The sequence below is a fragment of the Melospiza melodia genome, chromosome 8 (assembly GCF_035770615.1).
Source record: "Melospiza melodia melodia isolate bMelMel2 chromosome 8, bMelMel2.pri, whole genome shotgun sequence".
Taxonomy (NCBI): Eukaryota; Metazoa; Chordata; class Aves; order Passeriformes; family Passerellidae; genus Melospiza; species Melospiza melodia.
In genome coordinates, this window is record NC_086201.1 from 13,844,256 (window position 1) to 14,348,093 (window position 503,838).

Sequence of the window (503,838 nt, forward strand, 5' to 3'; positions counted from 1 at the left end):
CTCTGAAGGAAATTCCTTTGCTTACTGCAGCCTGTGAACAATATAATTTCTAAATTCTCCTATGGAAAGAAATTCTAGGACAACAATCACATGGTGAAATCCTCTTCCTCCATGCACAGAAAGGAAATGGAAAACTGGGGTCCACAGAAATAAATTAGTTCTTACACACTGAATGTTTTTAATGCTCAGCTTTTAGGGTCCCAGCTGAAGAACCCATTACTCTGAGCTTCAAGTTCTTTGCTCTCTAGGAAAAGGGTAATGTAAGCACCAAGACACAGCACAACTTGTGGAAAGATCTCCTCAGTCTCTCAAAGATTTTCCAGTTTTCCTCACTGTCTGATAGCTCCACTGGCACAGGAAAACTGCTTTCCAGAGCTCTGGAATTATCCTTCTGTGCACACTATTGGCAGAGGAGCACTTTGGACACCCCTCCATTTATCTCTCAAGCCTTACTCACAGTGAGGTCAGTTCACCTTTGTGTGACTTTGTACAGCAAGCAGGTGTGCCATGAAAGGATCAGGGAAAATATCAGCAGTTCTTGCTAGATGCCAGCACAGAGAAGAGTTCTGATCAAGCTTATCAGTCATCACACCTTGCACAAAGTTAGGAAAATAGACACATTCTTTGAAAAGCACAGATTCATCCTCCCAATGCTAAATGTCACCCAGAGTAGAGTAAAAGAGTTGATCTCTACATGAAAACTTTCTCTTGGGGATATGAGAGCTTGCCTTTAGCCTCAATCTTTGTTAAAAGGTGGAATTTCCAGGAGGAAAATTGGACATCTTTCCCATCCTTGCCTCATAAAATATGCAAGAGAGTGTTGGCAATGAACCCTGCCTCAATTCGTCAACACACCATTCTTGAAGCTTAAACTTTCACTGTGCAGCAAAAAAAGTCACCATTTGATGGTAGGTTAAATCCATACTGATGCTTTCAGTGCATCAATAATTAAGCAGGACCTTCAACCACATCATTTAATATGACAAAATGTTTCTTAAGAATTTTGAAATTATCACCCCTCAAAAAAAAAAAGAAAGAATTAGCAAGATTATAAAGAACCCATCATGCTCAGTGGCCTATGTTCAGAGACATAGAGCATTCCTTCCACTTACTTTAACACAGCAGTAGCACTCAATAGCTTCAGGCTGTAATTAACAGCACAAAGCTCTCTTACTGGGAGACAGGATAACAATTCAGCAAAGTATATCTATATTCTGCAGCAGGTTCCTGAGATGCTCGGGGTTTAAATAGCTTTTAAACCAAAGCTAAAGGAAGTTGCACAAATTACAGTTAGCACAGGTGAAGAGAAGGCACAGAAGCCAAGGACTAATACAGGAAATTAACACCCTTAATTAATTCTGCTGGCATAGCCTGCTAGCTCCAATCAAAAATGCTGCAGTGCAAGTTGTTCTCCACAGTTCTGGGGCTTTAGAAACATTATGTACCAAGCTGCTTCTAAAGCAAATGCCATCCATTCTCTTGGAATAATACTCCAGCATTAAAAAATAGAAGCTGTAAGGATGGTCTTGGTTTTAGAGTTCATGAAAAAGAGTTTAGAAAAATTTTCTGCACATGGAACCAAAAACCAAGAGAATTCAGGATTATTCTCCAAAGATCAGATTCTCATCCTTTAACCTGCAAACTCCGTGCAAGTAAAGGACAATTCCTACAGCTTTTAGTCCATTCCTAGAGACTTTTTAGGGCAACACACTGGTTAAATAAATTGTTCTGATGATGATAGCCTGCTATCAGACCTCATCTTTCCTGGGGTCTAATCTTCCATGTCTGTGTAAAAAGAAAGGGATAGGTTACAGAACAACTGTGCACTCACAGGTCCAAGTCTTTAAGGACATTTTCACTTGATCACAAATATCTGAGTCATCCCAGGTCACCACAATTGTAGCAGACCTGCAGATCACTCCTATGAAAATTATCGCAGATAGTGTCAGTTCACTGCATTCAAAAAACACTGCAGAAAAGAGCCTGGCTGCAACAAATAAGCTGGTCTGCATTTCTACCTTGTGCAAGTTGTCTGATGTCTGGACACCCAGGACTAACTGGTGGATTTTTTTAAACAAAATTACCACAAAAGAAAAAGAGCAGCCTTGTAAAATTGTTCTGGTCAGGAAGTTTATAACATCTTGGATGCACTCTGTGGTGGCAGAAGTGCCCTTTCTCATTAAGTTGCCCTCCTAGTACTGTGTTGTTAGACTGAGTTACCAGGTGCTGGACTGTGCAGAATTATACCCAGCTCTACCATTTCCAGGTGAGAAAGGGAATCTCTCACAGTGGAAACAACTGAGCAGGATGCACAGCAAAAAGCCAAAACTGTAGATTTCCCATGAAGCAGGAAAGCCCTGCCTCCATCATTTCAGTCTTTCTCTGCCTTGGATCATCATGCCTGAAAATGATGCTGGAAAAGTTTATTATATTCATCTTGGCTATTGTTAATGCAAATTCACTTGGGAAGGAATTTTCTCCCATCGTGTGTGTGTATATCTGGTGGCTGTCACAGAGGAATCCTGTTAGCTCAGATCTGGGGCATATGCTTTTGATGCTACTAGTACTACTATCAGTAAAAATGTCACTTCTCTTGTCAGCAGCTTGATCCACAGTGAACTTTCCAACACACAGTCCCACTAACCTCCCTTTTTTCCCTGGGACTTATAATGGAGATCTCAAAGCAACTGCTGCAGAAAATTTAACATTTGTTAAACTACAATCAGTGTAATACAGACACTACAGCATTTCTTTCTTGGTATATAAATATGGATTCTTAGTATATAAATATGGATTTTGTTACTAGCTAAGTTGGAAGGAAAACCAATAAGAAAATTTTAAACCTGTGCAGCAAATCTTCTTTTACATCCCACCTGGAAAAGGTAATGGATCAATATTTAAAACAGAAGGTGACTTTTTTAAAATTTAAAATCAATGTTTTCTCAAAGTGCTTGAGACTAATTAAATTACTAGTAGTAAGGAAAAAAGGTATCTTGAGAAGTCAGCTTTTCTGCAACCAATCACAATGACAACAGTAATTTTCTGCAGTAGCTAAAAAGCAACCTATAAGATCCCTTTCTGATTTATTTCTGTTTACCATAGGTGGGTTCTCTCTACTCTCCCTCCTAATAAGGGAGTAAAAAACAAGCTCAGAACAAGCAGCAGCAGAGCCAAAACTGCTGTAACACCCTCAGATCTCTGTGTTTGGGGCTGGCTGCAAGTTCTTTGCCTTCCTTCAGATATGCAAAAGTTCTGGTGGGAAGCGTCACCTCAAAAGCGCAACAAGCTTTGAAGCAGCCAGGTCAGTGTACACCCTGGGGACTGTGGGGAGTATAATTTCCCCAGCATGCAGTTCCACAAGATGCCAGCTCCACAGCAGAGTACAGGACAATCCTACCCTGCCCCATTCCTCTCCAAATTTCTGCTCCTACCTATGCAGCTCAGAACTCTCAGTTTGCCAACTTGTTTTTCATGGTCCCTCAAATACCAACTGTATTATTAAACTTAAAAACAGTCCTTTATTTATTCTTACACCAGTTTCACATTTGCATTATGGGTATTCATAACTTAAGATTTAAAATATATGAAACCAGGAAACCAGACTGCTGAAAGATGTGTTTATCCCTACATACCTCTCCGTATTAGCCATTTAACCCGTTTAAATACTCATGCTCCCAAGATGGAAGGCAGCAAAACAAAACCCTCTCCTCAGAAAAATATTACATTGAGTTTCTAATCTATTAACATTAATTATTTAAAAAATAATCAACATGTTTTTTTTCTTAGTGTGATTAACTACTGCTTAAATCAAAGTGAAGGCAATTCAGAAACAGCGTCCTGCATTGTCAAAAAGAGACAGGCCTGGTTTACAAGAGTAAGATTGAGGCTAAATAATAAAATACCCATTAGAGAAGAAATTCGAGACTAGGATTTTTCTTATCTCCTGGTGTCAGATAAGTGACACATCAGATTACACATCTATCCCCAAAATGAAAAGGAAGTAAAAGTTTTGGAAAACTCAGCCTCAAGTTTACTGAGGCAAATGAATTATGGATCTGTAATGGTAGGGTTGTCAGAGATACATGTCAAGGGTGACATTAAAAACTTCTTTAGATAAAGCCTGGATGGGTTTGTTTGTTGACCAGCAATCCTGCAGAAGATGCAAGAGGCTGTAACAGCAGCACAGAACATACTTGAAGAATGGTTCTGGAGAACAGTTAACACTTGAACCAACCATCATCTCCCCTGAGTTAGGTTCAGAAAATGCCAGTATTGAAAAGCTGGGCTTCTAACATTAATCTTTAAATACAGTGCTCATGCTGGAAATGTGTATACCTTGACAATCTATGGCTTCTAAAATCTAAAAAGATTGATGGCAAGAAGACAAATGTTGCTGTGAAAAAGAAGGTCTTAATCACTTCTGCAGAATAATAATGGACTCCATCCAATTTAAAAACCTGTCTGACCAACGTGCTCTACTAAATGTGTTTTGGGGGCATAAACTAAAGAGAAGACTTTACAACAACAGAAAAAAAACCCAAAACACAACCATATGTCAACCACTTCCCAGCAGGCACTTGAGGGTAACATGTTCACTTGGAATCTGTTTCTATATTGTGCTGCATTGCCAGGAGCTCAGCTCCACACTGACACCCTTTCTCTCCCCTAGTGGGATGGGGGAGAAGATCAAAACAGTAAAAGTGAGAACACTCCTCAGTTGAGATAAAGACAAGGTAATAGGTACTGCAGCAGTAGGGAAGACCACATTTTATGTTTCATATGTTATCTTCTTACTAACACATCTCTTACTTATGCAATAGCCCAGTCCAGATTTCAAAGATTTCCAGGAACTGCAATAACCTCTGGAGAAAAATGCAATAGGGCAATGAAGTACCCCTACAAAAACTTCATTCTAGAAGTGTTGAAAACATCTTTAATAGAAGGAAATTACTCCCAGGGTGGTTTGTTTAAAACACACTATACAGCTGCTCTAATTTTATATTCTTTAAGTAACAATATTGGTTTATAAGAAGGAATAAAACTATCAGGAAGTTACTAGAAAAATCAAAGAGTACAGGAATTTAATTTGTATTATTGACACCATGAGAAAGCAGATTTTAAAAAAATGCTACATCCCTATCTACCTCAAATTTGTGAGGCTGAGAGAGTGACTGAATGCTAAAATCCACAGGTCACTTGGTGCTCCCTCGGTTGTGGCTGCCAATGTTGATACTATTTCTGTCCTCTGAGCAGAATAGCAGCCACAAGGTTATGGTCACTCATATTTGGAGATAATAAAGCCAGACAATCCCTCATCTGGCCTAATTAGGATAGAGCATAGCCCAGCCATAAGGGGTCACTGGGGAAAGCAGAGCTGCTGCCATGCAGGAAGCTGGTTCCTGCAGCAGAATATCCCATTTGTGAGCTGGCTGCGCTCCACAGCCCTCCTGCATTCTGGCACTGCTGCCAGGACCTGCCTGGGGTGACACAAATAGAGACAACTCTCTGGGCCAGCCTCCATCAGAGGCAATTTAATTGATTTTTTTATGATGGAGCAGCACACCATAAAATTGAGAGCAGGGGGAAAGGACCATTTTAATTTCTCAGCTAGGCAGGAGAAATGACACATTTGTCCGTGTGAGGCCCATCAGTGCTGCAGCTGTGGCCAGCTCTGCCTTCCCATGTGTTTGCTAACCAGGTCTTAACAAAGACATTGCTGAGGGTTTGTGTGATTGAAATCTGCTGAGGATAGGATATAAAAGGATCAGCATGAAGGTTCTGCTTCTACATTATCCTCCTGGCTTAGATCTCAGCTTTCTGGAGGCTAGGAAATGAGGATATTTTTCAAGGCAGAACACTTCTCTGCATTTCATTACTAATTTCCTACAATAAGGATCAGGAAAAGAAATAATCAAGTTGGTTTCATAGTTTCTTACAACTTTGTCGCCTACTAGCAAAGGATCAGCTTGGAGCTTAATATCTGGGCATTTGGTCAGTACCTGCCTTTACCAAGGACATATATTGCCTTGAAAATTGAAGGAACCATCAGACATAATGGTGTATAAACCAAGCTATAATTCCCCTGGCTCATAAAAGTACAACAGAAGACCCAAACTGGATGACAATTAGGATTACAACAGGACAAAGAGTATGTCTATATCAGGAGAAAGAGCAATGCAACTCAACTCTCCCCTCTCTGTCCTCCTCAAAATATTTCAGAACTCCCCTCTGCACACTTGGTCTCCAAAAGGAAGATGAGATGAAGAGACAGCTTAGTATCCATGTCACCCAACAGTAAGCAAAGCATACCACAGCAATGCAATTTGTTTTACTTCAATTACAATGGTTAAGCCTTGGTGCAACACTTACCTTGCATTTCTCTCTGCTGCAGTGCAGAGTAGCAGTGAGTGGGGGGTCATTGGATTGACTGTCACAACTCACTGCCAAATATTCATTGGTGCTGGGTGGAAAATGCAACAGCCACCAAGGGCTTCAAACCTGCCTGTTTGATACACCCTGAGTAAATCACCTGTCTGCAGTTGTTATGCTGTTGGTGAGCTGATCCCAGAGCAAGGGTCACTACAGGATGGAAAACTCAAGTAGAACATCAGAAGGAGCTGAAACCCAAGTATGGAGAGTACCAAGGTGTTTTTCAGTCACTGAATTTTTATAGACTCTGGTAGCTTTGCACTTCTGCAGCCAAAAAGCACCAATTTTGAGCATAACCCTGTGCCAACATTAGCTTCTGGTCCCAACTGTTTAAGTTTGGAATAATCCTAGTGACATCAAACAAGTATTTGCTAGGAGAGTGTTTCTCTGAGAAATACTTTAAGATTTATTCAAGAGCAAAAGATTAACTTGTGAAGAAGGCTCATATGCTACCTCTAGTTCTGTGTCAGCTCGAATGTTAGACTGTCTCCAGAAGGTAACTTGGACTCAGGTCTGAAGATGGGATACAATGGGCTCTGAGTACAGGGAAGTTCACTGCACAGAATTGTAGGGAAGGAAAAGGTGTTACTGCAAAGGAGAAGTAAACATGAATTATTAAATTTTCAGTCCTCTTCTTGTTTTACAGTGAGTTTTGACCTAGGAGGTTTGGGGGAAAACGTCCAGCAATCACAAATCATGAAGTGCCTGCTTTGCTCAAGTGGTCACGCTGAGCATCACAGTCTGAATGCAGCACCTTCAGCTGCAGAAATTTGAGATACTTGAAACTATAGAGAAGATAGCTGAAGTCTGTTCCTTGTAAATCTTAGGGCACCAAATGTACTGAACTACCCAGAAGACCTGGTGCAAAATTATCAGTGAAAGAGAACTCAAAATCCTCATTGCTCTTCCCCGGTTTTTCTCTGCTCTCTTTCAGAAGAGGTCAGGACTGTACCTTCCTTCTGCACTTGAATAATGAAGGTCTTGCAGATCCTCTTTTCAGATTTTCTTGTACAGTTGCCAATGAAATAAGTCTCCAGCCATCACCCCACCAAATTCTTGTACAAGAGAAAAAAAAATTGCATTCCTCAAACAAGGAGACAAATCTTGGTGAGTAGGATTATGTGTTTCCTTTGATTCTGGGAAGGTGAAGCCAAAATAACTCACATTCTTCCAATACAAAAAACAGGTTTTATTTCTTTGGGATTTCACCTTTTCCATTTTTTACTATGTTGCTGGGGAAAGTTAGCAGTGAATACCCACAAGGTTGAGAGCTCCAGGAGGTGAGAGAAAAACTTCTATGCTGCACACATAATAAACTGAGCAACTAACCCCCATTTCCACCCAACCAGGAAAGCTGTCAAGCTCCAGCAATCCCAGCTTTAGAGTAAAGTCATTTCCATATCACCTAATGAAGGATGCACAGACATTTGTTATTACCATTAATTTATTAAATGGGCAAGGGCACCAGCAATCATCAGCCTCATTATAACCCTGAGAGAACTTGTTGAAAATCATGGGAGGGCAGGGCAAGGGGAATTAACTGCCCACAGAAACCTCAGCTGCATACTAGGATTCTGAAGTGTCATCCTTCTAATGCTATTTGTGACCACAGTCAGATTTAATTAACTGCTTAATGCTCAAGTATTCCTGCAAGAGCTTGCTTTGATGGGAAGAAAAAGAAATACACACACAAGAAAATCCCAGGGTTCCCAAAACCTGACTAAACAGAACTTTTCAGAGTTGCCTAGCAGAAAATAATACCTCTATGGACATGCACAGTTTGATATGAGTTTCTTCCATACTCCTTATGCTATTAGGGGTATTCTCTATATAGGGTTTCCCTATTTTTTTCTCCTGTCTGTGAAATATTTTTCCAGCATTTCACATTTGTTGCAAACCTCCAGACACGTAAAAAGCTCTTTAGATTGCTACCACACAGCCACACACATGTACACACTGCAGAGAACTGCCTATCACAACTACTGTCTTGTATTGGAAATTATTTTGAGCACAGACCATGGTGGGGTGGAAGGGGCCCAGCTGCCCCAGTCACTGGCTGGAGCCTGCACTTGAAGGCCACAGAGCAAATTCTTAAATGCTTACAACCTGCTGAAGGGGTTTAGCCCCTTGCTGTAGGTAACCCCTGAACAAAGGGCTGGGATGATAAGTTCAAGGACAATATTGCTTCAGGCACAATGTAACCCATTAATGGCACAGATAAATTGCTATTCCTGCACTGTTAACCCAGAGCTTTCATGCTGGTCCACAGCCTGCTAGTTATCTGACAGAAATGTGCTGCTTTCTTTCAAAGTGGTTTCCATTTTTTTCACCAACGTCCACCCAGCACCAAGACAGATTTGTCTGTAAAGACACTCCATTAAAATAATTTTTCATTAAAGTCTGAGAACCATAACAAACCTTACCCAAATGAAAGGGTATTTCATTCTTACATCAATACATAAATTGATGAGTTGTTTCTGTCTCCAAACTCAGCTGAGGATGCAGTGACTTCGTCCAAGCCACAGGAATTTAAAACTTGGCAGCACCATAGGGCTTTATCAACCCAAAAAAGGCTAATACCTTCATGTCACTGGCCCTGAGGGGAATTTCACTAGGGGACATGCAAGATCTTCAGGGGTTTCCGAGCACAGCTGGGAACTGCTGTGTGAGGTGACTGCCTTTAAAGCAGAGGTGCTTTAGAGCTCAGCACACTTGAAATCAGAATCTCCAGGGAGAGGCAAGCACAACAGGGGGAGTGGAGCTGGAAGCACACTTCACTCCGGGCCCTTTATGTTCCTGCTGTTTTTTCAGAAAGGTAAAAACTTTTACAGTCATACTCCATATGCATAGAAACATATCTGGGAGAGAGCAATAAAATAAGCCATTCTCTCTGTCACCTCCAATAATTCCTGCCAAGTATTAAAAACAGCTTCATTTTTATACTTTCTCTCTTTTCCTGCTTTCAGACTAACTCAGAGGGCACCTGGGAACCTTGACTTGGAATTACTCCTCCCTCCCTCTAATTCATCTCTCTTGAAGATTCTTACCTCTGCCATCCCAAGCCCCCCCATCTCAGAGTCCTTCCCTTCCCAGGCTGCTTTCCATCAGCACATCATCCAGGAACCATGTTTTATGGATGACTCACTGAGCACTAAGGTGCTGCTGCTTCCATTAATTTGCTGCCTTGGTAAATAATTTACAGCTTCTTAGCTGAAGGTACACAGCTGGAACAAGGCTGCCATCAGTGGAGTGCCACAAGTGGATTACCCACCCAAACAAATTCTCTATGCACCAGGCTTTTTTTTTTTTTTTTCTCAGTTGTAGGCACTAGCAATTTTAAGCCCATCACATCTCAAGTCTCACCCTTTCTGTTATTACCCTTTCTTCTGTGACAATGCCTAGAAATCACATTTGTTGATTACTGAAATACACTGTTTCAGGCAGCACAAGTGCATTGTCATATATAATGCAAGAGTTCTATTGTCATTACATGGCAAGGGTTCTATATCACTAGAGTTTCGTACCTCCTTGATGTTTCTTGTAGGCAGCTCCTCTAGGCACTGACTCTTCCTTGTCCTCACAGCAGCCAAATGACTCTTATTTATAACACTCTTCTTGTTGGCTACAGGTGTGGCCTGTTAAGATCAGGCCTGCTCCTAATCCTTAATTATTGGTTCAGCTGCAACTCTTTAGGGGATAAGATTCCATTCTATACCACCTTCATTTACCCATACTGTATCCCCCTACACAAGTGGAACAAAACATCAAGAGCACAGTGAAAAGCCAAACTCACCCCTCCACAGCTAGTATAGAAACTAAGAATGGCAAACGAGCATGGCCTGCTCTCTCTGCCTTTTTTTCTCTATCTTCTCCCACTCAGTTGCCTCCTTGCCATGCAGTACCCAGGCACTTATACACAGATATTCATAGGAAATTTCCTGGAAATATTTGTTAAAGTCAACCCTTGTCCTTATCTTACTCCTATTTCTCTCTGAATCATACTCTCCTCACCACCACAGAAGCAGGACATTTATGAAGATGCACCAGTAGGAGAAAGGCAGGGTTGAGGTAACAAACAAGGAGGTTGTGAATTTGCAGTGTGTTGGGGGTAAAAATTACCACCAGAGAAGTAGGAAAGAGAATTAAATTGTATACCACAGCAACACCTGGAACATGCTGAAATCAAGAGGGGATATCCCAGGAGCATCACTCCAGTGACCTACATGGCACACTCCATCCCTTTGCTCTCTTCCTTGCTAGTGGATGTTCATCAAGATGCATCCAGAAGAAAAAGAAACTCCTCATCTGATTTTTTTCCTAACTTGGTTTTCTCTCCTCATTCGTGTCCTTAATGCTGAAGGTGATCTTGGGGCTTAGTGTTCCCTGCTTAGCATCATGCTGTGGACTGATACAGTGGAGATAATTGCTGGAATATCTGCAAATGAGTGGGAAAAGCATGACCTGTCTGCTTCATCTACAGCACTTTAGCATCCTCCTGTAGGAAAGCATACACCTTGAGAAAACCTAAACACAGTTTTCCCTGGAAAAACCAGAAACATCAGCCCTTGGCCCCATCATGGTGCAATGCATGGGAGGTGAGTGTGCCTGCAGGCAGCAGCCCTCAGCAGCCCTGCCAAAAGACCTCTCCTGTCATTGACCCGAGGCGCTGCCCATGGCCCAGCACAGCCCCAGCTCCACAGACACCCTGCCAGTCTCACCCTTCATGGGGAGCCCAACCCCAGCAGTGCTTCAGCCCAACACCAGCCACGTGTCAGCCTCCTGCTGTATGAGCCTGGATGTCTGCAATGTGTGTGCCAACATCACCACCTGAGCCAAAGCTCTCCCCAGGGAGTTACAGCATCCTCTGATGGCAGCCAGGGATGTTTGCCCAGCTCAGGGACATCCTGCTGACTGTTAATTGCTGTGAGTGCTGAGCTCTTCCAATATCCAATACCTAATTTGGTGAAACGATGCTTTACATTACATGGGAAGTTACCATGACTTATAACAAAACTACCATGAATAATGGTATTACTCTGGATTTAACCAGTGCTTTCCCCAGGATCACAGCAGGACTAACAGAAAGGAGCTGGTCAGTCCAGCTCATGTGCTGGTAAAATACCCCAAGTCTTTTCTCAGAACTGTGGCAGGATGGCAGAGTCAAAGGATTGTCATCATGAGACAGTAAAGTGGCAACATTCACTGAAATTGCTAGATCTGTAAATGTCACTGTCCTGATGGGGAAAAGTAGCAGACTCCCGGTGGACTTTGTCTCATATGGATTACATCTCATCATGAGGAACACAGGTAATAGTGAAGTCTAAATTTCTTGCACCAACTTGCACACCAAAAGTTTAACCATGGCCTCTTAGCACTGGTTCCGTTCTGAGGCATTTTCCATTTGAGTGACATCCTCCCCCCCAGCTAAGCAGGGTGTTTGACTCAGAGCAGTGCAGGACTGTCACACAGGGCTCCCATGTTCCACTAGCTGTGGGGACCCCATTTGCACTCTCAAAAGAAGTATTGTTACTCTGGAAAAGGTGCCTGGATGAGCTAAAGGAGTCAGACTGAACCTGTGCCTCAACAGTGCTTTAAATGAAACTCAGATGTCACCTAAGATAAGGCTGAACTGTAAGGGAGTTATTTCAAAATAAAAACAGCAAGGGAGCAAGGGCACCAGGGTACACACAGCACCTCGCCATGGGGCTGGTCCGTGTGAGGAGCCCTTCACTGAGATTCCTTACTGGGGGCAGAGGTGAGATTACTCTCTGGAAAGGTAATCTCTACACTAATGTTTAGCAATAATAGCACTTTGCCCTTAAATTGCATGTCCCAGCTCAGGACCAGACTCAGTGGAAATAGCTGTGTTACAGCTTTGAGGGAGGAAGCACATTTATTAATTATACAGCATGACTGGCAGGCAATATCAAGGGTGCTACCCATGCCTTCTCTTGCAAGGCTGCTTGTGATCAGGGCTATATTTGACCAGATGCTGTGCAATTATGCAGTTTAAGAACATGTTTTAATCTGAACAAGCCTATAACTTAGATGCCCTTAAATTATTTAAGCACCTAATTCAACACAGGCACTCAACAATTGCCTTTGGCTTTCATGTACACAAGCTAAGGCTCCAAATATCTTAATACATGTACTTTGATAAATTCAAGAAGCAGAAAGTTATCCCATGTAAGGACATTGCACAGAGAATAGATTCCAAATGAGTTCCAGGGTAAACTAGGTCAATAACGTATAGTCAGGATCACAGGCTAGCTGGCGCAAGACTATGTTGTAGTCAAAAAGATAATTTTCCTACAAGTCCCTCACAGCTCAGAGGAGCAGGAATAGGGCTCAGGAGTCCTGTCTGGACAGTATTCCTCCCTCAGGCATGCAAACATCCTCTTCATCCTGAAACCAAGAGTCAGAGGGTACTTTAAGCCAAGTACAGCATGTGGAAAGACAGCCCAAAGCCTCAGGACACCAGAGGGATGTTTTACTATCTTTGCTCGGTTTTGACAAGTGTGAGTAATGTGAGCACTGGGGCATCTTCCAACCGCAGGGAAATTATTTAAAAGAAGTTCTCAATAACCACAGCATGACACATTGGGGACAGCCATGAGAAGGAGAGAGGGACAGAGCCTATCTTCAGCAGGGTAAAGACCAGGCTGTCTATCCCTGGCTTTGCTGGATGACAATTACACCTGGCAAATGTGAGGATTTATTGCCTCTTAGGCAGTTGCACAGAGATGCTGATGCACCTGCTCCTGAGGCTGAGTGACAGCCAGGCTGGGGAGAGAGGCAGGCAGTTAACAGGAGCAGGAAAGCATATGATACTTGTCAGGGCCAATCTGGCTGACAACTGTGTTGTGCCAGGTCTTCCCAGGCTGGCTGGAGAGCCATGAAACAGGACCCAATCTCCAGCTGCAGCCAGCCTTTGCTGGGCCCGGGGAAGGGCAGGGCAGAGGCAGATATTTGCAGCAGGGCTCAGGCAGATTGCCTGTGGGAGACACCGTGCTTATCTCTGCCAGCAGCAGGGATGCGCCCTGTGCTGCCATTTCTCACCCAAACTGTAGAATTCAGAGTAATCCTGTGCTCTTTGAAATGCTAAAAGATAGCCTGGAGATGTTTTTTTCCTTTACAAAGGCCAAGATATGCCATTGGCACAAAGCATCAGTGCACCCAAGGCATCTGGGAAGCTGAACATCCAGCTGCATGCAGCCCAGCCTGGAAGATGTGCTGCAGGAGTCCCACTTCTGCACACTGTCAGCTCTGGCAAGGCAGGCAATGTCAGCCTCTTTGGTGGCTGGTGAAGAAGCTCCATCCCAAGTGTGCTTTCATTTGCTTGCCCAAGAGATGGGGAGTTTATCCAAGACAGAGCAGGCAGTGCACAGCCAACCTTTTGGCTGTCCCAGCTCTCAGAAGAATATGGAGTGGTGTGGACTTTTCTTACATGTACAGACCAGTCTTTCTTTAAGCTAAACTATCAGTGGTTTTCACTGTCTTCTTGGACTGCAGTTTCAGTAAAACTGAGAATTGAGACTCCCTGAGCCATAGGACTGGTTTCAAAAAGGAAGCAGGGAGAAGTTTGCTTGACTTGCCTTCTGGGTGATAGATTTTGGGCTCAAGGACTTCAACTTCTCCCCACCAGCCTGAGCATTTCAAGGTTCCTCAAGTAAAACAAAAGAAAAAAAAATATTAATCAACCTGCTAGTTCTATTGCAGCAGAGCCTAATCAGAGTCCCACCACATCCCAGTGTGCATACAAATTGAAGCAGCAAAAAGCCAGGAAAGAAAAAGGAGAGGAGAGGACAGAGAGTGCCTGCAGGTCACCCTGGAGCAATGGCAGGATGCAGGCCAGCTCTGTTCAGTGTAGACCAGAATGCCAGTGAAAGCCCCATGCAGTTTTTAACTGTTCATTTAAAATGGCATTTGTACTCTTCATGCTGAATACATTTCTTTCAGTACCTATAGACACATTTCCTGATAAACCCCAGTAAAGCATTGTGGTACTCTGTGCCTTGCACATGAGATTGCACTTTATCAATGGGTTAACACCCATGATTTTCTTCAACAGATGTATGAAGAAAATATAGGTAAGAATTGGAATTTGTATCTACCAAAAACCAGTTTCTGACTGCTCTCAAGACAGCTTTTTATCATCCAGAATTCATGAAATTCTTTGGGATAAATACAGTAATAATTAGGAGAGGATTAAATATGTTTATTCTGGGTTTACATTTAGGATCAGATTTTTGACTCTAGCAGACAAGGCAGGTGTTTTACTACAGATTCTGCAAGCAGGTAAGATCTGACCCTGAGTAGCTAATGCAGTAAAAATACAACCCAAGCAACAGTAAATCTCTGGGTTAATAATGGACAGGGAGGCTGAAAGGGACTGCACAAAAGCTGAGCTCAATTTTTGTGCAGAACCTGGATGGAGAAATAATGGATGCCCTTCCCACAGGTCCGTAGGTGTGCTCTTATTTGTTATGGCAACATGGCAGGTGGAAAATAAAGTTGAGCCATTTCCAGAGCAGAGGTGGGCTCATTTTTATGGTCCTGCCATGCTGCTGTGATGGTCTTTGGCTGTTTTAATCGTTTTGGTTTGTATGCTACTGCAAGGTGAAAAATGTGCCACATCCTGCACCAAGAGAGAAAAATATCCACTTTTCTCAAAATAGACTGAAGGGGAAAAAGGAAGGACACAGGGACAGCAAGAGGCCATACATATGCTCCCATAATAGCCATCAGTTGAGAAAGTCCCAGTTTATTGGCAGCTGTTTTTCTCTCCTCTCTCTTTCCAAAGCCAAAGTCTCCCATTAAACTGCCATTCTCATCCCAGAGACCCTGATCCAAACCTACTTAACAAAAAAGGAGAATTTATTTTAGTCTTGACAGATCAAGACCAGAATTCAGGTGTAACAGGAGAGATGAAACAACGTTTGCAGGTGACCAAAAGAAACAGCATTGACCTGGGGGTGGAAGATGAAAGACATGCAGGTCACTGATTTGTCACTGGGGCTGTAAAGGGAGCTCAGTATAGGGTACCTGAGGTTTGATTGTGCGCTATCTTCATTTACACTTTGACTCTTAGATGTTTAAGGCAGTACAAGAGTATTAGTAATGAAAAAATTCATTAAGGCTGTGGTTCAGCCCTGTCCTGTCAGCTCCCAGCAGGCTGAGTTAAAGGACTTCTGGCACTTTGCAGAAACCATGAGCTGGAGTTGAGGCTGTGAGTCCTGCTGATGCAAGCACAGCCCTTTCTGTCCTGTGATTCACTGTGTCCTCTTTTTCCCCAATCACCAAAGATGGTAAGACTCCTTCTAGATGAACTCCATCAGGGTACAATAAGATCCAGCAACATCCCCCTGTATTTTACTAGGCCTTTTGCTCAACATCAAGAGGACAAAGAGAAGTCAGAGCACCACATACTGGAATTCTTAGTTTGGGGGTTTGTTGTTATATACTTCATTAGTGTTATAATTCTCATTAATGCAATAAGTAAACAAATACCTTTAAAAGCCTCATGTGTGTCTGAAATATGGAAGACTGATTTTAATTATTATCCCCTGTAGGGGTGGAAGCACAAAAGAAAGTATGGTTTAAAACATTTGTCTACTCTGGAGTGACTCATATCAGTAAAAAAGACCAAGAATAATTCATTTTTCCTTCATATACATACCTTATTTTATGTTCAAACTTCTAGTATGACTTCTCCCAAAGCTGAACAGATGTTGTTCTTTCAGCATATGGAGAAAACTGTGCTACATCTAGACCATTTTGACCCTTCACTTGTTTTCTTACTATACTCTTGTACTCTTGCATATTATTCTCTTTTTTTTTTTTTTTTGTTTGGTTTTTTTCTCTTCTATTTGCAATGCAAGAAGCAGAACACAACCACCCAGAGATTTGAATGCAGATAGATAGAAATCCATGAGCTGTGGCTGCTGCCTAAATTAACAGCAAATGGACAGGAGTGTCTCAAAGCTCTGTCTTTCATCAGCATTTCTCATCTAAGTGCCCAAATGCCTTGAAGGGATGGTCATTTATAAATGCAGCAGGTGTAATTCAAATGGGGAAAGTGAAGGTATGAGAGGGGAAAAAAACCCCTGTGTTTTCCTTGCATCAATAACAACGTAATGCAAGAAACCACCTGTGAAGAAAGGCATGATTAATGAAAACAAATGCAAGAAACTGGAAATATAAACAAACTATGGCAATAGCACTTTAGTTTCAACAATTTTGAAGTTCAGATCCACTAGTAAAGCACAACATAAAAGCTTGTTATATATGGAATAAAGTTTGGGAGTTTGGGAGATGAAAAAATGTGCCATAAAATAAGAAGGTTTTTTAAAAGAGATGCACAATGCTTAAACAAAACAAACAAAACAAAACAAAACAGTTCTACAGACACTGAGGGCAGATCTCTGCTACAAACATTTTTCTGGCAATTAATTACTTCTGTGGTTTGTAACCTAAAGTCCTATAGGACTGCATGGTGTTTCATTCTGATCCATTGAAGGATCAGAGATTGATGGCAGCATCGCTGGCAAGGCTCTGGGATGCCTCCATTCAGTAAAGCTTGCAGAAGGTGCTGTGAGGAACTCTGGTGTCTGGTGAATCCACATCCCAGTTCTCTGGGCTTCTTCCCAGTTCCCAGGAGCCACTGCCCTTCAGGGATGCAGGTGCAGATCTCCAAGACTTCTGCTCTGGTTTGATCTCAGGACTTCTGGTTTTTGATGAATTTTTAGCCCAATTGCACAAATTTCTGGATTAATCCTACAGGGAACTGAATATGCCCAGCTATTAGCAGACATCTAATGAATAGTTACGTGTTCATTCAGCCTTTGGGAAGGGAGTTAACCATGAAGGGAAACAATTCCCACAGTACCTTTGGTTCAGCAGATCTCAGATGCTCTGCCCCAAGGGGATTTCTCAGGCTAAACAGAGCCTGATTGCCAGGTGTTAAACAATGCATTTTAAGAGAGAACCGTGGCAAAATACAACTCACTGTTTATTTCTTTGATCCGTATTGTAAAGTCTATTTGGTAAAAGTAACAGGAACATTCACAGAAAATTCTGATGGTGAATAATTATAGTACTCTAATTTTTATTGTCATACTTATGCTATAGCAATGGACCAAAAAGTGAAATCAAGACCTTGTTGTAATGGATGCTATACAAATACAACGTGAGAGCAATGAGTCCCCACTGTGAAAAATTTTATTCTTCACTGAAGACATGAATTCACTGACGCGAGGCTCCACAGCACAATGGCTAATTAGTCAGTGCAGTAGTATCCGTTAATTAAAACGTAATAATAGACAAATCAGTACCTTGGACAGCCTCAGATAGGAATGTGTATTTCTTGCTGCCAGTGTTGAGCATTTCTTAGTATGAGTCAGTCCCCAAAGGCACCCAAAGCTATGGTTTAATTCTGAGGAGAGTACCCTCAGGGTGGTGGTAACCAGTATTTATGATAAAAAACACCCACCCTAACAATATTACTTCCTCACAGAGAGAAATATGGGGGTAAATTTCTTCTCCCCTCCACTCTGAGGATTGCACTTGCCTCTCCCCAAATTCAGAATCCATTACTGGATAATTTCATACTCATTTAGAAGAAATCTGTATTCAGCTTTATCAGAAATATTTCATGGTCACAGAAAAGGCCATCCTAATTTTTTAACTTTAGAAAAGAACTCTGATTATGCCAGGTCCAAAAGTTTTGTCTTAATGAAGTTCAAAACCTTTTCTTTCTCCTGAGCAATACTGTCTTAAGTCAGTTATTCTTTTCATGACAAATCCCAATAAACACCTTCAGTTATCCTACCTCCTGGGATAGATGCTAACAGCATTCTTAGCACATTTGTTTCCCTGCTAATATGATTCTAAGACATCACTTTACAAGATGATCATTACACTGGTTTTCTCTGGTTGATGCTTTAAGTGTGAAAAAAATACACCAGGATATCACTCCAGATGGCTGGTCCTGACAACTTGTCAAAAACACACTCATGTGGAGTTTACATGGCCACAAAACATAACCCTATCAGCAAGGAAATCATCTGGCTGGAACAGGGGCTGGTGATTGGCTTGAAAAGATAGAGGTGCTCTTCCATTTCTTACATCAGAAGACATTTTGAAAGAACAGAATATAATTCTTGATTCTTGACATTCACTTGCATGTGGATTTTCAACTACTGTTTTAGTATAGAAACAATGAAAAAAAAACGAAGAAAAGAGGGAAAGGTAAAAGCATAAAAAATACAGCAAAGCAGAACATAAAGTAAAGCAAAGCAGAAAACCCCATAGGATCAGTTCTCAGAACCACTTAAATTGAAGAAGGAATTAAAGATTCGGTCCAACTTCTCCAGTGCTGAACTTGGAATAAAACAAAAGGTTCACTAGAGTCAGCTAAAGAGATATGTTGGTCAGCAATAGTTTTACAGTCATGCAGCTCAGCTGGGACAATGTCATCTGCAGGAAGGGACAGAGCTGGACATGAAGGACTTGGTGCACAGGGCTCGTACTCTAGGATGGTGTCAGAGGGATTTGTGCCCGTACAGGCAGAAGGACTCAAAGACTTTTGGGCAAGCCATAGGCTGCATGAAGCCTGTCCCTAGAAGAAAATCTGATTTCTTTCAACACAGCAGCTTTACTTTCCCCTTGTCCTTCGACATTTAAGGGTGGGGTTCATGACCATGCTGTCTACACGCTTCTCACCATGAACAAAGGACAGGGGCATAAAAAGTCTTTTTTCATTAAGCACCATTCTTGGAAAAAAAACATGTTCTGTTGTTGATTCCTGCAGGATTACTTGGATTGCCCAAGTGATAGCAGGGGAGGGCTTCTGAAAAGATCTAGGAAAATTTCCATAACCCCTTTCCTCTTGGCTAATTCTCATGGGAGAGATATTCTTACTTGCTTCTCTCTGGCCTATTTATTCCCATGGACAAAAATACACATGAATGTGAAAAATACCAGTGTCTTCTACATTTATGGAAAGTGGCTCCTTTCATGTGGTCCCAAAGCATTTCCTTGGATTTCAAAGGCAGTAGAACTGGTTGCTAGCATCTGCAAAGGCAGTACAAAAATAACCCTTAATTCAAGCCCAGGATGATCAGTGAGGCTTGTAACCATCATCTACGACATATTTACATCTCCTGTTGCCAATATGTTCCACAACATGAGTGACATATTTACCCATCACAATATATAAAAAAAAAAAATCAAATAGCTTGTTTAGCTGAGCATATAAGAGGGGAGGCAGTTGATCAAAACCTACCTCACATCAAAAATTATCCCTAAAGAGGTGTGAAAGAGATACAGATAAAACTGTCAGCTCCCAGACAGTCTGTCTGCTGTAACAGGGGCTGTCAGACAGACAGGTTTAGAAACATCAATGGCAATGAATTGCAAAAGAGTTTCTGGTGTGATGGAAAACTCAGGCAACTTCTGCAGCCTGCTGCCTGTGGTCCCATGGGGTGGGAAGTGGTGTCCTTTATAATTGTTTCTCTTGAGGCACAGTAAGATCCTGTATTTTATTGAGCTGCAAATGCTCAGGACTCCTCGGGATACAGGCACATGAGTGGAAATGATGGCATTACCACAGCTCATCAAGTTGCCATCTGTCGGTGAAGACATCGAGGCACCAGGAGTGACCTTGTGAACACTCCTAACCTACCCCTGTCAGAAGGGAAAATGGAACATAAACCGTGGTGCTTTGAGTTAATACATTTCATTTTACAGCCGAAGCAAGCGTGAATGTGTGCTCCATCAGTCACACTGGCTCTGCTGATGGAAAGGACTTGATACATTGCAGGTGGCAAATGCCTTCCATCATGTACTTTTGTCCTCAGTTTCAGTCCATCAGTCATTTATCAAAGCTGTTGCGCCCTACAATTGACAATTTTCATTCCAAAACAGGCCATATCCAACACCTACAAAGCCACCCCTCTCTGGAGACAGCTAAGTCTGTGTATCATGCACTTTAATCTTGCACTGCACTCTGAGCACTAGTAATTCATTAATATTTAGGTTTTTAGGCAGGGCTGCCTATGCAGTTTCCAATAAAGTCCTTGGTGCAGAAGTCTACTGTTGACTAAACTGGATGTGCAGCATCACAAGTATCAGCTGCACAGGGCTTTAAGTGCAAAACATACAGCTGGCCGTGCACCACATGCACAGCAGGATGTGACAGCTTATACGGTTTTGCAAAAGTCTACCAGAGAAATTCCTATCTCATGACAAAGCTCAAAGGTTAGAGAGCTCATGCTGAGGAAACTCAGACCCACAGCTCCCACTTACCTGACAAGTGCTGTAACACTTCAACCCATGAAAGGGAGGAAGAAGACTCCTGGATTGAAGTAGTTGGTGTTCTAAATTGAACCTTTTTAGATTAAAAATCTGGATCTACTTTTCACCCAAAGACAGCTGTCATCCTATCCCCTCTGTGCCAATATGGTTTTCTATAAGGAACAAGGTCTGTATTATCACCCTAAAAAATACAACCACGCAGTCCTGGCCCTGACAGTGTTTTAGTGAATGGGAAACACCTCTCCCTGGGCAATACTGTAAAACTTGGCCTGCATTTAGAGGGTTGTTTCTCCTGAAGCAAGGGGCTTTCCATGGTAAGCTGAGGAGGAATTGTCTTCAACAGGTCTGGGCTTTGCCCAAAAAGAGACCAAAGCTGCAAACTCTCTCCTTCTCTTCCTACCTTCCAGTAAGATGCATTTATTTGCATGATCATAGTCTCAAAAAACCTTGAAAAACTGTAACTTGGCCCATTGCTGACAGTTCCTCACTGCTCCATGCGTACAGGTGCTCTTCTGTCTAAATCAATTACCTGGTGTCACAGCTTGGAGTTTTGATTTTGGTGCTGTTGCCTTTTTCCTGATAAAGCTTTATGTTCATCTGTGCCATATGCTGCCTTGAATTTATGCTGCTGTGTTTTGTTAAAGATCAGATTTTCCTTTGCCATTAAAGGAAAAATAGAACATTCCAAATGGACTGTGAAATAAGGTAAAGAAAAGTTTAATCATGCTAAAATCAATTCAGTGGAGTGGCTTTATTAATAGTTATTGCATTCTGCATCACATTGCTTATTAAATATTGTGTAGTTTGGAAACTGAACTATTTTGTGCTGCAGGTAAAATGTATTTTAGCAAGCGGCCAGTTCCCACTTCATGCAAGATTTAGAGAGACACACTTTTAGTTCATTGACAGACATCACTGGAAACACAGAAATCATCTTGCTGGAGAAGATTATGGATGATTAATACAGCATCCTGCCTCTGGTACAAAGTCTGGTACCAAATTCTGAGGAGGAAAATTCTCCTCAGAGGAATTCGCAGTTGACAGCTATGCATCGTCTTTTCTAACTCCTACCCATTAAATGAGGGTTTACATAATGATTCATAAACTTTTCTATTTATTTTTCACTTTTATACATCAATTTTTTAATTTTGAAAACTATGTAAAGAACCTATATGTTTATCATTTGCACTAGAAATTACATTAGTGTATCTTGAAGCAATGAGTTACTTAGCTTTAACAGCTTTATTGTGAGCATTGGAAATAGTAATTTTTTTTTTCTTTAATAACTTTGGTCTCTTTTTTGTTTTGGAATAACCAAGACATCTCAGGCATAAGTCAACACCTCATTATAACTAGACTTATATAAATCAGAATAAAAAGTTCTAACCATGTGCCAAATACCATTTTTCTTTTCACTTCCTTATATCACCATCCCCACGTGTGTCCCTTCACTCTCCTTTCTCAAAGAAGAGAGCCTAATTTTTAGCTGGTCTTGTGATATAGGAGTTTTATTTGGAAGGAGGGACATTTGGAAGTCTCAGCAGGGACTTCACAATCCTTTGTGAAGTATCAACTAAAATGGGATCAAAGCTAGGCTGGCCTTGGCTTATACCATCCTACCTGTCCAGGCTTTTGATCATCTAAAGAAAGGTTGGTTTCAACCTGCCTTAATTCCTGCCCAGTTCTGAGAAATTATCACTCTATGAAAGATTACTGTAACTCTCTAGTATCTGCTTCACCCTAGAGCCAATAGAAAAAGTCATTAACTTTTATCATTTGCAACTGAGGACGATGCCTTTCAACTAAGGCAGAGGACTAGTGATGCAGATAGGTATTACCTCCTGGTCCTTCTGATCACCCACCTGAAAATGCTGTCTCTTTTTTGAGCTCTGGCTAATGAATATATACGCATTTCTTAGGTTCCTGTGTAGTAAAATATTTATTGATCTATAGGAGGAAGCGGACTCTGATAGAGAAGGATTAATCTAGGAGAAAGTCTGAATATGTAACAAATATTGCTGCAGCTTCAAAGAATAGTAAATCTATTGGCTGCTAAGAATGGTGATAATTCAGAAATATCTCTTTCTGTATTTACCTTTAGGCTCTTTCCTACCAGGAAAATCTCCTAGGGAAAAAGACTTAATGTAGCTACATTGGATGGGGGCTGTCGTTGTACATCTCTGTTAGTTAATGTCCTGTTTCCAAAGAACTTTTCCCTTCTTGGACTATTTAAACACAATTTGAGAAACGTATTCAGTGTTTCCAAAAGTAAACAAAAGGAATATCATTGCACCTCTACTTTTATTTGCACCTTTCATTTTTTCTTTGCTCTCCCTGACTTTGGTCTATTTCTCTCTCTCTCAATGCCCCTGTTCCATCTCCCCTAAGTGTCAAGAAGCACCCTGCCTGTGCTACCCTCAAGTTCTAGGAAAATAAAACAGCCTGGAAAATGAAACAGACTGTGTAAGTATTATCAGTTAAAGGAAAATTTTCATATCACTGACTCCACAATGATTCCTTGCTGAAAATTGCAGGTGACAATGTTTGGTGAGTAATTGTACAGCTAGTCAGGCTCAGTTATCACTCGAGTCTATTCAAGGCTCAAAAACCATCCACCCATCCTAAGTTACAGTACAGATTTTATTATATCATTGATCTTCATAAAATCCTAGTACCTTCCACATAAAGTTAATTGGTAATCATGAATTGTCTGGTACATGCACAATATGTCTTCACAACGAATTAAGAATGCTTCACATCTGATTTGGTTTCTTTATCTCATTACGAGCGCCAGGTCTTTAGTGAATCTGAGATAATCATGTGGCAAGGAGTATGAGAACCATTCCTGCACAGGTAGAAAGGTTTTATCACAGAATAAAGATTTTTAAATTTACTGGATTCAGCTGGTCCATATAGTTGGTAAGGACATGACAAGTTTTCCTGATCTAAAATCTAAAACACCATACTTAGCTTCCTCCACCTCTGCCTTTATTTGTACCTCTTTTCTACTTTTCTCATTTGAACCCTCCAAAAAAAAAGTTCAAATTTGCCTAAACTGGACAAAGCATTGCCTTGTACATTTCACCTCAGTTCCCACTGCTATCTGTTCTCTTAAGACCTAGAGAGGTTTCACCTATGGACATGTGCTTGCTATATTTGTTAATCACCTTGTACCACAGGACTCCAATGCTGAGTGTGGATTTGGACAACTTGAAACATAAATATGCAGTACAACTGAATAATAATAAAAAGAAATTTAAAAAAAAGAAAAAGAAAAAGAAAAACTTGGACTACAGGTTCTGAAACTGATCAATGTCCTTTGTTTCTCAGAGTCTGGTAGCTCATGGAATGCTAATTCCAAAATCTCATGCATGAAATTAAAAGCCAAGTGAGAGAATTTTGTTGCATCAAAATGCAGGAAATGTTTCCAAAATCAGAGAAGAACTTTTGGTGTGGACATTAGGGAAGGTCCTCACTTTTCCTTAGGAAAGTTGTGAGATTCTGTTCTTAAGAAGCATTTATTAATTTACATAAATACCTTTCAGATTATGACCTGTGTAATTTATTTTACTTTCTTGCCGCCAGAAGAATGTGGTGACTTCTGCAGGTTGCATCCAGTTGGACATGTCTCAACTGCCATAAAAAGCCAAAAATGCAGTCATAGTCAAGTCTCCCTCACCATCCTATAACCCTGTCACTTCTCTGTGACACTAGAAACCAGGAATGTGTAAGCACGCTATCCCTCTGAAACCCTAACACTCATCTCTTTGGATCATAAAGTTAATGTCTTTTGCCCTTCCCAAATTCTTGATGATATATTTCTCCCAAATGCAAAATTTGGACCCCTAGTTGAGAGAAATTTGGAGACTTCATATGCAGCATGTATATTCAAAGTTTTAAATTCTTTGCTGTGGAAATTGCTCAGATCCTGCATTGATAGTTGGGTCCCAAACTATGTGATACACAGATAAATAGAAACCAGCAAGAATATTCATGGATCCAGACTCCATTATATATTGATTCAGACTCAGATTCTGACTCATGATGAGGAATTAATGCTAAAGTGTGAGATTTTTCAGAAAAGCTAAAGGATGCTGCTCCTACCCAGCATCCCACGGGGTAATCCACTCTTATTATTAAGTACGTTAAGAGGCAGAGAAAAATGTTCCACTTTTAATGAAGAAGAAGAGATAGTGCAAAATAGTTTACTAAATTTCAGCCATGGCATTTAAACCTATTCATGTGATTCAAACTCATTTACTTCCCCTGAAGTTTCCTGACAAGAACATATATTTCCCTGGAAATGTAGCATACTAAAGCCATTGTAAATAAATTGCATGAAAAATAGTGCTTTTATTTACATTATGATTTACCAGTCTTAGGTCCTTATCAATCTAGGCTCCCTGTATGCTTGCTATAAGGCTGAATATGAATCAATGTTTTCTCTGTGTGTTTCTTCAAAACCTTATGAAAATCACTTTCAGATCATGGGGACAGCTGTTAAACTTCATACCTGGTAGTTATTTCCTAGTAGGTGGCAGTAAGGAAATGAAACCATATTCTAAATAGGTTTTATTGACACGCACATACAATATATACCATCAATGTTCTCTGTTGGCAATGCCTGAAAACAACAGCTTGCAATTGGATACAAGTTCAGGCTAGAATAAAAGGGAGATATGGCTCATAAACCCATGGTCTTGATGGCTGATGGTCAATACAACTCCTGCAGAGTTATTTTTGCAAGTTGAGACATGCATATCCTGTACATTCCTGTATACATATCATCAGCATTTTCCCCTGAGCTTTCCCTTCTCCCACCTGCATAATGGATGTGCGTTGAAACAACAGCCCCTTTTTGATTCTGACACATCTACATCTACATCTACTTTCTACTTTGTTTCAGGGTGAAACACCGTATAAAGTAAATGGGTCTGATTATTCCAGATAAGAAATCAGTATTTCTTCACACAATATAACTGTAATTTAAAGGATGCAAATCTTAAATGGATATATACAGGAACACAGAAAAAGGAAGCTTTAGTTTCACTAGCAAGTGTTAAGTTGTACTAAGTTCATATGAAAACAATGTGATGATTGCTGTGTTTTTAGACAAAAGAGATGGCACACGTTTTTAGGAAGTTTCAATGCAGTACTTGTGTAAAAAACCAATAAAGGAGAAAATGTATGCACTAACCAAATTCAGACTCTCCTTATGCCCAGGTTTAAGCAGAGAAATAATACGATTCAAAATGTACCAAAAGAATTGCCATCTAAATGGGAAAGACAGAGGAAGTGCTGATATTATCTCCTAACAAGAAAATAAAAGGTAAATTGACCAAACCATAGAACTCAAACCCAGACAGACATGAACTGAACTGAACCCTCCCGAGTGCAAGAGTAACACTGAACTGTTCCACGATGGGAAGCTGGCAAAAAGGGAGTTAAAAGACAAAGACAGAAATTCTGATTTCAGAACAATGGACTCCCTTGTTGCTGTTTTCACATGTAATTAGAGTTTCCTGTTCAATTTGCATTTGCAGATATTAACCTGAACATGTACCCATCCACCTGTTGCCCTTTGCTCCACATCCTGTTCTAGGCTACCACATATTTCAAATTTCAGACTTTCAAGACTCTGCAGGTTTTTTCAACAGCGTTGTCTTCAGCATTTGCTCTACTCACTCAAATTGCCTTATCTTGCTTAAATTATGCAGTTTTCTGCACTAAGGTAATAGATAAAACTGATCCCAAGAAATAAAATAGCTACAAAAACAAGAAAAATTTCCTTTCCCTTGTTTCTTGAAGTCATCCCACTTTTATGTATTGTGTTTCTGGGTATCATTAGAGCTCCCCAATGTATTCTCTAACTCTAACTGATGAGACTGTAGTGAGCAAAATCCTTCATATTTTCTTCTTTTTTAACATGCTGATTCCGAAGATGACTTTGTTTGTTTGATTTATCAAGTGCAAGTAATACTTTGCAAACTCTCCAGACAGATGGCTTGCATTTGCTTCACTTCCCTACATCTCTCTTCAACCTGACATGCATGGCTTCACCAGGCACCCCAGGGGGGTCTAGCAGTCAAAACAAGGTGTTTAACAAGAGTTTTCTCATTGTGCAGTAATTAGATCCCTTTCCCTTATGATTTCCAAATATGATCGAGTTTGAGCTGGATTTTAATAGCCAATGCCTATAGGGAGATGACTGAAATAAAAGGGTCACTATGTCCCCTGAGCATGTGAAAAGAATGATACAAAAGCACATCTAAAACACAGCTTTCTGAGATGGCTAGAACAATGATGTCCACGTCTTTTGTGAAATTTGTTTGACTAAACAAATGTGGCTTGTTTGACTGAACAATATGAAGACCAGGTAAAAAACACTTGTTCATTACAGATTCTTTCAGGGAACTAAGATTGCAAAAGAAGAGCTATTTCTGATACAGAACAATATTGGTCATAGGGAAAAAGAAAAAAGCAAAATGCCAATAAAAAATTAGAACCATAAAGTACATGTGGAAGTTCTAAAAACTGGTCATGTTCTGTGGCATTCTGATAAGGATATGCAAAGAAAAGGTTTGTAACTATTTTGGGGCAGGGAACATGAAAATATAGCAGAAGAAATCTTTCATCTGCTACTTGAGCTTAGCAAGAAACTCATATCAGACGTGTTTTTTCCAGGCCTCCACATGGGACATGCTTTCCTTGAGTAATTTCAGAAGCCAGTCACTTAATTCAAACCCATTCCCCAGGACTGTGTCTCTCAGCAGGATGAACGTGTCCAGCAGATGCCACAGCCCTGGCCATAGGTTAGGCTAGACTCCATCATGTGGAGCACCACAAAAGTCTTGATTTCTTTCTGTATATTTTCCCCAGAGGAAATGGAGATTCCACCAAGAGCAAATGGATATTTAGTTCAGAGGAGGACTCCTTGGCACATATATTCCTGTCTCCAAAACACTGGCAGCTTCAAAGGAAGTTCCTTGGAGCCCTATAAATTTAAACTGGAATATAAGGGCAACTTCTGGCCAAGCCTTTGTTAATGGGAGGTGTTATGCCCTAAAGCACAAGGATTGATATCCTAAGACTTTCTTTTCCCACCTTATAAATGTGCAATGAAGGGTCTATAAGTTGTCAAAATACTACTGTTCTTCCTATCAAATTGTTCTCATGGGCAATGTCTAATGTCAATGAGCTCCAGTGACAAATTATGTTCTACGGGAAGAACAAGTATAAAATAGATTTCCTTTTGCCAGATACAATTTTAAATGCAACCCACGCTTCAATACCCCCCCTGAAAAATTGCTTTTGTTGAGGTGTTAATTGAAACCATCCACCACACATTTATGGGACAAGTAGGTTTTAAATCAGCCAAAGAAAACGACTTATTGTTATTAAACCCATAGGTTATAGCACACCTAAAATGTTCATAGCCCTAAACCCACTGCAATCTCTGTTTCAGAGGATCCTAATTAAAAAAAAACCAAACATTTGGGTACTATTACAGTTTGTACACAATACTAACCCCTTTGGTTGTCAGAGTTTGCCTATGGGACTTTCTCATTTTTATACAAAAGTATTGAAATCAATAATCCCTGTTGCCCAACAACATTTCCATAATTTCTAGGAAATGCTTTGATTTTTTTCCTTTAGTCTTTTAAAAACCTGCATGCCAAGACTACCTGAACATGCTTTCTATGTAGATTTTTGTTTTAAAATACTCATCCAAATGCTATGTAAACAGTAACTTCTCTAATGATTGAATGAGACTCAAAAAACATTTATTATGTGCACCAAAATGGTGATATCTAGGCTATCTTTCTAGACAAAAAAAGAAGAGAGCTGCTTGGCCCTAAACAAAGTGATAAATGGCATGAAAGGAGTCCTCAATTCCCTTCTGAAATACTTTATGGATTACAAAGGTGGTAAGGAACAGGAAGTGAATAGTGGGATGCAGGAAGCCAGTGGCTGAGCAGTTTGTGGCCTTCTATTTCAGATTGGTGCCCTAGCCATTTTTATGTCACTGGGACATAAGTAACCCATCCTGCCTTTGCTTCAGCACTTTGAACTCTCTGTGTGCCATGTCTTGTTTGGGAGACACAAAGGAGCAGGAGAGGAGCCGGAGTGAGGGGCAGGAGGCATTGGAAGGAAAGTGGAGTACATGGCAAAGTGTTCAGTGAAACTAAGGGATTGAAAGGGAGGGAAAATGTCTCCTTAATTTCATGTGGAAAAATGCAAATGGTGAGATGAGTTAGCCTGCAAAGTATCGTGCCAGGAAAAGTGATGGGGGCATCAGAGCTTAAGACATTTAAATTACTTTGGATGAAGCACTGGGATATGGAATATAAAGAGCAGCCGTGAGTGTGCTGCATGTAAGTTCACAGCTCATTTCCCTCTCCTCAGGGCCTAGTTCCTCACTGCCCAAGGACAGGCAGGTCCCTCCAGCCCCAGGACACGGAGTTTCCAGTGCTGTGCTGTTCCCTGACACAGCCATGGGGCTGCAGGCACACAGGGAGGATGGACAGAGGGACAGACTTGTGCTGCTGAGGTACCTCTGAACAGTGGGCTCCTACCCAGCAATGGCTGCTGCACTCACCAAAGGCTCTGGACAGCAGGGCCACTGCTATAGGACAGAGAGGGGAGCCTGGGGGGCAGTTACACCCCTTCTGAGCCACACCTGGCTCCCTGGCACAAGGGTTTCTCTGAGCCAAACGCCCTCTGCTCGGTCCCAGGACAGACCTCAGGCATGGGAACCACCAACACACACAGAGCATCTGTCTTGTGAGTCCCTCTCCTTCCCAGCAAGGGCAGAAGAGCCTACCCCTGGGGCATGGCAGCTGTCCACTTGGGAGTGAATAACCCAATGAGAACCCATAACAAGAAAATGAGGGCAAGCTCTCAAGCTCTGGCTATAACCAGTCCCTACTGTTCATGACTTTGGTGATTTGGAATGGTACAGAGACGTTTGTGTTTCTCCTATCATCCCCAGGGCCACTGGCACAAGAGGATGCCAGACCCATTGATTTCTCTACCTGAAGACTTTAAACCAAATCCCTGTGGTCACAGACTCCCCAGATTCCAAGTGACTCCAGTGAGACACACTTGTTTCTTCACTACGAAATCCTGCTTGCTGGTAAGTGTTAGGGGTCATGGTAGGTGCTGTAACATATTCCAAGAGATCTGCCTAATCTGCAGGTATAATTCTAAGACACAAATAGTTACAGATGCTTTCAGGGCTCCATTAAAGCTTTATCCATCCCATTTTATTCTCAGCATCTGTGTGGTAACAGCACAGTGGAGCTTCTATCCATTACTTCTCACTTTGCAGGAAGGTAGTGGTACACTGGAAAATTAATAAATGGCTTCAAAAAACATGCTTTCCTATTCTTCCCCTGGAAAATAAAAGCAAAGCAAGAAACAGATCACAGCCTCCATAACTGAAGTAAATTACAATTGCTAGTAAATGTTCAGAAGGCAAGAGAGGGTAAATTAAGGTGATATGTGAAGTGCATACCCCAGCCCATTTTTGAGTTAAATGTGAATTGGGATGAATGCAGTTTATCATGTGGCTATTTGCTGATTAGAAGAAAATGTCTTGTGGTAATACTGAGCTGAGGGAATCCCTTTTGGGAGTCCTTACACACCAGGCAGACAGACCTGCTAAATCTGCAATGACTGAGGAGGTCAAGCCAGCATTACAGCAGAAAAGGATCATCCCAGTTCATTCTGTGGGATGCCCTCAAACCTCCTTTGCAGGAGCAGATAATAGCAGGACTAATGTGCTTAGGATCTTGTTACTCCTTTATTTGCAAGGGACCTGATAGTTGAGCTGGATTCCCCAAACATGACAAACAACCCTTTTCAGGACTGAATTCACACAGCTCTGAGCTGGTCTGTTTGAATGATGTGCATTAATGCAAGCATATGGGCACCTCAAGATCCTTTTGCTTCCGTCAGGGAAACAGAGTGCTTGACAGAAAATGTGTTTTTATGCATTTGCCATGATCATATTCTGAATGTCACATTAGATCCTGCAAAGGATGAAGGAACGTGCTCCATTCTGAACAGAGGTATGTGACTGTTCTTTCAACTGACCTTCTCTTCTCAAATCTCCTCAGGCATGGCTGGTCAGAGAGCACTTCTAACCTCCACCCCCTATAGCCACAGCATGCCCTGACAAGCCCTATCTCAGCAAGGAGTTAAAATCTCTTGGTACCTGTACCTGATTCATTGTTTAGTTACTTCTGCATCCCCCAAGAATCCAGTCTTGAAAGAATGGTTCCTCTCGAGCTGAGGTATTTTGTTTTCAAGAGGGCTTCATTTTAAGGATGGCTATCAAAGTTTATCATCCTCACTCACCCTGCTCTACCAAGGTAAAAGTCTCCTTTCTAGTTTTGGCTCAATTGGAAGGTAAATGAAAGAAAAAAAAAAGGAAAAAATCCTGAATGTTCACATTCCCTTACAGAGAGTTCCCACTATAAAAGAGAATTCATAAACTGAGTCCAGAATCACTCTCCAGATTGCCACACAGTGCTTCAAAGCTCTTTGCAGCAATTAAAGTACTGATTCAATATCAGATATTAGAAAACGTGTTTTAATATGCTCTTTTGGAGAATAGTTCATGGTTCCCAGCACCTCCATGGAAACATTCTATTCTGAACTATTATTGTTTGATAAGCCTTGAAAAGGTGCTGCTTTTGGAGGTGTTGAGGGTTTTTTGCAACAGAGAGATAGAGGTGCTACAGAGCCCTGCTGACTGAAACCCCTCTCAGGTGCTTTGAACCACAGACAAACTCAAATCTGTACTCACTGCTCCAGCAGAATGGCAGGAACGAAGTTTGATGTGTGCATCAATTGCCAGCAATGCACAAAGAGATCTGGATATCCTGAATCCCACATCCAATGAACTCAAAGGATGCCCCTTTCCTACATGCATTATCAGCCCCTTACATCTTTCATTATTTATTTTATGCGAACTGTCATCTTCTTCCATATGTCTTGCATGCATTTTAAACTGAGGGTTCATTTTTTTTCTACTCAAGAAGCCTGGGCACACCTCCAGCAGGCAGCAGCTCATGGCATGTGAATTCACAGCCCTTGAGCATTGTGACTCCAGTGGTATCTGGTATTCATAGAAAAATACTGTAATTTCTAGTTGGTTTCTGTAGAGTTTCATCAACATCAAATGACCTTGGAGCCCATCTCCCTAGCTGAACTCCACTGAAGAGCAATGCTGAGTGCACACTGTCAATAAGAGTTGAACATACCGTACAATTGATTTCAATTCATAACTCTGCTGATAGCTCTTAGGAGGTTTCCTCTCTGGTTTTGGTCACACCCGTTCTCAGCAACTGATTAATTTTCTGTTGGATGCCATGCCTTGGAGATTGGTTAGCTGCTGTTGAGTGGCAGGTCATTAATCACAGGACAAAGCCAATTGATATTTTAGAGAAAATTTATGCATTGTTTTTGAATGCAGAATGAAATCATATTTCTCCAATGACTGCACCTGAATCTGTCATATCATCAATAATGATAGACTTCTGAAATGTCACTCATTGTAACAGGATTTCCTTGAGGAAGAAAAGGAAAGGGACTTAATACTACTTTTGCAAAATTACATTTTCACTTTTCTTTCTATCAGGGATTCTAGTATCTGTTCCCACAGTGCCCTAACACACCTCCCACCAATTGCTGGAATTATCTGTGTTCCTTGCTTTATTACAGCTCAGGCACCTGACATGGGAAAAGCTGGCTCTGTAATGTCTGACATTGTGTGTGAAAAGGGAAAATAGAAAGAAAAGTACTGAGCTTCTGAGAATTAAAGTAGCTCTTGACCCTACAGGTTCACTGATCTGTTTGGTTCACGCATTTGCGTGGGTCGAGCTGTGTAGGCAATAAGCTTCATCCCACAGTTCAGTGTTTATTTGGGGGAGCTGCCTTCTTTTTGTTTCTATCTCCAAAAAATGCAGGAAGGCAGCCCTCAAGATTGTTTTTTTCCATTTTTCTGCAGTATGGTGTAAGAAATGCTGCAGAGGGTGGAAACAAGCAGAGGATAAACTTGCACCAGATGTTACAAGCCAGCCTACAGTGGGACACAGAGAGCTTCAAATTTAAACCCTTCTGCCTTTTCACCTGGAAAGGAAAACCACAGTTTCTGACCCTAGAAGGTCTTGTAGGTCTGTGAGCTCCTCCAGGGCTGTGCATCACAGGCACATGTGAACACACCGGGCTGTGAATGCTCCATGAGAACACAGCCACTTCTCAACAGTTGAGCTGTTCCTGCGAGAAAACCCAAGTAAATAAAGGGCTACAGGGAACATGTGGGTCTGGGAAACGCTGCCAACACCCCAGAGGATGCTATTCACAGGTCTGAAGGACAGCCCTCAGACTGAAGTGATTATAGGATACAATAGGGAATCAGAAAATAATGTAATAATTATTTTTCTGTAAGTCTTCTCCCCCCCACCCTTTCTTCTCTGCTTTTTAAGCTTTGAAGTTATTTAATATCAATGCAAAATAAATTTAGTGGGAAAAGTTTTAGCATTAAATTAACTTTTCATTGCATTTTAGCATTTTTAATCCAGCAGACAAAAAAAATCATTATTTTCTTAAATTTAATTAATTTACTAAACTCCTCATAGTTCATTGAATTCAATCCTGTATCTGCGATCTTTCTAGGTCCATTAAGCTCCTGGGGTTCAACTTTCTCTCTTCTAACTCATAAAAATCTCATCAAAATGGAAATAAAATGCAATTTTGAACTTGCTAATGAAGGGAAAAAATGTTAACTTTCCAGTGCTGTTGAATTAATGGATTATCTTTACCAGCCCATTTTAAAGCAGGAAACTTTCACACTGGGGCAAACTTATGAAAGTGGGAATAATTGCACGAAGAGGCATTAGCTGTGCTGGTATTTTTCACTGCTTTACTCTGCCACTAACCAAGATATTACTACATTAAGATTCCTTTCCCCTGAGCTTGCTTCGTCTTCTACCCAAGTAAGATGGATATGAAAGTTCTTACAGCATATCACATATTGTTATTAACTGCAGAAATAGTCCTAGATATCAAATGTTCATTATGACTTCAAGAAACCAGAGAAGTACCTGCAAAATTTTAATTCTGGGGAGTAGAAATAGATTATTGGTTTGGAGCAAGGAGTTTTGAGAATGGAAAGTGAAAGTGGATTTTAATTACTTGAAACAGTGAGAGGGGAGAGGAGGTGAGGAGACCTCTGATTTTGGTATTTTTGCAGATCGGGCAGTGCTGTATCACCTGATAAAATTTTAGTTTGCCTTCTATGTAGTCTTGCATTTTTGATCTGGTGGTATCTTCTCCTGATCTTAAATCAGGGGAGAGTTACAAACAGTTGGAGTCTGCTAAGTTCCACTCCTGAAAAATACACTTTCCATTGCCATAGGAAACAGTTTGGGGTTCTTCTAAATACCATGTTTATGAAAGAGAACTCACATCCAGAAATTAAAGAAATTGTCCTATTTTTTCCTAGTAATTAGTTTTTTTAATTGACTCTCATAACACTTTTTTTTCACCTTAGCCTGTCTGGGTTTTACCTTTCCTTGAAAAATAATTTGTATGTATTATTTGCATTTTTGTCTTGCCCCATTATTTGGTACTGTTTTGCCTCCTTTTAATAATAATATTTTTCAAGATAATTTTCCATAAGAAATAGCTGGAAAAAATAAGACTTTGGAAAAAAAAGAAAAAATGTTTTTTAAGCCTGAAGTAAAAAAAAAATGCATGAAAAAATTGAGAAAAGTATTGAAATAGGAAAAAAATTAAAAGTGACATGGAAACTAACTCAGAATTCCACAGGGAAAACAAAAGGAAATTTCTCAAATATTTCTAACAAAGTGCAATATGCCATTATAAATAGATGTATATAGCTCAAGAAATAACTGCTCATTTTATTAATTTTACTGTCATTACTATCATGATTATTATTACAAGTGGATCATGCTCATGGACCAAGCCAGACTCCATTAATGCCTGTGCAAATCAAGTGCTACTAGTGACCAGATAAAAGGCTTTTCTATATTAGAGCACTTAATTACCATCCTCTAAACACAAAACCTGAATGACAGATGAGAGTTTCTTTAGGGAAAACACTGATTATCTCTCAGATAGACAAGGAGTTGATATGTTCTCCATCCTGAAGAAATCACAGGCTGGATGAAGGCTTGGTAGCTTGTGGATGCTCTTCTCTGAAAGAATACTCTTTTATTCAGTTCTCATACAGGGAGATTTTAATTTTCTGCACATGAAATACAGACAATTACTGCTTCTTTTTATGACAGATCTTCAACTTCTCTCCCTACTCTGCCAATATTTCCCTACTGCCCATCAGAGCACACGAGTTTATCCAGTTATTTGCAACCTCAGTAAGGAAAAGCCGTCATCCTTCCACACAATTGTTTTCAGGGCATAACTACTACCCTGCTACAAAGTTTTTCTTAGTGTCTAATGTAACACTACACGACACCTCTTGCTATACTTTAAGGCCATTACTTCTACTCCTTTTCACAATGAATGAAGAGAGCAATTTTCTGCCTTGAAGCTGACTGCTAGATGGATGCCTGCCTTTGGCTATCTCTTCCCTAGGCAATTCACACTCAGTTTCTTTCAACTTTCCTGGCAGCAGCCTTCAAGTTTTCAGCTCTTTCTAGGCTCTCAACATCTGCACCTCCTGAAATACAGTGATAAGACTCCCATTCTGGCACCCCAGAAAGCCTTCACTGAGTCCTGAGAATGATTATCTCAAACAGCCTGCAAGAAATCTTCCTAGTTTATATCCTGGAATGAGATCTGCATTATTTTCATGGTTGGAAACTGCTTGATTTATTATCCTACTCCCACTGTTGTCCTCCCTAAAATAGTACCTGGCTCACGTTTCTTCTCTATATTTACACTGTAAATTATTCCTGTGAGGCAGGGCATATTGCTCCCACTTTGTTGACTTGCATGCTATTTCCTTTTCCATTCAGGTCTCTGTCTTGGTTCTACAGAACATTTGTAGTCTTCCCTCATTCAAAAATACCCACAGCCATTTTTTTATTCCATCAACAAACTGCTAAGCGTGGTGAATAATTTCAGGGCAACAGCTTGTGGGATCCTTCCTAATAGACTCTTTTAATTAGCTACAGAGAACAGCTCTCTCAGTATGGTTTTCCAGACTTTTATCATTCAGAGCACAATACTTGAAGCTAGACTACTCTCTCCTAGACTGTTTATTCATAATTTGGTCAAGTTCTTTGAGTGAGCCAAGGCAACCTAACCCACAGCTCCACACACTTGTTGTAGCATCTCTGCTCCTGTCCCATCTCATTTAAGAGCAAGCCACCCCTCTCATATAAACTGCTCTGTAAATCTTCAGTGTCCTCATAAAATGAAGATAATGAATGATAACTTCATTATATCATTCATATAATGAATTATAATATAATTATATCATTCATATAATGAATGATAAATGAAGAAATGAAGATAACTCCAATGCCAACTTATTTAGATACTCTGGGCTGTTAGTTAGTCACTGGTGTTAACACCATGGTTATTAAAGGTGATGCCCAGACCATGAGCTCCACCTGAGGAATGGGTGGTTTCAGAGTTCCTAGCAGCAAGCACCTGTGGTTCATTGGCTTCCTGTTCTTACAGCTCGACATCACCATCACCTCTGCACAGGTCTGCTGAGGACTTTTATTAGGAAACCTATTTTCTGAAACACATTGACCCGGCCTAATTTTTAGTAGTCTGATGTAAATGTTCAGGCAAATATTAGATTATTTACATTCTGCCTATATTTCGCATTTATCTCTCTTACCCAAAGTATCAGGAAATGGTCTAATTGGACCCAGCCTCTCCAATCTCTGTTGGTATTGTCTCTTTCTTTCTGACTCCTTCTATTTCTGTACTCAAGGCAGAGAAAAAGTAGCAGATTTTCCAGGAACAGTTCAATTAATAATGATGGATTCTTCTACCTTCACTCACAATGAGAATGCTTTCTCATAGTTTAAGTACCTGAATGTACCTTGAACAGGACAGACGTGTGTCCTAGTCTGAGGACCATGGCAGAGTATCCCAGGCAGGTAATTTCAAAAGGAGGTGCTTCTCTCACCTGCTTTGTCTCACTGTGTTATCCCTCACCCTGTGTCTGTACAGCTTCCTTCACAATGAGTCCCAGTTTGGATTGGGACAGCAGTACAAATGACAAACAGGAGAAGGAGGAGGTAAAATAGAGTTTCCTGTGTTTTAGCAAAGGCAGTACAACAAAACCCCAGGTTACTGATGGACATACAAGTCTTACCTTTCCAAGCTGGTGTTGGTGAGGTTTCACCTTATCCATATCCTCGTGCTTGGGCTCAGTCCCCGCAGCCTGGCCCTTGGCTGAATGTGATCAGCAGTCTGGCCATATTCTTCCACCAGCATAAATGACAGACTCCTCTGCAGGACTACAGTGAGTCCACCAGGTTTCCTGCTTCTCACGTTGATTACAGACATGGGAGTACTCTCATTCTCACGTTAAATACTGAGAGATAAATCAAATCAATCTTAATCTCTTTGCTGCCTGTCCAGAAAGGTGTGTAACCAATGGAAAGCAAATAAACCATATGCTCCTATAATCTTTTCTGAATATGCAGTTCAGCTGTGTCATTACTCAGTGTCAGTTAAAACCAAAAGTAATGGGGATGCAGAGAATCAGATGTGACACAGAGGTGAGATGGAGGAACACTTCTTCCTGGTGCACTGTGTCTGCAGCTACTGCCACCCTGGCAATATGTGCAACTTGCTTCCCTTATCCCAGCTCTTGGAATACCATGGCTATTTGGGACATTTGTTATTGTTTTTTAAAGTGCTCTTCAAGACTGAACGAAGGAAAAAAAATCTGGCAGCTGCTATGTGAAAGAAAGCAATTTCAAGACTCAAAACTTAAAAGGGAAAGAATTATCTAAGTATTCAGTTTTTAGAAACCTTCCTATCTGATAGTGCTGAGAGGCATGGAACAATTCATTCATGATTTCAAAATAATTGTTACAATACTATAAGTGTGAGAAGTAGTTCAGTGCCCAAACTCCCCATCCAGATAATGTGTTGCAAAAGCAGCAGTTAAAAAACAAAAAAGTCTCTACAAAGCAGCTCTGAGGATCTTTTGCTTGTTGTCTCACTCTGTTTTTGATCACAAATAAATTCTTTTCGTCCCTATGGAAAGCCCATAAATACCAGGCATTCATTTCTCCACAGATTTGCTCAGAATAAGTCAGTGATACTGTTATTGCTATTCTATTCCAATCTTTTATTCTCTCCTTTCTTTTCCTGTCTTCTGTCAGAGTATAGTTTTTCTCAGAACATGAGTACTTGGGGAAATCATTAAATTTTGATAATTTACTGCCCTGAGTTTGTTGGAACTCCTATTCCTCCCTACAATCACATACACTCCTGCCGACCACTGTAATTATGTTTGCTTTATATCTTTTACTTTATTAATTGAAGAACTGTGTCAAAATTGCCTCTACCCCAGTGGGTGCCATTGTTTGCTTCATGGAGATTTTATTCCGCTGTTGAATAATGTCAATTAACTTGTGCTTTAATTATTAAATGATTCACTGATATAATTATGTGTTTTATGTCAAGCTGCTGATAAACTGATAATTCATAATGTTACTTGGACAGATAAATCTCTTTTTCTGAAGGAGATGTTTTTTGCATTTGTACTTTTGGTCATAATTAATATTCCATTGAATTTGGATGCAAGCTGTGAATACAGCTAATTTGGTTTTGCTGGCAGTTATCACGCTCTCTGCAGAAAGCAGACTTCTGTAGCTGGCACCAGGATGCCAGCATCCAGTCCCGATGCCACTGTAAAAGTGTTCCCCATTTAGTGTACCTACAGGGAGCACTCTGGATGAGCTGCACTGCAGGGGAAGCTTCCCCTAAAATGGGGCTCCTTTAGGGCAGCTCAGGCTGAGCGCTGCCAGTCGGGAGACTCTTCAGACTCTTAATTGCTTCCCAAATTCATCTGCCATGGCTCAGAAGGTCATGAGTCTGGCACTGACTTGGGATGAGCTTCCCAGAAGTCTGTATTCCACTTATCTGACATTTCTGGGGCAGCTGACACCACAGAGGGTAGCTGCCTTCCCCTGGCCCTGCTTGCACAGCTCCCATCCTGCACCCCAGCACACCTCAAAGCGCCACCAATGGAGCAGGGAAGGTGAAAAATTTCTCCCTTCTTGTGCACCTGTGCACAGAGAACCAATGTTCAGGCCAAAACATTACTCATGGCTCAGGGCATCATCTTCAGCAGCCCAGAGTAATCTCCCAAAATCCAGCAGACATGCTGTCCCTGCAGAGCCTGGGTCAGGTGTACCTGTACCACTGCACCAGCTATTTATCACAAAAAGCTTTCGGTCAAGTTAATTCAAGATGTGTCTTGATGTACTGTCATTTAAAAGCAGGACTATAACTTTACATAAAATCACTCTGGCAAGTGTATAATGCTGTGTTAAAATGCATTACCTTAAATCATATCCACTTACACACGGCACTGCAATGTTTGAATACATTAAATCTCTATTGCCTCAGTCTGGCAGCCTTCACTTCAGAGAGTGAAGATTGCACATATTTCCTTGCCAATTCTCTTAACGGGCAGTATTTGTGATTGTGGCTTATATCCACATGGGATAGAGACATCCCTAGCCCCTTAATATCAAGAACTAAGGCCATAATAACTACTCATTTCCTGGGCAGGAGATCTAAAGCCTCAATAGCCAGCCCAAAAGCTGTGTCTCTTTCCTAAAAAAGTGGAAACCAGGGGTCAAAGAATTTGCCCAAAGACAAGAGGATCTGTGACAAAACCAAAAATCAGCTAAGTTCTCCTGGGCAGCCTGCCCATGCTTTCCCCAGTGGGAAGCATCGCTGCAAATGCTTTTAGTCTCCAATATTTGGGGATAACTTTTCTTATTTGTCCTGTGAGAAGTCTTATATAAGGACAAAAAAGACAGACTGATATTGAAAAGTTTGTCTCCTGAGTGAATAAACTCTTTAAATGTGATGACTACAGTTAGACATTTATTTGAACATTTAAATGGCCTCCTCTTTAAGATTTATGGCATGGCAAGGAAAGACAGAAACACAGACTGGAGAATGAAACAGAGGAGTAGTGATGCACAGCTTATCACAGCAAAATTTCCAGCTATTTCTTCAAATTGACACTGTGGTGGTCTAACAGCAGCCAAACTCCAAATAAGCCCCTCCCCTTCCCCAGAACCCCTCTGGTAAGAGAGGGACAGAGGCAAAACTTGTGGGTTGAGATAATTTACTGACAGAAAACAGCAGTGGAATTAGAGATATACATGGACAGCAGCAAAATTAATAATAAAAATTTACCAAAGAAAAGGTGCTTTACAAACAAAAGGTGTTCACCACCCCCACTTCATTCCATGTTGGCAATGGGACAAAGACAGGGTGGTGGCTGTTCCCTGCAGTGCTCTCCCCTTCCTTGAGCCCAAGGTAATGGAAAACAAGGATGGACAAAGCTCCAAAACTGAGATCATCTGCATCTCACTGCTGCTTCTGACCACTCAGCTCCACTGTGCTGGGCTTGGGCACTTTCCTGAGGGATGGGAAGGGACAGGCAGCAGCAAGAGAGGGGCAGGGTCCTTGAGGCTGGTCCCAGCAACCTCCTCAAGGAAGAGAGGCATTACAGCCTCTCATAGCTCTAAATCAACATCTGAAACTGATTACATCCAGCATTTCAGTTCTGAAAATGTGTATCATCTCAGAAAATGCACAAATGAAAGACTTTCACTATCCCAAAAAAATTTGTCTAAAATATTTCAAGGGGAACTAATTATCAAAAGCCTCTACCAACTTCAGACCAATCAAGGTGTTTGTGTGGAAAACAAAATCTTGGCTCCCTGAAAACATTTCCTTTCCAATTCTGTTGGAGGTCAAGACTGAAAACACTTAGAAATGAATAAGGTGGGCAGAGCTGATGGGAGCAAAGAGGTTGCCCTCATAGATGCATGAACAGCTCTTTCCTGTTTAAACAAATTTCTGATACAAATTGAAATGTTTGACCTGATTAAGTTCCTTCTGCTTGACACCTCCCAGTTGTGCTGTGTGCTGGGGGACTGTGCAAGGTGAATTTTGTTCATGAAAGTAAACAAAAGCTCTTTCACTCAGGCAGAGCTCCTAAACCTGTGGGCTGATGGTTCCTGGGACCTTTGGATCTATGACTATGATCAGACAAATGTGCTAAAATTGGAAGTTGTACAGCCTGGCCCAGAGCAAGGAGCAGAGCTTGTTGGTTGTACAATGTGACTGACTCAATGCTGCTGCAGGAACATTAATACCTCACGGTTTTTTGTGTTTCTTGGCTGTTTTTAATGTTAACTCTGCAGTCTTAATGGAAGTGTAATGAACTCCTTTGCTAGACTGCATTTGCAATGCTGTGCTACTAAATCTTTATTTCACACCTTATTACAGTCCTTGCTGCATGAATCTGCCCAAAGTCATGAAGCACAAAGTGGTATTATTGTGGAGACAGTACAGCTTAACAAAAATGGCCTGAATAGTAGGGCTGATGGTGGGTGCATTACAATATGTGCCTTAAACAAACAAACAAACAAAAAAAAAAAAAAAAAAAAACAAAAAAACAAAAAAAAAAAACAAAAAAAAAACACTGTCTTGTTCTTGTGCATATTGGCATTTCCAAAAGGCATTCTCAAGTGCATCAGAGCTTGATTTCCCACATCAATAACCAATGCACAACTTTGGGTACAGGTTTCCATACAATTGCATTAAATATTTTGTGTTCTTAATGGAAGATTTTCCCACTCTCCTCACGAAATATGAAAGCTCTGTATATCATATTCAGGCACAAAATATTTTCAATTGGAAATTCTGAGTTTCCAAATGCCTGAGATACCAGGAAACTCCACAGAAGGAATCCATGGGTCCCTTCCAGCTCAGTATATTCCATGATCCTATGATTCCATGAATCTGGTGGAGCTGGCACTGTGGCAATGCAGGACTAATCCCATGGAATAGTTTCGAAATGGCCAAGGTATAGCATAGAGCTGAAGAGAATTGACAGAGGATGGCATCTCACACTCATTAGCACTGTGTCATAAATATGGTAATTTCTGAAATGCCTCCTTTTTGCCCCGTGGGATGGTAGATTGTGAATGAAAATCAGCCCTCATGTTCAATTAAAATTTCAAAGAAATACCATTGGGTATTGCTGGTGCAAAAATGAATTTTTAGTTAAAAAGTATAAAACATGAAGGAAAAAATAAATTAAATAATCTCTCATAAGGATAGAAATGTGGCCTCTGTTCATTTAATTATTTGGGAAGAGAAGAATTCATCACTGGGTTTTTGTGTTGCCCTTCTTTTTAAAACTAAATCTTTCTTAAAATGTAGATTCAAACATAATTCACTGCAGGTAAAAATGAGTTCTGAAAAATGAATGTAGTCTTGAAATAGAATTGTTGAAACTTCTATTGAGGGAAAAGCAGCCATTACTTGAGGCAAGTTCTATTCTTTCTGTGTAGAATTAAGCACAAGCAATTTGTGGATAATTTCTACTTTTTTATTTCTGAGACTTCTGTATATCCAGTCAGCATGAATTTTAACAGATCTGATCCACATTCAGAAAAATCCAGGCAGTTTCATAATATTTTTGCAAATCAGCTCTACCCTGGATCTGTAGTAAGAATCACACTGTTGGGAGATGTTGAACAGAAATATGGTATTCATACTGTCTAGCTATTCAATTTACACACAGTAAATCCAGCTGAAAGCTCTAGATAGATTACACATGCTCCAGATAATCAGGACAAAATTATGGAAATTGTTTGGTAGCATCTCCAATTTAGAACTAGAGATTCTAGCAGCCCATGGTAGAGGTTATTTGTGATTTTTGGCATTTTCTGTAAAACCCTCATTTCTGGCCATCGAGTCACTTCTTATCAGAAAGAGAGATGAAAAATAAAATCTTGAAAACTAAAGCAAGTTTTAAAAGATGACAAACACACTCTTTAAATGAAATCTGATTTTTAAGTCACAAATTATCTTTTACTGTTTTGAGTTGGTAAAGCCCTGCATCCTTGCCCTTGATTTTATACAGTCTGCATGGTTGTTTTACAGGTAAGAGCTAGCATTAAATGTTTTTTAAATCTGCAGGAAGTCCTGGATTTTTAGTGTTTAAAAAAAATCACTGTGGTGATGGATGAGTGGGCCATCTACAGGTGAAGAGATCAAAGTTCCACGATAATTGCAATTTAGCAACAGAGGACAAAACAGAGGCACAGGAAACTTTGTGAAATGAGAATAAAGGGAAACATATTAAAGGAGCTAGTTAATATCTAGTTTCCTGGGTTTCTAATGAGTCAGCTTGGTGCAGGATGATGAATTACCTGCCAGCTTTGGCTCTGCAGATAGAGCGGCATCACGCCGAAGTGATATCCATCCATGACAGGGAAGAGAGAAGGTGGTTCCTCTTAGGAAGCAGTTTATTGCTACTTTCAAAAGCAGTGGTACTGTGGATATAAACCTGGGAAAGCTGATTTGCATTTCACTATTGCAAAGACAACCCTCCTTTTCAAGCTTTGAAACAGTTATAAAGCAGTGACTTTGAACTGACACATCAAGGACACTATTGCAAGATATCTCCATTACTAGTTCTGGAAAGAACAATGGCATGGGACCTTGAGGGGAGAGAGGATTTGGGTGCAAGCAAAGCTGTGTTATGCTGTGACATAGGCCATGCAAATCCCATCAGTGTGGTTTTTCTCCTGTGTTGATAGCAAGCACAAACTTTCCACGTTGCATTTCCATTCACTTTAAATAGCTGCTTGATGCTTCTCAGAGGCAAAAGCCACAATGAGGAGGCCTCTGGGCAATTACCTATGAAATTCATATCCTCAGAGGTTTGCTCCCAGTCACTCACTAAAGTTAGAGGTCCAGATATAACCGCAAGCACGTTTCCAGTCACCAAAATTCACAAAGCAATAACAAACCTCCTGTACATGTTGCTGTTCCAAAAACTCAGCATTAATATGGCAGACCCAGATTCTAGCTCCTGTTGGTACAAATGTCACAAACACTACTTTGCTTTCATAGTATTCATAACCTGGCCCTTCACTCGTATTTCTCCCTACATTCCCTAACCTTGTATTCATTTTTACAGTTGAATACCTTCAGAGTGAATGCTCTTTTTTTATTAATATTTTTTCTCTAGCATTTCTCCAAGGACTGCCCTGAGAAAGAGCGAGGACTGAAATATTTATGTATGCAGATGAAATTGTTCTTCTAGTTGCTGTTAATTATGTTTGTTTCCATTTCTACTATCCTCTCTCCCAAAATGACATGGACAATCATCAAGCTTAATAATATTCATCTCTCTCAATCTTAATAAAACTCCATGTGTTAGCACATTTAATCCTTCTAATACCTTTAATGCATCTGACCCTGTCTGTTCAACCTGGGTGTGAGCAGATTCTGGTTTTGGACTTATGAGTGTCTTTGATAAATTTACACTCTAGATATTTAAAAATACTCCCCTCCCATAGTAAACATCCTGGTGACTAGTCTGCAAATAGAATTAAGTTATTCTCAGCAGCTGGTGTTGGGCAAAAGGCAGAGATGTGCATATCAGGATGAGTCCACTTTTTATTTTGATATAATCTGATCACGAACTTGCCCACATATAGCAGGAAGTAATGTGTGTCTCCCACGATTTTGCTTGGGCTAATTATGCTCTTAGGCTTTGTCAGGACACTTGATGTCAAAGGTTTGGCAACTTTGCTCTCTTCCCTGCGAAACAACACAAAGGGATGCTGGAATTGTCTGAAGGTTTTCCCTTGTGTTTGTTCAGGCAAAGTTCAAATTTTCACATTATTAAATCTTTCTGAACACAGAAGGGCTGAGTGAGTGCTACTTTTCATGATGTCTTTCAGAGACATTGAAAAGTTCAATCCTAATATCCAGCATCTGTGAGCTCTGGAGATGTCCTGGGGCGGTGCATGGCTGGCAGCCATGGGGTACCAGAGAAAGCATCCAGGAGTTTCTTATCCTTGAATTCATCCTGTAGACCCAGAAACCAACACAATGAAATTTGCTGCATGAGAAGAAAGCTTTGTGACATTGCAGCAGATGCTGCTCTAAGCAGGAAGTTGGACTGGATGACCCCCTGAGATCCCCTCCAGCTTGAAACATCCTTTCACACTAAAGCTCATCTCTGGGCATTTGTAGGGAAAATGTAAGGGATTAGCTAATGCATTTTGAGCACTCCTATTTTGACAATTCCCATACATAAGCACACACATATGCAGAATATCTAAGCAGTGCTGTCAGCAAACAGCTAGAATGGAACTTGGTCAAGTGCTCAAGCAAAATGGCACACAATGGGAAAAGAAGAAAAACTGAAAGTGTTGTGAAAGAGAGATTGTGGCAAAGCAAGTGGGATTCTTGCCTTGCAAGTGACAAGTGGTCAAGAATATGGGAGGAGGCTGGAAGATATTAGAAAAGAGGTTGTAGCAGAAGATCAAAGCTTATTTTGTGCCCACCTGTTCTGGAGCAGCATAAATGTCTCTGTGTAAAGGAGATGTTAAAATGGCTGCTTAGGCATTTTAGTCTTGCAAGGGTTTCTTCAGGCATAATGATAACTTCTACCAAAAACCTGCCCACATGTCATCTTTCCCTTTTCCAAGTATGGGAAAGCCTGTCCTGGACAGACACATGTGATGTCATGGCTTTGGAAATGAAGCAAAGTTTTCCATTGCCTATTGGGAACTAATTTCTACTTTGCTGGCTTTGTGGTCTACACTCAGGCTTGCCAAGGACCTTTCTTTTGCTGTTAAGGGGGTTTGCAGGCATTTGTTTCCTTTACATTTGTTTAAATGAGCAGGGAGTATAAAGTGGTTTTAAGTGCAGAATAGCTGCAAGACCATCTCCATTTTTGTACAAGACATGTTTTTTGTCCATTTTCTGTGTATGGGTTTCAGGCACATCCAGCTTGATCAGGGTGCTGAACCACCAGGAGGCCATGGTACCCACCTCTGTCAATTTTGTATTCAAGAGGCACAAATATTAACTAAGTTTTCACGATCAAATCTGTTTCTTTGTCTTAAGCAAGTTCCAGATAGGTTTGAAATTGGGTCAATTTTCACCAAAAAGAGGAGAAGATGGAGAAGAACTTACCAGAAAGCAGTATATCAGCTGTTGGTTGTTTGGGACAGAATAACTGACAGCCCAGAAGGCTTTTTAAATTAAAACCCATTTTCTGAAAACAGATTTTGCATGCTATGTGTTAAATAAATTCAAATTGGATAAAAACAACACCATCTCCAGATTATTTTTTCTTCTTTGGGCAATTTATTAAGCTGTAAACCCTAAACATCTTAATAAAAATACAGAAGTACAAAAAACCCTCTGTGTGGCTCATCTTTTATTCAGGAGCATTGCTAAATAAGAGGCATCTCCTTTAGGGCAAAAAAAATGCCACTTCTATTTCATACTGTACTTATTTCTCTAATGTCTCCTAAATGATTATTTGCCAAAAAGCATCTTACAGGACCATCATTTCTCTGTCTACCTCCTGGCACAAAGGCTGTTTCTGCTTCTCAGCAATAAGAGATCTGCTGCCTCTTCCCATCTTTTCTTTGTGTGTGTGTGTATGAGTGTGCGTGTGTGCTGGCAAATTCAATCTGCATTATAAACAGCAATTCTACACGCCAAGCAAGATGCTCTGCAACCTTAGCCCTGTGCTCTTTCAGAGCAGCATCCCCAGAGGAGAGGCTTTACAGGTTATTCCTAGCACACACAGAAGTGGCAACAGATATCCCTGTTCCTTCCTATGTATTATTCATAAGGCTGCAGATTTGTCATGATAATTCACTGGGTAAATCACAGACTCCTCTCACTGGGGCCCAGAGTCTGTGGACCTGGAGGAGAATAGCAAGTTGTGGACATTGCATTATGTGTGTCCGAGTTTGAAGTATTACCCCAAGTTGAAGGGAATGTGCACTTGAGTTTCTCTCCTTAAAGACAACTCAAATGAAAATGAAAAGAGACTCTGCATGTCAAGGAGAATTTATTCTGATTTTTTAATTTGAATAATCATCTGTTGGAAAACAAACTGAAAATCATGAAGATGTCAGAGGAAATAGTAGGTGATAACTTCCCTTTATTATTGGACTAGGATGTAGCTCAGTCTGGAAAGGAATTGCATCAGATCCCATTTTCAGTTTACCAAATCATCAAGAATTGACTTTTCCAAAGACTGAGGTGCCTTTGAACCGAGCATCTAAATTCCTTGTGATCTCTTGAACTTCCTTAGCCACAGTAAATGGAAATATACTTTTAAAACTTCAATTGTTCAGGAAAATATAAGGGATAGTATACATAAAAATAATGAAAACACCATGCAAAAGGAAAAGGAAAGCATACATATATGTAAGAAACATACATACACATGAAATTTAGTGACATTATGAAATCAATGCACCTCCAGGGCTATCAGGTCTTGACCCCTAACCATTTACATTTGTTTTATGCCCTGTGAGACTAGAGACAGTAATCAATGGTGTGAATGTATTAGTTCTCTGTTCATCTCCTGGATGCCACGTGCAGTTTCAGTCACCTGTTTGAAAGGGTCACAGAGAAGAAACAGAGAGGAAGAGTGGAGGTACACAGATACTCGGTGGTTTGAAGTAGCTTCTTCAGAAAGCAAAATTAATAACCTGTCTCTTCAGCCTGGGAAAAGATGAGTCAGGAGAATGCAGCAGAGTTCTATAAAATCACCAGTGGCACAGCCAAGACCAATAGCAAGTTATGTATTTGGTATTTCCCAGCACATGACAACCAAGGAAACAGTCAGGCAGTGGGTTCAGAGCAAACAGAAAAAAGAGCTTTCTCAGTCAGATGTATTTGTGTGTGAATCTCTTTGAGGTGAAGATGTAAATAGATTCAAAAAGAAAATAGGCAAATTCAGGGAGGAGAGGCCCATCAGGAGCTATTGAGACTGCTGATCAGCTGAATTCTACAGCTCAAAAAGTCTTATACCACACTTTCATGGATGTTGAATAGGTGTATCAGAGGAAGGCATCTGTATTCTAGTGCAAGAATTAAGGAGATTCAAATTAAACTAGAAGGAAATAAGCTCAAAACAAATGTGTAGTTCCTCTAGGAATGGGCTATCAGGCTGTGAAACTAAGGATGTTAGAGATGAAAACAGTTTAATTGGATTCAAGGGGAGAAGAGAAAAAAACTAATGAAAGGCAAGTCGATGGAGGAAGCCACGTATTAATAAATGCTTGAATAATATTCAGTGTAATTGCTACACAAACTCACTCTGCTCTTACTCACTCCTGCTGCCCCCACTACTGAAAACAAACCTTGCAGGCTGTGACCCCCAGGAGCTGCTCAGATGCCTGGAGTGGCCACAGGTCTGCAGTGCAGTGAGCTGGGCTGGGTGGTTTGATTTGGTACTGAAAGGGTTTAAGAGGAGTTATACTCAGTTAAGGGGAGTTATATTCAGTTAAGGGGAGTTATATTCAGTGGTCAACCCACTGCACATTCCCCCTGTAAGTCAGTTCTCTGCATACATAATACACCTGCTTGTTGCTCTTGGGCATCAACAAACCCTTCAAAGAATTGAGGCACAGAGCTCCTGCAGAGCTAATAAAATGGCAGTTTATTTAAGAATTAAATGCATCACAAAGGTAAGTTATTAAGAAGATATATTCTCTATGCAGCTTAGGATCAGATCCATAAAAATATTTGGCCTCCTAACTCTCACTGACCTCAGTAGTTAGGAATCAAATTTTGTCTGTAGCATGCTCTGGCCAACTAGGAGGAAAGTAATGATCTGGTAAATAGCAAAAGCAATAAATATATATAAAAGAGAATGATCAATTCTTTTTTTGTCAGACTTGGTCAGATGCTACTAAATGAAGATTTCATTGTGCTGCCTAGCAGTGAATATTCCAGGAACAGAAAGCTCAGGACTGACAGGCAATGCTCTGATTCTTCACCCCACACAACCTCTCCAACAAGCGAGACAGTGAAGCACAAAGGAATTCACTAAAAGTCTGTAATGTAGCACTGCTGTTAAGTAACAAGAAAAGAAAAAGGAAATATGGGTGAAGATATTCTTGCATCTGTGGTCAGGTTTCCATCCTGGGCTCTGCTGGGAAAACCATCCAGCCAGATCCCTTGGGGCTGGCCATCACAAGGCGTGGAGTTGGTCGTGGCTCCCCCCATAATTCTGCTTTGCTGAATTCTGCTTTGGACTGGAGTTCCAGTCCACATTGCGGGCATTTTGGCATCTGCCAAATCCCAGCCTGAGGATTTATCAACCCCTGCAGAACAGATGGTCCCACAGATGGTCTTTGCTGCCCCAGATCAATGAGCTGGCACTCATCATCTTTTCCAAGAACAGGGTTTTCTCCTCAGATTCTTCACAGGGGGGATAGTGCAGGAGGTGTTTGCTCTATAGTGCCCACAGCAGCTTGTCTGTGACAGTAACCTGGATGCATTTCCTGGCTGAGAAGTAGATGTTATCTTTCACATTCACAAGGTCTACATATTCACCAGGGAAATCTTTGCCCTTAGGCTCTGAAATTATTCTGATTCCAAATATTTGGAAGAGTGGGGTGATATCCCACCATCTCCCACTCACAAAAAAATCAAAGATATCTTGTTTATTTAATACTTGTGAGCTGAGATAAAACTAAGACAAAAGTTCAAAAGATTATAACATTACACTGAAATACCCTAACCTTAAATATTTCTTCTGAGTTGTAGCATTCTTTGTCATTTTTCTCACTCTCACATTCAGATGCTCTTGTGAAATGGAAACATTGCCTTCTGGTTCCCCAGATAGTCATGGTCTCACTTATGAAGCACAGTGTCTTCCAACACTTGTGTGTTTTCAAGGGAAGTGAGTATATTTTAAAAGCACATGTGACATCTGTGGAGGGGAGAAAGTTAGTTCTGCAGTTCACTAATCCAAACAGCAGCTCTTCAGTGCACAAGTTTTGTGGGTTTTTTTTTCCCTAGCCAAATTGCCATGCCCTGTATATATTTTCAGGTGTAAAATCTGCAAAAGGTAATTACTTTCCAAGAGTTCTATCAAGGCTCAGGCACTCTCCTCAGCACATAAATCTGAGGCAGTCACTAATCTCTCCAAACTGAAGGAGGCTGCTTGAAGAAATATAAAAACTCTGAATTTCGCCTTCCCTTATTTAAACTAAACACCTGCAATTTCCTCACAGAGGCAATGAGTCCCACATAAATGGTTTGTAATGCAGTTCTGAATCAAGGCCTTAAGGATTATTAAAGTAATCCATCTTAATTACAGTGAAAATCTCTTACTGGTCTTACATAATAATGCTTCTTTTATAATTTCCACTTAGGTCTGCTTTCTTCCTTCTCATGTTTCTCTCCTTATCCTACAGTATTTTTTCTTTAACTGTCTTTTAACAGAATTATCCAATACCTTTGAAAAGTGAGAGAATGTTCTTTGGGTGACAGTGTGACCGTGTATTTAAGGCAGAAGTCTAAGGAAAAAAAACTTTATGTTTTTATCCTAGTTATGTCTTCAGCCAAGCCTTTATAAGCAACTTTCTGGTCACCTTTGCAGTCCCAGCCAAGACCAGAGATTAATGAAGTGAGATACCATAAAGGCTCATCTCTACACAGTCTAAATACTTCTGCCTACCCATCTATGCCTTGCATTCCCTGTGCTATTGGTGGTAACAAGCTATGGCTTCCTCAAAGGGAGGATGTAACTCTTAAAGGATAGTTGATGCAATAAAACCCCAGAAGAGTTTTCTGTTAGAAGAGCAACTAGAGGTACAGGTGTATCAGTGTTATGATAAAGTGCATGAAGACATGAATTCCAAGTGTCTCTATCAACACCAAATTTTTATTTCCCCTTCATATTCGAGTGGGGTTTTGTGTTCTGAACAAAAATAGCTGAGATGCTGCTTTGGTTTGGTGTTTAGGAAGTGACATGCTTGCACCCCAGCTTCAAAACCTATGCATTAAATGCTTTCTTCAAGGCAACAAGCCTGCACCCAGAGGCATCCTCATTTTGGAAACACAGGCTGACACTGAGACAGGAGCAGATGTAAAGTTTTCAATCAAGCAGTTTTGAATGCAGAATTCTTTGGTGAGCTATGCTTCAATTCTCCTGTTTATAAAATGATCAGAAAAAAAACTCCTTTGACACTCTGAATAATTTTTAGCCACACACCTCTTTTGAAACCTCTTTTCTTTTCCTCTGGCTCAACCAGAGCACAGCACAACTAAGTGACTTGCTACCAATCTCCAGCTCTTTCATCTCAGAATTTATCTTTTAATTGCTAGTTGAGTCCTAAAATCTTGCATAAATCTCAATTTTCTAGCTTTTATTCCTCTATATTTCCTCTATTTCTCTATAGATCCAGTAAAAGACTTGCCTTTAGTCCTGCTAATGCAGAAGAATAGGATAAGGCACAGCAGAGCCTCTCCCAGCCCAAAGGTATTTCTTGCTCAGGGACCTCACTGCTGGCAATACTGAGTATGCAGCATCAGTCACAGCACAAAAGCTTCAGTCCCTGAGTTGTTCAACAGATATGGGCTACTTAGCTTTAAAAAATACAAAATAATTAAATAATAATATGCAAAACTGTGAGGTCTGTTTTCGTTTTTACACTTGGATAAAATAATGAGCAAGAAATTTTAATGCTCACAGACAGCTCGGCTGACCACAAAGGAATCTGCTCCTTGTCAATTCAAGCAACCTCAGGAAATATCCCTTACTTCCAGTCAATTGCAACATTTGCATTTTTTATATTAATTTCTGTTATAATTCAAGCAAAGTCATCTACTATCTCTGTACCATGTACAGCAGAGACCTGAATGAAAATAATTTTCAGATAAAGAGACTTCTTTCCCCATTTTTTCTCTTTTGAGGGTGTTGTTGATGTGCTGTATAGAAAATACATTATAATCTCCTTTCTATGCACATGATGCTTTGGAAAATAGGAACACAAAACTAATACCCTTGGGTTAGCTGATCTGCGTACTGCTACACATAAATGTCTACCTTGCAAAATTTCTGGGCATATTACAGTCAATATTAGTATGGAGACTTCAAGTTTAGATGTCTTGCCTCATCTACATGGGAAAGGGAAACCTAGTCTGTGGCAAACCCAGTTACAGATCAACATATCCAAGATTAAAATTTAATTGAGGCAATTATTCTTCTTTCCCTCTCCCATGGAAGAAAAGGTTAAGCTAAATTTAAATAAGCCATGTTGATCTCTACATTATTCATTCAGTTGCTGATATATCACTGTCTTGATAATTTATGGGTTCTAAAAACTACCTAGATGTTCACCGCCCATCCCAACATCTTGGGGAATCATCAATTAAGATATCCCTTGGTTCCAAATCCATTTCAACTGTCAAAGATTTGTAGGAATTGATCAAAATTACAATTCAATCATTTTTTCAGATGGAGCTCTCTGACCTCACAGCATGGTGTCACCTTTCCTTCCTGTGGTGATGCGGATGTCTCCAAGCACAGACTTCTCAAATTAAAAGACCACTATTAATTCTAGAAGTGATTTAATACTGCTGCCTTTGTAAATCTACCCTTTTATGTCAGCTTTACATAAAATCTCCTTTCTTTAGGATTGTATGACATTTTCTCTTTTTTTAAGTGCATTTTAAGCAGTATTTTCAGAAATGAGAAAGGAACACAGCAAATAAGCACTATTTTCAAAATAGTGAGACCCATGAGACCCATGTTCTGCACTGCATTTTGTCCTGCTGAAATCACTGGAGCTGCTTTGGTAATCTTTGCAGCCTAAAATAGGGAATTGGAATATCTGTATGGAAGAGTCAGCATGAAGGGCAGCCACACTGCCCAGGCTGTCTCTGAGTTCAGTGAATAGAAAGGTGAGTTCTCCTTGGCATTTCACCCAACTTAAGGTGTTTATAAAGCAGGGGAAGATAAATTGTCTTCCTGACAGAATTTACATCTCTCCTTTGACAGCAAAGGGAACATAGACAGGGATCTTGGACCAGAAGAACAGTCCAATGTGGACTCCTTAGTAGCAAAAATACATAAGATAGTTTATAAAGTTGATGCTGTAACATTTACAGCAAGCAAAACTACGTTAAGTAGAGAACAACAGTTCCTCAAACAAATGAAAGAATAATATTTTTAAGGTGACTTCAGCAGCTGGTAATTCAAGATCAATTGCCTTACAAGGATACTGGGACTTCCAAGGACTCCCTTCGTAGACCTATCCGAATTATGTTCTGCTTTTTGTTGTAAGATCTAAGTAATGAGAATAACTAAGTCCCTCTTTCAAGACTGACCTTAGCACTGGGAAAATGTTTCATCTTCTTGAACTGTACTTCTCCAAACCTAGATTTTTGTCACTGCCTTATCATGCACTCTCACATTGAAAAGGGATTCCTTACTGCACTGCTCACAATTTCACAACTACCAGAGTAGCCAAATTTGTCTTCTATGCACTCCTCTGACTGCCATTGCTAAAACACAAAATAGAAAGAAAACAATTAGAGAGGTAACACATCTACTCAGCATAAGGCAGTCATAATAATTTAATTCCTCTATCACATACCCTTCTATTAAATGATTGTTAAAGTCCATTATTCAACACAGATACCTAAATTTCATCAATAGGAGTTCTAGAGGGGGTATAAGACAGAGTGGAGAGACAGAGGAAGGTATTTTTGGAAGAGTGTGGGAACTCCTCTAGTAGGTCTTAATAACAGATCAAGTTCTGTAAACCACCTTCCATTGCTGCTGCTTTCTCAGCTATCAAACAGCATAGGCAGGAACAGCCTTTAAAGACAAAAATGTGGAGACCAAATATATAAATGATGGAAAGCAGCACTGAAGCCATCACGAGCTCATTGAGCCTACAGAAGCATGCCAGTCATTTTCAGATGCTCAAGAACAAAAGCCAAAGTAAATGGCTTAACATTAACATCTAATGACTTACCAGTAGTTTGCAATTACTTCCCAGTGTAAGTTATTTACACCAGTAAGTGAGAAGCAATGGGAAGCAATGATTCTGAGCTCTGTCAATTATTTACACCAGTTGTTTAGCCACAAGACTACCCAGACACCACTAACAGAGCTCAGATTAATTATTTCCCACTGTTGATGGATCTTCAGGCTAGAAATTAGAAAGGTAGCTGTCCCTGAAGGACCTAAAAGGCAAGGAGAGAAAGAGAAGTGTCCACACCCACCAAGACTGAGGTGTTGTCTGCTCTCAGCTGAGAGAGGACTCACTGGAAAGCACAGGCTCAGCCCTGCCACATTCCAGAAAGGGATTCAATTTTGACACCATCCATGAGGTCTGACTTGCTGGAAGGGGAGGACACTGCTATCAGGATGGGCAGCTTTTCCTTCCAGCAGTCAAAAGGATAAGTCCAGTATGGGTTTCAGAGATGGTCACTGCATGGAGGAGGGAGCAAGGGAGAGAAGCAGGAAAAGGGACTTGCTGTGATTGTGCCACATGCAGAATTGCAAAGGCGTACCCTCAAGGGCAAAGAGTATCTCTTCTGCTCTCTGCCCTGATTTGCAAAAAACTTCAGTCATACTCACACAGAGAAACCCTGGATCACAACATGCTCAGCTACTCTGCTGTGTTCAAGGTGTTAATAAATAATTGACAGCAGCTCCCAGAACAGACAATGTCACTTTGGGTCCCTGTCAAGTAGAAGACATTTGGGAAGTTTTTGTTTGTGTTCTTTTTTGTGTTTGATTCGATTTTCTCCCTTCCTTCTCCCTCCAGTTGCCCTAAAGCTACAAGAATAATATAAGATCTGTCTCATCCAGTCTCTGTGACAGGTACAGCTCTGCATGCCATGGCCCTGAGGAAGCAAGAGGTCCCTGAGTCTCCTGCAGCTAGCTGGCAAGTCTGAATTAACTTCATCTCCATTGGCAGGCATTTCAGACCTAAGATAGAATTGCTGCTCAGTAGGATCCAGGCTGCCCTTTTCCTCATCCTCCTTGATAATTCATGGGCTCTATTTTCCTACTTACTCTGTGCTGCAGGATTTGGAGGTGGTAGTAAGGGAACATGAGAGCCGAGTCAGCACTGGCATACAGGATCCTAGTGCAATTTGGCACCATTCCACTTCCTGTGAATGGCAACATCTTGTGAACTGCTCAGATGCTTAAAAAATCTGATCCCAGATCCCTCCTTCCGGTTCTCCTTTGCTCATTTGTTCACAGCAGCAAAGGATGTAGTAAAGGTGCTGTGAGTTGAGACAACCACTTACTGGGAACAGGATGGTACTGGTACAAAATGAAGAATGTCAGCTTGTTCTCTAATGGCAAAAAGGGCTCCATAATGGTGCAGTCTAATACTATCCTTGTTTTCAGGCTCCTGTGGTTACATCTGTGCCCTGCATAGCCTCTTGAGCAGTACTGCAATGGTAGAAATCACACAGAATCACAGAATCATAGACCATCTTGAGCTGGAGCTGACCCACAATGATCATGGAAGTCCAACTCCTGTTCCTGACTACTCCAAAAATCACACCCCATGCCTGAGAGTGTTATCCAAATGCCTCTTGAACTCATGCAGGTGTGATGCCATGACCACTTCCCTGGGCAGCCTGTTTCAGTGCCCACAAACAGTAGCACAGGATAATGATGGGTGCCTCAGCCACTACCCCACCATATGTCCAAGGGCTGCCCATCTGAACACCCAGGGACACTTCATCTGTCCCTCACATTGTTACAGCTCCTGTCACATGAGTGAAGTGTCTCTGGCAGGTGCCATGGTGCTGTTCAAGACACTAGAGAAGGAGATGGTACTTAGTGCTTCACATCAAACATCAATTTCCCCAAATGGGGCATTTGGAATGTCTGGAGACCCCTGGAAGGCACAGCCAAAAGCAAAACCAAAGGTGGGTGCAGTCAGGCATCTGGTCCTGACTCCTGAGCCCCTTCAGCTGAGGCTGATTCTCTCAGAGGCTTCCAGAGCCATAATGAGACTGTTGCTAAGCTGAGAACTGCAGGTGTATGTCCCTTGTTATTTCAGGCTCTCTCTGCAGTGAGGGCACTGTGTTTGGGGAAAGCTCAGGTGCAGAGGGGGTCACTGCTTGCTGCTGACAGAGCTGCTCTGGTTTTTCAGTCTCCATTTGCTAATGGAATTTGAGACCCAAAAAGACACGGGTAGTTGTTCATTAAAGTCATCTCTTCTCTCGGCCTGTTTATTTCCATTTTTAAAAGGCCACCTTCATAACTCAGAGCAGTCTGCCTGCCTTGCTTTTACTAAAGAGAATTTCAAGCAGGCTTAGACTTTTTCCTATTTTCAGACTAATAGATCCTCAATTTCAAAACACCACTCTGCCCTCTACAGGACACAGGGGGAAATTGCAGCAAGAGGATGCTCTAGGAAAGAAAGATTCTTATTTTCCAGAAGCTTAAATACCCAGCACACAGGCTAGAATTCTTGGCTTTTCTCAACTTAGATCGAGATGTTTTTTTGAAAATTTATTATTGCATCTTTGGTACCAAGAGCAGCTTCTTGGCCCCCTTTTTATTGTTTTGGGGTTTTGAGTTGCTGGGCTTTGTTTCTTCCAGGCAACAAGATATCTGCCTACATCTTTTGCCCCTGGCTCTGATTTAATGTTGTCTTTGCCAGTCAAATTTAGCACCTGCTCATTCCAAGAATACTGAAAGGTGTGGGAAAGCAGATTTGAGTTGTAGTGTGTATTTTGTCTCTGCATGGCTCCTGTCAAGGATGCCAGGTAGTTACACTGTCTGATTCCCTTGGTGTCTTTTGCAACCGACTAAGAGAAGAAAACCACTAATAGGGAAGAGCTTCAACTCAGATTTTACTTTTTGTTTCTTTTCTCCTCAACCATTCCACAGCATGAGGTGCTGCTGGTTTCAGAAGAAAATGGCCCAGGTCCTTGGTAACATGAGGACAAGTCTAAATGAGAAGTAATGCAAATCATCTCCTGTGTGTTCTTGTTAACCTGTGAAGAAGAGCAGAGGAGCTGCTCATCCTGCATGCATGCTTTGTTGGGGAGAAGTTGGCTCACAGCTGTGAAAGCACTGGATAAAGTGCTTTGGTATGAAAGTGACAACAGTAGGAAAGCACTGGATAAAACAAACAATCCCTTCCCTGCCATGCAGCCCTGGGGTTTTCAGCACACTCAGTGGAAATTTCCTGAGCCAAAGATTTTATGCCTGTCTCTGCGCCCAGCCTTGGATGGAAAAATGTGTCCAACTGTTTGAGGACGTTGACCCATTACTAATTGGTAAAATTTGTAGTGGAAATAATTACTGTTCTACAGCTGAGCTGTGTTATTCTGCACCTTTATTCTACCCCTGTTGCTTGACTATTCCACTGCATACTCTTGTGTGTTGGTGAATTCCCTGTTCTGCTTCACTCTTCCCATTACTTCTCATAGATCTGTCAAAAGTCCAACTTTTTTCACCTCAGTTCTGTGTTTTGATCTTTCCTTTCAGATCCAGACAGCTGGGAAGGGTCTGGCTCTCCCTACAATAGAAATAGGCAGAGAATTTCCCCTTGGGAGGAAAGGATTTTTCCAAAGGAAGAACAAAATTCAACCTCAGAGACAAAAGATCACAGTGTGGGAGGACACATCAGAAAAATGGGGCCCCTTTGGCTGGGTTAGGACATGGCAGGTGCCCTTCTGGGAGGCTCCCTCCCCACAGCACTGTCCCAGGCCTCTCAGGCTCTCCCTGTACAGTAGCAATAGCTGTCAGCTCTGTGAAAAGGTGACTCCTGTAGCCAGGACAGCCTTCTTGGAAAGTGTGTGGTTCTTTATGTAGAAATAATGCAAGTTAAATGCAGACTAAAGTGGGCAGTTTGTGTGAAAAGAGGGAGCGCTCCTAATTCTGGGGCAAAAATGTACTTGCCTGGGGATGCTGTTAAGGGGGGCTTGTAGAAAAAGATGGAAGGTGACTTTTGGCATGGGCAGGTAGTGGTAAAACAAGGGGTAACAGTTTTAAACCAAAAGATCAGATATTTAGATAAGATGTGAGGAAGAAATTATTTACTCAGAGGGTGGTGAGGCAGTGGCACAGGGTGCCCAGAGAGGCTGTGGATGCCCCATCCCTGGACATGTTCAAGGCCAGGTTAGATGGAGCTCTGAGCACCTTGGTCTAGTGGGAGGATCCCTGCCTGTGGCGTGGAGTTTGGAACTAGATGATCTTTAAGGCTCCTTCCAACCAAGACCATTCTATGATTCCATGACTCTGTGCTGTCATGGAAGGTGTTAGGGAACTTGCACTGTTGGGCAAACTCCTACAGACACCTTCCATGGAAGGATCAATCACAAATACTACTTTTTTTTCTTTAAATATTTTTTCTTCAATGCAGCACTGGCTAATTTCTTACAACACATCCAGGTATTTTTCATATATTTGTTGCATGGCACTTTGGTCCCAGTCCATCTCTAATAAGCACATGAGAGAACAAGCTTTCAGTTTCCTGCTTTACAGTCACTATAAGGAAACGTTAGGGAAACTCATAAGTCACTATAAGGAAACTCATAATTCAGCCTTCATGTACAGCAAAGTTCTGATGAGATTTAATGAAATTCTAAGTTCTCTTTATGTACATACTGGGAATCAATGGCAAGGTTGTGAATTCATTTGCTGAGGGACATTTGCAATCCCTTCCCACAAAATAAAAGCAGAACATATCATGCTTCTTGTGGTAGGAGACTGATGCTTACTTCAGCAAAAAGTGAATAAGTAAGATGAAAAATCTATTATTTATTTCTTTTGGACCTCTTGCAGTGTTTAATGTATATGTTATCTATTATATATTTTAGGCATCACAGTTAATGCCAGAGAAATGTATACACACCTGAAATTCCTAAACAGGCAGGTATTAACCCTAAGGTGGTTAGAGAAAGTTCTTGTTCACCTCTCAAAATCTGTTTTGAGCATGAAGATCACAGACCTGAAATGTTTGATCAGCCATGATCAGTATAGGTGTGGAATGCATTTTGGAAAGCGTTTTTGCTGGATGTCCCTCTGTTACATGCTTTACAAAACCTACCTACTGGAAAAGAGGTTTGGAGCTTTAAAGGTTTGGTTTTGCTAAAAGAATTTTGGCAAAGAAGTTAAAATAAGAGCAGTTCCTCTCTTCTTTCAGATGTTTTCACATCATGGAATCCCATGCAGGGATGGAGGGGTGGAGGCAGAGTCCAGACATGCTACTGATCCTGAGTAAATGGCCTGAATCATGCAAAGATATGAAGAGACACTTTTTGCTCATTGGATAAAGTTAGATAAATGCATAGATCTGTGCCAGCTTCTTGCTGAAGGGGTTCCACCAATACAGATCCATAAATGAACCCTCCTCATCTGGAGGGACTTCTTTGCTCCCATTGTAATTTTTGAACTTCAATGTGTTCTGAAATCACAGCAGCATAAAACCAGCAGAGTAGAATGATATCCTAGGTCTGCTTTGCCCTCATCTCCTTCCCATGAAAGTAAATTAATAAGAAATTTGTCTTATCCCTCCAAGCATTCAGGGGCAAAGCATGACATTAGAACAAGAAGGATGATAAATTACCAAAAGATCTGCAAACCATGTTTGTGAAGATTGAAAAAGATGGTGTTACTTGATGTTATCTGCTAACCTCATGATCTGTGTTTAGTGCATGCTTGAGCCTTTCCATGGAGGAATTTTACTAGTTCCCTATCTATAATGGATTTCTTCAACATTAATTTGATCCTCCACCCACATTCTGCATTCCAAATATATTTCATTAGCACTCCATCTCTAATAATTTCAAGGAAATATATTTCAAGGAAATAAGTGATCACCACTTGTTCAAAACTGACTCAGTGAGAGTGAAATTCAGCAGCAATTTTCTTGAAAGTTGCTAAGATGTTCAGCATCAGGGGTTTTTTTTTTCCTGACAGGAATATAGTGCTTGAGTGATAGGAGAGCAAAAGGTCTATTTGCTGCATGGTCCAAGTGACAGGTTCTAAGTGAGAAGAGGTGGAAGGTGAAGCTGATGTTAATGAAGTGTATCTGGTGGTAATGTGACCTCGGAGCCCATGCTCTTGTCTGACATGACAGCTGAGGGAAATCTTCATCTCCATCCTGCTGCTGAGAGAAGGACTCACAGAGAGAGGGTGTCTTTGGTGAGCACAGAAACACCCCACACCACCCAGGCCAAGGGGCCTCTCTTGGCTGTCTCCCCTCGGGGGGATGCTCTGTGCTCTTCAGAGCAATATGATTTTGCCTGTGCTGAAGGCAAACAGCACAACATGAAGGCACCCCAGCCTCAATTCCCACTTGGATCCCTGCTGGGGGAGCAGAGCCCATAGAGGAGGTAGCACAGAAGCAGTGTGGATGTCTGGAGGAATAATGCAGTGGAACAGCACTGCAAGAGAGGGAACACACCTTACCCAACCTCAGGCGATGGTGGGAGAGCACAGGAGAGCAGAGCCCTGACCTCAGCCCCTGGGCAGGGATGGGCAATCCCAGCTGCACAGCCTGGCCCCACTGGCAGGGGCAAGGAGAGAATTTTCAGCTCCAAAAGAACCACTGGATTTCCCAGTGCTGCAGAGCTGGAAGAAGCCTTTTTATCCAAGGCCAACTCAGCCTGCTCAGAAAAGGTTCAGCGTGGTGCAATTGCCTGTGTCACTGGCAGGCTGATGGGTCTGTGTGTTCATTCAGGGCTGCCAAGCCAGCCATGTTCCAGAGAGGAGAGATTTGCAGAAAAGCAGGGATTTAACATCACATTAAGAAGCTATTTACTGAAACTATGAGACACTGACTGAAACTTGGCATGAAGCAGAACTGACTGCATCTCATCCCCTAAATGCTGCGACTAATAACGGTGTTTATCTGTTGAGTACAATGCAAATTTGTCATGCAGGGGACAGCAGAGGCCTCAAGTACAGCATGTTCTGCAGCAAACTCCAGCTATTTCAAGGCTTCAGATTTGTGAAGCAGTTTGCTGAAAATGCAATGTGATATTCCTCTTAATCAAAGTCTGAAAATCTTTTTTTTACTTTGGTCCAAACCTTTCTGAGAAGCATAAACAAAGATAGTGAGAATGATAAAGGGTCAGATTTATTGTGATTACTCTTATTGCTTCAATCATCATTACTGTTATTATTTCCCTCTACCCAGGATACCCACTCAAACTAAAGCATCATATTTGAATGTTATCACCCTCTTCAGTATTTTAGAGGTTCCCATTAATGATGGCTTTGGAAGGATGCTTATCCCACAATAAAACCAATTTCTAATTGACATCATGCTGATTTAATATTCCCTCTGGCCTTCTGCCCCCTGGGATCCCAGTGTGCTGCCAATGGTTCCAGATTTTCTTCAGCTCCTGTCACATTTCTCAGTTCCATTTTGGTTCTTCAATCAAGTTTAAACATACACCACACCACTCCACTCCACTGTTCCTTCTTTTCCCCTACAACATCTCCTAGGATGTATTACAAGGCAAACTTCTACTAGAAAAAAAGGATTATCATTTTAAAATCTTGCTTTTTCAACTCTATATGATATGTGATTCTTACTTAACCTTTCTCAAAATAGAGTTTCAATAGTCCACACAGGCTACAGAAGAGGAAGGCTAGTGCCTCATCTGTTTGCTTTTCCAGACCCGCATCCAGACAGGATTACCAAAATGGACACAGGAACTTCAGCCCATGCCCCAGCCCAGCTTTCCCTGACCTTTCCCTCTCCACTGGGGATAAGTACTGCAGACAAGGTCCAAAAGAGAGACCAGTTTCCATATAATTATACTTTTGCAGGCTAAGGAAATGCCAAAAATATCTTAGAAATTCCTCCACCTGTCTTTCAGGTAATATTTTCTAGTTTGCTCAGTTGAAAATTCCATTTTCCAGTTGTTTTGGTTTGGCTTGGTTTCTTTTTAAACATATTGCTTCTGCCTGAAATATAAATGCTGATTGGTTTAATTAACTTCCTCAATAAAGAGACAAAAACAACAATAACAAATAAATAGCACAAACAGCCCAAAATTGAGGCATCAGTCAATTAGGCTAAATTATTTCACATCACAGACTTCTGACTTGTCTGGTTTCCCTTGGTATTTTTGAATTCAATACATTTTCTTCCAACTTGCAAGCTTAAATGATCACATAGTGCCCGATGAAATACCCTCCAGAGCGGATGATACTGCAAAGTGCTGAGCACTTAGATGAATAATTTGTGGGTTTCTTCAGGGCAGTATGGACTGTGAATTCCCAAAGAATCTAAACAATTTCCTTGTACCCTTCATCATCTTTTAAATGTCATATTTAAAAAACCAAGGGCTGATCAGAATTGGTCTCTGCCAGCCTTGAAATACCTTTTATGGGTTAGATCTTGTCCATGCAATTAGCTAAACTGCAGTTTAGGCAACTGCACTTTGTAAACCCAAATTTCTCATACTCCCAGCTATATCCTCTCAGTTTTCCATTTCCTCCATTACCTCCTTTGCCTGCATGAAAGATGAAGGAAAAAGAAAAGTGCAAACTCCATCAATGCTTTCAGCCTCAAAGTAAGAAGCTGAGATGGTGAGATTTTTTTTTTATTTTTTTTTTCCGGCAGCAAACATCTGAGAAAGAAATGTCATTTGCAACATTCTGGCTCAGCTTGACTCTGAGCTGTGTGTGTTTGTGCTGCCAGAGAGAGCAGCCCATGCCCCCACAGCCATCAGCCACGCTCCTCCAGTGCCTGGCAGCCCAAACTTGAGGTGCTTGACAAAAAATTCACTGTGGCATCGTAGCAGCTCACACAAGCACAAACTGACCTCGAGGCAGTCTGAACCAGCATTTCATCCTGGTTTTCTGACACTTCTTTCTTCTCCCACAAAAAATAAAGTCTACGTTTTCCTATGGAAAATAAAACGTCCATTTATAATACTGTTCACTAATAAACTGTAGGGGGAAAAAGAAATCCTGAAGTCTCAGAAGAGTTACCCTGCTGCAGTATCTGACACTCTGCTAATGGTTAATGATCCTCACAATAAATCAGTCCCCATTTCTTTAAGTGAGCTTTTCTTTTTGTCACTTTAAAACAAAATAGGGTTGGGCATTTATCATTTAAAAAGGCTTTAAAGCACTTTGGAGGGTAACATAAAAGAACAATATTTCTCCTGAAAAAAGGACCTTAATTTTTAAGAATGCAGTAGCTACATCAGATTTAAATCAGAAAGCTTGCAGGACTCTAATTGAATATGATTCTGTGTGAGTGCATTTTCTCTGCTGAAGGAGAGGTGGTATTTTCTATTAGGCAAATTGTATGGTATGTGTTACACTGTGGGTATGATGAATCAGAAGGAGATTTAATTTTCCCATGGAAAATGTCATTAAAGAAATCATTGCCATTCTGAGGCACTGTAACATTTTATTGAAAAAAAAATTCAGAGTTTTGCTTTCATTTGGATTCTTTTTTTTCAAGTACATCTTCAGATTAGTGTAGAAACATGACACATAAGATGAAAAATGTTTACAATCAAATTTTCTGTCAAAAATAGTTTAGATGGGGTATTTTTCAAAAGAAATTTTGCCTCGGTGCCTTTCAAGTTATGCATCTTATTTGGAGAATACATTAGTCTCTTCACTGCACACTGTGCACATGCTTAGATAACTGTTGAGAACAGTCAGTACATATCACAGAAGATAAGTGAAGAAAAACATTTTTATAATTATGTTTTATTACATTAAAATTTAAGAGGACTTTAAAAAATGAGCATAACATTAAATAAGCATGTAATTAAATAATCATAAGAACAGAAAATTAAGGAAAATTCACTCTCTTTTGTTGCATTTTCTTCTTGTAATACAATATTTTCCTTTTTATATTTTATAAATACAGAAAAACTTGCTGTATTTTGGAAATATGCATGTGTTTTCATTTGTTAAATGTATTGTTTATGCAGGTGAAATTTAAATTAGGATGTGGGATGACTTTTCAAAGTGCAAAAAATGTATTCTGTTCACCACAATTGTCCAGCAAAAGTGTAAGGGAAGGTGATGCATCTCTTGTCTTGCTTTGCTTTGCCTTTTTTGCCCCAGGTACAAAGGGAAAGGAACTGTTAGCACAACTCTGCTGATAAATTCCTAACCTGTCCTCTGTCTTATACAGTAAAAAAAAAAAATTAAATAAAACAAAATTTCTTTCTGCTTCTGTTGAAATGACAATACTCTCAGTGACTTTGATAGGTGCTGACAGGGCACTAAATAAAGAAACATGCACTAATTCATGGGATTTCAAATACCAGATTTGCTAGCAGAGCCTTGCTCCTAGGAAGGACTGGTCTCCAAAGAGCACCTTTGGAGTGCACCTACCAGTGCAGAACAGAAAATAATTACATGTACAGACAGCAGCCCCACCTCCTTCCTTGCCTGCTCACTGGAGCCAGCAGGACACCTTGCCATGGGTTCGTTTCCTTTTGCTCACCCCACAGAGGCAGCAGGGAGTTCCCCAGCTGAGCCAAGGGAAGCCCAGGCTGGAGTCAGTGTCTCCTTTACATCTCCCCTTGAGTGGCTGGGGTCCACCTGAGCCTCCACAGGTAATGGCAAAGTTTCCAGTGTGGTTATGGGTATTTCACTCCCTCTCTTGACAAAACTATCTCTAAACCCACTGCTTCTGACCCCATCCCACTGCAGGCAAGTGGAACCACAGCAAACATTTGCTGTTCACCAGCAGTCCCACCACCAGTGCCCAAAATATGTATTTTTCATTTTCTACTCCTCTTCTCCTCACTCTTTCCAAATGACCCCTGAGCCTCTGCAGTTCCTTCCTACCTCACTCAGTGGAAGTGTCCTCTGCTGCAATCATCTGACAGCTGATTTTCTAAATGTTCCTTGGCATTCAGATGCATTCACAGATGTAATTGTTGATAGCAATCAGCTTTAAATCCAGCCTTTGCCTTGGCAGATCATTAGACTGTGAATAAAACACAGAGAAATATACCTGGCTTTCTGATCAGTGGTAGGTATGCTGATGACTTTCATGTGAGGCATGAATTGTAAGTGTGACAGGACTCATTACCTATAAATCACTGCTTGGATTGTGGTTAACTTTCCGTGGTAACAAAGATAAAACACACTCTCCCCCTCATTAGCTGGGCACTGAAAAAACACTGCAGGGATTTTTCTGCTGCACAGAAAACATCTGCCTAGATTCAGATTCAGGAGATCTTTCACAGCAGCATTTCACCCAGGTGAAGTCACACATGTGAGAGCAAGGTCTGTCACACACAGCAGAGCAGGGTCTGTGCCCTGCCCTGGGCACAGGTCAGAGTAGCCTCCTTCACACACCCAACTTCAAAAAGTCCCAAAACCCAAAAGCAAAGCTTTCCCCTGCAACAAGCCTCTATTAAGTCAGGGGTCCCCAATCAGGTGGGTTTTCTTATCCATTTTTTTAGTCTTCTGTGTTTTCATTTGCTTAAGAGTCTTCAGTTCACACATGCTCTGCAGAAGCTCAGCCCATCTGTGCACTTTTCTCTCTGGCTTCATCACTGTCTCATCTGCTGCAACACATCACCTGTAAATCTCTACAGCCCTAGTGGACTCCCTCTTTCTGCTTCTCTCCTTTCAATTTTCCTCTGGTGCCCAGGAAATATTGGACAGAACCACTTTTCTGCTCAGCTTTTTATCAGTGTTGTGCTGCATTTCCCTTACCATTTCTCTTTCCATGTGGGAGAGCAGTAAAATCCTTGGGGCAGGGACTGCAAGTTGGCAATCACATGATCCTGTGGCTGTGGGATGAATGCATTGGTGATCCTTGAGAGAAATCCAGAGATGTTCTTGTTGTACAAGAATATCTGCACCCATTTGCATTCATGAATTCATAAAATTAGACAACCTGAACACTTCTAAGTGTTGTCTCCCCAAAAATTAATCTTTAGGGAGCCACATCTCAGAAAATCTACACAAAACAAAGGGCTTTTTTTAAAGGAAAAATGGCAGAGGATCTGAAGAACCAAAGAAAAGGCTGAATAAGAAAAGGTTGTGAAATAAATTCTCCTGATGTAATAGTTCATTCATGTCATGTCATGTCTGGATCACTTTCTTTTACAGTTTGGGGTATTTTTAAAGATAATATTGTTTATTAAAAAATTCAAGGAATGTAATTATTGCTAGGAATATAGAGCACAAAAAAACCCACTGTGCAAATTAGAGGTAAATGACACATCCTGTCATAGAGACCTGCAAAACCCCATGAACCCTTTTTCTGCCTCTGTGCCCTTGTACGAGGCAGTAACTAGAGGGCAATTTGGAAAATGGAAGATAAGTGCTTGTTGGCCTCCAGGTCTGGCAAGTCGTTTTTCTATCAGCAAAAAACCAAGAGCAAGAGAGCATTTGCTGAGACCAAGTGTGAGGAAGGAGGAACAGAGAGGTGAAAGGAGACAAATCACTTCCTATTGTGGCTGGCAGCAGAAAAATCTGCTGCTGCACACTGGCAAGGCACAGTTGCTTTCTCCAAATAATCTTATAACGTTTTCACAAGGTATTAATCAGCATTCACATTCCACCAGGCAGGCAAATTGCACTTCCCATGTTTATCATGTGGATACACAAGTTACTGAATGACAGAGATTGTCTCAGATTCTTACAGGAAGTTAGCAATAGGTTTATAAAACTCTTTCTGAAATGGAAGGACCTATACCTTCATTAGCTTTTGGTGATTCACATATAAACCTAAGAGCTCTCCTACTTGGCTGTGAACACTACAGTGCTTGGTCCTGAGCACACTTATTTCCAGAGCCAGTGGTGATTCCCAAGAGTCCTGATTTCTTTGCTCTTAGCAGATTCAGGGACCTCCATCTTCTAGGTTGCCATCTCTCAAGGTACTCAAGGTACATAAGTGGTACATCTCTCAAAGTCTCAAGGTACCTTGACTCTTTATTTTCAACTTTATTATAACTCCATTTCTAAGTTTGTCTTTGCCACTTTTTATATCTTCTTTGACTGTACCATATTACTGGTCATGCTGGCAACTATATTGTGAAACAAAACTGGTAATTTTTTTAATGACCAATAATTTAGAAAGAAGACCTAAGGGTGGATGAAAGGCAAGCCAACATATCAAGAACTATCAAGAGAATCCATGTCATGCAGATGAAACCTAACAATAGTTTTCCTGGTTGCAACCGTGCTGATGTCCCTCTCCTTCCTTAATCACACACATTTACCTTGTATTGATGCTGGGATGATTTGTTGCTGTGGGTTTCAGCTGAATTTCAAGAAGAAATATATTAAAACAAAATGAATAGCATTGTGTAAGTTCAGGGTGAGTATTTATTTCTGGTGTGTTGCATTTCTTTTCTGCTGTGCTGTCAGATTGTCTGCAGGGCAGCAGCACCCAGCATAGCAGGTGAATCACTGCACTTCATTCCACAGCATGATTTATACTACTTCTGTTTTGGTCATGCTGCTGCTGCCTCTTGTATTTATTGCTCTTTTTTAAGGCATTACACTTAAGACTGGGATCTTGATCCTCTGTGCTCTCACAGCTTGTAACACCATTTGTGCCTACCAGGGTAGCAAGTCACTGGATTGGAATGGCTGATTTATAGCTAATTTGTACACCATGGTGTGTTTTATATAGAGGCAGAGTAGGCAGCTGTCTACAGTGGTGTATTATTAAGGGCTACAAGACCAAAGCCTGTAGCAAGGCTGAAGGAAGGAGAACATCTGGGACACCCAAGAACAGCTGTGCAATGTTGGATATCCTGGGCTTCACCTTCCATGAGGGTCTGCAGGTCAGGACAGAACTTATATACTAGCACTTATATACTACAACCTACACACAAACTTGGTTTTCAATGTCCTAATTAAGTTCTCCAATGGAAATTCTGGGAAACTTCTGACATTTCTACTGGCCTTTCCACAATACTTATTATTGTTTTGTTCCAGTTCTATGTTTAAGAGTATGGTGCCTGCCTTTACCCAGTCTGGGTTTGACCAAACAGGTTTTATCCAGTCCAACATTTCATCATGTCATGTTGGTGGCATTTCCAACAGGCTGCCACTGATGCATGAATAATCTCAATTAATCTCTTGAGAGATAATGAAGGAGATGGCATCAGATCCATGCAAAGTGCAAAAGCAGTCAAAAGTATCCTGAAACATCAGGGGGGATAAGCATCACTCTTTTCATGACCTTGAAACCTGAGAAATCCCCAATTCGACTGAAAATGGATAAGAGAGATTTTGTTTTTTAGTCATCCAGAAAGTGAAAATCCATTTGACAGGTGTCACAACATCCTGACTGCTAGATAACCCCCAAGGACCACAGGCAATCCATTTACTTGGCACCTTGATACTGCAGGTATCAATCCCAGCCAAAAAGAAACCCCACACCAGTACTCCTGCTCAAGGTCCAGTGTGGAGGACAAGCAAGGTGACAGAAGGTGGCAGTGTCCCTGAGTTTGCTCTGCAGCTGGAGAAACCCAGATGGTCACCCCACGATTCTAAAGGGTGAGCAAATCAACACTGGAAAAATTGTTTTCCTAACAGGCTTCTCTCTCCTTGAGCTGCTTCAAAGGCATTCATATCCTGACCTTTCCTGGAGTGACAGTGAATAACAAAGTAGCACCCAAATAGTTTTGGTTTGGGGTTTTTTCCCCAGTTCTATGTGACACTAAAAGTGCTGAGAATCCAGAACTTTCTAATAGACTGGACATTTTAAATTGTATGGGTCACTGCAGGTCCAGCCACAACACTTCTGTTCAGTTTCAAAGAGAATTCCTGGGAAATAATAACTGTCAGTCATATTCAGGTCAACTTCTCTATGCTGCCTTGTTCACTGAATGTCATCTTGAAACTTTCATTCCTCCAGTGCATCCTTGAGTCAACCACTGCCACTGAGTTGCTAAGGTATAAAACTGGCAGAAAGTAAACAATAAAAAATAATTAGGAGAAGCAGCAAGGCATGAGAATAAGCTTTCACAACAGAGTATTTCAAATACCAGGAATAATAGTTAGAAACATAGATTTTTACTACTTAAGCACATTAAAAAACTGAACAGCTTTCCTGTATTACTACATTTACTCCCTGCTGCATGTCCTAAAATTGTACATTTGTACAATTAAAAATCTCCTGTTTCCTGCTCATGCTGCTTCTTTCCCAGAATGATTTCCATGCTCCTGAGAAGTCCTCCCATTCTCACAACTTCTTGCAGAGTTCCCAGCAAACATAGAAAAGCTCCCTGCTGTGCTTTGTATCTGGTCACCCTTTAGCTCTGTTTCTCTTGGGCACCAGATACTCTGCATTCCACATTGCTCATTTTCCACATTTTGTACTTTTTTCCTTGATTTCCCTCTCACTTGTTACAATTTGACCCCTCTGTTCAAGAAAAAATAACACATTTTACCCCCAAATTGACGCTGAGTAAATTTGTGATGGAAGTGAAATAAAGTCCCTCTTTCTGCTTGCAACACCCTATGCTTTCATTAACACAACCTCTGGACAGCATTTCCCTCTTTTTGTGACTCAGTCATTTCCAGTTTATCATTCTTTCTATAAATTTTAGCTCCCCTGTCCTTCTCTCACTGCTGCCTCTTCAGGGTGATTATGAACTCAGTGGTGGACTACCAAGTACTTAAAAGCCATAAAAAAGATGTGTTGCACTTTATCTTTGGCTCAGGATAAGTTGGGGTATCTATTCTTTATTGGCATTATTTCTCCTTTCTTTTTTTTCCCAGTTTCCAGCAGTGGCTTGCAACAATAGCAATGATAACAATGAAGCAGCTGAAAATGTTGCTGTTATTTTGATTTAATGAGCCCTCTATTCTGTAAAAGAGTCAATACTTCCCAAAAATAACATCAATGCTTCCTGTAAGATGACAGGAGGGAGTGGAAAATTTTGTGTGAGTAGCAGAGTCCTTTCTCAGTCACCATTCATCCTTGAAGACTGATGGTAGGAAAAAGCTCCTGTGTTGCTTGATGCCTGGTAAACCAAGCACAGGGAGTTAATGATTATGAAAACTTCTGCAGTAGCAGAGCAGGATCTTTTATCTGAAAACAAGGATTTGCACTATCATGAAAACATGTTTTCACAATAAACAGGATGGAATTGTGTCCCTCCATTCATGCAGGTGCCCATGACAAAAACAAAAAACAATCTCTCTGCAAAGAGGAACTGACCACAATAAGTACATGTGTGTCAGGAATACTGCAGCTGCCTTAGAGATGGGCAGTTTGATAATTACACACCTCTTCCCCATCACTATGAAAGACCTGGCTTCTCTATGTGTTCATTACAAGCTGATCCTGCCTCATCTATTAAACAGACACAAAGATCTTCACAGTCTTGTAGATATAATCACATATGATGAAGATGAAAATCTCTTTCAAAAATATGTTCCATCCTTAAAAAATCAATGTCTAGTACTGAAGAATCCAATGTAACCTTTGGTAGTTAAGTTCAATGGCTACTTTCCCTAACAATTAGTAAAATAATTTATTTCTTGTCTGAAGGTTAAGGGTTAATCATGAATCCTGTATCTGGTCAGGGACATTTTCAAGTAATGACAATTTATTCTTTGCAAACTTTTTTTTTTTCATATTTTTGAAAACTTAAGATTTATAAAGGAGAATTTTAATGAATGCTTTAGAGAACTGCTAGACAAGATAAACAGTCTAAAACAGAAAAGCTAAATCTAGCAAAAGGAAAAAGATAGAAATTATTTATGTGAAAACAAGGATGCAGGACAAATGTAGAAATCATTTCTAAAAAAATTATGATCCTCTAAATTAAGATGTCTCCAGTCAACAGAATCAAGCATTGGAGTCCTATGCTTTAGAGTCCTAAATTTCCACCCTTTTTCTGCTGGACAGAAATGCCATCTCTCCCCATACTTCCAATGAGCTTGTGTTTAATTATTGCTGTGGCTCCTTTCCAGCCACATTTCTCAGTGTAAAACCCTGCACAAGTGCCCCACAGACCTTGTGCCACCCCTGCCTGCCCCATACAGAATCACAGACATGGTGCCATGTCCCAAATACTCTGGGCTTCTGGCTTAGGGGACTGAGCTCAGTCCCTGTCTCACATGCCACCACCACTGAATATTTACTTCTAGAGGTTCAACCTGGAGCTGAACCCCACATGGGCACTTCCAGTTCTCCAGTGCCTGGAGTGCCATTTGAGACATCCACCAGGGCAGCAAGAGATGGCTCAGCACCTCTAGGAAAGTCTTCCTGTTCTGGGTAAGAGTGGTGAATCAGGCACATTGAACACAGCACTGGATTGAAATACCTACACTACCCCTTGTGTGTCCTGGAGATCAGTCCAGTAAAGCTCAAACAGTTTATTGATTAGAGATCTATATTGTAGCAAGACAGAGAGGCAAAGGAGATAGGATCAAATGAAATGCAATTGAAAAAAAATCCAGAAAATCGGCAGATTTAGTGTCTTCAAAAAATGGTCTGTGAGGAAGTGAGTTGCAGTGCAAAAGACCAAAACATGCCGAAATGAAGCTCGCAGAAGTTGCAAAAGAAGGGGAAAAAGACGAGGAAAAAGACACAACTTGGAGGGGAAGATATGAGGGACATAGCATGGATACTTAAAAAAAAAAATTTAAAAAAATTTCCCAAAGTCAAGCCCATAAAAAGGCAGGCCATATGCCATCAAGTGCAGGGACATGCACCAAAGCTTGCCCAAATTGATCCCCGCTGAAGGCCAAAACAGAAAAGAAAGACTTACAAACACTCTGGAATGGAGCTACCATCAAAGGAACTGCAATTGGAGGAGAAAAAAAAGAAATTTTGTAAATTTTGTGACTACAAGGAAATGGACCGGGATTCTATCCAGCGCAGTGCAAAGGACCAAAACAGGCCAAAACTAAGTTCGCAGATGCTGCAAAAGCAGGAAAAAAAAGTCACGGTGGAAGACTCAGCTTGGAGGGGAAGATATGAGGGACATGCTATGGATTGTCAAAAAAAGAAAAAAAATTTTTGCAAAGTCAAAGCCATGCAAAGGCATGGCATGCCATCAAGTGCAGGGACATGCACCAAAGATTCCCCTATTGGTCCCCATTGAAATCGCAAGATTCCATTTCCCTTCCCAAAAGGAAATCTTTCGACCCCAAAAAGAAAGCCTTGCAAACACTATGGAAAGGAGATAGGATCAAATGAAATGCAATTGAAAAAAATTCCAAATTCATAACCTTTGGTTTTGTCACAGGTGCTGCACTAGCTCAAAACAAGTCCAGATTAATATGCAGAAATCTCTAACAGCATTTATCCTCACCGTTGATTACACTTAACAAACTTTCCATCATGTCACTTAATTCCCCCCTGCCTCCTTCAGAATCATGAATTGGAATGTCACCTACAAGAATACCCTTCAGAAACTTTTCCTCAGAATGAGTCAGGATCAGAATTATTGACCTTGGAACAGAAAAACAGAGAATGAAGAATCCAGGCCTCTTCTATGTTTGCTATGAATAGTAATCAACAGCTTCAAGAACTGAAAATTTTTTAATGAAACTGGTTTTCCAGAATATTCAGCCTGACTCCCAGTCTAACTAGTAAAGCATTATAGCAGTTTGGTTTATTGGTTGTCCAGGGAATACTAACATTTTATCCTAATAAACACAGATACTAAAATCAACATATAATTAATTGATGAGCCACCACAGCTCTGAACAACTTAGTTTTGACATCAGAAACAGGCTGTAATCATATGGAGCTTTACATAAGCAAGCTGATATTATTCCTCAATGGCTTTTCACTTTGTGGCTTTTGTTTACAGCCATCTCAGGCAAGCTACCACATGGTAGCATCCCAAGACAGAGCCCCTACAGTAAAGCCATTCAAATCTATTGAAATCAAATGTTAATTTTTCATTGATGCCTGTATTTATTGCTTTTGCATCCAGGTTTTTCTGTGCTTCTTTATCTGCCTTAGAGAGATGGTGTTTTGACAACAGATGTTTTCTGAGCTCATCTCAGTGCTGCATATTCCCACTTGGATCCCTGCTTGTCTCTTTGCCGGGCTGTCCAATTTGTGCTTTTGTAAAGTATTCATCTCTGGAAGCATCAATTACTCTGGAAATCATTAGAAATGGAACAAACACACAGGGTTTTGTTGATGACTAAAAGCAATCCTCCTCTTTACTCTGAACAAGGTGTTGGCAACCATTGGGCTCAGAGCCATGCAGGGACAGAATTAATCTTTTGTGCTGTAAGACTGCCAGATGCCAATGACCTTTATTGAAGCAGAAACATATGAAAATATGACCTCAGAGGAGAGATTGAAAGAATTAGCATTGTTTAGTCTACAAGGAAGTAATGAGATACATGACAATAAGACCAAAAGAAGGGAAAGGTGACTTCAGTGGGCAATTTATTCTCCAAGAGCCACTCCAGTAAGGTGTTATATTTGAATGGGTATATTGAGCAATTTGATATATATCATAGTGGGGAGGGTATGTTTGTAAAGAGAATATAATCTTTTTGTGATGTGATGTGATGTGATGTGATATAATGTATTTCTCAGTCCCCTTGCATTTTGCAGCTGAAGGATGTGATCCTAGCCAGGAACTGCTAAATCTTGGCAGATTCACAGCACAAGACAAGCTCTACCTCAGCAAGTGCTTCACATTATCTAGGTTTATCTTTCCTGTTGAACCTCCTTTGTAAACAGAGAGGGGTAGAAAATAGATTCCCTGTCACACAGCTGAATCCAGTTCCTGTCACCTTCCAGCTGGATTCCGACTTGGGAAAACAGGAAGAAAACTTTTATCATTGAAATTGAGCTGGGTCCAAAGCGAGCTGGTGCCCTGGTGACATTTGAGTAGCAGTGATATTTTTTTTGTTGTTTTCAAGTATGACTTTGAAGCAGCAAGATTCAGTGCTCCACATCTCTTATTGATCTTGGCTGCTGAATGTTTTATGACAGGGAGTCGCCCTGCGTGAATTCGGAATAGAAGATCAATGGGCTGCTTAGGATGTCGTGCTGTTTAGATGACTGACATGGTTCTTTCCAACACCACTGCCACTCCCAACACTTTTCTTTCAACATCCCATTCCAACCCTGAACTTTTTCCAGGTGTATCTCTTGGAAAGTTTCACCTGTGGTGTTATTACCTGTCTGATGTACACCCTAAGAGACTGGACACAATTTGCCTATGACTTTTCCTGTTATCAACATAATTAGCACTAGGACACAGTCTGCAGGAAGGAAAAAAGCCTGCTTCCCTTGCACTCTCAAAGTTTCCATTCCAAGGACAGACTCCTAAAAAACTTTTTTTACATCATGTCTTATTTTCCCTCCAAGGAAATATGGGTTTATACCTCATGCTTATTTGGGGACATTCTTAAGGATTTCACTAGACTAGGGTGCTCTAAAGCAAATACTCTTGAGCTCACAGGGACAGCTGGGCAGTTTCTCAAACTACACTCCTTCAGCTCTTCTGGGTCTGGGAACAAATGAACTGTAACCCAGTCACAGAATAACTCCCTCCTTATGGATTGGAAATGCAGTTTCCTTCTGCCTGTCTCCCATCTCTGAGCTCAGAAGTTAAAAGAGAGACATGAAAGGAGCACCAGTGGTGAGGTGGAAACCCTTTCACTGAGAACTGGACACAGATCAATGTATTTCATAGACACTAACACCTCACATGCTCAGTGTCTGATGCAGCTCACTCCACAGAGTGCTCACCCCAATTAAGAAGTGTTTGCTCCACAACTTTCTTGGCTGTGGCACAGCTTTAAAGAGGCAAGAGCTGCTGTCCCTCCTGGAGGTCTGGGATAAGCAAAGTATCATCATGAGCCCTCCCAGTGGCAAGGTGACCTGTAAAGCCACAGTTCTAAGGCTTCTCAGCATCACTGAGCCCCAGCTTTGCCATTTCTGCTACTCATGATCAAGCTCAACTGCACTACTTCACCTGTCAGGGAAGGAAAAAGGAATTCTGTGTCACTGCCTTGAGTCAGTTCAGGTTCTGGAATTACTCATCAGATTAGACTTCAAGGGAGAAATAGAACTCTGACCATGAACTCTTCTGCCCCCTCCTGCTTACTCAGAAGAATAAATTTTGATTCAAAAGCTATATTTGAATTTTTGAGCAGTGAATAAATATCCTAATGAATATTCTAATTAACTTTTTAAGAAGTGTTGGCCCCAAAAAATCTTATTCTATTATGTTACTTACATTTATAGCAGAGAAGAGATTAATCAAAGAGCTCAGTTCCCATCCCAGGTGACTGACCACCATCTTAGTGACTCTCATGCTAATTAGCTGCTATCTAATAGACAGGAAAATGTGATCAGTCTTATGTTAAGGATAGAACCCACAAAACTGAAATCAAACAACATTTTGTGCTGTCACAAGCCACATATTTGCCCTTTATGAAAAGTGTTGATTTTCTTTAGAATTCCTTTCCATTAAAAATGTCTCAAGTTTTCTACACATTAAAAACTACAAAATTTTGCTTGTTTTCTTTATGACTGCCAAAAGTGTTAACATTTTCTAGGGGATTCTGCTTGAGCAGGGAGACTGGACTAGATGACCTCCAGTGCTCCCTTCCAACCTTACCCATTCTGTGGTTCTGTGATTCTGTGAATTTTGAGGTTTTCAGTTGGAAAAATTTAAAAAGTCATTCTCATCAAACCTTTTACACTAAAAGGTTTTTACACCTTTTATACTAAAATATTTCCATATAGTTTTATTTCACACCTTTTAATAATCAGTAATCTCAATAGTATACTTTTTTATTATCCATTTAAGGCAAATTAAGCAGTGGGTGACTGGGCCCTGCAGAAATTCCAGGGACAGAGCAATCTTCAGGAACCTGATCAGCATGGCCAGATTATAATAGAAACTAAATAGGGATCATAGAGTCTCTAAAGAGTCTTCTACCTTGGTGCTAATCTGAAATCCAGATGCGATTCTCAAAGACTAGAGATCTGACACTTTTCATGACTGTGAGGATGTCTAGGGTCCTCTCATGGCCAAATACCTCTCCCAGGCCTGAAAAAGTAGAAAGAGGTTATGTGAAGAGAAACACATGGCATTTTCACCCCCTTTTACTACACTGTAGTTTTTTTTTTTCAGGCAAGCAGCTGAACTGGCATTGATAGTTGAAGGAGGGCTTACTCTGAAGGAGGAGCAGAAACCCTGAGAGCTTGCAATGATCTGATTGCCATTCCATTTTGTTACAGCAATCATACTGGTGTCCTATATGAGCTGTGTAAAACTTCACATCTCATCTGAAAAATCTTTGCACTTATTTAAAGTTCTTAGCACGACTTGATTACGAATTCTTGTAACAGACACAGGCAACACATTGGTAGGCATCAGATAAAGTATAAGAGCATCCTTGAGACTCTCCCTTGGATTTGCTGCTCTTCAAGTAATTACCTTTTGCTTGCATGGATGCTTGAAGCTTAGTGTAATCCATGCTGATAGGAACTGGCAGTGAGAGCACAGAAGAGGCCCCCCAGATGGAGAAACATAAACCAGGCACGAACTCCACACGCCTCTCGTTAGATGTTAATTGTCCTCAATTGCAGTACAATGTTTTCTGAGCTGACTGGTTCTCAAAAAAAATCTTTCAAAGCTCCCCTTTGGAAGGGAGCTAAGTTGTCTCCTGCTGGGTATAATCCTAACAGAGACTGTGTTCCCCTTCTCTACAAAGAGATTTGACCAATCTCCCTCCCGGAGCCAGAGATGGTCTGACACCATGATTCTGCTCTCCCGCACAGAGATGCTTTGATAATCCTTGATGTTGCTGTAAGGCTCTAAATGCTTCAGTCTTTTAATCTCTCTTCAGGGGCTTTGTCCAGATCCTCTGCATGTAAAGAGCAATTGACATACTCAGGCAAATATTTATAATGTCATACTTTGCAGCAGGGCTGAGATTTCCCAAAGCATCTCTCTGAGATGAATGACCAATATCTATAACTGTTAATGTGAATCAATAGCCTCAATACCTTACAGGGCTTCACAGATAACCACTGCAGTCCTCTGACATATAAGAGTTCCCTGGGTTTTTTCCCTTTCTCTACCTATTAGTTAGAATGTCAAGCAAGTTTAAGTCACAGAGCAGGTGTTTTTCCTGATCAAAGAATAATTTTAAATTAGAGAAATCACAGAAAACTTCTGAACATACAAAAATATGTCTACTTCAGCGAATTTTTGATTTTTCCTTTTAAAATTATTTTTGTATTTAGAAAGAGAATAGTAGTAAGTGACAGAAGTTAACAGTGAGTGGAGCTCCACAAGGATCTGTGCTAGTAAAAGCTCTCTTCTGATAAGCATATTCACAAATTGTGTAGTGAAGCAGACAAGTATGTCTCAACAATATTTCAGTGTTTCCACTGAAAAGAAAATTATATTCAAGTCTACTGAAGTCTAATTAGTCTTGCTGTTCTTAAACTGCATCTGGCTCTTCATTTTTCTTATTTCACTTTTCTTTTAAAAAAAATTATTTTGCCTGGGCTATAGCTCAGTTCAGCTTCAGCTGACCTACAGTGAGTAGAGCGCACAACTGTGTAACATAATCACAAAAGAGAGGCTTGAGGAGAATTCACATGAAGCTTTATTTGTCACAATAAAAGTGACAGCAAATTCAATCAGTGAACCTCAAAAAGGGGATCTAAAAAATCCGTCTGTGATTTAAAGAAATGTCAAAGTGAATATTTTCCAACCCAGCAGATTTCTTGTTTGAGCATTCAAACTCAATATGGTAATAACTAGTTAATTGGTGAAATAAATCTTGTCTGTGCTTGATCTGTCCTTACCACATACCTGTAGACAGACTAATGATTTAGGCTGTCCATCAGTTTTATGTTCATCCCTGGATGTGAGTGTGAGGGTTCACTATGGATGGTAAATTAATCTAGTCCTGGGGGCAGAGTTGGATTTTGCGTTAATAAGATTGTATATCCTAAATCTTCCACCATGGCTCCGTGATCTGAGGTTCACAATGTCCACATACAAGAGCATTCCCCTCCAGAATTTTCCACTTTCAGATTTTCATCCTGGTATTACCTGTCAGCTTAGCAGAAATTGTGATTTTAATTGGGAATAACATTGTTAGTAGCCTACAATGTGCACTGCTGAAATCATTTGTACAACCTGACTGCCACATACAGTTAAGGAGAACCACACAAAAATTAAATCCCCCAATCATCCCACTCCCATACTATTTGGTAACAAGCAATCATTTAGGAAAAACTCCTTTGTGAAAGTTTTTGTTCAGTGCTATATTGTGTCATCATTTATGAAGCAACAAACTTTTCTTTCCTGGGAGTCAGATGTGATTTAGCAGAAGGGCTATTTATCCCTTAATCTAAATTCTTTCCAGCTCCTCCCTTGTTCATTAGTCCTTTTATCATGTCTTTTCTGTACTTAAAACTGAAAATTCATAAAGTACAGAATTCTGTTTTAACTTGCATATCACATTTGCCATAGACAAGAGATGATAAGATATGCTGCAAATTTTTACTTTTGAATGTTGGTGAGTCTTCAACATTCAACATGAGAAGGATCTTCCAAATTATCTGAGAAGGTTTTTCTAAACTATCACGACTTTTGTTAAATTTCTTTTTCTGTGTGTTGTCTTTGTTGTATCTTTATTTAAAGAGATTGATCTCTGTTAGCCAATATTAAAAAAAAAAAAAAAAAAAAAAAAAGAAAACAAACTCTAATACAATAAAATAGAAAGGAAAAAAGAAGTGTAACACAAATTAATAATTAGGTTCAGATCACTGGAGAAAAATTGTTCAGCTGTCCCATGAAAAAACAGCTATATTCTGTCTCCTAGGACACCAATATAATCCCTCTGAAACTGGAACTGGTAGGGTAGTTTACCTTAGAATTATTAATTCACAGCGTGGTTGTTCTGATTTTAATTTAATTAATTTAATTTTATTTTATTCTTGCACCATGATAAATCTAGAAGAATTAAGTGGTTTTGCACTTACATAACTGACATGAAAACTTACCTCCCTATACCTATTACCATCTAATACCAGTCTTGCTCCTCAAGCCTCCTTGTAGTTCTATTTTTAATGGGATTAGAGAATAAAAATTCCAAGCTACTTGTACAAAAGTGAAAGGAGGTTTTACCCAGTGAATTTTGCACTGCAATTTCTACTGGCCTCTAGTCCAGTCTGTTCTGTCTCTAATCCTGATCCATAATCTGCTAAACCATACCAGATAACCAGAAACTGGTTCATCATCCATCCCAGGCAAAACTCCCTGTATTCCCAGCACAATGCCATGTAAAAGGGCACTGCCCTGCTCACTCCCCGAGCAGGTTTGCAGCACTGCAGGTCTCCTTTAAGACAAGGAGGGACAGTCCATGGGGAAAAATGTTTAAACAGAAAATTCTTTTATGGGGAGGAAAAGGACGAATAAATAATGTGACTATCAAGAGTCTCTTTTGGTTCTCTGGATTCTACAAAATGTTTGACCCCAATGTCTTCATTTTTTTTAAATTTTATACTTTTTAATTTAAAATTTTGTGGCTGTGAGTGTACCCACTGCTGTACCTCACGGTACCATAAGCTACAAAATATTCAACACCACCAGGCTTTATTGAACCAGGCTGTTCTTCACAATCTAAGGATGACTTTGTGGACTAGTATGCGCTGGATTTATTGGAATCTGAGATAATTTTTCAAGAAATCATGAGTCTCCATGTCAGAGATCTGACCTGGAAAATCTCTAGAGCATGACATCAGCAGTTATCTGCCTGTAATATTTTACTTTTTGCAGTAATATACAAACCTATCATATTTCTATGGGATGAAGCTCTCAATAAAAGGAAGCAGGTTCAATCATAAAGTAAGGGAAAGCACTTTTAAGAACAATATTTACATAATGGGTCAGAGGAAAGTAAACAATACCTAGACATGATAGACAGTTCAGATTTGAAGTTAAACCAGCTGCAAAGGGACATATCATCACTCAGGGATTTTTATGCCTCTGTATTTAATTCTCTATTTGAATTGGCAGCCATTCTAGGAAAGCTCCCACTGCCCATCCTTACATACATGCTCTGTGACTAAATAAAATATTTTCTGTTGCCATGACTACTGGGTCCTTTTTATATTTGTGCTCCCATTTGCATCCACAAGCAACAAATTATGCTGACCAATTAAATACCAAATAATAGAGGGGAAAGTAGGAAAACAAGGGCTCCATGTGTCCTCATCTCTAGCTATTTAAATGCTGAGTGGCTACCGAGAAGAAGAGGACTTTCAAGTTTAGAGGTTTCTAACTTAACTCATTAAAGAAGCCACAGAGATTTCAGAGCAGCAGGATGTGTGAAGGGCTTTTGATGCATGATGCCATCTTAGCTCACAAAGTACCTGGAGAAGGGCAGCAGCTCCAAGTGGCTTTAACTCTTGCATTCAGATAATCTTGGATTTTACACTGTCCCCATCTCCCTGGCTCAAGCTCATTATGTAAATTAGCTCATTTCACAACGAATCAGGTCTCTATATCCTTGTTTGAGCCAAAGCTGTCAAACCCCAAAAAGACTGATCATTAATAATTTTCATCATAACAGTCTACTTTTCATCTGGATAACTGAGCTGGCCAAGAAAGTATGATTTAAAAGAACCTACTATTTTTTAAATCAAATGCATAGACAAATTCAGGAATAAGTTTACACTGAAGAAATTCATGCAAAGATAACACTTTTGAGATGTTTAGGATACAACTATTAGGGTCAATGTCTGCTTTTCAGCATAATGCTGACCTATATGTTTAAGATAAATGTCATATCATATATATTGTTTATATACCTCATAAGTCACATCTCACGCAGTGCCTGAGAGCCATTTCATGTCTTGGCACTGAATGCCAGAGCAACCCACAGGAGCTGAAGGAAATCAATACAAAAGGGCAAGGAATTATCCCCAAGTGCTGTGCCTTCTGCATTCTCCACATGTCCCTGATATTGAAGGAAGTTTCCCATAATGCAGAAGTCATTGCAGTATATTTCTCTCATCTGGCCTTTGTTTCTGAGGGAAGTCTACCAATACAGCAGCAAAATTCATCCTCAAGTTTCTGTGGTGAAATGAGTCTTTTACTGCCACAGTCTCACAGCTGACTCATGCCGCACAATCAAGCCCCAAAGCAATTAAGCTGCTTTGGCCTTAGTAAGGCAGTTTAAGAGACAGATCCATTTCAGCACAATTCAAACAGCACAAAGAAAAGCTTTTATTATCCTGATTTATTGAGTTTTTCCATTTCTCTTTTATTTAAGTCCAATGTCCTGCATTCAATTTAATGACAATGATTCTGTAAAGCATTAAAACACCCTATGACTATTAAAGGAACATTTATTGAGGTCTAATAAGAGACAAATCAACTTTTCATTTAAGTGCCTCAAAAATAACACCAGCAATAAATGGCTGATTATATATTTAATGACACTGTAACTTATACTGTACCAGCAGAAAAAGCTTTTCCATTTCCAATTTAACACTATTGCATGTCATCATCATTAGGGAAAATGTTTATTGTTATTCTAATTGGAAGCAGCAAGTTAAAATATATCTTCATTTAAAAGCAAATAATGCTGCTCAAATGCTTAATAAGTATATATAACTCTTGGCCATAATGCAGGGCTCATTTCAGAAAAGGCTGCTCCAAGTGGAAAAATATGGCCCAGATTCTGACTTCAGACTTGTATATAGTTGCACATACAGAAGAAATGATGACAAGAATATTTCCAGTGGTAGAATCCAACTTTTTTCCTTAGTCTTGGAAAAAACTACATTTTCAGAGTGTCTCATTAATCAAGGTGATTGTTGAAACTGTTCTTGTGTTTTCAGTCTAATTCTATGTTCCATTTTTTTTATTTCTCCATTGTGTAACTTTCTTACACTTTGCAAACAAGACAAAGTTACAAAACTTCTTTTTGCTAATCTGCCAAAAATTCAAGAGACTAAGAAAGGCAACCATAGAAAGAAACCTTTATAGTTCATTCAGTTGTGAAGGAAAGAAATAAGCTGTCAATCTCTGTCCCCCAAAATAAAGGAAAATTGAAAACATTTTCAGGGGAAGTTAAAATTTTGAAATATTATCTTCTATTAAACTAAAAAATGAAGCATGAAGAGATTTAGTAGCTGGAAGCAAAAAATGTCAACAGAAAGAAGCAGTTTAAAATCTTATTCTGTTGTCTTGACTTCATTCTGACCTAAGTGACTAACATGTCTTATTTTAGAGGACATGGGATCATTTCTCTGTATCACATTTCTGGCTCAGTTTGTCCCTACAATTAGGTCCTTAAGCCCAATGCCCTGCAATACCAAGAACCAATGCAATAGAAATTTAATCCAGAGGTGTCTTTCTGGCATCCCCTCACACACCTTCCCTGGCATCTCATGAGAAACCAGACTTTTAGGAAGAAAAAAAAAACAAAAGCCACAGTTATTGAGCAGTATAGGAAAGAGAGAGGTACAGGCTATACCTTATTTATAAGAAATTTTCATATGAATCAGACCCCAGGACTATTTGATGTCCATCAGAGTGCTGTGCAGGACACAGATGCATTCCCACTGCTCAGGTCCCTCTGTGGATTCAAACCCCATGGAGGTTTCTCCTGGGGAAGTACTTCCAGCTCAGGTCTAAGGGCTCTCTAAGCATTTTAATTTTTCATGAGAGTTGTCTTTTGTTACTTCATTTGTGCTTTTCTTGCATAGATACAGTAATGGACAGGTGTGGTGATGGCAGCTACTCCTTGCAAAAGGCACAGATACCTGTCTATGGCCATCTGTGGTATCATGAGGATAACTAACTAACTAACTAACTAACTAACTAACTAACTAACTAACTAACTAACTAACTAACTAACTAACTAACTCCTCACTGCTGCTGGTTTGCAGTTCTTGCATTTGTTCTCTTCACTCCCTTTCATTTCAGAGTAAATTTATTTTATATAATCTGCAACTGGCTCTGAGGAAAGGTAGACCTTTGGCTATGATTCACTGACAAGCTTATTTTCTTTCCTAAGAATTGATTTAACTATCAAAGCAAAGGCTAAGACAGTTATTGAACCAGTTAAATGATTTAAAAATAGGGGACTGAATGTTTGAACCATCAACAGGCATCAGCACTGGGATTAAGCCTGCAAGAAGGCAAGGACTTTATTCAATTTTCAAAAAAAAGCCTATGTGAAGTTATTTACACTTGAGACAAAGATTAAAGATGCTGTGAAATTTACTGTCCCTGCACTCAACTGGGGAGCAGGGCAGAGAGGAGTCTTGGTACGAATGCTGCCACTTCTGACACCCTGTTAGCTTGCTAGTATGAAATACGTTCAGACAGTGCAGGAATATTTGTAAAGCTTATTGGGAAGGATATCAAATCATTCTGTTGTTTATTCAGTGAAGCTTAAGCACATCACCCTTGAGGTTATTCTGTGTCTTGCTTACACATCTTGACTTTCCCACACCTTTCCTTTGCAAAATGTCTCCATTAAAAGACTTCAATTTACCTTCAATGTTCAAACAACTTTACACCATTTCACTCTGCAGTAATGTAAATTATTCAATTCATGGCTAAGATTCAAAGCCATAAAAGTAGACATCTGTAGTTTTCTACAGTCTGCATTTGTTGCAGAAAGATATATTTATAGAGTCTCGGGAAAATAAGCAGGCAGTGGTCCATGTGATTCCCGCTGTCCTAGTGATCACATTTTATTTGCTGTCGACCTCCTATACTGTCCTTTTTCATTTCTGTCATTCACCTGTTGCATTCTCTTAATCTGTCAACCTGAAAACTTACAGGGCCAAAAATTTTTGTTTTCATGATTCCATATCATAATGAAGCTACTAGCAGCATCCACTTGTATATATCCATGTTCTGCAGTTAAAGAACACATATATTATTACCCTTTTCTCAACCAAATTTTCAGGAATTACAGTTGATTTAGAAGGCCTGGTATCTGAATGCCTTCATGAGCTATTGTAAAAGATCCTGATCACCAAAGGAAGGAAAGACCAGACATTCTTTGGGTTAAAAAAAGAGAGAAACTTTTAGAGACTGCAAGCTGAATGTTTTGCTTTAGAAATAATGCATCTAAAAACACATCTGCGCCAGACATTTCAAGATTGAGCTCTACCTTATTTCATAATAATCCTCTTTTCTACACATAGCATTACAGTAAAACTAAAATACAATCAACAGAAAGACAGATAGAATTTAATATAAAAGATGGTACATCACAATATGTAGTACACGGAAGCAAATTCAAATATTAATTTAAGGTGGATCTATTAGTGTCAGGGGGGAGGGGGAAGGGGGAGTTTTTCTGGTTATTTGTTAACACTGCCTTACTTCCCAATGGTGATATACCCTGTATTGATGAGATTACAGAAACACCATCCCTTGCTTGATTTCAGATAACCACATCCACTTCCCATAAAAGCACATAATTAACTGAGGAGAGAATACTTCTTAATTAAAACTGTCTGTAGTTAATCAAACACTGCTTTGCAAGGTTTGCAGAATACTCCTGGTTTTGCTCTTACTTCCTTCTTGCTCAGAGGAAGCTCCAGTGCCCCATGCACTGGTGTCATGGCACAGGAGGTGCTCACCTTGCCAGCACAGTCAGGGTGGCTTCATTTGCAGCCTGGGATGACAAACTCTGAGTCCTTCTCACCAGTAGACAGCAAGCAAGGAAGAGACAGCAGAAGCCATGAAAAATACTGCATTCTCAGTATTGAGGGTTATTCTTGCCTTTTCCTGTCTTTCTGAAACCACATGGGAAACAATCATTGAAGCTGTTTCTCCAAAAGGACAGAGCCTGTGCCTGCCTCCTCAGTAGGTGCAGATACTCCTTGGGGAGCCCAGCTGCAAGTGGAACAGGGGAAGTCTGTGCAGATGCGCATGAGCCTGGAAAAGAAGCCTAGAAGACACTCTGGGCAGAATGGCATGGGAAAGGGGAGCAGTTCATAAGCCACCTCTGCTCTGGGGCTGGGCCAGGGCAGGCCTGTCCTTACTGAGCCCCAGCAGCCCCTGTGCTCTCAGGCATGGCTCTCATGGTGCCCAGGCCTGCACGGTGCCACAGCTAAAGCACAGCACAGCCCCTGTGCTCTCAGGCATGGCTCTCATGGTGCCCAGGCCTGCACGGTGCCACAGCTAAAGCACAGCACAGCCCCTGTGCTCTCAGGCATGGCTCTCATAGTGCCCAGGCCTGCACGGTGCCACAGCTAAAGCACAGCACAGGGGCAGGGAGGCTGCTCGGCCATCCCAGGGGGAACACTCAGCACCAGCAATTCCACATCTAAGGGCTCTGAAGATGCCCTTGTGGGAATCAAAAAGAAAGATCAAAGGCAGGCCTGAACAAGGAATAGCACTCTCTGAAGTTACTACTTTCATTGTTACTTTTGTGCTTCATAGACTAGTACATCACAGGGGTTTTTTCATTCCTTCTTTTTTTTTCTTGGTGATGTACTTTCATCTTATTTGATGGATCTTCCCCTAGTTGTTCCACTTCTTTTATCTCTTGAAATACAGCTCAGGGCTACATTGTTTTCCCCTGTTAAGGTGGTATCATGAACCTTCCTGCTGTAACATGGCACGACCCCACACTGACAGCTCCTGAGAACAAAGCCCTGCTCTAACTGTGAGCTCAGTCTCCAGGGCTCCACACCTGCAGAGTTCAGTTGGCCTTGCTGAGGACTTACACCTTTCTGGGGGAACAAGGACAGGGTGAGAAGCTGCTGAGAGGGAGAGACAGAGAATACCCTGAGCTGAAGTTGAGTATGTGTCATAGCACTCTTTAATTCCACTTTAAATGTGGTCTCTGAGCTCAGTAAGGGCACTCACTATTAGCTGGTAGTTGAGGTACTGGTACCTTCAGGAGTAACGGTGGTATAAGGACTAGAACAGAATAAAATAACAATATATTCACTGAAAGAACAGGAAAAAATAATTACATTTGTCCAGAGACAGAGAATTGATCCCAAATAAACTATTTCTGAAGGAGGATGCTGAAATATTCCAGAAGAAAAAATTATTAAAAATCACATATGTAAAATAATATAACCTTACCCATTAAGACATGGAAAAACACATTGCCCTGGAAAATAGTTCAGGAGAATGCTAACACTGTGTGTCATCATGGAGTGGTGTTTGCAGTGTAGGCACTGTCCTGGGACATGTTCCCAAGACCTGGCTGGCTATGGCAGGAAAATGAAGTTGCAAATTGGCATTGCAAAAGGCATCTGCCAGTTCCAGACTCCAGAGATGCAAGAAATGGGGACATTGAACTCCTTCAGAGAGTTCCTACTTCCTTTTTAGAAAGTGTTATTGCTGAGTTTACTCCATACCTAGTCAAGGTGTCATTCTGCTTTTCTTTTGCCCTCTTTCTCTATCTGTATTTCTCTGCTTTCCCAGTGCATGAGATTGTTTTTCCCATGCACATAGACAAACTTCACATTTCTCTTGAGGGGAAGGTCATAGGTGTGGTAATCACTGTTTTCCCTCTACTGTGGAAGAAGGTCCAAGGATTTTTGGCCAACAATAGGATCCTATGTGCCTACGGGTAGAAATCCTTGAACTACAATACAGGTACAACATGACTGTTAGCTCCTTTTTTATACATGGTGAACAGAGGCACAGGAGAGTAAGAGTGAGAGCCATGAGCAGAAGATCCCACAGCCTGGGCCATATAATGCAGCGCTGTGGATTCTTCCCTCTTCAAAGAAAAATACCCAGCCCTCTGGAGGGAGCTGAACCTTTCCTGTAGCAGTCAGTGGCTGTCACTGCCAAAAATATCATTCCTCATGCTCCCTTGAGCAGCAACTTTTCAGTCCTGCTTCTAACTATTGAGAAGCAAAGCACTGGCCCAGCCTGCCAGGGAGGAGATATCCCCATTTTGTCAAAGAGCCCTTTAGAAATGTCACAAATGTTTGGTTTCTGTATTAACACCTTTAGGAAAAAAGGGCCTTCATCGACAGGCCAACACCTTGTGCATTTTTGAGCACTCAGTCATAAAATAACATCTGTCCACAAGAAGAGCATGTGAGGGCCATTTTAATGACTTTTTTCTAACCTAAAGGGAGCTTGCACCATCTGTCTTGCCGACAGGTTTGCTGAGGAGACATCCATGGTTTGTCAGCTGGGTTACACGCCTACACTTGTGGATCCAATCCACAAATGGGATAGTTGTCTCTTATGCCAAGGGTGCTCACTACTTAAACTGAAGATAAAACAGAGATTATCCACATCTGTAATCATAGTTTCAAACAGCCACCAAAGGTTTCCCCCAAAGGTGCCTGTGTTCCAGGTTCATGAGCTTTATATTTCCAGGACATGAAGAGCCAAAAGTCAATACAATGTACAGGAACAGAGGGGTAGAGCCTTATGAGAGTGTCGGGCATCCCTTCTGTGTTTCCACCAAGATTTTCTTCTTCAGTTCATAAGAAGCAGTGGTGTCCATGATGATTTTCTTGCACATGGTTTAAGTGGTGTTTTGTTCAATAGAAGACACTGCCCAATTCTTGCATCCCACATGTAAATGGAAGTGTCTACAGACACACTTCCTGACTTTTTACAGAAAAAGACTCATCTGCATCACCAATTCAGAAATTCTATCTTTATTTCGTTCGCCCTTCTCCATGTCCAGCTGGCTGTGATGATGAAGACCCCCAGCACAGTGCCCCTCTCCCTCCTGAGAGTTCAAATGGATCTCAAAGCAATGTCTCCACTGTAGAGGCAAATATTCTCTTGGCTTCACCATTTACTTCCAGAAACAGAAGAATCCTCAGGAGGAGGAACCAATGCCTTTACTGCAAGTGATACCATTGAAGCTTTCTGCAGGGAGCCAAATTGGAGTAAAATGATTACATTGAAGAGTACCTCAGAGAAAGTGGATGGAGTAATGCAAGAGAAATGAAGACTGAAAGCAGAAGCTGACATTTCATCTTGCATTATAGCCCATGGGACAGAAGGCACAAATACAGTAAATTATCTAAGAGTCTCTTCCTACTAGAATGAATGACTTCAAAGGCTCTAGCAATACAATGAAATAAATGAAAGATTCCCCCTTTCTGTCTTTAGAGGACTGAGTAATAACTTACATGCTTCTTTGTACAGCAATGCTTTAGTCAATATTTATACAACAATGCATAAAGCAGCTTCAAATTTGTTCCCTGTGTGATAATAAATAAAGACGGTATTCAGATTTCTAGTTGCCTTTAAAACTGTCCAATCTTCTATTTTTATCCTATTTCAGCCTGAATAATTTAGAAAGCTTGCCCCAAAAATTTAAGATCTCAAAACATCCAGATAGGAAATCTGAGAAGCAAAAAAAAAATTATATTTGTGTGATGTAACAAAATATAGCACATTCAGACACTGTATTAAGACAGGTCAAAATTCAGGGACAAATCAAACTTCATGTCCCTGGAGCTGGTTATGTGTAATAAGTAAGAAGGTGTTGATTACAGTTGCTACTGTGGCAAAAGTTTCCAGTCCTTCATTCTTTCTGAGAGCCTTGAATTCTGCAGTTTCAAGAAAATCCCAGTGTCTCTTCTGCCTTTCTTCTCAGTTCTCAGTTTGTGCTACAGCAGTGGGTTACATTTGGATATGATTGTCATGGCTGTGGAAACAGAAAAGCACAGAGCTCCTTTATTTTACTTCATCAGTTTTTTCCTGTTCTTCAGTTATGTCATAAATTCATTCCTCCATGCTTCTGAATCATTGACTTAATCTGTAATCTCCAGTGTTTGAACTTCTGGAATAACACAGACATTAATCTGCTCTGAAAGGTATCCTTAGCAAGATTAATATTATAATACAGTGTACTGTTTCCTTCATCATTACATCTTATCTAGCATTCACCTCAGGTCTTCCACCTCCTTTTTTTTTTGCCCATGATACCTCAGTAGTGAACAACCACAAATTTCACTCTTCTCCCCTCTCCAAACCACTCATTAAATCTCATTGCATCCCTCAGTAGTGAATAGAACCAGTCACACCTGTACAAAAGGATTTCTTATGTTTCTATTCTTTGACAGAAACAGATAAATCCATTCTATTTCTCTTCTGAAACCTAAATTACATTTAAAACTAAGGGAAGAAATCAATAAAAGTCAGCAACCCAGCTTGGAAAGGCTGAAGTTGGACAAACTTCAGACCAATCCTGCAGAGCTACCACATGCAGGACAGCCTGGGATCAGGGCACTGTAATCCAAATCAATCTTGATTTACAGGAGCTGGCTATTAGACCATGAAGCATCAGCCCATCCTATCACAACAGCATGGTTTTCCACCTCACCAGCTGTGCTGCTGACCTTCAGACCAGGCATGCCACCACATTAGCTGAGGAACTACATTATCAATCACTGCAATAATAATTGCAGTAGTCAGTGACACTCTCCCTGACTTTATTTAGATTCATTGCTGGTGGATCTGTGTGACCCAGGGTCTCCTTCCCCAATGAACATATCACCGCTGTTATCTTTCCTTCGTTCATCCATGAGCTTGATTAATATACACATTTCTTTGAAAAATTCTTTTTAAAAAGCCAGAAAAAGAAGATTTTTGCCTTGCTCTGCTCAAGATAGTTAGTTTCTTCTGGGCAGATAATGGACAATTAAAACCCCCCAGCATGAGTTAACCTTTACCAAAGCAATGGGTGTGTAGCAGCCTCCAGCAGGAAGCAGCTGCAGCAGCAAGGCAACAGCCACCCTCCTCTGTGCAGCTGCTCCTCGCCCTGTCCCATCATTCACCCTCTGTCTGAGCTGAGCATCTTTGGCTCCAGCATCTGAGATGCCCAGGTACCATCTGGACCTCAGTGACAGCAGCCCAGAGAGGACTGATCTGTTAGTCAGTGTCTTCACACCTTTAAATCCTTCCTTCATCTCCCCAACCTGGTAACTCAGGTTTACTTTACTTCTCTAAGAACTATTGATTTTTAAAAATATGATGTTTCCACCTGCTTGACAGAGTGAAGGTGACAGCAGAGAGAGGAGAGCAGAAATGGGAATGGTTTACAGCCTAACCCAAAGTGCATCAAACTTAAAAGAAAGTAACCCATTGTCTCCAGCAGGTCCTGCCTAAGGGCTGAGAGGCACAAAGGGTTCTGGTAGCCATGAGTTATTTTTACCTTACCTTGTACGGCATCCAGCTGGACCTTCTGTCATATCTGAAGAAAACCGTAAGCAGCTGAGATTGTAGGGGACTCTGAGAACTCAGAATCCTCTACAGCCATGAGAGAAAAGAAATCATAGCGCACCTAAAATGAGGTTAAAGACAGCCACAGGCCACAGGTAGAAAATGGAGCCAGGATCTAAAATTGGTGTGTGTCAAGATGCATAAATCAGTCCCCCCCTTCCACCACTCACCACTTGGAGTTCATCTAAAATCAGAATAGATTCTCTCTCAGCTCTGCTCCAGCATCTGCTCTGTGACATTTGTGCTCTTGAGCCTCAATTTTCCTGCATAGTGAAGAAGATTTTAACCAGATGTTTCCCTGAATGGTTTCTTTAGGCTGGTTGCCCTTTAGGACAAAAGTTGGCTCTTACTTTGGAATACAGAAAATACTTTTGCTTCGGATCTATTCCTGATAAAGGCTTCTAGGTTCTTACTGTAGTAACATTTGGTGAAGAAAAAATGTTGGATAATTTTTCTCACTCCCTACTGGTTGACTGCTAGTCCACTACAAGACACTTGCCAAAAATAATATGAGGAAAATCATAGAATTTTAGAGTCTAGGCAAACACTTCCCCAGGTTTGACTTCCCCTTTCTCACCTGTGCAAACTAATATCCTCAGTCAGGTCTAGGTCATGGTGTGCTGATGAGTGCCATGTTGTACAAGAAAGCTTCATCAGCACATTCAATCAAGATGTAATTGCAGGACCCATTAAATTGCAGATAGCTCTTGCACTCTGCTTTCAAGATGGTAATGATACCTCTTGTTTTGCTTTTCTGCTCTCATTTTGGTAATGGATTAACGCTTGTGGAAGCATTCTACTTCACAGACAGATGATGAGGCAGACCAGAGACTCTGTAGTGAAAGGAGGCACCAAAGGTTTAAAAGAAAAGTGCACAATTTGAGGCTTTTTAGGGGTTTTAATTATGAAAAAGGATTATAAATCGAATTTATTCCCTAAGAGAAACATCCTTCACTTGTTTATGGATCAGTTACAGAAAACCCATCATGCCACCTTGGAATACTCTGAGAACAGGAAATAAGTAGAAGGACAGGTCAAGAGATGAAAAGAATGAGAAAAACTAGAGGCAGTGAGTAACCCCACTGTTCATTGTTATCAGCAACTTCAAAGATCCATGCTTGTTAATTTGAAATCTGTCCTGTTAAACTCTGAGCACGTAGCTCAATGACACTGTGTCCTAATTATGAGTCTTCCCAAAGTTGTTAGACCTGGATGGTGCTTGTCAGTGTTTCTGAAAGTAGAAGGAATATTTCTAAAGGAAATAGGGCTCTTCTTGGTTTGTTTCTTTTTCAGCTGCAAGGGACAAGGTGCAATTTTAATTGTCTTTTAGCTTGATTAGGTCAGGGATAGAGAAAAGATGTAAATGCCATTTGCACATGTCTTTTTTGTACAGTAAAATGCCAGGATCAGCAGATTAGAATCTACCCTGACCCTGCCACACATTTTCCAGTTACTGGGGCACAACCTTCCCTTTCTTTGTCCTGCAGTGAGAAGATTGTTAAATTTGAGGAAGCTATCTAGGGCAATAATTCCAGTCAGCAGATTATTTCCTTGAGGAAACTTAGAACCTGAAAATAAGAGCAGGCTAAAAAATGGAAATTGTTCTGTGGTATTTCTATGTTCTGTTATGTCTCCTCAGACTTCTTTATTTTTTTTAATAATTATATTTTTCTTCCAAACATTTAAAGAGTCTTGAATTTTGGAGTGGCATATGGTAAAACAGAATAAATGGGTACTACTGTCTATCTAAAATGCACTCAGCACTTCCATAGCAAGGTGCTGTTAATTTTGTGCTCACAGCGTCTTTGGCTCAGAGAATTAGCAGTTACTGCTGTTTGCAGGAAATCCTGGAGAATGCACAGTGGCAACAAGAGTATCACACTGATATGCTGTGCCTGATTGTACAAATTCAGCCTCTTTCACCTTCCCAAAGAACAAAGAAACAAGTTTACAAATCAGTTAGAAATCCTAACTGTAATGCTCAAATTAATTGGTACTATAATATAAATTAATCAACAACCATATATGCAGTAAAGTTACTTGACAGCTTCTGGCCCAAACTGTGAAAACTTCATGCTGAGGTTCCCTCGCAATCCCCTGAACACTTTAAACATGGGCAGTAAGAAGTAAGAAGTGGTTTTGCTATGACTGCCTAAAATACCCCACTTCTGTAATCAGGCATCAGTGCTTGGAGGAAAGGGAGTATCTCTGCCTCATCACCCATGGGGCCAATGGTCCTTCCTTCAAGACAAGCAAATATGGATCAGACTGGGATTTAGTGGCTTTGGGCTTGTAGGCTTCAGGACTTTTGGTAATAGAAATGTTTAGAGAGCAAATCTAGCTAAAAAATCTGTTCATATGAGGGCTCAAATGTGGGACCTTGCTGGGGGGTTCCACAACCTCAGGGTGATGGGATAGGTCTGGTTGCTGAGCCTCTGTCCTGGCAGGAACCTCCTGGTGGCACAGGAGATGCACAGAGTCATCAGCACAGAGCTGAGGAATGCAGGAAGCTTTGTTCACAGCACTCAGCACATGGGCACATTCCGTCAGCCCCCACCCCCCCAAAATTGCTGTGGCATGGTAGCTCAAATCAGGAGATTGCTCAGCATTTTCTATAAAAGAATAAATATTTTCATCTGTAAAAACAATGGGGTCAAACTTCTTACTGACAATATGGTGATCACTGTAATTTCTGCAAGCTCACAAATTACACCGAGGCTTTGAAACTGGTAATTAACCATTTATTACTGGAACAGGGGAACAAAGAGGAAGACCAAATTGAATCTTAACTAGGTTCATTGTCTCAGCATTAAACACAATTACAACTGCTTTACTGGACACCTTCAATTTTCACCATCATTAAATAGACACATATTTCAACCACTTATTGACTACAGCCTAAAATGAGACCTTAAGGAAAAGACTTCTCCAGAACCAGATCTGTGTTTCCCTAGAGAGCAAATTCACCCATCCAGGCTGAGGCAGCCACACAGCCCCAAGCCAAAGCCATAACAACTGGAGGCAATTAGTCCCTTCTCCATTTGGAATTCAGCCTGGTTGGGGTTGCTCAGCTCTCCCCTTTCCCACACAGTGTGGTTTGGTTATTAAATATATTTCCAATGCCTTTGCCATAATATGGATCCTGCTACATCAGTGTCACATGAAAGTGATAAATCTAGGATGTAAAGGCTCACAGTCTTTCTCTAAAAGTTTAAGAGATTTAGAAGATCATGATGGCTCCCTGGGACATCAGTGGCAGGGCAACATCATGACCTTCCCCACTTCAGGCCCACATGTGCCAAGCCAGTGGATCAGATGTCAAATCTCAAGCTCCAGAGAGCCAGAGCTGATGGATGAATGCTGGTGAGCCACACCTGGGCAGCGAGGGTGTGAGCCTCCTGCCTGGTGTCTGAGACTACACATCTGAGAAATGCTGAAGAGTAGAGCCTGTTCCTGCTACAATCCTCTGCAGTCACTAGAATCATAATCATTGAAATAATAATATGTAAAATAATATCATTTTCATTTATGTACATCTTACTTTGGCAAAACAGTCACGAAGTTACTGAAAGTTAGAGCCTCTGTGTCCATCTCTGTATCTGCTTAACTTTGAGCATGAAATTTAAATGCATTTAAGGTTCTAGAGCATATGCTTAAAATTAAATATGCTAAATTTTGCTAAAGCCACAGAACAACCTAAAATTAACACATACAGAAAATGTAAGTGCAATGGAGCAAATAACAACAACAACGGGAAAAAATTCCATTCATTATTACCATGCTGAACTGAAACACATTGTGATAACTGTAACACAGAACCCAGGGGACTTCATGGCATCCTACAGCAGAACGTGACCTAGGAAGAACCTGTTGTGCTCATGTCCTCTCACTTTTTGGAGAGCAGAGCTGTTCTTACAAAGCTGAGCCAGAATACAGGGACCTCAATTCTAGCCTTGACTTTGATGCTGCTCCAAGGAAAACTTGGGTAAGCTCCTTGTTGAGTCCTGCATCAGTTTGCACATCTGTAAAATACTGAACACCTTTACAGAGCTCTTTTGATATATAGAAATTGAATAATGAGCATGGCTGATCACCTCTCCGTTTCTCTACTGTGTAGAGGACATCAGTGGAGACAAATCTAAATTTATCCCATGACCAAAATAACTGCATTAATTAAGAGGCTGATTGGATGAATTGCCACCAAAACGTCACAAGGCAGCTCTTCTTGACTCCAGCACAATGACACCCTTGTGCAGGTCTGCTGCTTTCAAACAGCCCCATGGCAGACAGCTCTTACAATGTGTTCCTGCACATCACCCCATGACAGCCCTCCCCAGTGGCCCACTTCCATGGGCACTCAGTTCCTAAACCCTTTTCTCAATAAATCAGTGTTGAAGTTATTTTTTCATCTATTTTGAAACTGAGGTCAAATAAACTTTAATTGGCTTTGTCCTCCCATTAAATTCATCAGCAGTAGACTCTGGAGGGTGGAAATACAGGCCCCAGGTGCCTCACACAGACTTTTTGTCTGCATAGGAAATTAATTCAGGTCAGATCCTCATTTCCCCAGCAGCTTGTTGTGCTGAGATCCAAGACTGCAGGTTAAGCCCACCAGTACGTACATCCAGGAGACAGTTTACGCTCCCGTTGCCTTTTTGATAGGAGGGCTGACAATTTCACAGATTTTTTCACTTGCATCTGTCTCATCCTCTTTTCCCTTATTACCCCCTGCAGAGAAGTAAATGAATTTCAGGCACTGAGGGTCTTCACCGGTCAAATGCACTTAAACTGCTGGAGCCTGCTCAGCAGCTGACAAGTTTGCATTGCTACAAACTTGACTTGTGACACCTACCCAGCAGGAGAGCCATTGGTCTTCAGCAGCAAGATTGACCTTGGAAAGTCCAGGCTGGTCTCCTACTGTGAGAAACACAGCAGAGATGCTGTAGGGGATCCTGCCACGCAAGTAAACACAGGGCAGGTTCAATTCAGAGTGTGTGGTTTCTGCAGCACCCAGCTGAAAGAGCCTTGCTAAGCTTGGAGTGCAGTTCCTGAGCAATCCATGGGGGAAAACAATGAGGGTTTTTTCCCTCCCAATATGAGTGCAAATCAACTGATGATAAAAATGTTATCAATGATTATGATTATGATTATGATTATGGAAAAGTACAAAGCTTTTTGGGAAAGCAGTACAAAAAGTAGAAAACTTTTTGGGAAAGCACTTTAGGGTCAAACATCAGTCCTGTCCCATTCTATTCTATATTTATGACCTGGCTGAAGGAGAAGTTGTGCTACTTATTGAATTTGCAGTGATATTGGGCTGGAAGGAGCTGCCAGCACTTTGGAGGAATGGATCACTGTCAAAATTCTCATGCAATTAGTGGAGAAATAGAGGCAGAAAAATTACTCAAAGACAATGAAAAACTTTGGGCTTCTGTTGGAGCAGTCACAACTGGATCTTCAAGTTAGCTTGGATCACAAAACTAAATTCAATAATGTCATACAGAAAAAAAAAAATAAACCTTATTCTGAGATAAATACATAAGGGGAAGGTCACAGGAAAGACAGAAAAGGGAAGAGTAATTTCTTCTTTCTGGTATGAAAGCAAAGGGTGGTGCATCATGTCCAATCTGGAACATCTTTAAAAGAAAACAAAATGTGAACTGAGTGAAGAAAGTGCAAATAAGAACATAAGAGCAATCAGTGGACTCGAAAACATGAGCTGGGAGGAAAATCTGAAAGAGTTTTCTCAGCTGAGTGAGGAGATGCACAACAATCTTCAAATAAAAGTTGTGTAGAAAGGAGAAGATTGTTGGCTTAAATTATGACAAACATGATTTCTAGGCTCAATTCAGTAATAAACATAGATGTTTGCAGCCATTTCAAATGTTTTGGGGCATGTGATACACTTCCAGGAGGCTGTAAACTTGACACAGGTACTCCAGCAGACCAAGCCTTTCTGGAGATATATCCCCCTTTCTGGGGATGGGCTGGCAAGAGGAACAGCCTTTGAGCACAGTACCAATTGCTGGCTTCCCAAAGCCTCTGCCAGACAGAGGAGACATCCCTAAATTAGTTAGTGTTCTTCCTCTCTCTTACACACAGGTAAGAAGGATTTACTAGGAAACAAATAAAGCCTGTGCCCCTGAAGCCTGGAGGTGGGTCACCAGGCATGGTCACCCAGCCATCGACTCTGGAATGCTCAGAGCATCTCCAGTAGGCATTATCATGGATGCAAGTGTGCAAGATGTGACTCTGCAGTGCAAGAATTTCCCCCACAGCTGACACAGAATGGTTTGGGTTGGAAGGGAACTTGAAGATCATCTCGTTCCAGCCCCCTTGCCATGGGCAGGGACACCTTCCACTGGGCCAGGCTGCCCAGGCCCCATCCAGCCCAGCTTTGAGCACTGCCAGGGATGGTGAGTAAACCCAGCTTCGAGGAGGGGCTGCAGGGCCATGGGGACTGCTGTGAGGGGAACACTACAAATGTGTTCCTTACTCATTGGATGGCTGCAGTTTGAGGATAAGAAATCGATATACAGAAAAAGAGAACTAGATAGGACAGTTAAGGACAGTTTCTGCATATAGGGAGCAGAAGCATGAACAGGGCATGCCAACCTACCCTAGATTCCCTTTTCATGTTCCAACATTTCTTTAGTTTTTTGTGTTAACTCTCTTTCTTCCTCCTCCACTCTGGCCTACAAGAGGAACAAGATAATTTAAATACAACTTTAAAAGAATATTTGCCTTGAGCTGAAAAAAAAGAGAAAATTCATTCTGCTTGTAGAAGAAAAAGGAGAAGTACTCCACTTTAGGTGGCCTTAGTTCAAAACTAAGCATTGCTTATGCTGTTATAGGACTACATTTCTTTCTCTGCATTCTCATAATTCAGGCCAAAACTTTGATGAGGAAAGGGAAAAAGAAAGAATTTATTTGAACCTCAGAGGCATGCCAACACCTCTGGATTACCACAGGCTTTTGTGGTCTGTGAAGCTCTCAAGAGGTAATTTGTAAAAGCCCAATAGGAGTGCCTGGCAAGCAGGAATGGCTGGGGAGGGTGTTGGTGGCTCAACAGGTGGGACAGCCTCAACAGGAGACATCAGGGAGGGGTAGAAGGATGTCATGCAGAGATTGTTCAATATAAGGTTACAGACAACAGCTGCTGGTGGTTAAAAAAACTGTTAAAAACCCAACCTTCCTTGTGCCTCTAACACAGCAATACATTTCCTTTAAAAACAAGAACAGGTTGGCTCATTTCCTTCTCACTGCCAGGAGCCCCATGTTGTGTGTGGTTCCTGGAGCTGGCTTTGGCCCCCCAACACCCTGCTGGCTGAGTGATGCTGCCTCCTCCTGTGGGGATGCCTTCAGACTCATGTGGATGGAAAGCCCTGAGGGGAAAAAGGGGCTGAAACAGAGGCAGAAATTCAATTTTGTGCAGCCCCTCAGAGGCTGCCTGTGGGCAACAATAAGCCTTGTGATGGACTCTGCAAAGAGCTTCACTTGTTGCAGAAGCAGTAAACATTTCTCGAGGAGCAAATATCACAAAATATCAGAATAAAAGGCCCTTCCATCAGGTTGCACAGTCAGCATGTCCACCACTGTTCATGTAAAAAGGTGGCTTAATTTTTCCTCTGTTTCTTCACTATCCAATTGGTGCATAAAACCCTCCAGCAATTCTGTTTCTAAGGTATTATTTAGTAACTCTGGCATGAAATGCTGAGAGGAAAAGTGCCTAGATTAGCTGAAGTAGCATCTGAGACTGAAAAGGCATCCAGATCTTCTGTATATTTAATGTTTCAATCAGAAATACAGTCTCCATGCTTCAATTTAAAGACAGAGAAGCTCTAATCTTTGCAATGTGGCCTGGAGTTCACAGTACCAAAAAAATAAAAAAAAGGGAATGAGTTGGGGAGACTATCATAACCACTTAATTAGCTGCTAGATCAGCCACTGTAGCAGAGCGGGATTTATTTGTGAGATAAATGGGTTTTCAGGTTTCTGTCTTACAGTTTTATGATTCTCATCATGAGATAAAACAAGTAAAATAACTCAGAGTAAAATATCAAATAGGTTTTACACAATGGGTGGTTTCCTATGCTCTTACCATTTTCACTTGTCTCTACCCACTCTCCTATTTAGTGGAAGCTCAGCACTTTTCAAAACTTTTCACCTCTGATAACAAAACTAAAAACTCATCACAGAAATATTTGTGTAATAAAAATGTCTAGTGAGTTTTCATGTTTCTGACATGAGTGGTGGGTCTCGCTTGTATGCTGAAGAAATATTTGTGCCTGATAAACTGGCTTCCTTTACACTGTAGGAAGTACAAGAAGAAAGCTGGAATGGAGACCCTAGCACCTGAATTTCCCACCTGTCATTTTTATGAGGTGGCTGTGCTGTGATTGCCTCAGAGACAGGCTCCAAGCCGTGCCCACCCCCTGCACTTTGCATGTCTGAGCTGGCACCTGATGCTGCAGCCCTTCATCCATCACAGCCAGAGCCAGAGCAAAGCTGTGATCCAGGTGCACTTCCCACCTGATTAGCCTCATGTGAGATGTCACCTGCTACCCCCATGGTGTGAATGTCATCCTTTAAAGGCACGTATGGAAAGGCCAGCCTGTCCTGTAAATTTCCTGCCTGCCTCCCTGAATGTTTTGGTTACTGCACTGTGTTTTTCTCTGCATGGTGCAACTGTTCTGCTCTCCTCAGATGCTGCAGCTGTATCAGTAAGTCCTGCAATCTTTCTGAGCTGGGTTCATTTCTTTGTTGTAATCTTCAATTGAAAAGGAAAATAAGTATTCTAAAGAATATTTTGGGCAGAGCTAACAAAATATTGGAAAATCTCAAATGAGATTTCAGAGACCTGATGAATATTTTCTTCAGTCACAGACTTGAGGGTCTGTTATACATTTACTCAGCAAAAGCTCTTATATCTTTCAGTACTCTTGGTCCTTCAGACTGAGCAATAAAGCTAGAAACATCTTTTCTACCTTCATCTAATTTGCAGCTGCTGTCTTGGATGTTATTCCAAGACACTTGATCTGTTGTCCTGACTTTATAGTCATTATTTCTATCAACACTCTCACCATTTGCTAAGCCTATCTTTTGAAAATTCTCAAGAAATTCCTTGCTGGCAAGACATGATTAAGCAGGGGACAGTGCTGGTAATTTAGGAAATCTATACTTCTATCTGCAGCAGCTAAGTTTGGACCTCAAATAATTAAGAAATGATAGAACCCTCTGAAATGCACAGAATTCTTCAAGCTCCCATCAGTTTGTTCTCAGCTGGAAGTAAGCCTGTTTCTAGCAGAAATCTCATTTACTACATGATTTTTTAAATCTCAGATTTGTAAATCTGCATTTGTGACCGATCCCTGACTGCCCCGGGAAAAGCAGCAGTTAAAGAATCACTTTGTTTCTCTCTGGACTCTGGGGTGTGTTTTGGAGCAGGCTGGGGTAGATGAATACTTTGATGAACACGAGGGTGCCCCGAGTCAGCAGGTACGAGCACAGGCAGCAAATGACAGCTGTTAATACAGCACTGGCTGTTAAAATCTAAATGAGCCTGAATGCCATTCTTTGAAATGAATCTATTTCCTTTTCCCCAAAGTGTAAAAGGTTCCTGTGCCCAAAGAAAAGGAGGGACACTGTCACTGTCAGAAGATGGCTGTAGGGAAGGCTTTTGCCTCGTCTTCCCTTTCTATTAATCAAGCAGTTTTTATGGAGAGGTCAGGAAAGGCTGGGGATACAGCTCCTTCACTGCAGGGAGACAGCAGGGCAACACAGCTCTTGATGGAAAAAAGGCACACTGTGTTGTCTGAAAGAATTTGTGGGTTTCTAATTTTTTGCTTTATTATTGTTTGTAATTTACAAAAGCCCAAAGCATTTCAGTGGCTTTTTTTGCTCAGTGAGTTTCTGTATTCCACTTCAAAGTAAACTGGCTTTTCCAAATTTCTCTTAATAAAAATCTTCAAAGTAGGTCTAAGAAAAGAAACTCAAATACTGAAATATCTTTCAAAATAATATGTTTTGCTGGGTTTTTTCTGGAAGAGATTTGGTTTTAAATCCTGTTAGAACTGAAATTGAGTCTTGTGTATGTTTTGGGAGATGGAAGGCAATGTTCCTCCTGGGTACCAGTAGAGAAACTTACACAGCTCCAAAATAATTCTATTTGGCCTCTTTCCCCAGAAACTTTTGAAAGGACAGTTGTAACTCTGAACATGTGTTCACATGAGCATGAGCAGAAGGGGAGCTTTTTTGGAAGGAAATTTATCTCTTCCATGCCTGCCTGGGAATCACACAGCCAGACATAAAATGCTGTAGTGATGCCTGGCGGTGTTCAGGACCAGCTACAAGAATTGTATTGTCATTGCACCACGAGTGACTGGTGGATGTTGTGCACTCACACAAATGAAAGTCGGGACATGGATTATTTAAAGGGCCCCTCACAACTGAGATATCTGAATTGATCCTTCTGCACATGAATCTCATTTTCTTTTTGCTTCCTCCTGCCGGTGTGCCTGACAAAAATGAACACAAAAATAAATTCCCAAGAGACAAGAATACAGCATCCTCTCCATGTCTGCTAAAGATGAGCATACAGTTTTATTCTGCACCTTTAAACCTGCTTCACACTCTCAGTCTGCCTCCACAGACCCTAACCCACTTTCTGAAGGGTTCTATAAACTTAAACTCGTTTCTTTATTGCTGAAGAAATTGTGCAGTTGCAAAAAAAACCACAAAAAGCCAGAGAATTCAAAGGTGAGGCCAACACACCTCTGGTTCACTTAGAGCCATATGTTGCAGAGATGAAGGGTGGGTGCCTGTGAGGATTTTGCTGTGCTTGTGCTGTTGTCACCTTGCTCCCTCTGTATCCCACATTTATGGCTCCTCCTTTCAGCAGCTCTGTGTGTTACTGCAAAACTCTGTCCCCCCTCAGCCCCTGCATGTTCTATTTGCTGTTGTAAGCACCACTTTTCCAAAGTGCAATCTTTAGGAAGGTCCCCTTCGCCACACACATATTTTTCTATTCTTAAAAAACCAGAGGTGTTCCCCCCAGCCAGTTTGAAATTCCTCTCTCACACACAACAGAGGTGAGGAAATGCTCTTTTTTTTCTTGGCTTTGCCACAAATCAGTGGAAGTGGTTATTGCTGCCTGACAGGGCAATTGAATGAAGATGTTTTTCAGAGTGGCACTATAAGGGACATTGACCATTGATATAAACTACTCCTTAATAACTTTCTCTGGGTTCCCTTATCAAAACTGTGCCAAACAGCAAAGATCTCACATTACAACCAAAAATCAACAAGGGGCATAAGGCTGTATTTCAGTTCTCCTGGTAACCACAGCTAAAGAGAGAAGTGTGATAGAATAACGAGGTTAGGCATCTAAGTGATTTTTAAGATAGGACCTGTGCTATTAAGCTAGCTCAGATACAAAATTAAAGACCAGTCATACTGGAAATCATACTTCTTATGCTGAAGGACTGCACAAATTAGCAGACACATTTAGACCTGTAAATAATTTGCTGGCAAATTGCTGTGAAGGTGGCTTTCTTAGAGGGGCATGATAGGCTTTGTTATAATAAAGACAACTAAAAAACACTGTGGTATAATGACCTGAGATGGGATAAACAAAATGAGGCTTCATTCTTGATACTCTTTGTTTTACCTACAAGGGATGATTACAGCCTATATCCTGTAGGAATGCAGGGTTTATGACTCCTGCTATCAGTCTGAAGGCCCAGACTCTGGGTGTCACCCCAATAAAAAATTCTGAAAACATCACTTATCTTCAGCCAAATTTGACAGAGGACCAGAGCTCTCAAATGCACACCTTTCATATTCCATGAAAACCTGGACCATCCAAAGAAAAGAGTCTGTGTTCTTTACCTATGAAAACTCAGCAGGATGAACATGTCCTTTCCTAATCACCAGCAAGCTCAGCCACAAGTCCCAAAGCTGTGCAAATAAGGTTTCAGTCATTGTGCTGCTCTCAGCAGTATTTGTTTGTCTAAACAAGCATATGTGATGAGACATTCTGTAGGAGTCTTGGGGGCTGGGTGACATTCATGAGCAATCAGCTTCTCAATGAAGCTGGAATGTTTGGGCCTATGATTAAGGTGGACAATCAGGGAACAGAAAGTGAAATTTCATCAGCGTGTCAGCGTGCGTGCTCACGGGGCAAGACAGGCACTTCATTTTCACCTCTCTATTCTGTCTCTGTATCCAGAAAATGGACACAGTCATTCAAGCAGAAAGAAGAATTTGCAATAAATGATGTATTTGACTTTGTTCCCTCTGACTTACAAAAAGGGAGACCACAGTTTTCACTTCTGAATCGGTTTAGTGTGTATCCTCCAGGATGCCTCCTTTGGTCACCCTGTCACCTTCTAACAGTTCCTACAAGAGGGAGGGAAATGAAAAAAATGTTTCACCCAGAATGATTTGAGCAATTAAAGTCGAGTTTGTCTATTGTAAGACCCATGCCCAACCACTGACACTCCATAGACAGAAGGAGGTAACTCTGAACCCCAAAATACCTGGTTCAAACAGAAGGTTCTATTTGTGTCTCCAATACACTTGTTTAGAGATTATTTCACATATCGCCATAAGCAATTTAATTAAATTTCAGCTAATAATAAAAAATAGATAGAGATGCCAGTAATTATTTAATTAATTCCACATTAATATTACATGCTGATTAAATGCCTAACACTGTCTCTTGATTTACCATGTTAACAAGCAATGTGAGTATAATCAGGTTAGTTATGAAACTTCAGGCCCATCTAGCATTCTGCACAGGCAGTTTTGCTTTCTCTTTACCAAATCACTCTGGGATCAAACTAGCCAGTGATACAATGACACATCATCAGTGTTATTATGCCAAAACAGAAAATTGCCTTTTGATGTTACATTCAGCTATTTAAGATATATTTCGAAATTTAAAGGATGCATCTTCATTTATGCTTTTTATGCATCAATTTTTTTTATCTGGTTCTGCAGTGTATTAGACAATAAGGATTCTCTAAAGTTTAGACTGGAAATAAACATGAGATTGCAGAAAATCACCTATAGCAAAGGAGCCTGATTTACCCTGTTACCTGATCCTTTGGCCAGCCTGGTTCCCTTCGTTTCTGTTGAGCAGCTGAAGAGGCAGAGACTTGGTTACTGCACACCTTGACTTTCGGCACTACAGCCCCACTCCTTTTTTTTGTCAACCAGTGCCACAGCTGTGATGATTTCTGCTCAATTCCTGGAAAAGTTTCCTTCTGCAAGCAGCAGACTCGACCTACCAGTGCAAAGGAGGTATGGCACAAGAAAACACCTCCACAAATCAGGCTGTTGACTAATCCCAGTGCACCAGGCAGCACAAATGCTGGCTGCTTCAGAGCAGGGAGGAAGTCTAAATTTTATTGGTAATGAAGGTGGGCAGAGAAGAATAAATACTGTCAGAGCTTGCTAATTATGAAAAGAGATGGATGGCTGTTGTAAATCAGTGTGCTGTGTCTTGAGACAGATTAAGTTATTATTCATACTGGGGCTGTTCAAATAAATCAATGGAAATTCCATCAGCAGCTGGTTCCATTTTTGTTTCGCTTCCTGATTTATGGGTTATGCCTTTGGTCTTCTTATCAGAATCCTTTTCTGCCTCATTCCTAACAGGTATGTGTAATCTAATCTGAAGCCACCAGATATTTTCTTGTGCAAAAATATTTTCATAAACAGCCTAGTAACAGGAGAATTCACAGGGCAAGGTGCTTTTTATGTTTCAAATCCTTCAAAGTAGTTTATTGCACTGCTCTTTACTTATGTTCCTCACCAGAAAATTAAGGATTAAAATAGTAATTTATTCCACGTTCTTTAGCCTAGTCTTCCAATGAAACAGTATCAATGCAGTCACTACATTGGCTGTGCTACTTGGCCCTTCCACAGCAGATTGTTTACATTTTTTCACCAATTTAAAGGAAATTTAGGGAAGGATAAACATCCCAAGAATACTGAATTCCTAGTGGGATGAAAATAGGCTGTAGGGTAGAAGATCCCACATGTCCTTATGAGGAAAGTATAGTGTCTCCAGCACAGGTACATTATGAAGAGTGTGAAATCTAAGTGGAAAACAACCAAGGACACAGCCCCTGAGCTCTGATATTTGTAAGTTTACTTGCTTGCTTATTTAGATGACAATTTCTCTGAAATGGTGTTGCTCTCTCTGTGTTGATGTTCAGCATCTCCTGTGTCACAAGAGTCCCTATGCCCTGCCAAAGATGAATCAATAAATGCCCCGGGGCATGTGGTCAGGAAGACCACTTTGCACCTCACCTTTAACCTCTGCTTCTATTGATTGTTATGTGACCCTATTTACCCCACCAGCAATGTCTCAGGGTCTAAATACAGATAACACTCTGAAGTCTCAGTGAGTAGTTGCGCCTGCCAGTATTTCTAACAATGGGCAGATTCAGGGGGCAAAAACATGGATTGTAGTCAACAGGTGAATGCCCAAGCAATGGCTGGACAGCACAACAGCACATGGAAAGGAGAAGCATGAAAGGATGAGGTGAACTGTTTGAGAGAGGGCAACCAGCCACCTTTATTGAACAGACAGGCTTAAGCTGATGGTAATGGGGCACAGACTCCTTTGAATAATAAGAGCAAGTTCATGGGCTGGGCAATGACTTCAAGCAATGAGAGAAATTATTAAAGGCCACCTGACATCTACAGAGATCTGGATTATCATCAAGCAGGTGACTGATGAATGTGTACTTAAATGGGCTGAGTTTTACCTGCTCTCAACAGCTTAAAATCACCTCTGGCTACACTGTAGGAGCAATGATGCAGACAATAGTAAAACTGGATGGAAAACATTTATCTTTCCCTGTCTCCTTACTTACTTGACAGAGCCATTCATACTATTCAAAGAACCTGCTATATCATTTGTGCTGCTACTAAGTGCCCACTTGCTTTGCATTTGTAAAAAATTGTTTTCAACATTTTGGCAGCCTGGCATAGTGTGTTTAGATGTCCTGATCCCAGCAGAGTGTTTGCAAATCCAGTAATTGCATATCATTACCTCCTTTTGTTGCTGATGCTGTTGCCTGTGCCTTCATTTACCTGTGGCTCTGGACCACTCACTGTTAGAGAGGGCTATCTTTAATGCTCTTCTCTCCAATGGTTTGTTTGAAGCAGCATGCATACATCTTAGAGTCCTGCAAGCAAAGCAGCATGCCAGAGAGCTTAATTAAAGAGGAAATAAAAAAAGAAGCCTTTCCCCAGCGAGCTGGGGGAGTTTCATACTGCTGAAGCTGATGGGACGAGATTGATTGTCTGATGTTAACATACAGAAAAAGGGAATTTGTGACAGAGGTGGGAGAGCTGTATTTCATTAGGGACAGCACCATTGAAAAGGACATTCACTCATAATCTACTCAGGTTTTGTTTTTTTTATTATTTCAGTATCCAGCAGTGTTTTAAGGCAATTCCCATCCTACCTCCTGCTGTAAGCTTGGAAGTAAAAGAAGCCAGCTTTATACATCAAAGCTACACTAATAGCCCCTTTTCTGTCCCATGAACCATCAGCATGGGACCAGCAATACTGACAGGTCATGGCTGTGCTATTTCCATCAAACATCAGACCTGTGCTGGAAATGATGGCAGTATCTCATCCAATTAGTCTAGAAAAGGCACTGGGATATGTCCTCCAGGTGATTACTTCTGACAGCCAGGTCCACCATTTTCCATTTCCTGTTTTCTGGAGGTGCCTACTGCAGGATTAGTAGTCACTATTTCAGAGCCTTCAGGACTCTTTGCTCTCTTTAAAGGCACAAAGCAGTTTCCTGTGGGATTTTTAAATGGTTGTTCAAGATAGTTTGCAATCAGCCAATGACAATAGAGGCAAGTCCGTGGGAGTTTTTCTTTCTCTCCAAAGCAGCAGCAAAGCACTTCATAAGCACTTCATTTTTGCTGAACAGAACGCCATCATGCATCTCCAATAAATGCTAAAAATCATTCCTGAACCTGCTGGAGCCTGTGCTGTTAAGGCAGAGGCTGCACACCCAGGGAGGGCTGGCTGTACAAGCCAGTTGTGCCAGAGGATTGGTCGCTGTGCCCACATCAAGAAGCAGCTGACAGCAGAGATCCCTGTTGGCATTCTTATCTGGGATCGTTCACAATGATTCTCTTGAAAGGAGATTCTCTCTTTTGCAAGCTTCCTTATTCCAACCTCAGCTTTTTGGGAAGTCACCCCAAGAGTGTGAGGCTCTGCTCCATTTTCCTTGCTGGTCAGCCATGCGAAAGGGACAGTGAGGGTTTAGGTGAACCTAAAAGGAACCTGGGACCTCTGGGTGTGCTCCAAGGACAATTGCACTGCCATATAGAGAGTCTCTGTCTTCCAATGTAGTACTTGCCTGACAAGCTCCATGCTCCTCTGTCTCTGCAGCAAAGTTACAGGATTGAGGCTGTACAGCTCAGGGCCTGTCCTGCAAGGACACCCACACAGCAAGGACACCCCATTACCAAGATGCACAAAATGGGCTGGGCTCAGCTGGGCCCAGCTGAGCTCAGGCTGTCTCCAAGAGAAGTTTGGAGGCACAGTAACCCAGTTCTTGCTGCACTGTGCTCTCATGGCTAAGGAGAACTTTGGTGACTGGACTTCCACACAGCCACAAGCACCAGCACAAAGACTGTACCTGAGGAGAATGACAGTATCACACAGCAGCCTTTTAGATATAGTTGTATATAACTCATTCTTCTTCCTAGGAGGAAGAAGAACAGGCTGTGCCTCAGAGGACGGTGGCTAATCATTTTCCTTAGAGGACAGTGTTTGCTGACCATAACATACAAAGAAATATTCAGATGGGTCCTCTTTCTGCCAGAAATGCCATCTCTCTGCCCAAGGTTATTTTCCTGCTCTGTCTACCCAAATCCTCACCTTAATGGTGCATAAATTGGAGTTAAGTCCTTTTCTTGACATGAGGCACCAAAGGGAAAATCTCTCCTTTTCCTCACCATGTCCTACAGGGATGTTTCCCCATACCCATGTGTTGGCACACAAGCCAGATAATGATACAGAAACTTCACCTCCAGCCCACTATGTCCCTGTGGATTAACAGTCCATGTGTTTTTTCTCTTGTTTCCATCAGCTAATCAAGAATCTCTGGTTTTGTACCATTTCACGAATATCAGTCCTTTCCCTGGGATCATTTCAGCTGCATAATAATGGCCTGTAAGTGCCATTCCCAATATTCAGTTGACCTTCAAGGTAAATTGTGTTTTGCATTTGTCTTACACACTTTCATAGAAACTTAATCCACTGTCTAACATAAATGATCATTTCCAAAGAACGTAATGGCTCTGAGTGCAGACAATAACTGGCTGCAATTTGCTTCATGAGCAATTTTATTTACATCGACAGCAGAAGAGCTAAATTGAAAGGTCTGCTCTTTGACTCTGGCTGTATTTTTGCCAACACCAAAAGTATATTCAGCTTCAAGAAATCAATTCACCTTTGATTTAGCCTTCTGTATTATTAACACAAGAATAATACAGAATATAGATTTCCTGCCCAAATGAAATGAATGAACGTCTGTTTTCACGCCAAGGCAAGCACCACCCAAATTATTGAGAAAAAGCCATTTGATGGGGGCCAGTGCACCTCTCAGAAGGGCTGAGGTTGGGGTTCACACAGATGGAGCCAGCTCCAGATAACTTCTATAAAGGCTGCTCTGGTGCCTGTGGTGCCTTGTTGTGGGGCTACTGGGTCATCTTCTTTGCATGCCAAAGGTGGCCCTGAGGCAGCCTCTACTGTCAGAGCCGGCTGCCACATGGACTGTGATTGTCACAGCAAATCTCAAATGTGCTGGAGGACATTACCTGGAACAGGTTCAGTGTGACACAGCCATGATGCCCAGCGTTGGGAAGGAATTATCACACTTGCTGCCTTTCAAAATGCTGGAGGTCACTTTTCCAGAACAATGCAAGTAAAGCCACTAGGCTGGATGGTGTAAGCAAGTTACTCAAGAGGATGAATACATGTCTGATATGGAGATGGGGTAGGATGTCTCAGGCACACAGTTCTTTAAATTCTTAAAAGAGAGGGAAATAGTCTTGATGCCAAATACACTCACATTTTTAGAAAATATTCTTCTTTACATATTCTTGTTTTTTGTTCCCCTAATCAAAAGGATAAATCATGGGATGCTGCACAGAGATTAAGGGAGGAAGTTGCTCATTCTATTTGCACAAAAATACTGCATGGGAAACCCCAGGTACCCCCAGTCCCAAAGAACCTGCAAATTATGTAGGAAGTGCACAGCATGTAGATAGGGACTAATCATAAAAGCTTTGTGGATTATCCAAAAAGGAAGAGCATGGTGTTCATTTTATGAATGACAAGTGGAAGCCAAGAAAGGCTAAATGAGTTATCCAGTCTTTAGGTAAGTATGTCATAAAGCATTCCAGCTGCTAATCTAATATATTACAAGGAGTCCTTTGCTGTGCATCAGAAGCCTGTAATGGTGGGGGTGTGGAATTTAGGAGCCATTCCAGTATATTCCCACTGAACAGTTGGTAGAGATGAAGGAATCATGTAGCAATTTAAATTTTGCTGCGTTGAAAGTCTATGAAGAAATAAGTCCAGACAAAGTCTATGAAGAAATAAGTCCAGACAAAGTCAGTCTAAATGAGACAGGACAATTTGCCAGATGACACCATTGCTAGCAAAGCACTAAAGAAATATTAAGTGCTTCCAGGTCAGAAAAAAGCAACTTTCGTTGTGAAGGCTGAGAAAGGCTGTCTCAAGTGCCCTAGCAGCCTCTTGGACTGTCACCAGGAAGACTTAAGACTTTGCAAGTACTCTTTGACCTCCGTCAAGGGGAGTGATTGAGAGCTGGTGGCAGTGGTGTGAAGGTGACACAGAGGAAAGCAGGAGAGGGAGCTTGCAGCAGCAGTGACATTTCCACATACAGTCATGGGCTGATGTACAGCCTTACTTACTGGTGACTCTTGTGTTCTGGAAAAGAACAGTAGAAATAACTGTTAATAAAAATAAATATACCTTAATTCAATATTGGCCTAATAAAAAAAAAGTATAGGAAAAATATGTTATTGAGTTTCTTTTTCTTTTTTCTCCAGAAAGTATATAAATAGTCACAAAAGTGTCAGTAGAAGAGAGGGAGGTGACGGAATAAAAATGAAGCATCTGGCGATCACAGGAAGTTTATAACCAGAACTCCAAGACTTTCTGTTGTTATCTTGAAGGCTGGTTTGCACCATGGCATGGAATACAACCCAGAGAGGCCCCAGAGCCAGTGGCAGCAAGAGGCAGCCTGTCAGACTGTCCATAGCCCCATGCTAACACAAGGCTGAGTCAGAACATGCTATTAGAGCAAAAGTCAGCTCAGCAATCCATTGCCCTCAGGCACAAGCAGGTACAGTACAGGGGGAAAGGAAGCAAGAAAGAGCCTTGGAAAAGGGGGAGGAGGTAGTGGGGCAAGAGCTTAGGAGCATCCCCGTCATGTCAGAAGCCACCCAGCTGTTTGCCTGGGAAGGTGGCAGGGAGCAGAACCAGGGGATTAGCTGGGTGGGCACAGTGCAGGGTCACCAGCTCTGGGGCTGCAGCTCGTGCCAGGATAGCAAGGCTGGAGCAGCTCCTTCTCTGCCGTGGGGTGGGAGTGCCAAGGGAAAGATGCCCAGGGCTTAAAGGCAGAGCACCATCCCATCAGGTGTTTTTTCCTTCCCAAGTCACATGAGCCCTCTCTGGAGTTAGCAGTGCAGGCAAGCAGCACACAGTCCTGGAGTTAGCAGTGCAGGCAAGCAGCACACAGTCCTGGCAGTCCTTCCCCATCTGGGTTTTAGCATGGAATGCTAAGTCAGTACCTGCTTTATTTCTAAAGTCAGTTATTCATTTCACTACCCACACCCCTTCAGATTTATTTCAGAATAAACATTTTACAACCATAACCTTCTCTTTTTCTAATGTGGTTAAAATTTTCTTTCTAAACCAAAAAGGCAAACATTGGCTGGCTTCTCTAATAACCATTTCCATTATTATTCTTTAGATCAGCTGTATTGTCAGTTAGCCACTCTTGTGATGTGAGGATCCTGACAGCAAGAGTAGGAGAGATTTGCAGCAAATTACTCCAATTTAAAAGCAGAAAAGCACAGCAGGAGCAAGCAGTGTCCATATTATTGAAGCCCACTTCAGTTCAGTCCAGGATGGTAATCATAGCTCCACAGAGGGAAGGAAGATGTGTGTCCTACCATTATAATGGGGCATTATGCTGTCAGACACTGAATAGGTATTACCATAGAGGGACTTTTCCTTCATCAAGCCTTCAGTTTAAAGGGCTCTGCTGTATCAAGAAGTGCTGTTCATATCTCAGCAATGCTGCATGACTTAGGCATTAGATGATATCAAATCCATTAAGGAGTATAGTTTAATAATTTGCATCCTTTCACTTCACCTTGTATTTATTGCCACAGTATGCAATAAATGCAAGGCATTTCATGGCTAATAAGATTCACAAAGATTGAAGATGGTTTTGTTTTTCTGGTTTCACACAGTTCATAATGGGACACACTGCACAGCGTGAGGTTCACAGAGCTGGGCTCGTTCCAGGAGGAAAACTGTAAATGTGTGATAGGTTTATAATCTGTGAGACACAGCTCAAGTACCCTGCTTTCACCAAATGGGTCCTGGAAAACTTTCCTTTTATTGCTGTGCAGGCACACACTGACACATACAGTTTATTAAGTAATTTTGCATCTTGTTAAATTTCATTAAAATGAGGGAACCAGAAAAATTTCTGTGCCTGCAGAAGGTTTAATCAGTGCTGCATCTTGGCCTATCCACCAGCAAAGGAGAGTTGCATCCCCAAAAATGCTAAAAATAAAAAAATGTTGCAGTAAAGCAGTTCTCAGTTCTGTTTCCATCTCCTCGCTACTACTTATTTGTACAACATACAGTGCTTTTTGAGCCTCAGTTGAAGAGCTTTAAATGAGTGAGGATGAAGGAATAGGAGGACAGCTGTCTCCTTCACACAGACCTGCCTGAGCAGTGCAACTTCAGAGGAAACAGGACTGGCAGACAAATCCTGCTTGTTTCCCTGCTCCATAGTTACCTCTGAGTAACTAATGGCATCAGCAGTGTTATTCACAATTTTGCACCCATCTGACTGGAGTGCAGCATGAATAATTTCTGATCACTCCCTGCTGAGCTGGATTTGGTCAGGTGTCCATCAGGAGAAAGCCTCCATCCCACTGGAGCCATCAGCATCTCTGTTTCAAGCCAACTTCTGGCAAAAGCAACCCGGAGCAGGTGGCCAGGGGGTCCCTCTGAGAGGGCAATATCTTCAGGTCAGCTGCAGCTGCCGTGGCCATTCCAGGAGCTGCAAAGCTGGGGGTGCTCCTCTTCAGCCAAGTCATGCAACAAATACATTCAGAGGGCTGTTTTGCCACCTGTTCCTATTTCCTCACCTTCAGCAGTGACATTCAAAAGAAGTTTGCCGTTTCCCCACAAAAACCCTTAATAAATACTCCACTGAGTTTTGCTGCCTGTAAATGGAACATTGTAAAATGTTGACACAGAAGCCCAGACCAACAGGGAGAACAGGAGGTGTGTGTTCCTGTACTGCACTTTGCCCTCCAACCAAGCATGGCTGGGGCTGGATTTTCGCCCTCCCTCCTTGGTGGGAATTTTAAAAGAGAAAGGGCAGTTGCAAGGTTTCTGCTGAGCTTCCAGTCTCCTGAAATGTCTAAGCCAAAAAACAAAAACAACCAGTCAATCATAAAATAGTGGGGATGCTCAAGGTGAAGAAGCCCCTTCAGCTATTGTGGCCATCTTCCCTGAAAATCCAGCCAGCAGGTTTGACTTTTGCATTTAAACATTTCCTCAGCATAACAAGGCCCAAAGTCTGATACCAGAGAGACAGAAAGCAGACAGAAATCTCCACAGTAAACCACTGCAGCAGGTACTTCCCTCCACTGTTATGCTGAGCCAGATCACAAGAAAGGTGAATACAGCTCCATCCATCCATCCATCCATCCATCCATCCATCCATCCATCCATCCATCCATCCATCCATCCATCCATCCATCCATCCATCCCTCCATCCATTTCCAGCTGCCACAAACCAAGCCAAACAAGGTAGATACATTTTCCTAAGAAAATATCCCATCCAATTAGGAAGCTCAGTAGCTTCCTAATTCTTTCTGGTTGTATATGAATGCTGTTTCTCAGGAGAGCCTGTCCAGGCAGAGCTGTTTGCCTCAGCACTCAAAGCCTTTCCTATTTGCAGTTATTTCAGTGGCTGCACCTTCATGACAGGGTTGATAAATTCCATTCTGACTGCAGAGGGACTGGGTGACAGCTGAAAACAAAAAGTACAAGCAATCCTGACAGTGCCTCACTTCAAAGAAAAGAAAAGGCAAGGTAGGAAAACCTTGCAACAACAAGGTAGGTTGTTGAGGCAATCTGGTGAAAAGGAGCTGCTCCTGAGCCCCTGCATTCACTGGGGTTTCCAAAGGTCACTCCTGTCCTCCCTCCTTCTGCAGCCTCTCATAGATCATCTGTGGTTCAGACAGCCCAGGCTTTATTTGGCTCCCCACCCATCTGAGCAAAACTTGATTATATATGTATTTTCCTTTTGAGGACATTTCCCCTCCTTATTCCCTTTGTTACCTCTTCTCCCTTTCATGTCAAGATGGATCAAAGTGTTCCACCTTCATGGGCAGCTCTTATACCAGGAATTTGTGAATCCAACCCCACCAGAACACCATAAACATCACTGAAATCTCTCCTTGCTGGCCTGCCCTAACAGTGACCTGCATTATTGTATCCTGCAACCAAGGTTAATGAGAACAGTAGCATGCAAAGCAACACTATTGCTTATTTGCTATTAATACCAGCAAGACAGCAATATTTAGCTATCACAAAATGGAAAATAGAAAAATGGCTATTACCTTGCTCCTGATAACTCTCCTACTCACACCTTTTCATAGCCAACCCAGCTGCTGCTTTAGAGCAAGTCTAAACCTTAGTGTAAAAACAGTATCTATAAAAACATTGCAGCTTGTAGGAAAATTTCATTTCAGAGAACTCTGTGGAGCCCTGGGATCCTCTTGTATTGTTACACACACAAAAAACGAGCATCAAACTGAGTGCTAATGTACATGTTAATACAGGGTTGCTGTAGGACAAAGGTGTGAAATGTTCCTGCTCTGCCCTGCTGCAGTGCTGCATCCAGGTTTGGAAACCATTCTTTGAGAAAAATATAATCTAGCTAACTGCAAATAATTATGAGCAGAACAGAAAGGGTCAGCAGATATCTAGAAAGTCTGACTTAATTTGGAAAGACTAAAAGAAATGAAGTGATTTAAGTCTCCAATGATTGAAAAAGAGGGGCATTAGAAAAGGAAATTTTACATGCACTGAAGGTAGCAGCAGAGTGAGTGATAAATAAATAAATGCATGTCTACTGTAGATATAAGAAGGCATTGGCTTAAAAGCAGGCAGGGAGGATTTAAGTGAGACATCAGGAGAAAAGCTGGCAAGACCCAAAATAAACTAAAACCTTGGCTAAACCTGATTCTGCCCTGAGCATGCATCTGGGTGAGGTGATGTGTGTCTGTCCCTTCCTCCTGCAATTTTTCTACAGAAGTTGGTTCTCCTTGGATGAAGTTATGTCCTAGAAACATTTTTCCATCCACATTTCCAGCACAAGTTACATTATTCTTTGGCAGCACCAAAAGAGACTGCCCAATTTAATAGCACTGCTTTCTGATTCATAGGCTGGAATTTCAAGGAAATCCTAAAGTTGCCCAACTTCCTTAGACCTTCAATGAGATTTGAAACTTTGGGTGCTCCTGATTTTGTGTTTGTTAAAATAAAATGCCAATTTCAGTGATAAAGGGATTAATATTAACAGCATCCTATCTAAGTAACAGAGCAGTGAGCAGGCTGCCCTCTGCTCTGGTTGATTTTTTTATCACAGGTGTGACTCAGTGACTAGGAGAGGTCAAGGAGGGCCTTCCTCTGCCCTGCTCTGTGTCCAGGAATGCTTGGGAGCATACCCAGCTGCCCAGCCCCTTGGAAAAACAGGAAAGCAGAGAGTTGGACACTGCCAAGTGAATAGATTCCATTTTGTAGCTGTCTTTGTGGTTTATCATGACTGAAAAATGTGTAATTTTTTCACATTAATACAAAGATCTTGGGAAAGAGATACAGAGTGGTATACAAACTATAATACAAACTTTTCTGTATTATAACATAAAACAGCAGGCTATGCTTTAGACCACTTGTCCCTGAAATATTCTCCTCTTTAATAAACTGTGTCATTTGTTTTCTGCCATTCCAAACCATCTAGAGGCATCCTCTTATGCTGAAAGAGACTTCCCTGTGCTCTTCACACAAAAAAGGTAATTGGCCTAAAGTGCAAAGAGAGAGCTGTCTAAATGAAACCTCCTTTCTGGTTTGCATAGATAGGCAGGAGAAAATGGGATGGCTTTGGGGTTGAGATCTCTTGCAGAGAAAAGAAGTTTCTGGAAGGTCACTCCCAGCAGGACTGAGATGCATTAGAATAGCATGGCATTCAAGCACCACTGCTTATTTCCAAGGAGAGTGGCAATTTCACTTTGGTTGTCCTGGGAGATAATAACCTCTTTAAAATAGAATATTTCCCACTCATCTGTAGGGTAACCACGTGGCTTCAAGGAAAATGGGCAAGCCCAAAGCAGAGGGCATCTCAGCGCTATGCAGAGAGCATCACCACCAGCAAAGGGACACAAGACCCACTGAGATGAAGAGAAGCTTTATTGCTTCTTGGCATTGCATTGTGCTCCTTCTCAGCTCTGTAGCCATAGTGATCTGAGCCTGGCCCTACATTTGGCCCTCTGATCTTTCTTTGGGGATCCAAGGTGAAAATGATTTAGCTATCCAGTTATACATGTCATCTTACTTGAGACCTTATTTCTGTAGCAATCAAGCTACTAAAACTGTCTATACTATTAATGTATTACTGTTAATACCCTGTTTCCAGGATCAAGCAGAGCTGCATCTGGGTTTCTGCAGGAATAAGACATACTCCATTGTTTTCCAAATATCCCGTTAAAACCCTCCAGGTATCTGAAGCTTTTCACCCAATTACTTCATTCTGTAAGAGGGGCAAGATGCAAGGAGACAGAGAGGGTAGGAGAATATGGGAGAGCAGTGAGAGAACTGACAGAGCAAGGAACACTGTGCAAAATCCAGGCACACCACCAGCCCCACTCATGTAATCTGTAGCACTGTTGGTCACAGAAAGCCAATTAGAGTTCCTCAGCTCAGCACCTATTCATGAGCCCAAATACTTTCTTTTGTTCAAGCACTGTCAACAGAGAACTTTACTGTGAGCTGTCCAAATATTCCATAATTAAGATGAATTAGAAAGTGGAAAAGCAACTGTAGCAAGAAGAAGTAAGAAGGAAGCAGTTGTGCAGAATACTAAATTCCTTCCTCAAGCTTTAAGTCTAAATGGACAGATCTGTGTACTTTCTCCCCTGTTAGCTTTTTTCTTCCTCTTCTTTTTTCCCTTCTCTTTCCTTTGGTGACAGAAGAATGAAAAGGACACAAATCACTAACTACTAAACTGAAGCACACATCTTTCCCCGCCCTTGCTACTCTTCACAGAGCCCTTTAATCTCAAATAAATTCTCCCATTTCCTCTCTGGAACATTGATTTAAACCACAGGAGTTGGAAGTGGCAGGAAACAAGCAAACAGGGGAAATGTGGTTCTGACACCTGGAGCTTGAAGGCATAAGAAAGCAGAAGCCCTTTCTCTTGGAGAAAGCAGAGATTCCAATGGTTTTCAGCCTTGGAAGTAACCATAAGTATTCTGCAAGAGATAAGCATGTGAACGGGTATCTTCCTTAGCCTAGATCTTCTGTCTTCTCACTTGGGATCCATTGGCATGTTGAGATGTTCTGCTGTGTCAGACTCATATCCAGGAGCAGCTTTTTTTTTTTTTGATTACCTGCCCCTGCATCTTCCAAGCACAGTGAAAATTGAACTACTAAATGGCAGCAACAAGCTCACACAGTCACACTTTTCCCTTCTTAGATGACTTTTCAGTGTCACAGCGTCCTCAGCCCCCAGAAATTGCTGAGAAATTCTTCTTCTCTAGCTGTGTTTGTGCTCTTGTCTCCTGGGACTGCTGCTCCCCACAAACAGCAAGACAAGAGAAATACTTTAGGTGTGATTCTGGGAACAGAGCCCACAGGTGGCACAAGCCCACAGCTCTCTCCTTGAGCATTATTTGGGTGATCATGGGACTTTTGGAACAGCTTCCCACTCTGCCCAGGAATGTGGGCAGATGAAGGTTGGTCTTCTGGCTTAAATCAGAAGGGATTGCTCAGCTTGAACCAAGGAACTACAAACTCTAAGTGATGCTAAGGCAGAAGCTGAAGTGGATACTTAAAAGGATTGTGTCCATATTTTGGTGCTTACTTGATCTTCCAATCATCCTTTAGGATGATCCTAAATCCCAGGGGAGTCCATAGGCCTTTCCTAAAATGTTTTGCTAGATGTGACTGAACTGTATTAGAGCATAAGGAGAGTTTTAGTAGTGGGGTTTCTGTTTACAAGAGAAAGGGCAATTCTGGAGTTGGCCTAGACAGCAGAATAGGTTTCGTTCGTTTGTCATATGCAATAATATTATTTAGTTTAATTTAATTTATAAATCAGATTGTTTAGTAGAACTTTATTTTCTCTTGTTTATAGGAGGTTCAGGCTTTTTCTCTCTCTGGTGGATTTCTGCTCCTGTGATGCAGGACACATCTTTACTCTTTGTCTGATAAAAGCTCTTCATCTGAAACATGAAATGGGCCATTAGTCTTTAAAAAGGACCATAAGATGTGTCTTTAAGGTTAAAGACTGTAAGGAAAGGCTTTCTAGGGCAAAGTGAATCTTTCAGTGTGGTTTTGCTGCACATTTCTTGGTGAAGGTGAAAGGGGAAATGGGAATGCAACAGCCCATTTTGCTGGCAAACAAGTTGGAGTCTAGAAAGCTGCTCAGTCTCTTCCACTCTGGGAAAAAAAGAAAAAAAAAAAAAACAAACTTGCCCAGTTCAGTCCCAGCAGCCTCCTTTCCCAGAGATCTCCTGTGATCAGATTCAGCCATTCAGAAACACTGGGAAGTAGTGGCTGTACGGGAAGATCAATAATGGAAAACGTTCAGGATGCAGCCACCCCTGGCCCCGAGGTTCATCATTGAACAAATGTAGCCAGGTTCCTCATTACAAACAAGATTGATGTATTTAGCTCACCCTGCAGCTCTCCTTAATCAGCTATCTAATTTTAGGCCCTTGCTTTCAGGCTGGGAAAGGGAAGAAGGAGGGAGGTTATTGACAGAGTTCTTAAAATACTGTAGCAAAAACCTACACTTATTAATCATTCTGTATCTGATTTATACCCAGAAGATATAATCTGCTCTTCCCTCCCTCAGCTCCTTTATTCCTCACAGGATTCACATTGCAAAGAGTGCAAAAAAAAAAAACCAAATGGAAAAAAAATCATGATGTTTCACATTGTAGTTAGGTTCTCTGTGTGGGATATCTCATTCCTTAACCCTTTCATAGCTTCTTGGTTACCACTGTGAGAGCCTCAGCTCTCAAGCACTATTGGTCTGCCCTATTGTCAGTGAAAAACCCAGCGCCTTTCCATCCTTTGGGCTGATTTCAGCTCATTTGGTGAGGGAATTTTTTGACAGCAAAGAGCCAGATGATCCTTATGGGTCCCTTTCAATTCAGAATATTTTATGATTCTGTGTTGGGTAACTCCTGCTGTGAAACCCATGAATTGCAGTCCCAGAAAGAATGAGAAAATTCTGACTCCTGCAGGCTGGTGATTTATTTCTATGTCTCTCTGGAAGAACAATGTCAATAAAAAGTTATTACAACTCTTTCTTTTCCTATAAAACCTAGTCAATAAGATATTACTGTGGTGTCTTGTTTTAAAGAAAAGCCTGGCAGCCAAAACCACACAGAGAAATAAGAAGGAGACTTGGAGGAATCCCCTAAATACAGAAGGTCTGTGTTTATCTCCCTAGTGTGTCTGAGGGAGCAGTTCAGGATCTGAATGTCATAAAGATGGGCTTGATGCACAGCCTGGGTGATCCTATGGTCCTTCACAGCAGCACAAGCTGTGGAAGCACAACAGCACCTCCCAGACTGAGCCCTGCTGCAGCTCTTCCCCATGTGGGTCACAGGCAAGATCCTCACAGACTGAAAATCACTGAACTGGATTATACTTCAGTGGCGGATTTCATTATTTCTAAGTCAAAATTTACCTAACTTGATCTTTTATTTACTGCAGATCATTCAGGTTTGTGCTGAGGAGCTCATGCAATTTGGGCTGGAATACAAACAGCAAGTAGAGCTGCAAGAAATGTGTTGCATATGTTCTACTGCTTGCAAAATCTGTCAAGGATTACCTGTTTGGAGGGTGTCCCATCACCCCTCTGCCTGTGTCACACCCTTTTTCCATGCCTTGGCATACCTGAATGCCTATTGAATAGAGCTGCTTTAGCAGCAGTGCAAATCCCACGGTTTGACAGCTGTAAAAAAAGACCATCATCCAAAGATCTAATTTGTGATATCTGGTGTGTGCCCAGAAAAAATTGGTCCTCATTCAAAATTGATTTACACTGTTTGTATTGCAAAAACCCTTCCAATGAGGATGAGTCTCTTGCACCTCTCATCACTAACATGAGATGGATCTCCAGTTAATGTTTCTTTGACCACACATGTCCACTTTTTTAGTATTATAAACCTTATTTTACCATGATAAACCTAAACAAATCAACATTTTGTGGGAGTATCAGCAAGAACCAGTTCAATTTGTATCAGCAACCACAGTCCCAGAAGATTTTGTTTATTGAAAGAATATTGATAGTATTGAAGATAGAAAGAATATTGAAAAATATTGAAGGAATACCAAAATAGATGAAATTTGTCACATCACACTTGAGGTACTCTACTAAATCATCAGTCTCTGGATCAAGCAAAGCCTTTGGAAAAGGGTGGAAGAGGAAGCATAAAAATTTAATTTAAATTTACCGTCCAAGGTGTATTTACAGATCCGTGGTTTGTGTAGATACTATAGGTACCACAGAGAGACAAAGTGATGCAGGAAGGAGTAGGTTGGGAGGGGGCAAGCTAATCCAGGTGACAAACTGGTGGGACTGCTCCTTCCCTTACACAGTCCAAATGAAATATGTGCATTTCCCAGGGCAGTAGAGAAAAAAACCTTATCAGTCTGATGTTCACTAACCTCATTACTGTATAACTGATGGCAGAAAGAAGCAGGGATGGGCTAGTTACAGCTAGTCCATTAATCAGGTCCCTGGTGAAGCATCTCAGCTAGAGTTAAAATTAACGTTGGAAAATTAATGGGGATTTCACAAAGGAAACCGCAAAGCATATGGTGTCAGCTAATGGAGAGGCTGCACGGCTCAAGCCTCGTGTCTTCCTGAAATCTAATTAGACCCTAATGGAAGGAAGACCAAGTGAAGGCTCTTAATTGAAAATTACACTTCCAGTTCAATCAAAGCCTGCTTCCGTGTTGCTATTAACGGCCTCTTAAAAATAGCTGGATTCTACAGTGACCTTGCATACAAAGTGTTCACTTACTGAGACTAGCTCTATAGATAATCAATGGATGCCTGAGTGATGGATTTGGACCCATTCTGTAATAATTTATGACTAGTGTGTATTGACCTGGTTACTGGGATGTTGTCTGTATGAATGAATATATGGCTTAATTTAATAGGAGCTGTCCTGAAAGAACAAACAAGCAGGTAAAAATGTCTCAAGGCAAGCCACTCCTTGGCAAACACTCAGAAGTGTTATGAGATAATTCACAGACAGGAAACTGCCTGGAAAAATTAATGTATTATAAAAAGGAAACATTTTTCCAAATAAAGAATGTTTGTTCTCCAGGTGGTTAATAAAGGGCCAGCTTCACCTGACTTTGGACATGTAACGAAAGTACACATTTTGTGAGGGAAGGTACTCAAGTGCAATTGCTGTAGGCTCTGTCTGTACCCTCTGGGCCATTGCAGAGCACCAAACAATTTATCTAAATGCCACTGGAAACCACAGGACAGAGATAGCAAGCTGCCTTCAGAGTATCTCCATCAGGAGCAGCAGGAATTATATGACTGTTACACTTTAAAGATCCAGGCTAGAATTTGCTCAGCAGGGAATACTTGGTAAAAGGAAGGTCAGAAGTACTGGCATAATCTCAGACCTTCAAAACTGAAGACTTTCCAACTATTTTCCAGAGTGCTCAGCCCCATTCCAAAACTTTTCACATCAAGGCAGCTGAAGGCAACTCTCCAAAACTGTGTGAACCATAGCACTTTCTCCTCTTGTACCCAGCCCAGAAGTACATCTCCTGTCTGTAGATGAGCTCTGTGAATCATCCTCCAAATCTCTTTCCTTGGGTTTAGCAGTACAGCAAGTTTGCCCTCTATTTCCCTTCCTACAGCAGAGATCACCTGTGTCAACATTCGCTCAGCCCTAGCACTCCCATGCTCTGCCACTCCATTGCTCTGTCTTGCAGGCCTGGAGACCTCTTTGCAGCTTCCACAACTTGTACCAGTTTAGTTTTTATGGCTTGGTTTGCTTTTAGTCTCACCAGTGGCTGCTGTGCTTCTTCTCATATCAACCAATGATTCTGATGCACCCTATGAAATTTTGGTCTCCTGAAACAGTCTACACTATCTGAAAAGCAACAATTCTTCCTGCATTGGGATTTTCTCCCCAAAACTGTAACTGAAGTCCTGTGTAACTCACTCATATTTCTTTCTACTGTTCTGACTCTGGCACAGCTTTGGATAAAAGCTCAATGTCACTGGTTGCCTCCAATGTGGATTCTCCCTTCAGGATGCTCCTGTCCCTCTCTTTCTCTGGGTCTTGAGGCAGACAGGCCATGGCAGGAGGTGTGTGAGCAATGATTTGTTCATGGTTTCTCTGACACTGACTCGTGACTCAATTTGGTTGGCTCGGGCTTGGAATGGAGTGGAATTGGTGTGATTTTTGCATCAGTTGAGAAAGCAAAATTAACTTGGAGATAAGAAAATTCCAAACAGATGTAAGGGAACATTTTAAGCCATGTTTGTGGCTGTTAAAGCACTAAAAAAACAAAGGAAGTAATGATTCCTCCATCTCTTCATATCCTTAAAAGTTGGGGTTACAGAAACTTGATTCACTGGATTTCTTTTTTCCCTAATATAATTTCCAGGCAAAAACTAGGTAATTCCACTCCTCTGAGTTATTTACTCTTCTTTCTGTCTAGTCCATCTCTGCTATTGCTTCTTCTGAAAATATGTTCTGGTTCATCTCGTATTCTTTGATTTCCATGTATCTCCTTCATCTGCATGTCTAGACATTGCCATGAGCAGCTAATTCCAAATACATAATTTCCTTTTTATTCAAGTGAATTCATAACAAATGTGAGCATTTCCATATCTCTGTTGGTGGGAAGATCTGCCTATCCAGTGGTAAAATCCCTTCAGAAGTGTTTTTATTCTCCAAGATGCCTGGGTTTTTTCCTGTCTAGCATTTCAACAGTTTCCCACATTTCACAGAAAAAAAAATTCTATTTGAGATAAGATTTAAATGGTAAATTCTCTATGTTGTTTTAGTGCTCTAGGTTTGTGGCGAGAAAGAAAAGAGCTTTGATCTATTTCAGCATTTGAGGAGAAAGCAGGAAAAATTCTGCAGCCTGAGTTGAAGAGGATGCTGGAAAGTATTCTCTAATGATCTTTAAAATCCATGTCTCTGTTAATTAATCCACTGAAAAAAAACTCTGATTTCCTAAGCTTTGTTGTAAGACCATTTCTAAGCTTCATAAAATTGACCCAAACAATGTATAATATGTCAGGAAGATGGGATTGGGCATGAAACTTGGTAACTCAGATGTACCCCTCAATCCAGTTCTGGGCTACCACCACCAGGTTTCAGCCTGTCTCATCACACTGCCAAGGGAGCTCCTTTTTCAGGGGCAAGGTACTCTCCATCTCCATTCACAGAACCAGCACCACACTGGGATCCAGTGGGAGCAAATGCCTCTAACTAAGCACAGTGGAACTCCTTGAGGTTTTCTGTGTTTTCATAGGGCCCACAAAATCTGGCTTCACTCCTTTCTGAAGTCAATTTTCACACTTTTTTTCCTTCTGCAAAATGGAAGCTGTGGAAGTGATTTCTTTTGTAAAATGCATGAAGTTGTTTTTGTGGATGATATGAAATGATAGATGCTTCAAAAGAAACCAATTCCATATCATCTGCAAAGAAAGATTGGAAAAAATGAGAAAAACAGCTAAAAAACAGGAATCAGAGCAAGGCTTTCACAAGAGCTAATCTTACTTCAACAATCCAAACCCACCCTCCAAAATACCTTAATCATCTGCTTTTGCCACTGCCTCTGTGAGCAGAGGGAGCTTTTTCTTCATTTTAATTGTCCTGATTCCTTTTTAATTATACCCCTTCCTCTGTTCTGCTCAGTGATATCAAATACTAGAAGAAGACTTTGGATTGCAGCCTAATATATTTTGGCTGAATCAAAACTCATGAGATTCAAGTTTCTTTTCCTACTCACAGACATAAAAAACCTTTCCTATTTAATGAAGTTTCATCAGAGGCCTCTTACAATATGGGCAGCTGCTTGTTCACACAATTTGGTTTTGCAAAGGTTCACTGCCTCTCTGAGGTTAACTTCCCTTCACTGCCTCAATAAGTAAAACCCAAGTCTTTGGACTAATTTCTTACAAGACAGAGCTCCTCAGATTGAAAATTAACATTTTTGTCTATTGTCAGTTGATAAACTGGGAGTGAAATTACAGCTCTGCAATGGGTAGAAGAGTTTTTCAAATCAATTGTGTTGCACATTGCACATCTGAAAATTAAAGCAGGCAAAGTGGCCATAATGCTTTGATTATGGACTGAGGGAAATCTAAGTGGATGACAACACTTATCCACTCAAATCTAATAATTGTCTGACACTATGAGCTATGAATTTAACAACTGAAAAGCATTTTTGCTAAGAAAAATAAACAAACATAAGTAAGGGTAAATAGCTTCATACATATAGAGTTAATCTTTTACTTTCAATGTTTGATTTTTATTTTTTGTCTCCATACTTTGAAGTTGGATCCAAAATGGCTTGTTGTAAAGTTGCTTAGTACTAACACAAGAGTGAAATGACAGCTGGATCCCAGAATCTCCATCTGGACATATTTGATGATGCCTGGGACCCTGATATCTCATGCATTCAGAAAATCAAACCTAATGGTTTAAAACTAGGTTTCTCCCACACAGCTTTACAAATCCCACATTTCACACATCCCACAAAGTTTTATTTCCTTTCTTTCAGCTGCTCCTGAAGACACTAAGCACAAAAAGCCTTGAACAGTGGAAAGAACAGATGCTCATCAGGGAAGAAAGGTCCCAGCCTTTCCACTGCCACAGTCATATCTCTGCTGTAAATCTCATCTCTGCAAGAAACAAGAATTATCTCAGAGTCCCACAAGACCAAGAACAATTTCAAAGTTTTTTGGAGAGTGCCAGGTATGTGTTTTCAGTCTGCTTTCCCCCAAAAGGGATGTGGGGTGATTGAAGCAATAAAAAGCAAGGTGAAGCTCATAAGAAGCATGCCTCTTCTCATGCTACTCTTTCCCACAGCAAGCGAAGGAAAAAGCAGAACTCACAAGGCAGATATTACAGAAGTTAACACATAACTCAAGGGCATTCAGCTAGGATCCTAGAAATTCAGGTAGGATCCTAAAAACTCATGGCTGAAAGGAGCCTGATAGTGCTTGCTCCATCCCCTTAACTGAGTGGACAGAATAGACACAGTTCATCTCCTGTGAGAGGTTTGTCCTATTCATCCTTAAATATTTTCATGCCAGAAATGTGCAATCTTTTAATTTTATCCATCCCAGTACTCATCTGTGCTTCCAGGTACAATGTCCAAGGACAAGAAACTAGAACATAGTGTATATCACAAATAGTTGCAAGTTTTAGTCATGCAATGCTGTACCTCAGCAAATGCAGTTTTCAGGAAGACTAACTCAATGTAATTAATTACTAGACCAATTCATAAAGCTAAAAAAAGAAAGAAAGAAAAAAAAAAAGAGGCAAGCTTTCATGCATAAAAAGCCCCTCACATCCTTTCATGTTGTTAGTCACCATCTATGCTCAGACCCTCAAAATGCCTGTGCAACTCCAGCACCTATACCCAACAGGAGATTGGTGAGGCTCAAACTCCTGAATTTCCTGGATGATTCTGAAAATGCTTTTTTTTATTAACAGATTCTTAGTTTATGTGAAGTGAAATCACAATTTCTACTTCTCCCATCATCTTCTCAATCCAGGAGCTGTCCTTGTAACAGCACTCAGTAAAAGATCCTCCTCCACCAAAATAGTCTCTATCTTACATATGTCTCTCTCATGCATGGATAAATTAAAATGCTGCTGCTCATTTTTTTCTGAGGGAGTTAAAATTCACAGAGGCCCACTATGCAGAAGCTTTACAAGGATTGAAGAAGAACACAAGCAGCAGGGAGACATTTAGGCCTCTTCCTTCTTTTTAATCTAAAAATTGTTTGCAATTACAAAACAGGGACTAGACACTTCACAGCATTTCTGGCAACATTTTGATTCATTTTAGCCTATGGCAATGTCTACATATGCCTCAAAATGCAGAAAAACTTTCTGAGAAGAGATTCATCCAAATCACGTTTGTAAATGGAGTAATCCATGCTTGACCTACATACAAACCATTTTGAGTTTCACCACTGAAATTCAAAGTGGCACCTGTCAGTTAACAACAAAATCTCCTTATTACTTGAGCAGGAGAAAGAAATTCAATTTGATTTGCAAGTTCACTAAGGATACATCTATATTGCAGGGCTGTAGAGGGAGAGGTGAGTGACATTTTCCTGATGTGAGTGTCCATGTCAACCGGCTGGCATTTGCAGGCTGAATCCTGGGAAAAGCTAACCCTGAGCTCCAGCAAAGTAAAGCAGCAGTCAAGTAGGGCAGCAAAATGAGGGGCAGGAAAGTCACATTCTGAGGTGTGGAAAAGATGGAGTAGACACAATTCTGGCCTGTCTCAGGGAGGAGGTCTCTTGGGTGGCCATCTCTAGACACAATTCTGGCCTGTCTTAAGGAGGAGGTCTCTTGGGTGGCCCTCTCTAGACACAATTCTGGCCTGCCTGTCTCAGGGAGGGGGTCTCTTGGGTGGCACTCTCTAGATAAAATTCTGGCCTGTCTCAAGGAGGAGGTCTCTTGGGTGTCACTCTCTAGACACAATTCTGGCCTGTCTCAGGGAGGAGGTCTCTTGGGTGGCCCTCTCTAGACACAATTCTGGCCTGTCTCAGGGAGGAGGTCTCTTGGGTGGCATTCTCTAGACACAATTCTGGCCTGTCTTAAGGAGGAGGTCTCTTGGGTGGCCCTCTCTAGACACAATTCTGGCCTGCCTGTCTCAGGGAGGGGGTCTCTTGGGTGGCACTCTCTAGATAAAATTCTGGCCTGTCTCAAGGAGGAGGTCTCTTGGGTGTCACTCTCTAGACACAATTCTGGCCTGTCTCAGGGAGGAGGTCTCTTGGGTGGCCCTCTCTAGACACAATTCTGGCCTGTCTCAGGGAGGAGGTCTCTTGGGTGGCACTCTCTAGACACAATTCTGGCCTGTCTCAGGGAGGAGGTCTCTTGGGTGGCCCTCTCTAGACACAATTCTGGCCTGTCTCAGGGAGGAGGTCTCTTGGGTGGCCATCTCTAGACACAATTCTGGCCTGTCTTAAGGAGGAGGTCTCTTGGGTGGCCCTCTCTAGACACAATTCTGGCCTGCCTGTCTCAGGGAGGGGGTCTCTTGGGTGGCACTCTCTAGATAAAATTCTGGCCTGTCTCAAGGAGGAGGTCTCTTGGGTGTCACTCTCTAGACACAATTCTGGCCTGTCTCAGGGAGGAGGTCTCTTGGGTGGCCCTCTCTAGACACAATTCTGGCCTGTCTCAGGGAGGAGGTCTCTTGGGTGGCACTCTCTAGACACAATTCTGGCCTGTCTTAAGGAGGAGGTCTCTTGGGTGGCACTCTCTCAACCAGAAGGATCACATGGAGCAGCCTCCCCAGCCTCAGCACACTCCTGCCCTGTCCCAGCCAGCAAAAAGCCCAGCAAGGGACAGGCCATGGCCTTGCGCAGAGCAACCTTCCAGCTCTGGTGGCCCTTGTCCCCAATTCTGAGAAAAAGGAAATGCCTGGAACAAGTTCTTGTTGTCACTGGTATTCAAGGGAACCTATTTAAAACCATCAAAGGTGCCTTCTCTTGGCCTGGTCACACTTCCCAGCTGTGGTGCTGGCAAGGAAACAACATTTTGCAGCTAAGACACAGAATGCAAGATTTAGCTAGGCATGTGTTACGGAGTACCCTCATGGTATACTGGCTGCGCCTGCTTCAACAACTAGGGAAACTGAGTTATAGACTCTAAACTCATTAAAAAGCAAGTTGAACTTTTCATTGCAAGTTTTCGAGAGCTCTTACTGTTCTACCACTTGGCATCTTGGGAAATGTAGTTGAACTCATTTCTCTTAGGAGAAAACAAGGTTTGAACTACAGCTGCCTGGAGGTACCACAGACATATTGCTGACTTATAAAAAAATCAGTCTTCATGGTACTCCCATTTTTATCAAAAACTATTTTTCCCCAGCAAACTGTACATTTATTTTTTAAAAGCTAATTTTTAAGCAGAAAAATTGACTGACCATTTTTTCTAGTGCCTGAGTCTACTCTTGCTTTGGGAGACAGAACTTCAAATTACTGTGCGTTCCACAGTCTGCCAGTGGGAACAAAACCTTGCACATTGCCTCTTTCACAGTATGGAGAATATGAGTCATTCCCCACTATAATGCTGGTAAACAGCAAAGCAAAAAGCTATCACAAAAACTGAAACACTCTGAGGGCTTAAATCAAAAATATTAGTCAGACCAAGGTTGGGATGATGAGTTAAAATGGAATTCCTTATTATTTCAGCTTTCTTTCCGTAAAATGAAACAGAAAAAAGAGTAAGAGATTCGACAGTGGAGGAATTTCTTGTCACGTTGAGTCTGCAGGGCCAAGAAAGCTCTGTGCTCTTCAGCAAATGAGATCAGGGGAGAGGAGTCCTTATTTTCTTTGCAGGGAAATGGCTTACCTTGAGTACCTCCACAGACAGCTGCTCTCCCTCAAACACACCCACAAAGTCCTCCAAAACAGTGTGGTCTTTAAAACCTGCTGAGTGTCAGGTACCCCCACATAAAACTACAGACTAGGCTGAGTCAGCATGGCAGGAATTGGTGTGTATGAACAAGAGCTCACTTATTTACCCTCCAGTTGCAACATCAAATCGCAACCCATTTTCATCAGACAGCTGTCCATGCTTTTGTGAAAATTAAGACCTGGCCATCAGCTCCTGCTTTTTAGGGGCAGGCATGACTCAGTAGATTTGTTTCACATGTCTCCCTTAATTTCATTCATACACTTAAATTGCCCCCCTTCAGACCTCCCACCTGAGAGACAAGCTGTCAACCTTCAGAGCTGAGATGGCCAAGGTAAAAGCTACAGTCTTCCTCTCAGTAATTATCCAGGAAACAATACTTGGCTTACACTTTCTTCCACTCAGCAGGTTGGTACAAAAACAATCCCACAAACAGACTGCCGTGAGATAACAAGAATGAAACACAGAACAGTTCTAATAATTAAGAGCTATGACTGCCTGCACTTGTGATGATTTTCTATCACTGGGAGACCTGGAATCAAGACTGGTCAGCTTTTCCAGTCAAGCTGTTGATGAAACAAGAGTCAATACAGTGAAGCAGTCTGGTCTACCAAACACAATATCAGAATGGATAGTTACAGCAGGGGGGTTTTGACCTTCTGAATTAAGAAACAGTCAGACCAGAAGACTAAAAGACATAAAACAATCTGGAAATCACCCTCTTAGAGCACACATGCTCTGACAACATTAGCTCCAGATGTTTCCATCTGCTCAGTCTTCCAAGCTGTTACTCCCAGTGAGGACATCATTTCCCTGTGCCTATGTTAATGGCAAACCTCTCCAAGCTGACTCATCTAGATCCACAAACCTCAGGCCAGCCCAGCTGGAGCCAAAGCCTCCACTCCAGCACAGCTGTCTGATGTGATGCTCCCAGCAGAGGCTGATCTCACCACACTGCTCTGCCTACCACCAAATGACAAACTGGTTTCCAGCGATTCCTTATGCTCCACTTGTATTTGAAACCCAAATGTTCCCAGCACAAAGAGGAAAGTTTGGAGTGAGAGATGAGATTCTACCTGAGAAGGAAGCATCAGCTCCCTCCAGGGCTTTGTGGCTCTGCTTACCCAAAGGGAGATGGTCATTGATACCAGCTGTCAGTGAGTTCGCTGCCTCATTCATTTTTTTGTAGTTGTTCCCGTGGCTTCCTGTACCAATTTCTCTAGAACAGTCTAAAGCTGACTTCAGATGAAATCCCAGAAAGCCCAGAGACAGCCCCTTTCAAAGAGCCATCCACCAATTGTAGGCATTAATAGCTTCATAGAATGGTTCAGAAGGGAACTTAAAGATGATCTTGTTCCAAACCCCCTGCCACAGGCAGTGACACGCTCCACCAGAGCAGGAACTGCAGGCTGCTCACACACACACCCAGTGCCTACCACAATACTTGCCATGTTGTGGCTGGCCAGAAAATTTTTCTCAGTGAATGGGGGACAAGAATTGTAGCCTATTTTACTTGCAGTTTCCATATTTTCCTTGCTGTTTTGGTACAACACTTTCATTCACTGCCAAGAAGATCCCTGCCCAAGCACTCGGATCACGCTGCCTTGGACGTACATCCCTCCAACACAAAACCCAAGTTGTAATTACCAAGCAGGCAATGCACTTCAGAGAGACAGCAAAGCCCAGTCCTGCTGAGCCCAGCTGTGGATATGGTGTTGTTTGGGACTCTTTTCTACATTCATATCTATAATAAACCAGGACATCTTCCTTTCTCACTTCAGAGACGACTCCAGCAAGAATTACTGGGACAGGTTTTGGCCTGGCATGAGCCAGGGGATGATCACATTGTGAGCACACCTGCTTACTGGTAACAAACAGCACCACACTGCACAGCATGAAGCTGCCATAGTTTAGTACTTACACATCCTTTGGCGTGATTTTCCTCCATGACGCTCCATCCCAGGGTGCCTGTGAATGCAGATCCATTTCATCGTTGGAGGAAGTTTCCAATTCCTGTTCTTTATGAAGCTGTTTATTTAGTAGTCTCACACTAAGTTATCACAGGGAATTGTGTTTGCACAGGGAAAAAACAAACCAGCAAAATATGAGCCAGTTTCCTTTATTGCTGAAATCAACCTTAGCACTAATGACAGGAAGTTTTCTCTTCTTTCCAGACCCACTACAGTAGAAATAAGATGAACAGCAGCTCCTACAACATCACCCTAGGAAACCACTCAAGGTGGCTATTATTTTTATCTTTTAAAAGCTTAATTGACATAATTATTAAGTAGGTAAATACAGCAATTATGAATTCACAAAAGCACTCCGGTTATCATATCCTATTGGCTTACGTGACTATATTTTCAGTGACCTCATTGTAATGCAGATTCATACCAGAATTTTACTTAACCTGAAAAGCAAAACAAAGCTGGAAGTCAAGAAACCCCTACTTTTATGGGAGTGCATTAACTGTTTTAAATATCAAAGCATTTTTTCTTTCAACTTATTATTTATTTCAACTCATTCCAAGGAAAACAAATTGACGTATCAATTTTATTGTTATGGAGCCTACTCAGCAAAAAAATACAGAGGATCACAGAAATGTTGGTGGGATGGGACCTCTGGATGTCACCTAGTCCTACCTACTGCTGAGCACATAAACTGTGTCTTTCTTGGGCCCCAGAATGCCTGTTCTGACTCTGGTGCATGCCTACCAAACAGCAAGTAAGGTCAAACTCAGTCTCCATGCTCAGGAGGAGGATCCCTGGGGAGGACAGAGCTGAACTCAGGCAGCAGGACGTGCCTGTGAGCTGCCCTCAGTGTATCAACCTCTTCTGTACCAGACTAATCTGGCTCACTGTCCTGAAATGGTTTGTGAGAGCTGATAGGAGCAATCTTTTTCTACATCAGCAGAGATTCCCCAAAGCCAGGAAATATTCCATTTTTTAGACACCAGGTCCCCAAAAAAATAATAAAAAATATGCTTGAGACATTCTTGTTGATTTGATCCACACATGCCAGAGCAGCTGTGTGTGGGCACACCATGCCTCTCAGATCATTGGAAACTAATTAAGGGCTTTCTTCACCACGTGGATAATTATTATTATTCAAAATGAATTGATTCATTAAAGAATTTGGCTCAGACACAGTAAGTCCCTTACTCTTGGGTAAGGAGGCTGTTGTATAGCTCAGCCTTGGCTTCTGATCCTTTCCACTGGAGTTTCAGTGTCTGATTATCCTCAGGTTGCATCCTTATGAATTCTTGCTCTTAGACAAAGCTGTGCTAGAGAAGATAGACTGAAAGTGGGGTTTCTAGAGGGAACAGCAGCAATTATGTCTAATTTTTCAAAAGCTTTCTACATTCAAGGAATGTAGTGCTGAAAATTCCAAGGGAATGTCATGTCATCTTGCCCAACTCCCTGCATAATGCAAATGAGATAATTCCATCTAGTACTTAGAGTGCCATCAAAGCACACTGCCCAAAAGGCAGCTTGCTCTGATTTGACAACTTCAAAAAAGACCAAATCCATACAAGACTGAAAAATTCCCCTCTGTCATTTCAGAGAAAGATGGGAGATGTAGACTGAATTCTGCTTCAATTATTTGCTTGTCACACTTCAGTGCTGCTCAGTTTAGCCAAGGGATTTGGCTAATTTCTTCCAGGAGGAGGAAGTCAAGGTCCACAGATGATTTATTTGCAAATATCCATAAAATTAACTGCCTCTAAGTAAGGGATGACTTGGGCAACCCTTTGTGTCTATCTCCTTTTGTCCCTGTAAGAGGAGCTAATTTGGCTTCTTTCTCATTTTTACTGACATACAAGCACTAGAAATTAGACTAAATGAAGAGCTGGATAAGACCTGTATGATTCCATCACCATCACCCACCTTTTGACCACCTGCATCTTGGACCCACACCAGTCACCTTTACACCAATTTTAACACAGAAGTGTCACAAGTTTTTCATCCAGACAGCAGCCTCACCTTACAGGTAACCAGCTAGGAGTCCCAAGAACTGTCCACATCTTCAGTTCTGAAGAGCAGTCATTCATACCAATGAGCTCAAGAACACAACATTCAGTTCCTTTAACTTGTGCACATCCTAGCAAAATGCTTCATTCCTGAAGGTACACATTTCCTCAATTAAACATGAAAGCTGTTCAAGCCCAAAGATGACCCTTAATTATGGCTTTGAATGCACTTGTTAGAATTACCTCCTTGCTCATCTTGGGAAAGTATAATAAGAAGTAACATGATAATATGCAGTGCTGTAGTTTTGGAGTAATTGCCTAGTATGCATGAACTCTGTGAGGCCTTTTCCAATTACATTTGTAGCTTGCTAATGTTTGGGGATTTTCCAGGATAAATTACGTTAATTGTGTTCCTTGGATCTGTTTTCCACAAAAAGCCCAATAAACAGCAAGAAGAGGGAGGGAGAGAATTAAGTGGCAGAGTTAATTAGATTAGGCTTGTGCTGTAGTGTAGCAGGAAGATTCCACTAAATCCTATAATAGGCCCTAATGAGGATTTTATCATGCTTGTTAAACGGGTCATTTAGTTGTGTGACGGGGCCGCTGAGTGCAATGCAAAAACTGGTTAATAAAAAAAAAAAAGTATTTTAATTGCACACACAGGCAAAGCAGTGTCAAAAGAATCCAGCCAAATGGAATAGCCTCCAACCAAACACGGGAAAAGCTTTGCAGTTCCTGAAGTGGTGAACATGTACCGTGATTAGGCCACTTAATTTTCCTTGACTGGCATAAAAATTAATGCTCCATGAGTGATTCACACTGGGGAACTTTAATAATCCAGATTTATCAAAATAGAAATTAGATTTTTCTTCTTTATTTGCTGTCTTGTTTTGTTGTTTGCTTTTTTTTTACAGTGTACAAAAATGAATGTAGATCTGATTGTTTTTGAACCATCTGTACCTGTCCCTCTTGTTAGTGTTTGTAGAAATATCCATAACAGAGCCACTGACTGTTCTCATTAAGCTCTTGTCAGGGATGGGGAGAGACAATCCTAGCATTTTGTTTTCAGGCAGCAGACACCACACAGAAAAATGAGAGTCCTGGGAAATGCACCCCATAGAGAATTCTTCCTTTTCACTTTAATTTTTCATTCAAAGACAAAGGTCCTGGATGTCCTGCTTAGTACTGGGCACAAGAAACTATACATGCCCTGAATTTGCCAGGGGGTGTTTTTCTGTTCTCTCACCCCTGAGACCAACTAAAAAAGACTAACCTTAACCCTGCAGACACACTTTGATGCTATGTTTAATAAACAAGAAGCAAATCTAGACCATCAGCAAAAATTATGAAGGATACCATTTGATCCCCCTGCTTGTCAAGGCTCACTCATTCAAAATGAGACTCATGATAGGAGCTTAAAGGTCTCCTGTCTCCTGGAAGCCTGTGAATGGTTGTTCTCTACAAGCTGCTTTCTTGGGTGATGTGTGGTCTGCATGTCTTCAGAGGCAGAGTACATCTCATCCCTATGAGCTGGTAATTCAGCCCCAAGCTCACATAAACAATAAGGGAAGATATCTCTTTTGTCTAGCTCTAGCCTTTGATTATTCTTCCAGTTCTCCCAGAGATGTTCTCATGTGCTCATGACTTCCTTCAGCATTCAGCTCAAGCAGCACAACAACTCCCCAGCTGGCTGCCAGCCTCTCAGGGCTGCATCTCTGACACTTCCTTCCTTGTACTTGAAAGCATCCATTTGTTTTCCCAAATGCAGTCGGGGTTTGATTTATATCAATCTCCACGGCGTGTGGCAGGGACCAGGTGGTGACTGAGCAGAAGACCATTGTGCTCCCACCAGTCCAGCAAGGGACAGCCATTACCCGAGCAGCCCTGGTGACACAGCAGCTGCTGCGCCCCCAGCACAGCTTGGTGGCACCCCAGAGGCACCAGCACAGGACAGCAGGTCATCCATAAACGCCTCTTCCAGCGCCCCGTGCTCTGTGCCTCAACAACCAAACATCTGCGGGGGAAAATGAGCACAAGAAGTTCAGCTCTTCCCTGCTTATTCATTCTGCACCAGCGATTTTTCAGCTTCTTTCGGTTTGCAGGGGTCTAATGGCAGCATGTGAGCCCCCCTGCAGGGATTCAAGCCAATCAACTGCTAATCAACTTCATTTTCTTAGTTCCCATTTCAGGAATGTTCTGTATGTTCTTGGAGACTCAGAACTAGCTACAGGTGGAATATTGTTGTCCTGCTCACTTTCTAATAACATAACAAGTAAAATAAAAGAAAAATACCTGTCCAATAAGACATGACAACACCAGCCCACACACACTATTGGCACTGTAACTGTACATGTGTCTGAGCTTGTTTAAAATCTAAGTTTTATCTGTGACAAATACAATCCTTATAGAGCAGCTACTAGAATTTGCTAAATTTATGGCAGCTACTTTATCTTCCTTCTTGAGTCCTTCTTACAACAATCCTGCGCCACAGAAGCTCCCCAAAACTATGTAAACATTAAGCAGCTTTCACTGCTTTGCAAGATTTATATCATTATTGTATTAAGTTCATATGTCTCATTGTATTATCCTTTTTGTATGCTTAGTCTGTAAACACTGAATTCCCTTCTCTGTGTTTCTCCAGCACTTGACACAATGGAGCCTGATCTATATCTGGATTTCCTTTGCACTACGAACATGAAAACGTTAAAATGATGTTATCTTTAGAAGTAGTTGCATTGTGGGCCACTCTGGGGCATCTGAAGCTCTTACAGATAAGGTGACTCCTGGATAAATAAACTAGCACTGCAGTTTGACTTCCTTGCTTCTTTTTCTTGAGTTTTCAGAGCTACATTCAGCCAGATTACTATGGGCCAATCCTCCTGTCCATCAAGATATCTGAACAACCACGTCTATTAATGTGTAAGTTGATCCGTGTTGCTCACAGCCAGGGTCCAATGTGCAACCCGTCAGTGATCCTGCAAAAAGCTCCAGCTCCTTCCTGCTCACAGTCTATTTCCTCAGAGTCACATCAGTGAGCACAGGGGTGCTGAAGACCTGGGTGGGATAGCAGGTTAAAATCACACTGGTGGTCAAAGTCACAGCAATGCCAAGCAGATAAGTAGGCCAATGTGCTCTGAAAAGAGACTTGAGAGACTCTTACATTCACCAGGGCCTGCTGAAATGGTTAAAGCCAAGCACAGGCTCTGTTGCCATATCAATAACCATGCTACATCTGTCATACTACAAGATACAACTGCTTGTCATGGCTGGATAGCATTTTGCCCTTAATGTTTCGTTGCATTTCACATTGCACAACTCAGTCTTCTACTCCCAGCTTGCAGAATTAAGTTCACTTTACTGAATCATTTTGCCAAGGAAAGACTTCTGGTTTTCTTCATCTACTCATCAAAATTATCAGCCTATGGGTGCACCCACATCTATGACAACATCCCTCAAATACACAGCTGTGACTAATAACACAGGAAAGACCAGGAAACACAAACTAACAAATGTGACCTACAAAGAACATTCAAACAGTGGATGCCAAACTGCTTAGAAGACAAGGGAGAAGATTTGGTAGTGGTATTCAAATAAGTCACCCAGGGAGAGAAAGCCTCTTGACTTTAGAACTACCTCTGCTTTGAAAAGGAGGCTGTTCACCCAACAGCTGCCCAGCTCTGTGCTCTAACATCCCCTTGAACTCATTAGAGCAAAATCAGTGGGTGTAAACTTCAGCAATGGAGATTTAAATTAGATAGGAGAATTAAGAGCTAGGAAGCTGAGGCAAGTATGATGACTCTTGCAGAAGGGTTTTATGAACCATGTCGAAAAACATCATCCTGGAACAGCCTCTGGGGTGGAGGGATAGGATTAGATGATCTATTGAGTCTCTGCTATACATCTGATATCTGTGATTTGACATGTTTCCTAACAAAAGCTGGACAAGTAGGATGTACATTAAAGGAGTGTGTTGCTTCACAGCAGAGCAGACTTCCCTTCCAATCAATGAGGCTCCCAGTGAGCAGAGTGCTGAAATAAACTCAAAATATTTTAATTGGCAACTTCCTTTGTTTAAACAATAAAGAAGTCATATGGGTCACTTCTCTTGTGGAGCAGCACAGACTTTCTGTCAGGCACAGGCAAGACTTGTATAACAACAAGATGGAAAATGCTGGCTTTATGTTCTCTGCTATTATACTTGTGACCTGGACTTCTCCCTGTTCTTCCTTTTTCTCTCTCTCTCTCTCTCTTATTTTTTTCCTCCTAATGCCAAGCCCTGAAAACATCCCAACCTGCCAAGTTCTCTTCCTACAGACAGCTGAAGCTGCTAATTGCAATCCCATCAGTAAAATGCAGACCTGCCCCTCATCTCCCCTGTACCATTCCTGTCTTTCCCTTGTGTTAATGAAGTGTCTCATGCTGCGGAGGGAGTGGTTTGTAGACCCAGCTTTCACCAAGATACTTACAATGCTGTGCTCACAGCAAGGAATTAGAGCCAAAGCTCTCAGAAAATCAAAGGAAGGATGAACTACCCACTGTTTTATAACCTGGGCAGGCAGTGGGCTGCAAGTACAAAGTGTCTGGGGATGGCTCTGTTGCATGGATTTCTCTGGACATCGCTGTCTCCCCTGAGACTGTTTGTTTGCTTAGCCCCTGATGCAGCATAGCCAGTCCACACTCCAAGATTCATCTCTTTGCTTTTTGTCAAAAGGTCAAGAACACTCTGTGGATACAGCGTGGCTTTTTCTGAAGAGGCAGAAGAAATGTGCTTCCTGGGAAGGGCAAAATCCTTTGGCATGGGAGTGTTGCTGTACAGGGAGCTGACCTGCCTTTCAGCTCTGTTGCTGGAGGCTGGGGAACCTACACTTGTGAGACCCAGCAAACTGAGTGAGCTCCCTGACATGGCACAACAGCCTGATGACACTCTTTGCTTCTCCAGACTTCAAGTTCCTGTGGTTTGGGGGTGCAAATGTTATTTTTTCTCCTGGCTGTTGAGTTGGTTTGGAAGTCTATTTTTCCAATAAGAAGTTGTACCGAATTAATCTTAAAACAGTGACTTGAATTAAACTGACTTGGGGCACTCTCTAAAATTCCCCCCAAAAGAGGTCATCAACATGTAAGGGGAACAACTGCTCTTAGCCTGTCTTGAAAATCCAGTGGTGATGGAGGATGGATGTCTCACAGCAGCATTAGTTTTAGCTACAAGGAACCAGAATTGCTTCCAGACTCTTTTGCCCTCTCAGTCTCACACAGGGAGTCACCTATGAGAGGAAGAGGAGGGATAATTCCCAGGGATGAATACGTTTTGGATATGCCATGACAGCTCCCTATCTTTATGCTTGGTACTGGTTCCAGGATCCTTGTCTGTCTCTGCTGATCCTGTCTGCCCCTGCACCTTCTACACAAGTCCAGAGTTTGTACAATATTTGGGCCCAAGGCACTGAATCCCCTCAGTCAGAGTATTCATTTAAATACATAACTGGTGAAACTAAAATAAACCAAATTCTGAGGCCCCAGGTGCTCTGGAGATTAATACATGGCTATATTTATGTTAGCACCTGATTTCTCCAGAGATGGAAAACTGGCTCTCATCCCTGTCACAGCTGCCTCTGCTTTCTGCAGGGAGGATTGAAAGGGCCAAACCTCAAATAGGATGTCTAGATCCAGGCTTGCAAACAAAGCAAAACCAACAAACATATGAGATTAAAAAAAAAAATTAATAAAAATAGAGGAATACTTAACACTTGCCATTTGCTTTCTGTTGTGAAGGGTTAATTTCTAAGTCTTATCTCCAGCTATGAAAGCTGAAAGTTATTCAGTCATCCCAAGGTTCACAGTTTAGCTACTTCCTAAGCACCTGTGAAAGGAGGCAGAGTAAAAGGTCACCTGTACTGCACAGTAACCACACATGCAGAATTTCAAAGCACCTCTTCAGTCTCCATAGGAAATGCTTAGAAATCAACAAATTGCAACTGTTCGGAAATGCTTTTTCTTTCTAAAGCTGTGAGCACCTAATCTATCCTTGTACTCTTACATCCATCTATGTGCATGTTTCTGGCAAATCCTTCTCAGGCTGAAAGTTTTAAAATCTAACTGGTTGAATGTAACAGAGTTTTAAAATCTAACTGGTTGAATGTAACAGAACTTTGTGCTGAAAGTGGTCCCAGCCATGGAGAGAAAGAGGCAGAATCCTTGGATGCACCCAGGCTGGTGGGGAAAGGATGAATCTTTGCCTTGTGAACACCAGGTGCTAAATGCAGTATAAGAAAAGTGCTCCCAGCCCAAAAAAGCTTTTAATTCTCACTTTCTGTTGGTGTGAATGAGATGTATGTCTCACCTGCCTTAGGCAGACCCTCAGTGCTGAATGTGGGCAGCTATTTCCCCACAAACATTTCTGCCATCACATCTCAGCGAGGGCTCATCTGCTGTCCACATTGCTCAGCTGCATCTGAGAGAACAGAGCTTCACACAGCTCTGCTCTCCAGAGGTGAACCACTATTAATATATCCCATTGCTGTTAAAAACATTAATAAAAGAAAGAACACACACATACAGAGAACTCAAGGAATTCATCATAATAATGGACAGCCCCTGAAGCGCTGTAAATTCAAGCATATGAATTTCAACATCTTCAGGGGTTTTAATGGCATTTTTCCCTTCTGGTATCTAAGTGTTATAAAACTCTGGGCAAGTCAGTGAACCAGGGACTGAAACTGATTTGAAATAAAAGCAAAATGACTCAGGGGTTTAATTGTCCAGGCTGGGCAAAGTGAAAAAAAGTAAATAAGCACTTTGTTATACATGATGGAAAACAAATTGGAGCAAGTTCAATGCTGCAAACTTTCTTCAGGCAAAATTTTCATCAGTTTCACTGGCAGGGGCAGGTATGAGTTCCCAGAGTGGGACTCAGTGACTGGAAATCATCAAAAGCTCACAGAGCCACAGGGCATTTTTGAACATCAAACTGGAACAGCCAGAAGGTGGGTGATTTTCAGAGCATTTCACCTGTATAAATTTGGGGGTTTTAGAATATCTCCACCAGGGCAATAAAAAGTTTGATGTTGAAGTTGTGCTCCCTCAAATAACATGTAGAGTGGTGTGTGATGTGAAGAATTCTGAATTTAGCACCCTACAGTGGGTTGAATTATTTCCATCAAGCACTTCCTTCATGAAAGAAAAGACTCTGCTTTTTTTCTTTTAATTACAGGTGATATTTTTCACAGGAAAACTTTGTTTCCACTTGATGATCTATTTTTTTTTAGTCAAGAAGAGTCAAATAAGAGGATTTTAGCTTTGCGCTTACATTTCAAAAATGCCAAGAACATCAACATTTGTTCAGATCATAGGTGTCACTATTCATCAATCTGATAGTTCAGAACTGGGATTTTCCAGAGCAAAAGCATTCAACAAAAATTTGATTTTTATCACATCCCAAAAACACATTTTCAAAAACTTCTCCCAACCTCCAGATGAAATGACAGCATCCACCACTGGCTGGCCCTGTGTCTCAGAAGTCCCCTGAGTGCCTGGAAGGGGACACCTCTCCAAGGTGGGTGTGTGACAGCAGAGCAGACACTACACAACAGTCCACAGCAGTCAAGGAGGCATAAAGACCTGGCACAAAGTTCTCCAAAACCATGGGGAAACTGAAGGAAGAGCAAGGAAGCAATTCCCAGTGTTAAACTGGGCAGGCAGAGGAGCTGGAAATTCACCTGGCTTCCCCATCCAACAGCTTCTCTCCCTTCTCCAAGTGGCTGCACCAAGGACGAGGTACATGATTTCCCCCAGGCCCCTTCATGTGGCCAGGCTGAAAGCTCCTCTGGAATTGGCAGCACTGCTAAAATCTAATCAGGTGCTTCTGTGCAACAGACCCAGAAGCAATTGCAATCAAGGCAATTGCTGCATCTGATTACACATGAAAACACTCGTGCCGTAAGTGTTTTGCAGTGCTTAATAAAATGTGCTGGTCTTGCCTCAAATTGCATCAGGCAGGGCTGGCTTGGCGGTTTTTTTTTAATATTAAGAATTATGTGAACAGAAAGAAAGAGGAAGAATAGGATGGAATTTGAAAAAGCAACCAGTGAAAGCAAGGTAAAAGAGGCCGAAAATACACTCATTTCCTCATCACAGTGAAATGAGATCTTCAGGATGAACTTCATAGAAATCCCAGCAATCCCAGGAGAGAATTTGGCCCGGTGCCCATAGCTCCTTTGCTGGCCATGACAGACAGTCACACTGGTTAATCAAAGGCAGCGGTCTAATTCCCTAGAGAACAGTTTGGGTTTAACACACCCAGAATCTTGGGTTTGGGGGCACACACAGAAACACCCCTGGACAAAGGCACTACACCAGCCAAAACAAACAAAACCCACAGTATTTGTACCACTTCTGGCTGAGTTTCTGTTTTTCCCAATTTTCTAGCAATCTTCACAAAAACAGGATGAAAAATCTTAACTCTGAATTTTCCTTGTTAACCCATCACTTAGAAGTCATGGATTTTGCAGTTGGTACATCAGCACAGCCCATCCTATGTTCCCTAAAGTCTTGGTTTAAAGTGAGCCAACTGGAGACAGAAACTACATGTTTGTGATAACACTGAAGAAGTCTTGCCTGCACTGTGCTTAGTCTAAGTGGAAATTCACCATTTCACAGGCCCTGTGAGTCACACATCTCCTCCTCCAGCCAGTCCCACCATGTTTCCATCTCCCACACGTGCAGTGCAGCACCACCATCATCCCAGTTGGTGTTCTCAGACCTGTTGTGACCATCAAAGTGCCATCCTTTAGCTCTTTGGGCACCCACTTCTATATCTGTGCAGCTCAGGCTTGCTGCCTGGGCCAAGCATCTCCAGCAGTATATGGTTTCTCCTGAGCTCAAAGGAAGTATCTGCCAGACACACAGAGCTTCAGCCATTTCCAGACAGTCCCAGAGTGAGGGCAGCCCCAAAGAGCCTGTTTGAACATTTGAGAGAAACAAAGAGTGATGGAGAAGAGGGATTAATGAACAAAATGACAGCCACATGCATTTTCTTTTATAACATAAATTGTGCCACTGTGAATTATGGTCTAATCGTGGCAGAGGAATTTATATTCCTGCAATAATGAGTAAAAACTTGAAGCTGCCACAAATCCTGGAGCAATAGGCCACTCATCCCTGCTGCACTAAATTTCAGCTATGAAATCCAAAACTTCATAAAGAAGAGATACTCCCCCCTACCACTCCAGCAAAGGCAAAAAGGGAGCAAGGAGTTGCAGTGGGAGAAGAAAGCTCCAGGTCAACAGCGATTCCCACACACACCCAACCTCTGCCAATTGCAGCAGAGACTTGGCTCTGCTCCCTGGTTTTCAGCAAGGGGGCCATTGGAGCTGATGAATTCATAACCTCTGAAAGTCAAACCCATTCCTTGCGATCACTGGTCAGGGTTTGGCAGAAGTGCTGAAGAAATCTCTGGCTTGAAAGGGAGCTGCAGCTCCAAGCTGGGACTTAGAGACACCAGTGCACATCATCTTCCCTTGAGGAAAGACTGAGCTCAGCAGCCAAATTCCAGGGCAGAAAATTGTATCCTAGCACAACTGAAGAAATTAAAGTCATAAAATGTTTCATGATACAATAAAGAAAACTGACAACAGGGAATCATTAAAAATATTATTATTTTAAAATAAGGCCAAGATAACCAATAGCGAGAAGCACTATCTTCCTCTTACAATGACTTGGCCTCCAAGAGTGAGAGAAAATCTGAATGCTCTACTCTTCCATGTAATTCCATAGGTTCACCATATCCAACTTGTCCCTTTGGATTCCTTGCAGAGGCCCCTGTGCCCCCCTTCAAAGTTCACCAAGATGCTGCAGGGCGCTTCAGTGGTTTTGGAGTGGCTGTTGAAGTCCATTCCAACCCCAGAGCAAAGGCACCAGGAGGGTTAATGCATCCTGAGTGCTGGAAAAAGCACTGCTTAAAACATTCAGCAGAAGGATGAGGCTGTGCAAGCCTGCTCAGAGACTCACGTCAGGAATTAAGCCTGCAGTGCTCATTAATAATAATGGGAACTAAATGCTATATTGCATGTGTCGTGATGGGAACAGACTCCTTCTGGTACAGCATGGGGCTGTCCTAAACAGATGATTTAATTAGTATGTTACAAGTATTGATTGTGGGAATAAATATGAATTCAACAAATATTGCTAATGAGCTTCTCAACCCAGCAGTATGTCCTCCACGCAAACCAGAAGCAGTTGCTAATTTAATAAATGCCATATCCCGATACTGACAGGAAAACCACTCTTAATGGCAAGACCAAAAATAATCTCTGCTTCCCTCAAATCTGTGTTTCAAGTCAGCATTTACAACTGGCCTTTCCATATTCTCATTTTACTGTGTAGGCTTCTCTTTTAAAAGATGTTACTTTTTTAGGAAGCAGATGTCCATGTGAGGATTGGGAACAGGCTTCCTGAGAGGGGCCCAGGAGGTAGGTCTCTACTAATCATTGGACTAAAACCAAATATCTACATAATATTCTTTTTGCTCTGGTCTTTTCCTGCATAGAGCTGCTGTGAGCCTGCACAGACCCCTCTGCTAGATATGAAGACCTGTTCAGACCCTACAGTAAAATAATGTGGTCAGAGAAGTCTTTCTGCAACTCCTCCATTTCATGCTTGTATTTTCCTTTCTTTCTGTGCTTATTCTCATTCTCATTTAAAGTCTTTGGGGGACTGAACTCTACCGGCTGCTCACTTGTGCTGGTGCAGCACAGAGGAATCAGCAGAATTTTAGCCATCATTCTCCAAAATCTGGCAATGAAGTGCCCAACAGGACTCCCAGTTGGTCCACAGAATACAAGCAGTACCAGGTCCAACTGCAAGTCATCCTCATCAGTGAGCCAGACCTGTCCCACATAACCCTACATCTCTTGATTCAGATTTCTTCCTCCTGATGACTCATTGCACTACTAGATTTTTGCGTCCATTGTGACTCAGCCATTTGAGTAGCTCCAAATTGGGAAGAAGGGAAGGATTTTCTCCAATGAATTTGACCTTCACTTAATTGCTATTCATAAGTGTATATAGATGAACAAAAATTTTCACCTGAATTGCCTGCATTTTTGCAAAAGACAGATTCCCAATCTTGTATATATGGTCATTAACTGATGCTTTCCCATCTGCTCTTTGCAGGGAATATGCAGGCTTGTTGATAATATTAGCTGTGGTAGTCAAGGGAAAAATCTCTGACTGCTGTGCATTAGCTTGGCTTTCCTCTGTTCTGGCAAGTTTGACTTATCATTAAACATCCCAGAAATGCCAGCTCTAAAAATCATTTCTACTTTGATGTTATTTTCCACCTCTGAGAAATTGCTGCTCTCTTTTGGGGATTTGATTTTTATTAGAAACTTTTTTAAAGGCCAAAAAGCAAGAAATGCATCAACAAAATCAAATGACTCCATCTCCAACTCAAGAAGAGAGCCAAAACCCTTCCACATTTCAGCCACTTTTTTAATGCACATTTTCCAATCCACCTCACTCTCTCCCTTCTTTATTACATAAATGTATAAAAGGAAAATAGATTTTTTTTTTCCTAGCCAAAATTATTATCTGTTATGTTACATGAGAACTTAAGAACAGTCAGTCTGGGTTTAAAAAAATGTCCAGCCCAATATGCTTCCACAGCACAGGAGGTCAAGTGAGCTTGTACAAAACTTTCCCCAAGGCACCCCTTTCCTCCATGAGTCATTAGCAGTCATTAGCATTTTCTTTGTGTTGATTAACGCTTGCATGTAATAACTAATTACATATAGTTCATGAAGCTCAAATTCGGTGTTACTTTATGATGAGTAGCTGGTGCTAATCTATACTGGTGTTGAAAGAGCCAAGGGCCCTCTTCCCTGATCCCATTTATTGAAATGCCAATCTATGTGCACTTACACAGAGATCCTGAGCAGATAACATTACTCACCATTTCCAACCTCCCCAGAGAAGTGTTTTCACTGCAAATGTTCCCAGCCTCATATAACACTGAGTTGTTCTTGTCCAGTCGTGTCTCCAGAGTGAGCTGCTCACTATCAGCTCTGTGCATCTGTAGGCCAGAATCGCTCTCATGAATAAATAAGAAGGCATGATCAGTTATCAGGAGCATCAACATGCTGGAGAAGAAAGCTCACTAGGGGAGGGAAAAAGCTTTTATTACTTTTAGATGCCCTTTTGGTCTTATTAGAATGGAAACTGTGGGGCTAGAATGTGGAGATAAAGAAGTGCTGGCAATAGCAGATTTTATTGGAAAAAAAAAAAATTATCTATACACATTGTCAAGTTCCTGTTTTCACCTGGAAATCCTGTGTGGCCTTCAAGCCCTGCTCACAGAGTGTGGCAGCACCAGTTCCAGGAGGGGCTGTTAGCACAGGAACATCCTCCCAGCTTGGTTTGTGGAGGGCCTGGAGTACCACCAAGCCTAGGTTTGGGTCCCAGGACTGCAGCCAGCCTGCCTCCTTTTAGCCAGTGCATTACAGAGCTGCTTCTGTCCCTCCTGCCTGCACAGTGACCATTCCACTGCACTCAGCTGGACTCCAGACAGAGAACCTGCTAAATAAGAAGCTGCAAAGGATGTAGAGCCTGGCTTTGCATGTGTTTGTTATTCCTACCCATAGGCTGGAACTAGCTTTCAGATTTTCCTATCAATTCAGATATTCCAATGCAAGGACTTCAGGCTTGATTGTTCTCTGCAAGCCTTTCCTACAGACCTAAATAAAGAATTGAACAATACAACAATTAAGGTGTGGAGACTCTGCAGAGACCAATCCTGGATCATTGCTAAGAGTGCTTAACAATCCTTAAATTCATGAGGAAGAGAGAGGACCTCACCTCTCCAAAGAGCCCATTTTTCCCATTTGGATCAGGTCCAAAGAAAAATATGGCAATTTTCTTTCAGGGAAATTTCTGCAGGTTTGAAATTCTGCAAAAAAAAAAAAAAAAACATTGAGATGAAAAGTAGTTAAATGAGTTGTTTGGTTGGCTTTGTCTTCGGCTGAATTTTCTGATGTCTGATAGACTGTGAGTTCTGAAGCCTTTTCCCAAATCTGGACAATGATAGCAGTGTAATCCTATGTGGACTCCACTGTCTAGCAAAAGCTGTGGTCATGCACTAACACAGAAAAATTCTCCTTAACCTCTTTCAGGTCTCTTCTTTTTACAAAATACATAGAAGCTGGCTATATTTGAGATCTCTACCCTCTGCCAAATCTGATGACAATTCGATCCTCTAAAAAAAATTCATGCAGGTAGAAGATGAGCACACATACCTACACAAACGCAGGAAGTATGGTCACACAAGTCAAGCACAGTGCAACAGAGCATTGGTTGATCCAAGATTTTCCTTCAATGCTGATCAATGCCAGCTATTTGAGGAAACATATTAGAACATGACGAGCGTTCAATGATACTTCAAGTATTTTTTCAGCCTCCAGGAAATCCTGTTAAAGATTTTCCCAAACCAAAGGGGATACCCATTAAAGGATTTTTCTCCCAATAAATCTGTTCACTTATGTTTTACATGCATGGAAACTTCTAGCGTTTACAGCAACTGCAGCAAGGAACTCCACAGCCTAAGGATACATTCTGTGAAGATGACTTCCTTTTGTTTTCTCTGAGACTGCGCCATCACAGTTTCATGCCCCCATATTGAAAAAGGCATGGTGTTGTATTTCATTAGATTTAGAAACAAAATATCAAACAAACAACTCTGATCTGTACAAGAAAGTACTTGGCCTGCAGGCTACTCCAGAGACCAGCGTCAGAATCTCACTAGTCACATTAGATGTTCAAAAACACACAAATCTGAAGGCTACTAATACTTGGTTACCCATCCCTTGTGTCAAGACTTCTGAAAAAAAAAAAACCTGAAACCCAGAAAAGAAAAAGTATAGGAATAAAAGTTCTCAGTCCAAACTCTCTTTCTACAAGCTATCCATCACACTGAGAAACATCAAAGATATTTGATTCTGGCTTTGGAGACTTTTATAAGCTCTTGTCCTATATAAGTAGCTGGGCCATTTTCTCTATATACAATATATTAATATCAACCAGTGATTACTGCAATCAATGGAAGCCCTCCAGTTCAGCTCAAAATAGTTAATCAGGCTCCAAAAGCTGATCTTTGTTAATCTGCTTTGAAAACCTAAAAATCAAGGCTGATTTTCTCTTTTGAGGCCTCTCAACATCTTGAAAAACTACTCAGTCAGGGCCCTCAGATTACATTATTTATTAATCTGCTCTGCAAACCTAAAATAGAGGAAAAAAAATAAGATTATCAATGTCTCAAAGAATGATGAATGCAATTTTCACTGATCCTCTATGTAGGAAAACTTAGGGCTGCTAATACTGAATATAGGTCAATAAATCATCCTAGTAAGAGTGACCTAATTAACACTCAAGCACTGATTTGAATGCATGAAGCTCATTATCTTCACTTGAGGTTCACTCTCATAAAAAATAAAAAAAAAAAATTAAAACTAAAAAACTCATAGAAAACTTTGTGGAAGCAAAGTTTCTGGACAAGACTAAAGGCAAATATTGCTTCTGGTTTCCAGTCTAACATTCCTCCAGAACAAGAGGAGAGAATAGGAAACACTTTCAATTAGTCTGGTGCAGAACAACTGATGATGGCTGTGTTTGTAAATGCACTCTTTGCCTGTTTGAAAGGCTCCCCAGAGCTCAAAGGATATAAAAGCACAGTCTGTTGCAGAACCCAAATAGCACCTCTGCAGTGACCTGTCCCCATGGAATACACAAGCCCAGGCCTGGCAGGCAGTATTCCAGACCTCAGGGTCTTTGTCTGGAGGAATCAATTCCATTGTTCTGCCTCCCTGATTCAAGGCCAAAGAAATTTGTATGATCACCTATGTACCTAAACCCAAAAATCCTTCCTTAAATTATTGTAATGGCTCGAGACTAAACCTATATATTTTCCTTTTACAACTCCTTCTTTCCCAACACCAATCAGCTGGAATAAGAGTTTTCTCATTGCTTTTGTACTAAAAGTTGAACAGTGAACAAGGGAATATACTTTGGCAGATGAACAGGGTAGTGTTGCTTCTGAGTATCAGGTGTCAATTGAGAAAGATTTGGACCAGAAAGTGACCAAGGCCTGCTCTTTGACAGACAAGGTGGATTCTCCCTGTGGCACAAATGCCCACCATTGCATCCCCAACTATGCATCAGACACAAGTGGCAATAACCCAAGCACAGACACTCAGCTCTTGGAAAGAACAGAATAATTTAGAATAAACTAAGTGCAAGGTAGTTTAGGACACTTAATCTGGAAACTAGGAATTATTTCTAGTAGAGGAAGGAGACAATTTCTGGATAGATGAACAAGACAAATAGAGATTACTGGTTTTGAAGCTGAATGCTGATGTATGACAGAGATTATATAGTGCAAAAACTTAAGTTTCTGCAGCGGACCAGAGCTCTTCTGTAACCTGTAGTCCTGTCTTCAAAATGTACTGCTGTGTATAAACTCATGTACTCTTATTCAGACTTTGGAAAAGGTGTATGAAACTGGAAAATTGAATCCATTTATCTCATTAACTGAAAAAAAAAAAAAACCTGAAGTGGAATCCTGTTCCATACAGCTCACTTGACTTAATTAACTAAAGCCTGAATCAGTGCTTGTTTGCAAATACTGTCATTCTAAATCAGGAGCCAGAACCACCAATTGTTCATTTTCTATTAGAGTCATTGAGGAGGGTACCATTTGATTAGCCTATGGCTTTATTGATTAATTTATCATTTCTTTGTTTGGTATAGATTTTGATTGATTTTCTGTGCTCTTAGCAAATGAGTAGGTTGTCATGAATACAAAAGCACTACACACACAACCAGCACCACAGCTCACCCATCTGTTGTTCTCCTGTGCTCTAGTCACTGAAGCTGCCTCTTTTTGCTGTCACCAGCTCTCAATAACTGCTGTGTGAATTAATGACTGCACCTGGGCTACCAAAAATGTACAGCGTCCTTACTAGAGACACAACAGGACAGAAGAGCAGGTAGTCACAGTGCCCCTTCAGTATGAAATTAAGGTCTATTTAGACACAGGTCCCGTTGTAGCATGACACCAGATTGCTGCAGAGCTATGACATTTTTAGAAATTGCTGCTGATGAGCAATAGTTAATATTTTAGGAATAAAACAGAGATATGCTGGGCAAGACCATAACCATGTGGTCACACCAGCTTGTCCTGTTTGATTTTGGAATGGTAGAAACTCACACTGGTTCGGCAAAAGGAGCCTTGCCTCGTGAGTGGATTATGTGTTACAGCCCCTCTGTAGTACCCCTGCTGCAGTATTGGAAAAATTAGAGGGGCTGTGATAAGAGAAAATTAAACTGACTGTTGACAAGAAACAAACTGGAACTACTAAGACCAATTAGAAAAAAAATAAAAAAAAATTTGGGGAGAGGGAGAAAAACTACAGAATTAACCACTGTGCTTTTAACTGTGTGGCAGAAGCAGTGTTCATTAGAGCAGTACCATTAGGAATTGAAAATGGGAATTCTTATTTTGTATATATGTGCCTTTATGTACTTACCTATATGTATTCACATATTTATTCCCATTTGTCCATTAGGATCTCTTCAACTAACAGTCAGGAGTTCTTTATCTATCTCTGAAACATATTCACTGAAACAGAATGTACTATAAGATAATTTCTTACTAGCAGTGGTTTGAAAATATAGAACAACAGACAGCTTGAAGTGTACCCAATTCATCTGTGATGAAAAGCAGAACAAAGACAGTATTTCCAGGGTATAGAAAGAGAAAGTATAAATGTGATGCAGATCAAGTGTCAGAACCTTTTTCCATTTACACCCATAAAAGTTCAGTATTAAATTGAAAGGGTTATACTGAATTTTAACAGCATGGTATAGCCCTGTTCTATTGTTACTTCACTCAAACCTAATAGTAAGCAGACCACAGAAAAACAGAGAGGCACAACACAGGGTTTCATCCCTGATGAAAGCACAAAAGCTGCTGGGAAGTTGGGTATCCAGATACCATGTTTTAGCGTTTGTAGCTTGGCGGGATTCTGATGTACCCAGGATGATACTGAGAAGCCAGGTGAGTCACCCTTCTAGCCCTTTTCAATAAAAGACAATGAATGTAAGGTACTGCAAAAACAGAGAAAGTGGGATACTCCCCTTTTCACCTCATGAAATAAACTGTAATGTTAACAATCCTGAAACATCGATCTGGGCTGCCTTGCATTATAGAAACCCCATCAAAAACTAATTAAGAGCCAAATACCATGCCATCTACTTCAAGATATGTTTCTAAAAGCATTTCATGCTTCTCTTGAGCTAATTTTGTGATCTCATGAAAATAAAGCATTCATCATTACTCCCAGACACACAAAGACAGAGGTAGGACCTCAGCAGCCCTTTCTGCCTGACTACTAAAATAGCACTTTCCTTCCAGGTTTAGAACTGATTCACAACAGAAAAAGTCAGAAGGTCAACAAACACAATTAGATTCAAAGCACAGACAAGCAAATCTTCACTTCAGGCCACATCTCCAAGCAGCAGCCAGTTGGCAGGGAGAAGCTCAGCAGGTTAGCCTTGTCCTCTCTGCCCACTTGCCAGAACAAATGGTGCTATTTCAGTCTGCCGTGGCTGCAGGCAAGCGATTAACTCTCAGGCTGATGAATTGAGAGCAGGACTAAATGGAGCAACCCAGTTTTTCCAAGGGGTTCTCTAATCACAATTCACCACCCAGTAGGAAGAAGTGTAATCTTAGGTTTCTGCAGCCTTTCTGCTGGGTAACATGATTATATTGTAAAGCCATAATACTGTATAATGCTGTATACCTTTATGGAGCCTGAGGTGGCTGCAGCATTCTAGCAGCATTGTAATACAAAACCCAACCCACATTACACACAGAATATATTTAGCCCCTGTTACAGAGAAGTTGAGAAGACTAAGCTGATCAATAAAGAGTCTACAAAACCTCCCTGCAATGATGCAATATAAGAAAGATGAGCTCAGGATTTGACAGAATGCAAAAGTGCAGGAGAGAAATCCTAAAATTAAAGAGAAATAAGGAGGAGTCATCATCTGTGAGGTGAAGAAAACTATATAGGCAAGTTGACCAGGACATGGGCAAAGTGAAAAAGGATTTCCAACAGACTGAACTGAAGCTAGAAAAAAGGAGTTGTGGGGATAAGAGGAGAAGGCAGGTATTCAAAGAAAGGGACAAGAATGGTTGAAGTGTAGAGTAAGTAGAGAAAGCCTGAGAAAGCAATAGAAGAGCAAGAGAAGAAGGATTGAAAAATTTGAAAAGAGACAGGGGAAGTGAATTCCAGTAGAAAGACAGAGAAGAGATGAAAGAAACAAAGAAATGGGTGCAAAGAAAAGAACTTAATTACATCCCAGGAGATGTGATCCTTTGGAAAAGCCAATGGAACACGCTGGGGCATTCACACCTTCGTTCCTTTTTGATATTGGCTTTCAACAAGAGGTTCTGCCTTTGCTTCATCCATACCCCTAGAAAAAAAAAAAAAAAAAAGTTGAAATAGTCATTAAGATGTTGGACATTTTTTAATTCATCTTCCCTGGGACAGAACTAGGACAGGAACATTTCTCTGGGACAGGAACATTGCTCCTCACAGGCAGGAGCTTCTGACTGTCCAAGTCCTCTGACTCAGAGATAACTCCTCCCTTCAAGAAGTCCAACCCCACAGCCCTGGCAGCTCCCTGTGTTGGGATGCATAGAGCTGGATAAACCCACGACTCCTCAGATCTGCCTGGTTTGCCTTGTCTGTGATTATATCACTTTGCCTGGCTCAGAGCAGCTGGGAGGAACAAGCCTGATGGGTATGTTCACATTACTCACCTTTCACCTCCCCCCAGACCAAGCTTCTCACACCCATCCATCAACATCCCCCAGCCTGGAGAGGCAGAGATGCTTCTGTCTGCCTGTTAACAGCAAACAGCCCTGGATTGGAGGCCTGCAGACTCCCTGGTGTTCAAAGGAAGGAATTCTCTCTGGCCTGTCTGGCCACCTTTCTGCAGGCTGGCTTTCAGGTGACTTTCTGCCTGCCCTGCTGTGCAGTGCTCACAGAATGAATAAACCTGTTCTGCAGACAGGTCTTTCATCTCTGTCTAGGCAAGCTGGAAATGAAAGACTGGGCCACAGCATTCAGCTAAGGTTTCCAAAGCAATTGGCTTCCCATTCCCCATGGATAGACTAAGATTACACCTAGAAACAGTAATTGCCACAAGTTTGCTGTGATCAAGCCAAGGGACTGCTGATACATATTCTCCAGGCCCTGCAGTATGTGCAGACTGTGTCTAGAGGCAAACTGCTACGAAATTTAAACCAAGGTCCCCAGACCATACAGCTAAAAGCCTTGTGGTTTTATAATTTATATTTCATACAGAATTCCTGAGGGAACAGAGCTGGTTTAATTCCCCCCACCAGCAGCACTCCCTAAAGCACAAGTGACCCCCTTGGAAGAACCTCTCACCATCTCACTGCTAAGGGAGGAAAAATAGACAGGCTGATGTAGATGTCTGCAGTCTGGGTGGCTAAATGAGCTCCAGTAACTGCAAAATGAACAAAGGAAACAAACAAACAAAACAGCAGCAATGAAACCAAATAAATACCACAAACAAACAAACAAAAACCCACACAAAACTCTTTGGAATTAACTCTTATGATCATTATAGTCCTGATTCCACTGGTCTTTACTGCAAGATTTTATCACAAGCCATTTATAAAGGGGAGGTGGGAGTAAGAAGATTATTTTTGCTTTCATTTCCTTGCCCAGGAAAGGGATCTTTGAGGTGATCTAGAGTAAATGTTGAGGGGAGGGAATGTATATACACAGAAGGGATTCTTCCAGCTTCAGGACTAATCAAACCTCTGTAGAAGTTCAGAAACTTTCCAAAAGCCTTTTCCAGTTTTTTGATCACTCCAGAAATCTTGTTTGCAGAAATACACTGCAAGTCTGATCTTTAAATTGGATTGTTACACAAGCTTTTCACTGCCTCTAAACAAAGCAAGATACAGTCCTGTGGCAGTCTGCAGTGTACTCAATGTGAAATATCTGAGCATTAGCAGAACTTGCTCTGCAAAGGCAGATCTTTTGGGAGCTCATGGGACCACCTGAACTGTCAGTAACCTGGAGAAGCCTGGCAAAACACAGATTCACAATTGCTACTAAGATGGTTTATCACAGTTTTCTATTGAAAGTCTTATAAGCTCAACACACCCATTAGTATGAAAATTGGACTCACTCATATCTGCTCAAAAGCAGGCTGGGGCCAAGTTGAAAAGGCATCTTGTGCATTACACCTCTGCTTAGAAACCAAGGCCTATTGGTAAAGTTCATTTTGCAATAGGAAAGAAATAAAAGGAGAAAAATTCCCTCCTCAAAGTCCCTACATGGCCTCTGCCAGTTACACACACAGTAATCCCATCAAAGAACAAAAAAGTTCATACCTTCTCCTAAGCCAATGCTCAAGAAATGTAGGCTTTAGTTCATATTTGCTTTTCTCTCCTGCATCTTTTTTACAGTTAACATATTAAAATCAGAACTGGAAATGTAACAAACATCTCTTCTCAAACAGAGCAGAGATTTGAGAATATTATCAAAGTCAGTTCATAAATTCAAACAAGTCCCTTAAATTTTACTTGGATTATTTTGGTCTTGTGTGTGCATCTGTATCATCACACTTGAGACACAGGGCTTCACTCTCGATTATAACACTTTTAATGATTTGTCATGTGACTTGGCAGGAAAAAATTTCTCCTTGTGGTAATTTAAACAACCTGTCCTTTATTCTTATTCCTGTAATAACTTAATTCCTTATTTCCGACTGAACAGACAACACAGCCCAGAGATGTTATCCTTACACCAGGACACGGGAGTTTCCAATGCCTCTGAAGTGGCCATGGGAAACTGGGAAAGGACTTGAGAGAAAGAGGACAGAGACTCATTCTTCTCTTTCAAAAGTGCAGTCTCAAGGCGTGGCACACAGCATGCTCAGGTGCTCTGAGATGGATGCAGTGCTACCAGGGCTTTAGAGGAAGGGGAGGGCTTTGAAATATCTGGGAAAGAAGCCCCCCCTGCATTACCAGCGTCAAGCAGAGCACTGCTCTCAGCAGGCAGGTAATGAGATCACACTACATTGAAAGTCAATGAAGACTTTGAAGTTCTGACTTTACAAAGACAAACTGATTCTTACATTTTTTTGCCTTTCCCAAGTAGCAGTTCTGGCAGACACCTGAAAAGAAATGGTAACTAGACGTAAATATAAACAATTACTGTGTTTTACCCCTGTGTTATCCCAGTGGTACTTGGCATTTTAGGAGTTTAAAGTTTAATTACATTTTTGCTTTTGGTACGTTGGATAGCCATTCACCTATGAAGAAGAGCATCTGAGAGGGTTTCAAGCTCATTTAAAACACTCAGAAGCAAAAACTGCTGAAGCGTGCGAGGCTGGCTCTGTGTTTTGATGTGCTATAGAATAATGTATGGAATTATTTATACATTCCCTAAGTGGTGTATTTTTCATTGTGCTTTCAGCTAACTTGCAAACTCCACCGGTCCCATCTCAGGAAAGCTCTCTCCACACTTGATAATGCTTCAAGTAATATGCTGAATTTTTCCTTGCCCCATAGCACTATTGTGGGGAAGGAGATATTTGAAAGTCTGCTCAAATTGCAGTGTTATAAGAAAAGGGGGAAAGAGATGATCGAGAACATTTCAGTCACTTCATTGCTCACAGAATTTCTTATTTATTCAGATTACCCACTCCCAGCTTCCTCCAATCTCCTTGGTTTCTGATGCCTTTCCTGCCATTACGTCACAAGACAGGAGCTGGGGACCCTTCATCTTGAATCTCTTTGAATTTGTTCATCAGCAAGAAATCCCTGTTACAGCACTGAGCTCCGATGGTCATGTCCACAAAGTCACTACGTGCTCCTCACAAAAACTGTCGGGGCAGGCTGTTTTGAGGGACAGAAATGGCCATGTAGAAGTCAGCTTTTGATCTTCATCAGGTGGGCAAGGAGCCAGGGGAATCACCAGAATCACTGCAGAGGTTTCCTGCTTGCCTGGTTACATCCTGAGTTCCACCACCCTCGTGTGTTTGCCTCCTCCATCTCTCTCTCGCTGTCCTGAGCATCCTCCTGCTGCCAGGGGCATGGAGCCAGCCCCTGCTGAGCTCAGCTCCACCAGCCTGTGCTACAGAGCAGGGGAATTGATTTTGCTAACACACGTCTGAAAACACAGCTTCTGCTGCTGTGGTAAATCAACACAGCACCGCAGGATCGGAGCAATAAAACACGGAGCAAGCTGGGGGTCTATTTCCTCTGCCTGAAGGGTGCTCCATCATGCCAAGCTATGATTACTACAGCCCCACACCAGCAATCTCCTCCATTTCTCAGGTCCAGTTTCAGTAGTTTGCTATAGGAGTGCATAGTTGTTTGTTTTAATCTAATCACTATTTGTTTTCAGTTACCCAGGAAAATGAGAAAATCTTTCACAATACGCAATGCCTGGGATTCTTTACCTCTGCCTCTGAGTGGGCTGGTTGCTGAAAGGACCTGGCCACACAGGCTCTGATTTGGGGAAAAGATAGAAAATGTGGTAGTGGGCACCAAAAACATAAAAAACAGAATAAAGAAGTATAGGAAAATGTGATATACTGTCAAAAAATTTATATGTGATCAAAAAGAAACTGCTAAATAGATGGGCTAAAATTTCTTATACATACATGTATACATATATGACTATAATTATATATGTAGTTGCTGTGTACTTATGTATAAAAATATGCATGTATGTACAGAAAATGCCTCCCTCATCACATGTGGGCTTCTCTAGAAAACCCATTGTTTTCATTCTAATCTGGGAGAGAAGTAGATAGCCTGGTGTGATTTTTCAAAGGAAAAACGGGGAGCAGTTGATGATGCTGACTCCTACACTGCCTCCTGCCTCATTCACTGGGGCTTTTTTCCTCACTCAAAGCTGTCCAAGGGATTCACACATGCACACATACACATATGCTTCTGTCTTTGCTCAGCTGCTTGAATGATTGTTCTGGCCAGCAGTTACCCTCTCAGTCACAGGGAAAGCTTGTCTTTCACCAGCAAACTTTGTGAGAAGCCTCTGGACTTCCTCACCATTGTTTCAGGTTTTGTTACTTTTTCTTATTTAGCTGCAGAAAATTGTTAAAGAGAAGAAGTCCAGCTCCCCACAGTGCCTTTCAAAATCATTTCAAATGTACCTTACTGGGCTGAGACAGCTGTTTTTATCTTCTTAGGGAAAAAAAAAAAAAAAAAAAAAAAAGGAAAAAAAAAGAGAGAGGGAGAAAGAGAGAGTTCTTTTGCTCCTTTTTTTTTTCCCCACTCTACAGACTCTCTTTTAAAAGGCACGTGTGTTTCCACTTCTGACCAAGGTTTCACAGCAGGGAGACAGCATCTCTGCCACCACCAGCAGCCTCCCAGCCTCACTCTGCAGCCTTTCCCTTGCACATGGAAAGGCTGCAGAGCTGAAGGCATTACCTCTGTTTCCCTCTGCAGCAGCCTGGGACAAACCCCAGGGCAGCATCACAGAAGAGAGGTTACAAAGACACTTCCATTTCAGGATCACAAAGCCCAGTGCCCCATGCACCAGGACCAGTTCTTGTGGACTCTTTGGAAACCTCTCTGGGAAATCACGGTGCCTGTATCCTGATGCATGCATCCCAAGCCACATCATGACTTCGTGTGCTCCTCCAGAGCTGCTCCAGAGGAACAGCCAGGGTTAGGGGAGCACAGTGACCAAGCTGGACAGTCCTACCAGGTACCAACACAAAGTTTCTCACAGTTTCTCACAGGAATTCCTTCCTTTGCAGAAGGAATCAGGTTGTCTGCAAGATGGAGTTGAGTGCAGGCCAGCTGGATGTCTAATAGTCTATATGGCAGTATTCAGGCTGCTGAACGTGAAAACCTTTACAGAACCAGGAATCTGTCACCTCACACAGGGCTACCAGGTTGATGAGCAAGCTGTCTTCCTGCTATCCAGCTTTCTTTTCTGAGGACTCACTTGTCACTAGCACGGGATGTCCCCAGCTCACACCAGGGAGAAGAAACTCAATAATTATGGTTTAGTCAATTAACCTTTTGGACTCCAGCTCTAATGGGGCTACTGCTGACATCAGGAAAGGGATAAGGGGTGTCATGGGATCAAAGCTTGCTAAACCAAGGGCCAGATTAACAGAATTTTAAGGCATTGGAAAATTATATCAAATATGATTTATAATCATAGCTGTTACAGAGCAGATCCAATGAAAAAAAAACACAAGTCCTTTGACAAAAATAAAGGCAGCTACAAAATAGCCTTTCTGAGACACTAGCATTCCCATGTAGGAGTCTGAAACCAAATCTATACTGCAATGAAATAGTTTTCTGCAAAACCATGCTGCAGTCCATTGGCTAGGTCATGCTCATGAGCTGAACTGTGACTCTGGGATCTAAAGGCATCAGTCACTTCTGCCAGAGCAGGGTTAGTAGTTGTGAAGCAGGAACCAGGATCTGATCTCTGCAAAGGAACATAGACAAGTTCAGTCAATATATTATTTGCTGTGTCTACACTGACAGCTGGATTGGATCCAAGCCCCCTGGCCACCCTCTGATTTACTGGAGCCTTTTAGTCACTGCATTTCTGCTGTAGCTCAGTGGTGAGCCAGAATTAGCAAGTCCTGCCGAGATCCCCAAAGAAGGGTTGTGGTAGGTCAGAGCAGCTGTAGCCTTGGGGAGAAAAGGCAGGTTTCTGTCAGTGTCCAGTCAGCGATTGTGCAGCTCTGTGGGAACGTTTTCCAAAGATAAACTAGGTAAACATCTCATTAAGACCCTTTCCTGTTGACCATCAGTGGATACTCACTTTCTCATCTTCTCAGAGAAATTCCCATACTGGATTGCCATAGGACCAACATCAAGTTCAGCTATGCCATTCCTGCTGAGACCTGTCTTGGTTCACCATGTCACAGCCAGCGTGGCCTTCCTGCAGGCTCTCATCCTCCAGTCTGGAAAAAGACAGCACAGAGTCAGGGCAGCAAGAAAACAGATATGTCTTAGAAAGTCCTCCCCAAGCTTAAGTAAAACACAGTGAGCTGTGAACCCACCCAGGGGACACTCAGACTGATCACACTCAAAGCTCAGGCTCAAAATCAGGCTGGAGCAGAACATCATGTTGGTGATCAGTGCATTATTACACAGCAGCTGGGCTACAATAACTGTATTCCTCCTTAGCCTTGGAACAGCGCAGATAGTACAGCATGGCTTATCCCCAGGAAAAAGAAAGGTTACATCAAGCTGCTCCAGTCTCAGATTAAAAGCATGTGAGCAGAGGGGCAGTCAGCAGTGCCCACCTGCCTCCCAGAGACATACTGAGCCACTTTAATTTGGAAAACTGTCTAAGCCCCATATTTCATGGTATTTCTTTTAATGTGCTGGAGGGTGTTTGTCATGTTAGGCTGTATAGCTCAGGGCTGTTTTGGGGTCTGTTATAGAGCACAGTTTGTTAAAGTTCCTGTGCAGGTGCTGGGGAAGATCACAAGCATTACCCACCATGACAGGGACACATGCACCTCTCCTCTCAGCCCATCTCACCAGCCTCTCCAATTGTACAGGAGTGATCCCTGTGCTGCTTTATACATTTTGAAACCCATTAAGGCTGACACTTATGCAAATGTAAGTGTCTCATCCTTATTAAAGGGGACATTTAACTTTGAGCTCCTATAAGAATATGTGTGTGCTGTGGCCATCCAGGAGCCTCTCACACCTTCTGCCTGCTGAGACAAATGGGGCATTTCAAGGAGCCACCCATCTTCTTCCCTGTGAGACCATGAGCTGTTGGCACAATGGGCAGAGGAAAGCCAGAGCCATACTGACACCGACTGACTTGTTCTGTGCCTGCACCAAGGAACGTTGCACAGACATTTTAATCTTCATCAGCACAAAGCCCTGCATCTGGAAAAAAAAAATAAAGCACAAGGGCAGGGCAGAAGAAGCCTGAAAAATTAACATAGGGCCACTTTCCCACCCCTGTCTTTTCATATGAGGAAAGAATGTTCTATCGGGACTGCAAATGGGGCCCCTAGTTGTGAGAGATGCTGAGATGTGCAATTTTCCTTCATGCTCTGCCTCTCACAGCTGCCACTAAATGATAGTCATGGAAAGCTAAGCTGTCATCCCTTTCCTGGAGTGACTTCCACTTACTTTGCCTATGTGTGGCACTTAGGGATATGGTTGGCAATGTTAGGATAATGACTGGACTTCCAACCTAAATTGTTCTATAGCTGTATTTGGTCACATTGCACTGTTCATTAAGAGATCTCAAAAACCTTTTTGAAAGGTGGCTCCTGGCACTGACATCCTTGCAGAGAGGGCAAAATGAAGTGTATTGTGGTAAGGGACCTTGCCTGTGGTCCCAGGGATTAGGGGTAATTGGAGATGGTTTTGGGTTTTGAAGCCTCAGATTAATTCAGGCTGCATAATCCAGGCTGGTACTAGGTAGCTGCTGGAACTGTCAGCTCTTGTTCCTGCAAGGAAATAATTATTTGATCATGAGATTTCTCATACACATATATCGGGCATGTACACATGGCATTAGTTATAACTGCTTCAATTCTAAGCCACATGAACTCATTAAAATTCATTCCAATTAATGCCAATGAGCCGAAAACAAACCCAACACCTGCAAGCCAGAGAGAAATCAGCAGTTACAATACTTTACATATGTCACCCTACCTTGGAAGTTTTGCTGGAGCTTTAATGTGCAGGCTGTGAATTGAAAATGAAAATTTCTCTGCTCAGGCAGATCTTTACAGCTAAGGAGTTGAGAAGGTTAGGGAAGCCAGTGCACAATTAACCTCATGTGGCACTCTGCATGCAGCTGGTCCAGCACTACTTGCACAAGTTTGGAAATCTTTCCCTCATCTTACAGCCAAGGAAAGTGAAGCACAGAGGGAAAGGCACAATGGCACTAGAATTGTTCTCCTGTGAGTCCCACCTCGAGGAGGAACATGCACACAGGTGTTGACTTGATCAGGGTTGAAGGGGCAGAATCTGCAGTTCCACTAGCCCACACTGCTTTGTCAGGGAGCTGGGAGACAGGAGCATCCTAGAAAATTGTCTGCCAAAAGCAGGGGCATGCTGGTGGTGAGAACAGCCTGACAAGCTGCTGAGGTGCAGCTGCAGCTGCAGCCTCTGCCCCAGAGCTCTATCCATCAATTACAGCTCTTGGGTAGGGAAGAGAGTTTGGAAGCACCAGAGCACACAGGTTATTCTCAACAGCCCCAAACATCACATCCTCTCCCAGCTCTGCCTCTGTGCTAGAGATAGAGCTGAGTCCCTTCCACAAAACCATCTCCCTTCTGAGGGTGCCACACAGCTCTAGAAAGGTTTAGTCATGGGGACCTCACTTTTGCCTCATGCACAGGAACATGCAAATTGCAATGACAGCACCGTTTCTTTGTGTCACACAAAATCTGGGCTGATGGAGCTTCTTGGGCAGGAGACCAGAAAACAAAAATAAAAGATAGAAACTTCTGAAATTCATGTGAACTATTCCCCGTGTTTCTGTAGCACTTCAGAGCAGAGTGTGCCTGGTGTTTGTTCCCTCTCCTATCTGCAGTGTTGATATTTGCTTTAATGATTTTTTTTTTTCATTTCTTCTCTAGGTGTTCACTGGGAATTGTCAGCATCTCTTTTTCCCTACCAGGACTGAATGAACCACAAGTGCATTTTGTATTCAACTTAGCAGACTGATTGACTTTAGACTAAGTTTCACTATTTCTCACCTGACTTTCATTACCTAGAATAAGATGGTAAGTCAACCTGAACTGAAAGCAATTAAGGGAATTTTGGAAGGGGAGGGTAAAAAATAAATGAAGAAAAAAAAATCATTCTCTCTTCAAACACATAATTGTAGAAAAATAACAGAACATGCAAATGACTTATAGATGTGCCAATCTGGCTCATTTGTTGTCACTTTGAAGATAGTAACTACAAAGGGCTAATATTTGTAATCTACTGACACAGTAGTACTGCTAAAGTGTGCTATTTAGCATCTTCCAAAAACACCTCCTGGGTTGGTCTAAAAGTATCTGAAGGAAACCCCAAAGTCTCTTCTCATTCAGAAATTCCCCAAAATATCAAATCAAGCAGGATATGGGATAGGCTCATGTGAGTTAACATTCCAGCTCTTGGATTTCACACAAAGTCAAGTTCAGCTCCTTTGCCAGCATGACTGGCTGCAAGCTCAAGGGTATATGGTTTTAAGAGCTGTATTCAAGGCCAAAATATTTCAAATGTACCTTGTCCAAACTTGGATCTGCACATGAAAGTCAGGATTTTTTGTGTAGCCATTACCAGTATTAGGAGCTTTCAGTATTGGTAGATTAAAAAAGTTATCCCAGAGAGCTATAAGGGATATCACAGAATAATAATGTTGGAAATTATCTAAATGTATTCCAGTCTGCTTTGGAAAAAAACCCAAACAGACTCATAGGGACAACCTGAGTGTTGAGAATGCCACTCTGTAGCTCTAATTACTTTGTAGCTCTAACTAATATTTTTTTTTTCAACAAGTGCCATTAAAACTCTGGTGGCAAACATTTGATGGCAAATCCAGAATTATTTTGTATAAGGATCAGGGAGAGAGCATACAGCAGGGCATGGTACACTTTGCCTCTAACACAATATAAATTACACTCCTTCAAAACCTCACTCAATGGCGATTTTAGCCTAGATCTGATGCTGCTTGAACCACGGGAAGAGATAACAGGCTCCGTACATGGCCCATCAGTCCCATTAACAGTGAGAGGAAGCAGCAGAGAAAAGTGGCAATGACAGCAAATCCCCAGGAATGAGGCAAGGACCAGCAGAGCAGGAGGAGGGATGCATGGCACCAGCTTGTTCAAGTCCTTACCCCTCATAGCTGATAAATGCCTGCCTTTGAATCACCTTTTGGTCACTCATCTAAATAATGCTTCCCACAGAGCAGAAGGGTTCAGTGAAACAAGAACTAATTTCTGACATGGAAGACTTTCTTCATCTCAGCAGCACAACAAATGAATTAAAGATAAAAATTGAGCCAGGGCTTTACTTTGGGGCAGGTCAAAAGCACAAAGCACAGAGATTTTCCTTTCCCCAAAACTTATAGGGTGTCTGCTGTGAGATGTCCATGAAAGCAGTGGATTTCTGGCCACTGTGTTTTACTCATGGTGCATGGACTGGAACCATACTGGATGTCTGTCCATAGCCTTTGGGGATTTTTGGATGAATGACCATGAAAAAATATTTTCTCTCATTTCCAGATAACTGTGCACTGCAGGGATTTATCCTCTAAACAAGAAATTTATCCTCTGAATAAGCTTCTCTGTCACATTAAAAATAGTGAAACCTCTTAAAACAAAGAGGAATTCAGCTTTGAGTAGTGTTTTTAAGCATCCAACATCAGGAAAGGGGATAATTTATGCATCAAATAAGGAGCTGTCACTTTGTTCTGTGGTGGTGAACAGTGTGAAATTCATCACTGATGCTGCCTCCCAGCAGAAACTGTAGGGAACATGGATGTGAGTAGAGTGCCCTTGGTAGCTGGAGTCTGCAACTTGCATCCTCATCCAGTTTCCTCTCAGGCCATGAGACTCCATCATGTCCCTTGGAAATTTCCAAGCAAGAATTTCCATAGATGAGAACCAGGCAGAGGATACAGGTGTGGAGCTGTCTGCTCACCTGGATTGTTTATAGGCTCTGTGTTTGCTGCTGCTACCCACATGCCTTCCTGACAGGTGAGAAACAGTCTGAACTCCTCCCATGCTGGATCTTTCATCAGTGTCTAAGAAGGAAAGTTATCCAATGTCTTGCTTCATAAGGAATGTGTTCTGAGTTTCAGCAGAGGGCCATTATTCAGCTCTGAGAAAGCAAATAGTAACAGTCTGTCCTAAACCCTACCATACATACCAAATGTATCTCTTTCTCTACCATGCATCATTAAAAGCCCTCCTGTCCTCAGGCTCTTTCTAGGGCACACTTAATTTCCAGCTCACATGACAAACAGCCTTTGTACAGCATGCCACGACACTGGGTGTCCTCTGTGCATTGACAGTGGCCAGACAACCCCTTCCCACTACCTGCTAATTTCTAGTGATGCCAGGTCCAGCTGAGCCAAATGGACATCAGCTGTTCAGAGCAGTACTTCTGGAAACAGTGGGGGTTGAGATTTTTAGCAAAGACTGTCCTTTCCTTCTACCTCTACAGCTGTCCTGTGACCTAAAGGACAAAAAAAAAAGCTTAATTTTTTTTTCATTAATTGTTTTATAATTCACTGGATTCTCTGATCCTGTTCCAGTGCCTTTGCACAGACAGTGCTGTCTGCGCAGCAAAGGTAAGACCAGGAATAGCAAGAGGAAGGAAAGGTTTGAATGCCTGACTCAGTATCATCATGAATCCTTCACTTGGGAAATCAAACCTGAATGTTCCCACCTGTTTCTGAGATTTTAGCAACCCTTTTCGCTCTAATTGTTTCACTGATGACTGTAATTAAATGAAACTATGACAATTGTCCCCAACACTTATTTGCCTGGAAGCTGTCTGCTTGCGCTTTAGGCCCAAAGAAAGGCTGTTGTGCCCACCAGTTCCTTCAGTATTTAATTTTTTTCTAGATATGGCTCTTGATCTAATAAGAAAATCTATTATCTCTGTCTGCCAATTTTTATCTCAAGTATTTATGGTGATTATGTTACATGGGGCTGTAGAGTTACTTATCTGTCAATATATGCTCACTAATTTATATGTTCATAATTTTTTTTCATTTACCTGCAAGGCTGATTTTTCCTTTTTCTTTTAAGATCTATTTAGCAATAGATCTTCTTTTATGACAATGTTTCCAAGCCAGATTTGGTGCAGAAGCAGAGATCCCTCCTCCTCACTTTCCCTCTAAATTGTGGAAGTGAAAACACAGAACAGCTGCAGAACTACATTTATACAGCTGGTCCCACATCCCACACACCACTTGGTGGTTCCTACCTTCAGAGAGCTGACCTGAAGTCCAGAAATGGAGAGAAACCCATCCCAGAACAGATCCTGCACTTCTGAGCAGGACAGACACAGCTGGCAGCCACAGTGGTCTCCTCACAGAGAGTTATCTTCATTAAGGACACTTCAAAGTTAAATTCTGGGCTAAACAATTAAAGAAAAATCAGGCTGGAAGCACAGTTTGGGTTAAAGGCAAAGGCAAGATAAGAATTCTATGAGAATCTGGTAGGGACAAACACAAAGCCCTTAGGATAATAATGGAGGATCTCCTATCGGATCTACCAGGAAATCACCTATTTGACATTATGCAAATCTTATAGAGTAAAATCCTGAAATATTAGGCTTATCAAGGTGTAGTCAAAAGGCCTTCCTTTTCTTTTTTTTCCTTTTACTGTTCTGTCACACAAGAAACTCATGAGATCATAGGCCCTATACAGGCTTGAGCAGAGCCTCTAGCTGGAGTTTTACAGATTAGAAAATGTGTAAGGAAGGGGATATCAGCCTTTAAGGGTGCCTGAGTTGTGCTCATGCAGGGAAGCAGCTCCTGGCTGCTGGGAGCTTTATCTTCCATGCAGCTCCTTCATGCTCCTGGGGAGCTGGTCACCCTTTTCCCACTTGTCCTATTTCACAGTCTGATGGCCAGTTTGGTTAATTTGGGAATGTTTCAGCACCCTTTCAGGCTCTTCCAGCTGGGATAAATAGAAAGAGACTTTAAGGGAAAAAAACAGCTCAACAAAAACACTGTCCTCTTTTATTTCTGTAAACACAAAAGCTCCCCAAACCTTTGATTTGGATTTGCTTTTAGAGGATGCTTGCATGTCTGCAAGGCGCTGCTGGAACACCAGAGCAGAGCAGAACGGACCCACATGCTGGGCAATTACCCAGCTGCTAATTCCCACAGCCAGAGCAGCCTCTGATCTGGAATGTGCTGGAAGGACTGGAGCTGCCAGCTGTGTGCTGTGGGCACACGGGGGAGCTTTGTTCCTCCAACTTCAGAGGAGCCATTTCATCTGGGCACCACCAGCCAGTGGGGCGGCCCTGTCAAATGCAAACCAGCAATGAGCAATGCCTATGAAAGAGAGATACCATGAGAGCTCTTGGGAACAATGAAAGGCTCGGGCAGGTTGCTCTGATTGTGCAACCTACCCGGGGCCTGTCAGCTCTGATAACAATGGCAGCCATCAATTCCTGCAAAAATGGCAATAGCATGAATTGAAAATTGTGAAGAACCATTTAGGGTCGAAATGAGATTTTCTTCAGAATGCGTTTGTCGGCGTGTTCCCATTCACTTGAAAAGCTCTGGACAGATCAGAACCAACGTGAAGTAGCCAGGGCTGGGAGGGTTTTTTTGTTATTATTCCTCCTCCTCCTTACAAAGCAGTTTTAAATGCCAAGAGTTTTCACAAAACAACAGTGGTTTCAGAGCTGCCAAAGGGCAATTTGAAAGTGAAAGGTATTCTCTTCAAATTACCTTGGAAAATGATACATGTTATGAAAGGAGTTTACTTTTTGGAGTGTTAAAGAGATACCAAAAATCCAATTTTATCGTCAGATTATGGAGGCAGGCAGTAGGGGACTGTGTAAAATTGCCAACTATCCTCTTTAGATTCCACAGATGTCTATTTGCCTTTCACTGACACCTACAATGAGATATCAGAACGAACTAAAAGGCACAAAAGAGATGTGGTTGTTTGGAAAATCTGTTTTGTTAGAATATTAACAAAAAGAGTCAGAGCTTACACAATTGTTACCTATTAATAGTGAGAAAGAAAGGACTGCTTGAGACAATGCTGGTCAAAATCCCTGGAGAGACAGGAGCTACAAGAAATTTTTGTATTGGTTAAAGGAGGGTTGAGCCTGAAGAGGAAAATAAGTCTGTGACCCTCTTTATCAGCTTTAGATAACAGTATTTAGAATGCAGGTTTTTAATAGGGTTTTCTCCCCACACCCTTTGGTGCATGGAAAGGGGATTTTTGCCTTTTCATTTTTCTGAACAGCATGACATCTATTATTCCCCAAGGGAAAGAGCAAATCAAGTCAGCCTCCAAAATGTATGTTTTCTAACTTGTAGAATGGATGGATGGAAAATAACAGCACAGGCCTTTGAAAAAGGAAAATTGAGTCTGAAATCTGAATAGGATGAACATAATCGCTGTTCAGTGTTCAGTGCAGAGGAGAAGGCAAACCTCAGGATTGAATTTTGCCCCAAGATGAGCAGGGAAATCTAAACCTGAGGATGGGTTCAGTCCTGCTACACAATAGACTCCTTTTGCTTATAAGTCCCAGTTCTATTTTCCCTCTTTCTTGTTCTTGAATTGGTTTTTATCCTTTAGAAAAAGATGGATCAGTAAAAAAAGCTACTTTTTGAAGAGCCTAGCACACTTAGTTCCCAGATAGTAGATATTCCTTTCTCTGAAATCACAGAAGAATTCTTTTCTGCTCTGGTCCAGGCTGACCAGTGACAGCTCTGTCCCTGTGGGCAGAGATGATGCTCATCGATCCAAGCCCAAACATGACAGTAATGGACGATGCCCTCTGACAGCTTCTAGGAGACAAATTCTAACTCAGCTAAGAGCAGTCAAATCCAGCTCCCACTGGGGTCAGGTGGTCCACACTGTGGTTTAAGTCCCTCAGCAAGCACCTAGCGGTCAGATGAAGAGGTAAGACTGGTGAGAAGTGGGAAACCTTTTCCATCTCTGTTTCTTGAAAGCAGAAAGTGACAAGTTGCTTCCTCTTCCCAGAGAGTCCCTTTTCAGGTGGAACCAAATCTGGTGGACCCTTCCCAGAGGACTGCCCCCTGGTTCTCCCAGTTGGAATCTTTTGCCTAAATTACAAGCCCCACTGGGAGCATTTTAAAGCTGGAGTCTGTAACCATACAGAATTTAAGATGCACAAATATTTGCTTTGCATAACAGGCAAGGAGCCACAGCCTGGGTTAGTGCTCACTATGAGCCCAGTGGAAGCAGGGGTTGAAATCATACTTACCTCTGACTTTCTCCTCCATCTGTGATCCTTAAAGGAACATCTGAAATACAGGAGCAGAGCTGGATTTGTGATTTCTTTGAGCTCCAAGACTTGCCTTTGAGGGAGAAAGGTTGCAGCATGAGCTGCAACAGTGAAACACCCTGTGTTCATACAAATCCAGGGTATTGCAAAGAACCATCAGGAAGAGAAACAAGCTTCCAACACCAACTCACTGCATTACTTCTAACTTGTCCTTTCCTTGCCAGCTAAGCTTCTACAAATTCAAAATCTTTCACTGGAGAATTTCTTCATGAATCAGAAAGGCCAAAAGAAAAATAAAAAGGAAGGAAATTGTTTCACATTTCCCATTGTTGCTTGCTTTGCTATTGAGGCTTCAAAGCAGGCTTCCAAGCAGATGGCAGATCTGTGTTTTCTGAGGCTGAAATGTACATGGGTGCACACACACTCTCACAAAATATCAGTCTCTGTCAGCTCCAATGAGCTCTTTCTGCCTGTGTTTTTCAGAGAAGGCTGAAAACCATGTCCCTCAGCCCATGCTGCAGTGAACGGTGATGCAGCTGAGACAACAGAGTCAGATTAAGAGAGATTGAAAGCTTTTGGGGAGAATTTGCTACCTTAGAAAGATTTGTGAAGTTTACAAAGCCAAACACACCAAAATCAGGAGCTATTACCTTTTAGAAAACAAGTCCTACTTTGTTTGTAAAAAACATCTGTGCATGTGTGCATGCACATGGACATCCTCCCACCACCAGAAGCTCTGATTGTACCTGCTCTTTGAAAGCCAAGATTTGTTGCTTCATAACAGCTCCATGAAGTTTCTAAGGAGAAACACAGCTTGCTTTGGGAATATGGCATTCATGATTCACGTTGGTGGCCAAATTATGGCAGCTTTAGGGGCTGGGGGCATAGGGGGGCCATTTCCTTGGGTGGAATATTGAAAGCAAGGCAGTTGATGGCAAGCATGGTTTACCAGGAGCCTCACCCAGAGAGGGCCTGAGGGCTGGTGTGTCACAGACATCTTTTATGGCAAATGCTTTCCTCAGGATTTTTCCTCCTGAGAAGCTGGAGGCCTCAGGAACAAAATGTAAACAATGGTTACCTGCTGCTGTGCAATGCAACAGGTGCATCTGTGATTGGTCTCATGTGGTTGGTTGTAATTAATGGCCAATCACAGTCAGCTGGCTTGGACACAGAGCCCGAGCCACAAGCCTTTGTTATCATTCCTTCTTATTCTATTCTTAGCTAGCCTTCTGATGAAATCCTTTCTTCTATTCTTTTAGTATAGTTTTAATTTAAGATATATCACAAAATAATAACTCAAGCCTTCTGAAATATGGAGTCAAATCCTCATCTCTTCCCTCAACCTGAGACCCCTGTGAACACCACCACACTGCTGCTCCTCTGGCTGCTTCTCAGCCTCCCTGACTACATGCTGCTCCCCACTGGCAGCTGCAACTGCAGCAATTTTTTTCCCTTCCTATTTTATCCTCAGACTCTGCTTTTTCAGTCTTACCATGTACAGGCAACTGATGCTTTGCTTTACAGTGAATAACATGTTTTGCAGGTAGAAAAGACAGCCTGGGGGAAAGAGCAGCTGCTTTTTCCAACCAGAGTCTTTGGGGAGCATTTGTTTGGAGCTGGTTAAAGCCTTGGGTACCTCCATCAAGGGAAGCCCAAAGAGACCAAACTGGAGAGCTGGATCTTGGTGACACCCACGAGTGAGTGGCCCTGGGCAGAAGCCAGGGTTCCCTGCTCGTGCCTCTCTGGTGGTGCTTGCACACAGCAGTTCCAGTCCAAGACAAGCCTGGGTGTCCTGTGCCATGCTTTGGTTGTCCCCTTCGGGTCATGGAGTGATGCCAATTCTACTTCCTTCCTCTGCCAGGGGGATTTCTCATAGTTTTCATCAATATAATAAACCATCTTTCAGTGGTTCATTCCTGCTGGAACCAAAAGATTTAACCCTTCCTCCTGCCCTTGCTTCCCCATCTGTCATCTGTGGTGGTACAGTGATGAAGCATGCATTAGAGCCTGGGAGATGCTCACAATCTAGCAGGATGCAGGAGAAGGCTGGCACATCTCCTTTTGGCCAGCTGGAAAAGGAATGCCTTAAAAACAGCTTGGGGCTCAACATGTGCTTCCAGAACAGCAAGAGCATGTGCTACGCTATTCACCCATCTTTGATATTCCACTTCTGTCATCATCACAAAGAAGTAATCGATTAAAAATTAATATCCCAGCTCTGAGATAGCAGTATTATTTCCTAATAAGTTTCTTGCCAGCCACTGCAAAGCAATAAATCTGACATGGCATGGTCATAAGAGGAAACATATAATCCTTCACCCTCTTTTTAAATATCTACTCAAAATTCATCCCCATGACTGCAGAAGTTTCCAGGTATAGGAAACCTTGTCCCTCCTTCTTAGGCAATTTAAGAAACAGCAGTTAACAACAGTTAATTGTAATATTTGTCTTGAAACCTTTTGCAGTATTTGGCAACATCATCATCATCATTAGAGACCTCTCTTTCCCCTGGGGTGTTTAAGCATCACCATCTACTCACTGTCCAACAATTATTATTGTGTCAACTCCTGGCAGTCTTAGAAGATAAAAAAGAGTGAGAAAGGTCTCATATCCTGAGTTACTAGTAGTAGGACCTCCATTCAACCACTTTCTTTAGAATTTCTTGTCCAAAACATTCATAACCCATAACACAGAATTTTAACCCATTATTTATTCTCTCTAAGGTCTTATTCTTCCCACAACAAAAATATGCTGAGAGCTGATACATTGCTGCCCCAAATCCTCATGCTAAGAGCTAGAGCAGGGGTATCATCTCTTATTACCCCAATGCCTCCCCAAATCTAACTTCTGCAGTGCTCTGGCTGTCATGTGTCCCACAGCCTCAATGCTCAGCATTCTCAGGCCATTTGCTAAGTACAAGCAGACTCTGTTCAAAGCAGGGCATTTCTAGGCAGAGGGGGGATTTAACAATCAAAGGAGGAAACAGCAGCAGTCAAAAGAAAAAAATATTGACTTGTCCACTGTGAGCTGAAAAGTCTAACAATAACCAATAAAGTTCCTCTTCTTTCCTCTACTCCCCAGCCTAAAATATGTCTGCTTTTCAGATTAACTCATTGCTACTCAGGCTCCCTGCCTTCATTCCTTTAATGTTTAACACAATATATTAAAGCAGAAAACAATGCCCTCAGCTCCATTTCAGGAAGCACTATGAAGTAAAGTATATCATAATCTGCTTCTTTATCTTTTCTCCAAGGGAATCTTTGCTCTCCTTCCCTCATAAACCTTCCTAGTAAACTGGTACTGCTGATTATCTCCTGCTCTCCGTTGGACTGGCTCTGCCATTTGTTTCTATTTAACGTGGGAGTTTTTTTGCTTTGACCTTTTTGCTCTGAGGTTCAGCCCCCAAAGTCCCAATAGCCAATAAGAAAACACCAGAGCACTTGGGGTTTGGACTGGGCACGCTGTGTGAAGTCTCTGGAGACAAGTACTTGAGACCTTCACTCACCTCCAGCTTCTGGACAGAGAATGAGATGAGGAATCACTCATGGGGACAGACCTGTCCCTTGCACAATGTGTGCACACACCTGGTGAAATTGTCACAGATATCTTTTATGAAAAATCCTTTCCTTGGGATTTTTCCTCCTGAGAAGCTGAGAGGCCTCAGGAACAAAATGTAAACAATGGTTACCTGCTGCTGTGGAATGCAACAGGTGCATCTGTGATTGGCCCATGTTGGTCGTTTCTAATTAATGGCCAATCACAGCCCAGCTGGCTGGGACAGAGAGCCAAGACACAAGCATTTGTTATCGTTCTTTCTTTTTCTATTCTTAGCTAACCTTCTGATGAAATCCCTTCTTCTATTCTTTTAGTATAGTTTTAATGTAATATATATCATAAAATAATAAATCAAGCCTTCTGAAACATGGAGTCAGATCCCCATCTCTTCCCTCCTCCTCAGACCCCTGTGAACACACGGTCACAGTGAAATCCTTCATCCAGCAGCTCAGCGTCCCCCAGGTGCTCCTGGCAGGGTCTGACAGCCCCAGGAGAAACTGGATTCCATTTCACACTGGGAAGGGGCAAAGCTGAGAGCAAAGATGACCAAGGGCAGAGGGGGGACCCAGCCTCCCAGGTGGCAGCCAGGCTGCAGCACAGAGCCCAGAGCCCCTGTCTCTGAGCCCTCTGCCTAAACCACAGGGCTATTAAGCTAATAGGCATTAGTGTATGATTTTTCCCACAGGAGCATTTATTTCCTTGTGTGGTTAACTGCTTTGTCTTGTATTTCTCACTGTCATTGCTGTGTTGGCATTCTGCAAACCTCCTTATTTGCTGTTCTTTGCCCTTCTCTCGTGGGTTTCTGTCTGCACTGGGATTGAGGTAGACTGAGATGTCTTTCATCTCACCTGCTAAAGTAATGATGTTTGCCATGAGAGAGAGGGTTTGATCAGGGAGAAGGAGGGGGAGGATTTAGAAGGAGAAAAACAGTGAAAAGAACATGAAGGAAAAGTAACTCAGGCTGAGAGAAGATATTGAAAATGTTGGTTGATTTGACATCTGATGCTTTGGAGAAATTCTTGGCCATATCTCCTAAGCAGGAGCCTTTGTGCTCCCTTTCTGGCAGCAGCAGCAGGAGAGACACAGCAGCAGAGACCTGTGCTGCAGACAGTCAACAGAATATCTCATCCTCCAAAAAAGCAACTGCTGTCCTTGTTCTGAGGGATAAAATGCCCTGCCTGGATTTTGTGGGGTTTTCAAATCCTGGAAAACTGCATTTGGCTCCATTTTATGTATTGCTACTTCTCTTTAGTTTTTGTGCTTTGCCTTTTCCTAGTTCCAGCCAAGCAGTCTCTATAGCCTCAGTAAAACACCCCTGCTGTTTATGCTTAGGGGAAGAGAATGCAGGAACAGACAGCAAGTCTCCTTTCTGATGGAGCTGTTTCCCTTTAGGCAACTCAGGATTTGATTCCACACAGCCATGGAGATACAGAAACCAGATCTGGGGATGAGTGGACATGTGTCCATCCCTGTGACCTGCCCAAGCACTGCTGACACTGCTGTATCAGCACAACCAGCTCACAAATGGCTCAGTTACTTCTTCCCTGTACAAGGAGCAGATCCAAAGCACAACACAGGGAAAGGAGCTGGTGAGGGAAGCCTCCAGCTGGATGAGGAGAAGAAATAATGATTCAAACTCTAGGTAGCTGCCCCGGGCAGTGCTAAAGCTCAGGGGAAGCCCTGATGCTGTCTAGAACAAGTGGAGATGCTTTGCTTCCCAAATCACCAAAGCTTCAAGGGTATTTCAGGCCTTAAACCTGCCACTTCACCAGGATGGGATGTTACCTCTGAGGCTGGGAGGTATTAATGAATAACAGAGAAGAAGCTTGGACATACACACATGTACTCACCTGTGTGCTGTGGCACCCAGCAGGATGCCTGTGACAGGACACCTCCCTGCCAGGGCTCCTGGAATTCTCCCCTGCAAAGCTGACAGAGAGACACTGTGAATAGCAGTGGGTGGATTTATCATTCATCATATATAGACACATAAATGGATTTCTAAATCTCTTTACACATCATGAGGGCTGCCTTGTTTCTGTCTGGGTGCCCCTGGACACATTTACGTGTTCTTGAGCACATGGGCCACAGGTTTCACATAAAAAGCACAGAGCATCCACACAGCAGGTATGTTGTCAGGGAAGAGGTAACAGCACAGCTTAGGTACCTTATGTCAGACTACACTGGAAATCCAGGAAAAACAGGGAAAATTCTTAACATCAAACTGAATGAAATACCTAGGAGAAAATGTAATGTCCCATTGCCTTTATATTTATTTATACTGCTGTGTCTAATTAGGTAGGTGCATAGGTTTTATGGGATAAATAGATTTGACAGATAAACTGCACAGGAATATAAATGAAACATATTGAGTAGGCAGATTTTACATCATAGATCAGCTGCTTGGAGCTCCTCAAACCCATGAAATTGTGTCAATCACCCCCAGGAGACAGGTCAGTGCTGAGAGCACAAATGAAACAGCAACCAGCACACACGAGGCTGTGTCTGTTCCAGATCTGTGTGCCACTGCTCGCTCTCAGCCAGATGATGTCAGGATGAAGAGCTGTCACTCAAAGGTGACACTTTCCTTTGGGACTAGACAGTGCTAACAATCAATGCCATTTTTTAGCGTGGCATTTTTTAGCGCTCCTTTCCAATACTTCCTACAGAGGTTACACGCTTTTCCTTTCTGCCACGTACAGCAGAAATGTGTCTTTGGCACATGAGGTCACTTGAAATGCAAAAATTAGAGAAAACAGAAATAACCTTCTCTTTCTACATGGCAGTGATTTAATACTGCCAGATGTGAGCCTAAACTCAGGCTTGCCATAAAGCCACTTGAATTCCAGCACAGTGTGACTGGAGAAAGAGAGATGTTACCAAACAGGGACTTCTCCAGAGTGCCCTTAATTAAACCCAGCATGGCAGGACACAGACTTCTGCAGTTTGCATCTGTGGACTATTTTGTATGAAACCCCCGATGCTCCTTCTGGGGATACAACTCCCCGTGTGTCAGCAAGAAAATGGAATAAGCACAGGGAGCAGTGCAAACCGCAGGGCAACACTGCCACCCTGAGCTGCTCCTGCGGAGCTGCACGACAGCAAGGCAGCAAGGAGTTCAGCTGCCCAAGGCAACAGGATCTTTGTGAAAGCCGTGAAGAAAGCTCTCAAACTGCTTTTGGCTTCAGCCAGACAAGCCACCAAAGTGGAATGGATGTATCTCATTCCTAAACCCAAGTAATGTGTTAACCATGGCTGTGCTGTCCTGATAAAAGCCTGTCAGCTGTCACTGTGACACCAATCCATCAGTCCAGATTCCCTATGACAGAGCCATTGCTGGGCCTCCCAGCCTTCCTCACTGGGAGAAATGCTGCAGTTAAAAAAAAAAAAAAATCACAACGTGGAGTGTTTGAAGGACAGAGACTTTGCTTGGCATCATGATATAAAGTCCCACACCTGGACATTTGTCTGCAAACTGTGGCAGTGTTTCTACCCTGACTGTAGGATCTCCTGTCTCCCCCCACAGTGAAATCCCTCTTCTGCCAGGGCCACCCTTCAAGCATCCTTCCCTGCTCACAACCTGCCTCCTGCAGCCTTCCAATGCCTGAGGGGCTGTGCTGCTCCCAGGGCACCTGGCCACCTCTCCACAGGGACTCTGCTGCTTTCTCACAGGAGCTGAGCCACCTTGAAGAAGAAATGTGCCCTTTACACAAGCACGTCAGTAACACAGCAGCCCCCTGAAGTGTTGGTGGAGATCCCCTGTCTGCAACGCTCTGTGCAGCGCTCAGCAGGCTGACTCTTTAACATCAGGCTGAATTTAGGAGAAAAAGGTGTGCTGTTCTTTATAATGCACAGGTCAGTGCTATAAATCTGGCTTTTATAAGTGCCTGGTGTGATCAGTGCTTTCACAACCTTTCAGTGTGGCTATAACCAGTCCTGTGGCTTTCACTCACCACAGGGTGTTGCAAATGAAGTACTTTGGTCCAGCAGCCCAGGCACTTTTACAACACGAAAATTTGCTTTGTCACAGAGTCCATTAAGGGGAAATGGTGCTGTGCTGCAAAGCAAGTCTTCTGTACCCCTGTAAAATCATATCAATCTACCAGTCTCACTGCTGGGAGTGACTGCAAACAGGCTGAGGGAGTTCTGCAGAGAGCCAGCACTATTAAGTGCTATTGACTGGACTTTCAAAAAACACAGGGAGTTGCTGGTTCTTTTAAAGTCCATGTTAATAACTATAACACACACACACCCCAGCTCCTCATCAGAGAAGCTGGTCTTGTCTTCTACTTGCACCACACTCCTGGGTGTGATCCATCCTCAGACTTTTATCCTCTGAAGAGTGGGTGATACAACTTGCTCCTGATGGTAAGAAAGCAGAAAAGAAATAACAACTCTGGCAGCTGTAGGGCTTTATCCTAATTACAAAACTCTTTTCCCCAGCTGAGATGGAGCCTGTTATCTTTCTCCCATCCCATCCCATGGACCAGTGACACCTGCAAGGCAATTTCCAGCCACAGCAGGAGACAGGATGCAAGAAACATGCTTCTTGCTGGGGCTCCACAGCCTCCATCCCACTCCAGGTTTTTTCCCCCTAAACCCAGAGCCAGGCTGCAACACTGCAGGGCTGAGGTCTTTGTGAGCTATTTCTGCTGAGACAGCAATGCTTTTCATCTGCAGAAACAGCTCCATGGTGGCAGGATCATAGCAAAAGCCCCAAATGCCACAGCAGCAAGTCCTACAAGAGCTGTAAAGAAATGGTTTGCAAGCAAGGACTCACCTGTGTCAAAGCCAGCTCCTGAGGCAGCCAGGACCCTGGCTGTAGCGGGAAAGCAAGATCTGAATGTCATAAGGAAGAATGGAGTCTGAAAGAAGCCATAAGAGGAGGGCATTACTTGTTCTCATATCCAACAGCTGGTAGCCCTTTGCCATGTAGTCTTGAATTTGAAGAAGCAAAGTCATACAGTGCTGTCCCTAGTAACACTGAAAGACACTTTTTCCCTTCTGCAGTGGCTCTTATTAGAGAGACATCTTCCTTCCAGCTGTCCCAAAAGGAAAATCAACCCCTAAGAGACATATCATGCTAGCCTACCATGATACTGCATCTGTGACAGGTTTCCTGCTGAGAAAACATGAATAATATTACTTCTGGGGATCAGAAGTCCATCTCATTGCATAGGAAGCTCAATATCTTAGTGATTTCTGACAGAAACTGGACACAGTGGCCATCCAAACCTGTTCAGGAACTAAACAGGACATGGGGTGAGAGACCTATAAACCAGCCTCAGCTGGTGTGCTCTAAGAGCCTGGAACTCCATGAGCTCCTGTGGTTATGCAGAAGTCTGGAGCAGGGCAAGGACCAAAGCCAGCCCCCCTGAAGCCCATTGCAGCTGAACTGCCTTTCCTGACCCACCTACCCTTATTCAGTGATGATCTTCAGTGTTCCAGAGGCAATCCTTTGTCAATGGCAAGGACACCAAATTTACATTTATCTTGTTTACCCTGGTGTTGGGTATTTCTATAGCTGCCAGCTCTCTGTGACACATGACCAACATTCTTGAAAATGGGACTTCTCAGAAGTGTCTTGGCACCTCTAAAAGCAAAACACCCATGATTTCAGTAGGATGTAGGCACGGAGAGTTCTCAATGAGTCCCCACAAGTATTTATCCACCTAAACACCGTAGAAAATCCAACCCAAACATCACACTGCAGCCTCTCACTATGATGTCTGAATAGTTGCATCATTGACATGAAAATGTGCAATTTCCCAGCTGACAGCTGCTTCCACTACAGCAGTGCCTACATTTGTGTGAGCATCAAAGGGGGACAGCCCTTGTACATCATCACATTTGGCCAGAAGATAACTAAGCAGCTTCAAAGCTGAGACATGTAACAACAGAGATAACAGAAGGTGGTTTCAAAGTACAACAAAAATCACCCTATTCCCCCTCATTTTCTTTTCTTATTCTTCTGGGTTTTTTTGCCCACTCAAGCAACTGCCTAGTGACTACCTCACACCTGAAGACAGGTGAAGCAGAGGTGCTTTAGGAGTGCTGCTGCTGTGAGACATTCCATGTGCCTGGCTGCCTGTGCTGCAGAGAAGGGCCACTGGAACATGGCTCTCTTTTCTGCTGTTGTGCCAACGTGTCCCTTCTCCTTGAGCCATGGAAAGCCCAGTTTTGTTTTCTGCAGCTCAAGATCTTTCTGCTCAGCAAGTGTGATGGCTGGCACCATCCCTTAGCCCAAAACCAACCCCTTAGTTTTAAAAACTAAGCTGGGTCTGGTCCTTCCTGGAAGGCTGTCACGGTTTGTTGAGGCATCCACGTCCCTAATATGTGAAAACTGCTTGGATGAACATTACTGTGCACAGGGAGGAGAGGTGCAGGGATGGCTTCAGTGCTGTGCACACATCCTCTGTTACCCACACACACAGAGGCTGCAGCTCAGTTGCTACAGACTCCCCAAAGAATGGTGCAGCCACAACAGCAAGCACCTGGGGAGGTTAGGTCTTCTTCAAGCTACATTTAATTCCTTTGCTTATAAACCTACACATTAATAAAAAGGGGGTATTGGAAGAACCTTTCATCTCCCAGTGCAAGTGTTTCAAGAGAGCATAAATGAGGCCTTGCAGGAGTTAAAGAGCACCAGAACAGCGGAAAGTTCAAGTGGAAATGAAAAAAAGTCATTACAGATTAAACCGGCTGTGTAAAGCCACCAAAGCTTAGAATTAAAAGCTTCTAAAAAGCTTTGCATGGACTCACTGACTCATCAAAATTTAAAGGCAGAATTATTCCAAAGGAGATGCTAACAGACTTTTAACTCAATGATGGAGAAAGAAGTGGAGCAGGAAAGGATTTTTTAAAATAAAGGAAAAAAACTCCTTTAAAGCCCCGATAGACTTGAGCTGGTCAAGCTGCTGATAGCAGCACTGCTGAGTGGCTGCAAATCCCAAATTCAGTGTGGAGCATCAGGCAAATGCACAGCTGGGAACTGCTGGGAAGGGAAGGTGCTGCAAAAGGCTTGAGCACACTGGATCCCTCACTCTGCCCTCATCCAAGGCAGGATCAGATCACTCTGCCCTCCTCCAAGGCAGGATCAGATCACTCTGCCCTCCTCCAAGCAGCTCACCTCTCCAGGGCTCACAGCCACAAGGCCTGAGGCAGAAGTCCCAGAAGGTCCTTAATCCAAAGGAGTTCATGCTGTATCCTGTGCTGTATCCACAGCTGCATCCAGCAGCCACAGCACCAGGAGTGCTGCTGGTTGACTCTGAACATTGGCTCTCAGCAATTGACCCTGTCCTTTCATGTTCTTTAGCCTAATAACTGTGAGGAGTGTTGCATTTCTGGCCTGGATAGATATTTCTTGAGATTCAGAAACAGAGGTACAGACAACCCAACTTTAACCCCTGAGAAACCTCCATAGGAAATTTTCTTTTGGGCATCTCGATTCCTATTGAAAAGCTTGGGATTTAGCTCTTTCTATTTCTGGATATGTTCAGAAAATCACAGCAGTTTCACTTTCTTTCCCCTTGAGTTTCTCAACACACACTAAAAGCCACAGGATTCCCCCCTGCTGCTGGAGATAAAAATGGTGCAAGCCCAGGGCTCTGCTTGGCAGTGCTCCACATCTAAGCTAAGCAAAGCTGGTCAACAGCTGCAACACCTTACATCAAAAAAAGAAAAAGCTTAATTAACAAAATTGTAAAATTTGTAGAATGTTTGTAGTAGAAATACTATGTTCCACTGTTTTGATTTTCTACTTTTCACTTCCACAATAGACGGTGTTATTAAAATCAGGAAATAGATGTTTATAATAAAAATGAAAAAGTTGGAACAGGAAAATACAGAAAACAGGAGTTCTGTGTTTGGCAGACTGATATTGTCCATCAGCTCACTGAAACTGAGTTTTAACTTTTAACCTCAATTTTCTTTTAAGGCAAATTTGAAAGTCTCATGCTCAGAAAAAAAAAAAAAATTCTTTCTCAGAAATAGAAAATCAAACTTTTGTTTTAATTCCAATCCACATTCACTCCTACATCACCTTCATGACCCAGAGCTGATTGTATCAGAATAATGGCAGAGGGAGACCCAATTCCTGGCTTTTGCCCAAATTTCCAGCATTAACAGGCAGTTCTTGAGAAAGATGCAATTTCTGCAAAGGGACTTAGAGAATACACACAGAGCTCTCTGAGTCTGCTGCTGTGGCACCTTTGTGCAGCTCAGGTCCTTTGAGTTGCACCTAACCCTGCTGCAGATCCCACAAGAATCCCATATAAGATAAGTCTGCTTATAAAGAGCTTGAGTATCAAAATTAATCACAGTGAAGAAACCGGCCACAAGAATGACACCTGGAAGGAGGAAGTCAAAACCACAGTCTAATTCCAGGCAGAGAAGGCTTTCCTGGCTGTCTCACACACTCATCAGGAAGCCATTTGTTTATTCATTATTATTATTATTTATGATAAATGAAGTGTGCTGTAAACCCAAGGCCGGAAGAAGCTGTGCAGCTGGAATAAGATGCTCCTCAGATGGCTGCTCTGGGGAGACTGAAATGTTTTTGCAGAGCTAATTGCCTCATAAATTGGTTTTATTCTCCTGGCTGAGGCTAATGTCTTCTTTTAAAGTTAATAAAAAGAACTCAATTTGCTGATTGTTCTGGACTGGTACTAGCAAAAAGAGCTGCTCAGGGACTGTGGAAGGGCCCAGACAATTCCTCAAAGCCATTGCAGCTTGGATGCTAAGTGGTGCCAAGCAAGGTGTTCCCTGTCTGCTAGTTAATCTGCTTTGCAGTGATGCTGTCACAGTGCGTGCCTTGGGTGTCCCCAAAAACATTTAAGGGGGAGAGATTGTAACTGACAGCCTCCCGTAGCAGACTCCAGGGCTGGGATTGAGGGAACAGAGCAGGTGTTTGTGCCAAAGAGTGGGATATCAGCAGGCATGATGTGAGCCCAGGTCCCAGCAGTGCTCAAGGCACAGCAGGCTCCTCACACCCCACCTTCCGTGGCTCAGGGCCACCAGCCCCTGAACTCACCACTTCCAGGGCACCCCTCTGCAGGTCACAGTCTGAGCAGCCCTGCAGGGCTTTGTCAAATGGAGCCTGTGGGGTCACTCCTGAAGCTGGCACACCCTGCAAGCCCCATCACGGGCAGGGCTGTGTCCTGCCCCACCACCCCAGAGCCTGGTGCACGTGGAACCGCACCAGCAGGAACGTTTTTGCCCTGGTCAGGTAAGAAATTAGCTGTTCCCAGCTGTGATCCTTACATACCCTGATATCCAGAGTGAAGCATGAGCCCCTCACAACACATCCTCCCTGCCTTTCCATTTAGGAAGAGAAGGAAATCCCTATCCATGACCCTGGCACATGCAGTGCCTGGATGCTGCATGTGATCATTGCAGACACACCAGCTGCAGCCCCACACCTGTGAGACCTCTTTGATAATCTGAGATAAATGAGAATGTCACAAACCCACAGCTTCTTACACTGACACAAATTTCCCAGTAGTTAAGCAGGAACTGACTCTGGAAAACTTGAGCTGAAAACTTCAGCAGAGATCCAAGGAGGATGCTTAAAACTCAGTGCCCCTTGGCCCCTCATGCTTTGAAAGGATCAAATCCTCTGCTAGTGCTAAGCACAGGGAATTCAGCTGTGATGCTGAGCTTAATTAAATAGAAATATGAAGTAAGAAAGCAGGGCTAATTAGATAGAAATGCAGAGTTAGAGGATGTGAATGCTGATTAACCTAATAATAGACAATAATGCTGTTAAAGGGAGTTAAATGGATTGCTTAATGGATGGAATGATCTATAGTATATAATATATAAAGTACTTAACAGTAAACATTTAATTACCTCTTCAGTTGCATTTTTCTTTACTGTGTGAAGAAAAAGTGCTTCATAAAAGAGTTATTGGATGGGAGTAATTTACAGTCCTGCAAAAACATCTGTATTGTAAGGGAAAGAGCAACAATTTGTCAGAGCCACAGCAGAAAGCCTGAGACACGGTGAGCAGTGACGGGGTTGCCAGATAGGGCAGAACAAGGCAAGTTAAATGCCTGCCCTCCTGGTATGGTACAGCACTGCCTCTGTGGGGCAGGAAGGAGGGCTTAGGAAGCAAAGATGGATGGATGTGACACTTCATGAGATGGCTCCAGGTGAAATTCACCGAGGATTTAGGAAGGTGACCACTTGTCACAGAGGAGCAAAGCCAGCTTCTGCTGTGTGCTATGGGGAAAGTCCTTGGAGGGCTGGAAGCATCTCTGGTTCATGTGACCATCAAGTGCAATGCTGCTGCAGTTACATTGCATAAGTTCTATTATCATTACATTGCAAGGATTTCATATTGCTAGAGTTTTGTACCTCCTTGATGTTTCTTGTAGGCAGCTCCTCCAAGCACTGACTCATCCTCACAGCAGCCATCTGACCCCAAACCAATCCACTCTTTTATAACACTCTTCTTGTTGGCTACAGCTGTGGCCTGTTAACATCAGGCCTGCTCCTAATCTTTAATAACTAACCCAGCTGCAACTCTTTAGTGATAAGATTACTTTCTATACTACCTTCATTTACTTATATTCTATCCCCCTACACAATGCCGTGGCCCAGCCACTAAAACACTGTGACTGCTCCCAGCACAGATGAGCTTTTTTCAGTTTGAGCTTTTCCCAGATTTCCCCAGGGGAGCCAACCAGAAGTCTGGCATACAGAAGGTGTTTTCCAGACCCTAGGGATGTTTCACGCTGAGACAGGGAGCTCGTGGATGTCACGAGTGCCTCCGTGTGGCCAGCTCCCTGCTAAAGCAGCATCCCCCTCAGCAGCAAATACAGCACTTTCTGCAAAATCAATAGTCAGGTCTCTCCTGGAGGCCTCTAATAGAGATGTACAGAGGCAATCCTGAACATTAGAGAGGGGAAGTCACTCCAGGAGGTTCTCACAGGTCTCTGAATTGGAGACAGGAGAAATTACAGTCTGGCACAGGGGTTTCTGTACCTGCTTCACTACTGCTGTAATAGGCAGAATTGTGACTGTCACAGAGCGTGCCCTAAAGGGGCACATGATCATGTCCCTTTGGGACACAGGACAAGGCTTGCACTCCTTACTGGCAGCACAGCAGCAGTCTCAGTCCCATCACATTCATTTCACACCCTGGGCTGCATCATGTTGCTCAAATGATGAAAACGTGTGCAATTTAATTTCTATACCTTGCACTCCTGCTAGAGTTTTTCTTTCTCCTATCTCATTGCTAAGCAGCTGGGAGAGAGGCAATCATTTGCACTTGGTGGAGCTCAGCCCTCTCCCTGGCAGGGTCACTACTAGAGTGGATTGCTTCCTCATCACTTGGATTTCAAAAAGCAGCCTTGCTTTCATCTCCTCGTTACAGCACGGCTCTGTCATCCCCAGTGCCTGATGCAGCAAAGGTGGCACCTGAATTTCTAAATATTAATTCCTGAGGAAGTGCTGAGACAAGCAGAGTACACGTGAAGGAGTCAGCCTCAGTGAGAGGGAGCAGAAGCAGGACGTGAGGTAAGAGCAGTGCTAGGGAAAGGAAAGCTGATATTAGCTTGGGGCTGTGCCAGAGTTGCCTACCTGACTTTGATAACTAACAAGTTCCCTTACAGAGCTATTCCCCCAGCATCCAAAAAAACAATCTCACCCAAAACCTCTCTGCAGCCCATCAGAACAGCTCACAGAGTCTGCCCATTGCCCCTGGCAGGGGGCTATGCCTTGTCCAGGGGGAAGCAATGCCTATTCCATTACCTGCACCTCAGGGCCAAGGAGAGCAGCCTGGCCATTAACTGCCTGTGATGAGCTAATTAATCATGGGCACTTGCTGAATTCCTGTTCCCACACCATTATTAATGGCTCTGTGGATTGGGCTGCACAGCAGAGGCTCCTCCACGTGCTGAAGCAGCAATTCTGCTCTGCAAAGGGCACCAGCTTCAGCCAGCCAGCAAACAGGAGAAATTGCTGAGTGCTGCCCCAAACTCCCATCTTCTCTTCCTCACCATTGTGGACTGACTCCCAGCTGCCCACTGGGGCTCAAGCTCCTGTCACGAGGTCTTCCCAGGTGGCATGGGCTCCTGCTGAAGGACAGCCCTGGTACCAGCTTGTCCCTTCATGTGTGCATGTCATGAGGTGACTAACACCAGTCACTGCCAGTCATTGCACCACAGAACACCCTGGCTTCCACCTTGTCACTCCCAGACACTCCAGCCTCACCTGGAGTCTCCTCCATTTTAGAGGCTTCCTTCTCCAGCTGTGTTGCCAGAGGGAAGCCCAGTCTTCCCTCAGTGTGATGAGTCTTCCCTCACTGATGTTGGACCAGGGCCCCTTGAGCCTGACCCTGCTCCAGATGTGCTGCCAGAGCTTATGTGGCCACAGCCTGCACATGGCCAATGACACCAACTGCTGCTTGTTTGGAGCAACAAAGCATCACTGGGAATGAATTATGCAGCTGAGCAGAGACTCTGACAATGAATTCTTCACTGTTCCCACTCATCTGTCTTCTCCCCTCTCATTTCCTTCATGTTTCTAGATGATGGGAATGAAACTGTGTGAGGCAGGACAAGCAGAAGGCATGAACAGAGCCTCTGGGTCCTGCTCCTGCCCTGTGAGCTTCCACCTGCAGCAGATCTGGCCCAGCTCAGCCTCCCAGGTGTTGTCTTATATATCAAGAGCTCTATTATCATTATAGCACAAGGATTCCATACCGCCAGAGTTTCATGCCTCCTCGATGTTTCTTGTAGGCAGCTCCTCTAGGCACTGACTCTTCCGGGTCCTTGCAGCAGCCACTGACTGCAGCTCCCACCAATCAACTCTTTTATACCACTTGTTCTTATTGGCTACAGGTGTGGCCTGTTAAGATCAGGCCTGCTCCTAATCTTTAGTAATTGGGCCAGCTGCAACTCATTGGGGGGTAAGATTACATTCTATGCCCCCTTCATTTACCCATACTGCATCCCCCTACACCCAGGAGCCACCACACCAAGGCAGAGCCCGAGGCACCAACTGCAGTGATAGTTCCAGGGGCACAGCCTTGCTTGTGCCTCTTGCTCTCCCTCTGCCACAAGATGTGACTCAGGTCCATCCCAAGGCCATAGAGGTGAGAGGCTAAAGGCCATTAAACCCTCCAGGCTGTCTGGAAGCAAAGGAATGGTGCAAGCACGGCTTAGACAGTTGCCTGAGCTGGCTCCAGGCTTGTGGAGCTTGTGCATCCTAAAGCAGTGGACTCTGGCAGTCCATTTATCAAAGTGTTCACTGGCACCAGTTTACAGCTGTGCCAAGCCTGTCTGGAACCAAGCATCTGAGGGAGTGGCACCAAAACCAGTCAGCTATGAACTGTGAATCCTTCTCATCCTGTCCCTCAATCAGAGTGGCTCATGGGCACAAACACCCCTTTCTACCTGCAAAAAAAATGTCCAGTTTAAAGAGAAGAACCCAAATCCAGCCTGGGAACTGAGCTCACATAGGTGTGGCAGCAAGTCAGAGGGAGCTGAGCAGAGTTTGGCCAGGTGGCACAGAGTGCCCTTGCAGTGCCATAGTCCCACCACAGACCTGCTTTAGACAATGAAGGTCACATCACTTTGGGGTCAGTAGCTAATAAAAAGGAAAGATCTCAAATCGTTCCTTACACTACTTTCATTTAGTGTCACAATCAACTGGAACAGAGATGCTGCTACAAGAGCTTACCCTGCTCTGGTAAGGACCAGTATCACCCTCTCCATCCCATGGGATTGCAAGAACTCCCAATGTTAAAGGTGCCTGGACACCAAACACCTATGAAGCTACTCACCTCTGTGGGGAGAAAAATGTCCTGAATTGTTTCAGCTTCTTAATATAAAGGTAGGAAAAAAATAGAGAGAGAAACTGACGCAGGATTTAGGATGACACAAATTATATTTCTGAACATCACCAAGAAACAAGATGGGACAAATTCATCTAGTACTTGTGGAACTGGGTATCACAGCTCTAAATACAATGGGAATTGTTCAGCTTTGATTAAACAAAACAAAAAATTAATTAAAAAACCACTCAACCCCCAAACATGTTTCAGGTCATTGTGATTAAACTCAGAGACTGAATTAACAGAAGGAAAAGAGATTGCTAATACACTGCCAAAGTCGTTCCCACTTAATTCAGCTAAAGAGAAGCAATAAGCCCAGGGCTGCATCTGGCAAGTTTCAAGTAGGGACCATCTACATGAAATGCAGACTAGGGTCACAAGAGCAGAATAAGCTGCAGAAGGAGGTGAAGGAATTATAGCCATAGGACACATCAAAGTACAAGCTTATACAGACCAGTCTTCACAGCTGTAGTTTCTCCATTTAGTTTCATAAGAAAAATTTCCAAAAGAGCCTTTGATTCTTAGCCCCCATGTGTCAACTAGACTTGATGGATTGTGAGGAGTGGTGCCACAATCCAGCTCTGGGCACCACCCAGGACTCCTTTCCATCAGGAGTTGTGCAAAAAAAGGTGTGAACCAGAGCATGCAAGCAGAGAGGGGTCTGCACCAGTGCCAGGTGTGACAGTACCTGTGTGGCAAGGAGTAGCTTCCCTTTGGTGGCCCAGAGAATAAAAGCTGTTGCTTGTTTTCCTGGTATCAGCACTGTCAAGCTGCATTGTGTAGGATTTGCTGATGGACATGTTTGTGCATCTTCTGGCTTTGCACATTTTGGCTGGTGGGACATGCCCAATGCTGCCATCATCCTCATAGAGCATGGGAGAGGCTGGGAGGTGAGAGGAGCTGGAGAATGGGGCCAGTGCTGAAATCAGAGGTGCCTGTGTTAGATGCACACAGTCCTCCCTTGTCTGTGGGAGATCCACAGGTCTTCCTAGAAAGGGCTGAGAGGCACCTCTGCCTCCTTCAGACAAGGACATTCACTGTTTTGGGGCACTGACTGCAGACCATCCAGAATACCTGTGGCAGAGCATTGCATCTGTCTGGCACAGAGCAGGAAGCTCAGAACTCAGTGCTACTCCAGGCAAGAAGCACCTGCTATCAGATTGAACATACACATCTTGGCCATTCATATTTTGTTCTCAGCCCTATAGAGTTTCTCCCTGGAATTAAGAGGTGAGGGAGTCAGTACATCAACCCAAAATGAAAAAGATAATGAGTCATCCCTCCATCCTCCTCCATCTCCTCAGCCTTGGGCCTTTTCCCTCCAATTAGGATGCAAAACCTAATTGAACTGGCATCCCAGTTCCAGGTAGAATTTGGAGTCCTCAATCCTGCTCCAAGTCCCCTTGGGGCTGTCTGCCTTGGCCACAGTCTTAGGGTAGGGGGACAGGAAAGGGTTCTGCAGCAGTGAACAAAGCTTCAGGGATTGTGGCACAATTCACACAAAGCACTACCAGCTTTGAGCAGCTGGAAATGAACCTGCACAACCCCATTTACTGCCTCACCTTAACAGCCAAGCAAAACAAAGGTGATAAAAGCAGAGAGCTGAGGAATCCCCATGGAAAACAGCACAGAGTATATGGGAGTCTCACCTGGAACACCATACTCTTCTTCACCCTGGGACTCTTCCTTAATTCTATCAAATAGATATATTACTGACACTGCTAAGATAGAAAAAGGGGTAAGAAACAATGTCTTAACTTCCTTCTCATCAGTTGGGTAAATATTAATTACCACTTCATACTAGGATTAGGCTCAAACTGAAGTATCATAAATCTGTAACCAAACTGAAGCCAACAGAGCAAGAATGACTTTTTAAGTCCAGCTACAAAACCAGTCAATGGCACGGGATGAGAGATGCTTTTATTTTTCACCCAGTAGAACAATCAAGTGGAAGATTATTAAATGGGGAAAACAGCAGCTTTGATGGGCCAGATACCAAGTAATCCCTGAAATGTGTCCAGTGTATCTGTCAGTGGAGCAGAACTGGGCTTCTTTGGGTTCTCTTCAGTGGATATTTGCAAAAAAACACAGTTTAGAGTTAACTGAAACCAGTCATCAGATTAAGAAAAAAGGCAAAAAGACTATTAACGTTAAAACATTTTCTTTCAGCATTTTCAAAACAGAAGGTTTCACATTTTTGCTTCAAAGCAACTTGTTACAGCCCAAGACATAACATTTGTTAAAATGCAAGCCTAGAAATTAATGTTTCATTTTGGTATGAAAGGATTTGTTTGTTTCAATTTTTCCCTTTTTCATTCCACTGTGAAAATGGAAAAAAAAAAATTGTCTCAGGTCACCCTTACATTTTTTCTCAGATTTTTCAGTTCAGCCTGCAAACTGAAAAACCAGAAGGGTACAGCCTACTTGAGAGTTTACTGTCCCTCTTTCTATTTGAATCAGATCTAAACCAAAGAAAAGGGGAAGTTCATTTCACCAGGTAACACCAACCAGAATCAAGGTATGTAGGAGATGTAAAAACACTGAAAATGGGAGGAGCCATGGCTGTTTACAAGGGGCTGAACGACCCAGGAGACAGCTCTCCTGGCTCTAAAGAACACTGCCATCTACAGGTTTCCTGCTCTGCCATCCTACTTTCACATAAGGCAATTTATAAACTGTGGGTCCGATCCTGCATTTTCAGAACCTGACTTGAGATGTGCTGACACCACTTATCTGTGAGCAATGCAAGATCCAGGTAACCCACCCTAACCTGCTCTAAGCCAGGGGGCTTGGGGGTTTTGGGGCCGGGGGAAGCAAATGGAGAGAGAGACAACACTCTCCCCACCAGCAACACTGGAGCATCACTCAACTGACCTGAAAACAACATCCCTTTTTTGCAAAGTGCTACCACTTCTGCAGGGACAATACAGTACTGGATAGTTGCTCTGCAAGCTCAATAAAATGAAAAGGCCTTACAAGGATCTTTGTTGGGACAGTCATCTGGTTCAAGCACAGCAGAGGACAACAACGGCAAAAAAATAACCCCACAATAAATTAGGTATCAGCACAGCTTTCTAAATGGTCTAGAACAGTTACTACAAGACAAAAATCACAGCTCTGGTAACTTAGAATCTTGTCCTTTTTTAAAAAAAAACAAAGCTATTATCCACAGGTTTTGCATAAAAATAAACATTTTAAGCTGACAGCATTATGTTAATTGGATCAACCCGCTTTTTTATATATATTTATTTATATATATATTTAAATGTATATTTTTATATGAATAATCTTTAAAGGAGTAATGGGAGTCACAAATGCATAAAAATAGATATTCTGAAAAACAAAAAAAAGAGTAATAATAAAGACAACCCTGATGAAAAAGGAAAAAAAAGTCAAACAGGGCAGTATTCTAAAGCAACAGCTCACCATACCATAATTTGTGGAGTCCAGTCCTTCTGTATTGTGAGCAGTTACTCCTAAATACTATTGGGGTTTTTTAACAGTGATGCAAAATAAATTCCTGCACATTTTTTCTTTTAAAAAGGAGAAGGGATTTGGGTATATAGGACAGATTTAATGCCTGTTACATTGCTGTAAATAACTAGTATGGATCATCTCCTAAGCTGAAAGCAGGAGGAACTCCAACAATGCTTGCATCTATAAGAATATATTTTCTAATCAAAATCAGATCTGTTCCTCCAAACTAAGTTTTTTGGTTTTTTGTTTGTTTTTTTAACACAATTTTACCCTACAATATTTTTCTGTTGTTCTACAAATAATGCAAACAGACTGGAAAAGGTGAGATTTTCAATACTCTGTCAGCATTTTGTGCAGCTTTGACAAAAGCCAACTCCTACCAGTTTGGAAGATTATTTCAGAGTGATCCTGAGCGTGGCGTAACCTCACTGTTAAAAATCCCTTCAGGGCAAAACAATCATGGGGGAGGAGGGGAAGCTGTAAAAAATTAAAATAGTCTGACTTGCTTGCCAGCTGCATCAGTATTCAAGTAAAGTTTATAAAGTACCTTTGTGGGACTTTAGAGTCTTGGAGAGAGCCAGACCGGCTTATATTAACAAGTGTAATATGCACTTAGAATATGCCTTGTCATCTGCTTGTCTAAACTAAAAAAAAAAAAAAAAAAAAACAAAATTCAAAAACAAACAGAAGCAAAGGAAAGGTAAAGGAAAGGACTCAGCATCAGTATTAGACTGCAGAGTGTCTTCTTGACACTGACACTATGATATTCTTGCCTTCCTTTCTAATGCATTACAATAGCATGAAGTCACACAGCCATTTTAAACAAGCATTTCAAGAGTCCAGTTTTCATAGAGGTTAACTTGATCATCAGCACAGCACTGGAGAAAGCTGATCTAACGATATTTCACTTACAGAACTCTTCAAAGGAAAATAAGAAATACAATTCCACAAAAAACAACGCCAATGAAAAGCACAGAAAGTAATTTGTTTTTTATCAGTGTTTTTGCTTTGATATTCTTACAGAAAAAAAAACATCCCTTATCTGTCTTTAAAAGCAAATTTTCTAACCAGTAGATTTTAGAGCTATTTTCCATCTACATGAATCTAACTTTTCTGAAACCACCAATAGGTTTGGGGTTTTTTGGGGGGGTAAGGGATGGGGATGTGTGTACTAGAGGATTCTCTCTCCTAAATTTCACACATCCAAATGGCATCTATTTGTTTTGTCTTGTTTCTCCTCTTGAATTTGTCCATTCCCCTTAGGTTTTCAAAGGCCATCACTACTGTGAGAATTTAGGTGTCTGCATTTGAAAGAACTTTGGACTGAGCACAGCTTCACACATTTCACCTTCTTCATGCCCTTTCCATGTAGTTTCTTCTCTCTTTTTATGTATAAAATCACAGTTTATGTAACATTGTTTTAAAGGAAGAAAATAAAATACACACACACACACATACATTGTAGTGGTGAACACTATACACTAAATTTTTTTTCAACAGCATAACAGAAAGTTTGGCCTACTGTAGGTTGAAGATGTAGGGAAGGCTGAATCTTTATGGTTGCCATGCAAGCCACCTTCAAGACAAAACAGATTAACCCACCCAAGAGCAAACGCAGCTCCTACTTTCAAACCATTCAACAAATACTGCCTTTCCAGGAATCAGACTGACATCTGACAATTCAGTCAATGCAGTACTTGGAGAACCTCACTGAGTTGCTTCTGCATCAGTCCTTTGAATCCAAATGCTGTTTAAACCAAAGGGGAAGAGGGTATCTGAATTGCCTTATTATTATTAATATGTATATATTTCAGTAACACTTTGAATTTCAATTAACTTCTGAAACCTTGCCCTTTGAGAAGAACACACCCTTTAAGTTGACTTTTTTTTTTCAGGCTTCTATTCCTTCATTATTCTCTCTTCATTTCCTCTTGTTGTTCTTTTTCAGTTATCTACCAGAAAACTTGCTTTCTTTCCAGCAGAAACTCAGCTGGTGGGGCTTGGACTTTCACTGCACCCGTTCTGTGAAATTCTCAGGGAAAACCCCTCGGCATTGGTCAAGTTCCTTATGCTGGATCCAGTCAGACTCCTTCACACCCATCAGCCATCCTTCATCCTGCAGGGGAAGACAGAGATCAGATGCTAAGGGACACATGTGAGCAGGGATTTTTCTTACACAGTGCAGGCCAAGGAGGTGTCAAGGCATTACCAAAGCCATGCTCTTATTTGGCTTGGAGACAGTCCAGGAGGAGTATGGGGAAGAAGGAAAAACTGCTTTTGTTTCCTTTTAAACAGAGAAAAGGCTACATCCTGCCAGAGTTCATACCAAAGCTCCCATCTGACCCAGACTGTGCAGACACAGTAAAAAATAAGCAAGTGTAACAGAAACATGTCATAACTTACACCCACTGAAACAAGAGAAATTCTGCCAAAAGAGACTCCAGAGCTACAGGATGGGAATCACCTATCTCACCCTTCACAATGCAAACATGAGGGGTCTAGCATTCTCCATAGCCATAAAAGAGACAGGCACCTCCAGCGTGTTATTCACCCCATTCATCTTGGGCACAAGGCTTTGGAAAGGATAAATCAGCCCCAGGAGGTGCTCATCCCTGCTCCAGTCAGGGGCACTCAGATGACTGGCATTTTAGAGGTGGTACAGGCAAAAGGAGTCTTACTTGCTGTGCTGAAATCCTGACCTATGGGAGCTGGGAGCTGAGTAACCCAACTCATCTTCCCAAAACTCAGCAGTCTGTTTGGTTTGATGCAAGGTGAGGTTTGCAAAACTCCCAAATTTTGGTTACATGTGATTTAGGTCTCTCAATAAGGTCTTCCCTAGCCTCCAACCTGTACATCTATAAACACAGATGAATTTTCACTCAGGCAAAAGGAACCCTGCTTGGTAGAACCTGGTCACGAGCAGAAGCAGACTTCCCACCCTCTGCCTGGAGGCTGCCTGGCACTGAGGTTTCTGCACCATCCTAGGCACATGAGGGAGATATGCAGGGTGGGAGGGCTGCATTGAGCTTGCAGCTCAGGTGTACAACCTCTCTATTCCCTGCATGCCTTGGAGCTGCCACAGTGGGAGCTCCCCTTCCATGCACATGCCCCACTCATTTGCAGGGGGCATCCGATGAGTTTAGAGTGCAGCATGAGGCACGGGAGCTGCACAGTCCCCAGGGCCTGCAGGCTCACTCAGCCCTGACTGCTGCCTTAGACTGGAACATTCAGGAGAATAACACGAGATGGGAGCCCATCTGCAGCAGCCAGCTGCAGAATCTGTGGAAGGATTGACATGCCATAAATCAGGGAGACAAACAACGAGGCAGAAGGCACTGGGCCCAAGTGTGTAGAAGGCAGCTCCCAGCACGTCAGGCACAAAAGCTCATCCATTTGCACACAGTGCTGTGCCATAGAGCATGCTCCCACCACATCCTGCTATGAGGGGTCTCCTTGGCTGTAGGGATTAGACACAAGGATCCAGATGGGGCCTTAACAATTTTAAACCACATCACTTGAAGTGCCAGCTTAGAAGTGTTGCTGCCCTCAACCCTTTCTTCTACCAAGAGAGATGAATCCAGGCCTGGGCACACCCACAAACTGAGACCTAAGCTGCAAGGCAGGGATGGGAATCACTCCAGTATCCTAAGCTCCCTCCACTCACCTGCACAGTTCATGCACATGTTAACAGCCAGCAATTCCTGGCTGGGTATGGTTGAGGTTAGGGAAATGAGTTGTAGCACAGGATACACTGTAGAAGGGTTAGAGGGCTTCAGTGCAGCTACAGAGTCATGTTAGCAACACTCAGAGCTCACCCTCTGCAGCTTGGAGAGTCTCGAGTTCATGGCTGTTGCACCCACATCCAGCTAAAGTGCAAACACAGGGCATTGAAAAACTCTGATCCAAAAACGCCATCTGCTCCACAAACGCCATCTCCTACCACAGAAACTGGGGGAGCTGACACTCATTCCCCATCCAGAAAGCTTTCTGAGAAAGAAATGTTCACAAATGCTTGTGCAGGGCAGTCCCACCCAGTGGGGAGTCTCGTCTCCAGAGGGAATCAGTGCCTGTTCCCCAAAAACCTCTCCTCCTCTAGCTGTGTGGGAACTGTTGGCATTTTATGGCTCCATTTCACAAGCATCAGCATGATCTGCCTCCATCGTTCACAAAGCCAACAGCTGGGCCACAAAGAGGATCCACATTTTCTGAGTTAGTGAACTACAACACCTTCCCTTTACCCCTTGTAGAATCCAGATCTTATCTGAACTTGGCCAAACCCAAAGAGCTGATCACTGCTCATCAATCTGGAGAATTCTCTTTTGTTTTCCAAACAGAAACCTAGAGATGTGAGCATTAATTTTATAAACTCAACACCTCTCTCAGTCAAGACAGTAAAACTGCTGCAGATTGTCAGCTGGGTGCCCTCAAACACAGAAAGTGAGGAGCAATTACTCAAGGCTTCTAGCTCAAATTAAAGAAAAACATGACCAAGTAAATTCAGGTTGAAGATGAGCAGCAAGACTTGTTCTCTGGGGCTGAGACCTGTTCTAGCCTTTGATTCTGCTGCCATCTCCTGACCAAACACAGTCATTTGGAAACAGCCACTGCTGAGCTATATGCAAGACATCATCCACCACCAGCTGCTTTCTCAGAGCTCCAACATTTCTCAAAAGAGAAGAAAACATCATAAGGTATGAGTCACTTCTCTCAATGCCACAGTCTGTGCTGTAGTGGTCATAGAGAATATGGATCAAGTTTAGGGGCAGTGAGGAGGCAAAGTATGGGCTCTGTTGGGCACCCTGATCAAGAGAGCCACTGCATTGGCTCAAATGTTTTGATAGGGACAAGAACCCACGGCTACTCCACATGCTTTATGCAGAATAATGTCTCCACTTTCCAGGAACAAGCAGAGTCTCTGTTGCAAGAAGCCAATCTCAAGCTCAAGGACAACCAGCTCTCTTGCCAGCTCCCAGCCACAAACTAACGGCTCAGGACTCAGCCAGCCAACTGTTAGTGAAGAAAGAAGCAGCTCAGGAAGCCCCCTTGGCTCCACCTGGCCCATGCTCACACCCTGCCTCCCCCACTCACCTGCTCCTCAGGGTTCTCAAACGGAATCACAAGCACCACGTCCCCAGCCTTCAGCTGCAGCTCGTCAGTGTCGGTGGCCGTGTAATCGTGCATGGCCTGGACCTGCAGGGACAGGAGAGCAGCACTTTGAGCACTGCAGCCTAAAATGCCACCTGAAACCACACTCAATGTTATGAGCCTCCTGCCATTCTTCAGGGCTTTGCCATTCTTCTGCTTTCAGCAGAACTCACAGAAAAAAAAAAACGGGAATGATTAAAGCAGGGAAGTGTTCCTACAGTAAGATGCTGTATATTCTCACTTTCAGGACATGATAAAGCTGTACTTTCTGGCTACCACACTCCCTTATGCACATTAAATTTGTGGCTTATCTTCACCCAGAATCACTCCTTCCTCCACTCCTTTGCTGCAAGTGATCTTTGGCATATTGAGAATGCCCACCCAACTAACCTGCCCAGTCCTATACTTTTCTCTGTTAAGTCTGACTTTTTAACATCCCTGAACACAGAGTCCACTGTTCCTGCTGGTGTTCCAAACTCTTCTCAATTTGCCAACTTGCACCAAAGTTTAACTTTTCCTGTCAGGAGCACATTTTATCCACTATCCAGAGTCTGTGACTGACACCACCACACCACCAAGACAGAGACCACTCCAGCAGAGAGAACGGATTTTGCTGCACAGTACAGCAAGACCTTTAGATGCTGATCTTCTTACATAATCCTTTGAAACATTTGGAACTGCATGAAGCTGCAGTGCTGGAGAGGAAGGTTTATCTCTTCTTCAACTTCTGTTCTCCCTTTCAATGTGGCCTAGCCCATGGCCATGCTGAATGAAAGCAGTTAATGCCTTACAGAGGAGGAAAAAGCCCTCACCAGGAACTCAATGCTGCACAGCCACACACTCACCTTGAACAGAAATCCTGGGGGCATGTCAGCTCTCTCAGATGAAGCACCTCCTTCCACAGTGCCATTGACAGTCGCAGGGAAAGTTTCCACAACAACAGCAGGCAAAGAGCTCTGATAGGCAGTGGCAGCCAAGGAAGGGGAAAAAAAAGACACTGAGAAAAGAGAATCCAAAACTGAAGCTCCAAGTCCACCCTGGAGGATCCAGACCCCAACCATCCCATGGCTTCAGTGGGTTTTCCAAGAACACCCCAAGGGACAGCAGAGGCAGCAGTGAGAAGGCAGAATTGGTGACTACTGTCTTTCTCTGCCTTAGGCTGCAGAAAGGCAGGGATGAGTTGCAGGTTTCCTGAGACCATAATGCCCAGCATTTCCCAGTTGCTGTGATCACAATGCAATCTCAGAGCCCTCCTGGAACAGACAATTCAAATGTGACTGCCTGTAGGAACAAAGCTGCCATGAGACAGGACCTACCCCTGTCCCCTATAAAGGGCAGTAGTGTCACCAAGAAGAGAGGAAGCCTGGATATTCAGGACACAGCCAGAGCCCAGAGGACAGGGTAGGTAAAGTAAATGGCAAGCAAGAGGGAATCCAGCTGACAACACAGCTTAGGACAGCATGGGCTGTGAGCTGACTTCATAACAAGGGATAGTTCTTTTACTGAATTTTCCAGCAGAACTTCTCCCTAAGTATTACACAGATAAAATGCAACAACTAAGTCTGGTCCCTGAATAAGAGCATTGTAACTCCTCTGGTGGCAGGGATGTGTTTTTCCAAGCAGCCACACAGCTCTTGTCCCAGTCCAGCCTCCCACGTGTGCTGTGTAACAAAGGGATGGAGGAAAGGGATTGCTGTCCTTGAGGTCTTTACCGATCCTGAGTCAGCTTCAGCTTTAGATGCTTCAGCTCCAGCTGCTGCTTCTGATCCAGCTGCTTCAGCTCCTGCACGGGCTGCTTCTGCAGGCTGCAATACAAAAGTTATCCCAGTGGGAAGTTACTCTCATTCCAGCTACACAAGTGTGCAGAAAAGTGCAGCCCAGCCTGCCCAAGTGCTCTGTGCCACTGCCTGAGCCATCTGCTGACTAATGGGTGAGACACTGCAGGGTCTGGCTGCACTTCTGTCTTCTCCTTTCTCTGCAACGCATGGAAATCACAACAAAGTCAGAAACCCTCAACTCCAGCCATGCCATAATTCAGAGGAAATCAATGAAATGCCAAAAATTCTCCGTGCCTTTTTCTCTTCACAATCCAAACTGCAGACCTACTTTACACACACACAGTACTTATTATTAGATCTAGATTGCCCACTTGTAAGAGAATACAAGCTCTCTTGCATGCCAAAGAACAAGGATCTCTCCACAGTCTTCTTCCAAGGATAACAACCACAGAACATTTAAGTACTCACCTACTCCCAGAAACAAAAGAGCATGGAAAGAATGTGCCCAGATACGAAATTTAGTCCAGACCCAGCACCAACATGACATTAGCACTGAATCAAACAGACACTGAGCTAACTTACACTCCCTTCAATTTTGGACAGGCCCAAACAGTTCTGAATTTGGATTCTTTTGTGAATATTCTATTACTAAGAATTTTCTAGGAATATTCCAGATGGGGTGCATAGCACATTTGTGTTGATGGAAAGCTTCTACTGCACAAAAGCTGCCACCACCAAGGAAAACCAGTGTCACCCACAAATCACTGCCTGACAAAACAAGCCTGGGGACAGGGGTTTCTGTGCACAACAAAAGACCAACCACACGCCTATGACAGGCTTCCAGCAGTTCAAGTTTTTATTCTCCTTTATCTGGAGTCAGATCAACTTCTTTTTTAACACAAAATTAAAAGACATTCATTTGCCCCTCCCAAAAATTGCAACAATACAGGAAGTACATTGGATCTGGTAGCACCAAGGCTGCAAATCAGCCCCCTGGGAGACTGGCCAGGCAGCATCAGGGAAGACTCCCAAGATTTGCCATTTTTAATACATGGGAAAACCCAGCTTTAGAATGCCTACATGTCTCATAAATTTGATAAAAATGTGTTGTCCTGCTTCAGCTGGGATAGTTGATTTTCTTCCTAACAGCTGGTACAGGGCTGTGTTTGGATTTAGGATGAGAATAAAGTTGCCAACACTGATGATGTAGTTGTTGTTGAGCAGTACTCACACCAATTCAAAGACTTTTCAGGTCCTCATGCTGCCCTGCCAGCAAGGAGGCTGGGGGGCACAAGGACATGGGAGGGGACACAGCCAGGACAGTTGACCCAACTGACCACAGGGATATCCCAAATGCCATCATGCTCAGCAGTGTATAAACTACGGGAAAAGCTGATCAGGCACCACTGCTCAGGAATGAGCTGGGCATCAGTCAGCTGGTGTTGAGCAACTGTTTTTCATTTGCCTCACTTGGGTTTTTTGGGGTTTCATTTATCTCTGTTATTTTTCTTTTCATTACAATTATTATTATTTGTTTGAGCTAAGATGGTCTCATCTCAATCCACAAGTTTTATTACTTTTATCCTTCCAACTTTCTCCTCCATCCCACCAATGGAAGGGAAATGAATGAGTGGTTGTGTGGTGCTTCACTGCCAGTTGGAGTTAAATCAAGACACATGCACCCCTGCATACAATCATATTCAAAACAAGGCATTGTCCAGATTCCTTAACTTCATAATTCTCATAGTCCCAACCTCACAAAATCCCAGAGTAAAGCAATCACCATGGTAAACCTTAAATGTACCAGCTGGCTACTAGCCATGCACTAGCACAATGCTCCAAGCAGCAATCTAATAACAGCAGCCATAACAAAGAAATAAATCCTTGATTTAATAAAAATCCATTACTTTACCTTCAGCTGGTCCAGTGGTGTCATCTAACACATGCTTTCCTCCCCTACCACATCCTTCCTCATGTCTCCCAATCACCATGGCCACAGGCCTATACTGCCAGAAGATGTTCTAAAGAGCAGAGCTGTTCCCATCCTACAGAGGATTCCCTCAGCAGCTTTGGTAGAGCTAAGGTAAATATATGCCTATAAAATGCTACAAAGGATCGTCCTGTTTAATTGGATTCACTCCCAGGTTTTCATTTGGGTTCAGTGAAACTGGAACTGGGACAAATGCCAGGCCAGCTCTATCTGACCATGCATGAGTTTTATATGGACAAGTGAAAAGGACCTCAAGGTGAGGGTTTGGAGTTTTGTTGATTTTTAAGCCGCTAATTTGCAAAAATAGTATGGAATAGTCAGAGAAACTGGATCTACATTAATCCCCTGAATTTCAACAAAGGGCATTTTCATGTTAACTATTAATTTTTCTATTTTATATAGTAAGGCATCCTGAGGCCTATAAGAGCATTTACAGCCATGGAAAGATATTACAGGGAGAGGAAAAATTGCTCACTGCTTATAAACTTTGCTTATTCCAACAGCAGCATCATGCACACCAAATGCACATTTCCCCATCTGCAGAACTAAGCCAGTCCTGCTGCACTCAAGTTTCTATGCAGTTGTTAACCTCACGGCCCAGGGGACTAAAGAACCCCAAAAAAAAAAAGTCTCCTCTCATCAACAGCTAAGAATATTTATAACAAAAACACTTCAGAAGACTTGAAGAGGGAGATTCCCCAGCCTTAGGAAGCTCTGCTCTCTGTGTATGGTATGCCAAGGTGAGAATTGGTACAGTGAGAACACCTTGACTAGTAGCATTTCCTGGTTGAGCAGATTCTTTTTTGGGTAAAACCAGTTTGCAGGATGGTCATAAAAAAAAAAAAAACCTTTTACAGCCAAGACTGTAAGCACAGCTCAATCAGATGCAGTCATACCTTACCCCATTCACCTGAAAGGAATGAGATTTTTCCTAGCTAAACCAGTCTCTTCTTCCCTATGACAGATTGACAATGCACATACAGGGGAAGGACAGATGTTAAACACTGATGGCTGGTACAACACACAGGGGAAACCCTTCTTCCTTGACATCACCCAAGCTCACGGGAAGGAGAGTAGGGGCCACTGTGAGCCCTTAGGCCAGGGCTAAGTCATGTCCTTCCAAGTATACTTATTCTAGAGGGTGATCTGACCCTCGGGAATGGAAGGCTGGCAGGACGCAATTCCTCTGCACGAGCCAAGGCCATGAGCTTACTCAGTGAATACAGCCAGTTCCAGCAGCAGGCCTGAGAACCCAGATCAAGCATTTTCTGTCCACACTGCTGGCTGCCAGTCCAGGGGGACTCAGAAGTAGTTGTGCTTGAAATACCTCTCAAGGGGCTCGTCTGCAGCAACCTGAGACCTGCCCAGGCCACATATGTAAGAGAGCATAAACAAGGGCCAGGTTTCTGTTCAGATGCAGGGCATGTGCAGGGTCTCCATGTCAGCAAGCTCCAAAGCTGAGGCAGATGCCAGGCAGGTCTTGGGCCTGCAGTTAACTTCCAGTGGAGACACAGGGTGAGCAAAATCACATCAGCCTTTCTGACAACGATGGTCAATGAACAGCAAACACCACAGACAATTCAAGATGAGTACATATCTAATGGTACAGGCAGTAATGATGATATATTTATGATAGCTGAGATATTAATGCATTGCACACAAGACCAACAGCACACAGAGAGTTCAGGAAATGTGTTGTGGAGAGTGAGGATGATGCCACAGGTGTTAAGTATGAGTTGAAAGTCACAGTATTATGCCAAGGGAAGGATGAGTGGGTTAGCAGGGAAAGGCAAGGGGCATGTGCACTGGTAGAATGGTAAGTCTCAGAGTGCCAGACTGACTTGCAAACATGTGCTTGGCCCTGGGGCTTCATACAAGGTGCATAAATGGGTCCAGCAGCACAAAGAGCAACTTTGGCCTGGGGTGTGCAGGAAGGAGAAGCAGTGAAGGAAAGGAGACAGGCATGTGAACAGAGCTGGCACAGGCACGTGAACAGACATGATGAGAGACAAAAGCTGTATGAATTTCTTACCTCCCATAAATCCCAAGGTAAAGACTAAGCATGTCAAAGAGCAACAAAAATAAAACATGTTTATACATGATTATTTCAAACACTACAGACACTGATCAGACAGAAGCAGACATACACATTCAACAGCACTTATCTCTGCATGTTTTGAAAACATCTGTTAGTACATGAATTTATACATCCCTGGGAATAGAAGATCTTTAAGGTCCCTTCCAACCCTTTAACATTCCATGATTCTGAGGTGTCTTTGGATCAGTAGTAAAATACCTTAACCACTCTGCCATACTGCCCATCCTATAGGAAATAAATCTGACTGTTTAGATACCTAGGTGGTTTTCACTATTTTTTGGTTACCAATAGAAATTATTTCTTTTTCACTCTCTTTTAATGATTTCTGAAGCTGATAATAATTAGGTTAGAACACTAAATATGCTATTGTTGAGTACTTTTGAAAAACCTACTTAGTATAATATTTGTTGCTTACTGGAAGGATAACAATTTCAAGTCAAATTTATACTTGTATCCTATGTAAATATAACCAATAATCTGAGTTCTAACTGATGATTCAGAAAAAACAAGTAATTTTTTTTTTCAGAAAGGCTTTTCCTGATAAGCAGCTTGTCCTGAAGGCAAGTAGACACAAAATGCCCATGTACCCACATAAAGTTCCAAAAAAGGATAGCTTTGCCATTTTGGTGTGTATCCAATTATGATAATAAATAGTATCTTGCAGATACAGTATTTTAATTTAGGGGAATCAAATGCCTAGCATTTGCTTGCTCTGACAAAAGAAGTCTTATTCCTACAAAAATCTGTGCCATACAGACCTACTTAACATGATTATACTGGAGATGTACTATAAACAACCCAATTATGTTAATTACAAATTTTAGTGGCATCCACAGGCAAAAAATAACCACTTCACATATATAAAATGGAAAATCTCAGTGAGGACAAGAACTATATTCAGGATGCACTGCAAAGCCTCCAGTCACATAGACATAACACGAGGCACAGTCCACCTGCCTCTGACAGAGGACAGGACCAGGTACAGGCCAGAACAGAATTAAGCATCTTCCTTTATGATACCAGACTGACAGGCAGGAAGCTGCTTCTCAACTGTGAGTGCAGGCTGTGTCATACATAGAAAAAGAAGAGCTTCACATCACTTGAATATCCATTTACAGCCTTATTCACCTTAAGTAACTGCAGATTATCAAAGTGTCTGTTAATTAAAAATTCATTTGAGAGCAATTTATAGCAGGAGCACAGAGCTCAGGCTGAATTCCCATCCAAGAGTAACAACTTTAATACATACAGCATACAGAGCATGCTGCTCTAGGGAGGGACATACATTAAGTGGATCATCAGAGCAAAGCCCAAGCACCCCACAAACACCTAGTGCCTGACTGTGGCCAGGCCAGCAGCCACTGATTCTTCCTGGTCTTTCACACCGAGCAGAGAAGACCAAGGTCCCCATACCCAAGCCCAGCCTCCCACAGCTCAGATCCATGCTATTGTTCAAGGTGGGTGCAAGTCAGTCATGAAGGGAGAAGGAACGGCGAGATGAACCAACCTGGGAGGCGGGTGTGGGGGTCTTCCCCACAGTGGCATCTGGTTTAATGGGATCAAAATCCAGATCCAACAGGCTTGCTCCCTCCTGGAAGGGCCCAGGGGCATCAAACTTGGCAGCAGTGAGGGAGAGAAGTAGTATGAGCGTTAGACACGCGCGTGTGCACGGTGGAGGGAGGGCGTGTGATATCCCGGAGCTGAGGCTGCAAGCGCAGAAGAAATGGTGGCAGCGCAAACACTGGATGCGAGTCCTGACTGCCTGGTGCCCACAATCACAGGCAGCTCACGTGGGGCCCTGCAAACCAAATCTGAGCCTTTTCCACAGCACTCATTCATCTTCCCACCTGGCCGAATGAGCTGACATGGTGTGAGCACCTGATCTGCTGTGGTCAAAGGGATCACGGCCACTGACGAGTGAGAAGGGCTGCTCCTCTATCTGCATCTACTCCCCACAGCTCACCCAGCTGCCTTTACACTGACAGACCAACTTCCCCAGCTACATATAAAAGAGCTACCATCCATACAATCCATCTCAGGAACAAAAATCCAGGCAGAATACCACTGAAACTACTGGAAGGGAAGGCTGAGAGACCTCAGAGCTAAGTCCCAAAGCTGCTAATTTCCTCCTGCCTTCTGAGTCAGAAACACAAAATATGGCAGCTCACCCCAGCTAAGATATTTTAATCCCCTCCCAACTCAAAAATGTTGTTTTCAATAGTTTTCATTTCTAGACATCCCATAAACTTACACATGTAAGTCTTCTAAAAAGCATACATTTGAGAAGCTTTGCTACTTTATTCAAAGTCATCAGAGTAACTCCCTTTGAGTGAATAATGCTCTACCTAGAGACAATGATTCCACATTTGCTGATCACCATTAATAGGAAATCTACAAAGGACAACTACAAAGGACACAAATTATTAGCATTTAAGACTGGACTATCACTTTGGTGGTTTAGATTTAATCTAACCACAAGAAACTGTTTTCCACTCAGCTTCAGAGGAAGCTGCTGTCTCTGGGAAGTCAGGAAGATTTGCCCCTGTTTCCTACAACCTCCCAGCTCACTGGCCCAACTGCTTCAGCTACCTTTTCAATAACACAAAATTTGGCAGGTTGGTCTCCACAGTTGTATGAAAATCCCACAATGGCAAAGCTTCTGGAAAGTAGCAAGTGACACCCTTTAAGGTAAGTCCTCTGAATTCCACCAACATTTTTGCCTCTTCTAATTTTCTCTTGCCCCAATTTTCTTACAGATTTTTCTCTGCCTTATGAATATGCCTTTTTTGAGATCCACAAGGATAAGGAACCAAGCTCTCTCATCTCATCTGACCAGCATGCAAAAACCAACTATCATTCTAGTAATTCTAGTTTGTTCTTCCAGCACATCCAAGCCACCCATCAGAGAGTTTACAACCCGAATCTTTAGCTTTGTTTAGTAGTGAAACCTCAAAAGGCTGCAGCCATGGAATAGTCTTACCTGTCATTCAAGATTTGAATGCAAGGGCTAACACTCCTTGCCTTTACCCAAATCTCCCACAAGACAGCTCATTGGAACTATGGCATCTGACAGAACAGCCCTGGGCAACACACAGAGTGCCAGGGGCTGCTGGGCCCTTGAAGTGAAGATTGTTCTGGAAACCAGAGTCCTCCCTCAGAACTCCCATTTGGTCAAAAGTCACAGCAGATCCCATCCTGGCTCAGAGCACTGATCAGGTGCAGAAGAGCATGACTAAGGGCTGGCATTCACATGGAAATACATGATAGAGAGCATGGGGCAGACAGAGCTGTCCATAGCAATAAAGGAGAAGGAAGCACAGACGATGATAAAGAGTTGCTCAGCTGCCTGCAGTCCCCACCTTCCAGCAGTGATGTCAAATCATCTCTCCACTCTGCAAGTTTTATCTATTGCAATGCCAAATCTAACATGGACTTCCTTCCCTCCCCACATCATCTCTGCCCCTCAGCAGCTGGGTGGAAGGTGGCAAACCAGAGGCAATGGAGCAGCGTGATGCAAGGAGAAATGAGGGAATGAGTCACAGATGAGCACTGATAGAGATAGGATTTGTGCTTTAACAAGCATTTAGGGAATATATATATACACATTTGTACATACATATGTGTATATATATATTTAAATAAAGTAGATGCAGGTATCTCATGATACAGCCAGAAATCTGGTCAGGCTCCTATGTACGTAAGGACTGCCATTCTCCTAGATCCAACAGAGAACTGTCTACCTAGATAGCCTCTCTGGTAGTGACATAAATCAAAGGGCATATGAAAACATGAAAATATATAATCTGTAAACTTTTTCCTTTTTCAGGGCTTCAGAAGGTGCCACTTGACAATACTGACAGACTGTGTCAGCAGACTTAACTACAGGCACAGTCCTGCCCATCTAACTACATCAACTATTCTTTGCAAAGAGAACTTTGGCAATTCCTTGTGGCCTTTCCCGGGCTTTAAGCCACAAAGCACATGAATGAAGACACAGAGAGCACAAAACTGTCTTCTCCAAGAACTGGCAGAGATGCCAAGGTCAGCAGTTAGGGACGTACATGGGCAGGGAAAAAAAAATGTTTCATCCACACAGGATCAGTGGCTTTGGAGAAAGCATAGCACACCACAGGACATGAAGGGAGTCATAATCCATGTGCACTGCTGCTGAATAAATGCAGCAATTACTTTCTGGTATCTTGACCAGGTGCATTTCTCCTGTTTCTTCTATGATTGAAAGCTCTCAAAGGACAACCTGTTACTGCCTTTCAAGTACTCTCCCCTTTAAGTCAGCTCCTAGGTAATCCTTTGCCTTCTGAGGTCCAATGCTGAGCTTGCTTTCCTCTTTCACCTGACCAGGTTTCATGGCTTGACACCTCCAAAAAGAAAAATGGTCTGAAGGAAGAGTTCAGAGGCAGAGAAAAATTAGGCAGGGCATAGCAGCTAACCTGCGAAGGGGTTGTCACACTTATCTCGGGGACAAAATTGTCATCAAACAGACTGATGATGTTCTCCTGCTTGATCTCCTTGGAGGGGGTGACTTTTGGAGGCGGAGGCACCGGAGGCCCTTTCCTCAACTGCATGCAAGAGAGCACACGGCCACAGCACAGACGGCGACACCCAAAAAAACCAAAGACAGGAACCAGGTTAGTCACAAAAACTGAAGGTGAGGGAAATCACAACCACTGGCACAGAGCAGGGTCCAATCAACTCCATCTGAAGAGAGAGGGGAAGGGCTGAAGGGCGGAACTGAAACAAAACAAAAATCAATAACCACACGCCTCCAGAGAAGGTTTGGCATCATTAGTTACACTTCAGCCGCGGGCAAGTTTCCCTCTGCAGAGGAGAAGCGTAACACAATTAATATGCATTGACAGGACATGCATACATAATTAAACACGTGCAACCTTCAAAAGAACCACTGGGAAGGGAGCAGATCAATTACTGAGAACATGATCCAACAGAACAGGCCAGCACTGCCTCCCTTTGCCATACTTACCATACCTAAGGGAATGAGAGAAGAGACTCCGTTTGTCCTACAGTGGGTGGGTGGCATTGACAGGACAGACGGATCTGCCCAGTTCAGGACAGACTGATCTGCCCAGTTCTGGCTCCCTGGTGCACTGATTTTAAGTGTGCTGTAAGAGAGGTCTGCAGGAGCTCTTGATGGCATCTCAGCTTTAGGCCAGAACAACTCAAACTCCCGAGAAGCCATGACTGCTGTGAGCCCAACTCTGCTCTCAGTTTCACCAGTGAGCATTGACAGCAATGAAGTCATGTCTCCCAAATGGAGATCCCAGTGAATACATAAAACCACCTCACTCTGTAACTCTAACCCATTCTATTACCCCTCATCATGCTAAATATTCACCCCGACACTGCATCCACAACCCCACGGAAGTCAAGGTAGGTGCTGCCTAGATCATCCCATCCACATAACTTTTCATATTTTGCTTTGTACAAGGGTTAATGATTGTTTCTAGATCAAATCAGACTTTGAGGAGCTGCTGCTTTGTTGCCATACAGCAACAGCAGTACGTCAGCCATACAAGTTTCCAGCAACGCTTCGCAATGACAATGCCTCCCATTTACAATGAAGTTTTCCAGTTACTTGATCTTCTTATTGCATACAAGGCAGCAAGACCCAGAGACCTGACAATGTGCACCCAGTGTATCAGTGTGAAGCCCAGATCTGAAATCCATTACTCCTAGGCCTGTGTTCACACTTCTCCAGCACAAAACTAAGTCCTACACAGCCTTTATTCAGATTTCTAAGGACATGCCCAGTTTTCTACTGGATTATCCTACTTGAGAGAGAGTGATTGTGTATGAAAACACACTTCCCCCCCCCCCCCCCCCGAAATAGCTAGCTAGGGGAAATAATGGAAGCAAGTGTGTTCACTTGTAACTTTTTGTTTGCAGAAGGTGGTGTATCTATATTCCCTGAGAACAATTCCTGACTGAAAACCCCCTGCCTTCCAGTTGCAAGATGGGACCAGGAGTTTCAGGGAAATGCTCTTCTCAGAACAGATCCACCCTCTGCAGAAATGGAAGGCTCCAATTACTAACTCTCAAGTCAAAAATATCACAACTCTTCTTCTATTTATTCCTCTGATATGGATAGTCAGTCTCCTTCATTCCAATGCAATAGTGTTTTGGAAATCACCAGTTCCAAACTATTCCAGCATTACTTCCAAAAGCAGTCTAAAACCACATTTCAAAGACAAGATGATTGCATATTGATGTTGGGTTAAACCCATAAATTCATCATGCACTAACAACTTTGTTGCCTAGAATAGAACAAATCCTCTAAAATCCTTCTGCTGACTTCGACCTCACAGAGATTTATCTGCCCAAATTCTGCACAGTTGCACTGATTTCAAAAGTCTCATTACAGAGTTTCAGTGGTGTAACTGAGAGCAGAAGTCTGACCTTTTAATTTTCACAGATCCCCTCAAGTCTTGTTTCATCATCAAATTATTCTGCCGAGAGCTGAGAGCATTCACTTCTTCCAAAAGACAGAAATAAACTGTTCTTAAAAATTAAATGACAGTAAAAGAGTTTGAGGTTGCTTTGGGTTGTACAGGGAACAGTGCAAAATTTAGTTAGCATTTATTTGATCACTCCTGATCTTGTCTTTCTCTCCACAGCCTTTGCTCACACTTTGCATTGGTATTTCAGACACAAAGAGGCCAGGGAATTGTTCTTGCTCATTGCTTTGTGCTCCATCCTCCCAAAGAGGGTGAGGCCTCTCAGCCTCCCTTGGAGGACCAATAGAGAACAAATCACTTACCCAGAGGTCAAAAGTAATGACACCTGTGAAGATTTCAGTGTTAAAGTCGGGCACTTTGCTGTTGAGAGAGCAGACACTTGTGCTCCCAGCTGCCTGGTAAGCTAACACACACTTGGTTCCTAGATTTTATCCACACAGACACCAGGCTCAGCTCTGAGTGTGAAACTCCTGCCTTTGCCTTCTCTGCCTCTGGAGCTCCATCCCTCAGCAGCTGCTGTGAATACGGAGTGGAGCTCTCCCCTTCATGATTCCTGAGGGAATGAGTTAAACACAGGCTGGGAAAGAGCTGCCGGGCGGTGGCAGCATTGGCTGCAAATGCCATTTCAGTGCTGCCTGTGACCCAGCCCAGCCAGGGCTGTGCTGGAATATCTCCTGCCTGTTCCTCAAGGGGTGCCTCCAGCCCCATTCCTGCGGGCAGGCAGGCAGCAAGTGAAGGAGAAAGCACTTGCAGGCTGGCAAAAACAAGGGTTGTGTGTGCTATTTAAAGGAAAGGGAAGAAACCAAACTCGGCAAGATTAGTCCACAGGCAGGGTAAGTGAAGTCTGTCGTAAATAGCTTAATAAATCTCTATATGACTTCTTGTTCCAAATTTTAGTCAAGTTTGGAAATCTCTGGGGGAATAAAAAAAAAAAAAAAAAAACCTGCAACAGAAGGGCAATTTTGGATATTTTATCTTCTCTCCCCCATACACACAGCGTACTCCAGAGGTCCTAACCAGGTTGGTGGTCAGGCTCTGCACTGCTGAGACCCTGGAGAAGTCCTGAAAAGACAATGCCAGGCACCCACACATCTCACAGGGCTGGAAAAGAAATTTGCCACATGTTCTCTTCCTGTCCCTCAATAATTGTAAAAATCAAATATGCAGTGCAGAGAACAATATAGCGAGAGGCTATCTAGAAACAGGAATAAAAACTACCCCACAGGCTTGGATTTGGAATCACACTGCTATGCATGGGAACAGCAAGGAAGTTCTGGGTTGCACCCATCTCTTCTCAGAGGCAGTGGGTTTTCTTACCAGTTTGGCCAGAACCCCTCTGAGCTTTAATTCTTCCTGGAAGATTTCTCCCAATGTCCCACTTACTGAGACACAAGGACTGGAACCCAATGAAAATTTGGCCTAGTTACTACTTTTCCCTGCTAGGCTTTTCCCCCACTCAGCAACAGAGGGACAAGAGGATGGAGTAAATGTTTTATTTTCCCAAAGTAAAACACATAGATGATATGCTGAGCAGCTGTATCTACTGTTTTGAACATGCTGCTGGATATTTCCTATGTAAGGAAAGGCCTAATGAAGGCCATATGGAAGGTATCACATTCATACAATGAACTATCTTCTTCCTGGAACCCACCTAATTTCTTCCTAGCATAAAAATATAATCCTTTTTTTTTAGCATAATATTGTATCTTGATAGTAAAGTGAAATGTCATCCAATGTACAGATGATCTCCTTATAGTATTAAGCTTTTTTATTTTAACCTTTCTCAGCTTGAGAAGTTCTTAAAAACAAACTGGACCACTGAATCCCACTGGTTAATTCAAATGTAAAGAACAAACCTCCTCATCCAGCTACAACTCCATCCTCCCTGGATCTTCTTGGCCATCCTATCAGACAGCAAAAAGTGTTACTGGCCTTCCCCCTGTGAAACCATTCAAAGACAGTTCTTATAATAGAAAGATGGCAAATAAGCAACTTGCATTCTCAGGAACTTTCTCAGGAACCAGTGGAAGAAAACAACCATCATGTGATATTCTGTGTGCTCAGAAGCAGGATGAGGTCTAAAAAAACAACTGATGGAGGTCTTTGACTCACAGAGCTTGTGCCATCAGCAGAGACATGGTCAATGCCATGGGGACACTACCTGAGACGGTGACTTTGGGATGCTTGCCCCAGGTGCTTCCAAAGTGGACGGCTCCAGCTCGTGGTTGGCAGTCTTGGTCTCAGGGCTGGTGATGGGAGATCCATCTGGTGGAGGCGAGGGGCTTTTATTTGCTTTCGCTGGGGTGCTGTCACTGAAGGAAGTGGAGAGAGAAAGGAGGAGACAGGGGGAGAGAGAGGGGAAGAAAAAGAGAGAGAAGTCTGAGCCGGGCCTAGGAGGAGCTGTGCTAACCAGCACAGATCAGTGGCCTCCATTATCTCTTTGCTTCACTGCCCAGATACGCAATGAAGACATTTGGAGCTCCTGAGAAGCATCTCTGCTGAGTCACTCGCAGTCCAACACACTGCAGCAGCACCACTTTGCAGCAGGCTACTCACTAAAAGCCTACAGAACTTACATACTTGCCTCAGACACAGAAAAACAAAAACAAAACAACCAGGCATCCTTCATTTTGCCAAATTTTAATGTAAGTGCCTGACATTAAATTATAGTCTTTAATACTGGGGAAGTAGATGGGGAAAGGAGTTCAGTGCTACTCATTTAGTTTTAAATGCCACCACAGATTAGAATTTTTCTGTGTGGTTGTCTATGGACCTCTGCATGGGTTATGACTAATAGATTCACAACACCTGAACTTAGGCTGCAATCACAGAATGTCTTATTCCTTGATGTGGTATGAACTGACCAAGCTAGTAGAGAGGCAAAGTAGCCAGAGGTTTCACAGATCACTCCAGGAACAGTGAGGTTCTGGCTACTAATAGAGATTTCTCTATTATGAAAGGTCTCCCTAGTTGATCTCTAGTCCAAGACTGTTTCTGACACACAGTCAAGAGAGATTCTTCAGGAAATTAAGATGCAAGAAGCATATGCCAGTGGCATTTGTTGGTTCACAGCTTGGACAGATTTGGGCAGATTTTTCAAAGGCATGGCAAGAGGCACATGCCTTTCCCTACAGGCATGCCCTGGCTGGGTGTCAAGTCTCTGCTTCAAAACACAGTCATGAGACATTTAGCAAAAAGTTGGTTACCAGAGAATTTCAACTGGGAAAATTCACTGCTGGAGGATATTTTAGCAGAAGTGATTACAGTTTGGCAAAACCATACGCAGATGAAAATATAATATCACAGCATATTGCAAAAGGGCTGTGCAACCTCATCTACAGGGAGTGATATTTGACTCCAGTAAAAGTCACAGTTCCTGTGAAATTCAAGGCCTTGAGAGAAGCTGAAAGAAACAGACCCTTTCCTACAACTTGAGACACTAAACCCTGGCATAGAGCCAGCACTAAAGCAAGGCAGATCTGATTCTGCAAGGAGATGAAGTAATTTATTACCTTGCTCTGTCCCAAGAGAGCCCAGAGCCTCAGACATGTACATCCACTCACACTTGGATGCCTGAGTTGTGGTGGTCACTGGCCAACATGCACGATGGCCTCATTCCTAAACATTGGTTTGCAAGTGGGGGATAGCAAGAGGAAGAAGGGATAGCAAGGCATTTCAACAAACCTCCTCTCACAGGCAAGCATCTCACCCTGCTCAGCATTCCAGCTTTCAAGCTCCCCATCCCATTCCCTCTTCATTCACTTTGCCCTCACCCATTCCCCCAACTTTCTCCCCCCATATCCACACCCCACACACACATTTCCCCACAAAGCACTTTTTCTCAGGTCCACATGCAGGCTGGACACTTCTGATGACACTGATGCCAAGAGCACACCAACATGATGCAACAAACCCAAGGACATTCCCTGCCAGCAGCTCTCAACCAGGGGCACACACACCAAGGGAGAAAGAGGGACATGAGGAAGGAAAAGGGAGGAGGAGAGACTGAAGAACATGGATGTCAACCCCTGCAGCTCTTCAGTCTGATTGAAAGTGTCCTTCCTCAAAAGTTCCCAGAAATCACTTCAATACCTGGGGTCTGTAAAGAATTCTGAAAAAATCTACAAAGTTGTGCTACAGATCAAAAGTAGTAATGGTTGGAGGGTGAAGGTAAAGTCCTGATGTAAACAGGAGTCACCAGGAAACATCAAAGAACATCCTCTAATGCTAGATTTGGGGGGGAAAAAAGTACATGTTACCTCCCTTGGAGTTGAAAGCACTTTGGAGAAAATGGGGGACACAGTGATCTACATCTAGAGTGCCACGACTTCCCAAATGCCCCAGCTACACTGGGAACACTGGGACTGTGGCTATCAGCTGAACTACCAAGACAAGGGTAGACTTTTCCTTCTAGGGACTTGAAAAGGCCAGTTCTCCCAGTGAGAAAGGAGTTCAGGCTTATTTTCTAAAGGCCGTGGAACAGTTTTGGAGTGACTTATTTCCAGTGCCTGGCAGTGACTTAATTTGGAGATATATTGGTAAAAGGCTCCCATGTGAGTCAGCCCCTGTAGGATGAGGGGAAGAATTGGGCTGTGAGGGCCCAACACTAAAGCCTTCATTAAGTCACTACTATTTACAGCTTGTTTGATGTGTTGGCCAGCCCTCCTAGGAAAATGCCAGTGCTAATTTTGGCTGAGCCTCTTCCAGCCCCCTGAGCGGCACCTTCATTCCTGCACTTGTTGCTTTGTAACTTTGCTGAATTTAGCCAGTGCAACCAGCATCAAGTGAGATGGTCACCAGGATCCTCTGTCCTTCACACGTCCCCAGGGAGCACACACTGCCCGCACAGAGCAAAATCTTGTCTCCAGCTAACTGTTTTCTCCAGGAAACACAGGAAAGAGCCAGAGTGCAGGGACTCTACCTACTGACCAAACATGAGCACCACAGTAAAAGCAAGCCAAAACCACAAGGCCACTGCTCTTTTTCCTTCCCATGAGCAAATGGGAAGTGATGCCAATTCCAGGAATATCAGGCGACGAAAGGAAAGGGGTGTCAACTTTCTTCTGCAAACAGAGAGCTGGGTCTAATACAGCTGAAGAGAAAGTCAAAATCCCCCAGCCTCTTTTTAGTGCTGCTGAGCTCACAGACACTCCAAGGTGCTGCCTCATTTGTTCTGGAAGGGCAGAGTAACATCTGCAGATGAGTTTCCCTTGCACTTGTAACAATCCTACATTAGAGGATAAAACCTATTTTCCAATATGGTAAAAACAGATCAGTCACATCCTGCCAAGTTCTCAAGTTAAAAAAAGAAAAAAAGACTGACATCTCAGTTAAGGCTCACACTGGGCCTTTCAGCCAAAGGTAATTAAATTTTTACCTGTAGAGCATACTGGAGAATTATTTGGAAATAAAAAAATTAAAGGAGTGGGTGGGAGAAAGAAGGAAAAAAGAACCTACATACCTAAACATATGGTGGCACAAATGTACATTCTTGCTGCAGATCAAATACGGAGTTCCAGATCCTCCTTCTCTGCGCTAGGGATTGCACATTTCTCTGTGACCCCCAGCAACTGCTCTGACAGCACAAACCCCCAGCAGAGCCCAGGTCAGGCACCTTTATGGCCAGGCCAGGTCAGTTGGACTTTACCTGGGGAGAGCAGGAGCCCAGAATTCATCAGGGGGGGATTTACTAGCTCTCCTTCTGTTGCATAATCCATCCACTCTCAGGGACTGGAAATATCAGACTTCCTGCCTGGTACAGATACAACACCAGTCCAACCAAGACCAGAGACAGACATCCAGAGAAGTACTCCAGTGAATCCTCCTTTTCCTACAGTAGAAAACCCCAGAATAGTAACAACACAATCTATTGCCTTATTACTTGCATTTGAAATTATAAATATCTAAGCTTGTCCATCAGCTTCCTTGTGAAATTACCACTCTTCACTCTCCAACTTCCCACTTTACAAAATATGCACAGCAGACACAAAGAGAAAGGCTGCATTACTTGCCCTAGTCAGTGGGAAACCAGATCAGGAAAAACAAGGATCTCAATCCAGCAGCACTTTCTTTTATTGCTGGCAGGACACCATCTTGACAATTATAATTTTTTTTCTCCCAGTAAGGATCCCATGGAGGAAGTACCAACACAAAAAGTGAGAAAAACCAAAATCAGAGGAATTTTCCGTGTCATTATGGAGCAGCTCCCACTTTGCTCCAGAGCATGTTCTTGTCAGAGTCCTTGACCTATGGTAACTCCAGGCATTGTAGCAATCCAGAAAATCAATGCCATCACTGTTTTAAAGGCAAGATGCAGATACTAGTCTTTATACAAGACAAGGTTCTTCGTATTTCTCCAGTCCTGCACAAAATCTTACATGGATGGAGCAAGATAGTGAGGATTCTCAAGAACAGAGCAAGCAAAGAGCAAAGCTGGATGTATCCTTCTCCCACCTCATTATTCTCCCAATTGCAACAGGTAGATAGGATAGGACTTCTGAGGGTGAAAGACCTGCCTACTCGTCCTCCCTGGCTAGGCAGGGGATGAGAATGCAGCATTTCAGACCTGCTCAAAAGGACAAGCCCACTAGGTAAAACTAGAAGCTGTTAAAACACCAAAATCAATTATACTTCCCATGGAAAACCCAGCACTGCATTTTCCATCACACAAAAACAACTGGACAGACAATGCCTGAGTTGTCACACGGCCTTCTTAGATAGGAAAAGAAGCAAGGATTCAAACCAGGCATACAAGCAAGTTAATGGGATTATCCAGACACAGAAAGATCTCAGCAGGACCCAGCAGGCCACAAACACATCTTATCATGCACAGGACCCCTCTCCCACCACAGGGTTAACACGTGCCAGGCTGTTAGAGTCCAGCAACAGCCTCTCCAGTTTTAGGAGCTCAATGAAACACGTATCGAAATGCTGCTCTCCATACCGGTACCTGCTCATCTTTTTCCTCAGCCTGGCGAACAGTTTAGTTTTCTTTCTGTTGAGGATGGCACGCAAATCATTTCAGTTACAGGACGGCACAGTCAAACCAGGGAGGAAAAGTTTAGCTTCCAAGTACCCATTTAGTGGGTGCCACAAAACTCGGTGTAATTAAGATGACAGGATCTCCTCTCTCTCTCACACACACGTGAGTACACACAGACACACTTCCCTTCATTACTAGAAAGCTATGGCCTGGTCTAGAGAAAGCAGAAGAAGGTTCTTTATGTCTGTCAAAGACATACATCTATATATATAAGCAAACTAGAACTTTCCCTGCACTTTGGAATATGGGGCCAGGGTGCAAATGGAGAAGAAGAAAAGGAAACTGTACAGACCACCAGAGTACTGTAAATGTGCTTTCACAGCTCCTCACGGTCCCCTGTGAATATTGCTGCAAAAGAAATAAGCTCCCAATTCTTTTCTTATGTAGTCTGTGCAGTCTGATACATGGAACCTACTCAGCAGCTTTCCTGCCATGTCTTTTTCCAGTTTACCCAATCACATGAGGATAATCCCACAGATCTCCTCGGTCTTCTAGGCATCTGAGCCCTGAACATTCCTACCTCTTTCAGAAGCAAATCCCAAACATAGGTCTGAGGTTCCCAGAAATACACCAGCTGTTCTGTGCTACACTGCCAGCTCCAGAGACATCAGCCACAGCAGTATTTGTGTAGGGCCTCACATGAATGCCATAATGATGTGCACAGATAACTGCCTCTCTTCTCACACCTCCTCATTCATTTCCTGCCATTGTATCCATCTCCAGTCCCCTTCCCAGTAGAAATGGGTTAGGGAAGCATCTGCTCCTACTGCAGACCAGAATAAGCTGTCAGATGAGTGAGGGCTATTTCCTCCTGCACACTCTCACCCCAGCCCTGCCCCACAAGGAGAGGCCAGATGTGCAGCAGACACAGAAGAGCCTCACAGCAGTTCCTGGGCACTGCAGAGCCACCCTGGCAAATCTTTGCTACATCCTCCTACAACACCCTGCTCGAGTGTGCTCAGGAGGAAGAGATTCACTCTGGGGCAGGTCTGGCTCCTCAGCTGAGATGCAGAGAGTGGGTGATGAAGCAGCAGCTCTCAGACTGCTGCCCACACAGGGACCCTTCTGTGTGCACTCAGGTTTTAGGGCCACGTGGTCTCCTAGCCAGCCAAAGGGCACAGAACTGCAGCTGAGATACCCACTACAGCCCCAGAGCAAGCTAGCAGGCTGGGGGGAGAGGGGGGCAGAAATTGTACAGAGATGGGGCAGGAATTGTAAAAACAGGTGATTTGTTCATTGAAAGCTCTGTAAGGCCAGAAACCTTGCCACAACAGCAAGGAACATCTCTGAGCCAGGTTGCCACTACTGCCTACAATCAGTTCCTCAAGGAATAGAGAACGGAGGAAAAAGAAGCTGGGCAAAGCAATAGCACAGCCTTCATCTGTCCTGTTACCTCATCCTCCTCCAGGGACCCTGGAGGATGCTGCTAACAGAGACAACACAGCCAATGGCAGCAAGAGGATGGGCCCCACAACCTCCTCACAAGGTTTCAGTCTGGTTGGGTTGTGATGATCAACAGACACCACATGGTAATTTGGGGGAAGACATTTTCACAAATAGCATTCCAACTGGCATCACTGAAATCTGCTGTCAGCAATCCAGAATTCAGGGGCCAAAATTCAACCCAAACCTCCTCTTTTTTTAGAGTTGGCAACCACCACACTGGAAGAATTGCTGGGAGAAGACATGCAAGTCATCAATGCACGACTGCAACAGGTTAAACTGGGAGGAGACACAAGGGAGCACCGAGGTCTCAACAGCTGATCTATCCCTTCTAAACCAATGCACTCAGACCGCAGCGTGCCCTTACTTCATGCTGACTTCACCTCCTCCTTCCACTAACACAGCAGTCGAGGACCTGGGCTGTGCTGCTGCTCTCCCTGCACGTGGGATTAGCAGCAGCTGGAAGCCAGAGCTATTTCATCACTTGTGCACTTGGATGGGGGCCAGTCAGCCCAATCCAGAGCCCAACCCCTCCGTCCCTCCTCAGTGCTAGGGAATGTGCAGAGTTGCACTTAAACACACAGAACAGGACCCAGCTGAGAAAGCAAACTGAAGCCCAGAGGACACTCACTCCTTGCACACACACGGATTGGAAGTGCTCTGAGTTCAGGAGGCCTCCTATGACTGATGCTGCAACTACTTCCACAACACAGGAAGGAGAAACACACTGCAGCTGGGTACACAGGATGGGCATAAGGCTCTGGCAAAATGGTGATTCCAGGTTTGGTGGGCCAAAGAAGGGGTTGGGGAAATGGGCTCTTGGTGCTGAAGCTGGAGGTACATGGCAGGAGCTTTTGAGGGAAAGAACAGGACAGGTGCTGGGCAACTGGGCCCAGAAGGAAGGGCAGCTCAGTAGCTGGAATTAGATTTTAAAAGCAGAGCTGAGAGTCAGTTGCCTAAATATCAGGACCTAGTGAATGTTCAGGCCTCCAGATGCTATCCTAGAAAGGTAAGAGGTATTGGATTGCACCATGCAGTGCCAAGTGCAATCTTGGGCATGGCTCTAGGAAGTCTCAGGAGGGCACTGGCAGGTGGGCAAATCACTTGCAACTGACAGCTTGGAGGTTTCAGCACCCCTGGGCAGGTAGAGAGATCCCTGTCCCACCTCCCCTGCTGAGGGAAAGCCACTACCCACAGTTACTGACCTGGGCTGTGCTTTAACAGGGAAGGCATTGCCTGAGTACTGCTTGTCTAGACCCAGCAGGACATCGTGAAGATTTTGGTTCAACTGCAAAATACAAAAACAAAAGACAGAAAAATAATGAGAAAGGAGCTCAGATTCCAGAGAAGAGCCTGGGCTGGCCTGCACAGACTGACCAAACACAAGCTTGTGGCAGGACATGCACAGTTCCTCAGCTATCCCAAGAGAGGACAACCTTAAATCTGGTTCCACTTCTCTGTGGGCTGTGCAGTGCTACAGCACTTGAGCTGTCAAAGAGCTGCTGGCATTTCTGGGAATGCTCTGTCTTCCTTAGAGATCATCCTCTTTGCTTCCCTATCACCTGGACCCACCAGTGTGCTGCCAGGCACCACTGCAGAAGCAGGTGGATTGTTTAACTAAGATCTGTGTGCTACAGCTGGAGCTTCACTCAGGATTTGTAGCCAAAAGCTGTTTCTCAGCTTGGGATACGGCCATTTCCATGAACAACCTTCAATTTCACCAGCTGCCTGGGCCATCTAGACCTGGGCAGAACCTGGATGTCTTTGCAGAAATGCACTGTTAGGGGTTAAACTCTCCCTGGCACTGAAGGCTGCAGCAGTGACTCCAGACACTCCTATCCTGGAACAGCCAGTCCATGAACGAGACAAGATGTTGGATTTATCACTGGCAGGAGGAGGGATCCCATGAAATCAAGGTTGGAGGCAGTGTGCAGGCAACACCAGCAATTAATTGGAAGCTGTAGCAGTAATAAGAAACAGATGGTTCTTATGGAACCAAAGCAAAAGCCCTGCCCTCATACAAAATTCCTCAAGAAAGAAAATATCCTGACTAGAAAAATCATACAAGAAGAGAATTCCTGTCTAACAAGCATCTTTCCCATGTTTTGTTGAATGTGAGCTAGCAGCAACAAACCAGTAATTCTAACAATCCTCCCTATTCTTAACACTTAGTTCATCCCTCAGTGGAGAAGAGCAGGCTATTAACTGGAAAAGACCCCATAAAATGTCAGCAGGGCTCAAAATTGATGTGTTACACCAAGGCAGAGGGCCCCTGACTGCTGGGAATTGAAGGACTATAATGTTTCCTGTTGCTTAGTGGCTGTTTTGTTGTCAGGATGACATTAGGGAGCACAGGGAATATAAGGGTTTTCCAGCTGGGCTCTCACTCCTGCCTCAAGATTAGTGCAACATTTACATTTCCAAGCAGCATGCAGACCTAAGGAATTCAGGATTTCTCTAGCTCTTCACTGAAAGAACAAGAACATATCTGTAAATGAGACTGGCAATGGGGGACGTTCCCACAGACTGGTCCTGGGGTCTCCTGTGGGTGCTGCCACACAGCACCAGGATGTTGCCAACCCTGCTTTCTGTTGTGATTCCCAACTCAAGGCACACTGGGGGTCCACACAACGCCCACACTAAGTACTTAAATGCCTTCTTTTGGGTCACAGGGCAGGAAAGGAGCCAAAGCAGAGGGGTACTGGGGGGGAGAGCCTTTTTGAGGGACTGGAGTGAGGCATGTCTCAGTCTTCAGTCGACTTCAGACTCCCTGCTGGTTTTAATCCCACACCTGGGTACAGTGAGGGTACACAGCAACTGGGTGCAGGCAGCAGAGGGGGAGGAAAATGTACCAGGCTTAGCCTGGCCAGGTCATAGGTTACAGATCCACAATGCAGATTAACTAAAAATGGCAGCAAGAAACAGGTCAAAGAGTGGCTTCCCTTTCCTCTGTGGATCTGGAAATGAGTGCTGTCAAGTGACAAACTCCCCACTGCTGCCCACAGCTCAGCGGTCTCTTCCCTGTGCTCCATCCCTTTACATTACTGTGTCAGACTGCCTTTGTCCCACGTTGCTCAGAAAAATACTAAGGGTTTTTATTATGCTCCAACATAGGGCCATTTTCTACAACTGTGTTTTAGCTTGAGGTTTTGGGGTTTTTTTTTTGGTTTGTTTGTTTTTAGTTTGGTTTTGTTTGAATTTGTTTGCTGGTTCTTGGGTTTTGTTTTTCTTTCATTAACAGTGAAGAGACAGTAAGTAGGATAAGCTGTTGGTTGCCTTACCTTGCTCATTTCTTTATGGAAGTTCTCTTCTAGGCCAGCTATACTCTGGAATGTGTTGACATAGAAACCAACACGACTGTCAAATGAAATACAAGACAGAAGAACTTAATGGACACAGTGCTCTCTCAAAATCTTTCAATCCTGCTCTGCTACCTCCCACCCACCATTCCCATGCAAACTCAACTCAGATATGGTACATGTGAGAAGAGAGGGTGGCAAGGAAATGGAACCATGGAGCAAAGGCCAGGCACAGGACAAACATGTCCAGGGGAAGATGAGACTGAGTAGGACAGGATCTGAATTTATGCTGACTGAAGGGAGAGGGAGGTATAGGGTGGGCAGGAAAAAAAGAAATAAAAAATACAAAAGAAGGTTAAAAAAAAATAAAGCACCAGCTGTAGGAAGATGGGAAAAAAAAAAAGGATAGAGGCTGTGATGCAGACAGTGCTGGGAGAATTAGCAGGGGACAGATATTAATTCATCCAGAAGTCCCTTAGCACCAGGGAATCAAAAACAGCATGAACTGTTTGCTTCAGGGGCAGAAAGAGTAAGAAAGCAAAGGAGAGCACAGAGAGTAACAGGGAAGCAGAAGGATCAGCTGGGAAGCAGGAGTCTGTGAAAAACCTGTGGGGCCTGAAAATGCCAGCAGCTGCCTGTCACCAGCCTGCCAGCTGCCAACAGAGAGTGCTCCACCAGCACCCAGCCTAAGGAGCAACAGCAGGAGGGACAGGAGAGGCTGTCCCAGGCCAGCAGCATTGGGGCTCTGCACAGGGAACCCCCAGATGCCTCTGTCCCTCCCAGCTCCTTCCCCAGCCAGGCCTGCAGGCTGCTGTGAGCACAAGTCCTGGCTCAGGCTGGTGGAAAGGGGAGTGAAGGCACTCATCAGCACTCTGCTTTCCCACCCTGCTGCTGCCCACTTTCTCAATCCTCACAGAGGATCACTGTCAGCCCGGACATGACCATTGCATTTAAAAATAAGAAGCTGGGACACTGCTAGGAAGATTTGGCCAGATTTCCACTGTGTCATCCCCATAAATCAGCTTCTGCTGCCCTGCAGTTCATCCCCCAAGCTAAATGTTGGTCTTTGCTTCACCTCTCTTTTCATCACCACAATCTCTGGTATGGCAAACCCATGGTCTCTCAGGTCTTTCTTGAAAATGGAGCAGAGTTGGTAACGTGCAATATAAAGACCATTCTGTACAAATCTCTAATAACTCTGTGCAAAATAACAACTAAATAAACTATTTAGGGCAATACAGCAGTAGGACAAAGAGATTAAGAAAAGCAGAGAAATACAGTTTCTCTTTGTGGTAAAATCATGCTTTTCAGGAAAATCGTGAAGTAAAGCACAAGAGTGAACCTGTGACTGGGGGGAATCCTAGGACAGACAGAGACAATCCAGAGGAAAAAAAAGAGCAGACACCCAGTCTAGGCTAAGAGGATTTGTCACCCTAGAGCTTGCATATTCATTTCCTTCCAACCAGGCCTCAGGAAAAGTTCCAGCACTTACCTATTCCATAGTGAAGGCAGTTCCTCCTGCAGATCAACATTCATCTCTTCAAACACCTTCTGAGCCTTTACCAACTCTTCTTCAGCCTTAGCAACAGAGAAAGGAAATTGTCAGCTCCAGCACAGCCAAGCACCCTGCAGGGCTGGAACAGCTGAGACTCTTTTCACTTCTTTGGGAGACCAGGCAAAATTCTGGCATGAGGTAACCAGCAGCCCAAATGAGTCTCCCAGGAACCAGGGCTGCACCACAGGTGACCCTTTAGGTTGAATTTGTTCCTCTCAGGTTCTCTCAACAAATTTCCCCATTTATACACACAGCAATTCAAACAACCACTAACGTGTTTCAAGTTCTTTAAACCTCCCTGACTTCAAAAACTGAAAGGAATTGGTCAGGCATCCAGCCTCCAGCTCAGATACAGATGAAGGTAACAGGGGCCTCTGTCCCTTGCCAGATGTCAGAAAGAGTTGAAACCCATCCCAAATGGCTTTAGAGAAGAATCCTCCCTCTTGAAGACTCTCTGCTGAGGTCAGGTCATGCCAAAGCCCCATCTCCTTGAGGAAGAGAGGAGGTCTGCATCCTTGGCTGATAGAGCCCTCCCACAAAGCTGACTGGAGAAGCATGAGTTGTGCCAGAGGGAGGCCAGGCTGCAGGGCTTCAGCAGCACATCCTGGTTTCCATGGTCTCACGCAAGCGCAATCCCTGGCTGGCTGTCAGCCCCAGCTCCAGAAGGGATCTCCTTCTCCCAGATGAGAGTTTAAATTTGATCTGTTCATTGGACCCAGACACTGACAGATCCCAACACTGATGGACAATTCTGTCAGGTTTCAGCAACAAAAGGGATGCTCCTGGTTTCTGTTGCTGACAGCAGACACTAGCAACAAGCACATGCCCTTTCCTGCATCTGTCCTAGGTCACCTCTTTCTCTTTTCAGTGCTTTGACCTAAAGTTTTCTAATTAAAATATTTCTATCCTGTAATCTATAGCAGCACAGCATTCTGCCATGCCGTGAGATGTAGAATGGAAAAAAACCCTGCATGATCAAATTTGGAAGGTCAGCACAAGTGCCTTTATTTGTGACAACAGCAGGAATTTCACAACACCACAGGCCTCTGCAAAGAGCCCACAAGCTATGGAAGCTGGATCTCCCTACCAGCCTGCAGTCAGATTCCTACACCTTCTATGAAATCAAATTTTATCTTCTTTGTGTCAGCTTAATTAAAGAAATCCAGCTTACTGCTCCTTAGTGACAGTTATATACAACAACAGGAATGATGGGAGAAATGGCTTAAAAATATTTGGCAGTTCCAAATCCTGTTCATCACAGGAATCACTCTCCATTATATGGAGCAGGATCCTTTCACTCTCCATTTCTCTCCTGACTCAAGAGCAAACCACAGGAGCTCCTACTTTCCAGCTAGCTTCACCTATCACAGGGTTGCTCATTGCTGCCAGAGGCAAGGCTAAGGCTCTGTACTCAAGACCAGGGGAAAAATATTCCCCTGTAAAAAGACACATCTGGGTATTCAGAAATTAAGACCTGGTGAGGAACAGGCAAGGGGAGAAGGGGTCATGGTGCTTCCACCCAGAAACCCCTGTTTCGCTGCTACACTCACTGAAAAACTCAACATTTCAAGAGGGTTTGCACAACAAAACAAACAAAAAGTTTTTTAAACAGAGACAGTTTATGCTGAACGAGAGACAATGATCACAAAGACTCATTCTACCTTAAAACACCTTTATGAATGAATGCTACTAATGCAACCTTTTTAAAGAGAGTAAAAAAATAAAAAAACCAACAAGTCCACCCTTTGGCTTTATCTTATTCTAACTTCCAAACTATATTGGAACCTGAATCAACCCAGGAGATGACATGACATCATCAAATGCTGTTAGTTTTTCAGATGTGGTAAATATCATTAACATTCTTTCCCTCTCCCATTTACTTATTTATAAGGTCAAAACCTAGAAAGCAAGGTGTGAATATTGTGACATCCCGAGGCAAAGGCAAAGCCAGGAACAGGCAACGTTCACTCTAGAGCTGTTGTAGGAATCAGGGATCCATCCAGCAGGGCCTGTGGCTCAGCTAGTGCTCTCATCCTCAGCTAGAGCATTGAAATAATTCTTCAGTCCTTAGTCTGCCCAGGGATCTTCTCACCAGTGGGATTTATTTTGCTTGGAAGCTGGAATCCTGGCACTTGATAGCCATGACTGCTTCCAGCCAGAGCCAAAGCCAGACATCAGCCTGGTCACAAGCCCCTCTAGAGAAAAAATAGGAAACAGGATCTCAGAAAATCTCTCTCCTCTCCCTGCCTGAAAGGGGGAAGGTTTGGGCAGGAGATGGACAACAAATACTTTCCTGACCTTCCACCTAGCCAAAGCTCAGAGTGCCAAGCACAACCAGTTCAGTTGTGGCAGGGGACAATTTTTCCACACTGTTTATGCTACTATCACTGATTCTGCTACATCCCAGCCCTCCTGAGTGTCTGGTTATGTCCAGCCTTGTGCTTCCAGGCAGTCTGGTGACCATTTCACTTCAAAGGCCTTTGTTGTGAACTGTGGTAATTAGGCACTGCTCAGTAAATAGTTTAGATACCCAAGAGGCAGGGATAAGGAACAGAGCAGGAGGATTCCCTCCAGGCCCAGGCCCCACCAGTCCCAACCAGACCTGCCTCTCAGAAAGACTCAACTTGCTCACCTTTTCCTGCAGACAGAGATATTGTTCTGTTATCACTGGGATGTTGATTTTTAGTCTGCATTAAACATGTCAGCAGAGCTTAGTCAAAAGGCAAGAATGTGCTGTTCTAAGCCATTTTCCTCTTTGTTTCAAAAAGCACAGTCATTGACATTTCTAACTGGGAGTGTGCAATAGCAACTCCCACAGCAGACTTCACAAAAAATCCTCACTGTGTTGCTTTTGTTTTTATCTACTAAAGGCCTAAAGAGCCAGAAGTTTGCACACTGGAAGGAAGTGTGCACACACTGGAAGGAAGTTTCTGCATTACACTAGAAACACCACATCTCACTGACCCCATTTTTGCATGGAGGCTGTAAAAGTATCAGGCAAGAAGAGACAGCAACACAGCTGCTGGTAAAAGGAGACTTTTTTGAGGCTTAACATTCTGAAGCTTCTCAATAAATCCAGTGTCATCAGCCCTCCTGGTTTTATTAAGAGGTTAATGAGATTTAGGGCTGTCATTAACACCTTTAGTCTTGAAATCACACAAATGTAAAAACTGAAGCCTTTTCTTCCTACCTACTCATTTCTGTGAAGGCAAGCCGGAAAACCTACAGGTTAAGAATACAACTAATGTTCTTTGTTAAGGGTTTTTTTTGGTTATTCTCCAACCAAAAGTAAAACTAAAATAAAGAAAAAAGCAAAGAAAAAACCCCAAATGCTTACACAAATAGAAAAAAAAATTAGCGTTGGCAATAGCATTACTCAGCAGAGGAATAAAAGGGAGCGTTTTGAAAATATCTGTGGTCACTGAATATATTAATGCCATGTACTGGGAGATTAACGCCCCCGCAGCACAGTGCCTGGAAAGATTACACAGTCCCTTGCATGTGCTGTAGGGCAAAGTGACCCAGAACAGTGAAATTATGGAGTGACTCTTGGTATCCTAAGATCCACAGGCAATGGATGAGGGGGCACTCATAGGAACTTCCTCTCTGGGCAGTCTGTGCTTGCTGCTATTATAGCAGTCACCACAGCCAAGCCTGCAAAGAGGAAAAACGCCCACGAGCTGATAGATTCATATATTTATTTGTGACTTGAGGAACTTCCCATACCTGTTTTCTAGTTCTCCAGAAAAATCACCAGTCAAACAGACCAGTCAAGAACCCCAACTGTGCAGGTAGCTCCCAGCTGGGCCAGCAGAGTTACAGGAAAAGCCCCCAGGAGGCTGCCATGTGTCCTTCTCCCTTCAATCTAGAATGAATACATATTTCCTCCCTTTGCTCTGCATCTTAAGCAGGGCTGCTAACAGCTGTTTGTTCCCCAAGCTTTACTGATGTGGTACTGGAGTCTTTTCCCTGATCCAAAGCCATAAAGTGACTGTGAAAACCCAGGGGCTTCATAAGGTGAGAGGCGTTTCTAAACTGCAATTCATTCCATGGACAAGGAATGTGAAAACACAGGAGCATTTGAATGAGAACACATGAGCTCACCAGGAATTTGTGAGCAGGTAACTGGTGCTCTCTCCCAGTCTGGTAAGGATTTATTATCCCTTGCTCATTGAAAGCATTTTCTTCTCACTGACTGTCTTCTGACAACTCCCTCTTGTCCCTTAAGGTGTTCCAACTGAAACACTGATCAAGATTTCATCAGAAAGTCACACTTCTATGCATGTAGGATTGAAATTTTTCTTCCCTGCAGTTCCTCTGAGCTGCTTATATCTCTCAAGATGCTATAGCCTAAATACTGCTAGATGACACCACCTTGATCTCAGCCTGTTCAAATATGTCACACAGGGTACAAATTGCCCGATCTGGGCCCATCTCCTCTCCTGTGCAGATCGAAATTGTATCTAAAAATGGCTTTTAAACCACAACAGCCAGGACAGTGCTCATGTGGGAATATCACAGGAGAATGTTGCAAGCTAACTCAGCAGCCACAGAAATCACAATGTTATTTTTTTGTGGCTTTACTCAACGACACGAATCCATAGGCCAATTTTTCAGCGTTTCCTTTTTCTCTTTTTTTTGAAACGGCAACAATAAAAATTGATTGCTTCTCTTAGCGCAAAATGGAAGCGGTAATTGGAGGAGCTGTGTAATACATCACCCTCTGCCTCAGAGTTATTCCATAGCCTTTCTTCACCCACATTTCATCTCGGGGGAGAAAACAACAGCCCAGTATTAACACATCGGACTAGAAATCAGTCAGGCAGCCACAGATTCATTCACTGGTCAGCAACTTCCCCGTGCCCACGGTGGCTAAGGAGTGTCAAGGACTTGTCAAGGCTCTCTTGACAGTCCAGAGAGGACTTGTCAGTCCTCTCTGATCTTGACACTGATCAGAGAGGACTAGAGTGAACGTTGCCTAGAGATTACTTGCAGGGTGCAATCTAGAGTCCAAAATAGCACATGCAGGGTTAGAGCCAGGTAGATCAGCAGTCACCTGATTTCGGAGCAGATTAGTTTGTGCAACGAGGTGAGCTTGTAGCTTCCCTTGACACCACTGAGGCGCAGCTTTCTCAAGCAGCGAAACAGGCTGGGGGAGGGAGCATGTTTGAGTGGGAAAAAAAAGAAAAACAAATAAACAGAGAACAAGAGAGACACAAACATTTATCTTTTAGGATAAAAAAATTAAAATCACAACAGAGTGTGTATTTAGAGGCTGGGTCAAACCAGTATCACCAAGGTGAGAGAAAAAAAACAAACATCCTGGGACTGATCAGTTATGAATCCTTTGAAGCATGCCAAGTTTAGCAGTAATTAATGTCCCCATGTGGGCTGGATACTGCAGACCAGCCAGGCAGCTGCAAGAGCAACAGATACAGTTGTTAGTGACCTAGCACACAAACAACCCTACTCCAAGGCATGGCTGTGAAGTTGGAGCTCCTTAAAGAGAGGTCAGGATTAATTAATCATCATAATTATTTGCATGCAACAGCTGAAAGTCCACAGTGATTTATTTTAATAGCAGGATGTAAGTTTAGCAATAAGTGGCAGGGGTCCTGGGTGGGAAAAGAACATCCATATATTAGAGAAGAATAAAAGAGACCACGTAATGCCAAAAAGTATCTGCACTGCTGTTTCTGTTACTATACCATGAAACCTTAATTAAATCAGTTCCCACTTGTATCCCGTGTCAGAAACATGAATTCCCTCTCCTAGGGGTCTGTCATCACATTCCAAAGTAACTTATACTGGAACAACCCTACTTCAAAGGTCACAGGAGCAAAACTCCAGGCACAGAAACAGAGGTGAACTACCTCCAGCAGCTGAGTGCACACTGAGCCCTGGCTGCTGCCCACAGCCCTGCAGAGCTGTGTAACTGCAAATGCCAGATCCCAGGCTGGGCAGTGAGAGCTGCCCCCTTGGGAAGGCCACACACACAACCCCTGGGACTTGCTGCTCCCATCTTTGCAGTGCAATGTGTCACCTATTATCCTGTGCATGAGCTTATGGCCTGAATTCCAGAGGGTGGAAAGATCAGATCCAGTGCATGCTTTGGCTGATGAGAAGAGTTTGATCAGGTACTGAGAGACCCTTTCACAGGCTCATGAATAGAGCACCAACTCCTAACTCTCAATATTTCACTCTTCAAACTGCACTTTCCTCCATACCTGTTATATCATCTTAGGTGAACATTTGGGGCAACAGTGACTGCAGCAGTGATAAGGGCAGCTAAACTCTGCTGCAGGGCACCAGGTACCAACCTGAGTAGATCAATTCCTACAAAACCATTTGGCTTTATCTTACACTGCAGCAAAGATCCCACTGGCATGCACCAATAAAATAACATGCCCCAGGGAAATTCTGCTCCTGCCCCAGACACAGTGAATTACTGCTTTGAACTGAAGGCACAACCAGCTGGGCCTCATGCCTTGCATACAGAATCAAGACTTGCTTTGCCACACAAGTGATGCAATGACACTTGGGCCATCAATCTCTCTCTCCTTTTGTCTGTCAAGGTTAATCACAGTGCAAGCAGCACACTGTAGATGACTGATGACTTGCAGGTTAACAATAAAAGTACTGTGGCCTCTAAATGCACATCTTTCACTCAGAGCAGGGATGCATCTTAATTTCTTCTATGCAGGAAAAACACCAGCATCACTTACCTAGCTCATATTCCCCCCTAACAGAAATAACCCTAAGCAAAAGATGACTTGTCAGCCTGGTTAAAAGATACAGATCCAGGGTCTTTCTTTCCTCTACCGCTTCTACCCTGAGCGGTCACAATTTACCATGGCCCACACTGAAGAGAATAAAAGATGTCTCCCCAGCCCTGGACTATTCTGTTGTGTCAAGAAGTGTCCTGTGAAAGGAAGCACATGGGTTCAAATACACTCCGGGTATAAGAGGAATCCATAGCTCATTTTAGGGACAGTATTCAATCCATGCACCTTCTCTAGAACAAAATTAGCACTATTACCTTTTTTCAGCTACATTAAAAAAATGTAAACTTTACTTTTAATTAAAATAAATCTCATTAAAAATAAAATCCTTCACTTGACTATTGGGCAAGCCCTGGATCAAGCTATTCAGAGGCAGGAAAGAAACCTGACAAGGAAAAACTCTTATTTTTCTGCTGTTGGCCATATTTATTATCCAGTAATTGTGACCAACAGACAATAGAATGCATTCATCAAGTGTGCATAGAGTGCTTTTCCATTGACGTACTTGTAATTCACACTCCTAAGGTTCTCTCTGCTGGGATATCAGAAGGTTTCACAAACAGAACCAACTTCAAGTAACACTGAAACATTCCTACCACTGCTCTAAGATGGAGAGAAAGTCCCAAGAAGCAGACAAACTGTAACATTTTTCTGGAGCACTGCAAGATTTTGCTTCCCCAAGGGGCACACAGGCTTTTCTGTCAGAGGCTGTTGGTCCTGTGCACGTGACAAACCCACGCCCAAGCATTTGGCCACCAAGACATGCAGACTGATGATAGTGGGTCTGAACCAACCAAACAGAGGCCATCCTGCCTTCCAGGAAAACTAAACAAATGAGAAGGAAATACCTAGCAAAACGTCACCAGTTCACAACACCCTAATGATCTTAAAGGTCCTTGCCAAAATGAATGAATTCTATGAAAACACAATGAACGGGTACAGCTGGCAAATGCAGAGCTCCCAAAAAGAAAGGAAGGCTGCATATCCTCCTGATTCCTTTACCTTTGCAATTTTGGTTTCATCCTTCTTCTTTGCAGTTTGCAGGGCTTCAAAGTGGTGCCTGGCACTGTCGTAATCCACAAGCTTCCTTCCTCGCTTGGCGATACGAGACTAGAAACATGGAGAAAAGAGTCACACCAAGAGTCCTCCCCAGCAGCCTAAACTGCAAAGCCTCCCAGGGAAAACACCCTCCCAACCTCCAGAACACCCCACACTCTGCACACACAAGGACTCTCCCTGGATCCTCCACACAGGAGGCGGCCCTGGGAGCCACTGTGGCAAGCACCATTTCAGAGGGAGCACCTCAGGAGGAGAGAGAAGCCATCCAGGGAAGGTGAAGGGATCCACCAACAGGCCCCAGCTCTGGGTGACATGGGTGTTTTCAGAACTTTAGCTCCACTGCCTCCTAAGCCCCACCATGGGCCTGCATCCTGTTCTTCATTATTTTCAGGGCTTCCTGAGGCCTGCAGCCAGTCTCTAACTAACCAGCTCACTAGTTAGTGTGGAAGCCTGAGAGATTAAGTTCAACAAAAGAAGGCATTTCTGCTGCCAGCACAGCTAAAGCACTCATCCCCATGCTCGGGCTATGCCATGGACAGCTTTTTGGACCCTGTGACAGAAGCTGCAGACGGTGGTGACTGCCAAAGGCAGAGGTTGCTGTCACCAGCATTCAAACAAGGGAAGTGCAAGGGAAAACCTGCAGCCCTGGGTCACCAACACACAACACTGAAGCCAAAACAAATACAGGGAGAGTGCTGACTGTGTACCAGACTTAAATTTAGGAATGGAGTCCTGACAAATCCATGGTTGAGAATCCAGGACAGACAGTCAGGCCTGTGGCCTGATCCTGTGTGGAAGTGAGGAGCCCAAGGCTCTCTCTCCCAGCTGAGTTGCACTTTATTGAAGTTCTGGCCCACTGGGTTTCCCTATTTTAGGAACTATCCATCCCCTAAGCCCCCTTGCCTCCTACACTGCGTGCAAACACCCCAGACTATCTGGGTTGGAGCACACACCTTCCCAGCCTCACCAAACACTTCTCCCTGGATCACAGAGCCTGGACCAGGGTCAGTAATCAGCAGCCCAGAGACAGGCTGGATAACAGAGAGAAAAGGCATGGCAATGAGCCAGGAGCATTTCTAATTAACCACAAAACCCAGGGACACAGTGCAGAAGGAGGAATCAGCACTGGGATTTACTTGCAAAAGCAGAATCTCCTTCTGTCCTGCCTTGGCAGGGAGCTGTGGTTTCCTCTCCCCAGGCTCCTGCAGATACGCTGCAGAGCCGTGCTCAGGGCTGATCTGTGCCAGAGCAGCTCACACACCTCCCACACACACTGATCTGCTCCTCCAGCAAACACTGCTGCAGCTCTGGGTGAGTCACAGCAGAGCTGCAGGATCTCAGCCACATGCACTCCCAAACTCTCCTCTAAATGCACAGCTCACTCCAAGAGAGGAGTCACGAAGAAGCTGAGCCACCCCACAGCTGAGGTCACTAGGAGACACCTCCCAAACACCACAGTGCCAGCCAGAAGACAAGGTATTGGAGGGGGCTTCCAGCTGCAGAGCAACCTGATCTGCAGCTTAATGCATCTTACAAACAGACCAGAGGAAACATGACCCCATCTGGGATTTAAGATACCACTTTGCCCCCAGGTCAGCCTGGTAGAGATAGCTGGAGTTCTCCCCACCTCTGACATGGCCACACAGACACTTCAGTTTTCAGGCTACCCACCAGGAAGTTTGATTCAATGTCACCCATCGTTCAAACAAAGTCACCCCTCCATGTTTATGCAGCTCCCAAACTTCTAACACCCCCATGTTTCTGTTTCATTCTTCCCTGGAGTACAGGGAAATGCTGCAAGGTACAGACACACAGGGTGTGAGCTCTCCTGGAGTAACCACTGAGCACACCACTGCCAGTGGTGGCACTAACAGGATTGTTAGGAAGACTCAAGGCTCCCTCCTATCACTCCAGGACAGCTGCAGGGACCCACCATCACCCAAATGTAACAGCTGAACTCCAGCAGACTTCATTACTTTGCAATTAATCCATTTTTTTTTAAGGAGGCTCAAATTAACAAACCCAAGCCGTCACAAAAAACTTCTGCCCTCCACACCCTTCTTTACTGATATTTGGTTTTACAGCTAGTTTTAGTGCTAGACAGAAAATCCCTAATTCCACAGCTATTCAGAACTTGGGCTGTAGTTTATCTTCTCTGGGCTCACTGCAGAGACCTGTACTATTACTGCATGTTGTGAAAAACCGACAAAAAAAATGCAAGAAGAGTCCTACTCCAAGAACTACAGACACTGACCTGCAAAGAAAGTTTAAAGTACTTTTTCAAGTTAGAGAAGATGGAGAGGCCTTGTTCAGGGGTTAACTTCCAACACTGGATAAATTATTTTCTTTAACACACAAAAATTCCTTACTAAAGGCATGCTCTGTTTTCACACTCCTGCTGCAGATCCCTTTTCAAGTCCAAAGAATCCAAGAGAATTTTTACAGCCCCTCAAGTAAAGATTGATTGAGAACATGCTAGAATGTAACAAAAAAATAGCACATGCATGATCTAACTCAAACATTTTAATTACTAGGCTATTAATAAAAACAGGCCTTTTCACAACAAAATTAAAATCATCTTCTCTCCATTAATCAACTTATTTTACCAGAGTAATGCCAGAATTCCAGGAAAAGCAAAAAATTTCATTTTGTGGAAAACAAAAACCAGAAAACTAATACCACAACAACAAAAACCAACTCAAATATTCTGTAAATGACATGAGACAGGGAATTTTTTAATTTTTTTTGCCTGCAAATCTCAAGAATGCTAATTCTTTATGTGAGGCCTAGCTATACTTCTGTGTAGCTAGCAATGTTCAACAACTGATAAAATGTGATTTGGACCAAAGGAGTGCCAAAGCCTGAGTCTACAGCAAGCCCAAAGTAAGGCATCCAGCTGAGGAAGCAGCACAGGGTGCACTTTGACTGAGGCCCATGGCATCACATCCCAGAGAGATCAGCCCTACAGCCTCCAGGGGTTTGGAAAGCCCCAGCCCTTCCCCACCCCAGAATTCCAGGGGCAGAACAGGCTGGAAAAATGAAGCAAACCCAGGGAGTCCCAGGAGACAAGGCCACTGCTGTTCAGGGCTCATTTTACAAGCCTGTGACCTGCCCCCATCTGATACAGCACAGTCCTCCTGAAGCAATAAATATTGACAAAGGTTTTAAGAGACTTGTGCTGGGGAAAGGGCTGCTCTCACTGGAAAGGAGCCAAGCTGATACTTCCCATATGGTGATATCATTACTTGTGCTTCCATATGGTGAAGACATTTCCTGCATAACCTCCAAATGAACAGAGGAGATAGCTGTGGGGGAAGGGAAGGTCACAGGCCAGCATTCAAACCCTGGTCCCTGGATACATTCTCTCCCAAAAAGACACCCATCCAGCACTCTCCCTTCCCTGAAAAAAGCTGGGTACAAACACAGCAGACTTCAAGGACCCACAGAAATTTGCCTTCCACACCAGCCTCTATTCATAAAGTACATTTGGCACTAACTGCTTCCTCAATTTTTTCTGCTTACAAGAAAGTTGTAAGACAAAAGGACAAAAAGAGATTGAGACCTTCTGAGCTTTTGTTGACACTGCTCCCCCTGCACTCTGATGCAGTAGGGAATTTCATGGATCCTCTTGTTCAACACTTCTATTTTCTCTTCAGCATCTTTCCCCTGGAATCTTCACTCTCATTTTAAGCCCAAAATTAGAACAAGACATTTTCAATTAACCCAGGGCTGCAAAGATCTTGGCTGCTTTTAAAGAAGACCTTGGAGAAGCCCAGTACACACTCTCCTAAAGCAGATATAAGAAATTGATCTTCAGAGCTTTTATCTGCTGCGAGTCTCTAGATCAAATAGTTCGAAGAGAATCTTACTTTAATATCTGGAAATTGGCCAAGGTATGTATCCATGGTCAGAAGTGCTTGATCCACCAGCTTCTGATGGAAATCTGTCCACAGGAGATCATTGTTCTGAAAACCAAAAGTAATGAGTTAACTATTAAGAACACAGGGCTCCACATTTCTGTTTTTCTCTGTGAGTGCGACAGCCAACAATCTTGGGCATTCAGAGCTCTTAAGAAACAGTAAGTTCTTTGGAAAACTAATGATAACAGAGATCTTGGCAGAAATGGCAAAGCCTCATGCTGCTAATTCTGGTGACCTCTCCAAGGACAGAATGCCTTTGAAGCCCTATCTTTCCCCTGCAATGTTAAACTCAAATCTCTACAATGGAAGGTAATTGCCAAGCTGGTTTTGCCTCCTTCTCCCAGCAGCTACAAAAAAGGGACACTTGACACCACAAGCCACTATTTTCTGGTTTTCATTGCAACACAGCTTCCTGGATAATCATGAACAACAGAAAGCTACACTATCAATCTCACACCTCCTGCCTCCACAGCCCAATGGAAGCCACAGCCAAGGCTTTCACCTTGAGCTGTGCCCACTTCATCCTTGACCTTAACTCAGGCACAGCGATTTCCTATCAACACCTTGAATTAGGTGAAAATTACCCTCTCTCCTGTTTTTCCACATGAACAAAGGGTTTTGGCTAAAACATTCAGGAAAACTTCCCACTTTGTGCTTTTTATTTAGCAGGAATAATTCTTCTCTCTCACCTTCTCACAAGCAAACTATAAATAAGGAATTAAAAGGGAAAGTGGACAGCTGGAAATATTCTTGCAGACCCAAAGGGTAGCTACAGTTAGTTCTAGGATTCATGTCCCCTTTGATGTCTCTGGCTCAAGTTTTCTGAAGGGTCAATGTCTCAGGAGGCACCACAGTTGCTCAGGAAAAAAAACAAGGCCAACAGAGACTGCGTAGTCAAACCAGCTGAAATACAACTCCATTATTTACTGCAACAGCACTTCCTAATTTTCCATGTTAATGAAAAAACTGACCTGGAAACATTCAGATTTTGTTTGAATTATCTGCTTTGAAGTCATTATTTCCTGGGCAAGATACAGATGTTATTTCAGGTGAGATTTTCTGCAGGGGAAAGAAGGAGAAGGAAAGAATCCTTCTCCTGTTTACTCCTTCACCACTTCTCCAATGGCACAGACAGCTGCAGATAAGCCCAGTCCTGCAGCCTCATGGCAAATGAATCCAGAGAGCTGAACTGGAACAGCTGTTGCTCAGCAGAACAGCTGAGCAAGAGAGCAGAGGTTGCTGCCTCCAGCTGGATCCACCCCAGGCACAGGCCAAGGGGATCCAAGCTGCCAAATGCCAGGCTGGGCCCTGAGCTCCACAGGAAACACCTGGGCAAGCTGCACAGGCATCACCTCGCCAAGGGATGACAACACCTGCAGTGGGGGTGACACATGGCTCAGCCAAACAAGGGAGCAACTGGAACAAGGCAGCTGGTGGTGCTGCCATGAGGGGCTATGGCAGCTACACAACTGGCTGCTCTGAGAGCTTTAGCCATGATTTTATCTGCTCCTTTCTCTTACACAGAACATAAGCAGTACACCCAGCTGGCCCTCCTGAGTTTCTGTTGGAATCCTCTGTCCCCGTTTAGCCACTCAGGGGAAACAAACAGCCTCTGGGCATAAGTGTTCAGTTCTGTGTAATGTACAAGCATTTGGCAACAATCTCCTACAAAAATACAGGGCACATCCTTCCAGCCTTCCTTTCCTCACAGTGCTGTGTTTGTCTCCAATTCTTCTGCAAAGTGTTATGCCTGAAGAAATGTGGTGCACAGACACAGCTTCCAAAGCTCATCTCTGCTGACAGAGCAAGTCTGGACATCCCCACATCCTGGACAAAGTCTTACCTCTGCTATTTTATTTGTGTCATCTCTCCCAGGCCAATCTGGCTCATAAACTTCCTGCAAACACTCTGTCAGCTTCTTGGAGGCCTCGTGCATAGCTAGGAAAGAAGAGGGAACTGTTCAGACAAAGAAGAAAATAATGTGTTCGTCACAGTTTAACCCTTACCCAGAGGCACAGGAGCATTACAACAGATGCTGAGCTCTGCCTTATTAAATGTCTGACCCTTGATGAAATGGAGATGGAAGGTAACCAGAGGGAGAAAGGAACCAAGGGTACAGCTGCATCAAGCCCTTTGTGTCCATCCTCCCCTAGAAGAACATGTGGAGGTCCATCTGCTAAGACACCACCACGTGTTTGGCATCAAAGCATCCCCAGCTGGTCCTAAAGGACTCTGAAAGATTCCCCCCCTAACAAAGCTGCAACTCATGCCTGGGGTAACAGCAGGGAGGGGGAGGCTGCAGAAACCTCCCTGGGAGGTGGCACTGGAAGGGAACAAACCTCAGCTGGTGCAGACCTTACCTTTGACAGAAGCCAAGTAAGTGCGGAGGTCCTTCTGCAGCCTCGTGCCTTCGGACTGCCAACGTAAGGAGATAGCAGTTATTCTCTCAGCTAAGGAGAGTCTGTAAGAAGCACTCAAGCATTTATAACTAAAGAAAACTGGTCTGGCAGACAGGCTACACACCAGTCCTACGATCACATGAAACTTCAAGCCATCGCATTTTTTGTATTTTTTTGCTCTGTGTTCTAGGAACTTGTAGGACTTTTGCAGCAAATGTAACTCCTCTCCTCTTGTACTCTCTTTGGGTCAGTTCCCAATGCTTCCCCAGACCAGAAGACTTTGTTTGTAAAACTGGCCAGCTTTTTCCAATCCCTCATTTCCTTTGCTGATGGCAGTAGGAAAAGAACAAATGTGAACTCATCCAGAACTTTCGAGGCATGGAAAACAATTTGGGCCATGCTGCTGGAAGCAGAGGGATTTCTCACAAAGCTATGCTATCACTGCCACTTCAACAGCTGGGCAGATTTAGCCTCTGCTTAGAGAGCACAGCTGCACTGGGAACACAAAGGATCTCAGCATGAGCTCAGTTGAGACAAGAGGTGCCTGAGTGGTGGGGAGAGCTGATGGGAAACATCTGCTTTTGAAGTCAGTAGCTCTGAGGCAGCTGTTGAAGATGTCCCGTGAGCTCCCAGTCTCTGGAGTTGGCTTCAGCTATCAAAAGTCATTATGCTGGGGTGCCCCCTCAATGGGGCACAAACTGGGAAGGAGAAAAACGATAGCAGGCTATGAGGTGCAATGGTTCTCTTTTCTGCATTCTTGTTTTGCACAAGATATGCAAAGTCCCACCAATGGATACATTATCATCCTGCTGTATCATTTTTAAGAATAACTAAATTTCAAACAAACTCACATAAATTTGTAGGTTATAAAAAGCTGTCAGCAGGGAAAGTCCTCTGCAGAACTTGCCCACTACACACTTGGGCACTGCAATGTCTGGAGCAGTAACATTCAAAACTGTAACATCTAAAATCAGAAGCCACTTCTAAAATTGTGTGCATGCTTGCTCTAATCCTGCCACAGCAGCAAATGACACAAGCCAAACTCAGAACTCTTCAAGTCTCAATACCCAGTTCCAAAGCCATGGAGACAAAAGTATCCTCTGAGCAGAAAAGCAGCACCACATTTAAATGTCTAGTCAATATTTTTAGATAGATCTCCTGGAAAAGGTAGGGCTGAAAAGTGGAGTACGCAAATGCAGCAATGCAGAACCAGCCTTCTGTGCTCTCCAGGCATCCTCACCAGTGGTGCTGCATCCTGCAGCTGGAGTGCTCTCAGTCACCTCTTGCTGATGTTTAAACCCAGCTGCGCACTCAGTGCACATTTGACATCTGAGGGGGCAGGAGATATGTCCTGTTCCAGATTAGATTAATGTAGGGCTGGAAGAGCAGACTGTGTAATTACAGGGAGGGGAAGCACTGAAACAACAGCTCCAGGTAACCCCCCCTCAGCAAAACTTCAGAGCTGTTAACACAGAGCATGAACTCTGGGAGGGAAGCTCCACCCTAGGGTACCACAGCGAGGCTGTTAAGCTTGCTTTGTCACATAGGGCTGAAATGGAAACTGCTGGGTCTGAAGGGTTCTTGTCAGGGAAGAAACCCTCTCTGAGCTACTGACTGCAATGGGAACCTACCCTGTGACAGCAAATGTCCCCAGTGCCTGCCCTGCAGCAGGGGCTGTGCCCACCACAGTGTGGTGCAGGCAGAGGTGGGTGCAGCCTGTGCCAGCAGCAGCTTCCCTCTCATGGGCTCGGTGTGAAAGGTGTAAACCAGCCCAGAACTTCCACACAAGTGGCAGCTCATGAAGGGTATCAGAACCCAGCAGCTCTGCCAGGTAGAAACACACCTGGTGCCAGGTGTAAGAGCTACCACCAGCCTCACACTGTCCCTCCAGTGAGTACTTCAGCTCAGGGCAAGAGAAGGCAAAGCCTGGCACACCTCAGGCACGGGCTGAGCTGCACCTTTATAGCAGGACTCTTGCTCCCAGGTCAGCATCTGGGACAGATCCTCGCGCCAGTGACTGAACACAAGTGACACTGGGAAAGTGAAAAAGGAGGGAACCTTCAAATGGCCATTTGGGAAGGTAAATAGCCAAAGAATCTCCATGAGGGAGTAGTGAGGGGCAGTTCTGCTGCCTGTCAAGCCTTCAGGAGACGCAGCTGCAGCTGCGCAGCTCTCTCCAGCTCTTTTGCCACAAAGCAGATCCATCTGAGCCAAAAAAGTTCATACCATTCAGGGACCTCAGAGTGGTGCTCTTATATGAACCTGATGGACGGAGTTAGGAAGTCCAGTGCCTTCCCTTATGTCCACTCAACCACTATTTGAGAGACCCACAAACACCTTGGTTGAAAATGACTGATTTTTAGACCTGCACTCCATTCCTCAGCAGACCACACACAGCATCATGTGTCAAAGTGATCCAGCACAGTCATTAGAGTCAGAGGAGCCTCTAATCAGCCAGTGAACAAGGTCAATGCCTGCTCACACCCTGGCCAGTTCCACAAGAGAGCAGCGCTGTCCTGTCGCCAGCCTGCAGCAACAGGTCAGCTTTCCTCCAGACCTCCATTCCCCACTGGAGCAGTTTGTAATGAAAGGTCACAGAAATCTCAAAGATAACTATACTACACACACCTAATACATATTAAAATATAAAGAAGTTTGTATATATGTATATAAAGCTAATTTTTTATTCCCCTAGCCCTCAGCTCTGGATATCCTAAGAATCCAGGTAACTCACACTCATGGTTTGCCCTGTAAAACAGGCATTGTCTGCATTTATTTTAGTAATAGGGAAACTGAAAGCCTAAGAAAAACCAGCAGACCCCAAGCAGCAAATGCAGAGCAGCCTCCAGCTTCTTTGATTGATTATTTGGAGAATTTAGTTCATGGTCTGCTCCACAAAAAAGGAGAAAGAATTCAGATGCAAGGGATACAAGAGGCAGTGCTTCTTAACAGGCTCCTCACTGGAACTTAGGGCTTTGGAAATTGAAAAAGCCATCCCAGAGAGTCACAACTAGAAATGTGAATCTGATGGTTTTTGTATTTCTCATTTATAAAGGTTATTTCTTAATTGCTTAAAAATTATACCAAAAAAGTCGTGTCTGGTAATGTCACATTGTCAGAAAGCAGTTAAAATATATTCTGCTGCCTACAAAACAGTATCATTGCTGGACATGCTGCATGGACTTCTGGAGCAATAGCTGCTATTGCTGCCAAGAGAAGGAGCATTAGTGTCCAGGAATCTGCAATCAGCTCTGGTTACACATAAGTCAAAGCCAGACTGAAGGATTTTCATTACATTCAGCTGTGGCAAATCCCTGCTCAGCTGGTTTTGCGACACCACCACATCTGCTGAGTCTCAACAGACACGATGCAGCTGCCGCTAACAGCTCTAGAAAAAGGTCCTAAATGTGTCAAGCCACAAAAGAGTAACATTTATTCAGCACCACCTGAGCTACGCTGTGGCACACATTTCCTGCCACAAAACAGAAGCAATGCTTCCCCTACCAACCAGCACCAGCAAAATCCACAAGGTAACTGGTGTTTTCCCGGCTGGGAGGCTGAAAGCTCTAGAAAAAAAAATAAAACAAAACACACCCAGTTGAAGATTGAAACCTACTGCTGTGGAAGTAGGAGGGTGGGGGAAAATTGCTACACTGTTAAAATATTTCTGTGCCCTAAAATACTGGGGATGAGGCAGACACGCAGAAGAATAATGACTCAGGCCTGACACAGTGATTGTGCAAGTATGGGGAAGAAGTCAGATTTAGGTCTTAGCCATGGAAGGATGTTCCCTTTTCAGCATTTGCTTTCTCTGTCTCTTCTGCCCTACACTGTGCTTGGGAAACTGAAACTGCCTTGTTCCATTTTACTTTTTTATTTCTAATCTGTTTCCCAACTTATCCCTCGTTCAGTGACACAATGTTGCTCTTATATCTCTGCTTCCAGCAGAGCAGCAAAAATTACATTACAAAGCAGCTGCTAACCGAAGAAAATGTTCTGCTCGAGCTATTTCTTTTTGTAAAATTGAGTCTAGAACAAGCATTATTTTTACTGATCTCTTCATTATTTTTACTGATCTCTTCACTCTCGTGACCAGTGACAGGACTGAGGAAACAGGATGAAGCTGAGGAGGGGAGATTGAGGCTGGGTATCAAGAAAAGGTTTTTCACCCTGAGGGTGGTTGGGAACTGGGACAGGCTCCTCAGGGACATTTTCACAGCACCAAGCCTGACAGAGCTCAGGAAGGATTTGGACAATGCTCTCAGGCACATGGTGTGACTCTTGGGGTGTCCTGCACAGGGATTGGACTTATGATCCTGATGGGCACCTTCCATCTCAGCATGCTCTATGATTCTCCCACTGATTCCATGAAAGAGACCCTGGAAGCCACAATGTCATTTCTTGTAAGTGAGAAGTTATGAGTTATGGGTCACTTCAACAGGTCTATGTCATTGTTTAATTTAATGGCCTTTAATTGCATTGCAGCAGATGACTGGAGGCTAATACTGAAACCCAGGGTGCAATTACATATTGACAATTATCTTACCAGCTGTTTGTTGAAGTTTTGCACACACTGTTCAAACTGCTCATCTTTTGTTTCATCTGCTTTACCAAGCTTCTGAAGGACCTGCAGAGAGAGAGGAGAAAGGAGACTTTAAACACAGATACAGAAAAGCATAAAAACAGTTGCACGTTTTTGGTCCCAAGGCCAAAGTTAAAAAGTCACCCTTATTCTTGTGCTCAGGATTTTCAGAATATTTTTCCACACAATCATAGTTTGAAAAAAGATTTACAGATGAGTCAGGAAGAACTCAGACCCCTTACAGTCTGCTGTACTGAAGAGCATGACTGAGGCTTCTCTTTCACTGATGCAATGTTTTTTTGCAGACAAGGCAACAGCAATCCAGTTATCTCCTGAACCAGCAAGACACAAACCACATCCCTAATATGCCTTGTGTTGTGCAGTTACATTTGTCCTGATTTAACACTAGTGCCTAGTCCAGACAGGGTGGGGTTCTGCTCCCAGAACAGCAGGATTGGCCTCAAACAGAGAGAGTTGTGCAGCGATCTCAGGGAGGGAGGGAGAGTGGCTGGAGCACTGAAAGTCCCGCCTTCCTTCCACCTTTTCTCACTCTGCCCATGCCTGGCAAGAGCTGGTGCTGAGAGCCATTGGGGACCTTACACCACTAATCTGTGAGACACTCAGGCCAAGTGTCACTTCTGAGAGTGTCAGCAGCCACATCCCTGCACAGCACAGCTCCCCACAGCCTGTACAAAAATCCTTATCAGGCTACTTCTCTTATCACCCTTCTCTCTTAGTTCCCTCTCTGTGCAGCTAAGTGGATTGCTCCCAGGCTTAGAACAAAACAGCATTTCATGTTCTGGGCTGGCAGGTACATCCATCACAAGAGGTCTGGGCAAACCTGTGGAGGAGGGCAGCAGCTATTTGCCATGCCCCAAGCAACTCCAGCTGCAGGGAGACTGGGATATACCCTGTAATTGGTTAATGCTGATTATACCATATCTCTGAATCAAAACTAAAACCTAACCATACCAAAAAAAAAAAAAAGGCAAAAAAAGCCTTGTTTCACAGGAACAGTGAAACCAGAGAAAAGCCCTCCCAGCCCTCAGCCACAGGAGGTTTTGGTGAGCCAGAGGTGAGCTAGAAAGGGAGCTGAGGGAGCACCTCAATGAGTGAGGCAGCCCTGTCTGGAAAGGGCACCAGTGCCCAAGAGGCAAAAGGGTCTGGAAAGCTGGAGTCCCCCTTGCTCTGCTGAGCACAGCACAACAGCCCTTTACCCACAGACCCCAGCTGTAAATTCAGCTTCTTTTGGGGAAAAGGGGATTAAGGCAAAAAAACAGGTCCCTGTTACTGACACCAGGTCTTCATGCAGACCATTACTAACTGTTCCAAGACTGAGGGACTGCCAGAGAGCCATGACAGTCACCCAAACCAGTTTCCTCCAGCTGCCTTTGCTACCCATGGATCTTCTCAGAGAACACAGAGAGAATTTTTCCCCTGCAAGGCAGAGATCAGTCTTTCATGATTATTCCCCAAAATGGAATTGAAAAGGATCGTGTAACAGGATGTAAAATAGAATATTTTCAATTTGAAGTGACCTACAATAATAATTTAGTCCAACTGGCCATGCACCTACTGACCCATTCTCATGGTTTTTTATACTGTTGAGGTGGAGAACACCTGTTATGCCTATTTGGCTAATCTCAGTTTCTCTCTCCTCAACACAGGAATGGATATTGCCATCTCACCCCTGACCACAGTAACGGACTCTAGTGGAAGATCTGATAAATAGCGCAGTCATTCAGCATTCAGCTCCTAAATCCCCTTATTTCAGCTGGAATTAAATGTCTAGGAGGGAATCACTATTTTTCATCCTTCCTCTGTTCAACAGCTTCTCTTCACCTCCAGAAATTGCTGAGGTATTCCAGTGTCAGCAAAAGGAGGGAAAAGGACACACAGAAAAAGAGCACCCTCTTTGTCACCAAGAGCTGAACCAAGGACCACCAGAATTTTGAGTACAACTCAACAAACACTGCAACCACAAATGCCTGGTAAATCCATCTACACAGCAGGACACAGACAGCATGAATATTCCCTTCTTCCTCACAAATCCTTGGCACGTAGGAGCTTGCTGGAGAGAGAAGTAGCAATGTTGTTTGTACTGGCAGAGTCCTGTGCACCAGACGCTGGTGTCTCCTGTGCCCATCCACTCCAGCAAAGGGGAGCACATCCCATAGCAGCACTGCTGCTGAGGTTACACATTCCTCTGCCATGCCAGCAGGACACAAGTTCAGTATGGCCTCATCTTTCTCATCAAGTGGTATCTCCTCCAGATGTTGTTCAGCTGCACTCCCCTAGGCTGTCAGATCTATGGAGCAGGGGTTTCCCACCTGCTGGGTGACTTTCTAGGTGTCCAAAGAGCAGGCACACCAATAGCACCCATCACTGATAAAATAAAGTATGCAAGCTGTAAATTCCAAAGAAGAATTACATTCTCTCTCAATGTGCAGATCAATAGAATTACTGGAGATACAAAGGAGATTTTTACAGGGCAATGCATCTGTCTGGCTGTTCAAAAGATGTGATGCTTTCAGGCCTGGAGGGGAGGGAAGGAGAGCATTTAACTGGGAGGAATCTGGAGTATGTCACCAGGGTCAAAGACTCAGAACAGCCTCAGTGCTTCCTGGTGTAAAACACTGAGCAGCACTCACAGACTATTCATTATGGAGCCACATGCCTGCTTCCATCATATCCAAGGAGTTAATTTCCAGTTCTACTGCCCCTTGGGGAACAGGCACACTTAGTCTGGGATCATCTGGCCAGCCGGGAAAATCTTGTTCCACTGTGCTGAGGCGCTCTGTACAATTTCTGTAAAACACTGGGCACTGCAAAGAGCTCTGACTCCCAGCCTATCTCTAAGGAAAAAGCTCCTGCTGTAACAGGTGACGAGCAGCTCTGAATGGGGAGAGAGGAAGGGAGGAGAAACCCTGTGTGATTCCAGTGGTGACAAGGGATGGGTGAAACAGATGACTTGGGGATGCCTGCAGAGAAATAAAGCAAGGAAAACAAAATCAGGTACAAGAGAGAGCCTGTGAGAAGTGAATCCCTGGCTACACAAAAAAAAAAAATCCCTTTTCTTGCTTCCTACACTACTCCCCAAGTAGATGAAGGCTCGTGCCCCATGTCTGCCAGCTGGCCCTGTGGGCAAGCCCCAGCCATACAATGATCCCTTTTTTTACCTGCTATGATGCAGCAGAGAGACAACAGCCCTGGGCTGCAGCAGGACAGTGGTTACCTCATCACAATGCTCTCCCTCATAGCCAGATCTGCCCTGCACAAAGCCCAGAGGTCAAACCCCAAGCCATCTGAGCAGCACGGAGGACGGCGCCTCAATGCTGGCCCTCCAGCCTACTCCCAGTTCCCCCATCCAAGAGCTGTGCTGGCAAGCCATACTAACAAATCCCCCTGGACTCCCTGAAGCAGGCAGGGATTGAGCAGCTGGCCCAGGGCGTGCTGCTGACTGCAGACATGTCTGTGCTCACTGCTAATAACTCCTGAGCTCACAGGACAGCTCCCCTCCCCAGGCTGGCACTGCCGTCATAGGTCAGGCTATTCCGGGTGAGCCGCAGCCGCTCCCTCCCTTCCCCTGCCACAGCTTTAATCCTCCAGCTCACTGCAAAGCCAGATAAAGTTGGGATGGAAACTTCAGGCTCTTTGATAGCTATTAATGGAGCAGCTTTACCAGGGCAGGAGACAGGAGTCCACCGCAGCTCCCAGATCTCGGGCGGATCAGAGATGGTGTGATGTGTCAGCTGCTGTCTGGCGCAAACCACACCAGAAGCGGGCATGGATATGGCATTTCAGAGATCAAGCAGCAACCATGGCCTGGCTCCTTGGTCTGCCCTTGACCTCAGGAGTGCTGGCCCTGCTAAGGACAGGGACCATTGCAAAATGGTGCAAGATAGGGTGAAGGAGGGAATACTTTGTCTGAATCCCACAGAACACCTTGCAAAATGGATTTCAGAGGAGGCTCTAGTGTTGCTGTGGGTTTCAGTCTTGATTTACAATGGCAATAGTAAACTGATTTACTATGATTTATTGATTTACTATGACAGGATGGGGCTGTCATCCCAGCCAGTGTTTTTTGCCTCAGTGTTTTTCACTGAGGCAAAATACTTTTCCAGTGTTTCTCAGAAACCGGGTCTCTTCTAATAATTATAGCTAGACCTGCAAATGCTCTGCATAAACTAAGATCAACAGGCACAGACCAGCTACTGTAGAATCTCCAAAGAGAGCCAAATTCCACTCACAGAGCCTCAGTTTTTCCTGCATTTGAATAAAAGCAACAAACAAAACAAGGAAACTCAGAGTTCAATTGAAGTTTTAAAAGCAGTTTAAGAACCTCAAAGGCAAGATGCTATTAAAAAAAATCAGTAAATAATCACATTCCTCTCATATCACACATGTGTTTGTAATCTGCTGTTGTGGACAGAACCATCTGCAGTAAACTCAGAATTGCTACACTTTGAGAACAGAAGAAGTGAAAGGGAAATATGAAAATCCTCATACCAGAGATGAGGCCTTTGCTAGCAATGGTCAGAGAAGTCAAGGCATTAAATAGCCTTTAAAAACAGCAGCTGTTCCTACCAAATTTGAACATTTGATTTGGGCTATCCAAGTTGCAGGTTCTCCCCAAAGACCATTAGATTCACACAGTGACTGATCGTTACCTAAATACCACAACTTGTACAACTCAAAATAAAGCATCTTATCTGGTTGCAGTTTTTTCCCAGGTTTGTACAGGTGCAAACATTCCTGAAGGGCAAGCCCCACAGCGATTAGCACAGGGTCTCCAGCGCTCTGATTCAAGCACTGGGTGATAAGGGAATGGAGATCTGGATCAGCCCTGTGACCACCAAATTCTAATATAGAGCAGCAATCCCCAGTAAGGACAAACACTTACTGGCAGTGCAGCAGCTGTCAGCACCAAGCAACAGTATCAAACCAAATAAATGCAATTCTGCTTTGCTTCAAAAAGCAACTGCAACCACATTTATGCTTTCTAATAAAGAAATATATGCCAGCTGCTTAATGCAGCCACAGTCCTCAGTCAGCACTTTCCCTTCCTCCCTTTTGAAATATCAATGCCACAACACAGCAAAAGCCCTGAAACCCCAAATATTCTCAACACACCCCATGTAGACTCATTATGTGAACCAATAATCTAGCAAAAGCCTACTTTCCATGGCATATGGGTCACCCAGGCTAAATACCAGTTTAGGGAATGCAAGTGATGATCAGGAAGGCAATAAAATAAACACATTTATTTTGTGGCTTTCAAACAAAGCTAAATCTGCCTCTGAAACACCTGAATTTAGAGTGGTCCAGCCCTGATGAAGGGGAAGTCATCAAGCACAAACCCAGGCAACTTCAGCCCTACAAGTCCACATCTTAGTCCCCCCACAGTATCAGAGAGGGGCTGCACTTTCTGACATGGGCCCACTGCCCCTAAATCACTCCATCTCCTGACCTCCCCACCCCTTATCAACAACACCTCTGACTGCTGCTGTGTCTGCCAACCCCAGTGCATAATCTCCAAGCACCAAATGGGCACTGAGCCAGTAAATACTGTGACTAATTTTGAATTGCAATAAATTGGCATGTGTCAATGGGTCAACCAGCAACAGAACAAACAGACCTTTGATCTCAGGCTGCTGCCTGTTATCCCATGGAAGACATTCTACTCAGAACAGGAGGAGAAGGAAATAGTGTCCAAGTCAGATGGAAAGCACAAAGCCATGCAACTTAATAAGGTACAAAGGAAGCTTCATAAGCTTTTTTAAGCCTCTCTGTGCCCAAATACAATGTGACTTGTTCACTGAAGTAGACTTGTGCTCATGGAATACTTTGGTTATTTCATTCAGATTCAGGGAGAGAAGCACAAGCAGCAGGGGGAATCTGCTCCCCCTCCAGCCCTCCCCAGGAGAAGGGCACGTCCTCCTGCCCTCCATGCCTGACTCCAGGCTGGTTTTGGGGACAGCCTGGCTTTCCTCATGCAAGCCTGACACAATCAAGTCTTTCTTTCAAACAACTGGACAAAAGAAGATGGGGGTGGAGAGGAAGAAACTCCAAACATATTAATGCTTAATTTTAAATTGAGGAAATTATTCCCATAGCTGGGCAATCACCAAGGCCCTTGGATCACCGGAAGATGGGAAAGGGCAATGTCAAACTTGGCACAGACAGAGCAGTTCTTGTTTGCTTCTTACTTGCAAACAAGGTTCAATAGATCCCACAAAGACAGGACACTGCCTCTGCTACAGAGCTAAGTGTTGGGAAATGAGGGTCCAATACTGCATTTTGTTAGAAGCTTCCTGAATGACCTGGAAAAGCCATGTCTAATGTCACACATTCAGCTGTAAGGAAGTGTTTGGTCAGCATGTCACAGAGTCACCAAATTTATCTCTGGCATTTCCAGCTGGCAAATGGGAAAGAGGAACAGAGAGATGAGATGACCAGTTTTCAGCTCAAGGCACACTGAGTTTGATTTTCACAGGTGTCCCTATAGTTAAACTATGTGAGAATTTGCATGCTTAGAGCCATACTGTAAAACACAAATGACTAAACAGATAATTCTCTGTACACACTCCCCAAAAATGTTACCAGTGAGGAATTTAAATCATTAAGATAGATTGCATGAAAGTCCTTTGCTAATGAAAGACTTTAAGGCTAGCATCTCAAGTGTGACTTAAGCCAGACTGATCCCACTCTATAAAATAGTCAGACCTTGTAAGGTCCTTCCAAAGCTATTCTTTCCCAAACTCAGAAGATGACAGCTTCAACAAAGGTCAATCACTTCATCTCCAAAGAAATAGATCAAAAATATCTCATTCCTTTCTCCATATAATATCGAGTGTGTGACTAGATACTAACAAGTGTGACTAGATACTAACAACATACATAGCCAAAGAAACAGCTTGTATGTGTCAAAGAACCATCATCTTCCCTAAATAGCACTATATTAAAAAATTTCTGTAGGAGCCAGTCATGCTGCATTGCCTTGAAGGCTCATCTCAAGTATTTGCCTCTGACAGCTGTTAAACAGCAGCCTCACCATGACCTGCACCTTCAGGACACACCTCTCAAGTTTAACATGACTCAGTGTGCTCATATTGCAACGCCTTTCATGCTTCATCCTTCTCTCTCACTCTGTAATCAATGTAGAAAAAAAAAAAAAAACAAGTTTCAGTTTTCTCACTCAGAATTATTTCCTGGAAAACCTCCTTCCCCATAACGGGCTCAAGAGAAAGTTCATGGCAACAATTTTCACCAGGCTGAAGTCAGCATCTTAAAATACACAGGACATCAAGTGTCCTAGGACCATAGGTGACCAAAATGAGAAGAATCAGGTCTAACCCCAGTTTTCGGACATTCCTCCCAATGCTACCTCCATGGGTTTAGTGGATCTCAGGCTGTTCCTGCTCAAGATGCTGTCCTCCAGGCTGTTGTTGGAGAACTCCTGACATGCCTGGCTGGTCAAAATTGCTACACCCATAGGTAGAACCCTGTGCCCAAGATAAAAAGTCCTTTCGGACACAGGGCCAGAATTCCAGTTAATCTTCTGCCCTAGAAAAAAGACCAGGATGATTTTCATTTCCCGGATTACCTCTTCTCTTTCTACTGCTCCCAGAATCTGCAATATCCCCTGCTGACCCCATTCTCTGTCTCAGCAAGACTAATGTCCCTGAGGACCCACATAAAAAGCATCTATGTTTTTGGAGTAGAACCTATGACAGTTTCTCCCAAGGCCATTCCCACTCTACTGACAATACTCAATTTTTCCTGAAGCAGGTACCAAACACTTTGCCTGCAACCTCCGTGCTGTGATCAAATCACTTACCTAAAATGGGCTTTGACATTTCCCTGCCTCTATGCCACTCCCACTCTGGGAAGCGTGGCTATCTGCTAACACTGTCTCTAATCATGCAATGGTTTAAAAAAACGTTCATAGTCCTTTACATTATTGCAAGGCTCACTGCTGCTTCCCACAGAACTGGGCTAAGTATCTCAGTGGGATGGGTTGAGCCTTGACTTCCCAGAACACAGCAGTGGGACTTGTGCAGAACTCTAAACCAAAAGGCACAGTAAGTTCTGTACCCCTAATCTGTGCTGACTCTAGTCTCATACAGACTCATTAAGGAAAAAGATAAAGATGACACTCAAGTGTACACAAAGCCCAGGGACTCAGTCAATTTTTTGCAGCATCAGCTTTGGCAAAAAGCCTATAAATAACCAGCTCTTTGAAGAAATGGGCAAGCTGTATATGTACTCCCTTGCTTTTACTTCAGATAAGCACTTTCAGTGGGAAAAAAATTGTTCATATTTCTCTTGAATGGCTCCAGTTGAGTTTTAAAGCAAAAAACAACAGCAAAACAAACAAAAAAGTACAAACTTACAACCAAAACCACAAACTCAAGAGCTCCCCAAAATCACTGCAATATATTCAAAAGCTCCACCCCAAGCTCATTATTCCATCTAAAGTGTTAATTGAAGTATTTTTTTCTTTTAAAGAAAAGAATAAAGCCACAAACAGAATTGCTCCCTAAACAGTAGTATGTCCTGCATTTTTATTAGCTATTCTAGCAAAAGTTTAAAATTTGCTTGCAAGGATTTTTAAAACTGACAGTGTAGGAGACTTATTTTATTCAAGACCCTAATGTAACATCATCTCAGTGGTCAGTTGTGAAAAGACATTTCTGAACAAATTAGCAGGTTTTTTAAGTCATATGACCAGTCCCCAGATGTTCTTCCATCTAAGAACAGATTGCAAAGCACAAGCTCTCTCCTTCCAGCAACAGCTCCTGTGAACACACCTGCATCGAGCAGATTTGCTCTGTTAGATGGACCCTGAACTTAGAGATATTCAGAAGGAAGATACCACGAAGAGATTAAGTCAAGACCTCCTGGTTGGCCTGGCAGCAAATGCTTTCATCACTGCAAAGGGCAGATCCAGAATGCTTCACTGTTTTCTCCCAAGAGCACAGATCAAGGTGAAGGACATTCACCACACCTGTGTCAGGTACAATACAAATGACATTTCTTGACTGCACCATTTGGGGAGAAGAGGGCCCTTCCACATTTCACTGCCTACATCAGGGATGGATTTCCCAGCAGTGTGAAAGGAGATGCTGTCCCCATGCTAGCAGTCACGTATGTCCCCACAGCAGGCAATGACATGAGGAGTTCAGCTGCCCTCTCTTCCCCAAGGATCACAGCTATGTCCTCAACACAGAGCTGTGCAGACTTCTCAAGTGTCTTTTTCTTTCATGGAAGAAGATACCAAGAGCTGCTGAGAGAGCCCAGCTCAGCTGACATTAGCACAGGGCAGCAAGGGTGCTGAGGTCCTGTCACCAGCACCAGACAGCAGGGACTGCTGAGTTGTCTGCATCTTGTGAGTTTGGCAAAAGCACCGAGGTGCCTCTCCCACTCTGGCTCCATTTGCCATTTTTGTTTTACTGTTTTTTAAAGAGTATGCTAAAGCAGCAGCAAAATTGTTTGCTAAATCCTTAAACACAGTACATGGGAAAGCAGTACATGGGAAAGCATGCTGTGCTCTGCGTTATCAACTCAGTCACTTCTGTCCTTCACAGTTTGCAGTTCTCAGATATCCAGATCTGGTTCAAGCTCAGCAGCTTTTATTTTTGACAGCAGTCTCAGAGCTCAGTTACCAGCCTTGGACAAGATGGCTCTGCTCAGCTTCATGCTGGAAGGGTGTCGACAGATGCTGAATATATTATGAACAAGTGGACATGAACTGTCACTCTCTAAGGAGAAGAAAATGCCACACTGAGGAAATTTGGTGACTATAAATCAGTTGGAGGGGGGTCTGTTAAAAGATCCTCAGATTGTTTTTATTCCTGCCGTGCACCGTACATTAATCAACATTAAAACAGGTCCATGAAACAACACAGGAACAACAACTTAAAGCTGCTGCAAAGTACTTCAAGGAGAGCATTATACAGCTAGAAATGGCTCAAAACATCTCTATTTGATGAAGTGTGGTGGAAAGAAAAAATATTTCCTCTTTTTTGTCCAAGGCAGTACCAATCGTAGGTATTCGTATAGGTAGATATCATAGAGATCTGTATCTATAGATGTAGATATCTTTTCACTCATATCTTTATAGATGTCACATGAATTGTCCAGGGATTTTAGTACTATCCTATACATAGCTACTGAAATAACAAGATTCATCAACCAGAACTCAGTACCTTTCATTCACAGGTGTGTTGATGGACCAACTCTTCTCTCTCACCCTGGTACTCCATGCCCCAGAAAATCCCACATTCAGGCAGGCAGGATGGCTGATTACAGCATCAGCACAGCTGCAAAGCTTGGTCTGCTCAGTATCATCATTCATTGTATGCAACCTCAAGGCAGAAGGCCTTTCTTGTTCCAGATTTGTTTACAGTGGGATCCCAACCCTGGAGCTTTACTCCTCAGAAGTGCTGCAGTGCTAATGCACAATCACACTAACAAGAATGAAACTAGACCATGTGTCCAGCCTGCCAAAGGACAGAAGGGTTGCAAAGCACACATAACTGAAAATCCTCAAGTCTCCTACAGACAAAAGATGCAGCTCACTCCACAAATACCAAGTGACAATGGAAACACTGCTAGCACTGCTCACATAGGTGCAGTCTTGCAAACTTGAAGAGCAAGGACTAAAAGAAGTGGAAACAGAGGGTTAAGTTCTGCATTAGCTCAGGACATTTCTGGCTCAGCCATCACTGGACAAGGATCTGCTCCTCTCTCCCTGTGCTACCAGTTGCTTGAACATTCAAACAGAACAGGCTTCCCCTCCTAGTCCTCCTCCTTCAAGGCCACCTCTGCTCTTTTGGTCTAGCCTGCTGTGGGAAGCAGGAGAATTTCTGTCTTGCAACAATGTTCATTAACAAGAAACTCTTCTAAAAGAGTAACAGGGATGCAAGACAAGAAATGAAATCTCAGCAGTCAGCTAAGACCACATGCTATTTCCAGATGGCTTATGGACATACACCCACAAAGCATGTCATTAGCTGTGCACAGGTGGGGCCAAGGCTACCAGCCAACTCTAAGTTCAGCTTGCCCAGAAAACCCAAAACCACACAGTCACACTGACAGTCCCAGAGTTATGAATATCTACCACACACTTCAGGAGAGCCAACCCAAAGTGCCAAAATAGGTAACAACCTTTCAACACTTTGGTATCTTAAATGAGAATTTACGACAACTAGTCCATGAAAATCCATGAAGGTTTAACACCTCCCTCTTTCACATTCAGCCATAGTTTGGAATTCCTGTTACATTTTCATTTGCAGAAGGCTTCCCCTGGTTTTTTATCTTATAAAGCACACACATGCAGACAAACACAAAATCACCACCTAAACTTAGACCAGAGAAGTTAACTCTGCTGTAAATGTCACTGGGTTTAAGCCTTGGCTGGGGGGAGGACAAGTTTGTGTTACTGTCAATCAAAAGCCAGGCAGAGACACATTGCTGTACCAAACACCATTGTCAGCTGTCTCCCCCAAAGCAAACACAGGGCCTATTCTCAGAATCTGAGAGACCTTGCTGTGGCCATTAATAACCAGGGAACTGTCAACAACCTGCAGCTCTCCCAAAGCCCAGCTCCACACGCCTCCACTTGATGTTACAGCCTCACTTGGAAAGGCCTGAAATTTTAAGTAGATTCACAGAAAACAAGAAGGTTTTATATAAGAATTAATGCAGCTGAAGGTTTGCAGAGCAGCACACATGAGTGGAATGAGCCAGGCATGGACTCAGTTCACCTGCATCATCACTCAGGGGGTGTCACAAAGAACCAGCACTTGCTCTGTGCCATCCCAGTCACATCCTACCACAGAGTGACACAGAGGCAGCCTGGCACTCACAAGCTGTCATCCCTCCAAAAGGGCTCACTGAGAATCTAAGATTCTCTAGGAAAGTAGTAGATACTCAATAACCTGGGAGCAAACCCCCTTGCTTTTATTTGATTCCAGCTTTGTGGCAGTGCTTGTGGACAAAACCAGGCCCACTCATTTTGTTTTACACCTAGGATATGAGAAAGTATAAAGAAGGGGATGTCTTGTTATACACTACAGACTTTAAATTTCCCACACAGACCTCTTAAAGCAGAGCAGAGACAGTACCTATAGAAAAAGTAGAGTAACCAGAAGGAATTATGATTTGTGGCTTTCTGAATGGAGCAAAGCTGGGCAATACCTAAAGGAGGGGAGTTACATCCATCCCTCACCTTGGGCCCTAGGCATGTACATCTCTGGAAATACAGCTACCAGTGCCTGAGCACTCCCTGCCCACCACATTACTTATATTTCTGTTTATCCACTAAAAAAGCACCTGTATGTCTACAAACATCAACACCATTCTTTCAATCCTCTGTCATTATTACAATTATACAAATATCAGTCAGAATCATAATGGTTGCTAAGACACCCACATGCCCAGTGACACCCCCTTGCTACTCTGTCCTGGCCTCCCTCTTGTTTGTGTTTTCCTGTTCACCATCTTCACATGGTTTTTGTATACATCTGGGGCCACAGCTCTAAATGGCACTAACTCCTGCAAGAGGAGTCAAGCACACAGTTCTCAACCTTCCTGCACAGCTGACTTCACCCTCAGCACACTTTCAAAAGGCTTTTAAGGGGCCTCTTGGAAATTCAGGGGTCAGTCTGGGGTTCTCGTTCACTCCCACCAAAAATGCGTAAATCAAAGTCCTCTGCAAAGCTCTTGAGTCATTACAATGAAGATAATAAGCAAAAGGGGAAAGATACAAGTTAAAAGGAGGACAAGTTACCTTGCCACAAATTAACTCCAATTGCATTTTCATTATCAGCCTAAGATCGCAGCTTTTAAAATACAACTCTCATCACAGTGTCTGATTAGCAAAAGACACCCAGTATTTACATTGGTGCTTCTCATTTTAAAGAGCTGAGATTAGCTTCATTCCAACATAAGGAAAACCCCAGAACCATTTCAAAGAAAAATAGTCAAACAGGGAAAAAAAATAAATCCACCACTCTTTCAATATTTGTGTTTAATAAAGTTGAGAGTTCCCACAGAAAATACTTGTCACTGAAGACCTGATTTTGTCAAAGTTTTCAGCCACAACATTTGTCATGGTAATGAAAATGTCTTCATACCAACCCAGATACAGAGATTAAAGACCACCTGGCTTGTTCTGTGAGTCATTTGGTGCTAATCTTGTTATACAGGCTAACAATAAAATCATAATGTCTGTCTGGAGCCCGAAGGCCTCGCTGACCTTCTGTGGTTAAAGCACACTTATTCCACTGCTAGCAGCACTCACAAAAGAAAGGCTGGAAATGCCTCCAGTTGCTTTTATCTCCTCTTGCCCAAGAGTTTATTTGTAAAGGGTTACCAGGAGCCAGCAAGCCCAGATACAACTCAAACTGTCTCTGTATCACAGCAAACCTATTTAACCACATCACCCCTGTTCAGATCTCATGCATATTCACTGCTGCCCACCTTTGGTTATGCCACCACCAACTGCACAGCTTTGTAAAGTCCTCTCTAACATTCAACATGGTCTGCAAGAACACCATCAGGACATCTTTGTCTAAAGTCACTTTATGCCATATTTAAGTCTAAATCTTCTTCTGCCAAGATTTCACAAAACTTTTTCTGGATTGCCTTTGAAGTACCAAGAGCCAGTCCCTTGAAACCCCACCTCACACACTTTAAGTCACACACAGAGAACAGAGAAGCCCCTGCCAGTATTTAAGAGCATTCACATCCTCTTACATTACATTTCATACTCAACATGTTGAATTGGTATGCAATAGACACCCTTGCACTACCCTGGATGACCAGGAAGGATTCAAGCGCACAATCTGCTGAAGAAGAGGGACCAAAGAACCTCCTAACACATCTCCAGTCCTGGATTCACTTTGCAGCAGTACAGACATGTACATCCAGCCTTGCAGCAACTCTGCCCTCAGAGCAAAGTGGCCAGGCTCCTTTTCTGTTCAGAGCTGGATGTGCAATGCTGCTGCAAGACCCAATGGCACTGTAAAAAAGACACAAAGAGCTGCCTGCACACACTGGAACAAGAGCAAACTCAGCACAGTATACTTTCTAACTCACACTTTGATGCATTAGAACCCTGCTCAATAACCAGTCAGGCTGTGTTCTGAGTTACTGGCACTACAGGTTCACCACCACAGTGACAAAAGCACCAAACTGTGACCTTCAGGTAGTTTCATCACTGTAGGCACACTTAGATGCCAGCATTCCATTCAACTCACTCTGCTGCACAAAATTTACCATGAAAGCCAAATAAAAAGAAGGGACCAAACAAGTTTTTATGCTTCTGTCTCACAGGATACATTTAAATGCTTTGTTACAACAAGCAGGACAAGTTATCTGTTCTAAAACCTGCCTCATTTAAACATTAACTATCTCCAGACAGTCATGTACAACTTTGTGTAATGATCAGTCTCTTAAACAGCTTTTTGAAAAGCTTGTCCCTGGAACAGAGCCATGTTTGAATCCTTACTATAAAGTCAACATCTAAAGCACTTTTATTCCAGATAATTACATGCAAGCAATTTTGCCCTTCTTAATCCCATTCATGAAATACAACCGAGGCCTTTTCCATTTGCCCAGTTCCTTGCAGCAGATTTTTTCCATAGGTAAGGCAAGATAAACTTTTCTTTTGACACAGACCCCCTTTATCCAGGTAGTTCCCAAGCCTGCTTCTATTCTTGCTGCTGCTGAAGTCAGGGAAGAGCAAGTCCCAGCTAAAACAGGGAACTAAGTTGTCAGTGACTAGAGCGATTGAAGGTTTTGTTCACCTACCCAGAAAACGAAATTCCCAGAGAACAAACCCTGCAGAGGAGAGTCTATGCTCAAAGGGAACAGGAAGGGCAAGGGTTCAATACACGAAATAAGGCAGAAACCACAACAATGATCTGGCACTGTAGGAAGCATCAGAAAGCAGCCACATGGGAATTGTCACAGAAGTTACCCCTCTGATTATCCATGAAAGCTATTGTCAGTCAGGAGATGAGATGAAGTGCCAGGCAAACACAGGCATCACCCAAACCACCTCCACCATATATTACCAAAAATCATCCTTCTCAGAAGAGACAAGGGAGGGAGGCACTCAGTGCAAAACCACTCTGGGAGCCAGATCTGAGCAGGCACCTTTGCTTTGCTCATGTTTGGATGGGAGTGTCCAGCTCTCACCAAGATACTGTGCACCTACATAGTGGTTCAACACAGCATGGGTAGGGGTTGCCAGGGTTTACTTTACAAGTACCCCAGGAATACAAAGGACACATGAAAGGTACACTGTCATTCATCCAACTTCTTCAGAATGGGGAGATAACCCCACTGAGTTTTCAGACCACTGCCACAAACAGATCAGTTACATCAGCCCAGGATTCCAGATACAGGAGACCATGTTAGGAAAAAAAATAAATGCCTGAGCTCACTCTGCCACAGTCATGCTAGATTGTGGGATGGTGGTTCAATTTTTTTTCCCCCAACTGTAAACAGCACAAGGAGTTACACAGACAGCAAGGCCAGAAGATACTGGGTTGAAATTACAGATCTGGCAATAAACACAAAAGAATGTCGCGTGATTTTCAGCATGTGGTCTGCAGACTCCAAGGGCAATGAAGAAAAACCATGGAAAGCGAGCTGTATATCTGGCATTTACAGAGAAGGCCAAATCCCTGGAAAAGAAAATGAAGGCCCCATGACTCAAGAAAAGGTTTGAAGCCCTCCTCTAGTTCATCTAGAACATGGATGAGACTTTTTTTCATGAGGTACATTCCTCTCCTGGTTTTAAGGGAATCTCCTTCAATACCACTGACACATTCACATACAACTCAGCTATGGGAAGCCAGTACCTGGCGTGTCTGGAAAAAGAACAAGCACCTCATTAAGACTAACACAAAACAATCTGCACCCATTATGAATAAAGATTTAAACCTGGAATGAGTGGGGTATGAAACAAAATAACCATAAAAATAAGATTTCTTGATAAAAACCTTATAAAGGCTTCTCTGTTTTCTGTAATTCTCAAGCAGAAGTAAGGGGAACTAAGTAATATCTCTTTCTTGGTCTTTAAACACAGAGCCATGCCAGGCCTGCCAGTACAGCTGCCCAAGTCATGGATCCAAGCAAGGCTGCTGCCCAGGACATGCAGCCACACCAGTGTCATGGCCATGGTCACTGCCCCTCAGCACTGGGTGCTGCAGGCGTGCTGGCTCACATGGGTGTCCTTCCAGCACAGTCACACAGCCTCCTGGGCAGCTCCTACACACTAATTTTGGCTCAGCATGGTTTTAATAAAAATGAGTCATGACAGCAACCAGCAAGTGTTCCATGGCTGCGGCTACCCACAGGGGTAGCTCAGGAAAACAAAAATGGCACACGCACACATCTCTGTGCCTGCCTTCCCACGAGGCAGGTGCCATCACCTGAATACTTCTGCTGGCACCTGCAAGAATGAAGGTGGGCCTGAGGCTGCTGTCAGCAGCTGCTCCGTCCATTCCCCACCACATGGACAATGCTGCAGATACCTGATGGGCACGGGACACTGTTACAAAACCTCCCTGCTGGATCCTATCCTGCCACAGTTTCACTTCCCAGTCCTTAAACAGCTCTGCGTGACAACAGCCAAGCAAGCACAGGAACTGGAGTGCTCCCATGGAGGGGAACAGAAACCTGAGAAGGGAGGAGAACTTCTCTCAGCAGGTGGGTGTTCCTCAGCTCATTCCCAAGTCCCAACCTGCTCCTCCAACACCTCTCCCCACCAACCACCACACTTTAGTTTCAATGAAGCACAGCCTGCAGAGTTTCAATGGTGTTAAATGCTACTACTGAACACAGACAGGGTTTAGGAAAAAACAAAACCAAACCCCAAAACAAACACACAACTGAGATTAGCTGCATAAAGCATATAAAAGCAAAGGTAGAAGAGAACAGAGAAAAACGTGTTTATCACTGTGTGTTCACTGTTACCTGCACTTGGCCACAAAGGCTCACATTCACCCAATATTGAGCTTCCTCCTGTGCAAACCTCGACCTCACTCGTGCCTTTTCTCCTCTCCCAGAATGACAATAGGAAGCACTCTCTGGTCAGTGTGGTGACTCCAAGCTGAGACACACACACCCTCCCCAGGAGGCTCTGGAATCCCTGCAGGATGCCCCAGCCAGAGGCAAGTGCTGGGAAGCACGTCCATGCCCCGGGCCACAGCTCCCAACAAAAGGAGCCTTTGTCCCCCGGTGGCTTTTGCAGGACTGTGCCAGAATCAACAGGGATCGATTCCAGCAGCGCTAGGAAACAGGATGGGGCAGGAAAAAATAGGCTGGGCTGCTCCTACCTTCTGCTCACCTCTGACTTGCACTGGGGGGAGGGCTGCATATCAAAGGAACCTGGCTTTTAAGAACTGTACCATCCTAAAAACCTTCAGGTGCTTGATACGAGACATAGGATCCATCTTCTGTAGACAGCTTAAATACACAAATCATTCAAAAGTACAGCCATCTAATCACTTCCAGGTAGCAGTTTCCAGAGTCAAAGTTCTGCTCTAATTCATCTCCTGCAAGAAACAATAGGACCTTCCTTTGAAGTACACTTTCCAGCACAGATGGGTACAGCATCCCCTCCACCCTCATTTCCAGAATGGAACTATCCTACTCAGGGGATAGAGAGAAAATCTGTTTTGGACTGGAGAAATTCCCAGAGTACAGAGGAGTCTTTGCAGAGGCCACAGTTTCACGAATACTTAAAAGTTTTCCCAAGAAGGCCACTGGAAAAGCCTCATTTCCCACTCTCTCTCCTGCCTCTGGATCACTGTCCCTCCTTGTGCTTCCCCAAGAATGCAAGGGCTAAATGCTGAAACAGGATTGACAACCAAACCTCAACTCCAAATAGCAACACAGGTTGGGCTGAAAGTAACCAATGGTTTCAATGTCCCAGCCTGGCTCACAAGGGGTGGAATTGAATTTCCAAGCAGCCCTGCTGCACTTATGCCCTCCTGTAAATTGCTGGGCCATTGTTTTCACTAAGTCACACCAGTTGAGGGTGGATTCTGGGCTAAAGGACTAGAAAGGCTGGGCTGTTTCAGCATAATGTCCCCTGTTTCTAGCACTCTGGAAAACACCAAGCTTGAGACTTGCTAAACTTGTATAAACTTGTATTTCAACAGTAAAAAATTCCCACCCATTCCTAAAGAGGAGAATCACTGCCAAGCCTTTTTCTTTTTCAAGATAAGATGTTGAATTCCAGTCTCAGCATTTCAAATTGTTTTAAACTCTTAATTATACAAGGGAGATGCAGATAAGTCAGACAATTTGAGACAAACCCATTCAAATTCAGTGGTTTAGGAACCAGTTTATTGACTGAAAACTTTGGCTTTGCTCACCAAGAGTAATTCCAAACCTCAATATTTACATACCTTCTATAACACCTGAAGTTCTCACTGAGATTCAAGTGTTAAAAAAAAAAAAAAAAAAGTGTGAATCTACTGTTCTAAGCAACACAGAGTATGACCCAATATTATGGAGATAAAACTGCAATGGCAAAGCTCCAAACCAACTTTACTACATATCTTCACAGTTCATGTAACTTCTGGGGTAGGTTTTTGCTGTCCACTCAAGACAAATCTCCCAAAAAACTGAGTGCTGGGTTTCTGAGACTTCATTACTGTCAGATTTTTAAAGCGATACCATTTCAACTACTACAAAACTACTTTCATATCTAAACTGGTTTTAAAATTATGTAACTTTTTGAGACAGTTTCTCAGGCTGATGAGGCCACTCTGCAATTGTGGCTACTCTCAGGATGTGTGCAGCTAGTCTCAGGATGAACTTTGGAAAGCAATTAAGAGCTTAAAATGACTGTATACTGCCCAAATCACTAATTAAAATTTTGAATGAAAGAAGACCCAATGCACCTTGTAATGTCATTTCCTCTGTAAGAACCAGAGCCCTATTATTAAATGCAGGCTAGGATCAAAGAGGCAACCCCATCTGGATTCTGGTCTGATTGCACAGCTGCCACAGGCAAAGGTTAAAGATGATGGGAAGAGAAAGAAAAAATAGAACAATGAGGATATAGATCAACAACTAAAGAGATGTTACTGTGGAACACCACAGATCCTGAGACAGAAGTCTTAACTGGGAAGAGGAGGGGTCACCTGTGTTTTGGCTGGTCTATGATTAGAGGACAGAAAGCTCTGAGGAGCTGTTTGAGGTGACAGCTTCAGGTTTTCCAAGAGCAGGAAAACACAATCAAAGCAGGGGCACTTTCTGACACCAAAAGGGAGCTGGGAGCACAGACAGGCTCCCAGGGCCTCCCTTGGAGCTCTCTGGGGAAAGCCCTTCTCAGTAGCTGAGGAGGGTATCCCCTCCTTAAGCACTTGGCTGCCTGCCACCCCTGGAGATGGCTGGGGATTACCAGGGGGGATTGGAAGGAAGGTGGGATTGGAAGCAGGAACTCCAACGATGCACAGCTGATGCTATCTAGGCCTTAGGTGCTTTGCTAAGCAGATGAAAGGAACAAATAAATGCACAATCAGAGCTGATCACCAGTTTCTTGTGAAGAGGAGCATCCAGCTGCAGCTATTTTTTCCACATGCACCTGCAGGCAAGCGTAAAATGCTTGGACATCTTCCTCTGAAACAAACACAGAACCTTCTTCTGTATCAAAAGAAACAAGCACATCACGCAGCAGCACTAGTACTGCCCCAGTGCAAGCACAAAATACCTTCTTTCTCATCTCTGACTTCAGAGCAGGGACACAAACAAACCAAAGATGCTGGCTGAAAGCAGGCAGTCTGTCTCTGCCAATCTTCACCAGCACACACAACACAAACCCAGAACACTTCTGCAGCAGAGAGCAGGGCAGTCTCACCCAGAGCACTGCCAGGAGGAGAGCAGGCTACGTGCAAAGGCTTGGCCATCACACACATGTGCTCAAAGACTTTTTCACCCCACACAGAACCACTTCCTCTTCATTATTTGAAGATTTCAGAATGAGACCTCTAGAGAACAAGTAACTCAGCCATAGCTGTACAAGGAGTACTCAACACTGCTACAAAATAACCCTAAAGTACATGTAAGTCAATAATAAACAATAATGTTTATTATAGAAGGAATGGAGAAACTGTCACAGTTCCCTCCAAACCCAGGAAAACCTGCACTGAAAAACTGCCTCTGTCACAGAGGCGCTGTTCAGTTTTGCACAAATCATGATGCCCTTCTGCATCATTACCTTTCCTTTCTGTCACAGTGGGGCCTGTACTCTCACACAGCCCCTGAGGAAGCACAAAATAACTGATATTAAAAAATCAGGTGCTTAATTTAAGAATTCCAAGCATTTTCCCTTACCACTGCTGGGGCCATTGTGTATGGCAGCACTAGTTCTTGCAAGATAATATTTCTGTCAGGTAGACAAGTCCAGCTGGCTTCTTCAGCTACTGCTGAAGGAGATAAAGATGCTGATTATGCTCCTGGCTCTCCTTCAGCCTTTTGGGTTTTACACACTGGGTAATGGTGAGGGAGGAACAAAAAACTGTTTACTTCTGCAACCTTGAGTCAGCTTTGCATGGGCTACATCTCAGCCACACTGGGGATTTCCTTCCAAAACGCAAGGACATCAAGTAAAAAAAAAAAGTGAAAATCAGTTTAAAGGGTTCCAAAGAACATTCCCAAGTGGTCATTCTCAAATTGAGATTTCCTCCTTGGGCAAGACAGGAGTGAAGCATCCAGGCTGCACAGATATTGGTCCCAAGATATACTAACACAGGTAAATAAACACAGCTACTCCAAAACTCTTCTCTTTTTTTCCTGCGCCCACATGTTCCCAGCAAGAACTAGTTCTGAAGCCCAAAGAAATGAGCTGCACTGGTGCAACATGCCCCAAGGACAAAGCACAAGGACAGGGGAACTGACTGATCTTACATCATCTCCTCCTCCTCCTCTTCTCCCCTGCAAAGCCTCCTAGAGAAGTCACAGTTGAATGAACAAAGGGTATCCTGACTTGTACCTTTGTTTTCTTTACAAAAATGGCAAAATCAATCCAAGCATGACTGATGACTAGAAGGAACACTAGAGAGAATGACAGCAACAAACAGAAAGCAGATCAATGGGTTTTAGTAAGGAAGCTGTAGAGCCAGACAGCAAAGCAGAAAGCACTACACATGAATTTTCATCTCTCAGCCTGTCACCACAAAAACAGATTCTGTTTTCCTATGTTTTCGTCATGTTTCCAACCACTTGTTAACATCCCTGCTTATCCTGGCCACAGTTTCAGGATAACACTAAAAATCTGTCTGGGTTGGTACAGGCACATGGGGTTAGAGTAGCAGGGCTACCATCACTACTGGAGACAATATCCTGTGAATAAAAATATCACCAGAAGGTTACTACAGTCAGAAAACTAAGGAAGGCAGCAGCAGGAGGAAGAAATTAAGGAAGAGTTTGTTGTCTCAACACACAGCCTCTTCTCCACATTGTAATCTCCCATCATCCAGAGACTCCTTACTGGTGAGAGCTTTAACCATGGCACAGGAGTCTGCACATCTTTCAGACCCCAGTTTCCCCTTTTTGCATCTTCCCCAATAGCTTCACCAGAGAAAAAATGTTAGGGATGGGAGGAAGGAACAGAGGGAACAGGTCAGGGAGGGAACAGGAAGGACTTAGGAATTATGAACAGCCTATCACTGATAACCACCCCTACAGTAACAGACCAGAGCAAATGAACAATGCTCTCTGTTTGAACAGCCTTGCCTCCAACTCCAACCCTACTTTTTCTAATAAAGAAAGGGACATTACTCAAGTCTTTTGATTTTCCACATGGGAGGGAGCTGATTTTTACATTACAGTCATGTCTTAGTGCCACAGATCCACCAACAGCTCAAGGAAAAACAGAGGAGGGAGCTCCAAAGGAAGCAGGTTCCAAACATGACAATTTCACCTCTAAAAACAAGTACCTGTTTCATCTGATGAGGGAAAAAAAAGCTTTTTTGTCTGTTCTCCATTCCATGAAACAAGGAGTTAGTCATCACTTAAAAAGGACACCTGGTTCCTCAGCACCAGGAGAGAAAAAATAAGGAATTTTTTTTTCTGGCCCCTTCAACCCTTGCCCCTACTCATTCTGGCTAAAAATATCCGTCAAGGCTCTTGATACCTTCCATACCTACATCATGACTGGCTTTGGGCCCTGGGCTCCAAGAATGTGCTGCACGGCTTCTCCCTCAACACAGAGGTCAGTCAGCTGTCCCCTTCCTTCCCACTGCCATCACTGCAGGCTCTCAAGGAGGGCTTTACTCCCAATGCCTGCCACTCCACTGTCCCATCCTGGCTTTCATTAACAGCTCCATTCATGATGGTGAAACCCTAACTCACACCCAGGCAGCCAAGCTGTGCTGCTGCTCCTTGCTGCCTGTGGGGCCCAGGGTCTGTGTCTGCAGGGCTCTGAGCACAGGCCCGGGGGCACACGGCCGCACGGGCAGCCTCTGCCACGGGCAGCGGGGGATTAGGAACCTGCTCCAGAGCAGGACTCAGCCCCCACCAACACCTGCTGCAGAAAAACAAGGCACACCATCACACTCCAGGGATTTCTTTGGCAGACCCTTTCTTTCCTGTCCTTCTGAAGCAGCACTTTTCTACATATGAGCTGGCACTAGTGCCATTTCCCATAAAGCAAAAGGCCCCATTTCCTCCCCTGGACACCCCACTCCAGCCCTCACTCCTCCTGTTCATTACCCCTGTTGTAGCTGGACCCTGTTTTTCTATTCAGCCCCTAAAACACATTTGTTCCTTTTACAGGATCAGACCTCCTGTGACAAGGAGAACATTTCCATTCCCTTCCCCAAGCAGCCTGTGCCAGTCCCACCAGTGCTGCTCTCAGACACTGAGCACCACAAGGTTTCTGAGGCCAGGTCCCTCCTTCAGCCCCTGCTGCCCACCAAGACACAGCAGCTCCTCACTGAGCCTGCCCACCCAGGGATGGCAGAGCATCCAAAACTCCCATCTGACACCCTGCTGTCCCACCAGGCAGGACTCTGCTCCTGACACCATGGCAGAGGGCTGGAGCTAAGAAACATACACATTTTAGAGCAATTCCAGCTTAGTTCCCAAGATTTGGCAGGGCAGAAGGATCTTTTATTTTTCTTCTGTTTTACTCCAGAAGACTTTACTGGGCACCTGAAACATATCCACAACTCACTGGTGACAGTTTTAATGACACAGCTTCCCACACAAACACTTTACCATCTGTCTCCTCAAGTTCTTCAGGGCAGAGCAGTTCCCCAGAGCTGATTTTTGGGTGACTTTTTCCCAAGCAGACTGCGTTGTTTTGCCAACTAACAAGTCTGCCAGCTCAAATTCACCTCCTGAGCACCTCTCCCTTCCTTCCTTCCTCAGGTATCCATTAACTCCCATTAATCCATCCTCCTGGATAATCAGAGTAATGCTCTTTAAACACCTAACACAGGGCAAAGCCACTCTCTGTCTGCAGGTTGTGTTAGAGGGCACAGTGACCCTGCAGGTAACATGACTGGGAATATTATGCTCCAGAGCCTCCAAATAATCCATTTATGGAGAGAGGTCCCCAGAAGAGGACATGACTACTGCAGAAAAGGCACTTTTGCTGAGTCTCCTGGCATACTCAAATACACCTGGCTAAACAGCAACTTACTGCAGTCCTAAAACAAAGTGTTCCTTCCCCTCCTCCAACCACCCTGGACAACATCTCATCTAATTTAAGAGTGACATTGGATGAATCATTTCTGTCTGTGTGAAAGAAAATCATCTTGAGAAGAGCTGGCAGCATGATTTTCCCCTCCTTTTCTGATAAATTGTCCAGGTCATCAGCATCCACACTACACTGAATTGTCAAAAAGCCAGTGCATGGGAACACCAAAGGAGAAGACAGACTGGGACTCTTCACCATCACAAAAATCTGCTTTTCTGACTCCCTGACCTTGAAGCAGGAACCGAAAAAGGCTTTGGCACCCATTGCAGGAGAAACCAAACTGGTGCACCATGAACCAGGAGAAATGGAAAGCTGCTGTTAGCACCTATCAAATACCTTGGAATTAAGGTGGCAGGGAACTATAACATCATTTAATTCTCTTATGTTCCAGGAAAGGAGCCAGTTAGATTTCATCAGTCGGTGAGCTGTATCCTCATCCCTCATTCCCCCTTCGGTGCAGTCACAGTCAGCTCACCCCATGCATGAAGAGGCTGGAAGGAGGGCAGGATTCTCACCCATCCCTGCCAGCTGAGGAGCTCAGACTCAGTGAATTCAACAAACAAGGATAAAGACAAAGATTTTCATCCAACAGTGAAAATTCTTTTTTTGCTGCCACTTAATATTACAAACAAAGCAAATTTGGGTATGACATTAACATTAAGGATGTGGCTTCTTACATAAAAAACTCTCAAGTGACTGAGATGCAGCGCTAACCTCTGAAACTGCTCCAACAATAATAAAAAGGTCAGTACAAGTGGAAGACAGGCCCAACAGCACTGCAATAAAAAGCCAGCCTTGGAAATAGGTGAATAGCAGCTGTTTGACCTAAACTAAAATCTGAGTAGAAGCAAAGATTTATCTTAAAAGTCTGTGTTCACTTTTGTAAGAGAATATTAATGCACCTTCTATATGTCCAATATCAGCCATTATAAGGGTCACTTTTCTCTAGAAAACAGCCATATTGACAGTTTAAGAAAACACAAGAACAGATCTCCAGGATGCAAGAGTTATTTTCCTCAAAGCAATCTACAGCATGTTTACAGAAAGATACAAATAAACCCCCAGCTCTCCGGATGTTTTGCAAGCACTCTCTGCAATGGCCAATCAGTGAGGATGAAAGGTTCTTTTACCTTCATAACCACAGGCTCAAACCAAGCATCTCCTCTCCCACAGAGGGCATTTAGAAACAAGACAAGCCTCAAGAAGGTGAACTGGCTGGGGACCCTGGTGTGCATCTAGTATTGACACGAACACTGACATATCAGGATTTTTTTATATGAAGATTTTAGTCTCTTCACTATGTTTAACATTTTAGGTATTTTCTCCCCCCCTCTTCACCCACAGTTTTTGCAGTTTAGCTCCATTTGTCAGTCAAGTCTAAATTAAGTGATGCTCCAGCAGGAGTGGGGCTGTGTCAGACAGCAAGGAAAAGCAGTTCCCTGTCTCCCTGGCAGGATGCTTGGTGTCTGCACTCACACACTTGCAATGCAGTTCAGTGTCTGCCTAGCCCGAGGCCACCCAAGCAGCTTCAAAAGCAGGTTCCTTTTAAGGCTCCTCCTACATTAGTTGATGTATCTTGTTACTCCTCTCTCTCTCTGTATAGGTCATTTTGCATTGTGCCTGCCCTGCAGGTACAGCCCAGGCACTGTGTTTGTACTCCAGCATGAATTCAAGGGTTGGTTCTCAGGTATAACCAACATTATATAATAAACTGAAAAAAAGAATTATTTCCTCCTTTTTTTTTTTCTTAAATAGATCTATGTTCCCACCCCCCATCCATCTCCAAATATTTGACTGATATGTCAGGTTCCCTGCAGGTCTAACTCATTGTGTTATTTAGTGGAGTTTTTTTCTCCCTTCTATAAATGAACGAGCTTGCCTTGCTAAATAAAAGCTTATCAGGAAAATATAGTGGGGCTTATTTATCTTTTCTTGTTTCTTACAGATTTTAACAGTTAAAAAGAAAACATAGATATTTCCCTCTTCTCTCCTTTACTCTTCACACACATACCCCATTTATATTTAAGGACATGAAAAATCCTGGCAAATGTGATATAAACTTCATTTCCAATATTTTCCCCATCAATTTTATAGCCTTCAGTCAGAGGTTTCAGAGAGTCAAAACATAAGCAAAAGAGAGCATAAAATTAAGAGGTTAGGTGCTAGCTACAGGTCTAGTTGAGCTGAGCTGGGACAGAGGCAAAGCTCAGGCACCATCCCACTGCCCTATAGTCCTGTGGATTGCTTGGCTTTTCCCTGTTCCCACACTTTTTGCTGCCCTCTAGTCCTCCATCCAGAATTTCCCATTTAGTCCAGCTATGAAAGGAGAGATTTGAAAGAACACCAGGTAAAGCAGCACAACCAGAGGGTTGATAATGGAGCAGCAGAATGCAGAACAGAGGAGGAAAAGGTGCAGCCAGAGATGACACATCTCAGTGGCAGAGTTGGTTTGAGAGTGATGTGAAACAGCTGCCCCAGAGGGAGTAGCTGGGTCAGGTTAAACTTCAGTCTGTAAAGACAAGACTGTATTTAAGGCAGGCAGATGGAGACACAAAGAAAGTGCTCCAGCAGCAGAAGACAGGGCAGCACGATAACTATTCAGAAATGGTCACTTCTCCCTCCAGAACAAACTCAATGCCAGAAGCAGGCACCTGCCTCAAGAGATGTGGGAGATTAAGAATATTAAGAGCTTAAGCCAGAGTTTTCAGACTTTGAATGCTTTAATCTTGACACCTTAAGCAGATGGCCCAGTTCCTGAGGTGCTGACAACACAGCTCCACCAGGAGACACAGCTCTGCAGGGTCAGCCTTAGTCTGTCATGGCTGGGGTCCCCAAACTGCACACAGGTACCACTCTACCATCACTGTCACTGCCCCCTCAGCCCCTGGCTGTGCTGGTGACACCTGGCCATCCTCACCAGATGCTGTTGTATGCCTCATTCATAACTTTGGGGGCAATTTTTTTCTACTTGGTTTGCTCTTATTCAAAGCAGGCAGCTAAAAACACTGCACCCCCGAGTTCATGCTATTCAACAAAGCAGAAACTGGAGAGAATATGTATTTATCAACACCGTGAAAATTTCAGTCTCCAGAAAGCAGGTAAATTTCCACCCTCCCTTCTGTTTGCCCCAGCCCTAAGCAGACACCAAAGAGAGACCAAAAAATGTGGCACAACTGTGGAGCTACATCCCAGCTCTGTAGTTAATAAAGCCAAATGGCATCATTTAATTCAGCTGGCATCAATGTGACATTCCAGGCAACACAACTTCAGCAACATCAACGTCTATTACTTGGGTAGGCATTTAACATAGCTTAATTAAACCCTATCTATAGCCAACAGTAACACTAGCAAGAGGAATAGATAGTATAAATAGTGTTGTTTGCACAAATTCCCCGTCTCAATTCCTCTGCCTCCTCCTCTGCAACACTCATTTTAAATGCTGATACTTCTGCATGAAGTATTTTTATTTTTACACAGGCCTTGATGCAGAATGAAGCAACCAAATCAGGAGAACATAAAAGGCATTTGAGGCCATGACTGAGCTGGAGAAAGAGATAGAGGAGCAGGTGCATGCTAGGAGGGAGGGGCCAAAGAGCTCTTACAAGGCAAAACAATGCTAGGGGGGGACTCCAGAAGAGAGAGGCTGGATGCAGAGCCCTTAGAGGCCAGTACAGCTCCTTCACAGGTTCACAACCACCTTGCTGGACAACAATGAGAGCTTCCCAAGTGCAGGACAGATTGGGAACACGCGGCACACACAGTGGGGCACAGGAAAGACATGGGCATCTGGGTCAGCTATTGCCATTCCCTGAGCTGGAAGGTGATAGCACCAAGGGACCAGCCATGGGGGACTTAGGAACAGTGCCCTCCAGGGCCAGGCTGACCTACAGAATGTGGTTTGTCGCATGAAAGTGTGAATGTATCGATCAACAGATGATTAGCTCTTGGTCCTTCCCTAGCAGCTTTTGAACAGCTCTTCTCCTTTTCACCTTTGCTTTTTCTTCAGCAGAGCTGAAGGGCAAGGAACAGTAAATTAGAGAGCCAGGCTTGATAGGGCAAGTCTTTTGGCTGTGAATGAGAGTTAAGTCCATCAGCGTCTTTGCCAGAGCACTTGTTAAGGATCTGGGCCACACTGGTTTTGGAGAGGAAAATCACCACAAAGTGCTCCCCAAAGAGCCTCCTCAAAAACGAAGGCCTCAGCTGGAGACTCAGGACTGCCAGCTCAGGTGACATTCTAGCTAAAACATCCCAGCTCCAAGTCACCTTCACCCAGCATGACAAAGCAGCTCTTTTAACCTACAACATCCACAGACCACGGTAAGGGCATCCAGCCCTGATAACGCACACTTCCTCCCTGAATTATTTACGGCCATCAAGGGGCAGGAATAAGGAGAGCTTGGCAAAAAGCTCTAGTCTGGCAACTGCCTCTGACATCCATTCAAGAGAAGTCCCAGACCACGAGCAATTGGGTGCAGCACACCATTCCAGAGCTCTGTGACTGATGGACCACGTCACCCTTCTGACCTTCTGACTCCACCACGGCCAGGTGAACAAACTCTACTGTCCCAGCCCTGCACAAAAACTCTTCTTCCTCTCCAAAGACAGGCAATCTTTTTCCACTTTCTTATGCTATTTCCATAAAAATTTTACTGGTCAAAAACAGTCCTGAACCTTTGCTTACAAAACCATCCATATCCAACTTCTGCAAAAATATCTGAAAACCCTTTTACGTCTTTTGGAATAAACTTTTACCAAAACAAACCAGAATCATCTGTTTTAACTGAGACTGTCCAATATTTACATTGGAATTGTTTCAGAATAGGGAATGGCCTTTTTTGGCAATACAGAATGCAATCACACTGCAGATACTAACAAATAATCACACTGACTGCTTGCATGATGTAGGAAACATTATCAGAGCGAGTACATCCTTTTAATAGCTCATGTTTATTAACACACAATTAAGCTTGGCCTTTCACAATGGCTGCCAAGTCTAAACAGACCAAAAAAAATCCCTACTATCCCTCTACTGCAGAGGTCAGTTCAATACACTGAAGAATGGCCATTTCACTCCTCTGCTGAGGAAACTGTACCTAAGGAGTGTTTCAGTCAGAACCCAAGTATATTTCTCCATCTGAATGATTTTACACTCTCCTTGAGCACTGTTCCTCTTATGGAAGCTGCCTCTCTCTCAACAGAATTTTTCCAAAAACATATTTTCAAGCAACCTTTGAAATACGCTGTCCCTCAGTACAACAACTCAAATCCTTTTTTGTGCCTCATGTGTCAAACTCAACACCTGGACCAAGGGGTCACATTGCACCCACAGTGGGGAAAGGCAGCAGCTCTCCAGGACAACACTTTACTGCCTGAAAATTGAAAATTAATGAGCTGAACATTCAAATGCCAGGAAAGGAATTTCCTGCATTTTTTAAAGCATACTCTTTTTTTATTTCCCCCTCAATGACTGTAGAAGTGGGGATAAGGAAATAAGGTTGGTCTTTCCACACTCAAGACTCACAGAGCTGGCAGGATCAAGACTTAAGTAGTTACAACAATTTACAGGAATGGTGAACTTCACCTACAAGGGTACTGGAGAGCTACAAGAGCAGCATATCTGTTAAATAAAAAGATTCAGAGATCTACATTTTTTTCAAATGTCAGGTATTTATACCTTCTTGGTATAAGTTTGCATCTGTTGCTGGCACCATTCCAAGTAAATCCAATGGGAAGAATTGTTGTTTCACTCTGCAAATACCATCTAACTCAGTTCTGAGTCAGTTAAGTCACACATTATTGTTCCTGGCCTGATAAAATGTGCAATCAAGCCAAGTAGTACAAAGGAAAAAAAAACCCCAAAAGTGTAAACACTTTTAGCTGTGTTTTCAAATACTGCAGTTTCTGTACCATTGAAGTTCCCTTTCCATCCCTGCTGGCAAACAAGCATTCAGCTCTGTCTAATACAGTTCCAAAGCAGAGTATTAGCAATTGCCCAGTGAAAAATGTTTGCACTTCAGCTGTATCAACCTCTAATCTCCCTCCTGAAGAGCTAACTTTGAAACAACTGAGAAACTAATGTGGCTCTTAAAGTTTAACAAAAAGCTCTAAACCTATTTAAAATAAACAAACCAAATACGATCAATACAGAATTACAAAAAAAAAAAAAGAATTTCAGAACAGGTTACCAACTTTCTGAAACTGCATGTCAAATCCTTGCAGAGAGGGCAGCACTCCTGCGTATCAAGAGATTAAATACAGCCCATGGTTTTCACAGAGGGATTAGTTGTTGTTAAGCACTGCTTTCTCCTTATTGGTGAAGTCTGCACTCTCCATCCTGCCTGGCAGCCTATATTAAGAACACACTGCCACCCAGACTTCTTCTTTCTTGTAAAGAATTGGACAGAAAGAAAGGCAACACTGTCTGGCTTTCAGGACTCTCCCAGCAGCACTTCTGTGGAAACACTGACTTTCAGAAACTTCAACCTCCCAGACCTCCCAGGTCTGAGTAAAGCTCACTCCAACCCAGCCCAAACAGTAGAAAATTCTATGTTGCACATGTGTACTAGCAGAGATCTGAGCAAACACAGAACCTATTTCTCATTTCATAAAACTGCTCATAGTGACTCTGTGAGACCTCTGTCTACGTTTGTGAATGCCCCAAGTTCATCATAAAATGCAACTCCCTGCTCTGGCAAACCCTTCCTGAATGCAGGCTCCCAACATAACAAAGGAGAAACCCAGGGGGAAAAAAGGAGAGAAAAAAAGGAGAAAAAATAAATTAAGCAACTGTCCAACTTCAGCGGGTTGAAGAATTTCTATTCCCTTCTGTTCCTTCACATCACAAATCCACAAATCTAAAGAGAACTACAAATCTACAGAGAGGTACTTTCTGAGCAGCAGCTAAGAAACAAAACTATGCAAGCAAGATGGCATGATGAAAATATAACCCAAACAAAAATAATACTCATCAATCCTATTTCCTGCTAATAAATACACTTCAAGTTTTTCTCCAGGAATGTGGCACAGGACCTACCCTGCAGCACTTGCCAGCTTCATGAAGATCAAATGGCTTCAGAGGCTAGGAAAGTGCCTAGGGAAACCTGAACAGTCTGAGGTTCTCCAGCCACTTGGATGCACCTGCTGAGAAGACACCTGACAAGATTTATTCATTCCCTGTGCCACTGCCAATAGCTCAGGCAAATTTGCAGGGGTTCCCCTCTCCTGTTCTGACAGTATTAGCTACTCAATGAATTCCATATTTAAAATTGATTTTGACTAGCAGGAAAATGGAAACTTTCTTCTCTCTTCCAAGCCCTTCCTGTGAGAGATGTCCCCTTTTAGCTCAGTAGAAGGGATGCCAGAATGGCACAGGTTTGGTGGCACTCATGCATTCAATATTGTAGTTGCTGGAGAAACCCAAATAAACAGTCCCTCAAGAGAAGGCTAAAACAGCCTGAAGTCAGAATGGGCCTTTTTGCACAATTCTACCTCTAAGGAGGCTTTATTCATATTTAATGTTTGTTCCCATCTCATTGCTCTGGGGTAGAGAATGCACAGTCTCCTGGTCAGCATTAACTCAGTCTCACCCCATTAGAAGCTGCTGGTCTGCACACTCCGAATGGGCCAGCTCAGGGTGACAGCCCTGCCTGCTCTGCTTGGCAAACTGAGTCTGGCTTTGTGATCAGTCAGGGTGCCAGCACAGAACTTTGGGAAGACAGGCTGACCCTTCTGTGCACAGGTAGGCAGCCAGGGCTGTAAGATGATCCTTGCAAAGCTGCAGAACTCACACCACAGGCAGCTCAGGTGTCTGGGCACCATTACGATAGCAGAAAAAAATAACCACTCTAATACCTGTTAACCTAAGGGGCCCTCTTGTCATCCCAAATGTTTCTAAACCAGAGCTTTATTATACATTTGATCCCAAGCAATAGGGTCTTGTGTCTCTGTCTAGGGAGTCATGAACAAAGGAAAACTTGTGTTATTTCTAAAGGCCCTAGTCCAGTTAGATGCTGAACGCAGCTTTCCCCATTGGCTTGGCTACAGCCACGTGCAAAGAACAATCATGATGTTGGAAAAAAAACCAAACATCTGAGCCTGGAAATACAAACCTTGCCAGCAGCATGCAGGATGGAGGGATAGCCAGACAAGCTTTGATGTCACCCCCAGAGAGAGGAGGTCTGTAACACTCTGCATGGCCTAGAGCCTCTTTAAAAGCCCACAGAGAAAAGAGATCTTCCAGATCCTGCTTCATAAACTTGATCTCACAAGAACTGCACTGAAAAGGACTGTTTGCAAGACTAGAACTTACAGGGAAGATAAAATGACAAGGAATAGGGTTGGGCCTTTTCCAATCAGAAAATTCATCCATCCATGAGATTCTGCTTCACATAAGAAATCTGTTGCCAATAGCCAGACAGAAGGGCACCTTCAGCACGGCACTGTAAGTGCTCTGCCAATCAAACCATTCCATGGGCAAGGAGACATGTGGAGCCTGGTTTCCTATTTCACCTCCTCCCTGTGCCATGCAGATTATCTGATACCAGTAATACAGTCTGAGCTCACACTGGAATCATCTGAACGTTAGGGGCATTAATTCAGATCTTCCTGCAGTATCCAGTGCCTGTTTTCCAGCAACCTTTAGGCATGAAGTACCTTTGAGACTCTACCCATCCCCTAAGCCCTGCATTCTTAGGAAAGCAAGCTAACAGACAAAGTAAAAAGCCCCATCTTTGTCATCTGGGGAGTCCCTCAGAAAAAAAACAAAACGTCAATTTTCCTGCCAGATTAGAAGGCAAATAATACTTGCAGCTTTTCAGGCCATTTGTTCTTTGCTGGCACAAGGCAGACTGCCACCAACCCATCCTACCCTACGCAAAGGCAAGAAAAAAACCATAGAAGTTTTGCAGAGACAGGAGGACCCGGAAGGAAAACCAATAAGGAATTTGTCTCAAGTAGGTAGATGGATTACTATTTCCCAATAACAGAGCTTTCTGCATCTACCATTTTTACAGAAAGGCTCCCTGCCCACCTGCAGAGTTTCTACAGAGCAGGGAGCCTCTGACAGGCTGGTAACAGCTGTATTTAAATTTGCTTTAAGGTTCTTGGGTACTGCTCATTAGTATGGACGCTCACCTGCTTCAACAGGGCTGAAATTTTATCCCAGGTGTTTCCTTCTGCAATGCTCCACCTATTGGAGCTTAGAAGGACAAAAAAATGTCTTATCAGGGCAAACTCAAAATGCAAACCATGCCTCCTGCAAACCCAGTTCCACCCAAACCACAACCTGTGAGACCAAGACTGCAGTCCAGGCTCCTTGGACTGTGCAGCCAGAGGAGAGCAGAACTGTGCTCTGACAGATGGTTCAACCGGGAAAACTTCAAATACACCGGGGCAAACATCGGTGGAATTAACAAAGCCGGGAACAGGAAAACAAAGTGACATTTCACAGCAACAGGCAAGCCAGAGTCTGTGACTATAAACGGCAGTCTATGACCTAAATGTGACCCTTTAACACAAGGGAGTTGGGATTTCCAAACTAAGCTTTGCCAGGTCCCACGTGGAAAGCAAGGCTTTCCCCTTTGGTTAGGGATGGAGAGAGAGAAAAGGGGATACCTTGGTTTGTTGGTACATCAGAAGATACCCATGACAAAATACAAGTCTGTTCATGTCCCAGAACACAGACTCCTCATTTTGCCCAGCTTTGTAACAAAAAGAGTGAGAGACCACCACTACTATAGGATAAGAACTTCCCACACTCAGTCTAAGTAAAAACAAGTCCATTCCTTTCTACTCCTCTCCACACAAAAAAAAAAAAAAAAAAAAAAGCTCCCAAGGGAAAAACAAAAATCTTTTTTTCTTTCTGATGTCAACTTTGCATTTCATCTCCTCAGACAAAGCTATTAACCTGTATGCAGCTTAAATCAACAGTTGGTACCCATACAGCCAATACATCTTTCCACCCTGAACCTCCATCTAACATGCAGAAGGAAAGCAAGGAGCCTGATCCTGTGACAAGGACACTGCCAGTCAAGATATTAAACCCCAACTCTTTGCTCCTTGAGCTCAGCTCCCTGCTGGAACCTACAGAGTTACCCTCACCCCAGGATGGCATCAAGTCATCAAGATGCTGTTTGAATTTGTTCAGAACAGAAACATGCATGTGCAGGTAGACACATTCAGAAACAGGACATTATTAGAGGAAAATGAGAATTGTGGAAACTGGGGAGATTTTTAAAATTTTCAAAAGTGTTAAGCTAAAACACCAACTTTAACCAAGATAATGGATTACAAGCATAAAGAACAAAAAACTTCATAAACTGGAAGAGTTTAAAAGAACTGCAAACATCAGGCTCCCTCTAAGACACCATGACAGTGGAGGCATTACATTTTTTACTCATATTTAAGAAGTTTAGAATTATGAAAAGTCCAGAGCTCAACATCTCAGGCTGAAAATTCTTCAGCTAAATTTCAGATTAATTGATCATGATTTCCAGTCTAGATATTCTAATTAGTCAAAAAAGGTGATATGAGTTTAGAAACAGTTGCATGGGTTCCTTCTGCAAGGTCTGTTCCTCTGGATAGCACCATCAATTTGATACATTTCACTGGACAACTGGGAAATTATTGCCCAGTATTGTGCTTGAGGCTACTTCTGAGTAGAGATGGAGGTTAAATGGGTGTCCATCCCCTTTTTAAAACCACAGTCGACCATTCCACCATATATTTCCTGCGGGATGGCTCGAGTGCCTTCCAAAAATAGCCAACAGTTTTGCTGAAAGGCTCAAAACAAACAGCACTTCTGAGGGAATATCTTACATAGTTTACATAATAGGCATCTCAGAAGGGAAAAAAGGATGTGTGCAGTGTTTCAATGTGAATTCTGCACTGAACAAAAAGACATCATTCTTTGCTTAGCACAAGGCTGAAATTCACCAGGAAGAAAACTGCTGAGGTCAAAGCCTCAGGGCTCACGTTGAGAGGGAAATATTCTCAAGGGAAGAACTTTTTTATCCTTGATTCAAATGAAAATACAATATGGAAAAGGAACAGTCAGCTGTTTAAGCCTCAAAAAGGAAGAGTTCAACCCTAGCCAAAATATATTCACAAAAAATCTAACACATATTTAAGTTGTTAGCAGATCCACCTCTGCACATCTCTGCTTACCGTTTTTTAAATTATTTAACACCTGGTCCTTATCTCCTGACCCACGGTTCACCCTTCCTGCTAAACACAGTATCTCAGTTTATAACTAAATACCACAAGTGTAGAGTGTCATAACCACTGGTGCTTCCACATCACTTCAATTTCAGCTGTATCTCTCCTCAGAACCTGAAAGTGAACACTGACATATATTCCTCACTGAAAGTCTGTCCTTCATGGGTAAAATACTGAATGCTTCACAAAAGAAGAATTGCTACAGAGAATCCTGTAGCAGTATGAAGAGGCAAGTCAGATGATGAAGCTAGCAATGCCATTTTTTTCTTTTTTTGAGAGCCCAGAGATTTAAGTTGTACTGTTTGCATCAGGGTAACAACAACTGAATGGTCTAAAATTTGTATTAGCAAGTGCTTTGGGCTTGTTTTCCTTTTCTCCTTAAAGCCAAACAAGCCGTGCTTTTCTCTTCCCAAAGAAACAAACAACTGCTTTCAGATCGTGCAAATCACCTGCAATAACCAGTTAACTCTCGATTATTATTGCCATTCCCAGTCCCCAAACACCACCAGGGAGCGAGCAAGGAAGTGAGCTAGATCAACAGCGGACAGGAATTTGTGGAAAATCCTCCCTAGAAAAAGAACCTGTGTGTGTTTGATAAGAGACAGGGCAGGGCTTGGCAGAACAAGCTTGGTTCCAAGCTGCACCACTAAATATAACAACTCCATCAGCAGGCCCAGGAGCTCTACACCTACCCTAATGTTAACTACAAATATGGTTGCCATCTGGTGGCTAACACTGAATGAAGTTTAGCATCTGTGATGAGTTCAAGGTGGACCAGATTCCCTGGAACAACAGTAGGATAAAGAAAACCACAGATGTGGCCATCTCATTCTTGTGTTCAGAGTGAAGCCAGGACCTTGTTGCTGCAGTTCCATACTGGATCTGGCAGTCATTGGGGAATTTTACAAGCAGTCAGACAAGTTCAAGGGATGCTCCTCGTCTCAGCAAGCGAGCTAAAAGTAGTGGATGCAGCATAGGGAAACATTAAATAAAAGTGGTTTGGGCTGCCATTCTGACCCAGCAGCGTTTTTGAGCAGGGTCAGAGATTGGTACAAGGCTCAGGCCAGCACCGCGTTTAATCCAAGCCCTCCTAGATTAAATCTAGCTGCTAAAGATAACTCGCAGGGAACACGAGCAGCAGTGGGCAGATCTGCTCGCCCGCCCTCCCTCCGAGATGCACCAGTCCTTATTCAGTCAATGTCATCTCACAGCAAACCACTGAAAACCAAGACGAGCGTGCCCGCAGTAAAAGCAGCTGATCAATGTCCCTGCGTAAAACGCCCGATAATCCCTGCCCAGAGCAGGCAGCTGGCATCAGATGCGGCATGCCAGAAAGATGAACAGGAAAAGTATCCATTGCATATTCCTGGCACCTTCTGCCGGCACAGGGGTGGGCGGAGAGCAGCGAAAGGGCTCCCGGGATTCAAAAATCCCCCCCTCCCTGAGCAGATCGGCACAATCTTTAGAGGCCGTGTGGCTGAACCACCATTCCAAAACGAGCAGCTCAAGGTCAGCACAGCGAGCAGCGATGGTGCTGGAGATAAGGGGCGAGTGTCCGTCTGTCTCCCTTCCCTCACCATCTTTGGTGTTACGCATTTAGCGCTATGGCAAAGCACGGCACCGCTCCGAAAACGCTGCATAAGCACACCCTAAATGCCACAAGGAGAGGTCTCCTCCTGGTGAAACAAAAAGCATCCGCGGATCCCGCCCGGGCGAGCGGCGCTCCCGCTCCGGCCGGAGCCGATGCCATGTTTGCGGCGAGCCCGCAGCGCTCCCGCGGGGGCACCCGGCATCCCCGGGATGCACCGGGAACCCGGCTCCGCAGGCAGGGAACGCAGCTGCCATGCCCTCGCAGGGACCCACTGCCAGACACATCCCTGCTCCGGGCAGGGCTGTCACCATCCCCGGTGCCCGCGGCCCCCGCGCCCAGCCCCGCATCCCGGGGATGCCCCCCTTCCCCGCTACCTTCTCCTGCGCCCGGGTCAGCTTCTTCTGCACGTTGCTGGCGATTTTCCCGGCCGTGACCCCCTTGCTGCCCAGCTCGGCCATCTTGCCTGCTCTTTTTAACGGGCTGCGAGCGGCGGACCGGCAGGAAGGGGGGGAAAACCCGGCGGGCAGGCGATGGCCCCGGCCGTCACCGCCGCGCCGCCCGCCCGCCGCCTTTTAAAGGGACAGCGCCGCCTCACAGGGACACGCGCGGGGCCGGTTCGGCACGGATCGCCCCCGCACTGACTGCTCCGGGTCCGCACCGCTGCCCGGCCCACGGGAAGGCAGCAGGGTGGGAAAGTCCGGGAAGCATCGCAAGGGATTCACATTAGATACTAAAATGAGTTTGCTGGCATCTTTCATCCCGCAGCAAAACGCCACTCTTGTTTTAAGAGATTTGTGCCACTAATTGTTATCACTGATTGTCCAAATTCATATGACAAAGGCACTTTCCAAATGACTCCTGGATATTCACAAGCACAAAGAGAAATTTAATTCCTTAGGTCAGGGCACCTGGAAATTAATCAAACCCCCGATTTTAAAAGGTGACATGAAGTTTCAGAAGATTCCATCCTTTAATCATGGAATTATTAAGGTTGGGAAAGACCTCTCATAATTGAGTCCAACCATTACCCCAGCATCACTGTGTTCACCACTAAACCATACCCCAAGTGTAACATTCCCCCACTCTTTGAACACTTCCAGGGATGGTGATTTCACCACATCCCTGGGCAGCACATTTCAATGCCTGATCATCCTTTCAGTGAAGAAATTTTTCCCACTATCCAATCTAAAGCACCAACAGCACATCCTGAGGCCATTTCTGCTAGTTCTGTCACTTGTTACCAGGGGAAAGAGAACAACATCCACCTTGCTACAATCTTTTTTTCAGGCGAGCACAGAGTGATGGTGTTGCAGTTGAGACAGCCACAATACACAGAGTGTCACCATCCAATTTCAGAAAGCTTCAAGCCATACAGAGTAACGCCATACAGAGTAACACCATACCTCATCAGAAGGCTCCAAGCATCTGCCCTTCTTACTCTTTAGCCCCACCTTTTAAATTCTTCATCCTACATGCTTTACACCTGTGTGCCCTCTGGTCCCTTTGGTGGTTGGGCAGTGGCCCTGGGCACTCCATGGCTCATTGCTGTCAGTGCTGCTCTCCTGCTGCTCACAGCTGTGCCCATTGAGGATGAGGCTCGGCCTCACTCCCAATCACCACAAACTGTGTACCCACATGATGAGGTCTCCCTTGAGACTCCTTTCCTCCAGGCTGAATCCTCCCAGCCCCCTCAGCTGTTTCTCATGGCACTTGTGCTCCAGACCTTCCACCAGCCTTGTTACGCTGCTGTGGATACCCTTCAGCACCTCTGTGTCTTTCCTGAATTGCACAGCCAGGAAAATGAGCACAGGATTTGGGGTGTGGCCTCACCAGTGTCAGGTACAGGGAGGTGATCACTGCCCTGGGCCTGGTGCCACACTGATGCCATTTCTGATGCCATTAGCCACGATGCCATTTCTGATTCCATTTCTGATGCCATTAGCCACGATGCCATTGGCCTTCCTGGCCACCTGGCTTTGGTTTTGCTTTGCTAGGTCTGCTGGGCAAATACCTTTTGTGAAACTTTATCCCTTTACACGTCAGGACAGAGTTCTGCTTCCTGGAACACAGGAAGCCACCTCAGTGCTGTTATTCACATCCTAATCCTCGGCCCCCAGGCTTCCCTCAGTACCACACACCAGGGCTTGGGTGAGTGGTGGGGAAGCTTCCTTCCTTCCTTCCTATCCTGCTCCTGCACACTCATCCCAGCTCTTTGTGGTGCTTGGGACTATGTGCACTCAGTACCCAGTACACTACCAACCAATCCAGTGCTCTGCAGAAAATTGAGATACATAACAAACTTGCATTTACCTTTAAGATGGGAACACCTATTTTAATTCAACAATGGGACCAAAACCTCTGTATGTCCCCAGAGCATTTCACACAGTCATTATTTTTCCAGATGAAGACTGTTATCTCCAGTTTCACACACAGGGAATAGTGTAGCACACACTACTGCAATGTAAAGCAACAGATAAATGTTGAAGATGATAACTTAAGACAGCTAAACCAGGTCTTCCAAAATATATATCATTTATTGTTTTCCATTTCTGCTTCAGTACTATTTCTGTTCATTCAGATCAGAAAATAAAAATAAAACCAATTAAAATAAAAACAATTGTCTTGTCAGAGCCCTTAGAAACTGTGAGTAGAGAAACTGTCAACACCTCTTTGTAAGGCTTCATGAGACAGTGCCTCTGCATTTCTTGCCTGTTTTGACAATGGCTTTTTTAATGACAAAACTTTCATTTAGAATCTAGTTTAAATCTATGGTATACTTCAAATATGTTAGTAGACATACTATTCCTATTTAATAAAATACTAGGATATGTGTTCCAGTTGTGCATAAGAAAAGTGCAGTGACACTGGACATAGTGTGTGACTACCCATGATGCCAATCTGTATTGCAAACTGCAAATTTATTCAATTCCTTCCTGGTTTTATATCTAGTATTCATCTATCTGCATGATTAGCATTTAGTATTAATTTAGTACTCATTTTCTATAGTACTTGTCCCAAATGCATCTGATTTCTTCCATAATTTCAGCCTTACTAGTTATTTTCACATTACCTTTCTTCTTGGGTATCATCCATAATTTTTCTCTCACCCCCACCTCCCCTGCCTTAGCTGAGTTTTTAAGGTTGAAAGATGCACATGTGTTTAAACATTTGTAACATCACGTTTAAAAGAGCAGATGTTTCAGGGTCAGAACACATTCCTCTCTGCCCTACCTCATATATTTGCTTCTCCTGCTTAGGCTTTTCTTCAGTGGAACTGGTTTTGAGGAGATTTTTGTCTGATTACGTCCTTTCAAGTGAAAAGCAAATTAGCTGAGAAGAGAGTCCACAGCAAACATCAGACAACCGTGGAACAAAAGCAGCCAGACACACACACGTTCACCACAATGAAAAATGATGACAAACTGTGTACACTTTAAAAGCTGGGATTAACAGCAAGTATCCACCTCTCAGCATGAGTCATTTCCCAGTTATTTCTGTACTTGATTGGATCAGCACCAAAGCTGCAAAGCATTTGCTGGGCTCCAGGTGTGTTGCAAAAGGTACTCCCCTGGCATGACCCACATACTATGAGTGGCCATGCCCCTGAGTGACCATGTAAGCCATTTCAGCCAGGTCACATATGCAGGAGGTGAGCAAGAAAGGCTTCAGGCTCATATCTATCCACCATTGTTCTGATCTCAAGCTTACTGTGTTTTACAAGGCTATAAATGTAAATAAATTCAATTGGACTGCAGTGCAATTATGTAGTTACAAACATACAGGCTGGTAACTTAATGCTTTTATATATGTTTATGCTTTGTGTCATTGTGTGACAGAGATATCAAGCCTTTTGGAAGCCATTAGTGACAGATTCTGCACAATTGGAGTTAATATAAATCAAACTTAATGCTTATGAGTATCATCTGAGATTAAGTTCAATATGTGCATATTTGTCTAATCTATTCTAACACTGGACCCAGAACACTTCATTTTGCCCAACTGTAACCAGCTAAACATATTTAATTTCAGCTGAGTCACCTTGGCTCCTTTTATAGTCAAAAGAGAGAAATCTGTATCTCAAAGCTGAGGAAAGGTAACCAGAAAGGTCTCCCCTCCCCCTGAGCCACAGAGGGAGATTGGCTGGATAGCTCAAATAGCTGAAGCTGAGAAAGCCAGATGGGTTATGAAACCCACCTGTAGTCCATCTCCCTGGTGACAGCATGACTCACTGCCACAGTTCAGAGGGAAGAAGCAAATCTGTCAGACACCCCAGCACAAACAGGCATATCTAACATGTACATAGCCACCACTGCCTTTTTATGGCTCTCTTAATTGATTAATGCTCTAGTCAATAATAACTGTGTTAGGCCTCAGCCCCACAAGTGCATTTCACTTCTTAGTTGTCTCATTAAAGGGAGATGAACTGTTCACCTGTTTACAATTAAACATATGCTTAAATGCTCACTGGCTTGGAGTCTATTATTTTGCAGCTTAGGTACAATTTATTCCCTTCATTGCACAAATTGTTGTTCCAGCTATTTTTTTCATTATTATCAGTATTCCTGTTTTGCCAGTTTTGTCCATCTGGGAGCAGGATGTTTTCTTCATGATTAGAAGAGTGATTGCAAAGAGTGATTTCAGCAATGTATCCATTAACTGATTTTTTATTTTTCCTGACTTGAACCTTTAAATTCTAGTTCGTGTGTTTAAAAGTACAAGCTATGATAATCAAAATCTTCCCTGCTACTGATGGCAAAATCTTTCATTTTAATAAAATAATTTAAATAAAATAATTGTAAAATAACAGAAGTTGTTTCTACTATTCATGGAACTAGAAGTATATTTTCTCTGTTCCAATTACACAGAAGATTAAAAGCCAGTTAAATTGATTTTTGTTTCTTTTCAGCAAGGAGTTCTGATTTTCAGTGTATAATTACAGTTTTTAGAAAATATTTAGTAGAGTTCAATTAATTAAATATTTATGGAAATATTAATACATCAGTATTGGATTCTATATTTGCAGTAAACTATTTGAAGAACTCTAAAGCCCTTTACCCCAAGTACTCATATGATGCAAAATGGGTCTATTTCAATCACGATTTGTTGCAGCATTCAAAGCTGAAGTTTGGGTATTAAACAATACCTGGTTGTTTGGATCTGTAGCTCTGTTCTGACCCTGCTGTAGCCCTGCAGGCCAGTTGGCCTCACTCCCTCCAGCACCACTCTCTGCCTTCAGTGATGTCAGCTGCAGGACTAATTTAAGACAGTAAATCCAACATCTTGAAAACAACAAATTGCACTAAATATATTATGTAACAAAATCCAATCAAGTTCTAACTCCAACCCTGCCCACCTTTTTCTTTCCATTGCAGATCATGCATTCTTCTGGGACAGCATTCCAGAGGAGTTTGCAAAGGTGACTTCTGTCTTTTTTTTTAACCTGATAACATTGTCAGGGATAATTTGGTTATCAATTTCACCATTATCTAGTTTGTCTTAGAATTCCTTCCTGACTGACTATAATCTCTTGCAAACTCTCCCTTTGTTCTCCCACAGGAAGGTGCAGGGAAGAATCAGGAAGTTTCTGCCATAAAAATAATAGATAAGAACTTGCTGATTACATGTTCTCTCCTTTAAAACAAGTGCAACGTGAAAGAACTTTGATTTAAAAATAGTGTCCGAAGGTGTTCCCTCCCACACCCCTCAGACACAATTCCTGTTGAATCTCTCCATTATCTTTTGTGAGAATCAGATGATACCAAATTTACTCTTCTCATACTCTAAACACACAAAATAAACCAACAAAAAAACCCCTAATCCTGTGGCACTGGGAAGGCTCCAAAGCTGAGAGCTTTGCCTGTCTAGCCCAGACTCTCCTGTTCAGAAACACGGAGAGGCAGGAAATAAAATGGCATTAAAACTTTGTCTCATGTCTCACTCATGTCTCCTGTGGTTGCAAGCTTGCTTGAATTTTAGGGAATTACTGGGTGTTCATGATGTGCCTTACTGGAACCTCTAAATTTTGGCAGATTTTTCAAAATTCAGAGTGCATTTCTTTTCCATCCACATACCTGTTTTAGTGCTTGATACACATGCATGTAATTATTTTTTTCTCTTCCTGAGTGGATTTAGCCATTACAAAGTGATCTTTGGCCCTGCATTTGTGACAGATTAGCCACACTTCACTATCAAATGAAGTGAGTAAAGAATGGCAAAGGTCTGTAAGCTTTGCACTAATGTATATCCAAGAAGCTTGTCAAAAATTCTGTGTACCCTATTGTGCAGGAAAAGAAGGGATTTAGCAAATATGAAATAATTTTGGTTTTACTTTTTCATTATCATCAGTCAGCAAGGAACAGGCAAGTGAATCATGCACTTCCTTTGGAAAATATTCTGAGAATTCTGGAAGCCTTCAACTATTTATTAAAATATCTTAAAAAATCAGAAATAATTATATACTCAAATGGACTCAGTTTATACACAGTTTATCCCCATCTATAGCTACAGTAGAACACATGGGCCAAGTGGTGGAATCACACAAAGGATCTCATATCAACAGCACAAACTGTCACTGAAGTATTTGACATTTTCTATCAAACACACATCCACAAGTTCCACACTTGTGATAACCATGCCAGGTGGATTATGTAATGCTAACAGTTGTCCCAGTTGCAATGTCTTCCTCCTTGCTTCCCTTTACCAAGAGCCTCGTTTTATTTCCTTGGCAACGAAATAGAATGACTTATTCACTGCACATTACTTACAAGAGCCATCTCTCCTTCAACTACTGCAAGTTTGCTATCAATACAAATCTTTGCAGTTTTTAAAATTATCCAACTCTTTGCTTTTGAGGTCTGGGATTTGATTTTCCCTAAAATAAGGATGGTGGCTTTCCAGTCTGGGCAAATCCTCTTTTCTCCACATATCTAATAAAACATTGGATACAATTTATTCATACAATCTATTCTATTTAATAATTACTGACATTTATAATAATGTTTTCCTAGACGTGGATCAGAAGAAAATACAACACAGAAAAATGTAAAAAAAAAATCATTCTTACCTGTAACAACTCAGCCATTTCCAGAGCTCTATCAAGCGTGTAAAAAGGCTTTCATAAAGATTCAGCAAAAAACAGTGAAGGCCTCAAATAGTTAGAATTAGTTAGAATTTATATATTTCTCTTCCCAAATTATGTGACATTTTAATGTATCATTCAGTGCTGTGACATCTTCAAGTTTCCCTGCCAAGTTTAGCAGAGAACATTCACAGTCCTAAAGGAAGCAAGCATCCTCTACAGTTTAATGAGTCAAAGCCATGTGTATACAGATATCAGGGTCATCAGCATGTAGAAGAATAAACATAAATTTCAAGCTAAATTTCTGCTTTGTTTCCATACTGTATTTTGAAACAAGGCAACATTACCAAATAAATGAACCAAATGTAGTAAATTGTGAAAAATTTTCTTAACATGTCACTCACTGCACAAGTGATGGAAATACATGTTATTTCTACTATCTTACTCTGAAAGACAAGGCACAAGTCTGGAAATGTTGCACATCTGAGCATTTTTACTAGAGATTTTTTAATACAGGATGTTCCCTCAAAATCCCACCTTTTGGAATCACATGAATGGGTGTTCAGACAGGAGAAAAAGTAATGATCTGAATCACAAAAACTGTAAACCAAAGAAGGGCAGGGGGAATTAAACCACCATTTTAACATTTTCAAATATTTTAAAGAATTCACAGCCTTGAGTCACAAGGTAAGGAAAGACAAAACGTGACACTTCTCTCTTGGACATGGAGGTAAATTTATTATAGATATTGCTGAAGTATGCTGCTTGTAAAACAAGTTTCCAGAAACTGGTAGCAAATAGAAAGCCAAAAGGCAACTATTAACAGAGAGCAGTATTTTTGGTCTACATAACAGCAGTGAGCTACATCACAACAAAACAAAGCAAACTGCCTGGATAGGAATAATCTTGCACAGCATTATCCCCTGGCTGTATGTGTGCTGTCACATCTTCTGAGATCGTAGCCAACCAAACAAACAAAAATATCCCTTTCTAGCATGCCAACATGATCCAGATTTACCAACTCTTGCACAGCAAACATTTAGAAAGGCAAGCAAGCCTACATTCCCTAGACAGGGCAACAAACATGTACAAATCCATTTGCAGATCCTACCAACACTGCACCAACTCATAGCCTCAAAAGGGTGTGGTGATCCTGGGAACCACACAGTTCTTTCCTGCTGAAATTACACATTTCCATTCTATTTAGAAAGCTTTTCTATATCAGGAAGAACAAGAAGGTTTGACCTTGCCATTAATGAAATGTTTCCTAGAGATATTTAATTAATTCTCCTATCCTATCCTATCCTATCCTATCCTATCCTATCCTATCCTATCCTATCCTATCCTATCCTATCCTATCCTATCCTATCCTATCCTATCCCATCCCATCCCATCCCATCCCATCCCATCCCATCCCATCCCATCCCATCCCATCCATTATCACAGCAAACAAGTCTTCATCTTCTTATATAATTATCAGAATATGTAAATGGAAATACACACAATTAGTGCTTTATACTGTACAGGATGGAACAGTGCCCCACACAGGTTTTGATAAAGGTAATCTGATCAGTTATGATCTTTTTATAAAAAAATATTTTACAGATTCCTGTTTGTTTATATGTAATATTAGAGGCAGTTCTGTAGACACTAGTCCCACATTAATTATCTTGCAATTAGAGGTTGCTGTTCATCTCACAGGAATGTCCAGCTGACCACAAAAACTTTATTGACTCACTGCTGTCTTTGATGCATTTCTCTTGGCCCCTTGGTTACAATCACTAGTCACTAAAAACACCAATCACAATCACAAAAACCAGCCAAAGAAAGTATCTTCTAGCTAGCAGTTCTTACTCATTTATAAGTTGCCATCCTCTTAAAAAATACTTCAATAAATATTAAAGCATGACAAGCCTTCCTTGTTTTAGTTCTTCTTTACTGATCCTGAGAAATAAATAATGGATTCTCATTGCTCCCTGGTGCTGACACTAAACACCCCTCTTTCCAGTCAAATTGTTCAACATTAAACTTCCAAACTTTAGATGTCGAGTGCATGATGATAACCAATAAAGAGAATGCCTCCATTTGTTGCCTAAAGACATCTAAAAATAATGAGCTCTTTTCTCCTCTCTTTTTTCTTATCACTGTGCAGTTACATAATAGTCATAGAAGTAAAGCAAAGGCCTAGGAAGATTTTCTCCTCTGAGAAGTAGCCAGCTCAGTGGAAAAGCCTGAGGACCTTGACCTAACCAAGCATCTGGGAATGTAAGGTTATTCCCCATCCACTATATGTTTTTCTGTAATTTAATTCATTTTAATTTTACATGAATCGCACAACTGATATTTCATCACTTCTCATGGCAGAAAATCATTAGTAGCTCACTGTTTTCTGTTCCAGTAGAAAAAAGACAATGTGCTAATGGTAATTATTTTCTAGCCAAATAACAGCATAAATTTCATTTGGTCTTGTCTCTAGTATTGTGCGGTGGAATGCCAACATCAAAAATAATACTGAAAGTACTTAATACCAAATTACCCATCAACACAATTGCAGTAATTACAATCAGTACTCTTGCATTCCAATGTGACCCAGAATCATGACAGATTAAAACATTAATCTCTACCTATGCATTTGCCAGTGAAGCTTTGTCAGTTGAGATGACCCAGTCCCACAAGATGCAGAAAGAGGAATTCAAAACAATGGAACTGTTCAGAGTGGGCCTAAAATTCACAGTCTTGAAAACATACAAACATTATAGACATCTGCTCTGATGCTGAATTAGATTTTTCTGCCTCAATTTAATCTGACATAACCAGCGGATGGAGAAGTGTAGCCACTCCCTGCAGAGGTGATGATTGATCTCTGCATCACAGGAGGAGTTAGAAAGCTTTGCCAGCTGAGATTTATGTCTCAGAAATCTGCAAAGTTGGGATGTTTTTTAACCATTTTAAAAATACAATGTAGGATAGAGGTGAGACAAATGGCTGCCCACACTTCCTGGAGCTGATTTCTATTTATATTGCAAAACTAAGCTGACTAGCAACCAGTGAATGATTACTGCTTGGATGAATTTGGTGCCTTCATTCTTTGTGGAAAGAAATGCATGTTATTTCATACAACCTCCTCTGAAAATAACAGGTGTTCGGTAAAGTTATCATGATTGCTATGCATTTATTATTTATGAATTTGTGACCATAAGAGAAGCATCGATCAATGTGATAGTCCTTAGGAAAATTAGAAATACTGACGGCCTTTTCAGTGGTATCTTCTTAAATTAAGATGTTTAGCCAAATCCCTCCAGATATGTGTAACTGATTCCCTGCATACCTTTCTGATTCTCTAATCCACTAGACTTAATTCTTCTTTTCACATTTGGGATGAGACTGCCTCTGCATTATTTGGGAATCTTCAAGCAAATTCAAGTGTTCACCCCTGTCTGCATAAAGGAGACAAAGAGCTTCAGGAGTTGAGCTGCTGAAAGTGAGAAAGGCTTGTCCAAATATTTCTTATCCCATTCTTAGCTGTGGTGGCAAACATTCTCTTGCAGCCGTTTATCCCTTAGACATTTCTTCCCAGAATCCCTGACTGCAGCCTTCCTTTTGTCTGAGTAAAGTGGGCTGCTTCAGTGAGTTTACACTTCAGTGAGTTTACACTTCAATGTAATTGTTTCCCAACTAGATAAACATTTGACAGCAAACACAGAGTTTCAAACATTGCCAAGATTGCTACAACACCCTCTAAACGGTGTCAGATGATCTCCTGTTTGCTGCAATGTTTACTGCAGGAGTGTCTGAAACACACAAATATCCCCCTCAACTGCTTCCTGTCTCCTTCACTCTTATCTCACCTCGGCTGTGATCTCTTCAGAGTAGGAACTGGCTTTATTTTGAATTTTGCATGATAACAGGTAGAGTGTCAAAGCTCAATGATTAACAAACTGTTAAAGACAAATCTCAGCAGGAGCCATACAGGATTGCAAAGGCTGGATTTTCTCTAACAAAACATTTCCCATATGAAACTTTGGACATGCTCTACTTTTTCCCACGTGCAAATTCCCATTTTGAGCAAGGATATACAAAAGATGAACAGAAATTGAGACTGTTTACATGTACAGGGGCAAAGAGACTTTGTGAAACAAGTGTAACCAAACTCTTGTATCTTTAAGAAGCCATAATAACCATATATATTATATATTTATTATATATTTATATTTTTTCTTATTTTTTCCCATAGATATATAATCCCAGACTTTCACCAAGGAATACTATAAAGGCAGCACCACCTAGTGGTACCAAAACCACAGTGTAGTATTTTCAGTGGTTTCCTGAAAATCCTTTTGGAAACACGCGGGAAATTCAGCTGACATTATTTTTGAAATACCCAAATGACATTTACATGTTTTGGTCTTTTTTTTTTCCATCAAGAACATGAATAAATATTTGCAAGCTCATAGCATACATACATACATACATACATATATATATATATATATATATACTTGTTTTCTGTTGTAAGTACCCTTTGGAAAGGAAGAAGGGAAGTAAACAGGTGCATTAATCACAGTAGACAAAATATTTTTCTTTATACACACACACACACAAATATATATATATATATATTAATACTTATAAATGATCAGGTGCCAAAATAATTACTACTCACACCTTTCCATACCACTTTATTATTTACTACTGCATGTGTGAGGTTTAGAGGAAAACCTACACAGGAATAAGAAATACCTGGCAGCTTTGGACTGCTTCCCAAATATTTTCCAGCATACATTCCAGGGAACTGTAATTTATCTTGCTTCAATAAATACAGTCCATGACAGAGGTGCTCACTTCCAAAAATCAGAAGGGTCCAGTGTGTCAGGGCCCAGTTTTCCCCCCCAGAGATGGTATTGGCACATGGATTTACATCTGTGCTCAGTAGCTGTGCAGTGCTGGGAGTATCTTTAGATCATCCTACCATCTGCTTTTCACTTGCCCCTGTAAATCCTCTATTGACACTTCAGGAGGTGAAAAACCCTCGGATTCATCTGCCAGGGCAAACTACCATTGTTCTGAGCAGTGAGAATCAGTGGTTTGTTACAGCCCTTCTGAGTCTTCCTCTGGGCATGCACTGGTGAAGTTTGGCATTACCAAAGATATAAATCTTAGCAATTCTATGAAATTATTTTATAGCATGTTTTAAAGTTAGAAACATTATGTGGCGTATGGAATTCTTTATCATTTCATGGTTGGGGATATTAATTTTTTTTCAGTCTTCCCCACGTCTCAGAATGACTTCATTCTAAACTCTAATTCCCCTGATAGTTTGAAACCTTCCACACCAGTTTACTGATTCATTGTTACTGGTGATACCTGTTTTGAACAGGCATTGTCCTTTGCCTTCAGGAGTAAAGAGCTTAACCTGAAAGTATTTGAAGAGATTATGTCCTCTTACAATATTCACTTTTCTAGAACTAATTACATGAACTTTTTGAGGATAAATTTAATCTCTTGCAGATATCCATGTTTCCACTACCTGTTATCTAATCCAACTGGAAAGAGCAAAATCAACTCAGCAGTTTTGTGTCCAACAAAACAAGTTCTCCAAACCCCATGGTTACATAGCTTCCAGGTGTGCCAGGGCTTGATCTGCCAGCAAACCACAGGGAGGCAGAGCACAAACCATTATAGCACAACCCTTTCTCCACTCACAGAAACTATGAACCTGATAATCTCAGTGCATCCTCATCTGCCCAAATCAAACCCCACCCTTCTTGAACAGTGAAGCACACTGTATTACAGCAGTTAGAAGTACCTCTGACAGAAGTTGGGGAAGAATAGGTCAGATTGCATCTCCTACATTGTAGGCTGTATTTCTCATTATTCTCACATACTTGCACTTTCTAGTCACCTGTGATTATCTAAGCCTTCCTCCACATATTACATTTTCAAGTGGTGAGCTCCTCAAATAAATTATTTTTATTTCCCACATAGATATATTTTACTATTAAGTTCCAGCCCATTTCTATTACATTCTGGGTTGTTTATGTTGTTTTGGTTTGATTTTCACACTTTTTGCCTTTTTTTCTTTATATCTTTAATACTCATCTGTGTATTAAGCAGTTAATCAAAACATTAACATTAGAGTCAGTCCTTGGGTATTTCTTGGACAACTTTGCCAGTACCTTTCCTCCACAATGACAGTACCCTTAAGATAATGTTATCTCCCCTTCTGCCAAGTCATTACACATCTTAAATTCTTGTAAGAATGCCCCTCTTTTCTAGCTGAACTACTACCTTTCCATGGAGTAGTCAATCTTTCAGTTCAATACAACAACTTAAAGACTTGAGGCTGCTAAAGAAAAATGCCAATATAAATAGTAATTAAAATAAGAACAAAGCCTTGTAAATTCTGTATAAATATTTTATTACGTATAAAAGACAACTTACATGGATAGGTGCTCTATTAGAACAAAATACTGGCTGTTTTCATTAAAAGATTCAAATGCTACAAAAAGCATTTTACAATGTCTCTTCCATCTTCTGCACTGACATTTTACTTAGGGACTCATACCAAGCAGCAAATGTACTGCAACATACCAGTGGCTGGTGTTTCTAATGATGCTGTGGCAAAGCAAAAGGAAGGCACCATATGGCATTCCAAATTTGGATTCAAGGCAGGAGCTCCTTGTCTCCAAGTCAACAAAACCAGGCAGAGTTATGGAGTCAAACACTCAGTCCATAGACTTTTAAACAGATTTTGCAAAACATCTCCTTTGGGATGTCATCTGGTTCTGGCAAATACAAATTTCTTCATTTGATTTAAGATGGAGACAATTGAAAATAACAATGGGGGAAAAAAAAAAGATGGAATAATTGGGAGCCTTGGAAAAATCAGAAGGCAGGCTTGTTCAAGGAAAATACTCCCAAGAGAATACCTGGTTTTCTTACAGTACACATACATGCTCAACACAAGAATAATATTTTTAAAGTCCTTATGTAGGCATTTAATCCTCTACTAGATCAGATCAATTTTGTTTAGTGTTATTTTGTATAGGAGATCCATACAAAGGAGATTTTGGTTCTCTTTTGTCTAAACCTTGAAAAGGCACCACTAAAAGAAATTAAAATACTTTAACAGTGCAACTGTAGTAGCTAGGTGGCAATGTGAAATTTCATGTACACCATTAAAACTACAGAGGTTTTAAATTTCTAACCTGTCTTTGACTTCCAAAGGCTAGACAACCAAAGAAAATTTTTGTCATTTTAAAAAACAAGTTGCAAAACTTTTCTTAAGTTTATTTAGCTGAAATATTTATGATTGTATGTAAACTACCTCCCAAAAAACAGTCAGAGCCTGACATGTAAACAGTTAACTATATATAATTACATATGTACCATAGTAGGATATGCAGGTTTGAACATTGTTCAAGGCATAACGTGGACACAGGGTACAAGGTTTCTCTCAAAAATGGGAATGTAAGGTTAGTGCAGTGATACCAAAGTTATCCAAAGTACCATGAAAGGAAGAGTTTTCTGTTGGGTGTCACAGGAAAAGTAATCATAATAAAAAAAAAAGCAACCAAAAAAATGACCCCCAAAAGACCAAACCCAAACTTCCAGGTGTCCACTCTTTCTGTTAGGCACCAGAGAGTAAACAAACTTCTCTGAATACTTCAGTAGTCACATTTCCATCCAACAGAATTCTGTATTTTCCTATGGGTTCAGCAAGTTAAAATGGGAAGATTCCAGTTCTTTACTGGTGAAGAACAGTAAAATTTACTGTTTCCAGTTCTTACTGTTGAAGAATAGAATAAAGTCAAAAGCAGTATTTTAATTGAATGATAAAAATGTAACAACTACTTTCTTTTAATATTTACATTTGGGTTTGGCATGTTAGCTAGAACAAGGAAAGTGGCTTGTGCTTTGGTGATGAGAACAATGCCTGGCTTCAAACTCTCCAATGTGACATTTAAACTTTCATTTTTAAGATTTTATTTTTTAAAAACCGTATAAAAACATTTTATGGGGATTATGTTTAGATAAATTTGTATATGTTCTGTATTTCAAGTCTAAACAACTTGACATAAGATGTATTTTTTCTATCCTTACTTTTCATATTACTGGGCGTTTTTTTAATACATGCAGAGTAAATGTTTTTACATATTTAAAAATTATCTCAAAATTTTATTGTTAATTGGAAACTTTAAAAAACACTGGAGGACAAGAAACAGGAAAACATAAACTTATACATGCAGCTAATTTCCACATATTACATAATAATCCCCTTGCTCTCAAATGCACTCACTGAGTAGCAGCGTGACAAAACCACTGAATGATACTGACATGTCTGAATCTACTTCTGGTTGGCTTTTTTCAAAGCATGTGCTGTTCTTACAAGGAATTCTCCCAGATAAAAGGAGATTCCCAGTGCAAGTAGGAATGTTTTTGGTATGTATTTTCATGTGTAATTAACTGTTAGGAGGAGAGGTAATTGCTCTTATGTACTGCAAGAACTAAGGCAGAACATAATACTTCATGATACTGTCAAATAGCTACAAACCAGAGAACAAGCATGTTTTAAACTTCCACAAAATGCAAACCTATTTCCATGAAAATTGTATAAGTACTTCCAAAATGTTTGAGTTTCACTTCCTGTCAGAAAATCTGACATTGATGGAGTTTCCAGGAGTCAGAAGTCCATGAGTTTTGGCATGAACTGGTTCAGTTTTGGGAGAAATTTTGATTTCAAAATTCTGAAGTAGCTGTGAACACAAACAGGACAAGTATTAGAAAAACTGCAAAATTACCAATGAGGAGTAGCCTTTAAACAAGAGAACATAAGAGACTGTCACAAGCAAAATTTGTGTTGCCAGTTTGGCAGTTTAAGTGCTATGATTCCCATCCTGGAAAAGAAAAAGAAGGTGTTACAAGGTAAAGATTATAATTCAAAATCTTCCTCCTCTGATGGAGGGAGGACTGAGCAAGTCCTTTCTGAAGAAATCCCCCAGAACCAGATGAAACAGTCTGAACTATCGAAGAAACTAAGGTCTCCTCCAAACTTTGTGAGGTTCCCCTCTATGTGTTTTTGATTTCACTTCCTTTAATATCAATCAATATGTGAAATTATTAAGAAAGCGGTAGAAATCCCAATCCCATCAGACTCATTTTTCTGAATGAAGAATACTTCAGCTCTCTACTTTTACACTTTCAAGAGGAAAATACTGCAACATCCTCAACTTTTCCTAATAATAAATCTCAAACACTTTTTTCTATAAATTAAATAATTTTCTTTATTCCTTCTCTGAGTATGACTGATAACCAATGCATTATTTTCCTATACATAACTACATTTTTCAGTGTCAGATGGTTGACAAAGCTTTTATTTAATTTTACTCTTTTTAAAATCCCTTTTAAATATAAAAATTATCTTTGTCTTCCAAATTTCCTTGAATTTGGCCATATTGTCCTTAAAATGCAGTGCATGGGGATGGCTGTTTATTGCTGCTAAGTGAGACTTCATCAGTGTTTGGCAAGACTGAGCAATTTAGCTCCTCTTTCTGACATACAAAATGCTTGCTAATGCTGCTAATATTATCTAAAATCACATTGCCTTGCCAGAATTGAATGATTTTTTACTATTTCACTCCAGTCTGCTCCTATGGTACTAATATTACTCAGACAGTTGTTCATAAATTTGTATTTGTGCATTTATTTATTCTCAAGGGCACTAACTTGCAACTGTCATTAATGAAAACTTTTGTATTGCTTCTAGCACATTTCTCATTTTTCTTCAAAATACCATATTCATGTCCCCTGATTTTAAATTAATTCACATCAGCTTGGTATCCCATGCAAACTGTAAAAGTATTCTCTAATCCATCACTTACACTGTTAATGAAAATAACAGCCTAAATCAAATGCAGGACAGACTTTTAGTGAATTTTAATTAAATGCTTTCCCAGTTCAACAGCAATTATTCTATAGCTACTGCCTCCAGCTATTTCCTTTTTCCAACCAGCTGTGCATGCATTTTGTGGGCACTTCCATCTGGAACAAATTTTATTAATTTAGTTGAGAGCAAAAACATACAGGACGTGTGAAAATACTTACTGAAGTCAGACTACATTACTTAGTTTATACTCCCACATGAGGTAAGTGATCAAGTCAAAGAAAGAAATTAGATTGGTCTGAAACAATTTCTCTTTGATGAGCTCCATGTGTTTCTAATTTTAACTCACTGAAGTATCATCTCTGTGTTTGTAAATAGGTTGTGTGCTGTTTTGCTCTAGTTTATTTCCAGAAAACAAAGCAGGTTCTCCATTGCTTCCTCGAGTCTCCTTTTACAAAAGATGGAAGTGTGTTTGTTTTACCAAGCCCCCTGGGAGCTCTCCCACTCTCAGCTCTGCAGGACAGGCACTAATTGTTCAGAGATTGCTCTCAAAGTTTACTGAAGGAAATTCAAAGAAAAATTCAATCAAGCTTTCCTTTGAATATATAAAATTGATCTAAATATTTTTATAGTTAAGTAACTATAAATAGTTGTCAAATCTTCACTATTTGATTGCACAACCTGTACTCATTATTTGAGCTGTAGGCTGTCTTGTAAATGACAAAAAAAATGTAGCAGCTGTTGGGAACATTTTCTTTATGATACGAACCAATCAAAAACAATACATCTCAATATGTACTATTTATATAGCTATAAATTATGTATATCTAAAATGAGAATGAGTTAGAAGAAAGAACTAGAAGAGACAGAAAAGCCCAGAACATAAAAAAATTCTGTCTGCCATTAGTATAAGGATATAAAATCTATTTTCCATCTTTGTAAGTTCTGAATTCTTCTAAATTAAACACAGAAATTGAGCAGGTAACCATTCTAATACACATTAAGAAAGATTTTTTTATTTGCTTACAAAAGCCTTCTGTACCAAATCTATATATTTCCTTACCAAACTTACCTTTAGTTTTATATCCTGTGTACCATACCATCTGCAATGTAGTTTAGGTACTATGCTACATTTCAAGCATGATTATTTTCAATTTTTTAAGTCTCTGCAGCTTGAGTACATTAGATAAAACTCCAAAACAAAGGTTTTGAGCACTGTAGGTTACCCAGAAATAGCATACATAAAAAAAAAATTAATACCAATTCACTTTTTTCTTGTAGTGCTGTCATATAATTCTAACCTGAATGAGTGCAAGATGGATTTCCAGCTCTGCAATTCTTTTTCCTATACAACTTCTGATGCCATAACCAAAGGGGATGGAGCCAAAGTTGTCTACTCTGTCCAAGCTGTCTTTCCTCAGCCAGCGCTCAGGTCGGAACTCATTTGCCACTGAGAAATTTTCTTCACTGTATGAAGTGGCATAATGACAAAGTGCTAGCTGGGTCTGAGGAAATAAATAATATTTATATTTAGCTACCTCCAATGCACATAACAAAATTTAAAATCATTTGCAATTACTGAAATTTCTGCAATAAGAGGTAATAAAAATTAAGGAACTTTGAGTAATTCTGAAGACAAAAGGAAACCTCAAATATCAAATCCCTTACTCAGTATGTCAAAGGAAATAATCTTCAAATTATTTTCAGTGTTGCTGGATATGTTAGAGAACATGCAATGGGGAAGGAGATGGGAGCAAGTCACAAGAATTGGGAATTGTTTCATAAAGTTGCTATGAGAAAAGGGAGAAACTTTCCACAAAGAGAATTAACAGACAAAGAATTGGAAAACTGCAAGAGTAATGAAATCCATGGTTTTTTTAATTGAATTGTATCATTACACAGATATGTTATTAATAGACTCCACCATCAAGAATATTAAGAAGAAGTCAGGATGATAAATTTCATTTGCAGGTGAGGATCCAAAAAAAAAAAAAAAATCAAAACAACAGCAGCAAGTCAATCATAAAATCTATTTGTGACATATAAATGGGTATTACTGAAATACTTTCCTCTTAATATTCTAGCATGGTGAAATCTTTTAAAATCAATGAAGTATATATATGTTGGAGCAGATCATATTTCATTTGCAAAAATTAAACTGTTCTCTGCAGAGAACTGCAACAGAACCTACCCCTTTAGGTATCAAGTATCCTCCAATGATCAAGTCTTTTTGGGTCACTCTTCCATTTCCTGGCAATACTGGATATAACCTAGGGAGAAATATTTATCTGAAGTTCAAAAGTAATAACTAACACAATTTTTAAAATGCTAAGATTCCAATTTGCATTCCCAAATACTCAGGATGAATGCCATATTCAATCACATCAAAAATGTTTTTCAGGAGTACAGAACACCTTGGAGCTTCAAAGACCTTGAATCATCTATAAGAATATGACTATCATCTGAGAAAAGTTATTTATTAGTAACTGAATGTTGAGCTATTTGGTCTATGCATTTATTTGCTTTATACAGGTACAAGCATGAAGGTAGGTGGTCAAGCTGGAGACATTTTAGCACTACTGCTAAAGCTGAAAAAGTCTTATTGATGCCTTCTCTAAAATCCTCTTACTTCCCTCACCTCATGATGAACATTTAGTATAAACATATTTTTTAAAAAAGTATGTCACATGCCTTTAATTTAAATCAAATAGCTTGAAATTGTTGAAGTGGGACTGCGAAGTACCAGTGTGGGGGAAGAGGTTGTTACATTTTATCATACAGACTAAAGGGAAAAATCAAGCTTTCTATTCTCTACTTTAACAGACATGTCCTAGGTTTATGTTACCACTTCTACCATACTGAAAAACATTAAACATTATGTAATCTATCTTATTCATTGCTTGAGCATCCTTGGACACAATACTGCTGAAATAAATAAAAGTAGAAGCAGCAAATTGCACTAGCAACAATAAACTACAAATGCTAAAATGGAGTTATTCTCTGCTAGAATTACATGGAATTAAATCTTTTAGTTGTCTGCTACTTACCTCAAGGTTTCTTTCAGGACAGCTCTAATCAAAGGCAATTTTGGGACATCATGAGCCACTGGAACTTGATCTTTTCTCAGTTTATTGACTATTTCCTCATAAACACGTTGCTGCACCTCTGGGTGCTGTGCCAACAAGTATATGGCCCAGGACAAAGTAAAAGAAGTCTAAGGAAAAACCACAATCATCAACCACAACAAGATTACATTAATAATAATTTCAAGACACGAAAAACAATCAGCTTTCAACTATGTGTTTTATATGTTTAAAGTTAGAAAACAGGCTGGCAATGATTCCCATCTGGATTCAATGGGAGGTTGCCAGACGTTGCCATCCCCTCCTTCATCCCTTTCTCATCTAAAAGTCCACCACATATCAAAACAATCCCTGCTGATATTTTCCCAGTGAAATATAAAAAGCAACAGACAAACCAAATGCAAACCCAACTATGTGAGCAATATTGAAACATGAGCACTCCAAACAGCAATGGATTAAGTTAGCTCTTAGTTTTCAATATGCATTTCACCTTTCCTTCCAACAAAAACACTTCACAGGAAACAAGATAAGAAAATTCTTCTCAGAACATTTCCAACCCCTTTTAAGCATATGGGGGTCCCCCCCATAGCATTCACACAACAGAATTGATATCACCACTGCTAAAATTATACTTTATCCTTTTGGTAAGCAATGCTCCACCACTATCATTTAAAAATATTTTGTGTGAAGAAGAAACAGAACACGAGGCAGGACACGGTTCAACTTCGAGCACAAGAGATTTAAAGAAGGCCATCATCTAATCTTTTTTCACCACAGCTGGATAAAAAATCAGTTTGTGGAAATGTCTTATTTTGGTCTTAAGTTTAAGATCAATTTAGAATGCAAATTCATAGTGATGGTGACCTTTTATGTCTTGTCTTCAAACAGGGGTATAATGCTTGAAGAACAACTCTCATAATCTTTTCTTGATTTTCTTGCAATATGGAATGGCTGTGCCTTCTACAATGCAACCCAGTTGTATTCCACTCAGAGCAGCTGGAAATTGTGCAGAACTTCTCTGGTTAAACAGTGTTCCTTCCCAGGTTCCCAGTTCCTTCATAACTTCTCAAAAATTAGGACTGTTCCAGGAACAGACAAAATGCTTTGCAGCCAACAACTGCCTCACAATTCTACTGAAAGCTTTTATAATCCTCAAAATCTTTCAGTTTCTATGATAAAATGAGATCTGAATTGACAGCAGAAGAAGAAAAAAGATCCCTTCCATTTTTGTTTTGTGCTTGAAAATGAGGAAGTCAGAAGTATAGTCCTCTCAGAAAAAGACTGTTGCCAGCTGAGAAAGCTGAGTCAAATGGAAAGGGAAACTCTTGTTGGCATGAATATTGTCCTTTTAGTTTAATGAAAAATGTCACACACTAAAAATGGAAAATTAATGGTGTGAAAGATTAGAAAATGAATGGGATTAACAACTGTGTTTTACTTAAGAAACAAGATCAAAAACCTCTGCAAATTATTAAGCCCTTGGGACATTTAACCAATGGAGTAATATTCAGCACATAAAGAAGTTTTACATATGCTCCTTATTTTGGAATTCAAAAGTGATTGCTGCTGGGGTTTTCTGGTTTTCTTTAGAAACCTTACAAACTTTCTTAAGCCAAAAAAAATCTGAATTCAATTATCCAGAGAGTTTTTCTTTTCTTTAAGACCATTTTACTTTTTTACTTATTTTTACCTTTTTACTATAAGACTATTTAAGTCCACTTCTTTATCAAATTAATATAATTTCTTTAAAAAAATTTGTTCAGTAACAATCATATATAGTAGAAGTGTTCACCGATATTCTAAATAATTATGTATACATTTTACATGCAATAACTCATCTTTCTTTTTCCTTATTTTTCCAATGGTCATGCTGCAGTCAGTACTGAGCTACACTGATTTCATATGCTAGGAATGAGAGGGGAAGAGACACACATGACATTAATGTTTCTTCAAATGTAAGGCAAATCAGAAGAATAAAGGATGAGAGACACTTGAAACACATTCCTAGGTGTTAACATAGTGGATACACCAGGCCCACTAACCCTGAGCCTCTACCACAGCCCTCTGCCTCAGCCTGACTCTGTGTTGTCAGCACAAGCAGGGGCAGAGTGAACTGGTGCCTTATCCACATCATTGCTCGCCTAACATCCCCCCAGTAATGGATTCCAGCAGAAAGCAGGTATCTGATCCATAGTGTGTGTCCCAGTTGATTTAATTAGCCATACATGGAAATCCTTTACCAAACTCTACATATGAATTTATTGATCAATTTTTTTCACCCTAACTTTCAGCTAACCTTTCTATTGTGCTCTACCTAAAGTAGCACAAACACCAACCTGATAAGCAAACTTGTAAAAGAAAATGTATGAAATACAAGCTGAATGTAAAGACAATTGCTATTTTATCTGTTTAATAAACTGTGGGACAGACTCCCAAGTAATGAGTTCCTGTAGACCACAGCTAGATCAGAACACTGATTTCATTCCAGTGGAGAGATTACACACTACAGGAAGCATTCTGTATCACTTTAAAGGCCTCATGGCCTAAATGTGTTAAAATTACATCCTTATGAGCAATGTAACCCCCCTGAAGAGAGCTGCCAGTGATCCCTGTGTACAAAAACAACTACGCACAAGAAAAATGGTAAAAGCTTACTGTGTCCACTCCTGCCAGAAGCATCTCAGTCATGTTGGCATAGATCTCTTCCAAAGTAAGTTCCTTACTCACAAGGAGGTGTGTAAGTAGCCCACCATTCACTACTTCTCCTTGGTCCAGTTGAGACTGAATAGCCTTCAATTTGTTGTCAACATGGATTTGACCTTTGAGATTCAAAAAAATTGTTAAGCTTCCATTTTTATTTTTGTGCTGCTTCCATTCAGTAATCACATTTCTCACGCTACGCTGCACATCCAGGGGAAAAAAAAAATTCTTTTTTCTTAAAGAAAAATCCTAAAGTGATGGTGGAGGTCCTTGGGTACTCATGGCAAGGAAAGATTGAGCTGACAGGAACTTTGATAGCTCACAGCATGAGAATGCTGAGCCCAAAGAAAGGACATAAGAGACTTCAGTGCCCTTTCTTGAGGGAAGATCAAAGCCAAGGTTTACACCCACCTGGCTTGTCTCTGGTGACTCTGCAAGAAGTGGTGGGGTCTGCAGGGCATGCTGCAGCTCAGCACAGAGCCTGCTGCAAGATGCTAGCAGCAACCAGAAGGTCAAAGCCACAGAAATTAATTACTTTGAAGAGAAAGATGAGGACCATCAAGTGATAAAAATACAAAAACTTGAGTGAATGACACGCTGAGCAATTTCACCCACAGCTCCATGTACACTCTAATGACTGCAAAGAGCATCTTTGGGCGAGCAAGGGATTTAAGAAGAGAAAAACTCCTCCAAAAGATAATGGCTCACAGAACGAGCTTACAAAAAATGAAAATGCATGCAGCTTTCTAATATTTGAGAGAGAAAAGGGGTTCAAGATTTTTTAACACCCAAGAACATTAGAAAAATAAAATTGCAAAGACAGCTCCTTCCTACTTACATGAAAACTGATTTATAAAGTAGACTGGAATGTTCTATTTAGGAAAAAAAACCCCCATATTGTAGTATATCAGTGTACTTCAATGTCAACTTATACACTTGTATACATACAAATAAACTTTACAAAATGTTTAATTAATATTCAGAGTCTAGTTTATTAACTTTCTAGTCAGTTTTAGTGGTGATTATGTCAGGGTGCTTAATTAAAATTTTGCTGAAGTCAACAAAAGTACCCTCATTAAAATTGAAGTGGCTTAAGATAAAACCTTGGCAAAGCACTTGGACCTGGAATGACAAGTGTATGCTGAAACAGATGAAGATAAATAAAGAGCAGTATAACACAGGGAGTTTTGAAAGGTACTGGTAAAGTTTGCTTTCAGTTGAATATTTTTTAAAACAGTTCCCCTGGCCAGTCTGCATTTAACATGAAACTTACTTCTGCCACAATGTCTTCTTATAATTTTAGAAGAGAAATGCAGCTTGTCCCGTTCAAACACACCCAGAACCTGCAGAAATACAGCTGAACTTTTCTACTACTAAATCTTACTAAATTTGAAGAGTCCATCCCAGGATCTGCAGAACTCTCTCCAGGGTTTTGGAATAAGTGGACGAAGCCATTTGGGAATAGCACCTGCATACATAGTGGTCTTAAACATGCTAAACATCAATTCCAGAGCCTCAATATATTCAACAGTCTGCTGTGGGATGTTGTTTTCCAGGCAGCCCAGCCGGCATTCGTACAGAATAGTGGCCACACCTGCACATAAAAAAATGAAAGAATTGTCTGTAAACATACATGAATATATATTAATAATTTAAGGAATTAACTAGCATTAAATGGAACCACTTTACAATAACTTTATTAATATTATTACTACTTCAGTTGGGGAACAGATAAAACAGAAATTCAAAGCACAGTAAAAGAGCCCAGCTAAACATTGCAGCAAGAGAGTAGTTGCTATGTCAGTAATGCTCAGCATGAGAAGACAGCCAGGAATTCCACCAGAAGCAGAGCAGCCTCCAGCCTGTTTGCTGTGCTTTGCACTGCACTGTGAATCCTGAGCCTGCCCTGCTGGCCTGTGAACACTCAGGGACACACGAGTCCAAAGACATTCCTGATAACTGCTGACAATGGAGGAGTTTCTACCACTGGCTGTGTCTGTCATCAGCTGGTAGCAAATAAATAATGAGTCTGTGTAAATGGATAAAAAGCCTGCACTCCAGACAGTGCTTTTACTGCACACACCATTCTCCACCCAGCCCTAAAAAAAGCAAGTGTGACACTGTTGCAAGTGGCAATGTTGACTGTCTCTTGTTCTGACTTGCTGTAATTTTCACAGATCTTTTTCTGCAGTTCTGCAGGCACCTCTAGACATTATCTTTACTGACAAAAATAATTTTAAAATACGATTATTTTCAACTCACTCCTCCTTTCCTAATTTTCCTGCCTGGGAAGATTTTTTTTGCATCTTTCCTTTCTTTTGTGCCTCTTTCAGAAACTGCTAGCTCTTATACATCCTCTCACTGCTCACATGGTCCCTTCAAAGAAACTTTATGTATTGGTTCTCTGAACAGTTACAGAGTAAGTTAAATAAACAGCAAGTCATATAGAAAATAAATGTGTGCCAGGCACAAGTTATAAATGAAAAAGTAAAAGAATGTGAAGAATTTAAACCAACCCATCAGTTACAGTGAATCTGTAAGCTCACAGTTTGAAATTCCATAAACTGGTAGTTAAATGCTGGTTTTAGGCACTATTAATGTGAAACAGACCAAGCAGGCAGCCAGTAATTTGACACAAAGTGAGCAATCTGGATATTCCTCAAATCCCAAATTACTCAGTTGCCTGTCAGCAAAGAGTACCAATGTTTTTAAAGGGCATTACATAGAACAAGATGGGGTTGTATGCAGCCAGTTAAAGAAATACATAAAATACGTATACAAAACATGAGATTTCTGTAAGAACACAGGAAATGCCATACAGGCTCAGGCCAGGGTTTCATTCAGCATTCCCTCATTAATGGTAGCCAGTGGCAGATGATCTTAAGGAAAGCATAACAATCCCATAGTTGGCATCTGTATGCAGGGAAAAGCAGTATTTTTTCCCACATTAAACTATGAACTGAATTTAGATACATCACATGGGGATTCCTCATTGGAATTTGGCTGGTATATTGTGAAATTAACATGTCTTAGAAGTCACCTGTTAGAAAGTCAGCACCCTTATTCTTGAGAAACTAATACAGAAATACAGAGTACTGAAACTGTTCAAGACCTTGATTGAGCATTTTACCTGTACACCAGCATTTCCATGGGAATTGCTCTTTAATAGAATTCTACTGATACCCACTGCACTGACTAGGAAGACACACAAATGCAGAATGTCAAACTTCCTTTTTCAGATTAATCACATCGGGGCACAGTCATTTGACAGAAATTCCTAACCACAACCACACTGCTTTACATCTATTTTCTTTACAGATCCTGCCTGGGCTTACCTTCCATTGAGTACTTGAAGAAAAGGTTGTTAACATTGGTCACTGTTTCCCCATCCTCCTCTTGGCTTCTGAGGGTGTGGATTCTTTTAATTAAGTCTGTGATAACTTCATTGACTCCTTCAGAGTATACAGCCACATCTTTGGGTTTCAGAATTTTTTGCCTCAGTACACTTCTCATTTTTAGCCACTGCTCCCCCTCCCTAGAAGAAATTATTAATAATGTCAATACATGGTTTTCCTTAACAACCATCAGCTGGGTAAGAGCTCCACAACCAAACTGTTTGCAATTTTTCATGTCAAATGAAACCAAACGGTAAAATGAAAATTATGATAATGTATATTTTGTATTATTCTCCTACCATGTTATTCTGTATTTATTGCACATCCTCATTAAATTTCAGTGTTGCAACATGTCAATCTCTGGGTTGAGTGGCAGAATTTGCCCACTCAGTGATCTGAATTTGATGAGTGTCCCTATGTTAGTCTGTTAGTAGTAGCTAATGCAAGAAATTAGTAAAATATGCTATTAAAATTACTTTAAATAAACATTTGAATGGGTAGTCTGCAAAACTGCTTTTACAGAGAAATAGTACTTAATTACCAAATAAAAGTCTCATATTCACATCTGATAAATCAACAACTTGGGCTGGTACCATAAATTCTGTTACTGATACATCACTTTCAGCTATCCCAGTTCTAAACCTACAAAGTAATAAGAGAGCAGAGCTACCTAGAGAGAAACAACTTACAGCTACAGATTCTGCTTTAGCTGAGCTATGCATGGAAACCTTGAGGCTGAAGACTAAAAATCTGAATTCTAGTATCTACATGCTCTGTATGAGCAGAGTATTTGGGAACAGTGGTTCCAGGGATACCTTTCAAATTCTTATGAAAATGGGCAATTATCTTTTATGTGTTTACTTTAAATTGTTATATTTCCCATTACTTTTTTTACCTGGAGCAATGCCATTGCAAGGCACAGAAACTTATCATCCAGCAGAAGAATTTGGTCTCTTTAACAGTTATCTCCTGAGTCTCCTGATTTAAGATCTCTTTTCACTAAGTATCAAGGAACTGTTAGTTTGAGTCTCAACTGCAGCTTAAGATTTGAGTCTGCAGTGCAATACATAAGACTTTTGCTACCATGAAAAACAGACTGTCCATGACTCAGGAAATTAATTTCCCTCTAAATAAACATCCTATGTCAGTGGGGACTGTGAGTAGTTCCCAGTGGCAATTAACCACACCCACACGCGCTGCCAGGTTATGCAAGCTGTACAGACAGATAGCTCCTCTGCAACCAGCCAGACTCAAAAATATCTGTCTGGGGATGCACTATACTGTGAATTGACCATTCTTTACATTAGTCTACTGAGGGGGCACTTCAGAGAACAATAAAGCTAAAACCAATCTGAGCCAACAATTCCACACAGCACACTGCCTGCTAGATAGAACAGTCTAGAACTGATGCAATGAGCCCACATTCATGCAGTGCAGTGCCAAAGCTAGTAAGCTCTGTTCTATAAAACTGCTTGCAGGTAAGTGACTCAGCTCAAACTCCAGTTGATGCACACTCTCAAAGAATGTCTTCGTGCAAAGCAGCTTACTGCACACTCAATCACACATCACTGCCATCCCTTTGAAACTTCACAGCAGGACAAATTCACAGCATTCACCACAAATACCTACTCCCTTCTCCCCACTAGACCCACAAATTTCCCCACAGAGAAAAGCCTGATTTCCCAGATGACCTATACAGTCCTTCAGAAAATCACTAGAAAACAGGGGAAGTGAAGGGCTGACAGCACTTACGCAGAAATGAGCCCCGTGGCTCTGCCCCGTAAATCTCTGTACTCCTGCCAGGATTCCATGTTGGCTCTTTGTGGTGCTCTGCCTTCTGCTCGGAGCACTTGAGCAACCATGTCTCGATCTGCAATGGACACAACAAACTGGGGACCAAAGTGAGACTTGAAGATCTTTCCATATTCCTGAGTGTGTTTTTGCTACAGCATCACCAACAAAGAGAAACAGAAGCCAAGTATTACTAAGGAAAACTATGACAAAAGGAAACTGACAATTTGTTATACACAAACTCGCTCACATCTAGGATTTGATCCCCAGCCTTCCAGACAAGGAACAGTTTGAAATGTCAGGAGAAGCATGTAAGCATTACTGTGAAATATTCACAAGGAAAACAGAGAGGTCACACAGTTCAGGACCCTGACTGGAAAGACCCAAAGCTCTAAGGCACAGAGTGTGAGTGAAACCAAACACTGAGGAGATGAAAGGACTTAAAAACACATCCCCTCAGATCAAACAGGTTAGAAAGAATGTCTGCAAAAATGAAAAACATGGAAGCATATAGGGTTAAATTACCAGTATAATACAAAGATATCTTTTGTGAATAACTACTTACTCTACCATTTAATTGCTTATAAAGAAGCTATGCCTATGTTTCTCACACCTAACCAAGAATAATGACAGCACAACAGCCTAGTGAAAAATTGCATTTTGGAACAGACTGGTCAGCAGTAAATTTGAGAGAGACATATGCTAATTCTGCAAAAGGAAAAGGTGGGATCTTATTCTTCAAGGGGGGTTTATTAAGTGGTTGATCCACAAATCATATGATTCAGGCTGGAGGCAAATAAGAGGATTGGAAATTAAAAAAGAGGATTGGAAAATATTAAGCTGTGTATATATATTAAAACAAATATAAAAGCAACCCAAACAGTTTTCCAGTAAGATTGCACTATCACTGTCCTGTGAAATCTTACTGATTATTTCAAATAAATTTCATTCTGACATGGTCATGAAGTGAAATTCTCAACTCCTACAAATTTACTTGGAGTTGAGGTACATCCTCATTTCAGAGGGGAAAAAATTTCCCCAAAACTGCAAAGTAGTTATTGGAAAGATATTATTAAGGCTGTGAAAATCAATTTTAAAGCCTTTATTTCTGGTTAAAGTATTAAGACAAGTTAAACTGACCAAAGTTTAACTTTGACACATTACCTATTTTCTAATCCAAAGACATCTGCACACAGAGTTATGCTGATTATAAGCCAAAGATGGTTGACACCAACTGCACTTGTGAAAATCTAGCATTGACCCAAGATTAATTTATTTGAAATATATTTTATTCAATCTTAGTTACAGAGATGAATTGTTTAATTGCCAACAATAAGTTAAAAGACACATGAATCACTCTTCAAAATATGATACCAAGTACGCTTAAAAAAATATAATTCTTTTTGTCTAGTTTCCAAATAAAACATGAGTTGTGCAATTGTGGTCTCTGCCAGTCACCTCTTAACTACTTTTGGAACACAATGGACAACTTCAGTTGAAGCTCTAAATATTCTTACCATTTTCAAAAATCAGCATCTAGATTCATATGAGACACATGTATTAGTCACTCTGATGAGGGAAATGCTACAGCAGGAACTCAGTTGTCATTTTATGTGGTCTGCTCCTAACCAACACCACAGACAGAGCAATGTATGAACAACCTCTCCTAAAATCCAAAGCATCTCTTGCCTTAGAAATGCTTTAGGGATACTGAACTTGGAGATAATAACTTTGAGAGTATGTGTCTTGAAAGGAAAGCATGAGTTGGGAAAAGAGTGTGGCAAGGAAAAAATCAGTGGAGTGAGGGGAATACAGGCCACCAGTCACAGAAAAACAGGTTCAACAAATTTTGGTATTTAGGGAGCAGTTTATTTTTTCGATGATGGTGAGGTTTACATGGGAAAACAAACTTCAGCAGAAAATAAATCAAGTGACAAGCCATCCAATCAAATAAATTAAATACTAGTTTTAAACCAGAAATGACAGAAACAAAGTATTTGGACATCCCTTTCTTTCAATAGACTGAACACCATTCTATCAACTTCAGGTATTAAAAAAATGCCCAGAATTTCTATTTCAATATTTTCTATCACAACATGGGTTTTTATTTCCTTTGTTCCAAACCTTGAAAATGTTCCTCTCTAGTGCCTCACATACCACTCTCACACCAGTCATTCTTTCACACACCATAAATTCAAACTGCCAGCATCCAAATCCCACCCTCCTCACCTTTCTTTTCTTTATCCCTGCATAGCACTGATGAGACAAAAGAGATCCAACCCCATCAAATTAAAAATACTTTCCCTTTGTCATAATTGCTGTAGGCATTACTACTTTGGCCAGGACTAGCTGGAATCATGTTACTGAGAACAGAACCTCCTTTGTGAAAAGGCTCTCGGCTTCCCCACCCCTTCTGCATATATGTGCGCACCAAAGGACATCGTTTAAGTAGCTGTGCTGGTTACCAGAGGGTTTGGGATTAATTCATTCCTGATGTTCACTGTATTGTTAAATTTAACAGACTGTTAAATTTAATGCCTGCTTGCATTCTACGTGTAGGCAAACAGGGCATCCTGTGATTCTTGAGACTCTAGGCAGAATAAAAACTAGAATTATATTGCAACTTCTCCTTATCCTTCCTCACACTTTTCTTTCTAGGAATAGTATTCACTAAAGAAGAGATATTCACCATATCAGCTAGTGGTAGTGAAATGGATATACTATTTAGGATGTCTAATATTCTTTTTAATATTTTGAATAATTTTCACTGTTTCGACAGTGAAAGAACTTGAAACCAATGGTAGCATCTTTTTTAGTGTTATGAAACTATGATGAGTACCTCTTAAATTCTGTATACCACCACAGAGTTAGAGGAAAAAAATAAACATAATGAAACAAAGAGCTTTAGTTGCCTTCACCTTACATGTGCATGTCTTGGTTAATAACCAATTAAGCTGAGCAATTCATCATTAGCAATCTAGTCTGGCTGCCATGGAATACCGCATACATCCTAACATTTCTTCCTAAAAATCTAAATGGTAAATATAAGAAAGCTGGACAAAACTAAGCAGCTTATGTGATGCTTTATTTTTCTGTCTCCTGCCTCTTCCTGGTGTTTTCAGGCCCTTTGAAAATCTTAAATTTCAACTTTTGGTTGTCATACCATTTAAAGTTCGGTTTTCTTTACTTTCCCTTTTCTATTTTAATTTTCCTTTCTCTCTCTTCTTTTTCCCTGAAATTTCAGTAATTTTCAGACAGCAAACCTCTTGGGGTTTGTGAATTTCTGACTGTGAATTTCTTCCTAGCGATTTGGGAAAGGTCACTAAAACAAGCAAAATAATAAATGCCCCGTTTGAAGTATTCCCAACAAGATATGTACAGCCGGCGCAAAGCTTATGGATCCACGGCTGCAGAAGAGTGAAACACGCAGCTTTACTCTCTTATACACAAAGCGCTTCCTTTAGAATCGCTTGGACTACACGGGGAAAGGGCCCCAGGAGATGCACTGTGACTTTTCAGGAATGAAACCCACATGTTTGGCCAAGCAACCAAAAGAATTCATCTCTGGATAGCGACAGCCTTACGGTAAGAGTGCTGCCCATGCCAGCATCCCCGAGGCGCCGCACAGAGATCCCCGTTCCCCAGCTCCCTCAGGGATATCGCGCCTCGCCCGCCCTCACCAGGTGCGCCCCAAGGAGGGGACCCGCCGCGGCTCCACAGCAGCGGAGCTGCCGGGACCGGAGGACGCTGCTCAAGCCCCACCCGGCCCCTGGTTCGCTTGGCCGCCTCCCCTCGCTGCAGCACCGCCACACGCCAGGTGACAGGAGCCGCTCTCGGCCCGCCCTCCGTCCTTCCCTCCCCTCCCCTCCCGCCGCCATCCGGCCCCGCTTCCCGCCACCGCTCCCCTCCCCCGCGCCAATGTGGCGGCCGGGCAGGGGGCGGCAGGGCCGGCCGCGCCAGCCGCCACCGCTCCGGGCCTGTCCCTCGCCCCCCCGGCGCGTTCGAACCGCCCGCCTCCCGCCACAAGGCCGGGACGGCCGCCGGGGGCCGGCCAGCGCTGACGGCGGCGCATTTACGGGTCTCTCAGGGCACCGCGATAGGCAGAGTGTATTTATGTAAGGGGAGGCCGGGGCAGGAGAGACAAAATGGTCTCTGAGCACGGCGGGGCCGGGCTGAGGGAAGGGCAGCGGCCGGGGCGGCTCCGGGTGCCGGCACAGCCTCATGCACGGGTGGGTGCTGCGGTCTCAGAGTCCGGGGAAGCCCACGTTTCCCAGTCCTGCCCGCCAAAAATAAGCCCTCTGCAGGCTTGTGAAACAGCTCAGTAAAAAAAGAAAAAAGAAAAAAAAGTTGGGGTTTTTTTTTTTTCCTTCTTTGAGGCACCTCCCCAGCGGTTCAAAACGCGCACAAAGATGCGCGGGGAGCGCTGGCGGGCGCCGGGGCACCGGGATCGTGGGATCCCCGCGAAACAAAACTGCGGAGCCTCCGGGGCTGCGGGAACTGGAGCGGGGGATCCCCGAAACCCGGCTCTCCCCTGCGGGAAGGCGGCGCGGCGGTGCCCGGCTGCGGCGCTGCTCGCCCGGCGATTCACCGGCGCTTTGCCAGGGGAGGAAAGGAAAGGTTTAAGCAACCCTGGCGTGATTAACGCTCTAAGTACCCGAGGGAGCTGTACCTGGATTTCATGGATGCGGCCGAAGCCGTCCTTCCAGAAGAACTCGTAAAGGTTGTAGAGGGTGTTGGGTCCGGGCATTTCGTGCAGGCTCTTCACGCTGCCCCGGCGGCGCGGGGGGGGCTCCAGCAGCTCCGCTGCGCGCCCCTCGCCTTTGTTCGCTGCCCGCCGGCCGGCCCGCACCTCCCGCGGCTGGCTGCTGCTGCACGGCCGCGGCTGCCCGGGAAACCTGCTGCTGCTGCTGCTGCTGCTGCTGCTGCTGGCAAAAAGCGCCTGGTAAATAGAAGTCCTCTCGCATTCAAGTGTCTGCTTGCATTTCATCGTCAAAACTCTGGTGAGGAAAGACATGTCTTTTAATTTCAGAAGGGTCCACTTTGCTGCTGCAGCTGCTTTTTATTTGGTTGCTCTTTCTTCGGTGCCTGCTTTAACTTGTACAAGCAGCACTTCTCCAAACTCTTACTGCATGAGCATCAGTTTACACAGACCATTATTTAACGCTCCCTCCCCTAGGGCTGGAAAAGGGGGGTGGGTCTGGGATGAGACTTGAATAGAACGAACCTATTATTTTGTATAATTCAAATCAGATAAATTTACCCATTATACATGCTGCCAAAGTCCAGTTTTTGCCTCTTTCACCCATTAGTTTGGTGAAAAGCTCACCCCATCTTTCTCCTACTTTTTAAAAAAACAGCATTAGGCCTTTTTTTTTTTTTTTTTGGTGGCATTAATTCATTCCCCTGTGTTAGAAAATCGGGTACTTTCTGCAAGAAGTTCTCTTAGAACCGTTCATTATCCTGTAACATATATGAAAAACATTTGTGCATCCACATATAAGTAGCAGTGGTCTTACGCAATAACCTTGCACAAAAGAATTCCTGTAAATTACAATGTTCAGAGGTGTTACTTGTATTGCAGAATGATTTATCTTTTGGACAGGATCTGCAGCTTGTGTCAACTTCTGTAGAAATCTGTATGGTTTAAAAAGTATTTGTGTTATTTTTGTATGTATTTCTGTGTCATTCCAAAGGTGTTAGTGATTATCTGTAAAATGTTGATTAGCTTCTGAAATGATGTGGAAGAGACTATCTTGGTTTTTAAGTGAGTCAGCCACTTACATAAAATTTGAGGACAGAGGAAAGTCTTAAGGAAGATCCAAATTTCTAGAACAGAATTATGAATAAACTGCTGGAAAAGTAAATCTAATAAGCATCAAAATTATTACCTTTTGTTTTCCTTATTTATCTTCACTTAGATTTTTGAGGTTGTATTCTGTTTAAGCTCTGTGTGCCTGCTTATTTTGGACACTGAGAACTCCACTTAACTCTGAAGTTAGACAGGCACATCAGTCTTTATGGATACAGCAGTAAATTTTACATTAATAAAATCTGTTAAGGTACATGCTGGTTTAAGCTAAAATCACATGTTTGAAATGGACTTCATCATACTTGAAAGGGTCCAGAGAAGAGCAACAGGAACAAGAAATGAGAAGGTTTTTAAAAACTAAATAAGAAAGGTTGAGAGACTTATTTCATCTAGGAAGGATGGCTACCACGACCATGACAACACCCTACAGATGTGGACATCATTTGTTGAAAGGGTGCATGTAAGAGAGAGAAGAAAGAAGATGATGGTCTTATTTTGCAGCTCCAGATTTCTTGATTACTTTTCCAGGTAGCCTTGGTACCTCACATTTCAGGCAGCCAAGACATTGCAGGATGTTACATACTTGCCATCACTGAGCTTTGCAAGAACAGTTTTGAGAACATCATCAGGGAACCTCTGAAGTTCTCCTTCCTACATTTCTATGAAATGTAGCTACATAATTTCTTTGGTATCTATCTAAAGATGCTTGGAGAGAGACAGTTGCTCAGATTTTTAAAATTATATAAACACTGTAATTTCTAGATTACTGGAGGGAATATGTGCACCCTTCCTAGATCCTGCTCACAGCTATCAGTATGGTTGATTTTTTGATTTTAGTTTGAAGTCATACATGGTTAAGGTAAAGCATCTGCTGCTGTTAATATGATAGGGAGATAAACTTAGATACATTATGCTGTAAAGGTTACAGTTTTGCAACTGGTAGTAGCTTTCTCTAAGGGTACCTTTTTCCAATTTCCATAAATGGAATTCTCCATTATTTTGCCCTGTTACCCTTTTTCCATGAAAATCATTGTAGGACATATTGTTTCTAGCCACTTGAAAAAGCTTCATTAGATTTATCCTTTAAGTACATCACCAGAGCAGTACCTGCTTTCCTTCTGAGGCATTTCTGGAGGTGGCAGTAGTCCCAGCATAGGAACTAAGGGTTGTATAACCCCACCTGCACTCGGTTTCTTCTCAGTTTACTTATTGTTAGATTTCTGTTTGTTTGCAATAAAATGGTCTGAAACACAGACCCCATTTTAAAAAACCAACATGTAAACACTCAGAGAATCTGCAATTTCAGTGAAACAGGGAGCTCACCTGGTGCAGCCCATAAAACAGCTGCAGACCTTCAGATCTCATTACTGGCAAACCTCAGCAAATTTTTAGTATTTTAAAGAAAGAGTGGAATGTGCCTTTTGAGAAGAGTCCCAACCCAGGAGTGTCTGTGAGACACCTCCATTACTGCTTACCATCTTGTATTTTTATTACAAGGAGACATCACTGATAAGCAAAGCCAAAACCACACCATCCTGAAGAATTTCCAGAGTACATTACAGGCAATGGCAGAGTGTAACAAAGAAATAAATTAAGAAAGCACAAAGTGGCAATGCACCAATGATGAAAATTGCCAAATTTCTTTGATATGAAGGATTTAAAGGGGTGGGTAAAGGTGCCATAATGCAAATCTATATAGAGTACCTTTCTTGCACAAATGGAGATGAATAGATTGACATCCACAGAAACTATTTTTTTGTAGTGCAGGTGGTGCCCAGAGGTAGGTCTGATGACCAGTGGGCCAAAAATATTTGTAAGCAATAGATATTTCTAGGCAGTTTGCCAGAGGGAGTAGAAATTCAGAGCCACTAACAGATGCAGCTCTGGTGCACTATTAAAACCTTGCTCTACAATAATCATCAGCAATACCATAGCAACCCATCAGTGCAGATACAAGTTTCTTTTTCTATGTAAACTGTACAAAAAGAACACTCCAGACAACAAAAGCCAAATTGTAAGGTGGTTCAATAGCTGAATACAGGAAGGGAATGTTTATGAATGTGAGTGAATACATGTGGGCTACCACAACATGGAATGTGTAATTAAACCATTCACTTCTCTTTGCTGTGCCAGATCGTAATTGTGTAGTTCTGTTTGACTTTCAAATTAAGAGTTTCAGTGTACATATGTGCCACTAATGTTCCTGCTTTACTGACACACTTCACATCCTTACTACTGCAGAATCTGAGTTGGAGATCAAACTTGCAAAACTGCAGAATGTTCAGTAGTCAACATTATGAGGAAACACCAAAATTTACGTGACAAGAGCCAGATGAAACTGAAATAAGTTTCCTATAATAGACTTGAAAAAGAGAAAGGAAGAGTAAAGGAAAGGAGCCAACAAACGTTTGAAGGAGCAGCAGAGGATGAAATGTTTAGAGGGCAACCTGAAGTGGTGGAGGGGTTGGCATTGTCTGGTCCCATTTTCCTCCCAAATATGAACACAGACTTATTTCAGGTAACAGAAGTCCAGCAGTAGTGCCACAGAATTCCCAGGAATAACGGTGAGTATAGCAGCCATTATACAAAACCTCCTTCCAATTCCACATAAAGCCACCAAAGAAGGGAGGAGTTATGCCATCAGCACAAACCAACCAAAACACATTTATGTGACTGAAAATATTTTCTCCCACTTGTACAACCTACCAGTATATATATTTATCAGACATCTTAACACTGACTCAGAAACACACTCAGAGTCCTTTAAATTTAAACAATGACGTTTGTCCTAGCCTGTTGGTCCCTGAAGTCTGAAAATATGTTTTATGTAACCAGTCAGTTGGGACTTTTGTTATTTCAAACAAGTTGGAGCACGTGCCCCTTCACAGCAGACATGCTTCAGTTTTAGTTAACTTTTGCTATGTAATGGGATCACACTTGGCTTATTGATAATTTAGATTATGTATTATTTTTGGATAATTTGTCTTCAAACCCACAGTCCTGCTGTTCTCTCAGTCTAGACCCCCCAATGGTCTGATTAATTGTACTTTGTTACCTTCGTTTAGTTATTTCTAAATCCAATTTAAACTTGCCCTCCTCTTTGCAGGAACTCTGACAAAGTTCAGTCAAAGATCTTTGTGTCAATAACATTGGTATTCAGAGTCAACGGTTACATTATCATTTTACCAGGAATTCTGTTTTTAGAATTATTCTCACCTTTTAACAGTCTTGGTTCTATCTGGTTTGTAATTATTTGAACATAATTTTATTACATCCAGTATAATAAATATTGTACTGTATGTTTTATATATCTGTTGAAATAGCTACAAGTATAAATAATTTATAATTTATGGACATAAAAGATTTTATAGGAGGCATTTAACTTTGCCCAACATTTTCAGCTAGGACTACACAGATACACTCTTCAGAACATTTGCAAAGAAAAGCTGAAAAAGGGTTGCATTGTCAGAAATTAAACAAAAAAATTCAGTGTAGTTTAAAACATTTTCACTGAAAAAGCCATACAGTTAGCCATAATTTTTTGCCTTTTGTGACTGTCCTCAAGCACATCTTCTGAAAGATCCTTTCAGGTTGTGAAGCCACTTCTTTGGAATTTTAAATGCTCTCTAAATTCCTGTTTTTTCCTGAAAACAGGACAAATCTGAACTTCACAGGCTAAATACTAATCAAAGATTGTACAAAAAGAAGGTATGAGAACAAGCAAGCCAATGCTGCTGTGACTTGCTGTTCAGTCCTTGATAAAAACCCATGAATCAACTGTAAAAAATTCAGTTCTACCTGCAGACTTCTCATAGATTTAGATCCTTGCCCTGTGCCTCCCAGGGCATATGCCACTAAGTTATACTGAGAACCACTTGCCTTGAAGTCCAGTTTTTAAACACATGAAGAATGGCATTATGAGAAATGACCATCAGGAGGGCATAAGGAGACACAGAAACAGAAACTGGCTGTAGTTTGGTGCTTGGGTGAGCACTGTGAAATTGCCACTCCATCATCACTGCACTTTTAGTCTAGAATGCCATTTTAATGAGCAACAGCAGCAGCCTTCAAGCTTTAACATCTTCATGTGGACACTTCCATGCTTCAGGATTGCAGCCTATCAGAAACACAAACAGCAAATACTAAACAAGACAATTCCTGAAGCACATTAAGTCTCCTCAGTATGGAATTCAGACCAAGGAGGGGACCAGGGAGCAGGGGCCAGCAAGGAAACCTGAATGACATCCAAGAAAATCACACCTCCTCTATCCACAGACTTCCAAGAAATAATTTACTTACCCCTGAGTTCACCTGCCTCTGGCATCAGTCATAATCTGAATCACACTTCTGCCACACTATCTGTTCTTCTGTGGACAACTGAGTTTCCTAGAGGGCTGGGATTAGAGATCTGGAGCTGTCTGGGTGCATTGCCAGTGCAGCAATGCAGCTGTGGTGAGTAAATGCAACAGTCTGCCACTTGCTGCTGCAGCCTGCAGTAAGAGCAGGCAGTAATTACTGCACTTTACCTTATCAAGCTCATGAATTCTAAAGTGTGAATACCAAGATGCTATCACTGATGCATGGAGTCATTCATACCTCATACAATTATTATGCTTGATGCTGAATGTACTGCATCCCACACACATTACTTAGAGGAGTGACATCATTAGTCACGACTTACCACACATGAACTACTGCAGTACTAAATCCAGCTACTACTAGTGATTCCACAATTACAGGAATCAGCATTAAGCCATTTGCATTTAGTAGGCTGTTGTGAGTTTTTTCAAGTTTATGAAGGGTGGAGAATTGTTTCAAAGCAATTCATAAAGCTCTTTAAGAGAGAATTATGCACAGGCCCCTCCCATGATACTAAATTACCATTTTGCTACTAGCTGTTGCCATTAGAGCTGGTCCAAACTACTGTCAGAAGTAAATAATGCTTTAAACTGGGGAGAGGAAATCAGTACCAGAATACTGCACAATCATCTCTTCCATTTAAGCTACTCCAGCACTGCCATGGCTGGTTTCAGGTTGAGGCAGAAGACACAGCACGAGAGAAAGAATCAAATGTTACAGGGTAAGGCTCAGAGACTAAACAAAGTTTAAACTGAGGCAGATCAGCTCCCTTTCTAAAAATTACCTGATTCTGATACAGAGACCAAAACCAAGCACCATCTGTTTTCAATTATTAAAGGCTTCCAATATCTCTGCATTCTCAATTTGTGAATTCATGCTAATAAGAAACAGAATTCAGTATTCTTGTGAAGCACATTTGTCATATTACCAGAATAGCTGTACCATGCATGCTCCTTCCAGTATGGTAAATGTTTATACAAACCTATTTTCAACCAACAGAGGTCGTTCCTAAAGCTCTACAAACAACCAGAGAAATAACACCTCTTAATACAACAGCAAGTAGCGTGTTACATTATTAAGCAGGTGTTACTTAAAGCATTAAAAAGCATTCTTCTGCCACAAACTACCAACATTTCCCTATTGCTTTCTAGAATTATAATGCAGTCTTCTTTAAAAAAAAGAAACTCAGGAATCTTTCTTTCACACATTCTTCCAACTCACCTTGTGAGAAGTCAAAATGCTTTTTGATTCAGTAATAACCGCTGTGGTGACAGTGCACTGTTTAGCAGTTATGAAGGTTTTATTGCATGGTTAATAAATAGAATATAAACAACAAGAGAAACAGCTTTTATTTGAGCAACTTCTCAAGAGTAGCAAGAAAAATTAGGAAAACGAACACAGAATTCCTTTGTATTTACTACTAACGCTGTCCTTGAGTTTACTTTGGTGACAGTCTCTTTTTCTTCTTGTCTTCAAACTCTAAAGTATTTCTGACCTATTTTTTAGAATTTTAATACAGGTGAAGTCACAAGTATAAATTAGCTCTCAGTTTAAAAATATAATGTAAAGTGCTCCTCTCAGGATTTGTTCAGCTCACTGAATGATTTTATTTAAGCATCTTGAGAAACAGTATATTGTTGAGCAGACACAAGAATCAGATAAATAATATCTCAAACATCAGTACAAACTTCATTTACAAAACCTTTTAAGGACTCTTCTGAAAAAGGATCTTCAGCTGATAAAAATAAAATCTATTAATTACCCTGAAAACCAGACAAGTACTTCTCTTGAATGAAGTGGCCCATATCCTTCTGCCCTCCAGCCATGAGGAAATGAGGGCATAAGACAAGGAGCACAGTGCCACACAAAAAAAGCATGTGCTGTGACATATTTGTATCTTCAACTTCCTAAAAATATTTTCATGGTAAGATTTAGTTCCTTCTTTGCTTTCCCATTCACCTACAGGAGCACATACATTGGTAAGTAAATATGTGGCTGTACAGATGCACATAAAGAGTCTGTTAGAGGACCTGTCACAAATTCCAGCTCCATCTCTGCAGTGACAGGAACACGGGTGACATTCCAAGGAGCTGCCGTGTGAGGGGTCACTTGCGGAAGCGCTTGAACAGGGGGTGGATGTGCTTGTTGGAGGACGCCTTGCTCCGGGACGAGTGGTACTCCATGTACACCGTGTCGTCTGCCCCGGACATGGAGCTCATGGTGCCGGCACGGCGCGACACCTGCAGGACAACGAGCACACACACGTGCTTAGGGTGGCGTCAGAGGCTTCAAATATTTGCACTGCATGTGACTTAAAAGATTTACTTCAAATCTGTAACGACAGATCTGTTACCTTCTCCTTCAAATATGATGGAGAAGGACACGAATTCCATGTCGAATTTTTTCTGAGTGCCCAACAAGTGAATTATTCCAATAGCTAAAGGCTAATACACATTAAAAAAACAAATCTGTTCTCTAATGTTTCACAAAGATACCAGGCCATCAATGACAACACCACATTTAGAATTGGACGGAAATAAAATGGCCCAGTTCTGTCCCACCTGCGGTCATCCTTTTCAACGAATTCTTCATTACCTGAGTTGACTTTGAACCATATTCTCCAGCAACTACTTCCTCTTCAGCATCCAGGTCAGATGCTTGCAGGACTTTCTGGAGAAGCTGTTGCTGTTCTTCTTTGGTTGAAAATGAAAGTTCTTCTTCTTCCATGCCTGCCAGCTTTGTGATTACCTAAGAAACAGAGCACACTACAAGGTGAGGGCTCTTCCTCCTCACTGTTAGCTATTCAAAACCAAGACATGTATTTCTGATTCCATATCCTGTTGGAACTGCCTTCAACTTTGATCACTGGTTGGAACAACCTCACGCTACAGATAGCACGGATACATACAAAATCTTGCTGAGTGATGTATATATACATACACTCACAGCTCTTGTTATATTCTGGCTGGAAATGCAAAAGACAAATCTTTGGGGGAAAAAAAGGGAAAGAAGAAAGAAAAGCTCTGGGCAGAGCATGTCAGCTAAACATTGTTTATACCAGCTTGACCAAGAACCTGACCAAAGCACATATAACTCAGACATGTGTTCAACTTCCTGCAAGGTTGGTGTCATGCTGTAGGCTCTAGATTTGTCTAGTTTAAGAACCAGTATTTTATATTTAACAAAAATAATCCAGTAGGTCTGCAGAGACTTAGAATTTAGCAAGAAGCATTTAGGACAATGGGGAAAAGCTCCTAACAAATTGAGATGTACAGCTGTTGGGAGACAGTGCAGCAACCTGCAACAGAGCATAAGTCACAGAGCAAAAGGACTCTTCCAGCCTTTGAGTATTTAAACACTGGGTAACTTCAGTTAGGTCTGTTCTCCTTGGAAGTCTCAGTAACTCATCTGGTAACTGTGGGTGCAGGACACATGTGACCTACTGGCAATGCAGTGCCATGGCCTCCATCAGCGGACAAAGCTCCTCTTCTGAAGAGCTGAAAGATCTCAAGCTTCTGTTATAAAGATTTGCAACAGGCAGCTTACTTTCTTAACCAGAGGTATTTTGAAAATGTCACATTTGACATGGTTTTGAGAAAGACATTCTAATTCAACCATTGATTATGTAGTGTTTTCCCTCATCTTTTCTGCTTATCTCTTGAGTCAATACAATTAGAAACTAATAACCTCAGCAGTCTGGGTTGGAGCAGATCACAAAAACACTGTAAATAAAGTTTAAGGTAAAAGGAAATCCATATTAGCTGCCAAGTACCATTTTTCAAAAATGGGGTAGGGAAACACTGGAATGAATAATCAGAGCTGTGGGCTGTTATTTGTGGGAATATCTAGTCTGAAAAAGGATGTTTTCCTGAGAAAATGTCCAAGCTTGAAGAATCCATTAATGGAAGGAATCACTCATACATGACTAAAGGAACACCATGGTACTTCTTGTTTATTTAGGAGTATATGTGCTATGGTCATTTCAAAAATAAAGCAAAAGGAGTCACAAAAATCCATTTTAAATTGTATTTGCCTGTTTCCACTTCTGGTTGCAAAACAGTGCTAGCATGATTCATAGAATGGAAAGAATTCCCACTGCATCATCTTTTAAGCTGTCCAACTGATGCTCTGTTTAAAAGTTACCCCCTAATTCTTTAATATACAGAGTTCTTCTGCAACTGGTTTAAAATTTAGTATATCTTACATTTAGTCTCTAAAATAATAAAGAAAATACAGTAGCAAAGGCAACTGGTTAGCCAACCAAAAAAAAACCCAGCTAGCAGTGCACTCCAAGCAGAAAACTGCAATAAGGCTGATATTTAAGAAGCAAAGACAAGGTATGTGGATTGAGCAAAAACGTATTCCTCCAGTTCTCTTTTGGCTAAAAGGCAAAGAATGAACCTATTGAAAGATGGCAAGAATAAAGTAAGTACTAAACAAAAAAATGAAAAGAAAAAACCTTAATTAATGCATTCCACAACCAGAATTCTCAAGTACTGGACCAAATACTAACACTAAACAATATGAAAATTACATTCTTAGGCCTCAAGTATAATAGATAGAAGGAACAAGTTACCTTGAAGCTATAACCTTGATCTACAAGAAACCGTTGTCGTTTTGTTGAATATGCCATTTCTTGAGTGTCTTGGGATACAAGGGAATAAAAAAAGGCATTGTATTCCTCTGCAACCATGCCTAAGAGACAAAAGCACTCAGTGATTAGTTTCATTTGCAACACTGCAACAAAGAACAACCATGGAATAAATACTGAAAACAGGTACTTAAGTAAGTTATCCCCACAAAACTATTTGTATTGTCTAGCTGCACCCAGACCTTGCATAAACTGATTGACACAGCAACTCCTACTTTTGGTCTTAATAACTTGAGGATAGGTGAAATGACAAAAACAGAAAAGGAAAAGTAGACTAACACAATCAAACAGGTGCTCTAAGAAGAATCTGCTACTTTATTCTGCTAGGCAAGGTGAAAGATAAAATCGTTTTTAAGTCTATCATGTCAAGAAGTGAAAAGTCAAGAGCAAGGACTGCAGTGCATGTCAAAAAAAGTCCATCAGAAAAAGACAAAGGAAAAGTTTTATCCATGTGAACTAGAGTTTGCAGTGTTTTTGAATTAAAAAAGTGAAACAAACACACTCAGCTAAGAATTCATAGCACTATCTGAAGACCAGCACATACCAGGCTGTGCATAAACTTTTTTACACTTACAGTCCTTAAGGTCTGCTACCCTGGTAATAGAGTTCTCTTCTAAAACTCAGGGTTTCATTAAGACTTTGTCAATTCACTAACATGGGGTTTGTTTGCATTTTCAAACAAAGCCTTACCTGTAACAAGCACAAACTGCTTGTTTTAAAATATTAAAATATATAAAATATACAAACTGCTTGTATTAAAATAAGTATTTGCAGAGCTTAAGTTTGAGTAGAAAGTATTTTAAGGGTAATTGTTCTAAACAAAAAAAATTCTTTTGGCCATGTTTTACAAAAACACACTAGTCAAAAACCTAATCCAGTTTTTAAAAGCAAGTAATGTACAGTGTCAAAAATGTGATTTCTAGAGGCTTGCTTCTTAGAATAATACTATGATCCAACACAAACAATTGCATGTTGAAGAAAATATCAAGGAATGAAAAAGTGAGAGAATTGCCATAGAAAGTCAGTTTTCTTTCAGCTTTTTTTGTCCTTTAGAAGTTTTCTCATCACTAAATTTACTGACCCAGAAGATGCTTCATTTTCATTCCCTGGGATATAGGTATATTCTCTTTGACTAAAACCTAAGGACAGTATAAGGAAGCCTCATGAACATCCAGTTTCCCCTGCTCTAGGTTGCTGTGATCCAAGGCCCAGAGCCCAAGCATCACCTCCTTTACCTTTCTTGGCTCTCAGCACTCGGCCCAGCCTCTGAGCCTCCTGCCTCCGTGAGCCCCCGTGGGATGAGATCTGGATGAGAACATTGGCCTCTGGCAGATCGAAGGATGTGTCCCCTACCTGCAACAGAGCAGCACCTCTGAGCACTCTCTCATTTCCACATCTCCCCAGCCAACACCAAAGCCAAAGCACAGCTTTCTTTGTGAGCTGTGATATGCAGATGTCAAATGCACACCAGGCATGTGCAGCTGACTCTTAAAGCTGACTCCAAAGATAGGCACAAGGACACAGTGAATGTACTCCCTCACCTTGGAAATGAAAATAGTGTTGATTTTTGGATTGTGCTTGAAGTTCTGTAGAATTTGCATTCTTTCCCCTTGTGCAGTAGGACCGTAGATATAGGGTCTGAAAAGAACACAATATATACAAATGAAATAAATTGCAGATTTCTCACTAATTTCTTATGAGGTACCCTGGGAAGGAGTGCAGGACATCTTTGAGCAGAAATTAAAACAAAGCAGATTTTGGTACAGATATCAGTTTACTTTTATCTTGTTTGACTCTTTATGGCAGCTGCCCAGGGGTTTGTGGAACCCTCTGCAGCAACCCAGTCAGCCAGAAAGAAATTCTGACAGTTACAAATGTTTTGCAATTACGTGCACCAATGAAGCTGTATATCAACAGACTGAATACATTTGCTAAGCCTACATGAAAGACTGAAGGCAGCTGTTAAAGACATTTTTTCCCTCAAATGTACTGAGTTAGCACATTTACAGCTGCAACCTTTGCTTCCTGTTTAAACACTTGAAAATACAGGCTTCTCTATCAAGGATATGCTGGGTGTCACAAATGGGCTGCTGGGTGTTGTTCTGGGAAAATTATTTCTGCTTTTCAAGGTAACCTCTTGCCCCTCTAATACCTTCTGGGCTTATTGAAATGATGCAAAGGCCTCAAACATTTCATGAGCAGCTCACAGTGGCATTTCACCTATGGTTTCTGATGTCTGACAGTGAATTACATGGAACATTTAATGTTTCAATCCCAAAGGCTCACACAAACTCAGTCACTCACAGACTTCATGAGTAACTTGGACTGCTGTGAATTTTCCAGCGTCTGGCTGTTTAACTTCTGCCTAAGCAGAGTTAAAAAAACAAAAAGCTAAGAAGAGCAAAGCCCACACAAAAACAGTGAGCTGCATGCAGGATAGCACTGCCATTGCTTTGTCATCTTTTGCACTACTTTTCCAAATTAAGGTTACCAAAGCATCTCCAAACAATAGGAGTTAAATTTTCCAATTACCATTTTGCTCACAGTTCCATAAATTATTTCTTACACAAGGAACTAAGCTCAAATTTTCCATTTAATATTGCACATAGATCATGGCTGAACATAAACATGGCAGTGCATGGACTTAGGTTTTCTATTCTTATCAACTAATCCCTGTGCACTGGCTCCTCTTGCTTTCTTTGCTAAAAACTTTATTCTAGGATTTTTTACCAAACAATCCTAGTAATCTCTAATCTAATTCTTCTATTTAATGTATTTAAGCAGACTTTTAGAAAAAAAACAGCTAAAAAATGAAACTAGCAAATGAATCAATTCTGAAAAAATATCTTCATTATTATATTAGTAATATTCAGTAATATCTTAAGTCTCATTTTAAATTTCATGTATTATTTAAATTGTGAAGTTAAATGGCAGATTTAACCTGAAACTAAATTTTTGAGCCTTCCTTTCCTTAAGACCAAAGAAGGCATTCAAATACATTTTGTATTAAGAACAGAATAATCCTGAACTCCTGGCTATCAATCCTTCATTTCAACTTGCCCAGATCCTACTTGACAGTGATTCACCGGCATTCCTGAGTAGTCTTCTGAATCTAGAACATTAAGTGCTAAATGGATTCTTTTTTTAATGACTCATTTTCCTCACTGTGAAAAGACATTTGAGGGATTTGCAAAGATAGATTCCTCTGCCATTAACTGACATAACTGATAAAACCACAGAGGCACAGTCCTTCAGAAACACTGATTTAAACATATTCCTAACACCAGTGAAACCAGGCAGTACATGAGCTATGCTGGCTGAGCAAATCTGGATTCTCTGGCCCCAAAAATTGCAGACAAAGTAATTCCTGTCATGTGCATGGTCCTTCCAACTACCAAGGGCAAGGGGGTTAAGGGAGGAGCCAGCAGAGGCAGCCAGACTGTGGCCACCTCTCCCCCCATGGGGGAGCCCACCCAGCCCACAGCCTCCTGTCAGGCCATGAGAAGGGCACTGGGAGCTGTGCTCTTGCTGGACACACAGCCACAGCACTCCTGCTGTACCCACTGGGCTGCTCTGGCCTGCTGGACACACAGCCACAGCACTCCTGCTGGACACACAGCCACAGCACTCCTGCTGGACACACAGCCACAGCACTCTTGCCCTACCCATGGGGCTGCTCTCTCCTCCACAGAGTTCCTGCCCTACACAAACTAACAACTCCCTTTGGTTTAGTCTGCTCACAGGAAAAAACCTCCAGTTAAAACAAACCTCACCTTTGTCCAGCACAGCAAGCCTGTGCTTTCTTTCTAACAGTGGCAGCTGGATAACCTGGAGCTCCATAAATGATGTGAGAAACACAGAATTCCCTCTAGAACATAAAAAGGGGCCACCTACTCTTTCTTCAACTGGTTTTCCTACCATGCTTCCACAGCATCTATCCCACTTACAACTGCTGTGCCCCAGAGCATCCCCTGCCCCCCCAGCACTGCCTGTACTAAAGGCTTTGTCTGTGGTACACTGAACACTGCTAGAGACATTCCAGAGGCATCATTACAGCTAATCTCTGTCCAGACAGATTAAAAAAATGATGAAAGAGACCACGGGTGTTGGAATTCATCCAACACCATTAGCTCTGCTTGCTATTTGATGTCACAGCATGCCAGCACCACACGGTCCCTTAACGTGCAGTCAGAACTGATCATGAATTTTGGAAAGTGTAAGGCTTGGTTGTGGTTTTGCTAAGGAATACTGCTGAAATTCCCAGACATGAAATCATACACCATCAAAATGCCCCACAGCTTCCAGCAAGCAAGGCATTATTTGGCCTTGTCAAAGAAAGGGTGAAGCCAGCTTATAAGGTTATGTTCCCCGAAAATTGCTCTATGCCTGATCCTGTTAAACTCTCCCTGACCATCCCTCCCCAAATCCTACCAACAGATTGATGCTGACCCCTCATTAAACCCTGTTTGCACAACCTCCCATAACTGCACTCATGTTACAGTCATTTAAGGTAATCAAGGAGCTCTAGGGACAAATGTCCTTTAATTTATTAAACAATTACTGCACTTCTAGGCAGTGCACTAGTACAGCACAGATACCAAAAAAGCCTGTCTTAGTTTTTTAGACAAGGGTAAGTACTTTTGAGAACCTGAAGAAGAAGGCCCTGGGTCTCAGAACATCCTGAAAGATCCAGAGTACATATTTGAAAACCTTTCTCTCAGAGAGATAGGGAAAGCTACCATCCCATAAAGAAACAGTTCTAGTGATATTTCCAAAACCCCCTCATTTTTCCATTGGCCTTTACTAATTAAAATAAAATAAAAATACTAATCTTTCACAAAATCCTGGATGTAAACTTTTCTGAAGCAAATGCCAAACAGACACTCTTTTCAAACACCAAAATCATGCTGCAGTGCCAGTCCATCCAAAAATACCCTCCCGAGCTTTTTATGCAGGAGGAATGGAGTTACAGCATTACATAAAATATCAAAGACTACTGAAAGCTGTGAGATTGCAAGGAAATTGTCACGGAAGGAGGAAAAAAACCGTGCCATCACTGGCTGAACACTTACTTCCCAAGTCTGACTGCATATTCCTTCAGTGCAAACACATTGTCAGCAAAGACGATGATTTTATCATTCCGTCGCTCGTGAAACTTTATCAGGAACTGACAGGCTCTGAATTTATTTGGGTTCATGGTGTAGAGCAGTATCCTTTTCTTTGTTTTAATAGCTACGTATTCTCTGTAAAATTCAGGTGACATTGGGCACCATACCTACAATTAGAAAACACACACATACACAAAGTAGCACTCTGTTATTTACTTATTTAATCCCATGGGAGTTGAAAACCTATTGGGGGCTGGTAATGCATTAGGACTTTCTGTATAGGGCAGGTTACACATTTTAACACAGTCATTTCTGTACCAAAAGGAAAGCTATCAGTCACTGAAGTCTCCTGCATCACTAAAATCTGTTTTTACAAAATGCTTTGGCATTGAGATCCATGACAGAAATAGGCAGTGGGACTGGAACAAGACTGAAAGACAGCTACTTCATGTTCACACTTAAATAATTTACTAACAACTACTATTTCCTACAAAGCAGTAATTAAGGGAATGAACTGCGTAGTCTCCCTCTCACAGCAGTCAAAGCTTTTTCCCATAAAGACTCATTTTCATCCATATTCTGAATGCTGAGACATGTTTTGTCTTCATTACAGAACAAACTCGCCCATCTTTCTCCATATATCTACAGCTATTGAGTCTAGAATTTCCAAAACACTAGGACTGATTAGAAGTTTTCAACAGACAATAACATCACTCCAGGACACCTAAGCAACTCTTCTATTATGTAAACAACAACAATAGTACTTCAAGTCTAGGTTTATTTTTTCTATTCTAGCATGAAAAAAAGAAGAAATTATCTAGTTTAAGCCAATAAAGTGACACTATTGATAACATCTGACACTATCCATAGGGGATATAATTTGGGAAACATTCACTCTGATGTACATGAGTTATTCTCTCATATCCATTGCACAATAGAAATTAACCAACTACCACAGAGAAAAGCCTATTTCATAACCACCATTCAGCTAAGGAAGTTTATGACAATTTAGAGGAGTTTACTTAAACAACATTAATTGTTCTGTACTGATAAGACCTAATTTTTTGTTTCAAAATATTTTTTCCAGTGACTTAAATGCCAGATGATGCTTTCATTATCCTTTGACTACATTAAAATAAATGTACTGAATAGGCTCTGTTGTTATTGTGTGCTGTCTACATGAAATACTTAAAACTCTTGAACCAGAAAACAATTACATCAAAGTGACAATGAGATACAAATAGTGAATATTTTACTGTGGTAAAAATTTTCATCTATTGCTCAATGCCTCTGACTGCATGGCAAACACATGTATTTTGTATTTTCGTTTTACATTTTGCAAGGCAGGCACTCCAATCCAAAGACTTAGTACGGTTGCTCAGAAAGGGATTATTTGTAAATTACAAAACTCTGAAAAAATAGGTAAAGAATGGGTTTGTTGTCTTTTTTAGAACTCTGTAACTTTTTAAACTGTGCTGCTCTTTCTCTTTTAGAGCAGGGAAAGAGCAACACCTTCAATAACCATGACCTGCCCTGTGAGACATGAGCACTGCCCTCTCCAGCCACCTGGGAAGAACTGCACTTGAAGAGTGAGCCAGACACCGTTCCCGGCTGAGGGGAATAAACCAAGTTGATTAATGGTGCTACTCCTCAAGGAAATCCAAACAAATATCCAAAGCAGTTGTGCACATACGGGACTCAACACTGAGCTTTTTGTTCTTTGCTTTTGGTAGAGTCATCAAATGTTAGCTCCAAACACTGGCCTAAGGAATAGAAACTTGCAGAATTTCCCCATCATTCACAACAAAAGGTAGCCCATGCTTCATTTTTTAACGACTAAAGGGCAGTTCAGGGACTGGGAATTTTGCTTAGCAGAACTAACCAAAGTGCCTAAATGCAAACCTGAATTTGAGGACTGGTTACTCTCCCTTCAACAGTTATTTTCTAGGCGCTTTTCACTTGCATTCTATGAGTTCAAAGCAGTGGGTTTTTTTCCTTCTACAATCTCCAGTTTGCACAGTGTTCAGAAGGAGAACTGCTGACCTACATGTGCATATTTTATTCCAGTACCAGAGCTAGGGAGAATTGCATGAAATTAGCAAGTCAGGCTTAAAATGAACTACCACAACAATAACAGCAACACAAAGACAAAAAAACCCCTAAACTCTTCCATAACACACTGCAGCCGCTAAAACTTTTTGGTCTCCTGTTGAATGGAAGTAAAGTTCATGAAAAAGCAATCCTCTAACGCTTACATGGAAATACTGTAAATAACAGCTTGGAGAAAGTTATACTCCTCCCTAAGTATCTTCCATGTCAATTACCAGTGATAATATATTGAATTAGGCTTTCCAGAAAGATTACTCTAACATTCTAATGTGCCTGTGTGAAAGATTTTCACCTCCTTCTATACCAGATTTACCTCTCATCCATATGCTGGAAAGAACAGAGGTCACATCTGTATACTAGAAAGAATTGTGAGACCCAGTCCTACGTTTTCAAGTTTCACCCTCACATGTTCAGGCTTGAAATAAGCAGGTATTTTCTTAAGTGTTTTAAAATATCTATCATCATTCTTTTTTATAAGAGCTGCAAGAATTTTTCTCAACTTTATAAGCATACTAAAATAAACACTAATAGTACCAAAAAGCAGAGCATCACCTCAGCACACTGGACTTTAGCAATGTAGCCATTGTTCTGCAGCTCCATCCAGTTGGCTTCATAGAGCTTTGGTCCTATCAGGAAGTTCAGGTCAACAATTTTATCATCTTCTCTGACCAGGGTAGCAGTCAGCCCCAGTTTACAGTGAGCTTGGACGATAGTGAGCACACGTCTGAACATTTTTGCTAAAAAATCCAAGACAAATTGTTTGTTAACTTTCATGAATGGTTTCAGAAGACAAATATTGCAACTTTAAAAAGACATTTTCATCAACTCCTGAGCATAAGGCAAGCACAGCATTGGGAAATTGTACCCCATTGCACAAACACTCCTAACAAATCTGTGTTACATCAAAACTGCACAGTGATTGCAGCTTTACTTTGCATTGTCAAGTACACTCTGAAAAATCTCAGTAAACCTTTTTTATTATTTTCCATTCCCCAAGAGAAAAATAATATATGCACAGGTTACATGCTTTGGTTTGGGTCTATAGTATTTCCTAGCAAGAACTATGACACAAGGACTCTTGGCTGACTGCCACATTCAGGACTTGCAGGATATGGCGGAATTACTCATCTTTAGTATTGCTAGAAATCACAGAGGAGTTGCTGTACCTTCATTTCTATGAAACCAAGCAAGAACAAATGACAGAACAGTGCCAGTATGCTACTTTGATAAAATGGCAATTAATCACCAAGGTCTACTTCTGAAATCCATTACTTCTGTAGACACCAAAATATATTCAAATAAAAAAAAAGGAAGAACAGCTAACAGAATCTTGGGTGTTTTTTTAGCCAGGATTATTCCACAGACACTTTAATAGCACATTATTGCTTTCCAGTAGTACAGATCTCAATTACATGGCAATTTCAAAGACAGCAGTTATTTCTGGATGTTAATCACTATGGTTACTCATAGACATTAAAAGCTGGCCTGCAGTGCCACTGTATCTACGAGAAGAAGGCAGATGATTTCCTCTCCTGTTCAATTATCTACAGCAAAATTATGCAAAGGTAATTCAGGTATTTTAGGAGCACTTTATCAACCTACAAGGAGGAACTTGTACATTACACTGCTATTATAGAAAACAGAGTGTCTAATTTGAAGGGTTCAGAAAACTAGTGGTCAGCTAAACTATGTAGTATCAGGGAAAAAAAGAAAAAAAAAGTAGAACAAGGCAGTTTACTTGTTCCAAACCCCTAAACCATGGGTTTACTCACTACATTAATAATGAGAAGAACAGCAAAAAAACCATCACTTCTACAAGAACAGAAGAACATTAACAATGTGTGCAACATGGAAGATTTGCACACCTTTTCCTTACCAGGAATGGTATGGACTTCATCCAGTATCATAAGGCCCCACTCTTGACTTTTAAGCCACTCCATTACTCTTTCTGCTTCCCAAGACCTTTTTGTCGTGTGCCCCAGCATGGAGTAGGTGCTGATGGCAACAGAGCAGCCAATGGGCTTGTCTTTGGCATCAGAGGTGAAGCGGCAGATCTGGCTGTCGTCGATGGTGGACCACATCTTGAACTGGGCCTTCCACTGCTCCACCGACACGGCGGAATTGCCGAGCACCAGGCAGCGCTTGCGCACGGTGCACGCGGCCGTCACCCCCACCAGGGACTTGCCAGCACCTGCAGGCAGGAGCAGTGACACTCGTTAGGCATCTCTCAGACACCACTGGAGTGGGAGGAAAACAAAGCCAAAGAGCAAAGGAGAATCGTGAGAGGATATGAAAGCATGCAAAGGGAATTTCTTTGTTGTTTCTTTGCTACAATAGTCATAAAGAGATCAAGTATTCGCTTCTTAAAAGTGCAGCTGGATTATCTACAGGACACAACCGTATTTCCTCAAGAAAATAATGCAAACAATGGCTTTGACAATTAGAAGCAATCATTTTAATGCTTTATAATTTCAAAAGAATGTTAAATTACAGGTGGCTACAGAAAGCTTCCCTAGGGTTGCTCTATTCCTCTGTCTCTGCCAGTTATACATTTCCCTACAAAGAGACTCCTTAAATCTTCCCATCCTTCACACTTCTCCCAGCATCCCTCACACACTCTCAGGCTCTCATCACAGGTCCCATGTGCCCCTTCCTCCCCCAGTACTGAGGGCACTGGCACACAGCCTCCTGTTTGCTCCTTTTCCCCGTTTTCTGTGGGCTGTCCCAGTCAGCATGTTTCTCATTTCTTCCTCAAACTCTCCTGCCCAGCACCTGTACACTCAAGATCTTTCCTTCCTTGGACACCCCTTTATGCCACCTTTGTATTCCCAGCTCCCCCCAGTTCGCCCATTCCCATCCAAGGAACAAATTCCAAAGCCAACAGCTTTACATTTCACAGGAAGATGAGCAGAGGTGGCAGAGAGCACAGCAGAAGCAGGACTGGCACTGTGAGGGCACCACAGCTGCTCCCCAGCCCCTGCCACGACACCGACAGCTCTGTGACTTTGCTCTCCCTCAGCACAGCCTCACCAACAGCTCAATAAAAACCACCAGGACTCTGCACACAGGGACCAGAACAGTCCCTGCTGCTCTCTGAAATCCAGGCAGCTGTCACCTTTGGAATTTTCTGTACTACAGGCAAATAAAAAACAAATTGTCTAAGTACCAACACAGAAACTTACCACACGGCAAGACAATAACACCAGACCTGGCTCGTCCATTCCCAAACATCTTCCTCAGGCTTTTCTCTTGATAGGGTCTGAGGACTGCAGTAGGTTTCAGATCTATATTGATATCAGGATTCACAGAATCATTTCTGAAATCGTACTCTGCTAGTAAGGGGTACTCCAAATGGATACAACGCTTCTGAAGTTCTTCAATCATCTCCTGAAGAGGAAACAAAGCTTCAGTTGATAAATTCTCCACATCTGAGTTAATTTCTTTTCCCTAAAAAAAACTAGGTTACATAGTACCAAGTGAAGTTACATTTATTTTTTATGTTTATGAAGTCTTATTCTGGAAACTTTACCAGTGATTATCCCAGCCCCCAAAACACTTTGAACAACGGTTAACATCAGACAGGGCTCTTTAGGCAGATGGAAGAACATGACACATTCAGCTCAGGTTGCTGCTTGCCCAGCAATGCCTGAACTACACCCTGAAGTCCTGCAACGAAGAGTTCAGTAACAGACAGGAAAGGTTCTCTGTGTTACACAAAGCTGCACATCTGTTACCCTGAAAACCTCCATGGCCTGTACGGAAGTTATTCCAAGACAATGACAGGCTCAATCAGTCACCAAGAGGTTGTTGGGTTGGGTTGGCTTTTTTCAAATAAACAAAACAGCTACTAAGTTATCCTTTTCTAAATTCCTTTTTTCCCTACTAAGGCATCATTAGAATCACCAAGTCCAAAACCAACTTGAGAAGTTCTATAGAAGCTCTCTGAAGGTCAAGCAAGGACTGTGCTCCAACCTCCAGCTCCCCTTCTCAAGTGATGAAATTGGAACCACCAACTAAGAGTTTCTTCTGCAACCATGAATTACAAAACAAAAGCAGGAGGGAAAAGAAAAAAAAAACCAAGCTCTCTAAAAGCAGCCTCCACTGAATTCTCATCTTGAACTAAGTAATACTCAGCCACATGTGATGGGGACCTCCCTAAGTCCCTGGAGCCTCTTGGGCCTGTGAGCACTGTGCTCTGCAGGCAAGGAAAGAACACCCACACTGCCACTCTCTAAGATTCTAAACTTTGGAAGGTAAAAGGAAAGAAATGTTAATGACTTCCAGTGATCTCCTCTACCAAACAAAGAGCCACAGCCCTTCCTAGTAAGTTCTCATGTTTATTTGCTTCTGTGCAATATTCATACCTGCTTGACTTCAAAAGACACCGTCTGCGTTTCCTCCTCCTCCTCCTCATCTTTGTCCATCTGTTCATAAAACTCAAATAAGTCAGCTGGGACATCTGGCTTATTCTGAGCATCTGTTGCCTGTGAAGTTGATGGACCACCTTCACTAGATTTGGAAATCTGAAACAGAGGAACATGAATTTTCACCATAAGTTTCATTAGAGACACACTCTGGCTCCCCTCTTCCCCCCAAATTCGGTCTCATTAAAGAGGAAGAGTTTGTTACTGGCAAATGCAGCTGATGCAACAAAAAAACAACAGCAACTCCAAACTACTCAAGAGTTTACCTCCAGTCAGTGCAGTAATTTTAGAATGTGGCTGGACATACCGCTGATTTACTTGTGAATGTCTCTGTAATCAGCTCTGTCTCTTCACCTTCAGCATTCCTCAGGCGACATTCTTTAATTACATGGTCTTGCAGAAGCTGCTGAATGACATCAGGGTGGGTACTTTCCACAAAATACCTAAAATGAAAGAATAAATGAAAACATTTTTATGAACTTATCAACTGAATAACTCACAGAAAGAGTGGCATAGATGCAAAACTAGATGCACACTCAAGCATCCAGTCTTGGGGTGCTAATATAAAAATAAAGACATTACGGCAACCAAAACCTTTTAAAAGATGCCTCACACCAAAAGCAACATGTACTGTGCAGTAATCCCTCATTACTCAAATGTTCTCTAACCTGAGTGGCAAACTCCAGCAGAAATGCCCACACAGAGCTCTCACATACACATCTTATTTGTGACACAGGCAAATGAAGTAAATTTTGACTGAACTGAGGTGAGTCTGTGAAAATGCCAGATGTGGTGTTTTCAAGACCTGTCCACATCACCACAAAAGCCCAAAAGACAAAACCTCAAACTTCCAAAACACAAACCACCTAAAAATTTAAAACTGATGCATCCTGTGATTCAGTGATGATTCTGGTTGGAGATCACAGTCAGAATATGTGCTGACTTCTCCAGACTCCTTCCAGCATTACCCTCTAGCTTTAAAACAAATCAGATCCAACACCAACACAAGCACCCATCTCTTGCCATGGGATTTACTTATCTTTCCCAAATGATTTGAAAACTTCAAAAGACATATTGCAAGTCCAAGCAATAAACAAGCAAACTACAATATCAGGTTTGCAACCTACTTTCAAAAATGTGATGACAACCAGAGCTAGCTCAGGACAGCCAAACACAATTCGTCAGCTAACATACTAAATATTTCCAAAAGCTGTAAAAGTGATACCTGAGAGCTCTGGAGTCTCACTCAGCTGGCAGCTGTGAGACTGCAGAGCTCCTGAGAGCACTCACTCACTCACACAGCTGTGCATTTGGAGGGTTTGCTGCCACAAGAAGCCAAGGAAGAAGCCACTCACCTGTTATGTTTCAGAACAAGCTTCACCTTCCCATAGCTGACAGTGCACAGCTACAAAGACAGCAGTCATCAGGAACATGCAAAAGAGAGATTCCATGTTTAGGACCAAACACTGCAATGGCTTTAAGTTTTTGTGGGGAAGCACCTTACCACAAAACATTTACTTGCACTGCTGTTATGCTCATGGAACAAACCTGAAAAGGTATTTTCAGAAGGTGCTCACATCATCTCACACAGGAGATCAGGCACAGATACTCACTTTTTATACCTAATCTCAAACTGTTTCCAGGACTGTGAGAACACACTAGCAGGATAAGGCAGGCTGTCTCATAGTGCCACACTATTACATACTGCTTCCTACATTCTCAGTTTTCCTTCAGAGCAAATCTGAGGAAACTTTCCCCATGTACAAGTTGTACTGGCTGAAATTATCTACGCAGATGTTTAAATGTACTTTTTATAAACCCCACAAAGGCTATATTACGAAAATAGTATGTGTGCAGCAATATCCTATGCAAAAAGACAGAAAAAAAATTCTCTTGAAACGATGACAGAAGAATAAGACAGTTAAAAGTGATGAATGATTAAAAAATAATAAACCAGTTAGGCAGAGGCAGCAGGAAAGGAATTCCTTAGTAGAAACAGATGTATTTCCAATGCCAGTGGAATAGCCTTACCTTGATAAACTGAATTATTCCATCTGGGACACCAGTCTTGCTGAGTTTCTGCAAATACTCGGTGATGTCACTTGTCTGCAAGCCCACACTCACAGCAGCATACAGGGAGTAAGCAGTCAGCTTGTACTCGTGAATATGGGTGGGTCTGCACACAGGCTCAGCAATGGCAACCAGAAAGTCCTGGGCATATTTGTAAACTGGAGAAAAGGCTTCCAAAAATATATGGCCATCAGGAGCCTAGAGAAATAAAGAAATGCTGAAGGCACAACACTGTTAGTTGTACTGAATCTCACAATGAAGTTAAAAAAAATGAATAAACATGTAACTTTTGTCTTCTAAAAATGGTCCAGGAATTAATTTATCCATGCTCCTTCCATGGCACTATGAATAAACCCCACCCAGATCAATAACGTTTTTCCAGACTGACACGCTGAGGTATTCCTTCTTTTTTAATGCTACAGAAATTGCTTGAGTAGAGGCAAGCTTCCAGCCCCATTCCCCTGGAACAAAAAAACTGCTTGCTCATTTTATACAGAATAAATGAATGAATGAAAGGCAGCATTCGGGTGTCACAGCCCCAGGTGCCTGTACAGCACCTGGTGACAGGCACCGTGCAGAAGTTGGCTCGGAAACCACCTCTGCCCTAGATGGTGCACACTGGCAAGTTTACTGACATCCCTTTCGAAGGGCACAGAAAACAAACGGCACCAGTTACAGAATATGAGGCCAGCCCGTCTTAAAGCCGTTTCACTGCAACACACAAACCCTGCTACTGTATCACTGCAGAGACGGATCCCTCTCGTGTCACCAGCCAACGCGCTGCTCCACAGCCCTCCCCGAGACGCCTGGCTCAGCTGCGGCTGTGCCCGGTCCGCAGCACACCCGGACCAGCGGGGACCCCGCCTGGAGGCTGCAGCGATCAATCCCCTGGGCACTGCCGGGGCTGCAGCGATCAATCCCCTGGGCACTGCCGGGGCTGCAGCGATCAATCCCCTGGGCACTGCCGGGGCTGCAGCGATCAATCCCCTGGGCACTGCCGGGGCTGCAGCGATCAATCCCCTGGGCACTGCCGGGGCTGCAGCGATCAATCCCCTGGGCACTGCCGGGGCTGCAGCGATCAGTCCCCTGGGTACTGCAGGGGCTCCTGTCCCCGCTCCAGGCGCTCCCGAGGCTCTCCGCCCTGCGCTCCCCGCCTGACCCGCAGCAGTCCCGGCTTCTCCCCCTGTCCGGCCCTGTCGTGTCCCGCAGCCATCCCGGCCCCGGCACGTCCCACCGTGGGGCACACGGCGGCAGCGGCCCCGCCGCCCCCCGCACGCACCACCCAGAGGGGCCGCGAGCTGTGGTCGGCCTTCAGCGGCATCTGCAGCCGGTAGTCCTTGGCGCCGTACTCGTCCACCTTGGTGCCGCTCTCCTCCACCTGCTTCCCCGCCGCCGACGGCACCGCCTCCTGCGGCTCCTTCCCGGCACCTTCGTCCTCATCGTCTTCGTCGTCATCGTAATGGCGCTTCTTGGACTTCTTCTTATCTGGGAGCAGAGCGGGAGCCGTGACTGAGCCGCCCCAGGTCCGCCCTCCCCGGCCCGGCCCGCGCCGCTCCCCGGCCCCGCTCACCGCGCTCCTTCTTGCCCATGGCCGCCGCGCGCCGCGCTGCGCCCGCCCGCGCGTCACTTCCGCAGGGCAGCGCCGCGAGGGGCGGAGACACCATCGTCTCTCTGTTCCCCGGCCGCCCCCGCCGCGGGGAGACGCGCGGGCGGGCGCGGGGCGGGGCCTCGGATACGGGGGGTAGCCACACCCCGAGCCACGCCCGGAACAGCGGGAAATGAGGAAAAATAATTAAATATTAATAAAAGAAATTGAAGTTGCGTAAAGTGCACCGTAAATAACAGTAAAAAAGCTAACGCGGAATTGAGATACGACAGTGACATTGCGCAGTGTTCTAAAGTACAGAATTCTTAAAAGAGAAATCACACTGTTGTCCCTACAGAGTGTTTTAATATATTTCTAAGTACAATTCGTGTCTGATTTTGGAAATACAAATACATTTCGAATGGTTAAAAACAAAAATTAAAAAAATATTTTGAACATCAGCCAGCTGAAAATATATTTATCTAGTAAATCATCTCTCAAAGCTTTTATATATTTAATTATTCTAACTAAACATAGTACCCTTAAAAAACAAGTTCATAAAAATGTAGAAATGAAATTGTGGAATAAGATTACTGGGATATATACACACACACATTCAATGCATACACAGAATTACAAGGCGGGGTTGGTTGGTTGTTTTTAAGTTTGGAAGGTTGTTAGACAACGGAACTAGCAAGCAATGCCCAACTCCTGAGTTCCTCAACCATGATAACCATAACCTAATTTTTAAATTGTTTTTATCTTTTTTTGTACACAAGATATTCCATGTAAAGCAGCAACAGCAGTGCAGTTACTGGCAGCAACATCTCAAAAATAATAAAAAATCCCATACATCCAGACAGTAGTACATTGCACACACACATGATTCTCATACACCCATCGACAATTGGTCAGAGTATTAAATCAGTGTACAAATTAAATATTTCCAAAAATGTGCAAAAACGTCAACGTTGATAGAAAAAAACACCTTTGTGTACATACATTACAAACTGTGCCCAGCATTCAACTGAGAGTAAAAACATTTACAGTGAGAAACCGATAGATTAAATAGAGAATTTAATGGCTACATAAAAATGTACATTAGATCAAGAGTAAATTTACAAATTTTTATTCATAGCTTCATGAAAACTAAAAGCCTACGTTCCAATTAATCTACGTCTCCTCCACATATTTACAGTGATACTCCATTATACAACCCCTGTGAGGTCTGAGATGACAGACACTATGCTTTAATAAACCATTCCAATTTTAGGGTGACACTACCTTCTTTTACTGGTATTAACAAGAAACAAACACTAGGGAACTGACAATCTAATGGCTGTTCAGAAAAGAAAATGCAATCCTTGTTTATATATCCACATTTTATAAACCTCTGGGGGAAAAGGATCATCTAGTTTTCAGGTAAAAAGCACAAAAAAGCTCTGATGTATTTCCTATGACTATCCACTTATGAGCTGGAGTATCCTTTTTCTTATTTCTCAAAAGAAGACCCTGACCTCCAATCCGTACCTGTGGACTCAACATAAGGGCTGAACCATGAGATACACTTTTTTATGCCGTTTAATCCAGGTCTTCTCCCTTTCAAATAAGTTTCTGAAAACTAAGCCCTAGCCAAGATGTGACTGCTCTCAAACATGAGAAATATCATTTCCTCCACCCCATCTATCTCTCTACTCTGTATACAAATATATTGCTAGAGGAAACCCAAGGACTGCACCAGCAAACTGGGAGCTGCAGCATCCTGGGTTCAAGTGATGGGCTCCCTGGTCTAAAGCTGGACACCTTACTCAGGAGCTACCACCTATGCAGGACTTGAGCTTTGCCAGCTAGAAAGAAAAATAAATGGTGTGGGCCAAGTGGGGGATATCAAGTGAGAAAGGAGCTCCTTTGTTTCTGATCACAGATTTTGATTCAGAAACCTTGGCTTGATAGCAAACCTGTCTGACCCCTCAGTGCACATTAGTGGCTCCTGCTGAAGGCAGCACCCACACCCAAGTACCTGTGGGTGACATCTGGCTGTCACATAAAGAAGAATGACCATCTCCCAGAGCTTTGGAACATTCTCGCTATGGTGCACAAAACAGATCAGGTCACAATTTTATCTTCACGGTGTTCCTGACATGTCCCAAGGCTCAAACCCAGCTACAGAAGTCACCAGGTTTTAGTCACCAAGCTTATGCAGTAATTTTAGAATGACAACAGTAAGATTAAATTAGAAAGAGCTTTTAAAAAGAAAACTCTTCATTTTAATACAAGCATGAGTTTTGCATATCAAACAGCAACTATAAACACCCACATATCTGAAATATGGGCAGTGTCTATCACTTTTTACTAGTACCTGCTTTACTCAGTCAGCAACAGCTTACTGGTGGATACACACTATTTATAAGAGACATGAAACATCACTTTTGGCTATATGTATATGGGATAGAAAAGCTTTGGTAATTGTATGTGATTCACACTGCAGACTTGGCATTGCCACAAAACAGCAAGTTACCAGCAGGAGGAAATGACACTGGCGGCAATACTTTCGCTTTTCCAGAAACACCATAGGGACTTACATTCAAGCACACACATTATATACTTCTCTATATGCGTGACACAGTCTGTCAAGATTAAAAAAGTAAGAAATTGGTTATAAATAACTGTAGATCTGACCAATTTTCTCAAGTCTCTGAAGCTGCAGTTAGACATAGCTCTATGCTGTCCAAAAGAATGGCTTGCTGTACTGCACTGTACCTACGGGTGCTACGAGGCTTTCAGTCAAGACAACAGCAGGGTTAGGATTATCCAAAAAGCACAAGAAAGAAATCTGTTTGTTTGCTTGAACAGATCAAATTCCTGTGCACTGAAAGTAAACAGCTTTTAATATAGTATCACACTTACAAATGTACCAACATTGCTTTCAAGCCCAGTAAGAAACTCTGCTGCAGAGTCTGGTACCCAGAGCCAGGAAGCCAAATCCTGACAATCCAGTTACTTCTGTGCATGCAGACAAATCCTCTTCCTGGCATGTACACTGGTGTACAATATCCAGAATGCAAATACAAAATGTGTATTAGCACAGGAAGCCAAAAATCACTTTCAAGTTCTGAATTTAAATGTCTGCTGCAGATTGTAACTCCAGCACACTTTTCAATGCAGTTAGGCAAGCTCTGCTTTGGGCACTTTGAAAAAACCCATTCTCTAAGACTGCTTTGGTGGCATGGAATTGTATGACATATTTCAATATGGTGTTTTAACATGAACCAAATTAAGGCATACAGAGAAAAAGGCACTAGCTAAAAAAAACCCCAAACATTTCATTTTGTTTTACTGAAAGGACTATTTAGCTACAATTCTAATTGGAAATCAAGTTAGAAGTTTTAATACTATATTTAAACTGTCAAGAAAAGAAGACTGTAGAGTTAACGATGCAATTATTAGATCCATAGATTTATGAGTTCTTCCATGGATATTTCTATCCCCCAAATAAAAAATAAGCAATTTTCTTTAACACAACTGAAACCTTGAGTCATGCTCTAACAGGGCTGTTAGATACACCATTAAAACCATACCACAGAAGTAGCTTTTCTCACTTAATATGTGCAACAGACAGAATACTAAAAATCATTAGATAAGTAAGACTTTTGAAAATACAAATACTCACCATGAATTTCAACCCTTATTTTTTGGGAGTACAGCTTCATCATGCTGTTTACAGAAAAGCAAACCATCCCTGCAGCAGTATTGCTTTCACTGGAATTTTTTTATAATTGGATTCAATAATTAAGACCAATTCATGATTCTAAAATGCTGGTGGCTTTTTAAGTGGGATACAAGAAGTTGTGAGTAGGGATCTTGGCTTTGCAATCCTCTCCCAATGGAGTTTAAAGCTTGAAATTCCATGCAACCTCACAAATTCTAGAATGAGGGGTCATTCACCATGACCCCACAATCCCCTGTAAGTGTTTAACAAACCCTGTATATAGGTTGTTTTACTACATTACCCCACTAGAGGTAAGTAATAGCCAACCTCTTGGTAAAAGTCTGATTTAGCTTCATAATTAGTTCTAGCTTAAAATATTTGTGTTAATAACCATCTGATTTACTGTAAGTTATTTAAGTCAATAGAGAAATTATCTTTAGGGTGCAAAAACTAGCTCAAGCCTAACGTTGGTTAAATTTATAAAATTTTACTAGAATCACTCAAACTGGAAAATGTCAACTTCATTTAAGAAGCACAGTCTTTACATTGACAGCTTTCTGACTTGCTAAAGACATGATGAAAAATGCATTCTGAAAGTTGCTTTTTTTCCTGGCTCCAAAATGCTGACCGTTGTCATGACTGAATGCCATTTTTTTTTAGAAAAGGCACAAAAGCAGCAAACTTGATTGTTCAGTAATTAAAAATCACAACAAGGAAGTGATATTGCAATATACATGATCCAGCACTGTCTCACAGAAAGGTCACATTATAAGAAAACTAGATTCTGAAAATTTTCAAGCTTCAGAGAGTGCAGTTTCTCTTCAGAATAGTATATTTAAATGTTATGAATGCTACAGATAAACCTGGTTACATTTTCCCTTTAATGTCCTTTTTTGGTAATATAAAATTTCCTTACCTTTTCAGGAATCACTGACCACTATGGATTTTTATATACATTTTCACCTTGGTTTTGGTACCTTATTAGTCTGAAATTAATAATCTCAATTACATGATCTTGAAAATTACCTACATAAACTATTAGGTTCTACATTAAACTTCCCATTCCTACTGTCACTAAAATTTGCTTATAAAGCAAAGGCCCCTAACAGCAGAGTACATACCAATTCTTCTCAAAGGCTGCTTCATAGCTTTTATCTAGTGACAGAGAAAAAAAAAAAAGTCAGTAAAGCTGCCTTTGCTTTCAGCCTTTAACACTCTTCCTGGTATGAAGTTCCTCCTGTGCTCAGGAAACCTTGCACAGTTGTGTACCCTGACCAAGAAAATTTTAAGTTGGGTAAAATACTCACATAAGCTGAAGAAATCACCACTCTCAGTTTCTGGAGAGATGGCCACAAAAAAGTCTTTCTTACTCCACCTACAGGTAAAGTGGTTAGGATAGATCCTTACTCCTGCTTATGCTCTGGTAAAACATATGGAATTCAGCAGAATAAATTCAGAAATCTCATATGTGAGTGACTGTGGCAATGGGTAAGCTTATGGTCCTGTCTCCATGCATTTTGTAAACCTGATAGTCCTCTAAAGATGCAGAACAGGTAGAGCCTTGTCAGACTGGACAAGGGTAACAGTACCAGCCTGCTCTGCCTTTAAAAAACAACAAAAGCAAGCAATGAATCATCCAAAACAGTAAACATAATTTCAGTTCTGTTGTCCAATAGTTTATTTCCAAATGCCCCTTTAAATTATCTATGTTCTGTTCTTCTACAAAAATATGAGAGTCTGATTTTTCTATTGTGAAAAGACAGTTATTCACTACACCTGATCAGTACCTGGGCTTCTCAGCTGAGAAGCATTATTTCAGATTTTTAATTCTTTTATTATGCTCTTTCAGAAATATAAAAAGTAATTCACGTACACTTTATGACAGCTGGAAATCTGACAAATACCAATCTGGATTATCAGGCTGGAATATTCACACTCATGTTATTTAATTGCTGGCTCTCTGCACTTTTGGCCTGTTCTTTGTACAATTTTCTGTGCTGTGCCTCCTTCTTCATAGGATTTATCAGTGCAACCTTATTAAAAATGTAACTGGAATCTTAGCTTTCTCAGTGACTCTTTCCTGATGTTAAGAGATGTTTGACTTTATTTCAGGAATTTTCAATGCATCCTAGACTGACCTGCATTACTAAACCAATTTTTTTTAGTGCAGAATGGGAAGAATTTTATATTATTCAGGCACTTGATGTTGACATACATTCCATCCTAGCGCCTCTCAACAGCTTTGCAAATATTTCTTATAGCTCATTCTGAATCCAGTAACTCATATACTGCACAAGGATTAGTCATTCCCTTTCCCCTGCAGCCATTCAGGGGACTGTGGAGGAGAATTGACCCTCAACATTAGTATTTTTTATCAGCTAAGATAACTGTCTCCCTCAAAGCTTATGCAACAGAGGTTCTCTTTGGCAGATAGAGCAGGAGGCATTCTCCTAACTATTTACATCCAATAGCTGACCCTTGTCTAGCATGGAAAATTTCCCCTTTGCAGTATAGTAGTTTCTAGGAGTCTGGGCCCATAATCTGTTTACCTGTAATTATTTTCATATTAAGATAATACAATAATTCTACACCAAAATCTCTAACTAGTACATCAGTTTTGAGCTCGTTTTTGTTATTTTCTTTTGGTCACATAGAAGTACCAGCTAGACATGCTGCTGCACAAAGAGTTCTAAGTTCTTCCAGCTTCATCAATTAACTCTCAGAACCACATGTTCCTGCTTAAACTGTACATTCCAGAAGCTGATTAAATGCTAAAATACAGTAAGAACTTAGAATTCTCTGCTGCAAGTACCTACAATATAGATAAGAATCACATAGAAGTAACCTTCTTGTCCATTAGCTGCATGTCTATTTTTCCCTGCACCCTGAGTCAGTCAGCGGTGTCAGAAAAAGTCACACAGTTCCTGACTGTCCAAGCATTTGTAATTTTTTTTCCTCTTTAAATAAGGAACAAATATGTACTAAAGTGCTTTATCTACATCAACCACATCAGTACATTATAGAAACAAAAAGTTCTAGTCCTGGTGGGAGGGGGGAAGAGAAGATTCTCATTTTAGATACAAATTTTAGATTGTTTACAATCTAAATGAAACAAAGATTCAAGAGAATATTCTCTCTCTTGTCTTTTTTTCTCCTTTTTCTTTGTAAAAAATAAAAAATAAAAGTGCAGTCAAATAGAAAATAAATGCAGTAGATGCAAGCTGAGTTGAGGCAGGTGTTAGTGATAGTGTGCAAACGTGTGTCTCAGCAGTTCATCTGCAAACGGTCGCAGCTTGGCCTCGATAAAAATCCGTTTCAAGAAATCCCGAGCGTGGTCGGAGACGTGAGGAGGGAGCTGGGGGTTGGTTGGCTGAGTGGCAATTTTAAAGATGGCAGCCATGGCTTCAAACTCTGCCCACGGGGGCTTCTCAGTGAGCATTTCTACCACTGTGCAACCTACACTCCTGAAACAGAGGCAGAAGTGAAACAGCAGGTTACAACAGAGTCATGGCCTCCCAGGAAAACAGGAAACAGCAAAGAGGGACTAAAATATCACATATAAGCAGGGTCCACATAATACTACAGGGTAACTTCAGCATGAAACAGGCATTGGGACACACCAGCATGTACTGCTATACCTTTACCTCAGAGTTACACAAATGTCTCCACTTCATCACTTCCCTGGGCTGAAAGCTACTACCTCAATGAAGGGATAACTACATATTTATCCAGGCAATACTAACTGTCATAGGGCACTGCCAGCACCCAGTGCTCAGCAGGCCACACACTCAGCATTGCACTTGGAAGCTTTCCTGCTCCTTGAGGCTGAACAGAAATGCAAAGCATCAGGAAAGCTCCATGCATGCCACGTGTGGTGCCAGCTCATTAGAAATACACAAGTTATCACCAGTGAATCGTGTGAAACAGAATATGGCAGCTGAAGAACAAAAGCCCTACTTTCAAGGTAACTTCTCTTTTAGTTAAGGATACTAAAAATATATTTAGATGGACAAACAAAATTTTAAGTTCCTAAACAATCTTTGTTCAGGAACAATTTTAAAGAATTTAGGAAGGTAAAAGGGCATATATATGGCCAGAGAAACTTTGTTCCAGAAGTCCTTAAAGATCAGCATCTTCCAATAACAAGTGATCAATACTGCAAAATGGATAGGCTGGAATAATTTTCCAATTTTTCGAAAGTTTGAATGTTTTTCAAGATGCTTGCAAGAAACTTTGTACTTAAATAGAGGTATGTTGCACAATACGGATTAACTGACTGACAGCTGTCTAACTTTGTTAGTTTTTATTAAGTTTTCACCAAGAAATACACAATAACCTTCATACCAATATTTGAAATTTGAACAAACGAACTGCTTGATATTATAAGGTGGACCTATTTTTCACTTATATCAGAGTAACCACTAAATAATCTGAAGTAGCCAAAATTCATTTCCCTGAAATTGAAAGTACTGCCTTTGTTTGGATACAATGTAGTTCCTTTTTAAACACACAGCGTTACTACTCCAGCCTGTCTGCTGCTGCCGGCCCATTACTGTGTATTCACAGATCACCTGCAGTGCAAGGGGTCTCATTGCCAAAGTCCTCAGTCCACTGGGCAGGAGCCATGTTAGACTGTGGCATATACAATGTTTCACTAACCTTCATTTTTGCAAATTACCTTTCCCCCTTAGTTCTTATGTATTCAATAACAACTTAAACCAATTTTTTTTTATACTACCTTTTAAATCTGGCAAATTCACTCCTAAGTGTTCAATTTCTAGAGGAGTAGCATTTTATTTTCTGCCTTGCATCAAACGTATTTTGGTGTTGAAGTTTCATTACAACACATTGAACTGATGTTTCAAAGCTTCACACGTTGCTTTCAGTCAGTACCTCTCCAGAGCTAACAAACAGTTTGGTAATCCTAACTTCATGCAAGGTCAGTTGAAAGGATTCTCTTATGATGTTTAAACTGATGGGCTGAGAAACTGCCATGTGAAAAATTAAATTTCAGTGTTAAGACTCTCCAAAAATGACTGTCAGTGTTCATATTTGCCACCTTCTTCAGCTTAAATCCCAGGATGAAACACTGCAGCAGCTTCAGATAACAAACACCTACTCTCTATTGAAAATGAAATTACACTTTTCAGTGGAGAAGGGGTTTAACATACCAGATGTCTGCTTTTCTGCCGTACCCTTCTCCACTAATAACTTCAGGACTCATCCAGTAGGGAGTCCCTGTGACAGACTTCATTCCTGTACCAGACAGACAGATGGTCTGCAGCCGTTTGCTGGCACCGAAGTCACCAAGCTTCACATTGCCTGCTGAGTCCCGCAGAATATTCGCTCCTGGAGGGAAGGGAACACAGCATTACCTTCACAAAAGACTCAAGGTTTTGGTGTGGGAAACAGTAAAAGAAGTTTGGATACAGTGGTACAATTCAACATCAACCTAGGATTTCAAGCCAGAGAATTTACTTTCTCTGCTCGTTCCTACTAGTCTGTTCTGGAGTTCAGAAAATAATGAATTGCTCACACTGGTTTGCATCCAGGCCTTTTCCAGGAAGGGGCAGTACCTTTGTAAAGCCCTCCTGACAAAATAAGGAATGTGCTACACATGGCAAATTAAAAGAAATGGGGAAACAATTTCCACACAACTGAAAATGTCTCCCATGCTATTGTAAAGCAAAACCTCAAACTGTGTTATAGATTTATTCAAAACAGTTATCTGCACAAGATGTACAAATTGACTGTGATACCTCAACCTGCTTTGGAACAAAGCATTGTTGATACAAAGCAACAGAAAAATGGTAAAAGTATTATGGAATACAAGAGCATTGTGTTCAACACACCTATTCTGCACATCACCATGTCCCTACATATTCACACCTTGCTTATGCAACACTTGCAAGTCACCTGCACCTGTCTGCAAAAAGTAGATGTTACACCAGGCTTCCTAGCAGTAAAATGGAATAAGTCTGATCAGGCAGGTGATCTCTGCTGGTCACTTCTTGTACCAGAGAAGTGCTGGTTAATTTCTATATAATTGATGAAACCAAACTCTGTAAATTTAAACTCTGAAGTCATGACACTTTTCTCTGCACAGTCTATTTCTAATGACATAATCCTCCAATATATTTAATGCTATTAATCAATTAATAGCAAAATAGTAATATAAAATCAAAGGAATTTATCCTGCTTGTTTTACAGATGAAGACTGAAGAAACATTGCCAGAACTCTGCTAGAACATCATAAAGTTGCTTATTTTTCCTTCCCCAGGTTACAACAGTGACAAGACTAAAAGATAGAAAGCAATCACACTGATTTTAAGTCAGTATTTTGGTATTTCAATTTTAGTGCTTCACATAAGATTGGAAAAGGATCAGTAATAAAGAGCACTGAGCTGTGCACAGAACTCTCATTACCTTTAATATCTCGATGGACAATCATATTACTGTGCAAATAGTGAACTCCTTCCAGAATCTGCCTTGTGTATTTACGAGTCACGTTCTCTGTGAGCGCTCCGTATGATTTCAATTGGTCTTTGATGGAACCCTATGGCACAGAAGCATAAAGCACTAACACTCCTAGAATTCAACTGAGATTCAATTACATTTATGCTTGAAACACAGACATTTAAAATTAAAATTCTTCTTGATTTAACCTTAAAACTTGCAAGCAGCTGAATAGTTCCACTACAATGTACAGAAAGAGAACAGCCCCCTAAAGAGCCTCCTGAAGTTTTTGATGGGTGACACTCAGGATGAACATAACACATGCCCTTTGGGTTAGCTTATACTCAGAAAAAAACATTGTCAAGAAAAAAACCACCATGTCCTACAGGGTGGTAAAAAATAATAGGTAAGCAAATCTTAGCTTAAAATAAGATTAAATCAAAACTTCTTCAAAAATAGTTTTGCAACTATTTTTGTATAGCCTGTCTTTGTCACATGAAGTTACAAACTGCTAAGATTACTTCTGTCACTTCTCCAAATGTCAGAAGAATTCAAGACATCCCACAAAACAAGACCAAGAACTCAAAGAATTGAAGAAGCAAAAAAAACCCCACCACCACTTAGAAACCAAGGCCCAGACACTGCTTTTTCTCTCTAGGGTCTCATAGTAAGTAGACTGCTGTAACTATTCAGAAATACAGAGATACTCCAGAAATATAGAGCCTCTGTTTTTATAGGAGCACATTTTGTTTAGCTCTGCTGACACCACTTGGTGAGAAAATGAAACTCTACAGTTTTCTGACCTTATAATATTTCCTAACAAAGAAGAAGAACAGCAGTTCAGCATGTACTAGGTGCCACACAAGAAGCAAGCCCCAAAATTATTTTCTGAATGCACTTATTCTCACCCCCATCTCAGCCGATCTTTGTATTCCAGAAATACTTTAAGTGTGGCAAAACAAAACAATAAAATTCAGGGAGATTTAAGAGTTTACTAATGATAATATTGCCTTTTCAAAGACATTGCCAGGCACCATTTACACCAAAACCAAACACGAAGTGCTTTTGTACAAACCACTGTAATTCTGAGAACTCAAGCAACCAATGAAGAAGACAGGAGGTAGCAAGCAGTTGTCAGTACCCATCTTTGGTGGTTTTGATTTGGCAGTTTGAAATATCTGTGTGCATTTATGCAAAGCTGAATGCTTGGGTGCTCATCACACTGCACACTATGGATGGCTGAAGTGGATGAGCTCTCTTTCTTACCCCAGGCATGTACTCCATGAATATTGAGAGTGTCCTTTCAGGTGCATCTCTCAAGAAGCCATAATATTGAACAATTCTTTCATGCAGCAGATTTTTCAGCAACTGAATCTCACACTCAAGTGCATTTACTTCCTGAAAGGACAAAACAGGACAGATTAACCATGCTTGATGTAGTAAAACTAAGATTTTGCATTTGAATTTTTTCAAGCAGAGCAGTGTGTACATATCAAAGTGTTATGCAAACTAAGTAACAAAATACGCCTACAGCTAATGTAAAGTTTTTGCATTTTATAACAAGAAAATATCAACGTTAAACTGAGGTAATTAAAAACAAGCAAAATTATGGCTTTTCTATACATTATCTTTGGGAAGGTTTTGCTAGTTTTTCATTGTTTCTCTTTTCTTAAAAGTTATATTTGTTTCAGAGCACAGCAGATATCAGTATGCTGATGAGGTCAGTGATCATTATGCAACATGCCATACACTTCCACTTGGGTAAAAAACCAAATAACAAAGCACAGAAAACCACTCCACATTTTAATCTTTGTGGTGGAATAATTAGCATTAATTCTTAACTTTTCCAGGATCATAGACTATACTTTAAAAATGCCTTTGATTAGCACCTGATATTGTAATAATGAAATGCACCAAAGGAAAACACTAACAGCTGGTGCTTTCTGTGGAGCCATCCAAAATACTAGAAATTTTGCAAACAGGAAGTAGGTAAGAATCTCAAACTGTCTTCATAGCCAAACCAAATTTCTTTTTGGCAAATTGTTTTCAGGAACACTTATATTAGTACAGCTTTTTCTGCTTATAAATGTAACTTCTTCCAATTCCTGTTAATATAATTAATTATCTATTTCAGAGTACCCTTCATAATAGATTGTTTGATTTTAGAGACCAAGGCGACACCAAATCAAATTATGCATCTTCACAGCATAAGGATCTGTCTGAAAATTTAAATGTGATGTAATATTAAAATCGGGTAAGCAGACTAATTTTCTATGGTACAAACAAAACAGAATTCCTAACAAGGACATTGTTTCCTATCACAACATGGTTTAAAACATGTTCATCCTGTTCAAGGAAAAGAAAGTGAGCCTGGTCTAGAACCCACCACTTCAGCAGGAGCCTTTTCCAAGGTGTCTCTTTGGTATCACTTACCTTGCTGGTTTCGGGGCTATCGGGATCAAACTGAACTTGTTTAACAGCCAGTTCTCGTCCAGTGTCAGCATCATAACACAGATACACTCTGCCAAAGGCACCTTGACCCAGCAGTTTACCAAGTCTCCAGTTAGTTGGAGCTCGTGGTGCTGAAAATATAAGTATGTTTTGGTTTTCAAATGAGCTTGTTATTCAGCTGATTGAGAAAAACTGGAATACACAGAAAATAATTTTTTAAAAGACTACTCTTTCAACAACAGAGACTGTGCGTCCTAAACCTCACTATCTAAATTACCAAGATCAATAAAACTCCCTGTAAGATGGAAAACATGAGCTACTTAAACTTATTCACAAAATAAGTTGTGGTAGAACTAGACATCCTTAAAACAACTAGCAATAGCTAATTTGAAAAACAGAAAAAGAATGTTAAACAAACAGCTTTCTTTTTAAAAAAAGAGAGAGGCATAATTACAAGGTATGAGCTACTGAAGTCATCACAAAGTATATTTGCTCCTGAAATTCTACCACAAGTATGAAGCAGTACCACTAAAAATTTACAGTTTAACTGAAAACATGACCAAGATCTGCAAAAATAAATAGTAATTGCAACCTACAAAATCCTTCTCAGGTCCTAAAGTCTAAGAAATCACTTTTACAATGTTTTGTTATCACAGATGTAAATTCCAATTGAAAGTCTACATGGAGGTTGGTAAGGTAAGCAACGAAAATACTGATGAGCATAGCCCTGACCTTCGCCTATTAGAGAGACAAAAACATATTATTTAATGGCATGTGTTTGGATGGCATGCTAGGTTTTGACATGATATACCTGAAAAGTAAGAGTTTTACAGTGGGGTTCACCAAATGGCAGAACTTACAGCGGCTGGGTGGGCTGATGTCCATGACTGACAAGGTAGGATTGTCAATGTCACTGCCCCTCCTCCTCATGCGGTTATCCTCGTACTCCGGGGTGAAGACGCTGCTCCCACTGCTGGTGCTCAGTGAGTGATCAGTGGGGCTGAAACTGACCGGGGATCGGAAGCTGTTGCCCTGAGTCCTTCTGGCTCTTGGAAAAGTTTTACGACCTTCAAAGATAAACACAGAACATAAAAGTTACAGTACAAAAAGATACTGGAAAGAAATGTCTGCATGCAAATATTTTATGAGCTCTACATCGCCTCATTCAGATCTGCCACAGCAGAGGATAGCCACAATCATCACGAAGTTTACTGGACTACAATCATCATGAACTTTCCACCTAGAAGGAAACAAACATTCATCACAGACGTATCTAAGGACTAGACAGAATCAAAATCTTGTGTTTAAGAGATTTAAATTGGGACCAAATTCTGGAATTTTTTTGAAATATAATCAACATGCTTGGAAAATCTGGAGACCTATAAGAGGAGGAATGAAAACACCATGCCTCTGCTTTTATTGCTCTATTAAATGTGCAAATACCAATTTTCTGATATTTAGGAGAATAAAATACACATTTACAATGCTGTAGGGCCAAGCCAGCCGCTTCCTTCTGTAAACTAGAAAGTATTTAATTCAGAGAAAGACTGACACTTGGAATCAAACAGGAAGACCACAAAAGTATTTTAAAAATCAAAACACAAGCAATGCAAAATTTGGAGATAGCTACAGCATCAGAATGAAAAAACAGAGCACTGATCTTCCACATGCTAATTACAACCAGATGACTAATACAATTTATGTTAATCTATTTAGATAACACAACTATTTTTAGAATAGCATCTCTTGATTAAGTTTCATTCTAGAGAACTCAGCAATAACTGAGTGAGTCTCTGATTCATTAGGTACTACACTAGAGGAGGAGTTCTCAGAGGACTAAAGATAAAATATCTCTGAAATAGTAGACATAGCCTTATATACTAGTCTGGACAATTTAAATTCCAAGAAAGATATGCAAACAAGTTATTAAGCAGTTTTATTCAACATTGAAAAGACAAAAATGTGATAAAACAGTCATAATTGGTTTGTCTCATGTAGCTAATCCTATTTTCCCATTTCAATGGGACATTCTCACAAGCTAACTTATGAAGTGTTGCAGACCATCTTACTATGCAGATTATACTCAAGACAGATTCAGAGCAGTTATCAGTGATTTCTCATCAAAGGGGAAGGTAAACTGCTGGGGATGTCCACTTAAATTATCTTCAGTTCATTGCCATGCACTATTTTAATTCTTCATGTACATATGATGGAATTCAACACACTGAAATACTGCAGATGACATCATGTTAAGTGTGGCTGTATGTCCATTTAGAGACAAAAATAAAAATTCACAGTGGAATGAGACGTTAGAGATGATTCAAAAATCAAGATGAAATTCAGTAAGGAAGCACAATATGCATACTTAAAGAGAAACCTAATGCAGAAACTACAAAATGTAAAGCAATTGGACGTCATGAAGAAAATGATATAATATAGAAAAATGTAACCCAAGACTGAAGAGCAGTCAGAGTGGTGACCAGAAAGTAGGGTCATTCTGCAACAAATTAATGTGACTGCTACATACCAAGTTCTGCTTATATTCTGTGTTATACATAAAGTGGCCATGAGAAAAGCCTGAGCTCGGGCAGAAGAAGAAAACAAAGACGTGTGTGTGTGTGTGTGTGTGAGATGTAGGGATATATAAAGGCAATGACTAATTCTTCACTGTGGTAAAATAGACTAACTAGTTCTACTTCCATTTGCAGGAAAAATGTCTTGGGAGACAGAGAAAGTTAAGTTATAAGATAAGCTATCTTGGAAGTTGATAACATAAAGGAAATGTATGTCTTCTGTTCAAGTCAATTTAGAGTTTACTTGAAAGTCAGTGTGACAGATCATTGCCTCCTTAAATCTTGCTCTAGAGCAAGGAACTGGACTTTGCAGTGGCCAAGTTTGATATTTCTGTGATTCCTGTAACATAATTCCATTTATTGCTCTGCACATTCCACACTGCAAGTGAAGCCATCTGGTCTTGGGACACATTTCTTTGTAACTCTTCTCAACTAGCGCTCGACACACCCTGAAGTAGGAAAATCCTTCAGCTGCTCCTCTCTACTTCATTTAGAAATTTAACACATGTTAAATTTATATCAATGGTATTACTGTCCTAACCAGTTTTGTGGACACATCAGCAGGTGCTGCCTTGCATTCCAACAATTTATTTCACCAACTAATTCTCAGTTTACATCACTGCTCTTAAATTTTATTTACTCTTTTAATCTAAGAAAATGTTAACAGGAACTCCACTGTACTTGGGATTTCTTAAAGCAAAACCAGACATTATAAACAGACATACCTACTTTAGCTAGAAAAGGGTCACAAAGGTCAAAAACTTATACTGTATGACTTGTGGGTGGCCAAAGATAGCAAACGTTTCCACAGTTGTGCATATGACTCAGAAATTCTGTAATCCATAACTTTACCACAGATAAAACTGCTCAGAGGTTCTATCAATCATTAGAAGCTTAGCAAGTGAGTTTGGGGAAGAAATTTAGGCTTTCAATTTCATCAGTGTTTCCATTTAATTTCATTAAGATCTTAAAATTTTATCACGTTTTCCAATGAGAAAAACAGATCAATAAAACTGTTGCAGTGCTTACCATCATTGTAGTCTTGTTGATGATATGAAATATGGTATCTTCTGGGATAAGTCCCCCCTTTTCCAAATTTCTCAAATATTGGGATATCATACTCTACTAGAAAATAAAATTATTCATTTCAAAATTTAAAATGTGACAAAAGCATGTTAAATTATTCACTTTGGTAATACAATCTTAAAATGGGCAAGCAGATCAGAGGATATGAAGGGCAGAAGCATCAGGGGAAAAAGAGTTATAGAACAAAATTACACAAATCACAAGTACTAACAGGACTTCAGTCAAAAGTCCCAAAGGATCAAGAATTCAACAGCTCAAGTGGTTTGTAACCTCTTGCTTAAAAGAATGTTGGAGGACTGCAGTATGCCTGATTATTCCAGTTTTAAAAATACTTTATAGAGGAGAAACTATTCCAAAGAATATAATTTAAAGTTGTATAAATATGAAAAACTGGAAAATGAGTCAACACAGCTTGAATTACTAAAACACATCCAAAAGATCCTCTTTTAAAAGTTATTGAGGGGGAAAAGTATAAGGTAAGGGAAAAAGTCCCTCAGTGCATAAATAATTGGTTACATGGCAAGTACATAAGAAAGGGGGAAACAGTCAATAGTCCATAGGAATCTAAAACTCATGCAGTTTAATTATCCATGAATTCTCTGTACAGAACAAGGAACAGGGAGGTGACAAAATCACTTAGAGAAATAAAACCAAGTGAATAATTAGAGAAAGCCTTTAAGAGGCTACGTGACTGGATAATAAAGTTGTAGATGAAATTCAGTGTAGGCTTCTGTAAAGGTTTGTGATACAGACTTCCAAAAAAGCAGCACCAGAACTCTTTTTATTAGCTAAGAAGAAAATTAAATGCTGTAAGATATACTGAACAAAGTTTTGGTCCACTCAATTTCAAAGATTTTAGTAAAACTGGAAAATATTCAGAAGTACAGAGATGATCAAAGATACAAACTGTTCCTCCATAAGGAATGTAGGTCCCTATATACTAGAAAAGCAACAGCTCAAAGGGAGAAAAGAGATCCATCAAAAAACCAAACCAAACAAAAAAAAAATCCACTGGAAAAATAGTAACAGGAAAAAAAAAAAAAAAAACAAACAAAAAACCAAGTCTTAGAAAAAGTTACAAAGCACATACTTCTGCAGAAACACAATAAATTGCACAACTTTCTGTTGCAACCTACAGCTGATGCTGAGAAAGTTTATATAATTTGAAATAGGGACAAGAAAAATTTGTGGAAGGAAAAAAAATTTATCAAATCACAGAACATCTTGCATTTACAGAACCGTTGAGCAACACATGACTAGGAATATATTCTGAGAGAGGAACATTACACACCTCTCTGTAGAAGGCAAGTACTGGTGGTGGCAGGAGGAAAGACTATGCCAGATTGACATTTTTTTCTGCTTCTGTTACACTTCAAATCATGAAAATAAATATTGAATATGAAATTAATGATTGCTGTCTATCCCACTATTAACATACTAGAACATGGAATGGGGAAAATCCCAACAAATCCCAATAAAAACTTAGAGATAGATATTACAGTCCAATTTAACTAAGTGTACATGCCCCTATGCACTGCACATTTGCACTTCTTACAGAAGCAGATAGTTATACTACACCCACTAGGAGTGATGTCACACACAATAATCTAGAAGAAACATGACATTTCTTGTATTTTCAAAGTATCTTTTACTGTGTGCATTTGGTGTTGCTTTGCTTTCTTCCACCATATTGTTTGTGTAATACAATACCTCTCCAGTGTGAACATCCCTTCTAAGTCCTATTAATTTGCAAGAGGAGCAGTTCTGGAAAGCTAGTGGGTCTCCAGTGATTTTTGCCTACCTGAGAATTCCTGATGATTATCTGGATAGCTCTGTGCTCTTGGCATCCGAGACTTGGGATAGTTGTCCCTGGAAGTGTAAAAATACACAGAATCTAAAATCTGCTGTTAAACCACACTTAAGCTTACTGTCCTCTTACTGATGAAAAGCCACTGCTATACAGATTGCTGCAGAATGGAACTCAATTCTGAAACTCAATTCTAGTAGGCAACTGTAACAATTAAGGATCAGCAACAATGGAGAAGCTTGCTCACTGAGCTTAATGTAGGTAAGAAAGCAACAGACTCTGTTAATGAGCAATGATATTAGTAAAAACATGAATTATCACAAGTACAGCCACAAAGGAACACTGTTATGTTTAACACCTTTATGGCTAAACACAAAAGTTTATAGACTGTCAAAATGGGTTATACAGTCTACAATAACTCTTGAGGAAATTTAACCAAAGAAATGTAGAACCTTTTAATGAGAAAAAACATTTCCTCTTCTCTCCATGAAAGTCATAGGATTAAGAGAGTGATTTTATTGAGTTATAGAATGATGAAGAATTTTTTGGTTCTTACATGATCACATTGTTTCTTACCTACAGTTGGTATGTAACTCCCAGCCACAAAAAGGAATGGATGGGATTGCCAGTCAGAGCAATCGATAACAGTTTATTTCCATAAACATACCAAAACAGTGTCCTCCTTTTTCTGGTAAGAATTTCTCTAATGGGTAACAGAAGCTAAATGGAGACACAAAACCTACATCTTTGTAGGAAATATTTAAATGAAAAAAAAAAAAAAGGAAAACAAACTAAGTAGAGGTGACAAATTAAGTAAATAAAAACAACCAAAAAGAGTTTTGAAGAAGAAATATGATTTGCTTTAAGTTTGCTTTGTTTCCCCTTCTTTCGCTCACTCCTACCCCACAAAACCCTTAAATTTGGCAATTAGATAAAATTTCTTTTCTATGGAGCTGTGTACATACAACCTACCACACTAAAACCACAAAATATCTTTCATGTCTACTGTCTTCCTTGTGAAATGCAGACTTATTAAACACAAAATTGTATTTGTTAGACCAAATCTACTTGTGTCCTCAAACCACATATTCTCAAATGAAATAGTACTATTGAATAACACAGCTCTGATTAACTGCCACAGGCAGTGACCTCCAACTCTTCACCTTTCCACCAGTTAAATAAAAAATTTTATTAGCAGTTTTATTACTTTTGCAGTTTGAAATAAACAAAGAGCAAATCTGCACATTAAACCCAAGGTTATTTGCCTGACCACCATAAACCAAACAGGAATTTGTTTTACTTGACTTGGCTGGTGGACAGTGACCCCTCCAAACACAGGGGTCTTCTCAGAGGTCAATCCAAAAAGACCCCCCACAGCACACACTGCCTCTTGCTGACTGGTGGGCTTTAACAAAGAAAAATCAGCTGAAAGTTAGCAAGAGGAACAAAGGGAGAGGAACAGGCAGTAATTGCAAAGGCAAGGAAGGGACTGTCTGTTGCAGCCAGTACATGACTCTACCATCTTCTTGAACTGGGTACCCCCTGCTTTAGCAAAGAAAAGCCTACTTCATATGGCAGTGCCTAAGAACTGTAAATTTAATGCAGTGGCTCACTGCCAGGATATATACACCACCCATGTGAAAGACCTAGCAACATTTAGTAAAAATCTTCAGTATATTTTCATAGGACCTTAAGTCTAAATTTTTGTGGTTTAAATTATTGAAAAAAAGAAACAAGCACCACAGTATTTTCCATGTATTAGTAAGCAATTAAGTTTCAATAAGCTTTTATAAACATTCTATAACTTACAAGGGAATTTCTGGAAGAAGCACTGTCACTTGAAAGGAGTGGTATTTTACAACTGAGACATTATGCAATCTAATAAAGATAAATAATTAAATAATGAATGGAAATAATTTTTACCCATCTAATGGGCTGTCAAGCGAGGGACAGCTTCCTGAGCCAGAGTTTTCAGGACTGCTCAAAGACAATGGATCCAGCATCTAATAAACAATAAACAGAGGAAGATCAATGAAGTTCAAGGTTTTTTTCCACATTATTTTTCTAAATAGCTAAAGGGGTTGCTATAAAAGAGCTAATAAGAAACAAATCCAAATCACATATGAACTGGTAAAAACAGAATGGAAAGCTCATCTGTTGACTTGAAATGAGCTCCTTCCTAAAATGAAGTTTGTTTTGATATATTGTATAACATCTATTATTTTCCATGAATTGGACAACAGTCTTTTGCTGTAAATTAAGCAGTTACCCCTCCAATTTTTATGGTCTGTGCTGCATCTTAAAGGGCCTGGGTACCTACTTTGCCATACACCAATTAAGGACTTATTAAGGAAACAGTGTCCTGAAAGTGAGTTTGCAGAGTGCAAACTCTTAAATGAACTCTGTACTGGGAAGGACAACACTTACCACAGGTTCAGCATTTTTATTCCTCTTGTTTCATGCAGAACAATATTGAATACCTCTCTATCCAACCCCTCATCTCTTACAGAAAGTGTGGGGTCTGCTGTCAGAGTGCCAATAGCTGTGCTCAGGCAGATCAACAGCAGAGCAGAGCAAAACCCTCCATTCCCTAATTCCCTTCTTGTCTTTGTTGGGCAGGCTGTGACAGATAAAGGCAGCATGGCCAACACTTGCCAAGGTGATGTGGCAATGTAGGTGGGGGGAGCAAACAGAATTTGTGAGCCCACCACACCAAACTGGCCCTTAAGGCTGCTTAGGTTGAACTAACCTGGCTTCTTATGAAAGTAAAATTCATTGATTTAAACCTGCTGACAGCTCACACAGCAATACCTCTATGACAGGTTATATATTTCTGGAATAATTAGGAGTGAATGGACATCTCAGGCTTCAGGGACCATCTGTCTGTCTGACCAGACAGTGACCAGAAATTACTTTACCCCCACGAAAAGTAACTATTTCCCTGGAATGAGCCCAGACTTGGGCTGGATCTGACCACATGGCTATGATAATGAATAGCCCTGGTCTGGAAAGTAGGAGATGCAGTCCCTATTCTCAGCTCGGTCATTAAAATTGTGCAACAAATTGCACTATCCCCTTGCCTTTATTCTATCATCTGTCTCTCATTTAGTCAGCTCATAAAAACTGTTGCCTCTTGCCTTTTGTAAATACACTGCCAATGTCAACAATAACTTGAACTGATTTGTGTATGCAGCATTATTTTTCTTTCCTCCTTGAAATAACTCTTTCTCCATTGCCAATTCTGTGAGCAGTTACATTCCTGCTCCTTTTCCTGCTGTTTTGAAGGGCAATTTTTTATACTCAGTAGAGAGCAGGATTTTTATTTTGCTAACTGTGCAGACATCTGACATCAATGCAGGTGAGTAAGAAGAAAAAAAAAAGAACATACATTTGTGATCGGTACACACCAAAAAAGTGAATTTGGGAAGTCTTTCAGAGTTTATTTATGCCAGGCCTACAGCCATCCCCTTGCCTCTATCCCAACACAGTACCTACACACAGAATATCCTGAGTTGGAAAGAGCCCACAAGGATCATTGAGTCCAACTCTTAAGTATCAGCTGAGTCCAAATAATTCTGACAGGTCCAAACCCTTTCTCAAAATCTCCTTTTAATTACCTGGAAAAGTTGTAAAGCTGGTCCTGCTTACGTATCACTCTCAGTAAAATAAAGGGGCTTGTGTTTTCTAATGTTTTCCGCTGGCATCTCTGCTGTTACTTGCATCTACCACTATCTAACTCAACTATCATGGCAATTAAGAACATTATCTTTCTCCTTGTAACAGCATATTTTAAAAATTGAAGAGACAGAGTAAAAAAAAATAACCAGGTTCTGCAAGACTAAACAGCACAACCTTGACATAAACAACCTTATGTCAAGGTTGAAACCAATCAAATTTTACTGAGTTATTATCAAGTTTTTGCTGTTCCTTCTAAAAATTCCATATCCTTCTTGAACAGTAGTATTTCATAAATAAACTTAGCAAGAAACTTTAATTTCAATATTCACAGAACATACCTGATCCATACTTTCTGGAATGAATTCACCCTCACTGTTGATACTGGTGAAGGATCCATTTCGAGCCACCTGATGCAGCTCATCTGGAATGTATCCTGGGGGAGGTGAGCTCCTGTCACGAGTATTAGAACCTTTTGAAAGAATAGGGCCAGTCAGAATCTCCACTAACCCAGAATTCAAGGCTTTACTGAAATGCTTCATAGGCACTGAACCTGCCTGCATCACTTCTTGCTTTAGGAATCCCCCAAATGCCTGTGCAACACAAGACTTAAGAACAGCATTTAAAATCTACAATCCAGAAATTACGAAAAATTTGGGGCAGAGTTGCCTCAATGACATTAAAGAGAATTTTCATTATACAGGAACAGAAATGTAATTTGCCCATACACCTAGCTGAGTAAATTCCTTGTTTTGACCAAAACCAAAATCCAAACCATCTACCCATGTCACCTAATCCTTTCCAGCTCTTGAGAATTTCAGTTTTTCTTTGTTGAATATTAAGTCTGTAAGAACATAAATACATATATTCATAACAAATGCATAATAATATAAATAAATTGTCTAGAAAATAATTAATTAAGCTCCCTAGTTTCATAATTAAATTTGGAAGTTAACATCACCCAACTTTCAAACATGAATAAGTGAAGAGGTTACATCAATCCCAAAATCAGTATGTTAAATAAATGCTCACACAGTAAAAAGCTATGGGGGTCCTAAGCAAGCAAACACATCGACATATAAGCAGATTTTTCAGTAGCTCATTCCTCTATCAAAAACATCAGTTTTTTAAGTTACCCTGAAATAACTCTATATACACTTACTTGTGGGGTTTTTTTGATAACTTTCTGTATTATATATATTAAAAACCCTTTTGTCTTAATATTCAAAATCTACTCCCCCAAATGAAAATTCTGTAGTAGTCACTGATGAGTAGAAGAGATAGTCTTTGTTGAGAGCAAAATTTTCATGAAGAGTAAAAGACAAAAGACGTTTTTACAATTAAAGGTATTGAAATGTGCAGCTTACCTATTACAGAGAGTCGCCTTTTTCTGTCTGTCACACCAAACACTGTATTATCTAAATCTTCCAGTGAGGGCAAGGGTTCCACATTATTTACACTGGGTGACTGAAAATGCATAAGTATTACAACCTGCAGTTATTACTTTACATTCCTGACAATGAAAATACTTTTTAAGCGTTACAGCCTTTGTGCAGTACATTCCATTTTTTAAGCAGTCAAAAAAGCAGCTTGCCAATTTACATCACAATTCATCTCTTTTTGTAGCTCATTCACAGTCTTTAAAATTCATTTTCAATATGTGCCAGTATACAAATCCTATGAATATCAATGCCATGATTTGTTAGATAATACCAAAATATCTCAGCACTTAGTCTATAGACTACTAGTCTTTGCTACAACAAATATTGAATTTCCCACATATGACTTAAAGAACAGTTTCAAATAACTACCATTACTTAAATTCTCTCTGTTTGTTTTGTATCATTCTACTAACGTTCACTTTTCTACACCTGTAGGGTTGGCAAACAAAAAGACAGGAACAAGATCTAGGAAAGACTTAAAACTGAGTCAGTACAAAATGCTTAAAGTGAAATGAAGAAGCAATTAGTATTATATTCAATTGGGAAAATGCCATATTTAAGAAAAGATACAAATTATATTTCATTATGAAAACTGAGGAAAAAGGCCTTTAGCACATCTGCTCATACCTGTGTATTTCCATGTATTACAAGCAGTATCTTGAGACTCTTCATATGTACACTACGGTCAAGTAGTTCAACAGCTTTGTCCAGGTCATCCTGTGTGGTTAATGGAATTACAAGCTACAAAACAAGGGGCAAGGAGAAAAAAAGTCTTAAACAGGACACAAGAAAGAAATTATGAATTCAAGTGCAGAGAAACAAACAGAATGTTTCCTTTCATAACAAACAACTTGAAAATAAACCTTATTAAATGATCCCTTAAGTATTAAAAACTCAACCTTAACTCTTCCTTCAGATTCCTCTACTAAGCAGAACAAGTCTTCACAAGAAGCAACCATTCTGCATATATAGAACTTAAATATCCAGAAGTTTCCCCAAAACAGGTACAAGTGGGTCAATGCCTAAATTAACAAAAGTCTGTAAGATAAATATAAGTCCTACTTCATAGAGTATAAAGCAGATTTTTGTATCTCAAATGTTAGTAATACACTTGTTTAAAGTTTCATCACTAAAAGAATTTCTCCACTGAAAGCCAGCATTTGTTAAGAAGATATGATCCATCTGCAACAACTCTAGTCCTCACTAGAATCCTGCTTGGATCTAATTAACTAGAATTAACTTGGCATACATCTATCTTTAGAACAGAAAATTATGCCATTAACGTGCAGTTGAGATCTGAATTCTGTAACAGTGAAAATGTGGCTTGTGTTTCAGGAGTGTAAATTACAGCTTCGGCTGTAACAAAGTAACAAAGGAAAAACAATACAGATTTTTAAATCTATTCTACTTGTAAACAGCCTCAGTCAATGATGTTTAAATACAGTACTTTCATACAAAAAGAGATGGAATTGAGGGGGAAGATCTTGATAAAATGAAAAGTATGCTTATTTGTTAAATTCCACTTTCAATACTAGTGACACATTATTACCATCACATTTCTGAAAGGTGATGGGATGACTTGCTAACTAGTGCAGAAGGTAAGAAGCAGAAAACCTATGCAAATGCCTAAAAATCTACTGGTGGAAGGACCTGAGGCCAAAGCATTATGAAGGGCCATTTCACCTGACCTTCCTAACATCCAAAAACCTTCTGTTGGAATTCTTCATTTTGAGGATCAGTTTCACAGAAGTGTCTGGTAATGCAATGAGTAACTATCAAAGAGCAATCACTGGCATTTTCTTCTGCAGAGATGCAGGGTACATACAGCAGTTAAACTGAGCTTAACCAAGCAGATGAATAAGCCACTTTGCTGACTCAAGGCAAAAGCCAGATGTAACCCCTAAGAATGGATCCTGCATCTGTAAATACATTTGCTATTAATAATTCTATCCCTACTTCTAAAGGAAAGCCAGAGGTAATATTGATCAGGCAAAGGTGGCTTGACAGTGCTGGCCCTGTTACCAAGAAATCTTTGGCAACCAGACACTTCAGAGGAGCAACAGTTAAGCCCAGTTCTCCAATCTACACATTATCTAAATGCAGCATTCCAGCAATTACCTAACAAGATTAATCCTTAAAGAAAATTATCTACAAGGAAGGATAAGAGCTGTTTCAAGTTTACAAACATGCCAAAGCTCAAAGAAGTAAAGAATTTCCCAAGATCACACAACAGGACTGTGGAAGATCAGGAAGATAATTTTTCCACCCTTCAACAAGTCAGAGACACCATTATGATATAACACTACTCATGAAACATTTCATACATTTCCTGCCTATCCTAATTCAGACAAGACTTACATGTTTGAGAAAACACACATTGGAAATCTGGGGGTTTGTCACAGAACAAAAGAGGTGGTTCCCACTTCTTACAAGTGCAAATTTCAGCCTTAAAATGATCAATGGCCAAGGCAAGAATTTTGAGGACACAGAATATTACCTCATTATTGCTGTAATGTAAATCCATAGTCTGTCCAAAAGCAACTTTAGCTTTAGCTGCAAGATCTTCAAGTTTAACAGGCCTTGGTAATTGCAGGATCCTGAAACACAATTTAAGTTATAAAGAATTTCTGTCCATTACTTATGAAAATCTGGCAACTCATTACTTAAGAACTATCTCAGAACTAAATCTACTACTAAAAAGATTGTAAGAGGCTATACTTTATTTTGTGTCCTCCATATTTTGAGACTTTTAAAAAAGAAAGAAAAGCAGTGAAAAATCTAAAAGGGATAAACAGATACAGAATTAGATTTCATTGTAACTATTTTACTTGCTTAATGCTGGGCAAGCCTCCATTTCTGAGGGAAATTCTTAGAAACTTCTACATTTTTCCACTTTAGAAAGCTACGACAGTGGAGTGCCATAGGCTGACAAGCATAGGCATAGAAAGGAATTACTCCTGCAGTCCCCATTTTTTGGAAATCCGAAAGTCTATCTTACCTGAGGAAGGTAACTAAATGTCACCATCTTTACCATAATGAACTACACACTCAAACTGCCCAGTCCATCACTAACTGTGCTTCAAGTGTGCTCCTGTAAGAATGGTGCAGTTGTAGGTCAACAACTTAAGAGTTTTTTTTTAACTCAATGTCCCATCAAACTCATCAGCCCAAACTGTGTATAACTAACCTTTTACTATAGAAAACCATTTCATTTTTGAGATACAACACCATTAAACAAAAAAGAGCTTTTAATAGGGACTAAGCTATTGAGGTACATTCAATTCACATTGAAAAAAGAAAGAGCACTCAAATTCTGTGAAGTAGCAAAGTTAGCACAGGGTACCTGTCCCTTTCATCAGTAGTTCAGTTAGTATTATGGTGGTTTGGGGAACATTTTTTCTCACTGAAATGAGGCTAAAAACCAGGCCAATTTCAATTAAAAATTATTTTTAAAAAATAAAATCTTAAAAAATACTCTAAAAAAGCAAACAAACCACCCCCCCTAAAACCTAACAAACACCAATTCTCACTGTAGTTAACACTGTGGGCAGCAAGCCTGCAACTCTACCCATCACACTACATACTCTTTTGAACAAAGTGCCACATTCACCACTGAAAGCAAGTCTGGAATCACTTCTCTTTTTCACTTCCTTTCTTAAAAACTAGTGAGAAAGCCATTGCATAATTTTTTTTCCCTGCATGATTTCTTCCCTTGATCACTAGAGTTACATGCCTCGGCAAACTCATGTATTGTAACTCATGCTGAGCAATGAGCCTAGGCTGCCCAGAGCCCCTGGGCAAGCAGGCTGAAGTCACCTGGGACACTTCATCACAGACCTGGGTTAATGAGCATAAAAACCTGGGAAAGGGATCTTTCCATGCACTTACTTTCTGCTTGTATTAATATTGAACTGGTTAACTTAACCCATTGTGAAACTGAAATATGATGAATAGCAAAATGCACCATCTGTGCAGACTGGCAGCATGTAAACATTTTTCTGTTTTTAAATTCATGCTTCCTCTTATTTCACTAGAAATTGTTAGGTAGATGAGACCTCAATTCTCAAAACTTTCAAACAAACATATTCCCTCCAAATTATATAGAGAACTCAATCATTACTGATGCACCTCTACATGCGATGTCCAGAGAGTCACACTAAGGGCTGCCCAGAACTAGTATAGGGTTTATTGAAGCTAATTATTTAAAAAGAATTTAATATTTCTCTTGAGAAACAGCATGCCCAGGATATTACTTCCTTTTTTGTGTAAGTATTTTCAAAGATCTTATTCTATCATAATTTGTCTATCAGTAGAATGAAATTTGATACTTTCAGAGACAGGCAAAATGAATTGTCAACAAACCAGTTCTGGATGGAATTATACATCCAATTCTGTAAAAGCTTTTGAGCACACACCAGAGAAGAGATTATATAGAGACAGATGTTTGTATACTTTAGCAGGTGCATCATCCACCTCTCATAAACAAAATGTAAATAAATTTTAACTGATTAAATGAAAACAATTTGAGTCTAATAAATTTTCCTCTTACAGTTGTCAGACTGGCACCCCTGAAGTAAAATCCAACCTCCTCCTCTGGGTATTACAGTAACAATAAATTATCACACATTCATTACACACACAATGAAGGACAAAAATGAATTTTCTGGTCTACTCAAACTTGAGATCTATTTTGAAGACTTAAGTAATTATACAAGACTACAAACATCTATCTGAAGTGTAACCAAATGAAGGATACTACATTGGACATAGTCACAGTATGATATTTAGGTGTTTGCATAATTAGAAGCCATATTTTAAACATTTTAAACAGTAAATTCTCTCTAAATTGTGTTCATAAAAAATTAAATTTAAGCTCAAACAAAAAATCTTATAGATCTGAAACACTTCAAACTGTTAATCTGATACTTTATGACAGGAGCATAACAAAACCATAAACAAAGAGACAAGACTGTTTCTTTACCTTTTTTCACCTCGATGCTCAAATTTGACTCTAACATCATTCTGTAAGAAAAGAGATAAAGGAACCACTATGAGTTTGGTATTACCTCTTTTGATGAAGTCAATGAACTCCAATAGTCCTACACTAGAACTAAATTCCACATTAATTTTCTGTCCTTTCCAATACATCAAGTATTTTAATAAGCTACATCTGCTGAGGTACATGACAGAGGCTTAAAGAGTTCAAAACCAAAAAATGTTAAAAATAACTTATAGTGTTAAAGTACAAAAACTTATTTGGAAGTGCAATGAATGCTTTTGTAAATAAACACATTATTTTCTATAAATACATGTTAATATTACAACATATTTATGACTTCAAATTTAATGTGGATTAAATTAATGTGGTTACCAAATAATTCTGTATCTTGAATAGGCAGATGGATTTATCTTCCAATAACATGTTTGTGAGTGCACTTTGCAGCTGAGAGTTCCAGGCCTAAGAAACATATCTTATTGCATAAGCATTACCATAGAAACCCAGGCATACAATTAAGCCAGCAGTCATGCAATACAGCTCCCAATAACCATCTCTGTATATACTTGCAGTTTAAAAAAAAAAAAAAACATTGCTTTGCAAAATCATAATTTTAGGAATCAAATTGTATTAGCAACTACTGCAGGAAAAACAATAATGCATTCAACCACAAAGTTTATCTAAGTAACAGTGTTTCATCTTCCAAAAGAACTGATTTTCAAATGATTACTTTCAAAATCCACAAACTGAAACAGTGATAAACATTTCTTCTAACTTTCTAAACACAGATTATACTCAAATTATTTTGGATCATATGTGCATGTTACCACAACATCTAAAGTCACAGCTCAGATGTGAGTTTCAAGACAGTAGCAAAGCACCACTGTGTTACAGACTGAACTCTAACAACTTTTAAGGCACAGAATTAAAATTATGAAGACATGTGGCTTTGACAGTTTAAGAGCCAAATCTACCCAAAAATTTTCATTTTTAAAAGGTTAAATTAACACAAACTGAAGTTTATTGAACTGTAAATTAAGGATCAAATCAAATAAACATACAGTTAACTCAATTTAGGTAGAAGTCTACATCCTCTCCTAATCTGTCCATATAGTAGTTCAAACCTATCAATTAAAAATTTACTACCTGTCTATTTGTGTTCAGTATCTACAGAAAAAACTGCAGCTGAAAAGAACTCTTATTTCCAGCTGCATGAACAAGAAATTGAGGCAAAAGATGCAGTGAAAGACTTTAAGCATATTTCTGCTGCTGTACTGACATTCTTTCTTGGTATGATATAGGTGACATTTGGGTAATCCACTAAACCTACAAAATTATCCCATGGTATTTTAAAATAGTATAGTTCCAATATAATAATAACAACAAATATAAAATCACTTCACATATGGTGTAAATACCTCTATAATCTTTAATTTACTTACTTAAGCACACATCATGATCTGTTCTGAAATGCCACCATTTCATTTTGCTGTTAATATAAGAATATGAACAAAGAAAATGGCAGCACACGTGGGAGACTAATAGCTCATTCTGGTATGCTCACTGGTCTGGCAAGCAAAATAATTACAGAAGTCCCAGCAGGACACTCCATGTTCAGTACATTGGTGAGGATACTGAAGATTACCTGTTTTTTAGGGGAAGATGACTTTGGTTTTCCTGTTTCTTGCTGGGGCAATACAGGACGACTGGCCTTATGAAGCACAGCCAAATCCTGCATGATTGAATTCAAAGCTTGCTGCTCATCTGCTCAGAGAAAAAGACCAGACAAGTGTAAAAGGCTGTTACTTTTGAAGGCATTACTCTCTCATTTCACAATTAGGCAGGCATTAGTCTAAAATCTAAGAGTCAGCACTACACTTCAATACATAAATACCAATTTAAAAAAAATTGTTGCCACATTGTAAACATTTTTATTTTATTTATCATTAACAGTGCTTAAGGAAATAGACAGCTTAATCAGTAACCTCAATTCAATAACAAGTTTAAAAAAACTGAAGTCATAACAAAGATTAAAGTTTAAACAGCTGCAGGCTGTATTAATAAGAGAAAGGGGATGCAGGAGAAAGCCTCGCCTATTTCAATTCAAACAATATCCATAGATGAGACGTTCACTTCCAACTCCTTTCCATAAAATAAAGAATAAAAAGCAAGTTCTTTTGAACTATTTCTCCTCTGTCCTGAACAGGTATGATCATGCCCATGAGAGGCATACACAAACTCCCACATGAACACCTCAACTGCCTGAGCATCTGCGGATAGCCCATGGAGCATTATAAAAATCCAAAACAAAAACATCAACACAACAAAAAACAATAAACAAACCACAAATAAAACACCACAGAACTTTTCCAGGACTGAAAATACAGAGGACTTTATGGCTTAAAGGAAGAATTCACATGGAGAATCAGAAGCTTTGAACCCAGGGGATAATTTAGGGGCAGGAATGCTACATAAATGAGGCTTCAAGTTGACAAAAAAATCCTAAATCCTGACAATCTGCTGCAGCTGTGATGTCCTGATGTCATGACAGACAAAATCTGCCCCAGAATTGGGATGTTCCTTTAGACAGGAAAGTGCTTCGGAGCTCAAAAGTCTGTATATCCATCACTTAGAGTAATTTATTTCTAATATTTTATATTAATTCCTTGCTACAGCAATAGCAGTGCACTCAGCACGTATCTAGAACACTGAACAAAATTTATCTCCAGAGCTGTTGACTGTGTGCCTTCATGGTCCTTCACAATGGATATGCTTTTGAAGAATTCATTGCTAAATGCTATGATTTACAAAGAATACATTTACAACTGGATTTCTCAAATATGGACCTGAGAAAAGCTCAGCATTAAAAGCAGCAAGCAAGCATCCCAAATATTCAGCAACAACGAGAATTCCTTCATTCTATTAAAATATAATCAAATATATTTATCATATAAAGAAATTTAAGTGCTCTAATTTAAAAGATTCCTTATAGAATGGAAGGCTGGTCTGAAAATGAGTAACTTTGATCATCACTCATGCTGTCATTATTCATAACTCTACTAAGATATGCAAATCTACAACAGCAAGTTTTACCAGCAATATTTAATAGCAAAACTAAAGGTGTTCTTGCAGCTCAGCTATTGATTTCTCACACTAAAGCACACTTCAAAATTTGCCACAATTAAAACAGCTGAACTATTTTATTGTGTTATGGCCTATTCCAGTGCTCAGCAATGCAAAAGAGAAAATAATGCTCTAGCAGTTCGTTGGAGTTTCCAGTGGTTACTGGATTGGATATTTTATACAAAGGAAACCCAAGTACTGTGGCAAAGCATCTAAAGTTACTAAATATCCAGTATGACTCAACAATCATTTCTCACACAAAATGTCAGAAATCTGAAGAGTGCTGTATTCCTAGATTGAGCAACTTTTATTATTAAGCATAAGGTTAGGAAAAATTGACAAAACATTAGTAGATAAACAAAGGCAATATGAAAATGCATGTGGTGTGGTTGGTATGTTGGGATTTTCTGGAGAGGGAGCACCAAGAAATTATTACAATAACAACATGGTGAACTCACTAAAAACATACAGCTTGAAAAATTGACATACAATTTAAAGTAATACAAATGTGCCACATAAGTAGAACAAGTCAAACCATCTGCACAGAGGTGGCTTGGCAGTGTCATGACACAAGGGAGTAAGATAAAACTCTTATATGTAGATTTTATGTTTTGAGTTTGATTCTAACACCCATCACCACTAAGAGCACACTAAGTATTGCTCAGTACTCTAATACCATGAATGTAAATTTCCTAAATTTGAATCTGTAAGTACAGCTGAAGACAAACACCTTTTATTTCACATACAAGAACTGTGAACATGGAGCTGAATCTGATGTGTTTATGACTTTTTGTTTTGTTTGCCCTCAGCACTGCGGTTTTATAATAAAAAAAAATGAGGGAAAAGTACTACATTATAAGGAAGGGGAAAAACCAAACAAACAAACAAAAAAAACCCAAAAAACCACAAAAGGAATATTTTCAACACTAGTGAAGCTGCTGAACATTCACTTTCATATATAGACGTTACATTATGTTAAACAGACCAAGCATATTTTCCAGGAATCGTAGTAAATTGTGTAAGTTACACAGAACACTTACCCATTATGGCAGTGAGTCTGAAAACTCAAACTTCAGAGAAATGGTTGCTTCATTAGCATTATTTTATTTCCTAAAAAGCAAAACCAAAACCCCACAATTACTAAAGTTGTCAAAGCCATACAAAATGGTCAACTTTTCATTGTTTATAGGCAGTTTTTCTAAGATTCTACATAGCAAACTCACAGATAAACTACAAATAAGCTTGCATAAGACACATATTATATGTGGAGAAAACAGCTTTTGCATCCCCAAGAGTCCAAAAAAGCAGAACATATATTAAATGATTTCCTATGCTGTGTTTTTTGTATCAGCAGTTGCCCTGGAGAATCTTCCAAAAAATTATTCACTTAAAGTGCTTATTAAACATCTTTTAAATTCTGTATTTGATCAAACTGTCTTAAAATGAGAGCTAATGTAATTTTCATTAAAATGTCTGTTTTAATTAGCTGTCAATACATTAAACATAACAATATATTCCATGATTTTAGATGAACCACTTCTGTAATACTTCTTTGTAAGCGTTTCAAAGAAATACAGTAGTTCTGTGAGGCATTTTAAATCTTCTACCACACCTGAAGACAACAAAACCAACTTATATCTCCAAACAAAAACACCCCAGATGTTCTTCCTCAAGCTAGCTGAAAAAAACCAAACTTGGAAGCTGAAGATATTTGAGCTTAAGGGCTCACATAAGGCTAAGAAAAAAACACTTCCTTCAAATTCCTCCAGCTACAACAATTCATTCTTTAGCCTTGATTTGTGATATGTCTCATTAGAACATAAGCTAATAAGTAAGCATCCATTTATTTCCCCATCACTTCTTTATTACTTAAAGAAAAAAAAAAAAAACTTAAGAAAATTAAATTTCTCTGAATAGCTTGTTTCTTATTTTATCGCCCCTTTTAACCAAAATTCTCAGTTCAAATATGAAGTATATTCAGTCACCTTAACAACCTTTGTGTTAGCATTTAATGTTACTTTAAAAATAAGCTAACAACATTAAAATTTCAATTAGAAACATGACTCAGACCCAATTTTATTAAGACCTCTATGAATTCGCCTTGTGAAATGGAAAAAGACTTCTGTTTTTAACTGATCATTTTCACAATGATTATAACAACAGGGTGGTTGTGGAGAGTGACTAAAAATAAGATAACAAAATTCAACATTTTTCAAACAAGTCTATATAAATTCAGTAAAAAGGTAAAAAGCATACCCTAATCCCTAGCTGCAAAACAGCACAAGCATAGCACACACACAAGAGTAGATTACAATCCAAGACAAAATAAAAAAAGGAAGCAAAAACAAAAAATTGAAACTCAGAGAAAGACTCAGGAGAAGCAAAGGCTGCAAACACAAAGAGCAGATGCAAAGGTAGAATAAAATTATGTCAAGGTCTTGCAGAGAGACACAAGCAGCCTGAATTTGAATGTAATTAAAGAAGGGATGACAGAGTGAATTTCAAAAAGGTGTTTGCTACACTCTTATCACATCATCAAAGAAGAATATCCTAGCAACAGCATTGTGTATCTAAGGGTGGAGAGATGTTGATTCATATTCATGATTCACTTCCCACCAGCCACCTTCCAAAGTCTGGAAGTCTTTCAAAATCTGAGAAAGCTAAAAACAATTTCCAAGAATCACCTGGATATTTTCTTTCCTCGGTGGCCTTGTCAATGCAAATGAAACAAAGCCTGAGGACAAGTAAGCCGTGCTGATGATGCAGCTGTTTCAGACACGCTGAGCTAATTGCCCATTCTCACACACTTCTATAATAACCAGACACAGTTCCTCCAGTTACTAAATCAAGAAGAAAAAAACCCAGTGAAGCAAGCAATCTAGTTTAGCCTGTTTTAGTAAGGAATTCAGACTTACACAGCAAGACTTTACCTACATAGAAAGGTGCTTTACACTTTCAGAGTCCAAACCTGTTGCAATAGTGGGGCAAGAATCTCAAGGATATCAATTCCCTCCACCAAAATAAATGAGTGCAAAGATAAATGTTTTCCAACCCTTACAGCAAAGCCAAATGACATAATGTGAACTCAAGATACGAAAGATGCACTGTGATTATTTCAATCACAGCTAAAGATTAAATCTGACTTACACTGTATTAGACACAAGCAAGTTAAACCAAGACAATACAAAACCAGTATCTGCTTGCACTGCTATTCAGAGAGACATCTGCCTATAACACATGAAGCAAAAAGAGCCAAGTAAAAATGAAGAGTGAGCATTCACAGGTGATTTTTCAGACTGTAGAATGGACAACCAGAATATCAAGTAAGACTATAAAATTTTATTTCATAGCAAGAAGAATGAGCCAGATAAAATGGTTTTACTCTAAAAATGTTATTCTTAAACAATCAAATGCTTGGTCTCACACAACCAACATCCTATAAATCACAGCAAGCAAGGCTGACAAAACCTCAAGTGATCACCTAGTCAAATACACCGACTTAACCTTTCACCAAAATAATGTGCAGCACTGCTTGTGAAGGTTTTTATTTAAAAAAAATAAACACAGTATCTGTGAACAAGACAAAGAGTAATACCTAAATCTGAATTTCTGTAGCATTTTTCATAACTCAAAGCAACTGCTGGCATAAATAACAAGAATGACACTACATGGGGTGGTGAGCATAGAAGTCAGTATTGTTACAAGATATCAGAAGGTAACTCCACAGAAATGAACATAAAGAAGAGGATTGTATATGAACATACACACAAATGAACGCTGGACAAAAAGCCAGCCTTTTCAAAGAATATAAAAGCAGCAGCAGTAGCACAAAATCACAAATGACAGAAAAAAAGAAGAACAGTAATGAGAAAAAGCTGAACAGTAACAGATCAGATGTGAGATCAGCTTTAGAAAAACTTGGATCTTTAACATATTGTAATAATACATTAAAAACACATTCACAGGGAAAGCAGATAAGGAGGAAAAAGATTAAACGAATCCAAATCAAAAGCCAATGATACATTGCTAAATTAAAGTAACATTTGGAAAACAAAACCATAATAATAAATTATGTAAAACATAGCAAATGCCTTGATTTCAAGGTTTACTGCCAAGTAAAATATGTCTTCTTGAAATAATTACAGATTAGTTAACAGAACTACCTGCAGCAATCACCCTACTTAGGTTTTTTCAGCATATTTGGCTAAATATCACATACTTATTTGCTTTAAAACGTCAATTAATTAACAGGAAACCCAGCTGATGGACTAAAATAAAAGAAATCCATATTCCTACTTAGCAGAAAACTCCAACGAACATGATTCCCACTGCAGGCCCCTGGAGACCAACAATGATCAGGCAGGCACAATGAAATAGAAAAGTTAAGGTTTAAGGAAATTACCTAAATCATGTCTGAAAACAGTTGCAGTCCAGCAAAATGTATTTAAATACCATTAAGTGTTTTGAATACATATAATAATTTACTGTGGTTACTCCCCATTTATTATTAATTAAAAATAATACTAAACACTTTAAAACTGAGATGAACTGCATTTATGATACTAAAATTCACAGGACTGCTTTCTGAACTTCTGCACTCCCTGCAACCAGGAGAGCACCACCCACAATTAGAAGCTGTATTCCATGCAAGTCTAAATACTGTGGTTTATTACATTTACTCAGCAATGTTTTTGCATTGAATGCATTTTGACATAAAGACAATCATTTAGGCAATTGGAAAAATGGTTGCAGCCACAAGACTGGACAGTCTTACCAAGAAACAATTGAGAAGAATTATTAAATCACAATGTAATTACCTAACACAGGTGCAATACACATTAAAGTGGCATAGTGAAATCCTTGTGTGTATAAAAATGCAGCGAATGCAGAAGCCATCTTGCTTCTGCACACAACCTGCAGGCACAGTGCTCTGTGCACACTGCACGTGTGGGATGGCTGAAGCATCACAATCTCTGTGGCTGGCACAGAGCTATCAGGTGTCTCTACAATCAGCAGACTTGTGATTTCTTACACTGAAGATTTTAAAAATCTTCCTGGCAAGCAAAAGAAAAGTGAGTTAATGTCTCACTGAGCCCACAGGAGCATGCAGACTTACCTCATCTATACAGATTCAGACATGATTTGGTATCTATTTTATGAAAAGAATGGTTACTAGCTGTACTCCTTTTTGAGTTCAATTTAATACACAAACAAAAAAAAAAGTAACAAAAATCTCCAAACCAATAAAACATACCAGAAGACTTGCATAAAAATCAGTATCTATGGATGGTGCCCTCCCAGTTCCAGGAAGAATAAAACCTCAAAAATCAGTGCTGTCAGTTCAGGCACCTTAAATGCAGCTCTCACTCAAATTACCTAGGGAATCAGATTTCAGAATTAACTGAAGGATCCAATGTGCCCAGTGACAATAGCAAAATTTCATTCATAGCTCCTGCTGTTCAATAAACTGTAATTTGACAGAGTAATGTAACATTTATCAGCTTGATGAACTATGATGTTGACTTGAAAAACTTACAATGTGCTGGAAGGTTTGAGAACGTAAGGACAGAGTTTTTAAAGACTGTTCTCATAAAAAATGGAAAGGAGCAGTTCAAGATGAGTTTATACCGAAATTAGGCTTTTGAGATAAATATCTTAACACTTACAGCAATATTCACAAAGAATAACCAGAGTCTACGAAAGCTAATCTCTCTACACTTCCTTTACAGTTGACAGGGAGAGATAAGCATATTTAGAGAGTTTCAAGACACTCAAATGCAAGTTTCCTGCTTTGAATGAACCTCTTCTTTCCAAGTAGTATCAAGAGCCTCTATTAGCTAACCTTTCCTAGGCCTATTCCATTTCAAGTACACCAAAAAGATAAGACTGTAATTGGCCTCAAACAGGAAAACATCTACTTTCCTCAACAAGATCTCTTTTCTCACCTAATTCGAGTTTTACAGAACTTCTCTATTTCCTGTATCTGTCATTGCCTGGGCAGCAGCCAAAGCATTTGACAGCTCATTCCTCAACCTAACTGAACAATTACTTTGCTGATACATCAAGCAAATCTTCCTTGAAAGTGATGATGCTTTCTTAAGATCTGTTCATGATTTTTAAACTTAAAAATGTTAAATTGAGGAAGGGTCACAGCAGCTGAAACTTGCAGACAGGCACCACAGCGACACCTTGCAAAATATAAATATGTTAGTGCTGCCAATTTTGCAACAGAACATACTGGCTGCAAATTGACAGCTCATTCTCTTCTCTTATCCAGGACCAGACTTTCTCACAAAGATGTGTCAAAAAGCAACAGGCACAGTTCACTGGGCTACACATAACTGCATCACTGCCACCAGAGCACTCTGACATCTTGGAAATTTATCACAACCACCATGGCGGAAAGCCCCAGCACCACAACACAAACATTCCTTACCATTAGCTGGGCTGTTCACATCATAAAATCATAGTTGTATTACTGTATTAAGGCTAACTCAATATATTAAGATAACATCGGAGTGTCGACAAACACACACACAATAAAACACTTCTGTGATGCTTGTAACTTTATCCTAATTTACTATCTTACATTAACTGAGTAGCTGCATAGAAGGTGTCTCAAAAAAATAGGTGTATGAAATTTTTAGACTCTAGAATGCCATGAAACATGCACTACAGTGAGTGAATATTACGTAGATTTAGGTGCTTCTGTGTCTCCTTCCAAAAATCTCAAGTGGTGCTCTTGGTTCAGGCACTTATCACTGCCATTTGGAGCCCTTATGCTGAAGCTGTCATGAAGGGCACCAATATTTGTTTTTCTTCAAACTTTAGACTAACAAGTCAAAATCCCTGTAAAGAAGGGGTAAAGGTGTTACAAGGAAAACCATCCCTCACTACAAATGTAACTGCTTTTGCTCTATCCAAGGTCCTACAGGAAGACAACTGTTTGGAGGGGGTTTTGTCTTGAGTATTAACAGCACACACCCTTAAAGAATACAGGTTAGCTCTCATCCTTGTGACAGCATTCAAGATCACCAGTTCAGCCAAAGAACTAAATGTACACAGTACAAACGTAATCCTACCAGCACTGATGATTCCTGCAACCATCACTACTCTAAGAATGGAAAGACCATGCTACAACCAGCAACAAATAAATGGATTTTAAGAGTAATCCCTCACTAAAAGAATAAACCTATCACACACCACTTGTATCAGCAATATTCTATGAGCAAAAATAAAGTACATTAGAAAAAAATGCAGTCTTCCAGCAGTTACTGAATATTGCAAACAACTTAATGTACAAGAGCGATTGCACATAAATCTTCAGTCAGATATGGCCTTTGAGGACATACAGAAAAAAGCACCTCCTTAAACTCCAGTAACTAGTTCTATCCTTTTCACTTAACCTTCCACTTTTGTGACTGTGATGGGTTGAAATACAAACATTTTGGGAAATAAGCCAGACAAATAACCCCACTCTCCATTTCTACACCTAGTCTTAATACCTACCTTCAGGTACTGAAACTGCAAAGCTTTGTTTTTCTTCAGTCTAACAGTCATATTTGGAGGACAGAATGGAGGACAGAATTCTCCATTCAGAGCAAAACTCAACTATTTCAAATTTGCAGCAGTTGAGAGTTTAAATCATGGCTCCAAATCACATCACCATTTCAAATCAAGTACCAAAAAAAATTAACACAAGGATAGATATGAGCCTTTTTGATCAATATGATCCACCTGGCATTTTGCTGTGACGCCAGGAAGAACAGAATTTAAGTCTCCAAGGACATTTCTGCGTCTCCAGCATGAAGACAGCTCAGTCTCAATTACTCTCCGTCTTCAAATTTTTCAAGACATAAAGGAGAAATTGCCCTCAGTGAACAGCCTTTGTTATACACTTACTCATTCCTCAAAGCACAGTTGTTCCTCAAAGCACAGTTGTTCCTGCTCACTACTCAAGGCAGTGATACATTGAGGAAATCCAGAGTACAGTAATACAACTATGATTTTTCTCATCTTCTGCCGCCTTGCTGAAATGTTTTCCCACTCCAGTGACGCACCAGCACCTGGAGCTTCTGCCTAAAATGCATTTCCTGGCTCATACTCAATTCTTCCTCATTAAGTACCCCACGTGCTCTTCTCATCGTAATTCAAATTAGCTTTGTACATTCAATCAGACTGTTCCTTCATTTTTTTCTATCCTCACAACAACTATAAAATGCAAAAACCCCCTCATAATATGCTAGCATGGAATATTTAAGTAGATAAGACATTGATGAGCCATACAGATTTTCAACACAGCATAAAAAAACCACCCCTGAATCCATCTCCAATTCAAGAATAAAACATACAACAACAAACAGCAATGAATTGAACCAGGGCGCCCCAGGTACAGACAGACTCAGACCCCTCACACTTGGAACTGTACAGAGAGCTCAGTGACACCACCAAGAAGACAGGTAAGTGAGCAATGATTATACACTAATGGAAACTGTAAAAACCATGTGCACATGCACAGCTAACACATCGTATGCAAAATCCAAACATTCTTTTACATGACTCTGCAGCATTTTTGTAGCAAGCAGGTGTCACTGCACAGGTCTAAATGGACAAATTTATAAGTTTTTACCCACATGCAGTCGGCACTGTGTTTTAAACTGGATGAATCACAGAGGCTAAAACACTAAGAGTGCTAAGTGGTCAAGTGCACAAACTCCTCATCACTTTCCACTTTGATCTTTAGCTCCCTGTGAATCAAAAAAAAAATCATAACTCAACCCAAACCCTCATAATAACACTTAAACCAAAATGTAAAAATAGAAACCTAGGTTTGCCAAAACACTCCAGAGTGAAATGCAAAGACACAAAGACAACATATTATCATAAGGTTTCCTTCTCGCCCCTGCACCAGCACAGCCCTTAGCAGTGGGTACCAAATGATGAGGACTACGATGCTTCATTATTGTACTTTTCCCTCAAGTGATAAAAATGTAAAAACCTTCATAAATAGAGCTAATAAGGAAAACTAACTACAGTTCTAAAGAAAGGATTACTATGCCTGTGCCCACTTCTATCTGCTTTAAGAAAACTGTTCCACTGCTAAGGTTGCATTTGTGTCAAGAAAGCAGTGCTGCTTGTCTACACTAACTGCTGCTGTCCAGCTGAGCCTTAATTACAGCAGGAGATCTGGAGCCAACAGATGATCCAGCTGAAAAGATTTTACATTTTAATTAATAATCAGCCTATCTAACTGGCTTCACATTTCTACAGAATCAATGCCAGCACAAAGAATAGAGCAAGAACTCAGGCTGGAGTCAACCCTCTTGGCCACTGCACAGATCTGGATCTTTTAAAAAGGACGACACGCATAATGCAGGGATTTCAAGAAGTTACACAATATTAAGTGTGACATATAACAAACTACAAATAACGGACATATGCATAATTGTGATAGAGCAGGGAGGAGCCGATATGGCTCTCCAAAAAGAGATCTTCACTTTTAGATCTTTGAGCACTCTGTGTACATGTATGAAGAACTGATCTCACTCAGTATCATGGTCTACTTGGATTTATGGTGCTGGAGAAGTCTTGCCAAAGCCCCTCTTGCAGTCACAGCATGAGAACGAAGATCTACCCTTGCATGAATAAATGGTTAAAATATAGAAGACAAAGGACAGACAGTTGTTTTCACAAGGAAGGAGGATACCAGCAGGCCTCCACAACTGTATGTGTTGTTCAATATATTCTAGAATACCCAAGAAACAGGAGCTTTCTGAAACTCCTATTGTTTGGGAGAGCAAGGAGAGGACTGACAACAGTAGAGGTGGTGGTCTTTATCAGAGAGAGGACTGAGCAATAAGCAGTAATTACCAGCACTGGTGAATGAAAGTCCAAGTTGAGTGGAAGGGAAGAAGGAAAGCAATGGTTCCAACTCTGTACATGAGAAACCAATGGGCTCTGCACTGAATACTGCCAGCACTCAGGAATAAAGCCACTGTTAGGAATTGTGAACAAAAAGTGTGAAACACATCACTGACTTTACATTTTGAGCACCATTAGCATTCCTGAGACCTTCAACTCCAGAAGAGGATGTAGCAAAGTAGGAGAAAGTACAATAAAAAGCATAGAATGCTTTTGTTCTACAGGGGGAAAGAAATAGGCAAATTAGGATTCTGGTTTCAATAACATTTGGGTGTGGAGAGAAAGTGATAAAGGGCTACAAAACTGTACAATGAACAGAGAAATGTATTGTTATAACACACAGAGAATTTCCATTCTTCTCCCAAAGGAAGGTGGCACCAAAGGAATTCAGTAAAATGTTTAAAAGTTTTTAAAAAGAGTAGTTTTTACTAGAACCACTAACATTCCTATAGAATTTCTTACAAAAGGATATTTGGATGCCAGACATTTATTTAGCTGCATGCAAAAAAAGTCTGAGAAAAAAATCCAAACATTACTAGCTACACAAAAACTACTCCAGATTTAGAATCAACCTTTACTAAAAATAATTAGGGATTGAAAGAATATTCAAGCTAAGAATGCTTACACTGTTCTCACTCTTCCATAAGCATTCATTTATGCTCTTCATTGAGGGATGAATACTGAATTTTCTTTTGTTTGATTCTATGACAGATTAAGATTTTACCTAAAACTCGCCAGACAATTCACCAATAACATATAAATTTATTTTTAAAAATCTCACTCAGTATTCATGACAATGCCAGTATCACAAACACAGAAGCATAACAGATATTCCATGAAGGAACTTGCTGCAGCAAGGCATTCATTAAGGCAGTCATTAAGAAGTCATTACATGATCCACGTCATCCCTGCCTGAAGTTATTGTGCTTACAGCTACCAGCAGGACAAAAAAAACGCTTTTCTAAACCCAACTTAACACCAAGACAGTTATCATCAAGCCATTATGGAAAAAAACTCCACAATTCCCATGGGGATTTGCTATTCAAATTGAATTTTACTTTTAAAACGAAGTCTTACGCTGGAGTTACAAAAATTGTGGCACTGCTAAAAACACACAAGTCAGTGTGACAAAACAACAATTAAATACAGGTTGAACTTTACCAGTTTTCAGCTGCTGCATTAATAAGATATTCAGGGTGACAAATCTCATGCTCTTCAATAGAATGTTGTATTTATTTTAGTTTTTCTTTAGAAGTTTAACTTCTGCTTGTGTCAGTGTTTTAGCTCTCTGTTATCTTTTTAAAAATTATTATAAATTCAAACAGCTTGATCCAGATTTTTCCAGTTTTCAAATGTTTGTTCAAAGATGAGACTACGTGTACTTCCAGTGACATGGCATTTAAACTGTTAACATTTACAGACCTCTTGTCTAAATTATTTTAAAATAATTTTAAGGACAGGTGAGATACAATCAACATTGACTGCTTGAATACTTCTTCCTGCAAGAAACTAAAAAGGAACTTCTCTAGTCATCATTATTGGTGTCCATTTAAATTTTTGTGAAGAACACACTGTTGAAAGAATTGCAAAATTTGTCCCATCTGTGATCTAGCCTCAAAAATTATGGATAACAGCATTTACATAAGTCTGATAAAATGGAGTAAAAGCAGGGAACATGCTGAACACATCTGTCCCATAGCTGACTCTGCAATTCTTCCAATAAAACATGCCTATAGGATTAAAATTTCTTCTGCTACATCACTGGACCATATGACAGCTCAAGATGGCAAAAGGCTTGTTCAGGTACAGTTGCACTAACAGACATTACCTCAGCAATATCATTTACTCCAAAAGACAGCACATGTACAAAACAGACCAGTGAGGTCTGTTTTGTGGAAAATGCATCTAACCCTAGGAGAACTTGTCCTCAATCCAAATTTCCTCTTGTAGAGCAGCTTATGCTCAAAAGCCACAGGGATTGCACGTGCTAGGAAAGAGAGATGGAAGAGCAGCAAGTGCATACTCTGCTAAGTCTAAAAATGCTAAACAGAAGAAAACTAACCCAAAATAAAGATTGAATTCAATACAGTTATATTCCTTGAAAAGACAACTCCAATTCATATATTGGAGTTATACTGAAGAAAGAGACAGCTGATACAACAAACACTAGTATGAGCTCCTGTGTTAGCAAATGCAGGAGCCAGGAACCTGATGCTGTTGGCAAGAAAAGAAAAAAGCCCCAACAACAAAACAAAAACAAAACCCAGCCATACCTGCATGCACACACCCTAGAATGACATTTTAATAAGGCCACCAGGTTACTTCTGCTACTTGCATAGTAACTTAATTACTCTGTTGCTCAAAAACTGTCTGTAGAACTTTGAAAAAGATACAGACAAATCAGGGCACAGTGAGACTGAAGAACAAACATCCTGTTTGGGTAGTTTAGAAAAGAGAAGTCTAAAATAAAAGGAGATAGAAGAAGAGTCTTCAGATATGAAGACTTGGTGAAAAGAGCACAGAAACCATTATCCTGCACGAGTGGTAAGAGTTGGATGAGAATTAAATGGCTTAACTAGCACCAAGACAGAGTTAAGTGTTAAGAAAAGCCTCCTAACAACAGTAATAGTCATATGTACCAGCTATAAATAGACCAGCGCAGAGGTGTGGTATTCCCCTCTTCTGAGTTCTTAAAGAGAAGATCAGACAAATGTCTGTCACACATGATTTCAGCATATTTCCTTCTGCCTCTGGTGGGGGCTGACCTCATGAAATCCCTTCCTTTCTTACACATCCATCAGCCAAATCAGAAATGTTCATCACTGTTATCATACCTGAGCTTCACAAGTACAGTCTTTCCAATACAAACATCAGAAGCACATGAATTTTATTGCATTGCTGTTGTCAGATTGCTCATGTGCTTGGCACAAATCATCTCAGGAAAACAAAAAGCAGCAAAAATCTTTTACTGCTGCAGATAATCCACAAATGATGACTGGAAATACAGGAAGAGAAGAAAGTGAGAAAGATATTGTGAAGGATTCAAAGAAAAAAATGGCTGAAAACAAAATTACAGCAAAGAAAAAATACTTCAGCAAAGAAAAAATACTTTAGCCTAAAGAAAACTATTTTCCTCTCACATGAAAAACTGAGTTAAAGTATGCTGGTATATCTTAAGAACTATGCAATAATTGGAGACAGAGAAGTACACATAAGACTTCACAGATGGGACAAAGACACATCTCTACAGGACTCCCCCAATTCCCAAATGCCAGTTTTTAAAGGAACATGTAGATTCTTCGGCTTTGGTCCTGCTCAAGTAAGTCCAACTGCAAATAAACTCACTGAGATGGGAACTAAACTGTGCCACGTGTATTTGTGGGTCAAGTATCTCTAGAGCAGGGGTTCCCATTTCCCAGGAGAATCCCTGCAATATCACAACACAGAACTCCATCTTTCATTTTCTAATTGTCACCAATCTTCCTGTTGTGTTTAAAAGATTACATTTCAGATGCATATACTAAAACATCCCAGAAAACCCTGCAAATAAGCATGGTTAGTCTAAGAAAATGGGTTTACATAGAGCCATAAATTTCATTTGTCATACTATTAAATCAAGATGTCATGCCAAGATCCAGAAGTGAGGAGTGAATCACACATAACATGCTGAATTCTGAACACATTCCCATGTTTCCAATGTTATTCTACAAGCTGCATGCAATTATAACATGCATGATCTATTTTGACCTTAGCACTACAAAACACAAAATATTAAAATAGCAAAAGAAGCATTTCTGCCTAAAGAGATTTTTCTTTCTTCTCACAGAAAAATCAGTGTGTTTAACAGAATTTATGGATTTTTTTTCTTTTGTCAGTTTAATACTCTGTCAGTTCTACTTGAGAATTTTAAAAGCTTTCATTTAGATATTGAACTTTCAGGACAGCAAATGTAACAGTTTGCCTAATTAGATAAACCTAGAGTCACTAAGCAATATACATATCTACATTAGCCTGCATGTACATGAAAACACACGACATTTTCTGCAAATGTATTGAAGATCTGCTTAAATACATCAATCAGTCAAATCTTCATCACTCATTTCTTTTTCTCCCAAAAGTCTAAACAAAGGATACTGTTGGCAGAACAAAACATCTAGGAAGATATTACTAGAAAGTATGTTCATTACTCCCAACTAAATGGGTACCTCTCCACAGATCAGAACATCACTGGCTGTGTGCTGTGGAAGAGGGGGGACAAATGAAGGAAATCAATCTATTATCATTCTCAGGCTGCATTTTATAAGAAAACATTACTTTTAAGTTCAGAGGATGCCCAGTTAGAGAGCCACTAACAACTTCTCACAAACCAGATTACTCATTACTTCTCACTTAGTTTGCTGAGGTAAAAAGTCAGCCTACCTTTAATACGAAAGAAAAAAATATACAATTTTAGATTGCTGAGATTTCAAAGCTTTTTTCTTCACAGTTCCCTACAAATACTTATTATTAATGACAAGGTTTTTAAAACCAGTCATTCTGATTTGTACCTAATATGAACAACTTCTAGGAAATGATCAGGAAAAAATGTGAAGTAAAAACTGTAACTGTGGATTAAAGTTACAGCTTGACCAACTTGTGCTTGATTTCTCCAGAGCAAACTATAATAAAACAATCTCTCCTGCATTTAGAATCACTGGGCTTTAAATTCCACAAGCCTGTGCACTGACTGGCTTTCCCAACATTCATAACAAAGAACCACTGAAAAAAAATTTGAATGTTTACTCTTTTTTTCCATAAATTAGTTTTATCAACATAAAGCACAAACAACACAAAAAAGCTTGCCTACTGATATTGAACAAAAACATAATGGTCATTTCACCTAACGACTAAATTCTGTCACAGCTCTCTGCCTAATAACATTTACTACAAAACTCCTAAGATTACCAAGCTATCCCTCTGACAGTTCAGAAATCCCAGCAAGCCAAGGCAAGCAATGCAAAAACTTCTGTTTTCTTCACCTTACTCGTCTATTACCGCCAGGTAAACCACCTGTTCAAACACCAACACAGAGCTCATCAAGGCAAACTCTACACAGATTTTTCTTCTCAAGGAATGAGCCAATCTGACAAATGTTATCTTCCTGTTCTGATTTATCAATATACACTAAAACCTTGGGGGAAAAATCAAATTAATTATATGCAGCTTTGCTACCTCAATCAAATCTGGGTTCAATACGTATTGGTGGCAGTCACGATAGAACACACAGTGTAAAGGGAACAGGAATTATAACAAGTTTTGATTTTAAAATAGATTGCTGAGGAAATCACTTATTTACAGAGTCACTGTAAGGAAAGGTATAGGTGAAAGCAGGAAAAATAGCAAAAAAAGCTCATCAATGTCTCTTCCCTTAAAAATATCCAGAGGGAATTCCACAGGAAAGAATACTTTCTAGGCTATTTCGTTAGTGAGTGCTGTGCCTCGAGAGAACCCAAGATGCTGTGCATGACAAGCCTGTAGCCATTCACTCTGCTACGTCTCTGCCATATACACAGCAACACAATTCCTTAGGCCTCCAACGCTCTGCAACGTGCTGCATTGTTTAAAGAAAAGAAACGCTGTAGTTGAGAGACATTTGCTGCGAGGACTAGAAATCCCCCTTATTTCAAGGCAGGCTTCTATTATCTTTTACCACCCTCTTAGAGGGCACTGCATGATACAATACAGCTTAGAAGCTCTCAGCTGTTTTCGCGCTTTGATCTTCAGTAATGCCACAGCCAAAAACTAAAAGGAGATTTATGAAGCAAGAGCAACCAAGGGTGAAAAAAAAAAGGGCAAAAAAACCCTCCCAACCTCGTGGGTGCTGCAATGCACTTCAAAAGCAACACGGGAATAAATAATCCAACATTCACTTTTTCCCCTGACAAAAACATCTCGCAGAATTTGACCTACATACCCAATTCACAGCACTACCACTGCAGAGCAATTCAAAGACGAGAAACCACAGCGGCATCAGCGAGCAATCACGGCAAGGTTCAGGGTGACACAGAAATACTCGCCAGGCACATAAAACACTTAAGACACTGCAGCGGTAATGTAAGCCAGCGACACTAGCGCGCGTCTCCCGGCACCGCAAACAACCACACCGCCGCGCAGCTCCACCTGCGCCGGGCCGGCTCCGCGCTGCCCCCGGCCCGGGCACCTCCGGGACGCCGGGCCCGCCCCGCGGCCCCGCCAGGCGCCCGGGCAAACCCGCCCCGGGGTTCCCCGCACTGGGGCCGCCCCCGCCCGCCCCCTCCCCGCGCACCGACCTATGTCACGGCGGAGGCCGGGCGGCCGCCGGGGACCCCCCGCGCTTCCCGGCGGCGGCGGGAGCAGCCCCGGCTGGGCGGGCGGCGCGGAGGGAGCGGCCAGGATTCCGGAGCGGAGCCCACCCCCCCGGGGGAGGGGGGGAAGGGGCCCGGGGCCTGCCCGCGCCGGAGCACGGCGGGGACGGTGACAGGCGGCGCCGAGGCCGGCGCGGAAGGAGCGACGCGACTCGGCGGCGGAGAGGAGCGGGGCAGGTGCCTCGGGGCGCTGCGGCCGCGGCGGGGCCGGGCCGGGCCGGGCCGGGGGTCCCGTCGGGCGTGAAGCGCCGCGGCTGCCGCTGCTGCCGCCCGCGAGCTCCGCCCCGCGCGCGCCGGGCCCCGTGACGGGCAGGGAGCGCGAGGCGTCACCGCGCGGCGGCGTCACGGCGAGGGGGCGGCGCGCGCCCGGGGGCTGCGGGGGCGCGTGCGCGCAGGGAGAGACCCGGGTTCGAATCCCGCCCGGGACCCTCCGCGGGCTGAGGGCACCGGGGCCGTGCGGCTCCTGCTGCTCCCGGACGGGCGAGCCTGAGAGAAGCCCGGCCCAGCGCCGGTCCGCAGCTGCGGGATCGGCGCCGAGCGGGGGCAGGACGGGAAGGTGCAGCGCGGTACAGCCATTGCCATTGCTCGCTGCAACAAATCCCCCGCCTCTGGGCCCCGAGCGCAGCCCGCGCTGCCGTGACTTGCCTCTCACGGGGCCGTGCGCGCTTTTAGCACAACTTAGAAGGGCGCTGTGCCGCCTTCAGTGCGCCCACTGCTCCCCGCGCTCCGCAGGAGGCACCTGCTTCCCGCAGGAAGTCCGTGCATGCATGGAAGAAGGATGCTACCCTCAATTAATCAGCGAGGAAGCAGTCCCTGATACGTAGCAGGGCAGCTATTACAGCTACCCTTGCGGTCTTAAGTAACCGATGACTGTAAATAATAGCAGGGCACTGTAATTAGTTTTGTACAGATTTAACAGCAACCTCAGAGGCATGAACCATTGTGTGTGAGATGCACAAATGAGCTGTGCGTGTTTAGCGGCGCCCTTTGAGACACTGCCAGGCGCGGTGTGTTCACACGGAGCCAGCAGTGACCTGTGCTGGGCACCTGACTCCGCTGCTGCCGCTGCTGCTGCTCACATGCGGCTTTCTGGGCATGGCCTAAGAGGTATTTAATGTGTAAGACATGCAAATCCTGACAACCTCTCAAAATCTACCCAAAACAAGGGTTGGGGGGCTACTTTGGGGTCACCCTTAACAAACCTCTGAAATAAATCTTAAACTTCTGTTCAAGTATTACATGTAAATTTCCAGTGGGAACAACATATGAAACTAAGTAATTGCCCATTAAGATCCATAATCGGATTGAGATCTTCAACCAAAATAGGCTGCAGAGAATGATAAAATAATATACCATCATATTTTTTAAAGGGCACTGAAGAAGACAGTGATAAAGAGCATCTGATGAAGCACATCCAAGAAAGGCACAAGGCACTGACTCACTGATTCCATCATACAGGAGACATAGTCATCTCAAAGCTAAGACACTTTGCTCCAGACTTGGGGAAATTGTCAGTGGTGTTCACAAGACACTTGTCATGATCAAGAGTCTTTAATGAGGAAGTTAAAAAGGTGACCTTTTCTGCCAAATGATGGGGAAACAGCCAAGAAAATGCTGATGTGTGATGCTCCTGCACCATCGAGCAAAATCAATGAGCCACAGCTGCTTACACAGCTTTGAAAACACATCCAGTGTTTCCCTTGCTTTAATGTTCCATTTCATTGCCATTTGTCACCTTTAGCATCTTGTAACTGGATTTAACTGATGGAGGAGGGCTTAGCAAATGGTAGGTTTTGAAGTCAAAGTTTTTTCACTACAGAAGAAGCCAGCAGGGACTGTGGAAGATCATCCCACATTGCTCTGCCCTGTGATGCTCTGTATTGCTGCACAAAGCCTGCCCAGCACAGAGCAGCATCCCGAGAGTGCCTGACAGAGGTGATGTACATCCTGACAGGCACCAGTGTGACCATGCCATAATCCTGAAATCAGAGCATCTTCAGTACCAGGAACAGCATAAACAACTAAATACTGACTCTGAGATAAAAAATACCTATCAGCACCAAGGACCAGCACTTATGACACTGGCTCACACTGAGCTCAGCCCAAACCCATGGGCATGGTTCTGGGATCATGTGTCATGCAAAATAAATCTTACAGGAACAGTTGTTGATATGGAAAATAACAGTAAAAAATAGCTGACAGGAGTTGAAATAAAGTATATCAGTTATTTTTATCCATTCAGTTCAAACCCTGTACAGGTGACAGAAGTTGGGAGGTGTGGGGGTGGAAATCATAGAGTAAGCACATCTCAGGATAGTGTACTCAAGCAATTGACTGAAATCTGGCAGAATGGCTCTCCCTGAATTCCAGAATCAATACTCATTGCAATGAGAGGTTCTCACCTCCTACATATACTGCTTCAGGCTAACAAGTGCCTGTATTAGTTGACACTGAAGCCACAGCTTCTAAACACTTTAAAAAGGAACAAACCATCCCCTTTTCAGAGGCATGCTGTCATTTTTCTTTTTCTCCCATATTTCTTGGCCTCCCCACCACTCCTTCCTATAGATGGCACCGTGTTACCACATTTTGAATGGCATCCAGAAAAGGATAATTTAGTGATTAATTTAATATATATTTAATCAAATGAGGGGTTAACTGACAAAGGAACAAGCTGCTGGAGACAGAGCAGATAACAGAAGTCAAAATGGCTTCTTCTGGGAACTGCAGTAGGGTAAAGCTTGAGATGCCAGGATGTTATAACATGAGCCAGAGTCTTTCCTCACCAGCAGGAGGGCCAACAATCTGTTTATAAGCTTAAATCCAGCTCACATGCATTGAGGAAACAGCAGTATTATTTCAAACCTTTGCTAGTCATGTGTGCTATGCTCCTCTGCCTTCCCATGACAGAAGGAAACAAGTGCCTGCATCTCAGTGCTTGCACCCAATCCAAATGCACCATCACTGTAGGGCTGATGAGAAAAGAAAGGAAGAGCAAATATCTTGGGGAGGACAGTCCTAAACCACTGCTGGAAGATTTGTAAAAATGTAATATACACAAAGAGATCTTGGGCAGCAGTACTGATAGGTTTGTCTGCTCCAACCCCATCACTGAAGTTTATGAAGCAACCCATTTACCTTCAGGACTCAGCCATATTCAGTAACCCAGAAGGCAGACACTGTTGACTTTACTAATAGCACAATTCCCCTAACATCTGCAGCACTCAGCCATTTAACACAAGGCTGCTATTTGAGATGGCAAGGAGAAACTGGGAGATGTTGATTAGAAGTATATTAAATTACACCATCTTGCAAGAGCACACTTTCTTAAAGATTTAGGGGATATTCTGTGTGACTGTTCAGAAGACTAAACACAGCCATAAATGCTTGAAACAAGCAATGGTTGCCTCATATTTGTTCATTTACACCTTAAAGCAGACAAGGGACCTTACTGCAGAATGACACTGCACAGACTGATCTCCCTTTAGCAAACATGACAACTGTTAATCTTTAAAGAACGAAGATTTTACAACACAGACTTCATTTTACACTAAGTAAACCCACAGAATAATCAGACTTCACTTTATGCTAAATAAATATGAATGAACAATATTCTGCTTAAGAGTACAGAGAGAAAGAGTATCTGTAAAAGGTAAGGCAAGTGCAGTTGACAGAAACTGACAGAAGTTCCCCTTCCCTGAATTACACTGCTGTCACAAATGTAAAGTTCTATGGCACATATTCAGATATAACACCAGACAGTGGTGTATTGTAGCAGTTGGTAAGCACCTATTCATCCATCAAATGAATATCTGATAAGGGATAGGCAGAATGGGCAGAGGCTTAGCCAGGGGTAAATACTAAAGCAACCAAAAAGAGATTTCTAACAGAATGGTAAATGTACCTGTCATTCTAACATTCTTCTCTTTGCTTATTACAATTATACAGTGCAGCAAATGTCTACATTTCAGTGTTTGGTCAGTAAATCTTGATTCTTCCTGAGGTTCCTTAGCCCTTTTCTCACAGTTGCTTTCACCTCCCTTGTAAAATAAATCAAATCAAATAAAGTCCTGTTCTCTGAACTCCAGATACCCCAATCTTAAGGTCAAGGATGTTTTTGCTACCACACCCATTTCTTTTAACCTCTCAATGCCCTTTGATCAAGGGCTGTTGGCATAGGAAGAGCATTGCTACAGTTGATATTATCTGCAGCACTACAGCAGAAACCTGAAATAGTCTTGATGCCAGCTGACACAACACTGGGTTTCTGCAAGGTGCTGCAAAACTTTTCAAATAATTTTAATCTACATAAAAATGGGCCAAAGAGGCAAGAACAAAATAAAACCTCTGTTCTGAGAATTAGACAATTCATGAAATCCATGGTGCAAGACAAAAACCACAAAAACAAAGTAAACCCCCCAAAAAATACAAATTAAAAAAAAAAAAAAAAAAACAAAATACCCAAACAATAAAGGAAAGGCTGTGATTACTGCAAAACCATTGCAGCAAGGGAGTTATTATCCTAATATCTAAACAATTGTGATAAAAATGTTAATATTATGCACAGTAAGCCTCAGCTAATGAGGTAACCTTAGTATTATTACTGGGAAAAAAAAAAAGGCAAAGAAAAGAAGAAAAGCAGACAACAGTGATGAGTCCCCTTCTCCTTCCGAGGATGTATATTCTATATCTTTAAACCAGATTTACCCTTAGAGAATACTGAGTATATTCTCCTATTGCACTAAGCTGAGCACGTTACAGCTCCACAAATGCTGCCTATTTCAACTTCCTGCCAGTTAAAAAGAAAAAGCACACACAGCCTCTTCTAAAGAACTAATATACATCTTCTTAGTACATCCATTGCTTTGCTGAAGGCTGAAGAAGGCAAGGTCAAATTGTATTCAGCACAAGCAGAAAGGTTTGTTATAGTTTTACTGTGAAGGAATTTATTAACTGCAGACTGAACCTGTCTCCCACACAGGAGAATGCTCACTTTTCTAATGTTTTCATGATTTCCTGAGGTGAATGATTAATTTCACCATCATTAAATATAAACTTCCCCTCTTTATGAATATTCACACTATAGCATAGTTAAAGAGGAAATTTGCAAGATTAAAAATTGATGATTTCCAAGTTTGTACTCAAATATTTCAGTGAACTTTTCTGGGATATAATAAAAGTAATCAACTCACTTCCATTTCATTTAAAAGCCACAGTGCACATGTACCATAGAAACACACAGTCAAACATAAAGTAAGTTCCACAAGTCTCAAGCTTATTCCTTCTTTTCCAGAATGATGTTAAGGATGTTGAAACAATGTGTTAAGAACCTAAATAATTTCACTTGAATGCAATGGGCTAGACTTCTAGAGTTAGTTATCTAACAGGTGCATCTGCTTCCAGGAATCCTCTTGCTGAGTACCCTGAACTAAGATTTGCAATAACTAAATTATACCTTGGACAAGAGATTTGAAAAAAGCTGGCTTTATCTCTGTACCAATTTCTCACAGTCACATAAATGACTGTCCAGTTACTAAGAGGATAAAGCAGAAAGAACACACATGATGGCTCAAACTCCTCCCCCACCCAACATTGGTATTTATTTCATTTTCATGAAAGAACAATCCACATGTACCCATATAAGAACACATATTTTACTGAAAGACACAAAAGTCAAATATCTTTGCAGAGAACAAACAACCATCAGACTCTTACATTCAGTCCAAAATGAAGTATTAAAAGTCCCCTTCTATAGCAGCAACTTGATTCCAGGAATTTCAGTTTTTAGAGCAAACAAACACAGTCATTACATATTTTTCATATTTTCACTAAAGTGAGCAGACATGGGAACATTTGTCTTAAAGTGAATAAAAAATTTACAAATATAGTCTCTTCAAGTCATGTATTACAGGATTTCTGGTTTTTAAATGGCATCTCTGCATTGTTCACAAAAACCACACCTGAAGACAGTAACGAACAAAATTCTGTTAACATTGTAAGACAAGTATGGATGAAAGGTGTTTTAGCTGACAAATTAACAATTCCAAATTTTGTCTTTACTAGTGTAGCATACTGCAGAGAGCACTGCAATATACACCATGGATTTTGCATGTTAAATTGTTGAATCTATACTGCTCTCCATCACTGTATTTAGTACCTTCTTATTCTGTTACCAAATTTAAGTTGCAGCCAGCTTAACTCCATTATGTCATTATATCTGCAAACAATTCAAAACATTCAAAATATTATATGCCATATTAGTTTGAAACATTAATAAGAGTATTCCATCTCATTTTTATTTATTTTCAGAGAAATACTTACTCTACTTGGTCTTTAAAACTATTGTTGAACACTTAACAATAGTTGAACACTCAACAATGTGGCTGAACAGTGTAGAGCTAACACTGACCCAAGGGTTACTGATGCAACTAACAGTAAAAGATTTAAATTACCTTCTGTGTAAATTCATCAAGGACAGAAGGATTCCTAAACATTCCCTCTTGGCTATCTTCACTGCAAAATAAGTATTCTTTTTATTCACTTCTGGCTGGGATTCTTCATTAATTAATGCCTGTGCAAATGGATAATTTGTCTTTTATATCTTTTCCCTTCCTAAAAGACTGAATGTTTTCAGGGTGAGTATTTTCAGAGAAAAGATGATGTAAGGCCTTTCAAAAGTTTTAAATATAAACCAACAAAAAATCAATGCACTTAATGTAGTTAGATATGAGCAAAATAAATTATTACTGAGAATAATAAGGTCAAATCACAAATTGAGATTATCAGGAGGGTAAAAATCTCTTTCTTTTACAGCTTTGGTTTGAACTTGCCAGAAACAAGCTTTTTCAGCATTTCAGAATTTTTTCCTTCTGGTGGGGAGGGCCATCTGTCATGATCTGAGGAAAACAAATAGAAGAATTTACGTAGTTGATTGAGAAACCAGACATTTTACTTTTGTGTCCTCCCACTGCACAACTTTGACCACTTGAAGGGCATTATTTTGTAGCCCACTTCTTACCAGGTATTTCCAGGCCATGGCCGTACAAACTCTGGCCACCATCCACAACCATGGTTATCCCAGTTATGAATGATGCAGCTGGAGACAGCAGGAAACACACTGCAGGAGAGATCTAGCAAAAGAATGGCATTTTAAAATCTTAATTTCAAAATCTCAAATTTTAATCTTTCTTAAACTGCTAGGAATTGTTCGTGTCAAAGAAGCTTGTGAAATTTTTTACAAGCAAGATCTAGTAACATTTTCTACTTAGTAACAAAAACTGTAACAGCCTTAAAGCCCTCCTTCCAGCCACAAACATCAAGCATTTAACAGAGGAAAACCAGTATGCTGTCACAGAGCAGCATCAGATACCAAAAAACAACAAAAATGTTGATCAATTTATCAAAGATGCACATTCTTGGTGGAAGAGAGCTAAGTGCTTTTAAGATACACTTTCCTCCCTTTAATATTCATTCTTTCAGCCCTTCCTGCTGAAGTTAACTTTTTCAAGAAATAATGTTTGCTATCAAAACACTTCAGCTGTAAGAGGCAGCTGAATTAAATCTTCTGTACAACAGTGACTACTGGTTAAGTCTCTTACTTGGCACAACCACACATTGGTACAAGCTTTCTTCTTTTTAAATATTCCATCACAGTGCAAAATTAAATCTTTTTTGTTCTCCATATAATAAAGTGGCTTCAAAATGGAGACAGAGAAGTAGGCATATCAGAAGCATTCTGAAATACATTACCTCCTCAGGAACAGCTGACCTCTTGGCAGGAATCTTTGGTATGCTCTTTAACCACATCATTACACCTTGTTCTCCATAGTTTGCAACAGCAGTTTCTGAAAATACCAGTCCCTATTTAAAACAGCACAATGACACTTAAGTTCTCTTGCATACATTTAAACTGATCATTCTAAAATTTGAAGTTGTCATTACTGATTTTCTGTGGGACTGAACCATCTAAAGAGCACTTGAATACAAGTTTTTGAATGTAATGGCACAGTATAATTTATACAAGAAGGTAATTTGGCTGCTAGCCACATCTCTGTTCAAGCACAATAATTCTGATTATTCTAAATCTCTGCTGTCGCTTCAATAACAAAAAATTGAAGCATAAAAAACTCAGCCGCTGCTTTGAAATTACAAGCATTTCATGTTAAATTACAGCAGGAAACTACAAAGCCACAAGAACAAGTTCTCAAAAGTTTCTTGTCATTTGTAGGAGCACTAGACCGATTTATTGTGAATTACAGAAGCAGATTTCAGTCAGAATTCTGACTCTCCCTACTTAGCTGCTCCAGAAGCAGAAAAAGATGACTGTGTTTGCTCTGGTGACCACACAGTCACCAGAGTGACTGGTGAGAAGGAAGATAGCAATGTGAACACAGAGTTACATCCACCAGTTAGGAGAGAACTTTTAGGAGTCAAGTTAAGGTAAAATAGCAACATTTGATTTGACCCATGAAGCACATACTAAGATGCTGAAGATACCTGTATAATGTATGTGAAACTTTTATTCAGAATGCACATTTCCCTCTCTATGTATCCATTCCCTACAGGTTACTCTCCTCCCATAAGGCAGTAACAATTTTGTATTGTTACCACAGACCTGATGGGTCCACAAAGGTGACAGAAGTATTATTGTAACTACAACAGGGACTTTTGTTACCAGCATTGTAACAAAGCTAGCAAATACTTCTAAAAGACCCAAAGCCTTGAAGTGTTTTCTTGTCAAAAACATCTTCTGACATGTGCTATAATATCTAATCAGCATGATTCATTAGGTAATTAGCATGCCTGAAAAGTATATTCACATAATAATGCTGTCTTAATTACTTACTTCCCCAAGACTTGATAAATCAGAAAAAGCAGATAAACAGGAAATACAAGTCAGTGCATCTTAACATTTAACATGTCTCCAGATGAATTTGGTCTCACAAAGGTTACATAAAAGCCTTTACCTGAATGATTAACAAACATCTGCCATTAAGCATTCTATGCTATGCCAAACAAAGCAAGCCAGATGTTTTACGACAAGAGGCAAAAAGAATACACAGACATTCTACAAAAATAGTAGCAAGATCTTCCTAAGGATCACTTAAACAAACATGACACTTCACTTATGACACTCACTGTGAGATAAGCTAAATTCTGACTGTAGAAGTAGCTGGACAAAGTTTATGTTTCCTCTTTTAATTTCAAGGGAGTAAATGTGCAAAATAAATTGTGGATAAGAGAAAATTACAACCAATTACACATTCTCAAATGTCAAAGCTAGAGCTTCTACATAACTTTTGTATCTGCAGCACTACAAAACATAGCTGCTCTTTCTATACAGTTACTTAAAACAACTCTACCTGCTGTCTACTTCCTCAGAAATGTGGCAGGCATATTTTAGCTGACCTGTATAGTGGTTTCCTGTCTGCATCAATTTGTTACAAAAAAAAAAAAACAAAACATACATATTTACATATGATTTCTCTGAGAGATGGTACACTCCAACTACAGTCTCTTTATATGCCTAAAGCTGAACTAACTTAACATGTAGGAGACAAAGTAAAAGGCATTATGTGAGACATTCAGAGATTTTCAAACTAAGTTTGTGAACATAGGTGGAAACCGTCAGCATACCTGAACCTCAAACAGAAAAGGTCTCCTGAACTCAGAAGTAATGTATCCATTACTGAAACACAGAGCATTCAGTAATTTTATGTCAAGGCTTTGTAAGACAGGTCACCAACTCCTACCAGTATTATTTCATTTAGCTATAAAAAAACTAAAAACCTAGCATGCCAAGTCAAGGCAGAAAGCAGAAGCAATTTTATCCCACATCCTCTGACTCATCATCCAAAAGTACAAAACACTGTCAAATGGTCCAAAGAACACACTAAGGGAATTATAAATAAACAAATATATAAATAATCCACAAACAGTTACTGGTAATAAATTTAAAAATCCGCTTTGGTCCAAAAGCTCTAACTATGAACATGTGTAATAGCTGATTTTAATCAGACCATTTGCCATTACTTACAGGAGCAACACTGTTGATTCTCACTCCACTGTGAGCCCATTCTAAAGCTAAAGTCTTGGTTAGGTTATCCACTGCAGCTCTTGCAGCTCCTGTGTGCCTATGGAGAAAAGAAAGCAAAGGAAGCATCTGTTCCCTTAGCTAGGAGTCTCCAGTGGTAATTCTACTGCAGCCTCATTAGGGAATTCAGAGTGGTTTTCTGTGGCTGGACCAACCATCTGGAAGAGAGAGACTCTCTAGTTTCCAAGTTTGACCATAGCTTCGCTGTTTAAACAAGCCATGCTGTGATTTTCTGTCATTGCTAGAAATATTTAAAATCTCTTCCCCAATGCAACATCGGGTCAGCTACTGGAGTAGGAGGCTTATAGAAAGAGAAACAACTGAAGTTCAAATTGTGTAAAAGTACCTGTAGGTTGCACAGGTAAAGCAACACTTGGAAGAACAGTGGTCTGGAAGATTGTTTAAATCTTCTGACAATCATGATTAAAGTAAATCACTATTCAAAAATTACTGTGGGTGGATGGAGATAGAGACATGAGAGTCAGAGTGAACTCCTACGCCTTGCTGCTGTAGGTAACCAGTCTGAAATGATTACAAGCTTGAACAAGTGCAAACAGAATTACTGCAGCAATGAATTGTAGAGAGTTTTAGTCAGAGAAAATGAATAAATTTAGCTGCTTTAGCCTAGCAAAATAGACTAAGAGGAGACAGATACAATAGCTTCTCAGATACAAGGAAAGAATAAGAAAAACTTAAGATAACTTATTCATATGTTTAGGCCAGAAATAGATAACCTCCAGGCACACTCTGAGAAAACAGGACAACGTTTATATTCAAAATTAATATTAATAAAAAACTCCTATCAGGTAACTTTAGGCATGAGTGATGGCTGGACTTGTAAAGGCATATCTTTTTCAACAGTACACTTCTACAAGAAGTTCCAATCAGTTAAATTTGGAAGTAGTTTTGTCCATCCATCTACATGCAAGGGTTGCTTAGGAAAATGTTTTCACCGTTATTCAGAATGAGCTTGTTTTTCCTCTTAGTTCAACTCAAACTGAAACATCTTCAGCCTATTTGCCATGATAGCTGAACCAGATACCACAGATACTGAAATAACTGTAGCTTCAGCACCACCGTGTGGATCTCTATATTTATTCTGTACTGGGAAGAACAAGCTAGTGAGAAAATATGCTGCTGTTCCTTAAAAATGTTGGTTTTGAAAGCATTCAACCCTGAATGAGGACAAAGAGAGATAATGCAACACTTGCTCAAAATATATTTTTATATTTCAACAGAAACTCAATTTCCAAGTAAAAAAAAAAAAAAAAAATCAAACAAAAAAAAAACAGACAGCAAAGGGAGCTATTACCAACTAAAGCTTCACTGACAAGTCTTGCTTCATAGTTTCTTACAAACAAGTGGAGAGAGACCAGAGATGCCATCTACTGGATTAATAAGAGATCCCCAGACATACTGCCAAGTGATACTCTTGCTCTCTCTTGACCTAACTACTGTATTTCTCTACCCTGCTACTACCCAGTACACACCTCTCTGAAGGGTTTAGGAACAGTTAGTATTTCTGGGGGAAAAATATAGGAAAGTATGAAAAGAAAATATATATTACGACATTCCAGGGAAGCCATTTCTCACGGCAGCAGTAATGTTGACAATGGCTCCTCCATGTTCCTGCATCCAGGCATTGTACACTGTATGAAGGAGGAAGATAACCTATAAATATCAGAAGAAATGCATAGAAATGAACTTGCCAACTGGAAACCAAACTTGGAGTTTTAACTGCAATCACACTACACATTTTAGAAGAACAATCTGCTGTTTGTAGCACAGCCTTGCCAATCCAGAGGTGAGGCCATGGGGCAACAGGCACAGTCCAGGTAAGGCTCAAGGATTGTAGAGAAGCACTGGATGGAAATTAATTTCATGTTTCCATGTAAATTACTTTAATTTCCACATTCCAAATGCTGTCTGAGAATGACACACCATACTTAAATTTAAGCCTAAATTTATATCCCTGAAAAAAGTATTTTCCTATGTTATACACAGTGAATACAGGCCTTGAAAGTTAAGTGGTTTTCCTATAGTCCTTTAAATGAGTATCCAAGTCAACTGACTTCCCAAACCTGGCCTTAACTAGAAGATCATGCTTGCCTTAAATGTATGTTTGTATTTATGAACAAATGTAATATACCATTTAATGCAAATCTTTGGATGAGATTCAGGAAAACAACTACCCACTGTCAGGTAAGTGCATGAAAAGAAGCAGCTAGGGAAACTTGACATTTCTTATCTTCTGGTATTTCTGTAAAAAGCAAAACCAAATAAACATAAAAAGCTTAATGTTCAGACCTTACCTGCTTTGCAACAATAGAAGGTCCCTGTCAGATTGGTGTCTATCACAGCATTCCAGCCTTTTGCACGGATGGCTTCAGAAGGACTTGCAAACTGGCCCCCTCCATTATTCACCAGGAAGTCAATCTTGCCATGCAGACTCAGTGTAGACTTCACCAAAGCTTCTACCTGAAACAGTATTTGTTAGTGAGGTATGCTGATCAAGGTCTACACCCAGTTTTCTTCTCAGATAGTATTTTCTCCCTCATGCCCTTTTCACAGAAAAAGAGGAGGTCTAGCCTTCAGAGAGGCTGTGAGATTGGTATGACAGGATCAGCCAGCCAAGAAGGACTGGGCTGTATCCATGTTTACTTAGGAAATTTTGCTGGTATAATGCAGGTGCTGCATAAAATACCAGCACCCAAAAAAGAAGGGGATTTAAGCTGCCAAAGATTTGTGAAATCAAACAGACACAAAAGCCCACTACACACAACCTACTGAGAATCTCCTGATGTTCTTCAAAAGAGTGGGCGTGTTCACATGAGATCTGCAGAGTTCCATATAATGTAGCTACTGTTATTTTTATCTGACCATATACCTGACCATTTTAAATAGAAAACATAACTCATCTGGAGTTTTATCATCGTTATCTAGAAGTTTAGTATATTCACTACAGCTCTGACACATGAGTTGGCAATAGCCAGTCTTCTTACACAGAGTAAGAAGGTTAATTACCCTACAGAACATGAAGTCTAAAAAAATGCTGGAAATATAAGTTGCTTTCTTTAGCAAAACTATTATTGCAAGATAGTAATAAGAACTCCATAGCAACAACTTAATATTTATCTCAAGAAACAGGAAATGGGACAAAATGATTGTTTCCTGCTCACATCATCAATCATAACTAGAGATCATGCATCAGTTATTCCTACTCAAGCATATATAAAAAGATAACCTAGCATCTGTGGTCAGAGAAAAGCACAGAAAAAAAAATCCCCAAAAGACAGGTGGAGCAATGCTGCCACTCAAACAGATAGGCTGGTTGATATCCTTCCCCTAGCCCATTCTCTGTATTGAGTTACAATAGAACATCAGAAACAGAAAAAAGTGCAAGCAATGCATTATCTGTATCTCACAATGAGTGTTACCAACCCAGTCTCAAAAAGGCTGCCTTACTATTTACTTACTAATCTTTTATTTCTAACAGCACAGAATGGTTTTACAGGATAGTATGGATCCTGTAAGGATGCATCTCTTGAAAGAAAAAAACACTAAGCAAGCAAATAATGACTGAAAAACTAGTGCCTGCTGAGAAAAAATGCCTTCAATACCTAAACCCATTCTTCAAATTCTGAATGTCATCTTATTCCTCACTTATTAGTCACTGCAGGTTGTGGGATGTGAGGAAAAAAATGCAGAAAACCAAAACATCTGTGACAGTAGTTCCAAATTCATAGCTTGCAAGAACAGCCATGCCACAAGGACATTCTGGCCTTTACTTCTCTCTTGTTGTGAGCAAAGGAAAGTCATGTCTGGCTAGACAGCAAAAGTTATGCTTTGCTCAGCAATATCAAACTCTTCTCCCTGTCAGTCTGAGAATCTTACTTTGAATATTATTCTCTGTAAGTCACTGAAATATGGGCTCATTTATGGAACACAAATGGTTTCAGTACAAATAAGATTTGAACAGACTAAGGCTATTCAGACTGTGGAGAGATAAGAGAGAGAAAGAGAAGGAAAAATACTAAGAATGAAAAAAAGAAAAGACTGAAAACAAATTAACAAGAAAAATCCACTGAGAAGAGACATTCAAGCAACTTTTCAACAGCTGGACAAAATGTATGTTATATGTTATAGCATACCAATTCAAAATGATTCATATGGTGCATTTAAGAAACTGTTGTTCCTACATGTTGCACCATATTCTCAGGAAAAAAAAAAACAAAACAAAACCCAACAACAACAAACACACATCAGTTCTGCTTTCTGAAAGCCAGGAAAGGCCAGAAGGCTCTCCAGTGACAGCTCAGATGGCTCCAACTGTAGCAATCTTCACAAAGTCTTCTGTGCTGCAGGAAAGTATCACTGCAGTGCTTCTCCCAGTTACACTAAATGTGGTGACTGCAGCCAGCAGCACAGGGAGAAGGGAGGTCTGGTAGAACACATTTAAATCACAGTGACTACTAAAGAAGATTCTTTTCTATTGCTGTAATTAAAATATCCACTTGGAAGGAACTTAGAAAAGCTATTAAAGACTCTGTGGAAGCAAAGCAAAGCTGCATGAGGTAGAGCTACTAGTTTAAGACATTCTTCTGATAAACACAGAAAAGAACAAAATCAGGCACTTCAGACATAACCAGAAGATTGGAACACTGCAATAAGGAACTTTTGTGTGTGACTGCAAGTTAAATATATTAGGCAGTAGCCCAGACTTACAGACAATTGAGATGACAGCAGTCACTGACTCAGAGAAAAGGGACAAATGTCCACATGCATTCACAGGTCACCCTGGGTCAGTAAAACACACAGGCAAACAACCCACTACAGAGTTTTAGAGATTTGTGATTTGGTGGCTAGAACTAAAAGGCATTCTGGCACAGTGGTAACAGGTATTTTTACTGTGTTACTGCTGTGTTATTTAAAAGCACAACAACAGGAATCTCTTATCCACAATTCCCCACCAAGCCACAGCCTTTCATGACAGGCTTCACACAGACAGGCATTAAGTATTTATAAACCAACTGAGCCTAGGCTAAGCTATAAAGTTTATTGGAAAAGAAAAGCTACTAGAGAGCTCAGACACAAGGTATGTGCTAAGTAGCACTACTGAGGCTGTCTGAAGTTTTGTTGATGTCCAACTGACAGATTTTACCCTCAGGGTCTGGTCCAGCAGCAGGTTCCGCTGCTGGAGCTCAAGTATGGAAAGGAGACACCATGAACAGAATTCTGAATTGCTGATTTCAAAAACAGCCATGGCCTACCAGAAGTACAAGGATTTTTCTTCCACTTAGCTAGACATGTAAGCTTCTACTTATCTAGGTGCCAGTTAAAGGAATGCTTGTCCACAGAGTATAGTAAAAAGGCTTCACAAGTGTAAGAATTTAAAGAGTATTGCTGCCTGTCTCAAAACACTGTCAAGGCCACAGAAGGAACTTAGCATAAGATGATAAGCCACCAAAGCAAGAACTTGAGAGAAGCACAGAAGGGAGGAATTTGCAACAGGAAAGCATTAATTCCAGGCCTAGCAGAGGTAAGATCAGGTCAGAACATCTTGGTTAATGCATCTGGACAAAAGTGCCCACTGTGGCAAACTGTGGGAAAGGAAGCAACTGCTCATACACATCACCCCAAGTTATGGGAATGGCACCTGTGACCACCCCATGGGTACCTGAAGCTTGGCCAGTGTGAAGGTGGCACCCTCAGAAGACTGACAGGACACTGCTGCATCCATGGCTTGGGACCATCAGCTGCTCAGTCTCTGTCTCTCTCAGTCTCTCTCCCTCCCCTTAATTCAGACATTCATTCCTCATGTCTTGTCCCTGTCAACAGATTTTGCTGTGGCTCAACATTCAAGACACAAAAAGAGATAAATAAAGATACATGTGCACACAGAACTGTCTGGTTTGCATCTCAGCAAGAGCAAACTGATCTGCTCTCAACACATTATGAGGCCAGGAAATATGCAAACAATGAAAATCACTTCAGTTTCATAATCACTAAGAAGCAATTTCTATCACTATATACACTGCAAACCACAGGAAAAGAGAACAGGTGCACAACCACTGCTCCAGGATAAAGCCCCATGACACAATACAGAAATATATTCTGATGACAGAATAGAGAAACCTCTGGTCCTCTTATCCCAGAACCTTCAACTCTGCCATTTTTAAAAATAAAACAGGTTTTTTTATTCTTTACAGACACTCAATGGAAAACTAGTTAAAGCAGCAGCAAACTCATGACAAAAATAAGCCTGACAGGTTATGCAGTGGTTCAAAATCCTCCATCAAGCATGATTATTTCTTGCACATTAAACAAAAAGTAAGCTTTGCTAGAAAGCAAAAGGGCTTCTGAGGATGAAGATTTAGATACTTAAAAATGTGAATTCATTAAGCTATTCCCATGATATTTGCCATCAAGCTTCTGCAATAATTAATTCACTGCACCTTCTTTGCCTCTTCCTAGGCCAGAAAGAGTTCTAACAAACATCCTGGACTACATGATGAGGGATCAACCTTCTAATGCTTGAATTTCACAGATCCAAACCAGAGGCATGAACCGTGTCATCTTCAAAGCAGGTCAGTTACTTTAAGATTTGCAAAAGCAGACAAAAAATAATCTTCTGGCAATTTGAAAGCACCTTCATCTTTCTTAAATTTTCCCTATTCAAAGTCCCTCCCTCCAATTTATAAAATTCAAACCAGGACAAAATGTATAGAGGCCTTTAGAGAAATGCAGAACAATTGATGAAGAAGGAGGGATAAAAAAAATGGCATTTTGTAGTAAAAAGAAATGGCTTGATCCTATAGGTGATGAGGGTGGCTTCCTTTGAAACAAAGACTTACTCTTAAAAAGACTTCAGTGAGATGTCAGAGAGAATGATATATTAAATGAATTATGTACTTCTTCAGGAAACTTCCTGGGCTTTGAAGCTTGTGATAGATCACTTCTGACATCTAAGGGAGCTTGAACTCCAAAGTTTTTGGTTTTTTTCTTGTTGAAACATTTATAATGTTTTTCTCCTGCACATGTTCTTTGGTACCTGGTATAAGAGCTAAGAAGGAGGATGTTGTGACTCACAGGGAATTCTTGAGGAGGCTGTTCCTCTCTACCCAACAATGTGCTCCTGGGATTTCTGAAGTAAATACTCTTCACTCACACTAAGCTGAAAGCAAACAATGAGTTGTAATGTTGCTAATGAGTAGCACACAGAGCCAACACAGTTGTAACTAGTCCCATTTCTTTCATGAGGGAAACCAAAAGCTGCCATGCCCTCCCATCCCCTCTTCCACTGCAACAGGAAGCTCTTCCTGTATTTGTGAAAATACTGAAGTGAGTTATACTACTGTGATACCTCTACTCAATATTTGCCTCTTAGGCTAAAAAAATCCTTAACAACATCTTTTACTGATTCCTATGACTCCAAGTCCCAGGCACTAAATTTTAAGTTAAGAATGGAGTAGGTTTGGAACATGAATGTACAACACTCTTTGAATCAAAGTAAAAGCCCAAAGGTACTTTTCCTCTAGTTTCCCCAAGGCAAGCAAGTGCAAATTAGGAAAAAAAGTACTTTTCACCTCTGCTGCTCTAGGAGACATAATAAATAAGCAACAGTAAGCAGTGGGATGTGGAAAATCTGCCATACACCTCAGTTCGGACTGAGTTTTCAGCAGAGTAAGTTAACAATTGTTAATTGGAGTTTATCTAGTTACAACTTACAAACCAAAGTACCTCAGTGTAAGGAAGCACTATCCTCACTACAAATTTGAGCTGAAAACATAAATTTCTGGTCCAACAGTAAATTTAGAAATTAGGTAACACCTGGTCAGGATTTAGCAGTCTTTGAGAATTTCAGCATTACCAGAAGAGAACAGAGCCAGAGAGGCACAAACTGAAGAACAAGAATGTCAGGATGTCTCCAACCAATAAAATATCTGGTCTTGTAGATGGACATCTGGAATGGAGAAATATTTACCAGGTACACAAGTTCTTATGTTAACATGCAACAGAAACTGCATCCCTTGTTCAGATCGTCAGCAAAAGGCTTATGAAATTTTCTTAGTTTTTTTTTTTCTAAATAGGACTTGAACAGAAATAAGAGCAGTTGCAGAACTGAAGTAAGTCAAACTATAAGACTAAATCAATGACTGAAAAGTTCAAGACAAGAGTTTAATCTGCCTTTTTCCTCTGAAGCCAGTCTTCAATAGAAACAGACATGAAAGGACAATGGTTGAAGAGAACTTCCACTGATAGGAGACATCCAATAGAAGCTTCACAAATATCATATGAAAAGTTCTAGGAAAGTTCTGGTGTGCCTGTAAATGGGTAAAGTTTAAATTGGAAACAGGACAATTTTATGATAAAACTGCAAGGCAATAGCAAAGACAGAAGTTTCTTCAATTATCAGTATGGCTACCCATACACAGAACTCTTTACACAGCATTATAAAGGCGGCTTGAAAAGCACCTTCAAAAACTTCCAAAGCCACTTAAGCCTGTTTTGTCAAAGAGGCATTTAGCACACTTAAGAAGGAAACAAAGAAGGAATGGCAATTTAGTGGAGATTACCTCATTTCACCATCCAAGCAAACCCCAAACCATCTCACAGAACACTGTAGTTCTCACTGATCAATTTCAGACTGATGTAGAAATAAGATTCACCTGCAGAAGGTTATTAAGCCAGAGTACTCTCTCCAAGAAACAGACCTGAAAAAAGCATTTTTCCCTTTTTTCCTCTTTACCTCTTTTCTTTCCTGTAGCTTTAATCATGCAAGCTGCCCTCTGACATCTGCCATAACCTATTATGTTGCACTGCTGATGCCAGTAAATACACACCTAAAATTCACTGGTAGGTGAAGTGACATACAGCACAGCCCCAGGGTTCATCTCCTTCAGGAGAGAAAGTCTGAGTAGAGCACTATAAATATTTTATGGCACAAACTGTTCCACAAGGGAAGAATTTCAATTTTTATTTGTTTTATGGCTATATTGTAGGATATTTCCAGAATATATAGCTACTGAAGGTCATTAATATTTAGGTTAAGAGAGACTTTGAGAGGTTTAAAAAAATGTAGCAATCAGTGGTTACTGGAGGATTTTCTAGCTGTCTTCAAAAACTTAAAAATCCAACCTGAAGTTGGACTTTTAAATATTTAATTACAGAGATAAAAAAAATTAGGAGGTGCATGCAGACTTCTGAAGAACCTGGATTATGTACTTTTGCTCTTGATCTTCCATTTTTTGCAATATGAAGAAAAAATTTAAAAATCAACTTGAATAGTAACAGAGCTTGCAATGAGGCACACCTCAAACTGCAACTAAAATTTCTGACATGGCTAAAATATTATATATCTATGGGGTTTTTGGCTTACTACAAGCCAAACTGACAACGCAGGGCACTTGTGGCAAGTCACAAGCATTCAGATTCATGCTATGCCTTCCTGTTTGAAGGAACTATTCTGAGGTCTCCATCTTCACAAGTTTACACCCCCTCACTTCTGTCACAGCAATGTGACAAAGAATCATGCTAAGTGGGCTCTGCCTGCTGGTAGAACATGCCAGTTCCAAGGCCTGCATCTCCCAGAAATATCTGAAACATACAAGCATGGTCAGAAATATATTTGCCAATATTTACACATGCTTTTTTGCTTAGGTGGCTAACAAATGTCTTCCCTGGGGAAGCACACCTATCCAGATCAATTTTCTTTCTTTGCTCCACCTTTCCCCTGATCTAAGCTACTTTTGAAAAGACCAAAAGTCTTTAGAGATCTGAGAACTTATATACACAGAATGCTTTTGATATGTTAAGCCCCAGAACAAGGTCAGTAATCTTTACCTCTTCTTCTTTGCGGATATTGCACTGCATGGGGGTCACTTGGGCAGGACTCACAGAGGCAAATCTGTTATTCAGCTCTTCTGCTGCAGCTTTTAATCGGTCAAATTTACGAGAGGCAATGACAACACTGCAACCTGCGTGTGGAGACAAAATGAAACATCATTCAGCTAACACAATATTGCTATATTTTTAGTAACATCATGGAGATTTCTTGTAGGATGTGCATTTATTAGTCACTGACTAGAAAATACAGTGTTGAAGCTCTTGCAAGAGAGAGAAATACTGATGTCAAAAGCTTCTTAGCAACAAGATCCCTCTGTGCCAGGAAAAGAGCAATTAAAAAAAAAAAGTCCACAAGATTTCCTCTCCTTCCTGCAGAAGAGACGATAACATGTGAGTTGCAGAGTCAGCAAAGCAGCTTTCAGACATCACTTCTGCTGCTTCTGCACACAGCTGCCTCATTTATCAATTAAGTGATTTAAAGACGTTTCAGCAGGTCTTGATTACAAAAAATGCTTGCTCATAGAACCACAAAAATAATCTTCTTGTACAACTGGTTGTAATTTTGAGTAGCAGTGAGTAAATGTAATGGTCTGGTTTTTAACTCTACAGAGACTGAAGGAAAGGATAATAGCCTCACAAGATTAATCCCTATCTGCAGTCTACAGACAGTGGGAACAGAGCCCTCCCTGTGGCACTGCAGAATCCTAGCTGCAGAAAGGAGAGAAAAAAAATCAGGCAGGAGCTCAAGTGCTCCTTTTCTTCATCATTTGGAGGCAGAAGGATTCATTCTACAGAGAAAAAACAATGCAGGTGCCAAATTTAAGTCAAGCACTCACACTACAACCAGTCTAATTTCTTCTGAGACACCAGTGGACTCAGGACAGCTTTAAGGCTTCAGCAATTGCTACTACACAGACTAAACCAAAAGACACCAAATTAATTCCTAGTGCAAATCCAGCAGGCAGTTTCATGTAATGGTAAGCAAATGGATAAGCAAATTACTAGCCAAGCAAGCAAGGAGGTCTTGCTGCCAGCTTGCTCCTTCCATCATCTTAGCATTTCAGCAGAAGTAATCTCTTCTTCATATCAGGTCTGCTGCTCATCTGCTTTAATACTTTAATATAAACCATACTCAACCAACCAAAAAAAAAGGGAAAAAGTTAATATCTTGCCAGGCGTGGGGGTTTTTCCCCCCACCTCTGTTGCAGAGTGGAATTTGGCCTCTCATGTGATCAAGCAAACACCAGAATCAAATCAAAATAACTAGGGGGAGGAAAGAGCAGCAAGCTGTTCATCTGACTCAGACAGTCTTGTGAAACTATATATTAAAATAAATATTAAAAATAGAGGAGTTTAATTCTTCCAGGGGGGAAGCTTTACAACTACAACTACAAGTTTAGGAATACGAGCTTCACCTTTAATTAGTGGCTATCTTAAAACAACACATTATATAAAGACAGTAGTCTCTGAGGTCTCCTGATTTTTTTTTAATTAAGAACTCCAGTCACTTGCACAACCACCTAACTAAAGCAAAGTTCATCAAATGCCACACACAATTACCAATTAACACAAAATACTGAATCACAGTAGCCCAGTTGTATCTACCAACTTAAGTGCTCATTAATACACACATTGACATAGAATAAGGTTTAGTAAGAGACTATATTTTAGCTAAATGTACTAATTGGGAGAGATTCTAATCACTGGAGAACATTTGGTACATACTGTGCAAGCTGACAACATAACTTTCTTCACAAAGAATGACTGGACCATTTCCTGATAGGGTCAGGGAAAAGGCCACAGGTTTCCAGATAAAAGGTTTAAATTTGTCCAGAAGGCCTCAAAGGAGACTGGTTATATAAACAATGTATATAACAACAAGCATTATGTGTCAGTGCTCCTATGCCTGTAAGAACCAGTCCCCCTTACCTGAAGTGCAGGGTATACATGGAAATATTTCCTAATCATTATCTTGTCAGGAGTAACCAGAAGGTCTACAGGTAAGGAAGGTTATTCAGTCACTCTTAAGCTCTGTATAGCTCTTTCTTAATTTTTTCTCACGTGCTTTGCATAGATTTCTTTTCTATTGTGTTCTATTTAGGCTGTTACGGACACACTTTTGTTATTGTATTTTTCTTGAGAAAAACAGCAAAAATCAAATTAATCACAATTTTAAGGTAACTGGGTAACATCACCAACCAATATTGTGGTGATGCTTAAAAAGTACCTCTTTAAAGCAGCATGTAAGGACACCTGAAAAAAAAAATACTAATTTCCCCAGTAATACAAAGGTAACAGAACTCATCTTCCATTCAGCTGTACAAAGCAAGTGGAAAGCTGCGGCACAAAGGCCAGGAGAGGCAGAGCTGTCTCCCAGCACAGCCTTAACAAAGAAAGCTCCTTACTATGCAGTGCAGCGGTGCACATTCCAATAATGCAAACCACGGGAGTGTGACACCGGGAGCTGTAACACCAGCGCTGGCATTCTGAGCGCTGAACCTAATCGTGACAATAAACTACCCAAACCCAGGCTGACGCCGATGATCCCTAGCAGAGCTGAAATCTGCAGGAAAGGTTTTGCAAGGTGGATGTAGGAGTCATTCCTACCTCTCCTGGTCTCATATCAGACAGTCAGGGACTGCCTTTCACTCTAGGTTTTACCACTTCTCCGTATTCAGAGTGGAAAGAAAAGCTACGCCGTGCATCATGAAGATGTTCTTCAATTTCAGGACATTCCTGAAACCGCAGACACTGGGAGAAGCACCACGTCTCTAAGAAGTTACCGTGCGGGCAGCAGTTTGAGGATACTGCTCTGTAAGAATCAATGTTCAACAACCTTTACCTGTTCCTCCAGTTAAAGCAAGACGAGAACTCATTGAAGGGAGAGTCGGAGAGAAAGGGTCCTGGTTTAACATAACCTCGCTGACCTCTGTGTTTAAACAGCGAGTGTTTTGCGGGACAAAAGGCACAGCCCCACACCAACCTCACCTCGTGCCCCTTGCTGACCCTGTCCCAAAGTCCCACCCACTGGCTCCTGGCACCGTCAGCCCCCGAAAGGCAGCAGAGCCCGGGGGCACTTCCTGACGGCCCCTCGAACTCCATCCGCCCTCCCACCACCCGCCCGGCGCCACTGCCCCACCGGGGCTTCCTGCGGAGCCCGGCCCGCGCCCACCTAGCGCCAGCAGGTCGGCGGCGATGGCCTTGCCGATGCCGGTGCCGCCGCCAGTGACAATGGCGACCCGCCCGCGGAACAGCCCCGCCGCCAGCAGCCCGCGCCCCGCCGCCGCCATCTTCCCCCTCCTTCCCTCCCCTGCTGCCCGCCTCAGCCGCGCCCGCCGAGTGACGCGCGGCCCCGCCCGCCCGGGGCTCGGCGCCGGGGACGTCGGAGCGGTGCCGACGGCGGTGGCGGTGCCCGGGTCCGGCGGTGCCCGGGTCCTGCGGGGCGGCACGGCGCCGCGGGCGGCAGGTAAGGCAAGGGGAGCGGCTGTCCGCTGTCGGTATCGCCGGGTCCCGCCCCGCGGGCAGACACCGCTCGGCGCCCGGGAGGGGTCGGTGCCTCCGGTGGCGCCGCGGGGTCGCCGCTGCAGCCCCGCAGTGAGCGCCCACCTGCCCGCAGCCGCGGGCTCGTCCGCTTGCAAGGGACGGGGTCGCCGTGGTGTTCTGTTCTGCTTCGGGTCACCTTCCCCTGAGGAGCCGCGGGAGCGGAGCCGCGCCGGGAGCAGCCGGGGGGAAGCCCGGAGGCTGTCACCGTCAGGAGAAGGTGCTGGTGTGCGCCTGCCACGGACCCACGGGCGGGCAGTCCTCTCTCCGGGCATGGACTGTGCAGGGAAGAGGCCGCGAAGGCTGAGGTGACAGCGTTCAGCATGTCCCCGCTAGAGTCATTTTGGGCTCAATTGCCTTTGTAGTGGTGGTGTCTGCTCCCCCTCTCCCGGCCCCCTTAAGATGGCCCTAACTGAGCTCGGTGTTAACTGCTCAGAGGACAGGCAGCATTATTTTCTTTTCTGTCCCACAGTGAAGTGACAGAGCATCTTTGTCCGTGGCAGGTGATTGTAACCGGCGCTGATGTGCCCAGCAGCATGTGTGTGCATGTTCAGTGTCTTTCCAGGCATCTCCTCTGTCCTTTTCAATAGAAGAGATGTTTGAAAGTATGTCTCAATTTTGTCTTGTTATTTTTGCCTTAGGAGGGTTGGCTAATGTGAGAAGAGAGTGAGGTTTTGGGGATTTTTTTAAGACGTATAAGTAAAGTGGGAGAATCATTGAGTCTGTTTGGGGATTTTCATTTGTGAAACAAATGTATTTACTTTCCAAAAGCATGTTTTAAGGTTTAATACTTTAAATCGGGGACAATGTTAGCATAATGTGTTTATCCTGTAGTTCAGTGTGTTTTAATGGAAGCTGTAGACCCTCCTTTTAAGTGTATGGGAGGGGAGGCATGGAGAAGTTAACCGGGTGTCCAGATTCATTCACCTGCAATGAAAGGTGACAAGACAGGGGTGCATTTCTGCATGGTGACTTAGGCCAATAAGGCAACTGTTAGACAAAATTGCCCGTTTTGGGTGGGTCAGTGTTTGCAGAGTACATCGGTGTTGAAAGCATTCCACTTTCTGGGGGAAAAACGTGAAGCACTGTGAGTGACACTGCAAAAATTTTTTTTCTTCCCTTTAACTATCTCTCACAATCTGAGACTTCACAAATTCCCATTAACTCTCTCTGGCTGCCCTACATATCTTGGGCAGGCCGTATCAGAGCAATCATTAATTAATCCCAGGGAGAAGCACTCATCTGTGCTAGTGAATTAGATCTTCATATTCCAGCCTGCCTGCCATCCCAACTGAACTGCATGGCTCCAAGGAAAATCCAGTGGGCTTTTCTACTCATGTGACCTCCTTGACTTCAGTGTTCTTCCTAGAGAGCACTATCAAGGAATTTTTCTTCCCTATCAGGATATATTGCTTGGTTTCTGGAATTTCCCCATAGCCACGGAAATGCCATAAATAAGGGGCTGAACACAAGTAAGGGTTCTGTGAGTGATGGATGGGAGGAGAAAGGGGAAAGGCATAAAGACTGTAGAGGAAGGAGGAGGGAAAAAGAAACATCCATTCCTTGGCATTCAGTGGAGGGTAGCCCCTTCTGGTACGAAATGTATTCACAAAAAATAGAGCTGGGATAACCAATGCTCACAGACATTTTCAGCAAAGCAGCGGCTTCTGTTCACTGTTGTGTGTGTTGCCTTTCAACTAAGAATTCACATGTACCTTTGTGTGAATGGATTTGACCCCAGTTATTGAAATTCAAACTTAATTAAGCTGAAAGGAAGAAAATCTTATTAACTAAAATCAATTTTAATCTCCTCATATGCTTGTACTTTCTAAATCAAAGGAATGTTACTTTTCTTGTATTGATAGAGAGCATTAAAACATGTCTGTCTGTCACACCACACAGACAGTGGTACATTCAGTAAGCATAAGGCTTTTGCATATTGATGTTACTCTATAAACTTAATGTTAAGATTCTGAATCTTTATGTGTTAGAAAATAGTGTCTGATTAGATAGCTTTTTTTTTCCAGTATATATCAGCTTGAATTTGAAAGAAAATAATTCTGCATTTAAAGCCTTGGAGTCTTAATTTTTGTTTTTTGAAGTTAACCGTCTGACTTTTTTTGCCTTGGTATAACTATTGCTTAAAACATCAACCATTCAAAAGTCAAAATGACAAAAAAAAGAATTCAGTAGTTTTTTCCAGTTGTCAACTCATTTGGAGTTGTAGGATTAGCATATGTCATTCTTGAACATCTACTTTTTTATTTACATATTGAAGAGAAGAAACTAGATTTCCTGTTTGTTCAGATTTCCTAGCTCCCAGATTGTGTCTTGGCTTTGAATGAAGTAGTTCAATTTATTGAGATGAATAGGAAACTCTGCATTTTCAGAAAAGGCTCCTTTTGTCCAAAGCTGTCATTGTGCTTTGCCAGCCTATGGCTCAGCTATTCAGCTGATGACACCTGCCAGTCCAGTCTGCTGCCATGCTTTAAAAATCCTGGCACTGATATGTGCTCCCTTGAGAATTCCTTATGGCATGCTGTCCCTCAGGGTGTCTGTGCCCTCCTATAGCTCAGAATCCACCTTGGCAAGGGGAAAGATCTCAAGAGCAGTTAAGTACCAACCTGAGAGAAGAAGTGGCTTCAAACAGGAGAGAAACCTCCACAGGATCCAAACCCTGTGAGAGGTATGCCTGGGGTCAGCAGTCTCACAAGGAGGTGAGGGCAGAGGAGATTTAATGGAAAGCATCTTAGTGCCAGAAATAAAATTTTAAGGTTAGAGACAGCTTCTCATAGAGGATTTCTGCTGGTTAGCATTCAGAAAAATTCAGGCTTGCACTCCAGTAGCATTTGCTGTCACAGACCCCACTCTTGTTGGTGCTCCAGGCTCATATTTTTCTTCTTCTGGGACAGCAAAAACCACACAAAATATAACAACAATAATGTCTGTTCTCCCATTACAAGAAATGCTTAGATTGAGCCAAAACCAAAGGAAAGCTGGTGTGAGTTTGTATCCTTACCTCTCTAGACCTTTCCATGGGATTATGCAATTCTTTGTTGGAAATTCCTGCTACTTTTTCCTCCTGTCTGTACATTCTCTCTTGAGGCTGCTTTTCCTTCCATCATCTCTTAACAGCAAGGGAGAGCCTTTCTGTTTTGTGGCTTCTGGTTTCCTTGTCAGAACAGCCTCCTGGTCAGCCCCAGCTGATGTTCAGCCTTTCTGGTCAATTCATCTTTTTAGGGAGGAAAGGCACTTTACTCTCAGCTATGTCTTGGGGGATTTCAGTCTAATTAGAAGATTATCAGGATTTTATCACTATCCCTAGCAATTTCATTCCAGTGATTAAAAAAAAAAAAAAAAAGGACATACCAAACAGACATCCCACTCAAAGCTGAGTTCACAGTGGTGCAAGATATAGAATATCAGCATCAAACAGTTCGAAACAGGTTTGTAGAAAGATTTTCTAAACAAATACACACCCTGCTAATACCATACTAATGATACTGAAGCATTCACTTGTCTGCAGTTCAAAATGCTGCATTTTTAATAACCTGGCATCACAGGTCTCTATCTGCACTTGTATCCAATCACAACTCCCCTGAGCCAAGTAATTCCTGCTGCTGGAGATACTGTCTAAATATCCTAGATTGTATTTACTGTGCAATGCATTAAACAATCCTGAATCACTCCCAGGGGAATATTCTAGTTCACTCTGTGCAGTTGTGCTCTCCAGCAGCTCCTGGGCTGCAGCCAGGTGTTACTCAGAGAAAGCTCTGATTTGAAGCCCCCAAATATCTTGTCTAAAGAAGAACCACAGGATGTGTGTATGCAGCTTGTTGTTGGTATTTTCAGATAATGCTGTCCAGACTGGATTCACAATTGACTGTATTTTCCATTAGGCTGTATGGCTGCAAGTGCTTCCTCTCTAATTGCAGGTATTTCAATGTGTGGTTTCTCCTCATTTTGTCAGAGCAAAGCACTGACTGGGGTGCTTGATCTTGCCAGCACAGAGCAGGGTGGGAAAGGGGACTGAGACTGTCAGGGATCTTCTGAGTAGGAAGGAAGGAAAAAAAGCCTGAGGTGTTAACCAGGGTCCTTGCTTCTAGTTATTGTAAAGGTCAGAAAAGATTCCAGCATGCATTGGAACCCTCTCTTGAGAGCACGGTGTGATGGAGGTCTCGGAGCTCTTCGCTGGCATTCCCTGCAGTCAGGTTTGTAGCAGAAGTCCTGTGCTAGCACTGGTTAGTAAGTTCTGTGTTAGCACAGGTGCTTCACACCCACCACCAGTGTTTCATGGCTTTGGAGCAGCTCCCAGTGCTTCTTACTTCCCCATGTGTGTGTATGCTGTGCAGAGGGTGTTTTCTCTGCACTCTGGTTTGTGTATGCAGCAAGTTCTAGTGCATCTTCCAAACCAGTGAAGGACAAGTTGGGTCTTCTACCAATAAAAATAGATGCTGCACTTGATCCCAGACTGAAGGCACTGCTGTGGAGGCAGAATGTGTTACTAAAGTTGGTGGGATTGACTTTGTTCAGATGTTCCTATGGCACAGTGTGATCCAGCAGTGACCTGGGAGATGGGGTAGGGATTGCAATGAGCACATGTTGTTTTGAGGTGCAGGATGGCCTGTTTTGGCAAGTCCAGAAGTGAGGGGTAGAGCAGGGCAGCAGAGAAAGCATGCCTCTACAGTTGAAATCTAATTTTTCTTAAAAATTTAGAGTCTTTGGTTGAGTTTATTCAAGACTCATATCTAAAAGCTTGGTTTGCTTTGAAGATTTCAAACCTTCCATTTCCAAATCAGGCTCTTTTTAAAACCTTGGCTCTCTTTAAAGGCTATGTGCCCATGCCATTCCTTGACATTTTTAGCATTGTATAATAAACATAAAGAAACAGATATCATCCATGTGGAGGCAGTGGGAAGCTTTATGTCTTTTATCACAATTTCTCTTTCTTCTAGCAGTCTGATCAAATAAGTGGGAAGATGAGGGCAAGATAGCATTTCAGGCTTTTGCTCCAAAAAAGGTAGACTAGTGCAGTTGGGGGATTTTTTAAAAGTAGGTATGCAAGAAAATTGATTGGACATTGCATTTAATAAAAAATAAAAATGCTCAGCTATTCTTGTATGCTGTCTTCCAGTCTTCAGTAATAAATGATCTGCACAGCAGTTATTGTTCTGTCACATTTGGAAAAGTTATGGAACAGCAAAGGAAAGTAAAAAGAACTGATTCATAAAATAGATACTCTGCAAAATGTCCTTGACTTTTAAAAATATCCTTTTTTAAAAATGTCATTCAGAAACAATAGTGATACTATGGAATGTATCTCTCTACTACTTTTTTTTTTTTTTTTGGTGTTTTGTCTGTATGTGTAGAATGCTGTCAGTGAGCAATTGGTGTCTCGTGGAAGAATGGAAGGGAGAGCAAAGGTCCTGAGGCACCCAGCATGGCCCCAGGAGCCAGGAAGCCCTTAATCCACACCCAAGCAAGTCCAGTCTTGCTGCAGCTCCAGTGATGGTCAACAGCTGAGCTGCCCACAGCAGGTTTGGCTCATGGTGTGGTGCAGGGCTCCCCTAATGGCACCTGCCAACAGGCAGGAGCTGTGTGCCTGTGGTAAACTGGAGGGACTGGGCAAACTTGGGTCTGGCAGTGCTTGCCCCCAGAAATGATGTTGCTTTCCTGTGCCTCCCCTTGCCTTTAGCTTGAGCTTTCAGCACCCTCTGCTCCTGAGGGGAAGGCATGGAGCATGGGCGGCTCCACTAGCAAACACTGTAAAGGTTTTGGTGACTTGGATCATCTACTGTGTTATTCCCTCTGCCCAGGTGCTCAGTGCTGTCCTCTGCTTGTGGCAGTCCAGCTTAAAGTCTGCTCCTGCTTGGAAGCACGCCCAGAGCATGTTCATTTCTCTTGTTTCTCTTTCCAAGAAATGAAAGTGCTTGGAAGCCTGTGGATTAAGCAGGGAGGGTGTGAACTTTGAATTTTGGTGTTTCCTTTCTTTTACCTTGTTGGTGTGGCAGAGGCAGATGTCTTCCTTTGTGTTTCTTGCTGTTATACAGACACTTAATGCAGTCTGAAATCAGCTACTGCTAGGAGGGGTAGTTTTTTCCCTCCTTCCTTTGACATTCCTTCCTGTAGAAGGAGCTGCTTGGTGAAGAATCTGTATGGCTAAAAATAACATTTTAGTGTTTTCAGTGAGATAAATCCCCCTGTCAAGCTCACCACAAGCTGCACAGACCCTGGTACTGATAGAGAGGAGCTGTTCTAGCCTCACTGTCTAATATGTCATTCATCACAGCCTTGAGTATTTGCTAGTTTCAAGTAACTGTGCAATCTAGTTTGATCTATTTCACCATGAAATAAAGAGGAAACAGACATCCTCTGTTTTAGCAGGTGAGGATGCATATGTGAAAGATAATGTGGAGTCATTTAGGTATTTAAAACAGATCCAAAGCTGTGGAGGAAGCCCTACCATTTGGCCCTTTTCCCACATAAAGTGTGAATTAAATTTGCTTTCTTATATATGTCTTGTCACGTGTTTTTCTAGGGCCTGGGGGCTGCATGTTCTGCGTTAGACCAATGCATTTTATCATAACACGATTGGTTGGTGGCAGACAGATCTGTCCTGAACAGCTGGATGCATCTAATACCACCTATTTTTCACAGTTTGCCCCTGCAGTTACAGCAGATAACCCCTTTAAAAATACTAGGGATTGGAAAAGATCCTTTGGGTAACATGCGTGCTCAAAACCACACACATGCACACGCACAAAATCAGAGGTGCGGGTTGAGCAGAGATGGGATGGGGATGCAGAGGTTATGGAGTAAAAGCAGCAAGCAAAGGAAGATCTGTGGCTGGGAAGTTCTCTCAAGGTGTCTCTGGGGTAGATTTCCCTTCATCTCTTCCCCATCCTGCATAAATCACAGTGCTTCTAAAGCACAGGTTGTTTTTTTGTTTCTGCAGACAACCCCTGCATGATGTGAGTGAAGATGCTGTGCCAGTTCTTCTTATGTGTTGTACATTTTATGTGACTATAAAAATAAAAATTTATGCTCCTTGCTGCTTACTGTCTACATTTTTTCCTCTCATGTCTGCTCTGAGCAGTCATAAAAAGGTTACTTGTGCTCTAGCTAGGATTTAAGATCAAAGATTTTATTAGCTTGCAGGAAGGCTCTTCCTCCCTGTCTGCATTCAAACCAGATAATTTCTATTCTGTTAGCAGCAGGATCAAACCCTGAAAACCAATGGAAGAAGCTTCCTTTGACCTAAATGGTGCAAGGCCAAGCTTTTAGGCTCCTGTTTTGTGTGTCAAAGACTATTACTGTCACAGGAAGCATAAGCAGCCGTAGCTTTCCTGCATAGTAACAGAAGACTGTGCTTCTAAAAATTACTCTACAAAGTGCTTTTGCAGAGCAGCCTCCCCAGGGTTCTCCATCTGTTTTCATATGGAGATTAATAACAAATTGTTTGGCTAATAACCTGCTCCTTGCTATCTCTGAAATGTGACCATTTCTTTTCCTTCCCTCCCATGGACAGTTATTAGATTCCTGCCTGCCTCTGTGCACCCACGTGGGGGGCATCACTAGTATGAGATGCACAGCAATTGTAATGTTTCAGCTCCATTTCAGCTTTTAAAGGGTGAAGATTTTGGTGTGTGGCTGAAGGAACTGGTGCTGTGGACAGCTGTGTAGTGCTGAGGGCTGGCCTTATTCTTAGAAGTGGTAAAGAAAAGGAAGAGAGGAAAATGAAGCTCTTTGTACACTACTGTGATTTCTACAAGAGCCCATTTCTTGTTTGCAGCTACAGAGAAAATATTTCCAGGAAAAATGGGACTGAGGCTTGAAGCTGTTCAACTCAGCACAACTCAGCTGTGGGATGTAGGGCTGATGGTGGTATTTTGAAGTGCTGTGTTCAGAAGTTCTGGACCAGCTGGCAGGGGATATTCTAGCTGCTTCATTGGGAAACCAATAAGACAAAAATAAACATGTACTGTGAAAACAGGCTCAAGATCAGGAGGGGTCTTTTTGATCTTCAATCTGACTGCTCCCTAATGCAAACCAGAGGACTTTCCCTCTTCTAGTCAAGTATAGGTGACCAAAATTCTGCCAAGACACCCAGTCCAGATTTGGAAGTTTCCCGACAGTTTATCACCCAGTGATATACCAAGGGACACCTACCCACTTTGTTAAAACACCTACCTAACATCTGCCTTTTTGCATCTTTCAGCTTTTTATCTTGCTATATCCTCCTCTGCTGGGTCATAAGGATCTCCTACATACTTTTGGTTTTGATGTAGGCAGACTGACATCAGATGTTACCTTCTTGTGCCTTAAACAGAATAATCTGAGCTCCTTCACTTCCTTATCCCAAGGGTTTTGCCGCAGCCACAGCAGCAGTGCTTCTTAGGGGCTTGTCCCCCATGGCCCATTCCCTCTCCTTTTATCAGCAGGAGAAGAAATTGAGCTGCCACTCTCAGATTACCCTGCTGTGGAGGTGTTTCTTGTCCTGGTGGTAACTCACAGAGGCAGTGGCTGCCATAGTGGGGTGGGAACATCAGACACAGCAAGATAACTTGGGGATCATGGGCATCTTCTGGTCATTAATCAGGGTCTGTCTGTGTGGTGAGCACAAGAACAGGACACAGATTGCCAGTGCCTGTCTAGGAGAGATTCAGGAGGGATATCACCTTCACAGTCAAGGCTGACATAGTCCTGTGGGCTTTGGCATCACACTGAGAACTGACATTAGCTTATCATCCACTGTCAGTTTAAGCAAGGCCACAGCTGGATCAACTTTAAGGAAGAAAAAAATAAGCCCAACTACAAATATTTGCCTGTAGCTTTTGTGTTATTTTTAAATGTTACTTGTAAGTGATCCCCTTCTCAAGTCAGTAGGGACTGAACATGGAACTACAGCCAGGAACTTTGGGAATCTAATCAACTACTGTGTCTCCAGACTTCTAGTAGATTATTCCAAAAGTGATGCTTTTGGTTTCTCTGTTTCCAGGCCTGTTTTCCTCACTTTTGGAAGCAGAATCTCACTGTTGTCTCAGGGGCTCATTAGGTTCAATCACATAATTTCAAGGGTTTATAGATGCAAAACATGAAGTTTTACAGCTGATTTTCAGAGAAAAATATTAGAGTCTATTGTACTTCCTGAATGAATTTACTACAAAGAGTGAGTTTATTCCATTGCATAAAATAATTCCATTTACCCCTAAAGGCATTAAAACAAAAACAAAACAAAACAAAACAAAAACCAAGCAAACAAAAAAGCCAACAAACAAAAGCTTACATGAATTTGTTTTCCAGTGTGTCTGCTAATTTAGACATGCATATTTTATGGCAGGTTTGATGGCAACAGACTCCTTCCAGCCATGCTGCAGAGCTAAAAGTATTGTCTGCCCAGTAATTTAGAAGTAGTCTGATTTCTAGGGTATACTGAATTTTGAGGGGGTTTTTAAGTCCATTTTATGTGTCTTCTGATCACCAGGGAAGATTTATTTTCTCTAATGCACAAAAATAATCTGAATTGTTGAATTCTTCGAAGCTCCATAGAGCCAAATGGGCACAGTCTTAGGTGTTAAAGTGATACAATTACAAGTTTTGTGTGGGTATGGTGTGTTTAAGTGTGAGCATACCAGGCATAAATAGTTGATCTAAAGTTCTGCACAAAATTTCAAAACAGACCAGCAAAATCTTAGATCTGTGGGAAGACCAGGACCATACTGCCAAATTTAAAAATGCTTAACTTTTTTCTGTCATCCTTTCAAGTAAAACTATTTCCCAACATTATGTAGGCTGTAAACTGTGATACTTGTGTTTCTTAGTTTCCTGTTAAAGGAAAGACTCAGTTACTAGGTAGAAGCTTAACTATTGGTCAGTTGCATTTTTTTAAATACAAATGTTCACGTAAATGTTCAACAGAGCTCTTCAGAGTTGTTAAAATGTTATTCATTGTATTCAGATTTGTACCTAAATGCTTCATGAATACTTGGCACAGTCACTTTGCTTAAATGTTATGAAATCTGAGAACCATTAATCCTTTTTCCATATTCATGGAACAGGATTTGCCTGCCTCGATGCATGTTTAATTATGTTTTTACTTAGGCAGCTTTCCCATGGATGACAGTTTCACTTGATATCGCTGTTAACTTTGCTTGAATGAGGAGCAAAAATTGATTTTTGCTAAAAAGATTTGTGAACACTTGTGTTGTTTTCTCTGCACAAGCAGAAGAATTTGCTGTGGTTCCCAATTCCCTCTCCACCAAAGTCATCTTAATCATAATTTTGCTTTAAATCCCCTGTATATTCTGTATTTTTAAAGTATGGCAACACTACATATTGCTAAATTGTTAAAGTTTGAAACATCACTCATTTTGACATAATTTGATTAATTTTTGTAATGTCTTTGCAGAAGGGAGTAAATCATTAGAAGCTCAAAATGAGAAAGGCTAGCACCAATATAGCTGTTGTAATGCTGGACAAGCACAGTGTTCATGTTGCAGTTGTCTCTAGGCCAGTCCCTTAAATCGGTCAACTTCTTTTTCATCTATGGTTTCAGTCCTTTATTCTGATGCCTTTGGGCCAAAACTATTGTCTTCTGTTTGTTTCCAGCATTGCAGAGGAATGTTAAATTCATCCAGTAAGCTGGCTATGTTTAATCCCTTCTTATAAAGGTTAATACTCTTTCCAGTAGCTTTGGTTTGTTCTAGTGAAAACTGGACCCTAAGAATCAAGATAGATTAGAAACCACAAAACACGTAGGCATGTAAGAGAATTGATTTTCAGGACAGTAATAGAGATCTTCAGATGACATTTAAACCAGTTGGAAGTAACTCTTTTGAGGATAATTCTGCCAATCTTTTCTACTTGGTAAGACAAAGACACTTTTTCAGCTTTCTCTCTCATTTTAGGCTGGGAATGGAGTGCATAGTTTGGATACCAGCAGTGGGACATCTTACCAGAACAAAGCATCCATGGGACCATTGTTAATCAATGACTTCTAAGTGCAGGATTGGTGCTGTTGGATTGGAAACAGGTGCTACAAGATGCCAGGTGAGGTGACTGAGAGCAGCAGCGGGATGGAGGAGACTGTGCAGAAAGACAGCAAGTCTGGAGGCCAGAGCCCTCGCTGTGGCACAATGAGAAGGGCTGTGGCAACCACTGTCACCTTTGATGGGGAAGCCACTATGGACCGCAGGAAAAAGAAGAAGAAAGAGTCCCGGCCCGAGTCAATAATCGTGTATCGGTCCGAGCATGACAATAAGGTGGAGGAAGAACAGGCAGATGAAGAAGGAGGGGAGAAGAGCTCTGAGGAAGGCTCCAAGTTCCTGGGTCAGTCTATGACAGATGGTATGTAGTCCTGAGAACACTCACTTCACATAAGCTTTTTTGATGCCATCATGCTCTAAGGTCAAATGGAAGTGACTGTGGGCCCAACCCTCTCCAAGACTGCAGGCAAGGAGAGCTTGAGTTCATATATTAAAATGCTCTGAAACAGAAAGCATTCCAGGCTGATTTGGGATGTCACCTGCAGTTCTTTGCAAACTTTGGTTATTGCTACAGTCTTAGTTTTAAATGTATGTGCTGGTTGGGGTTGATGTGCTGGTTGCAGTGCTATGCATGCATTAAGCCAATGATGTCCTTCTAAGCCGTGATCAAGCCGCTGTCCATGCCTGAACAACTGCCTGTAAAGTGAAAGGATGGAAGCAGATGGAGTTAGTGGCTCTACCTTTGATAGGGAATTTAACTTATTATCTAGGATTTGCTGTTGCCTTCTGTTTGCATGCACTCAGCACGGCTTCCTCTTGAAGGTTGATTATTTGACAAGGTCATCACGGGGCATCTTCGAGTCACTTTCACTTCTGCTATCTGTCCTGGATGCCCTTGCAGGAAGAAGTGTGGAAGGCAGGTCCTGTGGCTAAATACTCCAGTGAGTCAGCAGTGCAGGCTGAGAGGGGCTCAAATGCTCCTGGGCCACCAGCTACACCAGGTGCCCCCATGATCCCAGACCTATCATTACTTGCCTGCTGCCTTCCTACTTTTTTGCAGCCCTTCAAGCTGCTCAGCCTCTTTTTAAGAGTTTCTGAAGACCTTCTTCCAAGCTAGTCAGAATTAAGACCAGGAGGAAATATGCTGTAGCCCCAAAGAGGAGTTTATGGCCAGTACTACTGCATGGCCCATCCTATACCAATGTCACTTGAAAGCTAAAGCAGACCCTTTGTAGCTTTAACACATATACCAGCACTGTCCAGTTTGGTGCCTCTACTGATCTCTTAAAATGCAAAAATAATTTTATGATAGTTTGTTAAGTTGTTCTAAACTTCAAAAATTAATTTGGATTGAGCTACAATGCAAATGTAAAGTGAAATATTAGCTATTCAGGTATAATTCCATGTGTGGATGTGCTTATTCCAAAACAACAGTCTCAGTGATATTTATCTAATTAATCCCAAGTGTCCATGCTGTTCAGGAATAAATCCATGAAGTAAACAGAGAAAATATGTATACCATTTTCAATTGAGTTACTCTGTCTCATTCTCTCTCATTCTCCTATACTCTTGCAGCACTTTCCCTTCACGTATTTTCCCTAGTGGAGATACTAGAGTTTTCTCCCTTGTGATTTCTATCATTTGGAATTCCTGTCATTTTCCTCATTAGCTCTTCTTCCATTTTCTTTTGTGGTAATTTTCTTCATACTGCATTGCTTCTTGTCTTCCATCTTTTAAAATCTGATTCTAAATACAACTCCATATGTACTATCTAATTGTCTTTGGGGTCTTTGAAGATTTACACAAAATACTTTGTACAGCAAATAAATCTGATGTAGATGAGTTTATCTGTGTTGTAGGTGTCTGGAACATGCCTTTAGACAGCCGCTATGTCACCTTGACTGGAACAATCACCAGGGGAAAGAAGAAGGGTCAGATGGTGGACATCCACGTCACCCTAACAGATAAAGAGCTGCAGGAACTGGCTAAGTCAAAGGAACCTCCTAAAGAAGATGTACCTGAGAAGAAGAAGAAATGTGATGTTGGGCTAGACAGAGGACCTCACATTGTCCTCTGGACCATCATCTGCCTCCCCGTCATTTTTGTAGTGTCCTTCGTGGTTTCATTCTACTATGGAACCATTACATGGTACAACATCTTCTTGGTGTATAATGAAGAGAGGACCTTCTGGCACAAAATCACCTTTTGTCCCTTTTTGATTATCTCCTACCCAATTATAATTATGGTTGTTTCTTTCTCCCTAGGCCTGTATTCAGCTGTAGCCCAGGTAGCATGGTCCTTTGGGTACTGGTGGCACGCTGTCAGGGATATGGAGAAAGGATTCTGTGGCTGGCTCTGCAGCAAGCTGGGCTTGGAAGATTGTTCTCCATACAGCATTGTTGAGCTACTTGATTCTGACAATATCTCAGGTAGTCTCTCTGGCAAGAGCTCTGCACAGGGGGTTGACACCTCAGCAGTCTGAGCCTTTGTCCTGGGTGATTATTTTGGTCATACACCAGTGTTCTCACCTAGAAAATAACACACTGATTTTTTAAAAAAATATATATACATATTTAAACACAAACTTAATGAATAAAATATTGGGCTGAGAGTCCTCTTTAAATGTCACAGAATGCAAGAATGCTAGCTTCACATGCTCTGGGTGGGGAGGTGCATGGCTTTCCAAGGATTTGTCATGTGTTGTAGCTATGTACAGCTTCTGGGAGTTGTAAGAAAATCCAGGTCTGCAGGGCTCTGGCTGTTTGTGGAGTAGCAGAGACATATTATGAAAAGTCCACTTCTGTCAAGGTAGACTTTACTTTTCATCAATAGGAAATAGTAGTGACCTATGACACAGTGAAAAGAAGTCTCTGCTCGGGGGATGAACTTGAAGAGATAGGAACCCATTCAGAGGTGAAGGCTAAATTGCAAAATGTGTGATGTTCCTGCAGTTTTCTTAGAAAGGTTCCTTTCCCAGTCCTTCCAACAAGAGCAGCTAACTTAGGCAGGGGAGGACAGCATAGCTGCTAACAAATCAAGTGAGTTCTGCACTGACCTGAAACAGCCCCATCCCACGATGGAAGAGCAGAGCTTGCTTTGTAATGTGGTGTGGGGGGACCTGATGAGGCTGTCACCAAGAACCCTCAGGTGCTCAGATAGGCGCTTGGAACACCTCTGCACTGGATCTCTTGTTATGTGCACTGCTAGGGAGGAATGATCTACAGGAGTCATTGTGCACTGCACTGTGTGCAGTGCAAACAGGTGTATTTTAGGGAGGAAACACCTGCTCTAAGGAGGTGCCTGCTCCTAGGGAGGGGACAATCCATTTACATCTCACTGCAATGCAGGTGTGGACTTGCAGCACCTGGATTTAGAGGTGGAGTTGAAGGCACTTAGGATGCAAAGGGCTCTGAAACAAGTTATTCTGGTTTTCAAGTTGCTCTTATGGAAGAGCTGTTGGATCTCCCCTTTCAGAATGGGGGAGTCCAGAAGTTCACGCCTATCCGTGCCTCTGGAAATCTGTGTCGCCTTCCCCACCCCATCCCCCTTCCTGTTTAATTATGTGGAAGAGCAATGGATCGTACGTCCTCCTCCCCTCATGTCTCATTTTTGTAATGGGTTTCCCTCCCTTTTGGATTTTTCATGGCATCATAGCAGGCTCCCTGACCAGGCTGAGGTGGCCACCATAGGCTGAAGAAATTTTAATTGTTTTTTAAAAAAATTACTAGGAGAAAAGTTCTTTATTCTAAATCATCTATAGGGGTTTTGGCCTAAGAAGGAGATGAGCAAAATAAAAGTGTAGCAGATTCTAATGGGGACTGAGTAACATATCTGAAACATAGTTAATTTTCTCAGTGTTCCACTGCTGGTGCTGCTGGAAAGTCTGTGAGGCCCAAGCCAGAGGAGCCCACCATTTGCTTGCATGTAGGTAGGTAAGTGTGACATGCAGTCTGTCAGCTGCACAGTCACTCCTGTCTCTGTAGTGTCTCATTTCCCCAGTCTCCCTATCGGGGGGAGGGAACTGCTGCTCTACTTTTAGGATGGTAAAAAGAAACCATTCAGAAGCTGGATTTCACAGAAACTAATTCTTTGTGTTGCATTTTAAGGTTGAGCTCAAGACTACACTGACTGTCCTGGTTAGAGCATCTGGGAACTGGTGATGTATAAACAAATTCCATCTGATCCTCTAGTCCTGACACTGGGAAATAAGTAGTTCCTGCTGCATCCTTGGTCCCTGGGAGGTCAAAGGAGCCTCTTAGCATTGGCTGAAGGCTCAACAGTAAATAATGCACAAGCCAAATATCAAGAGCAGTCTTGGCCCCAAACTTAACTGGGAAAGCAGTGGTGCTCCCTGGGCACAGGTAGAGCCAGGCTGTGTTTGTTGCTTCCTACTATCATTTTTTACTGGTGAAGTCTTTCAAAGCAATTACCAACTTCCAGAAAAAAAAAAATAAAATAGACCCCAATCTGTGAGACAACATCAGGTAGTTTAGTGGGATTCAAAGAGGCTGACATATGCCTGGGACTGGTTCAAGCAGTGAAATGCCTTTCACAGGCCTGTTCCAATCAGGCAGGCTGATATGCCTCTGAATTAATGGAGATGCTGAGGATAAGCCATGCCAGTGCTGGCAGGCTGTAGTGACCCAGTGCAGCCACTCTCCACATGGAAATTGCAGGCTCCCACATGGCTGGAGGATGGGAATAAGTGATGCTTAACAAGCATTAAGGAAAAGGAAGGTTCACTGGCAAGTGTTCTCACGCTTTGCCTAAAGGGACGCTGCTGGCATGAAAGGGATGGATTGTGTATCTTGGCCCCAACATGCAGCAGACAAGTTTGGGGAAAGGATGGCTGGCAAGTGTGTGTGCACTGCTGCAGAGGGACAAACCCAATTCAGCTGTCACTGCCAAACAGCAGCTGTTCAAGGCTGGGGTCAGTAGCACAAAGAGCCTTCAGCTTACAGAGGGCTCGAATGATAAATACCAGCTCATTACAGAATACATCCACGTGAAATGTCTGCTGAGCTGCAGGATTTGCTTTCAGGATTGCTAACAGCCCTCTGGAGTGGAGACAAAACGAAATCTGTGCCTCTCACTGCTACATAGACACAAAGGAGCATCACAGGAGTCATAGTACCCTCCCTCTGCAGTGCAGCTGTGCTTCTGGGTTTGGAGGTCACATTTTGGGGGATATGCTGGGACAATCCATCATGTGTTTTCTACTTCTTTACACTTAACTAAGCTTTCATTGGCTCTGCTAAATTCAAGGCATTCTGTCATTGATTTTGGTGGGGGCTATTTAAGCTTGGGGTTAGTTCTGGTGCTTGGGGTTAGTTTTGGTGCTATTTGTAAAAGTTTAATTCAGACTTTTCTCTAAGCAGCTGGATAGCTTTCTCTCTTGCCCATTGTCCTCTGTAGCAGTTTGCCTGTTGCAAAATATATAATAATTATCAATTGTTGTAATAGAAAAAAGCACAAGTTTTTGTCTTGTCCAACCCTGCTTTCAGAATCAAGTAATTTCTGCTTATGTGCCACTGTCAGACTGCAGGGAATTCCAGTTATTCTGATTGTTGAGTGTGTTTCTGGCTGCTCTAGTCTGGATGTTTTTTAATTAAAGATACTGTTTGCTGATTGTTATTTTTAATTGCATTCCTCTTTCCCATCCTTGCTGGCCTGGGTGGAGAATAAAGATGTATGTGGCTTTACAGAAGTGTTGCTCTCATGCTTCTGTTTTACTTTGTGTTAAAATCAGTGGTGTGGAATGGACACAGTCATTCTGTGCTGATAATTGATTAGAATTCCTTGTGTTTGAAAATCCACTTTAAAGTGTGTCTGAAACAGGTCAAAGTTCTATCCCTTGTTAAACAGGGCCTATCTAGAATTGTCATACATCTCTGGGGCCTGGGTTCTTTATTTTTACTTCATAGCTCACAAATGAAAACTTTTGATTTAATTTTACACATTGGGTGTCTGTTTAGCTTTAGCCACAAGGATCTACAGCAGGGGACACACTTCCATACCAAAACAGGAAGTACTATTAACTCTTCAAACATGGTTTGTGTGTCTGTGACTTGGAGCTGCTATTTAAAGCTGTGCTGGGAAGATTTCTTACAACTCTTGGATACTTCAGGCATGGCTCCGATAAGTCAAAGGAGAATCCACCAGCAGAGTTCTTCAAGGTGCCTAAATGTTAAATGACACCTTTGGATGTCTCACACATAGTCTTATTACAGCCCTACCCTCCTGCTTGTGCAGGGAAAACACTTATTTAAAATCTTTCTTCTAAGAAGGAGAGATGGATCTTCAAAAAACCCAAACAAAATTCCTAGCTGAGGGGTAGCACAGCTTCAGTAAAACAGCTCTTTGAGCCAAAAAGCTACCTGTAGGAAATTCCCTCAAACTGGAAGTGCAACAGCTGAAATAGCAGGAAGGTGCTTTTGGTTTGATGCCCGCTGCAAGCATGGCCAAGGGAACAGAATTACATATGTGGCAGATGTATGCTGGGGACTCCCCACCACTTCACCCAATGAAAAACATAACAAAGGACACTCAGCTTCCTGTGAGATGGGCCCAGAGAATTAGCTCTTTAGCCTTTGCAGTTCTCACTTCTGAGGTGCAAGGTAATCATTTGATAAGATAATGGTTATCAGTGAGAAACTCCTATGGAAGATCTCTGCACCAGGCAAAGCACACCTGTGTGACTACCCCATGTACCTCACCAGGGGAGAGGAGGTGCTAATTCTGCCTGCTGACTTACCCACCCCATTCAGTTTCTCTGAGGACTGAAACAATAACAGCATAAATGTGCTTTTATCCACTGTAAGTCCATCGAATTCACCCTTCTAGTCCCTCCAGCCTGTGCTTTGAATCCTAAGGTCAGGATCCTGCAATTCCTCATTGAGATTATCAGCAGAGGCTGCACAATGGATCCTCATAACCACTCCCCACAGGTACCTTTCGGAAGCTGCAACCACTAGCTAAAAACAGCCACTCCAATGTGCTCTTGAACACTGAAGCATGCAATTACACTAGCATCACAGAGAGAAAATAAGGATGCACAGAGCACAGTTCTGCACTGTGATGGACACAATTTGGCTCAACATTTATGCAGCCCCTTTTTGTCCCAGGCAGTGAATTATCTATGAGATCAGTGCCCTCCCTGCTTCTTTCCAAGCATTTGGCAATGTGAGGCAGTTGTGTTATAATGTGTTTCCATCCCTAGATTAGTCCACGCACATTTATTCCCTGAATGGAAAAGGGAACTCAAAAAAAAAGAAAAAAAAAAAAAAAAAGAGAGCTTGAATCAAATTCAGGAAGGGCGAATCCACTTGGAAACACAACTTTTCAATTAATTTGGTGAATTAGAATAGACATTGTGTTTGCTTGTCTTAACTACTAAAGCATGATTTCTCTTCCAACAGGCAGACAGTTAATGGTGAGGGAGGGCTTGTGGTTGTGTGTTAGGTCCAGGTAAATTACCAGGGGGCTCAAAAATCCCCAAAGCATCCTTCCACATAACAGGTGAAGTGTGATTGCATACAAACAAGCAGCACAGAGAAATGAGGCTTGAGGGTCTGTCATGTATCCCCCTGCTCACCCAGTTCCATTAACTTGCAGTTCTCCTAATCTCATGTCATTACACGGTAGCTGAAGTCTGTCAGAATGCATTAACATACAGAGAATGCCTGAGTCAGCCCAACAATGCATTTTTCCCATGTTATAAAAATGCCCTTGCTTTTAGTGTGCTAAAACATAGAACCTTATTCCCAGAGTACAGCAGCTAAAATCCATTGTGGTTTGTATCCACTGAAATTAGATATTCCATGGATAAATTTGACCTGGAGCCCCTTCAGATACAAATCTTAGATGTGATCGCCTTGTCCCAGCCATTTCTTCCAGGTGCACACTTAGCTTTACAAGATAAAAAAGGATAACTACTGATTTTGATAATCTATTCTGCCTGCAAATAGGATAAACCCCCACTTCCCAGGCAACATGTTCCCCCAGAGCATGGTTTATTACAAGTTCCTCCAGCACTAACGTACATTAAGACAAGTATATTTGAAGGTGCCTTAGACTATCTTCATATATATGCCAAATTCTTTCTGTTCCCACAGTGATAAGGTAAGACAATCAATTATTTCTACTACAAAACACCATCAAACCAGCTCATTAGGATATAACACAAATATAGCTTAATTGATTCTAGTCTGATTATCTGAATAACCTGCAGTTGTGATCTGAACACCCCAAATATCATAAATAAAGGGAATGGTTTTTATAGTGCCAGTGCTGGGCATGAATCCAACAGCTCCTGGGGTAGTCAGCCTAAGGAGAGCATGCATTTTATTCAGTCTTTCTTTCTAAAATACAATCTTGTCCTGAAGTATCAAAGTGTCAGTTTCTAATGATGTACTTAAATGTATTTGTAGTGAGATGCCCTTATAATTGCAGGCAATTACTAGAATATCCTTCCATGATAAGGGAGATTTTCCTTAACATTTTATCCACAGAAAAATGACATGCAGAATTAATAAACACAAGCAATTTTAACCTTCATTAATTTATTCAAATGAGCTCCTCTGTGACCTAAGAAAGGAGCAGAAATAATTCGTAGCATCTCCATGTAGTAAAGAAAAAAGTGAAATATTTACTATAATGAGCAGTATCATCCCAAGGCACACAGTGTCACTGACAATGGTGGCTCAGTTCTCCCTAAATGTGTGTTGGTGGAGCTGCCTTCAGTGACTCACAGTGATTACAGCACTGGCTTGTCTCTAATGCAATTAAACACCGCTGGAGCAATGGACTCTAATATTGAAACAGGCTCCAAGGCAAAAGTTTCACGTCATGGTGGTGACTTCAGCCAGCCCCATGATTACAGCAGGATTGCTCTGAGGCTCCAGTTCCACCCTAAAACCAAGTCTGTTTTGTTGGCTAAATTTGCCATTTATTTCAATAGAACGTTATAAAAAATTAAAGGTCTGTCTTGAATGTCTAGTACAAAAAGAAACCTGCAGAACTCATCATCTTGATGACTTCCTTCCAAGGAATTTCTGTGAAACAATAAAATAACTGACAGGGAAAACTTGAAATTATTCTTCCCCTGCCTCTACACTGTCATATATCTGCTAGTGTAATGGGTTAACATCAATTTACACAAATAGAAACTAAACCTAATCCCTTGTTTCCTCTCAAATATAAGCTCCCTCCTTCACATTGCTGCTTTGTCCCTCAAAGCTGTGCAAACAGGGAACTCACAAGAATTAAAACATGACGTCCCCTCCTCAATGCTGCAATGCTCCATTTTGAAAGTGCAATTAAAGCAAATATTTTTCAAAAGATCCAAAATTTCATCCTTTCAGTCTGATTCAATCTGCTTCCAGGTGCAGGCAAACAGATAGAAATTTAAAATGGGATCCTCTCAGCTCAGAAAGAGCCTTGTTTGGCAGCTGAAGATTCCTCATCCCTTCCCACAGTTGAATGGATAAGGAACAAAATCCTGTGCTGCACGGATTAAATTAGATTATTAGCCAGCCCCTGTGTGTGTGTGTGCATGCAAACACGCACGATGCCGGTGAGGGCAGGATGAAACTAAAGGGGAGGATACTAAAGGCTTATCCGTGTGCATCTGCTAAGCAAATCCTTCACGCAGCGAGTTATCCCAGCTCGCTTGTCCTGAACAATCTGCTGCATGAAAGCGCTTTGCAGAGCCCCTGCAAACACAGCTGCAGCGCTCATGGCTGCCAACAAAGGCACTGCACAGGCAGCGGTGTGATACAGGCTGCCACACAAAGCGCGCCGGGAGAGCGAGATGGAGGAGATGCTGCTTCTGCCACAACCCCAGCTGAAACAGCAGCAGCCACTTGGTACTTACCACCTCTTAATAAGACACTGGCTTTAACATTTTTCCAAACACTATTTGATGCACGTCTGCTGGGCTGTTGCTTCCCTCAAAGTACATATACCTGACACGATCTCTCTGGTCTTCTGCAGGAACCCAGGTGCTCTGGAGTTCAGTTGAGCCCAACTATTTCTATTTGTTTGAAAGAAAGCCAGACCCTACATAGGCAGATAGCCCTACAAAACGTAACAAACAAATAATTTGTTGTAACAGATTTAACAACTAATCCAGAAAAGTCTGCCAGAGTTGTTTCCACTGCAGACACATGTCTGGGGCTTTTCAGTTACCTAGCAGTGGGAAATATTTGGCCACTTGTGATACCAGGCCGAGTGGCTCTTGCATCACTGCCTGCAGAAATCCTTTGGCTAATCCACGGATTTAGAACTTGTGAAGCAATCCTAAACCAAAGGTAAAATGCAAGAGCACATGGTTTCTTGCTGCTGTTATTACCTAATTTCTGCCAGATTAATGCGCAGAAATTCATCTCCAGTGCGGCAGTGCTTGCTGGGTGACGCTCCCTACTCCGGCGGGCTACAGAGCTGCCTCTGCCTGGTGTCTGGGATCACGTTGCCCTCCAGTGGCTGAACTGAAAAATGGGGATAAAAGGCCACTGCAGTACTTCTCTCTGTTTTAGAAATGCACCCAGAGAGGTCTGGATGAAATTGCCATGGAAATACTAAGAACTTATGTCATGCTAATTCTTAATATATGAATATAAAACAAATCCTACCCTTCCTTCCTATTCCTCGTAGGTCTGCAATCTGGAACCATCTTCATCCTCAGGATGGCATGCTACTCTTTCTCTGGCATGCCAGGCTTATACAGTGGGCCATAGGAGAATGTTTAGTGAGAAGCACATACAGCGTTTTAGTTTGTCCTTATGCTTGAGAGTGTGGTCAAACCCCACTTTCACAGATTACACAAAGCAATCTCCCAATAATACATACCACTGAAATGTATACATTCTTCTCAAAAATACTTTTGGGTTTTTGTTTTTCCAATAACATGTGACAACAAAAGCACAATATTTTAAAATATGCAAAAGTTTAAAAAAGCTCAGTGCTCCTCAGAGCTGCCCCTTGCAGATGATTTTTTTTGAACACTTAACACAATGAGGCACTTTCTTGTTTTCATTATAGTGCAAGAGATTGTTATCATTACATTACAAGGGTTCTATATTGGTAGAATTTCATACCTCCTTGATGTTTCTTGTAGGCAGCTCCTCTATGCACTGACTCTTCCTTGCCCCCACAGCAGCCATCTGACTACAGTTCCCTCAACCCACCAATGCACTCTTTTATAACACTCTTCTTGTTGGCTACAGCTGTGGCCTGTTAAAAATCAAGCCTGCTCCTAATCTTTAATAACTAACCCAGCTGCAACTGTTTAGGGGATAAGATTATATTCTATACTGCCTTATATTCTATCCCCCTACATTTTCTGTTTTGAAAGTGAAGCTCCATTCACAAATGCCTGTGAGTGCTCAACATTTATGCAGATCTGACATATCTCAAACTGAGCACTAAGAAAATGTGATTCACACAACCAGTGGTTACTGGTGAGGGACTTGGTTCAAGTGATACCTATATCAGATTACTGCCAATCTGCTGAACAAAACCAGACTTTACTTCTTATAGTGCCATTTAGTTACCATAATCATAAGAATTTCCTCTTTCACTCTCTGCCTCCAAATTTTTGGAACAAATGAGGCAAGAGTTCTCATGACTCCTTCAGTACACAGCCCTAACTTTATCCCAATATATATTGAAATAGATTATGACATTGTCAAAAAGTACCCGGTCCTGTAGTTGAATCTGTATCACAGCCTAGAGAAATACTTGGTTAAGGTTGGAAAAGAAACATTAATGTCAGAATTTCCTGTTATTTTGGAGCTGGACTTTTGCAACTTTAATATTCTCTTTACTTCTTACAGAAAAACAAATAAATTTTAAAAATGAAATTACATTAAATAGTCTTCTCCTGACAGTTACATGAGACTCAGCTGGGATGAAACCTTTGGACCCACAGCATATGTTTCTGCCTTTTGAGCTAATTAAATAATTGACAGCTGTGGAAGACTGTCCATTTACAAAGGTCATCTGCAATCAGGCAGCAACACAATTAACATCAGCAGCAAAAAGTGATTAGAGATAAAACAGGAAATGTCAGAGCTTTTGCAGTGGAGATGTTTTCAAATCAGCTGAGCCAGGTGAATTCCATCCAAGGCAAATATAAAACTGGCCAAAGCAAGCTTTAATGATTTCCCTTGAAAGTCATGTGTGAGATTACAAATATAGTATCTACTTTAAAAAAGGATGAGAGAGGGCAAAGGTGTCAGGGGGTTAGAGGCTCTCTGGGTTCTAGAGAGTGGCAAGCAGTGTAGCAAATAATTAAACCTTTAGTAGATACTCAGAGCATAATAAATAAAAGGAAAACCAGGGGGATTTAAGGACAAATGTTGTTAAATCATCCTCCCACCTTCCTTATTTTATTTAGTGAGGCTTGGATGCTGTTTTAAATGACATTCTCCTGAGCAGGCAGGGAAGTGTTGTGCATTTTGGTGCCTGAAAAAATAGTTGCAAAAGCAGGTAGAGTGATATATCTTAAGCTGTGCCCAGTGGTTATTCTCAGGACTGGCCATCTTGTGTTGTGCAGTGTCCTTTTATGACCTGGCTGAAGACAAAACAGTCCTTATGAAATCTGGACGTGTCATCAGAATGAGGGGGATGGCAAGCACCATGGCTAAGAAGATAAGAACTAAAAGAAAAATTATTGTTGCAATTTCGTAAATGGATTGGAAGCGGAAAGAATCCAGGATTCAACTTGTGAGACATCCATGCCATTTAATTCATTGGGAATAAAAACCAGCAGGTGGAAGAACTACTGGATGGGCAGCAATTCTGCAGGACAGAACAGGCAAGCTACAGAAGAGTGTGATTCTCAAGTGTGACTCCATGACAGTGTGGAAAAGGTAAAAAACCACATGGGGGGAAAATGGGCTGTAAACTGCTGGCCTGTGATTTCATGCCTTCCCTCTCTGTGGTACTTGATAAGGCCTCTGCTGGTGTATGGCAGCCAGTGGAAGGGGGTTTTTTCTGCCTGAGAAATGTGTAATTACTGCATAATCTGGAGAAGGGAAAGACAAAGCTGTAAATTCAGCAGCTGGGGCAGCGGGCAGTGACAAGGGAAAGCAACAGTGACATCCCAGTGGGAGAGGAACTGCAAACATGGAGCCTTTGTCTCTCAGCTCCATGCTGAGGAATTTGAAGAGCCATTTCTTCTCAGCAGTCCTATGGGATTAGGAGGTCTGGGTGTGTTGCTTTGAGGTAGTTTATCAGCTGTGATCCATTTGCCACTATTCAGTAGCCCCTGTACTGAAATGTGCCTGGCAGGACAAACCCTGAGTCAATATACCCTCTTTACTCATTACCTCTCCTTCCTATGTTTTTCTTTTGTGTTTTCATGCAAGGTTGGATGGTGTGGTATAATCTTTCCTATTTTGCTAATTTTCCCACTGCAGTAATTTCCTAAGAGGCTCATTTCTTTGCATTGCATGAACTTAAATGAAAATGGACAAAGCAGATAGACCAAGAGATGAAAACTGTTAAATCCCTCAAAGGATTCTTTAGAAGCTATTTTCCAGTTTATTAAAGGCACAGTTTTTAATGTGCCAAATGTTGTTGAGTCACAGACAGAGAACAAGCCCTGTGGACTTGGAGCTGAACCTCAAAGCCAAAGACCAGTTTTGCTTTAGAGAGTGGATCTTTTCCCTGCAGGTGTATTCCACAGAAGCAACTAAGCAAACACTGTGAGTGAGGTTGGCATCCCTTGGGAAGGACCATCAGAAATCACCAGACACAATAAATACTAGTGTTGGTCTGCACCACAGTTTTGGCATGTGCTTTCAAGCAGGTGTTTGGAAAGACCTCTTGGGAGAAGACAACTACACACCTCACAAAGCCCAGTGTAGGAGGCTGCTAACACATGTGCTTCCGAGCTCTGCTTTGTTTTGGGTGCCAATTTCCCATCTACTTTGTCTTCCAGCCTGCTGCCCAGCTTGTACTGATGGAAATACAAAGCTGATTGGTGTCACAGTGTGTTTGCCCTGCTTTGTTTATATGTGGAAAATTCAGTTCATAATTCCTCAGTTTGCAGTTAGCACCCACTTTTATGTATCATCCCTGGCAAAGAATAGGTAATGATTGCAAAGTTAATTCTGTTTTTCTGTAGAAAATTCTGCTTCATGTATCCATTTCAATAAAGCTATTGGGCTAGATCCCAGATGGCTATGGTATTCATCTTTCCACCAGGCATTTGTCCAAAGTCTTACCCTGTGGGTAAAGAGGGAGAAAGGCCAAGTCATCTTGCTACTTTTACATTTAAACCATTTACATTTGCTCAGAGATGCCATAAGCAGCTGGGTCTCAGCTGTAACTCTCTGGGTAATACATTCCCTCTTGTAAAAACCAGGGAAGCCATTTTCATTGCTGCCTTGTAAAGGCATTGAGAAGTTAAGCACAAAGCAGACCATTCATTGCTGTCCCAGGAGTGTGCTTACTTCATCCAGGCTTGGTCTGGGGGGGAATTAACCAAACAAGGAATGAGCAGAGCAATGAGTGAAAACCTCACTGACACTGAGCTGGGACACACTTTGGTGTGAATGAGATTACAGCTGATCACTCTGGATCCTGAGTCCTCTGAGATGTCCTATATTTATTATTTATACCCAGAGACTGGCATTCTGTACAAGAGAAATAAACAATTAATCACAGCCTTTTTTTTTTTTTTTTCATGCTTTCACAACCAAAGATCCTCTTCATCCAGGCTAACAAAGCTCTGGTGCCCCAGATGGAGTTGATTAGTCAGATTTGATGATTACCAATGAGGGAACTCTGTTCAGACTTGCAAAGGGAAAAGGAAATGTGGATTAAGGTTTGTTTCAGGAATGATTAGCCAGTTTTCCTTTGAATGGTGGAAACAGCTCTGAAGAAATTTGGCAGCATGAAGGTGTGAGGTAGAAATGTTTTGGTTTGTTGTTTGTGTATTCTGCCAGAGAGCTAAAAGCCCCCATTTATGTCAGATTGAGAGCTAAAGGACAGGAATATCACAGACTGAGTTTCATGGTTACAGGTTGTCTTTAGTTTTACTCAGACTTTGTAAGGAAATGTGATACTGGTACCAGGGCTGGCCATACAAACCTTCTGCAATCAGAGGTTCCCAGTTCTGGCCCAAATTGGGTTTCCCTAAGTAATGTCTGGTCTGCAATTACAGCTCTAGCTGCAAGAGCTTGGACCAAAGCCTGGGATTCAGCTTTCATGTCAAATCTAGGAGTCAGAGAGAAGGGGTTTATGTCAATATTCTGTTCCAGCAGTCAGGGCTGAGGTTTTACTTTCCAACCCCAGCATAAAAATAAAATGTTCCTTGATCATGATGCCTTGCAAAATGCTTTTCTGCTGGTGTGTGAAAAGCTATTGCTGATTAAATTGATGAGTTCTTGTTTCTCTGTTTTTCCCTTGTGTGTGTGCACATCTCCTGTCTTGTGCCTGGAATTCAAGCTCTGCTGGAAATCAGCTGGAGTGGGGTTTGCCTGGTTGTGAGCCCAAGGGAGGGCTTTTGGACTAAGATAACATCAGGAATAATAATAATGATAGCAAGCAGCCTGATTTCCTTGGCTGATTAATCTGAAATCTCCTTAGAGACATTTAGGAAGACAATGCAAGATTTTCCCTGGCAGTAGCTGACTGGGATTTTTTGTCTACCGGTTTTCCCTAAAATGTTTGTCACATTGCCAAGCTGCTCTGTTCCTTTGATATGCAAAGTGCTTTGAAGAGAGAATCCCTCAATTACCAGTATTCCCAAAGCATGGCAATGTAGTAAGGAGGGAAAGGGGATTTTTGTCTTCAGACATCACTCAGTATAAAAAGGAAACACTTGTGTTTGTAGGGTCGTCTTCTAGTACAAGATTTTTGAAGCGTTCATGTAAGATTTACTCTTTTGTAGCTACACTAGTATCCCCACTTGGAGCTCTGTTTTGAGAATAATTATTGGTAATATATGGGTTTTGAGATATACCTAGAAGTGAAAAACACTTTCACTGGTAATGGTAATGATACCCTCAAAGGATACAGGGAAGGTAATGCAGAACAAGAAGTACTAAATACATGTGATGAAATACTTGCCATTCTCATATATCTCTAATGATTTCATAGCCAATGGGCACCAAGATATACCTGATATAGCATCTATTTTACTAGGACTTCTTAAAATCAGTGGGTTCAAGTTTGATCAAACAGCCGAGATGCAGTGTGGTTCAGAAATTCTCTCTGTTGTGAATGGTGGGACAAAGCTAGTGTTGTGCCAGTGTTTAATGAAACAATCCTGACCCACTGGTGATACACAGGCAGAATGTACCTTTGGGATGCTTTGGGCAGCTGAAATCCCTATTCCAGTGGTGAAGGGGAATAGCTGCTCCCCAGCAGGCTGCGTCCTGCGGGATTCTGGGGGGCCATGGAGGCTGGGGAGCCCTGGAGACATCCCCTTTGGAGTGATGTGCTGGGATAGAGCTAATGCTCTTCACACCACTGGGTATGGGGATGTGTTCTGGGTTTGTGCTCAACACAGGGTTGACAATGCAGAGGTGTTTTTGTTATTGCTGAGCAGAGCTTACAGAGCCAAGGCCTGTTCTGCTTTTTGTATGGCCATGCTCCAACAGAGTTGGGAGGGATGCAGCTGGGACAGCTGACCCCAGCTGACCAAAGGGGTATTCCAGACCATATAACATGACAGTATATAAAGGGAAGAGGAGGAGGAGGAAGAAGAGGGGCTGTTTGGAGTGTGGAAATTTGGCCATAGCCACCATTACACGCGCTGCGGCCCTGCTCTCCTGGAGATGGCTGAACCCCTGCATGTCCTGGGGAAGCAGTGAATTAATGCCTTGGTTTGCTTTGCTGGTGTGCATGGCTCTAGTTTTTCTTATTATACTGTCGTTACTTCAACCCACGAGTATTCCTGCTTTAACCCTCCCTATTGTCTCCCCAGGGCTGCTGGTGGGGGACAAATGAGAGCCTGTGGGGCTGGGCTGCCAGGCAGGGTTACATCGGGATGGGCGAAGGATGGGATGTAACCCATCGGGAGGTGCTGTAGGGCAGGACAGAAGGGCCCCTGACACCTGCCCTGGACCCGCCTCTCCTCAGGGACCCCATTCACCTACCTCGGGCTTGTCCTGGGCTACGCTCCGCCCGAACCGCGGCTAAAATGACAGCCACGCCTGCGAGATGTGGCACTTGGAGAGAGGGCTGCGAGAAGCCCTGAGGAGAAAGATGAGGAAAGGGAGATCTCCTCTCTCCCATAGCCCGGCCGTGCCCACCTGAGCTTTCTCCTCAGCCGGTCCCGAACCGGCAGCGCCGGCAGCGGCCCCGCCCGAGCCCCCGTCCGCCGCTAGGCGGCGCTGCCCCCGCCGCGGAACGCGAGGCGCCGCCGCCGTGTTCCCGGGGGGGCGGGCTGAGCGCGACGCACCGCGTCCCGGCACCAGCGCCATGGCGCCCAGCGGCAAGGTGAGGGCCGGGGGCCCGCCGGGGGTACCGCCGGCTCCGGGCACCCACGGGCATCCATCCCTGACTCCGGGCACTCACATGCGCCCATCCTTTGCGCCCTGTAACTCCTCCCCGTGCTGGCCGCCGAGCCGCTGCCGGTGCAAAGCTGACTAGCTCAGAGGGAATCAGTGTTCCTGCTTTAGAGCACAGTGCAGCTCCCGCAGCAGTGACTGGCATTACTCTTGCTGGAGTAATGCTAGAACTGGTTTTGCTCTGTTGAAAATGCAGTTTCTATATCTGATGCTTATTGATGAAAGCTGTGTTCAGGTCTCCTGTGTTACGGAGCAGTTTAGTGTCTGTTAAGCGCAGCTTTATCTGTGCTGCTGCAGCCATCTCTGTCTTTGCTTTATTATAGCTGCTTCAGCACCGAGAGGTCAGAGATAAAGGCAGGCTTGTTCCACATCGCCCTTACCGGCACTGAGCAGGGCGGGTTGGTGTCGCTCAGGTGTGACAGGGCTGTCCTGCGGTCACACGTGCCAAGCTCCGGGCCAGTGTCGCTCAGGAGCCTGCACTGCCAGCGGCAGCTCTGCGTGCTCACGGCCAGCGGGTAATAACAGGTTAATAACAGCTGAAGAGAGACATAGAGGAGGTTCCACCTGTTATTTGGAATCCTCTTCCTGAAGGAGGATTCCAAATACCTGGACGAGCACCCAGCTTGGGTTTGCTGCCTTCCAGAAGAGCATGTTGGCGCTTGACATTGATGGTGTGTTTGTAAGCAAACAGCAGCTCTGCACTCCTGCGCTTCTGTGGCTTCTCTGCTGTCACCCTGCCGTCTATGAAGCGTTTTTAGGGAGCACAGCACCAAGCCAAGGAGGGTCTGCAGCTGCTGCCGTGGGTAGATTCAGTAATTCCCCAGGCTGGAGGTGGGCACTGACAGGGCTCTTGTGAGAACACTTTGCTGCCTCTGCTCCACTCTGAGCTTCTGCAGACCTGGCTGGCTCAGGCGCTTATTCCCAGCTCCCAGGCAAGCCTGGTGAAGGCAGGATGAGTGCTAAGACTGAGTGTGACCTGCAGGACAGCTTGTGGAGCTCTGCTCTCAGCAGGTGCTTGGAGTTGCTTGCAAGGCTGGGCTTGCAGGGCTTACGCCAATGCCTTATCTTGCTGTTCATCCATTTGGCTTTGCAGAAGCAGACTCTACATCTTGTGTCACTTGACAGAATTAGGATTATTGCCCACATCCTTTTGTCAGCTTCATTTCTTCTGGAATTGGAAATATTTTGTGTTTTAAAATGAATCAGCTGGCTTCAGCCTAGGTAATACCTGACTTTCCTGTGTTCAGGCAAACAATTTTTTTTCAGGCAGGGTAATTTAATCTACTGGCAGCTCATCAAGGTTTTGATGCATATTTAGGGAACTTTGGTTTAATCCATGAGAATAAATTTGAGCTGGCCTTGAACATGCAGGGCCTCATTTTGCTGAATTCCTCTTGCAACTACATTAATGTGGATGATTAATCAAGATAAGGGGAGTCTGTGAAAGAACTTTAGAGGAACTTGGAGTCAAATGAGAAATTGCAAGAAACAATTTTATTTATTTCTAGTGTATGAATCAATTCATGGGCAGACTTGGGCAGTGTTTTGTATAGATCAGCTAAAGACGTGATCAGAAATGCAAAACCATAGACTAATGTGAGGTATTTAAACCCCTAAATTGAAATTGGAATTAATCCTTGTAATTGTCAACCAAAATATCTGTTTAATTTCCTGGTGCAGAGAAGCCCTTAGATCCTGAATATATTAATGGGATTGTACAGAAATTACATGCCCTTTACAGGTTATTCTGTAACATAGGATTTTTTTGTGTTTTCCACTGAAATGTCTGGAACATGGTATAGGATGAAATTATTTTCTTTTCAGTGCAGTTATGCCAGTTCTGTCTTCCACCATTGTCTCTTATTAACAATTAGTGTAAAAGAAACCACTTGTGATGTAGTTTGATTTTTGGGCTTTGTATGTACCCTTGTAAGTAATTATGCTTGTATTTTATTTTTTATTCTCACTCCTCCTTTCCAGGTGGCAGTAGTGCTGTGCCTGGATGTAGGCCTTACAATGAGCAGTTCTTCCCCTGCTGAAGAGTCTTCACTTGACCAAGCCAAGAAGATTATGACAAAGTTTGTGCAGAGACAGGTGTGTGTGACTTCATAAATGTTAAAAACATCTGGGAAACATTTTCCTCATTTACTAATAATTGAAATAGATGAGGAATGAGTGAGAATTAGTCTCTGTTTATGCAGGAGTGACAGGGCTCTTTGTTTCAGCTGTATTTTTTGTGCATGAGATGTGATAGTTGGATTGGTTACCATTTTTTCTTCAGGGCAGTAGAAACTTTTAGGGAAAAGAATTGCTTTTCTCTTTCTCTAAAATATTTCAATACTTATTAATTGCCCCACAGAAGACCCATTTTGAGGACTGAATCAACCAATTTTACTTGTTTTGTCCCAGATAGCCTCTTGTAAATTTGTTAGTTCAATTTTATCTAACTTTGTGATCTCACTGTAAGTTTATGTTTTGAGAGGATAGCACTAAATAAGTAAAAACCAGTAAATTCATTGTAATTGATGTTTCAAAATTAGTTCAGTTTGCTGTAATCTGCCTAATATAGTTATGTATGAATCTACCTGTGTTTTTATACCTGTTTTGTGTTCTCTGTACCTGCAGGTTTTTGCTGAGAGTAAAGATGAAGTTGCTGTAGTTCTGTTTGGCACTAATGGCACTAGAAATGGCCTTGCCAGTGAGGATCAATACCAAAACATTACTGTACATAGATCACTAATGCTGCCAGATTTTGATCTGCTGGAAGACATTCAAAATGTGATTAAAGCAGGCTCTGCACAAGCAGACTGTATCCTTTTGCTGAAGAGCACTTCTTGAACTGATTCAGCTACGTAGGAGACAGGAAGTCAGTGTTGTGAAATTGGGCTCAGCCTCCCAAGTTTTAACTACTATCAGAGTTGAGCTAATTTGTGGTTGTAAGTTTGTCCAAAAGCAGATTTAGCTGCTTTTTGACGTTCTTTTAGGCTAACAGATGTAGCCTTGGCCTTAAAAGGAATCATTGCTTTTATGAAGTGTTCTGTTAATTAAAGAGAAAAAAGATAGTAATATAATTTTAGGCTTCAAATAAGGCATGTATTTTTAAAATAGCATTACAGAACTTGGTTTGTGCTTTTTAATAAAAATGTTGTTTATGAAGTAAGTCAGCAGAAGTTCCAGAAACCAGACTGTCCTGGTTTCAGCCCAGCTGGCAACTCAGCCACACACAGCTACTTGCTCATTCCTCCACCAGTTGGATGGGAGAGAACTGAAAGGGTAAAAGGGAGAAAACCCGTGGGTTGACATAAAGACAAGTTGATAGGGAAGTTAAAAGCTGTGCACACAGGCAGAGCAAAACAAGGAATTATTCACTGCTTCTCCAGGCAGGCAGGTGTTCAGTCATCTCCAGGAGAGCAGGGCTCCATCAGACTTAACAGTTACCTGGGAAGACCAACACCAGAACTCTGAATATCCCCCCCTCCTCTTTCTTCCTGCCAGCTTTAAATGTTGAGTGTGATGCCAGGTGTGGGATATCCCATTGGTCAGGTGAGACCAGCTGTCCCTGCTGTGTCTCCTCTCCATGTCTTGTGTCCCCCCAGCTTCCTCACTGGCAGGGTGGTACAGGAATCAGAAAAGGCCTTGGCTCTTTGCAAGCACTGCTCACCAACAGCCACAACATCGCTATATTATCATCACTGTTTCCAGCACAGTTTCAAGACCCAGCCCCTTGTCAGCTCCCGTGAAGAAAAGTATCTCTAACCCAGAGAAAGCAGAATAGAAGTTTATCAGATTGATTTATTTATAAAGTATTTCAAACATTGCCAAATGTTACTCCCTGGTTTGAATGCCATTCATATTTGACTGTGTTCTGCTCTTTTTTACATGTAAGGTGAAGAGTTTTAAAGAGTAATTTATATAGCATTCCTTCATGTGTTTCATCTACATTCAGTTCAGTCTCCTGTGTTGTCTCTCTCTGGCCATAAAATGATTGCTGTGAGCTCTGTCCAGGCAGTCAGAGCTGTTTCAGAAGTGTGCAGCCACTCAGCTGGCTCACACATTCCCAGTGGACATGGTGATCAGGAAGAGATTGTCAGATGCAGGTGGTTCAAAGAAAAACTTCTGTGAGAAAATGATATATGTTGAAATTTTGTTGGTGGATTCAGAGTAACATTCTAAAAGTTAGATTGCCTCTTCATGGACTTGAGCCCCTCATTGGCAGTTGAGAGGTTGGGATCTGAAGTAGTGTTTTTAGTGTTCCATTGGGTAAGTGGGGCAGAGACAAGATCACAATACACACAAGTTATGTAGGAACCTCTTGTGCATCAGTTATTTGAGAGAGTATTTCTTAACTAAAATGCATGTTTGTCAGTCTTTGAGAGAGAGTGAAAATGTAGAATTGTTTTATATGAAAAACACTATTCATTACTTGATTAAAATTCTGGGATTTTTCTTAATTTTGCCTAGTTCTGGATGCTATTATTGTGTGTATGGACTTGCTTCAGAAAGAAACAATGTGAGTAAGTAACCTGAGGGTTTATACAAAAGTCTGACTATGCACTGATGTTTTCTCGTCACTCTTATGTTTACTGTATGTATAAACGTAGGAAGTGCTTTCTGAAAATAAAAAAGCAAACATTAAAGATAAACAGCACACTGCAGAAGTTTGCCTCTAAACAATCCTCATGAGACATCTGACTTGTCCAGACAATTGGAGAGCTTTGTGAGGCAACTGGCAACTCTGTAGTAGAGCCATGAGAGCATTGTTACCATTATAGAAGGCACAAAACCTTCCCTTTCTGTCACATTCCTTGTGTTCTGCTTTCAGAAACTGTTAATCTGGATGTTGAAATGCTTAGGAAAGAGCTACTGAATTTAAATGTGATGGCACATTTTAGAAAGAAAAAAGAAAAACAAAACTAGAAAGGAGAATTTGTTCAGCCTAGAAATTTAAAGACTGTTGGAGCTGAAGTGGCTGTTTGTAAATATGCAGGCTGTGGAAATAAAGGTGCAATAGGAAAAACCACTCTTTAAGCTGAGAAAAAATCTTGACATCAGTGTTACAAAGTTATCAGTGAGTGCACTGAGGCTGACAAGGTGTTTCTAACACTCTGTGAAGTAGTGGTGCAGGGAAAGCAAGGTAACTGCACTTCCTCTCAAACCAGGGTTTGATCATGTTTCTAAAAAGGTTATATGATCTAACTGTGAGTGGAGAAGACTGGACTTGGTGATACAATTTATATTTTTATGAATAAAGTCTAATCAGTGTGGAAGGCTGTATCCATTTAGTGATTAAAACTGTTGTGAATGGAAATGACTGTATTTACGGCATTATAGTCTTGAGTAGCTATGGAACCACTGGGTTTTGTTGTGGCTTGTATGCACCAACCCCTTTGATATGGAGTTTGTCTTCATTTGAGAAAATACTATAGGGTAAAAATTCAAGAAAATCACTCACGTGTTTGATTATCCAGATCAAAACTGAATTCATCCACTTCAACTGATTTTTGTTCTGTCATTCAACCTTCCTGATCTGTACTGTTACTAATTCTTAGTATATTAAGTAGTCTTGAAAGTCCATCTTCTCCAATGAATCTACTGAATTAGATTACTAAAATGGAACCCCCACCAGCAACAGTCATTTAAAATGCATTTTCACAAGAACAGACTTACAGCTGCAAAGGAAATAACCAATGTAATCCATAAACAGCCTAACATATTATATTAGGATTTTATCCACATTGATGAAAATTGGCAGACTTCCATTCATTTAGGTGTAGTTAGTGATTTATACAGTCACAGGGCTAAAATCCTCAATTTTAAGGTAGGAGGGAGAAAGGGAACTCATGTAAACACTTAGGATGAACAGTATAAGCTACAATAGAACAACTTCTACCAAACAGGTTTATTTGCTTTATTTCATTTTACAAGTAAATTTCTTTGGTAAAAGTAATTACAAATATATTAGTTTTGTTATTATTTTGTAAGGAAATTATTTTTAAATGGCCTTATAATATTTTCAATAAATGTAAATGTTTTTCTCTATTTTAAGAGGAAAGAAATATGAGAAGAGACACATTGAATTGTTTACAGACCTTAGTAGTCCTGTCAGTGAGGATCAGCTGGAAATTATCATTGCTAACTTGAAGAAAACAGGAACTTCAATTCAGTTTTTGTAAGTATGAAGATGGCTGCTATGTACTATGCCATCTTTTAAAGGGAAATTATTCTTTCTTAATTATTATCTTGAAATAGCAAGTACTTCTATCAGTTATATGTACTTTGAATTCCACTTATGAGCCAAGTCCCCTTGGTTAAATAATGTGCAAATAAATGTTAAGATGATGGCTTCTTCTCCACTTAAGCTTATAGCTTAGAGCCGAAGTGTAAAATGGGAGACAAAAGAAAAATATAAGCAGAGAATTAGAATTAGGAAACAATAAGCCAAAAATAGCCTCAGAAACAGTGGTTTTGTCACAGCAACAGCCTAGATCCTTTTAGGCTGGGAAGAAATAATGAGAGAGTGTTGCAGATATTAATAGCTTGATTCTGGTGTCAATAGAGGAGCAGGTCTGAAGAGAAGGGTTGTATTCACAATGATGGGCTTGGAAGATGGAACCAATGTCTTCTGTGTTAGAACAGGAATCCCTTGATTGTCATGCTGTAGATATAGGCATTGATCCAGATCATCAATGGTGGTGTTAAGGTCTGTATGTGATGGCAATTGGAAGCTGTTAGCCTTCTAGAGGAGTTTATTTAAAAGCAAAACTTTATCTGGCTGTTGATAATAAATACTTTCACAGGAGAAAGTTAAAGCTCTAGTTTTACTTCTGACCATGTACTTTTACCTAGATCTAGCATTCTGTAAGGAACAATGTTGTGAACTTAGTAATGAATTAATTTAAGCCATTTGCCAACCCATCTGGAAGATAAGAGGGGTTAGGTAGGGAAATGTGACTGAAAATCATGGTCTGATCCTTCACAAAAAAACTTTGATTAGGGGAGGCTGGATGCAAAAATATCAGGTTCTGTCTACACAGGAAAAGCAGTTCTGCTTCCAGTGTGACATGCCCCTCCTGGCTTACTTGAGCTGTTGTTGGTATTGGAGGCAGTAGAGGTGCATCACCATCAATTTGAGTACCTCTGTCAGTCAGAGTACATCTTTTGGAGCCCTGGTATTCAAGTGCTTCTCCCTTGTCTATGAAGCAGAAATGAAATATTGCTGTTACAGCACTGGCTGCAGGTTTGCACCCACAGGAGCAAAGGATTATTTGATTTTTACCTGCACAAATGTAAAACGCTTGTTTAAAAAAAAAGTCTTGCTAAACCTTTTGTTATAACCTATGCTTCCATCTCTTATGCCCTGATCATTGACTAGGTTGACACTTGCAGCAGAGAGTTGGTTTTCCTCCCTGCTTCCAGGTGCCAAGCACATGCTGAGCACTGTGTAGTGTTGGGTGTTACATACTTCTCATCACAGTAGTCTCTGGGTATTGTATAGAGAATGTAGCCTAACTTTACCTATCAGAGGTTTGAAGCTCTTTGATATTGCCGCATCAGCTTAAAAATACAGTTTCTATATTTTGTCAGTGGAATCTGCTTCCTAAAAAGGTACCAAACACTTTGCTGAGGCTTGATCTTTAATTTGGCTCTATGTCACACTGTTGTGCATAATGTTAACTCTGTTTATTATCTGTTGCTTCATGAATAAGTTTAGTGAGGACTAATGAGGTGGAAGTATGGTAGAGATGTGTAGGCTGCTTTTTAAAAAGCATAATACAATGCTAAAGTTATTTCACTTTGTAGAAATGTGGTAAAAGGCATCATGTGGTTCATTCAGAATAGGATCAGATGAAAAATCTGCAGGTGTTTTCTGGGGCACAGAGTTGAGGATCTTACACATTTTTTGCTACTGTGTTTGTTGTATTTAGTTAACACTCTTCTATATTTTGAAGAACAGTAAAATCATTTTATCTATAACCTCTGGCTAAATTTTAAAATCTGAATCATGAAGTGCAAGAAAAATGTGTCATCTTCAGTCAGAAATTCACCCAGTGTTGTAAGCTATTAAAATCTCAAAGAATAACATTTGTTCCAGAAATACCTAATAGCTCCACTGCAGAGAATGTCCTGCTTGCTGGCATTTTGAGCCAATACAGAATCACGGGCCTGGAACAGCCTTTAACAAGTCATCTGGAGCAATCCTCTGCTTCAGACTGGGTCAGGTGTATGTCTGTCATTGCTGAGCAGTGTTTGTCTAACCTTCTGATAAAGATTTGCAGTGATGGAGACTCTTCTCTCTCCTCAGGCAGTTGGTTTTAGAGATTATGGTTTGAAATGCCTTTATCAGGTTTTTGACAATCTGACCTGACTCCATGATGTGATAGGTGTGCAGGCAGAATACAAAGAACTGATTGTTTCCTTCTTCTCTGCAACAGCTTTTTGTATTTAAGGCTGTCTTGCCCTCCAATTCCCTTCTCTATGGGCTTTATTTTGTTCAATCTTTTTTAACGGATCTTGCTTTCTAATCAGCATTGACTTTACTGTCTAATCTATTCCTGTATGTGGATATCTTTATTGATGCACAATACCCAGAACTGGTGCATCACTCTGGTCAAGATGTTACCAATGCCAAATAGACTTGAAATACTGCTTTATTTATTTTGCAAGTCCTGTGGCTCTTTATACATCTGTCTGCAGCTAGATAGAAATCGTTGATCCTAAGAACATTTTTGTTTTGTTTTGCTTGGTTATTTTCATAAGGAAGAAAGTCAAACTAACTGCTTCTTCTTTTGTTCTTAGTCTGCCATTCCCAGTGAGTGTTGATGATGGAAGTGGAGATAAAAGTGCCAGTGTACATGCTCATATGCACAAAAACTCTTATCCAATAAAGGATTTAACTGAACAACAAAAGCAAGGCGTTGATGTGGTGAGGAAGCTCATGTATACTTTGGATGAAGAAGGAGGGCTGGAAGAAATTTATACTTTCAGGTAAATTTGGTTATTGTCCTATAGATATGCTTCCTGATTTCTTCTCCAAAAGATGAAGTTAACTAATCAGTTGAAGTCACTGAATTTTATGACTTACTGTACCCTCAGTCCCCTTCATACAGCTTCTTCAGTGGCTTTAGAATAAGTAAAAGAGCTTAGAGATTTCAGGGGAAAATGAATTTTCTATATCTGTATTTAAATATAAAAATCAGTTTACTTCCATCTTTAGTGTTGGAGGATTTTGGAGGGAACATTTCTGTAAATGTCATTTCAAAAACATGTTTTAGGAAGAAATGGAATTTGTGGCATAGTTTAGCTTGAATATCTGCATTTAATGGTAGCCTTTGTTCCTTGGTTGCAGACTACTTTTAGCTCACTAGTTTGATAAACTCCCATGAATTCTTTGAGTAAATTGTTGTTTTTTGAATCCTGCTCTTTAATCACAGTCTACTGTGCTGCTGTGACAAACAATAAACTATTTTTTTTTCATTTTTCTTGCATTAGGAATGCAAGAATTGAAAGATGATTTTTCACTTGTTTTCCCAAGGAAAGAATAAAAGTTTGTGTATCTCTGAAAAACTGTAGCTAATGATACATCCAAGACTTTTCTACATAGGTGTTGTCTTAGTTGGGAAACAGGCAAAATGTTCCTATGTGCCTTATCATAGTCTGATATTACTGTCTCAGTAGTTCTGTTCTACAATTATGAAAAGTGATCTTTTAGACAATGTGATTTTCAGGAAGCTTAGCAGACCTCAGCTGTAATGTCATTATCAAAGGTAATTTTTAGATGAGGGCTGTCCCTGTAGGTTTGTATGCTGTAATTCATCAGTTTATTTGTGGGATTTCCTTCCCTCCCCCAGCTCAGCTGGTCAGCTTTTCACCTCAGCAGCCAGAGAAGCTCCTTGAGCATTACTGTGCATTAGTGAAGAGACACGTGTCACTGTGTCTGTGTTCTGCACTAGTCAACAGAGCAGTCTGAGTCTCTAGAAAAAAGCAGGCTTTGTCACTGCTTCAAAGACTGCACAGAAAAGCAGAATCTTTCCTGGCCCATTTATCCTTTAGGGTAATCCATATGCATGAACCTGCCATGTGGCTTGGCCTCTTTATACTTTTTTTATCACAGACTCTTGCTACTTTACAAGCAGTCTTTGTGCCATACTTTCAGGGGAAATCCAAAATCTCTGGATAAATAGGCATTTGGCTAGTAGATTAAAGCTTTAGTTGGAAAAGTTGTTTAAGAGTATGTGAGGTTTTAGATGCAATTAAGTTGCTTATCAAGCCTTGAGAAGTCAGCTTTGCAAATCTGTCATGATAATTGGCCAACGCAGATATACTCTCCATTTTCCTAGATTAATTATTCCTGCTGGTAAAAATATTTCAGCTCTTGTAAAAATAAATTAGCCATGCCAGGGAAGTGAGTGAGGAGGTTTTGTTGTGATTTTTTGTTATGATACTTGGCTTATTAGACAGGAGATACTTCTGCTGCTTCTGGTCTTGAGGGAAGGGATAGCAGAGCAGAAAGGTTGTGTTCATAAAATACAAGCTGAAATGTATGTTTGCAAGATTTTATTGACTGGGTCATCTTTAGTTACAGGTAGCATTTTTCTTCTGGAAATATAAGAAATTAAAAGTTAGAGATAATAAATTGAGCTTAAATTACATTTTTGGGCATTTGACACTCATATATTTGATTTTTGTACTCATCCCTGAATGTATGTGTTGCAGTACTCCTAATGATGTAGTGCCATGTTCTTTTTTAAAATCCTGTATTGATGTCTTTATTGCTAGCAAAAAAAATCTTCCTTTCCCTAAGGGACAAAAACCCCAAAACTAAAAAGGGAATTCAGTGTTTATCTCATATTAAAATCTCAGTGTGTTTTTGCCTTTCATTGTGCATTTAGAATTTAAAAAAAAAAAAAACCCTGTTCATACTAGGAAGCCTGAAAAGTAGAATGCCAAGCTGAATTCTCTACTGATAATTTTAGGGTTGATTTCTGACAGACAAATGCTTTAATCAAGAGAGTGGTGGAATTCCAGGTTTTATCATAATATGAAAAGGAGTAGTTCAGCTTTGTTTGATCTTTGCTTCATCATGCAATAAAAGAAAAAAAATTGAGAGCTTTTTGTGTTGGAGTTTTACAGTCAAATTACCAATACAATTTGTATTAGTTGAAAGCTATTTAGGGGGGCAAGCCTATTTGAATTCGCAATGATATATTATAAATTACTGTGAGTTGTTAATTTTGGACTCCCTTGCTAAAAGTTGTGCAATTAAGTTAACACTTTTTAGTATGAATTCATTACAGTTCCTTTTTTTTGTGGTTTTTTAACTTGTATATCTGCTGTTTAGGCTAGAAATAGTTGAAGTAACTTCTTTGAAGTAACACTATGACAGAATGCCCTTAAATTAATGAGTTCACTAGTACTGTATTAAAAAAGTGTCAAAAGTTAATTTCTACACAAACAAAATCCTGTTAATTGAAACTGGATTCTTTATTTCTTTAGCTTCCCTATAGAAAGCACTTAGAGAGCCTTTTCTAATTTGTGTTGTTCAGCTTGCTACATGCCCTAATTGGATGAGCACAGAAAAATGGGAAATGCTTAAGGAGCAATTGTGTGGTTTTATCACTAGACCTAACCCAGTGCCTTTAAGCCCTAGTGTCACACATCATAAAGGCTCAGGATGGGGATAATATGCTGTACCACCTCTTTTTGTCATTCTATTTTCTGACAATAGGTAATGGTAAGATTATTGATCCAGTTTATTTGCTTTGTGCAATATAAGCTGGAACAGTTTGGATTCCTGCATTTCCTTAAGGAGAGTGTATTGTCTATAATACTTTATTACGGTTCACCAGAGTTCATTGCTGTTTTCCTGATTCCTTCATTTAGAGAGAGCCTGGAACGCCTTTCAATGTTTAAGAAAATGGAAAGGAAGCCAATGCCTTGGCCCTGCCAGCTCACTATTGGTCCTAATTTGTCTATAAGGATTGTGGCCTACAAATCAGTAAGTGTGTGCTAGTGCAATTTGGCAGCAAGTTAGGTGCCACTACGTGTTGGTTTTTTTTCCTTAGAGCTAAGAAAATAAAGATAAAACAACATCCAGATAATTATGATAGAGATTTTTGTTTGGTTAGAAGCCAGTACATCTAAAATTCTGGTTCCCACAGCAACTTTAACTTCACCATACACATTAAATAACTAAAATTCATAAGGTACAGAAATAGGAGTAATTGCTATCTACTCTGGCATTTAGTAGTATTGGAGTTGATGATCCTGACTAAGAATGCTGTGACTGAAGATTTACATTCAGCATCAGTGATATGTGAGACTTTATATATATTTCTTAAGCCCTAGGCATGAGAAGAATTTTGGACATGTGTGCCTAAAATGGTGGGTGTAAATGTTTTACCAGCCATTGTTTCAAATCACATCTGTTGTTATTTCAGACTTGGAATAAAAGGTCTGTTTTTTCAGCTTGTTTGTACTGTTTGGCAGAGCTTGGGCCCAGTCTGTTTCTTATGGTTGATATGGTTCCTTTAATCAGTGCTAGGAAAAAGTTAGTGTGTTTAAAGGCAGCAAGTGTGCAAATTTCTAGCTATAGAATAGTTAATAGGTAACTGTGTAGTGTGGCAGTATTGATGAAATGTATCTGAAGTCTGAGAGCTGGGTATTCTAGCCTTGAAAGACATCAACTTTCTATTTATAGTTACTAAAAATGTTTTTATTAGGCTATTGTGCCAGACTGGTGCAAATAGACAGAGTCCCCTCCCAAAGATGTTTACACACAAAATAAAGTAAGTTTGGGAGAATAAGCAACTTGGACTGAGCGACTGGCCTGAGGTCATACAGCAGTCATACTGACATAATCTATTCTGCCTTTACTGTTTGCTGCTCAGCTCCACATTTTTCTTCTCATGTACTAGCTATACACTTTCACTTAAGCAGAAGAAAAGAAAGCACTTTTATTTCCCTGTAGTTGGGAAACATTCACTCATTGTAAATACTTATTCCTTCTTTCCCTCCCAAGTCCTATAATGCAACTGGGATCCTTTTGCCTTTTGGGGAAGTTGCAGTAATATAAGGCATCCTGTGGTGTCGCAAGTCTGATGGAAAACTTGGCCATGCAAACTGAGTGAACATTGAGTCTTACTGTATCTTTAACATATTTCTTAATGCTTTGGCAAAAGTATTTAGACATTTGGAGGTAGTAAATTGCATAGCAAGCAAGTTACATGGTATCCTGTGCCTCAAAGACTTCCACAAATGGCTTAACCTACAGGTTTAATGAAAAACCAGGACAAGTATGCTGTCAATATGGTGCAGTTTATGTGTTAGGTCTCATAAAGATGAAGCAGTGCTGAAAGTACGTGGTAGCAGCCAGAGATGCATTATTTGACAGTCTTTATTAGTTTTTTGTTGACAAAACAGTGCAGCACTCAGGCTAAGGATTTTTTGTGTGTTCTGGTAAGTACTCTGGATCTCACTGAGATGTTAAACATTCCTTTTCTTTGAATTCTGATACCAAGGTCACAGAAGAGAGGGTGAAAAAACTTTGGGCAATTGTGGATGCTAAAACCCTCAGAAGAGAGGATGTGCAAAAAGAGACTGTTTACTGCTTGAATGATGATGATGAGACAGAGGTTCAGAAAGATGATACTATTCAAGGTATGACATCTTTAAGTGCACCCTGAAGACAAAGGGAAGGCAATGGCTTGAACTCTTAGGTCACCTAAGGGCCTCTTAGTTTTATAGTTGAAGCCTTGCTGTGGTCTTAGAATGTGAGCCCTGCAGGCTGGTGGAAGAGAGACTGTTATATGAGACTCTTTGTTTTCACATATTTTAAAAAAATCTTATTTTCCCAATAGTAGGAATAATAATAATAGGAATAATAATGACAATGGGAATAATAATCATAGAACTAACAACAACAACAATAATAATAACAACAGATGGAGCTTAGAAGGCACTACAGCTTTCTGAACTACACAGAGTGGAAGGCCATACCTCAGTTCTGTAGTGAGTAGTTCTGCTACCACTATTCCATTTTTGGATCTTCACTTGTACTGATAACATGAATGCTTTCATAGTGCTGCTTTTTTGTAGATGAGCAACTGCTCTAGTTATTCTGCACTTGGAAAGATGAAGCCATCAAAGGAGGGTTTAGTGTTCAAGAGTAGCAGCTTTGCTGTACTATAACAGGATCAATCTGAAGTAGTGGTACGCAACATACCTTTTATGACCTGCAGCTTCTTTCTGGGCAGATTAATTTCCTTAGAAGACTACAGGCCCCAGAAACAGCAGGAAATAGTGTACTTACTTTTAAAAATTGAGTTAAGCAAATCTGTTTCATTTTTTGTGATTGTATAGATATATTTTGCTACTAGTTTCTTTCCTTTCCTGTTTCAATCCCACACAAGTAGGGCAAGTATATTAACTATAAAGAGCAGAACTATTCAGATAACAGCATAGAGTGTGCTGTCAGATGAATAACATAAATTGAAAATTAGAATAAGCTGTATTTTTTTAATTTAATCTATTTCAATTTTAGCATTTATAGGTGTTTCATAGCAGTATCAGATAAAGTCCCAACGACAATGTGACCTTCTTTAATCAAAAATGATGGTTAAAAGATGGTTTAGTTACATTTTACAACTTCAAAACTGTGAAAAAAAATCCACTTCTTACGGAGAATGCATTTTGGAGAATTTGCAGCTGTTCTCAGCTAATCTTCTGACTGCTTAAGTTAGTAAGTAGTTGTGGGATACTAGTAAAAAGAAGTGGTGAGCAGTTCAATGTAAACAAAAGAGATAAAAGATTTCCCTGTCAGTGGTGTGGTATTTCTAATGCTAAAAGAGCTCCTGATGCCTCCTGGACTTCAGTGACTCTTTTGAGAAATGTCATAATTAGACAATATTTTGTATTTGCAGCACCCGTACTGAAATTACTTTCATTCTGTGTGTTGCTTTTCAGTTTGTAGGAAAATGTATCTGCTTATAGGTTTTTCATCCAGGGATTTATCTCTGTTCCTTCTATTTTCTGCACACCTGAGGATATCGTCCTTAGTCTGTGGCAATATAATAAATTGATGGCATTACAGGAAGGATATTGGAAGCTGAGATAGGAGAATAAGCAGTTGGAGCAGATGATACCTCTGAGAAATTACAGCTTCCTATTTTGTGGACATATACCTGTAATGTATGGCATGGGAAGTAAAATACAGAAATATATAAAAAGACCAGTTCTGCATACCAAGAGTGTTTTGGTTTTCTATTGTGTACCTTGCTTCTACTATTAGCGCATTTTATTTTCTGAATCTTTTCTGGTGTCACCTCATGTGGTATGATTTGTGGTATGTTTGAGATGGCTTGTATTATGTTTGCAGAGAGTGTTGCAATCTGTTTGCTGAAATCTATTCTGATTTGCTTAAATCTATTCTGTGAGCATAACTTTGTTAGGCAAGATGTTCCCTTATTTTCTTTCCTGCTCTCTGAGAGTACTTGTGTTACATAAAATGATGTACAAGGAGTGCTTTGCAAAGTACAAAATGTGTCTATGGGTGTTTGGGTTTTTTTTGCTAACAGGGAAAGTTATTTGATGAGCATGTGTGGAACGTAGCTGTGGGGCATGAATGCATTGTTAAAATATTCAGAGAGCTAATTTCAGTGTTAAAATTGTAGGCCCATATGCTTACCAGATGCTCCTCTCTCGTTCTCCAGGTTTTCGGTATGGGAGTGATATAGTTCCTTTTTCCAAGGAAGATGAAGAGCAAATGAAATACAAAACAGAAGGAAAGTGTTTTTCTGTTTTGGGATTCACCAGATCCTCACAGGTGTGATACTAAATGTCTTCCTATTCAGCTTCCTGGGTTATTCAAGACAGTTGATCTTGGTTTGAATTCAGCAAAGTCATGGTGTTGTGTTGGGTTTCAGTATTGGGAACGGGACAGCTCCACTCAGGTATGCAGGGGTGACTTATTTGCTGATTCTAGTACATGTAAGCAATATGTGGTCTTGTGAAGGAGAGAAGCTCATAAGTGTGGCCATTGGTCTCTCAAGTGAAGCCAGAGCCACTGAACTCAGATCTCTGCAAAGAGGAGACAGAGGTATTGTGGTCTCATTTCATCTCCCAGACTTTAATAGTCTGTCTTCTGTTCCGCTCAGGCAGCAGCCTTTCTGGGCTTTGTCCAGCCAAGAGTATGGCTGCTTCTTAACAGAAGCTTCTCCCTCAACATTAAAGTAGTGTTAAAGCAAGCCTGAAGCTGACTCCATTCATTCTCAATTCCATAAGGATTAGTTTGTGAACCATGACTGGTCTCTTCTTTCTATTGTGAAAAAACTTAAATGTAGTGAAGGCTTCTTAGACAAAGGTAGCATAATTCAAAAGCTCTCCATATTTCTGTGAGATGTTCAGTGTTTGTAATGCACTTATCTCTACTTGTGGTATTGACTTTGCTGTTTGTTGTCCCTGACACTTGTAAGAAACTTATTTTCCCTGACAGTTGTAAGAAACTTATTTTGAGAAAGTACTTTAATAAAAGTTACCCAGCACAAGGTGATTTCCTTCAGAAAATCCAGAACTTAAGCATTAGCAAAGCCTTAGGCAAAGGCTTAACAAAACTGTTATTGTAGAAGGACACATGAAGAGAGAGGTCAGAGATGTGAGTGCCAAGTAATTGCTGTGGATGTTAAGCTGCTCCCCATCTTTTTTCTCTGAAAAAGTTTCTGATTGAAACTTTAGTCATCTTGGAGTTACCTACACCCAGTCCTCTTTACCAGTCAAAACTGAAATGAAATCATAGGGCAGTTCTACACCTTCACTTCTGAGAGCTCCCAGCCCTCCTGCTCTTTGAAATCTCTCACTGCCTGAACAGAGGAGAACTCTTGATAAAAGCTAAGGCATCATCACCTTTACAGTGAAGGAAATATGCTAATGAATTGGGAAGCATCTGTGGGAAGTTACTCCCAAATGGATGTAACTAAACATCTTCTTACCTTGCAATACAGTGACACAGAGACCTCGTGCATGTTGCTAGATGTGTCATTAGACTACTGCAGTGCAGTGTTGCAAAACGTAAGCACTGAGGAGCCAGGAAGTTATGTGGTTTACTGAAAGGACAAGCCAGCCCAACTGGAATCTGTAACCTGGTTGCTCCCTGAGGAGTCTCGGACTTAGTTGTTGAGTGATGTGGGAGCTGTGCACTGCAAGGAATCGATCAGGGAAGCGTCTCATTCATGCTTGAGCTTATGTGCCCTAAATTGGCCAGAGCCAGAGAGGTGTTAGGGAGTGCTACCTCCTGTACCAGAAACTGGATCTAATAATAAGTGAAATGTGTCTGAATCCTGTGTTCCAATGAGACAATTTCTTGGATCTCCTCATACATTATTAGCCTCCAGCTGTCTTACTATTGTCATTTAGTTCTGCAGGATGTATTTTGCTGTGTGCAGAGTTTTCTTAAGCTGGAGGTTGGCCTCCTGTTTCAGCTTAGTCTGACTTTATTTGAAAATGGAAACTAAGAGGAAAGCAGATGAGGAATATAGTGTTTCTCTGAGCAAACTGTTATTTCATGTGGATTTTTATTTTCCCGTTGGTCAGATAGTGTGGTAATACCTTCAAATACATAGTTAATAATTGTAGGGTTACAGCTAATTTTAGGAATACTTTTTGAGTCGTGTAAATATGCATAAAAGAATTAACAAGTTGTTTTTAAAATTTTTCATTGTACCAAATACTGATTGCTTTTAATTAATTTTTATTATATACTCCTCTTGTCTCTGGATTTCGTAAGAAACAGAAATTATATCTTAAAGTGTACTCTGGTCCTGTAGCCAGGAGTATGAGTAGTTATGCACAGTAGTAGCTGCACATCCCCTCAGCGGAATAAAATTATTCAGATGTGCTTGCAGGATTAAAATTATAGTGGATAGGTAATGATATCAGGAAGATTTAACTACAGCTGGAATTTTCAAGATCCATATGTTATCTTAAGTTTTGCCTCCTAAATTTTATTGTTTGGAATGATAAAACTGACACTACTCAAATGTATGTTTTATATTAAATTGGTTTTTTTTAAACTTTGATGGAAAGATTATTCGTTATTGACTAGAAAAACTGGAACAGCTCCAAATACATAATTAAATAAGGAATAGAACCACCTTATATTCTTTTCCTGAGTTGTTCACATCCCTCAGGAAAGAAGATCAGAGGCCGCTTAAACTTTGATTTTTAATTTATAAGCCATGCCATGTAAATCAAGAAATACCTGAAAATATTACAAAGGGACAATTTCTTTTGCAAACAAAAAAAGGTGTAGTGATACACACATCTAGTGATGTATACTATACTGAATGTAAAATTTCCTGAGCATTTAGAGACAGAACAGGAAAGAAAGATTGCAGGTAGAATAATCTGAGCTGAAGAATTGTGCTGTAATACAGTGAACAGACCTGCTCTGGTGCAGGTTGTCACGGACTTCAACAGCCTTATGGTAATTTGCTAAATAAAGAAGATAAAATAAAAAGGTGAAATGAATGAAAGAAAAATCAAAGATATAATGACGTTAGTGCTGAGACTGTAATGTAAAGAGTTTTTTCTTTAACAAAGAGAGGTTATTTCAATCAGTGTCCATAGTAGTGTGTGATCTTTGTGACAGGTCTCCTATGATTGCAGGCTTTCTGTGTGTGTGAGCTGCTGTAGCTCCAGCTGTTCCAGTGATGCCCCTTGATGAAACTCTTTTTCCTTTTTGTTTTAGATTCAGCCTTGTTCATGAATAGAATAAACTCTGCTAACAGAAGTGCTTTATTACTAGCACAGCTGTATATACTCTGTGTTGGTGTTGAAGTAGCTTTATTAATTAAGGATGAGACTTTTTGTGGCTTCTTTTTGATGTATCTTTGCTAGAAAAATTTAATAGCATAGATATGGTAACCATTAGGTTTAGGCCTTGTATTAACTACTGTAGTTTTCCACAATGGCTTTTGAATTACTGAAGTATAATTCAGACTGGTAACAGCTGCCAGTAGCACTGTCTTTCATTCCTTCCCATTACTAGGAGGCTATGATAATATCCTATCCAATATGACTGAATATTCATATTCAGCGATAAATGGAGATATGAGACAAATACAGGGCTTTAACCTCTGTGCACTGTAATTAAATTTGGCGACTTCTGACTTGAGTAATGCTAGTTGTTTTATAATTTAATTGGTCCACTTGTATTAGTGACCTTTTCTTTAGGTCAGGCTAACTCTTGACCATTTGAATCTGTAGATCCAGAGGCATTACTACATGGGCAACCAAGCTCTGAAGGTCTTTGCAGCAAAGGATGATGCGGTAAGGTAAACTGAAGTGTAATTTGAACGTATTTTACTGCAGAACAAAAAAGAATAGTAGTGATGCTTGAGACTGTCCTGTCTTTCTGTGTAACAAATAATTTTAATGCAGCTTAGAGAAATGTCTAATTTCATTGCCCATTAGGATAAAAAGAAGTTGGATTAAATGCTAAATGAATACAGTATCTCATGAATAATGAAAAACTGGTAGATACTATGTTTGAGCAAGGTTGTGAGGAACCTGAAATTGGTGCTGAAGTTGATTCTCACGCAGAGCAACAGTGTGCCCTGTGTCACTGTGTTATTTAGAACAGACCTTCAAAGAACTGGAGGTAAAAAGCTCACTGTGGAGCTCTAATATGTTCCTTTAAGGGACTTTCCTCCCTTTCGCTATCTCATGCAAAACCTCTGAGAGTTCTTCACACCTGGTGAAAAAGGTGGAATATGCTGAATCTAAAGTTGGCTCAGCTTTGAATGGATCCACTATCGTGATGAGATTTGACCTTTCTGCTTCTTTGATTTATGAACATGAAAAAATGCTGTTAAAGTTATAGCTGAAATGGAAACTAGTATTGACTAAATCAATGCTGTTGAATTCCCTGTGAAAGATGTATTTCAAGATTAAGAACTTGCATGACTTTTTAGACTTCTTTTTTCCCTCCAGAATGCAGCAGTTGCTTTTTCTGCACTTGTTCGTGCATTGGATGAGTTGAAAGTGGTGGCTGTAGTGCGCTATGCTTATGATAGAAGATGCTATCCACAAATTGGAGTAGCTTTTCCATATATTAAGGATACATATGAGGTAATTCTTCTCTCTTACCCTTCTGCAGAGAGACCCAGAAGCAACACAGTATGTTAGAACTTTTACAGCATATGTTTCCCCTGATCTTTCTTATGAGAGACTATTGAAAGAGCTAAATATGTGTAGCATGGTTGAGCAATGACGGAGGTGGGGGCGGACACAACAATCTTCAGACTTTTGAAGGGTATAAACATAAAAGATGGAAAAGAATTATTTAGGGTGATATGAACTGGAGGAGGTAATTGAATAAAGAAAAAATGAGGCAGAGAAATGTTAAAAAAACCAAATCCAGCTTTTGACTTTGGAATACAGTAAGCTGTGATAAAACCTCCCAAAGCACCAATATAGTGGATATTTAAAGCATGGGTAATTGGAACTCTGCACGAGAAAAAGGGATCAGATGGATGGGGAGGTCTTTATTCCACGAGCAGAAAAATTGAGTGTAGCCATCACTATGTTATAAAATAAGATGCTGTGATTTACTCTGATTCCAATTGTGTTGCTCAGTACATATTTTAAGTGTTTTGATGTGCACAGACTTTGCATCTTCAGATTTTTCTTAGGTTTTAGATTGCCCTGATATGGCACTCTGGGGATACAGATTTTTTTTTTCTTCAGGCTCTGTTGTTTTTTCTTTCCTCTTGCACAGTGTCTCATCTATGTGCAGCTACCCTATATGGAAGACTTAAGACAGTATGTATTTTCATCCTTGAAAAACAGTAAAAAATGCATTCCTACAGGTAAGATATTTGCTGGTCAAGTAACCTGCTTGTTGTCTTTTAAGATGCTCTAAAAGAGTCAGAATATTCGGGTCACCAATGAAAGCATAAGTTCTGTTGTTATTTTGGCTTAGGAAAGCACCCAGGTATTAGGGCATCCATTATGGTGATGTCCTCTTGAAGTGTAAATGTGTATTAAAGCTTTGGCACTTCAGGTGCAGGCTGAGCAGACCTAAGTTTGCAGGCAGTGTTTCAACTGTCCTGTGAAATGACAGCTTTGTGAGTCTCACAGGCTCCTGTGATAGAGAGCTGTGATTAGTCCTCTGTATCCTGTGATCTTTGAACTCATTTGTGGGCGTAAATGGCCAAACCTTGTGGGATCTGCAGTGTGTGATTAGCTAGCTAGAATTAGAACAGAGGCAGCTGCTCTGTTGGTGCAAAGCTGGTCCTGTAGCCATTTGCAGTATGGCCTGTTAATATAATGTGCAAAGGCAAAGACAGTATTTTCTGTGGAGTGTGATTAAACTGTGTGCTTATTGGTGTCCAGCTTGAGATGGATGGCATCTTTGGAGAACATGCAGCTACACAAAACTTGACTTGCTGTTCTGAGAGTTTTGCACAGCAATGAGTCTTAAGTGGATGTAATTTAAAATCCACTCCTGCTTCTTTCATTTGTTATGAGATGCATTGAATGGGCACCTGCACGTCAGGGTATATTTAGCATGCTGGTTTGTTTCTATAGCTGTTTCTATTTTCTTGCCTTTAACTAGCAGTTTGATAACAAATCTAAAACCTGTCTTACCAAAGCAGTAGCTGGCTATTGTGAACTGTGTTAATTTGCAATCATAACTTTAAAAATTTATATTATGCCATTTAGTTTTGCAAACCAACTGTTATCCTTATTTTCTAAGTGGCCTATAAACCTTCTGTTGCAAATGAAAACATCTTGAAAAATAAGAAAAGCTAAAGCAGAAAGGCAACAATAATTGAGGTCTTGGGGGAAAAGGAAAAGTCTTTATGACTTCACATGGTAGTCCTTAAATAAAGTAGGACTTTATTATTGTGTCCATTATCCATATTCTTTATTGGCACATCCATAGCTGCAGTGTGTTCTGTGGCATGTAATGACTGGGTGAAAATCTCGCACTGTGAAGCAAATCTTCATTTATAAATTGTTTCAAGAAATGCATCCATCTGCAAGTGTATTTAATCTTCCTTTGTATGTAATTGCTGCCTTAGTGGATCAGTTATCTGCTGTTGACTCACTGATTGATTCTATGAATTTGGTTCATGAAGATGGAGAAACTTTTGAGGATCTGTTTAAGCCCAGCAAAATTCCAAACCCTCACTTTCAGAGATTATATCAGGTGAGATGAACTATATGGTATTTTTTAAAAACTTATTTTCTTAAGACTTCTCAGCCTTCTGTCTTTCTTTGATTCACGTTGGAAAGATCTGCATTGTGAAAACGCAGATATAAATCTCTGGCATTAAAGTATGTGGTAACCGGTGAGTTCTGTGTTGTCTCTGACATAGATTTATCTTTAAAATTTCTAGTTTCCAGGAAGGAAGGGAAATTATACCTGTGCTGAGTTGTCCACAACAGCATCAGTGATATTCACAAGCACATAGACTAGGCAAGTTAAAACTTGTCTCTCAACACTGTATTGTGGACATAGATTCAGTCTGGCTTTTAGACAAAGAAAAAAATTGGCTGAAAATTGGGGATATCTTCAGCTTCTCATTCTGTGTCCCATCACTCTTCTTGTGCAGTGTTGCATCTAGCAGTGTTCCAAACCAGGTCAGTCTGAGGTGAACTGGATCAGCAATAAATGGTTTATTAACATTGTTGACATTTTAAATGTTCTGTTGGGGTGTCTAAGCTGATGCTCTTTACGAGCCAGCAGAACAGTTCACTCTTCCTGCAGTTATTATATCAAGCTGTCTCCATTTTGATTTGCATTCCTTTCATATCACGAAGACTTCCATTGCAACTGTGAGGATGAGAGACTTAATTATACATTGGAATTCAAGTGTTTAAAAAATGACGCAGCAAATTCAAAAATAAAGAAAATTATGTTGCAATTTAAGCAACTGCAGAATTGTACTGTATGCAGAACCATGGAGATATATTGAATGTGTGATTCTGCTCTGAAAATTGACCAAAAATGGTATTATAGCAATCATGTTCATATCTCAGCAATTCCACATGTTTTATTTCGGTTTACAAGTAGGAAGAAGATATTTTTTTAAAATTAGGAAAACTTACCCTAGCTTCCCAAAGCCTTGCTTCCTCAGTGTTTTTAAAATAACCAAAGGGTCTGAAGGTCAATGTGTGCTTCAGGAATACATGTAAGCCCACTGTCTTCAACACTATTCTGATTGACACCTGAAGAACTCAGAGGTCTCATCAAGTTCTGCCAGTCATATTGACAAGACACTGTGTAACTGAGTGCAAGATTTGATCAGTTGGAGGTTATTGCAGGGCAAGAACTTAAAATGAGCTGACCTCTTCACAACTCTTATTTTTGGAAGGGTTGTTAAGCTTGGATATTACAAAACTTGGGCATTGCTTGTAAATTAAGTACTTGGAGGGTAGAATTTCCTCTGTTATATTGCTAGACAGAGTTTTGCATTCTTTTAGTTTAGTGGATATCATTTATTGGTGAAAGATATTTTTTGTTAGGTGTGCTATTTGTGTTCTGAAACAGTGTGTTGGTAGTGTTCCAGCACTTGAGTTAATTGCTGCTGGAAGAGGGTAACTGAGTAACTTGCCAATTTCCTTAGAGGATTATAGGATTTTGTAAGGGTGAGTGCTACTGGTAGAAAAAGCATTTACTGACTGAATGTATGGGGTAGGATGCAATTTCTGTCCTTGCTGTTCAGAAAGCCCTAAACTGTCAGTCCTCTTAGTGCTTTTGGCCACACTCAGGCCCATTTGTTTGTATGATTAAAAAATTGCTATTAATCTGTGTAAATTATTCTCTCCTTTGCTGTGAAGATATTCCAGATTCTTAGTATTTTGCTCTTAGGCAAAATGGCACTACTGGTTCCTTAAGAACAGTGAAGAAAAATTCTGCATCATCTTTTGACTATAGCCAGTAAGTGGATTGGGCTGAATAGAACCTATAAATGGTTTTGAAAAATAACTCTGAAGAAAAGGATGAACTCCTACTTCTTTTCCTTGCTTTGTTACCTCATGAAGATATTTGGAATGATAAGTGACAAGAGCCAGAATTTAAACAAAAACATCAAGCCAAATTATATCTCTGGAAGTAGTGGTAGGCATCAGGAAATGACAGAGTGGGTGAGAAGTAGTTGTTAATGCTTGCTGGAGTGGAAGATGAGGACTATCTTATATCCACACTTTGAACTTTTATTCCTTGTTTCCAGAAAAAATTAGGTGAATTTCTGTAGCTTTTGTAATGGTAGACTTCCAAAATTATTGTTTAAATTGTCCATCTTAAATACAGGGATTTGAATCACCTAAGACGTTTAGGGAATGCAGTGCATTTTATTTGTTAGCCAAATAAGCAAATTGCTCAGCAATGGTGGTTCTGTAGAGAGATGGACCTGTTGGTCTGTTGGTGCATGTATGTCGTGGCTTATCACAGAATTAATGGTGTGAAGCCCAGCTCATTACATCCATTGGCCAGTATCTTGGTGTGACCCCTGTTCTGAAAGCTGGCTGTGTCTCTAGAAGTGGAAATGTAAGAAATTAGGAAGAGCAATGAGGAGCTAGTGCCTTGGGGACAGCACGTGTGAATAAAAGTGAGTGTGCAAGGCAGTGGCAGTGTGGGTTTCCTCTAGCTATGAGGGTGAGAGTGATTCTCGCTAGACACAGAAGGAAGGGGGGAAGCAAGGTTAAGAGGGACAGTGTTGGTTTAGAAAACTCCAGCTTGTCTGTTTAAGTTAGTCTCCATTTAGCACCTGAGTTTTGACAGTACCTGCCATCTCAGGTTTGAGATGTAGTCATCTACTTTAAAAAGAGTTACAAGTGGATGCTGTGGCCTCTCATTCTGCTCAGCTCCTGCAGCTGCACACATTAAGATGTCAGTTACAAAAGCCTGAAACACACAGGCATAACAGGGGACTTAGGTTTTTTTGCTTTGTGAGTTTAATTCAATTACCTATTTTTTTTATCACAAGAGCCATTACTGCAGCTTCCAGCAACAATTTTCTCTTTCAAAATAATGGTGCCTTAAATCATTACAAGTGTTTCCAAATCAGTAGCCTTGTACAACTGCCTCCTTTTGGCAGTATGTTCTAATATGGACTGGAATGTTAATGGCAGCCTGAAAACACATCAGTATTGATGTGTCACATTGTCTTGATTTTCTGTATTGGCAGATTTCCAGTATGAATAGGAGCTTTTATTTGCTTTGTTTTTAAAATTAATGTCATGTCTGACAGCCAACAGGGGAGCAAATCTCTGCTGTATTCCTAGTTTACTGAGTAGTACCTTCACATGGGTGTCTAATGCACCTAAGTACCATGGGCATGGAAAAAGGTCTCCTTTGTATATCACATTTTGATGTGTTTGTGTGCATGCACTGTATCTGTGTGTGTATTTGTAAATGTACATACCTCTCTACTGCTATCTCACACTTCACAAAATTGTAAAGATATTTACTTTGTTTCCAAAACCCTCCATGGAATTTCTGTAGCCTGCCTCATTAACCTCATCTCTCCCCGTCTGCTTGACTCCATGGCTGTGTGCACTGACTCTACACTTGGGTGAAAAATCCTTCTCTGTAGCTCTCACCATCTGTTCCAGCTTTGTGCATCTGTCAGGCCCCTTCATTCCCTGCTCCTTTCAAAGCTAGGTTCCAAACATGCTTATATTCTGTGCCTCACCTGTGCATATTTAATATTCTCTCTTTCTATCTGCATTCTGTCTTAAGCTTGTGAACATTCCTCCTGCATGCATACTGAGTGTAATTGACCAAGAGGAAATTATTTCTTTGAGGGACATTAAAGTGTTACAATAACTGGAATGTGTGGTTGGGATAGATCTCATTTACTTAATGTTGAAGTGTCTAGAAAACTCTCCCATGGCACTGTTTTATAAGGGAACTGCTTTTTAAAGGTAGAGTGAAGCTAAAAATATGAACAATTGCAGATGACTGTTTCATTCTTGAAATTTTTAAAATAATTTTCATAGCACTCATTCCAATGAGTGTGGGAACACTCATGTGCATCAGAATTCTTGTTTAATATCATTAATAATGTCCTTTAAAAGTTGATCATGAACTTTCAGTCCATTGTGAGACAGAATATTTTTCAGCAATACAAAGATAGTATGTTTAATATGGAAGATATTTTGCAGTTACCATATGGTAAGTTTTTAATATAATTGAAAGTTCTACTTTGCTCAGACTGTTTTGTTTCTTGCAGTGTTTGCAGCACAAGGCTTTTCACTCTGATAAGCCACTGCCACCAATAGAACAGCATCTTTTAGAAATGCTAGAGATGCCTTGTGTGGTAAGAGAAAGGTGTCAGGCTCCTCTGGAAAGAGTAAAAGCACTTTTCCCCCTGAAGGAAGTTGGCAAGAAAAAAGAAGAGAAGACTGCACAAGACATCTTCAAAGACAAGTACGTTAGAAATGTATTATGGATTTTTTGAAACTTTTTTTTTTACACTTCAGGTTGTTTTTGCTGGATGAATCAGACTCAGAATCTTTTGAACAGAAAATCAATGAGTTACACACTGGAAAAAATGCTGATGGATAGAGAATATTGTGGTGCCACAGAATGTCTGAAGTATCTTGTGAATAGTAGTGGTCATACTGTTGCAGTTCAGGATGCAATAGGAACCAGTAAGTTCCTCATGTCTGGGGAACCTGTACCTACTCATGTAAGTTACTCATGTCTGTATTTGCTGTCACAGAATTACAAAATCCATCAGATTGGAATGGACCCCACTGGAGGCTTCTTGGTCAACCTGTTGCTCAAAACCACCTGTGAGATCTAAGGAGGGATTCATACAGTCTGGCTGAAAACCTTCAGGGTTTGTTCATCCTTTCTGAGCAACCTGTTGCATTGCTTCTTGTCTTCTGGTCAGGCAGGAGTTTGTCCTAGAGGTGGTTATAAAAGAGTTCAAATAACACTAAAAGGGGGTCTAATTTAGCTCAGAATAAATGCCATGGGTCTTTAAATTAGCCATAAAGTTTAGCCTTCCTTCTCAGCATGCTTGATTTAGGTAATTGTCTAGCTTTCATTTTGAGAATCAAAAGAAAAGCAGTTTCATTATTATCTGCTGTGCAATTAATGTGGTTTTCTCCATAAAAATCAAGCCGATATAGACTCTTCCTGGAACAGCTATTGTTTGAACAGTTTTAAGACAGGGTATCTTTGTTGTTATTGAATATACTGTGTTTAGTTTATTTGTGCTGCAGATAGGAAGAATAAATGCTAAATTGATACTGTAGTTGTACTGTCACCCCAGCCAAATCAATTTGCATAAACAAAAGCTGCTTCTGAGAAATTAATATATTGAAATCTATAATATAACTAGCTGGGTCCCTGAGATGTTGGAGTGTTCTCAGTTAGCTCCTTCTCTCTTTATTTTGTCATTTTGGTTTAGTCCTTTCAGCACTAGGAATGGCATCTTGGAGGGGTGTTGAGCTCTTGCTTAGCTCAGTCCTTTCCTCTGGGTTGGGTGGAGCCTCCTCAGCATCTTCTCTTTGGGAGGACATGACCCAGGACACCTCACTTTGCTGCTTGAGACCAATGACCACATTCCTCTCTACAGACTGGGAAACACGGGGCTTTTTTGTTGTTATTGCTGATTTCAGTATATTCCTGTTGCCTTGGTGTGTCTCTAAATTCATACTGATTCAATTCTCTTTTCCTTACTCCATGCCCCAGTTTCTCTGGGTTTATGTACATGTGTACATTTATATGTATATCTTAAAAAGTGGTAGAGCCATTTTAGAAATAAAAGGCAAAAAATTGGGCTCAAACAAGCTAGAGAGAGAATTTAAACAAAAAGCAGTGACCCATTACTGTTAGTTCTTTAAAATATATCTTCCCAAAAGCATCTGATGAGCAAGAAGGAAATCTATTTTGTTTAAAAACTGGTTTCCTTTAGAGGAGTGATAAAAGTAGCTGTAAAAGTAATTTAGATAGAAATTCATGTTGGGCATTAAAATGAATTTTTTTCTTAAAAAGCTGTAAAGGAAGTGAAAGAATACAGATTCAACTATGCAAAGAAGAATGAATGATAGTTAAGATTTTTTTTAAATTGCAGAAAAATGGTATTGCTGCAGTAATGAATGGGACTGGTAGTATTTTATTATTGCTACAACAACAGTCTTAACTGTGTTTTTCTTCTGTGTTTGGGGAAAAGCTGAGATGATAGAATTTATTCACTGGCTAAAGAAAAGCACATCTCTGCAACAGTGATTAAGGAAGATATTCAGTAGCAGAGGCACTTGCACAGGTTGCCCAGAGAGGTTGTGGGTGCCCCTTGCTGGCAGTGGTGAAGGCCAGGCTGGGTGGGGCTTTGGGCAGCCTGGTTTGCTGGGAGGGGTCCCTGCCCATGGCAGGGGTGCAGGAAGTGGGTGATCTTTAAGGTTCCTTCCGACCCAAACCATTCTGTGATTCTGAATGCTATGGCTCTATGAGATTCAACTTATTAAAACTAAGATGTAGGTTGCACTTGAGTATTTGGAAAAAGTTGTTTATAAGATGTCTTGACCATTATTTTTGTTTTCTGAAACTGATTTGTATTTCCTGTCATCATATTGACCAGATTCTTGTTTGTTAATTTTTAAGGTCTAATGGGACTAAAGCAGCATAATTGTAGGCATGATATCTTAATAGAGATTTCAGTATTCATTTGTATCACTTTTGCTTTAGATCTGTGTAGTTTAAAAAAATTCCAATAATATAGAAAACATTTTACTTTTTCCTTCTCAGGTTGGCTGTGGAGAGGCTGTTATCTCATCCAGCTTTGTAGGATGTGAAAGGCTTCTATATTAATGTAGAAGTGGGTGTTTTAAATTAATCTTGTATTTTATTAATTTTTCTCAAATAGTAATTGCACGTTTTGCAGTTTAAAAATACTGCTAATCAGTGCACATTCTAAATGTCAGATCCTTGGCTGGTATAAATGGCTATGGATTCATTAGTTTCTGCTGTGCTGCACTGATTAATGACAACTGTAGATTTGGTCCAAGGCTGTTAAATGCAGCATCATCATTTATTTTCTCCTTCCTCCAATCCCAAAGCATTTTGAATCAGTAAAAATAATGCAGGAAGAAAAAGAAGAAAATTGATTGCCATATACTTTTGGAGGAAAATATTCTAGAAGAGAATTTTTGTTGTTCTTTACACCTTTCATCAGACCATGTTAATATACAAGATTTTTTGGTTCCCGTGGAGCTTCTAAACTCTGTTATTTATAAGTATCAGTTTCTCCTTTTACAGAGAGACACACTGGATGTTTAAAACAATCAAGCAACTTGTTCAAGGTTAGTCAGAAAGTCAGCAGAGTTGAGAATGAAGCCAAGGTATCCTATCCTTGTCCTTAGGCATAGCTAAAGTCATCATTTCTCCCAGAGTGATAAGTAATGTTATGCTGAATGACAGGAGTTGCTGAGGAGAAGGGATTTCATTTTGGTAGTGACAAAATTAAGGACAGAGAAGATTGCTGAAACAAAGTGAGATAGACAATGATTGTAAAGTAGGGGAGGAGTGTGCTATAGAAAGCAAAAAGGAAGACTCCACAAGTTCTGTGTAATAGTTGATTGCTTCTGTAACGTGCAATGCAGTTTTTGCAATCAGTTCCAATCTTGCACGATGAAAAGTGGCTCCTAGTCCAGGATCTCTGGCTTTGTCCCTACATCAACAAGCAGTTTCCTCTTTTCAAAGTAGTAGAATTTTTCAGAAAAACTTGTTAGTTTGTTTTGGGATTCCTTGAACACAAATCCTGCCCTTTGGGTTGCTCAGTAGCTTTCAGTCATTCTTAAATGGAAATCAATTCATCTGTGTCAGTAGCCTGACAGCATCTGATTTTCTTCCACTTTTGTGATTATCTGGATTTTCCTCTGTTGCTGAGATATGCTCTAAAGTGTAGCATGTTACATGTGAGAATTAAGTTCCTAATTTGAATGTATACCTTCCTCTATGTTACCTCTAAGGACAAAGCAAGAATGTAGCCCAAAATCACAATTAGCTTTTAAAAATAAAAATAGTCTTTTGAAAGCATTTTGAGATGTAGCTTAAAATGTCCTAAGATAGTTCTGAACTGCTTAACTGGAGTTTGTCTAGCAGGTTTTAAGAAATACAAGGTGGAAGTTTACAGAGCTCTCATGTGCTGATACAGATTAGTGGTCATTAAACTCAAAAGCCACTGTGTAAACAGGTTTGTATTAGCTGTAAATTCCAAGACAGGCTCTAGCAGGTAGTGATTGAACAGTAAATTTATGTCTTACTAAAATGGTAAATTTTCACTGACATTTCATGTTTAGAAAAAAAATCTAGTGAAAATACCAAATGTCATGTTACATACTGTAAATTATCAAGGCTAACTCAACACAGAGATTCCAAATAGTGTTTGGAGATATTCTGTATTTAGAAAGATGAAGAAGGTCTGTATAAGGAAATTCACCCCTGAAATAAGCAGTAGTAATCTCATACCTTCAACAAGTGATGCCTTTGCTGTATGTGATGATGAAGTTTGATTTCTGTTTCTACTCTCTGGTTTGTGCAGCCCAAGGGACAAATAAGGCATGGTAAAGTGTTGATTTTGGAACAGTTATGTAATGAAGTTTAGTTCAGTGTATATTTCATTAATTTATTGACTCCCTAGTTGGAAGGCAGGACAATCATCTTCAAGTGTTTATATTCATTTTTGTCCTTCTCATTTGCAGTGAAGATGCACCCAGCCTTAAGAAACCAAAAATTGAAGATGAGGAAGAGGGCTTTAGCCTTATGAAACTTGCTGAAGGCAATATCACCTCTGTAAGCATGTTTTTACAAATGTGATTATCAAAGGAGAAGATTAATTCTCTAAGTCTATTGTAGTGAATATCCAGAATTCCTGATAAAAGGAGAGTTTCTAGCTGAAACATGACTGAAATACTGTCTACTCGTACATTTGAGACTCTGCTAGAGATTGTGAAGACAACTTTCTCTGCCCTTAGGCATGTGTTAACACAAGTTTCCATCAGTCGTGGATATTTTAGGACAAAATTCTCTCCTGGTGTTTAGAACTCTAAAGGAAAAGCCTGAGGATCTGAAGAAAACAAAATTGGAGCTCAGTGGTTGAATTTTGTTCTTGCTGTGTTTCATATCTTCTGCAACATAGAAGTTGCCTCTGTGTATTTAATCAAAAGTATTGCTGTGATTTTAGACATTGTTCTCTGTATTAATTGGGGGTCTAAATCACAAATTTGGTTTCATCTTGCCTCTAGATCTAACTTATAAATTATGGCTTAGATGAAACCTATATCATAACTGTGCACCTTCCTTTATTTGATGTTTTCCTATTATAAAAAATAGTTAATATTGAGCTAACTTCTCTTGTTTTCAAATGTGCTGTTCTTTAAGGTTAATTTTGAAAAAAAGCTTTATTGATACTTATAAAAATATTTGATATCTAAAGAGATTTCAGTGTGCTACACTTCTAATACAATTTTCTGGTATTTCCTGAAAAATGGCATTGCTAGATCTTAAAGAAATACAGTGAGGCCCAGTAAACTTATTGCAAAGTCCATGAATTATTCTGGCAGCAAAGCATAAAAAAAAAGTAGGGGAATTATGATTGCTGATAGGAAATTTTAAGCAATGTAGCATTGTTGGTTTTTTCCCCCTCAAGTTAATGCATCCATTTTTCAGTGTTTATTTATATTTGACCTGGTTTTAGTTCCTTTGAAAGATTTCTGCATTTACATGCCCATTTAGAGCTTTGGCTTTAAGATGTCAGACTCTGCCAGAAAGCCTAGATGATTTAAGTGCAAGCTTTTAATTTTGAGGTCCTACTGGAGTGGCACACCACTGATTCTGTACCCACGTGCCTGGGAGCTCACACTCCTCACTAAGCACCTGGTGAGATTAGGGAGGTCTAAGAGGGCTGTGCTACACAAGATCTCAAAGCTGAACTAGCAGATAACCTGAATTGTTGTGCTTCTGTCCTCCCAGCAGCAGAGAAGTGGCCAGCTTGTAACAGTGCAGCAGAGTGAGTTCATCTTGCTCATGTCATAGCCAGCCTTTGCCAGGAGTGCTATGCATTAACACACTTTATAAGACTTGCATTTTTGAGTCTGAATGCAGAGAAGTACACAGTTTCTGTTTTCATATGAAAATAAAAAGAAATGTAAAGATTCTTGTTGCCTGACAAGAAGAGAGAGATGGATTTTGGAAGAGAATTGATTTGGTTTTGTACTTTTTGTAGGTAGGCAGTGTTAACCCAGCAGAAGATTTCCGAATTCTGGTGAGGAAGAAAAATGCTGACTTCAAAGATGGTAAATTACTTTTGTCTATCTTAATTATATTAGTAGCAACTTCAGAGTTCAATAAATGCAGTCCATTTGTCTAAAGTTAAGTTTCTAGTACAATGTGAGTTGCTCTGGAATTTATAGGTTAGCTTAGTAGTGCCACTCAGCCAAGGAACGTGTTGTTTGTAATTCCCATGTTAATACTTGCCTTCCCCAATTAAAAGTCTCAGGTAGCTCTGTTTGGGTAAGAAGGCACTAGACAGCTACTCTGAGGCACCTGAGCAACCCCTCAGGTGTTTCTAACAGAAGACTCCTTGGTATTCACTGACTGCCTCATTCAGAATGAGCCTCAGCTTCTCATTCCCAGGGTCTTTCTGGCCTGAAGTGGAGAGCTGTTGGTGTGCACAGTGTGAGAAACCTGTCTCATGTTGCATGAAGAAAAAAAGAGACTGTCGTGCCTGGGACTTAAACCTTCACATGCAAAGGTCATTTCTTACTGCTTGTGAGTGAAAGAAAGCACAGGTGAATTCAGAGTGGAATAAGCAGGTAGTATTTGTTGAGAGAAGGCTCTGTGTGCACTGACTCATCTCAGAGATGAAGAAGAACACAAGGCAGAGGTCAAACATTGTCTTGCATGGCCTAAGTCTGAAATGCCATGAAATTATCATTGGTTTGTATGATATTTACCTCCTGGAGTAGCTATGCAGAGATATATGTAATCCAAAGGTGTCTTAAGAAGAATGCACAAGATGGACGGGGCCCTGTATCTCATAAAGGGTGATTTGAAGGTTGTGGCAGGGTAAACTTGATCTGCCAAATAGCCATTAATGTCACATTCCATTTTTCAGAGAAAGATTTGCAGAGGTGCTTAAGTGAGGTACTGGGTCTTTCAACAAGACCTTTGGTCCTTTTGGATGTAGTTTCAGGAGTGTGTTTATCAGTATATTGAGTTGTGATACAGCCTGTTAAAGCCTGCATAGCTATTTCTCTCCAGAATTTCCAGACCTGTAAGCCAGCTAGTTTGCTTTTTTGCATGTATTTTTCATTAGACCCAGAAGAAATTATTTATTGAAAAAATATTTGGAGTTGTGTTCTTAAATTTCGGCTATATTAATATGCAGTAAAAAAAAGCATTGTGCAATACATTAGAATACAGAAACTGTGGAACAGTTGACTCTTTTGTTATGGTGATAAATTTCATGTAGGAAAGCTTTAAGGCAGAAATAACTATAATGATTATCCTTGAAGATGGTTTAACTAGAAAGACTGCTTAAATATATCCACTTGGTAGCTGTGCTGGAGATAACTGCAGTACATGGTTGGAAGGTTCTGAAATTTTGAGCAATTTGCTTTTATTCTTTGTGATCTGCTCTGTAATGATAAGGTGTAGTTAAACAGAATGCAGTGCAGTCACCCATTTAAAGGAGAGAAGCCACTATAAATAAAAACATACTTTGCATATTATCTTTTTTCTTTTGGGTAATCCTTTTTGTGCTTCAGAGCCTTTTAGGTGGCTTAACACACTGAACATTGCAGGCATGTTTTTAATGGCTTGCTATATTGCACTTGGTTATGTAAATAGTAAATTCTGCCTTAAAACTATTCAGTGGTTCTAAGGGATTTTTTGGTATAATTTTGTCATTTAATGATTAATTTTTTCCCTCTGCTAGAACGTAAGAAACATAAAATTTCTTTGCAGAAAAGGATAATCTGTGGGATTCAAACACTTATTTGTAAAACGGGTAGCATTTTATGTGTCAGGATGCAGACAGGAGAACTGCTAAGTTGCATTCTGTTTTTCTTTCTTGTATTAAAAAACATCTGCTACAGTCTTCCTAACTGAATAGGGCTTACATTCAACTTTTAAAATAACAGCAGTCCTTTCATTGGGAGGAGAAAGACCTTTCAACTGTTTGATTTGAGGTGGGTTGTTTTTTAGTAGATAGAGAAGTTGTAGCAGTAGGAAGAGTTGTACTTTAAATAGTGACACTACAGTTGCTTTTTAATTCAGCTGCAGGTTAATGGCACACCCACACCAAAATTATGAAGGTAGCAGTACCAAAGGATGGCAAGGTGATTATTTTTCTTTTTCTTCTAAAACAGCTTGTAGGAAGTCCTGATGGTATATTTATCACTGAAAATAGGTACCAGTATATTTCCTGCAGTGCCCTCACTGGGATGCATTAATCAGGGTTTGTACCTTTCATAGCAGAAGTCTTAAGTGGAAGCTAGTCTGTATCTGATGCTGTGTGACATCTTTGCCACTAATCCCTAAATAATATCTGCAGAAAATCAAAGATTTTCAGATTGGTAAGGGTCTTAGAGACAGGTTTTCTGGACTGGCAGCTTAATTCCTGAAACAATAATCAACTTTGGATTTACCTGAAAACTGTGTCTTTTATTAGTAGGGAGCTGCTTAAGGGTTACATGGTGAGATTTGTTTAATGGTTTCAGCTTAGTGGTTAATGCTGATGCTCATGTAACTAGAATTGTGTTCCCCTCTAGACATCCTTTCTTATTTGCATTCGTGGCCAGAGAGATGTCATGTTATGCAGGTCTTATTTTGAGCAAGTCACAAGTGTAGAGTTATCACAAAGAGATGTCCCCTGATAACAGCTTCTGACGTTTTTGTCAATGACTGCACATAAAATAGATTCGTTTACCTGAGTAGAATCTAATTGTTGCTCCCAAGTGTGTACAATGAGTTTCTTCATTGCTGTGGCTTCAGAGAAGGCTTCAGAAAATGCAGTCAGTGCTTGCCATCTTTGTAATACCAAAGGAGTAGCCATGCAGTGCAAGTTCATCCTCCCGTTTGAAGGTTTCCATCCATGTCTGCATCTCTGGAAAGCAGATCATGTCTGATGTGTTGTGTTGTATTTTCATAGGCTTCTGTATCAGATAGAATCAAGGGAGTAGAAAAAGGTATTGACACATGCACAGTATTTTCTTTGATTTGTAAATTTGTAAAATTTGTAAATGTGTGAGTTTATAGGCCACATTTCATTGCATCTTACAGTACTCCTGTCTGAGAACGTGATGTCAAAAACGCTTTTTTTTATTTGCTGAGTTTCAGCTGGGAGAGAAATCTGCATGTCCAGAGACAAATTGCACTAAGCTCTCATTTCTGTATTTTAGTAAATTAGTTAATATTTTTTTCCTAGGCATTTCTAGAAAAATATAGCTGAAGGAATCAGTAACTGAATGTGAACAAGGATGATATTTTATTGCAAGATTTTCTGTAGAAATAAGTATAGGTAATTACCTTTCTGGAGCTAAGATAGTTTTTTAAAAAGCTAATACTTCATGCAATTATTTGTTGGCAGGTTTTTGCAGTCTGTCTGCATTTTTATCTTACTGGATGTTTTTGTATATTTCAGAGACTATTCATGCTCTACTGCTAGGCAGGGCAGATGCAATGAGTGGTTTGATGAAAATGATTCAGTCATTAGAAGGGTTTTTGCAAACCAAATACTTGAGTATATAGAATCACTTTGAAGTTTTCTGTATATCTGCTTCACAGAGAAGATGAAGCCAGGTTTGTCTTTGAAGGGCATAGTGATTGGGTGAGATTCAAAGCTCTGAGCTGCAACAAACAGAATATGAATTAGATGTTATGGGGAAAAAGATAATAAAGATCACAATGATGGGGCTCACATAGAAAGAGGGACCCATGAGAACTTGGAGACTCTCCATCTTTGGAGTTACACAGAACTCAAGTCTGTGGAGCACTGAGGCACCTGTTCCACAGTGCACCCTGGTTTTAGCAGGGATTTGGGTCATATGTCCTTCAGATGTCCAGCCTCAATCATTCTGACCCATACTCACAGGACATTCAAAACTGAACAGGACCTCATAGGGTACTGGATTAGTTCAACAGCCAACAGCTCTTGGTCTTAAAATTCTTATTTCTTGGCTTAAAGATGAAGGAGGTCCTTAAAAATTAGTACAGTTTTCAGTTCAGAATTTCTTTCTTCTTTTCAGTTCTAGAAAGATTTTATAGAGTATTTTTAAAATGAATTATCAGGTGATTTAACTGATTTGTCAGTTTAAGCATTGTCCATGAATACAAATCATTACCACCAGCAGCACATGAATCAGAAGATTAGAAAAAAGACTCCTGTTGTTAAAGGAAGAAATTTTTTTTAACCTGATTTCTTTTTTGGGGGGGCGGGGGGAGGGGAATCCCCAAGGAATCAAGCTTGGACTGTAATAATAGACAGTTTTGGTATTATTATTGTGTAATCTGATTGGTATAGTAATCAAGACCAAGAGCTGAACTGAACAAACATGAAAATATAACTGCACTTCTGTACCCTAGCTGTTCAGAGATAACAAGTGAATATAATTGTTCATGGCATATTTCACAAAAAATGACAGCACTAGTGAATGTATTTTGGAGTAGCAAATGTATCTGAATGCCAGAGGGGAAGGGATTAAATTCTGCTAGAACTAAAAGATCTATTCTGGGATTTTTTTTTCCCCTGCAGTTCTCTAACCCTTAATAACTATATTTGTTATCTAACCAGTGAGGTACAGTAGAAAGAGGGAAGAGGAGATTAAAGTTTCTTGGGATGTTCTGCAGAATGTGGTGATTATTAGGAGTGCTGGAAATTCCAGTTAATGCAAAATGTAGAAGTCTCTTGTTTGTTCACTTCCTTAAATGTGTGTGGAGTGAGGGAAGTTGAGAGGGAAGAAAAAGTTACAATTACACAGGAGTGGCTGAATGGGCTGTCAGTTTGTAACTCAAGGGACTACTCCACAAAACATCAATGCCTGAGATTTGTCTGGGACACATCAGAGTTAATGCTTATCACAGCTTAGTTAAAAAGATAGCTTTATGCAGAACACGCTTTGCTCCAAAAACAGGGAGATCTATTTTTGCTGCATCCAGACCCAAAGATTCAGACTAATGAAAAGGCAGCAGGAAATCAACGAAGTTCTCAGATTAGAAGTCTAAAGGAACAGCAACCACTTCAAGAATTTCCTGCTATAATCCTTATCTTCTGTCTTTAATATTACTTTTGGTCCCCTGAAATAATTTGGTAATCTAATCAGAACATAGGATTTTTTGTCTGTTTTAGATTCACCCATCATTGGCCTATCATTTAAGGGAAACCCAATGGACAAAATCAAGTTTTTAGCCAAGCTACTTCAGGATGTTAGAGGAATGTGACTTTAAATTCTGTTGCCATGTAACCTGTTTGCTGCCTGTATTATGGACTCTCAGTGCCTGGTAAAACATTGCAGGTTTCCTTTGGTTCCTTACAACAGATTTCAAAAGGAGGCATCTCATAGTCAGTAGCAAGAAAGTATTTTCTTCTGATGGCTGCCAGGGCAATCAAATGGAAAGGGATTTAAAAAAAATTAAATGCAAAAGAAGTAGTAGAGTGTCTGATAGTTTCAAACAATATGCTGGAATCTTTCTGACAATGAAGACTTTTATTGCACCCTTTTAGTGCCTGGGGTTTTAATTTAACACATCAATGAGAAGGCAGTGTTTAAAAAAAACACCACCACCACTGAAAACACCAGCAGGACTTGCTTTTATTAGTGCAATTCATAAGAAATTAGAACATTTAATGAGAAAATCATTAACCATGAAAAAAATGGACTGACTTAACTTGGGAAGCTTAAGTAGTTAGACTTGAATTTAGTTTGTCAGCTACTGGTGAAATAAATAGAGAGTGAGCTGATTACCTCTGGCACAGTAGGCACTTCAGCACACTTTCTTGTGCTGTAACTGCTGTTGGGCACAACCATTATCTGCCTCCTTTTCTAGAAACTGTCAAAACCTAGTGGGAGAATATCAAACATGCCTTGTTTCACACTATGCAGAGATATTGTCCTTCAGATTCAGTTCAATTAGGCATTTTATAGAAAATTATGTAACAGCTGGTGCTGTGCATACTCGTAAGAGCAGAGAGGAACAGAGTACTTAAACAATGTCTCCTTCTTAGTGTGCTTACTTCTTGTTTCTTCCACCACTCTGGCAGGTGATTTTCTTTGTTGATGCTTCCATAGCTGAGATTCTTGAAGTGATGTCTATGCCCATAACATCTGGAGCTGGGAAAGGCTATATATAAATCGGTGGAAAGGTTCTGCTAATCCACTGACTGGTCATTAACAGTACAAGAACAGGACAGGCAGATGCTGGAAAGCTTTCTGCTTTGGTCAGAAAGCTTTCCTGAATCTTCTTCCTCAATGGCAACAACACTGGTAATCTCCCTTGATAGACATCCTCTTTTAATAATTCTGAGAATTTGTTCATTTTTTCAGTTGTTAAAACTTAACCCCTTTACCAAAGGCTGATTTAACTGCTGGTGTGTGTTTCAAAAGATCCTGTTTTATTGTTTGTTCTTAACCCAAGCCTTGGCTCTTGTTTTGAGAGAGGCAGGACACTATCAACTCCCTATTCATTCTTTTCACAATGCTTCTGAGTTTATAGATCACTGTTGTGTCCTCCTCATGCTTGTTTTTTTCCTGGCTGAGGTGTTTTGTCAGAGGGTAAAACTGGACAGTTCCTTAACTGTAAGTAAACATGAAGAGAAAGTAAATTACTAAAAACTGGCAGAAATTAGTTGGGATTAGCAGAGCTCTTGGGTGGCATTTCTCTTGTCTGTTTGCAGTGGTTTACAGCTACCTACATTCAGGAGCTCAACAGTAAGGGTAAAACTGGTGTTCCCCTTCTTGTTGGTACAGGTCTCACTGTTTAACTCTGCTTCTTTCTGTCAGGCATGCACAGTTTATAATCTCTGTGATCATAAACCTCTTTGCTCTGATGAAAAATTATTAAACTACCTGTACAAGAGACAAGACATACCCTGATGTCAATAACAGCAAGGTCTTTTAACTGCAGTCACCCTACACCTGTTGGTTTGACATTATTACACCTTTCTCATAAATGTAATGCTTTCATTGAAATATGCATTGATTGCAAAGGATGTTGAGGGGATACACTTGTGTTGTAAAACATTAACCTCCCTAAGCTTAAGGATTCCAAATTTTTATCAAACAAGTTACGCCTCTGCTTTTTTTCATGGCTTTCAGGGAGAAGTATGCCTTGGACATGCTTGAGGTTCTTCCTAGTATATCTGACTTTTCCAGAGAGGCTGAAATTATTGTCACCAGCTTATATAACAATTATCAACTTGCATAGCTTGAGGCACTGTGGGTATGATTGACTACTTAGGTGCCTGTGGAGTAGAAAAAGAGAGATGTAAAAGAAAAGTTGGGTTTTTTTCCTTGGAAGTGTGCATTCTTTTGTTTATTTATCACTTTATTTCTCCTTGTCTTCCAGTGAGTCAGCAGTTGAAAAACCGCATTGATCAGTTCTTGGAAAACAAAGGTTCCCAGTACTACATGAAAGGGATCGACTGTATCAGAGCTTTTAGAGAGGAGGCCATGAAGGTAATGTCAATGTGTGAATACTCTTACCTCTTTCAAATTAGAGGCATGATGGGCCTGTTTGCTTGATAATTTATTGCTACAGCAAAACCAATTTAAATATGTTTCAAATTTTAGAAATAGAGTTGCATTTTATGGGGGTTTTTATTGTTTTTATACTGGAATGGGGACTAGCCTCTCTGGTATTACTTGCTGTTGTTTGTTTTTATTTAAACATAGAACTGAAGGCCTATGACCTGATGCTCGTGCTAGTTAAAAGTACAGTACTACAATTTTCTTTTTCAACAAAGCTAGTTACAAGCAAGTCTTTCTAGTTTTCTGAGAGGTGCTTTTTGTGGCTTACCATTCCTTAGAACTCACAGTTTTAATAGATATAAAACCCAGATTCTGTAGAGACTTTTGTGTTCACCATGTTAAATGACTTCATGAAGAATTAAGCTTGCTTTAATAGTTCTTGCTTACAGTTGCTGTTACATTTTTTTTTTTCAGCTGTCCAAGGTGCAGTGCTTTAATGACTTTCTGCAGGCACTGAAATCAAAGTTGGAAGATAAAGCCTTATCTGATTTCTGGGAGATCATGGTACAAGGTAGGATGGCATTAAAAAAAAACTAGGCAATTTCTAGCTGTATTGCATTTACCCATTAAGTAAGAAAACTTCATTAGCAGTGGGGCACTTAAACTAACCCCACTGCAGCATTTTGATATGCTTCATTCCTGCGGCTAGTTAAAAAAAAAAAAAAACTTTCATGTTGCAGTTTCCTTTCCTTTTCTGCACTAATAGTTTTATATCAGCATTATTCATAATGCATTGCCAAGTCTTGTTGAAATGGTAAATTAATTGTAGAAGAAGAGACAAATTAAATGTTATGGGGTAAGGAGAAGAAGACACAATTTCAGCTGAATTTCAGAATAAATGGAAAAAACTCATGCAGTAGAGCTATAAAAAGATTCTTGCAGTTTAAGCTTCCAAAAAGTCACAGATAGCGTTGAAATGTGTCACTGATCATTTTGTATTTAAGTAACCTGAAGGACAGAATATGTGGTAGTATGACACCTACCTATGATTAAACTGGGAGATACAAGGCAGTGCCATTCTAAAAGACATTCAGAGACTACACAAGTGATAAATAAAGGAACATTTTCACAAATAGAAAATGTAGCAGACTAAAAAAAAAATCTTTTACATCATAGTCTTGTTTTTAATTGGAACCAATGCTAAGGAAATCTGTTAAATGCCCAGCTGTATCTCTTAAGGGTGCATGCTATAAAATGCAGTGATGTGATTTTGTGTAGTACCATTCAAAGTGATGAACTCCAGACATGCTGTAATGTCTACTTTGTCCAGCTTTGAATTACAGGATGGGAATTTGCTTAGCAATGTGAAAAAAACAGCACAGGACAACACTGACAAGATTATATTCAGTAGTGCTGTAGGGGACCTTCTCTGTATAAATTTGGAAAAAGAAACCAATAAACTTTGAAAGTAGCAAACTTGGATCTTTCAAAGCCATGAATAACTTTTAGTTAGTATAAATCAGAGTTTTTGACAAACTGAAGTATGTTTTTGAGGAAAAAAATCGACCAAACAAACAAATACAAAGAGAGATGATATTTTCATACAGCATAGATTATCTTCCTTTGAGGACATGGTGAAATGAAATCTTGATGCTTAATGCATAATCTGGCTGCTCTCAGTAGGCAGCTGAAATTGCTTTTTACTTGCTGCTAACAAGAGCAGGAGTTCTGTTTTCTCTTATTCTTGCCACATGACCCATCCCCTGTTTTCTACCGAGTGTGGTGTGCATTGGGTCTTGTCATGAGTGACTGCCATCGCCAAAAGAAGGTGGATGTGAGTTAATGAGTTAGTGGCTCAGAAGAAAGGCAGAGCTGTTTGACAAATTCCTTTGTTCATGAAACCCTGCCATGTGGTTCTGTGGGCACATGAAGGCGATTCTACACTTACACTGCTGCTGAAATTTTTATGAATCTCCTATTCTTTGCTCTCACACCCAGAGCTGCTTATTCAGGCACATGCATTTGTATGGTCAAGTGATGAACTAGACTGGAAAAACTGTTGGGGTCAAAATAAATGGAGATTTTTTGGAAGGTTTTTGTTTGGAGGGGTGGGACATCACTGCACAGTGTGGTGCTGCTGGCACAACGAAGGAGCAAAGTGGGGCAGGATCAGCACTTTAGTAGTCAGAATAGATAATCACAGCACAAGTGTCTGAATCCCAAGAGTTAATTTTTTCTGGGGACCTAAGAGCATGCTGTGAATGACTAAAAGTGCAATTTCTAATAGATTTTCAGCATTTTGTCTGTGAGCTATGATTTCAGTGTCTCATTAGTTTGATTGTCACAATATTAGCAGTTTCCTAAATGGATACTTCCACAAGCTTATGAATATGCTCATTAATTTATTTTTATATCATATTTTATATCATAGTTGACTCATTTATGCAAGACACATTTTCCTTTGAGTGATACTCTTTTTTTTGCTGGTGATGATGACACATCCAGAAGTTGAAATGTGGAACATTTTTTTCACTTCTAACATTAGGTGAATTTTTGGGAAGCCTTCTAATGATATTTTTATGTTTTGTTTTTTTTTCAGAAAGGATTTCTTTGATCACTAAAGATGAAGCGGAAGGAAGTTTGGTGACAGGTGAAGAGGCTGAGAAGGTATCATTTTTTTAATAAGCATCTGTTTGTATAGAGCTCTTGCTGTGGAACTGAAGAGTTTCTCATGTGGATAAATCTTCAGCTGAATGAAATAAGATCCATATGAAGAAATAAGAATGTTAATTTGCCACACAATTGAAACTTCTGCATTTCAGAGCAAAATTACTTTAGCATGTACAAGTTTTAATGTAATTGGTCTTTAAAAAGTAGCATGTATTGAAATGATCTGAAAATATACTCTACAAAGAGTAGGAACTTCAGCAACTCAGTGTAGTGGAACAGCAGAGTGCTATTTACATATATAAGATCACTATTTGAACTTCACAGAAAGAAATATGTTCTCACTGGTAGCACGAGTTCAAAAAACTGATACTTTTTAAAAAGGTTTTGTGAACTCCAGCAATTCAAGTTGTTGTGGCTAATTTTCACCATACATGCAGTGATACCAATATTTTCCCTTTGTGTAGCTTTTGTGGATGGGTGGGCATTATACATAATGCTAGGGGTATTATTGGTGACCATATTAGATCCTTTGGAAATGGGAGTTTTGGACTATTTACAGGTATAATTTCTACAGATATGTAGCATTTTAGTAACTACAGTGATGAAAGAAGGATGTCCCAGTTACAAAGGACTGAATTGTAACAGGGAGAATGGTGCCTTCTCTTTGGAGGGAAGCAAAATTCAGAGCTGCTGTCAAAAATGATATTTGTGTGGAGAGGATAAGATGGATGTTTTTGTATCAGGGTGCTAGTTTAGGAGATAGGTCCTTGTATCACAGACCCCCCTGAAGGTGACACTGTGTCCAAAATCACCGTTTTGCAGAGAAGTAGCTTTTATAGAAGATGCCACATTGATTTTTGCAGCTTCCAGGCCTTCCATAAGCAATAGGCAGAAACGGGTAGAAGTAGGTTCTCTATGATTTAGTTAGTGAGTAGAAAAAGGTTGTATTTTAGAAACTGCTTTTTTCATCTGTAACAATTTATCTCAAGGGGAAGAAGGCACAGAAATGTCATGAAAATGAAAAGCTAACAAACTAGGAGTCCAGAAAGCTGAGCACATGTGCAGGATACAAATGACAGAGTATGGTGATTTTTCTAGACGTGGAGGACCTACTGGCTATTTATCATTACACATAAAGGTATAGAGCAACTTTTCCCCCAGTGGTGGTTTTAAAGAGTATCAGCCTTTTTTATCTACTTCAAGTGCCATGAAATTACTTGGAAACTTCCTAAGACAATATTGTTCTTGAGAACTGTACTTTCTAGGCTGAAACTACCACTGATGCTCAAAAAATGTGCTAATGCTGTGTGAAATAGCCACTGTTCCTTAAGGAAATCTCTATTAACCACAAAGACCTTGCAGCATACCGTTGTCTTCCCTGTGAGCTTGTGGTGGCTGAAAAATACTGTGCCTGCATGGGAATGCAGCACAGATGAGAGAGTATCAAGGACTGGATTCACAGCTGCCAGGCTAAGCTGGAGAAGGCATTTATAGGCTGACTGCAAATTTACATTTCTGTTTACCATCATCCTGCAATCACCATATATTGCAATACAGAAACTATTTTGTGACTGAAGGTCATTTTGTGATTGATTGAAGCTCATACAATAGTTGTATCTTCCCATTAAATTGGAGGAATACAAGATATTGCATGAAATCAGTTTTGCAGCAGAGTTCTCTAAGATGGCAGTTACCTTAACTACCAGAGTAATTGGATTGCATCTCTTTGCTAGCTAAGCAGTTGGCAATTCCAGATACTCACTAGATAACCATCTCCCCACACACTGTCCAAATCCAAACCCAGAACTCTAATTCCCATTGGCTGTTAAGGGCTCATATGACTTTTTCATTAAGGAACTGCAAGACTGTGTATTCTTGGAGTAAGATCTGCAGGGATAGAATATTTTATCTTGGTATTGTGGAGCTGGTATAATATCTAGTCCTCTTTGGTCCAATTAAACCCTGCCACAATTTTCCTGTCTGATACAAAGCCAGCATTTTCCTAGGTCTACAGCAGATTGCAAAAGTGGTTCATTTATTTTTTGTACTGAAGGCGATACCCTTCATTTAAGGGTTATATTGGATTTTTTCAAATACCTCCCAGCAGAGTAAGATGCAAGTTTTCTTCACCTCTGTAGAGGTTATGTGCAAGCCTGTAGGTTGTGGGGTTGTCTCTTAGTGTTGTCCTTTGTGACACAAAAGCCCTTTCTCTTATGTGCTGTTTACTAGCTGCTCGTAGTTTCAAGACTGTTTTGTCTGTAAGATTACAGGTTTTATAGGGTTGTTGTCTGCAGGAAAAAGGAAGACTTACCAGGCTGCTTATTAGACAGGTCAAACTTTCCTTTTTCCTTTTGCTTGAGGTAGGTTATGCATGCATATTTTCCTATCACTGAGAATTTTTTTTTTCCTGTAATAGGGGAGTTACTCTTTTTAGAGCATGAGGATGGTAGGTTAAAAGAGCAGAAATGTCAAGTGCTTTTTCTGGTTGCTTTGGGGAAGATAATGGATTTCAGCACAGCTATTATATGTAATTTGCTTTTGCATAAATGTAAAACAGGTTTTCAGAAAAAAACCCCTGCTTTGGATGTTCACCATTTGATGGAAACTTCAGGTTTCAATTTACTGCAAATCTTCATTGTACATTTCTCTGGCTTTTAGCTTCCTTTGCATAATTTAGCACGAGAAAGCTGATTGTAAAATTTTTTAAAAATGTGCTACTTCCAGAAATACCAATTGACTCTTAATTAAATGTAAAAAAAGGAAATTTGATCTGGCACAAAAAGCCTTTCAGAGCTGACAAATGTCATTAGCTTTTAGTTTCATAGTATGTGCTTTATATTACTACTAGATTAAGAACTCTTCCAACAAAAAAGATAAACAGACATACACCATCCTGAAATTCTAATTCCTTCTGTCACATTCCCTGCCTTTCTTTTTTTTTCAGCTACAGAATCTCTGATAAGTTAAACTTAGCAGGTTAGAACATGAATGTTGTCTGTGGAGTGAGATTTCTATGTTTCTCTTGGATGTTGCTGCTTAGGATGTAGGAAAGTTCTGACCTTTGGTCACTGGGGTTCTAGAGAAGGATCAGAATATTTTATTTATTAAAATAATGTTTAAAATTTTCACACTAGAAATGTGTGGTCTCAGAGATTGGTGATGTTGATAGGCATCCCATGGCCTCTTACACAACCTCTCTGGCTGACACAGTTGAAGTCCCCAGCTGAACAGCAGCTCCCTTTTAGGAGCACAAAAGAGTTATCTAAGCAGGTATTTATAGCCTGTTTAATGTGGCTATTTTCTACTTAGCTGTTCTCTTTCATCATCTGGAGTTATAGTGAAGTTGTTTCTGACTTAAGGATGACAGGACTCCAAGTCTGGGAATGTGGCTTTTCCTCAATAGCTTCATGCCTGTGTTTTCTTGGGGGGCAGGGTTGTTTCTAGCTCTGTATACTTGTTCTGGTGCATTTTAATAAGAAGAAAAAAAAAGATTTAATGTTAAGGATATTGATAAAAAGTTAGTAACTAGGATTTGTAGACAACTGGATGCTTTTTTTAAGTAAGAGTTAAGTATTGCCGTTTTTCCCTACCATTTTAATGTTTTGGGTTTTTTTAGGCTAAGAGAAAAATCTGTGAAATAATTTTGGAGGTGGTTGTACTCCAGATATTGTCTGTATGTTTGATTTCAGTTTTTATAGTATCTGAGCAACTTACCTTTCTCTTCTGTTTATGAATGTCATGCTTTAAGTGAAGGGCATATGGTGAGTTGTATCAGCAGCAACAGCAATGTAATTTTACATAATGGTTTTCCATTTTTAAGACTGGCATTCTAACCATCTTGCATATTAGAGGGTTTTTTATTTTACTCATATCTTTGTTCATTTGGTAAATGTTAATTGAATTAAATGGGGACACTTAAAAATTCAACACAAAACTAGAATGCTATGTGTAGGAAATGTCTCAAAGAAGCCATTGGTCACCCTCATGTATGTACTCATAGCATTGGGGGTCAGGGATTTTGTTATCCCTAAGCATTTTGTACCTACACACAATATTTTTGAAGACCATAAACCTGGTCAAACTGAAATGGATAAAATTTCCATCTAATCCAGAATCCCATCTGACAGTGAACAAAAAAAGATGGGTAGATAAAAAATGTGTAGTCCTAGACTGCAGGCACTGATGTCTCAAAAACTTCTTGTGCCTGAAGTTGTTTCTGTGGACTTAGTAGACTTGAAATGATTTCTCGTCTATGCATCTTTATCTCCCCCTGAGTCTAGGAAATAATATTTGCAGCATCCTTATCACAGGGTTCTCTACAGCCCTCTACATGTGTTGTCTCAAGAACCATGTCCTTATGTCTGGTTTTTGACACACTTCACCATAAAATCCTTTAAAAGCAAGTCTTACAAAGTTTTCTGTAGTTGAATATGGTTTTGGAGGGTGGAAACCAGAAACACTTCCTTCCTGATTTTTAATTTCAGCTGGCTTTGTTTTGATATTCAGAGGAGACATTCTGTTAACGTAACATTAAAGGCTCTCAGTTTTGTCAGTATCACATATTTTTTTATTTTTTTTTTTTTTAGTTCTTGGCTCCAAAGGAACAGAAAAATGAAACTCTGCCTCCTACAGATGAAGGTGGTGATGTTGATGATCTGGTGAGTACTATAAAGATGTGTTGTGGCTTCAGAATTAAGCTGTAAGTGAAAGGTGCAATGAGAGAGCCAAATGCTTCTTAAAGCAGTAGATATCAGAGTGCATGGCTTAGAAAACACCTAAGGAATTGAATCAGAAGAGCCACATGAAATTACTTACTTGCTATTGTAAGACTTAGGCAGGTGTGTAATTTCATGATGGCAAATACTGTGTGATGTAGTAACATAGGTGTTTACAGGGGTGAAATGTGTCCTCTAATATGCTTCAAAAGAGCCAGTGAGGCACTCATTTAAAAGTGGATTGGTATAATTTACTATAATAGCTTTTTAAAAGGTTTGCAGATCTTGAACTGCTATTTATGTGGGTTGAAAATTCAAACATTTTTAAAAAGATGTTTTGATCTTTTGAATTAAATTTCTCTATATAGGCTTGCTGAAATTCAAGGATATCAGTTTTTTTTATAAATATTTTAGCCATCTTTTACAGGCTGTCTCATTACAAATCTGTCTCCAAGGCTTCAGCTGATGGTGTAGATGGTTTTAAAGAAGCTTAGATAACAGACAGATCTCTACATTTGGACTGTACTTTTAAAAATCTATAAATTGCACAGATGATTATGTGAAGATGAGATTTTTCAGTTTGTTTTTGGACTTTATAGAAGATTAGTACTGAATTATGTGCAATCTATTTATGTTACATGATAAGGATTTCCAAATTTGCCTGGTTTTCTTAGCACTAAACACATATTGGAAATTACATCAGTGCTGCTTCTTTCAAATCTGTTTCTTCTGTTTGCAGCTGGACATGATGTGACCAGTGATATATGGTGACTGTAGAAGCAAAGTTTTGGAAGAGATGGCTCTGTGAGATGGGGCCCAAAAAAAGATCTTAATGAGAAGACCGTACATCCATCTTTATTTTTTCAAATGAGAACAGAAATCCCAGAAACGTTTCCAGCTGGTATAAATGGCATCTGACTTTCAAAACTAGAACAGAAGATTGAAATTGTCTGAAGTATTTGGGCAGTAATGGTACCTTTGAGGGATCTTTTTTTTTTTCTTTTCTTTAAGACTGAATTTAGCTTGTCCTTTGTATTGCTTTTAGCTGAACACTACTAAATTTAATGAGAATCTGTTCTGGTGCCTGAAATTCCTGTTGCATTGTGTGGGAAGAAAGACAGAAATGTCACAGCAAGGTTACCAGGTAGTACTGAATATTTAGTGGAAGTAACCCTATAGGTTTATTGTTACAGAAGTGAAAAAGTATCTTATTTTCATGCTTTAAAAAAACCAACCAACCAACTCAAATAAACACAAAACAAGATAGAGCAAAAAAACCAACAAAGCACCATGAAAAACACCACAGAGGCTTGTGGGAAAAAATTCTAGGTCAGGGACTCACAAGTTAATAGTTTGAAATACACAACAGAATCTGAAGCACGCAGCAGAGCCGGGTGTGCTGATTTTGCCACACTGACCCCAGATCAGTAATTATGGTCTTCTCTGCACTACAGGTTCTCTATCCTGTCAGCTCAGCAGCAGCCCAAGGTCTCTGTCCCTTTCTGTGACACATTTTCCTGTTTCAGGGGCTGGTATTTTTGATTTTTTAGACTTGTAACTAGTATGGTTACTGTAGATGCTCCTGGTGCTGAAAGGAGAACGAATCAGTTCTGTGTCCACTCCATACACTGCTGGGAACTGCTCACCCAGAGCAGGAGAGTCCCTCAGGGCTGTACACTGACAGCTGGGATGGGTAAGTGATAATAGTTAACACTGCTAACCAGGATGGAGTAATGTCTGCACAGAGCAATCCAAACTAGTGAAATACTGCTTAGAAAGAGACATTCAAGTCTGATTGCAGAGCTGAAGAGACAGTAATGACACCTTCACACATGCTTGTCTCTTAGAACCAGATTCATCCCTTTAAAAGCTGGTGCTTCATTATTATAAATGTATAAATGTACTGTGCAAAATGGTATTAAGATCACAAAAAAAAGGAAAAATAATGATCTGTAATTGCAAAATGCTGTGGAATATTTGCGCTTTATATTGGCCAACAGCTTTTATGTGGGAAATAGCAATTGATTTTTGCCCCTACTTCCTTATACAGCAACCTATTTTCTCCTGTCTTACATCCTATCCTGACTAAGTGGAAAGCATTTCTCAAATGCAGATGGCAGGGAGCAAGTGATTTTTGCAGACCTTTATAGCTTTTGTATCACCAGAAGATATTTTTCTCAACTGTAAATAAGGATTATTTGATCAGTGATTTAAAGGCCAATATATGGAGTATGCTGGCTGAGGATTTCTTATACACTTTTTTTGTTTAATAAAAGTATTTTAAAGGTCAGGTTTTGTCTTCAGAGCCATGTTTGCTATAATCAGGTGACTACTTATGCAGTGCCTAAAGGAAACTATCAAAAGCCCCTTTTCTGGGCCTACAATGCAAACATTGAATATCAAAATCCCTCCACAGAACCAGAGTATACTTATCCTATTCTTTATGAACCCTAAACTTTGCAACACCCCAGTAAAGTAGTTTTTACTATATAGTAGTGATGATGAGAAAATCTTGGGTCAAGACCACACAGAATATAGAACCTGGTGACCAGAATATGGAGTTACTTTGTTTCTTTTGGTTTAGTTGACCACATTTCTAGAGTGGATTGCTTTTGTCAAGGACTATACATTTAGTTCATGGAGAATTGCTGCATAGATCTTGCTACCTGTACAGCACAATATGTCCAGGTAGGCTCAGTGTGGTGATTGAGTTGCTAGTACTGAGAAGAGGAATGAGAATTTATGACTCAAAATAAATAAAAGTGAATTCTTCGAAGGCAAGAAAAGCATCTTTCATTCTGCCCAGGCTTCTGAGTTCAGTCTTCAGAAGCTTCTGATCTTGGTGAGGTCTATCACATCAGCAGCCTGATTTTATATTTGTTCTTTGGCAAAGGGCCAGCTTTCAGGTTCTCATTCAATGACTGAAAGAGATCTTGCATTTAGATCGAGTTCACATTTTCAGTTACAAAGTGTCACTTACTGTTTGGTGGGCTGACGCACTGTTTACATTGAGAATTCTCATTTTCAATTGCCACACTGCCCAGTCCTCAGAAGCACTAGAGCAGTTAGTTGTTCACTTCAAAAGCAGCTTTAAAGGAAACATAAAGTGCATTTGTTTTCATGCCAGTAGCAGCACATCCCTTGTAATGTACTTTATAGGCAGAGAAATTATCAGAGTGTCTACAGAAAAGAAGACTGTAAAGACTTCTCTTCCTTAATTAGAAGAGGGGTGTGGACTAAAAAAGAAATATTTTGCAGTGTGGACCTTGGGAGGTGGAGAATATCCAAAAGTATTATACCAGAAAGGGTAAGTATGATGTGAGGGAGCTGGGACCATAGCATGGAACTGAGAGTACTCCACAGAAAAGGACAAAATGCTGGGTTTGGGAGTCATAGAGGAAGAGTAAGACTGTTCTGGTTACAATATTCTGTGAATCTGTAAGTGTCTAGGCTGTATCAATTCTGCACAAAGCATTTTGCTCCGTCACTGGGTAAGGGGGTCTGCTACCTGTTATGTAGTTCTCAAGTTTGGTCCAAACCAAATTTGTCCTCTTGGACAGTTGTCAATATGCCACAGTAATAAAAAATAACTTCCAGAATGTTACATAGTTGAAGACTTGTGATTTGTGTGATATTAATCAGGTTGAAATGAATGTCAGGCCAACAGTGTGATGTCAACATGTTTGGAGAATTCTGAAAGCAAGGCTTCATATCTGTTCTTGGAATGTGGCACAGAAGTATTACACATGCCATCAAAACACTTCTAATGTGAAGAGACCTGTTCTGCTGCACTGTGGTCTCTTAGTTGCCAGGGTGGATTTACATCTTGCTAACTTTCCTGGTATTTGGGTTTTGACAGAATTGTCTGTTTGATGTTGCAGCAGGATCTTTGGAATTAGAAAATGAGGAAGGAAAATCAGTTATCTCAGTTGTGAATTCTAAATACACAGGCCATTTTTATATTCTGCATTTGCACATGATAAAAGGCAAGGGAGGAATTCCCTTGTGATCTCAGTAGGGTCAGGGATAATCTGGAAAGAGAGTTCTGACTTGCATGTTGCTAAGCTGGCAAATACACTGGTGGATGTTGCTGCTGTGCTTCTAAGGGTGGGTTTGGATTTTTTCAGCCTCACCACTGTCAGTGTGAAATAAGCACTTAAATTTAGCTGTTGGTTTGTGACAGTGGAAAACTCATCTCCACTAAATTTTCTGCTTTACTTCCTTTTCCCTTCCATCTTCATTCTTCTCTTGGTGCCATTACAGTAGTGGAGCTCAGTGCTGGGAGCACTTGTGAATTTCAGATGTAGGAAACCTCCAAGTTTTCTTGTGTCTCTTTTGAGATGTGGGTTACAAAGATTTTTTTAAAAACTCAAAATATTCCCAGTGCTAGCGGGGGACTGGAGGCCCACCTAGGCTTTTGTTTCTAAATTCTTTGAAGAACTAGCACATAGAAAAAACAGTTCTTTCAGCAAACCCTCACCACTTAAAGGTGCTGGTAAAGAAAGGCAGCACTGACTTCAAGAGGTGACTTGCCTTTCTGGGGATGGAGTTTATCCATAGCATTTCTCTGCAGTGTTTTGAGGGCAACTCTAGAAGAAGTTCTGTACCAGTTTGAACTCTTTTCTTGTGATTACTGAGCCTGAAAATTTTAGAGGAATAGATTACCACATATTAAAGAAAATAAAGGAAACCAGAATAGGGGAAGTTTTCTTTTGTAATACTATCGTATTCTGATGTGAAGGTCTGAAATAGATATACTAAAAAAGGCAAGGCTGTAATTTTTATCCTGTCTTACTTTTCCCAAAGGATCAAAACCCACATTGAACTCTGCATAAAAAATTGGCATAGAGATACTCTTTACAAGAAAATTACTTGAAAAACATTTGAACAAAGCTTAGCTTAAAGTTTGATCATATTTTTCCATGCAGCAAGTTTTGGTGAGTGGAAAGATTATGTCTCACTCTACCTTCCCTCTTTTACTGTTCTGGAATAGTGCTTCCTTTTATGAAAATAAAAGACCTCAAAAGGAACATAAAAGCTCTCAGTTTTGTTTTTACAAACCAGGCATAGCTTTAGTGCGTCTGTGAGATGAGTGCCTTAAAATAGACTCTTTGCTCATCTGACTCTGCACATACTGTACTGTAGTGACTTAAGCTGGATAGAAATTAATCTGCTTCTTCCCAATAAACTTTGTGAAGACAGCATGACTAAGACACATAGTAAAATTAATTCTGTTCCTTCTTATGCTTCCTCAGCACAAGTCTCAACAGTTGACCATCAAAAGCACCTCTTTTAGCAGGAACCTGAAATACTTACAGTACTTTTTGCTGTTACCAAATATTGAATTATTCTGCAGCACTATAAACTACTCAGATTTGGTCACATAGATATTTACTGGTGTATTAATTCTTAGGGTCCCCTCCTATGCACCAAGTGAGCTGTATGGGCTGCTGTGAAAGTCTGGAGACTCTGTAATGAAATTAGTAGGTTGGCCATGGAAATATATTCACTGTTGCTTTAAATATATCAAACCAAAGGATTGTTTTTCTTCATGGTCTCACTGAGTTCCAACTCTGTCTCATCCTTTCTTCCTATTTTAACGCACAATAATAGACAGTAATAACTGTCATTTTCTTTTCCTCCAGAAGGGAGTGAATCTTACAGCTTTCAAGATATTATCAGAAAACAGAAATACCTCCAATGTAGGGTATAACTAGAAACGTTTTCTGTCTGCTGTCTGAGACAATGCATAAGGGGAGCACAAACCCCTGAGGAGACCAACTGTGGTGCAGATATTTTTGCCTGAAGCATGTGGATCAGATATAATGCTAGGAAAAGAAAGGTAAAATAGCTGTTAGTACCTGATTGCTGGAGTTTTGTATGACTGGGATGTATGAGAATGCCTTTTCCAGCCTGCTAATGCAAGTAGTCAATTGACAAATGTTCTCTCCCCATGGAGCGAGTCCATCAAATGGCCCCTATGCTGACTTTTCACAAGAATTACAGGAGCTGTATCGGAATGCTTAGGGACCTTTTACTTACTGATAAAGGAGGGAGGGGGGTGGAGGGAATTCTTTTTTCTTTGGTCCCAAGCAGGCCAGCATTGAAGGCTCTGATCTGAATGGGTGAGAGCCTGCCAAGAGCATTTTCCTGTTTCAGTCCTGTGTGAATTTGGTCTCCTAGCCCTCAGTTGTCCTGAATGTTGAGAAGGTAGCATTTCTCTGCCTGCAAAGCATGAAAAATGGCTCAGCAAAGGTGAATTGAGAAATCATATGATCTTTATCTAGTGATTGTGATGTAAATTCCTCCCTGTTACTCCTTGGGAGCTTTCAGTAGTTGCCACCTGTGGGATCTCTACATTTCAGTTTAACACCAAGGTTTAGAAGGCTAAATGCTCTCCAAGAAGAGCATAACCCAAGTGATAGTAATCCACCTTTCACAGAACTGTTCTGGGTGCTGTACAAATTTGTATATAAACTGAATCCCACCTTTAACTAGCATCTGATCTTCTAGCAGCTCAACTTGCTGATTCACTTCATTTTCTTGGCTGGGGTGAATTCATCAAAGATAACATCAGCCAGCAAGTATATCCTTTTTCTCCTTGAGTAAGAGGAATAAAGATTTTGGGAAGGAAAGTTGGTTTGGTGATGGGAAAATTGCATATGTTTAATGAACTTGCTTTTGTTTTATATGCTATCCCTTAAAGTACCAGGACTATCAGTGTGTTTTGTAGCTATTAAGGCACTGATTAGCAACAGTAACATTATCTTTGGATAATGCACTTGCTGCAGAAATGCCTTGAAGAGGCAGAGATAGGGGAGGTTTCTGTCTTTAGTACTTTTGCTGGCTAACCAACGAGGAAAACTTGGGAGCACCTGCACTTACAGGGACCATATGCATAGCTAAGCTGGGTGGGCTTGCTTCATATTGTTTGTAAGGGATCTGTGCCTTTGTCACAAGGGGTGGCTCAAAACTATGTGAGATCTGGTGTTCAGGCTTCTTGGAAGATAAAGGACATACTCCAGAAGAGGTGAATCCTCAATGATTCCATCTAAATTAATCTGTAAATTAAACAGTAAGAGAAACAGGCTGTGTCCTCCACAGCTGCATCAAAATTTTCTCATTGTTTTATTTTCTAAGAATATAAGAGAGCCAATATGGTTCACTAGTTGAGGACAGCAACAGTGGGGTTTTATACCTAGTTTGTTGAAGGCTCATTAGGGGCCATTTATTCACAGTTTTGCAGAATATCCTGAGTTAGAAGGGACACACAAGGGTGATCGGGTCCAACTTTTAAGTGAGTGGCCCATGCAGGCAGTGAACCCACAACCTCGGTGTTGTTAGCACCATGCTCTGACCAAAAATCTCTCTGTCTGTTGGTTATTCTCCCTCTCTAATTGGGAAAAGTTGTTTACTTATGATATTTCCCAGGGAAGGCAGAGGAAAGACTTTTGACAGACTTTGGTTGGATGAGACTTCATATACAGAAGGTATGTCAGTGCAAAAGTTTTATGACAGAAGATTTGGGGGAATGGGAATAAATGAAGAATAAAAAGCAAGTTATTTTGATGTTCCCTGGGCATGAGGAGAACGTGATCATTAGTCTTGAGGAGAAATGGAACAGTGGGAGTTCCATTAAGTGTCCCACAGGCACCAGGAATATATGAGAGGCAGACATTAAACAGACAGAGACTGAGGCATTCTGGAGAAATGGAGAAGCTGTTATTCCACATAATGACTTTGAAAGGCAAGGAGAGGAAACAGATGAGGTTTCAAAGGTTATTATTGGAAAGAACAGCCTTTCTATATCTCTTTTCACATTCCAGAAAGAATGATCTGTTTTACATAATGAGCATTTACTTACAGTTCTCCCAGACACACACACACTGACCTATTTAAAAATGCAAATGGTCATGAAATTCCCTTTGGGCAGCAGTGACAAGATCAATGTAGAAGGAATAGGGTTAGTCCAGCAAGACAAGATGTAATGGGGTTGTAGTTTGTCTGCAAGAGATTTCTCTGCAGTCCTCAGGAAATGGGAGCAATATAGGCTTTAGCATTTGAATGACTCACAGCTCAAGGTTTACACATGAGATTGTGTATAATCCCTGTTAACCTAAAGCTGATGATGATTCAGAAGTAAGAACTGCGATGAGACAGAGGACATGTGAAAAGGAACAAACATGATGAGAGAAAAACATGCAAGAATGACCTTTTGCTACCCACAGGTCACTATAACTTTAAATACAAGAATGAGACATACCCAAGGGGACCGCTGGAAATCACGGGAAGCACATTATGGATACATGTTACAGATTGAATGTGTGCTGGAAGGCAGGACCATCTTCGCCTTCTAGACAGCTGTGTACTCCTCAAGGGAAGATAATTCTGCAGAATCTAGTTCTTCATAGAAGAGCTGTGGGCAGTTTCAGAGATTTATTGTGGAGTAGAGAGAATTGAAATGCCAAGTCACAACTACATAGAGAAAACGTATGTTAGGTATCCAAAGCAAAATAATATCCTTCTCTGACATTTAACTGCTGGAGTTTTTGTGCAGGAATTTCCTTGTGATGGAACCTGGTCTTGAAAAATTACTCTAGGCCAGGCTGCAAATGATTTGTGGCTAGTACAAAAACTCATCCTATGGGATGAGTGAAACTGGAGAAAATACAGTTCTGTCATTCACTCAGTAGCTGCAGAATGGCAGGAATTGTTGGGATGTAACTCTATATTTTGTTAAGCTTTAAGTCATAGAGTAGTTTGGGTTGGAAGGTGTGGTAGGCACACAGTTTGTGGTGATTGGGAGTGGGGCTGTGGCTGAGCCTCATCCCCAATGGGCACAGCTGTGAGCAGCACTGACAGCAATGAGCCAGGGAGTGCCAGGGGCACTGACCAACCACCAAAGGGACCAGAGGGCACACAGGTGCAGTGCATCAACATGAGGGGATAAAAGGTTGGGCTGAAGAACAAGAAGGGCAGATGCTTGCAGCCTTTTGAGGTGATATGGTGTTACTCTGTATGGGCAGATGCCTGAAGCCTTCTGATGAGGTAAGGTGATACTCTGTGTGGGCTGAAACCTTCTGGAATTGTATGGTGACACGCTGTGTATTGGACCCTCTCAACATTGGCATGTGCTGTGGTATATGCTGCAACATGAAGGGGTTTTGAAAAGTCACCTAGTCCAGCCCCTCTGCAATGTTTCTTTAAAGAAACAACCCCAATTTCCAATTCCTAGAAGAGCAAATGCATCTGAAGGCAATGTACCTTTGGCTAAAGTTTTTGTTGTACAAAGATTTCCTTAAGTCTCTGAGGATTTTCTGTGTACTCTCAGAGACAGCACAAAACCAGCAATGGGGCAGAAGCTGATGTCTTCATTGCACTACAGTTTTCCTCTGGGTAACATTGACTGCACAGATGATACTGAGGCAAAATCCCCAGGTACACCTAGGTCTGGCAGCCTGGTTGATCAGGTTCTAAATGCGCTGGTGGCAGGGTGCAGGGAGGCTTGCACAGCTGCTGTGAATGATCTTCCTCTAGACTTTTGGGGATTTGTTTGGTGCCCAACAAGCTGGGCATGTCTGTGGAGCATGGATTTTTCCCTGCATGAATTAAAGGCATCAAGGCTACTGAGAGAGGGAGAAGGAAGAGGCAAGTCAAAAAGCATTTACAGTTTGAAGTCAGATATTAGCTGAAGAAACAGTTCTGCTAAATTGCTGCTCCAAGCCACATGATTCCCTCCAGCCTCTTTTGCAGCTGTGCTTCATTCCCAGCTCGTACCTTCAGATAAAATCAGCAATGTGTGCTGCACTTCCAGGTTTGGGAGGCAAAACCATTAATTGCAGGAAATTGCCATCTGATTCTGACTCTTGGGGACTGGAATGAGATCCCCTCAAATCCTTCTGTCATAATGGCTTTTTACCTCTCCAGAAAGGTACCAGTGAGGCTCCAAGGTACCATTCTTTGGGGACATAACAATTACTCCAATGCTGCATGGTAGGCCTCTTGCCAATTTGTTGTCCTAGGCTGCTCCATTATAGCTTTTTATCTTGCTGTACAACTAATCCCTGCTCTCTGAGGCCAATGTCAACCTGGTGACCCATAATTATCTTTCCCTGAGTTTTCCTGTTATTACTAGTTCGTGAAAATAATTTTGGATGATAAGGTGAGAAAAACTCACGTTATGGTGCTGCTATATGAGCAGCTATGGTATTAAGCATATGTATTTAATTCATGTCCAGAAACTCCTATGAGTAATGAACCAAGGATTCAGGTTTCCCTGCTGCTCAATTTCTAGCATGTACAGGTGGTAAGGGTTTCTTTCAGTGAGAATCTGCTAAAAAGATTTCAGGACTTTGTGTGTTTATTAATAAACTTAGTGGCACAGAGAGTGCTGTAGCAGCTTACTTTCATCCTGAGGTTTTCAAAAGAAAAAGTATTGCTCCTATTTTTCATCTGAGTGATTTATAATCTAGAGAGGCAATATGCACACAGGTCAGTATTGGTAGAAATGCAGATGTAGGCAGGACAAGATTGTTCCTGTGGAGGATTTTGAAGATGCCCATTTTGGGCTGGGGCAGTCAATGGCAAAGGCTGTGCTCTGCCTGCATATTCTGTGTGCATGTTACAGTGTGCCAAAGCTGCATTGATTTCCTTGCAAAATTAACAAAGAAACTGTTCTTTACCCACAGCCCTGGAGTGGAGGTGTCCTCAGGTGATGTCTGTAAAAATAGGTTAGATCTGAAAAAAATCCAGTGGAAACAGGCTGGTTGTGCTGTTCCCTTACCCCCTTATTGTCTGTTCTACTCAAGAGGCTAAAGCATCTTCTAGCAATAACAGCGTTTCAAATTTAAATCCTTCCTCTTGGGTGTTAATCTCTATTCTGTGTCTGTATCACTGAAGATGTGCTCTTGTATAAGGGTGTATTCACAGGGTGACCCGCTGGAAGCTGCATCTGGCAGGTGACTGAAGTACCAACCTAGAGCTGCGATCCTGGGACGCTCTCAGCCCCCTTTGCAGGCCTCATCCCCTCTGGGCAATGATCTGCTTAGAAAAGAGGCCCCTTGCTCTGAGGACAGTGTCTGTCTGACCACACTCTAAACAAACAAGCCCTGTCTTTTGCACTTCTGGAGGAATATCTAGGAGGAAGGTGGATTAAATAAAACAGGACATCATTTTACAGTAAAGGAGAGCTAGGCTGTGCTCTGGGTTCTGCCACAGATACTCTGCACCTACATCCACTGCACTCCTCATTTCCTCCTTGTACCTGATTGTAGAGTGCCCATTTATCTGTGCAGTGGATAGATCCTCCATCTGAATCATGGTGGAAATGCTGTGTTTGCTTAGTGACAGCTCCTCTTCCAGCTGCTCTTTGGAGCTGAACTCTGCTCCCTGTGTTACACTGAGTCATTTAGCTTGGCAATTTTGACCATACAGTTTGTATGACAAAGGAATGATTTTTCTAGCTCAAATAAGATCAAGCATAGATGATCTTTTAATGAAGTGATCCTTGTGCCTGATTGTATTAACATCACAGGGAGACAAATGAACCTGAGCTGCAAAGAGCCCCCCTGCAGCTATAATTAGATGAATAAAGAGGTTCATATTGATCTATCTATTGGCATGAGGCAGGAAAGAGCATCACCCATATATGCTTTCAAGACCAGAAGCTGGCGCAGGCTGCAGAGATTTCAACTTAAAACTGTGATCCTAAAACAAAAGTTTCAGCCTGCTTGTTTGATACTGCTCCACCTACTCTGCAAAATAAATGGCCTGGAGCAGAGTCTGTGCCACTGGAGCTTTTGGGGTCACTGTTGCCTGGAGGAGCTGTGTTTTGTGTGGTGTGACCAAGAGAGCAGCTGTGCTTCGTTGATCTAGCAATGAGCAAGGTGTTGGTCTGGTATCCTAAGAAAACCCATTGTAGGATTTTCCTTCTTTCTTGGCACCAAGGTGGCTTGTGCACTACTCAGTGCCCAGTAGTGCCTGAGCACTGATCAGCACCTTCTGGCCAATTCCCCCAGTTTATATCTGAGCATGAGTTTCTGTGGGATGGAATATCCCTTCTGTAGATTGGGTCAGCTGTCCTGGCCGTGCTTTCTCCTGGCTTCTTGTGCACCTGCTCGCTGGCAGAGCACCAGAAACTGAAAAGCCCTTGATTTAGGGTAAGCGCTACTTAGCAACAACTGAGACATCAGTGAGTTATAAACATTATTCTTACAGTAAATCCAAAACACAGCCATGTACCAGCTACTAAGAAGAAAGTTAACTCTCTCCCAGCCAAAAGCAGGACACTGCTGTAGCCCAGGATGTAGTTGTTTGCTGTCCCATGCAGCTGCCTGAGAGCCTCACTCCAAAGGGAACATAATCCCTTTCAACCAGCCCTTCACTCCCTTGATTGCTTTTTGAAATGTCTAAAAAAACTGATTTTCAAAACTATCAAAGGAATCTAATCATCTGTTCATGCTAAAATCTGTATGAGCTTACAAGAGGTCTCCAGACACAATTGCTTCAATGCAAGGGTTGTTCCTGCACTCTTTGCTGCCTGCTGCAGGGTAGCTGTGGAGGACACAAAGCAGGAATGTGTCATTGGAGCTGGTGTTGCTCTCTGCTTGGCAAAACAAAGCATATAAAAGATCCTATGTGCTAGCAAACATGTTCTGGTGGCTAATCAGTGATACTTGTGATTGAGACATTTGAGATTTACTTGTAATTTTGCTGAGTTCTTCCCTCAGGGGAGGTGATTTAGGTCAATTCTCTGAGCAGAGCTTTGAACAGGACTTTAACATGAGTTTTCAGTGCTGCTTATCACATAAACTCATCTTTCAGTGCTGGTACACCCTTTGCCTTGCTCAGTGTTTGTGCTACAGGGACAATGCACTTTCAGTGCTCCTTTGAGAGCAATTTACTGGGCAGTTCTTGAGCCCTTTGGTAGATTCAACATCTTTTACAGTTTGCTGGACAGCCATCCTTCCCCTTTCTGTGCCTCAGAAGGAATACCTGGCTCAGAGGCCACCTGTGAAGGAACTGTGAAAATGCAGTGTTAAATACATGAGATGGAAAGGGATGAGAAAAGTGTGATAATTTTGTTAGAGAAGAAGACATTAAAAGCTGTACTATATACATGGGTGAGGGGAGAATCAGATCAATTTAGAGGTGAGCTTGAATCCAAAATTATCTCTAATTCCCTCAAACCTAAAAGGTGTTTTTGTGTCTTGAACTGAGTTCTTATCAGCTGAACCAGACCAAACTGCTCAACTCCAGCAATATGTGAATGGTCTGAGACATCATCTGTGACTGCAGATCTCAGATCAAGATAAAAATGCTAGAAGCAATGTGTTGCATTTTGATTTTATTTTTGCTGGTTTGCATACCAATACAGTTTCATTGACTTCATCAGAGAGATGCTTATTTTGTATATTCTTGTGAATAAAATAAGTGCCTCTGCATATCCAGATGGGTCTATGACAAAAATAAGGCAGCCACACTGCAGTAACTGGTTAGTCAAGAACTATGCTACATCAGAGAAGAGCTGGTTTTGCTTTCCCCTCTTCCTCCTCACACAGCTTCTAAAGGCACAAATGAGACATTCTCCTGACTTTGAGAACTGAGAATGCAATTGTCTATTGTGCCAGGCTAATTAGTGCTTCTCTTGACTGTCCATGACAATAATGCTATGTAACTGGAGGTGTTAACTGAAACAGGAGTTAGAAAGTGATTTTTATATTTTTTATTACTCTTCTAGTACATGCCTGCTTGTGGAAGAACAGGACAGAAGTGTAGTAGAGAATCACTAATTCAATATGACACTTGTTTTGCAGTGTGGCAGGTTACACCAAGTTCTTCTGTAGTACCTGGTCTATAGAGTGGGTAAAAATAACATTGGGGCTTATCTCAAACTGACAGTGGTAAGAAAGAAATTTGAAGCTAATGTTATACCCACATCCCCATCTTTCCTTGTAATGGCCAAATACTGCAGGGAGCCTGGAGTGATGGCTCTCTTTGCAGTGGGCAGTAAGGTTTTAATGGTGTTATGAAAAGCGTTTCTTCTAACATGGTTTTTTGGAGGGAGCTAAAAGTTTAACATTAAAAGTCAATATGTGAAATGGGCTTAAACCTAAAACTGGGACAAAGAAAAAAACTCCCTGTCCTTGGAGCATGGTTTCTCATACTTTTCCTGAATGTGCAGTCTTTTGGGGCTGGACAACAAGGGAAGGGCTCTTGGAGAATTCAGTGAGTTAAATATGAATTACCTGGTACCTGGAGGGATTAGAAAGCAAAAAGATGTGAAAACCCCCAATCCCTACCACATCCTTGCTCTCTGGTTTTTGGAATGGTGTTTAGTTGAGCTGCAGGTGGAGTCAGAAAATCTGACCCAAATCTTAGGCTGAGTAATGGATTCAGCCCACAGTGGATGCACATGTCTGTACGTATCTGTCACGTCAGCTGATCTGCAGAGACATGCCACATTATCTGCTTCCTGAAGATGGCTTAAAATGCACTGGTGGAGGATTAACCCCCTCCTGCCCTTTGGGCTGAGGGGAGCACAGTGTTCTGACGAGACACTTGCATAGCCCTGACCTAGCTGGCTCTTCTGAGATGCCTAGGGCAGTTCTGCTTGCTTCTGTTCTGCATGATACAGACACACCTTGAGGCAGCTGGGGCTCACCTGAGCAACAACAGCTCCTTGTGTGTTTTGGTTAGTCTTCAAAAATTGTAATCCTTAAACATCTGGTCTGTTCTAATTTCTCTTCCATTCTTCTCCTGAGGAGTACAGGTTTGTATGTGGCATGTGTCCCTCACCCTCCTTTGCTCAGATGGAGATAAAGAGTTATTACTATTTGTAAATGGCCACAGCATCTGTTGGAAAGTGCCTTCCGCATTTCAGATCTATTTCCTTCCTTCACTGTTTTCCTCCTTTTCTGTACCTGGAAAAGGAGCCCATTGTTACTTTACTTGTATGTTAGAAGTTGCTTTGCTTTTTGAAACACTGTAAGAACCAGGTACTGTAATTTGAAACAAGAGCCCTGTGAGCAAACCTGTTTTGTTATCCTCTGCTAACTGGACCGTGTCTTACCCCTTGATGCATGGTTCCTTTTCAATTACTGACTAAGGACCCAGCAATGAGCAAGAGCCATGCACCCTGGGGATAATTACGCTCCTTCTAATGTGGGATGTGTTCCAGTGGGAACAGGTTGTCTGTTGTGGATGCCCCATCCCTGAAAATGTTCAAAGCCAGGCTGGATGGGGCTTGGAAGGCAGGGAGGTTGAAATGAGATGATCTGTAAGGTTCCTTCCAACTTAAACCTTTCTGTGATCATAAAGCAGTGGTCTCTGTATTTACATCAGCATGTCTAAACTTGCTGTTTCTTGTCCCATTCCAGCCTGAGAAGCTTTGGGAAGCTGCAGCTGCATCACCCTGAGCTGAGCTGGTGCTGCAGAGGACTGTCCTGCCGTCCTGAGGAGCAAGGCAGTGTTTAACAAGAGCAGCTGGCATCATCCAGTGCACTGATGCCTCCAGTTGACAGGCAGGCAGTGGGATTGTTGCATTATGGCCATATTAACTAATCACTGCTGGTAATTGTTATTAATCATTGGATCTGTAGAATAAAGCTTTATTTCCTCAATTGTGACTGTTTGAGGTGAAATGCAATAACTGCTTAACAATGCATAAGTAGGATAAAAACGGAAGGAAAGGCTTTTCCTCCCCATCCCTCTGAAAAAGCAGCACCTTTTGCAAGGTCTCCAAACCACATCTGTGAGCTGCACTGGCTTTGGAGATGATCTGGTACCCTCTAGCTCTGTTTGTTGCACAAGAAAGTGAACTTTTGTGGTGTTCCCTCAAAAATGCATTGCCTTGTAGTTGTGCTTAGTTTGTAAAACTTCTGTGCAGACAGAAGGCAAAAAGTGAAAAGCACTAATCCCTCCCCCCTGGCTGGGGGCAGTTTGTCTGCAGTACAGTGACAACATTTTTGGGTTTAAATAGCTGTGCACTAGGGCTTTCTTCTTTTTCCCTTCTTTGGAAAGGGGTTCTGGAATCTGGGATTTCTCACTGTAGAAAGTGCCTTGATCAGCTTCACCCCATTGGACTCAAGGATCCTTGTAGGTCTCTTCCATCTCAGGATATTTTATGGTTCTGTCATGCCCTGTCTTTGCTCTGATGGAATCAGGACACATGGTTTGTGTCTGGTTTCTCAGAGTCTTCCCTTGACCTGCCCACAGGTGCCCAGTTTGCCAGCACTTTCTGAGCAACTGCTGCTGATTGCTGCCATTCTTTGATTGCTGAGCACAGGAAGCATTGGAAGAGTTTGGCTTCCCATTGCATTTCCAAAATCCCTGTTTGTCAGGACTGGTTACAACTAGTCCAAGGACAACAGACACTCAAGAGCAAAAATGTAACCCATTCATTACAGAACCTGGACAAAAGGGGCCAAAGCCCTTAATTTCCCCAGCAGTTCATGTCCTTTACTGAGACTGCCCCTTCTGATGCTGAGAGGTAAGAAAAGGTGATTAAACAAGAAGTTAAAACTCCTGGGCCCCACTCCCAGCAACACCAAAAGATTAATGCATCGTGTTGGGGATGCTTCAAACTCCATGATATGCTCTGCTGCCTCTGCTCTGGGGCTGCTCACAGTGGGCTCTTCTGCCAGTTCACTCAGTGATGCTGTTAGATTTATTGAGGACTTTGGCAATTAATTGCTCTCAGACCTGAGAAAGGCCTCATTGTTGTCCATCAGAGTTTTAATTAATCAAAGTGGCAGATGGGGTAGTATCAGCCTCAGATGCTGGTGTAATTAACTCATTCATTATCATGTTCTCCTGCTCTGTGATGGTTCATAAAGGACATCTTTAATCTAGCTGTCATGATGCTGTCCCCACAGTAGGAGTTAAATCATCAGTCCTTACCATAATTGCCTTCTGTCCAGGATAACATGAGGGAAAATGCTGATTTTTGCCAATAAATATGGAGGCCCCCCCTTGGCTTCAGACAGGTGAGTAGAGTTTGACCTGCAAAGATGAGCAGGGCTGGTGAAATTAGAGATCTTTATGGAAATTTCTGGAGCACACCTTTTGAGGCCCTCAAAACTGGCTGTGCAAATTGCTTCAGGAGGGTTTTGTTTGCAGCTGACCAAGTCCTTGCTGGGGTATAGTGCCAGTTTGGGAGTTTCTTGGGTCTTTCTGAATGTTTGAGACATGTCCTCATCACGAATGGATGCCCAGGAAACACTCCCAGGCTCATCTTGGTAAGTTGTGAACACAGATTTTGACCTGCTTTTGGTCCAAGCTGTCATCATGAGGGTACCCAGCAAAATTCAGGAGTTGACACGGGTCAGGAGGAATGGACAACTTGGATGGGGACACCCTTTGGCCTTTTTTGCCCTGGTGAATAAGAGTTTGAACTTGGCTGAGTCTGTACCCATTGACATTGGCACCAGAAAAAGGTCCTGAGCACACTGGGTAAGTGTTGCTATAGATACACTTACCACAAATGAAATGAAGAATTTGAAGTAGAACAAAGAACTTAAATTCTGTGTATCAGAAATATAACCAGTACTCCTCCCAAATCATCATGTGATGCCTGGCAGGATTTCTGGCTGTCTTGTGGCAGCAGCTGCTTCAGGATCTTTGGAGTGACCTGCACCACTGCCCACACCCAAATGGCTGCTTGCAGCCTGGCAGGGCTGAAATGGTGAAATGGTTTTTCCCAGATTGCCTGGAGGGTTGTGGAAAGGCAGAGACTTTGGCCTGCTGAGGAAACTTTTGTCCTGGATGCTCTTCCTAAGAAGTGGAGGGAGGTCACAGCTTTATCTCTACTGTGGCCCCTTAGGGATGGAGGCAGCCTCTCCAGGGCAGTGTCCATCCCAGCTGAAGCCAGTGCTTCTCTCCAGCCCTGAGGCATCTTCAATAATGAGATCATCCACCTTTAATGTGGCATCGAGAAGGCAAATAAAGAGTTTGCAGCTCTGACTGTTTTGTGAAGATTTTCCTGCTGCCTGCATTGTTGCTTTCAAAACATTTGTTAGGAACAAAAAACCCATTAAAATTTAGACCAAAATCCTCAGCCAAATGAATACTGTGACTTTATTAAGCACAAGGCTTGGGAAAAGAACAGCTTGGCTGTTCTTAATTAAGGTTGTCTTTCCCTGGCAGATTAATTACCCAGAATTCGTTGCAGATTCCTGGCACCATGGATGTTATTGATCCAGTCAGGATGATAGTTTGTGCTTGCAGGGATCTGCCTGTGATCCTCCTTCCATGGGAATTTGGGGAGGGAGGGAAGGAGGGAGCTGGCTGGTAGTTATTAATAGAATTTGGAGCAGGTTTTTTCCCCATGCTGATTAAATCAGAATGCTAGACAGTTGCATAATCTTGTGCATCTCAGTAACAGCAGCAATTACCACCACAGGGCAGAGAAAAGTGTGGAAGAGGTGTGGAGACAGATGCCAAAGGAAGCAGTGATTTTTTTTCTGGAGAGGTAAAGTAATGGGGTTTTCTAACACGAGTTCAGAAACAGAGTGCTGAGAGTGTGCAGCACAGAGTGCTGTGGATGCTTCCAGTGCCTCCTGGGCTGTAGTTTGTGCAATGGGATGTGTTCCAATCAAGTCCATGGCAAGGAGCAGGGTTGCTGGCACCCTTTGACGTGCACATGCAGGTCAGGGTTGATCCCACCAGTGATTCCCGAGGCTCACATGTTGTTGGGGATGGGAAGCCAGTGACATCTGCTCCTGCCCTGCAGGAGAGCAGCATTTTGGCTTTCAGAAGGGGAGGCTGAGACAGGCTGCAGGTCAGGTGATGGAGAGGGGCGTTGCTGCTTGGGTAGCTGAGGAAGGCAGTCCAAGGAGTGTCTGTCTCCTGGGTGCAGAGCTCTCCCTGGAAACATCAGTTCCTTGTTGTGTGAGATCATGAGTGATTCCCTTTCACAGATTTGTTACTTTGCAAAATTTAATGGGCACCAGCAGCTTTGCCTTGTTGAGCCTCTGATCTCCTTCAACCTTGCAAATAGCATTTTAAAGCCTCAAAACACCTCCCTGTGCCCCTTCTTGTTTGCTTTGGCTGTCAGACAAATGCCTTAGTTAAACATTTTCAGGCATGATTTCTAATCCTGAGGCTGTCCTTTAGCATGAGCCTGTGCTTTCCATCAGGGCAGCTTTGTGGCTATGGTGGCTTTTCTTGCTCCATTTTGTCTGGTACTCAGGCTCTTTCTACCTTTCCTTTTCAGTTTTCTCAGGATTTTTTGCAGGCCTTAAACAAGAAAACAAACTATTCCCTAAAGCTCTGAAAGATGTTATATGTTCCTGTTACAAGATGTGCTGTAATGATGAGAGCCACAAATGGTGACAGGCACAGGACTAGCTGCCTTGCTCTTTAGACAACAACTTTTTGCTAGGCTTCATCCACAGCCTTGAGGAATTTGCTGTTTAAAAAATCCTGGGTTTCCTCTGAGTGTTTAGAAATTCAGGCCTGAATTTTCAAGAGGTAACAGTAATTTGAGGTGCTAGGCCTAGAAAGCCTTTTTTTTTTTTTTAACTTTAAGGAAAAGTTGAGCAGTATTTTACTTTATGCTTTTTGCAAATTCAGAACTGAAGTTGAGAATAAGAGGCAGGTTTCAAGCAATAGATGTAATGATCTGTAGACCCCAAGCACAATTAACTGCAGGGCTGAGAGGTTTGGTAGCTGGAGTCTCACCCTGACTGTGGACAATAGGAAAACCTCACAGTTGCTGTAGGTTCCTTCTCCCTTTTTCACTGCTTTGGGGGGTGTATCTTGTGTGCAGCCTGAGCAGCCACACTTGCTTCCTCTGGTTAATAAAATCAGGGGAAAAGTGGCTGATGCAACTGCTGGGTATGTGGGACATGCAAAAGAGGGGTGGATGCTTCTTTCCCAACTTTACAGATAGGTGTCAGTTTAAAATTGAGACAATGGAGGCCAGTCAAGCATCTCAAATCATGCTAGACAACTGTGTGGGCAGTTTGGTGCTGAACACAATTGAGATGAATAATTCCTGGGAGGCACCTATTTTTCTCTGATGATTGCTAAGGAAGCTTAGAATTTGACAAGCGGCCTTTAGATGTATAAATTTGGGTGAGCTGTAGCTGTAGATGACTGCATTAAATACGTACAAAGGCAGGTGGAAATAGGTGGCCTTAAGCATTGCTCAGCTGGCAGAGGTGCTTTACTGGAGACTGAAGACACAGAGAGCTTCAAGGGTCACTCCATGTGCTGTGAGCAGACACAGCTCCAGATCTGGCATCTTTCACCACCAAGATAACTTATCTGAATGGGAAGACATGGCTTGTGTGTGAAAGTGGCACTCAGTGAAGCGATTTTGCCTTCCTGTACACCAGTTACAGCTTTGGGAATGATCCATTATGCTCTGACCTGAGACCACTCTGAAGTTTGATAGAACTTTAGTGGTGCAATAAAGTTCACAGTAGCCACAAATTAGAGAGAAGGCTTGGGCTTTAAAAAAATATATATAAAATAAGGGAGTTTATGGGTGTCTGTTGTTATTTAATGCATTAAAAAACCAGGGCACTGTTTGCATTAAGTAATCAGTGCTTGTTGCTCCCAGCTAAACCTGAAATGAGACGGAGTGGAATACTTTAATTATTCTCTGTAAGGTGTGCAACTCTGTGTCTGTCTTGCCTGGATGCATGGGGATATTTTTGGCTCTTTTTGAGGATGGGAGGCCTTGTTTACAAATGTAACTGACCTTGGTAAGAACTCAGAATATTTCAGCTGATTACTATCCCTGCCCCTGAACAGGTTCTTTTCCCCCATGCAGGCACCTAACTATGGTTTAACTATGGCTAAACAGTAATTTTTGCAAATCCTGCAGCAACACAGGCTCAGTTGACCTCACAGAGCTGATCCACTTACTGCTCTCCCATGCTCTTGCTTAAGGATTGCAAAAGGTAGAAGAAAAGTGCTGAGGAGCTGAGAGAACAAAATGCCCCAAGGGCACAGGCCTGGTCTTGTGCACCCACTCAAGCCTGAGGAAAAATCCTGCAGATTTCAGTCAGGTTTATGTCAGCCCCTTAGGTGATTGCATTCAAAATTAATAACCTTGTTGTCTATTCGATAGACTTATATTACCCTGGGAATTTTACCACTGTAACTGCAGACAGTTGTTTGCCATCTCCTTTAGAGATGGGCATCCTCTGGCCATGGAGTGGACAGTGTTGTATTGCCTCTGGAAGTGGCCAGTAACTCCTGGATGGGAGGGACTGACTTGCTGCTTGAAATTCTCAAACAAAATTATTTTCTCTTTAAGATTCAGGTAAATATATTCCAAATCAGATTCTACATTCAAATTTCAAAACCTAAACTACATTCATTGTAGTTTAGGTTTTGAAATTTCCTCCCATTTCTAAACCAAAATACTTGCATGTTTCCAGGAGTTAAAACATCTTCCTGCCACCATCTTGCCTCTAAATCTTTTTACTCTTGAGCCTGTGATTTTTGCAATTCTGCCGTGAATTTTGCAGCTTGAGCTCAGATCCCAATGTTTTGGCAACACTCCTTTCTGTGTGTGAGGGAACCCAGGCTGCAATATCACTCAAACCTCCCAGCTTTACAGGCTGCCTTGGATCTCTGTAGAGCAACCCAGTGTTTCAGTATCCCTGTTCTCTTGAAATCACTGAGGTGGCAAAGGCCACAGTGTGTTACAGCTGCCACAGCTCAGCAGAGCCATGGCTGGCTGATGCAGGAAATTCCTTTTGCAGAGCACATGATGGCTTTTAGCAATGGACCTGTGTGCACTGAATTAAACCAGCCCTTGGAGGCCACCTGGAATTAGGAATAATACATTCTATTAAGAATAATTGGGTTTGGGTTTGAGGTAAGATGATGTGTGCAGTGTTTGTGTTTGTCTGGCCTGGGTGATGCAGGTTTTTGTGAATCAGGGGATATGATCTAGCAAGAAGTTTGTTTGTCAGGCTGCAGTCTGTGAAGGAACCAGTTTTGGTACGGGACTCATAGGCTGGTTGCAGAGGGCTCCTTGAAGCCCCTTTTGTCCATGTTTCATGGCTTCTTCCTCATTTCCCTGAGGACCCTCTAGGACCTGTCTCATCCTCTTCATTCCAAACCATCAGTGTTATCTGCAGTAATCAATTACTGCCACCAGCCTCTTCCCACAGTCTCTGGGAAGGACACAGCACATCAGGGTGGGTACTCTGAAAACAGCTGCACGTACTTACCATGGCTGCCTCAAGCTTCTCTCTTGGACATAGGGAAGACACTACACAGGAACCTTACAGTGATGTTTGGTAAACAATTTTTGCTGTTGAATGCCATGAACAATTGATAAGTCGAAGTGCTAACACATTGTGCTAGGCATGCTGAGCCCTGGCCCTTTGTTCAAATCTCCTTATGTGAAGTCTTTGCCTCTGATGTGTAAAGAGAAGATAAAAGTTTACTGTGTGAGGCCCTGTGTGAATTGTGACCAGAAAGAAAGAGATTTTATTGTAACAAACAAATGAGAAAGGAGGTGAATTCCACAATGTGTTACAAGCGAAGAGAGGAAAGGAAAAGATTACCAAAAGTCATTGATTTTCTTTTTTTATTATGTATATTTTCATTAGAAAACAATCTTGAACACCCAGGAATAGTTTTCTAATAAACGTAAGCTCATGAAGAGCACTTGGAAGTTTCCATTCTGGGTTCAGGAGAATGATGGGACAGTAACACAGTCGACATGGTCATTCCTCTTAGTCAGCCCCTCCCTTGTGGCTGATCTTTCCTTACATTGCAGCCTTCCCTTCCCCGTGCTTCCTGCCCTGGACAAACCCCCCCTCCCTCCCAACCCCACAGACATCTCTGAAGCTGTCTCAAAGAGAGTATTTCTGCATGGACACACCACTGACTCATCTCAGCCCTCAGAGAACAATGGGATTTCTGGCAGGCCTGAATGAGGATCCCAGCAGCAGACCTGGGGGATCCATGCAGAGACACTGCTTCCTCTCCTGGGCAGACCCTGTAGTAGTGAAGGAGGCCTTAGGAGTGACTTCAAAGGGGACTCACATGTAGAGATGCAGAATTTGCCCCCTGGGGACGAAGATCCAGGGAAGTGTTCTTGCCATCCCTGCCAGCTACCTCCGTTCTTGCACTCAGCCTCTCGGGGGCAAAAGTCCTGAAGGGATTGATGCATAGCTACGGGCTGGTTGTGCTTCTGGAATGAGGAAGATTTCCTCCCCAGGCCTGGCCTGCATTGCCTACAAAAGGGTTTGTTTATAATGCAGAGCTGATGTAAATGAGCCAAAAACATGAGGGAACATGGCCATTTTGATTTGCTACCGTACAAAGCTGACAAAGATTCTTGCTCTCCTGTCATGAGAACAAGCCTCATCCAGGTTTACCACCATCTAAACTACAAGTGCTTTGTCCTCACTGTGTTTCTGGCTCAGGTACATCATCCACTGTAGTTACCCTGAGGCTAAGAAACAAAAGATTCCCCATGCCATTATCCCACAGCTTGATAGCAGTGAAGGAGATGCTTGAAAGCGGTTGCTCTTCTGGATCAAGAAGTGAAACTCCATGAAAAAGGGTTCTGCTGGCCACATCAGTCTAGAGGGGTGGGAGGAAGGTTTGTGTGCCTGTTAGCAAGGAGTAGAAAGGCTGTCCAGATTCTCATCTCAGAGACTGCTACCATTTGGTAGCAATGGATCACCCCTTTCCAAAAGAAAGCCAAGATGATGGAGTAGTGAGTGAAAGGGCAGGGGGGTATCATCTCATAAGAACACAGGTACTGAGATCAGCTGGTCAGAGAACATTAATTTTTGTCTCTCTAGCTAGAAAGCAAGATCGGGTGGGTTGGTTACAAGTCTGTTCATCCTTATAGGAAAAAGGATCTCTGTAAAGTGTGGTAGAAGAACTCCCAGAGAAGTGTGGCAGGCCGGATTTTAAAGGAAAGCTCTCCTGTGATGAAGAGCTAAGAGTAGAGTAGCTCTCATCAGCTTGAGCTGTGAAAGGATGAGACAGGTCCCTTGCAGGGGCACGATGGGCGTGTGCAATTTTTGTGATTATTAATATCATAACCTGTATCAGTTGATGAAAGCTGCCCAGCAGTGACTTGCTGACAGGTGGTGATCCTGCCACCCAAGAGTGCAGCTGGAGACAAACAGCCTGATCCATCCAGATGGGAGCTCTGGTACTCTGGTGGAGGCTACACTCTAGGAAGTCTCCTTGAGCAGACTCAGTCACTGAGACTGTCTTTGAATGATCAGGGAATTGAATGTGATATCCTAATTCTGTTTGGCAAAGCATGTCTTGATGCATAATATAACATAGAAAGGAGCATCTTATCTTAGTACATCTTCTCTACCGTTACTTACTTCTTTAAGACTTGGGTATCAGAACAATCCTTTTTAATTTCCTCTCCTTTTTTTTTTTTTTTTTTCCTTTTTAAAATAAGAAATATGGGAAATGTGGCTTGGAATAGAATTTCTGTCTGAGTTTTTGTCCCATTTAGAAATCCATCTCTTTTCAAGCAGTCGTGATGGCAGCTGTTTGTGCTTTTGCATCATTGTGCTTGTTTGAGGCTCAGGTAGTTTTGAGGGATCTTTAGTCTGTTTCCTGCTGCTGGAGCTGAGTGTCTGTTTTCCACATATTTCTGTCTTAATTAAAAGCTATACAATAATGAGCATGAACTAAAGATAGGCCTAGAGTGCAATAAATGTATTTCCTTCTTCTATCTTCTCTTTGCCTGAAGTCAAGCCCTATGTTGCATTTTCCACAGCAACTCCCTGGCTTCTGACAAAACTTATTCAAAAATCAAGTATTGTTGTAGGTTTATTCAGGTTTTTATCTCTTCTTTATGTTTTCAGGATAACATTTATAAATGTATATGTATATGTTAACATACCTATTATCTTGCAATTCCAGTTCTGAAAGAGAAATGAAAAATTCACCCACTGACCTGGAGGTAATTTGAATAATGAACTAAGATAGTTTTTCATGTTTGTGTAAACAGCACAGAACTGTCAGATTCTGCTCTCCTTTTATCTGACATGATAGATGTGAGATCAAAGACAGCCTGCAGTAACTGCTGCATGTCAGACTTGCATTATTGAGGGAAATATTCCTAGAGCCACTGGTCCATTGCTGCAAAATGGAGGAAACCAATTGGTGTTTTCACCCTATTTCCTTCTGCATGTAAGAAATGGTGAAGGTCAATGCAATAGGCTCCTACACTTGCTTGTCCTCTCAGGATTTGAATGTCATTGTTTATCAGTGGAGTGAATTTGCCTGTCTGGAAATGTGAAGGATGTAGCTGTGTGTCTGCTCATGAGATCTTCAGGGCCAGAGTCTAAGGATGGCAGAGGGGATGAGGCATCTGTTGCCTGAGGAATGAGAAGGAGCAGTCACAGGGGAGATGATGCTGGAGGGGAGATCAGGGTACTCAGCCAGCAGTCCCTATGGCAATTGCACTGCTGACTGCTTTCCTCCAATGCTTGACCAACATAAAAGAGAAAGGGGAAAGGAGCAGCTCCTCTGACCATGCATCCTCACAAGAAGATGGACAGGAATCCTGGTGGAGGTACCAAGGTTGGGAGTGGTAATGGTGCAGCCTCATCCTACACTGAAGAGCATTAGTGCTTTGCTTAGTCAAATAATCTTTTTCTCTTAAGGAAAACAAAGAGATGATGCTTGAATGACTGACCACTACAAGTGGACAGAGGATGGTCTTCAGAACTGGAAATTCTTCAGAATGGTCCTCCAGCTGCAGCCACTGGCTCTAGAGTTACTGCTGCCATATCAAGGGCTTTGAGAAGAGCCAGTGATCTGGTAGGTGTGAATAGTATTCTCCTGTCTCCCTGAGTGAAAACAGGACAGCCAACACTTCTCTTGACTCAAATCTAAGCTGCTGACTTTCTCTTTCCTTGGGTTGCCCATCCCATCATGGGAAGGATGGGCACTATCCTTCACCACTTTGCTTGGGAAACCATAACAGGGAACAGACCAGATTTTTCTGAAAAACAGCCCACAGTTTTTTACATTTTAAATTGGCAATCAAGTGTTAGCTGAGTATATGGGTTTTGCCAGCATTTGTCGTTTATTTGTAGCAGCCAATTAACAGCAGGCACTGAGATTGGCAGAGTAAATATATATCAAAGACTGATGGTTATAGAGTTTGACTTACTGATACAGACTCTAAGCATTTCCTGTGTTCTCTGGTGACCCTTGGGCTAGTGCATGTGCTTGACCCCTTGCAGGCACAGAGGAGGAGGGTTTGAACTTGGCAGTGAGCATTTACCAAGAGACAGGACGGCAAGAATGGAAGAGCTGTGGAAGCTGGAGGCCAGCACTGATGTTTCAGTAGGCAAGAACAGCATTGGCAACTGACACAGAGCAAAACACCTCTGAAGAGCATAACCAGAAAAGCATTACCAGAAAGACCTGTCAAAGCTGACAGAAAATCAGGGGAACTGGCAGAAATCACAAGATTGAGCAGGACCATACACGCACGATTTCTGATGATGGCTGAACACAGTCCTCCACACTGACCACCTCCAAACAATGCTGGAGGACCACAAAGCCCAAGAACTGAGGGGTCTCCACAGTGATAGGACCCAGAATTTTCTCCATTGGGAGAAACAGCTGCCAAACTCTGCAAGCTTTGTTTGTCAGTGGAAGGTGATCTGACAGCTTTGTAACAAAGTACAGGGAACGTCTCTTCAGGGACCCAGCAGACAAGACTAGAAGAAAGACATGGGGAAGAAGAGATGCCTCTGCAGCATAGCTCTGCCCCATCTCATCTATCTGCTAGAATCACCCAATACACAACTTATTTTTCATGTCTCAGGAGCGTACTTGTCTCCATTTGCACCTTTGAAAGTCCTGCATAGT

At 41.4% G+C, this 503,838-nt stretch overlaps 7 protein-coding genes and 1 long non-coding RNA gene across 32 annotated transcripts; 2 read left to right on the forward strand and 6 right to left on the reverse strand.

Annotated features, from left to right (window-relative positions):
- Nucleotides 1–182,686: 182,686 nt before the first annotated feature.
- BIN1 (bridging integrator 1) lies at nucleotides 182,687–272,810 on the reverse strand. 19 transcript variants are annotated; one of them, XM_063161825.1, is made up of 20 exons: nucleotides 272,629–272,810; nucleotides 235,677–235,757; nucleotides 231,092–231,146; nucleotides 230,575–230,669; nucleotides 228,681–228,776; nucleotides 224,755–224,862; nucleotides 222,027–222,119; nucleotides 216,908–216,993; nucleotides 215,398–215,473; nucleotides 213,322–213,404; nucleotides 210,581–210,625; nucleotides 205,793–205,943; nucleotides 201,589–201,717; nucleotides 198,648–198,755; nucleotides 197,075–197,098; nucleotides 192,987–193,079; nucleotides 192,120–192,230; nucleotides 191,218–191,319; nucleotides 189,945–189,995; nucleotides 182,687–188,245 (listed from the first exon to the last, which is right to left on the reverse strand). In XM_063161825.1, the coding sequence occupies exons 1-20, from the start codon at nucleotides 272,710–272,712 to the stop codon at nucleotides 188,138–188,140; spliced, it is 1,779 nt and encodes a 592-aa protein (XP_063017895.1). In that variant the 5' UTR covers nucleotides 272,713–272,810; the 3' UTR covers nucleotides 182,687–188,137. The 19 variants fall into 19 exon arrangements, with proteins under 19 accessions (XP_063017895.1, XP_063017894.1, XP_063017901.1 ...); XM_063161824.1 differs by having other exon boundaries at nucleotides 210,575–210,625; XM_063161831.1 differs by lacking the exon at nucleotides 222,027–222,119.
- A 12,970-nt stretch (nucleotides 272,811–285,780) lies between these two features.
- On the reverse strand, nucleotides 285,781–305,206 carry LOC134421209 (cytochrome P450 27C1). The gene is made up of 9 exons (XM_063161845.1): nucleotides 304,854–305,206; nucleotides 300,146–300,336; nucleotides 298,334–298,533; nucleotides 296,383–296,592; nucleotides 294,954–295,117; nucleotides 292,263–292,429; nucleotides 291,407–291,485; nucleotides 290,517–290,720; nucleotides 285,781–288,088 (listed from the first exon to the last, which is right to left on the reverse strand). Exons 1-9 carry the CDS (start codon nucleotides 305,196–305,198, stop codon nucleotides 287,972–287,974), a joined length of 1,677 nt encoding a protein of 558 aa, XP_063017915.1. The 5' UTR covers nucleotides 305,199–305,206; the 3' UTR covers nucleotides 285,781–287,971.
- Nucleotides 305,207–311,631: 6,425 nt separating this feature from the next.
- On the reverse strand, nucleotides 311,632–330,339 carry ERCC3 (ERCC excision repair 3, TFIIH core complex helicase subunit). Its single transcript, XM_063161846.1, has 15 exons — nucleotides 330,285–330,339; nucleotides 329,994–330,199; nucleotides 328,676–328,912; nucleotides 328,000–328,049; nucleotides 326,952–327,087; nucleotides 326,585–326,743; nucleotides 325,403–325,607; nucleotides 324,097–324,411; nucleotides 322,773–322,957; nucleotides 320,076–320,278; nucleotides 316,545–316,641; nucleotides 316,239–316,356; nucleotides 314,929–315,047; nucleotides 312,948–313,100; nucleotides 311,632–312,592 (listed from the first exon to the last, which is right to left on the reverse strand). The coding sequence occupies exons 1-15, from the start codon at nucleotides 330,301–330,303 to the stop codon at nucleotides 312,458–312,460; spliced, it is 2,337 nt and encodes a 778-aa protein (XP_063017916.1). The 5' UTR covers nucleotides 330,304–330,339; the 3' UTR covers nucleotides 311,632–312,457.
- Nucleotides 330,340–331,359: 1,020 nt separating this feature from the next.
- Nucleotides 331,360–377,913, reverse strand: MAP3K2 (mitogen-activated protein kinase kinase kinase 2). Of its 2 annotated transcripts, none has more exons than XM_063161848.1 (17): nucleotides 377,847–377,913; nucleotides 362,658–362,727; nucleotides 360,140–360,258; nucleotides 358,480–358,520; nucleotides 355,996–356,095; nucleotides 354,126–354,239; nucleotides 353,424–353,523; nucleotides 352,398–352,528; nucleotides 350,305–350,384; nucleotides 348,376–348,443; nucleotides 346,518–346,610; nucleotides 343,776–343,982; nucleotides 342,898–343,046; nucleotides 341,731–341,862; nucleotides 340,435–340,564; nucleotides 339,180–339,357; nucleotides 331,360–337,472 (listed from the first exon to the last, which is right to left on the reverse strand). In XM_063161848.1, exons 2-17 carry the CDS (start codon nucleotides 362,659–362,661, stop codon nucleotides 337,247–337,249), a joined length of 1,872 nt encoding a protein of 623 aa, XP_063017918.1. In that variant the 5' UTR covers nucleotides 362,662–362,727; nucleotides 377,847–377,913; the 3' UTR covers nucleotides 331,360–337,246. The 2 variants fall into 2 exon arrangements, with proteins under 2 accessions (XP_063017918.1, XP_063017917.1); XM_063161847.1 differs by having other exon boundaries at nucleotides 346,518–346,613; nucleotides 377,847–377,912.
- Nucleotides 377,914–383,496: 5,583 nt separating this feature from the next.
- On the reverse strand, nucleotides 383,497–401,150 carry PECR (peroxisomal trans-2-enoyl-CoA reductase). The gene is made up of 8 exons (XM_063161849.1): nucleotides 401,033–401,150; nucleotides 397,858–397,991; nucleotides 390,327–390,492; nucleotides 389,582–389,663; nucleotides 387,958–388,054; nucleotides 385,671–385,781; nucleotides 384,940–385,051; nucleotides 383,497–384,817 (listed from the first exon to the last, which is right to left on the reverse strand). The coding sequence occupies exons 1-8, from the start codon at nucleotides 401,148–401,150 to the stop codon at nucleotides 384,729–384,731; spliced, it is 909 nt and encodes a 302-aa protein (XP_063017919.1). The 3' UTR covers nucleotides 383,497–384,728.
- A 9,402-nt stretch (nucleotides 401,151–410,552) lies between these two features.
- On the reverse strand, nucleotides 410,553–423,547 carry LOC134421216 (uncharacterized). Of its 2 annotated transcripts, XR_010028548.1 has the most exons (3): nucleotides 423,482–423,546; nucleotides 422,737–422,872; nucleotides 410,553–414,913 (listed from the first exon to the last, which is right to left on the reverse strand). It is a non-coding gene; the product is annotated as an uncharacterized LOC134421216 (long non-coding RNA). The 2 variants fall into 2 exon arrangements; XR_010028549.1 differs by lacking the exon at nucleotides 422,737–422,872 and having other exon boundaries at nucleotides 423,482–423,547.
- TMEM169 (transmembrane protein 169) lies at nucleotides 411,732–418,092 on the forward strand. 3 transcript variants are annotated; one of them, XM_063161853.1, is made up of 4 exons: nucleotides 412,443–412,746; nucleotides 414,245–414,814; nucleotides 416,241–416,313; nucleotides 416,492–418,092. In XM_063161853.1, exons 1-4 carry the CDS (start codon nucleotides 412,443–412,445, stop codon nucleotides 416,511–416,513), a joined length of 969 nt encoding a protein of 322 aa, XP_063017923.1. In that variant the 3' UTR covers nucleotides 416,514–418,092. The 3 variants fall into 3 exon arrangements, 2 of the variants coding, with proteins under 2 accessions (XP_063017924.1, XP_063017923.1); XR_010028547.1 differs by having other exon boundaries at nucleotides 414,245–416,313; XM_063161854.1 differs by having other exon boundaries at nucleotides 411,732–412,746; nucleotides 414,245–418,092.
- Nucleotides 423,548–424,770: 1,223 nt separating the features above from the next.
- Nucleotides 424,771–479,287, forward strand: XRCC5 (X-ray repair cross complementing 5). Of its 3 annotated transcripts, none has more exons than XM_063161852.1 (21): nucleotides 424,771–425,257; nucleotides 431,891–432,004; nucleotides 432,536–432,719; nucleotides 434,372–434,420; nucleotides 435,957–436,079; nucleotides 438,707–438,895; nucleotides 441,791–441,905; nucleotides 443,428–443,566; nucleotides 445,618–445,730; nucleotides 449,168–449,230; nucleotides 449,894–450,031; nucleotides 450,681–450,771; nucleotides 451,990–452,117; nucleotides 456,148–456,344; nucleotides 460,628–460,718; nucleotides 462,151–462,220; nucleotides 469,491–469,600; nucleotides 470,087–470,183; nucleotides 472,212–472,279; nucleotides 476,869–476,940; nucleotides 477,737–479,287. In XM_063161852.1, the coding sequence occupies exons 2-21, from the start codon at nucleotides 431,927–431,929 to the stop codon at nucleotides 477,749–477,751; spliced, it is 2,130 nt and encodes a 709-aa protein (XP_063017922.1). In that variant the 5' UTR covers nucleotides 424,771–425,257; nucleotides 431,891–431,926; the 3' UTR covers nucleotides 477,752–479,287. The 3 variants fall into 3 exon arrangements, with proteins under 3 accessions (XP_063017922.1, XP_063017921.1, XP_063017920.1); XM_063161851.1 differs by lacking the exon at nucleotides 424,771–425,257 and adding an exon at nucleotides 429,787–429,839; XM_063161850.1 differs by lacking the exons at nucleotides 424,771–425,257; nucleotides 477,737–479,287 and adding an exon at nucleotides 429,787–429,839 and having other exon boundaries at nucleotides 476,869–476,985.
- Nucleotides 479,288–503,838: the final 24,551 nt, after the last annotated feature.

Bases quoted from the DNA above. Each gene is read 5' to 3' on its own strand.
- BIN1 (XM_063161824.1), bottom strand. From the start codon at position 272,712: ATGGCCGAGCTGGGCAGCAAGGGGGTCACGGCCGGGAAAATCGCCAGC. The intron at 230,670-231,091 runs GTAAGGTCTGCA...CTTCTTTCCTAG, and splicing joins TTACTTGGCTTCTGTCAAAG to CTATGCACGAGGCCTCCAAG. The intron at 205,944-210,574 runs GTATGGAGAGCA...CACTTCCTTCAG, and splicing joins AAAAAGATGAGCAGGTACCG to TGACAGCACCCCAGCGAAAG.
- XRCC5 (XM_063161850.1), top strand. The intron at 436,080-438,706 runs GTAAGTATGAAG...TTTTGTTCTTAG, and splicing joins GGAACTTCAATTCAGTTTTT to TCTGCCATTCCCAGTGAGTG. The intron at 445,731-449,167 runs GTGTGATACTAA...TTGAATCTGTAG, and splicing joins GATTCACCAGATCCTCACAG to ATCCAGAGGCATTACTACAT.
- TMEM169 (XM_063161853.1), top strand. From the start codon at position 412,443: ATGCCAGGTGAGGTGACTGAGAGCAGCAGCGGGATGGAGGAGACTGTG. The intron at 412,747-414,244 runs GTATGTAGTCCT...TCTGTGTTGTAG, and splicing joins GGGTCAGTCTATGACAGATG to GTGTCTGGAACATGCCTTTA. The intron at 414,815-416,240 runs GTAGTCTCTCTG...TAATTTTCTCAG, and splicing joins TGATTCTGACAATATCTCAG to TGTTCCACTGCTGGTGCTGC.
- LOC134421209 (XM_063161845.1), bottom strand. From the start codon at position 305,198: ATGTCTTTCCTCACCAGAGTTTTGACGATGAAATGCAAGCAGACACTT. The intron at 300,337-304,853 runs GTACAGCTCCCT...GTGATGCTGTAG, and splicing joins GCCGCATCCATGAAATCCAG to CAAAAACACACTCAGGAATA. The intron at 292,430-294,953 runs GTAAGCTTTTAC...GTTTTTCCTTAG, and splicing joins TTCTGGCAGGAGTGGACACA to ACTTCTTTTACTTTGTCCTG.
- PECR (XM_063161849.1), bottom strand. From the start codon at position 401,150: ATGGCGGCGGCGGGGCGCGGGCTGCTGGCGGCGGGGCTGTTCCGCGGG. The intron at 390,493-397,857 runs GTAAAGATTACT...ATACTGTTTCAG, and splicing joins ATATCCGCAAAGAAGAAGAG to GTAGAAGCTTTGGTGAAGTC. The intron at 385,782-387,957 runs GTAAGTAATGGC...TGTTTTAAATAG, and splicing joins GAATCAACAGTGTTGCTCCT to GGACTGGTATTTTCAGAAAC.
- ERCC3 (XM_063161846.1), bottom strand. The intron at 327,088-327,999 runs GTGAGTGGCTTC...CTTTCATTTTAG, and splicing joins CTTGTTCTGAAACATAACAG to GTATTTTGTGGAAAGTACCC. The intron at 316,642-320,075 runs GTAAGTGTTCAG...TGTTCTTTTCAG, and splicing joins TATGCAGTCAGACTTGGGAA to ACCCTATATCTACGGTCCTA.
- MAP3K2 (XM_063161847.1), bottom strand. The intron at 358,521-360,139 runs GTAATCTTCAGT...CTTTTCTTACAG, and splicing joins CATCTTCCCCTAAAAAACAG to AATGATGTTAGAGTCAAATT. The intron at 346,614-348,375 runs GTAGGCAAAAAT...TTTATTTTCTAG, and splicing joins TAATCATCAGGAATTCTCAG to TAGAGTATGATATCCCAATA.